Below are 576,716 nucleotides of genomic sequence, written 5' to 3' on the forward strand. Positions count from 1 at the left end.
AAAGTTCTATTTTTCATTGAAATCCCATTTTTTCCTCTGAAAGATTATGTAAGTTTTTCTGGGTGGGTGATTCTTGGTTGTAAGCCCAATTCCTTTGCCCTCTGGAATATCATAGTCCATGCCCTCCAGTTCTTTAATGTAGAAGCTGCTAGATCTTGTGCTATCCTGACCGGGGCTCCACAGTATTTGAATTCTTTCTTTTTGGCAACTTGCAATATTTTCTTCTTGACCTGAGAGCTCTGGAATTTGGCTATGATATTCCTAGGAGTTTTCCTTTTGGGATCTCTTTCAGGAGGTGATTCGTAGATTCTTTCAATTTCTATTTTACCTTCTGCTTCTAGAATATCAGGGCAATTTTCCCTGATAATTTCTTGGAAGATGTTGTCTAAGATCTTTCCTTGATCATGGTTTTCAGGTATACCAATAATTTTCAGATTATTTCTCCTGGACCTATTTTACAGCTCAGCAGTTTTTCTAAGAAGATATTTCACATTGCCCTCTATTTTTTTATTCATTTGGATTTGCTTTATTGTGTCTTGGTTTCTCATAAAGTCACCAGCTTCCATTTGTTCAATCCTAATTCTTAGGCAATTATTTTCATCAGAGAGCTTTTGTACCTCCTTTTCCGTTTGGCCAATTTGGCTTTTCAAGCTGTTGACTTTTTTCTCATGTCTTTCTTCATCACCGTCATTTCTTTTTCCATTTTTCCCTCTACCTCTCTAACTTTATCTTCAAAGTCTTTTTGGAGTATTTCTATGGCCTGAGACCAATTCATATTTTTCTTGGAAGCTTTAGATATTGGAGCCCTGATGTTGACATCTTCCTCTGAGAGTGCACCTCGATCTTCCTTGTCACTTAAGAAACTTTCTATGGTCCTCACCTTTCTCTGTCTGCTCATTTTGCCTTTCTTTTATTTGACTTGTGGCTCCTTAAAGTGGGGCACTGTTTCCAGGCTGCAGTACCCCAAGCTTCAGAAGTTCCAGGTGATATGATTTAAGGAGGATCAGGTTCTTCACTTGCCTGGCCTGTTCCCTGTTCCATAGATGACCCCAAACCAACTTGCTAATCAACCAGCTTTGTGTGTTGTGGTTGTCAGCTCTGGTAAGCCTGTGCCCCTCCCCAACCTGGGCCACTGCTACTCAAGCCTACCTCCTGGTTCCCAGCAGGGGTGAAAAACCCAAGTTCTGCCTCAGCACCAGCATAGACCCCTCTAGTCTCTCCCCTGCCCAGGGCTCAGCCCACTCACCAGACTGTGAGCTTAGTTCCAGAAGACAGTGGTGCTGCAGCTGATTCAGAGGCTCTAGGGGATCTCCTTCTCTGGTGAAGCCTTCCTGGGACTGGATCTGTGTCAGGGTGAATGTGGGTTTGAGCTTCCCCCTGTCTCAGCACAGCAGCTCCCTCCTTATGACCTTCCAAGCTGTCCTTGGTTGGAAGATAATTTCAGCATATTCTTCTGTGAGTTTTGCTGCTCCAGGAATAGTCCTATGGCATTATTTAGATGTTTTTGGAGTGATCGTGTCATGAGTTCAAGAACTCACTGCCTTTCCTCTGCCATCTTGGCTCCACCTACTGATAACCTCTTTAACGAGATCTCAAAATGAAAATTCCCAGGAATATTATAGCTAAAATCAAGAGCTCCCTGGTGAAAGAAAAAATACTACAAGTAGACAGAAAGAAAAAAATTCAAGTACCAAAATTATAGTCAGTATCACACAAGATTTAGAAGCCACCAATATAAAGAGATGAAGAGCTTAGAATATGATATTGCAGAACACAAAGTATCAAGGCTTACAATCAATATTTTCAGCAAAATTAAGGAAAAGGAAAATAGAGGACTTCCAAACATTTCTGGTAAAAAGATCAAGATGATGAGTGAGATGGCAGAGTACTTGTTTTGAACATAATTCAGTCTTTCAACCTTGAAAGCCAGCAATTAATAAGTATTTAAGTACTTAACTACATGTCAGATATCATGCTAAGCACCGAAGATGCAAAAAGAAAGCAAAAATAGTTTTTGCCCTCAGGAAACTTTCATCTTAATGGTGGAAGGATATTTTCATCAGAAAATACAAGATAAATTCAGGAGAGAGGGAAGGTAACCTTAGAGGGGAAGTTACCAGCATCTAGGACAACTAGGAAGAGCCTCTAGAAACAAGGAGATGGTATTTGAGTTGAAGCTTGAGAAAGTATTTAAGAAAGTCTCTAGGGATTCTAAAATTCAGAGCTTTGGAGGGTGAACATTTCAGGTACAGAGTGCAAGGAATGATAAGTAGAATGGTTATGGCTTGACTGCAGTGGAGGGGACTAAAATATAAAAAGATTAGAAATGTAGAAAAGACCAAGCTACAAGGAGTTTTAAATTCCAAAGATTTTATATTGGATCCTATTGGTAATAGGGAGCCACTAGAATTTACTGAGCAAGGAGATGTTACCTGTGCTATAGGAAAATCACTTTGGCAACTAACTGGAAGATGGATTCGAATGGGGGGAGAATTTAGGCAGGGAAACCAATTAGAAGACTATTGTAATAGTGTAGGGGAGAAGCAATGAATACCTGAAATAGTACGGTTGTTGTGTGGGTAAAGAAAACGGGACATATGTGAGAGATGTTATAGAGGAAGAAATTATACAATTTGGCAAACTGATTAGATATGTAGGTAGAGCAAAGATGGAGAGTCAAGTAGGATACAAAGATGATGAATCTGGGTGCATGGAAGGATGATGTCTCCTCAACAGCAATAGGGAAGTTCAAAAAAGGCAGAAGGTTTTGGGGAAAGATCATGAATTTTGTTTTGAGCATGTTGCATTTGAGATGCTTATAGGGCATGCAGTTCAAAATATCAAACGAGCAGCTGGTGATGGGAGACAGAATCTTGGGAGAAAAACTAGGACTGGGTAAATAGATCTAGGAAATATCTATATAGAGTTGCTAATCAAACTCATGAGAACAGATGAGCTTATCAAGAGAGATAGTCTAGGACAGAGCCTTAGAGGATGCCAATGGTGAGTGGGCATAATATGGATGAAGCTCTAACAAAAACAAATAAAAAACCCAATCCTGCCAAGTTGTCAGACTAGTAAGAAGAGACAAATATGCCTTTAGCCAAGTCACCAAAAAAAATGTTAAGCAGTATAGGTCCTAGGGTCACTTCAGTATGGATCTCCTGCCCTGCTGAAATAAAACCATTAATGATAACTCTAAGATTCTGACCACATAGTTGAAAATATAAAGTAACAAAATAGAAAAGGAAAGGGTTAGTAAAATGAGAGTGCTTTTTTTTTCAAAAGCTAGAATATTAACAAATTTACAAACCCCAAATATTCAGAAAATGATGAAATGCACTATGGTGTAGTAGATAAGAGATGGGTTCATGAAACTGAGAAAACCTGCATTCAAATCTACCCTCTGACATTTCCTGGCTCTATGACTATGGGCAAATCACAATCTCTCAATGCTCTAAGACTATAAATTGCAGAGAAGAGAGCAACTGCATTTGTAGGTTGAGTTTCTTTACCTGGGAATTACCTATGTCAATGAGATCACAGGCTCAGTTCTATCCTTATCTCGAAAATAGTCACAAAAGAACAAAATTTTTAAAATAAAGGTGAAATACATAGATAAAATGGAAAACAAAGAGACTATAGAATTAATAAATAAAACTAGTAGGTGGTTCTTCAGAAAGAAAAACAGTATAGCATATTATATGCTAACAAGCCTAAGAATTGAAAAGAAGTGGGTGATTACCCACCAAAATGTAAAACTAGGTTAATCAAACAAGAAATAGATATCTTAATTCACAGAAAATGAAGCTAACTATATATATGCATATATATTATATATTTTTTAAAGCAACAAAAACCCCAAACTATTCTACCCTTAAAAACCAAAGCAAACAAACCAACCCTCTTTTGGATAAAAGGCATATTTGGGGGCAGCCTCGGGAGGGGGTACACTGACTTGGATCAGAACACATGGATTCAAATACTGCCTCTGATACTTAACTACCCATCTGTGACCTTGCACAATTCTAAGGACATTTAACTTTCCTGGGCATCAGTTCTCTCATATGTAAAAAGAGGGTATTACAGTAGATAGCTTTCAGGGTGTCTTCTAGCTTTATGGTCTTTTTTTTTTTTTTGGTCACCTAAGATTTATAGTTCAACTCTATCAGTTTAATACCTGTTCTACATAAATCATTCTTAATAATTGAGAAAACCTAAAACAATTTTTTTAGTGAAACAAATTTTACTCTAATGCCTTAACAAGGGCAATGAGAAGTAAAAGAAGAGAAATATAGGCCAAGCTCACTAATAATATTGACATAGAAATGATAAATAAAATTCGAACATCATGAAGCCATATTCACTATAAAAAAATTTTCACTGTGACTAAGTTGGATTTATTTCATAGATGTAAGGATAGTTCAGCATTAGGAAAATAGTTAGCATAATTAATCTTATTTAAAACAGAAAAAAGTCAAATAAAATAATCATATCATTCTATGCAGGGAAAAATACCTGTTCTTACAGAGTTGACAAATTTCTTTATATATTTTAGATATGGGACCTTTATCCGAGAAACTGTCTATAAATCCCATGCAACCTCTCCCCTCAATTTTCTGCTTTCCTTGTGATTATGGCTACATTTATTTTATTTGTACAAAATCCTTTTAATTTAATGTAGTCAAAATTATCCATTTTTCTCCTAACTTAGCTTTCTATCTTTTGTGTATTCATAAATTGTTTGCCTATCCATAAGTCTAATAGGTAATATGTTCCATATGCTTCTAATTTTCTTACAATTTCTCTCTTTAAATCTAGGTCATGTATCCATTTTTTACCTTATCTTGGCAAATTATATAAGAAATTGGTCTATGTCCAGTTTCTGCCATAGTGCTTTACAATTTTCCCAACAATTTTTTACCAAATAATGAATTCTTTTATGCCAAAATCTTGTCTTTACACTTGTGAAATACAAGGTTATTATGTTGATTTGCTGCTGTAAATTATATTTTATTAATCTACCTATTTCTTAGCCAGAACCAGATAGTTTTGATAATTACTGCCTTATACTATAATTAAGATCTGGTCCTGCTAAACCTCCTTCTTTTACATTTCCCCCCATGATTTCCTTTGATATTCTTGACTTTTTGTTCTTCCAAATGAATTTTGTTATTATTTTTTATAATTCAGTAAAATAACTTTTTTGGTAACTTAATTGGGATCGTGTTGAATATATAAATTAGTTTGGATAAAATTGCCATTTTTATTACACTAGCCCTGCCTACCCATGAACAATATATAGTTATATGCAAATTAAAACAACCCTGAGATATCATATTACACCTACTAGTTTGGCTAAAATGATTGAAGGAGAAAGTGAAAAATGTTGGAGGGGATGTGAAAAAAATTGGGACATTATTTCACTGTTGGTGGAATTGTGAACTGATCCAACCATTTAGGAGAGTAATCTGTAATAATGCCCCAAAGAGTTATTAAAGTACCTATACTCTTTGACCCAGCAATACCACTATTAGGCCTATTTCCAAAGATGATTAGGAAAAGGGGAAAAGAACCTATATGTTCTAAAATGTTTGAAGTAGCAATCTTTGTGGTGGCAAAGAACTGGAAATTGCAGGGGTGTCCATCAATTGGGGAATGGCTGAACAAAGTTTTGGTATATGATTGTGTTGCTCAATGGTCTTAGAAAAATATAGAAAGACTTGCATGAAATAATGCAGAGTGAAATGAGCAGAACCAAGAGAACATTGTATATGGTAATGGCAACATTGTTTTAAGAATAATTTTGAGCAAATACATTATTGTATTTAAATACTCATATTAACTACAAAGGACAAATGAAGAAAGACACTATCTGAATCCATAGAAAGAACCAATACATAGAAGTATCTATAGAAAAATTTTATACTAATAGGGGTGTGTGTGTATGTGTGTGTCCTATGTGGCCGTCTCTGGGGTTGGGGCGGGGAGGGAGGGAAGAAAAAAAGAAATTTACATGCTAACTTTGTGGTATTTTTTTTTTTTAGTGAGGCAACTGGGGTTAAGTGACTTGCCCAGGGTCACACAGCTAGTAAGTGTTAAGTGTCTGAGGCTGGATTTGAACTCAGGTATTTCTGACTCCAGGGGCGGTGCTCTATCTACTGTGCCACCTAGCTGCCCCACTTTGTGGTATTTTTAAAAGGAATAGCAAATTGTACATAGTAGGTTTGCAGTTTCATGCACAATCATCTTTTTTTTTTTTTTTAAAGAAATTATACTATGAGGGGCAGCTAGGTGGTGCAGTAGATAGAGCACAGGCCCTGGAGTCAGGAGTACCTGAGTTCAAATCCGGCCTCAGACACTTAACACTTACTAGCTGTGTGACCATGGGCAAGTCACTTAACCCCAATTGCCTCACTAAAAAAAAAAAAAGAAAGAAAGAAAGAAATTATACTATGTTATTGAAATGCTTGGTTTATTCCACAAATTTAAAATAAAATGAAATAAAATAAAATACCTGTTACTGGTTAAAAAAATGGAAAAATAGACAGTAGACTAGGACAGATAAGTAAGAATCAGAAACAACAAAACTCAACAGCCTAGTGTTTGACGAACTCCAAAATAATTTACTTGGGGAAAGATCAACTCTTCAACAGGAATTTCTGGAAAAACCAAAAACCTAAAAATGGGTTTATATCAGCATTTTACAATATATGACACAATAAATTCTAAATAAGTATAAAACCCATATAAAAAGAAATTATATATATATATATTTTGGGGGGGGGGGTGAGGCAATTGGGTTAAGTGACTTGCCCAGGGTCACACAGCTAGTAAGTGTGTAAAGTGTCTGAGGCCGGATTTGAACTCAGGTCCTCCTGCCTCCAGGGCCGGTGCTCTATCCACTGCGCCACCTACCTGCCCTAAACTATATATTTTTTAATAGAGAAAAATGGAAGGAGGTACCTTTAACAACTTAGAATGAGGGAAAATTCTTAAACAAATAATATTAAGATGAAAAAAGACAATTTCAATTACATGAAATTTATAAAAAGAAGCTTTTGTAGAAACAAAATCAATACAGCTAGGAAAAGAAAGGAAACTGTTGATTGGGGAGTTTATATGTCTAATATCTTTTATAAGGGTCTGATATTCAAAATATATATAGATGTAATGCAAATATAGAAAACCAGGAGTCATTCCTCAATGGATAAGTGGTCAATGATAAGAACAAATATTTCCTATTGAAAAGATAGCTAGGAAGAGGAGAAGGGGAAGGACATTTCTGAATATCACTATAATATTTTTTGTTTGTTTGTTTTTTGTTTTTTTTCTTTTTTTTGGTTGGGCAATGGGGGGTAAGCGACTTGTCCAGGGTCACACAGTCAGTAAGTGTCAAGTGTCTGAGGCCAGATTTGAACTCAGGTACTCCTGAATCCAGGGCCGGTGCTTTATCCACTGCGCCACCTAGCTGCTCCCTATAATATTTTTAAAAAACATAAAATACTTGAAAAAAGTTTCAATTTTTTAAAGCTATTTCCTCTTATTCATACTCTAGACAAAAACATTTATCATTTTTCAACATTTTTTTCTTTCTCCTCTTGTACAATGAAGGCAGGTTTTTTTTTCTTTTCTTTTCTTTCTTTCTTTCTTTTTTTTTTTGGATGGACAGTGAGGGTTAAGTGACTTGCCTGAGGTCACACAGCTAGTAAGTTTCAAGTGTCTGAGGCTGGATTTGAACTCAGGTCCTCCTGACTCCAGGGCCAATGCTCCATCCACTGTACCACCGAGCTGCCCTGAAGGCAGGGATTTTTTTTATATTTTTTTGCCTTTATGTCCTCAGCACCTAGGGCAGTGCCTTGTACATAGTAGACACTTAATAAGTATTTATTGAATTGAATCTTTGTATTTTATGGCACTTTTTCTACAGCCCTTCCTGTCCTCTTACCCTCTTGGCACAGTAATGATCATTTCATGCCCAGATGATTAAAAATGGCTTCTTACTGCCACTCCCTAAGACCTATTTTCCCTTTCATTTGCTTCAAAAAGTGATGCCAGATTGATCTTTGTTAGATTGTCCAAGGTCAACTAAGGCACAGCCGGGTATAAACCTGGACTGATTTGTCCAAAGCTCCATCATTTCATTCAAAACATTCAAACCAGGCATGTTGTAAATAGCAGTCACAATGGTAAATACCTATTCATCTCTCAAACCTTTACTCTTCCCTGGAAGAATGGATTTCTCTTGTATTGTGATTGGGACCATTCATTCCAAGTTTGTATAGACATGGAGGATTTTAATTGAGTTTTTCCCTATGTGGTGCTTAATCAGGAGAGCCTAGGAAACTCCATGAAATGAAGGACTTCCTTTGGGATTTGGATTATGTTTCCTTTTGATAAAAACATAGTTTGGTTCAGAAAACATGTGTATCCATTCAAACCATTCCAACCTCACTGAGGATGAATAATTAAGTTTCAGCCTTCTGGGTGATTTGATTGGGTCAGTCTATTGTGGATTTGAGTAATACCTTTATTTTTCACCCATTAAAGAGATGAGACAGACCTGCCACTTCAGATTTGGAGAGACATGGGACAATCACAGACTTGAGAATGAACTTTGGTCTTTGAGGTGGTGTGAAGTCTGTGCATTAATACAGTCCTCCCCACCCCCACCACTTCCTCCTTATTCCCAATTTTGGCAACCATAAAGAGACAGTAGCAAAGTCTAGGGATTTTAAGTATGGGTTAAACCAACCCACCTACCCAGAGCACAAGGCAAAAGGATTTTATCAAGTTTTATAATATGGAGGTTTCTATCTTTTTTTTTCTTTCCCTCCTGTTTTGGAAATTTGTTATGTGAAAAGCCCAGGTTATGTGATGTTATCAAGCATCACTATCACTGTTTCAAGATGGGATTGACCATTTCTTCAAAAACCAATAGATGCGGGCAGCTAGATGGCGCAGTGGATAGAGCAACAGCCCTGGATTCAGGAGGACCTGAGTTCAAATCTGGACTCAGACATTTGACACTTACTAGCTGTGTGTGGGCAAGTCACTTAACCCTCACTGCCTCACCAAAACAAAACAAACCAATAGATGGCATGATGTTTGGTTGAAATAAATTATTATATTATTCTGTTAATAACAAAATATTTATTTGTGATCTAGCCTTTTCTCCTTTATTTCCTCCTTAAGGCTCAGATCTTGTTAAAGTCATTCTCTGAAGGACATGACTAATTGATGAAGTCACTCCTAGACCTCAATGAACATGCTCTTCAATCTTGGGCAGGACCCTACCCAAGTAGGAGACCTATCGTCTGTTTAGAGTATAAACAGAATCCAGTCTGGGTGAGTCCTTACCCTGGGGAAAGGAACCCCTATCCTTGTACCCCTTCATTAGAGTTTAGGGTAACAACTCATGAAGCAGAAAAATCAGCCAGAAAGGTCTGGAAGGAAATGGATTCTCCTGTCCAGATTGCCGGAGGCAGCTGGGTCTCATGATGAAGTCACCTTCTTAGCAGAAGGAGCTAAAGACTTAAAGCCTATTTCCTCAATAAGTGTCCACTAATTAGTGTTGATTTTCAATTGTCAGGGGCATTCCCTTTCAGAAATATATGTAAGATGTTCAGGGTCTCCATTGCGGGTCTTTGGTTGTCAAGAGAAACCACCGACCATCAATTTATTGATTGCTGGCTAGCCTAATTAATAAATTGATTATTAATTACCCAGAAACTGTCTCAGGGTTTTTCACTCATTTCATGGTTTTGGTTGCAAAACAATACAGGATCAAGAAAAACTCAAAAACCAGACAGTATCTAGTTCACAGGTTTCATTCAACCAGGATTAAGTCACCAGGCTGTTGGAACATCTAGTTGAGAAGCCAGAAGTGGATGAATTAGGTTGTGGGAATTGTCCAGTTAAAATATGAAAAGTCATAGGGTTATCCTCTAGCATTAGAAGGCAACTCAGTGACCATCTAGAATGACTATTTTACATGTGAAGAAACAGAGACCCAGACAGATTAAATGATATATCAAATGTCACATTCCGTAGGTAGTAAGCATCAGAAGTGGGGTTTGAATAAGGGATTTCCATTTTCACTGGCAGTGCCTCATGCCTAGAATTCTCTCCCTTCTCGTTGTCATATCCTGCCCTCCCTGGCTTCCTTCAAATCTAGCTAAAATCCCACCTTCTGTAAAAGACTTTACTGATTCTCCCCCAGTACTAGAGTCTTCCCTCTGCTATCTCCAGTTTATTCCATCTATATGTTATTTGCATGTATTTGTTTACATGTTGTCCCTTCCATTAGATTCTGAGGTCCTTGAACAAAGGGAAGGTCCTTTCCCTTGTAAATCAAGGATTTAGCATGATACCTGGCACATAGTTGTGCTTAACAAATGCTTTTTGACTCACTGTGACAGGAAAGTATGCCGGATTTATCTTACAGGAATGAGAGCCTAACACAGGAGATAAAGTCAAGAATCCTTAAAACAAGCCAAGAAGCCCCAGAAACTGAGGATAAACTAACCAAGGTGAGAGCCAACTGACAGATGCTTTCTTAAAGAGGAAATGCTGCCAGATCCCCACACTGGCACATACAGTGAAAAGCTAAACTGTAGCTACAATTTCGAGGTTCAGAAGCCTATTTTCTCACCCTCCCAGAAATCTAAAAATGACACTACTGAATGGAAGGCCTAAATGAGATGATAAAGTCTCTACTGGTTCATCCTTCCTCTTCCCCTTCCCCTATTCTCCCTTCTCCCCCTCCCCTCACCTCCACAAATCAAAACAAAACCCAAAAGAACTTCAACACATCCAACAACCTCAGAGTAAAATGTACAAAGACATTTGAAAAGCCTATCGTCAGAAACCTAGTCCAGCTAAGACTAGCTCAGCCTAAAAGCTGGAACTTGGAGGTAGTCTCCCTCTTGGTTTCTGAGGCAAAATTATTCCTTCAGAAGGGAGAAAAGACATGTCTAGAGTCTGTCATACAGAACACATCCCCCCATCCAATCCCAGCCACCAGATGGGGGTGGGAAGGGCTCTGATGCCTGGCTAAGCCTACCCTCATTTCTTCTGGCCAACTGGCAAATAGCACTGCAGCCTTCTAGACAAAGGCCCAGCCTGCACGAGGGCATGAGCAGTGAGAGCTACAGCTGTGTTGGGAGACGATTGCCAATCTCTGAGGCTCATGATCAAATCAAGCATTTTCCACAGTTCTCTTTCCCACTAAAGAGATGCCCTCCTTTCCCCTCCCCCCCCCCAAGACATTAAAGTAGCAAACACAGCTGGACCTTCTGGGCCTTGGTGAGTGGGTAATGGTCAAGATTTAAAATGAAACTTTACCCAAGGAATTTTTCTGTGCCCCTCTGACCCATATGAACCAACTGGTAACATTGAGGATCAGATAGAGATAGCTATGTGGTACAGTGGTTAAAGTGCTGGACCTGGAGTTGGAGACATATTAGCTGTATGATCCTAATTAGGCAAGTCATTTAACTTGTCTGCCTCAGTTTTCTCATCTGTAAAATGGGGATAATATACCTATATTCCCAGGGTTACATAAAAATTTCTCCCCTAAAAAAGGGTGGAAGGTGGAAAAAGTTTAAGAAGCCCTGTTCTACATGACCTAAATGAATGAAAAAGCATTTATTAAGTGCTTTCAAGCACTGGACTAAGTGTTGGGCATACAAATACAAAAGCAAAAACAGTCTCCGCCCTCCTGGAATTTACATTTTAATAGGGGAATTAAAACATATAAGGGAGTGGTGATCAAGGAGTCTCACTTAAATTGACTGTTTAGGGGCAATTGCTGGCTCAGCAGATTGAAAGGTGGGCCTGGAGTCAGGAAGACCTAAGTTTAAATTCGTCCTCAGATATTAGCTGGGTGACTTCAGAGTCAGTCACTAAACCTTTGTCTCAGTTTCTTCAACTATGAAATGGGGGTTATAATAACAGCACCTGACCTCTCAGGGCTGTTGTGAAAAACAAATGATAGTTGTTTTTTTTTTCTTTTTATTTATTTGTTTTTTTTTTAAGCGAGGCAATTGGGGTTAAGTGACTTGCCCAGGGTCACACAGCTAGTAAGTGTTAAGTGTCTGAGGCCAGATTTGAACTCAGGTACTACTGACTCCAGGGCCGGTGCTCTATCCACTGCACCACCTAGCTGCCCCCTTTTTTTTTCCTTTTAAATCACTAAATACAGTGCCTGGTACATTGTAGGTGCTTTGTTGTTGCTGTTCGGTCATTCAGTTGTGTCTGACTCTTCATGACTCCATGGACCTTCGTGACCACATCTCTTGGCAGAGATAACTGGAATGGCTTGCCATTTTCATAATGTGGACCAGATCTAACTTAGACCAATTCAGTGATTCAGACTCAGGGCTAGTATGAAATAAGGGATTTCTGGACCATGAATACCTCAAAACAACTTTTGTTGCTGTTGTTTGGTTGTTTCAGTTGTGTCTGACTCTCTGTGACCCCATGTGGGGTTTTCTTGGCAAAGATACTGGGATCATTTGTCATTTCCTTCCCAGCTCATTTTACAGATGAGGAATTGAAGCAAACAGTTAAGTGACTTACTTTGGGTCAAACAGCTAGTAAGTGTCTGAGGCCAGATTTGAATTCAGGAAGATAAGTCTTCCTAACTCCTTCCCCCACACTCTATCCTCTGAACCAACTAGCTGCCCCTAAAACAACTACTGATTACAAAAGATAAAAAGGTTATAATTCTTAGGGTTAAAAAAATATACTAATTCAAATAAAAAGTCAATTCTTCTCTACCGCTATATTCATCATGGCAATGGGCCACCTTAGGTCAACAAGTTATTCTAGTACAGGACCTCTACACAAACTCCTGTAGACTGAGTCCTCTATGCCAAAGGCAATAAAGTAGCCAAATTGAGTTTCTGTTTCCTTATCAAATGTTTCCTGTTTCCTGTATCAAATGGGTGCCCTCCCATCAGATTTCCCTCTGCCCCTGCCTTGCCCCTCAGCCAAAAAAAAAAGAGAGATTTAGGGAATCTTCTGCCACTAATATAATCTCTAAAAAACTAATTTTATAAGCAATTCTAAAGCTCTATATTGTTCTTAATTCAAATGTTTTTCTAAAATATAGAAACAATACAAAGGATCTTTTCAAAATGTGTAATCCACACAGTCAAGGTAATGTCAGGGACAGTTCGGAGTAGATTTCCTGATACAAAAACAACCACGATGAATCGGGTCAACACCAGGAACAAATATCAAGTGCACAGCATAGATTATAATACCCTCAGTACTGGCATTGGTCTCCATCACAGGTCAGGGTCATCTGTATTAAGGTAACTGAGAGGTTCTGCCTGCAACCTGTCCCAGGGTCAGAGCTGATACTAAGACTTACCCTGTACCAACACTCACTCTGTTTTCTCTGGCTCACCAGCCAAAACCAAACAAAAAGACTAAAAAGAAAACAAAACAAACCTCCCCTTACTGGAAGTTATAACAGGGGGATGTAGAAAATTTTGGACTCCTTAGGATACCTCCTTATTCTGTGGAATTTGGAGGAAGACTGCCTCACCCTCATCCAGGGACTCAGGATTGCATCCAAGTCACCTAAAAGATCCCTTTCTTTCAAGAGAATTCCCATTCATCATGATTAGAAAGACAACTTCACCTCCCCCATCTCATTAAAAAGCAAAGCATCTCCCAGTACTACTTCTTCCCCCTCAAACACTTTCTAACAGGGAGTTATCTGAACCATTCCTAGAGAAAGGAAATCTGCCAATTAAGAGAACCTGAACCATTTCCCAAGTTGCACTTTCCTGAGGGGGCAGAAACCTTATGGTTCTATTGAATTGGTCCCAGGAATGGAATGAGGAAGGGATAGAGAGGATTAATTGTGACTGGGTCCCAATGCAGGCCATCCTTATCTCCCTAAGGACTGGAGCTAAGAAAGTGGTAGACCAAAGAAAGGGTCATCCCTCTTCTTAGGGTAGCCTGTATTTGTCAAAAACAAAGCCTGGCTCCCCGGTGCCTTTCCAGGCTTGTTACACATTACTCATCTTTATATACTTTGTGTTTTAGCCAGACTAAGCTGTGTGCTGTTTCCTGAGCTCCATCCTTTTCACCATCTTGTGGTTCCCCATGCCTGGAATGTACTTTGTACTCACCTCTACTACTTAGAATTTTTAACTTTCTAGTATTACCCTGGGTTGCCTCAGTCACCTACCTCCAAGACGTTGGGTTTCTTAACCTGGGTTCCAAGAAGCCCTGGACCCTGAGTAGATTTCAGGGGGGGTCTGTGAAGTTAGATGGGAAAAAAATACATCTTTATTTCAATATAATTGATTTCCCTATTTTATTTTGTGCATTTTATAAACATTCTGAGAAGGGATCCACAGGCTTCAGCACTTTTCTACAGGAGTCCCTGACACAGAAAAAGGTTAAGAACCCCAGCAAAGGTGACACTTCCATTTCTTTTTTCTTCTCTACCATTTTTTCCAGAAATTACTTCCCTCAGGGTCCATCTCCATTCTCTATTTATCTGATAAACTAATCCACGCAGTGGAGGTGAGAAGCAAATGTAATAATCCTCCAACAGATTATTCACATATTAAGAAGAGCCTTCCGGAGATAAAAATCTAAACTCCATAGCAGTAGGATGGCTGGGGCTAATTTTGAGATGGATGCAGTAACACCTCTTAAATCATCCATGTTAGTGACTGGTTATATGCTCAGCACATAAACCATCTTACTAGGAGTCTTTCCCAAACTCCTTAGTTATCTGTGTTTGCTTCCTCCTCAAATTATTCCGTATATACCTGCTTAGAATAGTGTATGTTTCTTCAATCCCCACAACTGTAAACGTCTTGAGAAGAGAATCAATCTTTCCTTCCTTCCTTCCTTCCTTCCTTCCTTCCTTCCTTCCTTCCTTCCTTCCTTCCTTCCTTCCTTCCTTCCTTCCTTCCTTCCTTCCTTCCTTCCTTCCTTCCTTCCTTCCTTCCACCTCTCTGTTTCTCTCTTTGCTTTTTGCTTTCTCTCTCCCCCCCCTCCCTTTCTTTTCTTTCTTTCTTTTTTTTTGCAGGGCAATGAGGGTTAAGTGACTTGCCCAGGGTCACACAGCTAGTACGTGTCAAGTGTCTGAGGCTGGATTTGAACTCAGGTCCTCCTGAATCCAGGGCTGGTGCTTTATCCACCATGCCACCTAACTGCCCCCCCCCCCTTTCTCTCCCTATCCTCTGTCTCTGTGTCTGTGTCTGTCTCTGTCTGTGTATCTTTCTCTCTTTTCTTGTAATTGTAAACCTAGCATTTAGCACAGTTCCTGGCACATAATAAAAACCAAAACGACTACATGTATACTTAGTTCATTAGATAACTAAATAATATGCATATATGTATATGTATTTAAATTTATATGTGTGTGTACACACACATCAACACACACACACACACAGTGTTCTATAACATTGAAATCAGGGATTCATGAAGTAAATATCAAAGTATTAATAAATCAAGTTCTTAACTATCTTAAGGTCAGGGGTCACTATGACTAATTCTTGAGGAAGTTAAGCAATAACTCACCTCAGAAATTTAGTACTGGAAGAGACTTTCTAGTCCAACCTATATCTGAAAAAGAAGCCCTATTCCACATACCTAAGTGGTCATTCAGACTTTGCTTGAAGACCACCAATGAGAGAGAACTCACCTAAGGCAGCCCAATACACTTTTGAACAGCTCCAGTTGTTCAGAAGTATTTCCTAATATCAAGCCTAAATTTGATTTTTTGGAAACATCTACCCATTTCTCCTGATTCTGCCCCCCACCCCCCACCTACCATCAGACGGAATAAGTCTAATCCCCCTGCCATATGACAGTGTTCTGAATACTCAAAGGCAGCACTTGTGTCCCTCAAAAGTTTTCTTTTAACCAGGCTAAATAGCTCTGGCTTCTTTGACTAATTCTCATATGATGAGGTCTCAAGGTCCTTCATCATCCTTATTATTCTCCTTTGGATGTTCTCTGCCTTATCATTGTCCTTTTTAAACTGTGCCATCACGACCTCAATACAGTTCTCTAGCTTAAGTCTAATCTGACCAGGATAGAGTATAGTAGCAGTGCCCAAAATTGTCCCATATTTTGAACCCTGAAGGCATTTATTCCTGTAAACAAGGGGCCCATGATAGGAGATAATGACAGTGGGTTAGAATTAAAGTGATCTATTTAAATTCAGAGGAGCTGACCAGTCAGGGATGGACCTTGGTGCTGTTTTGGCTTTAAGGGCAACCAGACACCTTCCGGAAGGGATTAGGGCATCTATGTCCACGGATGCTAAAACCACAGGTTCCAGAGATTGCTCTGAAAACTTCATGGATCTGCTCAGAATCAAGCCTCTGTGCCATTATCCTCTTTTTTTGATTTCTTGGGGATCAACACAGCCTGTTGCACCTTGCTAGTTGTATAGTGTTTAGAGAGTTGGACCTAAAGTCAGGAAGACCCAAGTTCAAATTCAGCCTCAGACACATAGCAGCTGTGTGATCCTGGGTAAGTCATTTACCTTCTTCCTACCTCTATTTCCTCATGGGATAACAATAGTATCTACCTCCTAAGACTGTTGTGAGGACCACACGAAATCATATTTGTAAAACACATTGCAAACTTTAAAGCACTATATAAATGATAGCTATAGTCATTAGGGTTTTTTAAACATTATTGTATTGTTAATTTATTGAATAAAATAAGCCTTTCCAAAACATAGTATAATTAAAAAAGATGATTAAGAATTATTAGTGTTTTTGGGCAGCTAGGTGGTGCAGTGGATAAAGCACTTGGCCCTGGGTTTAGGAGGACCTGAGTTCAAATCCAGCCTCAGACACTTGACACTTACTAGCTGTGTGACCCTGGGCAAGTCACTTAACCCCCATTGCCCTGCAAAAAAACAAAAAAAAATATAAAAAAAAAGAATTATTAGTGTTTTTACTATTGGCCTACCTAAAGTTCTTAACCCCCAGGGCCCAGACTAGCGATTATGAAACTGTTCACATCTCAGTTGGTACCGCTGGATGACAGACCTACTACAAAGCTAATGGATCAACTGTCAAAGGAACACATTTTGAGAATCAGTGATCAAGGAAAACACAAAGCAAAAACATGATTACTCCAAATAAGAACCTGCAGCTTCAAATGGATGCTTTCTTCTATTTTGGTATATACGAGGACTCCATCAATAGCTCCCTTTATAGCAAATATGCACTATTATTTTCAATAATGTCATCTAGAAATACAGACATCATCATCTGATTAGACCTAGGAACTAGAACAACACCGGCCTGAGGTGATCTGGGTGATCAATTTTTGTCCCTGCCAAAGAACAGCAGCTAGAACACAGAGGTGAGAAGATGTATTCTGGGATGTAGATGAACCTACATAGACTAAAAGAGTGGTAAGTGTCAAGTGTATATATTAATGATATGTACAGTCATCAAGCTGTCTCCTTTTCTGGATCATCACTGAGGTCATACCCACTAATCATGGATGTTGCCTAAGGCTCTGTCCTGGGCTGCCTTCTCTTCTCCATCTACACTATTTCACTTGGTAATCTCATGAACCACCATAGATTCAACTATCATCTTATAAAGGCGATTTTCAAGTCATTTGTTCATCCCTAACCTCTCTCTTGATCTCTAGTCTTGCATCTCCAACTTCTATTAGATATTTTGAACTGGAGAAGAGAAGAGGGCCCAGGATGGAGCCTTAGGGGAAAGCTTCTTAAACTGTGGGTCACATGACCCATATGAGGTCACATGACTGAATGTGGGGGTCATGAAAAATTTGGCAACAGTAAAAGGTTATGTATACCTATTTTTATACACCTATATACCTGGAGTTCTGTAAAAATTTCTTGGGTGAAAGGGGATTGCATTTCTTTGCTATCACAAAGAGAGCTGCTATGGATGTTTTTGTACATGTGGGTCTTTTCCCCTTTATTATCTCTTTGGGATGTAGACCTAGTGGTGGTGTTGCTGTGGCAAAGGGTATGCACAGCCCCATAGCCCTTCGGGCATGGTTCCAGATTTCTATCCAGAATGGTTGGATCAGTTTAGTGCTAATATTTTAATCAGGATGGGGGGAGGAAGAAATGTTTAGGTAGACCTTTAGAACATTAATGTATTCAGAGGATGTTGGAGGGTGTGGATTAGTTCTAGTCTTAGATTTGCAGTGATAAGACCAAGGTGGGTAAAAAAAAATGTAATAGAAAGGAAAGGTGATCCTTTTTATTTCTCTAATTGGTATACACAAGAAGTATATATAAATAGATAAAATAGATTCATCATAGATGCAAGAAATTTTGGTATAGAAGTTTATAAGACTCAAATGGTTAATAAGAATAGGATTGTTCATAAATTCAAATGGGAACAGGGAGCAGTTCATTAATAAAGTGAAAATACTAGCAAGGTAAGAGTCATAAAAAAATAAATGTCCTTATCCTAAAGTGGGGATTGAAAATCAAAAACTAGTACCTAAGGTATTTTAGATAGCCTCTTAGATAATTGGGAAAATGGTTGAACAAATAGTGATATGTGAATGCAAAAGAATATTATTTCACTATAGGAAGTGATGAGAGGTGATTTCATAGAATGCTGGTTAATATGAAATGATGGAAAATGAAATAAGCAGAGTCAGAAGAATTTGAACCAGTACAAGGACAACATAAAGAGGAAACAACTCTCAAACTACTGGATACAATCAAAGAACCAAATCTCCAGGAGACCTGGAAATACTCTAAAGATGTTACCCCTCCTTTAGACAGAAGGGATGGACACTAGATGGAAAAAGGAGCATACATTTTTAGACATGGCTATAGTGTGGATTAATTTTGATTGTTACAACTTTCCACCCTGCCTCCCACATTTGTGTTTTTAATTTGGGAGGAAGAAAGGAAAGTTAATGGGAGGTGGAGTTAGTAATAATGTAATAAAAATCATGTCTTAAAGGGCCATTGTAATCTTTCAAATTCACTCAAGGGAAGATCAAATAGCATGAAAAACCAAACTGTTTTAAAATGAAAGTATAGAATTATATACTTAGAGCAACTGGTATAAGATAAAATTCATAATTTCATATACAGTCCTATTTTTTACATGTTTTGATTTATGTATGGAAATTTCCTTTAAGGTTTTTAAATGCAGCATTAAATTTAAAAACTCAAACAAGTTATAATTGAGTTTTTTGGAAGACCTTCAGTGATTGGGAACCTACTGCCTTCCAAAGCATCTCATTTTGTCAAATTACTATGACGTATATTATTTTCTTTACAACAACTGCTCCAAAATTTGGACCAATTCTTTCTATTTCTGTACTTCTCACCTATTTTTTTTTTACTTTAAAAATGTTTATTAAAAAAAAAAAGAAAAGGGATTGCAAGTGGAAAAAGTTTAAGAAGCTCTGCCTTAGGGGACATTCATGATTAGTGGGTGTGGCCTTAATGATGATCCAGCAAAGGAGACTGAGAAGTAGCAATCAGAAAGGTAGGAAGAGAACCCCGAGAAATAAATATCACAAAAATGTAGAGAGAAAAGAGTATCAAGAATAGGAAGGTCAACAGTGAATAAAACTACAAAGAGGTAAAGAAGGAGGAAGTTTTAAAAAAAGCCAGGGTATCTATACCACATATATGAATATCTTAGATATGTAAGGGCATACCTCAGAGATATTGTGGGTTCAGTTCCAGATCACCACAGTAAAGCAAATATCGCAATAAAGCCAATCTTACACAAATTTTTTTGGTTTCCTAGTGCATATAAAAGTTATGTTTTTACTATACTGTTGTCTATTAAGTATGCAATAGTATTAAGTTTAAAATGTACATACCTTAATTAAATACTTTATTACTAAAAATGCTAATCATTATCTGAGCCTTCAGTTAGTTATATTATTTTTTGCTGACGGACAGTCTTGCCTCATTATTGATGGTTGCTGACTGACCAGGGTGATGATTGCTGAAGGTTGGCTTGGCTGTGGCAATTTCTTAAAATAACACAACAGTGAAGTTTGCCACATTCATTGACCCTTCCTTTCACTTGAACACTTAGAGTACGCTGTAGGGTTATTCATTGGCCTGATTTCAAGATTGTTGTATCTCAGGGAAGAAGGAGGCCCAGGGAAAGGGAAAGAGATGGAATGGTTAGTGTAGCAGTCAGAACACACACATTTATTAAGTTCACCATCTTATATGGGCATGGTTTGTGACACCCCAAAACAATTACAATAGTAACACCAAAGGTCACTGATCATAGATCACCATAATAGATATGATCATAATGAAAAAGTCTGAAATATTACTAGACTTACCAAATTGTGATAGGACACACGAGCACATGGTTCTGTACACTTGGATGATGCAGTTGCCATAAACTTTGAATTTGTAAAAAAAAAAAATACTGATATCTGAGAAGCACCATGAAGTGTGATAAAACGAGTTGCCTATATAACATATATATGGTATGCATAAGGTAAATTGAAGGTCATCTCAAAGGAAAAGCATTAGCATGAAGGAGAACTAGGAAAGACTTCTAGAAGAAGGTGGGATTTTAATTGAGACTTGGAGGAAGGTAAAAGTATCACAGAGCCAAGATGACGGAGGAAAAGCAGTGACTTCCCAGAGCTCTCCCAAAGACCCCTTCAAATAATGCCATAAGACAATTCCTGGAGCAGCAGAACACCCAAAAGAATGGCGTGAGATCATTTACCAGCCAAAGACAACTTAGAAGGTCTGCGGGAAAGGTCTGTTGAACCAGGGGGAGACTGGAGTGTAGACCGGTGGCCACGAAGTGCAGCCCCAGCCCCAGAGAATTAGGCCTTGGGGGCTTCTGAATTGTCTGCAGCAGCAGCTACTTCTGTAACTCAGCCCACGGATGGTGAGGGGATTGAGTGGTTGGTGGTGGGGGTGGGAGATTACAAGGGTTTTTTGCTGGCACTGAGGCAGGACTATTTGCCTGTGCTCAGATCCGGGTTGCTGTCTTGGGTAGTGGCCCAGGTTGGGGAGGGGCGCAAGCACACTAGAGCTTGCAGCCACAGTGGAACAGGATTCTCTTCCAGGTTAGAGGGCAAGCAGGCCTGTGATTGCTTGCAGACCAGAGAGTGGTGAATGTGTCTCTCTTTAAATCATATCACCTTGGACCACTTGAAGCTTGGGATAGTGCACTTGGGAAGCAGTGCCCCACTTTAAGAAGGAGTTAAAAGTCAAGAAATAGACTGGGAAAATGAGCAAACAGAAAAAAAATGCTGACCCCAGAAAGTTTCTATGGTAACAAGGAGACTTGAAGAAAGCTAAGGGATTTAGGAAGCTAAATAAAACGGAGAGACAGAATTGCAAATATGGGGGACAGCCAGGGAAAATGCAGAGTTGGAAGATGGAATGACTTTTATGCAGAGTAGCAAGGAAAGAAGTGTCATGGGTCTGAAGAATATTTCCAAAGAAATGCAAATGAAATGATAGGATAGGGCCACATTATAAAAGGCTTTAAAAGCCAAAGAAAGGATCTTATATTTGATCCTGGAGGTAATAGGGAGCCACAGGAGTTTATTTGATAAGGGGGTGATGTGGTCAGATCTGAGTTTTTAGGATCTGATCGGTTTAAATTAGATGGTGCTGACAAAGTCAAAGCTATGGATTCAGTCCTTCAAACCAAGACAAATTCTGCTCCATAGCTGGCCCGACCCCTGCCATCTCCCCTGATTATACTTTTGGCTGTGAGAAGCACTGGTTAAGAGATCCTAGACGGTTAAGCATAGCATTCCTTACCACTACCAGAAAATTATTCAAGGTACATTCCTCCTTGGTGGCACATTAGTTGTCTTTCATCTTTGCATGGGAATAGTATTTGTTTGGGGGGCGGGGAAGTAAAGAGGGAGGAATAAAGGATAGGGGGATGATGAAGCACCACTGTATTTCTATAAAATACAGTTTGTGTGGTGTTATTGAAGTTATAAACTTTTATAGCCTAAAACTGCACTGACTTTCAAAATACCCTGTATATGAAGGATTTTCTCTGTAACATAGTCCGGTTGTAATGAGCACATGGTCACAAGCTTAGCAAGGCTTCTTTAGACTTCCATTAACAGGTTTGGCACCATTAGTTTATTATTCAACATTTAAATTGAAGATAATTGTTACCTTTATTGCTGGATTTTACATAAGTAAAAGCATTGTTGCTGACCCATCTGTGTTCTTTATAAGAGCCACAGTGTTCAGTTTACTGAATCATAGCAGCCTGCAGTTGTAGACAAATATCAGGACTGAAGGTTAATGATAAAAACACACACACAAACACACCAGGTCAGTAAATAGCCCTGGGCCTATTGACCTAGTTATTCAAATGAATAATGAAAGCAAAGAAAGAAGGAAACAAAAAAAGAGTCAAACCTGAGAAAACTATCTATCCTGTGATTTCAGGTCTGCCTGTAATGTTCAGGTACATTGTATCAGAGAGTTTACCAGTAACTTATGACATTCTATTATTGCCTGGGAAGTGAGGCCACTTAGATGGGTAGGCACACAGCTAGTTAACATGTCAGCTGGGCAGGAGGGCAGCTAGGTGGCGCAGTGGATAAAGCACTGGTCCTGGATTCATGAGGACTTGAGTTCAAATCCAGCCTCAGACACTCGACACTTACTAGCTGTGTGACCCTGGGCAAGTCACTTTAACCCTCATTGCCCCACCAAAACCAAAACAAAACAAAACACATCACCTGTGCTGTGCATTGTTGTTCTGGTGTTTGTCCTTTGTTTCTGAGGAGGACTAATGACACCATCTGCTGCCAGAAGTGTCCCCATACTTTGGTCCTTCTCTGTAAGGTTTTATCCTTGGTGTTTCTGGTTTCTGAACTGCATCCTCTCAGCCAACATCATTAATAATTGAGAGGAGAGAGAAAGTTTTGCTCTTTGGAGGCTGGATGATTGGGATGACTTTTAAAAATTGCTCTTTATAGGATTTCTCTTTCCTAAGGCCTTCAGGAAGGCTACTGATGTCAATGAAAAATGTCCACTCTTCCGCTCAATATTTGATATGAGTAGCTTTCTATATCCCCCAAGACATTATTTTGGGAGAGACCAAGGTTCTTAGCTAAAATGACACAGCTGAAGGATTGACAACATGAAGTGGGATGTTTTCTGATAGTGTATAGCAAAGACTAGCAATTAGGAGCTGTTCCCAGTTCTGCTAAAGAGTCATTTAAAGTGACACCCTCTGGTTTAGATCTCTGTGAAATGGGGGTGGGGAGGGAGAGTGAAACCAATCCCCAAAGTGATTAACTGACCTATTAACTGAGTGGAATTGAGCTCTAGTTTTTTATGGGCTTCATTTTTCAGTTTCATAGGACAAATTCTTTTTTGGAATCAGTGTAACCACATGTGCAGGGTGGGAAGTAGATGGAAACCAGGTGACAGAATAGCTGACATTTGCAAAACACCTCGAGAACATAATATGGAAGATATCAGTGACCAGAATATAATATTATTATGATTTTTAAAAAGCATCCTGGTTATTGTCAGCAGGCACAGTACATTCATATGAAGCTGGGAGTTTTAGCTTTTGTTCTGGAGAAGGTTGGTGTGTCCTAAAGGTAGGTGACTTTTATTCTGATGCCATTGTCTGGGCTTTTGTTACAATACTCCATATTTAGCATTGTTAGTGAGGTACTAGGAATTGGTGTTCTAGGGATGACTGGAAGGGAAGATGATGGTACTCTGGGAGAGGCAGAAAAGCAAATCAAAATGAGAGGAGTTTGAGAGCATTCTTCAGCTACCTTTCGAGTCCATTATTAAGTAACAATGTAAAAAGTGTATATCTGAGATCAAACAGCACAGACAAAATTAGGAGCACTTTAATGCCACCTCTTATTTTTTTCATCTCAAAGATGATTCGTAAGCATCTGTTACTCATCTCACAACAGGCCTCAGGTACAGAGCCATATCTGGCAACATGTGGGGAAAAAAGAGTATGATGAGCCTATAACATCTCAATTTTTTTTCTGTCTGATCTATTGTACTTTACTAAGCCCAAAATATGGCATTTTCTCAAAACCGAAGAACATTTGGAACAACAGTAACAGGCGGTGGCACAATACACTGGTAAGAGAATAAGTTTTTGAGGTAGAGAATCTGGATTAAGGCCCTATCCCTGCCACTTACTACCCTGGACAAGTCACTTAACTTTCTTGGGCTTCAGTTCCCTTATCTGTAAAATGAAGAGGTTGGGCTAATTGGCCTCAACGTTCCCTTCCAGAGCTAGACCTGTGTTCCTGTGACCCTGTCCAACCCTGTAACTCTAAATCAGCAAATGACTTTCTACAGTCAGCAAATTGATTACATTTGGATCATATAATCTCCTACTTTTATCCAAAAATTCCTTTACTTTCCTGCAGACCTGGCCTTTCTTGAGAGCTGGCCCATTGGAGTGACAGTTTAGATACATGCTGTCTTTAGGCTACCGTTGGGTATACTCGTCCACTTCTAAATAATAACGAGCCTCTGCGACAGTGATGAAAACTGGTACTTTAATGTAGAGGTGTTGGATGGCAAGTATCCATAGTCACATGATTCCCAAGTGCAGCCTCAACTAGATTAAAATGTAATTGGGAAATATTTAACAGAATACAAATAGCAATAAGACAGAGGTAACATTGCATTTTAAAACTAAGCTAATATGCAGCCTGCAGGAATATGGACTAGTGGACTTGTTTCCACTGGAGTTTGACACATCTGATTTACACTGTTGGTGGAGCTGTGAACTGGTCCAACCATTTTGGAAAACAATTTGGAACTAGGCCCAAAAAAGCTATTGAACTGTGAATATACTTTAACCCAGTAGTAATACCACTATAACCCAAAGAGGTCAAAGAAAGAAAAAAGAGGAATGATAAATGCAAAAATATTTATAGCAACTCTTTTTTTTTTTGTGGTAGGAAAGAATTAGAAACAGAGAGAATGCCCATAAGTCAGGGATTGGATGAACAAGTTATGGTATATAAATGTGATGATATGTTATTATGCTATAAGAGGGCTGAGCTGAAATGAGATGGATTGGCCCAAGAAGTGGTGGCTGCCTCCTTGTTGGGAATATTGGAAGGGGGTCTTTGGTCAGGCATAGACTAGTCTGATTGGACGAGATGTGCTTGGAAGTCCCAATGATTCTGTGATTCAGGTCAGTTCTGAGATCAATTATAAGAACTGACTAACCACAGAAGACTAAGCTGCTGTCTCTAAAAGTGATGGTACATGATAAAATGACAAGGACTAGGTTCCTCAGTCCCCCTGCCTGTGTCCACTGGGCTTTCCAGAACTCCAAATATGTTCAGACATTTGGACTGGGCCTATCATAGACTCCCCAGGGAAACTATGGGTCTCACCCTCTCCACTCTGTAATAGGCAGACCCTGGATGCCAGCATACCAAAAGGAAAAGGCTAGAGCCCCACCATAGCTTCTCTTAAAAAGCTCTCTTAGAGCTGTTACTCAGGATTTTACATTTCAAATTCTAGCTAACCTGTCTAAAATATCTAATGAGTGGTTGCCAATAAATTATAAGCTTTAGCAAAAGAGTTAGACTTTTAAGCATTTATTAAGGAGAATAAGAATTTGGTAAAGAGAGAGAGAAAGGCCTAGATTCCTATCTATTAAAGGGAGAGCGCATTTCTAGCTCCCTTCTCCACCAGCGTCCTCAGGAAAGAGAGCGAGTCAGAGTGCCCAGCTCTTCCTTCTTCCTCCCACTAGCCAACATCACTTCCTGACGCCAAAGAAAAGACTCCTGGTCTTGCCCTCAAAGACCTTCGCTTCATGGGTGGAACTCTTCTACAGTAAGTCTCCAGCAGGTGGCGTCATTCCAATTGTTACAAATGATGAAGGCAATGGTTTCAGAAAAACCTAGGAAGACTTATGGTAACTGATGCAAAGTGAAATGGGTAGCATCAGGAGAATACTTTATACAATAACAATAGTATTAGAAAGATGATCTTTAGTCCTTGGAAAACATCCTTTTTCATCTAAAGAGGAACAATCCTTTGTGACTTTACTCCTCTACTAAACAAGAAACTCATTTGAGACTAATCTATAGCATTGTAATGAATATAGTGGGAAGCCAGGAATACTGTGTATATGCATATGTACATATATATGTATATACATGCACATATCAGATTATGAAAGACAACCTAAGAAGCTGTTACAATTAGTAGAAAGCAATGAAAAACTTAATGGAGAATTAATGAAAATATTTACATATAGTATACAATTTTAATTTCTATTATATACACATCCATATATGTATACATGGGTATTGTGGTAAAATTATTTGTGGTAAAAAATTATTGGAGCTTTAGCTGACTCATTTGGGAGGGGGCCACACCTGACCCACCCTGAAGTTGTGTATGCTACTGAGGTCAGAAGAACTCTCCATAGGCAGTTTTTTAAGGACCTCCCCTTTTGGGGGAGGAAGATTGAGCACTCCCTGAGGGGAGGCTGAGGCGCTTCTGGAAGCTCTCTCTCTCTTGCTTCTGCTTTTCCAGTGGCACAAGCAACTGCAGACATCCCAAGTGTGGTGAGTGAACACAAATTCCTTTGAATTAGCTTAATTGGAAATGATCTGGAGATTGCATAAACTTAGTTTAGAATTAAGAGAATTTATCTGTATTTTCTTTTTCCTACTTCCTTATCTTTGATTTTTATTAATTTCACCTTTGTTGTTTAATTAATTCCCAAGTAATAAAATCTGATCCTTTTGTGGAAAAGAAGCTGTAAGGCTCCTTTCTTATTGGCCTGGGAGAAATATCTAAAAGGGCAGTTCAGAGGGGAGGGAGCTTTGAACCTAAAGGTCCCTCATTATTTCCGGGACCTCAATATTTTGGGAAGTCACCCAATTAACACTCCATATATTAAATTTCGGCCCTCACAGTATATGCCTATAGATACATATACATATGTTTGTATGTATACATACATGATTCTTGGACTTCATAAGAGGATGTCCTAACACACAGAGGTGGTTACATTGTCAAAGCTCCTTTGTCCTATGGCATAAACTGACTGTGGTGTTTTCCATTTGGGCCTTAAAAGCAATCTCCATGTCTGAGCCTGGATTTTCCTTTGTGCTGGGGCAATAAACACTGTGCAATCTCAGTAAGCACTGCATCTGTTTTTGGGTTTCATGCTTTATTTCCTTTGTTTACTGGGTGCTGTTAACACTTTGAGTATCTCAATTGTAATCCTTTTTATCAAAGTAAAACAGGACCAACAAAACCAAGAGCAATTCCTTTCACTGAATTGATTATTAATGATGCTGTGCCCTTAAGGAAGAAAGCTATCTGGCTTCCCCATCAACTCTCCTGACCTTAACAAATATGTAATGGAAATATGTTTTCCTATATGATCCTTTGATGTTTTCTAAGCTTTATTTTGTCACTTGGCTCCCATCTTGTAACTGACTTGTGATATATTTTCAAGTTGATGTGGAAACTTGCTGTCTTGCTGACACCCCCATGCCTTGGTCTCTTCTTATTATAGACTTTGATAGGCCACCCGCCTTGGCACAGAGCCATCATTGTAAAAGTTGCCTGAAGTTAGAATTTTGGGCAACCCTTCACCTTCAGTATCTGGAAATAAGGCCTATCACCATTCAGATATTCAGGATGGAATCCTAGGCAGGTGTAAGAAGGAATATCTCAAAAACCAAACAAACCATAGAACCCCGACTCAAGTCCCCTTACTGATAGTCTCTGGACAGCCTAAATGTTTCCTGATCCTAGTTGATACCCAGAAATCTCCGACTTGGTCCCTCAGGGACCAGAAGCTCTTGTATGGGACTTCCTTGGCTCTCCAGCCCTTCACCTGTCCTCATTTAGATTTTGCTGTTGCTATGCCACTTGCCTGTGGAACTACTGAAGCCTACCCATAGCCTGTGTCAGTAAGTGTGTTGGCTAACGCATTGCCAATAAAGCCTCCTCATGGAGTTGTCCCTTCCTGACAGAATCTAACTGAATCAGTCAGATGGTTCAAATTCTAGCCAGGGCCAGAATTACCTCCCATTAGTTCATTGGCCTGATGATTGGAGCAGTGACTCGGTTTCCTAGGCAGCCTCACTACCACCTCTTACCCACCCTCTCCCTGAAGAAAGTAAGAGGTAGGTCTCCAACCCTGTGCTCCAGCAATAGGGACTCTTGAAACCGATATACTCCCATTTAGCTCATGAACCAGCATTGTCCATAACAGGGGCCACTCAGCCAGGCATACATCCTGATTAGTACAGTGCTATGATTCAGGACTTGAATGCAAAGGATTGTCTGGGAAACTTTGTTCCATAGGGAGGGCTTCCTTTTTTCTATTCCTTTATCTGCTTAGGGCCATGAGTGCTGACCAAGGCATTGACTTGGCCAGTGCCAGCCATACCTTCCAAGGCAGGATTTCCTACTCTCACTGTGTATCTCAGCAACAGAGAATTCCCCTTAAGTGCATGAGCCCCTGGCATTTGAAGGAATTCAGGGTAGCCACAAAAAGATGAGGAGGAAAAAATTCAGATCTGGGGACAGCTGGTTAAAAGGCCCAGAAATGAGAGATGGAGTGTCCATCAAAGAAACTATGCCATGTCTAAGGGGGAGCCTGTTAAATATTGCATTCATGATAGAAAAGGGATTTCCAGTACCCCAAAATCACTAGTTACTGTTTTCCTTCATATTTTCTTTCTTTTTTGTTTTGTTTTGTTTGTTTTTGTGGGGCAGTTGGGGTTAAGTGACTTGCCCAGGGTCACACAGCTAGTAAGTGTCAAGTGTCTGAGGCTGGATTTTAATTCAGGTCCTCCTGAATCCAGGGCCAGTGCTCTATACACTGCGCCACCTAGCTGCCCCTTCATGTATTTTCTAAGTCTGAGCCCACTTTCTAGAGTCATCAAAGTCCAATGGCAGGACAAAAGTCAAGATAGATGGTGATGGCCTCGGATGCAGTGGATGATCTTGGCATCTTCAATGTCTGACTGAGGGCTACCGGCTTCATCCACCTTCATCTTCATGGCCTTTGGAACAAATTGTTCTTCTCCATGTATTCCTCTGAGGAAAGTCTTTACAAGTTTGGGGTATACATCCCCTTAACTCACTGATGGGTTTGAGGCCTGTCCGTTATCTTCCATCTGATTTAGCCCATTTGCCAAAATGGGTTACTAGTGTATGGTCTCTGGCCATACTACAGCTCCTTGGAGCCACGGATGAGAGTTGAGTGCTAGGTGGATACCAAAAGTGGATAAGCAGCCCTCACACCAGAGGTGCTAGAACTCCTTAAAAACCCTGCTTGAACACCTCCGTGAACAACCCCCTAAACCTTGCTAAATACCCCTTTCTAAAAGCCACTTGAAGCTGGCTAATTACTGGTAGAGATTCAAGCCAATGGCATTAGTCACCTCCAATTTCTCACAGGGATCATGAGAACCCTAAGAGGGATATGTAGCCTTTCTCTAGGACCCAAGACTTGTCTATGAGAGTGGGAATTGGAATTAAGATCCTCCAAGTTTATATGAGCTACAGAGGTAATGGTACCTCTCTCACAAGGTAGTTATGATGATTAAACTAGATTACATGTGTCAACTGCTTTGCAAATTTTTAAGTGCTATAGAAATTTCAAGTGTTATTGTTATTATTTTGTTAGGAGAGAGTGCAATGGTAGAGATTCCAGGGGTGTAAAGCTCTCATAACATACAGTACTGGCATTTTCAAATTTTATTATTTAAGCAGCTAAGTAATATAGTGGTTAGAGTACTAGACTTGGAGTCAGGGAAGTCATGAGTTTGAATCTTACCTCAAAACACTAGCTATGTGCGGGGTAGCTAGGTGGCGCAGTGGATAGAGCACCAGCCCCGGAGTCAGGAGTACCTGAGTTCAAATCTAGCCTCAGACACTTACTAGCTGTGTGACCCTGGGCAAGTCGCTTAACCCCAATTGCCTCACAAAAAACAAAACAAAACAAAACAAAAAACCACTAGCTATGTGACCCTAGCTAAATCACTTCACCACTTAGTGCCTTAGTTTATTCATCTGTACAGTAAGGGGGGCGGGGGGCCAGTTGGACTCAATGATCTCAAAGGTTTGTTCCAGCTCTAAATTTATGATTGTGTGAAACTAGCCATTATTCTTTTCCAGATAAGCCATCCTCCTTTTTCCAGTGGTTACTATAAATTGACAAAGAGTATGACAAAAATAACAACGGTGGTGACAGAAAACAGGGGAAGGATGCTGTTGTACAAAAATCCAGCAGCATTCCATGGCTGGGCTGCCGATTTCAAATGATTGAAAGGGGGAGCACCTGGGGAAATGATTCAGAGTTTTCAAACTTTTTCCCCCAGGGCTCTATTTTGTGTGTGTGTGTGTGTGTGTGTGTGTGTGTGTGTGTGTGTGTGTGTGTGTGTGTGTAGTGTTTGGGGAGTGTGCAGATGAAGAATAGGTGACTCATAAGGTTGAATTTTAAATATAGCCTCTTCCTAGCATGTCTCTCACACAGATATGATAAAAAGGAGTTCGAGGGTGATAGCCAATGGTAAGACAGGTTGGATAGCCTGACAGGACACAGAAGAGGGGATAGACTGCGGGGACCCATGACCTTCTGCTCACAGGACCAGCTCAGTTGTTGGCAAAGCTGTCCTCCTACACTGTGTGATTGTGTTGCCATGGCAACCTGCAGTCACTAGCTCCATCTAGAGCCAATTAGGCAGAGAACTGAGAGCCTTACTGAAGTTCACCTAAGTAAGAGATGAGTGGCCATCAAAGAAAGCCCTGTGACACCTTCTGCTGAAGGTTTGTATAGAGCCCTGACTGTAGTCATGGGATCCCGTGCATTAACAAAAAAAGAAATGGGGCAAAGAGGCCATTCTTAGAACCACAGGTGACCCAGGCCTTTGACAAAACTTTCCTCCTTTAGCTTAAAGTGAATCCTATTGACTTGTGTATCTATGGCTCTAATGAAAGATCTGTATTGATTTTCACATTTGGGAGGGGGGCCTCGGGAGTACATGGGGTAGGAAGGCTTGTATCATGTTGCATTCTTGTCGATGTATTTCACTTTCCATTCTTGTGGCATTAGGGTCATTGTCTTCTGGTATATGAATCCTGGTATATGAACTCCATGAATGCCCAGTTACACTTTATTCTTTTTTTTTGTTTTGTTTGTTTTTTGTGGGGTAAGGAGGGTTAAGTGACTTGCCCAGGGTCACACAGCTAGTAAGTGTCAAGTGTCTGAGGCCAGATTTGAACTCAGGTCCTCCTGAATCCAGGGCCAGTGCTTTATCCACTCTGCCACTTAGCTGCCCCCCAGTTACACTTTAAATAGCCATGTGATTATACTCCTTTGAAGTTGGGAGAGACCTTAGAAATTATTTGCTCTAACTCCCTGCCCAGTGGATAAATCTCTTACGCAACATTCTCAAGGATTGGGAATGTATGAATATTTTCAATGATGGGGAACTCACTATCTTACCGGACAGTACATTTTATTTTGGGGCCACTCTAATTATCAGAAAGTTATGCCTCATATTGAATCCAAATATTCCTCCCTGTAACTTCCATCTGTGTTTTTTCCCCTAATTCTTCCCTTTCAAACCAAGCCTTACAAACATAGGGATAAAGGCCATGATTTTGCCAGTGTTCCCCAGCCATTTGAATTTATTTTCAAGGTATCTGTATATTAAATTAATACAGTATATACAAACATACACATACAATATGCACCCATTTTCAGTAAAAGCTGAATCTCCTTGGACTTGATGTCATCTTATGACTTTCACAAAATTAAAATAACATTTAAATACCACGAGAAGGTCCTTAAGATGTCTTCCTCAAGCAACCCTGTGAGGGAGGTAGCACCATTACGGGTATCCCAATTTTTATAGATGAGGAAACTGAGGCTTAGATCCACTCAGTCACACAGCTCAGAATTGACTCTTAAGTCTCTGGGTCCAATGCTCATTCCACTTCACCATGAAAAAGAATGGTGCTTGGTAGGATGTTCCCTGTCCTTGTGGATGCACTCAGCACTTAACAACTCACTTATTCAGTGATTTGTCACATACAGACTCCTCATAGGGATCCTAGGATGGGTGTTTCCTCCCTTTTCCCAGTCTATAGACTGAAGGAAGAGGGAGTTTAGGAAAAAAGTTGAACTCATTCTGTTAGAAGGAACTAGAGACAAACACAGAGCCTTGATTTGGTAAATGATTGGTAAACTGTGCTGAAATGACAACAGGTATCAGATTTGTTAGTTGGGAATTGGATTGATTTGTTTCAAGAGATGAATTCCAAGTCCTCATGCTGATCAAATACAATGAAAGACAGTTGATGGTGATATAATTGCCACTCTACTACTAATTTAATGTTCTCATTGGATGCTATGATTTGGATGAAAAAGGTGTTGACACTTTTCCTTGTCCCCCTGTCATGTCCATGCACTTATCATATGATATTAAGTGTTCAAGTTATCTCTTTGTGTCTTTTCCCCAATTAGAATGCATACTTCAGGTAGGGGCAGTCAGTGTCTTATCCCAACTTTGCATCTTTGGAGGCACCTCACACAATCTTCTGTCTAACTGGGGATCATAGTCAGGAAGGAGCCCCTGGTGTTGTGGGAAGTTTTAGGTCTACAACATTCAGATTAACATAGATTGAGAGGCAAAGCCCCTGATTATTTCTATAATATTTTATCTACGACACTAAGAGTTTGACTTGAGAGTAATTCCACTTTAAAATAAGAGAAAAGAAAAACAAAAAGGAAAAAAAAAAGAACAAATGTACTTTAATTTATGAGGTCATAATCTGTGCTTTTTTTCTTTTCCTTGTGGTTAAATCAAAGAGAAAGGGAATTTGGATAGAGGAGGTAGTGTTTTATTTTTCTTCTTTTCCTTTAAAAAGTTTTATTGTTTAAAACAAGAGAACATTAATAAGATGACATGAATTACAGATATAAAAACTCCCTTACTTTCAGACTCCTCATATGATAATGGTATTACTCTTCCCTCTTCATATTGACATATTAGGTGATGTTCAAACTAGGTTTTGACTATCCATAGCCACTAAATTACTTTTTAGTCTAAAAAAATCTTTCTTTAGTCTGAATAACTTCTAATTTATCCAATTCTCTGCAACATTTCACAATGTAATCCTTAAGACAGAAACATAACTAGTGCAGTGTAAATGGTGCTTTGTTGCAGAGTGCAGACATCTGGGGGAAAGCACATTTATTTTATGGGATCATCATCACATCTGAGCCACACCTTGTAGTCCTCTGTCTGTTCACATGACCATAATATAACCACCTCCAGGCTGAACCACCCATTGTTCTGGGTCTTAGATTCCTTTCCAACCCCTACAGGAGTAAGGGGTGGGTGTTCTGGGGGACAAACTACTCCCCTTCTTGCTTATGCTACTAAAGTTGGACTATCTTCTCTTTTACTGCCACTACTCCCTCACTGAGTTTGTATCAGACCCAAGAATTCCAAGCTCTGCCTGAAGATATAGGCAATTGTTTAGATACTATTAGTTTAATTTACACCATAGGCCAGAGTTCTGGTGTTGCCCATGACAAATGACATTGTGACCTAGATTACCCAAGTTGTTCTTAGAATTAACTAGTTTTAACCAGTAACCTACTTTTCAGAAGATCAGCCAGTTTTGAGTCCTGCCTTTTAAATGTGAGCTCATCCTTATACAGCGAGAGAATACATTTCTGTGAAACTTGTGTTCCACACCTCTATTTATACATCCTCATGGTTTTTGCTTCCCTTTAGACCCAAACAATCTGCAGCTGAATGACAGGCTGTTCAAATGACCTCATTTTAATCTGCTCCCTTCAGTATTTAAAATTTGTCCTTAAATAGTCAAAAACAATGACAAAAAACAAATACAGTGATGAAAAGGGGAAGCAAACAAATTTTTATTTTAGAAATAGAAAAGAAAGGTTACTATGAAGTAGTTGAGTAGAGAATTGTGAGAAGAAAAGGTGACACAATCCTCAAGGATTTCCAATGAATAATATTCTTTACCTCCAACCATATCTAAGGCACAGAGGCAATTTAGATATGCTATAGTTGCTTTCATTTTGACTTGTGTTAAATTTTAAAGGAATCTTAATATATAAAAATCATTCATAGCATTCACATTGACCTTAAGGATCATGGGTAGTGGGAATGCTCTTTCCCTATCCTCTCCTCTCTCCCAACCCCCATGTTCTATCACAACTGTTTCCTTTATATACATCTATGTATGCAATATATATTTTTAAATCTTTGAAAAACCCATTATCACCACTATTATTCATTATTGTACTAGAAATGTGCTATAGCAATAAAAGAAGAAAAATAAATTGAAGTAATAAGAATAGGCAATGAGGAAAACTATCATTCTTTGCAGATGATATGATGGTATACTTAGAAAATCTTAGAGAATCAACTAAAAAGCTAGTTGAAATAATTAAAAACTCTAGCAAAGTTTCAGGATATAGAATATTTCCACAGAAATTATCAGCATTTCTATGTAGTACCAACAAAGTCCAGCAACAAAAAATAGAAATAAAAATTCCTTATAAAATATATAGAATACTTGGAAGTCTACCGGCCAAGAAAACCCAGAACTATAAGAAAACAAGTACAAAACACTATTCACACAAATAAAGCCAGATCTAAACAACTGGAAAAATATTAATTTTCCATGTGTAGGCCAAACCAATATAATAAAAATGACAACTCTACCTAAATTAATTTACTCATTTAGTGCCATACCAAACTATCAAAATTTTATTTACAGAGCTAGAAGAAATAATAACAAGATTCATCTGGATGAACAAAAGATCAAGAATTTCAAGGGAATCAATGAAAAAATGTGAAGGTGGCCTAGCCATCCCAAATTTCAGACTGTATTATAAAGTAATAATTATCTGGTACTGACTAAGAAATAGAGTGGTGGATCAGTGGAATAGAATAAGTACACAATACATCATAGTAAATGGCCATAGTAATTTAGTGTTGGATTAACCAAAAAATCCAAGCTTTGGGAACAAATACTCATTATTTGGGGGGGGGGGAGATTACTAGAAAAACTAGAAAAGAATATGGCAGAAACTAGTTATATACCAACATCTCACGCTATATACCAAGATAAGGTCAAAATGGGTACATGTTTCAGACATAAAAAGTGATACCATAAGCAAATTAGGAAAACTACGAATAGTTTACCTGTCAGATCTATGGATAAGGAGAGAATTTAGGACCAAAGAGGATATAGAGCAAGTTACAAAATGTAAAATGGATAATTCTAATTATACAGGGAGTAAGAAAAGTAACAAAGTGTTTCAATATTTAATGACTCCTTTATTTTTGTTTTTAATTTATAATACCATAGCATCATAAACAGTATATAGGAAATGAATTTACATTGCATGTGAAAAATCAAATCTTATAAATGGTGAAAAATAAAGAAAAGATAATTTTCAAAAAGTTATTAAAACATTGTGACTTTTGGCCTACCCTGTATAAAATTTAAAAGTTTTTGCACACACAAAACAATACAACCAAAATTAGAAGAAAAGCAGAAAACTGGGGAAATTGTTTTAAAGCAAGTATCTTTGATAAAGGCCTCATTTCTAAAACATATAGAGAGTTGAGCCAAATTTATAAGAATGCAAGTCATTCCTCAATTCCCCATATCAAAGGATATGAACAGGCAGTTTTTAGACAAAGAAATGAAATTTATCTATAATCATATGAAAAAGTGCTCAAAATGACTATTGATTAGAGAAATGCAAATTAAAACAATTCTGAGGTACCACCTCACACCTATCTGAATGGCTAATATGACAAAATAGAAAATGATAAATGTGGGAGGGGATGTGGGGAAACTGAAACACTAATGCACTATTGGTGGAGTTGTGAACTGAACCAACCATTCTTGAGAGCAATTTGGAACTATGTCCAAAGGGCTATGAAACTATGCATACCCTTTGATCTAGCAACACCACTACTAGGTCCGTATCTCAAAGATATTTTTTTAATAAAGGGAAAATAACCTATTAGTACCAAAATAGTTATAGTAGCTATTTTTGTGGTAGCAAAGAATTAGAAATTGAAGGGATATCCATCAATTGAGGAATGGCTGAACAAGTTGTAGTATATTCTTGTAAAGGAATATTATTGTGCTAATAAGAAATGAAAAATAGGATGATTTCAGAAAAACCTGGAAAGACTTACATGAACTGATATAAAGTGAAGTGAGAAGAATCAGGAGAATATTGTATACAGTAACAGCAATATTCTATGATGAACTGTGAATGATTTAGCTATTCTCAGCAATACAATGATCCAAGACAATGCCAAAGGATTCATGATGAAAAATGCTATCTGCTCCCAGTGAAAGAACTAATATCTTCTGAGTACAGACTGAAGCATACTGTTTTCCTCTCCCCTCCCCTCCCCTCCCCTCCCTCCCCTCCCCTCCCCTCCCTCCCCTCTCCTCCCCTCTCCCCTCCCCTCCCCTCCTCTCCCCTCCTCTCCTCTCCCCTCCTCACCTCTCCTCACCTCTCTTCTCCTCCCTCCCTTCTTCCTTCCTTCCTCCCTCCCTCTTTCCATTTGTTTTCTTACACAAAAAAACTAATATGGAAATGTTTTATATGATCGCATAAGTATAATTTATATTAGATTGCTTACTGTCTGAGGAAGGGAGGAGGGGAGTTAGGAAAGGATAAAATTTGGAACTCAAACTTTAAAAAGAGTGTTAAAATTGTTTTTACATGTAATTGGGGAAAATAAATTATTACTATTTTTGTTAAAAGTTAGACTGTACAGCCCAACTAAACCAACTATAGTTTATATTTTAAATAATAACAGTAGGTGGCATTTATATAGAATTTTAAGGTTTACAAAGTTCTTTACATATGTAATCTCATTTTATCCTCATGATAACCCTAGGAGGAAGGTGTTGTTATTATCTCCATTTTATACTTGAGGAAACTTGAAGGTAGGAGAGATTTTGACTTTCCTAGAATCAGATAACTTGTATTTGTCAAACATAGGATTTAAACTGAGGCCTTTCTCACTCTAAGTCAACATTATCTTTACTTCATCAAGTAGTTGATATTTTTGTCTGTATAAGTTGACAAGTAATTGATCTGATTATTTTCTAATCAATCTATTTTGATTGTGTACTATGGCTCATGTGTAAAATATTATATTACTGAAAAATTAATTGCATATATTTATGAGTCCTTAATATGTGCCCAAAGACACAGTGTTAAATACTAAGGTTACAAAGAAAGGCAAAAAAAAAAAGTCCTTGCCCTCAGGGAACTTACATTTTATTGGGGGAGATAACATCTAAATAAATATATTCCTACTAGGTATACGGACTGTAACCTTAGAGAAGAAGGTTCCAGCCAGTTACATCTGCACTTTGAGTGGTACAGTTGTAGTGGTGATTGATTTGAGGTGATCTACCCCTCTTTTTGAATCAGTTTCCTTTATGAATAATGTCATGGATGTTTTGGATGTAGAGTGAGAGTGATGTTATTTAAACCTATGAAATAGGGTGAAGAAAATTGGTCCATATGGCTACTAAATGCATTATGTTGGGCACATTAATATAGTTTTCTTATTAAGTTAACTACCCAGTGGTCTACAGACTGACTGAGGGATCTGGAAGCATTGTTTTAGTTAGAAGGTCTAATCTAATTTAGTTTGGATTCTCACCCACATTCTGAATGTCTATTTCAAATACCTGTTACATGACGAGACTAAGAATAAATTGGATAAATTATGGATCTATTCCATAAGTTTGTCTATAAAGCCAATAACACCAGCAGCTGGTTTGAAGTACATCTTAGCATCCTGTGGCCTTAAACAGGAGAGAATAGGAATCTCCCCCCGGGCTGTTTGTACTTTTCTCTTGGGAGTTTCTTCATTTTATGCAATTCATTGTCTTTTAATCAGATGCTGAGGTCTTGCCTCTGAATGGCAATTCACAGATTTTCTGTAACCTTAAAATAAGTTCAGTGAGGCCACAGGAGCCTTGATTCTGACCCATCCTAGCTCAGTGACTGTGACAAAATTGCTTCAGTGTTCCAGGCAACTTTCTGTCACTCTTAGTAACATAACAGATAACTTGCATTGGTAGGAGAGGGAGCTTCCCTAGCAGTTGTCTATCCCTATTGAAGATGAATCACAGGTCTGTAATCTACCCCCTCCAAAGGAAGGACTATGACTAAGGTGAGAATGACAAGTAGACAAAAAGAAAAAGAAAAAGAAAAAAAAAGAGGCCCAGTCCACTTTAAAACAAATTGCCTTTCAGTCAGCAGTGGATAGAACACCGGCCCTGGAGTCAGGAGTACCTGAGTTCAAATCCGGCCTCAGACACTTAACACTTACTAGCTGTGTGACCCTGGGCAAGTCACTTAACCCCAACTGCCTCACAAAATAAAAAATAAAGAAAGAGAACTACATTGCCATTTACGTCTCATTCTTTCTCGTGAAAACTAATAAAGAGGGAGAGGACAGGGATAGGGAAAAGCAGAGAAGGAAAGAAAAATTGTCTACAAATAAAGGATGCTGTCATTGGTTTCCTGTTTGTTGAGTGACCCCTTTTTGAAGTTGCATAGTGTTTCCCTGAGGCAGGTAGGTGGTGCAGTGGATAGAGTGCCTGGCCTGGTGTTAGGAAAAGTCATCCTCCTGAGTACAAATTTGGCTTCAGACACTTATTAGCTGTGTGATTCTGGGCAAGTCACTTAACCCTGTTTGCCTCAGTTTCCTCAGCCTGCAAAATAAGCTGGAGAAGGAAATGGCAAAGCACTCTAGGATCCTTGCCATGAAAACTCCAAATAGGGTCACAAAGAGTTGGACATGACTGAAATCATTGAACAAGAACAATTACAAAACTTATCAGTTCAGACCTTCCAAATGTAATCTCTTTAATGTTTCTTATTAAAAACAATGCCTCCACCTCCCCCAATCATTTTAATGCTACTCTTTTTGGATCCTGTCCAATTTATTTACCAAAAAAATTGAAATTCTACAGCTAAAAATAGGAGTCTAGGCCCATTTGCTTATGATTCACATAGAGAAAAAAACCATAAAATGTCACTGGAGAGATCCAGAGGCTTGTAGGGGCAGTGACAGAAGAACCTAATACAAGACTCCAGCTGTGTTTATAGCAAGAGGGTGAATTAGATGTAAGGTTGCAATAATCCATTTGTGAGCAGTCAACTGCCTGGAAAAGAGGGATCTTTTGCTTGCCAGTTCTTCCTATAGGGCTCTGTTAGAAGAAACACTTGGATAGTCTGATCTAACCCAAATAACATAGATGCCACAAAGCAGATATGCCCTATAATGTTAATAGAGGATGACTTTTAAAATGAGTAAAGCATATCTTCTGCCTGTCATGCCAGCTCAGGGGGATCTTTGACTCCTCTGAGTTCTTATAGCACGCCTTATCTGTAGCCATTTGGGACTTATTCATAGCTATCTTTGTATGGTTAATTTAGCTGTTTACCTGGCTGTCTTTATCTGCTAAGCAAAATTGTAAGCAGCTTGAGGCCAGAGGTGGTCATGTCTTACATTTCTCCCTTCTCCCATAGGGAGAACACAATATTATGCCTAGAGGAATTCTATAATAAATACATGTCGTTGAGTGAACTCTGGGCTGCAAGAATAAGATAGCAATTGTCAGTGATGTGAACTTGGGCTAGATTTAGAGGGGCTTAGCTTCCTGTCTGTGGTAGCTAGGTGGCATAGTGGATAGAGTACCAGGCCTGGACTATTTTTTGCATTTCTTTGTATTTCTAGAACTTAGCACCATGATTGGCCCATAATAGGCACTTAAAGACTTGTTGACTTCACTCCAACCAGGAGCAATGGATGGGAGCTGCAAAGAGTCAAATTTAGACTCAAGAAAAGGATAATTTTCTAACTATTCGAGCTGTCTGAAAAGTAGAATAGGTTGCTTCAGAAAGCTGTAGGCCCCTGCTTGCCAGGGGTCTTCAAGAAAAGGCTTTTGCGGGGTGTGATATTGTGAGGATTCCTTTGGCCATAAGCTGGATTAGATGGTTGCTCAGGTGCCTTCCAACTACACAATTCTGAGTTGAGGTGTTTTGTTATAATGGAAAGAGTTCTGAATTTGGAGTCAGAAGACCTTAGTTCAAATCCTGGCTTTGCCCCTTACCAATGCTATGTTCTTGGGCAAAAATACTTAATCTCCTTTGGCCCCACTTTTCTTATTGATAATGCGAGGGAGTTGGGCGTGATCCTTCTCTGTGTTTATGATCCTGTGAACCAGGTAAGGGCTTCATGGGCAGTTGCACCAGGGGCAGAAAGGCACAGAGATGGATTTGGCCAAACCATTATGGTTATGCCTCCCTCAAAAGGGTGTTTCCTGTGTAGACCACCAGCATAGCTTACTATAGGTTGTAGATGCTTGGTAAATGTTGTGAACCAGCTGGAAATCTAATCATTTCTATTGGGTGTGGTGGAACTATCACCTTTAATATTTTCTCAGCCAAGGACATATGGAATACAAGGTGGGAATAAAAATTCTGCTGGCTGGAATGGAAATCATGGGCTTATGAGCCAGGACACAAATAGGAATGGGTCTCAGAGAAATTGTTATTTCTCCTTGCCTGGAGAAGCTGTTGTTAGAGATGATGGGAAGCTCCGAAAGTGAGAAGCAAGCATGGACTTTGTCATACAAGGTGGTGATAGGCTAGAGAGGAGGTAGAGAGCCAGGTTGCCTTGATCACCAGTGTGGGTGCTGCCATGGAAGCACTATTACATAGCAGAGTCCTGAGAAGAGAATGGAGAAGAGGAGAATGCTGGAGAGAGAAAGACTGGTCATAACTGTGGATGAAAACAAGTAGCTTCCACCTTGGCCTTCGGTTAGTCATTCAATGAACACTTATCAAGTACCTTCTCAGCTTAATGGGGGAGACAACATGCAAACAACTATATGCAAACAAGTTAAGTACAGAATAAATTTGAAATAACCAATAGAGAAAAGGCACTAGAATTAAGGGGCATGGCTAAAGACTTCCTATAGAAGGTGGGATTTTTTAGCTGGGACTTAGAAGGCAGGAAGCAAAGATGAGGAAGGAGAAAATTCAAGGCATGGTGAACAACCATTGAGATGGAGTGACTTGTTTGAGGAAAAGCAAGGAGGCCAATATTAACTGATCCTAGATTAAGAATGCTCCATCGTAAAAAGAGAAAGGGAAGGCAACAAGAACTTATTAAGCGCCTACTATGATCCAGGCAAAGTTGTACTAAGCACTTTTTAAATACTATCTCATTTGATCCTTACAACAATCCTGTGATATAAGTGCTATTACAATTTTACAATTGAAGAAACTGAGGCAGACCGAGGTTAGGTGATTAAGTGACTTGCTAAGATCATACAGTTAATAAATGTCTGAGGCTGGATTTGAACTCAGATCTTCCTGCCTCTAGGCCCAGGGTTCCATCCACTGAGCCATCTAGCTGCCCAGTGTCATGGGACTGCAGAATACATGACATGTGTTCTGGGAAGTGGGAGGTTATGAAAGGTTTGGAATGCCATACAGAAGATTTTATATTTGTACCTGGAGGTGATAGGGAGCCACCAAAGTTTATTGAGGTGGGGTGGGGTAGAGCGATATGTTAAAACCTGTGCTATGGTAAAATCACTTTGATAGTTGGGTGAAGAATGGACTGGAATAGAGAGAGACTTCAGGCAGGAAGACTAACCAGCAGGCTGTCGTAATAGTCCACTTCTAAGATGATGAAGGTCTGAACCCAGATGGTGGCAGTATCAGAGAAGGAAATGTAGGCAAGAGATTTTTTGAAGATAAAAACAATAGGCCTTGGCAACATATAAGATGTGGGGGCTTAGAAATAGTATGTGGTTGAGGATGATGCCCTGGGCCAGACAAGACTGCTAAAGCCAGAGTGAGTGAAATATCCAATTAATGTTGAAATTACTCCTAAGAAATTCACACAGGTGTTGAATTGATTGGTCAGCTAGGTGGGACAGTAGATAGTGCACCAAGTCTGGAGTCAGGAAGATTTACCTTCCTGAGTTCAAATCTGGCCTCAGACACTTCCTAGTTATGTGACCTTGGGAAGTCACTTCACCCTGTTTACCTCAGTTTTCTCATCTATAAAATGAGCTAGAGAAAGAAATGGCAACCCATTTCAGTATCTTTGCCAAGAAAACGCCAATGTGGTCACAAAGAGTTAGACGCAACTGGAAATGACTGAACAACAATAACAAAAATTGAAATGATTCTTCTCACTTTCCCCTCCCTTTGTCTCAAAAAAGTGAACATAAAATACAAAGTTTTTCTGTCCTTTGTCTTTGTTTAAAAATTCAATGAGTACTTTAATACTGGATTATTATAGATAAAATGTTAGCCATCATGACTGCTTTTCATTGTATGCTTCATTATTTGTGAACTGGGAGTTATAAAAGAAAGGAAGAATGATTATTCTTGGTATAGAAGGTAAAGTAAATATCAGTAGAACTGTATACCAACTGAGGGCTTGAGAGAAATATGAGACAGTAGAGTCAAACTCAAATAGAAATAGGGGGGGCAGCTAGGTGGCGCAGTGGATAGAGCACCGGCCCTGGAGTCAGGAGTACCTGAGTTCAAATCCGGCCTCAGACACTTAACACTTATTAGCTGTGTGACCCTGGGCAAGTCACTTAACCCCAATTGCCTCACTTAAAAAAAAAATAGAAATAGGGACCACCAAACTGTACACATGGAATCCTGTGAGCCAAATATTGACTTAGAAAGCCATTTGTTTATATGTGTGTGTATGGATACATATGTATATGTATGTGTATATATACATATATGACACATTAAGTTAATTGAAACATTAAAATCAGATAGAAACTGCATTTTAATCTTGCTCAGACTGCAATTGGGAGTGTTGTGGACCACATGTGGCCCTGTGAGCTGTGGGTTTGATAATTCTGATATAAGAGAAGATAATATTGATTTGTAACATTTATTTGAATAAATGTCAAAAGGAGGTAAAGCTGGGTCTCGGGCTTTTGCCCTTAGGCAAAAAAAGGAATCAATAGACATTGCTGCCTGGTAGGAGACTGGGTTGTCAGGAAACACTGCTTTCTCCCCTCCCTCCCATGCATGGGAAGAGGGGAAAAAAATCTATAATAGAGAAGTTGACAGGCATTGACTAAAAAGTAGGTCAAGTCTGGTGGGAGGAGAAAAGATGTATCTGTGTAGGCCAGTAATGCCCAGATTACAAGGGTAGGGGCCAGAGAGGGGAGTGAGTATCTCTCTTATTTATTCCACTGCCAACTTAACAAACCTCCAGACTTGACAGGACAAAGGCTGCAGAGCAATAAAAAGATGTATTATTTTGTCAGGGTTTTGTTCTGCCAGTTTGGACCAGGTTTGGTTAGGAGAGGAGCAAGGACAAATTATGAAATGTATTTCATTATAACCCAGAGGGATTTTACATAACTCATCAGCCCAGAGTAACTTTAGGGTCTCTCTTGCTGTTCTGACTCACTGCCCCCACCCAGACTGTATGACACCACCCAGTATGTTGTCACCATCTCCCTTTGCAAGCAAATAATTCACAGAAATAGGAGTAATGTTTGATTTACAGATGAGTGATAAGAAATAGAACCCCCAATAAAACTTATGTAAAATGGTAACATCTACCAAGGAGAAACTGACTCCAGGGACATCTAAAGCTTTAGTCACTTATAAAGATATTAAGTCCATAAAACACACTGGACTGCTATCAAAGAGCTATGAAGAAGGAATCAAGGGCTGCAAATTGGTATTCAATTTAAGCTTCTACCAAGGAAGTGTAAGAGCGTAAATAGGTGTCTCTACATTCACAAAACAGGACAGATACACAGCAGAAGCTTAGATGGATGAGGGTAGAGAACTGATTTACTGAGCTGAGGTCCAAGCATAGTGGTCCAGTAGCCACTTATGCCAACTATCGTCAAGGCTTGAGCCTCTATGCTATTGTGACTAGCTGCCTTATTGAAAATACCTCTCAACCATTCTGGTTAACACTCTGGACCACAGATAGTAATGAATGCTTCCCTAGTGATGAATGTTAGGACTGGGAGAGATCAGGCAAAGGTTGGGAACTTAGAGGAATGAGTTGAGAAGATATGAACCAGGAAGTGCCAGTGAAGCAAAGGGTTAAAATTGAAGATGGATCAGCTTTCAGGAGGGATTATTCAGAAGCCAGAGGCCAAAGAAACAGTAAAAGGGAATAAGCATTTATCTACCAACTACTACATGCCAGGTACTATACTAAACTTTTTTTTTTCTTCACAAATATAATGTCATTTTATCCTCACAACATCCCTGGGAAGTAGGTGCTATCATTATCCCCACTTTACAGTTGAGGAAACCGAGACAAATAGAGGTTAAGTCATTTGCCCAGGGTCATAGAGCTAGTATCTGAGGCCAGATCTGAACTCAAGCCTTCCTAACTGTAGGCCCAGGGCTTCAGTGCTCTATACCACTTAGCTGATTTTTTGAATCACAAGTTAGGTAGATCTCATATTGCAACACTAATGACGAATTTTGCACAAAGGTTGCCAGGAAAACAATCACAGATTATGCACCAATGTCTGTGACAGAGGTTGAGGATTCAGAGGAAGTATATGGAGAACAACAGCAGGTATGTAACCCAACTCCAATTTCTTATGGTTCTCAAGGGTCTTGTTTTTGAAAGTCAAATTTTCCATTCAGTTCAGGTCTTTTCATCATGAATACCTGAAAGTCCTCTTTTTTCATTGAAGTCCCATTTTTTCTTCTGAAAGTTTATGATCAGTTTTGCTGGGTAGGTGATTCTTGGTTGCAATCCCAATTCCTTTGCCCTCTGGAATATCATATTCCATTCCTTCTGGTCCTTTAATGTAGAAACTGCTAGATCTTGTGCTATCATGACTGGGGCTCCACAGTACTTTAATTCTTTCTTTTTGGCAGCTTGCAATATTTTCTCCTTGACATGAGAGCTCTAGAATTTGGCTATAATATTCCTAAGAGTTTTCCTTTTGGGATCTCTTTCTGGAGGTGATCAGTGAATTCTTTCAATTTCTATTTTATCTTCTGCCTCTAGAGTATCAGGGCAATTTTCCCTCAGAATATCTTGGAAGATGATGTCTAAACTCTTTCCTTGATCATGGTTTTCAGGTAGACCAATAATTTTCAGATTATCTCTCCTGGACCTATTTTCTAGGTCAGCAGTTTTTCCCAGAAGATATTTCACATTGCCCTCTATTTTTTATTCATTTGGATTTGCTTTATTGTGTCTTGATTTCTTATAAAGTCACTAGCTTCCATTTGTTCAATCCTAATTCTTAGGCAATTATTTTCATCAGAGAGCTTTTGTACCTCCTTTTCCATTTGACCAATTTGACTTTTTAAACTGTTGACTTTTTTCTCATGTCTTTCCTGCATCACCCTCATTTCTCTTTCCATTTTTTCCTCTACCTCTCTAACTTTATTTTCAAAGTCCTTTTTGAGTGCCTCTATGGCCTGAGACCAATTCATATTTTTCTTGGAAGCTTTAGATATAGGAGCCCTGACATTGACATCTTCCTCTGAGAGTGCACCTTGATATTCCTTGTCACTAAAGAAACTTTCTATGGTTCGCACCTTTTTCTGTCTGCTCATCTTGCCTTTCTTTTATTTGACTTGTGGCTCCTTAAAATGGTGCACTGTTTCCAGGCTGCAGTAACACAAGCTTCAGAAGCCCCAGGTGGTATGATTTAAGGAGGATCAGGTTCTTCACTTGCCTGGCCTGTTCCCTGTTCCATAGATGACCCCAGACCAACTTGATAATCAACCAGCTTTGTGTGTTGTGGTTGTCAGCTCTGTTGAGCCTGTGCCCCTCTCCCACCTGGACCATTGCTACTCAAGCCTACCTCCTGGTTCCCAGCAGGGGTGAAAAACCCAAGTTCTTTGCAGGTATAAGTTACAATATGTCTGTGAAGTGCCTATATTGTCGTTCCCCCTGATCAAAACAAAAATGTTTCATACTCTCCCTGTCTAACTTATCTATAGTAAAACAGGGATGCTTGGTCTCAAACATTTGAAAAAAAAAAGAAAAAGAAAAAAAGGGGGGGCAGCTAGGTGGCACAGTGGATAAAGCACCAGCCCTGGATTCAGGAGGACCTGAGTTCAAATATGATCTCAGACACTTGATACTTAGTAGCTGTGTGGCCTTGGGCAAGTCACTTAACTCCCATTGCCCCACCAAAAAAAGAAAAAAGAAAAAGAAAAACCCAAGTTCTGCCTCAGAACCAGCATAGACCCCTGTAGTCTCCCCCCTGCCAAGGGCTCAGCCCTCTCACCAGACTGAACTTAGTTCCAGATGACACTGGTGCTTCAGCTGATTCAGAGGCTCTGGGGGTCTCCTTCTCTGGTGAGGCCTTCCTGGGACTGGATCTGTGTCAGGATGACTGTGGGTTTGGGTTCCACTCCTGTCTCAGCACAGCAGCTCCCTCCTTCTGACCTTCCAAGCCTTCTTGGTTAGAAGATGATTTCAACACATTCTTCTTTTGGTTTTGTTGCTCCAGGCATTGTCCTATGGCATTATTTGGATGTTTTTTGGAGTGTTCATCTACAAGACACTTTTTTGCATGTATTTTCTCATGTGATCCCACAATGATCCTATGAGGGAATATTGTTCTTGCCCTTTATAGGTAAAGAATATGTGATTGAGAGACATTCTGACTATTACACAGCTATTAAATGATGGAGGCAGGATTTGAGATCAGATCTTCATGACTCCAAATCCAATGCCATCTTTACTGTACCGCATAGCCATCAACTTTTGGTAGATCCAGATAGTAGTCCACATAATTTTTTTTCCTTCCTTTGAACTCCCATGGAATGCCTTCTGTACTCTTCATAGTTGCACTGAATCATGTTGTCTTGTGTTAGTCTTTAAATGTTTTATATAAGTTCTTATGGCTTATCTGAGATAGACTTTTCAGTTGTTTCAGTAAGGTGGGACTCTTTGTGGCCCTCTTTGAGGTTTTCTCGGCAGAGATACTGTAGTGGTTTGTCATTCCTTCTCCAGCTTATTTCACAGGTGAGGGAACAGAGGCAAACAGAATGAAGTGATTTGTTCAGGATCACACAGCTAGTAAGTTTCTGAGGTTCAATTTGAACTTAGGTCTTCCTGACTCCAGGCTCAGGGCCTTCTAGCTGCCCGTGCTGGAATATATACTTCCTTTTTTTAATCATAAAAGTATTTTATTATTTTCCAGTTAACATGTAAAGATAGTTTTCAACATTTGTTTTCATAAGATTTTTAGTTCCAAATTTTTCTCCCTCCCTCGCCTCTCCCCAAGACAGAAAGCAATCTGATATAGGTTATATATGTACAATCACATCAAACATATTTATGCAAAAAAGAATCAAGAACACAAAGGAAAAACCCCCAAAACAACAACAACAACAAAACCCAAAAACAAAAGTAGAAGCAGTATGGTTCAATCTACATAGAATATATACTTCCCATCACCAAAAGTTCTTTAACCTAAGGTATATGAACTTGTTTTTAACATTTCTTGATCATTGTATTTCTATGTAGTTGGCTTCCTTTCTAATTCTATCTATTTTGTCTTATGTATTTAAAGAGATTCTGAGAGAAGCTCCATAGATTATACCAGGATGTCATAGACACAAAAAAGTCCAATTAACACCCGTACTAGATCCTTGATAAATGTCTGTTGGATTAAGTTGTAGTCCTGCTGTGTGGACACAGGGGAATGGACCATATGAAGTCTGGACATGCACCTTCTAATGCTCTATTCCTATAATTTTTATTTTATTTTCTCTAAGTAGAACAAGCCAAAGCAAGATGTTTACTTAGAGCTCTTGTTATGCTGTCCTCTGGTGGTCTTTTCTTGTCTCTGCACTTTAAATTTCATTGTTTCAGAGAATTTCAGCCTCTAGGATATATGTCAGTTAATGGCACCTGCACAGGTCCTTGTCAGACATGCCCAGGAGTATTAACCACTTCTCTCCCATGCTTCGGGAATGGGCACATATGCAGAAGGAAAGAGAGGAGGAGGAATGGACTGATAGTGATTGGAGAAGACGCTAATGAGTGTGTGTGTGTGTGTGTGTGTGTGTGTGTGTGTGTGTATTCAGAAGGCAGTAAACCTGAAAGGACTGAGAGAGTAAGATAAACATTCACAGAGAAAAGAACAGAAGCAGAGGGAAGCTGACAAAAACCAGATCCTTATAAGGAAAGGGATATAGCAACTCTGAAAACCACTCAGGTAGCAAGGCTGGGGGATTCCTCGTTTCTCTACTGAACAATCTGTGACAAAGGAGCCTTTGGTCTAGTTTTGACTCAGAAGACCCCCTCTGAGGAGCCACCGTTCTGCTGCTGCCTAGCGAGCTTTCTTTGGCTGTGTCTCCCTCCTTCCTCTAATGCCAGGGGATTTTTATGACATCACAACAGTATCTGAAAGCTAAAATTTATCTGAGGAAAGAAAAAATAACCTTGGAAAAATGTGCTCTTTGGCTATATCAAAGAGACCCAGATTGCAGTACCAAATTAAATATAAAATTTCACTGTTCTTGATCTCATTCATTCCTGACGCAATTGAGGTGGGCGGGGTACTGGCAGAGTGGGCATTTCTGTCACTACATACTTAGGACAGACAGAAGTTTTCCTGGGCAGTTCAAGGTCATTCACTATAACATCAGAGGTGACTAATTTTCAGGATGGTAATGAAGCTCCACAGTGACAATTATATTTTCTTCCAGGGGTCTAGGTCCTCCTGCCTGCTTGATATAGAATGCAGTAAGGAATAAGTGCATTTTCTTTGTCCAAGATTGGGTGGGGAGAATGTTGACTCTATTGATTTAGACAATAAACAAATAAATGTTCAGCCCCAAACACAGAGAAAAATAGAGGATAATTGAATCATACTTAAAAACTGTCAGGGACTTTAGAAGTCCATGAAGAAACTAAGGCTGAGGGGTAAGGTACCTCTCTCAAAGACAAAGAGGCAGCAATAGCAGAACTGAGTTCAAACAGAGTTCTTCCAACCTGAGGCAGCTAGGTGGTGCAGTGCATAGACTACTGGGCATGTAGCTTTGGAGACCAGTAGAGTTCTATGACCCTGGACAATTCACTTAAATTCTGTTTGACTCTGTTTTCTCACAGGGTTCTTGTCATGAGGATTAAATGTGATGATATTTGTAAAGCTATATAAATGTTTATTCCCTTCTGACTCCAATCTATTGTTCTTTCCACTGAACTATGACATCTTTAACCATCTTTTTTTTTTTCAGAGTAATGAAGGAATGTTATTTCAATGATGGTACAATGGAGATGTTAAGGCTAAAATTCTAGCTAGTCTGTCTAAAATATCTAATGAGTGGTCGCCAATAAATTATAAGCTTTAGCAAGAGTTAGACTTTTAAGCATTTATTAAGGAGAATAAGAATTTGGTAAAGAGAGAGAGAAAGGTCTAGATTCCTATCTATTAAAGGGAGAGCGCATTTCTAGCTCCCTTCTCCACCAGCATCCTCAGGAAAAGAGTGCGAGAAAGAGTGCCAGGCTCTTCCTTCTTCCTCCCACTAGCAAACGTCACTTCCTCATGCCAAAAAAAAGACGCATGTTCTTGCCCTCAAAGACCTTCCTTTCATAGCGGAACTTTTCTACAGTAAATCTCCAGCAGGTGGCATCATTCCAATTGTTACAGAGAACTTGCTGGCTCTGTAGTTGGAGGACACGGGTTCAGATCCCATGTCTAAGCCTTACCAACTATGTGACCTAAGGGCAAATCATTTGACCTTTTTGAGCCTCAGTTTCCTCATTTGTAAAACGAGGGGGTTGGACTAGATGGACTCTAAGGTACCTACAAAGGATTAGATCTCTACTACAAAAAAGAATAGGTGATGTATCCAACTGTCACAAGCAGGGGTGAGCAGAAAGAAGGAAATGAAGGTAGTGATGCAAGGGTGGAGGAAAGAAGATTGGGTTCAGAACAGCAAGGAGGAGTTTCTGCTTCTCTGTAGGAAGAACATGATGAAAATTTTATCAGGAAAGAACATGGGAGGAGGCAGAAAAGCAAATAAGGAGAGGGAGTCAAGGAGAGGGTGGACCCTGCAGCAAGAGTAACCTTCAGAACAAAGAGGGAGCACAAAGCCTGGAATCTGGTTGCTTACGTGACAGCCCCGTGGGAGGGTCGTGGGAAGAGAGCATGCACAGGTGGAGGATTTGACAATTAAGTGCAAAAAAGGCAAGGAAATGGGGAAATAAGCAGATGCTGGGATTTTCCTACCTGAAAATGTCACAGAGGGTTTGTGAGCTAGCAACATTATGGAAATTGCTGTGAGGGCTAGGGGAATGCTGCTTTATATTTTGATTATTTCCTTTTGCCTCCTGATTTCAAGGTGAGGCTTTATCCTTCATCCTGCTGCATGCTGAGGGGGCCAAGGAAGGATGGATGGCCATGGGGAACAGGACATATCCTGAGGTTTTAGAAGGATCGTTATCAGTAACAATCATGATTTTAATAAGACACTTTTCTTTAGAGGTAGACTAGTACTGCTTAAAGCCAATGGACTTGATGTCAGGAAGACCTGAGTTCAAATCCCTCATTAGATACTATGGGACCCTGAGTGAGTCATTCACCTTTCCGTCCCTCAGTATCCTCATCTCTAGAAAGAGGAGCTTAGATTTATTGCTCTCTTAGGTCTCTCCTGGTAAGAGAAAGAGATCTAGGATCTTTGATTCAGAGCTGGGAAGGACCTTGGAGTTCCCCTAAACCAATCCTCTCATTTTATGGATTAGAAATGAAGCCTAGAGAATTGACATGACTTATGTGAGGTATCAGAGCCATACGTGGACCTCATTGAACTCTATTTTCCATAGTTTCTCAGAGTGAGATAGGAAAAAGGCAGAGGAAGATGGTCATTGACAGAGGGCTGAAATAACAGTTACAAGGGGGAGGTGTGGCCAGTATGGACTCTTTGATAATAGTGTTTCCCCCAGATAATCCTGCACTGATCCCGGGCAATATGTTATGGTATTAAGCCAGGCAGCTCATTCAGGGAGTGTGAAAAGCATAGTCAGCACTATTTGAATGAGAAGATACCCTGAACAGAGATGATAAGGTCACTTTGAGATGTTTGAAATGCAGTTGGAGATGCAAGATTTGAGGTCAACAGGATGGTTGGGGCTAGATAGGAAGATTTGAGAATAACCAGCAGAGAGATGGTAATTAAATCCATGGGAGCTAATGAGATCACATATGAGAATAGTGTCCAGGACAGAGCCCTGAGGGACACCTGTGGTTAGAGGGAATGATGTAGATGAAGATGCAGCAAAGGAGACTTTGAGGGAGCCATTGGGTTAGGTAGGAGAGCCAGGAGAGAGTGGTATCCCCAAAAGCCTATATAGAAAAGAGTAGAGAGTGACCACCAGTGTCAAAGGCTTCAGAGAAGTCAAGGAGAATGAGGATTGAGAAAAGGCCCTTGGATTTGGCAACTAAGAGATCACTAGAAACTTTAGAGAGAGAGGTTCTTGTGGAATGATTGTCAGAAGCCAGATGGTAAGAGAGTGAGAGGAAAAGAAATTGGAAGCACCTATTTTTGAGGGCCTTTCCCAGAAGACCAGCTACAATAGGATAATTATTAACAGGGATGGAAAGATCAAGTGAGGTGTTTTTTTCTACAATGGTGGTGCTGTTTGTAGGCAGTAGGGAATAAGCCAGTAGACAGGGAGAGATTGAAAATAAATGATACAGGAGGGATGTCAGAGGGTCAGTCTGTTGAAGGAGAGAAGCCCGGATGGGATAACCTGAGCAGGAAGATTTAGCCTTAGTGAGGGGGTAAGGCCACTTCCTCATGTGAGACAGGGGTGAAAGAGGAAATAGAGGAGCAGCTAGATGGCACAATGGCTAAAGTACTGGCCCTGGATTCAGGAGGACCTTAGTTCAAAGCTGTATGACCCTGGGCAAGTCACTTAACCCTCATGGACCGCCAAAAAAAAAAAAAAAAGAAGAAGAAGAAATAGGGACAAAAAGTGTCTGAGTGAAATGGGATGAAGGAGAAGATGGAGCTCATGGGAAATAGTTTCAGTTTCTTTATGTAAAATATAAGACAAGGTTCTCAGCTGAGAGGGGGAATGAGGGGGAACAATTGGAGATTTGAGGAGGGATGAAAACATTTGAGTGAGATAGTGAGTTGAGAAGATAGGTGTAGGAGGATTGCCTAGCTGCAATGAGGGCCCAGTTGAGATTTTGTAACATAAACTTGTGATGGACCCAGTCAGAAGTTGCATGATTTTCTTTTTGTTCAGCAACATGTATGTAGAGACAATGAATGGTAGGCATGACTCAAGGCTGAATCGTGGAAGGACATAATCAGTGAAATAATAAGGAAGCTAGGGATTTAAGAGAGGAGAAGAATTTAGAATCGAATTGGTCCATCAAGGAATTGAGATGAGGAAAAGAAGAGAGAGTGGCTAGTAGAGAGGAGATAGGCTAGGAGAGAATTAAGAGGTTGAGGGATTGAAGGTCAAGGTGCAGATGAAGCATAGGGTTTTTGTGAGAGAAGGCAGAGAAAGAGATGGAAAGCCAGCAAACTGTTTGGATTAAGGGGATCTCAGAATTCTTGAACATAGAGATGGTACATCTGTGGGCAATGGCAGGAACAAGGCTATGATAGTCTTTTGTGTGGCTGAGGAAGGGTGGTGGAATAGCTCATGGGCAGTGGGTAGGTTGAGAAATTGAGGGGTCAAGATGTTTAAAGGTAAGTCAATAGGGATGTTGAAGTCCCTTGGTATGAGGGCAGGAATTGGGGAGGAGAGAAAAAAATGTGAGCCATGTATTGAACTGATGGATGAAGGAAAAGGAATGATCTGGAGGTCTACAGAGAACAGCTACCAGGATTTTGATTGGGAGGTGGATAGGAATAGCATAAACTCAAAGGAGAAGTTACTGAGTGATGGTGGTAGAGGGAGAGCCTGGAAGTGGCAATGGGGAACAAAGGGTATTCCAACTTCCCCTCTGCAGTGGTGAGCTGAGGAGAATGAGTCAAATGAGCAGCCAGTACTGGAAAGATTGACTAGTGAGGTGGTGTCATCTGGAACCAAGGGGCAAGTTTCAGTGATAATTAGTAGATGGAGGGGCAGCTAGGTGGCACAGTGGATAGAGGACCGGCCCTGGAGTCAGGAGGACCTGAGTTCAAATCTGACCTCAGACACTTAACACTTACTAGCTGTGTGACCCTGGGCAAGTCACTTAGCCCGGATTTCCTCACCAATAACAATAACAATAACAACAACAACAACAACAACAATAATAATATGGAGAGAACAGGAGAAGAAAAATTTTGAGAGGAAGGGAAGTTTGTTGCCTATGGAAACAGGTGTTCCATGGGCCACAGTAAAAGGGTGAGGTGGTATTTAATTGAAAATTTCAGTTTGGAGTGTTGAGGGGAATGGGGATAAGAAACCTGGTGGTGAGGTCAGGGGATGGTGTTTAGATGAGGACCTACAAGGATTCAGAATAAAAGGAGGCTACACCTACCCATGTAGGAGGAGATAAAGAATTCTTCCATCTTAGGAGATCTGAACATGCCCAGGCAAGCCACCTGAGGGATGTTGTCCCCACCAAAAAGGCAGGGGTGCATTTTTTTCTAACATAGTCCTCACTGCAATGTCAGGTCAGTTCTTTGTGGTCTCTGGGGAGGCACAAGGAATTTCCATTCACTTTCTTCCCTCATGCCATACAGCAGTCTCAATATAGGCCAATCATATACAATCCCACATGTACAGATGAAAACCACAATTATCTCCAAATACTAAGCTTTTCAGAACTGAGGAAAGCTCCACGTAGTGTGGAAAACTCAGTGTGAACCAGGTTTCTATTTGAGATGAAAGCCAATTTTTTGCTCTGTCTCTTTCCTTTGTGTGTGGGTTGAGAAAGGCCCACAAGGTTAAGACTCAGCAAGCAGAAATATCAGGTAAACTTGGTGAGATATTTCTAGTTTTGTGAATCTGCAAAATTTTCGATTTGAGGACAATTGTGATTTTCACTTGTGCATGTGAGATTGCATATGATAATATAATGTTGGCCATTTTGAGGCTTTCCTGAATGACCCTGGAGAAGCAAGTGCATGAATGCTGTATTGTGCCTCCCCAGAGACCTCCCAGAACTATTCTGAATTTGGGACAAGGAACTGAAGTTGGGAGGAGGACTCTTAAAAAAAGGGGAGCAGGGATGGCCTCATCTGGTGGAAGGGCAAATTTGGTGATGGGGTCTTTGGAGCATGCCCACATCTCCTAACATGGAGGGATCCCTGAGCATGTTTGTGTGGGCATGCTCAGATACACTAAAATGGAGACATTTTCATCCCCTACCATAGGGGTGGCTGTAACCTCCTTTGACTGTTTGACTGGAACAGGCTGAGCCTTTAAAACTGGCAAGATTTTAATGCTGAGCTCTCTCTGCCTCTTGAGCTCCTTCCTGCAGCATGCAGAGAGTGAGGATCCCAGTTCACTCACAGAATGGGTCCTATGTACTGAACCTGTAAGAGGGGGAAGGGCTTCTTCCTTCCCCTGCTCACCCTGGCTTTCATGTTGGCTCTGAGAAAGGGGGCTGGGGGTGTTTCTTGCTATTCACTGTGAGTTCGCCTTTTCAGTTTCAAGTGCTGGATGTGACCTGATCCCCAATAGTCTTAGGAGTTGGAGCCATGGTGACCATTGAGCCAGGATTCCAGGTGTGCTAGTGCAGCCTGATAGCCCATCAGGAAAGTCTAGAAAAGTTGGGTGCCTAGGACTAGTAGGGGACCCGTCTAAAATTGAGGGAACACCATTAATGAGAGTGAGGGCCATATATATATATATGTGTGTGTGTGTGTGTGTGTGTGTGTGTGTGTGTGTGTGTATATATATATATATGAATGATCACTATCATTGTCTCAGGAGGCTGGTCCTGTCCAATCACAGGTAATTTTTGGTTCAAGTTTATCTCAGTTAAATCTAGGAATACACAACATACACACAGATTTAAATGGGATAAACTTGAACCAAAAACTACCTGTGATTGGACAGGACCAGCCTCCTGAAACAATGATAGTGATCATGCTACATGTGTGGTTCCCAGCAAAAAATCCCCATCATATGCCTTAAAGATGGACCTCTAGCTAGAATAATAATTCCTGTTACGAACCCTGCTCCTCCTACTTACAGGGCACCAACACCAAAAACTCCTATACCCATTACAGGGGGAGGGGTGTGTGGTTTCAACCTGTTACACTTTCATATATTAATAAAGTTTAGTTCTGTACTTGGGTTTTAGCTAAAAGTGAATGGGAATCTATCAGAGAAGAAGCATAAAGTTCACTTTTCACAGAAAAATTTCTTCTTTCTTTGCCCTTAGATAGCAGTGAGAAGCTAAGCTGAGACCAGCAGTGATGGGCAATCCAATCCAATTAGGGTAGTCTTTAATATATTTAGGATGGCTTAATAACAGCTTATATTGACATAGTCCTGAATGGTTATGAAGCACTTGGCATTCATGATCTCATTGCTCTTTATGACAACCTTATGAGGCTGGTGGTATATATAAATCATACCCATTTTACAAATGAGAAAATTGACGCTCAAGGAGCTCATGTGACTTGTCCAAAATTAAGTGGCTAATGAGTAACAGAGTTGGGAACCAAATGCAGGTCTTCAAGTTTCTCAAGTCTAGAGAGTCCCCCAATATACTTATTGGTAAGAAGGGACAAAGCCATTCATTCTATGATGGGAAAGTTTGCTATGTAAATATTCCTGTGAGAGGGAACATAGTGAATGAAATTTCTGTTCAGATGTAAAAGTGACTGTTAACACTTCTTTTTTTGTCATACAAAACACATCTATATTAACCATGTTGCCAATAAAAGCAAGAAAAATTAAGTTAAAAAAAAGCTTTAATTTGCATTCAGTTTCTTCTCTAGAAGTAGATAGGATTTTCCATCATGAGTCCTTTAGACTTGTCATGAAGCATTGTATTGAAGAGAGTAGCTAAATCTTTTTTTTTTTTTTTGTGAGGCAATTGGAGTTAAGTGACTTGCCCAGGGTCACACAGCTAGTAAATGTTAAGTGTCTGAGGCCGGATTTGAACTCAGGTATTCCTGACTCCAGGGCCAGTGCTTTATCCACTGTGCCACCTAGCTGCCCCCTAAATCTTTAATAGTTGATTATCATTATGATATTGCTGTTCTCAGGGAATGGTTGGATCAGTTTACAAATCCACCAGCAGTGCATTAGTGGACCTATTTTTTCACATCCTCTTCAGCAATTATTTTTCTTTCCTCTCTTGTTAGCCAATCTGATAGATATGAGGTGATACCTTAAAGTTATTTTAATGTGCATTTCTCTATTGGTGATTTAAAGCATTTTTTTTCATATGATTAGTGCTTACAGCTCATTCATATCCTTTGACCATTTATATATTGGGGAATGGCTCTTATTTTTATAAATTTGACTCAGTTCTTTATATTGGGTAGGTCAAAAGTCACAAAATCATGTAGGGGTTTCACTATTTAATAATTTCTTTATTTTTGTTTTAAATTTACAATACCATAATATCAATACAGTTATATATAGGAAATAAAAGATAATTTCTCAAAGTTATTAAAGCATCACACCCTTTTGTGACTATTGGCCTATCCTGTATATTTGAAAAAATAGAACTTTATCAGAAAAACTTGCTGTAAACCGCCCCCCCCCCCATTTCCTGCTTTCCTTCTAATTTTAGCTGTATCTGGATTTGTATGTGGAAACCCTTTTTAATTTAATATAACCAAAATTATCCATCTGACTTACTATGATCCTCTCTTTCTTTTGTTTAGTATTAAACTCTTCCCTTATCTATGAATCTTACAAGTACTTTTTCCATGCTCTCCTAATTTGCTTATGCTATCATTCTTTATGTCTAAGTCATGTACCCATTTTAACTTTGTCTTGGTATACAATGTGAGATGTCAGTCTATGTTTAGTTTCTCCTAAACTGTTTTCCCAGTAATTTTTGTCTAATAGTTAGTTTTTGCCCCAATAACTTAAATCTTTGTGTTAATCAACCATTAGATTAGTGTGGTTATTTACACCTGTATATTGTATACCTGATCTATTCTATTTATTTTTTAAATTTTTTGTGGGGCAATGAGGGTTAAGTGACTTGTCCAGGCTCACACAACTTAATCTATTCTATTTATCAACTACTTCATCTCTTATCCAGTACCAGATTATTTTGATGATCACTTCTTTATAGTATAGTTTGAAATTGGAAGGGGCTAAAATTCTAGCTAATCTGTCTAAAATATCTAATGAGTGGTCACCAATAAATTATAAACTTTAGCAAGAGTTATACTTTTAAGCATTTATTAAGGAGAATAAGAATTTTGTAAAGAGAGAGAGAAAGGCCTAGATTCCTCTATCTATTAAAGGGAGAGAGCATTCCTAGCTCCGCTCTTTGCCAGAATCCACAGGAAAGAGAGCGAGTCAGAGTGCCAGCCTCCCCCTTCTTCCTCCCACAAGCAAACGTCACTTCCTGATGCCAAAGAAAATACGCATGGTCTTGCCCTCAGAGACCTTCACCTCATGGCAGAGCTTTTCTACAGTAAGTCTCCAGCAGGTGGCATCATTCCAATTGTTACAAAATCCAGTACTGGTAAGTATCCTTTCTTCGTTTTTTTCTTCAGTTGATTCCCTTGAAATTCTTGATCTTTTGTTTTTCCTTATGAATTTTGTCCTTTTTTTTCTAGCTTTTAAAAATAGTTCTTTGGTAGTTTGATTAGTATGGCAGTGAATCAGCAAATAAATTTAGTATTGTTATTTTTATTAAATTAACTTGGCCTATCCATGAGTAATTAGTATTGTTCCAACTGTTTAGATCTGAGTTTATGTGAAAAAGTTTTTTGTAATTCTGTTCAGATAGTTCCCGAGTTTGTCTTGGCAGGAAGACTCCCAAGTATTTTATATGGTCTGCAGTGATTTTAAATGGAATTTCTCTTTCTATATCTTTCTGCTGGGTTTTGTTGGTAATATATAAAAATGTTGATGATTCATGTAGATTTATTTTCTATCTTGCATTTTTGTTAAAGTTAATTGTTTCAACTAGTTTTTCAGTTGATTCTCTAGGATTCTCTAAGTGTACCATGATATCATCTACAAAGAGTATTAGTTTTGTTTCTTCATTGCCTATGCTAATTCTTGATTTCTTTTTTCTTGTCTCATTGTTATAGCTAGCATTTCTAGTACAATTCATGCTTCACCTCTGACCTTATTGGGAAGGCTTCTAATTCATCCACATTACGGATTACAATGCTTGTTCTTTATTTCAGATAGATACTACTTATCATTTTAGAAAAGCTCCATTTATTTCTATACTTTCTAGGATTTTTAATAGGAAAAGCTTTTGTGCATTTTTTTCAATCTATTGAGATAATCATGATTTTGTGGGGGGTTGTTGTTGATATGGTCAACTATGCTTATAGTTTTCCTAATTTTGAATTAGCTCTGTATTCTTGGTATAAATCCCATTTGGTCATACTGTATGATCCTTGTGATATACTGCTGTAATCTCCTTGCTAGCATTTTATTTAAAATATTTGAAGCAATAGGGAAATACTGGAGTACCCAAATAACTTTGGCAGCTATGTGGAGAATGGATCAGAATGGGGAGAGATAAGGCAGAGACATAAATTATGAGGTTATTACAATAGTCTACAACAGAAGTATTGGGATGTTAAACTAGGGTAATGACCTGTATGAGTGGAGAGAAGGGTGCAGATATAAGGGACGTCATGAAGGTAGAGGCAAAAAGATTTGGTAACTTATTAGAGTTGTAGGGGGAGTTTATATTCTAAAGGAAGAAGACAATACATAAAAGGAGCTGTAACAGGGCAGGGGAGTAGAAACCCATATGAGGAGATGGTGGAGAAATCTGGGGAATGAAATATAGCTGATCTGGGCCCTTCCTTAAAATTGAGTTTCCTTGAGGAACTCAGCATTAAGGATGACAGTGGAATTATAAACCCCAGAAGTTCAGAAGATGGGAAGGTTTGGGAGGATAATGAGTTCTGCTTTTGATGTATTAAGTTTAAGATAGGGGGCAGCTAGGTGGCACAGTGGATAAAGCACTGGCCCTGGATTCAGGAGGACCTGAATTCAAATCCGACCTCAGACACTTGACACTTAACTAGCTGTGTGACCTTGGGCAAGTCACTTAACCCCCATTGCCCCGCAAAAACAAAAACAAACAAAAAAAATTCCAGAATCTTTTGATAAAGCACTGGCCTTGGATTCAGGAGGACCTGAGTTCAAATCCGGCCTCAGACACTTGACACTTACTAGCTGTGTGACCGCGGGCAAGTCACTTAACCCCAATTGCCTCACCAAAAAAAAAAATTAAAAAAAAAAAAGAAATATGTGACATCTAATTAGAAATGTCAAAATGGTATTTCCTAATGTCTGGAAAGCAGTTTGGTGATGTGAAACTAGAACACAAGAAACAAAGCAGGAAATCAGATTTATTTAAGCTTGGTTAGTAGGCCAGTTCTGTAGAAAGAAACCCAGAGGGTTTTTTTTCTTCTTCTTCTTCTTTCTTATAGTGGTGGAGAATTTGAAATTCTGCCTGTATCTAACCACCTCATCAATTATCAAGGGTTTGCTGATGAAGTCTGGCTACAGAGCTCCCTCTTGTGGTTATTCATAACATGGTCCTTAAATTCCGACTGTCCTTGTCCAATATATGCTCTATACGTGTTTGTATAGAAGATGCCTTGTAAATTTTTGTGACACAGTTCCTTCCCTTTACACATTTAGTTCTCCTTCCTAGGTTCCATAGGATTTAGAACTGGTCAGGACCTTAGAAACAGGCCTAGGGAGAGTCAGCACCTTGCTCAAGGTCACACAAGTAGCAAAACCTGGGATATCAAAACCTAGGTCATTTCTGCTATTCAAGGCTCAGCAAACTGCCCATTTTTGGATGACTATAGCTCAAAATAGCTTTTTAGATTTTAAATGAAGTTTTCTTGTATTCAAAAAGGTAAAAACCATTCTTATCTCTGCAGGCAGTATAAAAACAGATAGGGGCAGGATTTGGCAGTCAGGATATGGTTTGCTGACTCTTACTAATTGGCCATACCATCCCTGTGTTCTCATAGACAATACTTTTTGGCATGTAGTTGTGGATACTGTGTATATTTCATAACCTGAACTACTAAACTGTGTAGGTGTGTGGCTTTCCTTAGGGATTTATGACATAGCATTGTAGCAATAGTACAAATTGCTTGTATCCTAAAAATAAAAATAACAAATAATAGGGGTGGTCAGAAAAGAACTCTAGAACTGATAACTGGATGCCTTTCTGAATCATCAATTTGAATCACAGAATCATAGTTCTAGAGCCATTAAGGACCTCAGAGTATCTAGTGAGGGCCCTTCATTTTACAGGTAAGGAAATCAAACCATAGGGAGGTTAAGAGACCTGTCCAAGGTCATCCAAATAGTTTTAGAGGTTGAATTTGAACCTAGGTCCTCTGACTCCAGGGTCAGTGCTCTGTCTACTTTGTTATGCTGTGTTCTTTGAACTATAATAGAATAATTAGTCAATAAATATTTATTAATCACCTACTATGTACCCGACCCTATATATATATATATATATATATATATATATATATATATATAGTGAGGCAATTGGGGTTAAGTGACTTGCCCAGGGTCACACAGCTAGTACGTGTTAAGTGTCTGAGGCCGGATTTGAACTCAGGTACTCCTGACTCTAGGGCTGGTGCTCTATCCATTGTGCCACCTAGCTGCCCCCCGACACTATATTGAGCTGTGGGGATAAAAAGAAAGTCCAAAGACAGCCTCTGCTCTCAGGGAGCCTACTGTATTTCCCTTTAGGGCCAGTAGTCTATAGGAATGCACCCTATGATGGAGTCCTGACCTGGCTTTACCATTTAATTGAATTGTGTGAGGTTAAGCAAAGGATAGAACCATCAAATGGGAAAGGGCCTTGGAGGATATCTAGCCCAACTCCCATCTAAGGCAGGAAGACTATCCCCCAACAAAATCTTCAATGCATCTTCATTGGGCTTTTCTTTGAACAGACAGAAAAAACTCAATACATACTCTCTCCCCCTCAGCCTATTCCAGTTTAGAAGATTGTATTTGAAAAGTTCTGCCTAACAACTGAGCCACTTAATACTTCAGTTTTACCTTACATTGGGCAAAGCCAACTTCATATATATATATATTTCATTGTTTGGAAGGCCAGGCTTGGGAGGTTGTAAAGGGAAAAAATATCATACAAGGAATCATAATTGTCAAACATTTATAATACCTTCTGTCATGCAATTATGTGCAACTTACAGTAATCTTGAAAATGTGAATGAATTCTTTTCTTGTTATTTTTCTACAAAATTCTTTTTCACTAGTATGGAGGTGATATAGTTTTGAGAAGGCTAAGTTAGCAGAGTGCAAACTCTGAAATAGTTTAAGATTTTGAATTTGGTTCCACGAACAGACTAGGTCTTTTTACCAAGGACCTGCCTTGATGAATGCCATTTGGTTTGATAGTTCAGTCATGGTCACCCATGAAATAAAGAAAAATACAAACTGGCTTAAATCCTGTTTGCCCTCACCATCCTTCTCCCCCTTCCCCCTTCTTGAGGAATAGTGATAGAGTGCTGAAAAGGGAAGCAAAGTGAGGTAAGAATGACATTATTTTTAGACCATGTAGACATTAACTTAGGTGTTGCTACCTTAAATATAAGATCCTCTCAGGTATCAATGCACATGAGGAAGAATTGTCAAACTGAAGAGTCACAGGACTCATTCTAATCTCAGCTCTGCTACTTACTACCTGTGTAGCCTTGAATAAATCACTTAATCTCTCTGTGACTCAGTTTCCACATTTATAAATTGAGAGGTTGCGATAGATCAAGGATTCTTAATCTGAGGTCCATAGACCCTCCAAAGGCAGATGGAGGTGAAGTGATCACACAGCTAATAAGTATCTGAGACAAGATTTGAACCCTGGTCTTCTGAACTCATGATCCAGCACACTATCCATTGAGCCATCTAGTTTAGTGATCATTAGATTATCCCTAAAATCCTTTCCTGCGCAGAATCTATGCTCCTTTGACATACTACAAAAGGAATGAACTCCTTCTCAACATGAAGCCAGAAGATAAAAGGAAGTTGCTGCTAAGAAGAAGAATGGCTCACAGGGACTCCTAGGAATAGCAAACAAAGGAGTTTGTTTTACCATTTATTTAAAGGGAACCAGAAACATCATTTCATGGGACACTTGGTCATCCCATACTGCAGTATTCAAAGCAAGCATTTGAAAAAAATAAGGCTTCCTTGAAAAAAATTGTATCTTATGTCCCCATATCGTGTGTGTGTGTGTGTGTGTGTGTGTGTGTGTGTGTGTGTGTTTTGGAGGCAAACGGGGTTAAGTGACTTGCCCAGAATCACACAGCTGGTAAGTGTCTGATGCCAGATTTGAACTCAAGTTCTCCTGACTTCTAGGGCCATTGTACTACCAAGCTGCCTCTCCCCTAAATCTTTTGCAAAGGATTAGAAGGTAGAGAAATTCTATGAAGAACTCTATAAAATACTCCAAATCACTCAATAAGCATTTATTAAGCATATATTATGAGCCAGGCCCAGTGCTTAGCACAGGTAAGAAAAGGCAAAAAAATCCTGTCCTCAAGAAGCTTACATTCCAATGGGGGAGACAACACATATAAATCAGAACATACAGGCTAAACAGAGGGAAGGGACCACTAGAAGAGATGTCACTAGTAACTCAGCAAGGAGAGATGGGCAGGACATCAATACACATTATGATGAAAAGTCCAGTGTGCCAGACAGGGGACTAGTCTTGAGTCAGGCAGATCTGGATTCAAGTTCTGGCTGAATGACTTCTGTGCAAATCACCTAACCTCTCAGTACCCAAGGCAGCTTTTTCAAGACCATAAATTACAGATCAGTTTCCATACTAGAAAGCCCCCATTACCAATGATATCAAAGGTTTCAACCAAAAATTCTTCAATATTTGGTGACAAATTCAAGAGTAGACATAGGGAAGGATGGCAAAAAATGTTAGAAAATATGGTTCATGAGAGAAGTCAAAGGTTTTGCTAAAGCTTCATATTTACCTTATCATATTTAAAGGGTATCCCAAAGTCTTAGTGCAGTTGCAAGCTTGATTAACTTAACTATACTTTAGTTTTAAACTAAAGCTTAAAACTGCAGTTAAACTTTCAGGACACCCTGTATTGCCTATGATGAGAAGATAAGCTACGCAATCAAGGAAAGTTCTAATCTCACTTATTTAAAACAACAACAATACACAAAACTACTGGGGGCAGAAAAAAATGAAAAATGAATAGAAGAGCAGTCATTAACATGGTCACCATTTCCTAAAGAAGTTTAACTAATGTAAGTCAAATGATTATGATGAAAAGACCAGAACAGCCTAGAAACTACTTGAGAAGGATAGGTTCTAATGTGTTCGTGCACAAACACCCACAGAAATAGGTGGAAGGTAATCTTAGAGGAGGCCACTAGATAGAACAGTAGGCTTGGAATCAGGAAAGCTCATGTTCATGAGTTCAAATTCAGCCTCAAACATTGACTAGTTGTGTGACACTGGGCAAGTCACTTAACCCTGTTTTCCTCAGTGTGGGATCAAACCTCAAGTATGGGGTCAAGAAGAGTTGGACACAAATGAAATGACTAAACAACAACAACAATCTCAGAAGGAAGGCATTGGCACTAAGGGGAATTGGGAAAGGATTCTTGCAGAAGGTAAGATTTATTCTGAGGCCTAAAGGAAGTCTAGAAAACCAGGAGTTAGAAATGAGGAGGGAGAACATTTTAGGCATGGGGAACAGCCAGTGAAAACAGTGTCAGGAGAGGAAAGGTTTTGTGTAAAGCAGAAAGGAGGCCGATGTCACTGGAATGGAATATGTAGAGGGGAGTAAAGTATGAGGAAATGAGTGGTAGGAAGGGGCCAGGTTAGCAAGCACTTTGAATGTTAAATAAGAGATATCAGGGGCAGCTAGGTGGCACAGTAGATAGAGCACCGGCCCTGGAGTCAGGAGGACCTGAGTTCACTCAGGCCTCAGACATTTCACACTTACTAGCTGTGTGACCCTGGGCAAGTCACTTAACCCCAATTGCCTCAACAAAAAAACAAACAAACAAAAACCAAACAAAAAAAAAAGAAAAGAGATTTCATATTTGACCTTGGAGATAACAGGAAGTCACTGGAGTATATTGGGGGAAGATAATCAAACCTTGATTTAGGAAGATTCATTTATCATCTAAATGGAGGATGGACTGGAGTGGGGAGAGACTTGTGGCAGGCTATTTTAATAGTCCGAGCAAGAGATGATGAGGGCCTGACTCTGGGGAGTGGCAGTATCATAGGAGAGAAGGGGGTATGTGAGATATTTTGTTGTTGCTGAGTCATTTCAGTTATGTCTGACTCTCCATAACCCCTTCTGGGGTTTTCTTGGGAAAAATGATGTAGTGATTTGCCATTTCCTTCTCCAGCTCATTTTACAGATGAAGAAACTGAGACAAACAGGGTTAAGTGACTTGCCCCTGGGTCACACAGCTAGTAAGTGCCTGAGCCTAGATTTGAACTCATAAAGTTGAGTCTTCTTGATTCCAAGCCCAGTGCTCTATCAACTGTACCATCTAGTTGCCCTTGATGCTATAGTAGATGCTATAGAAATACTTATTCCTTTCCCTTTCCTTCCCCCTATCTGTAAAGGGCTAAAGACTTAAAATGCTATGTAAATGCTAGCTATTATTAATCAATAAACATTTATTCAGTGCCTACTATGTACTGGGCTTTCTCTTCTTCTCTTCCTTCCACATTGCCTTCTCAACACAATTATAGCTCTGTTTTGAAGGCAGAAGAGAATTTAGAATCATCGAACCTTTGTACCTGGAAGTACATTGTATTGGGGTCAATGTGACGATGAATTAGTGGAAAGAGTAGAAATAAGAACTTGTTATGGTATGAATATGCCACATAGAGGCATGAAATGCTATGGACGTACTCAGGTGACAACAATGACCATTGGAGGGATGAACATCTAAGTCCTAAGAATCATCTAATTGAAACCCTCAGTTTAGAAATGAGGAAACTGAAGTCTATAGGGGTAAAGTGACTACTCCAAAGTCACACAGTGACAGAACCAGCCTTAGAAGGTCAGTCTCCTAGGGGCAGCTAGGTGGCACAGTGGATAGAGCATCGGCCCTGGATTTAGTACCTGAGTTCAAATCTGGCCTCAGACACTTAACAATTACTAGCTGTGTGACCCTAGGCAAGTCATTTAACCCCAATTGTCTCATCAAAAAAAAAAAAAAAAAGAAAAAGAAAAAAAAAAGAATGTCAGTCTCCTGGACACTTACCAGCTCATCTATATCTTTTATAAAGTATGATGCTCAGAATGAAACACAGGATTCCTGAAATGCTCTGACATGGGCAGAGGTAGAACAATAACTCTCCATATTGTCAGTGAAGCCTAGGATAGCATTAGTTATTTTGCTTGTCCTGTATCACTGTTTCCTCCACAAATTCTTTTTTTTTTTTTTTTTAGTGAGGCAATTGGGGTTAAGTGACTTGCCCAGAGTCACACAGCTAGTAAGTGTTAAGTGTCTGAGGCTGGACTTGAACTCAGGTACTCTTGACTCCAGGGCTGGTGCTCTATCCACTGCACCACCTAGCTGCCCCCACAAATTCATTTTCACATGAATCTCGTTTATGTCTGGTCCTGCCTCCCCTTTCCTCTATCTGTGAAACTGATTTTTTTTAAAACCCAAGAATATAATTTAAAATTTATCTCTATTCAAATCTCATTTTTTAAAAAAATGACCCTTTGTACAAATCCTTTTGGGATATTTGTGAATCCTGACAATCTCTCAATGTGCCAGCTCAGTATCAAAGCTTCTTGTCAAGCAGATTTGAGAAGTACATCACCTATGTGTTTGTCTAAAGCCATTGATAAAATTGTTGAATAGCACAGAATAAAGGACTAATTCCTTAGGCATTCTACTTTAAGTTCACATTGCCTCAGTAGTAAATACTTTTTCGGTCCAGTCATTTGAGTTCTAAAAACAGGATGTAATAACCCAGCCCACCTCTAGCGATCTTTTCCTCAAAAACAGCATGGGTCACTTTGTCAAATGTTTAATGAAATCTAAGCATACTCCATCATTCTCTCACATTCTACCCTTTTAAAAAAGGAAATGAAGTTAGTTTGGCCTGACCAGTTTTTGATGAAGCCATGTCCACTTTTAATGGTTATATTTCCACTTCTTGGGAACCATCCTTTTTTTTTTTTTTAGTAATGGATTTTGGTAATGAAATCAAACTCACTGGCATATAGGTGGGTTTTGTTGTTGTTGTTTTGTGGGGTAATGAGGATTAAGTGACTTGCTTGCTCAGGGTTACACAGGGTTATCTGAGGCCGGATTTGAACTCAGGTCCTCCTGAATCCAGGGCTGGTGCTTTATCCAATGTGCCACCTAGCTGCCCCCTGGCACATAGTTTTCAAGTGTAAGCCTATATTGTTCTCCTTTCCCTTTTTTCAATTTTTTTTTCAAAATTTCAATACTTGTTCTTCTTTAGTAATAAAACTTGATAAACTTTCTGATTTGCCATAATTTTTCAAATATTACTGACAGAGATTCAATCACATCTATGAGTCTGGCTTTGTTTGTTTGTTTCTGTAGTTGTTTGTTTTGTTTTCTCTAGTACCCTATGTTTTCTCTGGGTCTATTGACTTGAGACAGCTAAATGTTATCTGATCATCTCATCAATTCTTTTGGGTTGTTACTCCTATTAACCATTATTGCTGTATTTTTCCCAATCCAAAGACTATTCTCCTCAGAAGAGAAGACTGAAGCAAGAGTCAATATATAAATCAATCTTTATTGAGCTCTGACTATATACAAGATGCCAACGGAGAAAGAGAGATACATAATACCTGGTTCTTGGCTCCCTCAAGGGATTTATAATCTAGTAGAGACTTGGAGAGATAAGACCCGGGCAGCTAGGTGGCACAGTGGATAGAGCACCAGTCCTGAATTCAGGAGGACCTGAGTTCAAATCCAGCCTCAGACACTTTACACTTACTAGCTGTGTGACCCTAAGCAAGTCACTTAACCCCAATTGCCTCACCAAAGAAAAAAAAAAGAGAGAGAGAGAAATAAGACATTCAAATGACTAAAATAGAAGTGTTGTGTTATAGAGAAAAAGTACTATAGGAGTTCAGAGGAAGAGATCCCTTCTAGCTGGTAGAACCAGGAAAAATTTCATAAAGATTACATTTGAATTGAACACTGAAGAATGAATAAGATTCAAATTAGGAAATGGGAATGGGCTTGGGCAGGGGAAAACATTCTAGGCAGAGGGAATAATACAAGCAAAGGCCCATAAGCACATGAAAGGGAGCAGTAGAGTTTGTCTGGTACATACTATTTCCTGTAGGAAACTAATGAAAAATTAAAGTAGGGACATATTGTAAAAAGCTTTGAATGCTGGACCAGAAAGCTTGGGTGACATTTTGTAGGTCATGGGGGATCAATGAAGATTGAACAAGAAAGTGAAGTGATCAACATAGTGTTTCAAGAAAATTAATTTGGGGTCAATGTGATGATGAATTAGTGGAAAGAGTAGAAATAAGAACTTGTTATGGTATGAATATGCCACATAGAGGCATGAAATGCTATGGACTTGTACTCAGGTGGCAACAATGACCATTGGAGGGATGAACATTTATGAAGAAAGAAATTGATAGGATTTAGCAACTAGAAGAATACGTAAGCAAAGTAAAGGGAAAAGTCAAAAGTGAGTCTGAGACATACTACCCAGATGACTAGAGGACTGGGTGGACATTTGAAAATAATAATCATAATCATCTAGTTCTCTAAGGTTTGCAAAGCACTTTGAATATTATATCATTTGATTCTTTTTATTTTTGTGGGGCAATGAGGGTTAAGTGACTTGCCCAAGGTCACACAGCTAGTAAGTGCCAAGTGTCTGAGGCCGGATTTGAACTCAGGTCCTCCTGAATCCAGGGCTGGTGCTTTATCCACTGTGCCACCTAGCTGCCCCCTACATAATTTGATTCTTACAACATGTGCTGTTATTATCACCATATTATAGGTGAAGAAACTAAAGCTGAGAGAGATTAAATAACTTACCCAGGGTCACAGCTAGCAAGTGACTGAGGTAGAATTTTTTAAAATTAATTAATTAATTAATTTTAGTTTTGAACATTTGTTTAGATAAGACTTCCAATTTCAGATTTTTCTCCCTCCCTCCCCTCCCTCCCCCCTCCCCTAGACAGCAGGTAATCTGATATTGGATACATACATACATACATACATACATATATATATATATATAAACGAACATATTTCCGTATTAGTCATGTTATATGAGAAGAATCAGAGCAAAAAGGAAAAACTTCAAAAAAGAAAAACAACAGCATGAGGTAGAATTTGATCTTAGATCTTCATGACTCTAAGTCTAAGGCTTTATCCACTATACTTCTGACTAGTGAGGTCAGAAGCAAAGGCTGGCTTTTGTTTGTTTTTCTTTTGAGGGGAAGGTGTCATTGGTATACCTGGGTGCAAGTAGTTCAGGCAAAATGGTGAATTTAGTTTTCAGCATTTTGAATTTGGAGATGTCTAATAGGCAATTGCAAATGTGGGACTGGAGATAAAGATCCAAGTCATTCACTTAGACAGCTAAAGTAGATAAGGACTAGAAAAAGCCAGGGGAATAGTTCGAATGAGATTACTGGACAGATGAAAGAAACAAAGAAGGAAAGAAATTACAACCGTCAAGACAATTTGTATGATAATATGCATAATTTCCAAGTTTATTAAGGATATAATGGGTCTTTCAGTCAAGAAACCCTTTTCTTCTTTTCTTAGTCTGGCCATCTATTCTCAGGACAGGATGAACAGCTAGTGTACACTTTCAATTTTCAGCTACATCTCCACTCATAGAAAGATTCTTGTCCATTTGGAGAAACTTGTATAGTTTATAGCTGTTTCAAATTTGACCATCCCAGTTCTGGTTATGCATTAAGGATAGGTACAGATCCTATGATGTTGTTGGAAAAGGCATGGTTTGGAAACTGTGATGTCAGATCTTTTCAGGGGGTCCATGAGGTCAAATCTATTTTCATAATAATGCTAAGATATTTTAATTTCTAATATAGTGAATTATCAATAGATACAATCCATATGGGACAGCCAAGTGTCACAGTGGATAGAGTACCTGGCTTGGAGTCAGGAAGACCTGAGTTCAAATATGACCTCAGGCAAGTCATCTAATCCTGTTTACCACAGTTTCCTCATTTGTAAAATGAGCTGGAGATGAAAATAGCAAACCACTCCAATATCTTTGGCAAGAAAACCCCAAATGAGATCACCAGGAGTTGGACATGACTGAAACGACTGAACAACAATGACAATCCACATAAATGGAAGCTCTTTGAGGGGAAATCCTCAGTCATTTTTAAGGGTATAAAGGGGTCCTGAGACCAAAATCCCTGGTATAGAGAACTCCCAGAAGAGGAAAACTGCCTCTCTTCTCTCTGTCTTAGAGAATTGCTTAGAGTACTGAGAGAATAAGCACTTTGCCCATGAAATCTATATACGTGTGTGTGTGTGTGTGTGTGTGTGTGTGTGTAAATGAACCTAGGTCTACCTTGGTTCCAATGCTGGTGGCTCTCCCTATACCAAACTACACTTCCTTATGCTAATGTTATTGATACTAAACATATAACTCTTTCTATTCAATCTTCTTAGTCTTTGAACCATTTCAGCAATTCTTTATCTAGCAGATGCTGGATAGTTCATTTGATTTCTTTTATCTGAGTTATCTTACTTCATTGAGAGATGGACTATAGAGAAGTAGATGAGGTGGAATATAGAATTCAAAAATGTCATGTGTATTACAGCATGCTCTGAATATCCAAAGGCTGATGAGCTCATCTGCTCCCATGGACTTCATTATCATCTCCATACTGATAATTCTCAGATCTACTTATCTAGCCCTACACTCTTGCATCCTCAAATGCCTTTCAGACATCTTGAATTGGATCTTAAACTCAATGTGTGCAAAACTGACCTCATATATCCACTCCCCAGTACCCCCCCCCAAATCTTCCCCTGTTCCCAAATTCCCAATTAAGGATATCACCATCTTCCCAGTTACCCAGGCTCAAACTTAGACACCATCCCTGACCCCTCACTCTCTCTCTCATCACCTCCCACCCCATACCTAATATGTTGCCAAGTCCTGTTGATTTTACTTTTGTAACATTCTTCAAAAATTCCTCTTTTCTCCTCTAATGCTGTTACCACTCTGGTGGTGAATTGCTTCACACCTGGACTCTTGCAACTGCTGATTTGTTTCTGTGTTTTTAAAAAATATTATGGCTAAAACTGTATTTTATAAATTAATTGCTATTACGCCAGTTTGGGCAGTAAGCATTTATTATTAATTAATATTATCCATCAGTAAAGTATTGACCGTTTGTCTCCCTAACTTCTCATAGTCTCAGGCGTTCTGAACTATGTTGTCCTAAAAGGAAGAGTGCACTAAAAGAGAGCATCAAGAGCCAAGAGAATGAGGCGAGAGAGAGTGAGAGACCCTGATATGGGCAAGGGTTTTATCCTCTTTTTCTTTTTCTTTTCTTTTTTTTTTTTTTTTTTTTTGCGGGGCTATGAGGCTTAAGTGACTTGCCCAGGGTCACACAGCTAGTGTAAATTATCTGAGGCCGGATTTGAACTCAGGTCCTCCTGAATCCAGGGCCAGTGCTTTATCCACTGTGCCACCTAGCTGCCCCCCAGTTTTATCCTTATTTTGATAGAGGCGGGTCATTATACATTGATCAAAGCTAATTGGTTAGCATCATTCAATTGCATTGGTTGACATGACTTGAGGGTGGTCTAAATTAAAATGAACTCTATAGATGATATTAGGGAAGAGTATGCAAAAGATCCTCACTGAAGGGCAAAGTCTAGTATCTAGTTGTGGTTCTTCACTGAGCTAGACAAAAGAATCTATCTCCATTTCTTTTGTTCCCTTGAGTTTGTCCCAGGCAAGAACTGGATTTTTTGGAGTTGGGGTAGAGGGGAGAAAGGACTGAAACTGATCTCTGGGTGCCCTAACAAAATCCATTTTTTTTTGGCAGGGCAGGGGGGGTTAAGTGACTTGCCCAGGGTCACCACAGCTAGTGTCAAGTGTCTGAGGCTAGATTTGAACTAAGATCCTCCTGAATCCAGGACCGGTGTTTTATCCACTGTGCCACCTAGCTGCCCCCCAAATCCATTATTACTAATTATTTTCTCACATTTCCCTACCACATCTCTTCACGTTCCTGTCCATTCTCCTCCACTCAGATGACCAAGTGATGTTCCTAAAGCACAGGCCTGACCATGTCATTTCCCTTCCCTTACACAGTAAACTCCAGTGGCTCCCTATCACCGTCAGGATCAGCTATAATATCCTCTGTTTAGCATTCAAAGTCCTCCAAACCCAATCCATCCTTCTCCTTTCCATTCTTCGTTATACCCCATGCTCCCTAACCTTCCACATATGCTGTAATTCATCGACACTGTCCTTGTGCTTCCTTGAACAAGAGGCTCTATTTCAGTCAGTCACTAAACACTTATTAAGCTCCTAAGAGCTGGGAACACAAAGAGAGTCAAAAAGACAGTCTCTGTCTTCAAGGAATGCACAGTCAAATGGGGAAGACAACAAGCAAACATGTGCAAAGGAGCCATATACAGGATAAATATGAAATGCCTTTCTTTGTATCCATCTTACCATGCACATTGCCTGGCATAGACATTAAAATAATAATTTTAATCTTTTAAAAAACAATATTTTAAAACTAATGTTTATTGACTGACTGGTTGACTTGAGAGAGCACCTTTGCTTTCTCAGAGTGTGAAACTTATAAAAAGGTGTCCACAGAATGTTTGCTAATATTTTCAGAGGATAGACACTTCCCCCCCTTCCCACCCGCTGCCGCCCTGTCCCACATCATAAATGTTTAACTGAGAGCAGTTTCAAATTCACATTAAGAAGCAAACAGATTTTAAAAAGTAGTAAATTTGTCTTAAAGGTGCATTTACAGCAGAAATACATTAGGGGGCTATCTAAGTCAGAATAATGGCACAAAAGAGTTAAATGGCTTCTGTTCTGAGCTACTCTACATAGAAAAGTGGGGCAGTAAAGAGTTAGGCATTTTTTTGTTTTGTTTTGTTTCAATCAAATCTTTTAATATAATGGATTGCCAAAAATCCAAAATCTTAACCACGTGGTATGTAAGGGAGAATAGTGGAATGGAGAGAGTATTTACTGGATGCCCCAGAAGAGATGAAACTCCCTACCTACTGGTGCAATTTTCGGCAAGTTAGACTCGATTATCTCCAAAATCCCTTTCAGTTCTAAAACTATAATCCCATCAATCAGGTTCTTATCCTGGCTCTGCTATTAATGGGGTGACCTTGGGTGACTTTATTTCCCTAAGTTTCAGTTTTGTTGTTCAGCCATTTTAATTGTGTCTTTCAATTTGTGACCCCATGTGGGGTTTTCTAGGCAAAGATACTAGCGTGGTTCGTCATTTCCTTCTCAGCTCATTTTTCAGATGGGGAAACTGAGATAGAGTTAAGTGACTTGCCCAGAGTCATAAGTGTCTGAGGCTGGATTTGAACTCAGAAAGATGAGTTATCCCAACTCTAGGACAGGCACTCTATCCACTGCACTACTGCTGTAAAATGGAGATCATCATATTTACATTGAGGCAGGAGATAGAGGATAGAAATAAGCCTCTGAAACACAATGGTGGTGAGACCCTAGACAAGCCATAATCTCTGGCCCTCTTTAAGAATATAAATTACAAATAATTTGCTGTTCTGCATTGGTAGAGGCAACTTCCACACCCAAAATTACTATGCCAATTAAAGGTTTAAACCTTATAAACACACACACACCCCATACATTACCTTCCTTCCAAGGTAGTTTTTTCCCTATAAATATATACAAGTAACCATCATTATTTCTTTTGTCTAAATCCTGGACTTCTTAAAAGGCAAACAGCCCTAGGAAGGATATAATTTTAACCCTTCTTTCCCATTTACACCTTATAACAAGTGAGTCTCATGGGCTCTTTCTTGATAGAGGAAAAATAAGGAACCATTGGGTACCTAGGTTGATTAACACAGGAGATACGCAGGCAAGAAACATGGCAAAGACAAAGGGGGTTAGAAACACTGAAGACAGGCATTACTGAGGAACCCCGAATCTTAACATCATGTGTAAGTGATATTCTAGGGAGTGGAATGAGGGCTTTAAGTTGATTGGGAATTCAGACTATAAACATTTCTCTTTGGGAGCCTAGCATAGACCCTATACCTAGGAAATATTAGCTAATTAAAATGTCTACTAACTTTTTGTTGAGTTGTTTGGAAAATAGGGCTATTAAGGTCGATGAGGAAACAAATCTCTGATAAAAGCCTCATTTCTCAACTATATAGAGAACTGAGTCAAATTTATAAAAATACAAGTCATTCCCCAAGTGATAAATCATTAAAGGATATGAACAGGCAGGTTTCAGACAAAAATCAAAGCTATCTATAATCATATGAAAAAATGCTCTAGATCACTATTGATCAGAGAGATGCAAATTAAAACAGCTCTGAAGTATCACCTCACATCTATCAGAGTGAAAAATATAACAAAACTGGACAATATTGGATGTTGAGGGGATGTGGGAAAGCTGGGATGCTAATCTTTTGTTGGTGGAGTTGTGAAAAGATCCAAACATTATGGAGAACAATTTAGAACCATGCCCAAAGGGCTATAGAATTGTGCATACCCTTTGATCCAGCAATACCACTGCTAGGTTTATATTCCAAAGAGTTCCCCCAAAAGATTTACAATCTGGTTGGGGTAGCAGATTTTAAAAGACATATATGTGTATATACGCATTTACGCATATATGTAGTTATATTCAAAATGCACAAAAATAGATGCAAGATAATTTTTAACCAGAAGGCCCCAGCAGTTGCGGGAGGGACCCTCAAGCTGAGAGTTGGTGGCATTTGTATCGGCCTTTGACAAAAACTAGATTCTAAAAAGTGGAGTTCAGTAGGGGGTGAATTACAGTCATATTTGGACAATGAGAGAAGAGAGAAAAGAGTGTTGTGTATGAGTAATAGAAAGACCTGCCTAGTCTCCATTAAATGAAATAATGTACATTAAGGATAGAAGGACAGGGTGGGGCCATGCTTTAAAATGCTCACTTTAAATGCCAGATAGAACAGTTTATATTTGATCCTAGGCATGGATTTTCAACCATGGACCCTTTGGCAGTCTAGGAAAGCCTATGGTCCTTTTCTCAGAGTGTTTTTAAAGGCATAAGAAATAAAATAATCCCCATCACAAAGGAAACTAAAAATGAAATCAATTATTTTGAAACAGTTATCAAAACACATTTTTAAAAAGTTCTTGGTTAAGCACTGCTGTTCTAGAGATAATAGGGTAGTTGTCATAGAGGTAAGATGGTGGAGTAGGGAAAAGCTGACATGAATTCTATTCTGAACTCTCTAGGTAAAGATTACCACAACTGTAAAGTCTGCTCTGTCCTATTATAGAATGAAATAAGTTTAAATTTGGGTGGATTTCAGAAAAAATAGAGATCTAGACCAAGTGGGCAGATGCGTCACTGATCAGGTTTGAGGGACCCCAAAAGGTTCATCTATCACAAAATCAGTCCTTTACAATTCTTCCTGGTGTCATAAATCTGTATATTAGAGATTTTTTTTGGGGGGGGGGTACGGATTGGATTTTAGAACTGTCTCCTAAAGGTTACCATTGAAATGCACAGGTTGGACTGGTTGTGAGTCATTGTGAGCAGGAAGATACAGATTAATTAAGTTTATCAGCTTATCTCTCCAAGAAAGATGTGAAACCTCAGTTCAATCAATCAATATTTTTTAAGCTCTTACTATGTGCCAGGTACATAGTGCTGATGATACAAAAAAAAAGGCAAAAGAAAATCCCTGCCCTCAAGGAGCTTATAATCTATTAGAGAGACAACAAGCAAATAAACTATACAAACTATAGACAGGATAAATAGGAAAAAAATAAAAGAGGGAAGGCACTAGAATTAAGAGGGGTTGGGAAAGCCTTCCTTTAGAAGATGAGATTTTAGTTGGGCCTTAAAGGAAGCCAGGGAAGCCAGTTGAAGATGGCTGGGGTGGGGGGGGGGGAGGGTTGCAGGCATGGGGGAATGCTCAGAGCAACAAGATAGAATGTCTTATTTGTGGAACAGCCAGGACATCAGTGTCACTGGCCTGAAAGGTACTTGGTGGGGGAGTAAAGTATAAGAAGACTCGAAAGGTAGTGGTTCATTGGGGTTTTTTTTGCAAGTTAATCTTCATCTATAATCTGTTCTGGAAAAAAGCCACCTTTAATATATTGATTTTAGTCTGTGATCTGTAATATTTATCCTCTTCACCTTCAGGAAAGGCTGCCTTTCTCTTTTGATATGGTTTTCTGAAAAAAAGATACTCTTTGATTGTGTTAACAAATAATATGTTAAAGGTATTTATATGCTTTTTCTTGCGCCCCTCCCCCCAAGCTTTGGGAAAACTTATAGAACAAAAAGAGGGTGAGGAGGGCTTTTGAAAGAGAAAAAAACAGACAGACAAAATGGATGCTAGTATGAGGCAAGGTGGCTTTGACTTGTGGCCTCTTTCCTTGGAACTGACTATAATAGCAAGGCATGGGCAGGCACAGGGACATGTGGGAACTAAGAGGTGTGGTCAGAATACAGTGACCAGCAGCCATAGTATGTAGAAAGGGAACAATAGAGTCTTGCCAGAGGAGCTGAAGGCCAATATCATCCCACGCCCAAGGATGCAGCCTCACTAATTCTTTTTTCAATTCTGAATCTAAACACTAACCCCCCAAATAAGCATTTTTATGAACAATGTAGAATCCCATTCTACTGTATATGAAACCACAAGGTTCATTTCCATACTATTTGCTTTTTTTTAAAGCACATAATGAATTTAACCTACCCCTCTAATAACTCTCTTGCTGATCTGTGCTTCCTTAAGAATTCCCTTCTGGACTCTGGGAGTTCATGTTTCTTAGTCTCATTGCCCTCATCTTTAAAATGGCAATAATTAGAGTTGTAAAGGTCAAACAGGATAAGCCCTTTGTAAACCTTAATGCCCCATAGAATATGCTATATAATAGTGCTTAAATACAGGCTATTGATGGTGATGGTGATGATAATGACTATAGGATCAAAAAAAGCACATTAACTTAGAGTCACTTTCTGGGGTGTCTTTTCTCCTACAAAATCCCTGGTTATTCTTCTGCCCTCACTTTGGATTCAGTGTTTGGTGAGGTTGGTTTGTTCATCTATTATCAGCTTGGGTGCCTCTTAGTATATCAAGTTGGATTTAAACCAGGAAAGCTTTTGCACTGGCATCCAGGTTTGTTGTTGTGGTGGTGGTGGTGGTGGCTGCTGTTGCTGTTGAGCTGTTTCAGTCATGTCTGAGTCTCTGTGACCCCATTTGGGGTTTTCTTGGCAAAGATTCTGGACTGGTTTGCAATTTCCTTCTCCAGCTCATTTTAAAGATGGGGAAACTGAGGCAAACAGAATTAAGTGACATGCTTAGAATCACACAGCTTGTAAGTGTCTGAGGCCAGATTTAAATTCAGGTCTTCCTGAATTCATGCCTGGCACACTATTGTACCACCTAGCTGACTTGGCATCCCTCATACCTGGAATGAACTCACTCTTTACTTCTGCCTCTTAGGTTCCCTAGTTTCTTTCTGTGCTTAGCTCAAGCACCACTTTCTATACTTATGCCTTTACTGGTCTCCATCTTTGGCCATAGCCTGCAGCTGACATTAAATGTATAAATATAGGCAGGGAGGAGATAAAACTATCCAACTTTCTATACTTTCTAATGACATGATAGTTTGCTTAGAAAATCTGAGAGATAAAGCAATGCAATAGAGAACAGGCACAGTGAAATATCAGGAAAAAATAACTCCCCCAAAGCAGCAGCATTTCTAAATAATAATTACAAAATATAGGAAAAAAATAATACAAAAGGAAATACCATTCAGGGTAACTACAAAATGTAAAAGATATCTTATAATCAGTCAGTCATCTTTTTGCCAAGAAAAGAAATGTGGCAGCCAAAGACAACACCCATTGAGATTATAAACTCATTTATAATCATCTTTAAAAGAAGGCTAGAGAAGTAGTATGGTAGGGAATAGAGAGGTAGCCTCCTGAGTCACAAAGCTCTACATTCAAGTCCTGTCTCAGGCATTGGCTGTGTCACCCTAGGTAATTCATTTAATTTCTTAGTGACCCAGGCAAATCACTAAGACTGCATGTTTTTTCTTTTCTTTTCTTTTTTGGGTGGGGCAGTGACTTGCCCAGGGTCACAGAGCTGGTAAGTGTCAAGTGTCTGAGGCTGGATTTGAACTCGGGTCCTCCTGAATCCAGGGACAGTGCTTTATCCACTGCACCACCTAGCTGCCCCCAAGACTGCATGTTTCAGAGAAGGTTTGGTTCTACGTTGTTGGTAGAGAATGACATTCCTCTCCAGGAACTTCCTACATAAGTGAAATCACAGATCCAGTAAAAAAAATAGGGGTGGATGATGAAATTATTATGAACAGTAGCACATTACATCATAAAATAAGGTAAATCAGTGGAGGAAAAAATGAACCAGAGGAACCAGAATGAAGCACATTACCCAGCTCCCACCAGAGAAGTATGGGGTCTTACAACATAGGCTATGATCACTGTGTGGATTTTTTTGGGGGGTGAGGAAATTGGGGTTAAGTGACTTGCCCAGGGTCACACAGCTAGTAAGTGTCAAGTGGCTGAGGCTAGATTTGAACTCAGGTCCTTCTGAATCCAGGGCCAGTGCTCTACGCACTGTGTCACCTAGCTGCCCCTGTGTGGTTTTGTTTTGTTTGACTATGCTTGTTTGTTTCATTTTCACATGCATTTCTTTTTTTGTTCCTTAAAATCTGAACAAATACCCCAAAAAGAGCATTTCCTTACATACGAGAATGCAGTTTTTACATGAAACTGTAAATCTCCATTTCATACTGCTTGCTTTTTAAAAAGTATATGATAAATTCTACATATTACTTACAATGATGTCCTGCTTATCTGTTCTTCCTTCTGAACTTTCTTCTGTTCTCATTTGTGCATTTACAATGACTTTTTTGTGCTATTATTTTTCTCATGCTGTCTATTGTGTTCTCTCTCCACTCACACACACACACACACACACACACACACACACACACACACATCAAATCTCTGATCTCAATCTAATGACCATGCTCATTTGTATGAAGGTTTTACTATGCTAGAAAAGCATATAACAAGATACCAGCAACAAGCAACAGTCTACACCAATATTTAGAGGCTCATCCCAGATAAGTATGGAAAAACCTGTTACCAGTAAATTGACCATTGCAACTGGTAAAACAAATAAAATTAGAAAATGTAGTTAAAAAACGAGATGAGCCCCCTCCACTTCTGTAATGATATGGTACAGGATGCTAAGTTTAAAGCAACCTTGTGAAGACATTCAACTGAGCCAAATCCTTCTAAAAACACATAAGGGTAAAACTGGAAGGAAAACAAATGAAACATGGAAAAGATCTATAAAAATTCCTAGAACAGATTCTTTTCATTATCAAGATGGTGGAGCTACGATAGTTGGACTTCAACATTAAACCCTCTCTCTGCCTGAGTGACTAAAAGAATGTTAATACCTTCAACAGTAATAGGGAACTTGGGAAGGGGGAGGTTCTGGGGGAAATAATGAGTTCAATTTTTGACATGTTAATTTCTATAAGACATCCGATTTGAGATGTCTAGTAAACAGTTGGAGATGTGAGACTAAAGGTTAGGAGGCAGGTTAGGACTAGACAAATCAATCTGAGAACCTTCTCCATGGAGATGATAAGTACATCCATGGGAGCTGATGACATCACCAAATGAAATGGTGTAAAGAGAGAAAGAGAAGGGAGGGGAGGGGAGAGAAAACAAGGGAACTCAGAACAGAGCTTTGGGTGACACCCATGGTTAGTGGGTTTGACTTGGATGAAGAGCAGCAAAGGAGATTGAAAACCTAGGAGGAGAACCAAGAGTGAGTTACGTATCATGAAACCTAGGGAAAAGAGAATATCAAAGGAGAAGAATGTGAATATTGGTGTCAAAAGCTGATGAAGTCAACAAGGAAAAGTACTGAGAAAAGGCAATTAGATTTAGCAATGAAGAGATAATTGGTAAATTTTAAGAGAATGGTTTTAATTGAATAATGAGGTCAGAAGCCAGATAGTTAAGGAGAGGAAAGGAAGTGAACACATCAATTGTAGATAACATTTTCATGGAATTTAGCCATGAAAGGAAGAAAAGATATGGAACAATATCTAGCTGGGGTGGAAAGATCAATTAAGGGTGTTTGGTTTGGTTTTGTTTTTGAGGATGAGGGAAACATCATGTTTGTAGCAATGTGGAGACAGTCAATAAAAAGGAAGAAATCGAAGCTAAGTGGAAGTATGGGGATGATAGGGGGAAAAATCTGTTGAGGAATAAAAGAGATCACTTGCACTTATAGAGAAGTTTGCTTTAGCAAGAAGGGCTATCTCTTCAGGTGAGATGGGGGTAGAGGAGATTGTTGCAGAACGAATCCCAGTAATATGAGATGAGGAAGAGGTTAGAGGAAGAGGTTTTAGAAGATGACCTCAAACTTTTCAGTGAAATATGAGGCAAGATTCTCAGCTAAGAATGTGGGGAGGGGAGAGTTCTGGGAAGTCTGAGAAGGGATGAAAAGATTTGGAAAAGCCATTGCCATGAGTGAGTGAGTTAGGGAAATGTAAAAGGATTCTCTTACTGTGGTGGGGACCCGGTTGAGAGCAGATTAAAATAAATTTGTAGTGAATCCAGCAATCATGGTTTTGTAATTTTCTCCAGCTTTATTCATCAATAGATGTGTAAGAGTGAAGGTAGCAGATAGTGGGAGTAATCCAAGTCTAAGACGTGGCAGGGCAAGTTTGGCAATAAGATAACTGGCAAGAGACTTGAAAGAAGAGTACAGTGTAAAGTTGAATTGATTCATCAAGGGATCAAGAAGTCACAGTGAGAATGAAGAGTAGGGTTTGGGGTTGTAGTACAGAGGGAGACAAGGAAAAACAATAGACAGTGATCAGACTAAGGGATTTCAGAGTTCATAAACACACAAGTGGTCCATATATGGGTTAGGACAATATCAAGGGCGTGACCATCTTCTCTGTGTATAGCTGAGATGGGTAGTAGAAGTCATGGGAAATAAGTAAGTTGGAAGTACTCAGAGGATAGGGCACCCGAAGTTCCCTAGCATTATAACAAGAGTTAGAGAGGAGAAATACTGAGCCAGGAACTAAACTTAATTAAAAAAAATATTTATTTTATTCTATTTTGTTTCATTTTGAGTTCTGAGTTGTCTTTCTCCCTCCTTCCCTCCCTCTCAACCCCACATTAGAGAAGTTCAATATTTGAGATATGTGTGTATATGTGTGTACATGTATGTATGCATATGTGGAACCATACAATACATTTCTCCATTTATCAGTTCTTTCTCTGGAGGTAGGAACTTTTTAAGGAAAGAAGAGGAGTGTCCTGGAGGTTGGTATACAATGACTACCAGACCTTTGACTGGGGGTAGTTATGGACTGAGTGAAATTGTGGGGACCAATTTTTAATTGGGGAATGCTAGCCAAACAGCTCCGCAATATTGGGGCAAGGAAGGAGACCGGCAGCCTCCCTCAAAACAGAACAAGATTTTTTTTTTTAAGTGAGGCAATTGGGGTTAAGTGACTTGCCCAGGGTCACACAGCTAGTAAGTGTCAAGTGTCTGAGGCCAGATTTGAACTCAGGTACTCCTGACTCCAGGGCCGGTGCTCTATCCACTGCGCCACCTAGCTGCCCCACAAGATTTATTTTAACAAGAACGAACTTAAAAAAAAACAAAAAACACACAAACAGGATCAGTAGGATCAAGGGAAAGGAAATAAAATGGGGAAAGGGAAATTATACAACCTGAAAAAAAATGTCACCACCCAGGAATCAGCTGAAAATACGCAGCAGAAAGCCTGTCGCTTTCCAGCTTCCACCTAGAATGCCCAATTCTCCTCCCCCAAACCCAGAAACACCCCACATAGCTCCAGCCAATGGGATGGCCACTCTGACAGTCACATGACTGCCCTCACTAGGCTTCCAATCATTATAATTTTGCCAGGCCCATGTAGGCGTCAGTGAGTAATGATGAGGTGAGGTGCCGTGCCAGAGCCCTGGCAATGGCTACAACCAGTGGATGGAGCACCGTGCGGTTTGTGGAGCCCCAGGCCAGTGGGTGCTGAGGCATAAAAACCTCAAATAACAATTAATTCTTTACAAATCTGAAAGAAGGAAAATTATTAATGTAATGATGGTAAAGGGAGCACTTCAAAGTCAAAAAATGGGGATCAAGGAGTACTCCAAATCTCCCACTTTGATCAGTGTGTGTGTGTGTAACATGGAGAGGGTTGAATGAAAGTACAACCAGTGAACCAGTGTGTTGGATAAGGTGACGAGGGGAGAGAACCAGGTCTCAGTGAAAGCCAGAAGATGGAAAGAGTAGGAAAGGAAAAATTTAAGATGCAGGCAAATCATTGACTATGGAAGAGGTCTTCCAAAGAGCACAGTGGAGGACGTGTATAGCTTTAGAGTGGGATATATGTTAAAGGGAATGGAAACATGTGTGTGGCAAGTGGGGGCTACAGAATAGTGTTTGAAAGATGTTAGCTCAGAATCATTGGAATTGAGAGAGTATGGCCTTGTTGGAGTTTGTTAATCATTCAGGTAGGTTATCAACATCCCTTAGAGGTTTGACCACAGGGTGTCAGACGGACCAACATGGGGATCTGCTGGAATTACAGCTTGGAATTTCTATTTCCCAAATGCAATATAACATATTCTCTTTATTCCATCCAATTTTGGGTCTTTATCATTGTAAATCTATAGTACTTGTTCAGGACACATACAAAAGATTTAATTCAATGGGTTGCCCATTCAACTGCTTCTTATAGTCAGGACAATAGGCCTTTTTCAACCACTTAGTTTTTCTTATGTAGACTGTGAAGTCAATCTCTTATGGGTATTCCTGAATCTCTTTGAGGAGGTTCTGTATTTCTTAAAAAGTTCCTACCTCCAGAGAAAGAACTGATAAATGGAGAATATAATATAATCTATAAAAAGGAAGACTTAGAAACCTATTTTTCCTACAGTGTGAAAGTCAATAACATTAAACACTTTGCTGTGCAATAAAAATTAAAAATTAATGTTGCAACTGTGTTCTTAGTTTAGTATCTTTAACTTTTCTGAACTCCCTTGTATCTGGGATCAGATCAACTTAGGGTACCTACTTAAATCTCCAAAAAACTCAAAACTGGTCATCTAATTAGTAGAAGGAATAAAAATTAACCAAATGGAGAAAGGAAGAAAATTGCTGGGATCAGAAGTCTTTTCTAATTAGTAGAAGAAACTCAACTTTTCAGGACCTTCTTCAAGAAGAGTGCTTATACATCAATAAACATGTGTCTTTGAAAATGTGGCTAAAATGCCTCCAATATATCTTTATATGTGTTCAATCTTGTCTAATTTTTCTTCCTGTCCTCATCTTTTAGAATTTTATTCCAACTTTCTTCTAAGCTCACTGGGGACTGAGATGTTAAGAACCAAAATACAATGATCCCACCATTATCAATGATAAACAAAATTGTTATAGTAAATTATAGGAAAAAAGAATCAGAAAAGTTCCATTATTGACCTGTTTGTTGCTTTTCTTCTAGTTTAATACATTATCTTTAGATCTTGTGTCAAGTTTTCAGCAGACTGATTTTCTGGTCTTTGATGTTTTATGAGGTAAGCCTGCATATAGTCTTATAGGAAATAGTAATAGCCTATGTTGACATCTTTTTCTTTACCCATTTCCCATTTTTTTAGATCAATAATTTATCTGATTGCTGGTTGGTGCTATTGAAATAACAAAGAATTACATCTTCTCCCCTTTATCTTTTCCTTGAACTTGTTAAATTTGCTGTGTCCTCTATCTACATCTAGGTGACAATTAGGGTGAATAATGAATCCCATAAAGTGGTTATATTATTCAAATTCAATCTCCCTCTCTCAAGTACACACACACACACACACACACACACACACACACACACACACACACACACACACACACACACTGGTCTGGAACCAATTGCCATATTTTACATAATTATAACTTCAAATAATATGAATTTGAATACAAACTACAATTTCACAGAATTCATTATTCACACTAATCGAGATCTAGCTGTAGTTGTCTGACAATACACTGTCAAATGATTGGTAAATTACTCCCATGGTAATTTATCACCCATATATTAAGGCTTAGTAAATTTTTTTTTCTGATGCTATTCAGTGCTCACTGTGTTCAATACTTTCTGATTCTCTTCTTTAATAAACTATTCATGATATACAGTTGTGAGGTTTCTGAGGAGTCCAGTAGCCTCTTTCGCTTCTTAATGCCAAACAACAAGTTTAAGCTCCCCTCACCCCGCACCCCACTTTAACATTATCTCATATCCATCTGGATTAGGGCCTCTTACTGCAGCAATCTGAATGAGAGATCACTGTAAGATTACTAGGAGATTAAAATTAGGAGCCTTGATCATTTTCTCCTCCCCTTTAAAATTTATATGTTTAGCAGCAAATGTCTCTCCAATGAGTGATTATATGGTAACTCACTATCTTCACCAAGGAAAGTAAAAGGAGAAGTCCCTATGGCTGTGGTTTAGGTATTCAAATTATATTTATTAAAATATATTCTATACAATCAAATGAGACCTCAGGAGGGTTAGAGATGGAAGGGAATGTTTTAGCCCTCCAATTCTGCATCTAGGTTGTATGGAAGCTCCAAAGATGACTTCCCAACTTTCCACCTTTTACATGAAAAAATATTTTATCCATGTAAAAGGATGTCTCCTTTTCAGGGGTACCAGGATGGTGCCTGGTTGGGAACTAGGAGTGATTTGTCCTCCATTTCCAGATCTATGCTTTGGGAACTATGAGTACTGTCATTGGTTGATGGCGATGAACATAATAGGATTGAGAATGATCCCTGGTGCACTTAAAGTTTGCCAAGAAGAAGAATATGAAAGACTTTATTGTTCCAGGTTCTTTGGGTTCATTTGGACTCAGGTGGACATTTTCTTATGAAGTTATGATATGAGAGATAGGAGACCTTTTTGTATGGTTTTAGGGGTAAAAGCAAAACAAAACAAGAAGCCATTCAAGCTACATAGGTAGCTAGGAGAGTAGCCAAATAATATGGGAATGAGTTATGCTTCCATATGATTCACTCAACTTTCATCTATGGCTCCAAGAAATTGTAGCAGGCACACTTCCCATACCCTGTAAAGCTTTTTACCAGATGGGCTAGACCAGTTTAAGGGTGACTGACTGGTCTCAAACCCATCAGTAGAGTGGGGGGATGTCTACCCAAGCATGTTAAGATCCCTCCCCCAGTGCAATGGGTAGATGAGAATAATGTGTTCCAATGGCCAAGAAAATAGCTGAGGCAGGCACTGTGGAGCACTTAGTGCTTGGTCATTCATCTAAGATGCCAAGGCCATCTACTGCACCCTGAGCCATCACCAGTCATATTGACTTTGTCTTGCCAGTAGACTGTGATGATTCTGGAAGAGTGAGGCTGATGACTTCATGCACTAACTCTGTTTCACTTAAATCCAATTTATGCATGAATAAAAAGACATCACCCATACCATTTCACTATTTTTATCTATTTCAAAGTCCTGTGGCAACAGGCAAGTGACAAAGCAGCAGGTGTGGGGATACACTGGGAACTATAGTCACAACCCTGCATACAGGTGGCCCAGAGCATAGAGTCATCTCACTGGAAGCAGCATTGGGATTTAGCAGACCCTTGAGTGTCTGAGCAGCCTTTGAAGGACTGCACTGCTCACCCCCTGGTATGACAAAGGGGCTAGAAAAGGTGCCCTAAAGTTGTTTGCTTTACCCACCCCTGGCCTGCCTACTGTGGCAGGTGAGGATATTACCCTGGGGGCAAAATAAAAAAAATGTGCAAAGACTCCTGTAAAGATTATTCCACTCACCATTGGTTCATGAAATGTACACACACACTTATGGACAACACAAAATCAAGTAGACCTGAAACATGAACAGCTCTTGTTGAGGGAGAATCAGCAGAGACAGCTAAGTGGTGCAGTGGATAAAGAACCAGCCCTGGATTCAGGAGGACCTGAGTTCAAATCTGGCCTCAGACACTTGACACTTACTAGCTGTGTGACCCTGGGTAAGTCACTTAACCCTCATTGCCCCACAAAATAAAGAAAAAAGAGAGAGAGAATCAGCAGGTGTCACATCCAAATAGTAGCCCCTGAAAGAAATAAGGCTGGCAAATGAAGGCCAGCTTACCAAAATCAAAGCTGGATATGTATTTTGATGGAGTGGCCGAAGTGAAGGGGAATAGTATGAAGCTAGAGTAAGTTGTGAAATCAAAACTAATCTAATCAACAAGCTTGTGTGCCACCCCAAAGGAGTGAACAACAGGCTCATAACAATGCAGTTGCCACTTTCAGGAAAGCATCAAACCACCATTATCAATGCATATGCTTTCACCAAGACAAACTCTGATGAGGTCAAGGAAAAATTTTATGAAGACCTGAGGACCCTCGTCATCAATGTACTAAAAGAGGACAATCTTATAATTCTGGGTGACTTTAATGCAAGAGTATGCACATACTAACAGACATTGCAGGGAATCTTGGGAAGAGTGGAGTCAGAAACAGCAATAGCAATGGTCATTTACTACTGAAAACTAGTGCATCTCATGACCTTCTCATCACCAACACTGTCTTCAGTTTAAACACAAAACTTCATGGATGTAGCTTTGCAGCAAACATTGGTATTTAATAAACTATGTGATTGCAAGGAGAAGAAACAGACAGGATGTGAGAGTGATGAAAGTGATGTGTGGCACAGAGTGCTGGACACATCATAGACTTATCCTCTCCAGGCTAAAAATTTGTATTCAGCAAAAGCAGTGACCCCAAAGCAAGACAACTACCAGAAGACTTAATGTCAGTAGATTAGAGTACTTCTCTGAGCATGTGCAGTTCATTGCTAACTTGGAGGAAAACCTGAACCAACACACAGTTTGCAACAATGGAGCAGAAAAGTAGTGGGCAGCTTTCAGATATTTTGTGTGCAGCATTGCATTTACTTATCTGGGTCAGAATACTTGCAAATATTGACTGATTTGACAAATATGATTGGGAATTTCATAAGCTGCTAAATGAAAAATGAGAGCTTTACAGTGTTTACCAGCAGGATAGTTCATCCATCTCTAGGAAGACAGAGTTTAACTCCATCAAAAATAAAGTGTGAGTGAGCTTAGAGAGATGCAAGATTCTTGGCTCAGTAAAAAGGCAGATGAAATTTAGTTTTATGCTAATAGTAACAATTCCAAGAGCTTTTTATGATTCCCTGAAGGCTATTCATGGGCCAAACACCTATGGTGCATCTCAAATACTCAGTGTTGATGGAGCTACATTGATAAGTGAGAAGGGCATGATCCTGGAGAGATAAGCTGAACACTTCCATAATGTTTTCAACATAGTGCTCCATAGTGTTAGCACACAGTGCTCACAACAAACCATCATCAATCAATGCTAAAGCCACTGATCATATACTTTGGGTTGAAATCTATCCCTCTCTAGCTGAATTTCCAATTGAATAGGTTTTAATGTCATTTAGCTCCTCTCATATGGCAAAGAGCCGGATGCTGATTCTATTCCAGTTAAGATTTGAAAGTCAAGGGTCCACTGCTCATACAAAAGCTGACTGAATTTTTCCAGGTTGTATGGCAAGAGGAAGTCATCCCCAAGGGGTTCAAGATTGTTTCTGTTGTCCCTCTCAATAAATGTAAAGGAAATGAATTGTCCTGTGGTAATCACAGTGGTCTCTCTCTTGGTCAGTGCTGGCAGAATTCTTGCCAGAATCCTCTTTAATAGACATTGTTCACCTGGAAGATGGTCATCTGATAGCCAGGAGGACCTGAGTTCAAATTTGACCTCAGACATTTAATAGCTGTATGACCTTAGGCAAATCACTTAACTCTCATTGCCCCACAAAAACAAAACAAAAGAAAAAGAAAGAAAGAAAATTAAGCTATTTGCCCTTACCCAGTTCTCTGGAAATTCTTCTACCCTCCATGATTTTTTTCAAAGAAATCTCTAAGAGCTAATCATTAATAATCAAAAGAGATTACTAGTACCTCAACAATCACCTCTTTCAGTTTTCAAATGTTCAGAGATATAGAGCTGGAAAGTATTTCCAATGATATCACATCCAAGTCCCTTATTGTACAGATAAAGAAACCAAAGCCCAGGGAAATAAAGTAACTTTGTCCAAACTCATAAAGGTATTAAGGAAGAGAAGCAGAAATTGAATCTGGTTTCATGATGGCATGCTTGCCTGGGCTCTGGATAATGGATGATATTCTTGCACTTTCCCAGTCACCAATGTAGGAAAGCAAGGTTGTGGGTTTGTTCCCATGCTTTTTTAGCATGATAGTTTCAGCAATGTTGTCAGATTCCTTCCATGAGGATGAACATGGCATCAAGGTCAGCTACCACTCTGATGGTAAATTATTTAACTTGAAAAATCTATAAGCCAAGACTAAAGTGAAGGGAGAGTTGGTGTGTGATTTTTTTGTTCACAGATGATTGTGCATTTAATTCAACTTCTGAAGCTGAGATGCAACAAAGTATGGATTGATTCTCTGTTGCTTGTGCTAATTTTGGCCTAACAATTAATGGCAGGAAAACACAGGTTCTTCTCCAGCCAGTACCACACCATCTATATTTGGAACCATTGTTTATGGAGAAATCTTGAATATTGTGAATAAGTTCACAATGCACACACACTGCCACAGCTAGCCCAGTGTTCTGCAAGCTCCCAAGGAAAGTATGGGAAAGCAGTATTAGACTGTCTACCTGACTGAAAGTCTACAGAGCCATTGTGCTGACTTCATTGTTGTATGCCTGTGAAGCATGGACAGTATACCAGAGCCATGCCAGGAAACTGAATCACTTCCTTTTGAATTGCCTTAGGAAGATTCTGAAGATCACCTGGAAAGATAAGGTACTAGACACTGAGGTCCTCTCTTGAGCTGAACTGCTAAGCATTCAGACTCTACTATAGAGAGTGCAACTCTGATGGGGGTGGCCACATTGTTTGAACATATGTTTGCCTGAGAGACTATTTTACAGAAAACTCACACAAGCAAGCACACTCACATGGAGACTAGAAGAAGGGATACAAGGACACTCTCAAGGTCTCTCTGAAGAACTTTGGAGGTGATTGTGTGACAAGGGAGATGCTTGCAAAGGACCACTCAACATGACTTGCCCCCCAAATCAAAGAAGGCACTATGCTCTATGAACAAAGCAGGATTGCAGTAGCTCAAAATAAATGTGAGACAGGCAAATTTAGAGATATCCCCACCCCAAATGTTCATATGCATCATTTTGGTCCTCTTTGAGAATAGACAACAATCAACCATATGCAGATAGATACAAAGCAGACACAAGGCCACTTTGGAGGGAATTCAATAACATGTAGGGGGATCAGGGAAGTGCTCCTACATTAGCTGGTTCTTGAGCTGAGTCTTTTTTTCGGTGGGGGACAATGGGAGTTAAGTGACTTGCCCAGGGTCAGACAGCTAGTAAGTGTCAAATGTCTGAGGCTGGATTTGAACTGAGGTCCTCCTGAATCCAGGGCTGGTGCTTTATCCACTGTGCCACCTACCTGCCCTTGAGCTAAGTCTTAAAGGAAACCAGGGATTTTAAGAGGTAGAAGGGAGGAGAGAGAGAATTCCAGGTATGGGGACCTTCCAGTGCAAAGGCCAGAGAGAAGAGATGGAGTTGTGTGTGAGGAATAAGCAATTGGACAAGTATGACTGTACTATGTATTCCCTGTGCACTACAAAAAGGGGGGAGCCTTCCCCTTTCCTTTCAGTCAGTAGGTCAGTCAACAAGCATTTATTAAGCATATACTATGTGTCTTAAGCTCTGAGGATATGGAGAAAGATAAAAACACAATCTCTGCTTTCAAGGAACTCATATTCTAATGGAGAAATGATCTGCAAATACCATGTTCATACCATATACATATACACACATACATTTATGTGAGAAAGGAGTTGAGAATGACATGGATGTTGAGAGTCTAGGTGGCTGAGAGAATGGCAATGCTAGAAAAGTTTGGAAAAGGGGAAGGATTGGTGGGGTTGGGGGAGAGATAATGAGTTCGGCTTTGGACATGTTTGAGTCTGAGTCTGAGAAATCTATGAGATGCTCAGTGGGAGTTGTCCAAAAGCTAATTAGTGATGCCAGACTAGAATTCAGAAGAGAGACTAGGACTGGCTATATAGATCTGGAAATCATCTGAATAGAAATGATTGAATTCATGGGAGCCAAGGAAATCATTAAATGAGGGAGAATGGAAAGAAAAGCTAAGATGGTTCAGAACAGAATCTTAGGGGATACCTGTGCATAGCGGGCATGACCTAGATGAAGATAAAGCAAGGAAGACTATGAAAGATCGGTCAGACTAGTAGGAAAACCTAAGGCTATATTAAAGGCTATAGATACATCAAGATGGATGAAGACTGAAAAAAAAAAAAACAACCATTAGGTTTGCCAGTTAAGAGATCATTAGGTCCAACAGATAAATGCTCAAAGGATATGAACTAAACAGTTCCTAAAAGAAGAATTGTAAACTATTAGTAAGCATATAAAATGCACCAGACCACTAATAATAAGAGAAATTAAATGAAAAGAACCCTAAAGTTTTTCCTCATATCCAGAAAACTGGCAAAGACAAAGGTTAGAATAGTCAATGTTGGAGGGATTGTAAGAACACGTGACAATAGCGTATTGTTTGTGAAGTTGCAAATCAGTGCAGCCATTTGGGAAAGCAATTTAGAATTATGCAGATAAAATTTTTAAAAATGTTCATATCTTTTGACCCAGAGATTTTGCTACTAGGCTTATACCTCCAAAAAGGTGATTGATGAACAGAAAGGCTCTGTGTATATCAAAATATTTATAGCAGTATTTTTTTTTGTGGTAGCAAAGAATTAGAAGCAAAGTAGATGCCCATTGATTCAGGGGTGACCATACAAATTGTGGTACATGAATGTAATATTACTGTGCTATAAAAATTATGAATACAGAGAAGGATGAAAAAATTTATACAAATTGAGGCAGAGTAAAGTAAATGGATCCGAGAAAATAATATACAGACTGACAACAATGTAAATGTAAAAACTAATCAAAAGTGAATGTTATAAAATTACAAAGAACAAGCATGACTTCAAAGAAGAGAGAAGACTTCCCTCCTTAATCCTTTGCAGAGGTGGGGGGTATACAGATGTGATACATTGCATATTTTCAGAGTTTTTGGATGTATTGACCAGTTTTACTGATTTTTCTTGTCTTGCTCTTTTTCTTTCTTTGAAAAATATTATTTGTCATATGAATGGCTCTACAGGAGGAAGTAGGCGGAAAGATATTGAGAGAAATTTTGGTTATGTATAAAACAAAAGAAATCAATAACTATTTAAAAAAAGAGATAATTGGTAGATTGGATCATGTGGTTTCATCTGAATGATGTTGTTAGAAGACAGATTTCAAAGGGCTTACAAAATAATAACAGGAGGAGAAATGGATGTACCAACTGCAGATGACTTTCTGAAGGAGTTTAGTCTTGAAGGTGAGGAGAGAGATAGGATGCTAGCTACCAGGTATAGTTAGATTAAGTGAGACGTGGTTTGTTTTGTTTTGTTTTTAGGTTGGAGGAGGCATTCATATATTTGTAAGTAGCAGGAAAGCAACCAGTAGTTATCAAGAGATTGAAGATTAGAGAAGGAGTAGGGGTGATAAAGGGGGCAATCTTTTGGAGAACACATGGAATGGTGGTTTCAAGGGTTCATGTAGGTGGGGTTTTCCTTAACAAGGAGAAAGTCTACTTGTTCTTGTGAGATGGGAAAATATTGGGGAAAGATGGCTGGATGAGATGTAAGGAAGGGAAAAGTCAGAACTCTTGGCCTTTTTTTTTTTTTTTTTTAGTAAACTATGAGGTGAAGTCCTCAGTTTTGAGGGTGGGAGGATTATGTACTTTGGGGACTTGAAGAAAGATGACTATGTTTGAAATGGCTGTTATGGTAATTGGGATAACAAACTTATTACAGAGATATAAAAGTGCTTACCCATATGACACTTCTTAATTCTCTGTGATTACTTAATCTATTTCTTTGGAATCTTTTTTTGGGGGGTTTAAAACTTGAAATCATTTTTTTGTTTCTTTCTTCTGACTTTAACTTCCTTATATCACTTTGAAAACATTCAGACTATTTAAAACTTCAGACTATTTGAGGATGATTTGATACACACCTGCTAATACAGTCTAATAGCTACCTCCCTTGATTTTATTCATTCTATGTCACCATTAAGATATGATTCATTTTTTTTCTTCCTGCCAAAACTCTAGGGACCTCTGGCTGCAGAGAATGATCAATGGAAAGAAATGTTCCCCGTTTTGGAATAGAACCAGTTTGAAGGCTATCAATAGGGATTAGTCAATTTTATTTTAGGGGTAGAAAATTGAGAGATCTTATCAAGTTATTTAGCATCATCTGGGTCCCATTTCCTCATCTATGAAATGAGAAAGATAGACCAGACTCTTTGCAGTGCCAACATTTTCTGAATCAGAATCCAATAGCTTCCTGGATATTTCTACCACTACTCTCTCCTTATCCCCTTCTCACTAGAATTTAGACTCTGTCTCCAAGACACTGAGCTCTGACAAATGAGCATTTGCCTTATCTTGCATGTGACCAGACGACCATTCCAAATCCCAGCAATTTCTAAACCATGTTGTCTCCACTCTGGTTATGCTTATTAACCCTCTCCTATAAGAACTCAGACTCTGCTCCCTGGGACCTTGGGCTTTGATAGCCAAACTTTCAACTCATCTTGCCTAGAATGAAGCCACCAAATGACCATTCTTGGACATTTCTAAATCATGATATGGTATACAGAAATCCCACTCTAGTTTCTATTTATGTCTTCTCCCATTGGAATATAATTTCTTTGAGAACAAGGATAGTCTTGCTTATATTTGTATTACCAACACTTAGGACAGTATAAGGTAGAACATGTAATCCACCCATGGTAAGTGCTTAATAAATGCTCCATTCATTCATTTATTCAAAGGTGAAGGTTATTGCTACTGATTGCTCTAATAGTGATTGATACTAATTCCTGCTCTAATGTTTTTAGCTGTTAGGAACAGAGTGGTCCTTCACTGTTCTTTCTTATAGGAGGAAAAAATCAATTCTGTGAATTTCATAAGATTCTTTGAGAAGGGATAAGAGATAAGGGGAGTTAAAGTACTCTGTCACTTCTTGAGGTTCCCCAAAGGGTAATATAAACAGTTGCCTTTAACATTTTAACACTCTTGAAAGAAAAAATGAGATTCAAGAAGTCTCCAATCGTCTCCACTCTTTCTGTAGCAGCTGTTGAATGGGTGAGTGGTGAAATGTCCTATCTTATATTGAAGAAATATGACTTGACTTTCCTGTCTATTCTGGGATTGGTGCCAATAATTTCGATCTGGTTTTTGGCAGATTAGGTTTTTTTCTAATTTGTCAGGATTACTTTTTATCTGACAGGAATTTCTTTTCTTGTTTGTTTGTTGTTGTCGTTATTGTTGGGGTTTTTTTGCTGGGCAATGAGGGTTAAGTGACTTTCCCAGGGTCACACAGCTAGTAAGTGTCAAGTGTCTGAGGCTGGATTTGAACTCAGGTCCTCCTGAATCCAGAGCCAAGGCTTTATCCACTGTGACACCTAACTGCCCCTGTCTGATAGGAATTTCACATTAAAACACTATTAAGGGTAGACTGGTTTTTTATGCAAGATTGATTTTCTTTTTTTAATTTGGAAATAAAGTGATTATAACCACTTTGCATTCCTATAGCACCTTCATATTTACAAAACACTTGCTCACAAAAAATGCTGTGGGGCAGGGCAGGTAGTTCGAATGTTGTTACCCACACTTCACAGATGAGGAACCTGAGGTTCAGAGGTAAAGTGATTTGGAAGCATCCTTTTCACAGCTCTGTGAATTATCATGGTTTGGTACCCAGCTTCCCTGGAGAGTTAGTCATTCAGCTGCAGCAGCAATGATAGCCCTAACTACAGAACAATTGGGGAAAAAATGTCTTCAGTATGAAGAAATGTTCTCTGTACAGAAATAGAATACTGGAGAATAGTAAGTAAGAAAGACTCTAGGACAACTGGTAAGACTGTGTTCCCCTGGCTCTGCCCCTCCCTTGTCTGTGGTTCTGTAAAGCTCAGGCAATCCCTGACTGGTTTTGGACAGAATTGCATCTCTTCCTCTTTCATGGAAGGGCACAGTCTCTTGGACATAAAAAGGTTCTGGACGTACTGTTCTTCCCCGCTTAAGGCAAGGAAATCAGCCTTACTTATAAAATGATTTAATACTGACTTCAGGAATGACCTCAGGGGATATTGCCTAGGCTGACACAGTGATTACTGCTTGGGTACCCTTCTCTAAATCATTTTATCATAATCTCCTCTAGGTTATGATTTTTTGATTTTGATGAGCCTGTGACCTGGGATAGAATCAAAACTGTATATTCTTGTTTTGACCTTTTCTACACATTTGACTCCTGATAAACTTGGGGTGGGGTTTTAAAATGAAAGAGAGAATATGGTCCTACAAAGCCAACTAGACCAGGGTGGAGGTTTTCCGTTTTCTTCTCCTGTGGAGGATTGGTAGGGCTTTCTCCTTCAGTGCTGTTGCCATGGCTTAACTGTTTTATTCTTGTGCTCTGTCTACAAACAATCCCAGAGGCTATGCCAGCTGAAAGAGAGGCAGATGTTGCTTCTGTAAGTGATAACTCTTGGTTAATGAAGAACAAGGAATGGGTGGGAAGTACAAGGAGGGGGGAGGGGGACAGAGTGAGGAGGGGAAGAGATAGGAGGGAGAGGGAAAAGAAAGTAAAAGAGAGAGGGAGAAGAGTGGAGGGAGGGAGAGAGGGAGAACAGGGAGGAAGAGGAGGAGAGGGAAGAGGGAGAGAACATGACTTGAAGACTACTGGAAAACCATCTGATTTTATTTTTTTATTTATTTTTTTCAGGGCAATGGGGGTTAAGTGACTTGCCCAGGGTCACACAGCTAGTGTCTGATTTGATTTTTAGGGAGTGGATACATCTATAGAAGGGTAATGTGTGAAATAACCAAGTGACACATCCTCTGGGATCCTTCCTGCCCAATTGGCTTCTCTGGGCCTCAGTTTCCTTATCTGTAAATTGAGGGGAGTTGGACTAGGTTATTGCTAATGTTCCTTCCAGCACTAGAATTCTGTGGATGTGTAGTTCTAATATCTGCATAGTACCTGTCACCTCTAAAGCTAAAGCTGCCTCTTGGAACAGATAGATAAAATTGTGGAAATAAAAGACAATAGTGGATGATGGCTATCCTACTGCATGAGATTACTAAAGAACAAGAAATACCTTCTGGCTACCTTTAGTTTATTTGGATGTGAATATTGGCAATATTCCAATAAAATATAAGCTCCTTGAGGGCAGGGATAGTCTCACTTGGTTTGGATCTCTAACATTTGGAACAGTGCCTGTCAGATAGTATTGGCTTAATGTTGGATTAAATAATTCAGTTCTAAGATTCTATACCTCGATACAGAATTAGATTGTGGTCTTTGGCAAATATAGCGATTAAACACTGTTACTTGTTCTTGGCTCCCGATGAGTTCTCATGGAACAGGACTCAATAAACTGTTCCCCTCGGGCAAGCATCTTCCACTTGCCAGCCTCTCTCCAAGACTCCTGCTCATGCCCCTACCCTTTTCCAGGGGCTAGGAAGAGTGATGAAAGACACTTAATTGTAGAACTTATAAAATTACATCTGTTTTAAAGATCACTAAGCCATCAAGGGTGGACAGAGCCAGTGATTGGCTTATAGATTTAGTGGTAGGTGTTTTTAGGTCAACAAGAATGCATTTAGTGAACTTGTCTAGAGACCCAATGATTACTGAGATGTTTTGCTTTTACTCTGGTTAAGTTGTTGCTAAACATTATTTCTATAGTATGATATAGTAGAGTATGAAAGATGCTTTGTAATAACCTTTAGATCTTTCTACTAATTGCTAACTTTTTCAAGGTGAAGAAAAATGGAATTAGTCCTTCACTTTTATCAGGCAGTTAATGGAGATTGGTATAGTGAAGAGAGCCTTGGATTTGGCTTCAGAAAAGACCTGGGTTCAAAACCCCCAAAACCTTGCTATATATATGATCTTACACTGATAAGCCTCACTTTATCAACACATATTTATAAGGCTCAATTTCTTTATCTGTAAAATCAGGATACTATTTACTCCACAGTGTTTTTCTGAAGAAAGTGCTTTGCAAACCTTAAAATTCTCCATAAATATGAGTTATTATTGTTAAATTGGTAACACAGGAGACTGTAGATCTCTGCAGGATTTTTTTTAAATGAAAAGTCAGGAAAATATGTGGGGTGCTTGAACTGGGGAAAACAGAATAAAAAGACTTGTCTGGAAGGCTTTTCAAAGTCCTTTTCAACTCAGCAGAAGGTACAGAAATGTTAAAAGTCTCTTGACTTAGCCAAGTTTAGAACTCATGGCCCATGGGATTTTAATTGGCTTTCCAAACTCATGCATTAACTTTTGAGATTCTGCTTGCAGGAGCTTGGCCTGTCAAGGAAAAAAATACCCCCAATTCAGAACTGATAGCCCTCCCACTGCCAATGTGCCAATTGGTACTCTTAGGAGAATGAGAACTCTTTTTTCTCTGGGTCTTTGGTTGGGTAGACTTCCTGTCTCCACATTAAAACATCCTGAAATTCTCTTTTAGAACATGCAATGAATATTCGTTTTATTTCAGTTTGATACATATTCGACGATTTGTCACTTTCAACTTTTATGCCCTAGAAACAGGCGAAACTGAGAATGACGGTGAATGTATTAATTGGCAGTGGCTTGGAGGTTATTTTGACCATTGAAAAAAGCATCATACTTGATCTATCACAGCCAAAATTATAAAGGAGCAACTGTCAGCTTTTCAGAAGCATGCCTCCCCTCCCTTCTCCTTGGAAACTGTTTTCTAGTTTAATAAGAGTAGTTCCTGACTGGCGTGAGCCAGTTTCCCTAAGAGTGGCTTATCACTCCCTTACCTAAAACTGATCCACTTTCTCTTTTATTAAAATAAAACTGGGGCAGCTAGGTGGCGCAGTAGATAGAGCACAGGTCCTGGATTTGAGAGGACCTGAGTTCAAATCCGGCCTCAAACACTTGACACTTACTGGCTGTGTGACCCTGGGCAAGTCACTTAGCCCCAATTGCCTCACCAAAAAAAAAGAAGAAGAAGAAAGAAAGAAAGAAAGAAAGAAAGAAAGAAAGAAAGAAAGAAAGAAAGAAAGAAAGAAAGAAAGAAAGAAAGAAAGAGAAAAAGAAAAAGAGGAAAAACTAAACTGGCTTTTCTGTCTTTTGTTCTCACCTGTCTTAATAAGGTGACCTCCTCCTCTCCCCCACCTCACCTCACACCCCGCCCCACTTCTTTATAGTACCAGGAAATAGTAAGGAAAAAAAAAATAATCAATTTCAAACAACTCCTACCATCTCGATTTTCAAAAGGATGCTCTCATCGCCTCCAAAATCACCAAAGAGGTTATGCAAGGAAGCAATTAACAAGCCATGCAAATAGAGACTTGAGAGTATGAGCCTGGAGCAGAGATATTCCCATATTAAACTAATTTACATTAATTGAAGTAGGATTATCAGCCCTTCCAAAATGTGACTTTAGGGAGATAGACCTAGATAGAGCTTGAAGAAACTGATACAAATCCCTTTTTCCCATTCTGGAAATGGGGAGATCAAGGCCCCAACAAGTGAAGTGACTGGATCAAGGTCCCTATCACAGGATAATAAATGGCATGGCTGCAGTTTGAATTTGGGCCTTGTGACTCCCAGTTCAGTGTCATTTCAGCTGTACTGCTTTGCCTTTTTGAGAGGCTTCAAAGGGATCTAACAGAAATAAGGTCAAGGAGGTAAAATTCCCATTTCTGCTAAAAAAAAAATTCTTAGTTGTACAGCAAAGTACTACAGACAGATGTGAAAATTCCGGATGTGTATAAAATTTACACTAGAAGCAATTCTTAAATTTAAGAAATTGTAATTGTATTATTTGTGCTACAACTTTCTTCCAATGAATATACTAAAATGAAATTTAAAGACAATTTTTTCCCTAAGAGAGCAACATTTATTTGGGAACATTGAGAAAATGAACAACTTGCCAAGGGAGATCCATAAGTTAACTGGACCTCAAGACCTCTGGCTCCAGAAAAATTGAACAATAGAAATCATTGTCATGCCCTTTTTTTTTTAATTTAAATTTTGTTTTGTTTTTTTGCAGGGCAATGAAGGCTAAATGACTTGCCCAGGGTCACACAGCTAGTAAGTGTCAAGTGTCTGAGGCCAGATTTGAACTCAGTTCATCCTGAATCCAGGGCTGGTGCTTTATCCACTGTGCCCCCTAGCTGCCCTCTGTCATGCCCTTTTAAAAATTATGTACAACTTACTATTCCTTTTAAATATATGCCCTTTTCAGCCTTCTTCTACACAAGGTGCTAAAGCTTCCCAGGATTTCTCAGTCATCCTTATAAATCTGTTTTTCTTTTTTTCTTTAGTTCTTTTGTCTGCTTCCTGACTGCCAGGTTGTCAGTTAAACCCTCCTGGGGCATTTTGATGAGGCCCACATCTGGCAACTTTATGCCAAGGCTGCTCCAAGAAAGAGAGCTCCTCTGTGTGTCAACCCCATCTCCAGCCCTTGCTCTGGGTGCTGGCCTCACCTCTCCTTTCTCTTATCTGCTCCACTCACCTCAACTCTAGGAATGTCATTCATTCAGTGTGGGTTTTAGGTCAGTGTTTCAGGGGAAAATGAATTTCTTAAGCCGATCAATTTTAATGAAGTTTTCAGGAAGCAATTTTGGAGACTAATGCAAAGTGAAACTCCACATTAAAGCCATCGTCTGAAGCCATGATCTGGAGAGGAACTTGTTTCTCCAATGCCATGCCACAAAGAACACTTAGAGGTTCTATCAAATTAGACACGACTTCAGGGATGGGTTTCCCATTTGACTCTGTGTTACTGGATGATCAGGGAGCTATCCTACCTAATTTCTTTTTTTTTCCTTTTCATTGCAGGGCAATGAGGGTTCAATGACTTGCCCAGGGTCATACAGCTAGTAAGTGTCAAGTGTCTGAGGCCAGATTTGCACTCAGTTCCTCCTGAATCCAGGGCCAGTGCTTTATCCACTGTGCCACCTAGCTGCCCTTATCCTACCTAATTTCTGAGTGACTCATCACTAGTAGGTGTTACTTTGGGAGGGAGGAGAACATAGCAACCTCTGAAGATCACCTACTAAGGTATATATTATATGAGGTGTAATGTGGCCCCAAAGAGGGCATATCCATGGTATTGAAATAATTAATTCTCAAAGTATTCATTCAAAGTGAAACACAAAACTTTATTGGGTTTTCATATTCATGCTGTTTGTATTGATTAAATTTGGACTGATATTTTCACTCAGAGCAAAAGCAGAGATGGAAGTAGTAGGGTAGCTGTACAGAGGGACTTGTGGGTACAGTTGTGCCAAGAGAAGGTTTTCCGTATCCCAGAGAGTCTTTAGGCTGCAGGATAGGAAAAGTAAGCCTTTCAGAGGAGTGCTATGGTGGAGAGGTCCTTGGATTGTGGTGGATTCCAGACTGGTAGAAGAGCAGGAAATGGGAGGTGAGGAACATGATGGGGCATGCTTCTCTCCGTGGTGGTTTCCTGAGACAAATTTCCAGTCCACCCACCTTCATGACAACTTTGGATGTGGGCACTGGGTAACATCGCTTTTTACTCACTAATTATCAATTGCAGGTACATAAGAGTTTAAACTACTCTAATTATAGGCAGTTGTCAGCTATTGATGAGTCCCATACCAAGTCATTCAGAGCATAGTAAGAGCTACAACACAAGAAGTGTTGTTCTTGGGATTGTTTCATGATAGACTCAAGAAGAATGGAAAAATGGAGTGAAAGGGGCCAATTTCAATCTCTAGGATGCATATGCTAAGTCAATATGTTCAATTTAACCAGCACCATCCTCCTCCCCATTCAGAGTGATTTAAGTATTTTTTTCTTGGCTTTTGCTTCCTTGTATAGGAAAGAAGAGAATAAACACTCACGTAGTACCTACTATGGATCAAGGGCTGTGTTAAGCCCTTTGCCAATATTATGTCATTTGATTCTCATAACAACTCTGGGAGGTAGGAGCAATTATTATCCCCATTTTATAGTTGAGGAAACCGAGGAAGACAGAAGTCAAATGACTGGCTAGGAAGAGTCTGAGGTTGGATTTGAATTCAGGTATTCCTGACTCCAGGCTCAGCACTCTAGCTCCTGTGATTGAATATAACTTGATAGCTGAACTCTGAAACCAAGCCTGTTGCTTGGCTATTGACATAGCTCCTTGTAGTTGAATTCGATCAACATTCATGGAGGCCCTTTAATCCCACTAAGATTTTCCCACAAGGATAATGTTTACCAAGGGGTCCCTAGATGACTCTACGATGAAGTTCTTGAAGGTCAGGGGGACAATCTAAGCTGGGGGTAAAACGAAGATGTGTTTTTAAGGTTTACAAAGTGTTTTACATAAATTATCTCAATTGATCCTCAAGTCAACTCTACAAGGTAGGAAACTACAGGTATTATTTTCCATGTTTTACAGATGAGGGAATTAAGATTTAAAAAGGCTAAGCAACTTGTCTATGGTCACATAGCTAGAAGGTACAATGGAAAGATTGTTGGGTCTTTAGTCAGAGGATTTGCATTCAAATCTCAGCTTTGCTTCTTACCACGTAACTCTGGGTAAATACTTTCACTTTTCTAAGATTCAGTTTCCTCATCTGCAAAATGAAAGGGTTGGATTAGATGATCTTTAAAATCCATTCTACTTCTCAGCTCTATTTCTTTTTCTTTTTTTTTTTTTATTTTAGTGAGGCAATTGGGGTTAAGTGACTTGCCTAGGATCACACAGCTAGTAAGTGTTAAGTGTCTGAGGTCGGATTTGAACTCAGGTACTCCTGACTTCAGGGCCGGTGCTCTATCCACTGTGCCACCTAGCTGCCCCCTCTCAGATCTATTTCTTAAATGTCAGATATAGGTTTCCTCTGACTTGTTCTCATCATTCTACGAGCTTTTGGGAAAGTGCTCAATAAGGCACTAATATTAGAGTCTAGGGAGAGCCTGCCCATCTACTTATCAGTGAATCGGGCCATCTATATATCCTTTTACCCAGTGCCGTTTGTGTGTGTGTATGTGTGTGTGTGTGTGTGTGTGTAAGGATGATTGTGGAGGGAGAGGACATGGTTGTGAGCACTGCTGTGTAAATGAGTGTCAAGATGAAGTATCAGAACCAATCTTTGACTTCTGTGGCCCTATGTAGACACAGGTTCACAATGGCAGACCTGATTGGATGCTATTATCAGCTGGGGACTTGGAAGCTCTGAAACACAGGGCTTTCTGAGAGGAGCAAATTGTCTATACAAAGTTGCTGTTATGAGATGTCACATCAAGATAATGGTGGGATTTGCCACCCTGCCTACACCCCCTCTTTTGTTTCCCTTATGTTCCTCATCTCAAATTTTTTTTCTATTTCTACCTCTGACCCCAGACCCCTTTTGAGCTTCAGTGGTGTGTGCAAGGCTGGAGGAAGATGGTGACAGGAAGTACCACTTCCTTTCTGGAGCTGAAGCCTATAAAATGGCCATGTGAAGGGGAAAAAAAAGCAATTGACCAAGACTAGAAAGTTCAGGAATATAGTCTCTTGGATATTTATTGTCATCTCCAAAAAATAAAATAAATTCAATGAACAAAAGACACTTTGTTCTACAGAATTCACAAACAAACTGAATACCCAATGTAGCACACACAGTTTTTACAGAACTAATTTCAACAAAGAATTAAAACTCCACATGTGAAGAAATCTCATTGATTTACATCCGGACAAGAATTCCTGTGGACATAAGAAGAGCCATGACATCTGCTACTCAGCAGTGTGTTTAAACTCACAATTTAAAATCACAATCACTATATGGCAGTAGTAAGAGTTGGATCACAACCACCACACAGATGTATTAGAAGTGAGTAGTTTAATATTTTCTTAAAAACAATTCAGTAAAATCCATCTTTGACAAAAACAAAGTGCTGTAAAAGGAGCCATTTGGTCTTAGCCTACCCCATTTCCCCATTTCATAAGTCATACAGCATTATAGTCAAACAGTGGCTACCACCATTTGCTGGTCTAAGTGATATTACCTTGGATCTCTTGGATAGTTGCAAAATAGCAAGGGAGGAAAGCCATTTGCACCCATGCTTAAAGACTTGTTTGGAAGCTAAAAATATTTTCTGCCAGACACTGGGTTTACCTTGTATACAAGAATGGGAAGATTTCCTCCCTATCAAATTCACTGGGTCAACTGAGACAGTTAAACTGGATAGATAATCCAGAGATTCTTTAGAAAGTCAGCTGGATCACTTCTGTTATAACTGTAAGACTTTTCTCACTTCTCCTACTTAGAACTCTTCTCTCTTTCTCCCTAACCCGACTCATTCAATGGCTGGATCATTCTGCTGTCTGAATGAAGCCTTGCCTGACCATTCCAGCTCTAATAGACTCCCCACTGCCTACAGCATTCAAGGCCTGTAGTAGCTACTATCTTGTATTGTGTGCTAAGTGTCATGTAGCTGTAATTCTTGACTTTCCAACTAAATTGTAAATTTGATGGCCTACACCATATTTTATACTTTGCTTCTCCCCACAATGCTGGGTACTGTGCTTAACAAGTAGTAGGTGCTGAATAAATTCATGTAGCCTATTAAGGTCCTTGTCTGCATCTTTAAAATAATACCCTGTCTATTCCTAAGATTTTCTACCACTTTTTTTGCAGGGATGGGGTTGGGGGTTGAGGTGGGATACAAGTCTCCTAATATCTCTTCTTTTGTATACAGCTACTTTATTCAGTGAAGTTAAGGATTAGGTACAAAAAGGAACCATTTCACATGGATTTGGGTAATGCCTGGGATTGGCCAACATGGTTTTAATTTCAATTTAGTACCTTCAGATTGCCATTTAATGACAAATGTCAGGGAAAACACCAGGTGTAATTGTTTAGTGATGCCTATGGATCAAAAGCAAACCACCTTAGCCTGTAATAATTTCAACATAACATAGAAAATTTACTATTGCCTTGAAGAATATAAGATACCATTTTTTGGAAGGGGGTCTGGATCTGCTATTTTATCCATGTGAGAAACTCCTAATGTGGAAGTTCCCTCCATGGATACAGAATACCCATTTGTCTGCAACTTATAGTCTTAGAAAGTTGAGTGGGCCACTGAGAGCCAGTGAGCTGCCCAGGATTATCCAGTTAGCATGAATCAGAAGTAGGACTTGAACTCAGGTCTTCCTGACCCTGAGACTACTCTATTCATTACACCACACTGCTTTTAATGGGCCTTACTAAATTGACTAGTAGAGACACTGCACAAAATTCTAATGATTTATTTGTTTCTTAGGAAGTAAGAGTTTAAGGTGATTGGTCTACTTTGAATCTGTACTCCAGGTAACTAAATTATAGTCATTTAGTTACTTTGTGAGTGAATTATTTGTAAACAGAGTGGCCAGAAGCTGAGAAGTTAGGTGAGATATGGAGAATAGAAGGTGAATGTTTGAGCTGGGATTGTGGTTACTGACCACCTTCCAAAATGGTTTAAAGATGCTCTGAGTCTCAATATTCATTAGTGTGGACAATGGAAGTGATTATACCCTATTAGACAAAACCATCTAAGAAAATGCTCTGTCCATGGTTCCTAGGGCTTAAATATGGGGGGAACCCCCCAATACAAAATAATTGTAACAGTAAAAAGTAAAATAATCATAAAATTAAAAATTCTTAGGAGACAAAATTTGTCACCAGTTATGAAGAGACCAAGTTTCTCCCTCTCCTAAGAGCAATATTGAATTTTTTGTGGGTCACCAGAGTTAGTATTTATCAATAATTTGCATCATGCAACCAGAAACTAAAGGAAAGCTTTGGACTTAAGGGGAAAACACTTCATAACTACTACTCTTCCTCCCCCCCCCAAAAAAAACCCTACTCAAAAGTAGCCCTTACTGTCATTCTGTTTGGAAAAGAACACCCACAAATGTAAAAGATCAAACTGATGTGCACCTGGGAGAGTTTTGCCTTCTATAGGAAATATCTTTGAGGTTAGGCATGGAAGAGTCTCACACAACACCAATAAAAGTATTTTCTGTATAAAACACATCACTAGACATATATAACTACAATAAATCTTTTGAATCAGTCACACAATCAGCAATCACATCCCATTCATTCATCAGAATTCATCCTTTCACACTAGTTTATATACACTGAGTAAGTCATTAAATATTGCACTTATTGGCCCATGAACCCTCAATTTAGAGGTGTTGAAAAATAGAAAACAAGTTTATTTTTATAACATATTTCATGCAACATTTAAGACACTTCAGTTCCACAAACACCATTAAATAGTTGCACATTCTGACAGTCCAAAAAGTAGCACATCACATCTGACAACAATATATTAACTGGAATTATAGAACAAACAGTTTTCATTCCGCTTTCATTCACAGGACCGGGGGACTACCTGTGGCAAGCCATTCAGTGAAACGGCAAGTGATTACCATATTTTGTTTTCATGACGTGAAAACTGCTAGACAACATTAGGACACATTCTCTCCTCTGAAATGCCAGGTATCTGCATGCGAACCGTAGACCATCTGCTCATGCTGTCTCTAAGAGCAGCATTCCTAGGGTCTGTGGACTTGACCCAAGTGGATCCCAGCTTGACAAAAATCAGTAAATGAGAAGTTTGGGGAGGGGTGGGGGAAGAGGACTACAACTAACTGAATAACCAACAGTAATGGAAAGGAAGGATTAAATTAAATGCACAGAATAGCCCTCAAATTCATTTCAGCAAGAAATTTCCATGTTTTCTGGAAATGAATAAGTGACAATAAGATGTAAACATGTGAGTTTTGTGCACTGAAAGAAATGTTCTTCTCTTAAAACATAAATTCCTTGAGGGCAGGGACTATCTTTCTTATGTTTTTGTATCCTCACCATCTAGCAGAGTGCTGGCCCATAGTAATTGCTTTTAGGATTGAATTCTTGGCTTGGCTTAACCCTGTGGGGAAAGTAACAAGCCAGTCAAACAACAGAAAGCAGAAAGAGTGAGATGCTTCATCTAGGCATTTTACTAATTGGAGAACCAGAAAAAAAACCACTTGCATTCTTCAGAATGTTACTGGCTTTCCTTGTCTGCCTTCTATGTTTAGTGGGAGTTGGTTATACCCACGTGAAGACTCTGTAATCACAGCAAATCAACCCAGAACTGAGAACCATGGCTGCAGGCCCACATCAGGGTTCTTGCCTCAGACAAGAGTTAGAACTTAAATGAAAACTGACCGGTATTTGCATATTTTAACACGGAAACTAAAGCTGTCCTTCCCTCCCTATTAGAATTAAGCCAGCAACAAGAGGTGAGCAACATTTATCTGCTTCCCTTAAAGAAGAAATTATAGTTGGGAACATACTGGATTTTTTTTTGTGGATTGAGAATAACTTGAAGTTATCCTCTTTATAGACTGCCCTTTATAGAATTAATTCTATTTTTAAGGGGAGTGGTGGTTGAAGAGGAAATCTTTAATTTTTACCAAGGAACAAATCTTTTGATTCTCACCTTGAAACATTTTTTTCCAAAGTTTTCCTGGGAGAACCATCACTTAACAATGAAAGGAAGGTAAGTGGGGTGGGCAGGGTTAGACGAACCCACCAGGCAGAAAGGCATAAAATTGTGTGTGGGGGGGTGGTTCTGAAGCCCGGGATGCCTAGTATGAAGTATTAAAGCCAACTGCTTCCTCTTTTCTCCAATGCCCTAGTCCAATCCTGGGCTATGATTTAGACGGCTACTCAGAAATCTACCTGAAATCAAAATCAGTCTCAATGCTGGAACCAATACCAAAAGCCTGTGCTCACCAGAAACTCCATGCTGCTTTAATCTCTAAACTAAATAAGGTGCAGGTGTTGCAGCTGGATAGGCAGAGCTAAACAAAAACGATCTTTCTGATGGCTTTTGCAATCTAGTTGTTCAAGCCGTATCATACTCTACACTCTAATTGGAGCAGAGCTCCAATAAATAGTCATGCACACAGGAAAGACCTTTCGGATCTAGAAATTTCAACATGCACACACACAATGGGACTTTTTGGTCTATGGGGACTTTTACAATGATTTAAAAATGCAACTTGTATCACAGTTCTATGCATGCGGTTGCTACCTTAGTTTGTTAGGGCTTAGATATCTTTCTAATAAATGGGTACTATAGAGTCACAAAAATGCTACTGGCTTAAGCTCATGTTGCAGCATTTACATGTAGCATAGAATGACTGCATACTATATTATGATCATGCACTAAGACACCTGCCCTGGAATAAAGCACTAGGTAATGAGCAAGGGTTTACTGATGACTACCTCCAGGAGATGCCACTTTATGAAAGTGCATCTTGAAGCATGGAACCCAAGTTGGGTGAGTGGAATGAGCATGAGAAGTGAACTCCATTTACAAAGTGATGTAATAAGTTCCAGATATTTAAATAGGTACCCCCACAACACACATGTATACACAACATGCATACCTACACATACATACATACATACATACACACATACACACACACACACCCCAAGTAAAAGGTAAGGTAATACTCTGACTAAAAGGTCTATGAATTATCTGCATAAAAGTAAAGCATAAAAATATATATTGGTGTATTCAAATTATTGGTCTCCCATGTAATTAGGTGGCAATTTTATAGCTGTTGCATTCCACACGGTCACCACGTGTTAATGCTATCTTTTGTTCACAAGTGAAGGCACATTCAGTTTCCTTTAAAAGTTAAAACCTCAACACTGATGCATATACATAATGATGATGCAGCAAAAAGGAATTCATAGGAAGTGGACCAGTTTTCTGAAAACCTCTTATTCCTAATGCCTTAAAAATCTATCAGGGAAGTAGAGGTTGTTCAGTGAAGGAGCAGTGGCAGCAAGATAAGTCTTTTGGGTAGAGTAGGGAGGTATCAGCTGAGCTGGCTCAAAGTGAGTCTTTTTTTAAAACATCTACAGAAGAGAAGCTTTATTACCATCTTTAAAACTTGAAGAAAATATCTTGTGCACCTTTTGACTCACCCAGGCTTGAACACAACAGTGCCGATACCACCAGACCCGTGGCTATTTGATTAGGTGATTTCATAGATGTCCAATTCTGCATATTCACTAGATCAGTATCCAAGCTCTGGGAAATATATTTCTGAAATACTTGAGTTCTGTCTGTCTCTTTTGGGGGGGTGGGGTGAGGGGAGGGGAGGAGAATTAGGGAAAGTCATTTGTGAAATATGGTCTGACTCATTCCATTGGTGATGACCAGAGAATGAAAGTCAGGATTGAAGTACATAAAAGCAGGAAAAGAATTTAAATTTTTTTAAAAAATTACTGTTTGGCAGTATTGCTCTTTCATAGTTGGGTCTTATCTATTTTATTTTATTTTACTTTTTAGGGCAGGGAGAACAGGTCCAAAAATATCTTTACCTAACAGTACAACAGAAGATGTTTCTGATGAGCTATGAAGTCTTTTCCAATTAAAATTTAAGTTATTTTGCATACATTTTCTCATCTTCATTCTCTCCTGTACAGGTAAAAAAATTGAGGCTTGGGGTAAAGTAATAAATACATGTCTAATGCATCTACATAGGCATAGGGACTAGATGTGTGATTTCATTGGTAAAGGGAATTCCTGGATGTGGAAATTGCCTCTTCCAATGTAGGCTGGCACCTTCTCTGCAACTGGTAGTTTGAGAGAGTTGTCTAGGACACTGAGGAGTTATGTGATTTACTGGGTCACTTAATCAGTATATATCAAGAGGCATGATTTGGACTCAGTTCTTCTGGGCTCCAACATGAGGACTGCTATGACATGCTAGCATCAGTACATATGGCAGGAAGGGAGGGGAGCCAAGGTTGATCCAGAAGCTGTCCACAGCCCCCAAATATACACCTCCCAAGTGACTGTCCTTAATAGTCTCTGATATGACTGTCCCAAAGTTCTCTAACTGAAGTCACCTAAGTTTCTGGCAACTAAGAGACAGATAAAAACACATCAAGTTCTTTCCCCAATTAAGTCCATCAAAGTGGTTAAATAACACTCTCTGGGGTAAAAAGGAGAAAACTAGGTTACAAAACCATGGGGATAGAACACCATACATTACATAAAATGTAGCACTTTGTTTATAGAAACTCAGTCAATTCACTTCAAGCCACTTTCTACATGGGTGGTGTTTGGTTTTAAAGGCTGGCTCTCTGGATGAGATCAGGAGTAAAAGCAAAAAACCAAAACAAACAAAAAAACCCCCATACCCAGCATTTCTTATGTTTTGCAGCTGGCATATGGAAATCTCCCAGTTCAGGGGTGTGCCAACCAGCCCTTGACACTTTCCATTCAACTATAGAAAATGAACCTACCAAGGGATTTAAGTTGCCTAATTGAAGGTGAGAAAGAATAGTTCAGAATCCATCAGAGTTTCTGGAAGTTCACAGATGAATGAAAGTGGGTAGTAATAGTTGTATCTGTAGTAGCAAAGTCAAATGTTCATTAGTAAAGGCTCAGACTGCCCGATATCCTGTGCCTTTAACCTCACACATGTGATGTTTGGCATGGTATAGACATAGGGCCTCTTGCTCCTGACTCCCTGTTCCAAGAGTGAGCTTGTTTCCATTGATAACAGGTATTTTGTTTACAGGGAATGGGACATACAAGAGGGGAAAACTGAACCACTTTCCTTCATAAAATCAGCCACTCAGCAAGCATTGTTGAGGGATTTACTATGAGGATGATGCTGTGAATTTGCTTTCTCATTTTACTGCCCCTCTGAAATGTCTGTCTGTCTAAAATGCCATCTTTAATTCTCTTATGTTTAAGGATAAAAAAGAACATCTTATCTTTGTTATTTCATAGATTGTAAGAGTAATTCAAGGACAGGAACCATTTGTTTTTTCAACTGAATTGTCCAGTAGTATCTAGCAGTCACACACAAATGCAGGTGTTAAGAAGTATTGATTCTGATCTGAGAAACCTGGTCAAGCAGTTGTAAAGCTACCTGTTGAATTCCCAGGCTAGCCTTCTCTTTACCTTGATTTTGGAAGGGTTCAGAAACAATCACTGCTATATAAAACCAGTGATAAGCAAATGTTTTTCCATGATGAAGGAACACCTTGCAGATGGAGACATTACCACCAATTAGGGGAATACTAAACTGCCCATGCAAAAATAGGGAACTAAAACATCTCTCAACTTCAATTCTGGTCATCCATAACCTCTGATTTTCAATTGAATTATAAGACCTACTTCTAGATAACGTGAGTATTTTATGTATTCTGAGCCCATTCAGAAAACAAACAAAATGGTGAATGGTGTTTCTTCTTTCTAAGTTTTTTCTGGTCACCCTCCCCTCAGCCAGCCCCTTAAAATCATGTCAGAGGAAGTGTCTCTGATTTTGAAATTCATATTCTAGGAACGACTCCACATAAAAAGCAAAGAATCATTTCACTCGGTTAAAACCCCACATATCCTAGGTTAATAATCACCTCCTTAGGTGGCAAAACTCCACAAATTGCAAGCTTCCTTAATAGAACTGTCCTCCAAACCCTTAATAAAACTCCTGCCTTCCTGTATCAGTCCCTTGCAGATCCCAGTTGTCAATAAGCTAGCACAATGAGATATGGGATTAATATACTTAACACAGTGGGTACTAAGCCATCAGCATCTATGTCCTCAAAAAATCTGGGGTAGGATGGGATTAGGCATCTAGGCATTTGGCTCCTTTCCCTCCTTCAAAATATTTGTGAAACAATGACTGTGTGCATAGAACTAAGCTCTAGAGAGTATTTTCAAGGTCTTTTAGTTAATTAACACATATTTTTGTTTGTGAAGCTATGAGGGTGGAGGTAAGATGGGGTGCCAACATTCTAAACGTAAAGGCCTCAAAGGCAGAGGGAAGCACTGCTTTCATCTCCCCTTGGAAGCCATGTTTGACCCACTTAAGTAATCTTGAAGGGAAGGCCCAGATGGGTTTTGGAAACCACTTAAAGGTGGCCTCCCCAAGCAAAAATAAACCTCAGAGACAACCACAAAAACACACCAAAAGAAGGGAAAGCAAAGGTTTTCCCAAACGAAAAGACAAAACTCTTACCTCAATCTTTGTGCCCTTGAGTTCTCACTGATCCTACAATCAGAACAGCTTGACCTCAGTGCTGACTGAATGACCCAGGCCCAGGTGAATGGGTTTGTTTCAGATTGGGTGAGGGGGGATGGGAGGGGAAAGAAGGGTAGGTTGGTTTAACCCATTAAAGGTCTCAGCAGTTCACCTTGCCTCAATCAAAATGCTTTCTGCAGATCTATGGAATTCTATAATTATGCCTCCATTTACCCAGTGAGCCAAACATTCAGATTAATGCAGAAAATCACTTGCCATGGTTTAGCCTCATTTTAAGCAAAGGTGGCATGTTCCATTTTGTTATAATAGTAGTTGTTGTTTAACAACAACAAGAAACAAACAGTTATTTAAATCCAATTTTCTGCCAGGTTAACCATAGAACCTCATACAACACCTGAGGGTTATAGAAATAATATTTGTATTTCTTTAGAATCAATATTCTCCTTAGTTTTAATACCAGTGAAAAATGGACACATTGCTTAATATGTAAGCTAACCAGCCCCAATGACTATCTCCTTAATTACCAGTAGTATTTCAGCATTGATTTTCAGTCAAGAGGAAAGCAAACACAACATAGAAGCTTTGTTTCCTTCTTTCCTACTCCCTTTCCCCTTCTCCCTTTCCCCCCTCCTCTCCACCCCAGGATACCCTATTATTGCCCCACAGAATGATCACAAGCAGCATAATTTAAATTTGATGAATCAATTAGAAGTTGCAGTAAAATTATAGTCTGAGGTCATGGCACCAACTGAATTTGGAATAATCTTTAAAAAATAAAAAGTAAAAACAAACAAACTCAGAAGACGAACAACTATTCACATGCAGATATCTGTGGTTGATAAATGGATAATCCTTACAAATTTAAGATCACATATTTGCCATATATTGACAGGAAATTTCCAAAGAGCTGTATGCACATATCACCCATTGACATCAAAGACTTCCCTCAAATAAATTAATAGACAGCATAAATAAAGGCTAATAGACAATTTATGGATGCTCTTTGTTGGCAATAGAACGCACTAGAGCTGCCTTGGCCAGCAGCTCCATTAACAGCCACAGTTGGGCTGCTGTGGTGGTGGGGATTCTTTGAGTCTTGTATTCTGTTTTCCAGCAGCAATGGCAGAATCTGTCTCCAAACTCTCTGACATTTTGTCACAGATGATATCCACAAGCCGCTCAAATGTCTGCTTGACATTTATGTTGTCCTTGGCACTTGTTTCAAAAAATTCAAACCCTGGAGGAGAAATACAGAAATACAACAGGATCATTGCACATGTCTGGACTGGACCACAGTTCAGGCTCTCTTCACCCCACTTTTCCCTTCCAACCCCAAGCTCCACGCCCTCAGGCTAAACTAACTTCATTGGCTGGCTTTTCAAGGGGTAGAGTGAACTAAAGAAGAGGTGTCATATGTCTGAATGCATTCAGACTGCTTGTAAAAAGTAAAATGCTAAGTGGAAAGCTTATATAACCATTTATGCTAAAGGCAATGAATGACAATTAGAACTCTCTTGCCATTTCTTTGAAAAGTTTTATTAAAAAATAAAAAACATGGGGGCAGCTAGGTGACACAGTGGAAAAAGCATCAACCCTGGATTCAGGAAGATCTGAGTTCAAATTTGACCTCAGACACTTGATACTTACTAGCTGTGAGACCCTGGGCAAGTCACTTAACCCCCATTGCCCCACCCAAACCAAACAAACAAACAAACAAAAAAACCAAACCAACCCAAACCAACAACAACAAAAAAACAAAACAAAACTATGATCATCTTTGAAGGCTGTTTCCTAGACTCCTCTTCCCTTCTCTTTCTCCCCCCACAGCATCCCCTTCCTTAAACTAGGACTATGACTAGGATCCTGGGCATTTTGGACTTTTCTCATAGGTTGCCTTTGACAACCCTCATCTGCTTTGATTTAGAATGTCTTGCTCTTTGTTTTTCTCTGGTACCATCAAATGATGAGAGTTCTCCTGACCTAACTCTTGCTTAAGTGTTTGTTCCATGTTGCTATTCTCAGCTCTCATATCCAGCAGATGCCCATTTTAATATTAACCTCAGGTAATAGTAACAACAATTGAAATCTATACAGAGTTTGCAAGCACTTAATAGACATTATCTCCTTTGGATCTTACAACACCCCTATGAGGTATAGGTGTTATTATAACCATTTTAGAGATATGAAAGGGAAACTCACAGATCCTCAATAGTGGCTAGCATTTGTATAATACTTTAAGTTTACAAAGTGCTTTACATATGCTAATTCATTTGATCCTCACAACATCCCAGAGAGGTAGGTGCTATTATTACTCTCATTTTATGGATGAGGAAATGAAAGATCAAATGACTTGCCCAGTCACAAAGCTATTAAGTGTCTGGGGGCAGAGCTTTCTGACTCCAAATTCAGCATTCTATCCATTCTGACAGATTGGACAAACTCTATTATCCAAGAATGAGAATCAGGGGCACACCTCAGAATAAGTGGAACCCATGTCTACTATGTCATTGTGACAAAGTACCTGCCACCTTCTTCACAACCCATATAATATGTAAATCAACAGCTAGGTGGACACCAGATGGCACCACTAGTCATAGAATCACCTTCCAGAGTTTGGACTCCAGCGAATTGTCTAGGGGCAGTGGGGCACCAGCCCTGATGTGCGTACCTATGCCCTAGTGCTTATTTTTCCAGTCACTGAAGTCAAACAATGGGTGGTGTTTTGCATATGCCTGGGAAGAAGCTTGACATCGATTTTGCTGGAGCTGCAGCTGATAATCTCACAGCTCCGATGCTTCACTGTACCTGTGTAGAAACAGATTTGGCAAGTTGCCCTGTATACAACCCTCCTAGTCTATTGTGTTTGGATTCTGCTTCTGTTGGCTAAGCTTACAACTCAGTTGCCATGGCAACCTTCTCACTAGAACAGTCAGAGATTGCTCTGGTCCAGTCAGGGGGTGCTGATTTAGGATGTTTGGGAGTGAATACAAAACTGCTATTCTAATCTGTTCTGGATTTCACACTCTATAAATCTGTCTAGTCACATCTGGCCCATCTCAGAGAAGCTGAGATTCAAAATGATTAACTCTCGTGACCATATTTCTCTGTCTGGAGGCCAAAATCACTAAGTAAAGGTACATTCAGTTTTACCTTCAGAACAAACCCCATTTTATTAGACAGGTATGAGAGGCAGTATGGGACAGTAAAGTACTAGAATTAGTGATAGAAGCTCTGCGAGATTAAGTGACTTGCTCCACGTCCTACAGGTTTTAAGTAGAAAAGCTAAGATTCTCTGACTCTCTGACTTCAAATCCAAGGTCATTTCTATTCTATGTGGAAGACCTGCATTTGAACCCTGACTGTGTCACTGCTCATTAGCTGTATGACTATCTTTGATGCTCAAGTTCTTTTTATCTATAAAATAGGCCTACAATGATGCCTTCTCTATTGACATCAAAGGGTCACTGAGAGAATCAAATGAGATGGCTGTGAAAGAGCATGACGAGGAGTCATATAGTTGGAAGCTGTATTATTTTCTGAGATGGCATTGCAAAACAGAGAAAAGCATTTCTCAAGAGTTGTCACATTCACTGAGCAATCCATTTCAGAAGCTCCATATTTAATCAGGCAAGGACCCTCATTCCGTATTTCATGGGTCATGGATGTATTTTATTGTTGGGGTCCAAGTAAGTGTTTGCAGAATCTGGTCTGCAGCAACTGTCAGAAGAGGCAGATTTTTTAAAATCAGGAGGTTCGGATAAGTGACATTTCTAAGTACGACAGACACACCCTCCTTCTAATTAGTAGTAACTGGCATGCAGGCTATTCTGCAGTGGGAATTTCTGGACCCCTGTTGCCAAGTTATAAGCCTCAGAGGAAATGATTTCAATTGACCCAAATGTCAAAAGTCACTAAGAAGACAGACACCTAGTGTTCAGCTTTTTTTCTCTGAGTGTCTGTTTTGGTTGTGGTGAATTTCAAATATATTAGAGGAAACTGCCATTTAACCAGAAAAATTGAGGAATAGGACATTCTGTTTAACTGGATATTCTGAGCTGCTAAATACAGGTCACAGATTTCAGATAAATGAATTACAGTAAAATACATGACAATGAAATCATATTAGATGCAATTTAATCATCTGATTTAGAAGGCAATGTAAAATTAATATGAACATCAATCAGCATAGCTAAAACTAGGAACTGTTGTACCTGGGGCTAGTAACACAGAGAAGCATCTTCTGTGGACCAGAAGTGGGAGAAAGGGGCAAGATATCATCCAAGATAGGAGTCACAGATACCTTAGGACATCAGCACGAGGTTCCCTTAGAGAGAGAGGAGCAGGAAGGGGAAAAACTCATCCTAGTGCACTGCATTTTAACTTTTTAAAAAATAAGGACATTTTACACATTTTAAGTTTTCTGTTTTAATACATTTTTTTTGGATAACTGTTGCCATTTGTGTATTGCCAATGCCCTCTATATTCAGCAAAATTCAGCACCCTGGGCAGAGTACAGATTTCAGTGCCCTAGTTATTGCATGGTCAGTTCCTACTGCTGAAGATGTAAAAAGTGTAGGAAATTAGGCAGATACTGCCATCCTACTCATTGCTATCTGTTTAGTTCTTCTTGGCCTCTCCTGTAGAAAAAAAAATCCAGATTTTGTATAGATCCCGTATAGGAGTAGTGACTTCCCCCTTTATAATGTCAGCATTAATCTGGACACACTTTAATTCCATGCCCCCACAGCAACTCCATCTAGATTAGAGGCTTAAACTCAGAGTGAAAAATTCCTGAGCGGAACGGGATATAATTAATTATATAACTGTTATATAATGAAATATAATTGGGAAATTTTAAACAAAATAAGTAAAACTACAATATAGCATAGGTAACGTTAATTGTGGTTTTCTAAGTCAACATATGGCTCATTTCTATTTGAGTTAGACATCTTTCTAGAAAATGAGCACCTTCATGAAGCTGTTTAAAACATATAGCAACATCTTTTCTTATTCATGTACATCCGTGGAATTATTGAAAAAAAAAACCACATATCTTTATGGTTACTAAGATACTAGGGTCTTAGGGCAGCTACCTCATTTATAAAATGAAGAGGAATGTGGAAGTTATTTCATAAAATCATAGATTTAGAACTCAAAGGGCCCTTAGAGACCCTCTATTTTAATCTCATTATTTTACACATAAGATAACTGAGGTCAAATGAGGTTAAATGCAGGTGGAAAGGTGGTAACTATGGTGTCCAACCCCAGGTGCTCTTGTACCAATCTGTTCCTAGCATTTTATCAGAGCATTTGAAGAATACTTAATAATCTTGAGATCCCCATATATATATATATATATATATATATATATATATATATGTACACAAAAGCTATAGTGGCAAAAGTCAGAAATTTATAAGGTTTTTAAGTCAGCAAGTCAGTTAACATTGCCTGGCCTCATTTTCCTTATCTGTAAAATGGGGAAAAATCAGAGCATCTACCTCCTAGGATTGTTATGAGGAAAAATTTACATAATCCTTTTAATGTGCTTTGAAAATCTTAACATTTTATATAAATGCTACTAGCTATGATTGGTCTCAGCCAGGTCAAGTGAGTAGCCCAAGGCCACAGATGTTCATCAAGCCCAGAAAACTGAGAGTAGATCTAAATTAGAACTGCTGTTGATGAGTTTTCTTGGCTGGTCCCCAGCCTATGCCAGATGTTTCTTATAATATGTCCTTTGGTATTGACAGTTTTAGCATGAATATTTGCATTTTCCATTAAGGCTAGAAACTCTCTCTATTCACTAGGACACACAATAGACAATTATTTCTCATGCTTTCCTTCCCAGACCCTCTGTGATTTCATTCTGGCTCCCCTCAGATAGTCCCCTTCCCATCCCTTCATGGTTAGAGCATTTCAGTAGGTGGGCCTGGAGCTCTTACACTTCCCAAATGGCCCTTGGAGGTCTGCCAGAGAGGCTCTGTCATTGGTCTCCCACTTCACTTTCACTGGATGTTTGGCTCTCAGCACAGAATCAAGGGACTCAATCTCCATGTAAAAATGTGTCAGCTGCCCCCGGGATCAAAGGAGAGAAGCATAACAGCAGAACCATAAAGGCCACTCTTTATCCTCTGCAAGCAACCGGTATAATTCAGTAGGGCCTGCAGTGGCAGGACAGGCTGGATTTAATCATGATGCATGATAAAAGCTAACGTTACATGAGCATAAGGAATGACATAAACCCAAGACTCCTGAATTCACAGGGTTAGAAGGGATCATGAGAAATTATCCAGCTCATCCCTCTGTCTTTAGCAAGGCCTATGTGTACCTGTGCAGAGAACAATTTGTGTTGTCTTTTAAGACCTCAAAGAAGATGAGTCCATTTGTTTTCTGAGGCTCTATTAGCTAATATCCTTCATTCTCAGGGAAATTCATGCCTATGACATTACAGGCAACTTAGTGATATGGCAGATGGAGAAAGGAAGTTCTTTTTTAGGGGGTCAGGGCAATGAGGGGTAAGTGACTTGCCCAGGGTCACACAGCTAGTTAGTGTCAAGTGTCTGAGGCTGGATTTGAACTCAGGTCCTCCTGAATCCAGGGCTGGTGCTTTATCCACTACGCCACTGAGCAGCCCTGAAAGAAAGTTCTAAACGCAAATCCTGCCATAGACCTTTATAAGCTGCATGACCCTGGGCAAGTCATTGAACCCTCCTAGACACAAGTGTCTAAATCCTTGATCCTATAACCTCTCATGCTGCAGCATAAGATTAGATTGTGAGATCCTTGAGGGCAAATACTCTTTTGCCTCTTTGCATCCCCAGCACTTAATGCCATACCTGGCACATAATAGATGCTTAATAAAAGTTTATTAAATGACTGACTGGCATAAGTCCAGTACATCTTGTTCAGCTTTAATGGAGATGAAGAACAGCTAGTCACCCAATTCATTCAACATGCATTTGTTGAGCACTTACTATGGATAGAACACTGTTTTAGGTGCTGGAGAGGTGACAAATATGAATAAGGGAGATTTGTTGTTGTCATTTTTCAGTCATTTCTGACTCTCTGTGACCCCATTTGGGGTTTTCTTGGCAAAGATATTGCAGTGGTTTGCCATTTCCTTCTCCAGCTCATTTGACAGATGAGGAAATAGAAGCAAACAAGGTTAAATGACTTGCCCAGGGTCACACAGCTAGTAAGTATCTGAGGCCAGATTTGAACTTAGGAAGATGAGTCTTCCTGATTCTAGGTCAGGTACTCTATCCACTTTTCCATCTAACTACCCTTTGGATAAAGCAGAGACACTGTTTTGGGGTGGGTTTTTTTGGATTTTGGGGGGGCACAGTAATGAGGGTTAAGTGACTTGCCCAGGGTCACACAGCTAGTAAGTGTCAAGTGTCTGAGGCCAGATTTGAACTCAGGTCCTCCTGAATCCAGGGCCGGTGCTTTAACCATGCGCCACCTAGCTACCCTGAGAGACACTGTCTTTAAGGAGATTACAGAGGAACTTTGGTGACATAGTAGATATAGTTCTGACCTAGAATCAGGAAGACCTAAGTTCAAATTTGGCCTCAGACACTTACCAGCAGTGTGACCTTAGACTGCCTCAGTTTTCTTAACTCTAAAGCAGAACCTACCTACCTCCCAAGGTTGTTGTGAGGATCAAATGAGATAATATTTATAAAGATCTGAGCACAGTGCCCAGCACATAATTGATGCCTAAAAAGCTCTCTCTCTCTCTCCTTCCCTCCTTCCTTCCTTCCATCCTCACTCCCTCCTTCCTTATTTCTGTTAAGCACTCTAGCATTCACTGGAGAACTCTTGGCTCATAGGGGACCTATGTAGCTATGTCTCTCAGTAGACCTTTATCAGGAAATGCCACTTCATTCCCCACCAACACCTTTTTAAGAATTACATATCTTTCTGTTGCTGATTGAAGGACACCCTAAATGCCAATATAAGTTCATGCAATTCACCACCTATTTCAGGAGGAGATGACACTATAATGGGCCCAACTTGACCTTGAAAGAGTCATCCTTTTTTTTGTTGGAGGAAAAGAGCTAAGAAAAGTCATGGTGTGATAGAAAATACTCTGTAATATATTAAAAACACACATATACACAGAAAACAAAAGCCTATTAAACAGCCTTGAATGTGTGTACCCAAGCTCCCCAAAACATATGAAATATATGATACTTTTAGATTCTAGGATAGCTTCCTAGACTCCTATCTTCCTGTTGTTATCCATTAAATATGCAGCATAGGAAAAGAGTCTTTCCTCTTCTGAGAGACATCTGGGACAGAGCCTAGAGATGCCCAAGCAGCAGGACAGGCTCTAGCTCAGTGTGTCCAAGACTGGGATGACTGCCCAGAGACAGGCACTTAAATAAGTAGAATAGCAAGGATTTTATCCCCATTGACTGGAGGAGAGCCAAGAAACTGCTCTGTAAAAGGGCAGGATCTTGGCAGCAGGCCTTGGGCTATCCAAAAGATCAAAGACTTTCATGCATTGGAAGGACCAAGTCTGGCTTGGGCTGGCAGCATCTCTCTTTCCTCCCTTCTGTCACTGGTCTGAAATGGGTCTTTATGGAAGCCTGACTTGTCCTAAACAACATGGAAAGGGGATTTTTAGGCTCAACATCATCAATACAATGAACTTCATGTCTGGGAGAAGTTTCACCTTCCTCTATTGGATATAGAAGGAAGAAGGGTCTCCAGTGCTTTCTGCTATGATAGTTAGATGCATGGATGATCACTCCTCTTTACTTGTAGGGTGGGGTAAAGTAGAAGTGGAAAGTGCATCCCAGATAGTACCCGGGTGTTCTTACTGGTTTTTCCCACTCTGCTCCTGCCTGTTCCACCCTGACAACCATTTCTTGCCCAGTTTTCCCCTCCTGAAATTTATATTTCTGTCAACTGTACCATCATTTTCTTAGTCATTCACACTCTAAACCTTAGAATCATTATTTCGTTTTCTCCTAAGATTCTCTGACACTTCTGTCGTCACGTTTCTCACTTTCTTTCCTTTCCATTCTTACTATCTCCTCCTTAGTTCCTTAGTTTAGGTTCTTATCACCTCATTCCCAGTCTAATAAAGTAATCTCATAAGAGTTCCTGCCTTCTGTTTTTCTCCTAACATCCAATATATTCTGCATAAATGCTTCCAGAATAATCTTCCTAAAATATCATTTTCATCATGCCAATTCATGATTATGAAAAAAACCCTTTAAAGGCTCCACATTGTCCTCAGCCTAGCCTTCAAGGTGCTCTATTCCTTGCCTCAAATGACCCCTCTGGCCTTGTCTGCCACCACTTCCCAAATGAACTCTCTGCTCTAGGCGAGGTTGTTTATTCACTGTTCCTAAAAAATTGCTGGGTTGTTCCTGCCTTTGTGAATCTGCTCATACTGCTCCTCCCACAGGTAATGGCCTCCTTCCCCTTCTCTGACTAACTCTTACTTGGTTTCTATTTCCTCTGTCAAAGAGAATGGTTTTGGGACCATTAGGAAGAAAAGAAAAATGGTTAATGGGAAGTTGAAACCAAAAGAATGAGGAAATGACAGTAAGAGGTTACCAGGCTGCTCTCATCAAGGTGTATCCTGGGGTAATGAAAGTGTCATAGTAGGGTGGAAAGAGACTTTACTTGGTAAAGTCAAAGAACCAGATTTAATTTCTGCTTCTCTTCCTTAATACCTTTATGAGTTTGGACAAAGTTACTTTATTTTGGTTTCTTTAACTGTACAATAAGGGACTTGGATTTGATAGCATTGGAAATATCTTCCAGCTCTATATCTGTGAACATTTGAAAACTGAAAGAGCTGATTGTCAAGGTGCTAGTGATCTCTGTTGATTATTAGTGATTTCTTTGGGAAAAAAAATCATGGAGGGTAGAAGAATTTCCAGAGAACTGGGTAAGGACAAATAGCTTAATTTTCTTTCTTTCTTTCTTTTTCTTTTTTCTTTTTTGTTTTGTTTTGTGGGGCAATGAGGGTTAAGTGACTTGCCCAAGGTCATACAGCTATTAAATGTCTGAGGTCACATTTGAACTCAGTTCCTCCTGAATCCAGGGCTGGTGCTTTATCCACTGCTCCCCCGAGTTGCCCCCTAGCCTAATTTTCAAAAAAAGGAAAAGAGTCTTCAAATCTGTAGATTAGTGAGCTATAAGGAATTATATTTTCCCAGCTCATTTGCATATAACTGTTTTAAGGATTAAGAGATTAAAACTCACAAAATGAAGAAAATTTAAAGAACTGTGCAAAGACAAAGGGATGATGGATTTAATAAGAGAGAATTGGTCATTTTTGACCAAAAAAAGTGAAAGATGGGTCACTAGGCACAAGGATACTGTGTCACTGATAGCAATGAAGAGTGAAAGGTTGAGAACCGGGCAAGGGACAAATAAGACCAATTCTTTTAGAGCTATGTGAAGAATCTGACAGATAGATCAGTGAACTGATAGAAGACTTTAGTTAGGAAATTCCTAATTGGTTGGAAAGAGGCTCAACACAACTGAATAAGAGTTTTGGTGTCAAATATTATCCTTATGCACTTCCTAGAATTTTAGAGAGGTGAAGCCTCTCATAGGTACATTTAGAGTGAGCTCCGGAACTCATGACACGATTGCTCCAAAAAACATTCAAATAAAGTCATAGGAAAATGCCTGGAGCAGCAAAACTCACAGAAGAATGTGCTGAAATCATCTTCTAACCAAGAATGGCTTGGAAGGTCAGAAGGAGGGAGCTACTGTGCTGATACAGGAGTTGGGCCCAACCCCACAGTCACCCAGATCCAGTCTCGGGAAGTCCTCACCAGAGAAGGAGACCCCCAGAGCCTCTGAATTAGCTGAAGCGCCAGTGTCGTCTGGAACTAAGCTCATAGTCTGGTGAGTGGACTGAGCCCTGGGCAGGGGAGAGACTACAGGGGTCTATGCTGGTGCTAAGGCAGAACTTGGATTCTACACCCCTACTGAGAACCAGCTGGTAGGCTCAAGTAGCAGGGGCCCAGGTGGGGGAGGGGCACAGGCTTGTCAGAGCTAACAACCACAACACACAAAGCTGGTTGATTGGCAAGTTGGCCTGGGGTCATCTAGGACCAGGAAACAGGCCAGGCAAGGGAATAACCTGATCCTCCTTAAATCATACCACCTGGGACTTCTGAAGCTTGAGATAGTGCAGCCTGGAAACAGTACCCCACTTTAAGGAGCTAAAAGTCAAGTAAAAGAAAGGCAAGATGAGCCAACAGAGCAAGGTGAGGACCATAGAAAGTTTCTTCAGTAATAAGGAAGACCAAGGGGCACCCTCACAGGAAGATGTCAGCATCAGGGCCCCTATATCTAAAGCTTCCAAGAAAAATACGAATTGGTCTCAAGCCATAGGGGTGCTCAAAAAGGACTTAGAAGATAAAGTTAGAGAGGTAGAGGAAAAAATGGAAAGAGAAATGAGGGTGATGCAGGAAAGACATGAGAAAAAAGTCAACAGTTTAAAAAGTCAAATTGGTCAAATGGAAAAGGAGATACAAAAGCTCTCTGATGAAAATAATTGCCTAAGAATTAGGATTGAACAAATGGAAGCCAGTGACTTTATGAGAAACCCAAGACACAATAAAGCAAATCCAAATGAATAAAAAAATAGAGGGCAATGTGAAATATCTTCTGGGAAAAACTGCCGACCTGGAAAATAGGTCCAGGAGAGATAATTTGAAAATTACTGATCTACCTGAAAACCATGATCAAGGAAAGAGCTTAGACACCATCTTCCAAGATATTCTCAGGGAAAATTGCCCTGAAATTCTAGAAGAAGCAGCTAAAATAGAAATTGAAAGAATCCACGATCACCTCCAGAAAGAGATCCCAAAAAGAAAACTCGTAGGAATATTATAGCCAAATTCTAGAGCTCTCAGGTCAAGGAGAAAATATTGCAAGCCACCAAAAATAAAGAATTCAAGTACTGTGGAGCCCCAGTCAAGAGAGCAGAAGATCTAGCAGCTTCTACATTAAAGGACCGGAGGGCATGGAATATGATATTCCAAAAGGCAAAGGAAATGGGATTACAACCAAGAATCACCTACCCAACAAAACTCAGCATTATCTTTCAGCAGAAAAAATGGGACTTTAATGAAAAAGAAGACTTTCAGATATTTGTGATGAAAAGACCTGAACTGAATGGCAAATTTGACTTTCAAATACAGGACCCTAGAGAACCATAAAAAAAAAAAATGGAGCTGAGGGACATACCTGGGGTCGTACTCTTGTGTCTGAGGCCAGGTTTTGGCTGGGATACCCCTGGGTCCAGGGGTGATGATTTGTCCACTGTGTCACTTAGCTAGATGATAACATCTTTAGGGTTAAATTGAGGGGTGAAGGTAATTCATTGGGGGAGGGGGAAGGGCAGAAGCAAAATCCTACATGAAAGTAACAGGAAAAGGCTTATTAAGTGGGAGAAAAGTTGGGAGAGGAGCAGGGCAGTAAATGAATTTTACACTCATCAGAAAAGGCTCAAAGATCTTAAACTCATCAGAGCTGCCTCAAGGAGGGACTAATAGACAAACCCAACTGGGTGGAGTAATCTATTTAATCTGGGCAGTAAATGAGCCTAACACTCATCAAAATTGGCTCAAAGACCTCAATCTCATCAGAAATGGCTCAAGGAGGGAATAATGTACACACTCAATTGGGTGGAGTAATCTCTCTAACCCTGCAGGAAAATAGGAGGGGAAAAGGATAAAGAGAGAGGGACAAATGAAGGAAGGGCAGAGTGGGGAGGGGACAGACAGAAGCAAGTCCCTTTTGAAGAGTGATAGGATGAAAGAAGATGGATAATAGAATAAATATCATGGGGAAGGGAATAGGATGGAAGGGAAACAGTTAACAATAGTAATCATGAAAAAGAGAAAAGGGGGAAAAATTGTACAAAAAATATTTATAGCAACTCTTGGTGGAGGCCAAGAATTGAGAATCAAGGGAATGTCCATCAATTGAGGAATGATGGAAAAAGCTGTGTTATATGATTGTAGTGGAATGGACTTGTGCAACAGGAAATGACAAACAGGATGATCCCTGAAAAACCTTGAAAGACTAATGAACATCGATGTATAGTGAAGTGAGCAGAGCTGAGAGGACATTGTGCATAGTGGCAGCAGTATTGTTCAATGAGTAATTGTGAATGACTTAACTGCTCTCAGCAGTGCAATGATCCAAGACAATCCCAAGGAACTAATGAGGAAGCTTACTATGCACCCCTATAGAAAGAACTGATAAAAAGAACACTTGTGGATTGTACATATATAACCTGATTGCGATCTTGTGGAGAGGGGAGGAAAGGGAGGGAGGGAGAAAAATTTAGAACTCTAAATCTTATGAAAATGAATGTTGAAAACTACCCTTTCATGTAAATGGAAAATAAAAAAATAAATGTTTGTTGGGAAAAAAAAGTGCCTTTAGCTATTTTTCTGTGACTTCTGATTGCTAATAGTGTCAGTGGAGCATTCTGGTAAGTGAATAGCTGGCTAAGCTTGTCTATATTGACTGAAAAGAGCCAGCTTGATGAGCTTTGTGGTTCTCTGGCCTATAGGGTACTTCTAGACAACTTAAAAGTATAACATTTTCTTAGCACACTTTTAAGGGTGATTGTGAGTTAAAAGATCTTATTAATGCTTTGCCAATTTGAGAGTAGAGGATTTTCCCCACTGGGAAGTGGTGAGAATCAAAAGGGGAGCAATTAGCAGAGAAATTCCTTCATAGAGCACAAATGTTTTTGAATGGGCCAATGATATCAAAGCATGCAGTCCAAAGATTTGAGTCACCCTAAGTAAATGGGTTTCCTCACTCATAATTCTCTGGCAGATTTCTATAACTGTGTACCCACTCTCTTCTATAGACAGAGTGCATTGTTGGGAGAATGTGACCCATGTTTATATACATACATTTTGAAGCATTTATTATTCCTGTATTTGTTTCAATATAGGAGTAACTGTGGTGTTATGTTTTCTTTTGCCTTGTTAAATGAAAGTTAAATGTAAGATCTAAATGTATCATCATTGTGAATGTCTGGTTTTGTGTAAATAGAAGCTTACTGGTGGGGACTTCAGAGGTATGGTGGTAAGTAGAAGTAGTATATTTCCCTAACAACAGGGTTATCTTTAGGATTCTGAGAGAAGTTGAGTATAACAACATGATTATGTTGCTTCTCTGAGAACTTATTCCTCCCAATATAAAACCAAACTCAAACTCCTTTTATAGCCCTCATTCTTTCTGTACCCATATGTGACTGTGCAAACATGAATTGATTATACCCAATTGATTCACATGCAGGGGCAAAGGGTTGAGTCTGTCATTAGGGATTTATTTTGACCAGAATTTGATACCTATTTGCCACATGTCTCTGCAAGGCATTTTAAAATTTCTGATACCATAAAATTTTGTTAATTTAGACTAATGTAAGAGTCTCAATCAATCTAAATTAGTAATCAGAAGGTTGCTTAGTGAGCCTGAAATCATAGCAAAGGGACACACATAGTTTTTTAGGATCACGTTCTCTTGGCTGGTTGGTGGTGGTGGCTGGTAGTCTGGACTATGATGTCTGCTCCATTATAAAAAGCATGCCAGTGAGTGGGTTCTTATAAGCGGCAAATACATTGTCTCTGCCCCCTGGAAAATTCTTCAAAAAACACTGGCAAATTCTTATTCTCTTCCTTCTTCTTAACTGTGTAAACTACTGTCTTTCTGTTGTATGCCTTGGAAACTACAGTGTCTGGCACAGAGCAAGCATTTAGTTCATACTGGTTGATTGATTAAAGGCTATAATTAATTAGATTCCAACTTATCTTACACATGGTTACATTTTAGTTGACTATTCATCAAATATTAAGTCTCTACTCCAAGCAAAGCATTGTTTTAGGGAATGGGGTGGGTACAAAGTATGGGTAAGGCCCAGACCTTGTCCTCATGTGGCTTATAACTTGTATAGACAGATTATGTGATTGGTACATTAAAGAATTCTAAAACAAAGTGTTTTGTGAAATTCAACTGGGGGATATCAAGGAAGACTTCTTGGAAGAGGTGGCATTTGAGTTGGACTTTAAGGGGTTAACATTTGACTATAGTAGAAGAGATGAAGCCATCCCAAGAATGGGGCTCCATGGAGCAAAGGTACAAAGATTGCAGGGCCTGTGTGTATGTAGGGAGGTGTGAGGTAGGAAAAGAGTTGTCATCTGTCATGAAGAATATTTGTAGTGTCTTAATGAGAAAAAGCCATAAAAGTAAGATGGTGCCAGATTGTAGAAGGCTTTGAATGCTAGATAAAGTAACCTGAGACAAGAAAATATTTTTAAGAGAAATGACATGACCAGATGTGGAAGAAAAATTATAGTGGTAACAACTTGAAACATGGATTAGAGTGGAATGAAAGAGTTATAAAGGGATGTTTGTAGAGGTGAAATTGATAGGACTTGGGAACCATCTTGGTATGATGTGAAGAGTGCTTGATTTGGAGCCAGATGTCCTGGATTCTAATCCTGTTTCTATCATTTATTACCTGTGTGATCTTGGGCAAGTCACTTAACTTCCCTGGGCCTCAGTTTCCACATCTATAAAAGAAATGGGTTGGACTAGATGATTCCTAAATTCCCTTATGCCTCTTAACCTATGATGCAATGATCCACCATACAAATCACAGGTGGAAATCACAAGACAATTGAGATAAGAGATGAATGGCTGGTACATCTGATCATGGAAAATGTTTCGATTACTTGCCTAGGGAACCGAGCTCAGGGGAATGATGAAACAGCAGCTAGGATGAAGCTGAGTTTATGAACATAAATCTGCAGTGGGGACAGCATGAGACGTGAGACCTGAATAAAATATGGGAGCTATCTATTCTGATTTCTTTTCCTTCTCGGGTCCCCTAAATGCATAGGAATCTTTCTTCTTGATAAATACTTACCTAGTAGATAGGTCTCATCAGTCTCGTCAGTGCATTTACAAATCTTTCCTGAGGAAGGTTTAATTTTTGTACATTGTTCCTCTCTTGTTTTTTATGTCAAATCTCGGTTTTATTTCAGAGGGCAACATCTTCTGACCTTCTTGGGTTTATCCTATATGTGACCTACTACCTGCATAAACTAAATGCTTGAATGTTATCCTGAATCTGTGGAAATTACTAGGACTGAAAAGGAGAGATGGAACAGCCTTGCATCACTAGCTGTAGTTAGTAAATCACAATTCTGTCTCTCCTTTGCTGCTAACATTCATTAACTTGGAACAGCATGCCTTGGTTTTATTTGATGAAAAAAGCAGCCATTCTGGGAAAAAGACTTAAAGGTTTTAGGATTCATTATATTCTCTTGCTTGGTTCTAAAAGCTCAGTGTGATAAAGCCAGGCCCCAGGAGAGCCGAATTCTTTTCCCAAATCCATAGCCTAGGAGTTGGTATCTGGTTAGACATAGAAGAATGGGTATCTGAGGGAGGCCCTAATAGCAGCCCATCAGTACCAATATATAAAGAGGTTTGACTGAAGCTAAGCAATATTTACTGTTTCAACTGAGTACAGCACAAGAAGGAATGGTTTTAGGTCTTAGAGGGACTTAAGTTAGACATTACAAAGAGCTCAGTGAGTAAAGCATTATGGTACACTCACTCATTCCTCAACTCCTTGAAATTTAGGTCCCATATGCACCACTCTAAGGAAACTGTTCTCTCAAAGGTCACCAATGATCTCTTATTTCCTAAATCCAATTTTCTTTTCTTTCTTTTCTCAGTCTTTATCATGTGTCACTTTTTTGTAACATCCGACACTGTTGACTTCTCCCTTCCTTTTGACATGAAAGAAATGATTATTTCTCTGTCATATTAACAGACAATTATTAAAACTGGGGAGACCACAGCTTCCCCCCCCACCCCATTCTTTCAAGGGCAGGGCCGATGGAAGATAGGATTCACATTCTCCTATTCTGGATATAGCTACTCCACTCAGCTAACTCATGTTTGGGTAGAGGATATAGATTCTTTGTCTAGATTGCCCAAGATTGGGGGTGGTCTGGGTCTAAGAGGGACACAAGTGATCTCACTTCTCTTTGTAAAGTCCACTTCTCATTAATTGTTAACTAATCAGAGTTGATTGCTGACCTCGGCACACCCCCCTCTTCTAATGGCATATAAACCACGAGCCTGCTGTCATGAAGATCTTTGGCACTTGAGAATGTCATTAACTTTTTATTAAAAATGCTGGCATTATTAATAAAATGATTAAATTGCCTAGAAATTATGTCTCTTGAACTTTTAAAATGCCATGGATAGATCTTTTTCCACCTCTCTGATGACTTCTTTCTTTCTCCTTTATTCCTTTCCCTTCTCCCTTGCATCCCCTAAGTTTTTGCATCCCTAAGGCACTGTTCTGTGGTCATCTCTTCTCTTTTCATACTATGTCTTGGTTATCTCAGCCAGTCAGCTTTCAGTTATACCTCTTGGGCTGCTAACTCTCAAATCTGTATATTCACAACTGTCATCTCTTCTAGGCTCTCAAGCATCTCCAACCATCTGTTTTTTTTGTTTTGTTTTGTTTTGTTTTTAAGTGAGGCAATTGGGGTTAAGTGACTTGCCCAGGGTCACACAGCTAGTAAGTGTTAAGTGTCTGAGGCTGGATTTGAACTTAGGTACTCCTGACTCCAGGGCCGGTGCTCTATCCACTACGCCACCTAGCTGCCCCTCCAACCATCTGTTTTGAAAGCATCTTAAATCATCAAGCTCAACCCTATCATATTTTAGAAGAAAGGCAGAACTGGAGAGGATAAACGCAGCATCCAGCATATAGTAGGCACTTAATAAATGCTTGTTGAAATGATTTGTCAATGATAGCAGCAGGAGAGCCAGGACTTGAACCTAAATTCTCTCACTCCAATGATAATTGATGATGATGAATCAACATTTAGAAAACATTTTCAAGTTTGTAAAATGATCTATTGGTTTTCTTTCCATTATAGCACAAAGCTGTCTCCCAGCATTCCGAGCTCATTATAACCAAACAAAAATTCTTCATCTTTTCCCTAAAGCACGTCCTGCCTTCTAACTTCCTTATTTCTGTCAATGGCACCACAGTCACTAAGCATCAACTCACTGGGGTAATCTTTTACTATTCTCTCTCTTTCAACCCTGACATTCTATTAGTGCCAAGACCTATTGATTCTGTTTCTATAATCTATCTCAAATTAGCCTCCATTATTTTCCCACTGCTGATCCATTCTCTTTTGGACTGTTGTTCAAGCCTATTAACTCTCTTTTAGACTACTGTCACAGCCTTCCAATTAATCCTCCTTTTTATTTCCTTCTATTTCAATCTGTCCAAGTTTATCCTACAAACCATTGCACAATTCTGTATAAGCAAAAGTTGGAGTCACAGGATATATATTCAACTACCTGTGTGACCTTGACCAAGTCATTTTACCTCATTGGAGCTCAGTTTCCTCAACTGTAAAATAAGAGGTCATGTCTAGCTCTAAATATATGGTCCTAAAATAATCACAGGTCTAATCATTTCACTCCATTTCTCACAAACCTTAAATGACTCCACATTGGCCTACCAAATAAAGTGAAATTCTTCATCTGGAATTTGAAGTCCTCCACAATAATGGACAGGAATACTTAGATCACTGTATCCTTTATTGTAACATTTTGTTTTGTAGGTAAATCTCTTATGGATAAGCCTGAATCAAATCTCCAGTCTAGTTGTCTCCAATAAACAACAAAACAAAAATACAAGTGAGCTTATGAACATTGAAGGTTCGGGAAAAGCCCTGGTACCTCTGATAATTCTAACAAGGTGCAGACACCTCTGTGAGGACCTATCTGACTGGCTAAGCAGTCAGCCTTAGCCTCTCACCCCGTCTCTTCCTCTACTCCTTTCCTTTTATTTTTAGCTTCTTATTCTCTTTCTCTTCCTTTCCCTCCTCCCCATTTCCTCTGCTTTTCTGTCATCTCCCATTCTCTCTTCTTCCCCCTCCTTCTCTCTTTTTGTCTCTCCTTCTCCATCTTCCCTTCTCGCCTGTCCTTCTCTCTCTCTCCCTGTTCTCTTTCCCTTTCTCTCCTTACTTCTCTCTCCTTTTCTCTATCTCCCTTACTTTTTTTGCAGGGCAATGAGGGTTAAGTGACTTGCCCAGGGTCACACAGCTAGTGTCAAGTGTCTGAGGCTGGATTTGAATTCAGGTCCTCCTGAATCCAAGGCCAGTGTACCACCTAGGTGCCCCCTCCCTTACTTCTTTATAGCTGATACTAAAGCATTCCTGTCTTTGATATAGTGGAGTGAATGAAGACCCTAGGATACAATACAAATAAAATTACTGTAATTAAGGGAATAGAGAGTAGAGCCTGGGATGGGAGAGATATGACAGCCATACCATCTAACAAGATGACCTTACTAGGGTGCCTCCTTACTAGGATGCCTCCACTTATTAGGACATCTCCTGCCTCTGTTGCCAGCTTACTAAGTGGCCTTTTCACACTGACTCATCATGGACTTCTCTATGAAGAGAGCATGCTGACCAGCTGACATTAGCATTCCAGCTCACTCAGAGATTGAAATACTTAATATAAATACTTAATATAAATAAATAACTCTTTGTTTTGTAAATCAATTTCTGGGGAATTTGATTAGTGTGACTCAGTCCCTGAGGACCAGATATCTCTTGGGTGGGCTGACAAAACTGGATTGTTGTACTCTAGATTCTTAGCAGCACTGATGTACCATGGGGACTCAACTTGAACAACCAGTCAGCTGGTCAGTCTGCCATCTCCTAATTGTAACAACCTGGCAGGTTTAATTGTCTCATCTCTGTTGTTTTTTGTTATTTAAGTGTTTCTGTTGTTTTTATTCTGACCTGGTTCCTTCTTTTAATTTTATTGCATTATTGTTATTATTTTATTATTGATGCTCTTAAAGTCTAATGTCTAGCTCCTCCCCCTCCAATACACACACACACACACACACACACACACACACACACACACACACACACACCCCTTTCTAGCTAATCATGAGCATGTAATGGCTTTTTTTGGGGGGGGTGGGCAATGAGGGTTAAGTGACTTGCCCAGGGTCACACAGCTAGTAAGTGTCAAGTGTCTGAGGCTGGATTTGAACTCAGCTTCTCCTGAATCCAGGGCTGGTACTTTATCCATTTGTGCCACCTTGCTGCCTGCCCCCCCCAATGACTTTTTAATAATTCCAACAACATTTGTTCAACAGGGCTTGGGTGATGGGGTGGTGAGAGCTATGTTATGTTTTTGAAGAACTGTCATTGGAAGGAGGTATTAGAATTGTTTTGTTTGGCCCCAGATGACAGAATTGGGAAGAAAAAAAATGTATGGAAGTAGTGAAGAGTTTGATTTTAGCTTGATGTCAGGAAATCCTTCCCTAACAACCAGACCCCAAGCAGAAGGGGCTACCTGAAGAGGTGGTGGGAGCCCCGTCCTTTGATGTCTTCAAGCAGAGACTGGGGGACCATTTGTCAGGTATGTTATAGTGGGGCTTCCATGAGGTGACCTTTTAAGTCCTTTACAATTCTCAAATTCTAAAGTTATATGATATTATATTGGGTCCTGGGGATATGGAAATTAATTCAACACAAACCCTCTTCTTAAGGAACTTGGAATTTAAGGAGGGGAGGGATGTAGACATAAATAGGCTCATAGAGTTAGAGCTGGAAGAGAATCATGGGATCCTGGATCTAGAGGTGGAAAGAACCTGAGAGGTCTCTCACTCCCAAATGAGGAAACTGGGGTTCAGAGAAGTTCAGTAATTTGCCCCAGGTCACAGAGTAGGAAGTCAAAGAGCTAGAGTTTGGACCCAGGTCTTCTGACTCCCAAACCAGCCACCTTTGCACATTTTCAGGCTTCCCTGATCTACTCTACAGTAAAAGGGAAAGTGGGATAAGCCCAAAGGAGAGGTCCACGCAAGATGATGTGGAATAAAATTTGACTTTTAGGAAATGGCTTCAATAGATGGAGAATGAGCAGGGGGAGGGCAGGGAGCAGGGCAGGAGTCCATCCTAGGCATGAAGAATAGCACAAGAAATATCACAGAAGCAGGAATGGGCAGGACAAAATGTGTGATGGAGTGCAGAGAATGTGAAGGGGAGCAATACAAAATGAGGCCAAAAGGGTAGAGTTAAGCCATTGTGGAAAACCTTCACTGAATCACTGAATTTTAGAGTTGAAAGGGTCCTCAGAGGCCATTTGGTATAACCCAAACCTGAACAAAAACCCACTCTTTAATATCCAAAATTAGTGTTGATCCAGTCTTTGAATATGACTAGTGAGTGAGAAGAGCGTCTGAGGTAGCGAATTCCACATTTGGATAGCTCTAGTTGTCAGGAGTCCTTTCTTGCATAGAGTATCTTTTTTTTTTAATTTTTAATTTTTTTTGGTTGGGCAATGAGGGTTAAGTGACTTGCCCAAGGTCACACAGCTAGTAAGTGTCAAGTGTCTGAAGCCGGATTTGAACTCAGGTCCTCCTGACTCCAGGGCCGGTGCTCTATCCACCGCGCCACCTAGCTGCCCCCTTGCATAGAGTATAAATAGCTACATTCCCCTCCCACGCCCTGCCTTTTTCCCACTTATTGCTCCTAGTTCTGTGCCATGGGGCCAAACAACACATCTAACCCTTTTCTTGCATCCTAGCCTTGCAAATAGTTTAAGATAACTATTATCTGGATTTTAAACTTTCTATGGTAGGCAAAACTCAATGTTTCTTTGTATGTGTGTGGGAGGAATGTGACAATATCAGTAATGCACTAGGAAGATGTTTCTGGCAGTGGTGTAAAGGATTGGTGGAGGGAAGAAGCTGGAAGCAGCAAGAACAAGTATTAGGCTTTTACAATAGTCTAAGAGACAAGAGATGAGGACCCGAATCAGGATGGTGGCTATGTGATTGAATATGAGAGCTACTGAGATGGTATTATCACCACGTCTTGGCAACTGGTTTGATGTTCAGGATGAGGGAAAAGGAAAAAGACTCAAAGATGACTGTAGTTACAAACCTGGATGACTCAGAGAATGGTAATACTCTCAATGATATCGAATGAGTTCAATTTTAGATATGAGGAGACATTCAGGTAGAGATGGCAAGCAAGCATCTGCATATTTGGGACCAAAGTCCTGGATAGGGGGTTCAGAGTAGAGATATATAGCTTTGGGAGTCACCTACATAGAGGTGATGAATGGAGAGAGAGTACAGCGAGAGATAGCAGACCAAAGATAGACCCTTGGGGGACAGTCACATTTTAAGGACTTTGAAGTAAATGAGGAGGCAGCCGAAATGCCAGGGAGGGATTAGGAAAGTATCACAAAATCCAAGGGATGAAAGGGTATTAAGAAGGAGATCATAGTCCATATTGCCAAAGACCACTGAGACGTCAAGATGAATTAAGAGAGAAAAAGGGCAACTTGATTTAGGGATACTCTGATACTGTGAGAGACAATGTAGTATATAGAGAGCCAGCTTTGAATCCAGGAACATCTGTATTTAATTTTTTACCTCTGATACACACTACCAAAGTGACCCCAGGAAAGTCATTTAATATTTCAGTGTTCTAGGTAATACTGTATGCCTACAAATACCAGAGAAAGTACCCACCTGCCTTAGTAGAAAGAATTTACTCATCTTGGAGTTTGCTGTATCAGCAAAACCACAGGTTTAGCCCCTATCTCTATCTTGATATTTGTGATCAACTACATGTATGTTTATATATTTATGTATGTATACTTATATATGTACATTACCCCCCCCCAATAGTATGGATCTCAACTCATCCATGCTTTTTTATTCCAGTGTGACTTTTGTCTTTTATATCCTGTTAATCCTACAGAAGGCGGGGGGGGGGGGAATTTATTTAACATACTAGGGTTCCTTCATCTAGATTTCTTGATATTACCTGGGTACAATTGTATCACATGGTTTAACAATCAATCAATAAGCATTTATGAAATGCCTAATATGTGCCAGGAACTGTGTTAAGTGCTGGGAATATAAATATTAAAATAGCCCTTTATTCCCCACTCTTTGGATATTTCTTTCACAACCTTGCCCACCACCTTCCTAACTTGGAGCAATTTATTCCATCCTCCACACCACCTCTGCAGCAGGACTCTGATGACCATATTGATTACTGAATTTCCCAGACTACTCTTTCAGGAAATCTCCAGACATTTTTCTTCACTTCATTTGTCACTCTCTAGAATTCTCTATTATAGCCTTGCTTACCACTTTGCTTACTGAGCTCATCCTTACTCTACTTCCCTTCAGTTCAAGAACCATGAAACATGATCAATTCAGCTCTGCAATTTCTGGATGGGATGTGTTCATCTATTTCCATATGATCCTGCTCACCATTTCTGTGATGTTGCAGGCCAAAATGATTCTCCTGGCTACCACTGCCCTATGTATGTTGTCTCTACTTTAGAATATAAGATCATGGGGGCAGCTAGGTGGCACAGTGGATAAAGCACCAGCCCTGGATTCAGGAGTACCTGAGTTCAGATCCGGCCTCAGACACTTGACACTTACTAGCTGTGTGACCCTGGGCAAGTCACTTAACCCCCATTGCCCCGCAAAAAAAAAAGAATATAAGATCCTTAAAGACAGGGATTATTTATGATTTTTATTCATAACCCCAGGACTTAGCATGGTGATTGATAATATAGTCAGTGGTTTCATGAATGTGTTTTCTTTCATTCATTCTCATTCTATGACCTGCTCAAATTCCTATTATAGTTATATAACTCTGATGATACCTTTCACATAGTCTCTGGTGTGATTCTTCATTGGTAATATATTGATGCATATTTATCCCTATCATATATGTCTCTGGTATCCCATTATTCACAGTCATACAGCAGCATTGGAAGAATGTTGGAGTTAAAAAGATTGGCTATTGTCTCTGAGAGAAGTTTCGTATTTATTAAAAGCAATGTAGTTTACCAAATTCAATCCAACCCTCTTTCCTTGTATTCAATTCTAGACTCAGTTTATTATTCACTTGCAGTATCTCTCTAAAATATAGGTATTGTTAGACCTGCTCTCTCCATTGTCCATTCAACTGCACAGAATAATGTGGGTGATGGGTATTGTTTATTCTTCCTGGGTAGGTAATTAGCATAATTTTTTGACTGGGTATGGATCTTATTTAACAGACTCTGAAGCATGCCAAGATTTGATACAATGAGCCCAACAGCATTGTGAGCAGAAATATCTAGAGCCAAGGTGTCAAAGTGTTGATAGATTCCATTGCAGTCTTCACTGCAGCCCTTAATTTGAGTGTGGCACAAGCTAAATTAAAATATAATTGGGAAACATTTAACAAAATAAAAAGACAATAGAACATAGTAATGTCAATATATGGTTTTTTAAGTCAATATATGGCCTGTAGGTATCCTTGTATATGGTTTAATGGTTTCTGTTTCTATTTAAATTTGACACTACCGATCTGAGGACCTCACCTTCTATAGGGAATTTGTCTTTCATTTAGACTCTGTACTGGATATTCTCCATAATAGTGACCAATAGCTTTGGTGAGCAAATCTATCTTATCTGAAATTATTGTTGAGAGGAACATTGATAAAAGAGCTTTCTATTATTAAAGAATTATTTCAACTCTACACAGGAAGCACCTCATGAGAGGAGAACTCTTTTGAAAATCGTTTTGTTTTATTTTTGTTTTTGTTTTTTTTGCAGAGCAATGAGGGTTAATTGACTTGCCCAGGGTCACACAGCTAGTAAGTGTCAAGTGTCTGAGGCTGGATTTGAACTCAGGTCCTCCCAAATCCAGGGCCGGTGCTTTATCTGCTGTGCCACCTAGCTGCCCCCGAGAGGAGAACTCTTAAGACAATGTTTTACTTTATTGAATCCAATGCTTTTTTTTTTATTTTTGGGTGAGGCAATTGGGGTTAAGTGACTTGCCCAGGGTCACACAGCTAGTAAGTGTCAAGTGTCTGAGCCCGGATTTGAACTCAGGTCCTCCTGAATCCAGGTCCGGTGCTTTATCAACTGTGCCACCTAGCTGCCCCTCAAATGCTTTTTTAAAATTAGCAAAATAATTAGCACATTAGAATGTTGTATTCTCTGTAACTTTCAGTCAAATGTGTGATTAGAAAGATGTAGTCTTCTTTAGAATGTCATTTGTGAAAGAATACCCTTGATACATATATTGATTAACCTTATAAATATCTTGTAGATACAGGAAAGTCGGCATGTGAGTTATTAGTAAATGGCATTTTCTCCATTACCTTTTTGGGTAGAAATATTATATATTGTTTTTTCTAGGCTCTTTCAGAAACCTTGAAAATCAATACCTCAGTGCCCTCAAAATGTTGTTATTCCAGCACAGACCGGCTCCTATATATGCGGTCTAGTGCAATTGATCTTTCCATCTTTCTTTCCTTTAATGTCATTTCTATTAAGGATAAGGTTATTGGATGACCTTGGAGAAAGCTATTTCTGTTAAAGTGGTAGGACTGAAAATTAGATGGCAGGGGACTGAGGAAGGAGAAACAATGAATAGACTATTCTTTTCTCTAAGTTTAGAGAAGGATGATAGCTTTAGGGGATGGCAGGTCCAGGGAAAGTATTTTTAGGTTAGGAAAGATCTGAGTCTATTAATAGGCAAAGTAGAAGAGAGTAATAGAAAAGGAGAAATGGGAAATGCATGGAAGAAGGTTAGAAATGCATGCAAGATGATTAATGGAGATGGGGGGATGGGATCATGGGTTTGGGGGAAGGGATTTTTTTTGGCAAAGATGAGGGATTTCCCTTTCTATTAGAGTAGTGGAGGGATAAAAGAATGAGTGGAAATATTGAAAGATTTAGGGAAGCAAAGGAGTTTATATCAGATGATCTCAATCTTCTCAGTAAATAGGAGGTGAGATCATCTGCTCAAAGGGAGTAGAGGAGAGGTAGAGTTAGGGGAGAGGTTTGAAGAGGGAAGAAAATTTGGAACAGATGTTGTATAGAATATAGTAATCAATAATATGGGGACAAAAGGATTGCAGTCCAGCAAGTGAGGACCTTGTTGAGATTAGAAGACACGAATTTGTAGCAGACCCAGTTATCCTGGGAGCAGGAGTAGAGGAATCAGATGGTAGTTGACCCATGGTGGCATAGTGTCAAAGATACCTGGCCAAAAAAAAAAAAAAAAGTAAAGGATGCCAAAGATTAGAAGAAGGCTAGAAGAAAGGGAATTATTTAATTGATTGACAAAAGGGTCAAATCTGGGTAAGGAGGAAATAGGACTGGAACATTGTTGGCAAACTGGAAAACTAAGGACTATGATGGGACAAAGAACAGGTGTGGAAGGATAGCAGACTGAATAGAGAAAAATTTCAGACTTCAGACTTTTGAAAGTAGAGTGGATAATGATGAAGTCTAAAATGTAACCACCCTAGTGAGAGAATAATAGGTCATAAAAGTTGAAAAGATAAAAAATTTAGAAGGGCAGAACATTAGAAATATCACCAAGATGAATGATGAAATCTAAGGAATGAAACCAAGGAGAGGTGAACCGAGGACGCCTGAAATCTAGGTGCTGAATGAAGTCAAAGAGGAGAGTGCTTGAGTGATCAGGAGCTAAGTAGACGGCAACACCAAGACTGAGAAAGGAGGAAGAGTATTGGCAGAGCTATTGTTCGATCTGAATCTGAAAAGGGATGTATTTAAATGATAAAGGCAAAGCTAGAGTCTGCCTGGGCTAAGGGAGTGAAGAAGGAAAAGGAGTGCATAGGGCAAGTGGGCTAGGAATGGGGAGGAGCTTAAGACAAATCTGGATGAAGGAAGCCTTGAGATAGTTTGGTAGAATGGGATTATGGAAAGATAGTGAGGGACCCTTTAGGGAGTGAGGTTCAGTAAGTGAGACACTAGAAAGGTGAGTGTGGGAATTATTAGTGAGCAAGAGAAGGGTGATTAGGCAGATGGGTTCTCATGCAGTGATAGCCAATAGAGTGTCGATATCCAAGGTGTCAATCAACAGTGGATGGATATGGATCAATTTAACAAATCCACTCTATAACTTTTACTAATCATTTACTATATACACTGTGCTGAATGGTGAGGATAAAAAGGTGAAAATGGATGCACTTCCTACTCTCAAGGAGCCTACAGCAAGATATGACCTATACCTGAATGATGTATAGTCAAATGTGATGGTGTAAAGGAGAGATGAGATGGGGTGGGGGAAGAGGGGAGGAGGGAGGGTTGGGGAGAGAGAGAGAGGCAAAGAAGGGAGGAGAGAGGGGGGAGGAAGAGAGGAGAGAGAGAGAGAGGAAGAGAGGAAGAGAGGAGAGAGGGAGAGAGGGAGAGAGGGAGAGAGGAAGAGAGGGGGGAGAGACAAAGAGAGACAGAGAAGCATAGAGAGGGGGTGAGACAGAGGAGGAGAAAGAAGAGGAAAGGAGGGAGGGAGAGATGTATGTATGTATTTAAGTATGTATGTGTGTGTGTATATATATATGTATGTATGTGTGTATGTATGTATGTAAGTATATAAATATGTATGTATTATTTTCAACAGTGATAAGGGAGGTTCCTGAAGGTGACATCTGAACTGGGTCATGTAGGAAGGGAAGGCTGTTAAGAGGCAGAGATGAGGACAGAGTGACTTCCAGTAGAGTGCTGGATAAGATTAAGGAACAGTCTGCTATCTGGTTTGACTGAAAAACAGAATATGTTAGAGTAGGGTTGAAATCAAGCCAGAAAGGGAGGGTGGAGCCAGGTCATGGAGGCTTTTATATATCAGGATATGGAGTTTGTATTTTTCCTTGTATACAATAGAAAATCTGGAGAAGGCAAATGAATGGATAAGACTTGTTTGCCAGGAAGATTAATTTGACAGCTAAGTGAAGGATGATTTGGAGACAGGAGAGACTAGGAGGAGGATGGTCAGATAAAAGGTTATTAGAATAATCCAGGAGAAAAGTGAGGGAAATCTAAATTAGAGTGATAACGGTGCCTGTGTAGAGAAGATTTTAGAGCTTGAATAATAAAACTTGGCAACTTATTAGATGTGGGGGAGTCAAAGATGATTCTAAGATTTTGTGCCATTAATAGAAATTAGACAGCTGGAGGAGGGATGATGCATTCAGTTTTTGGAATATGCTGAGCTTAAGGTGTGGATGAATTATCCAGGTAGGGGGTGCCCAGCAGAAATTTACAGAAAGAAGCCTACCATTCAGAAGAGAGGTTAGGGCAGGATCGGTATATTTGGGAGTCACCTGTCTGAGGCTGGATTTGAACTCAGGTCCTCCTGAATCCAGGGCCTGTGCTTTATCCACTGTGCCACCTAGCTGCCCCAAATATTTATTATTGCTTCTTTCTTTCTCTTTCTTTCTTTCTTTCTTTCTTTCTTTCTTTCTTTCTTTCTTTCTTTCTTTCTTTCTTTCTTTCTTTCTTTCTTTCTTTCTTCCTTCCTTCCTTCCTTCCTTCCTTCCTTCCTTCCCTCTTTCTTTCTTCCTTCCTTCCTTCCCTCTTTCTTCCTTCCTTCCTTTCTTTCTTTCTTTCTTTCTTTCTTTCTTTCTTTCTTTCTTTCTTTCTTTCTTTCTTTCTTTCTTTCTTTCTTTGTTTTTTGCAGAGCAATGGCCACCTGAATGACCATAGAGGTTCCCCCATGGATAGTGGCAACAATGGTAGCAGTGGCATTAAAAGAATGGAGGGAAGAGCACTGGAGGGGAGGGGTAAGTTGGAGGTTGGTTGCTGAGGTTCCTTCAGGTATAACACTCTATGTTACTTATTTCTAAGGTCTAGAGAGAATGGCTACATCAATGAGTTGCATGGGGCAATAAGGGTTAAGTGACTTGCCCAGGATCACACAGCTAGTAAGTGTCAAGTGTCTGAGGCCATATTTGAATTTAGGTCCTCCTGAATCCAGGGCCAGTGCTCTATCCACTACGCCACCCAAAATGAAGTATGTTAAAGAAAAATCCTTAAACCTGAAGAAAGATCCAAGGGTGTGGTGACTAAAGTAATAACTTATAGGCCAGAGGAAATGCTGTCAAGAGACTCTGTTATTTCCTCAGGGAAAATTTTTAAATGAGTTGCTCAGTCTCTGAATATAAAAGAAATGTCACAGAGGTGTCTGGTATAGTCTGACCCTACTTGTCCCCACCCATGCTGTTGCCCCACCCTCTACATCTCTCCACTCTTACAGAACAAGACTGTGGCCTGACTGCACTAAGGCCAAGGGTGAGCTAGAGTGGTTGTGCCTGGCTCCAATCTGAAAATGGAAACTATTATGGAAGAAAAATAGATAAGAATTGGTGATTGACCTCAATATGGGGGGAGAAAAAGATTTAAATCCTGGGCAAGTAAGAAACTTATTAGACCACTGAAAGAAACAGCTAAGGAGGGGAAACTGGCTTAGAGGGAGGAAAGAAGATGGTGAGTTTGACTTGAGGCATGCTAAATTTCAGGGATGAAGTGATAGTCACATGGCAATGTATTCAAAGGCATCTACAGATACTGAGCTAGAGCTCAGGAGGTAAAGACCAGATTTCTGATTGGGGGGAAGTATTCTCCAAAAAGTGAGTTAAATCTGTAAAAGTGATTTAGTTCTCAGAAGGAGAAAAGAGCCAAGGCTAAAACCCTAGGGAATGCTCTAATTAAGGGATGGAAATGTAGGTTCAGGCAGTAGGAAGTGACTAGCTACTCGGGACCACAAGTGGTCACTTGAACCAAAGAAAACTGATGGGTGCTCCAAGTAACAAAAATATAACTTCTTCACCCTCATCCTAGAGTTTATTCACCTTTTCTTTTGTACTATGGACCACTGTGGCAGTCTGATAGAGCCTATGGGTGCCTTCTTAGAATCATGTTTGTAAATGAACAGAGTAAAATATAAATCCTATGGATTATGAAGGAAATCAATTATATTGAAATAAAGATGGATCTTTCCCCATCAAATTTATGAACCCCTTGAAATCTATCCAAGGTCCCTGTTGGGGGCCCACAAATCCCTGACATAGGTCTGCTGGAAATCTAAGGGAACTTTGAAGATACAGGTTTAGACTTTACTGACAGATGCCAACATGTCATTGCAGGTTGGTCTCGTGTGGTAGGATCTGGACAGCCTGGGAGAAGGAAAAGCAACCCCCTCTTCCCTGTGAGACATTTCATGGTAAGACTAAATAATCTGAAAGAATTCAGTTGCAATTTGCCTGTCAGGTAGTTTTCTTTTAGTGTGTGAATACTCTATGGACAAGAATTAGAGAAAGCCATTTATTGTAAAGGATTATTCATTACAAGGAATGAGCTATAATGAGATCAACAGAACATTGTTATTTTGAGACATATGCCAAGCCTTGAAAATAACTTTTCTTTTCCTTTTTAACAGAGTCTCCTTTGTAATGACCCTCTTTGTCATGGGGTTTTATCTGTGTCTTTTTAAAGATGACAAATGCTTAAACCTTGACTTTGGACCTCGTAGGTTTTAGTCTCTGCTTTGCGTTGGTGCTCATCTCTCATTTCAGTTAATGAAGGCATGTACGGTCATGGGGGGCAGGAGGAGACTAAGCCATATGAAAGGAGGTGCATTTCTCTCTAGGAGAGCATCATATAATGGTTGCTATGGAAACTACTCATTTTTATTGAATCCAGAGCAAAAAAGATCAATTAGAAACAATTGGGGGAACTTGCAAGGGACATAAAACACTCCTGACTTGTGACTTCAGGAACTTCTTAGTGATTTTTCACTGAATAGCTTATAGAATATGGCTGATTTTCATGATAATTTTGGGACTTCTTCTCTTAAGGCTATCAGGGGCTCAGGGAAGGCTTTTTATATCAGGTTCCAAAACCCTGTAAGCAATGAAGACATCTTTCAGTGCTGGAAAGGCTGATGTAGCACCTTTGCATTCATAGTGGAGTTTCACGTATTGTACATGAAGCCTTTTTGTATTCCCTATTCACCCAAAGGCTAGCACAATACTCAGCATATACAGACTAGGCACTTGATAAATGGTGAATGTGGGTTGAATGAATACATTTATCTGGATTCTCCCTTTGTGCCAATATCCCTTTTTGCTCCCCTTCTTTGGTGGCTTCCCCTTCATCTTATCTTTACAAGAAGGCATATCCTGTGATGTGGTCTGAGAGCAACTCTAATTGTGCAAGATATTACACAATAGTAGGGGTGAGGAGGGGAAGCAAAGATAAAAGGGGACATAGATCTTGTTGAAGAAAGAGCTGGGATAGGAGTCCATCCTGTGAAAATCTTTCACTGAATCTATGATCTCATTTACCACTATGGAGCATAATCAGTGGTACTCTGGGAAATATTTAACAGATATTTCTCCAAGGGGAAAACATACACATACATACATATATACACACACAGACATGCACACATATACACACATGTATATATACACACAATTTAAAATTTAATTTGCATTATTATGAAAACATTTTCTATCACTTTCTTAAGTCTAGACAATCTACAAAACAACAAATCAGGTTCTGATTTGCAGTGTTTCAACATTTCTGAGGTGTAAATGCTCACACCCAGGTGCATTGGATAAAATGTCAGGTCTTTCAGCAAGATTAGTGTTCTTAAATTCAAATCCAGCCTCAGACACTTACTAGCTGTGTGACCCAGTTTGCCTCAGTGTCCTCATCTGTAAAATGAGCAGGAGAAGGAAATGGCAAATGACTGCAGTATCCTTGCCAAGAAAACCACAAATAGGGGCCACGAAGAGTCAGACATGACTGAAATGACTGAACAACAAATGCTCACATTTAAAACTTAACTACCAGCTCTCCTGAGGCTGTAGAATCTGGTTCCAGCACCTTGAACAATCCATTTACAAGCTTTCGTCTTTGTTCCCTGTCTTCCATAAGTCCTCCACGGAGGTCTTATGAAATACTGGAGGCCTTTGTCTGGCTCTTGTACTATTTCATAGATAATAATAGTAACTATTGCTCATGATTTTATTGTGCTTTCTGATTTGTAAAGCATGTTATGTACATGATCTCACTTGCACAATTCTAGCCATCTTTTTCTTCTTGCAGATTGGGCTTGAATACTTAGGAAACATGCAAGAAAAAGCAATAATCTTTTGCTAAGGATACATAGGCTTCCACTGTCAGGTTTTTAAATTTCATTTAACCCACCCTGACAATGAGTGCTGGTGCTCTTTCTTTGAGGTGCTGTGAACAATAAAGCTCTCTCATTGGTCGATTGCTTACCAAGCTGCTCTCCTAAATGTTTGCCTCTCTCTGTTGAGATGACTCGCTCATCTTCCATGTCACATTTGTTCCCAACCAGGATAACCTGGGCATTATCCCAAGAGTATGTTTTGATTTGAGTTGACCTAAAAGAGAAGGAACACAATAAAAAAAGAGTCAGAGGAAGGCATGACTGTCTGAAAAAGAAAACAAGAAAGAAACGCCAGAGATTGTAATAACAGGAAACAAAACTCAGACAACTTCTGACATTTAGACTAAATTAGCTTGGTCTATAATTCAGCCCTTCAAAGGCTCAAAAGCAAATGGATGCATAAAAAAATCAAGTTCAGTCCTGATTCCCTTGTTGTATAAGCTCTACCAGTAATAAGACTGTCTTTACAAAAAAACCAAAAATCTGTCATTGCCTTTTCATCCTACCACACAAAAATGGCCTTTTATTTCATTGTGATAGGGTCTTAATCCTCTAAGGCAAATTAAACTTAGAGCATCCAGAATAATAAAAAAAATGAATACTATGAAATGATAAGTACATCACTATCAGCTTATATAGAATGAAACCAGGATATGCTGCAGATGAGTACTAAGGATGCTGCACTTTGTTGGTATTTTAACTCATCATTACATTATATCTGATTTTTAAGAATAACCTCAGATAAAGTATATAATACAGAGTCTCCCCCCCTTTATTTTGTTACTTGGATAGGAGCTAATTAGAGACGCAGAATGTTGGTTCCCACAAAACACACATATGCCCATATGTATAGACATATATACATATATAATATAGTTTTTATATATATAAATACATACGTGCACATGTTTTATATGTATATGTGTGTGTATATATATATATATATGTGTGTGTGTGTGTGTGTGTGTGTGTATGTATGTACATACATTGCTTTATATCTATATCTCTAGGGCAGCTTGGTGAGTACCAAGCCTGGTGTCAGGAGATCAAATCTGGCCTCAGACGCCTACTAGCTATATGACCCTGGGCAAGGCTCTTAAACCTGTTTGTTTCAGTTTGCTCATCTTTAAAATGAGGTGAAAAGGAAATAGCAAAACACCCCAGTATCTTTGCCAAGAAAACACCAAATGGGGGCAGCTAGGTGGTGCAGTGGATAGAGCACCGGCCTTGGAGTCAGGAGTACCTGAGTTCAAAATCCGGCCTCAGACACTTAACACTTACTAGCTGTGTGACCCTGGGCAAGTCACTTAACCCCAATTGCCTCACCAAAAAAAAAAAAAGAAAAAAAAAAGAAAACACCAAATGGATTAATGAAGTTGCACATAACTGAAAAGTGACCATTTAACAACAACCATAGCTTATGACATGAGAGGTGAAATTTATCTCTGTTAAGACTAGGAGGACAGAATGTAGAAGGGTCAATAGAAAGTCAGAGCTAGAAGAGACATCCAAAATTGCTCCCTCATTTTACAGACTAGGAAATTGCAAGGTGATCCTAAGAAGTTACATGGCTTATTCAAGGTCATACAGGGGAAAGAAGCAGGGTCAGGATTTGAACCCAGATCTACTGACTCTAAAGCCAATATTCTTTCTACTATACCATGCTGCCACTCTTCTCATTCTCCAGGGGGGTTGGGCAGAAGAATTATATGACTGATTGCAAGCAGAAAAAAGAAGTTATCACTGTATTTTCTGAAATCATCAATAGAGCAATTTGAGTTCAGAAGATGAGTCAAGCCCAGGCCAAGCACTCAATTTACTGTGCCACCCAGCTTCCCCGTGGTAAGTTGTTAGGATCATTCAAATCATGTCTGTCTATCATGTCTGCCTTTCTAACATCCATCCATCCACCCATCTATCTATCTATCTATCTATCTATCTATCTATCTATCTATCTATCTATCTATCTATCTATCTATCTATCTATCTATCTACCTATCTACCTATCTACCTATCTATTTTTCTATTCATCCATCCATCCCTCCATCTTATCATCCATCCATCTCTCCATCTGGCTGTCTATATGTATATGTATGCATGTATGTATGCATGTATGTACATAAAGTACAATACTTAACAATATCCTAAAATATGTGATTTTTAGAAAGCAAATGGAAACAACTTATGTTTTTAAAATGAATAAAATATGAACTGTGCCATTGAGGAGGGAAAGAGTGAAGGTCACCCTTCCTGCCAGCATGTGTTTTTATGATGGACACTAAGGAAATGAATGCTAAATCTTATATTTTGAATTCCGTAGACACTGCTTATCTTGATGAGACTGTACTGATTGCTATTAGCATAATAATCCATTTATATAATACTTTAAGGTTTTCAAAATGTGTTTTCCTCACTTTACTTTAACAAAACCCAGCTGCTATCTTCTAGGAGAGACCTTTCCTACCTGGCCCTCATTCCTACCCCATCACTATCCCTAGACCATGTTATTAGAGATAGCCATGATATGATATGATATGATATGATAGATAGATAGATAGATAGATAGATAGATAGATAGATAGATAGATAGATAGATAGATAGATAGAAAGAAAGCATATCTTAGAATCAGTCCCTGGCTTGAGGTTCAGCCTCTGATACATACTGTATGTGTCCTCCTGGGTAAGTCATTTAATTCTCCACACCCGGAAAACTCTCTAAGACATTAATTTCCAGAGCAGATGGCAAACTGTTGGACAAATGGAGTTTCCTCATTGGGAATTCTTTATGCCAATGAAATCATAGATCTGATACCTTTCCCCACCCAAATCCTCAAAACATATAATGATTAATTACTTCTCTGTGTATATAGCTGGATCCCCTACCCCTCTCCTCAATAGTGGCTTCAGAATCAGTGGATTTGGGTTCAAACCCTGACCTTGCTCCTTACTCAGGAGCAAGTAAACCCCTTGAGGGCAGGGATTGCTTCATTTTTATATTTTTATCCTCAGCGCCCTGGTTTTGTACACAGTAGGTATTTTAAAAATGCATGTTATTTTGTTCAATTAAGTAACCCCAGGCAGTATAGAAATTTAAAATATTATGATCCCCATTTTACAGATGGGGAAAGTTAGTCCCAGTGAGTTTAAATGACTTATACAAGGTCACACAGCTAGAATTAGAATTAGCTTGAACTTTGCTCTTCTGACTCCTAGACTGACTGGTCTTCCTCTATTGTCCAAAAATGACAACGTAGGGGGACCGAATAAGCAATTAATCAAATAAACTCTTACAAAGGGGACACAAAACAGGCTGGTATTTGTATTCAGAAGTATGTTCGCTTTTTAAAATTGTGTTTTGGTTGTTTTCCTGGTATTCTCTGATAATGAACATACAGTTGGAAATGAATTGCTTCAATTACTTCTCTGATTAGAGAAAGCCTTGATGTTGGCAGGAATAACTGCTCACAAATTGAGAGATAGGTTATAGTTTCAATCAAATCATGTTTCGTTCTTCAAGGATAATTTCTAATCTTCAATGATGTGGAAATATTTTTGATTGACTGGCCCTAATTTTGGGGGGCCTAATCTGTGGATGACTAATCTGGGAACTCTTGACTCACTGGCTATCTGACTGCTGTTAATTTAATGTGGGCCATTTATATGAAGTTCCACCACACTGCTCCACTCCCAAAATTGATAAACTAAATATTAAGAAGCCTCTTAACCAAATAATCAAAGCAGAGTTTATTTATGAGATACTATTTAAAATTAAGAATACAGGGAAATAAAATGTACAACCTGACTGCATTGTGGTGTGTCTCTTTCCCACCTGCTGCACTTCAAACTTTTTGAATACAATAAGGGCATTAGCCGCCTCTCGCCTCAGGGTATGTACTTTCCCTGCTCAGCTACTTTCTTCTAACTTAATCTTCACTTTCTCCAACCTGTACCCTGTGCTGACTGCTTCTGTGCTCTCTGCTGTCTCCTGTTCTGTCTGTCTTCTGCCGCCTTTGCTCCTAGTCCTGTGTTGCTGTTCGTCTCGTCCCCCGTCTTTCCTTTCTAGTCTCGTCAGCCGCCCTCTTGACCTCTTCTCAGCTCCCTGTCTCCTTGTCCAAACGAACCGCTCCATCCTTGTCTGCGCCCCCCTAATCTTGTCTGCCGGCCTTTCCTCCTTGCTCCTAGTCCTTCTCGTCTTCTCCTGCGTCCTTGTAGCCCCGTCTCTAGTCTGCCACGCTCCAACCTTTCTAATCTCACCGGCTGCCTCTTGACCTCTTCTCCACCCTCTGTCAGCAGCCCTGTTCCTTCTCAGCCCCATCTTTCCTTTTCCGAACTGAACTCCTCTTGCTGTCTAACTCCTTGGTCTACATATACCTTTTCTTATCTCCACTCAAATATCGGGGGTTTTTGCACCCCCACAGACCAAGCTAATCCGCCAGCCAGGGCTGCAGCTGGTGGTGGTGGGGGGCTCTTAAGCCTCATGCGCCCCAGCACAGGCCGCGTCCCAGCACAAGCCACGCCAGAGCCCAGCATCTCTCAGATACCTCCACTCAGGTTGGAGGGAGCTGGGGGCCTTTTTCCCCCCAGCTGTCTGACCTTGAGTCTTGTACAGTCCACGGGGCTTTTTGACTCAGCTGAAGCTGAGGGGGAGGGGAAGAGACCCTGAAGGCCTAAGGCTTTCTAATCTCAGCCTAAAGGTAGGGTCCTCAAATCAAAATAAATTTCCACAATGGGCAAGGAAGAAAGCTACTTAGAACAAGAATCATATAAAGAATATGTGAATTTCTAATTCCCAATCTGCCTGGTTGGGTGACCTTTACTACTACTGATATATTACCTTTCCACCCTGGTCTTTTCTTTACCAAGTTCACCTGGATAAGGAACAGATACTTTGCTTCATCATTTAAGAACCTACAATTTGCCTACAACCTCATCTCCCTTGAGCACCCAAGTCTCTAACTGCAAATCATTGCTCTCTGAAATATTAGTCACAAGAGTGATAAAAGACTAAAGCTGGGGCAGCGAGGTGGCGCAGTGGATAGAGCACCGGCCCTGGATTCAGGAGTACCTGAGCTCAAATCCGGCCTCAGACACTTAACACTTACTAGCTGTGTGACCCAGGGCAAGTCACTAAAAAAAAAAAAAAAAATTAAAGACTAAAGCTGACCTGTAAAGAGACTTCATGCAGTTAAAATTTCTTTAGCATTACACCCTATAGAACACCCTGCTTACTTTTTAACCACACTAAAATCTCCTTTGAAAATTTCTGGCACAAGTATCAAAAATACCCTCAAGTGTGGAGTATTTCCAAGACCTTGTGTTTATACCTTGCAAGGGGTCATTTGCCATATTGTGATGTTGCCTCGCCTGGGACAGGTATCCTAATTAACAATGTATACTAATGAGGCTTTGCCATGGATATTTGTTGATTAGAAATGCACATTTTTAAAAGGAGTGGGGAGGGGTGTATCACACACTATTACCCATGGAGAGGAATTAGATATTGCTAGATCCTTGAAAAAAAAAAGATCCTTGGGGATTTACAGTTAATCACAGTGAGATTAATGGATTTCATTGGAGCTACCCTGGTCACCATGGTTACTCTGCAAATGGCAGTCAAGGCAGAATTCACACAGTATCAGACCATCAGGGACTAAAAGATGCCATTATTCATTGGTCATGAATTGAATTTCATTTGCAAAGAAAAAACATTTAGAAAGTGAAAGCAGATTTCCCCCTCCTCATTTCAATTTTATTAAAAGATTAAAGTGGAGGAAATTCCAAAGAGGATGCAAGAAATAAAAAATTGCAAGAGATTTTATTTGAAAACTTAAAAAATAAATCAATAACAAGCTTTAATATAAGATGTGAATGCTAAAATATTAACATAAATTTCCCTAGATGCTTAAGTCATTCTCTGCTAGTGTGGGTGGTGGATGGTGTGTGTGTGTGTGTGTGTGTGTGTGTGTATGTGTGTGAATTAATCAAAAAACATTTATTAAATACCTCCTTTGTGTCAGGCACTATGCTAGGTCCTGAGAATACAAGTGCCAAGAATAAAACAATTTTTCAACGGTTTACATTAAGATTATAAAGACAAAAGTATACAGAAATATATACAGAAAAAATTAAAGAGAATAACTCCAAATACCTACCACCACAGAACAAATATGACATAGTTTGGGAGGGAAGGCACTAGCAGTTGGGGGGAATCAGAAAAGGCTTCAATCAATGGTGGTGCTGCTTGTAATCTTTGTCTTTCAGGAAGAGAGAGACGGTAAGAGACCTTGGTGAGGAGGAAGTACATTCCAGGCTTGGGGGAAGGCTTTTACAAAGGCATGGAGACAGGAAATGGAACATTATGTGTAAAGAACAGAGAGATGGCCAATTTGGCTCACTTGCAGTGTGTTAGAGGGAGAATGATGTACAATGAGGATGGAAAAATAGGTTAGGACCACGTTGTGAGGGCTTTAAAAGTTTAAAAGGTAAGTGTAAAATTTATCCTAGAGGCAATAGGGAGCTACTGGAGTTGATTGAGTTGGTGAGGCACAAGGTCAGATTTTCACATAAGAAAAGCCACTTTGGCAACACTATGGAGGAGGGACTGGATTGATGAGAATTTTGAGGCTGGGTATCAATTAGGAGTATGTCATCTAGGTCAGAGGTAAGGAGAGCCTGAACTAACATGTGTGTGAACAGAGAAAGGGGAAGATTTGAGAGATTTGGAGGGTGAAACAGCAACCTTTGGCAACTGATTAGAAAAGTATGGATGTGAGAAGTCCAGGTTAATTCTGAGGTTATGAACCTGAGAGTATAGAAAGAAATTGAGAATTTTGGAAGAGGGGTGGACTTGAGGAAAAAGGTGATGGATAATTTGAGACATAGTGAGATTGAAATGTATCTCTGACATGCAGTGTGAAATGTTCATGAGGAAATTGGTGATAAGAGATTTAAGCTCAGGGGATAGACTGAAGTGCAGAATAAGACATGTTTTTAGACATGGACAACATGAGAATTTGTTTTGCTTGACAATGCATATTGTTTATAAGGATGTCTCTTATTTTTTCTTTTTTTAATGAAAGGGGAGGTAGGAAGAAAAGAAAATTATTTTTATTAATTGAATTTGTTTTGTTAAAAAAGAGACAGGGCAGCTAGGTGGTGCAGTGGATAGAGCACCAGCCCTGGAGTCAGGAGTACCTGAGTTCAAATCTGGCCTCAGACACTTAACACTTACTAGCTGTGTGACCCTGGGCAAGTCACTTAACCCTAATTGCCTCACTAAAAACAAAAACAAAAAAAAGAGTCAATCCTTCCATATAGCCCCCAATTTATTATTGAGCCTGAATTCAATTTAAGCACTAACATGAATTTCACCATCTCCTCCTTCTAGCAGATTTAGGTGAGTGCTATCACCCAACTTCCCTGTTGGTGCTTCTTCTCCCCCTAGCTAGATGTTCTACCACAACTAGCAGCTGAAGTTCTAGGCAAGCTTCAGATAAGTTCAATTACTCATCTTTGTATTCTCTTCAGCTCTATGGAGAGCTTCTTTTGCACAAAATGCATCCTCAGAAAAGATTTATTAGATTGGAATGACATGTCTTTTCCAAATTAATATTTTTAAAACCTGGATGACTGTTGTAGTTATGAGGAGCTATGCTCATTTAAAAAAATATTTGTTGAACTTGAAAAAATAAATTATATTTGTATATTGATTGCTTTTAAGGCTAATTTTAGAAACACATTTGGATATGATGAGTCTCTTATGAAAATAGATACGTGATAATAAAAGGTTCAACATAAAAGTAAGATAGCAGGGGAGTTATCTCTCAGTAATGAGATATAGATTTTCCCCTAATGACTACTTTGGCTTTATCCCAAGAGTTTTAGTAAAGTTGTCTGATTATTGTAATTTTCTTTGATGAAATTATTTATTGTTTCTATAATTTGTTCTTTCTCATGTATTTTGTAAGCTTAGATTATTTAGCTTCCACTTATAAGTATGAATCTTTTCTTCAAATGCCATTTATTTATGATAAACTTTACTGAATTGTACTCAGTCATATCTTTGCTGAATTTGTTCATGAATGTTTTATGTGCTTGCATACTATTTTTGTAAAGGTGTCAGGCAGAATGGAGAAATATATTTATACCTTTGTTTCATCAGAGTAGGACTTTGGTGGAGCCACTAAATTTAATTGTCAAGATACAGTGTCATGGAAAATAGCAGCATACAGACTGGGATCCCACTGAACTCTCCTAATATTCCCCTCCAAAGAACATTAAAATAATGCCTCAAATCAAATTTTGGAGTGGCAGAGACAACAAAAAAGTCAAAGGGAGATATTTATCCAGCCTGAGACGACTTAGGAGGTCCACAGTTAAAGTATATAATACCAGGATGGGCATATGCCCAGAGCACAGCTGGATTGCCAGTGGTGGGCTTTATAGATGACAGCAAAAGAAGCAGCAGCAGCAACAAGAACAGTTTTGGGAGCTCTCAGACCAGAGATGGTAAGAGGGTTGGCCAAACAGTCAGAAAGAGCTTACAAGGGATCCTTTGCTGGCACTGGGTGCAGCTGGCTGAGTTGCAGTTCTAGGGTAAAGAGGAATGCTTCAGATTGATCACCTGGGAACAAGTGCCTGGTCACAGCTCCAGGGCTAAGAGGAGCACTAGTACTTCAGGAGTACTAGTCATACTGGTTGTACTAGTAAGTACTAGTAAGAGGAGTATTAGTAGGCTGCAGGGGAGCAGGGACCCTTCCTGGGTAAAGACCAGGAGAACAGAAACCACACTTCTCCCAGGATCATACCACCTTTGAAGCACCAAAAACTTGCAGACCCCCAGAACTAGCTTTGAAAAGAACACCATAAAAAAGCCTGAAACCTGGCACAGGGTCTCCCCACCCCCAGGGTGAGCAGAGCTCAATCTTCACATAAAGTTCAAAGGGAAGAAATAGGCTGGGAAAATAAGAAAAGAATGACAAAAAAAGAGGTTGACCATAAAAAGCTACTATGGTAGCAAGGAGGACTAAGGTATAAGCTTAGAAAAAGACAACAATGTGAAAATAGGTATAAGCAAAGCCTCAAAGATAAATGCCAACTGGCCTTAACACCAGCAAAAATTCCTAGAAAAGTTAAAGAAAGAGTTAAGAATAGTAGAGGAAAAATTGGGAAAAGTAATGACTGATCCAAGAAAATTATGAAAGGAGAATTGACACCTTGGTAAAAAAAAAAGGCACAAAAATAAAGAAGAAAACAACACCTTAAAAATAGAATTGGCATAATAGTAAAAGAAGCACAAAAATCCAATAAAAAAAAAGAACTCCTTAAAAAATAGAATTGGCCAAATGGAAAAAGAGGTACAAAAGCTCACCGGAAAAAATAATTTCTTAAAAATTAGAATTTGGCAAGTGGAAGCTAATGACTCCATGAAATTTCAAGAAATAATAAAACAAAGTCAAAAGAATGAAAAAAATAGAAGAAAATATGAAATATCTCATTAGAGAAACAAATGACCTGGAAAATGGATCCAGGAGAGATGACTTAAGATTAATTGGACTACCTGATCAAAAAAGAGCCTAGACACTATATTTCAAGAAATTAATAAGGAAAATGCCCCAAAACTTTATATCCAGATGGTAAAATAAAAATTGAAATAATCTATCAATCACCTCCTGAAAGAAATACCAAAATAAAAATTTCCAGGAATTTAATAGCCAAATTCCAGAGTCACCACATGAAGGAGGAAGTATTGTAAGCAGTCAGAAAGAAATGGGGTGGGGGGGAGATAAAAGGAAGGTTGGAATAAGAAAGGCACTGGTCAAAAGCAAAACAGATTTTGGAGGAGGGACAGGATAAAAAGAGAAAAAAAGATAAACAGAAGAAAATGGGATGGAGGGAAAGACACAGTTATTAGTTATAACTATGAATATAAATGGGATGAGCTAACCCATAAAATGAAAGCAGAGAGAAGAATTGATTAGAAACCAGAATCCAATAAAATGTGTACAGGAAGCACACTTGAAACAGAGAGACATACAGAGTTAAATAAAAGACTAGAGCAGAATCTATTACACTTCAGCTGAAGTAATAAAGGCAGGGACAGAAATCATGATCTCAGACAAAGCAAAAAATTAAAAGAGATAATCAGGGAAACTATGTTTTGCTAAAAGGTACCATGAACAATGAAGAAGTATAAACATTTTATAGCAAATTTCTCTGATAAAGGCCTCATTTCTCAAATATATGGGAAACTGAGTTAAATTTATTTAAGAACCATTTCCCAGTTGACAAATGGTCAAGGAATATGAACAGGCAATTTTCAGAAGAAGAAATCAAAGTTATCTATATCATGTGAAAAAAATGCTCTAAACCACTATTAATTGGAGAAAGGCAAATTAAAACAACTTTGATATACCACCTCACACCTATCAGAAATGACAAATACTGGAGGGGATGAGGCAAAATCATACATTAATGAATTATTGGTGGAACAGTGAACTGGTCCAACCATCTGGGAGAAAAAACTGGAACTATGCCCCCAAAGCTATAAAACTGTGTAAACCCTTTGATCCAGAAATACCACTATTAAGTTTGTATCTCAAAGAAATCAAAGAAAAAGGAAAAGCACCTACATGTTCAAAAATATTTATAGCAGCTCTTTTTGTGATAGCAAAGAATTGGAAATTGAGGGAATGCTCATCAATTGGAGACTAGCTGAACAAGTTGTGGTGTATGATTGTGATGGGGTATTATTTTGCGATATGGCTGATATAGAAATATGTTTTGCATGATTTCACATGTATAATTGATATCACATTGTTTGCTTTCTCTGTGGGTAGGGAAAGTAGGAGTGAGGGAGAGAATCTGGAACTCATAATGTAACTAGAAAACAATGTCTAAAATAAATTGTAAAAGAAGAAATGTAGAAGTGTCACTAATTAATATACAAATGTAAAGCCCTCTGCTATTGGTCTGTTCTAAAATATAAAGACAAACAAGGAAAACATGTTTATACCTGGTCCAGTAAACTTCCCCTTTTTGAGTAAAAAAATTAATCCTCTGATTTCAGTTATATTGAAACTGAGGCTGACATAGGGAAAATAACTTGGCAAAGGAAATATAATTAATAAGTGGCAAATGCAGAACTAGAGAACATATATTCTGACTCCAAGATCTGAGCTTTTTTTTTGTTATAACTTCTTCTCCTCCTCCTGTACCACTACCACCACCACCATCATCATCATTCCCCGCCCCCCTATACCACCACCACCACCACCAGCAGCACTAGCAGCAGCATTTGTTTAGAGCTTTAAGGTTTATAAAGCGCTTTAAATATTAGGTCATTTTATCCTCATGATAAAAACAAATTGCCATCATGTAAAATGTTTTGCCAACTTCGAAGCACTATGTCATTATCAGGAGACTTGTCAAAGATCTTTGAAACTTAAACTCTAGTCATGATCAACTGGAAATTTTAGTAGACATTTTGGCTCTGATTTAAAAAAATTTTTTAAATAATGGAATCTTTAGTGACTTTTCATAGAATAGATAGTTCCCTCTTTGGTTAGCAAACAACAAGGCTGGTCAAAACCAGAAACAATAAGTGACAAACAACAACCCCAACATGATTTGAAATATTCAGGGGGGAACTTCAAGCTCCTCTGTACAGATCCCTGGGAGTAAATTCAGCCAAATCCACAAAGGTGTTTATGATATGCCTGCCATTGTGCCAGGTACTATGGGGGGGTCTAGACAAGAATGCCAGGAGGCCCCTAAACCCAAGGAACTAACAATCTAGTTGAGGAGGCAAGGCATAAACATTCAAAAAGTAACTCCCAATAAATTATTTAATAGCTCAAGACCAACTCTAATGAAGCTTGTGGGGTGGGGAGCACATTAGGATGTTCACTGTCTAGCTGGGAGTCTCCATATAACTTCAGGAAGATGAGAAGAGGATTTGGGATGAAAAGAACTAGGCTCAAGACCTACCCTCCTCATTCACAAGCTACATAATCTTAGCCTAGTCATTTGACCTCTGTGAGCCTCAGTTTCTTCATCTCTAAGATGGGGTAATCCTTAAAACTCCCAACCTCATAGGGATGTTGTAATGAAAGCACTTTGTAAAGTGTATACAAATTGAACTCTTCTCTTCTCTCAACTATGGAACCCTGGGCAAGATGCTATCCCCACTGAGCCTTAGTTTTCCTCATTCGTAAAATAAGAGTAATGAATCCAGTGCCACATACTCCACAATGTTGCTGTGGGGGTAAATTAGATGATGTATGTAATTAGATAAATGTGAAGTGGAATAGAGAGTAAAGCTTGAAAATACATTTAGCTTTCCATCCATTTTCTCATTAATTGCTTTTAGAGGTTTGTCCAGAAAAATCACTCTCCCCCCAACCCTATCTTGCAAATGTGACATTTAAAATGACAGTCAGTGTCTTTCACATGAACCACAGCAAAGCAATTTTGTCATTATAGAGACCTTTGGCCCCCGAAAAGTGAGAAACATGGAAAGGCCGAGCTGAACATCTGATATCTGCCCTTGATTGGAGAAAATAATTGCTCTTCATTTTCACAGAGCCCACCAAATAAAGTGCCTTGCAGTGAGACCAGGGTCAGTGAGGTGTGTACAAATAAGCCATGACACTTTTCTAATGGAATATTCTAGAACTTGAACTTTGTTTCGATTAGATAAGGGATTGGTTCTTACCTTTTTGGTGTGTCATGGGCCCCTTTGGCAGCCTGATGAAACCCAAGCACCCTGTCTCAGAATAATGTTTCTGTGGAAATTTATTGTGATTTGGGGACCCTGCCTTTGGGCTGAGATTAAAAAGCCTTAGGTCCTCAGAGGTTTTTTCTGTGTAAGAGAGGCTGGTACCCCTCCCCTTCGCTTCAGCTGAGCCAAAAAGCCCCGTGGCCTTTACCGGAGGCCAGGTCAGACAGCTGAGGGAAAAAGCCCCAGCTCCCTCCGCCCTGAGAGGATGCATCCCAGAGATCCCGGGCTCATCCAGGCCGGGCTCTGGCATAGCCCTGATGAGGTCCCAGGCATGCAGCAAGGGGCACAGGCCCCTTGAGCCCCACTGGGCGCAGCCCTAGTGTGGCCGGCAGATTAGCTTGGTGTGTGCAGGGGCGCAGGGAGCCTGAGGTTTGAGGGGAGAGAAGGAAGATATATACTGGGGGCAGTCAGCACAGGGGGGTTGGAGAAAGGGCTTTCTAGTTAGAAGGTGGAGAGAAGAGGATGGACAGAAGGAGGACGCTGGGGAACGACTGAGGACTAGGAGTATGCAAGGAGGTCGGGGAGAGAAAAAGCACTTGGGGGTTCGTCACGACAGTACAGAAAGGGGGGTTGCTACAAGGATGCTAAGGAGACTGAGGCTATGTAGAGAGAGGGACTGATGGGACAGAGAAAAAGCTAAGAGCAAGGAAGAAGGATGCCAGAGGACTAAGAGAACGTAAGCAGGTCTGTGTGAGAGAGAGAGAGATGCAGGGGTTCAGCGTGGGCAGTATACAGAGGAAAGTTAGACAGTAAGGGGGGGTCAACAAAGTGAAAGGGACTTGGAGTTAGAAGAAAGGAGCTGAGCAGTGAAAGTGAAGCAGGGGAGCTAGAGTGAAGGAGAAAAAGAGTGAAAGTTGGAGAAAGCTGGAGCATACCCTAAGGCAAGAGGCAGCAACAGCCCTTATATTAAAAGCAGACAGGTTGTATAATTTGCATTTCTTAACCCTTATCTCTTACATTTATTTTTATAAATAAATTCTGTGTTGATTATTTAATTAAGAAGCTTCTTAATCTTTTGCTTATCAATTTGGGAGCTGAGAAGTGTGGAGAAACTTTTAAAAGGCCCTAACAGACTGGCTTTGGAAATTAATAGCAGTCAGATAGCCAGCCAGTCAAAAGTCCCCAGATTAGTCCTCCAGTTAGATAGGCCCCCCAGTAAATTAGGCCCAGAAGCCAGTCAGTAAAAATATTTCTACATTTGAATGGCGACCACAAAGGGACTTACAGCCCAATTATAATTTTTCTATAGATATAATTTTTCATATAATTATAGTTATATAATTTTCAGACTAGATTAGCTAGTTAATAAATTTTTTTACATTTCTAAATGTATAACATGCAGGAAATTGCAAAGGAAATGAAAAATATTGAAATATATTTTAAAAATAAGTTAATGAGGGACAGCTAGGTGGTACAGTGGATAAAGCACCGGCCCTGGATTCAGGAGGACCCGAGTTCAAATCTGACCTCAGACACTTGACACTAACTAGCTGTGTGACCCTAGGCAAGTCACTTAACCCTCATTGCCCCACCAAAAAAAATAAAAGAAAATAAGTTGAATTCCCAAATTAAAAATTCCTGGACTTCAATGATGAGTCCAAGTTCTGTTTACATAATGTCATGAGAGACAGGTTTGAACTAATACTGAACTGCCTGGGGAGCAGAAAGTACCACAGCTCCACCATTTTGGTGAGGATGAACTATGGAAGCAATACCTCTCAGGGGAGGAGATTAAATCACTAATTATGCAAAGAAAAACAATTTCAAAGGAGGTGTGGAACATATCATTTATTAGGACTAGAGCTGACATTGTAACCCAGGTCAGAAAATTGCAGAATTTCAGTCAAAAGCGACTTTACCAGCCATCTAATCCAACCCCCTCTTGAAAAAGAGAAAAGGCCATGACCTTTTTTGCTTGAAGATCTTCAGTGAGGGGGACCCCAGTACTACAGTCACCTTCAAAGACAGCTCATTCTGATATTGTGTATCTCTGGTTAGTATGATCTTCTTTCCTCACATCAAGCCCACATATGCAACTTCTCCCCACTGGCATAATGATTCCCTATGGGGCCCACCAGTTTAATTCCTCTTTCATAGGACTTTTCAAGTACTTAAAGACAGTTATTACTTCCTCATCCTCTCCCCCACACCCCTAGCCTTTTTTTCCCCTCTGTAAAAACCTTCCTGGTTCTATCAATTGATTTTAATAAGACATAAACTTAAGTCCCTCCACTCTTTTGCTTATTCTCTCCTGTTCTGCTGTTGATCAAGGTCTTTCTAAAATGGGGGTGTTTGCAGCTGAGCACAATATTCCATACATGGTCATACATACCCAGACATAGGGCAGTGGGTTTTTTAAGTCCTTATTTCTGAAAACTATGGTTTTCCCATAGGATGGAGCTCAAGATAACTTTGATTTTTTTTAGCTGCCCCATCACACTATTGCTGCCTATTGAGTTTGTAGTCTCCTAAAACTCGTAGACCTCTAGATCTTTCTCAGACTGATTATTGTCTAACCATATTTCCTCCAACTTGCACTTGTAAAGTCATTTTTTGGGGGGAGGGAAGATCCAAGTTTAAGTATAAAGAAGGCTTTATATTTGTCTCCGTTAAATTTCTTTTCATTTAATTTGGCTCAAAGGTCTAGCTTGTCAAGATATGGAAATTGACTGTGATCTAGAATATCAGCTACCTTTACCAGCTTTGTGCCATCTGCAAATTTGATAAGAATTATACATATACATATACACAAATACATTTACATAATAATATATATACTCAACATATATGCACACACATACCTCTTTGCATATATTATATATACAATATATACATACTCCTTTACATATATTATATTTACATATACTCACATATACATACACCTTTACATATATTATGTATATATACATAAACACATCACTCATACATATATACACATACCCCTTTACATATATTATACGTACCTATATATGCAATATGTAAGATATATATATTACACATACCTATAGGCATATAATTCAAACGTCCATGTGTATTATTTGTATACATGCACATATATGTACATATATTTAATATATATTATTTTTCTATGCACACCTTTATATATATTATAATACCCAATATAGGTATATATAATATATAATATGCATAGAGGTATGTATATAGTTATATGATATATAGGTATATATATGACACATGTACACACAAAGTTGTGTGTATATATTTATATCTATGTATTTATTTGTATATGCATTGTGTATACATATATATGCATATGTATATACATACACACATGTGTATGTGTGTATATATGTATATGTGTGTGTATGTGTATATATATATATATATATATAAATTCTTATCAAACTCACATGTCACACACACCCATGCACACTCCTTTATCCAAGTCACTGATAAAAATATTAAACAGTTCAGGAGCAAACCTAGCCGGCTTACTCTCCTGGAGACCTGAAATGACATAGAATCCTTAATGACAACTCTCTGAGTCTGGCTACTCAACCAATTGTAAATTCATTGAATTATATTATTGCTTCTACAAGTATAGCTTGAGATAGCTCATCAAACACTTTCCTAAGTCTTTGGACTCAGTACAGTCATCTTTCCACTCACTATACCATATAATTACATCCCCAAGAAATTACCTTCCAATGGGAAAAAAAAGAGCCAACCAACTACCTGGAGGCTGTATACCACAAGGAGCTCTTTAGTTTCTGGATATGAATTCCCAAATCTATTTTGTTCCTTCTAAAACAAAAAACAAAACTAGACCCTTCCCACACCCAAGAATATCATCACCTTGTATATAGCCTTTTCCATGCATTTCTCTTTTGGCTTGGGAATAATCATAGATGATATGGAAAATGAATTGGTTAATGCAAGATAGAATTGAAAAAGAGTGCACATTCTGGGTTCCCCTCTGTATAGCTGTCAATTATAGGCAGTTAAATAGGAGAATACTTAGAGCAGCTAGGTGGCCAGTAGATAGAGCTCTGGACCTGGAATCAGAAAGATCTGCATTCAAATCTGACCTTAGATACTTACTAGCTGTGTGACCTTGAGCAAGTCAGCTAACCCCTATTTGCCTCAGTTTCACTATCTGTAAAATGGTGATAATAACAGCACCTACTTTGGCTGTTGTGAGGATCAAATGAAATAATAATTGTAAAGCATTTGGCACAGTATGTAGTACACAGTAAATGCTATGTAAATGTTAGCTATTATTATTATTATTGCTTAGAGTAATAAGTAATAACATGATTATTACTTATAATAATTATTATTTTTACTGTGTTAGATAGCCGCGAGGGTGGTACATCTTATGAACTGTGTTTTAACTCCTGTGAAGTGTGTTTTCCCCTGGAACATGAATAAAAGGGGGAAAAAAATGAATGTATCTATAGGAAATAATAAAATGACATACAGGAATAAACAGAGAGGCAGCGCTATATAATACATAGAGCCAGTTATTCCTGGGTTCAAGAATTGTCTCTTCCACATCCTGACCGTGTGACCCTAGGTAGGTCACAGCTAGATCTATAATTCCCAGAAAAAGTGTCTACTTACACTGGTAGAAGGAGTCACCTCATTTGGGAGCTTCTTAAAGCAATGCATCAATCACAGATCTAGTCCCTATTTCTACCAAATGCACCAGGTTAACACAAAATAGACCAACTCTCCAAATTTTGTAGTTGAAAGAGGTACATCTATATATCCCAGTTTAACTCTGTGTCTCCTTTTAATGAGTTCCTGACCAGCAATGCCTTCTAGATGACACAGCAAGGTATTCTAACCCCCTTTAAGGATCTGCTGACTGAATGTACAGAGGAAAATGCCAAAAAACATGGTATATTTTCTCTTGAGGTCAAAGTACACATGTTGAAATCACAGGATAAAGTTATAGAAAAGGAGAAATATATCTCTATTCCAGAAACCAACCAACCAACCAACCAATTAAAAACAAACATGTCCTTGCAATCAAACCATCGAGGAATTTCCCTCATCTTTTGGAACTAAAATCTAGCCTGGCTTGATAAGCATACCACAGGGAACAATCTCCTGATGAGAGGGAGGTAGACTAAATGACCTACACATTCTTTTCCATTTTCAATTTCTATGATCTGTAAAACAATTAAGTAATTTTCAGTGACTTAAATAATAGAATTACTTTGTAGAGATGGGCCTGATATTTAATTTGTATTTGATTTCAACTCAAATTTTACCATTTAAAAAGTCTTTGTATTCACTGAATACTGTTTGGATACATATTGGATCCTTGCTCCCATAGTCTCTCATGGTGGCTTATCTTTGCTATGGGACTGGGCCCAGAATTATGGCATTCTAAACATATTTTCTACAAATAATCACAGAAGATGTTGTCTTCCCTTTAGTATTTGGAAGATTAAGCCAAATGGTAGCCCTGTTCTCCCTACCCACTCTCATCCTTGCCTCTCCCTTAATCTAACATCTAAAAAACAGGCCCATAAAATTTTATTTGTTGTAAATGTTATGGCCCTCACCCATCTTTACTAATACCAGTCCATTCTGTTCTTAGAGCTTTTTGCTTCCTTTGTCCATTTCTCTCTGCTGTTCTTTCTATATGAAGATGATGATTCAGACCCATTAGCAGCAGAGAAAGAGTCAGCTTGTTCTTTCACTCCAGTGTCAATGGGTACATGTTGCTATCTTGGACCCTTAGTAAATTCATGCATACATTTAAAAAATGATGGGTTAGGATGTGTGCGCAGGGTGTTGGTGTTGGTAAGGCTGTAATATATAGACAAAGGAGAGACTACAACTAACTGGAAATATTAAGATCTAATCTGTGACCTTGTTTGTATCTCCCTTCATTCAACTAGCCTAACCAACTATTTCTAGACTCATTGTTACCCAGTAAAAGAAACAAAAACATAATTCTACAAATTTATTTAATAATTCCTATTTTCTAGACACTGTGCCAAGCTCTGGGGTTATAAGTAAGGACAAAACCAGTCCTCAAGGAGTTTACAATCTAACAGGGAATACAACATGTACACTCAAGATATATACAAAATATACAGAAACCTTCGAAGGGAAAGCTCCAGAAGCTAAGGATGGGGGAGGGGGGAGAAACCAGAAAAGGGCTCTTTTGGAGAGAGTTTTAAAGGAAGAAAGAGGCAGCTATGTGGTTTAATGGATAGAACATTGGGCTTGGAACCAGGAAGATGAGTCTTCTTGAGCTCAGATCTGGCCTCAGACATTTACTGCTGTGTGACCCTGGACAAGTCCCTTAACCCTGTTTGCCTCAGTTTCCTCATCTGTCAAATGAGCTGGAGAAGGAAATGTTAAACCACTCCAGGATCTTTGCCAAGAAAACCCCAAAAGGGGTCACAAAGCATGTGACGTAGCTGAACAACAACAACAAAGGATTCTAGAGGAGGGAAAGCATTCCAGGAATGATTAGTACAAAAGCAGAGTGACTAGAAATCGTTACTAACTCACTATAAGAAAGCAGGGACCACATCCTTATCTCCCCTAGCCCTGCCTAGTGCTCTGCAAACAGTAGATACTAAATACATGTTTGTTGAGTGAATTCTAAGAAATAGAAAAACAAAGGGAAAATGGAGAGAATTCTTTCTTTTTTTTTTTTTGTTAATACACATTGTTACTTCTGTCTATCTACTCCCTCATACATAGTCTTTCAGATTTGCAAAGCAATAGCAAAGCTAACGTCTGAGCAACAGTCTGGGAGCACAGTGGGTGTGATTTCTAGACTGAAAATCCCACCTCTAGCAGGCCACTTGGCTGTCTCCTCCACTTCATCACTATACAGCATCACTAGGCTCTAACCATGCATGACAGGATGCTAGGTGCTGTGCAAAAAGAATGAGGCACACATTCCCTACAGAAATAGCACTGTCTCCCCAAGGATCACTATGGGGAAAACAAACACAACTCTCTGTAAGGCAATTGCAAAGATAAATTATTATCTATACAATGAACCAAGATCTCCCCGGGGCGCATGGTGGTTTTTCACAGCAAATGAGGTGGCTAGGGATGCATATACACTCTGTTTGGACCATAAGAACAATTTTCTCATTTCAGCAAAACACCCACCCAATGTTAAATGCTAGAGAAGCAAAAAATGACCTGTTTGGGGTTTGAGAGCTTTGACTGAGAGAAAGAAACAGAATTTCTTTCTCTGATGAGGAAAGATAGGAGAAAAAGAAAAAGCCTGGAGAAATTTGACCGAGGATGTGTTGGTGACCCGTGGCTTAAGAAGCATCATTGAGGGGCAGCTGCGTGGCGCAGTAGATAGAGCACCAGCCCTGGAGTCAGGAGTACCTGAGTTCAAATCCGGCCTCAGACACATAGCACTTACTGGCTGTGTGGCCCTGGGCAGGTCACTTAACCCCAATTGCCAATGCAACATACCCTCAAGTTTCTTTGAAGACTTGTCCGTCTGTTTAGCAATAAGCATTCATTAAGTTCCTACCATCTGCTGGGCATTATTCTAAGTATGGAGGATACAAAGCAAGACAAAAATAGTCCTTGCTTTCAGGGAACTCATATTCTAATGGAGAAGCCAGGATGTAAATAAGAGATAGATAGATAGATAGATAGATAGATAGATAGATAGATAGAGAGAGAGAGAGAGAGAGAGAGAGAGAGAGAGAGAGAGAGAGAGAGAGAAAGGAATAGATAGATATCTCACGATCTAGACATGAAGGGAAAGCAGTCACAGAGGGAGGATCGCAGAGGAGAGGAGTACCATGAAAGGCTTCCTAGGGAAGGTGTGATGTGAGCTGAGTCATGAAGGAAGTCAGGAGGCAGAGGTGAGTGGGGAGAACTTTCCTGGCAATGAAGTCTCTTCTCCTTAGTCTACCAGTAAGTTCTCATTCATAAAGAAAGCAGAGTTAAAATGCAAACTAGAAGAAACAACAAATGACTGCCTTAATGATCAGCCTTTCCAATGTTTATATTAAGTGGTGGGAAGAGGATGAGTGACTCTGGGCTTTGTTAGAAAGCTCCCAGAAGTCTGTGGGCTTGAGCTTATTTCAATGATTAAGCCTTGGAGCACTACAATTCAATTCAAAAAGCATTTATTACTCACTTACTGTGTGCCCAGTACTATACTAGGTGTTGTACAAAAGCAAAAATGAAATAGTTCCTGCCCTTGTGGAGTTCATATTATATTGCTAGAAATGACTCATGAGAAGGCAAGAAAAAAATATACAAAGAACCTACAAAACACAGAAGGTCCACCAGGTGACCTCCAGTCAGAGAGAAAGCTGCTTTCCAAGCTTCAGTTACTACTCAGCCTTACTTTTATTTCTACCTATAATGTCCTTCTTTGGCAAAAATGGCACTGGGGAAGCAAGTGAAAGGACATTACTTAGTCCTACTCAAAGAACATGGAGACCTGTTCTGAATTTGGGAAGAGGACTGTGATAAAAGAAAGAAAGAAGGAAAGGAAAGGAAACAAAAGGAAACGAAAGGAAATGAAAGGAGAAGGAAGGAAAGAAGGTAGAAAGAAGGAAGGAAAAAAGAAAGAAGGAAAGAAAAAGAAAGGCACCCCTACCTATTTGCCAGGATGGCAAACTTCAAACAGGGGAAATGTGTAACTGAGGTTTCTCTTCTTAGTTTTAACTGGCAATACCCTTGAGGGGCCTTTTGAGAATGCCCAGTTTGTCTAACATGTAGCCTGTTATGTCCCATATCATGTGGGTCTAGTTGGACTCTTTCAATTAGCTGCCTACATTTAAAAACTGGCAAGACTGAGCGTATCACTCTTTTCAGCTGATCTTGTTTTTGCCACCCTCTTTCTGCTTCTCTCTTTTTGTTATCTCATATCTGCTGCACCCAGCACAGATGCCATGAACTGAACTGGTGAGAGGGGAAGGAGTCCCCTTCCCATGCTCCCTGTCTTTTAACTTGGCTTTGAGAAATGGGCCTAGGACTGTTTACTTCTGTCCTGTGTTAATTAGATTCAGTTTCAGGTGCCTGAGGTGACCCCCAATGCACCAGGAGTTAGAGCCATGGTGAGTGACCTTGGAGCCATGCTTGCCAACAAGATGGTACAGCTAGCCAGCCTGGCCTGGAAGCCCTGAGAAGCCAGGGTGCCTGGAATGGGAGCCTGAGACAGGTTTTGAATATGAAACTGGGACTGTACTCTGTGGGAACCAAACTAAGATTGAACTTAATCTCCTTCCTTTCCCCTGACTAAAGTGGTATAGTAGAGGAGGGGGATTATGCCCTTCCCCCCCATGTAGAAGAGGAGTAAGTTGTATATTTATGATTGTACCTTCTTAATAAATATTTCTGTGTAAAAGCTTAAAAAAAGACTACATTTGAATAAAAAAATAAAGAGTGCATATCTTATGAGATCTATAAGATTGTCATCTGTGAGAAATTTGAGAAAAGCAGCAAAATGATCAGTGAAATACATTTAGAGCTGGAAATTTCCTCAAAGGTGGTCTTGCCCTGCCCTCATTTTACATTTGAAGACAAAGAGCCCCAGACAAACTGAGTGACTTGCCCAAGGCCACATAGGAAGTATGTAATACAGTGTTGAATCAAACCCAGTTCCTATGAATCCAAACCCAGTGTTCTCTCCACTATACCATGCTCCTTTAACATACACATCTTCAAACCTCTTTCTTCCCTGATGAAATGAATGTTGTTGGCATGGTACTGGGAGGCCCTAAGAACTTAATTGCTAATTGGGTCAATCCCTTTACACCTTCGTAAATTCTATAGTGGAGGACATGCCCATCAAGACATCACCCTCCTGATGTCACTGGTCCTCCTCAAAAATGAAGGAGCACTACTACCAACAACAATCACAGTGGAAAGCAGGCAGTGAAATTTTCTTTAAGTAATAAATATTTTTATTCATAGTTTTGGGTTCCATTTTTTTTATCCCTCCTTCCCTCCCTCCCCTACCCCTCTCTGAGGCAACAAGCAATCAGATATGGGTTATACATGTACAATTATGTAAAACATTACCATAGTGATCATTTTGTATAAAAAAACTTGAATAAAAGAAAAAATGAAAGAAAGTGAAAAATAGCATGCTTCAGTCTGTATTCCATTAATATCAGTTGTTTCTTTGGAGATTGATAGTGTGTTTCATCAGTAGTCCTTTGGTATTGTCTTGGATCATTGTATTGTTGAGAATAGTAAAGTCATTCACAGTTCTTCATCAAACAATATTGCTGTTTCTGTGCACTATGTTTTCTTGGTTCTGCTCCCTTCACTATATATCAGTTCATACAAGTCTTTCCAGGCCTTTCTGAAGTCATCTTACTTATCATTTCTTATAGTACAATAATATTCCATCACCATCATATATCACAGCTTGTTTAGCCATTCCCCAATTGATGGGCATTCCTTTGATTTCCAATTCTTAGTCACCACAAAAAGAGCTGCTATAAATGTTTTTGTACAAATAGGTCTTTTTCTCTTTTTGGAGATGTTTTTGGGATATAAATCTAGCAGTGGTGTTGCTGGATCAAAGGGTATGCACAATTCTATATAGTTCCAAATTCAGTTGCAAACTTAATAAACTTACCATCCATGTTTTTACGCAGGACATTTATAAAAATGTTAAACAGTATGGGGTCAGACATAGGTTCCTAGATCACTCCACTGAAGATGTCCCAGGCAGTGATATTTTCTTTTTTTTATTCTTAATAGAATTTTATTTTCCAAAATATATGTAAAAACAAAATTTTAACATCAATTTTTTAAAAACGTTGCATTCCAATTTCTCTTCCCCCCTCCATTCCCACCCCCCACCCACAAGAACTCAAGAAATTCAAAATAAGCTATACATGAGTTGTCATGGAAAAAATTCCCATATTAGCTAGTGATATTTTCAAGAAGATGCTCACTAGATATATTTTTGTGCTCATCATTAATCATAGGCTCACAGCTTCAGACTGGAAAAGACCTTGGCAATCAGCTAATCTGACCTGCTCATTATACAGGCGAGGAAATCAATGGCCAAAGAAGAGAGATGGCTTGCTCATGGGCAGTCATGTTCAAAGTGCCATCACTGACTTTTGCTCTCCTATATAAAAGTCTTGTGCAATGCTTTTCCCCCCCAGCCAGAGACAGTGATTTAACGAATGTGATTATTTTAAAAAGAGCTACTTGTCCAAAGAATTTACTTTTCACCTTCATCATTAAGCTCAAGGAACAAAAATATAATTAGTTCCACTGAAATCATATCATAATTATCTGGAGAGCTACCTGAGCAGCTCCAAAGAATGTGTTTTGACAGAAACATCTGGCAACTTATAGCTAGCTCATCTGGGGCAAAAAGAGTTATTTGTAAAAGCACAACAGAAAAGAAAAGCAGGCAGAATCTTTTTTTTTTTTTAATTTTTAGTGAGGCAGTTGGGGTTAAGTGACTTGCCCAGAGTCACACAGCTAGTAAGTGTTAAGTGTCTGAGGCCAGATTTGAACTCAGGTACTCCTGACTCCAGGGTCGGTGCTTTATCCACTGTACCATCTAGCTGCCCAGGCAGAAACATTTAAGGTGCAATATGTACTGGTCTCGCATTGCCCTGGGATTGAGCTGAGGCTGGGCACAAGGAAATTGAACTGGGGGCAGCTAGGTGGCGCAGTGGATAAAGCACCAGCCCTGGATTCAGGACTCCCTGAGTTCAAATCCGGCCTCAGACACTTGACACTTAACTAGCTGCGTGACCCTGGGCAAGTCACTTAACCCTCATTGTCCTGCCAAAAAAAAAAAAAAAACAAAACAAAAAAAAACTCCAAGCAAATTGAGCCATGGGGAGATGCCCCCTAATTCCTTCCCTTCCAGGCATCTATCAGAATTTTCCTCCCTCTCCTCCCACTAAAACTTGCAAGACATTCACTATGCTACATCATCTTGCATGAGATTTTGGAGCATAAATTTTAGATTCTAGCACCTTTCCTCTATTTCCTATATACCTTGTATATATTTCTTTGCATGTTGTGTTTGAATGTTGTCTCTCTCATCTGATTGTAAGCTCCTCAAGGGTATTGTCTTTTGCCTCTCTTTTGGCTAGCACTTTGCACAGTGCCTGGCACATAGTAGGCACTTAATGAATATTTACTGATTGTTTGAAAGAAGTCTAAAAAGTCATTTAGTACCATACCCTTTTTTAATTTCTTTTTGGTCCAGTCTCATGATTTCATTGGGGAAGGTTCATTTCCTCATATGTCCAGGGAGGAAATCCCTCTACCAGTTCAGATCTGTAACTCTTCCGTGGTTCAGCCTTAGAAAGCTGGTTACGAACACTGAAGAGTTATATGACTTATCCAAGGTCACACAGTATATAAGAGATGAAATATGAAACCCAGTCTTAGAAATGAGGATGGCTCACTAGCCACTATGGGAAGCTTCCTCATTTTATAGGCAAGGAAACAGATGTCCAGATAGATAAAAAGGACTTGTCTAGGATCACATAGAAAGGAAGTAGCAGAATCATGATAAAGACCCAGGCCATCTGAGTGCTAGGCCTGAAGCCAGGAAGACTTGAGTTCAGATCTGATTTCCAACACTTACTAGGTGTGTGATCCTTAGCAAGTCACCAACTCCTGAAAAATTTTTAGTTTTGTTATGAAGCTGGTCATATGTGAACTGCACCTCCCTGCCTTCTTCTCTCTATACCCTACTACTATCTCTTCCAGTCTGTCTCAGGGTAGAGCATTTTCTTGGGGAGAGATACTCACAAATTTGTTATTTGTTTGGAGAAGTATATTTTTTCTTAGTTAAAATACTTTATTTATGTTATTTTAAAAACCATCACTCATTTCCCAATGAACCCTCACTTGTGCCAAATGAGAATATTGAAGAAAAACAAACCAATATTATTCAAGTCTAGAACTTCCCAACACAGTGTATTACAAATGGTAGAGGCAGCTAGGTAGTACAGTGGATAGAGCCTAGAGTTAGCAAGACCTGAGTTCAAATTTAGCCTTAGATGCCTCCTAGCTGTATGATCTTGGGCAAATCACTTAACCTCTGTCTACCTCAGTTTCCTCAATTATAATAATAAGAGCACCTACCTCAGGGTTGTTTTGTTTTTTATCAAATGAGATAATAAATGTAAAGCACTTAGCACAGTACCTGATACAAATAGAAACTGAATGAATATTATTTTATTAATTCTTTTAATTATTATTACTTCCTTTCCCTAGTAAATGCTTAATAAATATTTATTGAATGAATAAATAGAACTGCAAGTTCTGAACCATTTATCAAAAGAATCCAGACACAATATCATGTTTGTATTTACACCACTATTGTGGGAATATGGAAAGAATGCTTGATTTCACAGGATCACAGAGTTAGACGTTGAAGGGAAGTCAGAAGTCATCTAGTCCAACCTCCTAATTAGGAAAAAATTGACTGAATCGTGGTTAAACAGAATGAGGCAAAATATGAACCTGGGTCTTCCTGATGACAATTCCAGTTACCTCTCTGTTCGAAGTCAAAGGACCTGGGTTTTAATCGGCGCTCTAGCACTCCCCATGTTACTTTGGATAGGTTACTTCATTTCTCCAGGCCCCAGATTCTTTCTCTATAAAATGGGCAGGGGTGGATTAGACGACTAAGATTAAATTAGATGACAAAACTTTCTTCTAGTTCTAATTCCATGGGAGAAAAAAGAATAGTGGCTTCTGAAAAAACACACATACATTCCCTGTATTTCATTTTTTAAACTGAAACTGGGATAAACCCATGTTGAAAAACAAGTCCAGATTAAATAGCTTTTCTAAATTGCTCCCTATTTTTGACTAGGTACTTACCTTGGTGGAATGGTATTCAAGTACCTTCTTCGGCATAAGAAAGCAACTTAAAAATCAATTTGATATAGAATGCTACTTTCAAGGCTCACTTGTCTAGTGAGGGACCCACTGTGAAGGAAAGGGTCTGTGTAGAACAGAAAAAAATGGAAAAGAAAATGAAAAACCTCTTTAGTATTACCTGTCACAGTACAAAGGAACATGACCACAATACTACAACTGCCCTCGTTTGGACCTTCATCACCTCTTTCTTAGACCATTAGAATAGCCTCATAATTGGCCTCCCTTCTCCAATTCATCCTTCACAAAGTTGCCCAAGTGCTATGCTTACCTCACAAGTCTGACGGTGCCACTACTCTACTTATAAAAGCCTCAGGGGTCCCTGTTGCCTTGTATCAAATGCAAAGTCCTATTTGACATTACGGCCCTTCATAATCTTACTTCAGCTTATTTAGCCAGCTTTATTATACATTTATCCCTTTCACACATAGGCTATTCCAGCTAAAATGACCTCCTTACTGCTCCTCATACATGCCTTTATACATGCTGTTCCCCACCTCCCATGCCTAGAATGTGCCCCTTCACCCCTGCCTAATAGACTCTCTAGGTTCCTTCAAAGCTCAGCTCACTCTCTCCAATTTCTACTGCTTTTCCTACAAAAATTTACCAAGCACTTCCTTTGCATATATTTTGCTTTTACTTCTACGTGTATGTGTTATTTCTGTTGATAGAATACAACCTTCCTGACGGCAGGGCACATTTTGTCTTTGTGCCTGGCACAGCATTTGAAATATGAAGTGCCTAATAAATCCTTGCTGATTGATTGAAATATGTTTGTCAAGTGCAAGCACAAAAATAATACCTACTCATTAAGAGCATATGTAAATAGCTAAATTGGAGGTAGGGGCAGTGGATTTAACAATTGCTGAATTTCATAATTTTAGAAGCCCAAAGAACAAACTGTTTTGAGCTCCTTTTCCCAGAATTCTTTAGGTTTCAGGAAACCTGAATGTCTTCCCACAAGGAACTACCCTTGTCATCTTCCTAGAGAGAAAGATAAATGGTGGCTGCAGAGGCTCCGAGGCTTGGGGGTGGGGGAAGCCTCCAGGGGCTCCAGCTCATTTGTAGCCAGCACACTAGTAGTGAGAAAACAGGCATGACAGATAATATGGGAGCCCTTTCTTGTTTGTATAGATACAGAGCTGGTTCTGTAAGTCAAATGAATTCATTTCTGACAAGGAACAGCACAATTTTATCAGGTAAATCCGATGTGGACCTTAGAGGTAGCCATTTAATTCCATGGGACCAAAAGCTTTCTTTTGCTTTTGACAAGCCCTGAGATAAGGATGAAAAAGCATTTAGAAACCCATCAGAGTAACAGAAAAATAACCTCCTGCCTAATGTAGTGTATTTATTTTATTTCATTAATGAGTTTGCCAGGAAAGGGAGCTTCCTGGGTACCGGGAAAATAGCAGAAAATCCAGAAGAGAGAGGAAGAAAAAAGACACTTAGCAATGTCTATGGTAAATACTCAATTAATATAAACTAACCCTACTTAAAAAGTACACACTGAAAAATATATACAGTACTTTTACAACCTGTGGTATAATGAAGGACAAGAAGTATGGTCTACACCATAGGGGTTCTGGAACAAGGCACCTGGATGATAGTGTCTTTCTGCTTACACCAGGAAAGCCAAATTAACTCAAAGCATGGTCAGGAAAGGTATGATGTGCTCATTGGGCTCAGGAGAGTTATTCTTGTACATGTCAGATTTTGAAAAGGAAAAGGAACACAATCTGAGGGCCCCACCTTTCAGAAAACAGGCATGGAAAATTGGCAAAGATAACAAAAGATGCAGTGAATGTTGCAGGGGCTGATATCTGTTGGTGGAACTATGAGTGGATCTAATAATTTTATTTTTATTTTTTTTAAGTGAAGCAATTGGAGTTAAGTGACTTGCCCAGGGTCACACAGCTAGTAAGTGTTAAGTGTCTGAGGCCGGATTTGAACTCAGGTACTCCTGACTCCAGGGCCGGTGCTCTATCCACTGTGCCATCTAGCTGCCCCGAATCTAATCATTTTAGAAAGCAGCTGGGAATGATATTGAAAAGTTACTAAAATGTTCATATTCTTTGACCCAAAGATCCTTCTACTAGGCATAAACTATAAGGAAGTCAAAGTCAGAAGGATGGGTCCTTTATAAACCAAAATATTCATAACAGCACTTTTTATTAGTATCAAAGAAGTGGGGGAAAAACAGTTGGCCATTAATTGATGAATATTTTTTAAAAGGTACATGAATGTAAAAGACTTCCACTGCAATATAAAAATGATAAATATGAAGAATTCAAAGAAACAAAGGAAGGCTTATATGAATTGATATAGAACGGAGTAATTGAACCAGGAAAATATGTTACATATGGATATGCACACACAGATATTTGTGTGTTGACTACAATAATGTGAACAAAAAGAACAATCAAATAAAACTGAATGCCATGTAACTGTAATTATGACCAAGCTTGGCCCCAGAAGAGCACTGAGAAACTATACCTCCATCTCTTCATTAGAGAGAAGAAAATATGGGCATGGAATTTTTCATATGCTGCCAAGACTTGGTTAATATGCTGATTAGTAACTTATTTTTCTCATTTTGTATCTTTGGTATAAAGGAAATGTGATGGGTGTGGAAATTTATTTTGATTTGGGGACTCTACCTTTGGGCTGAGATTGGAAAGCCTTAGGCCCTCGGGGTCTCTTCTGTGTGGGAGGGGCTGGTGCCCCTCCCCCTCTGCTTCAGCTGAGTCAAAAAGCCCCATGGGCTATACAAGACACCAGGTCAGACAGCTGGGGAAAGAAAAAAGCCCCCAGCTCCCTTCGACCTGAGCGGAGCTATCGGAAAGATCCCAGATAGCCTGTGCTGAGGCACGAGCTGCTCGAGCACACCACCCCCCCTCCACCAGTCGCAGCCCTGGCTAGCAGATTAGCTTGGTCTGTGGGGGCGCAGGAAGCCCTGAGATTTGAGTGGAGAGAAGAAAAGGTATATATAGACCTGGGAGTTAGACTCAGGGCATCGGACTAGAGACCGGGCTACAAGGATGCAGGAGAAGACGAGAAGGACTAGGAGCAGGGAAAAGAGAGGCCGAAGGGCAGACTGACGGAGCAGACAGACAGAAGGTCGGTGAGAGAGAAACACAGGGGTTCAGCGGTGGCAGTAAGGAGGAGAGGAAAGTTAGAAGCAGGGGATTTACAAAGTGAAAGGGTACAGGTGGAGTTAGTGAAAGTAGCTGAGCAAGTGAGTGTCCTGAGGCAAGAGAAGGCTAAGGCCCTTATTGTATTAAAAAAGTTCGAAGCACAGCAGGTGGGAAAGAGAGGGGAAAGGGAAGCACTGCAACGCAGTCAGGTTGTACATTTAATTTCCCTTTATTCTTAATTTTAAATAGTATCTCATATATAAACTCTGCTTTGATCATTTAGTTAAGAGGCTTTTTAATATTTTGCTTATCAATTTGGGAGTGGAACAGTGTGGTGGAACTTTATAAACGGCCCATATTAAATTAAACACAGTCAGACAGCCAAATAGTCAACAGTCCCCAGATTAGTCCTCCACAGTTTATCCGCCAAAATCAGGCCCAGTCAATCAAAAATATTCTACATGGGTAATAGAGAAGAAGAGTGATATATTAACAAATGAATGTGATGGTAATAACAAAATTAGGCTTATTCCTTCAAGGAGATCAAAGAAAGAGGAAAAGTACCCTTATGTAAAAAAAACATATTTATAGCAGCTCTTTTGTGTAGTAGTAAAGAATTGTAAACTCAGGAGTTGACAATCAAATGGGGACTGGCTGAAAAATGATGTTATATGAATATAATGGAATATTACATAAGAAATAACAAAAGGGATAGTTTTAGCAAAACTTGGAATGGCACAGAAAGACACAGTAAAGGGTAGAATAAGAATTTATATAATGATAATATCGTAGAGACAAAGAACTTTGAAATGTATACTCAAAGATCACAGTGATCTAAGCATTAAATCCCTGTGCCTCCAAAAGGTCCCCTCACTTTTCATCTTTCCTTGTGTGTCTTCCCTCATTCGATTGCAAACTCCCTGAGGGCAAAGACTTTCTTTTTCTGATTTGTATTTCTTCTTTTAGCACAATGCCTGGCACGTGGCAGGCACTTAATAAATGTTTATTGACTCTTTCCTAGGGCCCCAAAGCCCGTTTAACACAACAGCTGAAAAAGTCAAACTTGACTTAGAGAGAAGAATGAGCTATAATAACAGGCTAGTGATTTTTGTTCCAGGAAAACCAATTAGGACAAAGAGGAAGAAGGTAAAGACAACTTAGGAATTCCAGTGCATGGATCTAAGCAGCCAGGCCAATACAGAATGACTGAAGGCCAAGGATGTGATGTTTGGAAGGCAGCTAGGGAAGCACATTTCTCAACTAGGAAGTCTGGATAAGGCCCAATTTCAAACCATTTTCCATTGAGGGAGAAGATGAAGGAAGCAAATTGCAAGATTCTTATAGAATCGACTGAAGTTCAGGGAGGGACTGGGGCTCTTGCTTTGTTCTTGTCAGTTCTTCCACAGATTAGAGATCTGTTCCATGCCCTAGCTCCTGTGGATAGATCCCTGCTCCCTTCTTCCAGACCTCTACTTTGAGAGCATCTACCCTGTGCAATCCATCATGCTAATGCATTGCCTTTGGGGGGGGCGGGGCAATGAGGGTAAAATGACTTGCCCAGGGTCACACAGCTAGTAAGTGTCAAGTGTCTGAGGCCAGATTTGAACTCAGGTCCTCCTGAATCCAGGGCCAGTGCTTTATCCACTGTGCCACCTAGCTGCCCCCTAATGCATTGCCTTTTGACTAAGATGATTCTACAATCCACTAGCCTGCTGGGATACTCCCATAATTCTTATCTCTGCTGCTGGGACCCTTCTGATGCTGACAGCCTAGCTACCATATTTATATCTGCTGCCTGCAGACTACAGTGATCTGTCCAGATTCTTCTGGATGGGACCTCCCAGATCAACTTGGTGGATATATCTGTCCCTGGATCCCAGCTGTCTTTGATTCAGTACGGTTCAATTCAATTCAATTTACTTTCACTCAAATCAACAAATACTTATTGAGTGTTTACTTAGTTCAAAGCACTGATAGGTCCTAAAGGAGAGATAGGAATAAATAAGCCATTGTCAGCTCTCAAATAATTTATAATCTAGTAGGCGAGATAAGACATGGGGACAGCTGTGACTCAGTGGCAAAAATACTAGATCTAGTTCAAGTCTCAGACCTGCTCTGCACTAACTTTGTGACCTTGTACAAGTCACTTTCCCTTTCTCAGATTCAGTTTCTTCATCTGTAAAATAAGGGGGTCGATTTGGTGATACAAACTGGTAATGAAAATTAGTCATAGGCAGAGATTTGGAAAATATTCCATTCAATTAAACTGACATTTTTTTTTGTTTTCATAAAAGTATTTTATTATTTTCCAGTTACATGTAGAGATAGTTTTCAACATTTGTTTTTATAAGATTTCTAGTTTCAAATTTTTCTCCCTCCCTCCCCTCCCTGCCCCCTCCCTAAGACAGAAAGCGAGATATATATATATATATATGTATATATAATATGTATATGTATATATATACATATACACACACACATACATACATACACACACAGGGAAAGAGACAAAAAATGGAGAAATACAGAGACAGAAAGATAAAAACGAGACAGAGAGACAGACAGGATGAATAGGGAATTGCATTTGGGGTCAGGAAGACCTTGATTCAAATCCTACCTCATTGACTTGCTATTTGTGTGACCTAGAGTCAGTCAATTGCCTTTGGATCTAGGTTCCCTCCTCTGCACAAAGAGGAAGCTGGGCTAGATCAGTGGTATTAAGATGGATTTAAAAAGCACAAATTAACATTATACATATCGTATGGTACTTTTTAAAAATCATAAAAGTATTTTATTATTTTCCAGTTACATGTAAAGATAAACCTATGTGATTGTATGTATATAGCCAGATAAAAATATAATTAGGAAATGTATTTTTTTTAAGTATACCACAACATATAACCTATATCAGATTGCTTTGCTTTCTGTCTTGGGGAGGTGGAAGGGAAAGGAGGGAAGAAAATATTGGAACTAAAATCTTATGAAAAAAAATGTTTCAACATTCAACATTTGTTTTCATAAGATTTTTTTTTCTGGTTTGGGCCACACTCTGGAGTTTTCTAGGCTTCTTGCAACCTGGGACTTTGACAGCTGTCGATTGGGTGATCAAGCTCTAAATCTGTGACCCAAGGAAATCAATGACTCTTTTCACTCTCCCACAATATTGGCATGAAGGCAAACTTCATATTTGTGCCTGAATTCTTCTGATAAACACCTCAGAACAAGGCCCTCCTACTCGCTTACAGTTCTATTTATTTACAGTTCTATTTATTCATTTAACAAATATTTGTTGAGCATCTACTCTGTGCAATCCACTGTGTTAAGCTTTGGGGGATGTAAATGGGCATGGTCCCTATCATCAGAGAGTTTAGTATCTGGTTGGGAAGAAAGATACAAGGCTTAATGATAATGAGCTCGCCTCTACATTTAATATAAAAGAACCATAGAACTGGAACCAGAAGGGAACTCACTTTGCCTTTTTTCCACCCTGTCCAGAACTAGGGGACCATTTGCATGTCAGTAGAGCATGATGACTAGGACACCCAATTTACTCCAAAGCCCTTTCCCCTTGACAACCTTGTGAGATCAGCAGTACAAATGTGACAAAGTACTGCAATCAACATTAGAACAGCTAGTAGGGTTTGTTTGTTGTTGTTTGTTGGGTTTTTTGTTTTTTGTTTTTTTTGGCGGGTCACGGGGGTTAGGTGACTTGCCCAGGGTCACACAAGTAGTAAGTGTCAAGTGTCTGAGGCCGGATTTGAACTCAGGTACTCCTGAATCCAGGGCCGGTGCTCTATCCACTGTGCCACCTAGCTGCCCCAGCTAGTAGGGTTTTGAGCAGAGGGAGGCCTCTGTTTCCCATCCAGAACTCTTTCCAGAACACCCCTGTTACTTCTTTTGGGCTTTATTCTCTTCAGTTCCAGCTTTCTAAAGAATTCCATTTAAGAGAAAAAGCTGAAACAAAGACTTCTCAAATATATGGTTTTTCTTCATCCTTTCACTTTGTAAGACATTAGTTTCAATCCATTTTGAATACTTTAAAAAAAAAATCCATTTATCAGCATAGCATGTTTCAGCTTACACATAAAACAGCAACAACAATCTCTACCTACCTTCTGGAGTCAAAGAAATAAGTTCTTTCTAATGGGAAACGAGGTAGGTGGTGCAGTGGATAGAGCACCAACACTAGAGTCAGGATGAACCTGAGTTCAAATCTGCCCTCAGACAGTTACTAGCCGTGTGACCCTGGGCAAGCCACTTAACCCTGGTAGCCTCAGTTTCCTCATTTGTCAAATGAGCTGGAGAAGATGACAAACCACTCCAGTATCTTTGCCAAGAAAACCCCAAATGGGGTCACAAAGAGTTGAACATAGCTGAAACAACAACAACAAAAAAGTATTTTGTACATTGTAAGGAACTATACACAGGTATTATTAAAATGAGCTGGAGAATTGCCAAGAAAACCCCAATTGGGGTCACAAAGAGTGGGACATGACTGAAATGACCGAACAACAACAACGAATGGGAAGGAAGCCAGAGCCTATCATACTTTGATCTTTGACTCTCCTGATTATTCCTTCCTACCTATTTAAAGGAAGAAGTAGCTAATGACATCACTGGCCTACTGTTAGTTATTCCCTCTTGTCTGTGCCCTCCAGCTTAAGGATCAACACCTCCCAGTTCCAGACTGCTAACAGAATCCATCCTCTCTCAGCTTGTGAAAGGAAAATGGATGGCTACATTTACTGAGTACATCGCAGATAGCTCTGTCTATGAATGAATGTCTTCCACAATCTTTTTCTATAAAATGTTGGCACTTTATACCAAGAATTTGATTCCAGGGCCATAAATGAATATTGCTGCTCTTATCATTCTATATTATGTCTAGTTAGAAGAATAGGCCTGCCAACCTCCCATTTTCTATAGCTCTTCAGCAAATTTATCTAAATTCACTGATTTTGAGCAGGGATTGCCTGTGAAAGGCAAAAATGGTCAGGCTAGCAAGCACATCATCATTATTATGACCTTGCCTATCTACTTGATATAAAATAAATCATTGTTTTCCTATACCACCGACACTTCCCTTTATCAGACACAAATCTACAGGGCCTGAACATGTCTCTTTTTCCTCCTTATTCCCTCTGTTTAAAGTGGCATCGCTTGAGTCAATCCAAGACACAAACTAGATGTTAAAGTGACACATGTTTAAATTGATGTCTGACTTGTCGCATTGTCATTGACTGGGGTTCCAGTCTGAGATTCCTGAAGAGCCAGGATCCATTTAAATGTTAACAGTCAACTTGAGTTTGCACAGGGCCTGCGTAATAGTCTCAGAATGAATGCAAAACCTTTCCTGCAACATTCATAAGAGTATCTGCTTCATTAACCTTGGGAAAAGGGCATTTGAATGCCAAAGAGAAATGCTAGATAATCCACTGAATGCCTGATCTATGTGGCTGTCACTGGGGAATTTGTGAAAATAAGCATCACCCTCTGGGACACATCATTTTCACACTGGTTATGACAAGAAAGGCCAAACTACGACCAGCTGAGAAGGTAGATCCAACAGAGCCATATGGCAAGACAAATATGGTCCCTGAGTCAAAAATACAGGAGCTTGGCCCAAGGAGGAAAAAAAAAATCACACTTGGCCACCAGACAGAAGAGAAATGAGAGATGGTAAAAAAAATGTGGCTTTATAGCTAAAATGATTCAAAAATATCCAGGTATCAGTCACTTGCTACTATGTCTCTGCTTCCAACTGACAAGTAATGCCATTAGGGCACCTCCCCTGTTATTGCCATGCTTACTTCCTTCCCTATTAATGCCATCCATGTTTTCTTCCCTGGCCCTGTGACTTGCCTCTATCCAGGCCACATTTTATATTGGAGTCAACTCCAATCATAAAAGATATATTGGTTCAATATATCTTCGGTAGTTGCTGAAGGGTAAAGGCAGCAACAGGATATGGCTGTTGGCTCATTTTTTTCATTTCTATTTCCAGTGTTTTTAATGAGCCAGGTTTTCCTCAGAGCGTAACTTGCTCATTGGTAGTAAAGCTAATAAGGTATTTAGGGAGACACCTTAATTCTCTCAGGCTGCTAGAAGGCAATTTATTGCATCTTATTGGCTGGAGATAATTTAGATAACTAATATACCTTCCTAAATGCAAAATTACTTGGGCATGGGAGGGAAAGGGAGCATGCATCTCTCCCTGGCTATGGTGAATAAACATTAAAGAGAACATCATTAGCTAAGTAAATGTCTTATAAATGTATATTGCTTATATACTTAAGCAGGCAAACAGGAATGTTTTTAGAGTATTTATTAAGTGCTTGTTGCATGCTAGACACTATGTTAAGTACTGAAAATACAAATCCATAGCCTTCATAAGGTCCATCAACTTTGATGGAAAAATACATATTTATTTTAATAGCTAGTATTTAAATGTATGATGTCAGCTAGGTGGTGCAGTAGATAGAGCACCAAGCTTGGAGTCAGGAAGATCTGCGTTCAAATATGGCCTCAAACATTTACTAGCTGTGTGATCCTGGGCAACTCACTTAAACCCTATTTGCCTCAGTTCCCCATCTGGAAAAGAGAGACACCCTGGAGAAGGAAATGGCAAACCACTCCAGGATCTTTGTCAAGAAAGTACCATGAACAAGTCCACGGGGATCATGAAGGGTCAGATACAACTGAACAACTGAACAACAATGACATTTAAATGTATATGCACACACAGGCTATTAAATGATATTCACTATTTCCGTCCATTATTTTAAAACACTTTTCTGAGAAGGGGTCCATAGGCTTTATCAGAGTCCCAAAGGGGCCCATGATACAAAAAAGGGTAAGAACCCATAAGCTAGAGGCATTAGGATAACCAATGCCTAGAGATGCTGTTGCCGGTGACGATATACAGTTGGGTGAGATAACTCCCCACAGATGATGACAGCTTCTTCCTCCCCACTCCTCATGTCTAGCTGTCCTACTTCCATTGTAACAATTACCTCCTAGCAAACACCAAATGTCCTGTTCCATCCCACCCTGGTTTAAGTCCTCATTCATGACCCACACTGCTCTTCCCTGCCATGCATAAAACTGTTTTTAGTTCTGGCAACATAATCCTTTGGGAACTGGGGAGAGGCAGATATGAACGTAATAGAGGAAAGAACAGAATCACTCTTGTTTCTGGTTCAGGGTCAACGTCTAGGACTAAAGCTGCCTGGGGAAAATTGAGCCCTCCTACTGTGTTTTAAATCGTCTTATGGTGAAAACCAGGAGAGGTGAATACAGACCTAAGAGAATGTTATAATCAAAATTGAATTCACCCCTCGATGCAACATAAATGCAGTATCATACCTTCAGTAGCAAAGACACAAAAGAGAAAGCCAGAGATGGGAATGCCCAGGACTTGACCTTTTCCCAAGTCTCTCTGCCCCAGTTGACCTCTGTTTACTATAAGAGAGCAGGTAAATTATACTTAAATTTCATTATGTTTACTTGTTGTAGCTCCACCTCAGCCCCCCATCCCCACACCCCCATGTAAGGACAAAACATGCTTTATTTTTGTTTTATATACCTAGTATACAAGCCAGGGGCTCAAAGCTCATTTGCATAAAATTCTCCTCATTGGTGGAGATTGATTACACTGTACTCTCTGCATGTGTAAGAGGGGAAGTCATGAGCTTAAAAGTGGGCAGATCTTTGTCTTCTGGCTTCTAGTTTCAAGAGAGAAGACACTCAGTTCCAAATTCTTTTCAGGGAAAGGTTCCTGAAGGGGGAGTTAGAGTATGGGAGCCAACATCTAGTAAAGTTGACACCTCAGTCATGACCCCATCTTCCCAATTTTTACACTTAGAGACTTCTGCAAATTTTCCCTTGGGTGAAGTTGGAATTGTCAATCATGATTCAGCTATCTTCACTCCAATGGGAGAGCTCATTCACTCTGTAAATTGTCTGGCATATTATGATATGTATGCCTTATCTGAATTTTGTTTGCTACTCACTTAGATAAATGGGTTTATTTGCTATTTTCTATGTGAAATCTTTTTGAAATTGACATTTGGTGGGAAAGGAGTCAAATGTATAGTTATATGGCTTTGTGCACTCCTTCCTGAATAAAGGGCATATCAGTCAGGAGAGCAACTTCAACCTAAAAATCATTATCCTGAGACTAACCATATTTAGGAGGGTGGATGTATAGAACTCTAGTCTGGTACCCTGTCTCTGAGGAGAGTAGAATAAATGGCTTCTGGTTCCAACCTCCTCCTTCCTCTCCTGTCAGGAATCAAAGTTCCTTCAGAGAATGGTAGGCAGAGGAGACTCTCTGGAGAAAGTCAATCTATATGTCTGTGGTCTCTTCACTGCCATGTCTGATTTCCTTTCAATATTAAAGCCATGTGACTAGTCTACAGGCTTTAAAAATGTATTTTAAAAATTATTTGGAAAACATGTATAGATTTGGTCTAAAAGAACAAAGAATAATCATATATGAAAAGAACCAACTAATTAAACACACTGAAAACTGAAAACAGTTTTAGCAATGCATGTTGAAAACCCAGGAAGTTATATAATAAATATATTTGTTAGCATATTGATTTTGTGAAGAATTATTTAATAATTCACTACTATAACAAAAGGTGGTATGAAGGAGCATTGATCAAGGGAAGTCCTGATCAATTTGATGAGTTATCCAATCAGCTTGATGAGATTATGGTTTGTAACCTTGGTCTAAAAGCATGTGAAGGGCATCTACCATGGAGGTAGGCTTGCACATTGGTGCCGTGCTGAGAGGACATGAGGAACTTGTTTGATTGGTCCCAATGATCAGTGTTACCTCTAAGATGATTGATGACTGAGGGGATTATTGGACTCTTGCTAAAAAATTGCTTCTCCCTCATAGCTAATAAAAGTACTAGTCTCTTTTAATATTTCTCTCTGTGTCCACTCTATCTTCCTTTCTATTTTTTTTCTTTCTCATCTTTTTCCTCTTTCTCATACACATGAACACACACATACATGCTGGACTTCTAGAACTGAATTCATCACAATAGACCTCTGTGTGCATGTGCATGTGCATGTGCATGTATCTATGTGTGTTTACCTTGCCAACCCTGTTTTTATTGTGACTTACTAGGACAGCGCAAATCAATGAGAAAGGGATTGCTGGTGTGTTAGCAGCCTTCAGAGTGTTTACTATTGAACTGAAAGCTGATAGTCTATTTTGGCACTTAATGGATTTCTTTATCTTTTCCTAAATTCCTATGAATCCCTTGTGCCTTTTGCATTTCTGTGGGGTGACATAAAGAATGTTTCATACATGATATATATTTAACACCTTGAGGGCTATATGGGAGCTCGGGACTCGATCTATTTCCCACATTTGGGAAATCCTAGACATGAGCTATACTCTGATTATATTAAGAGATTTTCCTGGAACAACCTCAGGTGAAGGTAACAAGCCAGAGACTAAAAACAGGGAGACCAATGAGGAGAGTATTACAATAACCTAAATAAGAGGTGAAGGGAATTTCAACTAAGGTGGTAGCTGTGTGGGTGGAAGGAAGGGGTCAAATGTGAGAGATGTTGTGGAGGTCTGTAGAAATGGCAAGATTTGGCAAATGATTGGATATATGGGGTCAAGTATAATGCTAAGATTATGAATATGGGACACTGGAAGAATGGCAATGCCAATGATAGAAATAAGGAAATTTGAAAAACAGGGTGGGTTTGTGGGAAAAGACAATGATTTATGCTTTGAATATATTGAGTTTGAGATAGATGACTTCAGGCCATTCAGCTTGAAATATCCAATAGGTTAATGCCAGATTGAAGTTCAGGGTAGAGAAAGGTGCTGTATACATTGATCTGTGAGTCATCCGCAGAGAAATAATTGTTAAATACACAGGACCTAATGAAGTAATCAAGAGAGAATATGGAAAGGAAATGATAGGGGCTTTTAGAACAGAGCCTTAGGGAAAACCTGAAGTTAAGAGACAAGATGTAGATAACGAACCAGCAAACAATAGTGATGAGGAACAGTCAGGTATGGAACCAGTACACAGTAATTCCATGAAAGTCCAGAGGAGAGAGAGTGTGGCATAGGAGAAGGTGGTCAATAGTGTCAAATGTTTTAGACTACTTACTCTTTTTTGGGGCGGGGGGGGGGGGGAATGGAGGTTAAGTGACTTGCCCAAGGTCACGCAGCTAGTAAGCATCAAGTGTCTGAGGCCAGATTTGAACTCAGGTCCTTCTGAATCTAGGGACAGTGCCCTATCCACTGCGCCACCTAGCTGCCCAATATTGTCAAATGTAATGGATAGGTGAAGGCTGAGGATTAAGAAATGACCACCAAGTCTAGCATTAAGGGATGATGGAGAGAACAACTTCAGTTGAATGTAAGTATTCAGGAAATCAGTTTGCCAAAGGTTAAGAAATGAGTGAAAAGACAGGAAATAAGGGCTGTGAGTATAGATTACATTTTATAGGACTTTGGATGAGAAAGAGAGGAAAGTTATAGGATATAGTTTGAGGGGATAGTAGGGTCTAATGGAAGGGTTTGTTCCCCCAATAATAAACATTTTTATTTATAGTTTTGAGTTTCCAATTTTTATCCCTCCTTCCCTCTCTCCCCTCTTCTCCTCTAGGAGGCAGCAAGCAATCAGATATGGGTTATACATGTACAATTTATGTAAAACATAAAGAAAACTTGAATAAAATAAAAAATGAAAGAAAGTGAAAAATAGCATGCTTCAGTCTGTGTTCTATCAATATCAGTTATTTCTTTGGAGGTGGATAGTATGTTCCATCATTAGTCCTTTGGGATTGTCTCAGATCATTGTATTGTTGAGAGTAGTTAAGTCATTCACAGTTCATCAAACAATGTTGCTGTTTCTGTACACAATGTTCTCTTGGTTCTTCTCACTTCACTATGCATCAGTTCATATGAGTCTTTTCAGGCCTTTCTAAAAACATCCTGCTTGTCATTTCCTATAGCACAATAATATTCCATCACCATCATATACCACAACTTGTTTAGCCATTCCCCAATTGATGGACATTCCTTTGATTTCTAACTCTTAGCCACCACAAAAAGAGCTGCTATGAATATTTTTGTGCAAATAGGTCTTTTGTCTTCTTTTTGGGAATGTCTTTGGGATATAAACCTAGCAGTGGTATTGCTGGATTAAAGGGTATGCACAGTTCTATAGCCCTTTGGGCATAGTTCCAAATTGCTTTCCAGAATGGCTGAATCTTTTCACAATTCTACCAACAATGGATTAGCATCCCAGCTTTCCCACATTCCCTCCAACATCTAATATTTTCTGTTTTTGTTATATTGGCCACTCTGATAGGTTACCTCAGATACCTCAGAGTTGTTTTAATTTGCATTTCTCTGACCAATAGTGATCTAGAGCATTTTTTCATATGATTGTAGATAGCTTTGATTTCTTTGTCTGAAACCTGACTGTTCATATCATTTGACTATTTATCAATTGGGGAATGACATGCATTTTTATAAACTTGACTCAGTTCTCTATATAATTGAGAAATGAGGCCTTTATCAGAGATATTTGTTTCGAAAGATTCCCCCAGTTTTCTGCTTCCCTTGTAATCTTGGTTACATTCATTTTGTTTGTGCAAAAACCTTTTTAATTTTATTTAATCAAAATTATCTATTTTATATTTTGTTTTACTCTCTGTATCTTCTTTGGCCCTAAATTCTTCTTCTTCCCATAAATCTGATAAATGATTCCATGCTCTCTTAATTTCTTTATGGCAACATCCTTTATGTGCAAATCATGTACCCATTTTAATCTTACTTTAGTATGTAGTGTGAGATGTTGGTCTTTACCTAGTTTCTGTCATACTATTTTCCAGTTTTCCCAGCAGTTTTTATCAAATAATGAGTTTTGCTCCAAAAGCTTGGATCTTTGGGCTTATCATATACTAGATTATAGTGTACAGTATATACACTATAGTGTAATATATTATAGAGTAAATACATATAGTGTAATTTCTATCTATTCTATTCCACTGATCCATCTCTATTTTTTAGCCAGTACCAGATTTGATAATTGCCACTTTATAATACAGCTTGAGATCTGGTACTGCTATACCACCTTCTTTTATATATTTTTTTTCTGTAATAGAAGTTTTTAAAGGATAGGGGATACCAGGGCATCTTTGATGGAAGTAGGAAAGGAACCAGTAGATGGAAAGAGGTTGAAGATTAGAGAGAAGAGATGAGGGAGACTGAAATCTGCAGGAGAAGATGGGGCTGGGAATGGTGAATGTGACAAAGGCACATGTAGAGGATGTGGCTTTAAGAAGGAATGGGAGCACTTCTTTCTCAGAGCATGGGGTTGAAAGGAGGAGAGAGTAGGGGGAGGTGTCAAGGGGTTTTAAGATAAAGAAAAGAAGTGAAAGAGGGAGCTTATGTCGAATAGCCTCAATTTCCTCAGTAAATTAAGAGGTGAGATGTTCAGCTTAGAGAGATTCAGCAGTTTGAGGAGAGAAGAAAAGGTTTGCAAAATCCTTTGCAGGGAAAATGAGATAGGGAATCATTTAGGAAGGAATAAAAAGATTGTCTTCCTGAAAAGAGGGCTCAGTTGAAGGTGAATAACATGAATTTATAATGTCAGCAGAGTTGTGTCTCATCCTCCAATTATGTTCAGTGGTCCATGAGTCGGGGGGGGGGGGGGGCGGGGGGGGGGGGAGATATATGGTGAGAGTAATCCAGGACTTGGGTTTGGCAAGAAATACCTGTTTATAGGACAAGGGCTCAAGGGAATCAAGAGTAAAGTACAGGGTGGAGTTGAACTGGCTGACTGTAGGGTCAAGATTAGAAAAGGGGGTGGGGTGGGCGGCTAGGTGGCACAGTAGATAAAGCACCGGCCCTGGAGTCAGGAGTACCTGAGTTCAAATCCGGCCTCAGACACTTAACACTTACTAGCTGTGTGACCCTGGGCAAGTCACTTAACCCCAATTGCCTCACTACAAAACAAAACAAACAAAAAAACTCCAACCTCTCACTCTGGCTTCAGAAATGCCACATTCTTGGTCTTTTCTCCCTCTACACTGAGGCAGATTGGAAGTCTTCCATCCCGTAAAACTCTTGTTCATTTTTTTTAAAAATCAGAAATCTGCTGCTTTGAGACCAACCCGTCTCACTAGAGACCTTATTCTTTTCCGACTGTCAATGTCCCTTTGTCATTTCAACTCATAGACATCAAAAGAATAATAACTTTAAAATATGTAAATTTCATTAATTATTTTCCTACAGGAGCACAATTGAAATAAAATATCTCCTTGGCAAAAGACTTACAGAGAATTCTTAGGAAGAAAGAATCTTCATTTACAGACATAATCTTAAATTTGGGGTAATTCAGAGAGAATAGAAGCAAATATAGCACTGCCTACCCTCCCCTTAGCCAACCCCCCCCCCAACACACACACACCTGGCAAAAAAAAATAAATGAATAAAGAGACTGTTCTATAAATTCCAGAGTGGTGCTGCTGGTGATTTAGTGGGAAGATTCTGCCTTTGCAGCCAGTCACTGATCAGAGCTTTATGTAGTCTGTCTTCTTTGGGTGGTATCTGATACATATGGAATTCTCACTTCCTACTCTATGGTGACCATGATAATACTAGTACATAGGGAAACTGAGTGAAGTATAAAGCCATGAGATACATGACTATTCAAGTTTTCTACCAGTGCTTTTTTACATTTAATATTTATTTTTGTCTCAATTACATCTCACCAGCCTTTTAGATAATGCTGCTAAATGCAGTCCAAACAAAAGGATAATTTGATATCCATGGGATATTTCATACCTAATGGCCGAATTTGCAGATGACACCATGTTTATCACACTGAGTTGTAGAATACATTCACAAAGTCCCTTGCCCTCCACAAAACCCAGGGCAATGCAAAAGAGACTATTAAAATGCATACACTGGAAAAACAAAATAGATGAAAGGTCTAGACTGGAAGGAACATGCAGCTGGATGGATAGCTGGTCTAATTTGTCCATTACTATGAACCTTTTTGTGTATTTTAAAATTCTAAATGTGGGTTCTAATCTGTCCCCCCAGTTTTGGGGGGAAACTGGCTAAAATCACTGATAAATGAGCTTAGGCTTTTTAAGGGTTTATTAAAAGATAAAAGATAGTAAAGAGAGAGAAAGATTGAGAACAGATTTCTTATAGCATGGAAATCCTAGCCTTCTTAAACCTCCCACTTGAAAGTCCTGCCACCAAACCAATATCTCCAACCAAAAGAGGACATCAACCCTCAGCCAGTGTCTGCTTCCTACTTTGTGTTCTCCTCCCAGAAATGGGAGGTTCTTCAAGCTGATTGGCTAGCATCATTCAAATACATTGGTTCACTGGACTTGAAGGTGGTCTCAAGTTAAGTTCAAGGTTTTTAGCTTCTGAGGACAATACCTTCTTAAGGGTTAGCCAGATGTGTTTATAATCTAGTTAACTGAAGTAGGCTAATCAACAGTCAATCACTCTCACTTAATTCAATCAGTTTAGATTAATCTCCAGGTGGGCCTTTGAGTATCTGCTAAATCCCCTTATCTACCACATTCTATTATCTTGACACATTTTGGGTAGCTATGTGGCATAGTGGATGGAGTGCTGGGTCTGGAGTCAGGAAGACTCATCTTCCTGAGTTCCAATCTGGCCTCAGACACTTACTAACTGTGTGACCCTGGGCAAGTTATTTAACTATGCTCGTCTCAGTTTCCTCATCTGTAAAATGAACTTGAGAAGGAAATGGCAAACCACTCTAGTACCTCTGACAAAAAACAAACAAACAAAACCAAATGAGGTCATGGAGAGTCAGACACAACTGGAAAATGACAACGGCAACAAAAAATTTACCTTTTGGGCTGGTGATAATGATCAACAATAAACTAAGTTCATAATTGAGTAGTTGTAAGAAGACAGGATAGGTCAAAATGGGACATTATTCAGTGTTTTCAATGATATCAAACTACTTCCTTGTTTCAAAAGTTCAACTATTTAATGCCAATATCTCAATGATACTGCGACTATGAATCATGGACACCATAACTTCTGAAGAATTAAAATGAAAGATAGCCAAAGGCAAAGAGAAGTTGCATGGTGGCTGTGAATATGTTGTAGCAGGTTACCAACAATGGCCTGAATGATGGAAGTAGAACCAGGTATAATAAGACACTTGGATTCAGAACTGAAAGGGGCCATTGAGATCATTAAGTCTGTCAACCTTTCATTTTACAGATGAGGAAACTGAGGTCTAGAGAGGATAAATAAATTGTTTAAGGTCTCATAGGTACTGAGCACCAGTACCTTCAAATCCAGTATTATTTCCACTGAACCTCATTATTGAAGGTATGAGTTACCAGGAAAAAATAAGTAAGCTGGTCTTATATTGAGTAGGAGACAGCAGGCAGACAGCTTGAGAGCCCCATTAGACAAGAGGAAGTTCTCCAGAACCTCGGAGAGATCCTATATAGCGAAACATGTGAATCTGTCCAAAGGATAGAGGTAAGTTCAGTGAGCAGAAATGGCAAAGAGGCAAATGGAGATTTCAGGTAAAACTTGTATCTATTCCAAAGTGGAATACACCACCTTTGAACACAGTGGGTTTTTCTCATTGGATGTTTTCAAGTAAAGGCTTTTGTTTGTTTTTTGTTTAGTCATTTCAGTCACGTCCAATTATTTGCGGCCCCATTAGGGGGCTTATTGGATACTGAAGTGGTTTGCCCTTTCCTTCTCCAATTCTTTTTATTGGTGGGGAAACTGAGGCAAACAGGAGGAAGTGACTTGCCCAAGGTCACACAGACAGTAAGTGTCCAAGGACAGATTTGAACTCAGGAAGATGAATCTTCCTGACTCCAATCCTAGTGCTCTATTCCCTGTGCTACTCACCTGCCCTAAGTAAAGGCGAGCTGACTTCTTATTGGATATGTTGGATGGGTTTATGTTATTTAGCTACAGATTGGACTAGATGGTCGCTAGACTCTACCAACTCTTAAGATTCTATGATCTGCACAAGAATTCCACAGTGTGGAAGGGTTGCCATCTGTATCGGTGGAGGGGGACACCTACCACGCCATGAAATCATTGCTCTACCAGAGCACCATGACAACTCTGCTAGATGTTTGCTAAATAGAGCTCTGGCTTCAAGGAATTAAGTTATTCAAGTGTATCCAAACATTTATTTCAGTTGGAAATATTTGCTTTAATCACTATGGTGGTGTGGAGAAGTTAGCTTCAGGGCCCAACATCACAAATGTTTTTGCAAATGTTTATACAATCTGGCTGCTTGCTGCTCCCAGGGCATTTCATGCAGTAGTTTTAAATGGTCCAACCAGGGCATTTGTGCTTCCTTCTGCCTAAATATTTTTTTCTGCTTCAGCTGAATCAATATATTGCTTATCTTTGCAAAAACTTCTTTAAATACAAAGTATACAAGGGATAGAGTAGTAGATTTGGAGGCAGGAGGATCTGGGTTGGAATCCCACCTCTTACACTTATTAGCTGGGTGTCCTGGGGCAAGATACAAGTTTCTTTTCTGTAAAATGGGGATAATAATGCCTACACCAGGTTGTTGTGACACTCAAATGAGAACACACACACACACACACACACACACACACACACACACACGAACATATATACACACATATATTATGTCTTTTGCCAACCTCAAAGTGCTCCATAAATGTCAGTTGCTATTATTTTGATGATGACAAATATTACATCATCCACCCCAGCTAAATTCTGAATCATATATGACACAAATGGATGATCATCATGCTTCTCAACTTATTCTGCAAAAGTCTAAAGGGAACGAACATTCGCATGGGGAAGCAAAAAAAGGGGTGGAGGGGGGGGGGAAAAAAAAAAAAAAAACGACGGGGGGGAAAAAAAAAACAAAAAAAAGAAAAGGAAAGGAAGGGGGAAAGAAAGAAAAAAAAGAAAAAAAAATGAACAAAAAGAAAAGGAAATGAAGAAGCCAATAAACAAATCCCATTGCCAAAGCTACATGAGCATGAATTCCATTTCCTGAAATACTAACTAGGACTTTTTCAATTCTCCCTTCTTGATTCCTCTTGTTCCTAATGTTATTCAACAGCATTTCTGGACAGAACAGAAGTTATTCCAATGAAGATCATTTTTTAAAGTTTGCCGCATTGCATCTGACTTCCTTTCAGAATGTAGATATTCCCTTCTACCCCCCCCCAGAACATCCCAACACTGGATAGTTATTTATTAAAAGGTAAAAGAACAGGAGATAGCATCCTCTACCCAAAGAGCTAACGATATTTGGAGGAAATAGTTCATGCTAACTGCACTACAAGAGATGCCAAAATGGATGGTAATAGACAATAAGTGTTATTTATGAGTGCTTAGGAATTCAATTTGGATATGAAGAAGGCATTTGAGAAGTTTTGGTTAGTGGAGGGAGACTGTTATTAATCCATCAATCAATAAACATTTATTGGTTCAGCTAGGTGGCACGGTGGATAAAGCACCGGCCCTGGATTCAGGAGGACCTGAGTTCAAATCCGGCCTCAGACACTTAACACTTACTAGCTGTGTGACCTTGGGCAAGTCACTTAACCCTCATTGTCCCGCAAAAAACCTTAAACATGCACATCCTACTATATGCCTGGCACTGTACTAGGCACTGGAAGATACAATGACAAAAGTGAAACAGTCCCACTGGGTCTCAGCAATGTTCCTTTGCTTAGGAAAATAGAAACAAGGGCTATGGCCCAATAATGAATCCATAGGCATTTAAACAATCCTTTTGGAGTTGATTCAAGGCCTGCTAGGGGGCAGCTAAGTGGTGTGCAGTAGATAAAGCGCAAGCCCAGATTCAGGAGGACCTGAGTTCAAATCCACCTCAGACCCTTGACACTTACTAGCTGTGTGACCCTGGGCAAGTCACTTAACCCTCATTGCCCCACACCAAAAAAAAAATTGATTTAAGCCTGCTCATTCTATCTAGCACTCACCATCGATGATTAAGTATGTACCATTTAACAAACCTATAAAGAAAGTGTGTGCTTAGAGTCAGAAAACCTGGGTTCACATCCCTCTCTAACACTTGCTAGTTTGGGATCTGTTGTTGGTGGTGTTGTTCAGTGCTTTTTTTAGTTGTGTCCTACTCTTTATGACCCCATTTAGGATTTTCCTGGCAAAGATTCTGGCATGGGTTGGCATTTCCTTCTCAAGCTCATTTTCTATATGAGGAAACTGAGGCAAACAAGGTTAAGTGACTTACTTGGGGGTCACACAAGTGTCTGAGGCCAGATTAGAACTTAGGAAGAGTCTTCCTGACTGCAGGCCCAGTACTCGAGCCTCTACCTGTTCTAGTTCTGGACTATGGGTAAGGAAATCAGCTTCCTAGACCTTGTCCATCACCCTGTAGATGGGTTTTGATCTGTCAGTTTCCTGCACTATTAATTCATGGATCCTTTGGCTATCACTCCTGTTTTCATCTCTATTTCTTCTCATCAGCTATCTTGCCACCCTAGTCTGATAACCATGCCCTAGAGCATTAATGCTTTTATTTATATAACTTCCACACTGAGGCCCCTCCTCTCCTAATTGATGAGTGCTCACTGTATTAAGGCAGTCTGCTCCATCCATGTTTCACTTTGTTCCCTTGTCATCTTTTTTTTTTTTTGGGGGGGGGGGACAATGAGGGTTAAGTGACTTGCCCAGGGTCACACAGCTAGTAACTGTCAAGTGTTTGAGGCTGGATTTGAACTCAAGTCCTCCTGAATCCAGGGCTGGTGCTTTATCCACTGTGCCACCCAGCTGCCCCCCCTTGTCATCTTCTTGATAGCCTTCTTATAACACAAATATCTTCTCTCCCCTCTCCTATCTCTTAATTATCACCAAAACAATTCTGCCTTTGTTCTTGGAAAGGCTATGTAAATCTACTCCCCTATGTCCCAGCTCTGCCTCCCAGTAACTTTTCAAATCAAAATACCCCTCCCTGTGCACCAATCCCCAAGACATGTGATTGCTTTCTATTAGAATATAAGATAGGGCAGGTAGGTTGAGTAGTGAATAGAGTGCCCTCCTCGAGTCAGAAAGACCTGAGTTCAAAAGTAGAAGCCGGTACTTCTGGATGCAGCCCAATCCATTTTTGGACAGCTCTATTTGTTAGGAAGTTTTTCCTTACACTGACCTAAAATCTGCCTCTTTTCAACTTCCACCTATTGTTCCCACTTATGTCTTTTAAGTAACATTAATATAACCAAGAAAAAATAGTTTTACATTTTGCTGAAAAGACTAAATAAGAACATGGAGACGTGTAACTGAGAGACATGGAGATAACTTAGGATTATGGGTTTCAGAGCTGGAAGGCACTTTGGAGATGAATGAGTAACCTCCTTCCTCTCTCCCCAACATTTTACAGTTGAGGAAACTGAGGTTCAGAGAAGTTGTTAAACTTATTTTTTAGTAGCAGAGCCAGAAACCCAAGACATCCAAGATGATTTCCATTTTACTGCAATATTGGTTTAATCCACTTGGCTCACACTGCCACCCCCAGAATAATACATTTACTGATATTAATACATTGTCAGTAATATATTTCCAGCCCTGTGGATTATATATCCAATATTGAAGTTTTTTAATATTTGTACTTTGGTTAAAATGAACACTGTGGGAAATAGGAGATAATAAATGAGGCTACATCAGTAGTGTATAAGTATATCCAAATGAGAGAATCATTCTTCATTTTTGGCCACCATGGACTTTGAAATATTAAAGCACCTAAATTATATCTTGCCTTGTCCCTCTTTGGAATATACTTACAAATTCACACACACACATGTGTGTGTATAAGTATGTATAACTTCATAGTGAATAATTACATAATTTAATTTTTTACTGAATGCCCTGCATGTTTACTCTGCTAAAACCTATGTCCCATAGACCAAACCCTCTTTCTCATACCAAACAATTTCTAAGATCCCTTTTTGTCATGCTTGTGACATCAGAATCTCCTTAGAAGCCTTTAATAAACCTCTGCCTTTAGAATCCACATAGGGAAATATAGAGATATCATTTGCATATAGCCTGCTATCTAATACAAGCTATTGCTGTGGCAAAAATTGTTTATTTATGCTGTATACGAAAGGGAGGTGATTAGTGTTACCACTTACACTCCTTGAGAACTCCAGCTACATAGGATTTTGATTAGAGCAGAACATGATACATCCAAAAGAAAATGATGGCCTTGCCCCTCCTCCCCTAGCCTACCGGGATCCCTATATCTCTGAGTGCATTTCAGATAAGAGCATATGTTACTGGAAAGTGGAAGTCAAGCTTCCGGCAGGTTCTACATAGAACACAGTAAAGCGTAGGTCTAGCCAATATTTCCACAAATCAGGAATTCCACGGGCACGAGCACATCTGTCACTGATGGGATCAAATAAGCAGCCAGGAATGGAATTCCATTTACTGATCTGCTTCCCATTCATTCAGAGCCCAGAGCCCAGAGCCTAAGTAAATGAATTAAAAACCATCTTCCTCCATAAGGGAAAATAAAAGTGGAATACAAGGACTTACCTGGAGAGGAGAAAGACACTGAGGGAAGGAACTGCTGCTAAGGAGTTGGGCCTATAGCGAATGAATGCATCATACACAAAGCCATCTTCGGCTGTTTTACAGAAGAGAGGCAGGGGTGCCGCAGGAAGATACCACTGAATCCTTATATGGAAGGAAGACTGTGTGGAGCAGCATGCAAAGCAGGCTGAATTAAATCTGCAGATTAAGTGAACAGCTTGCTTTATGTATCACTTAAGTTCAAAGCTTTTTGGCCCACTGCTTAGAACAGGCTTGGCAAGGGAATAACTAGTGACCTGAGTTACAAAATCTGCACCAGAATGCAGTTTAGAGTATTTTCTTTTTCTTTTTCTCTTCTCTCCTTTCTTTATATCCCTCTCTTCTCTTCTCCTCTCCTCTTATCTCCTTTTCTTATATTTCTCTTTTTTATCTTTATATTTCTCTCCTTCCCTCCCTCCTCTCCTCTTTTCTCCTCTCCTCTCTTCTCCTTTTCTCTCCTCTCCTCTTTTCTCCTCTCCTCTCTTCTCCTTTTCTCTCCTCACCTCTCCCTCTTTCTTCCTATTTTCCTCCTTTTCTTTCTCCCTTTCTTACTTCTTTTCAACCTACCTCATTACAGTCTTCATTTTTTCTCTCTTAAAAATTCACTTTTTGGGGCAGCTAGGTGGTGTACCAGCACTGGATTCAGGAGGACCTGAGTTCAAATTCGACCTCGAACACTTGACACTTACTAGCCGTGTGACCCTGGGCAAGTCACTTAACCCGCATTGCCCTGCCCCCCCTCTAATTCACTTAAAAAATTATCTGGAGGTTTTTAAAGCATTTAACATCCCAGAGGCAGACATTAAAAAGTAAATTTCTACTTGAAATGTGGCTATTATTCATCCACTGATCTTAGGAAATCTTAACAGCAGGTACCTCCTGGTATAACTGCTAGACCATGAGAAGAGACCTTTCCTATCCTTTCCGGGCAGAGTAATAATATTGAGTTTCAGGATTACAATATTTAGAACTAGAAGGAATATTAGAAATCATTTTATCCAAATCTTTTATTTTATTGATGACAAAAATTAGCCTGAGAGAAGCAAAGTGGCTTATCCAAAGTCACACAGCCAGTGACTAGTACGGTTAGAATTGAAACTAGGCTACCAAAGCCAAATTCAGTTTTCTCACCAATATACTAGGTCATCAAACAATCATCAATAAGTCATTATTAAAGTTAATATATGTCAAACACTGTGGCAGGCATTGTGGATATAGTTACAAGAATTAAACAATTCCTACCCACAAGAACCTTTAATACAGAGGTTCTAAATTTGGGGGGTGTCATGGACAGTCTCTCTTGTGAAGCCTATGAACCCCTTTTCAGAATGATGTTTTAAAGTACACAAAACAAAATACACAGGAAACCAATTAATAATAATAAATAAGAACTAGTATTTATATAGGATGTTAAGGTTTGTAGAATGCCTTATATATGTTATCTCATTTGATTATATTGAAATTTAGTAGTCACAATTTTTTTTTAAATTCACTAACTCCAGGTTAAGAACACTACCTGTTTTCCTCCAACACAGAAACAGACACAGACACACAGACACACAGACACACACACACACACAGAGACACACACACACTTTCTCCTTACCTTTTCCTGTCCAAACCCTTCCTTGGGAGTGGAGTCCCTTCCCCCTCCCCCTCCCTGCTCTGTTAAAATACACATTTAGAACTAGAGTTCCATAGAGGTACAGATGAGGAAACTGTGGTACAGAGAGATTAAATGACTTGCCCAAGGTCACACAAGTTGAGTCAACAATCTATCTATTTTTTATTTATTTACTCATTCATTTATTTATTTATTCATTCATTCATCCATCCATCCATGCATCCTTCCATCCAACCATCTATCTATCTATCTATTTTCTTTTGAGCCCACAATTTAACAAGCATCTCTAAAGTGCTTAGTCTGTTCCCTGTCCTGTTGTGCACTGAGATCACAAGTAAAAAAGGAAGATAGTCCTTGCCCTCAAGGAACTTATATTCCAATGGGGGAATATAGCATATTAAAGAAGGATGGGAAAGGGGAGGGATAAGAAGGTGCATTTCTTAAAATGGAAATTCTGGAAGGAATTGGTTAATCAGAGGAAGGGGACACAGGGTGAAGTGGATTTCCAGGGTGACCTGGTCATTGACAGAGTAAATGAACTTCCAGGATGAGGAGGCTACTTATGGAAAGTAAGCAACAAAGTAAAAATTTGAACTTGGGTCCTCTGACTCTAAAGCCATAATTCTTATTATTATACTAGACTGTCTCCTCATTTTTCTTTACTTGGTCCCCATACCACTTGAAAAGCCCACAGAGTTTTCTCTTCCTGACTTCTCATGGGGAAGCTTGACTCCATGTTCAAAATGGAAGTGTAGCCTGAGAATTGACCCTTTGAGGGGATTATAGGGAGCCAAGCCCAGGATCTCTGCAGCTGCCCCTTAACAAGTGCTGAATGACTAAAGACTAAGGGTTCCCTCCCTTCCACGGGGCACCTTACCACACAGACTCTCCAGGCACCAACACCCAAAAAGGTCCTCAATCCAACCTATGGCCTTCCGTGCTGACAAAGGAGATGACTCTATGGGTAGATGAATGCCTCACAGTGGCAAGGCTCTGGGTAGGCAGAAGAGGCAGTGACCTATATCATATAGTTTTGTAGGGAGAGATACTGGTCTTCTGTGTACTAGAAATCCCTGTCATTTGTGTTTTCCACAAAGGCCTTTTTAATTGGATTTAGCATGTCACATAATTTATCTAGGTCCGATGCTCCATTCTACAAAATGGAGATTTGCTGTTGCTGTTTCTAACTCTTCATGTCCCCATTTGGTGTTTTCTTGGCAAAGATACTAGACTGATTTGCCATTTCTTTCTCCAGCTCATTTTACAGGTGAGGAAACTGAGGCAAACAGGGTTAAGTGACTTGCCCAGACACTCACACAGCTATTAAATGTCTAAGGCCAGATTTGAACTCAGGAAGATGAATCTTCCTGACTCTAGGTCCAACATTCTATTCACTATACAAACTAGTTGGTCCTGTAAAATGGGAATGATAATACCTTATTTACCTGAAGATGTTGTATAATATGATTTCTTAAGATTCTGCCCACCTATTTATTATTATTATTTTTTAGTGAGGCAATTGGGGTTAAGTGACTTGTCCAGGGTCACACGGCCAGTAAGTGTTAAGTGTCTGAGGCCGGATTTCAACTCAGGTCCTCCCGACTCCAGGGCTGGTGCTCTATCCACTGCGCCATCTAGCTGCCCCCCACCTATTTATTATTGATTGCATTCATTGACACCAGGTAGAATATAGGGTCTGTAAATATATGCAAATTTGGGGGGAAAGTCACATGTAATAATAAAATTCAAACTCCTCATTATACAGAAGAGGCAGTTTAGGTCCATGAAGGTTAAGTGACTTGCCCAGGGTCATATATCACAGGTTTGATAAGTATCAGAAGCAGGATTTGAACCCAAGTCCTCTGACTCAAAAGCCTGTGCTCCTTCCACTGAACCAGGGGTAGGGGAAGTAGGAAAACACTTAAGAGAACAGTGACATGGGGTTCTGGGGCAACATGGAGGATGATTTACCAAGGACAAACTTTGCCCACTTCATTCTTTTGTCTCAGGTCATTGCTGAGGGGATGGCAAAGTAGTATACCTTTTATTTTGCCTCTTGGTTTATTAAGAGCACATTCTGTAAGGTAGATAGTGGATTTATTATTATCATCCCCATTTTGCAGGTGAAGAAACTAATGCTCGGAGAGTCTGATCTTGAACCTAGGCCTTCAGTCTCCAAGCCTTTTGTATTTTTTCCCACTGTAACAATGCTGTTGAACAGTTAGGTGGTGCACAGGATAGAGGGCCAAGCCTGGAATCAGGAAGACTCATTTTTGTGAGTTTAAATCCAGCCTCAGATACCTACTAGCTGTGTGACCCTGGGCATGTCACTTAACCCTGTTTGACTCAGTTTCCTCAAATGTCAAATGAGCTAGAGAAGGAAATGGCAAACCATTCCTGTATTTTGCCAAAAAAAAAAAAAAAAACCCCAAAACAACAAATGGGGTCACAAGAATCGGTCAAAACTGAAAAATGACCCAATAGCAGTGCTATTTGTGGAACAAAGGAATAGTCTACTGTCTCTTCAATTAAAAAGCAAATTTCCAGCAAAGTCTTCTTGGCCTTCTACCTCCAGCAAAATATAATAAACTCAGTAAAAAGAAATGCCATCTGACAAAACTGGAACTGAGGTGAATGAGGAAGATGGGTTTCTTCTATCCAGAGAAAACATACAAAGAGAACAAAAGTACATGGGTCCATCTGGGAAATGCTTACAATTTAAATATAAACTAGCTTAGCTATTGAGGAAGCTGGAGAGAATTCATGCAGAGATGGTATCTAAGCTCAAATATAAACAAGGAGACAATCTCACAATCTCATTAACATTTTTGGTACAGAAAGAAAACTCAGAGGCCATATAATCTAACTCTTATGATTATGGATAATAAGAGTTATCTATATCCCTTTCTATACATATCTATATGTATGTGTGAATTTATACCTTTATGTCCATCTACATATATAGACACACATATATGCATGTATGTGCATATATACATATATGTGTGTGTCTAGCTACCTATCTATCTACAATCTATCTGTCTATTTATCTACCTATTATCTGTCTGTGTCTATCTATCATCTGTCTACTTACTATTATCTGTCTATATCTTGCTGTCTATCATCATCTATCTTTCTACTATCTATCTATATCTGTCTGCCTATCATCTGTCTATCTTACTGTCTATCATCTGTCTGTGTCTGTCTATCATCTGTGTCTGTCTATCTATATATCATTTGTTTATCTATCATCTATCATCTGTTTATCTATCACCTATCATCTGTATATCTATCATCTGTTTATCTATCTATCAGTCCATCTATTATCTAGCTTTCTCTATCATCTATCTATCTATCTATCTACCTATCTATCTATCTATCTATCTATCTATCTATCTATCTATCTATCTATCATCTTAAGATTTGTGATGCTCTTTATATGCCTTATTTCCTTTGAGTCTCACATAAGTTCTGTCATATATTTATTGAAGGTAATGGAGGGTAATTTATTCCCATTTTATAGGTGAGGAACTGAGGTTCAGAGAAATTAAATACCTATGGCCACAGAGATAGTAGGTACCCAAGGTAGAATTTGAGTCTCCAAACCTATCCAGACTGGAAGTTCACTCTTTCTACTATCTCACAGACCCTAAAATCAGTCTCCTACTATTTCCTCCTTTATGTCAGTAACTAATTAAGAGGCAGTTCTTTTCACCAAGGCCAACTCCTCTACATATAACTTTAATCCTATCCCCTTTCATTTTCTCTAGCAGATTGTCTCTAACTCTCTGTCTCTGTCTCCTTTTCATATTCTGGTTCCTTTCCTACTACCTACAAAATTGCCCAAGTCTCCCCGCCATCTTAAAAAAACATACCTCAACTTAATAGTTCCTGCCATCTCTACTAACTACCCCCCCATATATATACACTCTCCCACCCTCCCTCCCTCCCTCTCTCTCTTTTTGGTGAGGCAATTGGGGTTAAGTGACTTGCCAAGGGTCATATAGCTAGTAAGTGTCAAGTGTCTGAGGCCAGATTTGAACTCAGGTCCTTCTGACTCCAGGGCTGATGCTTTATCCACTGCACCACCTAGTTGCCCTACTCTCTCTTTTTTTAGCCAAATTTGAGAAAGCCTCAACTTCTCTCACTTTAAAAAAAAAATCAATTTTATTGTTCTTTTTCTTCTTAAGCTTTTGAAATCTAGCTTCTGATCTCATTCCTTAACTGAAACTGTTCTCTCAAAGTTACCAATGATTTCCTAATTACCAGATATGATAGTTTTTTAATTCTGTCATCAACCTATCTGCCACATTTGATCGTACTGATTGCATTGTCCCTAGATATTCCCCTATCTCCAGATATTTGGGACTCTACTCTCTCCTCGTTCTCCTCCTGAGAGTTCTTCCTCAGTCTCCTTTGTTGGTTCATCTTCCATGTCATGTCAATTAACTGTGGGTGTATGCTAAAGTTATAGCTCAGGACTTCTTTCTTCTCTTCTCCTTCCACATACACTCTCTCTTGGTAACCCCATCAACTCCCATGGATTCATTTATCATTTTTTATGTAAATGATTGGCGCATCTTGACATACAGTGTAATATAGTTTAAACCGAGCAGGCACATAACTCCAGGGCTGATTATTCAAAGTCTATGATTCCCTGGGTGCTATAATGTTGGGGTGGATTAATCACCTATGTAAGGGGAAATCCACATAACTTCTATCTCCCTACTTCTGCTGCTTATTTTCTACTTTGGCCTTGTTTTAGAGCTCTTCTTTTCCATTTATATTCAGACATATATGCCCAATACCTTGGAATTATGTAGTATGCTCTTCCATTTTTTTACTTTCAATGTGATGAAATTTAGTGAAATATGAGGAAGAGATAAAATGAAGTATTTGAGAAAGGAGTCCAACAGGTACTTTCATGGATTGACCTATGTCCATAAATACAGTTTTCCTACTTTTATGTCCCCTACCACCATGTCCAACTCAAAAACACAACCCCCCCCCAAAAAAATGTACAGAGGAGTTACTACAGGTTAATTAATGCAAAGCTCCTAAAGAACAGTGATAAGTGATTAACAAAATACTCACTGTATATATGTCTGGGGTAGAACAAAATGGTGGTGGTAGTTGTTCAGTTGTGTCTGACTCTTCATGACTCCATTTGGGGTTTTCTTTTTTTCTTTTTTCTTTTTTTGTGTGTGAGGCAATTGGGGTTAAGTGACTTGCCCAGGGTCACACAGCTAGTAAGTTTTCAAGTGTTTTTGGCCATATTTGAACTCAGATCCTCCTGACTCCAGGGCTGGTGCTCTATCCACTGTGCCACCTAACTGCCCCTGGGGTTTTCTTGGCAGAGATACCAGAGTCGTTTGCCATTTCCTTCTCCTGCTCATTTTACAGATGAGGAAAATGAGGTAAAGAGGGTTGACTGACTTACCCACGATCACAATCTAGGAAGTTTCTGAGGCTGGATTTGAACTCAGGTCTTCCTGACTCCAGGGCCAGTGCTCTATCCACTCTGCCACCTTGCTGCCCCATAGCAAAATGGTCATGGACCCTTAAAAGTGTAAGTGACCTTAAAGCTGATATGATCCAATTCCAACCCCTGCCTTAAAACAAAACAAAAAAACAAAGATAGAGGAAGAAAACAAGGACTAAAGAAGGGAAATGATTTGCTTACACTAAACAGTTGATAAGTGGCAGAGCAAGGGCTTAAACCCTTGGAATGAGTCTCCTAACTCCAACTTTAGTGTTTTTCTATTACAAGGCCAAGTCCCCAAACTCGGGAGGTCCAATCCTATGCTTTTTCCCCCTATGCTTTTTAATAGCTGTAATACTTAACTGCTATTTACTTCCATTCTGTCCAGGGTTTGAAAGCATGCTAATTATTCACCATCATTTAATTTCAAGTCCTTTAAGGAGATGGGAAAGATTGATTCTGTGAAATTGTTTCATAATAAGATTGATTTTTTAAAACAGCAAAATGGACTTTTTATGTTTCAGTAAAAATCATCCACATAAACAAGCTTACTAAGGGATATCTATCTTTAGAGTATAAAAGGTTGTGCTTCCAAAGACTGAAAAAGAAAAGTTTAGAGTGCTAAGTCATGTTTCTAAAACTTAAAAATATCTAGGGGGAGGAAGCTCTTTGACCCATATCATGGTTCTGGCTTCAAATGGGAAAGAGCAAAGTCCCAGAATACCGACTAGATTCCTCAATGTGGCTCTGCCTAGCCACCCATGCATGTCATGAACACATGTCCAAGCTGAGACCTGCTGCCTCCTGCTAACTCCTAGATCTACTTTCACCATAAAATTCCAAACTTCTTCAATGCCCTGAATCCATCAAACAAAGAACATGGTCTCCATTTCAATTCCAATTTCCATATTGACTTTCTATGGGTTAAAATACTTGATTTCCTCAAGAAAGATTTTAATTCAATTAATATTGCAGTGAACATCAATTAATATTTACTGGAAGCTAGGTGGTACAGGAAGGACTGAGTTCAAAGCTTCAAAATATTAGCTGTGTAACCCTGGACAACTCATTTAACCTCTATCTCAGTCTGTAAAATGGGGGCAACGATAGCATCTACCCCTCAGGGCTGTTGGGAGGATCAGATGAGACATTTGCAGACCCTACAACACATGATTATTATTATACAGGATGGTCCTCATCTTAGTCACCTTTGTAGTCCCAGCACAGTGCTTTGCACAGGGAAGATACTTGATAGATGCTTGTCAAATATGACCTACTATTAGGTATAAGAAATGATTTTAAATGAATATTAGGTGGAGGATAAGAAGGAGAGAGAAAAGACAACAGACTTTCGAAACTTCAGATTGCACCTGAAATGAATGTGTTAGATTTGGCATCTGAGACTATGTTTCTCTCTTTTTAAAAGAAAAAATAAGCAAGGTCTGGAAAAAGCTGAAAGACTTATCCAAGGTCACAAGGATAGATAGCAGAAGAATTAGGACTAGATTTCAGGGTTTTGTGTTTGTTTTTTAAAATATCCAGTCCTAGCTTCCACTATATTATGCTTCCACACCAGGGCCACACACTAAGTATAGCATAGTCTTCCTCAGAGGCACATTTTGCAAGAGATAACACCCTACTTATTTTCAGATAATCAGGAGTTTTCTCAAACCTGTGATTATCCAAAGAAGAGGTGAAAACAAAGAGATCTCCACTTCCAACTTCAAGGGATTTAGAATCCTAGACAGATAATTCGCACTGAATGTTTTCTTTAATTCCTGAAGGGATTGCAAGAATCTTTAGACTTTTGCAAAAGTCATGAATTGAGTAGGATAAAGAACAGATAGCCCCACGACAAATTTCCAGGTGAAGATATTGTTTTTCTCTTCGTATTACTTGATGAGAAAAGAATTTTTTTTTTTTGCTGTTTAGTTTTTTCTCTCCCATCAACACAAATGAGAGACTTCCTGTCTTCTCAAATCAACCTTAGCCAGAAACAAAGATCACTTATCCAGAAGGTAATGTAATTGACAAACACTGTGTGTTCCTTCTGAATGAAGTAAGTTCAGGGGATTTGTGCCCAGCTTGGGAGAAAATGTTCTGCTCTTTAGGTCTAGACAAGGAACACTCATGCATTTTAAGCATTCATTACTCTAAGGGACTGGGCTATCATTTTAATTCTTCTCACTTTAAGAAAATAAACTAGCAGACTATTCTGTTCAGGTTTTATTCAAGATATCTTTAAATCTTTAGGAGAAAAATGTGTGAGCTTCTCATACAACATTGAATGCAAACAAACAAACAAACAAACAAAACCCCCCAACCCTCTCTCTTCCTGGTTTGGAAATATGTGTATATATTATAAGCATGTTGGGCCCTCATTTATTTTAATTTGCTACATGGAAAGCAGAACATATAGGCAGACACACTTAGAAAGGCATGAGTATTTCATATCCAACACTAATGCCTGATCTTGTAAGGAATCATTATTCATATGACCTGCTGCATCTTGCAGAGATAAGATAATAAGTATCCTAGCAGGAGTGAAAGATGAAATTGAATTTTATTGCAATCAAATAATTATTTTATACCTTGTATCTGAAAGGTTAAACATTCTTCTGGAGTCCAGCTCTTAAAAAACAATTCCTACAAGGTCTTCCGTTTTCACACCTTATTTCTGGTTTCCAGGTACAAAGGGTGAGGCTCTTAGCCTGATGAAGGCTCAGTTAAATGAACAAATGTAAATTTAGTTTTAAAAGGCTGATTTTACCTCCCCCTCCCCCACCTTAGAATCCTTAGATAAAAGACACCAAAGAAATGCAAAGTGTTTTAATAAGATGATCACTAACTAGCATTATTAATTACTCTAATGACTCCTGGGTGGAAAAACACTTCCTTCTCCTCTTTTTGCCTCTAGGAATGGTTAAATAAAATATGTTGAGTGGCAATCACAAAGAAAGTAATATCGTATGTGTGAAGATTAAAGAGAATATTTACTCTTGCATCCAGAGTCAAAGATTCATAATTGCGCACCTAATAAAAAAGGGGAACAAAACATTTTCATTCACTGTGTGTTTTGCTGGTTAAATGCCATATGCAGGGGAGGAGGTGTATGAACTGAAGCATTCCTCCCTTAAACAAAAATGAGGGGTGTTGTGATTTGTAGGCTTTGATGAGAGGTTAAAATTAAAAAATATTTGATTCAGCATGCATATGTAAAATGGGCAAGGCAGATAGAGGTGGCTCATTTATTTCAGGGATGCTGTCCCCATTTTGTTGTTGTTCGTGCGATTCTTGACAAAGATATTGGATTGGTTTGCCATTTTCTTCTCCAGCTCATTTTACAGATGTGGAAACTGAGGCAAACAGGGGTAAGTGACTTCCCCAGGGTCATACAGCTAGTAAGTATCTGAGACCAGATTTGAATTCAGGAAGATGAGTCTTCCTGACATCAGGCCCAGCACTCTGTCCCTGTTGCACCTAAGCTGCCTCAATACAGATAGTTAAGTGCTATAAGAGTTAAAAGGAAGAAACATTCAGCCTCTGATAGAAGTGACAATTGATCACTAGGTAAATAGGAATGGATTTTACACCTCTGAGTGAAAAAGGCCCTTTAAGAAAAGAGAAAATTCCCTGAGAAGCACGTTTTCTTTTATGTCAGTTATTTTTACTCCAATGGTGACAAAAGGTTTCCTTTTTATTTCTTTTTTTTCCCCCCAGTTCCCTTTTATTTCAGAGACTTACAGGCTAACAAAGCCATCTGGCAATGCCCAGATTTGCAAAATGAGGGAAAACCTTTTGTGACAAGTTTTGGGAAAAGATCCACCTTAAATCCCTATTACTCTAAAAAAGGTCAACATTTCAACATCTTGTTGATGAAAGAATTCCAACCTGTTTCCAAGGTAACCTATCATATCCTTAGTACTGTCTGTCAAGCTTCTACCTGTCTCCATTCTGAAGGCTAAGCTCCTTATATTTCTTACCGGAAGCTCTGAACTTTGGCACATTCACTTGACTTTGAGTGTGATTTTCCCAAGAAAAGAAGATAAAAGTAAATTGTATGGTGTTAAGAGTTAAACTGTTTAATTCAGCTGTTACTGTGGCATGTTGATCAGAGGGATGCCATTGATGACAACTGAATCATGCACAATTTGTTCGTGAGAGGAAGTAGACTAATTTTCTAAGAATTCCTGGGTAACAGCTTTTTTTTGGGGGGGGGGGAGAAGGGGGTTTCACCTAACAATACTATTTTAATTTAATTTTAAGGATATTTTATTTTCTTCCATAACAGATAATGAATCCAGATAGTATTCAATAATATCCAATTCTGTGGTCTAGAAATACTCAAGAAAAAAGCTGTTTCTATCTTTGAATAATCATATCATCATTGGGAAATGTACCAGTGACTTCCTGTTTACATTTCTTCTACTTTCTCCTAAACTCTAGCTAAAAGTGCAGTTTGGAATCATTTGCCTTTAATTAAGGCATCTATTATTAGTCATTTTGATGTTTTCCCCACCAGTATTCAAACCTCTGATAAGACTAAAATACAAAGATTTCCTTGTACAGAATCTAAAAAAAAATTGCATTATTATTTACACTGGAAATATTTTCAGATTGTGTACATGAACTAATGCAGTATGTACATGTACAGTGCTTTATATATCTATCTATATATAAAGTTGTAAATTAGTAGCTTGTGTTTCTATTTCCTCTTTGGTTCCCAAAGCCTGTGTGTGTGTGTGTGTGTGTGTGTGTGTGTGTGTGTGTGTGTGTGTGTGTGAATTTTTTCATGAGTTAAGAACAAGGGTGTGCTAGGGGCAACTAGGTGGTACAGAGAAGAGAGCTCCAGCCTTGTAGTCGGGAGGACTTGTGTTCAAACCTGGCCTCAGACACTTATTAGCTGTGTAATCCTGGGCAAGTCGTTTAACCCTATTTGCCTCCAAAAAACAAACAAACAAACAAACAAACCCAAAGGTGTGCTGAAGCCAGCCCATAGTAGCTCCCAAGAGCCAATTATTAAATTTTCAGTGTGAACATTTGCCCTTGAAAAACTTATTTAGTTTGATCAGGTTTGATTTTCTTTTGTTTTATTGATTATCTAGATTTAAAGTGGTAGAGAAAATATCAATAATGCAGATTAAATTTTGAATGTGATATGCATATACTTGTTTTGGGAAAATTTGTTGTTAAACACTCACCAGCAAGCCCAAGTTCAAGAATCACAAATGAAGTCAGATAATTAAAGTAAGAAGTTGTTCAAGAGAAGTATTAAGACAAAGTCAGTGTTCCTACCCCTCTTCCCTGCCCTTCCATTGTGCCCTTGAGAAGCCATATTCCATACGGCTTGTTAATAAACTCCCCTTGTTGTTAGACTTATACTTCTGGAAAGGGAATGTCATTTGACTGCCACATGAGTCCATGTGATTTACCAGACCAAAACTCCCTTTCCCCTATTATAATGCAAGCTCCCCTAGGGCAAGGATTACTACACTTTCACATTTTTGCATGTGAAAACTGGTGTGCTATAGTGATAGAGTACTGGGCTCAAAGCCAGGAAAAGCTAAGTTTAAGTGTGACCTCTGGCAGATATTGGCTATGAAACAGTGGCCAATTCACAACCTTCTAATTCTCTGAGCAATTCTCTTAGACCAAGCTGAAGAGAAGGTACTGATTTGCATTGGTAGAGGGTATTTCCTCATCTGGGAGTACGTTTTAATAATGAAATTAAAGGTCTAATTCTTATCCCTATCTTATAATTAGGAAAAATCTTCACTGAATAGTTGGTGGTAGGTGTTCCAGCATCTTTCCCTCTGTCTCTATATTAGCTGGAACACAGAGCTCCTTGAATTAAGAGGATTGTACCCTCCAATTATTAAGGACTAATTATCTATTCATAGCTTATTAGTAGCATTGGTTATCTATAACTGGCAAGTATACAACATCCAATTATACCATAGTGCAGTTTTCTAAACTGTAAGGTGGCATATCAGACACTGTGGAAAGGGAAAAGGTACACAAGCACTGGCCAAATGATTGGATCAAAAAAAAAAAAAGTACAACTTGACATAAATGCATCCACTTTTAGAATTTTAATTGAAAATGAAGTTTAAAGTTATAGGATCATAGATTAGAGTTCGAAAGGATCTCTGAAGCTCTTTAGCCCACCCCTTGTATTTTAATGTTGGAAATGTAGTCTCAGGGAAATTAAAGGGGCAACTAAGTAGCACAGTAGGTAGAGTGCTGGCCCTGAAGTCAGGAAGATCTGAGTTCAAAGTCTGACCTCAGACACTGAATGACTGTGTGACTCAAGGCAAATCACTTAACCTCTGTTTGCTTCAGTTTCATCATCTGCAAAATGGGGATAATAATGGCACCTACCTCCCAGGGTTGTTACGAGGATCAAATGAAATAATAATTGTAAAACACCAAGCACATTATTTGGCCTATAGCACTATTTTTTTTTTTTTGCAGGCAATGGGGATTAAGTGACTTGCCCAGGGTCACACAGCTAGTAAGTGTCAAGTGTCTGAGGCCGGATTTGAACTCAGGTACTCCTGAATTCAGGGCCGGTGCTTTAACCACTGCGCCATCTAGCTGCCCCCGGCCTATAGCACTATTAAATGTGAGTTATTATTGTTGTGATGCTGATGATTGGTGATGATGCTAATGTGATTTGATCAAGGTCACACAGGTAGCAAGTGTCAGAGAATGGGCTGAAACTATGTCCTTTGACTTCAGCATAGTCTTGTGTAATCCTGCCTATGGCTCCTTCCCAATTGAACACTTTCATTCTGGCTGCCTGCAGAGTTGCTTCTTCTATCTAGAAGCTCTGGGTTTTGCCTAGGACATTCATCAATGTTTTTGATTGTGATTTCATTCAGGAAGGGATCAGTGTATTTTTTCTGTTTTCACTTTACCTTCTGGTTCTATGAATCTTATCAGTTTTGTTCTATAATTTCTTGAACAATGGTTTCTAGGTTTGGGGTTTGGTTGTGTTTTCCATGAGTCTGATGATCCTTCAATTATCTGTTGTTGACCTGTTTTTGATACCTTACGTGTTTTATTAACTTTTCAGTCTTGACTTTGTTTTAAAATCTCTAGTTGCCTCATTGAATCAAGTTCTATTTATTCCATTCTATTTTTTAGTGAGTCCACTAAGATTTTCCACCTTCTTATCTAAGAAATTCATTCTTCTTTCATTTCATTTCAGATTTCATTTTTAAATGCTTGCTTAATGTCTTCCAGCCTCTTTTGCAGACCCTGTAGTCAAGCATCTCCCCACCCCTCTCCCCACCACTGAGGCTCTACTTGTACATGTTTTAGAGCTAGTCATTTTTTCAAGTTTTGCCTAGAGTTTTTCTTCACCTCATGATTATTTTTTTATTGTAGTCAGAGTTTTCCTCTGTTTAATGACATTCCAGTCTTAGTTTTTGGATTAGGACTTTGTGTCAGGTCCAGACTTTACACCTTCCTGCACTATTGAATAGGCCCTGTTTGGTCCTGTACCCTCTATAGTTTAAATATTACATCTGATGCCATTTTGGATGAATTGGCTGGGATTGGGCCTCACCCTCTGTTGAAATCCCCAAGTTCTGATTCTGTTTCCTGGTAGACCCATGTAGGTATTGGCCATGACCCTTCTTTGTACATTGGCTTCTGCCTCTCTCGGCACATGCCCTCTTGAAGTACCCATAGGCTTCCCACCATCATATTGAGTAGCCTTGGACTGGTTAGAAGATTACTGGTGGGTTTTTTTGGCTCTCCTTCATCACTGTTCCATTGAGTGCCATTTCAGAGCTTTATTGTGCTGTTTATAGGAGAGCTGGGCTTTTCTAATATCTTTCATGTGACCTTCTTAACCAGAAGTATCATCTTGACTTATTTTTTTAGGACAGTCTGTTTTTCCCAGGTCAGACTAGAGCGGTTCATATGGGAATAAATAAGTTATTTGCCCAGGTTAACTATTACCTGGGTGAATAGATGGTTCTGTTTGCCACATTTTGTAAAAAAACAAATTTTCTTTGAGAAAAAAATCCTGGAAAAGATTAAATTTTCTTTTTTTTTTAAATAAATGGAAAAAAAAGAGTTTTCACTGTTAGCTATGAAATCCAGATTTCTTTTTTGTCAAGTTTCTTTAATTCTGATATTGTCTGCATTCACCATAAGTTTGAGATTTGTATCTTCATTTTTTTCCCTGATTCATATAATCCTGTTCTTCAAAGGTATAGTACTGAGAGAACATATCCCACTATTAAGTGATTTTACTATTTCAGGTTTTTAAAAAGAAATTAAATCCCCTACATGATTTTGGTTTAAAAAGTCTCTTTTCAGAATATTTAATAAGTTGGGGGAGGTGAAAGACTATATTCCTTCCAGAAATGAATGTGATATAAAATAAAAGTCCTCAATAAAATAATATAAAAATTAAAATTAAAATAGTCTCCTACAGTGAATTCTTGGAGCATTTGATATTTTTATCCTTTTTTTTGAGGGAAACAATCTGAAGAGTTATAATAGAAATTATACCTGATCTAAAATGTTGTTTTTGTCCTAACCAAATCCATGATTTCATTGGTATAAAGAATGTCAGGTGAGGAATTGCCTCTACTTATGTAGGCTAGCACCTTCTCTGTAACTTTTAGTCTTGGATAATTGATTGGAGCAACAAGAGATTAAGTGACTCGCCCAGAGTCACACAGTCACTGTGTTGCTTTGGGCAGAACTCAACCCAAGTCTTCCTGATTCTGAAGTCAGCTCTCTACCATACTGTCTTCCAAAATTCTATTATCTTATATGAAACCTTCCAACACAATATTAATATGGAAATGATACATTCCACAAACAGTAGATTTTGACTGAGTATTTTGACTGCATATTCTAGAATGATAATTCTTAGACAGTAACTATTGTTAAGATATGATAATTACTCATTTTAGCATGGAATAATATGGTTAAATGATAGGGGTGATAATTACTAATGTGCTGTGGCAAGGAGTTTTAAATGAGAGAACAACTTTCCTCTGATCTTACTGATGACTCATTGATAAGCTATAGAAATCTCTTTTAAGTGTTCTCACTTGTTAATTGATTATTCTGATATTAGGGTTGTTTGTTTGTTTTTTCCCCAAAGTGAAAATGAAGTCTTCTCCACAGTCTCAATCAGTGAACTATCAAGGACACAGCTTGACACAGCACTCTTTCAGCAGGGTTGGTAGAACAGGAAGAAAGGATGGAATGGAACACTTTAGACCTAGAAACAAGGCTGCATTCAATTTAGTCCTCCCCTGATGGTGGCCTACTTCCTCCTCTCAGCTGCTACCTGGATTGGAGAGTCATAGAAAACAAGGATACTTGTGGAATACAAGAATATTTCTTTTATATGTTGATTTTGCTCTAATTTGCTTTTTTTTTTTTTGGTCAGGACCACTGTTAGACACTAAAGAAAAATATTCTCTTCCCAGATAGGAAGTAAAATGATAGGGAAAAAAATCAAATACAGGAATTTCATGTCTTTGTTTAAGTATAGACTACCATTAATTTAAGTCCAAGTTTTGATTTCTCTTTTTTTCATTAAATATGGCATAACTCAATCAATAGAACAGATTAGACACACATCATACAGAAGCAAACAAAGATAGTAAAGAGCATTCAATAAACCCAGAGGCCCAACTTATTCAGGGAAGGACTTACTATTTGACAAAAAGTCCTGGGAGATTGTCATAGCAATCTGGAAGAAATTAGATTCAGATCAATACCCCTTACCAAAATAAACTTCAATTGGATACATGTCTTAGATATTAAAAGTTACATTATAAAACATAATTAGATGAGCAAAGAAGAAATTACTTTTTGATTTTTTTTGGTTAGGGGACTAAACAAGTGAGAAGATCACACAAGATAAAATAGACAATTTCAATTAAACTAAAAAATGTTTTGCATAATCAGATCTTATTAATCAAAATTAGAAAGGAAACAAGGGACTGGAGGGGAAATCATTGCATCAAGTTTCTTTGATAAAGATGTCATATCCAACCTATACCAGAAGTTGATTCAAATGTATAAAACTTAATGTCATTCCCCAATAAATCAAGGATATGAATAGGCAATTTTCAAAGGAAGAAATCCAATTTATCAACAGCTGAGTGAAAAAAATGCTTTACATAACAAAAGAAATGCTAATTAAACCAACTCTGTGATTCTATCTCATACTGTTCAAACTGGCAAAGATGATAAAAGAGAAAAATAATTGTTGGAGTTGCTGAAGAGCACACTAGTGCACTCTTGTCGGACCTCTAAATTAGTCTAGCCATTGTGAAAAGCTAGTTGGAGCTATGACCAGAAAGTTACCAAACTCTGCCTTCTCTTCAATCAGTTATATCACTACTTGGCCTATAACTTTAAAAAACAAAAACAAAAACAAAAAACAAGGAAAGATGGAAAGGTTCTCTATAAACAAAAAACATTAGCAGCTCTTTTCATAATAGCCAAAAAATTAAGTATGTCTGAACAAATTATGGTGTATGAATATGGAATAAAATGGTGCCATAAGAAATGGAAGGAGGGGGAAGGGCAGCTTCAGGAAAAAAAATCAACAACCAAAAGACCTTTCTGAACTGATGAAGAACGAAGTGAGAACATGCTGTAGAATCATTTATATAATGACAACACCATCATAGACATAAAAAAAATTTGCAGAGTGGTCAATGTAATAATAAGCCACAAGTCCAGAAGACTGATGATGGGACACATCACCACCTCCTGACAGAGAAGTGATGAATTTATAATGCAGAATGAGGCATCCATTTTTGGACATGAGCAATGTGGGTCTTGTTTGTGTTGGACTACACATGTTTGTGATGAGCATTTTTTGTTTTTGTTTTTCCTTTGAGGGAAAAATGCTTAATTGAGGAAGGGACAAGTGAGAAAGAGAGGGGGAAAGGGTAAAGATTAGATTAGGGGGAAAAATAAAGCAGTGGGGTTAGGGAGAAAATACCTGTGCCTAGGACCATGGTGAGGAGATAATGGGGAAACCTAGACTCCAGCAAGATAAGGTGAAAGCTTACCTAGCAGAGCCTGGGGACCCAAGGATGGGGTCCAAATATCCATCAGAGTGAAGATGATGAAAGAATAGGACCTTGATGAAGAAGCAAGTGGCTGAGAGACCCAAGTCCCACGTGTAACTGGGCAGCCATCCATGATGAGCTTAAGAATACAAACTTTTTAATAAAATTAATTGAAAGCCTATCTGTGCCTGCCCTCTACACTAAAAAGTGCAGTCAAAAGACCACTCACAAATGAGTTGACATCTATAAAGTGCTTTGCAAGTCTTAAAACACTTTATAGGGCAGCTAGGTGGTGCAGTAGATAGAGCACCGGCCCTGGATTCAGGAGTACTTGAGTTCAAATCCGGCCTCAGACACTTAACACTTACTAGCTGTGTGACCCTGGGCAAGTCACTTAATCCCAATTGCCTCACCAAAAAAACAAAAAATAAAACAACAAAAAAAAACACTTTATAAATGATAGCTAGTATTACCTACACTTTGGGCTTTCATTCTAGCAGATATGGCATGTATCCAGATACAGTAAGTATAATCAATGGTAGAAAGTGCTGGGGGGAGTGGAGAGAAAGAGAGAGAGAAAGAGACAGAGAGCTTGCAGAGGGTTTTTTTGTTTGTTTTTTTTTTTTTTGTTTTGGTGAAGCAATTGGCATTAAGTGACTTGCCCAAGGTCACACAGACAGTAAGTGTCAAGTGTCTGAGGCTGGATTTGAACTCAGGTCCTCCTGACTACAGGGCCGTTGCTCTATCCACTGCACCACCTAGCTGCCCCTTGCAGAGGTTTTAAAAAGGCATGCTTATAATATTTGAGATGGGAGAGAACACTTTTAGCTTGAAAGAATCAGGGAAGTCTGCACAGAGGAGCTAATGACTGAGTTGAAACTTGAATGAAGATTCAATTTGATTTCATTCAACAAGCAATTGTTGTGCCTGCCTTGTATTAGGAAAACAAGACAAAAATGTAGCAGTGCCTGCTCTGGGTTCTAATAGGCTGGGCTGAGCTGAAGAGTGAACACTTCCTGGGCATGAGGACAATCTGAAACCCTGTACAAAGTCCCAGGGGTGAGAAAAAGGCAACTGAGTGGACAGACCTTGGCACATGATTGGAACTGGGGGTGAGGGAGAGGGAAGAGTCAAAGATGAATCTGAGATTTAGCACCTGCGTGACTGGGAAGATGGTGGTGCAGTTAACAGAAATAGAAAAGCTGAGAGTTCATATAAATTCATATGAAATGATAAAAATACAACTTTGAAAGAAGATTCAGTTCCATTCAATTCAACAAGCATATAATAAGCATGCATGATGTGCTAGGAGTTCAAAATAAAAAATGAAATGGTTTCTTCACTGGCTTCCGAAAGGCAGAGCTGAGGAGAAAGTACTTTCCAGGCCTGGGGGAAGCCTATGACCCTGTGCAGGGAAGCTGAGGCCAATAGAGACCCAGAGGCAGATTTGCCTTTTTTAATGTAAAGCCTCCCCATGCTGTAGATGGTAAGAAAAAAGTCCCACCAGGAGAAAAAAATACTGGTCCTATCAATCACTAAACATGTATTAAGTGCCTGCTATATGCCAAGCACTGTGTTAAGAGGTGGGACTACAAAGAGAGGTAAAAGCCAGTGGCTGCCCTCAAGGAGCTAGTAATCTAAAAGGAGGAGACAATCTTCAGATGAGGAAACCAAGGCTCAGAGAGATCAAATGACTTGCCTTAGGTCACCCAAGGAGTAAATGGGAGGGCCGGCTTTTGAACATAGATTCCCTGGATCCAAAGCCAGCAGTTTTTGACAGTGGAGAACAAGGACAGCTATAGTACAATGGGTAGAATTCTGGGCCTGAAGTCAAGAAGACCTGAGTTGAAATCCAGCCTCAGACACTTGCTAGCTGTGTGACCCCGGGCTAGTCACTTCACTCTGTTTGCCTCAGTTTCCTTATCTGTAAAATGAGCTGGGGAAGGAAATGGCAAACCACTCCAGTGTCTTTGCTAAGAAAACCTCAAAAATGGGATCACAAAGAATCTAACACAACTGAAACAATTGAACAAAAAAAAGTTTTTAATCTTTTGATCTCCATTAGTTTTCTAAATGGCAAGGCTCCTACAATTAGAGGCAATGCCCTATACTTCCCTGTATCCCACTATAACTCACTGCACATGTAGTTTGATTCATTGACATTTCTTGTCAATTTCAATGGGTATAATATGTTAGGGACCTAACCTAAGAAGAGAACAGCGTAAGGGCCCCTGGCTCACTCCCCATGAGTGACACTCTCAAGCTTGCCCTTCTCCCCCATGACATTCTAAAGCCTGCACTGCTCTTCTCAGCTTGGCCAAAACAGAGAGGAAGACTATAAATGCAGAGCTGGAAGAGATCTGAGAAATCATCTTCATTTTACAGTTGAGGAAAGAGAGAAGGAGAGTGACTTGCTTAAGGTCACTCAGGTAGTAAGTAGCAGAATTCAAACCCAGGTCATCTGACCCCAAGTCCTCCATGCTTTCCACTGTACCAGATTGTCTCTCACATTCACTTTCTAATTATGTTACCCTGTTTCATTCTCCTTGAATTTGCACAATTCTCTTTTCCCTTATAAATAAAAACCTAGAAAATGCACTCTCGGATTCTGTAGTGTGTGGATGCAGATGGGAGAGGGAAAGATTAGAACATACCTAAATCCACCAAGGAAGAAATATGACAACTGTATGGTTACTGTGCCAACTCAATCCTTCTGCCTCCATTTCAGGGTGTGAGAGAACATGAGTAACAAAGTTTCAAGTGAAGCTGACCTCAAACAGATTTGTTAGCCCACTGCTTGTAGTTTTATTCAGACTAATCCTATCCTTTTTTCTTTTTTTTTTGGTTGGTAGCACTGACTAAAAGGAAAGCAGAGTATATGTACTTAAATAATAAATGTGGCTAGGTTTACCTAAGTTCTATACCATTGCCTAATGGTTTTGAAAAACATTTTTCTAAGTATGTGTATAATCTCTATATTTTCTTCTAGCTTTAACATTATATCAGAATTGTAACTATAACAGGATTACTGAAGCTTTATGTCAGGTCACTGAAATTTAGAGGGTGCTAATAGCTTTCAAATCTAGCTTCAGACATTTGCAAGCTGTGTGACCCTGGGCAAGTCACTAAACCCAGTTTGCTTCAGTTTCTTATGTGTAAAATGAGCTGGAGAAGGAAATAGAAAACCAATCTCTCTGCCAAGAAAACCCCAAAAGGGGTCACAAAGAGTTGGACACTACTGAAAACTACTCAACAATATTGTTTACTCTCCAGAAACACAGAAACGATTTATCTTAGCAAAAAATAAATTAATAAACTAGAAAGCTACATTATTATGTTTCCCAAGACTTCATACCAGGGAGCATCTCCATGGGCCATATTGGCCCTACTCTGCTTGCCCCTGTCCATCCTTCCCGTACCTCTCAATAACTGTCTGCCCTTCTTCTATAACTTGTAAATAGTAGCCTCATAGTGTCCCACAGTGTCCTAGGGTTTCCACTCCTAGAAATTGGGGTCATGGAGTGCAAAGTCCCTGAATGGTGTCTATGATTAGTCTTTGACAATTTTTTTTTGAATATATATATATATATATATATATATATATATATATATTGTGAAGGTGACCCCCAGTACCACAATCCATTGATTCTCATGAGGAATTACTGGTTTATATAAAACTATCTAATAAACAAGCATTTGGAATTCCTTGTTCAGTTTGTAGATAAGAACAGGGAGTTTGGGTCTTGAAAACTTGAAGATTTGTACCAGATCTCAAATTATACTACAAAGTGGCAATCATCAAAAACAAAAATCTGTTATTGGTTAAGAAATAGATGTATCAGTGGAATAGATTAAGTATATAATACACAGCAGTAAATGAGCATAGTGATATAGTACATGATAAACCCAAAGATCCAAACTTTTGGGACAAGAACTCACCATTTGACAAAAACTTCTGGAAAAACTATAAAGCAGTTTGGCAGAAACTAGGTGTAGACCAGCATCTCACATAATATATTGAAATAAGGTAAAAAGGGGGTACATGATTTACATAAAAGGGCAATAACACAAGCAAATTGGAGCAAGGGATATTTTGCCTATCAGAGCTATGGATAAGGGAAGAATTTATGACCAAAGAAGAAAAAGAGAGCATTACAGGATGTGAAATGGATAATCTTGATTACATGAAATTAAAAAAAGGTTTTGCACAAACAAGAAATGCAGCCAAGATTAGAAGGAAAGCAGAAAACCAAGGGGAAAAAATTGCAGTCACTTTTTCTGATAAAGATCACATTTCTCAAATATATAGAGAACTGAGTCAAATTCATAGAAATAATACAAGTCAGCCCTCAATTAAGAAACGGTCAAAGGACATAAACAGACAGTTCACCTAAAGATGAAGAAATCAAGGCTATCTGTGGGTATATGAAAAAAATGCTCCAAATAATTATTAATTAAAGAGATGCAAATTAAAACAACTTTGAGGTACCACCTCATATCTTTCAGGTTGGCTAATATGACAGAAAAGGAAAATGACAAATGTTGGAGATGTGGGAAAATGGGACATTAATGCATTATTGGTAGAGTTATGAGCTGATCCAACCATTCTGGAGAGCAATTTGGAACTATGCCTGAAGACCTATAAAACGTTGACCCTGCAATACTACTACAAGGTCTGTATCCTATAGAGACCAAAGGAAAAGGGAAAGGACATATTTATACAAAAATATTTATAGCAGCTCTTTTTGTGTTGGCAAAGAATTGGAATTTGAGGGAATGCCCATCAATTGGGGAATGTCTGAACATATTTGTGGTATATGATTGTGATGGAAAATTATTACGTTATAAGAAAGTATTAGCAGGATGATTTTAGAAAAAACCTGGAAAGACTTATAAGAACTAACATAAAATGAAATGAGCAAAACCAGGATGATATACACAATAACCACAATATTGTATAATAGTCAACTGTGAATGACTTAGCTACTCTCATCAATACAATGATCTAGGACAATTCTGAAGGACTTATGATGAAAAATGCTATTCACCTCCAGAGAAAGAAATGATAGAGTCTTAATACAGATAGAAACATAACGTGATTTTTCTTAGCATTTATTTTTTGGGGGGAAGGCAGGTCTGTATTTCTTTCATAATATGGTTAATATGGAAAATGTATTATATGACTGCACATCTATAACTTATATCAAGCTGCTTGCCTTCTCAATGAGGGGGCAGGAGAAGAAAGATAGGAGAGAATTTGGAACTCAATTTTAAAAAAATGTTCAAATTTTTTTACATGTAATTAGGAAAAAAATGAATTATTTTTTTAAATCCCAACATTTATTCCCTTTACTCTACCTTCTAAACTATTTCCAAAGCAGGACTGTGATTACTAGAAAGCATACTCTCATTCCTGGAAAAGGAGGTGAGCATGTTTAGTTAAGATAGAAAACAGAACATGAACATGCTTCATTGAGAGATAGCTCAAGTGGTTCTTTCAAGTAGTATGGATCATTAAGAGTATATATTATTCCAGTAAAATATGCCATACAGGATAGGGAAGTTAAGAATCCAAGTTCAAATATTAAAACAGGTATGAAGAAATATGCTTTCAATAATAGACTATTGAAGCATAAAATCAGGATTAGTTTCTAACTGAAGTCTTATCATAATTAAACCAGGACATATTCTCTGCTTTTGATTACACACAATTAAGAGGTAGGAAGACCTATTCCATGAGGCTAGATTGTGAGCAGGGCCATCCAGAAAGAAGTTGTAATATGCTTCTGACTGGTAAGAATGACCACCGACATTTTAAAAACACAAACACCAGTGGGTTCCAGACTAGAATAATTGAAAGTGACAACTTTGAAAAAAATCTAAACAAGAAGGGAGAGATTATTCACTAACTAATCCTCCATAGTTATGGAGGTGGGAAAGGGAGGTAGGTGAAGGAAGTCATGCATTATTAGCATCTGAAGAGTTATTTTTGAGAAATAAGAGGTAGCATGTCATAGTCAATAAAGATCCAATCTGGGGCAGCTAGATGGCGCAGTGGTTAAAGTGCTGGCCCTGGATTCAGGAGTACCTGAGTTCAAATCCAGCCTCAGACACTTGACACTTACTAGCTGTGTGACCCTGGGCAAGTCACTTAACCCCCATTGCCCTGCCAAAAACAAAAAAAACAAACAAAAAAACAAAAACAAACAAAAAATAAAGATCCAATCTTAGAGTCAGAAAGACCTGAGTTCAAGTTTTCATTGTGACATAAACTAATTGTATGAAGTGATGCAAATTGATTTCTCATTTTCCCCAGCAATTCTCTGAGACTATGAGTTACAAAACAGGGGCTGAACTGCAGTTATAGAGTCAAGATTCCTCACTGAGAATTTCCAGTGAAATACAAAGTTCTGATGAATTAGGTGGTGGAGGAGAAGAAGTTGGGTATAGTTCTATAAATAGAGGGCAAAGGTTGCCAAGCCCAGCGTTGCTAGGTGCTTGCCCACTGAACTGTTGCTGCTATTTGCTATTGGGCTGTTCCTCTATGGGTTGCTGCTTCCCTTTGCTATCCAGCTTCTTTTCTTCCCAGGTCTGGGTTGGGTGGAATGAATCCTTTTGTTTATGCCTCTGCTACCTAGGATAAGGGCCACACAAAGTGCCCAATATCTCTGGCACATTTCAAGGAGGCACTTAGCAATACCGAACCTGATAAATCTTTGCCCTGCGCTCCTCACACACTGAGATCTTTGTATTATTTTAGTGCAAAAGCTAAGACCTGGATATTGGTGACTGGGAAGGAAGGTGGCCAGGAAACCATAATCATTTTTCCCCTCTTTGTAGAGAGAAACCTTAGAGGAATAGTAGTCAAGGAGGCATTTATTTAAGCCTAATAGAATCCCAGACTTTGATGGTTCTGTCATTTTAGAGATGTAGGTACTCTAGATAGATTACAACCCATTTATTCCTTCTCATTCTGTATCATTCTTATGTATGTCCTCCTATAAATTCTCCATCAGTGCCTGGTGGTCCATCCAGTGTACTGGAGGCCTTCAAGTATATCCAGGAATGTTCTGGAGTCAGCTCAAATTGGCCTGTGAAAGTCGATTGTTAAATTTTGAGTGTTAAGTATTTACATCTTGGAAATTGGCAAATGCTTCAAATCAGGGTTTGATTTATTGTTTTGTCAATTGTCCAGATTTAGAGAAATGATGGAGAAAATGTTAATAATGAATATTAAACTTAATAGTGGATCATGAGTACATTTTTCCCCTGGGGAGCTGGTTGTTAAATATTTATCAGTGAACCACTTATGACATCCATTCAAATTATATGAATGCCAATGCAGAATATTGGCTTCCCTTTTGTTATTCTTTTTATCATAAATATGTCTTGTATAATATCTTTTACTCCCTTACACATCCCTGAACTCGGAGTCAGAAAATCCTAGATTCAAAGTCCACCTCAAATACGTACTCCCTGTATGACGCTGGAGAAGTTCTTTAATTTTCTTGAGCCTATTTCCTCATCTGTAAAATGGATGTAATAATATCACCTATATCATGGGGTTGCTATGATGATCAAATGAGATAATGGATATTAACCACTCTAAAAACCTGAAAGTGCCCTATAAATGTCAATTATTATTAATGCTAACTCGAATCACTCACTAAGCATTTTTCTCCAATTAATTGCTTTAATTTATGTAAGAAAATCTCCAATCTCATCCTAACAGTATTATTCATCTGTGACCTTTTAAAGGTACTTTCTCTGCAGATTTGTGAAAGTTCTTTGAAACAAACAAAAATTATTATTAGGTTCAGATAAAATTCTTCTCTGGTTTTACTCCCTGCCTGAAGATTGGGGGAAAATGTAGCAGCACATTCAGCTCGGGTTGTGGATTTCCATTGTATCCTTTGTTCCAAATTAATTGGAAGAAATAGGGTACTAAATGAAATGAAAGCAATCTTGCATTGAAAAGAAAACAGTTTGCCTATAGCACCAATCACCTATCCATGGATCCCTTGTTGATGTACAAGAACCATTAATTAAAAGCTAGCATTCTAACTTGAGAAATATGCCACTTTTCTCCTCTATAGCAAAGTCAAAGTGGCTTAGGACCAAATTTTGCAAAGGCTTTTTAAGAATAACCTGTCTATATATGATAGTGATGTAATATTATTGTGCTATAAGAAATGACAAGTGGGATGACTTCAGAAAGACATATATGAAATGACGTATTGTGAAGTTAGCAGAACCAAGAGAACACTGTATACAGAGACAGCAAAGTTGTTTGATGAAGAACTGTGAATGACAACTGTTCTCAACAATACAATGATCCAAGACAATCCAAAGGACTATTGATAGAAACAACCTCCAAAGAAAGAACTGATATTGATGGAACATGCACTGAAGCATGCTATTTTTCACTTTCATTTTTCTTTTATAAAGTTTTCTTGTACAAATGACAAATATGGTAATATTCTACATAATGATACATGTATAACCCATATCTGATTGTTTGCCACCTCAGGTAGGGGGGAAGAGAGGGAGGGAAAGAGGGATAAAAATTGGAATCCAAAACTATAAATAAAAATGTTTATTATTATTATTATTATTGTTTGTTTGTTTTTTTAGTGAGGCAATTGGGGCCAAGCGACTTGCCCAGGGTCACACAGCCAGTACGTGTTAAGTGTCTGAGGCCGGACCTGAACTCAGGTACTCCTGACTCCAGGGCCGGTGCTCTATCCACTGCGCCACCCAGCTGCCCCTGAAATGTTTATTATTTTAAAAAATAATAACATGTCCACAGCATTTTGGTGGATTCTTTAAAATTGTATTGGCCCTGCTCACAGTTAGTAGTACCATCTGAACCCATTCCTAACCATTCTCCAATATTTTTTTTAATGTTTTCCCCACTGGGGCAATGAGGGTTAAGTGACTTGCCCAAGGTCACACAGCTAGTAAGTGTCACGTGTCTAAGGGTGCATTTGAACTCAGGCCTTTCTGAATACAGGGCCAGTGCTTTATCCACTACACCACCTAGCTGCCCCAGAGGGTCATTTTGAAAAAGATAAACTTGAAATTGCTATATGAATGTGAGTTATCACTACTGCCAATTTGGAAGCACTAATTGGGGAAAACCCATTAAGGAAGAAAGAATGTTAATAAAAGCCACACATCAATTGTAAAAATGCTTTGGGAACAAAGATCCTTTTAATAAAGTCAATAAGGAACAGGAGGCTTTGGGACCATATAGAGTATTTTTTGGGCTATGTTGTTGGCAGCAACTGTAAAGCAGAAGTGGGAAGAGGAGGAGAAGGAAGAGAAGGAAGAAAAGTAGAAGGAGCAGGAAGAGGAGGATAAGAGAAAGAGGAAGAGGAGAAAGGTTATGATGAAAAGGCTATAGGCTTCTTTGGGGCAAGTCAGGCTCTCCTGGGTGGGAGAGTTGTACTCTGGATAATTGTGTGGTTTTGTAAGATGGGGGGGGCGGTGCTACCCAGGATGTAAACTGGGTGAAGTTTCCACCTCTGGGAAATGGGGGAAACTATAAACCCAAGAAGTGGGACATATTCCCACTTATTGAAATAGGTGCATGTGCTACCTCCTCTCCCCTCCTAAGGGAGAATTCCCTCTGGAAATTTACATCCTAGAATGAATCTTCTCTGTCTCCACTTATGGTTTATAACAACAAAGTTTGTATTGGAATACATCATCTTCATCAAGAGAGATATTACCGGGGGCAGCTAGGTGACGCAGTGGATAGAGCACTGGCCATGGAGTCAGGAGTACCTGAGTTCAAATCCGGCCTCAGACACTTAACACTTACTAGCTGTGTGACCTTGGGCAAGTCACTTAACCCCAATTGCCTCACCAAAACAAAAAAATAAAAGAAAGAAGAGAGATATTACCTTGTTTTTAATTTAATCTATTCTTTATTCTGAATATTCTAGAACAGAAATCCCCACAGTACCCCGGAAGTACAGATATGCTCACATGATTCTCATTTTGGCATAATATGTTTGAAAAAATGAGACAATAGACTACAGTGACATTTTAAAGGTAGTCCACTTAAAACAGGCCTCATTTCAACCCACACAAGTGACAAAGAGACATGGGAGGAATATAAAAACAGCCCTGCCTCTGTGCTCAAGTCTGCTGATAGCTGGATAAATGTGCTCTCTCCCTCCTCAAATTATATTGTATTTATTTATCTGCTTAAATATTGTACCCCTCCCAATAGGCTGTAAACTCCTAGAGAGCAAGAACTGTTTCATTTTGTCTTTGTGCTCCCAATGCCTTGTCATAGTACATACTAAATACATGTCTGCTGAATAGAATTAAAGTCATTTATTCAAACATTACTTGAGCACCTACAGTGTAGAGGGCCACTGTACTAAGCAATGAGGAGTACATTGGACCCAATTCTTGTCTTTAACAATTTAATCATAAAGATATTTTAAAATAACTATAATGCGAGCAAATTTCTCTACCATCTCAGTTTCCTAAGGTGTCAAACAAAGGAGTTGGAGTAGGTCAGGAGTTCTTAAGCTTTCTATGTCATGGATCCTTGGGCAAGCTGGTGACACCTAACATTACTGTGGTTTGTTGCCTGTGTTTGTAATTAGAAGAAATGTTCAGTTTGAATTAGAAGCCAGTGAAAATAAAGAAGTATTTTTCCCCCAATCCAAGTTCATAGACCTCCTGAAATCTATCCAAAGACCATAGGTTAAAAGACCCTGCATTTAGATGACCTCTAGATCTAAAATTCTATGAATTTAAAGGAGACATCAGTTCTGGACAGAGGTAATCATTTTTGTTTGTTCTTCAGTCCCAAAGAAGATCATGACATTGGGGTGATGTCATGACTTGCACTGAATTGGATCTAAGAGAGGGAGGGCCATGCAAAGTCACCAGCCTCACTCTCTCCTGCAGAGCTATCTGGGTCCAGTGGCAAGATATACATCAGGATGACTAGAGATGCCTCTGGATATTTAAAGCAATTGGAGTTAAGGGACTTGCCCAGGGTCACACAGTTAGTGCCTGAGGTGAGATTTGAACTTAGGTCCTCCCAACTTCAGGGCCAGTGCTGTATCCCCTATGCCACCCTGCTGCCCCATAGAGGCAATCAAGAAAAGCTTCAAGGAGATGTCTATTTAAGCTGACTTGGGCTACGGCTTAGATTCCCTATAGACTTGGACGTTGAACAGAAATAACTCTTCAAAGATAGTACACCAGTTTTGATTACTGTGAGACTTCCAAAAAGGGGGATTGTTCATACTGGTAAATGATCAAGTTTTCTAAACATAAATGAGATAGCAGGGAAAGTTCTAGAATTTTCCTTAAGTTTTTAGGTCACACATTTAGGTTGCTACCTGCCATCACTACCCATCTGTGCCTTACTTTCATCCATTTGTCACCATGTACCGCTTGTGTTTATAAACGAAATCATTCATCCTCTAATTAATCAGTACCAGCTGCGCTCAACTTTCACTATGCCACTTGAAATGCGGCCAAACTTACCTGGCTTTCAGCTTAATTGGAAAAATCAAGTGGGTAAAAGGAAGTCATTCTTTCTATTTATAAATAATCACTATACAACTTTTCTGCTAAAAGGATGAGAGAAACAGTTCAGCAACTGCTCTAACAGACAACTCTCCTCCCTCCTGCTTTATGTAATTATAATTATAGCTTAGATTTAATGTGCAAAGACTATATAGTAAATGCTATTTAATGTTATATATTTTAAGGAAATTTTTTTGCTAGGAAATCTTAATTTTCCTCTGTTTTAAGGAACAAAATCCCCAAACTCCTCATGCACTTTAGTTATAATATTCATATAAAGTTAGAAAATGACCCAGAAAGCCTGTTGTTTACTAACTTTACTTGTGTACATCTTTATAACAATAGAAATGTATATTATGCTTTGACATTTGCAAAGAGCTTTATATATTTTGTTTGAAGTTCACTAGTCTGGAGTCAGGAAGATCTGAGTTCAAGTTCAGCCTTAGACACTTACTAGTTGTAAATCTGGGCAAGTTATTTAACTTCTGTCTCAGTTTCTTCATCTGTAAAATTGGAATCATACTATCACCATGGCAGCTAGGTGATAAAATGGATAAAATGTCAGGTCTGGAGATAGAAAGACCTGAGTTCAAATCCATCCTCAGATATTTACTAGCTGTATGACCCTGGGCAAGTCACTTAATCCTGTTTGTCTCAGTTTTTCTTATCTGTAAAATGAACTGGAGAAGAAAATGGCAAACCACTCCAGCATCTTTGTCAAGAAAACCCCAAAAGGGGTCACAAAGAGTCAGACAGGACTCAAAATGACAAAACAACAATGTCACCTACTTCATAGGTTTGTTGTGAGAAACCAATGAGATATTATTTGTAAAGTGGCTTGTAATCATTTGTGAAGAGGTTGCCTCTCACTGCCTGAATGGTAAAGTATTTGAGTACAGAACCTATATTTTATTCATATGCATATCTCTCAGCCTCCAGTGTAGAGGTGTTATGGTTGGCCAGGACACTTAAAAAGATTTTATCTGCATCAGAAGTTCTAGGGAGAAAAGAAAATCCCTTGCCCCGCCCCTTTCTGGGCCTCGCTTTCTTTATCTGTAAAATTAAGGGAGGGAAGGGGTTGTATTAGATGATCTTTAAATTCCCTTCTAGCTCTAATATGTGATCGTTTGACTTTTCACTCTAGAAAATGGAGAAATGCAAACATTCAATTAATTTTTTAAAAATGTATTAAGTTCCTGTTATGTGCCAAACACTGGCGATACAAAGACAAAGGTGAAACAGGGCAGCCCTTGCTTTGTAAATGCCATATGATATTATGTAGCAATAGACCAGTATTTACTAAACATGTACCATGTGCCAGGCCTGTGTTTTGTTTAGTTGCTGGGTGTGCAAAGGCAGGAAACTAAAAAAAAAGAGTACTTGCCCTCAGGGAGTTTACGTTCTATTAGGGAACATATGTTAAGTATAACACAAATAGATACAAAAGAAATACCAAGTAAACTTGGGGGAGAGGCCTTAGCAGCTGGTGGGAGCAGCTGGGAGGAGGAGGGAGAAGTAGGGAAGGTGACAGAGGAGAGGGAGGAGGTAGAAGAAGGGGAGGAGGAAAAGGGGAAGGAGATGGAGGCGGGGGAAGGAATGTCTCATGCCACATCTCAACTATGCAGTGATATGGTATTTTACAAAGTAATTGATTGTACTGAAAAAGAAAAAAAAAAGCTGCCTTCTAACTCGTAGGGGCCCCAGATTCCCTTTAGTGAGGAACAATCAAGAATACAGGATTTCCTGATGCCCAGGTTTTGCTACTGCATTTGGACTAGGAAGAAGAGAAAGAAGCCACAAACCCAGCCACAGAAGTTCCTGTACCCCAATATTTGGACATCCAGACCCAACCCTTGTCATGTTCCTACCCTTCTGGTCCTTGGTCCTGATTCCTGGCCCTGGCTCCATCCCCAGTTCCCGTGCTGAGTCTGGCTAGTTGGAAATGAAGCAATATTAAAGTAGTAAACAAAGGGCTCATTAAGAATGACTTCGGATATGGTAGTTCATTTAAATTTACTCAACACAGGAACCAAATATCACAATGCATAAAGCACATCCTGCCCCAAGGAACAACCAAGCCATGTCAGAGGAAAACAAATAACCAGATTAAAGCAAACTCTTAATTGGATGTAGCCAATTAAGCATTTATAACGTCAGATTAGTTCAGGCTTACAGCCCCGTTAAATCAAGACATCAAAAGAAGAAGCAGTGGAATAGTACACACGGTGACTCAGGCTTGGGGAGCGGGCCTGTCACTCAGGTTCTGGACTCTCTCTTCTGGGTGCCCTCCTGTCAGTCGGCCACGTGGAAAGCTTCCAGGGTGACAAGCCTTGGATGTCAGCCCTTCCATTTGGGTGGTCAGGGAAATGATCAGGAAATGATTTTCAGTAGAAATAGCAGCTAGTTGTCAGTTCCAGCTAAGTGTCTTGAATAAAGTATATGAGAATAGCCTTATTTGGTTTTTCTGAATGCTGTTCAGAATTTAACCTTTGCCAGCTGACAAGAAAGTTTGGACAGAAGAAAAAAAAGTGAATTAAATTCCACAATCACTTATTTAAAGTCGACTGTGTGTGGCGGCAACTAGGTGGTACAGTGGATAGAGCACTGGCCCTGGAGTCAGGAGAACCTGAGTTCAAATCCGGCCTCAGACACTTGACACTTACTAGCTGTGTGACCCTGGGCATGTCACTTAACCCTCATTGTCCAAAAAAAAAGACTGCTCAAAATTCTCTAAGAAAGTCACTGGTAGCTGGGACTGGACTAGAGAGGCTTTATGGAAGATTTGGTACCTGAACCAGGCCTTTAAAGAAGAGGAAGGTATGATAAACAGAGAAATAGGAGGAGTGTGCTTCAAAAGAGGACTCCGCCTTTGTGAATTCATAAAAGCAAGAAGGCAGGAGAGTGATTAGTAGGATACAAGCAAGAACTTGTCATACTTGTCTGGAATGGAGAGTGTGTGAAAGGGACTGGTATTCCCTAGATAGAAGAAGAAGAAATGGAAGTCGGGGGAGAGGCTTTGGATGGATATATAGATTATGAGATAATATGCAGAGTGATAATTGAAGCCATTGGAGTAGATAAGATCATCAAGGGAAAATGGAGAGAGAGAGACAGAGACAGAGACAGAGAGACACAGAGAAAGAGAGAGACATAGAGAGATGGACTGACAGAGACAGGGAGATGAAAACAGAAACAGATGGAGATAGGGACAAAGAGATACAGAAACAGAAAAACAGACAGAGAAAAGGAGAGACAGACAGACACAGAGACAGAAAGCAAAGGAGAGGGAGAAGAGAGGAACAAAGAAGAGCTCATTGTAATAGGATAGTATGGCATCTGGACTAAGTTTTCACCCACTCCTGTGCTATATGAGACTGAGGAAAGACAGAGATACAGAGAGAGACAGAGAGCCAAGATATAACCTTAAGGAAGACAACACTTTCTGGAGGGGGGAGAGTACAAGGATGATGAACCACTAAAGATGATTGAGAAGGAATGGTCAAGAGGAAGAAAACCAGGAAACAGGAGTGTCATAGAGGCCAAGGGAGAAGAAAGTAGGAAGTCATTGACAAAGTGTCAAATGCTATGGAAAGTCGAGTAGGATGAGGACAGAAAAAAGCCATTGGATTTAGCATTTAAGAAATCATTGGTAACTTTGGAGAGAGCCATTTCAGGAGAATGGTGGGGTGCAGAAGCCATACTGTATAGGGTTAAGGAGTGAGTGGACAATAAAGAAAGGGAACCATATAATGTAGACTACACCCCTCAAGGTCTAGACACTCAGCAGGGAAAAGGCATATACCATTTCTGTGCCTACATTTGTTATCTGGCCTTTTTATTTATAATTCTACTACCTAATTTTTTCCTTTCTCTATAAACTGCAGCTGGTAGAATTTACTCTAGATAAGTTCTTTTGTTCAGTTAACATATGCCTTCAAAGGGTAAAATAAAGCTAATAATCCCTGCAGTGCCTCCATCATCTGTTTAAAATTCAAATATATTGTACGAACAGACCCAGAGGGGAAAAAGTAGAACGAGAACAGCGTACACAATGATTGCAATGATGCAAATGGGAAGGAAAAGGAAGTCAAATTCTGAGAAACTAAAAATCCACTGAGAATGCTGGAAAACAGATAAGGAAACTGAAGCTGGTCACAATGGGAGGGGTAGACAGTGTTTGTATCATCAAATAGGGCCACTGTATTAGACATTTTCCCTTAATTTCCTCTTTCTTGCAAAGGAGAATTCAAAAAGAGGATGGGCAGGGTTTTCCATGATTATGAGATCATAGAACTAGAACAGACCTTCAAGGCCTTGTTACTACTTGCAACTACTCTCTCTGTTTTGTAAAGGGCTAAAATTCTAGCTAGTCTGTCTAAAATATCTAATGAGTGGTTGCCAATAAATTATAAGCTTTAGCAAGAGTTAGACTTTTAAGCATTTATTAAGGAGAATAAGAATGCAATGTTTCAAAATTAGATAGATGAATAAATAGAAGAAAATACACATGGAACAATGAAAGACAATGAAATTCAAACTAGGGAAACCTAAATGAATATGAACTTAACATTAATAAGATATTATAAAATATAAACTTGATCACATGGTTATAAAAAGCTTTTACAAATATTCTCCTTGTTTTAAAAACTAAGTATAAAACACAATTCCAATCATTACAGTCCCCCCTTTGTTTCCTCAAGAAACGGGGCATTTCCTTGATGAAACAGTCAAAAATAACAGAATATAATAACCTGTGCTAACTAATAATATGTTAATAACAATATAGAAAAGGAAGCGAGGAAAATTTTATCAGTTTCTAAGTCTTGACTATTAGGCCTGGCAAAATTATAGTGTTCAGGCCAAATAGTCAAGACTTAGAAACTGATAGGATATGTGGGGGGAAGGTAAGAAGCTCCCCACCTTCTGCTTTGCCTATTGAAGTCCCTTCGTGGTCACCATCTGTTAAGGGCTAAAATTCTAGCTAGTCTGTCTAAAATATCTAATGAATGGTTGCCAATAAATTATAAGCTTTAGCAAGAGTTAGACTTTTAAGCATTTATTAAGGAGAATAAGAATGTAATGTTTCAAAATTAGATACATGAATGAATAGAAGAAAATACACATGGAACAATGAAAGACAATGAAATTCAAACTAGAGAAACCTAAATGAATATGAACTTAATATTAATGAGTGTATTATAAAATAGAAACTTGATCACATGACTATAAAAAGCTTTTACAAATATTCTCCTTGTTTTAAAAACTAAGTATAAAACACAATTCCAATCATTACAGTTTCTCTCTCTCTCTTTGTCTGTTTGTCTCTGTCTCTGTCTGTCTGTCTGTCTCTGTCTCTCTCTGAATTCTCCTGCAAAATGTAATTTGGTTAACAAAGAAATGCTGTGTTACTATGATATAGAAATCTTAAAAACTAATCTTGAATTTCTTTGCCAATGTAAAAACGAACAGGCCTAGGCCTTTTTTTTTTTTAGATCCTAAACACTGAATTACTCTTTTTAAAAAAAATGAATTATAACTTTCTCCCTGGAGTTAATTAGCCCCAATGCTGCCCAAGTTGAGTAGTACCCCAAACTTACAGACTCCAAGATGGAATTGATTTTATTAGATCATTGTATTTCTAAGCCTTTCCTAATCACCCCTCTCCATTCAATTTCTTTTTTTGTTTTTTTGTTTTCTTTTTTTTCAGGGCAATGAGGGTTAAGTGACTTGCCCAGGGTCACACAGCTAGTTAGTGTCAAGCGTTTGAGGCAGGATTTGAACTCAGGTCCTCCTGACTCTAGGGCCAGTGCTCTATCCACTGTGCCACCTAGCTGGCCCTCCCCATCCAATTTCTAACCAGGATTGGGATTCCTGTGCAGGACACATTTCATGGGAACCTCGGGTCCCAAAAATTCCTGTCATGGATTTTAAATTGTTTAAGAGTCATGCAGTAGGGGCAGCTAGGTGGCGCAGTGGATAGAGCACTGGCCCTGAATTCAGGAGTACCTGAGTTCAAATCCAGCCTCAGACACTTGACACTTAGTAGCTGTGTGACCCTGGGTAAGTCACTTAACCCCCATTGCCCCACAAAAACAAAAACAAAAACAAAAAAAGAGTCATGCAGTGGAAAGCATACTAGACTTTGAGTGGAAGGACCAGGGTTTGAATTGTGCTGCTCTTATTTCTTTCATGTGTGACATTGGACAAATCATTTAGCCCTTGGCTCCCTAAATGAGAAAGACTTTTCCTTAGCTCACCTCCAAAGACACCATTCATATCCTCAAGGTTGTAATGACTCTGGCTCCTGGTAATTTAAAAAAAAAAAATTTTTTTTGGTGAGGCAATTGGGGTTAAGTGACTTGCCCAGGGTCACACAGCTAGTAAGTGTTAAGTGTCTGAGGCTGGATTTGAACTCAGGTACTCCTGAATCCAGGACCAGTGCTTTATCCACTGCGCCACCTAGCCGCCCTTATATTATTTATTAATATGAAGAAAATTATGTGGTTTCTCAGATTAAAGAAATCCTTATTGATTTCTTTTGTTTTAAAATATCACCTTCATTTCCAAACATATCCCTCACTCTCCCATATCCAATCTATTTCAATAAAGCCTAAAAACAGAGAAAAAAGCAATCCAGCAAACTAACCAACATATCCAAGGAGTCTAACAGTACATGCATGCTCTATACCCACAGTCCCCCTACCTACCTTTCCCTGAAAAGAGGGAAAGAAAGTATATTTTCTCCTCTCTTCTTCTGGATCAAGCTCAATCATAGAATTATATGGCATTTAGTTTTAAACTTTTTCTCCTTTCTATTTAGATGGTTATAATCATGACATGTATGTGTATGTGCATATATGTGCATATATGTGTATAGACACAAACACATAATACATAAATACACATACATATATACATACAAATACATTTTCTGATTCTTCTTACTTCACTTTGTAAGGGCTCATATTAATCTTTCCATGCTTCCTGGTATCCATCATATACCACCCCAAACCTATCAGATTGGCTAATATGACCCCCCAAAATGATAAATATTGGAGAAGATTTGGTAAAATTAGAACACTAATGCACTGTTGGTGGAGTTGTGAACAGATCCAACCATCCTACAGAGCAATTTGAAACTATGCACAAAGGGCTATAAAACTGTGCATACCCTTTGACCCAGCAATACCATTACTGGGTCTGTGTCTCAAAGAGATCATACAAAGGGAAAAGGATGCACAAGTACAATATTTATAGCAGCTCTTTTTGTGGTGGCAAATAATTGGAAATTGAGGGGATGCCCATCAACTGGGGAATAACTGAACAAGCTGTGGCATATGAATGTGATGGAATAATATTGTGCTATAAGAAATGATGAGCAGGTAGATTTCAGAAAAAAAAAACTGGAGTTACATGAACTGATGCTGAGCGAAGTGAGCAGAACAAGGAGAATATTGTACACAGTAACAGCAACATTGTATGATGATCAGTTATGAAAGACTTAGCCCTTCTCAGCAGCACTATGATCCAAAGTAAATCCAAAAGACTCATGATGGAAAATGCTCTCCACATCCAGAAAAAGAACCATGGAGTCTGAATCTAGATCAAACTATACTATTTTCACTTTATTTGTTGTTTTTATATTTTCTTTCTTGTTGTTTTTCCCTTTTATTCTGATTATTCTTTTATAACACGACTAATAATATGATTATACATATATAACCTATATCTGATTACTTGCCATCTTTCGAGGGAGGGAGGGAAGGAGAAAAAAATTTGGAACTCAAACTCTTACAAAAATGAATGTTGGAAACAATCATTACATGTAATTGGAAAATAAAATAAAATAGTATTGCAAAAAAGAAGAATGGAAAGATGGAGGCTAAATTGTAAAGAACTTTATGGTTTTAGCTAATAGAAAAAGCACTGTTATAAATATTTTGGTGTAGACAGAACCTTTCTATCCTTGAACTCCTTGACATTTTGCCAAACAAACAAACAAACAAATAAATGAATGAATAAAGCCTCAGAAAGTGAGATGCTTATTCAAGGTTGAATACCTAGTAAATAGTGGAGTCAGGATTTGAACTCATGTCCTTTATCTTCAGATCCAATATTTTTTTTTGTTTTTGTTTGTTTTTTAATGAGGCAGTTGGGGTTAAGTGACTTGCCCAGGGTCACACAGCTAGTAAGTGTTAAGTGTCTGAGGCCGGATTTGAACTCAGTTACTCCTGACTCCAGGGCCGGTGCTCTATCCACTGCGCCATCTACCTGCCCCCCCCCAATATTCTTTTTAATACACCATGCTGAAATTATTAGAAAACTATTTTTAAGAAAAAAAGAAACACATTTTAGCTATCTGCTAGAGAAAGTATATAGAGAAGTTACTTCCCATTTTTATTATACTGTCTTGTTCATATCTGTCTTGTATTAAAAATGCTCTAATCTAGTCATGATGTTTTATTATTTCTATGAAAAGAAAAAGCTTCTGGAGGATATGAACCATGTCCTTTAGGAGAAGACAGAATATTTTGGGCTCTGAATTAGTCTTTCTGTGACTTCAAAGAAACCATTTTCTATGTGATTGTTTATATGGATTTCTTAATTAAGTGTCTTTGGTTGTTTATGTATTATTGTTGCATTCTGCTTGCTCAGGGTCAGGGTCAAGACTTGAACCTAGTTCTTCTTGATTTGGATGTCAGTTCTCTAGTCATTATGCACATCTGCCCACCATTAATATATACATATATATATACATACATATACACACACACACACACATATCTATTTGAGTGGAGAGAAAGGAACAATATGAGACAGTGAGTCATACGGTATAGAGAACTAGCCTTGAAATCAGGAAGTTGTGGGCTCAACTCCATTCTGACATACTGGTTGTGTGATTTGGTCAAGTCATTTAAATTTTTGGCATCTCTGGCTGAGAACTAAGTACTTGAAATAGTGAATGCTGAAAGTTGCAGAGCAGGTTATGTTCTTCATTGAGGACTTGAAATGAAACCACAATAAAAACATGCAGTTCTCTCTTCCACATTTCAGGGGTGAGGGACATAGGGCCCTGCAATCTAGAAAACCTGAGTAAAATTTTTTGTCCCTCTGTTCATACCAGAGAAGAAGTCTGAATTATTATGGTATTAGAAGAAAAATATATATTGATCTTAGACAATACTACACATACATGCATACATATATTTTATGCATTTCTGAGTTTCTAAACTTTTTCTGTGTTGTCTGTCACAAAATTCCCCCCAAATTCCCTTAATTTCTTATGCTTACCCATGATATATCAAAACCACAATGGAGAAAGTCATGATGTAGAAGCGATAACTATATATGTATGTGAATGTGAATGTGTGCACATGTGCACATGTACATGTGCTCACGTGTGTATTGTATGTTAATGTGTGTATGTGTGTGTTTGTGTGCATGTGTGTCTATGGGTATGGGTATGGGTATGGATGCATATGGATGTGGATGTGTATGGATATATGGGTATGTATGGGTGTTTGTGTGTGTATGTGAATACATATATCACTTTCCTCATCTTGTTTTACAGGAATGAGCCCAAGGAGTTCACCTCTTGCCCTAAGTTATAACCAGGAACTATTGGCACCAGAACTCAAAATTAAGACTTCTGACTAAAAAAATCCAGTGTCCTTTCCATTGCTCCAGTGGTTAGTACTCATCCCAAAGAAGAAAAATTGAGATTTTTTTCTTTTGATCCTACTCTTATATCACAAGGCTCCATCTCCATTTCAGATCAGAAGTCCAAATTATGCATAACATTCTACACTGAAACCAATTTAGAGGAAAGGAAAATTGGAGGGAGGAAGCCTTTCTAAGTTAGGTATCACATTCTGCCAGTTTTCTCCCTACTCCCTCCCCCTCCTTCTTTCTTCTAACTGAGCCTAATCCTTCCTCCCTAGAGGTGTTTCGATTTGTTAGCCTACTAATTAGCCCTTTACCCTGTTGGCCTTCTTCATGGTATTAAGAATTAAATGTGGAGAAGGGGAGGGGATACTAGTAGGACTATAATAAAGCAGCTAACTTCTCCACCAGTTTCCTTCTTCCCCTACGCTTTTCCTGACTTTTATATTTACATTAGCCAGGGCCCATCTTTACCTAAGCCAAAGGAAATTGAGAAACTGAAAGAGCAAATCAGAGTAGAGGATTTTCTTTAAGAAAATGGAGTGGGGCAGCTAGGTGGCGCAGTGGATAGAGCACTGGCTTTGGAGTCAGGAGGACCTGAGTTCACTCAGACATTTGACACTTACTAGCTGTGTGACCCTAGGCAAGTCACTTATGCCCAATTGCCTCACCAAAAAAAGAAAGAAAGAAAGGAAGGAAGGAAGGAAGGAAGGAAGGAAGGAAGGAAGGAAGGAAGGAAGGAAGGAAGGAAGGAAGGAAGGAAGGAAGGAAGGAAGGAAGGAAGGAAGGAAGAAAGAAAGAAAGAAAGAAAGGAGGGAAGGAGGGAAGGAGGGAAGGAGGGAAGGAGGGAAGGAAGGAAGGAAGGAAGAAAGAAAGAAAGAAAGAAAGAAAGAAAGAAAGAAAGAAAGAAAGAAAGAAAGAAAGAAAGAAAGAAAGAAAGAAAGAAAGAAAGAAAGAAAGAAAGAAAGAAAGAAAGAAAGAAAGAAAGAAAGAAAGAAAAAATGGAGGAAAATGAGTGCAAGGAAGAAATAAGGAATCTCTGAGAAACTTCACTTACCTTTTAGTCCCATTACAGAAAATCGATAGCCTTAAAGGTAATATTTATCTAGGAAGAAGTTTGCTTCAGGTAGCGCTATAAGATGTAGAAACCAGTTGCTCTGAGTTCAATGGTGTTTTTTTTTTAAGATTTCAGATTCTTTTACTTTATAGAATCAGCAATGTGTTCATTATGAATGAGCAGTGAATGCTGCTAGGCAGCGAGTTGGTCTTGGAATCAAGAAGACCTGGGTTTAAATTCTGTTTCTGACCCATACTGACTGTATGACTTTGAGCCTTTGCCTCTTAGGACCCCAGATGGTTTTCTAAGACTGTATAAATTACACATAGGGATCTGCATCAAGGGAGGGAGTTTCCACATTGGTCACTCCCAGATAACCTCTAAAATACTGCTAATAAATTACAACTTGGGTTGTCTTTGCATTAAGACGTAAAGACAAACAATATTAGATAGATATATCGGAGTATGGGTATCATCTTCAGTAAAATAAAATCACAATTTCATACCTACCTTGCAAAGTTGTGAGGATCAGAGGAGATTTTTGTAAGTGCTTAGCACAGTGCTTGGTACATAGTGGTATGAATATACTTATTCCCTCCCTCTTCTCTAAACTTTATCTTTTTCCATTTGTAAAACAGTAGATGTTGAATCCTTGTACTACTTATTCCACAGGGTAGTTATGGTGAAAATATTTTGTATATAAAGTTTTTGTTCTTACCAGTCTAGGTAGCTCTCTTGAAAAAAAACTTCTCAGTTCATCATAATACTATTCATTTCTCCAAACTGAGCAATCAGACTTTGAATCTTTTATTGAAACATCATATATTATAAAGCTTCAATCTAAAGATTCTCAAGTATTGCTGCTTTTTAACTGTTTTAAAATTTAAGCTGAAACAAATTGGCAGAGGTAAATACAATACAGAGTGATGTAGCTAAGCAAGGCACTTCTAAAATTCCGTATGGTGCTTGCTAAACTCTGGGGAAATTTAAATATAATTTGGAAACTTGTGATTTTTTTTCAACCCTAGATTCATGGGAAATTAAGTTATCTTTTAGAGAGATATAATAAAATGTTTTACCAAATGGAGGCACATTAAAAGTAAAATTTAGGCATCCTGAAATAACTTCTTGAGCTTATCCAGTAAATTCCAATTTCCTGGCTCTGCAAATTTACTTATAAATCAACTGATCTACAAGAAAACCTGAGGACTGAGTTGTCCCCACTAAGAAAGAAAATAAAAACGCAAGTCTGCAAAGCATTTCTGTCATAATGCAATCAATAAGAGAAATAATTATCATACTAAGGAAGCCAAAGAAGCAGGTGGAGGAGGAGGGGAGAGAGTAAGTGAGAGAGAGCTACAGAAAGAGAGAGAGAGAGAGAGAGAGAGAGAGAGAGAGAGAGAGAGAGAGAGAGAGAGAGAGAGAGAGAGAGAGAGAGAGAGAGAGAGAGAGAGAGAGAGAGAAACAGAAAGACAGAGACAGAGGAAGACAGAGACAGAAAAGCAGAGAGACAGACAGACAAAGAGAAAAACAGAGAGACAGACAGACAGACGGAAAGATGGAAACAGAGACAAACATAGGAACAGAGATGGAGAGAGACAGAGACAGAGATGCAGATATAGAAAGAGACAGAAAAATAGAGGAGAAACAGATAGTGAAACAGAGTCAGAAAGCAAGGGGGAGGGAGGAGAGGGGAATAAAGAATAACTCATTGTGTGGTACCATACTCATGTATGATATCTGGGCTCTGTTTTCATCCACTTCTGTGATATATGAATCTGAAGAAAAGCCCAGTATATTGGGCCATGTGCAAACTTCTTGTGATCTTAATCACATGGAATTCAAAAGAATTTGCTGCTGATGAATCTGTACTACAAGAGGAACGACAGGTGTATCCTTGATAACAACCCCTTAGACATCTCCTGGTCTTCTATGTTCTGGAGGAGCCCCTAGGCCAGAGATTCTGTGACCCTGGCAGTCGGAGGCCTCAAGACACTGGCAGGAATAGGTGAAAGAGTCTAAATACATGGTCCAGTTATTCAGTCAGTCAACAAACATTTACTAAATGCTCACAGTGCCAGGCACTGTGATAAGCACTGGAAATGCAAAGAGAGGTAAAAGAGAGTTTCAGTTCTCAAGGAGCTCACAGTCCACTGGGCAAGATAACATGCCAGCACCGAGTTACCAACATTCTATTTACAGAATAAATAAGAAATAATCAAGAGGGAAGGTATTCGAATTAAGAGAGGTTGGGAAGGACTTTCTACAGAAGGTGGGGTTTTACCTGGGACTTGAAAGAAGCCCAGGACTTGAAAGTGAAGAAGGAGAGCATTCAAAGCATAGAGAACAACCAGAGGAAATGCTTAGAATAGAGACATGTGGTTATTGTTCGAGGCAATAAGGAGGCCAGTGTCACTAAACTGAAAAGCGTGTGGAATATACACACAGGTGCGTCATGACATGCCACGGACTTTGGAACACAAACATTCAAATTCTTCACAGGACTATTTTCCACATATAAAGATAGGAATTAGACCAGTGGCGTAGGGAATTTCCTCTATCAAAGTAGATCAGCACCTTTTCTGCAATTCATAGTTTTAGAGAATTGCCGAATCACTGAGAGACTAAACAACTTATCCAGGGTCTCACAGCCAATTTGTCAGATGGAGGATTTGGCCCACGTCTTCCTCACTTGATGGCTGGTTCTCTCCCTGCAATGCTATGTTGGCTGTCTTAGGTTCCAAGTGTGCATGTTCGAAATATGGGCAATCCTGAATGACTTGGAAAGAGAAGGGCAAAGACTCATGGAAAAAGCTGAAGGGAAAAAAATGAATAGGAGAAAGACAGAAATTCAATTCTTGGTGCATTAATTGGGCATATTTTAACCTTGAACACAGTCAGAGTTTTATGTATGCCATCAATTTGTCTATGCATGCATATTAGGGAGTTTTGTGTAATATTTAAATTAGCATTCACAGGAGGCACTAAGAAATCTTTTTTAAAAAAATCTGAGTAGTACCAATAGAGCTAATCCTGAACTGGACTGCCTATGAATTTGATGGAAATGTATTCTACTGCTCTGAAGACTCTTGTTTCAAGCAGCTGATCTTGCTAGTAAAACTCCCCCCTGCCTCAATCTTCACTCCACAGTCTTTAGACCCATTCACAAACAAGTGACCAACAGGGCAGATTTATATGGCAAAATCATCCAGTCCCTGGAAATTCTAGCTTTGGGGATAATCCAATTGGCTGTAGCCACTAAGTAAAGGTTTAAAGACCATAAATACATTGATGGCAGCAATGTGGGAAAGCAAATAACTCAGAGATTTCAGAAGAGCTAGGTTTGTCAAGGTTATAAATTTTATACACGTCCCTAAAGTGGAAATTTGGCCTTAAGTGTCAAGTGTAGCCTATTGCTTGAATAATACAAGACCATATTATGAAATTTTAAAATGTTTACCAAGTACCTGTTATGCAGCTTTTCTATTTACTAGCTTTATGACCACATGTCATGCCTCACTGAGCATTCATTTCATCAACTGTCAAATGGGGATAATGGTAGAGATAGCAATAGCGATATAGTATAGTGATAGTAATTGTGGTAGCAATAGTGATAGCTGGAGAAAGAGTGATGGCGATTCTAATAATAACAACTAGCATATATAGCAAGTCACTTAACCTCTCTCAGCTTTATTTCTCTCATCTGTAAAATGGGGGTGATAATAGTACCTACCTCACAATGTTGTTATAAGAATCAAATGAGATAATAGTTGTAAAACCTTAGAGTGCTACATAAATGCTAGGTATCATTATTAGCAAGCTACCACTCACTAAGAGCTAGCAGCAACTTTGCTTCAAAGACACCCTTATCTGCATGGTGTGGATTTGGGAATATGTTTCTCCTGTACTCTGAATCATCAGCTCCTCCCTATCTTTGCAAACTTTTTAAAAAAGGGTTTTAAAATTTATTTTTAATAATATTTTATTTTCCTCAATTGCATATAAAACAATTTTCAATATTAATTTTTTTAAATTGAGTTCTAAATTCTCTCCCTTCCTCCCCTCCTCCCTCCTAAGCAATTTGATATAGGTTATACATGTGCAATCATGTAAAACACATTTCCCTATTAGTCATGTTGTAAAAGAAAACAGACAAAAAAACAAACAAAAAAAATAAAATAGTATGTTTCAATCTCCATTCAGACACCATCAGTTTGTTCTCTGGAGATGGATAGCATTTTTCATCATGAATCCCTTGGAACAGTCTAGTATTACTGTATTGCTGAGAATAGCTAAGTATTCACAGATGATTATCATACAATAGTGCTCTTACTGTATAAAATGTTGTCCTGGTTCTGCTTACTTCGTTTTGTGTCAGTTCATATAACGTTTCCCAGGTTTTTTCTGAAATAATCTTGCTCGTCACTTCTTATATAGCACAGTAGTATTTCATTATAATCATATGCTACAACTTATTCAGCCATTCCCCAGTTGATGGACATCCCCTTAATGTCCAATTCTTTGCCACCATAAAAAGAGCCACTATAAGTATTTTCATACAGATAGGTCCTCTCCCCCTTTTTTAATTTCTGTGGGATATAGACCTGACAGTGCTATTTCTGGGTCAAAGGGTATGCACATGATCAACTGTGATATACTTGATTCTTCTTAGCAATACAATGGTCCAAGATAGTTCCAAAGGACTCATGATGGAAAATGTTCTCCAAATCCAGAAAAAAAAGAACTATGGAATCTAGATGCAGATTGAACCATACTATTTCTATTGTTTCTATTGTTGTTGTTTTTCTTTTTTTGAGGTTTCTCCTTTTTGCTCTGATTCTTTTTTCACAGCATGACTAATGCAGAAATATGTTTAATGTGATTGTACATATATAACCTATATCGGATTGCTTGCTGTCTTGGGGAGAGGGGAGGGAGGGAAAAATTTTTGAAACTAGAAATCTTATAAAAACAAATGTTGAAAGCTATCTATACATGTAGCTGGAAAATAATAAAATACTTTTATAGGGGGAAAAAAGGGTATGCATAGTTTCATAGGCCTTTGGGCATAGTTCCAAATTGCTCTTCAGAATGTGCTTATCACAGAATGTTTGTATCAGTTTACAATTCCACCAACAGAGCATTAGAGTCCCACTTTTCCCACATCCCCTCCAAACATTTATCATTTTCCTTTTCTTTCATATTAGCCAATCTTTTTGTATACTTTTATGACCTTTAACTCTGCTTGCCTAATGAAACCTGTGATATTTTCCTAATCCTACTTCAGTACATGGTTTTCTTGCCTGAATCTATAGTGGTAACTCATTACTCTTTTGTATTTTAATCAGTCCTTTGCCTTCAATATCTCTCTTACATAGGCCTGAGAGATCTAATTTCTGTTAGACCCCAGGTTCTAGCCTACCCATTTTGTTATTGCCTAGTTTCATCTGTGCCCCAGAATGTCAGTCTATGTCCATCCATACCAAGGACCTTCATAAGAGGATTTCTTCAGAATCACATAATTCAAGGGTATCACAAATCCTCTGGGAAACACTGTTTCAAAGGACAGGCTGATTGATGAAGAAACATAAATCTAATTTTAAAAATGCCAAGATGGGGGCAGCTAGGTGGCACAGTGGATAAAGCACTGGCCCTAGATTCAGGAGTACCTGAGTTCAAATCCAGCCTCAGACACTTAACACTTACTAGCTGTGTGACCCTGGGCAAGTCACTTAACCCCCGTTGCCCCACCAAAAAAAAAATACCAAAATGTCTTTAAAGAGATTAGGAAACGGTATATAGCTATAGCCATGCATAAAAAGTAATCAGGCTTTCTAGAATCAGTGGTGTCAAACTCAAATACAAACAGGCGTAGGGAGGCACTAAGCAGTTACATATTGACTTAGAAAAATCACAGATTATCATTATATATACTCTATTATATTTTTTACTTATTTTGTTAATAATTCCTCAATTACATTTTAATCTTGTTCAGGCTATATTTGGGAATTTTGTGGCTAAAGGTTAGTCACCTCTGCTATAGAACATGGGATTTCAGTTGGGATTTGAAGGAAGCCAGGGAAGCCAGAAGGTGGAGATGAGGAGGGAGAGTATTCTAAGTAAGAAGGACAACCATTGCAAGTGCCCTGAACCAAGAGATAGAGTGTCTTGTTTGAGGAACAGCAAGGAGATCATTGTCACTGGATGGAAGAGGATGTGTGTGTGTGTGTGTAGGGATACAGAGTATAAGAATACTAGAAAGCTGACAGGGTAGTGTCTAATTCAAAGACTTCACTGTTAGGTCTCCCCTTTTCCCTTTACCTCATGATTTTAAGACTTTAATGAAATGTATTTTAAACGTATTTTTTTTCTTGAAAAAAGGCTGGGGACCATAGTTCACTGTGAGAAGCTAGCCCAAGTCACATCAATTTAAACGTATATATTCCTCTTGAATATATTATTAAGAATGTGGAATCTGACCTTCCACATTCTAGCAATTTAAAAACTAAAAAGGAACATTTACCATGACCAAAATATTAAGGCATAGATTTTTCAGATATTTCTTACATATAGATATTTTAATATTTAAATTTGTATCTTATAAAAAATTCTTTTTTTTCCCCAAAGCTCTGTTGTGATAGGGTGTCTGCAGTTCTACTTTTCTTAAATACTTGCTATCTTATGAGAAAGGTGAGGGGGAATTTCAGCTTATCCTGGTCACCCCATATCTTTTATATATCACATCATGAACCTGGCAAAACATGTTTTTAGCAAGGAGAAATTTTAATGTAGCTAACAAGTTGTTTGCTAATAAGTATTTTTACTGTCTAAGCAGGAACTTCTCTGTCTCTTTCTCTTTGTCTCTTTTTGTCTCTCTCTGTCTCTCTGTCTCTGTCTCACGCGCGCGTGCACACACACACACACAGCCTAATAAGTCAAGAATGATGGAACTTGACAATCCTGTGGGGCTTGATCGTTTGTGACAGGAAGCTTAGGCCCTAGCTATAGCTGCCTAACTTATCTCTTAAAGATTCACTGGATATTTATTAGTCTGTAAGCATCCCAGGCCAGATATCTATGGTTTGGTATATGAAATCCATGTCTCCTTTTACTCTACCCCATTCATTACAAATTGAAGAGAGCAGGTTCAACTGTTTCTACTTATCTTGGGGGGCGGTATAGAGCCAAACCTCTAAAATTTCCCCTTAACCAATTCTTAAGATTAGGCTGGAAAAAGACTTTCAGTAAGGGCAACCTGGGTGGCAAATCTAAGTCCCTTAAGGACTAGATTTATATCACCAATCTTATTTGAGGCTTAAAACTAAAGAAAACCACAAATTGCATTTAATGGCTTACATGAAATATTATTTCAATATTTTAAAATAGGTGTCCTGTGTAGTCTTTATTTTGGCACATGTGACTGTTGTAACACACTTGAGGATTTGAGTGCTACTGCTGTATTAATTTCTTACTATAAGGCTAAGTGATGGACCTAATTAACTCTTCCCTATAAGGGATTGGATACATTTATCACTTATTATATGGTAAAACAGCAAGTACAACCCCAATTTAAAAAAAAACTGTTTTTGTATGCAGATGAAACTTTTATATTAAGTATAGTTTGCTAAAAAAACAACCAAAAACCTTTTGCTTGCATATTAAAATTGAATGCTTTTCTTTTATGTATATCTGCTTATAAAGTGATGGCTTACATGCCAAAAGTCTAAGTTTTCTCTATCTTTAGTAATTTTTTTCTTTTCTTTTTTTCTTGAGGGGCAATGAGAGTTAAGTGACTTGCCCAGGATCACACAGTTAGTAAGTGTCAAGTGTTTGAGGTCGGATTTGAACTCAGATCCTTCTGAATCCAGGGCCAGTGCTTTTATTAACTGTGTCACCCAACCGCCCCACACCTTCAGTAATTTTTGACAAGAAGGCTTTGCCCTCTCTTGCCCTTTCCCCCAACATCCCTCTCTCCACCCCCACACCTAAGGATCATATCAAGGATAATTAATAACATTTATAATGGAGAGGAACCTAACCTTGACTTAATAGTTGCCTTCCAAGATTACTGGATGCATATCATCATTTGACTAATTATAAGAAACTGCCACTATCATACGTACTCCCACCTAGATAACATACATCTATACCTGAAGCAATTGAAGGTGTTAAATGTGTGCAAAGACAAAATCAGTTTAGATTTTGTCCACGAACTCAAGTGTTTTTTGTTGAGTCATTTCAAGGGGTTTTCTTGGCAAAGATACTGGAGTCATTTGCCATTTCCTTCTCCAGCTCATTTTATAGATGAGGAAACTGAGGCAAACAGTGTTAAATGACTTGCTGGAGGTCACACAGCTAGTAAGGGTCTGAGGCCGGATTTGAATTCATGAAGATTAATGTTCTTTTTTTTTTTTTTTGTGAGGCAATTGGGGTTAAGTGACTTGCCCAGGGTCACACAGCTAGTAAGTGTCAAGTGTCCGAGGCCAGTCCTTCTGACTCCAGGGCCAGTGCTTTATCCACTACACCACCTAGCTGCCCCGAAGATGAATCTTCTTGATTCTAAGTGCAGCACTCTGTCTATTGCACCACCCAGCCATCTTCAACTCCAGTGTACTTGAGTGAACTCAACTATATTCTGGCCAATATTGCCTCCTCCCACATCTTTAAGGCCAGATACTAAAGTAATATCTTTCTGATAATTGATGTAAGAAGTGGACCTTTTTTTCTATATAACCTTATGTTGAATTGTTGGCATTGATTCATTCTGTATCCTCACATAAGTGTGAGTGTTTGTGTTAGTTTGTGGGCAGATGAGATATGACAAGGATGAGTACAGTCTTGACCAAACACTCCTATCAATCACTTGGAAGCATGCCAGGGTACCCTGGCAGCTTTGGTATTCTTAGACAGATACTTGGTATCCATCCAAGATCTGGCTATTTGTGCCATACCCTTCAATAAATCCTATGGGAATACATGAGTTCTATGTTTGAGGGTAGGGTTTTTTTCACTTTTTAGTGGTATGGCAGACCATACCTCTATAATTCTCCTCACTAACCACATTACTGCCCACATTAGAAACCATATCCTGGGGAAATTCTGCCCTGCTCACTTCTTCAACTCTTAGAATTAGTCCTTGAGTCTATGAATAGAAGTCTTAGGATGACTACATCATAAATCCAAGACTAGAAATTATATTAGAAGTTATCTAGGGGCAGCTAGGTGGCGCAGTGGATAGAGCACCGGCCTTGGAGGCAGGAGTACCTGAGTTCAAATCCGGCCTCAGACACTTAACACTTACTAGCTGTGTGACCCTGGGCAAGTCACTTAACCCCAACAGTCTCACTTAAAAAAAAAAAAAAGAAGTTATCTAGGGTAGGTCTTAAACTTTTTCCACTCATGATCCCTTTTATCCTGAGAAATTTTTACATGACCCCAGGTATGTAGCTATATAAAATAGATATACATAACCTTTTACTATTGCCAAATTTTTCATGACCCTCCACATTGTTATTTGATCCCATATGGGGTCATAACAAACAGTTTAAGAAGTGTTGATGTAGGCCAACACCTTCATTTTACAGGTATGGAAACTGAGGACATGGTGGAAAAAGACAGGATTTGAATTCAAGTCTTTTGTGACTCCAAGTACCATGGGGGTAAAAAATCTCAGATTAAGGAATTTTTTATGAATGCATTGCTTATAGTCATCTATTCTCATGATTAGTATTAGCAACCATATTCTTTAAGTGACTAAAAACATAATAATTAGGTAAAAACCTAATTAAAAGGTAAAGGGATGAAAATTTAATAGTAGCCCAAAACAACATAAAAAGGTCCCACATTCATACTATCAGGATCTTGTAGCCCTTGACCTGGAATCATTAGTGATAAGAAGGGCTCAGAAGATGTTGTAAAAGTCATAGCTATCACTGCCTTTGTATCACAGAACATCATTGACCAATTCCCTTTGTCCAAGATTTCAGGCTTGCCTCCAACCCAATATATAAGATTTTCCCAGGGACATAAACAAAGAAAACTGCCCAGCAAAACATTAGATTCACTGGAGCTATTAAAAGTCTCACTTGGCTTTCTTTTCTGGATCCTACCGAGACAATCATCACTTTGCCCAAGGTAGTGTTGGAGCATTTTAGGAGTACTAAGCCAGAGGTAATGTTTTCCTGCTTTTCTCTAGAGCCTGCAGGCTGGTGCCTTCTGTAGTGGCCGGAAGTGGCTGCTATGTTCCTGCTCTCATAGGGAGGCCTATCTGCCTCCCTAATTGTGTTATGACATGAATGCTGTTAAAATCATTCCTTATTTATATTCCTGTGAAATAAAGAATAAAATTTGGAAATGTGCAAAAGTAAAATGGGGTGCTTTGGGATATAGTGGGCTCCCTGTCACATGAAATCTTCAAACAGTGAAAATGTTTGGTTACAGTATAGGAATATTACAGAGGAAGTTCAGATCAGGTAATGCTGAATTCCTCATTTTAGACTCAGGGGAGGAGACAGAGACAGAAAGAAACAGAGACAGAGACAGAGACAGAGGGAGAGGGAGAGAGAGAAACAGAGAGGGGGAGGGAGGGGGAGAGAAAGAGAGGTGGTGGGTACACAGAAACAGAAACACAGACAGACAGACGGACAGAAACAGAGTAAATGAGAGGTGTATACCCTCAAGAAGTTTACTTTCTAATAAAGGAAGACAATCAGTAAAGAGAAAGCAAAAAGCAGGAAGCTGTAAATGGTGGGTAGGATAGTCACCTAAGAAATCTGGAGAGTGAGAATTAATTTAGCTGGTAGTAAAATGTTCATATCTGGGGCCCCTCATGAAATTGGGGCCAGAGCCAGGGACTCCCTGATTAGTAGAGCAGGCCACAGGGCAGAGGCATTTGGAAGGGGGCAAGGTGGCTGGCAAGGACTAACTCCAGTCTTGACTCAAGCCCCTGTTCTTACGGTTGGGTCCTCGCTATCTGCTGCTAGCCCCCTCTGGACATTAACCACTGGTCTGTCTGGTGGATTTCTACCTAATAGCTGGCAGCTGCTTCACCTCTACCCTCCTCTTCTGACACTAGGTTTCATCTATGAGCTGGCATCCCTTCCACTGCCCACTAGTGACTCTCACCTGTGCTAATGCCTGCCTCGTTCTCCTGATGCCTTCACTATACCTTCTTTCCTAGACTTCTTCCTATTTCCCACAGTGGGTATTTTCCCACTCATTCATTAAGCCAACACACACTGAGTATTTGCTATACACAAGACATTGTCCTTTGCCTGATGGGGATACATAAATCCTGCCTGATCCTGACAGTGTAAGCTGTCCAGTCTCAGGCTTCATCTTTAATGACCGCGATCTCCAGTGGTTGTTCTCTTTCTTCACTATAGACACTGCAAAAGCCAGGATGATTTCTCTGTTTTTATGTTCATTTTTGTACTTTAAAAGTAGACAGGAACCTGAATTGTAAAAACCTAACCTTGGGCTATTTTTATTCACATGTAAATTGAAATGTGGGACAGAGGCAATTACCTAGATAACTCAGGCAAAAAATGCTTTCAACTGAAAATATTCAGATAATAGAGGTAATGTTTTCATTTTGGCCTGAATTATCCAGACAGTTGCTTCCATTCTCCATTTCCTTTTGCATAGTCAGAAAGTATATTCCTTACCTGTCAGTATAAAGTCTTAAATTTGAACATTTGATTTTTATAGGAAGAGGGCAGCTAGTTGGCTCAGTGGATGAAGCACTGGCCCTGGATTCAGGAGGACCTGAGTTCAAATCCAGTCTCAGTCACTTAACACTTACTATCTGTGTGACCCTGGGCAAGTCACTTAACCCCCATTGCCCTGCCCCCCCCCCAAATAGTAACAGGATTTTTATAGGAAATAGTTCATAGGAATTAATGAAATCCTTAAACATTTTAGCTTGTCTTCCTCTCAAAGCCTTTCTTCACAGAATTATGTTACTGTGGGATGAGCACTAGACTTAGAGTGAAAAGATCTGAATTGGAATCCCAACTACTAGCTACATGTATGGCCTGGGACAAGATACCTGATTATTTTAGGCCTTGGTTTTTTCAACTGTAAAATGAGCAAGTTGGCTGAGGATCTCTAAGGGACTTTCGAGTGTGAATATTTTGTAAAATTCCTGAAAAATACATGCCCCTTGAGGTCAGGGTCTGTTTTGGTTTTGTATCTCTTGTGCCATGCACATACTAGGTATGTTTAGTAAGTGTCAAATAGATTTTAAAATCAAAATGGTGTAGCCCAAAGCATAGGAAGACTGAAGGCAAACAGACCAAACTTTATTTGTCTAGAATAATGTAGAAAGGATGAAAAAATTGAACATTCATTGGAAAGTGGATTGTTTTGATATATTTGGGTTGGGGAAGTAAACATTTGGGCAACTAAGGAAGAGGAAAGGAGATTTCAGTTCTAGGCCTGACTCTGCCATTAAACGGCTAACTATTTTGGGCCATCATAGTTGCCCAACAACCAATTTATTCAATGAGAACATTAAGTATTGACATACTCCTTACCATAGTTGTCCCAGATCTTCTCTTCTTCCTTTAAGGCTGTATTCTACCTCCCCCCATTCAATCTTTTTTTTGTGAGGCAATTGGGGTTAAGTGACTTGCCCAGGATCACACAGCTAGTAAGTATCAAGGGTCTGAGGTCGGATCTGAACTCAGTTCCTCCTGAATCCAGGGCACGTGCTCTATTCACTGTGCCACCTATCTGCTCCCCCCCCCCATACAATCTTAAAAGATAACTGTTTTACTGAGAAGACTGAAGACTCCCAGGGTGAACTCTCAATTTACCTTTTTATGTTCTTTTCAAACTTTCAAAGTTCTGACCCATCTTTTTCTCCTCTACCCCAGTGTCAGGGAAGAGGTAGCCTCCCTTCTTGCCAAAGTCCTTTGAATGTTATATCTTCTCTTGTAGGTGCTTTGTGAATATTTAAGTTTAATTGAAATAGATGTGTGATTTTGACATGGGCAGGCTGCTTTCTTCATCTTTTTATCTCTGTCAACCCACTCACTTTCACAAAGTGTTGAATAAATGCTTGTTCATTTGATTGTCTCTATCCATCTGTCTGTCTGTCTGTCTCCCTCACATACCCACACACCTCAATAAAATAATGTAGCTCTATGAGTTGATTTCTAGAGTCCCTTCAAGCTCCTAGAATCCATGGTTCTACATTCCTGCATTTTAGTTAACATGTTGAGGATGAAGTGATTGGTTGGGGGGGGGGGCGGGAATGAAGTAAGTGCCTACCGTGCATCTGACATTGTGTTAAGCATTTTACAAGCATCTCATTTGATCCCCACAACACCCATGTGGTAGGTGCAACTATTACCCCCATTTTACAGTTGAGAAAACTATGGTTAAGTAGTTTTCCCAAGGTCACAAAACCAGTAAGTTTCTGAGGCTAGGTTTTTACTTGGGTCATCCTGATTCCAGCCCAGTGCTCTTTCTCCCTGAACTGAATGGCCTCCACACTACTGTAATTTTTGAGTTATTTTGCTAGGTTTTTATCATCTTTCTGCTGCTCCCACTGCTGTTAGGATATTAGCTGTCATTTCTTGCAGCAGCCAAGAAGCCTTCCTCTGGATATCCTTCTTTACCCCCCTAATTTGCTTCCTCTAACCTCCTGTATGCTTGGAAGCAAAATCAAACCAACAAATTTATTAGAATTGTTGGCCTGGAGCAGAGACCTGAGTGACCCTCTTAAGAGACAAGTGTTATGGCTGAATTTAGTGTATAGACTTTGTGACATCTAAACAGGCCATTCAAGGCCTTTTTTTCCTTTTCTGGCCTTCAGCTATACTCCAGACTGAAGAAATGACCAAATAGTCATGGAGAGGTGAGAAGTTTCTCCATGTAGTAATAGATTTATGCAAGTTAAACATCTGTCTACATAATAAACAAATCAGAGCACAGTGTATGCATGAGTTTCACTGGGCAATCCTAATGACTTCTTGACTAAATGTTCATACTATCATTTTCTTAACATTTTCCCCTTGAAAAGCAAACTTTGTCTTGGGGACCAGGAACCAAATATTAATAATGTTTATATCATCTCCATGAGCACAATTTAAAATGTAGAACCTGGGTTAATCCCTAATGAAAAATGGATAGAGGTGCTAAGAGTGTTCAACAGTTTTAAGAGTTAATATTGTGACTATCAGGCCTGTGCTAAGCAACCAGTCCCATGCATTTAAAAAAGGCCCAAGAATGAACCTGGCTTTGCTGAATTTAGATTTAGGAAATAAATCTGTTTGGCAAGTTTTGATTCAGTTGAATTCAGGTAAATTCAATATACAACCACAGGATTTTGGAGCCTGGGCAGGGTCCTCAGGGGCCAGCTAATCCATGCTTACCTGGAAAAGAAACTTCTCCACAGCATAATGGTTGTCTAGTCTTTGTTTAGACTCCTAAAGGCCAGGAGCTCTTTCCTATAGAAGTAGCCCATTCCATTGTTGGATAGTCCTAATCGTTAGGAAGTCTTTTGCCTTCCTGGCATTGACCCTATATGTGTGTATGTTTGCAATGAGAAGCATGGCATAGTGAATGGACAGTTCAAATCCTGCCTTTGACACTTACTAGCTTTGCGACCCTGAGCAAGTCATTTAAGACCTCATCTGTAAAATGAGGAAAGGGGTAGAGTGGTAAGGAGCTGGATTGGGTGGCTTCTATAATCTTTTTTTTTTTTTATATAAGCTCTAAACCCAAGATCCAAAGAGTAGGAAAAGTTTCCTAGAGAAGATGGGAGAGACTGATGTCTAGAATCTAGGCAATCAATGAATATTCTCAACTAGACCCCTGCTTTTCTTTTAGGCTACACTTATTTAAATGACTCTCATGTTCCTGGCTGCTCTTGCAAGTTGAATATCTGAAGCAGGGAGGAAAAATAAAGAAAAGATGGTATTTTTCCACCAGCTTCTTCACTGAAGAACTGAGTGACAAGCTTAATTGCTATCCCTCAAGACAACCCTACCCTCACAGGGAGGTAATTCTTAATGGAATAAAGAGGAGGAGGCATGCAATAATAAAGCAAATCTGGGGAATCCTTAGGGACTTGCTATCAATACTATGATTCAAATTAATATTGTACCTGATGATATGGCATGTTTTCATAGCCTGAGTGAGACAGAAAATAAATCCTATTCGTTATCCAACACCTTTAACTCAAGAATAAAAACATCTCACTTAACATTCATTTACCCCATGTAGAACAATGGGGCTTGGTCATTGACCATTAGTCCTTAACTTCTAGGCTTGTTTCTAGATTGGATATCTGTGAAGCAATATGACTTCTGTTTTACAGATGAGGCTAATTAGGCACAGATATACAAAGCTATGCACAGCAGGTTAGCTGCAAACAAAACAAAACAAAGACACCACACCTCAGTAAATGATAAAGTAATAGTATACCAGGGAAATTAGCTCTGTGGGACTCCAGAAGAGCTGAATTTGGTCCCTCCTGACCCATCTTGCATACTTTGTACCAGAGGTATCAAACACAGAGCCTGCCTAGAAAACAGATTAAAATGTAATTGGGAAATATTTACCAAAATAAATAAAAATACAATAAAACACAGATAATTTTACATTTTAAGACTAAATCAATATACAGCCTACATGGATCCTTATGTATGCATTGGTGGGTCCCCTTTCTATTTGAGTTTGATGCCATTTTTCTGGACCAATATTCATAGAGTTGGAGCTAGACAGGACCACAGAAACCATCTAATGCAACTCCCTTACTTTACAGATGAGAACAATGAGGTCCACAGTGGTTCAGTGACTTACCCAAAGTCACACAGGTAGGAAATTTTAAAAAGATTAGAAACCCAGTCCTTTGACTTCAAATTCAGTGTTCTTTATTTTGACTGCACCAAGTCAGGTGAAATAAAATACTTATATAAGCTGCCATTCTTTTTAACGTTCTTCACGATTTCAGAACTCAAACATTCTTCATGAGGTTAATTTGTATCTCAGTGTTCATTTGGAGGAAATTGATCAGGAGAAGACAAAGTTTCAAATATATCAATTGTGGTGAATGGAGAGGGGGACTTCTGGGAAGGGCTGCTAGAAATAGAAAGATAAATTAAGCAGAGCTCAGGAAAGAGGTGGGCATACTCACTAGCTTTTTAAATTCTTCTTTTAAACAAAATTTCCATTCACTGTCGCCTACACCAGTAGATTTATAAATAAAAAAATTATGCTAGAGAAGATTTATAATGCTCTATTTTAAGAGCCCTGAGCGAAGAACTTAAAGAATGACAGAATCCAGAGTTGGAAGGAACTGCAGAGGCCAACTAACCCAACCTGTAACTAAGGAGGAATCCTCTCTCTAGAGTTCTTGACAAGTGTTCATCTCAATTCCTTCTTGAAGGCTCCTAGTCATTGGGAGATACTCCATCTCCTCTTCATTCTACTTGTAGATAGTTTTGATGGTTAAGAAGTCTTTTCTTACAGGTGAAATTTGCGTCTTGGCAACCACCGCCTCTTGCTCTTAATACAGCCCTCTGGGGTCATTTGGAACATGTATGCTCCCATTTCTACATGACTGCTTATCATATATTTGGAGACACCTAGCCTATGTTCTCTTCTCTAGGTTAAACAGCCTCAGGTCCTCCCAGTAATCTTCTTATGGAAGGATGTCCTGACTACTGCCCCAAAGAAGAATCTTACTGTATATCTTTTTTTTACTGTGTATCTTAATGTGTATATTGACTGAGCAGGTACCTCCATATCAATGAGTCACATGGGAAATAGACATTTCCCCATATCAATCTTAACTGAACATAATTCTTACCTGCTTAAATCTTGGAACTGGAGCTGGCAACAGGGCCTGAGGGACAGGGTATGGGGAGGCCTCTGTGTGCTGAGCACAGGATAGCTTCCTCCTTTTTCCTAACTCAGACAATCACAGATGTGCCTAGAGGATGGGCAAAGCAAACCGGACCACTCAGGCGCTCCTGACTCATGCAACCTATGCATGCCTATGAAGACAGGGCTTTTTCTTGAGAATTGAACTAAGGCTAAATTCTTTTGTAAAATTTTATTTTATTTTTTGAAAAAAACAAGCATTTCCATCATATAGTATAATAAAAAGGTGATTGCCCATGAAACTGCAAATCTACTATGTACAACTTGCTATTTCTTTAAAATATATAACACAATTACTATGCAAATATATTTTTTTCTTTTTATCTTTTTTTCTTCCCTTCTGCCCTGCCCTAGAGATGGCCACCATTAGACAGAAATATCATACTGACCTGAACATAATTTCAAGTTATCTTCTAGCAATCAAAGGCAATCAGTATCTTCTGAACATTAACTCCAAGAAGCTATGTATCTTTGTTCCCCCTAGAGACAGGAGCTGCAACTAGGTAGCACAGTAGTTTGACCACTGGACCTTGAGTCAAAAGGACCTGAATTTAAATTTAACTTCAGACACTGATCCTTAATGCAATTCTCTTAATCTCTACTCTACTCAGTTTCTTTATCTATAAAATGGAGATAATAATGGTATCCACCTCCCAAGGTTCTTGTGAGGATAAAATGAGATATTTTTTAAAGTACTTTGAAAAATTTAAAGTAGTATATAAGTACTAACTATTATTATAGAAATAAGTTTCAAGCATGCTGGTAGGTGGTCTTATCTCTTCAGGGAAAATGTCTACCTCTGCATACACTAGTTAGCAACCAGAAGAGAGGATCCTTCCCATTTAAATATATTGCATTCTTATTCTATTAGAAGAGTAATATGAAATCACTGTATATTTGTGGCAGGGGAAAAAACCCAACAATAGAAAACTTAAAGAAAAAAAACTCCTTTAGGATAGAAGGCAATAGCATTTCCAGAACATCTGCACTGATACACTGAACATCACGGACGGGAATAATTTTAAACTGGTGGGAAGATGGTGTCAGACTTTCACTGTAGCCTGCTTCAGTCTAGATTAAAAAAATATCAATCTGTTCATCAGATTCCCTCCTTAAAAAAAAGAAAGCTTATTTATAGTTCTTTGTCAGCGTATCATAAAAAACAGAATGTAAATAAACAAGTTGGAAAAACAAGCTATTAATATTTCTGTCAGGAGGGGCAGTAGCCAGAGAAGATCACACTTAGTAAAGAAAAGTTTGAATGTGAAAAGAAGAAAGATTCAAAGTATTGAGTTTATAACCTATTGTCCTCCTCTGAGGCATCTAGGCATTTAAGCCCTTTGTCACGATTCCTGGTTCCACATTTCCTCTTGTAGTAAACTAAATGAAGTGAAGCCTTAGTAATTTTCAAGTTCCTGATTGTATCAGAATCCATGGATGTTTTATGTCACAGGTTGGTTCCCTTTGTGACCCAAGGCCAGGTCATATCCAAGTTTGTCCCATGACCCTAGATAGCAGACCTGGTCCCTGATGCTGAGGTCCCTGTTGCCTCCAAATAAAACAGTCAAAAGAATAATGATGATGAAGATGGCAATGGCTGGCATTTCTATTGTGCTTTAAGGTTTAAATTTGATCCTCACAACAACCCCGTGAAGCCAGCGTTGTTAAGTTTTAACTATTGTCAATTCACAGATGAGAAAATTGGACCTCAGGTATCTAAAAGAGGAGATGGATTCTGAGGCACCTTCAAAGTCTAAATCAATAATTCTACAAAGTTCAGGCATGTCGAGTGACCTAGAAAGTGGAGGAGGTGATATTCAAACTCAGGTCACAGGATATTAGAGTCAGGAAATATCTTAGAGATCATCCACTCAAATAATTTCATTATACAAATGAGGAAACTCCTCCTGCCCCACCCCAGGTCACACAAGTAGTAAAATGGCAGAAGCGGAAGTTGAATTCATCTTGAAAGTTTTTGAATGCAAGTACTATATGCTTTCTAGCATGATAGACTGATCTTTCTACTATATCTGGACAAAGTCCTTGTGGCCTAAGCAGTATAGAAAAAAACCTTAGGGGGTCACAAACATTTATACACAGGCATGAAAGAAGATGGCACCCTAAGATCACTGACCATGTGGAAGATCCCTTGGATCAATGACCTTGTCCTAATCTTCTGAGGAATAATTTACTGCTGGGGGCAGTCATATCACTAGGGCTTCTCTAGCATTTGGTGAACCCGCTGCCCACATCCCAAAGTGCCTTTCTGTTCTAAATATATGATCCTATGATCAGATCTTGCTTTGATACTTAAATAGCTCTATTCCTAATGAATGAAGTTAGGGAGTAGCTGGTAACAGCTGCCCTAGTGGCTGGCAGGCCACTGCTGTGCCTATGGGCATGCCAAAGGGGTCCTTGGGCTGGGTTTTCCTAATCTTTGTGAATTTTGAAGTCAATTTCTTTTAGATATCCCAGTATTACAAGTATTATCTGAGTGGTAAAGAGAGGGAGAAAGGAAGAACAAATAGCAAGGACTATCTTCATAAATCTAGTTTGTTCTCTATTACTTTTAGAATTTTTAGTCATCATCGTGGTCATCGTCATCCCTAGCATTTACATAGTACCTTAAGGTTTACAAAGCCCTTTACAAATACAGCATTTTATCCTAACCACCACCTTGGGCAATAAGTGCTATTGTCTCCATTTTATGCATGAGGAAACTGAGGCACGGAGAGGTTGTGACTTACCCAGGGTACAGTCAGTGTCTGAGGTCATATTTGTACTCGGGATTCCCGACTTTTCAATTCCAGTGCTTTACCCACTGCACCACCAGAGCAATGTAAATAATGCGTATTCATTCATTGGGCTGAGTGATTGATTTTGAGCTATTGAGTATTCCTTGTAAATGATGACAGTTTAACTGTATCATACATTTTAGGCAAATCATCTGATGTTATAGAAATGTAGAGGTCATATATGTGTGTGCATGTGTGTATATGTGTTTTACGGACCTATGATTTCATTGGTATAGGGAACTTCCAACCAAAGCAATTATCTGCCCTGCAATTTATAGTATATTACACTGCTAGTTTGTGCCAGAAGCAGAATTTTAACCCAAATCTTCCTTACTCCAAGGCTACTCCGAACTGTCTGTCTTCTCTGCAATTCTCTTAAACATCCCTTGTCAAATGGTCAAAACCCATTGGTAGGCAGAGGTCTACTGAGAGGATAATACCTATCCCCTTTAAACACAGAGCAAGCCTGGAAAACACTACTCGGGGAATATATTGTACACTTGGAGTTTCAAAGGAAATTAAATTTGTTAATTGCAAGCAAGATACCAGTCCCTGTTCCTAATTCCTCTCTTCTCTTCTCCCCTCTCTTTCTCCCCTCTTCCAACCTTATCTGAGTGGTTGGAAACCTTAAGGAACTATTAAGTTCATACAAAGGGGTCCTGGGAAAATGAAAATACCCTTCAAAGCATGGTTTATGTGTTCGTGATTCTAAAATATGTGGATTAAGATTGATTTTCAAAGCAAGAGCTGCAAAATTGAGGTAGAAATTACATGCTTCCCAAATGGAGATGGTTGACAAACTCAGAATGTGTTCAGCCACATCATTCAATCCTGCACTTTATGGGTGTTGTAATTCACTTTTCCATCAGGCACAAGGAACTGTGAACAATTGCATTAACCCATTCATTACCAAGAGAATCATGTATTGCTAGATCAGAATGGAAATGAATTCACAATGAACTTAATTCTGATCATGACTTCACGGAGGATTTGGATTGCAGCACTCAGAACAGCAATTCTGAGATGATTAAATGCAGTCATTTAATCGGTTCCTAACTCTAATCAGGAAGTTAGAGGATTTCTTTTTGCCAATATCAGATTTAGTAAGCACAAATGTTCTTTTATTTCTGTGAAATTAAATTGCTTATTAGTAGGGAAAATTCTTGAAGCTTTAGGACCAGGAGTGAATTTGGTTTATTTTTCTACGCACATTTGCTTGCATTTTCAGTGCCTAACACAAAGCAGGTGCTTAATTGTAAGGACTTGAGTATCCTCCCTGCCTTCTCAATAAAGAAGTGAAGGGCAAGCTCAAATCTAACGTCACACTGTCAAAGAAAGACCAGCAGTAATAGCAGAAACTCCCTTTTCTGATGGTTGAGAGTTTAAATGTGAACTACCTGCTGATTTCTTAGGTTTCCCCCCTACCTCCCATGATTCAGCACCAGTTCTAAGCCTTGACATATACTCCAGATCAGAATTTTTCTTTCCTTGCCCTCAGTGCCTGGTCCTACTTGATCCTAATAAGTATCCTATAAAAACCCACCCCACTTGACCAATTTTAGATGCCTAATTCCATCTAGGATCCCACTGGACTGCCGGGTGTCAATGCTCCCTAATCATCCCTTTATATTGTATCTTCCCTCACTAAAGCTTGCTTGCTTTGCTTTCTCTCTGCCAGCTCCCATATTGTTCTGTGTTTTGTGGTTTTCACCTCCTGACCATGGCAATTTTCTCCTTTGAAGTATCAGACATTTCCCATATAAAAATGTGATTGATGTGTGAATTGTTTATTACACTTTTTACATGTATAAGGTTTCTGCCCTCTATGTGCCCAGGGTTGCTCAGGAGAGGTACTAATGGTCTCAGTAAACACACCTACCTTCTGCGCCTTGGTTTAGGGTACTCTATGACCCCAAGGGCCTCCCTCCTTCTCCCTGAGACCATGGCTATTATTAGGAGCCATGGCTGAAACCTTCTACCCCTCAGACTTTTCTCCTTAGCAACCTAAATGGTAGATAAAAGAGACTGCCACTTTTTTTTTATTATACCGTGGAATCCTGAACCTCACTAAACCAGTAATAAGACATTAATCAATGTCCATTGAATCTTATTTTTGATACCATGGAGACAAGATACTTGAGGATGTGGTATCTTAAAGGTATGTGCTTTAATTGCTTATTTGATCATAAATTCAGTTTCTAATTGTAGAAAATCTGTAATAAATGAGCCAGCAGATGTGACTGCAGAGCTAATAGGAATAATCTTCAAAAGATCTTAGAGAATGTACCAGAGAGGGCTAAATGTTATTCTGATTTTCAAAATCAGGAAAAAAATAGTATCTGTGAACCTCTAACAGAGGGCTAGTGACCACAGAGAGTCATCATTTCCTTTTCTGACAGCTTCTAAACAAGTAGATCAGAGATTTGCTTGAGATCCTTCAGTAAGATTTCAGCAAAGACAACAACTGTGGGCTAGGTGCTATATTTATCCCCATTTTACAGATGTGGAACCTGAGGCAAACAGAGGTCAAGTCACTTGCCTAGGGTCACAAGGCTGGTAAGTATCTGATGCTGGATTTGAACTCAGTCAGGTCTTTTTACCTTGACCTCCATGGCTCGGTCCACTGTATCACCTAGCTGACTAATACACTTAAAGCTTTCAGTATGGTCAAAGCAAAGGTCCCCTGAGTTGGGATTCAGAACCCCTGAAGTATTGCCTGTTTTTGCAGTGTGGCTCTGAGCATTTTGTCTAATCTCACAGTGTCTTAGTTTCCTCAGGCAATATGGGGTTAATGACATTTGCATTGACTATCTCATAAGATTCTTTTTTGGGGGGCGGGGTGCAGCTAGGTGCAGTGGATAAAGCACCAGACCTGGATTCACAAGGACCTGAGTTCAAATCCAGCCTCAGATACTTGACACTTACTAGCTGTGTGACCCTGGGCAGGTCACTTAACCCTCATTGCCCTGCCCCTTCCAAAAAAAAAAAATCAAAGGAAGAATAATCCAAGGAGATTTTTTTTCTGGGGGTGGGGGAGATTTTTGATATTTGAGATATTTGAGATTTCATCAATGAAGATAATGATCAGTGGGGAAATTTCATTTATTGATGTAGATGAATAATTTTTCTGGATCTATAGTCATAGAATGTTGTTTAGACATGCGGGCCAAGATGGAGGAGAGGAAGCAGCAAGCCGCCTGAGCTCTCCTTCTGTTCCCTCAAAAAGAACATTAAATCAAGCCTCTGGACGGATTCTGAAACTACAGAACCTGCAAAGGGACAGAGAGACACAGTCCTCCAACCAGAGATAATTTAGAAGACTTCAGGAAAAGGTCAGTCTGACTCGGGCAAAAGAGAGGCCCAGCACAGGGCAGCAACCCAGCGCCGAGGGGGTCAGGGCAAGTCAGCAGGAGTTGCGGGCCACAGCCGAACAACTGGGGCCCCTGGAACCTGGTTCAAAAATCTGGTGGCCAAGAAGGACAGTGGAAAAACCTACCTGCACTGGCCAGGAGGGCCACGAATGGGTCAGGCGGGAACAGACGCCTGGAGTGGGAGCCTGGCTGGCCGAGCACACCCAAACAGGAAGTGCAGGGGGGGGATCTCCACACACCATAAAGGCCTCAGAGTAAAAAGCCAGTCACACAGCACCTATACCCCTGCACAAGAAGCCCAAAACAGGGACCCTGGTGCCCCCAGAGCAGACCTCAACTTAAAAAATAAATAAATAAGCTGCAATAATGAGTAAGAAGCAAAAAAGAGCCCTCTCCATTGAGAGCTTCTGTAACAATAGGGAAGAAGCCAATGAAAACTCAGATGAGGACAATACCCTCAAATTACCTATATGTGAAGCCTCACGAGGGAAGGAGAATTGGTCTCAAGAACAAAAAGCCTTCCTGGAAGAGCTCAAAAAGGATATTAAAAATCAATTGAGGGGCAGCTAGGTGGCGCAGTGGATAGAGCACCCGCCTTGGAGTCAGGAGTACCTGAGTTCAAACTCAGCCTCAGACACTTAACACTTACTAGCTGTGTGACCCTGGGCAAATCACTTAACCCCAACTGCCTCACTTAAAAAAAAAATCAATTGAGAGAAGTAGAAGAAAAAATGGGGAGAGAAATGAAAGCAAAACAAGAAAACTATGAAAAAAGAATCAGCAGCCTGGAAAAGGAAGCACAAAGATTGACTGCAGAAAACAATTCCTTAAAAAATTCATCTGGCCAAATGGAAAAAAAAAGGTACATAATCTTACTGAAGAAAACAATGCCTTAAAAATTAAAATTGGACACTTGGAAGATAAGGAATCCATGAGACACCAGGAATCAGTCAAGCAGAATCAAAAAAATGAAAAAATAGAAGAAAATGTGAAAAACCTCATTGGAAAGACAACTGATCTGGAAAACAGATCGAGGAGAGAGAATTTGAGAATCATTGGACTGCCTGAAAGCCATGACCAGAAAAAGAATCTAGACACCATAGTCCAGGAAATTATTAAGGAGAACTGCCCTGATATCATAGAATCAGAGGATAAAATCATCATTGAAAGAATCCACTGATCACCTCCTGAGACCCCAAAAGGAAAACTCCAAGGAATATCGTAGCCAAATTCCAGAATTATCAGGTGAAGGAGAAAATACTCCAAGCAGCCAGAAAGAAGCAATTTAAATATCATGGAGCCACAGTCAGGATTGCTCAAGACCTGGCAGCTTCAACATTAAAGGACCGCAAGGCTTGGAATATGATATTCCGGAAGGCAAAGGAGCTTGGATTGCAGCCAAGAATCTATTACCCAGCAAAAATGTACATTTTCTTTCAGGGGAAAAGATGGACATTTAATGACATTGGGGACTTTCAATCTTTCCTGGTGAAAAGACCAGAACTGAATAGAAAATTTGATCTCAACATACAAGACTCAAGAGAAGTTTAAAAAGGTAAACAGAGGGGGAAAAAAAGTTACCCTATTACGTTAAACTGTTTATATCCCTACATGGGAAGATAATACTCATAACTCTTAAGAATTGTAAATGTATTTGGGCAGAGAGAAGGACTTTACACAGAGGGTATAAATATAAATTGTCTTTGATGTGATGATTCAAAAAAAATATTAAGGGGTTAAAAAGGGAGTCTATGGGGAGGAGAGGAAAGGGGAGGTAGAAGGGGATGAATTATATCATATGAAGAGGTGAAAAAAAACCTATTACAATAGAGGGAAAGAAAGGAGGGGTGAACATTGTTTCAACCCTATTCTCATTAGATTTGATTCAAAGAGGTAATAACATATACGTTCATTGGGATAAAGAAACAACTCATACTTTAGGGAAGCAAAAGGGGAAGGGAAAGGGGTGGACTGATAGAAGGGAGGACAAAAGCAAGGGAGAAAAGGGTAAAGAAAAGAGAGGGGGGTGATAAAAAGGGAGGGCAGATTGGGGGAGGCAGGGGTAAGAAGTAAAATGTAAAAAGAAGGGGGGGAAAGTACAAAGGGGGTAAATAGAATGGAGGGGAATAGACAGTCAGTAATAATAACTGTGAATGTGAATGGGATGAACTCTGCTATAAAACAGAAGTGAATTGCAGAGTGGATTAAAAACCAGAATCATACAATATGCTGTTTACAAGAAACACATTTGAAGCAGAGAGATACACACAGAGTAAAGGTAAAAGGCTGGAGCAGAATATATTATGCTTCACCTAAAGTAAAAAAAGCAGGGGTATTAATCCTTATCTCAGAAAAAGCGCAGGCAAAAATAGATCTCATTAAAAGAGATAAGTAAGGAAATTACATCTTGCTAAGAGGTACTATAGATAATGAAGTAATATCAATATTAAATATGTATCCACCAAGTGGTATAGCATCCAAGTTCTTAGAGGAGAAGTTAAATGAGTTACAAGAGGAATTAGACAGTAATACTATACTAGTGGGGGATCTGAATCTCCCCCTCTCAGAATTAGATAAATCTAGCTGAAAAATAAATAAGAAAGAAGTGAAAGAGGTGAATAGATTACTAGAAAAGTTAGACATGATAGATGCCTGGAGAAAATTGAATGGGGATAGAAAGGAATATACCTTTTTCTCAGCAGTACATGGCACATTTTCAAAAATTGACCATGTATTAGGGCACAAAAACATCATAGTTAAATGTAGAAAGGCAGAAATAGTAAATGCATCCTTTTCAGATCATGATGCAATAAAAATTACATGTAAGAAAGAGCCAGGGAAAAGTAGAATGAAAATCAATTGGAAACTAAATAATTTCATTCTAAAGAATGAATGGGTCAAACAAGAAGTCATAGAAACAATCAATAACTATATCCAAGAAAATGACAATAATGAGACAACATACCAAAATCTATGGGATGCAGCCAAAGCAGTGCTTAGGGGAAAATTTATAGCTCTAAATGCTTACATGAATAAAAAAGAGAAAGAGGAGATTAATGAATTGGGCATGCAACTTAAAAAGCTAGAAAAAGAACAAATTAGAAATCCCCAATTAGATACTAAATTAGAGATCCTGAAAATCAAAGGAGAAATTAATAAGACTGAAAGCAAAAAAAACCCTATAGAATTAATCAATAAAACTAAGAGCTGGTTTTATGAAAAAAACAATAAAATAGATAAAATATTGGTTAATTTGATTAAAAAAAAAGAAAGAAGAAAACCAAATTACCAGTATTAAAAATGAAAAAGGGGATGTTACCACCAATGAAGTGGAAATTAAATCAATAATTAGGAATTATTTTGCCCAACTGTATGCCAATAAATTTGACAATCTAAATTAAATAGATGAATATTTACAAAAATGCAAACTGCCCAGGTTAACTGAAGAGGAAATAAAATCCTTAAATAAACCCATATTAGAAAAAGAAATTGAACAAGCCATTAATGAACTCCCTAAGAAAAAATCCCCAGGGCCAGATGGGTTTACGGGTGAATTTTACCAAACATTTAAAGAACAATTAATTCCAATATTATACAAATTATTTGGAAAAATAGGTGAAGAAGGAGTTCTACCAAATTCGTTTTATGACATAAATATGGTGGTGATAGCAAAACCAGGCAAAGCAAAAACAGAGAAAGAAAATTATAGACCAATTTCCCTAATGAATATTGATGCTAAAATCTTAAATAAGATATTAGCAAGGAGATTACAACAAGTGATCACCAGGATAATACACTATGACCAGGTGGGATTTATACCAGGAATGCAGGGCTGGTTCAACATTAGGAAAACTATTAACATAATCAACCACATCAATAAGAAAACCAACCAAAATCATATGATTATCTCAATAGATGCAGAGAAAGCTTTTGACAAAAATATAACACCCATTCCTAATAAAAACACTGGAGAGTTTAGGAATAGGGGGAGCTTTCCTTAAAATAATAAACAGTATCTACCTAAAGCCATCAGCAAGTATTATATGCAATGGAGATAAATTAGAGGCCTTCCCAATAAAATCAGGGGTGAAACAGGGATGTCCATTATCACCCCTATTATTTAATATTGTCCTAGAAATGTTAGCTTTAGCAATCAGAGAAGAGAAAGGAATTAAAGGAATTAGAATAGGCAATGAGGAAACAAAACTATCACTCTTTGCAGATGATATGATGGTATACTTAAGGAATCCTCGAGAATCAACTCAAAAATTACTTGAAACAATTAACAACTTTAGCAAAGTAGCAGGATATAAAATAAATCCACATAAATCATCAGCATTTCTATACATGACCAACAAAGTCCAGCAGCAAGAGATAGAAAGAGAAATTCCATTTAAAGTAACAGTAGATAATATAAAATACTTGGGAGTCTACTTGCCAAGACAAACTCAGGAACTCTATGAACACAACTACCAAACACTCTTCACACAAATCAAATCGGATCTAAATAATTGGAAAGATATCAATTGCTCATGGATAGGTAGAGCTAATATAGTAAAAATGACAATACTGCCTAAATTAATTTACTTATTCAGTGCCATGCCAATCAGATTACCTAAAAATTATTTTATAGAGCTAGAAAAAATAATAACAAAATTCATCTGGAAAAACAAAAAATCAAGAATATCCAGGGAAATAATGAAAAAAAATTCACAGGAAGGTGGGTTAGTGGTACCAAACCTGGAGATTTACTATAAAACAGCAGTCATCAAAACTATCTGGTACTGGCTAAAAAATAGAGTGGTAGATCAATGGAATAGGCTAGGCTCAGGAAATGCAGTAGTAAATGACACTAGTAATGTAGTGTTTGATAAACCCAAAGACTCCAGCTTCTGGGATAGGAACTCAGTATTTGACAAAAACTGCTAGGAAAACTGGAAGATAGTATGGCAGAAATTAGGCATAGATCAACATCTTACACTTTATACTAAAATAAGGTCAAAATGGATACATGATTTAGACATAAGAGGTGATATCATAGGTAAAGTAGGAGAGAAAGGAATAGTCTACCTATCAGATCTTTGGAAAGGAAAACAGTTTTTGACCAAACAAGAGATAGAGTATATTATAAAATGCAAAATGGATGATTTTGAATACATTAAATTAAAAAATTTCTGTACAAACAGAAGCAATGCATCCAAAATTAGAAGGGAGGCAGAAAGCTGGGAAACAATTTTTGAGGCCAGTACTTCTGATAAAGGCCTCATCTCTAAAATATATAGGGAACTAAATCAAATTTATAAGAACCCAAGTCATTCCCCAATTGAGAAATGGTCAAAGGATATGAACAGGCAGTTTTCTGATGAAGAAACCAAAGCTATCTATTCCCATATGAAAAATGTTCTAAATCTCTAATGATTAGAGAGATGCAAATAAAAACAACTCTGAGGTACCACCTGACACCTATCAGATTGGCTAAAATGACAAAAAAAGAAAATAATAAATGTTGGAGAAGCTGTGGGAAAATTGGAACACTAATGCATTGTTGGTGGAGCTGTGAACTGATCCAACCATTCTGGAGAGCAATTTGGAATTATGCCCAAAGGGCCATAAAGCTGTGCATACCCTCTGACCCAGTAATACCACTTTTGGGTCTTTTTCCCAAAGAAATCATGGAAAGGGGAAAGGGACCCACATGTACAAAAATATTTATAGCTGCTCTTTACGTGGTGGCAAGGAATTGGAAGTTGAGGGGGTGCCCATCAATTGGAGAATGGCTGGACAAGTTGTGGTATATGAATACAATGGAATACTATTGTGCTGTAAGAAACGATGAGCAGGAGGAGTTCAGAGAAACCTGGAGGGTCTTGTGTGGGCTGATGATGAGTGAGATGAGCAGAACCAGAAGAACATTGTACACAGTATCATCAGCATTGAGTGTTGATCTACTGTGATGGACTATATTCTTCTCGCCAATGCAATGGCACAGAAGAGTTCCAGAGAACTCGTGATGGAAGAGGATCTCCAAATCCAAAAAAAAAAAAAAAAGAAAGAACTGTGGAGTATAGATGCTGAATGAACCATACTATTTCTTTTGTTTTTTGATGCTGTTGTTTTTTTTTTCTATTTTGAGGTTTTTCATAATTGCTCTTATTTTTTCTCTTATAACATGACTAATGCAGAAATAGGATTAATGTTATTATGTGTGTGTATATATATATATATATATGTATAAAACCTATATCAGATTACCTGCTGTCTAGGGGAGGGGGGAGGGAGGAGAGGGAGGGAGAAAAATCTGAAATTGTAAAGCTTGTATAAACAAAAGTTGAGAACTATCTTTACATGTAATGGAAAAAAATAAAATACTTTATTAATTAAAAAAAAGAGATATGCAGAGCACAGTCTCATGGACTGTACCATTTTTGTTCTTGCAATAAATTTTCTTCTCTCTCAAAAAAAAAAAACAAACAGAAAGTTGTTTAGGGGCATTGAGAGGTTAAGTGACTTTTTCAGGGTCACACAGCTGGTATCTAAGGATAGATTTGAACTCAGGAAGATGATCCTTCCTGACTCCAGCCACGGGCACTCTATCCACTGCACCTCCTATCTGCCCCCACCTATACCCACTGATACCCATACCCATCTCTTCCTTTATCTATCTCTATCTTTGTCTATATCTGTATGTATATCTACATATATCCGTATCCATGTCCATGTCTGCATCCATATCTATATCCATATCCATGCCTGTATCTATATCTATATTGAGTCATTTAACATCCATGATTTCAGTTTCCTCATCCGTAATATGAAGGTGTTAGACTTGAAGGATTTCCTATAGACAGATGTTAGGGGTAGCATTTTAACCTCGTTCTAAGTTGGACTAGATGACATATAAATTCCCAACTACTGTACTGATTTTTTTTCAAGGTTTTCCTTTTATAAAATTCTTTCTATCATCTCCAAATTTCTACTAACTCCCAGATTACCCCCATGACTTTGCAAACTGGAAGATTAATGTCTCTGTACTAGGTGCCACATTTAAAACATTTTTGGACCTAGAACCAAGCATACAGACTTCCCAGTTTCTGGCTCAGTTTTCATTGTCATTGTCTCCTAAGTTTTAATGAGCTGAACAGGAGATATCTGTTCTGGCACCATTTTAGGAGTGAATCAAACTTGTCTTTAATGCATGCACAGCAGTAAAGCAGTTTGCCTTGAGTCAGCAGGGCAAGAGTGGCCATGGGGTATGAGTCATTTCCAGCAGTGTGTGTGGCCCTACATGTAGGGTGCCTGATACCCACCCAGATCCTTCCTGCCTCATGGCATTACATCTCCGCACTAGAGTTCTATAAAGTATCTATTTAAAGAAGCTATAATTATCCATTTTTCATGGTGATGTGGATATTGAGATAATTGAGAGCTGTAGGGGAGTGGGGGGGCAGGGGGACTGAAGCCCTAGCATATAGACTAGTGAATATGCCAAGTAGTGGAGGCTAAAAGGTCATTCTGGTATAAATATTTCTTTGACAATCAAGATGATAGATTTAGAGACAGAAAGTCCTTTAGTCCTACCCCCTTATTTTATTTTACTGATGAAAACTGAGGCTTAGATTGTTAAGTGACTTGTCCAAGGTCATACAGATAAGAAACTCTGGCTTATCTAGAGCACTTGAATTCAGGTCACCTGACTCATATTCTAGCACTTTTCTCACTATACCTCATATGATATTATGGCCAAGGAATACTACAGGAATTCTGGATGAGACAGGGAAAAAACCTTCTGTGGCAACTAGAGAAGTCTTGGCGAAAAGACTCATAGCAGTAGAATGTAGGTTCCTTGAGAATAGGAATCATTTCTTCTTTGTACTTGTATTCACAGTGCCTAAAATAAGTGCTAGTCAATTGATAGTAGTCCTAGGAGTCTCCTGTAGAAGAATTGATATGTCCTAGATGTCAATTCAATAATAAAATCTAATATGAAAATGCTAGTGACAAGGAAATAAAGTTAGAGGGCAATCTGGAACAAGCTCTAGTTTTCCAGGCAAAATCCCCTTAAGGTGTATTCAACACAAAGCAGATTGAGGACATGGATTAGAATCCTTCTTTAGTAAGCTACTAGTTGTATAACCTTGTATATGTTACTTAACTTCCATGAGCCTCAGTTTCCACATCTGTAAGATGATGGGGTTTTAGCGGATGGCCTCTGAGGTCTCTTCTAGCTATAAATTTATCATCCTATTTGCATGCAAATATTAATTTGAATGTTAACATGACATGACCACCTCATTTAATGGCTATTAGTCTTTTTGGGGGGGGGGGCAGGGCTATGAGGATTCAGTAACTTGTCCAGGGTCACACAGCTAGTCAAATGTTTTGATGATTTTTCTCCCTTCCTTCGGGTGGTTGCTAATTTTCTCCACATTAAAGGTCACTTTAAATGATCACCTAGTTCTGTACCAGTAGAGAGACCAAGGACATGAAGAAAAAAATCTACGTTGAATGCCAATCAATGCTATTTTGTCACTCCAGAGAGGGCTTCATGCTTCCGTGTTGGGATGGAGCACACCTGTGTTTGAACGTGTTGGCCATATAGAGTCTCACAGCTCTGGCTGGATTCCTGACTAATTAGAGGGAGAGCAATGAATTAGGGATCCCAGCCTAGTTCCCTGCACTCATCTCTTGAAGCGTTTCCTCCCAGGACAGAGGCCACCTAACTGCATGAGGAAAATTAAAGCTCCTGATCCCAAATAAATTGCCATATCCTCCTGGAAGCCCTTCCCAATTGTTCTTAATTCCAGTGCCTTCCTTCTCATAATTATTTCCCATTAGTCCTATATATAGCTTTCTTTGCATGTATTTGTTTTCCCATTGTCTTCTCCATTAGACTGTAGGCTTCATGAGAGCAGGGATGGTCTTTTGCCTCCTTTTGTATTGCCAGTGCTTAGTACAGTGCCTGGAACATAGTAGGGGCTTAATCTTTATTGAATCAAATGATTGAATTGATCGAAGCAATCACTTACAGAGACTTTTTCCTTTGGATGTCAAAATACAATTATGGGGGCAGCTAGGTGGCACAGTGGATAGAGCACCGGCCCTGGAGTCAGGAGGACCTGAGTTCAAATCCGGCCTCAGACACTTAACACTAGCTGTGTGACCCTGGGCAAGTCACTTAACCCCAATTGCCTCACTAAAAAAAAAAAATACAATTATGAATAAGAAGAGGATCTAGGGTTGGAAGAGACCTTGGAGGTCATCCAGTTCAGGGCTTCTTAAACTTTTTCCATTCGTGACCCCTTTTCACCCATGAAATTTTTATGTGACCCTGGGTATACAGGTATATGAAATAGGTATATATAATCTTTTACTGTTGCCAAGTTTTTCATGACCCCCACATTCAGTTATGTGACCCCACAGGGGGTCACAACCCATATTTTAAGAAGCTTTGATCTAGTTCCATCCTCTTATTTCACAGAGGAGGAAATAGAAGCCCAGCAAGTTTGAGTGACATGCCCAAGATCACACAGATATTAATTGTCACAGGTGGGATTTGAACCTATCTCCTCTGATTCCTTAGCCAAGACTTTTTCCCCTAGTTCCACTTTTCCCTATACCACTGACTCCATGCCTGTCCATCTTAAAGAATCCATTATTTCAAGTCTACTGAAGAATTTCCAGGAGAAAACAATCTTTCACTATTAATAAGAAACAACACAAGTACATCCAGTTCTTTCAAAGAGAAAGAGGGGTTATGGGTTGTCAAGCATTAGTATGGTGACAAAACTTGGAAAAATAACACAATTCAGCTCATCAATAAAACTCAACTAGGGGATGGTTCTGATCACAGCTCAGTGATGATTTTTAGAAAAAAATCTTGGATGAATCCTTAGTAGACATGTAAGGAGTTCGCCATCAAAGAGTGACCCCAATATGCAATAAATGAGGAAACTAGAGGATGTTATTTCTTTGGAGGAGAAAGGGATAGGAAAGCAATAAAGGAAAACCCATAACAATTTTTCACCAATAGACACTTGGGTCTAACTTACCAGTCTTGCACAGCATTGAAGGATTCTTCATTGGTGATGTCGTACATTAGAATAAAGCCCATGGCACCCCGGTAATAAGCTGTAGTAATTGTCCTATATCTCTCTTGACCTGCTGTGTCCTAGAAAACAAAATGAAATATTAGTAACCCTCTAAATCATAAGTCAAAGCATTTAGGGGAAAGAAATGAATGATATGGGAAACAACCCTTCCATAGCTTTGGAAACATCCTTTAGGGCAGGGCTTCTTAAACCTTTTCCACTTGTGACCCCTTTTCACCTGAGAAATTTTTAGGTGACCCCCATATATAGATATATAAAATAAGTAAACAAATCAAACATTTACTACCATATTCTACGTGACCCTTGCATTTGATCACACAACCTCATATGGGATCTCAACCCACAGTTTAAGTAGAAGCTTTACTTTAGAAAGTGAGACAATGATTGTAATCTATTCCTAATGATGGTCACACTTTGGTATTAACAATACTTCCTATTGATAAAGAGCCTTAACTGATGATCTTGCTTTAAACAGCTGTAATATACTTTAATTCACATTTGTGCCCCCCTCTCTCTCCTTTTCTTTCTTTCTCTCCCTCCCTCCCTTCCTTTCTTTCTATCCATCTATCTAATCATTCATTTATTCATTCACTCATTCAGAAACATACCCATTTTATCATTACTATAGGAAACTCTTGGTGAAGAAACTCTTGGGAATCAGCAAATCCCACTGGCATTCAATAACTTCCTAACTTGGCTCCCTCCTATCTTTCCAGTCTTCTTAAACCTTATTCACCCCAACATCCTCTGCAATTCAGTGACACTGGCCTTCTGGCTATTTCTCCAATAAGACATCCATCTTTTGACTTTTTTTCTTTGACTGTTCCCAATACCTGGAATTATCTTCCTTTTCTTCTCTGCCTCCTGGTTTTCCTGGCTTCCTTCAAGTCACAGATAAAAATCTCAACTTCTCCAAAAAGCCTTTCAGGATCCCCCTTAATGTTAATTCTTTCCTTCTGTGGATTATCTTCAATTTATCTTGCACACATCTTGTTTGTACAAAGTTGTTTTCTTGTTTTCTCCCCTATTAGACTATGAACTCTTTGGGAGCAGAGACCATCCTTTGTTTTTCTTTGCCTCCTTAGTGCTTAGCAAATTGCCTGGCACATAGTAGGAACTTATTAAAATGCTTGTTGATTAACTAGTCCTGGAGAATTATCTGGGACACTGAGAGGTTAAGAGACTTGTCCACGGTCACACAGCTAATATATGTTAGAGGCAGGGCTTGAACACAAGTCATCCCAATGCCAGTCCTGGCCTTTTTTCCATTATATCACAGCACCTCTCTTTGTTACCCAAATGTGTGTTTGCTAGCATCACCTTCTATTAGTTACCATAAAGTAGAAAATGTTTTCTGTACATTGGCAGTGATGGTATTAGTGGCAATGTTTATGTCCAATCTCCTCATTAAGCTTTAAACTGTTTGCATTATCAGAAGATTCAAACGTGTCCAAATGTTCACACATTAGTTAATGGAGGGATAATTTGTGGGGAGATGCTACCTTTTCCTCTAACACTACACCACATTCTCACTATACTTAGCTTTTGGTCAGTGGTGAGTGCCTGACAAAGAATAGGATCCTGAAAGATGACATGAAAAATATGTTTTTTTTCCAAACTGAACCATTTTTCTCCACTTATTTCCATTATAAATAGGGGATGTTTTATCTTCATTTCTGAATAGTCTTCAGTTGGCTGTGACTCATGCCTACTCAGAACTTAAATAAAGCCAAAGTAACACCATGGAAAAATATTAGATATGAAGATAGAGGAGTCGGGTTAAAATCCAACTGATTATCTGTGTGATCTCAGGTATATCATATCCTTTCTTTGGGCCTCAGTTCCATCATCGATGATGATGATTTGAAATATACTAGGCAGGGGCAGCTAGATGGCGCAGTGGATAGAGCACCGGCCCTGGAGTCAGGAGGACCTGAGTTCAAATCTGGCCTCAGACACTTAACACTTACTAGCTGTGTGACCTTGGGCAAGTCACTTAAGCCTCATTGCCCCGCCCCCCCCAAAGAAATATACTAAGCAACTTCTCAGGTCTGTTACTTTGGGGGGGGTGGGGCAATGAGGGTTAAGTGACTTGCCCAGGGTCACACAGCTAGTAAGTGTCAGAGACTGTATTTTTTTTTTTTTAGTGAGGCAATTGGGGTTAAGTGACTTGCTCAGGGTCACACAGCTAGTAAGTGTTAAGTGTCTGAGGCCGGACCTGAACTCAGGTACTCCTGACTCCAGGGCTGGTGCTCTATCCACTGCGCCACCTAGCTGCCCCCAGAGACTGTATTTTAACTCAGGTCCTCCTGAATCCAGGGCTGGTGCTTTATCCACTGTACCACCTAGTTGCCCCCACAGGTCCCTTACTCTTAAAGTCTTTCCCAATAGTTTTATTTTAATGTCTTACAGTATATATATATATATATATATATATGTATATATAAACGGTTCTCCTGGTTCTGCTCCTTTGGCTCTGCATCCAGCTTGTATAGGTCCTCCTGAGTTTCTCTGAATCCATACCTTTTGTCATTCTTATACTGTACCACTGCATTTGTATGTCATAATTGTCCAGGTATCCTCTAATGATATTCTCCTTCAATCCTCTAGAAATCATGGTCATTCGTTTCTATGCACATGTTGAATCTTCCCTCATGCCCCTTCAACACTGGTCAAAGAAGAAGGTGTCACATCCTTGCTCCCCACTGCCACTTCCAGACTCTCCTTTCGCTGCCACCACTTAGCAACCTCTCCTTTAAGGATCATTTTATCCATACAGCTCACCTTAGGCTGCTACCTACCAGTCCCCAAGCCATTCTTCCTCTTGTGTCAAGGAATTCTATGTGGGAATCATGAAATTCCTTTCCAACTTAACCCCTTGAAATGGAGTTTACCTATGAACCTAAGTAACCCCATCTTTGTTCTAAATAAACATAGGACTATTGTAGTTTGCTGATTATGTATCTGAAGAAGCATTTGATACCTTTTATCCCATTTCAAGAGATATTTCTTTGCTCCAGTTAATTGTCTGCCTCATATACCACCTGTTCACACACACACACACACACACACACACACACACACACATTTGGTGCAGATGTCTTATTAGCTGCGATTAATTGTACAGAGATGCTGAGAATACTGCCTGTTCCTCCAACATATGCATCATACTACAGTTAGCTTTTGGTTAGTGGTGAATGTCTGACAGAGAATAAGATCCTGAAATGTGATGTAAAAATTGGTATTTTCCCAAACAGAACCATTTGTCTCCTACAATTGTCTCTTTCATATATCATTTATATCTTCTAAAAACAGATATTTCTAAACTGTGAGTTTGTTTTTCAATATGTCTGTGGATGACAGAACCTTGTTAGTACCGCTAATCAGAGTAAACAATTCTCTTGATTTGGGTGCTTTCTGAATAAAAGAAGCCTTATAGAAAATCCAGTTGATCTTGTTTGCAGACCCTATGTGCATTAACCTGGTTTGTATAAGGTATAAACAACAATAACAATAGCAACAACTATAAAACTAGTTTACTTCAGTGACCATGTTTTGAAGTTTTTTTTCCCTTCTGATCTCCACAAATCCCTACTTCTTAGACTAGAGGACTCCAATATATTTCCTCAAACATGTTAATCTTCTCCTTCCTCCATCTTCTCAACTCTCATAATCTACTCTTTTATTCCACATAGTCTGAGTTTTGGATCATCATCACCCACAAGAGATGAACATCTATGATCAAGAATTCTAAAATTCCTTTATCAACTATGAGCTGTAATTCCATAATTTTCCAAACCTCAGAGCTTTCAAACCTATTCTTTGTTCTCACTCACTTCTTGGTACTCTACAAATACATTACACCTGCTCTGTCTCCTCTGTTCTCCCTTCCCAATCTGTCAAAAAGAGGTGGTTGGGTGGCATATTGGCTAGAATACTAGGCCTGGAATCAGGAAACTTGAATTCAAATTTTGCCCAACATACATATTAGCTGTTTGACCCTGGGCAAGTCATTTAACCTCTGTCTGCCTCAGTTCCTTCAACTGTAAAATTTGGATCATTATAGCACCTACCTACCTAGCACATATTTTGCCTACACTTTCTCTGCAGAGGACTTTGTATTATCTTTCACTAAGAAAATAAAGTTCATCCACTCTGAGCTCTTTCTTCTCTCTTTCTTTACATCTTAACATCATTTGACATCATCTTCCATCTTTCCTCCTTTACTCTAGTTTCTGATGACCCTTCTCATCCCCCAAGCCAACCCCTCTACTTGTACCCTTGATCCCATTCCCTCCTATCTCCTTGGACTAATTTCAACAAACATAAGAAGGCCTCTCTCATCCTTAAAGAAATCTTTATTGATTTTTCCTTCCCCTTAAGCTATCATCCTTTACTTCTCTATTTTAATTAACTACACTTTCTGCCTCCATCTCTTGACTTTTTGGATATCACCTACATTATGCAATTTATTCCTTTTCCTTTAACTTCCCAGATCTCACATACTTTTCAACACTTTGAAATTAAGCTTCTAAAAAAAGAAAGAAATTAAGCTTTTGACTTCATCATTGAACTGAAACTAATCTCTCCAAAGTTATTAATCATCTTTAAATTGAAAAGTCAATGATCATTTCCTCAACCTTTAGCTTTCTTGACCTCTGCACAGTGTTCAACATTGTTGATCATTTTTTTCTTTTTGGATTCCATCTTTTCTCTGGGTTTTCATTTTACTAATATTCTCTTTTGGTTATCCGATCTAACTGCTCTTTCTCAGTCCCCTTTGCTGGACCAATATGCATACTCTAGCCCCCAAACTGTGGATGTCACCCAAAACTCCACTCCTGGGACCTCTTTTCCCCCTTCTAGATACACTGTATCATGGTGACTTTAATTAGTTCCTATGAGTTAAAAATTATCACATAGATAGATAGATAGATAGATAGATAGATAGATAGATAGATAATTCCAAGATCTCTATACAGTGAACTCTCTCCTGAATTCCAGTTCTGCCAATTGGATATTTGAAATAATGGGTATCTGATGAGTATCTCTAAATCACCATTACTACCTCAGAATTTATTATCTTTTCCCTCAAACTCACCCCTATATACATTGAAGGCACTACCATATTCCCAATCACTCAGTTTTACAACCTTAGAGTTATCATCAACTCCTTAGCCTCTCTCATTCTATATATCCAGCAGTTGCTGAGTCTTGTCAATTCTATCTATACAATATTTCTTCAATACATTTCATTCTATCTACTCACATTACCACTGTCCTAATTCAGGCCCTTATCACCTCTCACTTGGACTTCCTCATTAGTTTCCCTTTCTCAAATCTTGCCCTACTCCAATCTATCCTCCCGAGAGCTGTCAGATTGAAGTTCCTAAGGGACAGGTCTGATCATGTCATTGTCCTCTTACCTCTAGGATCAATGCTCTGCTTGGCATTTTTTTTTGCTGGGCAATGGGGGTTAAGTGACTTGCCCAGGGTCACACAGCTAGTAAGTGTCAAGTGTCTGAAGCCAGATTTGAACTCAGGTACTCCTGAATCCAAGGCCGGTGCTTTATCCACTGCGCCACCTAGCCACCCCGTCTTCTTGGCATTTAAAGCCCGCTACAACTTGGCTTCAGTCTACATTTTCAGGATTTTTGCACATTAATCCCTTTTACATTCTGTCGGTGATAAAACTCACTCACCCTCTGTTCTTCACATGGGCTATTTCTTCTCTGATACTGCCTTTGAACAAGCTGTCCCCCATCCCTGGTATGAACACCATCTTCACCTTCACTTCTCAGAAGCCCTAGTTTCCAACAAAGCTTAACCCAAATAGTAGGTTCTATCTGAGGTCTTTCCTGATCTCCGCCCCCCTCCCAGGTGCCCTTTTGGTATATCACTTGTATTTTTTGTATATACTTATATAATGATGACAAGCACAATGATCATAAGCATTTATAGAATCCTTTAGGGTATACGAAATGCTTTCCATACATTATCTCACCTGATCTTCACAAACAACCCTGTGAGGTTGGTGCTATTATGAAATCCACTTTACAGAGGAATAAACAGCAACTGAGAGATGTTAAATGATTTGCCCAGAACTACACAGTGAGTAAGTGTTCTAGGCAGGGGTTAAACTCAAGTCTTTCTCTGAGGTCAATCCCATTTGCACCATCTAGAAGGAGTGTGTGTGTGTATGTATGTCTGTGTGTATATATATATATGTGTGTGTGTGTGTGTGTGTGTGTGTGTGTGTGTATGTGTATATATGCGTGTTTGCCTATTTAGGAATATGTATATGTATGTACATGTGTGCATATACACATAATATATGCAGATATATACAAACACACAGACACACATTTATATAAACACACAATTTATACACACACACACACACACACACACACACATATGTAGTGTTCCTCTATAGAATACAAGTTCCATGAGTACAGGATCTATTTCACTTTTGCCTTTGTTTTTCCAGCATCTCCAGCACAGTTAGCACATAATAGGTGCTTTATGAATACTTATTGATTGATAGGTTGCAATTCTAATTCTATCATCTTAGTCCAACTCAAGCACCTCAATTTAACAGATGAGTAAACCAAGTCTAAAGGAGTTTAAGTGACTTGGACTAGGTCATCCAGCAGCACCACTAGAGGTAGAACTAGTTTCCTGATCCCAATCCAGTATTGTCTTTCCCTTCTACCTCACCATCTCTCTTTATTGGCATTTTTTATTTTATTTCACTTTTGGTCTGGATATGTGATATCAAAGAAGTAGTCTCGTGGAATATTTTTGTTTTGGAAATTGAACAAAACAACTATCAGTGCAGATTGTCAACTTTTCTGTAATGTGTAATCTTAGACAGAGAGTGGCCTTGGGACACTAAGAGGTTAAATGATATCCATGGTCATGAAACCAGTAGATATCACAGAGAACTTCCTCAACCAAGGCCTGCACTCTCTTCCATATGCCAAGCTGCTTTTCAGCATTCTTCTTCTCCTTCCTTCACCCTCTCCATTGGTCCTGCCCTGTATCTCTCTTTCTCTCTTTTTTCCTCTCCCCATATTTACATTCAGTGGGTTGCTTTAAAACCAGTCACCCCACAAAGAGTGTAATTCAGCTTTTCCAAAAGCCACATTACAGTGAAGGATGTCTAATTACAAACAGACAGAAAAGAGGAGACTCCAAAATTGTTGAATGTGCATCCTGCTGGCATGCATATGAGAAGGAGCTGACAATCAAGCCCCATTGTGGTCATGATTGAAACATTTCTGGGAGCTGTTTCAAACCACCAGGCTGAGCAGCCCAGACCCCTCCAAAGCAGGGAAAAAATTGGGCCTCAAAAGGCTGAAAATAAAAAAAAAATCCAGAGGTTCTCCCAAGTCAAAACCACATGACAGGTGGCAGATTCTTCACCATTGCTTTTGACTTGAGTGTCCATACAACAATTCGACCTGGTGCTGTTTTTTTTTTTTTTAACTGAGGTTCTCATGAAGAAGCTGCAGTATTACAGGAAAATATGTGGAGATGCAAATCCATGGAGGGAGTCAATATTTGTTGCTTTCTAATATGAATGAAAAGAATGAATGAATATGCTTAAAAATATTCATTAAGTGCTTACTGTATGCCAATCCCACCACATACCAATACAAAAAAAGCTAGACAATCCTTGGCCTCAAGGATCTTACAATCTAACTGATAGAGACAACAAATAAAAGAAATAGAAAAAATACAGTGAGGTGATACACAGAGCAGAAGTTGGTGATACTCTTGTTTTTGTGTATTTTTCAAAAGCAGTTTTCCCTTTTCTAATATCATTAGTATTTTCTCCCATGATGGTGGGAGAAATGAAAATCAAGTAAACACTTCATTTCACTCCTCATTCAGTGGTAATGATGGATGTCTCTTTGGATCAAAAGCCCTTTTTATAATGTCAAGTGCCACTTTTGTAATTCCCCGTGAGTGTCCCAGGATAGTGCCTAGGCTGCTGAAATGTTGCTTCTCTCACATTATTCAGGCAGGTTGACTGAAAGCTAGAGATCCCAAATTTCCTTCTGACATATGACTGTGCCTTGGATTTTCTACGCTGTGTTCCTTTAGGATGTGAAAACCTTCATGGAAAAGCTCTTAGCCCAAGAAGTTAAGGGGCACAGATCATTTGAAAGGTAAAATTATACTTGCTATACCAGAACCATCTTCCATTTCTTTCTCCTTTTAACAAGAAAACATTTCATTTCCGCTGTTTTAAATAACCAAATTCCTAGTACATGTTTTTAGGGAAAACATTTGCTTTGTAGGATTATATAGAATAGACAAGAATGTGTTAAAGAATATTTCTTTATCTATTGACTAGGATATTCAGGGATCTGGTAAAAGAGGCTAGGGAGACTGCTTCCTGGGAAGTAGAGACGATTTGTGATTGTAGTTATTTGTCCTTCATTCTCAAAGAGGACCATGACGTGAGGGTGATGTCATGACTTGCATTGAATTGAAGTGATGGAGGGTTGCATAAGGTCACAAACCTCACTGTCTCCTCCAGAACCATCTGCGTCCAGTGGCAAGATGCACATCAGGATGATTGGAGATGACCCCAGATGTTTAAGGCAATTGGGCTTAAGTGACTTGCCCAGGGTCACACAGCTAGTAAGTGTCTGAGGTAAATTTTTTTTTTTTTTTTTGCCGGGCAATGGGGGTTAAGTGACTTGCCTAGGGTCACACAGCTAGTAAGTGTCAAGTGTCTGAGGCCGGATTTGAACTCAGGTACTCCTGAATCCAGGGCCGGTGCTTTATGCACTGCGCCACCTAGCCGCCCCCCTGAGGTAAATTTTGAACTCAGGTCCTCCCATCTTTAGGGCCTGTGCTCTATCCACTACACCACCTAGCTACTCCAATGATTTGTGATGGAAATGCTTTGGAGAGATACTGGAACATGTGGAGACATTCTACAATTAGTTCCAACCTGCTAACCAAATGGTAAATGGCAGCCTCTTTGATTGGGGTGCCTTCAAAAGGGCACAACTGATCAGAGGCTCACTCAGTCATTTTCTTTTTTTCTTTTCTTTTTTTCTTTTTTGCAGGGTAATGAGGGTTAAGTGACTTGCCCAGGGTCACACAGCTAGTAAGTGTCAAGTGTCTGAGGTCGGATTTGAAGTCAGGTTCTCCAGAATCCAGGGCTGGTGCTTTATCCACTGCGCTGCTCAAACCTTTAGTGTAGAAATCACATCTAAGATACATCAAATAATGTATTTGGCCTTAAGTTAATGGGGGTTGCTTCTGGCTCTCTGCATTGTGACATTAGCCAAGCCAGGAAAGGAATAGAACAGATGAAGATCAATGTCATTATTATCAAAATGCATTCCTTAAGTGTCTGTCTGCCTTTTGAGTCTTCTAGGAAGGGTCCAGAGCATCATTGATATAAAGTAAAAATGACTTTGGTTTGCATTCAGTTTTAGATAGACAGACAAACAGACAGACAACACAACTGAATATTAAGGGCAGGTATTTTGTAGCTGAAGAAAACTAGCTCCATAGAGATTGTGTGACCACCCAGGGTCATACAATTAACCCCAATGAAATAAGTAAAACAAATATCTAATAAGTGACAAAAAGAGGTGATTAAAATTGGGGCTGAAAACTGGGAAATAAGGACCGAAAAGCAGGTTTGGTGGTAGGTTTTCAGTAGACTTGAAATGGATGTAAAATTTGGCTCATTTGTCACTGAAACAGATAGAAATCTCTGCCTTCCTGATGCTTTGCCTGAAATGCCTTCTGATTCATCAAAGAAATGTTGAATTATATTTGGTATATATATTTGGGTTAAGTACATTGTATTTTATTCTAGTCCTATGGAAATTGGTGGTCCATGTATATATATATATATGTGTGTGTGTGTGTATTTGGTAACATTTTATTATTTGGAATGTTTGATTAATTTGAACTATGTCTCTACTGTGCATGTTAGAATCAGTGAAAATATAGACCAGACAATGGAGCTACTGAGAAATGGGAGAAAAGGTCTCTTTAACTCAGTTCTCTGAATTGATGCAGGTAATATGGATTTCATATCCACTCCCACACTCAATTGTTACTTCAGAGACAGAGCTATTTGGACACTGAAAAAAATCTCAATCTCAATTTAATTTTGCGAAGGATAATTTTAAGAGGTGGTATTGTTTATCCTTCATTTTTGAAAAGGACTTATGACATCACGGGAGATGTCTTGATTCATGGGTGAATTGGATTCAAGCCAGGCAGAGTTGTGCCAAAGTCATTGGCCTCACTCTCTCTGCCAGAGTCATCCAAGTCTAGGGGCAAGTCAAAAGTCAGGACAACTGATGATGGCCCAGGATGCAGTGAATAATTTTGGCATCTTTGATGTCTGACCAAGCTCTAATCACTCCACAGCACTTGCTTCAGTCACATTCATGGTCATTGGAACAAATTGTTCTCATCCTATCATTCTGCCTGGGGAAGTCTTCACATACTTGGGGTAGGCACTCCATCCCCCCCCACACACACAACTCACCAACAGGTTTAAGGCCTGAAGATTCCCCTCAATATGGTTTAGCCCATCTACCAAGATGGTTTTACTGGGTGTGGCCCCTGTACATGTTACAGCTTCTTAGAGCAGAGCCACAGGTGAGAACTGGGGACAGGTAGACACCAAAGGTGGATAAGCAGCCCTGAAAAAGTCTCAGCAAACCCTCACACAGAGGTCCTAGTCCTGCTTAAACCCATACCTATGAATTCATCTGTGGCAGGGGATTTGCATTGTGGAAACTCCATCAACTGATGCAAATCAGCAACACACCTGTAACAAAGTCATAGCGAGTGGCCTGGGGCTCTAAGAGATTGAAGGGACTTGTCACTGTTCACATAGATAGTATGTTTCTGTCTATATTGAATAAAGGGCTTTCTGAAATCAGTGGCCAACTTTCAATCCATTATTACAGGCTGCCTCTCTTTGTGAAGGATAATCATGTTAATTTGTTGCCATGGTCCACTTAAGTACATTGAAACCTGCCAAACATGCAGTATTGATGTTTCTAATTACTTATTTGATCAAATAGGATGGAGAGAAAAATAAGCCAGACCTGCTTGTACAAAAGTACGCTCTCTCTTTTCAGAAGCAACATATAATGGACATAGCTTCATAGCTTGAGGCTACTGATAGAACACACAATAACAGTTTCATAAGTTTTATCTCTTGGTACAGCAGATATTCTGCTGGGAAAATCCAAAGTCATGATCATGTGAGGTTTACAGTGATGCATTATGTAAAACAAATGAAAAAATGATCCACCAATAATGACACACCTCACCTTTCTTGGGTATTCCATCCCATCTTTGTTCTATATATTTCCCTAATTTGTTGCACATGGATCATTAAAAGGCTTTTGAATTCTGTTTGGTTTGATAAGTGCAGCAAAGCAAAAACAAGGCCCTTATTTGCATTCCACTTTCTCTTATCACACAGCTTCTTTGCTTGAGAGAGAAAATGAAGAAAATCCTTCCTCAGCTTGAACAAATATCCTTGCTGCTGTTAATCCCCTTGGATAATAAAATTTATAAACCACTCTTCCCTACCCATCCTAGGTAAACAGTCAGTCTGAATTAATTTACACCTTTAATCATGTCAGCATCTGTAAACCAAGCCCAGATTTTAAGAGATAGCACTAATAAAACTGCCCCTAAATGTCTCAGTCAATTTCAATGAGATTACTGTCTATTATGCTATATCTTTCCCCTTGATCAGCAGCCTATTGATCAGATTCTCTAGTCCTGATGGTTAGCTTTGAAATACTGAACCTTATGTTTTACAATGGTGTCCATATCTAAGCAAAATCTAATACAATAAGCCTGAGGCAAAATGATAAAATTTGACCTACTATTCCATAACAGTGTTACCATGGTGATTCATCCTCTCTCTCTCTCTCTCTCTCTCTCTCTCTCTCTCTCTCTCTCTCTCTCTCTCTCTCTCTCTCTCTTTCTCTCTCTCTCCAAGAGCAGAGAAATTATATATATATATATATATATATATATATATATATATATATATATTTTTTTTTTTTAAAGAGGAGAGTCATTAAACAATTACTCCATTGACTGTGATATTTGGACACATCCAATAACTGTATGTATGTGTTCATTTATATACTTGTACATATTCTCTTTAAGAGAAGTGAACGATATTTACAAGCCAAAATGAATATACTCTCAATTTACTTTACCTACGTATATTAGACCTGAAAGCATATCTCCATCTGCTCCAAAGTATGATATAATTTTACCAGGATAATAAAGGTTCCTTAAATCCTTTCCCTCACAACAATCTTGGATTTTGAGAATGATTAATCTTCTTGACTCATTCCCTACCCATATTGCTATCTGAGATTTTTAAAATATTTGGCAATAAATTGCAACTTCAATAACTGAGGAAAAGATTCAGGCTCTATCAGGGATGTCTATGGCATACTGTCAATGAAGAGATGTTAATGGCCAATTTTTCCCTTTATCACACCACTGAATAAAGATATTGGATAAATAAATTCAGTTTTAATGCATTTTATGTAATAATAATAGTATATTTTCTTATTATTAGTAGTCATGCTTAAAAAAATTTAATAAATAGTAAAAAGGAATCACCAAATCAATAATGAGTTACTCTTTACCCCCTAGGACTTAATGTCACACTCTTTATTTTGCTCTTCAGAAAGTAAGAATTCAATCACAAAAAGCAATGATTTTATCCACCTGTGCAGTAGTCCATAAAACATTAAATGCAAAAGAATAAGAGCAGGATAGAGATATGTCCTCGGATTGTTTCTATCTGAATCCCAGCAAAAAGATTAGAAGAAAAAAGATAAATAATCCCCATATTACCACAGATGCATATTTAACTTTAGGCTGTTCAAAATACTTTAATATTTTTATGTCATTTTTTGATCGTCAATCATAATAACTGTGAGGTAGTTGGCTTAATGGATAGATAGCCTTGGCATTAGATGTTCAAGTATACCTCTGATAAATATTGTGTATGTGTGTGTGATCATAAGCCAATTGCTTAAACTCTCAGTGTCCTATAAAGCCCGAAGTATTTGTAAATTTCCATTAATTGAGGAATTTCTCACCAGGGAGAGCCTTATATTGAGGAACTCGCAGGTGCAGTCAACCCAGTCTCTCCCTGCCACTAACCCAGTAATTTTCATTTATGTTTATAAAGTCCTTTTACTTCAACACTCCAGTGGAGGTAGGTAGTGCAAGTATTATTATCATCATTTTTCAGATGAGGAGACCAATGTGGAGGCTAGTGACTTATTCAAAATCAACCCCTGCTAGTTAGGGACAGAGGCAGGACTCAAATCCATGCCTTCTCAATTTTTCTGGGTCTTGTGATTGTTCCATTATCATTGACTGAGTATATTAAGGGACTCAGACTTCCCTATGGGATTCTCTCACTATGATCTATCTCATCAGCTACATAGCAGATAAAATTCTGCATCTGGAATCAACAATAATGGCGGCGGGGGGAGGAAGCTAGGTGGTGTGGTGGATAAAGCACCAGCCCTGTATTCAGAAGGACTTGAGTTCAAATCCGGCCTTAGACACTTGACACTCACTAGCTAGCTGTGTGACCCTGGGCAAGTCACTTAACCCTCATTGCCCCGCAAAAATAAATAAATAAACAAACAAACAAAGCAAAGCGAGAGAGAGAGAGAGAGAGAGAGAGAGAGAGAGAGAGAGAGAGAGAGAGAGAGAAAAGAAACCAATATCTAACTTTGAGGTTTGAATTCAGCCTTAGGGACTCATTGCATGATCTTGGAGAAACTGCTTAATCTCTCTGTGCCTTAGCTTCCACGTCTGTAAAACTGATTTAATAGTGCCTACCTCATAGATTGTTGTATGGATTAATTCTTGACTACATAAATGCCATGCTACCCACATGGTGAGAGAGAGAGGTGATGGACTTAAGGTACAGAATTTAAATTTTAAAAGGAACACATACACTGTATACATATATATACATACCTGTTAGCATATATTATATATAAAATGCTTGTTGATTGATTATATAAAGTAAAAGAACTAAGCTTTGAAGATACAGTGTGCTATACAGTGATTGAGTATCTGAGTTTTGGTTTTCTTTATTAGATCAAAATCTGCATCAGAGTATGCCCTATTACCACAAATAATTTGCTATCTCTTTCAAATGCTCATTTATCTCAGTACAAATTCATTTTGGACCATCCATCTCATTTCTCCAGAGAGTTCAGAACAACCTCATTCATGCCAAGCACTCCCCCAAACACTCAAGCATCCAAGAAATAGAGAAGCAAGGAAGAGCCCAAAGAGTGAAATTTCTATTTTGAAATTTCTATTCAAGCCATTGTTGCCAGATTCAAAACATCCAATTATTTCCAGAAGGGAATGTATGGGGAAAGTAGAAAAACAGCCTCTACCAGCTCCTGTGACAGTTACTGCTCATCAGCCCTCCATCCTATCCCTTCATCTGCTCCCTTTCATCCATTTTTTAAAAAGCATAAGAAAACTCGGTGAAAAAGTCAGATTTTCAAAGGACATATACTAATAGCTTACATTTACATGGAGCTTTAAGATATACCAAAAAGCATGTATCTGAAACAACCCTATGAAACATATAATTAGTATAATAATTACCACCAATTTACAAATGAGGAAACAGAGGCTCAGAGGAGTTAGGAGACTGCCCAAGGTAACACAATTAATAATTTAAATCAACAACAAAAACCAGAATAACTAACAATTCTCCAACAAAGTTCTGTTTAAATACTTCATTATGGCATGAGGGTGAACTTGGATTCTTGAGGGTTATGTTAATAGACTGAAATCTCTTGTAGGCCCTCTTAAATTAGGAAGGCTTATGGTTGAGCCCAGTACTAAACAATATTATCTGTTGTTTAAGGATTCACCTTAGTTTAGAGATATTAATCATCAGAGATAGTCACTAAGTGATTAACTTTTTGGTCATAGAAACTAAAGGAACCATTTACAGTACTTGAGTTTGTGAGCCTGCATCAGTATTGGAAATATCCATTGAGTGTTAAAGTATTGAAGTAATACTACTAACAATACTAATAGCTTCCGTGTATGTATATAATGCTTTACAATTTACATTTCTTTACAATAACTTCCCCTCCTCCTCATTATCTCATCCTTGAATTGCTCTTTGTACTCTATTATACAAATACTACATGGAAGAGGACATGGCTAGAAAACAGTTCATGTGACAAAGAGGTTGGGATTTCAGTGCTTAACATGACCCAGAAATTGTGATTTGGATGCCAAGAAACTCAATGTGATCTTAGGCTGTGTAGTATTTGAGGAGTTAGGCTATAGCCCAGATCTAGTTTAGCTTAGCCCAAGAAGCTCCCCTCAAGTGAATGACATGGGATGGAGGTGCTGGTGTTCAAGTAAGCAATCATCCCATGAGGAGGGGCCTGCCGAGGAACCTATTACAGCTTTAGTTACCGTTCTAGGGCTTCTCAGACCTCTAGCTCCCTAAAGACTAACCAGACGGAAGAGTCAATAAGCTGGTCTTTTGACCACACTCATTGTTTCCTAATGCTCACTATGTATACTTAATATATAACCATTTAATAAAGTTTAATGAGTAACAAATTAATTTTTTGATCTTCAGAGCAAGAGTGTGAGGTGTTATGTGAGTATGCTCACCATGTTTCCTTATATTGATACTTAAGAACTTTGGTGTGACTCAGTTTCCTCTTGTATTTAGGCTTCAGTGCTCCATTGCATAATAAGAACCCTGCCTAGAAAAGGCTAATTTCCAGGACTACAAAGTCATTGGGTAGAAGAGAGCTTATATTTGTTTTCATTCAATCTGGGGAACAGAACCAGGAACAATGGGTAGAAGCTACAAGAAGGCAGATTTTGGCTCAACATAAGGAAAAGCTTTCTAAGTATTATGGATGGCTAGCATAAGAGTGAGGCACCTTAGAAGTAGTGAGGTTCCTGTCATGTGGGTCTTCAAGTGAAGATTGGAAAACCACTCATCAGTGATGTTATGGATAGGATGCATGGCTTGCATATGGGCTAGACTAGAGGACCTCTGATGTTTCTTCCATCTCTACATTTCCATAATTTATGTAGCACTCCTTGATGTTGCCAAGGAGATCAGGATGCTGGAGTTGGATGCTTGTTGTTCAACGAATAAATCACAGAGTGTTTCTATTCTTTACCTCAGAGGGGGATTGTCCTGACCCGTGACTGACTGAGGCTGGGCTTGGAATGACAAGGTAGTCATTCCCATCCCAAGGGATTTTGGGGGGAAAAGAATCCTAGGTAGAGTATACTAAGACCAAGAGGTAAGTGTGTAGAAGGGGTAGCTGCAGGTTGAGTCAACAGAACTGGAATGGGTGGTATCTATGTGGAGCTACAAGAGAGGGTGCATGGAGAACAGTTGTCTTTGAGGCAGGAGAGGGGCTGAAACAACATGATCAGCATACACAAAGCCACAAGGCATGTTTGGCCAGATCCTGCTTTGCTGAACCAAGAGAATGAATCTGAGATAGTGATTTTTACCTTTTCTATCCTCACCCTTTTCTTCTTTTCTCTTCTGAGAAAGTATATGCCTGTTTCTCTAAACTTTGCTCCAATTCTCAAGAGTTTAGTTATTGGTGTTGTTGTTTACATTGTGTCCTACTCCTTGAGACCACATTTGGGGTTTTCTTGACAAAGAAACTGGAGTAGTTTGCATTTCCTTCTCTAGCTCATTTTAAGATTAATATACTGGGGCAGAGTTAAGTGACTTGCTCAGAATCATACTGCTAGTAAGTATCAGAGGTTCAATTTGAACTTGGGAGGATGAATTTTCTGGACTCCAGGCCCAGCACTCTATCCAACTGTGTCACCTAGCTGCCCCAAGAGTTTATTTTCCTTTTTGCTTACTTATTTTTTAAGATGATTATTATGACAAAGACCATTAACTTTTGCATTGCTAGTCTATGTATATCATTGTGCAGATGCAAATGGCAAGAGACAATAGAGAAATGTCTAGAAGAAAAAAGACAGATTTTATACCTGCAGTATACATTTTTTTTTTTTGCCATAGAAGTTTAATGACTGGAGGCTTGGAGCTATTGAATGAATGAGAATGATGGCTTTGTTTTTTTGTTTGCTTCTTTTTCTTTCTTCTATCCTTCCTTCCTTTTTTCTTTCATAATTTCTCAGAATAGAGAGAGAAAACTTATTCAGGGGGAACCCCTCTATAAAATAAAAGAGATAGCAGTCTGTCTGGGGGCATCTATGACTATCTGGTTAACACTGAGAGGCAAAGGCTGTCATCATTTGTCCCTTTACCATTATTTCCTACAGCCCAATTAAAAATAGAAAAGACTCCACCAAAGGAGAGAAGGAAAGGGAGTGGCTTACAAGAACACCATGCTTGAAAATTAAGGTACCTTAATGCATGAATGAGGTTTGGGATTCTATGGTACAGTATGTGGAAGAGGGGAATCACCACAAAACAGAACATGGCACAATTTGGGAGTCAACAGAGAAAGCAAAGCAAGCCAGTCTTATTTAGAGGAAATCTTCACAATCAGTAGGATATTCATGGAGGATGAAAATGGCTTAGATGCCACTGAGGCCCCTGCTGGAAAGAGACACTCAAAAAGGTAAAGCTCTTTAGGATTTAATAGGGGTCTTACCTGGCTCAAACAGGACAACACATTGAAGAGAGTTGCAGGGTTCCTGAACCTGATGTGAACATCAAGATTCAAGGACTGATGCTAATTCATACTGGGGAACTGACAGTGAGGTGAGAGTCAGACTCTTGGCCAGTGGGAAAAGGGGGCTTTCAGCCATTATCACAGGTGTTTCTTTGACTGGGTGACTCACAGGACTAGAACTTCACCCCTGGCTTCTTCATTTATTGAGGGAGGGGGCTACTTCAGTCCTTACAAAGGGGGAGGTTAGTCCACATAAGAGTGGGTTCTAGGGGGAGAAAAGCCTTGCAGTACACCATTACCACCCCATTGCGAGAAGAACATTTAGTCTTTTGACATCTAAGGGAACATGCAAACATTCGTGCTTGTATTAGGTGCCAGAGAAGTGTAGACTACATAAGGGGATAAGCTGGGTCGGATGGGGGTAGGGGGTGGGCAGGAAGGCTAATGTAGATAGCTAGCTTTTCAAAAGAATTAGAGAGCTGGAGGACAGAAAGATCAACTGCCCCTATTAATAGAACTTGAAAACCCAAGGAGAATAGCAATCAGCAAAAGGAACTCCTTTTGAACTTCCAACATGAAATAACCCAAGGCATAAAACATATTTCTCTTTCATATGAAACTCAAAGGCATGAGTAGGAGATGGCTGTTTTTTAAAAAAAAAAAAATCCCTGTGTAAAGGGCAGCACGTGCCCTGGATTCAGGAGGACCTGAGTTCAAATCCAGCCTCAGACACTTGACACTTACTAGCTGTGTGTCCTTGGGCAAGTCACTTAACCCTCATTGCCCTGCCCCCCCAAAACCAAACAAAATCCCTGTATATTGAATAATCGTAAGATATACTGAAATCAGAGTGCAGCAAAAGTCCTTGCTATATGTCAAAACAACCACTTCCAATTCCACTAAAAATAAAATCAGTCAATCAGTAGGAAAAGTCAATCAAACCACATAATCAGAGAATCATTGAGTTGGAAGTACATTAGAAGCAATCTTATACATGGTCCAATGAATAAAATAGGAAACATTTATTAAATATCTAAAGGGAAGAGAGAGGGGCAGTTATGCAGTATAGATAGAAAGCCAGCACCAGAGTCAAGAAGATGTGGGTTTAAATCCTCCCTCTAACACATATTGGTTATTTGACCCTGGGCAAGTTACTGGCTGCTTCTTTATTGCCTACAAACATGCCTATGTCAAAAACCCCTGGCTTGATCCATCTATCTCCAATAACTATTGTACTATACTCTCCTCCCTTTTATGGCTAAACTCTTTGAGACGGCCATCTACAATACATGCCTATACGTCCTGTCCTGTCCTGTCCTTCCTCCTTCCCTTCCTTCCTCCCTCGGTGTCTGTCTGTGTCTGTGTGTCTCTCTGTGTCTGTGTCTGTGTCTGTCTCTCTCTCCCTCTCTCTCTAACAGTGTACAGTTGGTTTTCTGACCTCATCATCAAACAGTAACCACTCTCTCCAAAGTTACCAATGATTGTTTATTTGCCAAATCTAATGGTTCTTTCTCAACCTTCCTCCTTCTTGACCTCTTTGTAGCCTTGATACTATGGATCACCCCCTTCTCATTGATTCTCACTTCTCTCTAGGTTTTTGTGACACTCTCCTCTCCTGGTTCTCTTCCTATATAACCACTCCTCAGTCTCCTTTGTTGGATCTCCATTCAATCTTCTGTTGCCCCTCTAAACTATTTCCCTTAGTGATCTCATAAACTCTCATAGATTGAATGATCAACTCCATTCTGATTACTCTAAAATCTACTTAAGCAGTCCCAACCTCTCTGCTGACTTCCAGTCTCAAATCTCCAGTTGCCTATTGGATATCTTGAATTAGATGTCCTGTAGACATCTTAAATTCAACATGTTCAAAACAGAAACAATTTTCTCTCCATCCCTCCCTACATTTTCTCACTTCCAAACATCCCTATTACTGTTGAGGGTTCCATCATCCTCCCAGTCTTTCAGACTCACAACCTAGGTGTCATCCTCAACTCCCTACTGTCTCTCATTCCATTCTCCCATGTCTAACTCGTTGCTGAGGTCTGCTGATTTAACCCACAAAACATCTCTCACCTGTTCCCCCTCATCTCTTCTGATACCGCCAGCACCTGGCTGCAGCGCTCATTGCCTCATGCCTGCGTTATTGTAATAGCCTGCTGCTTGTTGTGCCTGCCACAAGTCTCTCTCTCTCTCCCTACTCTAATTCATCTTTTCCTCAGCCACCAAAGTGACTTTCCTAAAGTACAGGTCCAAGTATGTTGCCCCTCACTCCCCTCACCCCATTCAATAAACATCAATGCCTTCCTATCACTTCTAGGATCAAATACAAAATCCTATTTGATGTTCAAAGCCTTTCATAGCCTAGTCCTGCCCCCCTTTCTAGTCTTCTTATACCATACAGCCTCACACATGCTCTTTGATCCAGTGGCACTGGCTTCCTTCTTTACTGTTCTCAAACAAGCCACTCCATCTCCCAATTCTGGGCATTTTCACTGGCTTTCCCACATTCATGAGATGTTTTCTCTCCTCATTTCAGCTTCCTGGCTTCCTTCAAGTCCCAGCTAAAATCCGACTTTCAACAGGAAGCCTTTCCCAGTCCCTCATAATTCTAGTGACTCTTCTTTGTTGATTATTTCCTATTTAGTCTGTATATAGCTTATTTGTACATAGTTGGGGAGGGGGTTGAATGTTGTCTTCCCAATTAAACTATGAGATTAATAAATGTTTTTTGATCAATAAAATACAGTTCCTATGCCCAAAGAGATTAGAGTCCAGTAGCAGAATAAAACCACTGAGAAATTTACATTATACATTTTTTGGACCTGACCTGTCATTTCATTAACATTAGGAAGTTGGAGTATAGTTGTAGAGACTTATCTCAGTCACTGAGAGCGTAAAAGATTTGTATAGGGTTACACAAATAGTATGTACCATAGATGAGATTTCTTGATCTAGGTCTTCCTAATTCTGAGGTTGGCTATTTATTATATCATACTGCTTGTTTCTCTGTCTCTGTCTCTGTCTTTCTCTCCCTCTCTGTTCATATATTTGTGTCTATGTACAATACATACATATATATATAAATATTACATTAGAATTGCATTTGGGTCATAAATTGCAAAACAAAGTGAGTATTGTGTGAATTAAAAATAAAAAGGCTTTGAGCATGAGCCCAGTGCCAGATTTTATATTGGTTGGATGAGAAACAGCTTATGATACCTCTATATTATGGACAGTGCCCATAAGACTCTTTGTTTCTAATTAATTTATCTATCATCTATCTATATGTCTGTCTATACATTCATTCATTCATTTATTTTTCCATATAACTCTTGATGAATAGAATTGAAAATGTTCAGGGCAACATTCTTGTGTAGTAAAAGAGGGGAAAAATCAGTTTATGATAATTTTCAGTTGCTTTTTCAAGGATATCTAGACAGCTGAGTGGACTGAATGCTGGATCTCACATTAGCACTGAGTTCAAATATATCTTCAGACACTTATTAGCTGTGTGACCCTGGCCAATTCATTTAATCTCCCTTAACCTCTATTTCCTCATCTATAAAATAAGGATAATAAGACCACCTATTTCCCAGGGTTCTTTTGAAGTCAAATAAGATAATATTTGGAAAGTTATTTGCAAACCTTAAAACACTACATAAATTCTAGTTATTTACCACTACCACTACCACTACCACCAACACCACCAACACCACCACTACTTCTGAACAGAACTGGACTTTTAACTCTTTTAAACTATCCATCTTAGTGCAAAAATGGGTAGAGGTAACTGAAGTAGTTTAAAAAAATTATCCTTACAGAAAATTCCAATGCTTGATGTTAAGAAACAAAGGAAAGTTGTATCACCCACTTCTATGGGTGTCTTTAAGTAGATGGAATAATTCCTCATTCATCTGAATTAGAAAGGTTGGGTGGATGGAATTAGGCAACTTCTCAAGGTCTCTTCAACGTTTTTATTTTCTGTTTTAAAGTGACTAAAAAACCCCACTTGATTCAAAATGGAACCAGTTCAATGAAATAGTGTGGTGCTCTTTATTGACATCTTTATATTTTATTGTGTTTATTTGTATTATTAAATGAATTAGAGAGATGGTATATTCATTACTTCAGATATGTGGTTATTAACAAACATTAGAATAATAACTTTAAGCCTGACTCAACTGTACATTTTTGTCTCTGATAGAAATAACTAATGACCACTACTTATAGTACTGTGAGGATCTCCCTAATAACAAGAAGTTATAGAAAAGTCACATGGTCATAGGATTTATCACTGAAGGGGATTCTAAAGGCCACTTACTACTGCACCCTTTAAGAAATAAATTAACCAGGGCAGCTAGGTGGTGCAGTGGATAGAGCACTGGCCTGGGAATCAGGAGGACCTGAGTTCAAATCCAGCCTCAGACTTACTAGCTGTGTGACCCTGGGCAAGTCACTTAACCCCAATTGCCTCACCCCCCCGAAATTTTTTTTAAACAAGAAATACATTAACCAAGAAATTTTTAAAAATAAAGAAATACATTAACCTCCGCAATCCTTTAAATGAAGATGTTCTTTTGAGAACCTTCCTTGGTCAAAACCTTTGAGACTGTCACAATAAGAGCTGCAGTAACTACTGATACCCCATTTCCTACCTGCTTGCCTGCAGGGAGTCAGAATATCAACTGGTGGCCAGTTCCCCAGGCATCTCTCTCTCTGTCCCATTAAATAAGAACACCATACATACTTACTCTGTTTTACTCATGCTTGGCATCTAACTCTATCTAGAAATCCAATGCACTTCATTTGTTTTGTATTTCTCCTCAATAAACCTTGTTTGATTTACTTACTGTCAGCCTGCTTCTGTTTTGTCTAGTCTAGGTGGTGCTCCAGCCAACCAGTTTTCTCCTTAGAGGCATCAGTTGTTGTTAAAGGTTGTGACTAATGGTCTCAGGAGCAACACCTAAATCCCAAATCCTTGACTTAAGGAATGTACAATGCAAGGGTAACCATATGCCCCAGTGGCAGGGCTCCCACTCTTTCTTCCTAACACCTGAGCTATGACCTTAGTTATATGCCTTTTGGATTCTCCCCCCCCCCCCCGCCCCCATACACACAACATATGTGGTAGATAAAGGAAATTGCCTTCTTTTCTTGTTTGGGACACTGGTTTTCTGAACCTTCCTAAGTCTCTATTGACATCCCCTCATTTATAGAGGGGGAAACTAAGGTGCAAAGAAGCTAAGATAAAGGGACTTGCCTGAGTGATAGATACATGTGATAGATACCTAGAATTCAAATACAGGTTTTTTCTCTTCAAACCTAGTGCTCCTTCCATCATCCTCTGCTGCTTGCTTCCTTCCTTCCTTCCTTCCTTCCTTCCTTCCTTCCTTCCTTCCTTCCTTCCTTCTTCTGCTTTCTGTCTCTTTTTCTCAGGATTAATAGATGATTAGCTTAGGGAAATGCTATTGACATAGCATAACATACCTGGATTTCAGCTAAGCATTTGACAAATTCGCTCATGCTATCCTTACAGATGGGGCAACCAGGTGGCATGGTGGATAGAGCACTAGCCCTGGAGTTAAGAAGACCTGAGTGCAACCCCAGCCGAGTGATACTGGGCAAGTCACTTAATACTCATTGCCTCAGTTTTTTCATCTATAAAATAAGCTGGAGAAGGAAATGGCAAACCACCCTAGGATCTTTGCCAAGAAAACCCCAAATGGGGTCACAGAGAGTTGGCCATGACTGAAACAACTGAACAACAACAAAATCCTTACAGACAAGATGGGGAGATATGAGTTAGAATGATACTACAGTTATGTGGATTTAGAATTTGTTTAATAACTACACCGAAAGAGTAGCTATTAATGGTTGCTGTCAACACAGAGAGAGGTTTCTAATGGAGTGCCCCAGGCCTTAGTTCTATTTAACAGTTAAAAAGAAGCCAAGGCAGAAGGATAATTGAAATGTAAAATGGAGGCCAAATAGGCAATGTGCTCTGCAAAGTGCCCCAAATTATTATTTCAAAAATAAGAGGAAAGCTAATGGGATTTTTTTAAATGGGGAAGCAGGACCTTTGCAAAACAGAATGATTAAAATTTCAAGTTATAAAAAGAAACAGAACACTGTTACTTTAACTGAGCCAGATACAAAAAAGCTTAAAAACTTACAAATCAGTTTGCCAAAAGATTTAGTAGCATACAGAATGTTCACAGGACCTTCCTACACATAATGTTGCAATAACAACTCAGCTGATGACAGTGAGCACTTGAAGCCTGAAGCATAAGTTTAAAGCTTGGCACACCACTTGCAACATTTATTCAAATCCACTCTCATGAAAAATGATCACTTTTAGATCTAGTGAAGGTAACAAACTTCCTTCTCCCATGGGAAAAGTTTCCTACACCTTTAAGAGAAATAGAAGAGCAAGAGTAAGACCCACATATGTGGCTCCCCTGGAAGGATCTAAACAAGACAAAATAGGTAGAGACCACAGTTGTATAGTTAATAACAACTGGATGAAGGATGGCATTAAGTCAACACCAACTACTTAGAGGAGACAGAAGCATCAAAATAATTTAGAGAGAATGAGACTGGGTCTCCACAGCTAAGCCTTGAATGTACTTGATGATTATGTTGTAGACCCCGAAATGGACTGAATAACTTCATTCTGTTCCATGGTATACATGCTTCCATGGAAAGAGCATTGAAATTTGAGTCAAAGGATCTGGGTTCAGATCCTAACTCTGGTATTTCCTTATTAGCATGACTATGGACACCTGTTTGGACATGTTTTCACATGTACAATAGTGGGGGGTGAAACAAGGTGAGTTAGATGATTTCTAAGTTTCTTTCCAGATCTCAATTCTATGATATTATGTCTATTCATTTCAACTCAGTGTTATTTAATTCAATTCAGTTTATTCAGTAAATACACATTTATTTGGTATTTACCATGCATGATGTCCACGAAGACACAATCATAAATAAGATAAAATCCTTTCCTTCACAGAATTCCGTCTAGCAGGAGAGATGAGAGATGCATGTTAAATACAATCATACAAAAGAAGATGCCTTTATAGGAAAGGTAAGAACACCGTGCTACAAGATACCAGAAGAAAAATTCTCTCCAGCAGGAAGGACCAAGGACCCACAGAAAAAGAGTGAAAATAAAGTAGGACCTTGAAGGATGGATATGATTTCAAAAGAATGGGTGTGGCATGAGTGCACAGGAGAACTTATGAGCAAATGCATGGCGACAGGGAAGGAAATGCTAGTTTAAGTTCCAATGAATCCTCAGCTCTGCTGGTATTAAAGATTGTGTGCAGAGGTAAAGCTGGAAATGGGAGTTCACGGGATCTTAAGATTCAGAGCTAGGATCAAATTTACAGGTCCTCTAGTCTAGCGCCTCTCCCAATACATATTTTGCAGAGGAAGAAAATGAGTCTCAGTGGGGTTGTGACATCCAGGTAGACCAATCTGGTAGAACTAAGTTTTAAGCCCAGATTCTCTCATTCCAAAGCCCTCTTTCTATTATACTAGGATTTGAGGTCAGGTTGGTATCAAGATGTGGAGAAGCCTGAATGCCTACCAGGCCAAAGAGTTGGAATTGAATTTAATAAGTAATTTAGTAGGGAGCCACTGAGGCAAGTGACACACTCAATGGTGTATTTTGGAAATACTCCTCAGAGACAGTTACAAGGGATGATTCTCTCCTGGAAGGGGGAGGGGGGGTAGGATTTACTCTCTCTGCTGAAGAGTGAAACTATTATTTTGAAAACCCTAAAGCATCAATGTAACTTTTTGCCATAAAGAATGCATAGAGGGGGGCAGCTAGGTGGCGCAGTGGATAGAGCACCGGCCCTGGAGTCAGGAGTACCTGGGTTCAAATCCGGCCTCAGACACTTAACACTTACTAGCTGTGTGACCCTGGGCAAGTCACTTAACCCCAATTGCCTCACTAAAAAAAAAAAAGAATGCATAGAGGGGCAGCTAGATGGCGCAGTGGATACAGCACTGGCCCTGGAGTCAGGAGTACTTGAGTTCAAATCCGGCCTCGGACACTTGACACACTAGCTGTGTGACCCTGGGCAAGTCACTTCACCCCAATTGCCTCACTAAAAAAAAAAAAAAAAAAAAAAAAAAAAAAAAAAAAAAAAAAAAGAATGCATAGAAAGGCTCTCCTCAAGATAATCCAGCCAATGAATGGGAGTAGAATAGCCCAGCTCTAACACAACTACTTCAACAAAGATCTTTGGGGGGGGGGGAGAGGGGGAGAGGGGGAGAGAGAGAGAGAGAGAGAGAGAGAGAGAGAGAGAGAGAGAGAGAGAGAGAGAGAGAACAAGTGCATCAGACCACCAAGTAATGGTCAAAATCAAGATTTAGACAAAATAATATTAAGACAATTAGAAGAAATAAACACCTTCATATAGTGCCAATATGTAATATGTAAAAATGGATTGGAATAAGGAGAATTTAAAGACAGGGAGACACAATAGAAATTTCCAAAGAAAAACCAGAGTAAGTACATTTTTACAGCTCATGTCTGCACAAAGAGACAATTGAAAAACTGTGGTTACCATGGAAGTGGTCCAGCCAGGAAAGCCTGGCCTGAGAATGCGGCTCACAAAAGCCTTCTAAATCCATGACCAGGGACTAGCCAAGGACATCTGGAACATGCATCTGTGTAGCTCTGATCTTGGACTGGGAGGGAGAGGGGGAAGCTTCTGGATTGGGCAGTGATCGGAACTCCCCCTGTATTGGAGCACCCCTGTGTACTTGGGACACCTGAGCCACCATTGAGATCCTTGAAAAATACAGTGTTCAGTACCCAGATAAAGCAGAGGCATGATCACAGATAACACGGATTAGGATCAAATAGAGACCTGTTGTTTTTTTTTTTTTTCCTTTCCTTCCAGAAGTGTACAGATCATGGTCCTCACACAAAGTCCCAATTTAATAAGTAAGTTTGGAAAAAGGAATAGGAAAAGAAAATACCAATTATAACTATTATAGGGCTAGGAATGCCCAAAATACAAACTCAGAAAAAGAAGATAATTCCAAAATATCTATAAGCAAAGCTTCAAAGAGAAACATAGATTTGCCACAACTACGAGAATTTTAAGAAGAAATGAAGCAAGAATTACAAATTAAATGATAGCTCTAAAAGAAAGAATGGGAAAGGAGATAATAATTCTAGAGGAAAAAATTGGAAGGAAAATAATTCACCCATAAAACAAAATAATAGAATGGATTAGAAAACAGAATTGAACAATATGTTGTTTATAAAAAACACACTTGAAACAGAATGATTGACAAAGAGTTAACATAAGGGACTTGAAAAAGGCTTATTTATTATGCAACAGATGAGTTTTTTAAAAGGGAGGGGTTGGGGACAGCTAGGTGGCACAGTGGATAAAGCACCTGCCCTAGATTCAGGAGGATCTGAGTTCAAATCCGACCTCAGACACTTGATACTTACTAGCTATGTGACCCTGGGCAAGTCACTTAACCGTCATCACTCTCCAAAATAAAAAAAATGAATGAATGAAAGCATAATAAATCAATAAATGGATAGATAAATAAATGAGTGAACAAATGAATGAATAAATAAATAAATAATGAGCAGGCAGGCAGACAAGCAAATGAATAAATAGATAAATAAATAAGTAAATCAATGGAAAAAGAGAGGGGTAATATTCAGGATTTCAGACATGACATTAGCAAGATGATTAGAAGAGATAAACTGAGAAATTATCTTATGCTCAAAAGCATCATAGGCAATAAAATAATACCAATACTCACTATGTAAAAATGGATTGGAATGAGGATAGTTTAGAGGCAGGGAGACACATAAGAAGGCAATTTTCACAGAACACACATTTCCAACCCTGGCTAGGCAGCTTACAAATACACCAGGGATGTGAAGGGGTGAGAAAGGATGGATACATTTACAGAAATCTTCATTGAATTCTTTAAGGAAGAGCAAAGCACATAGCCTACCAATGTGTTACCTTTTTAATATAAAGAGCAGAATAATGGCTCATTAGTATTGGTAAGAGATACCCCAAGGTGGGAGAGGGGAGAAAATCAAGGCAAGATTTTGGGGAATAGAGATTGTAGATATTTCATGGTTACAAGGAACTCCTCTGAGGACACTTTCACAGGATCCAACCCAGGTTCTTTGATGCAGGTGGGTATCTTCTTTGCAACTTGTAGATTTAGAGAATCTCCTGGGGATGCTAAGAGAAGGTAAGCCTTTCCCCAGGGTCACCTAGGCAGGATGGAAAGACTTGCACCCAGGTCTTCCTGACTGAGGACAGCTCTCAGGCTTACTTTCCTTTCATTTTTAAACAGGCAGAGGATTTTAGAAGGAAAAAACAAAAAACAAAAAACCTCAGGTGGGGTACCTTTTGTTTCATGTCTCAGAGCTGCTTTTAGAGAATCCAAGCATCAATAATATATCCTAATCATCATTAGGGAATGAACTATAGGTTTAGATATATAAAGTAATTCTGATAATCCCCAACTGAGTCTGTTCTTTCAATCTCTTTATGGTGAGCAATGATCATTTGATTCTGTTCCTTCTTACAATTTGGCTTCACTCACAAGATAACTTGTATTCTGCTGTCACTCCTTTTTAAATGTTCCTTTTACTTCTTTTGACAATTTTCTATTTTATGTCCAATGGTTTCTACTTTTTCTGTTTCATAAGTCCTTAGGGCTTTTTTTCTTTTTGTTTATAAGGATATGTGTGTGTGTGTGTGTGTGTGTGTGTGTGTGTGTGTGTGTGTGTGTGTGTGTGAGAGAGAGAGAGAGAGAGAGAGAGAGAGAGAGAGAGAGAGAGAGAGAGAGAGAGAGAGAGAGAGGAAGAGGGAGAGAGAGACAAAGAGAGACAGAGACACAGAGACAAAGACAGAGAGAGAATAATATTTCCTCAATCTCCTGGGTTTTGTAGCTAATGTCAGAATCTTTCTTTCTAAAGGCTTGTATACCATAGATCCAAATTAAGATCAATAGTAGTGGTCAGACTTAAAAAAAAAATAGTAAAGAAACAAAGAAAATGTATGTTTTCCTTCTGCTAATCAGTACTAACAAGTTTACATTTTCTAAAAACAAAAAGGAGATCTTATCGCTTTGTCTTTCTTTCAAATGCCTAAAGGAGAACTAATGAGGACAAGGGCGGCTTTTTTTTCCCCAGATTTTTTTTCTTCTGAATTTGAATCCATTAAAGAATCATGAGTCTTCTCTGTTAATACCTCTTTAGATTCGTAATTTCACTCATGATCCCTGATCCCTACTCTCTCCAGTGACATTTGATCATAACCCAAAAACACTTAAGCGATTCTTGCTTGTGTTCTCCAATATCTTCCATAGATGTGGATATCTATAAACAATGTGACCTTTCTTTAGGTATTAAAAAAAAAACCATTAATACCAGTACTTCACTAAGGTTATCCATTTTTATCCTTTAATTTTGCTCCATGACTGCCCTATCTCCTTGTCCAATCATGCATTTCCTGAATGATGTGTATTACTCTACTTCTTGTATGCAATCATTGTTGGTAATGTGATATAGTGTACTTATAGCCATCACATTTCTCTCCATTCCCCATTTAGGTCATCTGTAATTTTTGGTCTTCGGGTAATATAGTATTCTATGATGATCTACACTATCAACACTGGAATAAGACATATTAAAATATATGTTTTTGTGGTTGGGAGAGGTATAATTTTGGGTCGTTGAAAGAAAGCACCATTTCCCAAATGCTTTCTTATCTCAACTTAATTCTATGCTTAGCTTGTCATCCACCTAGTACACTTGTCCAAGATACTGCATATTGATGGACTAACTCAATGGTTATACCACTAACCTGGACAACAGGTATTCTTCATTTTTTTATGTGGATTATTAAGATGCTCTCTTTTGAGTGATGGCATTCATTGAGGGGATTCTGTAATATGATGGGGCTTGATACAATCAAGGAAGGGTCATCTACAATCAGGGGTATCTTGAGGACTTCACCTCTATAGGGAATCCCTTTTCCATTTGGATTTTGTGTACCACATTCGCTATGACAAAGGCATGCATATGAATTCATATGTTGTACATTACTTGATATTAAAAGATCATTGAACAAAATTATAGTTGTAAATTACCTCTATCAAAGAACCTTGTACAACTTAAACATAGAATGAGAGAGAACCTTTTGGTGGAGAGTCTTAAAAGCTGTATTTTGTTCTACCATTTCAAATGTTTTGTTTAAAATAAAAAATAAACAGCTGGATCTTGTATTCTCTATACCTTCAACAATTATTAGACAGAGTCACAAAGAGCTGATTTTCAATCCTGCCTCTAGCTCTTACTGGCTGTGTAACCCTGAGCAAGTTTTTTTTTTAATCTCTCTAAGCCTCAGTTTCCTCATCTACAATATGGGGATACTAATTGCACTTCCCTTACGGGTTTCCTGTAAGGATCACATAAGATAACAAAGTTATTTGCAAACTTAAAATGCTATATGAATCTTAGCTATTGGTATTGGTATTATTAATTATTAGTAGTACAATTTTCCATTCTGTAGGACTATGAAGATTTAGAAAATCAATTAATTACCGAGTATTTATGAAGTGATTGCTATTTGCCAGGTACTATGCTAGGCACTGGGATTACAAAGACAAAAACAAAACAGCCCCTTCCTTCAGGAAGCTTATATTCTACCACAACATAGATTACCTTAGGAAGATGTAATAAGTCTAGAAAGCTGAGTTGGAACCAGATTGTAAAGGGCTTTGAATGTCATACAGAGTCAGAAGTGTGTTGTAGACTTCTCAGATTGACTTAGGAAAGCAAATTTTTATATTTTTAGTGTTAACATTTATACCCCTGAAACCAGAAAATGCTACAAATCAGGGATTTATTTTTTGTTGGTTGTCTAGACTTAAGAAGGTGTTAATAAAGCAGATTAAACTTTAAAGTTCGAGGTTTGTGGGTATATATGCGTATGTGTGTGTATTGAGAGCTGGTTGTTAATTTTTATTACAACACTTTTATAAAGAGGAATTTATATTTTATTCTAGATACATTTTAAAATACAGTAGTATTGAAAACTGTAAAAAACATTTTTAGCTCACAGGCTAGTAGATAAACTGGCAGTAGGCTAGATTTGACCCATGAATCCTAATTTCCTAATTCCTGTTCTCTATTGTTCCCTCTATCCCAAGATACCATTCCTTATATTCTCCATGTGGATTTGAATTTTCCATCTCTTCCTCATGAGTCATATTTCCTCGACTCTAATACTTTGTACAATTGGCTTTATTTGTTTGAAATCATTGACATTCTCCCAGCCCATCTGCTTTCTAGATTCCATTGGAAATTGTAGAGGGATCACCTCTCCATCTGTCCAAATGCTATTCTTTCTTGAAGACCTAGATCAAGTCACTCCTCTATGTTGTAAATCTTCTTCCAGCTACCCCATTCCTGCTTTCCTGTCTCTGCACTTCTATGACACGCCTGTATAAAGACACTCTGGATAAAGAATATAATATTAACAATATCTGATAATGATGATTCTTCTTCACAGTGTAGGAACATTTAGAAGGCAAGAGCATGAAGGCTTGTTAATCAGTCAATCAACAGGAACTTATTCTGTGCCAGGCATTCAGCTGCGCTTTGTTAGGAGACCACTTGGATCATTCAGACATAAGGAAGAATCCAGAGAAGGGTTGTAGAATTAGTGAAGAAGACACAGGTCTAAGAAATGGTAAAGAAGTATAATCAGCAGGAATTAGTCATGGAGTAGATATAGGAGGGACAGGAAAGAGAAGTCAAGATCACTTTAGTCTAATGAACAAAAGGGTAATGGTTTCAGGGACTAGCCTAGTTACATAGAGGAGATACTTAATGTTTGTTGAATTGAATCGACTTGACAGTAATGAAGATATTTAAAAGGCCTGTAGGATTGGAGGGCAAAGATAATGATGTCAGTTTTAGACATTTGTTGTATTTATAGGTGAAATATCCAACCAGAGATGTCCTAAAATCAGTGACCTATAAATGGATGTGTTCTCATTCTGTTAGCAATCTGCTTTTTCTTCCCAATTTCAAACTCCTTTGTGCCTCTGATTTTCTTCATTCCTACAAAAGCATCTTTGTCCCTAAGGAAGATTGAATAGTTTTCTCTAAATCAAATTATGGAATATATGTTGGTTGTTTGAGGCAGTGGCTCATCAATGAACTACTTACTACCCAGGGGACTCCAAGCCTATCATTCAGAATATGCCAGGATTAGCTTCTTCCATCCCCCACAACTGTCTGCTTCTTCTCTGTTTCTCTATCAATGTGACATGGGTATTTACCATCCACAGTGGTGACTTAATAAACTGTTCCCTGAGCAAAGACAGTGCTACCCTTTATCTGTACATCTCTCTTACACTTAAGTCTGGAGTCAGACAGCAGGATTGCTGATATTAGAGCAGATAATCCTGAAATGTCCTTCACAGAATGGTCACGGCTACTTCGAAATGGTGCCCACCTCCTATCATTCTGGGAAAACACTGTCATCCACAATGAAACTTAATTGGAAGCACTGCAATGGGAGTATCCAGCATTTCCTGAAATTGAATAAGCAGCAATCCTACCACCAGCAGTCTGTAAACAACAGGAGGTAGATGAGTCAACACAGGATCAAACACAGACCTTTTATCTCTCTCATCTATAGGAAGCCAGACATTTAAAGCATAAAGCAATTGATGTGAAAAAAAGCCAAGCAGAGCCTCTTCCAAGAAGGCTAGCCTTGGAATGAGTCTGCTCTGATTATAAACCAGAAGCCCCCACCCCCACCCCCCTCTAATGTGAAGGTGACAACAGCAGGGCTTGAGAACACTGGGAATGGAATATTAAGGTGAGTTTCAAGGAGTATATTGAGTTACCATGTATTTATTATTCTGTCAGAGACCTCACTTAGTACTTATACATTCTCAAAAGAGGTTAGCTTAGTAGGGGTGTCCCTCAAAGTACATGGATGGCACAGAGAAGGGCATATCTCTAGAATGGAATGATGGAATGTGGTTTTCCATGGTGACTGCTACTGGGGGCTGGGAATTCATATGATCATAAAATGTTAGAGCTGAAAAGGACCTTGGGCATCACCTCGTTTAGCACCTTTATTTTTTAGGTGATGAAAATGAATCCTAGAGAGATGAAGGGATTTGCTTAATGTCATATAACTAATAAGGGACAAATGTAATTTGCAAACCCACATTTTTCTGACTACCAGTCCAGTGACCTTGCCATTAAGTTACTGAGCACTTTTTCTATATGTTTGAAAGTATGCTAGATAATTTGTGTCTTAAACTAAAATAAGTATAAGAAACAATTATTTTCCTCAAGGATTTAACTGCCCTGGGAGAGTCCAACTTTCTTATTATTGACATGGGCACCACTATCTTCCCAGTTACTCAGGGTTACAATCTGGGTGTCATCTTTGACTCCTCATTCTCTGTCATTCCCAATATCCAATCTGTTGCCAAGTCCTGTCAATTCTATCTTCACAAAATCTTTTATATGCCCCCTTCCATCCTCTGACACTACCATTACCCTGAAGTAGGCCTTCATCACCTCACACCTGAACTATATTACAATAGTCTTTTAGATGATCTCCCTACCTTAAATTTTATCCTTTTCTAATCTCTTATACTCAGTCATCCAAATGATCTTCCTAGAGCACGGGTCTGACCATTTATCTCTCCTACTCAAAAAACTCCAGAGGCTCCCTATTATGTCCAGGATCAAATATAAAAATTTCTATTTGGTTTGCTAGCCTTTTATAACCTGGCCCTCTTCTACTTTTTCAGTATTTTTATATCTTACTTCTTTCCACATCCTTTTTAAATCCAGTGGTTGGCCTGTTTTTATTCCTTGAATAAGATACTGCATTTCCTGATGCTGTGCATTTCACTGGTTGAATTCCCATGCCTGGAATTCTCTCACTCTTCATCTCTATCCCATGGCCTCCTTTCTTTCTTTCTTTCTTTCTTTCTTTCTTTCTTTCTTTCGGTGAGGCGATTGGGGTTAAGTGACTTGCCTAGGGTCACACAGCTAGTAAGTGTCAAGTGTCTGAGGCCAGATTTGAACTCAGGTCCTCCTGAATCCAGGGCCAGTGCTTTATCCACTGTGCCACCTAGCTGCCCCTCCTTTAAATCTTAACTTCTGTAAGCTTTTCCTGAGTCCCCTTAAAGTCAGGGCTTTCACTATGAGAATATCTCCAATTTATCTTGATTATATCTTATTTGTAGTTGTTTGCATGTTGTATCCCCCTATTAGACTGTGCACACTTAAAAAAGTAAGGACTCTTTTTGCCATTCCCTGTATCCTCAGAACTTGGCAGATGCTTATAATTGTTTGTCCATTTGAATTGATACAGTTTGTGGGAAAAACAACAACAACAACAAGAGAGAGACCAATGTAGTAGGGCAGAATATGACTGTATTGAAAGAGACTTATCAATGAATGAATGTATTGAAAAACATAGAGTCTTAAAAACAGAAGACAACTTCAAAATTCCAAGTCTCAGGGAGAAAGTATGATTATAAAGCAGTAATACTGACATTTGAAAAGAAATAAATCAGAGCTTATAAAGGTAAGTGGATGCTATTCTTTGAAGTTATCCTTTTGGGATACTATGTTACAATATATCACAATGCTTTTAGAATCATCTTTGGGAATTACAACCTTCAAAGACAATTCCTCCATAAGAAAATCACTCACATCCTATTATATTTATATCCTTGATAGAGTTTGCATATATATATATATATATATATATATATATATATATATATATAAAGCATATGCCATTTTGTTCACTGTTCTTAGTATCAGAAATAAAACCAATAAACCTATTAACCTGGGATTGACTTGTAGCTATCTGGAAATTACAATATGAATAAATCAGTGAAAAACAAGATATCTTCATTTGATTTCCATTCTCCAACTAGATCTCAGATTTGCAAAATTTCACCTTTCCTTATTTTCCCCATTCAACATGAAGAGTTACAAAAGGCTTATAATTCCTCACCAAAAGAGAACTTTCTATTTCTACCCTGGTTATGTATGTTGTTATTATTTACTATGAAGCTGCTAATACTGTTGCAATTTTCAGCCCATAATAAATAATTTTTTCTTGACTTAAAAAAAATTAAGATTTTTCTAGACATTTGGAATCATAGGTTGTTGGTTTAAATCCTAGCTCTGCACCTTACCTGTGTTTCCTTGGACAATTCAACCTCTACATTTCAGTTTCCTCATCTGAAAAAAGAGGAACTGAACTAAGTGATGTCTAAGGTCCCATTCCACTTCAAATTTATGATCTTAATAAAAAATATATACTATACAAACACACAGAATATAATGTATATGTTCTATTTCTTTATCTTATATTACACATTAATATGTACATGTGATTATATATGTACACATATAAAAGTAAATCTATACTTATAATTGTATATGTATTTATATATGTGTGTATATATACACATACATATTCATCAATGGGAGTTGAGGCAAACTTTCTCTCCTTTGACACCTCCTCTTCCTACCTCACCATATGTCAGAAGAAGGGACTGAGAATGTATCCATGGGAAGAACCATGCTATATGGACTGCCTAGAGGCTAAGGAGAAACACTAACCTTATATATACTTGCAGTGGAGGTGCTGAACCTGCTCAGGGTTGCAGTTTAACTCATGAGGCAGGAACTTTACTAGGTATGGTGCTATGAGTCTGAAGGGGTTGAGTCAAACCTTTAAAGAGAGAAATGGGTCTCAAAAAAAGGGCTCTTTCAATGATTTTGTTAAGGGAATGGTTATAATCCTTTATTATCTTAAACAAACTTGCTCTTTGCTTAATGTTTTTGATTACCTGGGCTCTTTCAGGGGAGCTGAGGTGCTTTTGAGAGAAATAAGCAAGATTTGGAGAAACACTAGGTGGGAGAGATTATTAGAGAAAGGTCCATGAGGGATATCTATCTGTCAAAGGGGCTGATGTAAAGATTATGCTCGAACACGCACTCATGCACACACACACACACACACACACACACACACACACACACACACACACACACACACACTTTCCCCCCCTTTAACCACCAGGTTATTAATGATGCTGAGGCAAAACTTGCAGAAAAGCATGTACACATTTTTCTTCAAAGTTGTCACTGAAGTAAAAAGACTTTTCTCCCCAAACAAATAATTTTGGCTCCTGAAGTCACAGCTCAATTTCTAAGCTGTTTCAAGTACCTCTTTGATCAGATTCCTTTACTTGTGCCATTCTCTCCTAACACACCCATCCTCTATTCCAATATTCCCAAACCTCAGGCATCCATAGGAATAAAAATTCAAAATTGATTTACTAAAGCCACCCCCAAGCTCTTTTGTCGATTTCTTAAAAATTCACTTCACTTCAGTTCAATAAGTATCTGAGTGCCCATTATATGTTCTATGTATTGTATTAGGCACAATAGATACAAAGGCAAAAGCAAAACAGTCTTTGACCTTGAGTTTACATTCTACTACAATGACAAAAATATTAAAAACATCAAACTATCAAGCTTATAGTGGCAGCTTCAAAATCTTTATATTTTGGATGTTTCCAATAATCAATTCTACCTTATCAATGATGGCACAACATCATGGAGAAAAGCATTGAAGGTGTGGTTCACTTTTATATGATACTCTTCTGTTCACATGCTAAGAATGTCTTAATAGGTAGATGGAGTTTTTTTCTAGCTTCAATCAGGCTCACCTGCCTATTTGTAAAGAGACAATTCTCAGCAAATAAGATGTAAGATTCTTTGATTCTATTGATAGAATCTGAAAAATTCAGACATGACTGAAATGACTCAACAACAACAACTGATTGTGTTCCTGACAACTTCAAATTATTCTTCCTGTTAGGATCATATTTCTTTATAATAGACATCTTTTGAGACTAGTATCTTTCTGTATTATCACTATACAGTGCCTAAAAAGGCATCATGAGGAAGCTGAGTATAAATATATATATTTAACAGTTGTATATCTGTATATATTAATATGGATTATAGATTTAAGACTCTAAGAGATCTTAAGGACCATCTCATCTGACTCCTTCATTTTCCAGATGATGAAACTGGGGCTCAGAGAGATTGCATATTTTTCAAATGTCATACAGGCCAAAAATGAAAGAGGAGAGATTCGTTCCTTTAGGTAGGGCTGTCTTTTAGATGATTTAGGATTTAGGGGAACAGAGAGTAGAGTAGAAGGCCCACAGTTCTTAGTGAAAATAATAAGTTATTTTCATTCTGTTTCTGTGAACACATCTCTAAAGTTGAAGCTGTGTCATCATTTACCCACAGAGTGAAGGGGAAAGAGAACACTCAAGGAGTTTCTTAGTTCAGACTTTCCCTAATTAGAAACTTGAGACATCTGACCAACTATCTTAGTTGAGACCACAGCATGCCAAAGAGCTCTTGTCCTTCTGGTCATCAGCCATTGTTTCACTACTAGTTGGTGCAAAAACAAAGTTTATTGCTAATATGAAGAATGCAGGTAGAAAAGCATGAAACATTCCTCCCATTTCTATGCTTTAAACTATGTCAACTAAAATATTCAGCTGATGTTTCATCATCTCTCCCAATGAGAATCCAAATTTGAAACGTTTGCTTTGAAACAAATTTCTATTCACCACCAACAAACCATAATGCTAGTTAGAGTATTCAACATTCAGATTAGCTCTTAAAATTTTATATGTGCATTGTATTCAGCTATTTGGCTTATTTTCCTTCATTCCAAACTTAGCTATAGAAGTCTGTCCTTTTTAAGGAACACAAATATTTTTGCAGTTCCTGGTTTCCTCTTATCAGAATCCTAAGGTATTGATGTTTTTCTTATCAGAGTCAGCCAGCAGGCAAATCCAGGAATTAAGGGTCAGAAATTACATGCCAACTCCAAGCAGAACCCAATTAGAAAAAGGGGATTTCATGGCTCTACAATTCTGATAATTACATTATACCGAGGCATGTTTCTCCCTAAACCACCAAAATGTGTTTTTATAAAGAAATCAGTCTCAGGGTTTGTCATTAGGAAGTAAATAAACATGGATTAAAATGCTATTTAGAGCACACAAGTAGTAGCTTCCTAGTCTTCTCGTAGTTTGAAAGAGTTAATACAGTTTCCCCAAGGACCTAAGTTTCTGAATTGAGCTGAAAATTAGCTGCCCTCATGTTCCCTCCATGAGACCTCTCTGAAAGAATCAAATACTTAGGTATACAATGAAAATAACATTAATAATTATAGACCACACTTGGTTTTTTTAAACAAGTCAGATTTGAGGGGAAAAGCTCATTTCTATTTTGACTAATATGGTTTCTCAGGAATAGCTCATGTACATAAGAAGTTGTCATGTGTCTTTTAGGCCACCAAGGGTTGCTTCAGTGCTCAATAGAGCAATTCTCTTGTCTCCTATTGGTTTAAGATCTAAAATGGCATAGAAAGATTATGATGCTATTGGATATAAATTAGAAACATATCAATTAGCACTATTTTTTTGCCCTAAGAAATATGATTATGAAAAACAATGCACCAGTGCCTCTGTAAGACCTGCTTACAGAGAGGCCTGCCCCTGACAGATCTTGTCAATGTGCTGGTCAGAGGTGGTCTCAAAGACCAAGAGATGGATTATTTTTTTTCTTTTCTTTTTTATTTTGTGTGTGAGGCAATTGGGGTTAAGTGACTTGCCCAGGGTCACACAGCTAGTAATTGTTAAGTGTCTGAGGTCATATTTGAATTCAGGTCCTTCTGAATCCAGGGCTGGTGCTCTATCCACTGTGCCACCTAGCTGCCCCAAAGGATGGATTATTATAAGATTAGGCCAGGTAGTCTTGAGACCACCATGACAGTCTCCCTTAAGAGAGGCTGAAGCTTTTAGAGTTGCAAGGAAACTATTATGATAAGATGAGATGTGATGGTCTCAGCCTTCATGATGGGCTCCCCTTAAAGGAGGCTATCAGCTTAGAGAACATGAAAAAATACTGACAATAATATTTTCTGAATGTTAGTACAATTGTGTGACCCAAATAGTATTTTGTCTACCACCAGCTGTTTTGCTGATATGCAAATCAGCTAGCTCCAGGGGGGCCACCCCAAATCAGAGTATATATGAACTTTACTCTTAGGACATTTTGGAGATACCTGCCCCTCCATCAGGAAGACGACTTCCCCCTGGCGCATGGCCTTTCTGTTGAATGGATCTGTTTCTTTATGCTTCCCAACACAGCTCCACTCTTACATGAGTTATGCTTTATGTCAGTGTGTATTCCTGAGATGTATGTTGGGTTCCCTTTTCTGTCTCCCCTCCTCCTTCTTTCCCATTTCTTGCAATAAAACTTTGCATTGAACTGATGCCATATTCCGAGCATCTAAACTCAGTAAGGGGTTGTTTTCCCTGACATCTCTGGGTGGCCCATAGGCCTTTCCTTAAATATAAACTGGGTAGGGGGGCAGCTAGGTGGAGCAGTGGATAGAGCACCGGCCCTGGATTCAGGAGGACCTGAGTTCCAATCCAGCCTCAGACACTTGACACTTACTAGCTGTGTGACCCTGGGCAAGTCACTTAACCCCAATTGCCTCACCAAAAAACCAAACCCCCCAAAACTCCAAAAAAAAAAAAAAAATATATATATATATATATATATATATATATATACTGAGTACCTAGAAAAGGACTATTGTCAGCTGCACCTACTCTGGGAAAGTAGGGCTTTGTGAACCCAGCTGTAGGAAGCAAGGGTCAATAGGGAAACCCTATTTCCTCCCAGGAGGGACTTTCTTATGCCATAGGACTATCATAAAACACTAATTAGAAGCACAGTGCCTGGTACATAGTAGCCACATAACTTAATAAATGTTCATCAACTATTGATTCTTCACTCCAACAATTGTTTTCTAAGGAGAATAAAAATTCCTTTAATTCTCATCCATTTGTTAAAACAACAGAAAACTATTTTCCCCTTTAACTTCATGAGAAAGAGGACTGCACCATCGACTTCGATACAACTTCAAAAATAACTCACAATCTCCAGGAAGAGAAAAATTACGTGGAATGCACCTTGCTCAGGCTATTTCTATGGGATAGAGTTCTAAAGTATAAGAATTTACAAATTGGGTCTAACTCAAGAAGGCTTCAGATGTTTGGTGCCCTGTCTGCCTCACTGCCAACCAATTGCTACTCTACTCCAACTCTCAGAGTTGAAAGGTATCTCAGAAGCTATTTAGAAAAACCCAGAGGTTATATAGAAGATCTGTTGGGAGTTTCCCAGTATAAATCTCTGGTCTCTAGGATTCTCCTTGGTTATTTCTCTCCCATGATATTCAACTGATTTTTTTTTTTCAGGTTTTTGATGAAGATATAAAATCAATTTCTTTCCTTAGGTTTTCTCATAGGATAAGGGAGGCATATATGGGTAGATTATTATTAAGCCACCTTTCTTGAGCCCTCTGCTCTGAAGCCAACAATTTTTGCCATTGAAATCTGTTCTTTTGCTTTGTTAAAGTTAAAATTCTCCATGCAGTGTACTAGGCAAGCTTATCGAGTAAATTATCTGTTGAATTTATAAGAGACTCTGAAATTACAGGTATTTAAAATAATCACAACTATTGTCTTTCTAAGTATCTCATGGTGTGGAAAGGTGTGGAAATGAATAGAAACAGAAAAGCAACAGTAGAGAAAATGACTAAGGGCCTCCTCAAAGACATGATGATAATCACTGGTTCATACCTGTTAATGATTTGCTTACATATAGATGAAAATGTAGTTCTGGGGCCAATTCAAAGTCCATTCAAATCAGAAGGACACGTGAACTCCCCAACCTTGTGGCAGGTTTAAAATATTCTAACTCATCAAATTGCTTTCCCTGGGTTAATTTAATACATCTTCTATGTAGCTAATATATATTCAATATATTTATAATATTGTTGAAATAAATGTCATAATAAAAGATGATATATTAGTTTAAAGCTAGAATGTCACAGCACGAAGAGATCCCAGAGATCACCTCTAAACCCCACAATTTGCAGGTGAAAAAAAAGAGACTTGCTCAAGGTCACACAATTAGGATAAGCCACATCTATGATTTAAATCCAACTCCTATGACCTCCAGTCTACTGCCCTTGCCATTTTTCCTTGCTATCTCTTTAATCCAGCTGAGGTGTTTTTTTCTTTCTTCTTGTCAATGGCAAATTCTATAGATATCTATACCATCCCATCTGAGAATAACTTGTATGAATTTAACCACATCTAAATATTTGAGCCTATTGGAAAACACAATCTGCACTTTGAGTTTTACAAGCCCCCTGCCGCTATAAGATCAGTGCTGGGGCAAGTATATCTATGTAAATAACATGTAAAATTGATTTATCTTTGTGCCATTTTACTGGGTCTCACCTTCACTGGGCTTTTCCCATGCTAGGCCAGTCTATTAAATAGGAATTACTCTACCAGAAGTCTGTCACTGTGGGCCCTGACCTTGAATAAAATTCCATAGTTCATTTTGGTAGTTGAAGTTGTACTCTCCTGGTTCTTCTGCATTTACTTTTGTCCATCAGTCTTCCACAAACAATCACGTTTTGAGAAGTGAGCACGAGCATGATTCAGTTATATTTAAGAAGAAGACATGTTACACACTCTAATCAAATCATGGCAGAAGTAAGTCTTCACTGATATATTTTATTTGGGGAAAAACAGATGACCTCTAGTCCAACTCTGGGGCAGTTGGGTGGCACGGTGTAAACAGCATTGGCCCTAGAGTCAGGAAAACCTGAATTCGAATTCATCTTTAGACACTCCCTAGCCGTGTGACCCTGGACGAGTTACTTACCCCTGTTTGCCTCAGTTTCCTCATTTGTGAAAGGATCTGGAGAAGGAAATAGCAAACCATTCTAGCACCTTTGCCAAGAAAACCCCAAATGGGGGTTAAAGGTTAGAACAAATGTTAAAAGGTGAATCCATATTAGAACTGTTGATTCCCAGTAGCATCTGTAGGATCAGAGACCCAGCATTCAATTCAGCCAACTGTTTCAGATGTCTGGGGAATTTATCTGTCTAGTGTCCAGGGGAAGATGGACTTGACCTTTCTGAGCAGAGGGATGAGCCATTCCTATGTTTATCCCCATATCGCCTACTGCTTCCTACTATTTTTGTCATACATATGATGGACATGGACTCCACAAAGGTGGTGGTGAGGGTAGAGATATCTACAGATATTAGGATATCGTGCTCCTGCATGAGGGACAATGGACACTAAATTGAAGGATACAATGGGATGATCGATAAGGAAGAAGCAAAGAAAAAATTGCACATTGGCATTGGGGCAACTAGGTAGAATAGTGGATAGAGAACCAGGCCTGGAGACAGGAAGACTCATCTTCCTGAGTTCAAATCTGACCTCAAATACTTACTAGCTGTGTGACCCTGGGCAAGTCACTTAACCCTGATCGTCTCAGCATCCTTATCTGTAAAATGAGCTGGAGAAAGACATGGCCAAGAAAACCCCAAATGGGGTCATGAAGAGTCAGACGTGACTGAAATGACCAAACAACAACAACAGCACAAAATTAGTGAGGGTCTTTTGGTTTTCAAATCACGCACTGTGGGAATGATATTCTGATGCAATTGTTGGTACTCATTCTGGTACTGTGTACTCCCACTATGGGTGTATCCAATGGCTGATTAGCTATTGGGCATAATAGTCAATTTAGTAAAAAAAAAAATCCTAATCACTGAAATAAGAAGACCACAGCATGAAAAGGACAGATACTAATAGGCAATTACGCCAAACCTTCTAAGAGCTGAAAAGAAATAGCTTTCCATCAGTGTCAGTAGTAATGTTTAAAAAATCAATCTCGAGCATCCTTTCATGACTCATCAGAAAGTGCTTGGAGGTTAGGAGGTATAAAACTTGGTGTCAAAAGCAGAACGCTTGACTAAGAAGCAAGATAACCCAGCTCTGATGTTCCCTATGTGACCATAAGCAAGTCACTGCATCTCTCTCCAAGTTCCAGGCACCTTCTTTGAAAATCAGGAAGGAGAACACTTACAGTGTTGACATGGCAGGGTTCCTATAAGGCTTAATAAGTGACAAAGTATGTAAAGCAATTTGTCATTTTTAAAGCATTGTATGAATGCAAAAGGAAAAATAAAAAGATGCCAAATCCTGCTTTCTGTGACATGAACTTTCAGTCACAGGATCTTGGGATCACAGCTCTAGAAAGCTATGAGGAACCTCAGAGATACCATCATTCAATACTCTCACTTTAAAAATGAGGAAAATGAAATTGAGGGAAGGGAAGGGAAGGGAATTTGCTCAAGATGGCACAGGGAGTATAAGAGACAGGATATGACTGCACTTTTCCCATTAAATTACTTTTCCCATCACCACCCCATTTATTTATTTATTCATCTATTTAATTACTTTTTTTTTTAGGTAAAAGAGGCCTTTCTTTGCCTCATTTCTTACCTAACCTTAATCACTGAAAGCGTGTTGCCTCAGGCAAACAGACCAGTGAAAGACCTTAATTTAAAAAGGCCAAGGGCTCCCACGGCATCCAGGGCTATCTCCAAGAAGCCTAGATCACATCTTAGTCCAAATATTCTGGAGTCAATCAGTGTTCAGTCTATCAACTATGGATTTTTCTAGGTAATTTTCCTAGGAATTTTCTGAGCACATCACTCTCCCATTCAATAAACTCCTGTAGCTCCCTATTATCTCCAGTATCAAGTATAAAATGTTATATCTGGGGGGTGGCTAGGTGGCGCAGTGGATAAAGCACCGGCCCTGGATTCAGGAGTACCTGAGTTCAAATCCAGCCTCAGACACTTGACACTAGCTGTGTGACCCTGGGCAAGTCACTTAACCCCCATTGCCCCGCAAAAAAACAACAACAACAACAACAACAACAAAATGTTATATCTGTCATTTTAAGTCCTTTACAACTTGCCACAAGTTATTTTTTAGTCTTGTTCTTTACTCCCCTCCACCCAATTTAAAATCCAGCAACATCTGCCTTCTGTCTCGTTCATACACAATACTCTATCTTCCCCATTCTGTACCTTTTCATAGGCTATCCCACATGACTGGAGTGTTCTCCCTCCTCACCTTCACCTTTCAGTTTCCCTGGTTTCCTTCATGATTCATTACAAATATCATCTTCTACAGGTGTCTCTGCTCCTCCTCCCTGCCACATCTGTCATCTCTGCTAATACCTTCCCTCTGAGATTACTGTAATCTACTCCTTATAAATCCTCCAACTAGGGGAGCAGCTAGGTGGCCCAGTGGATAAAGCACCAGCCCTGGATTCAGGAGGACCTGCGTTCAAATACAGCCTCAGACACTTGACACTTACTAGCTGTGTGACCCTGGGCAAGTCACTTAACCCTCATTGCCCTGCAAAAAAAAAAATAAAATAAAATAATAAATCCTCCAACTACACTGTTGTCTGTATGTTGCCACTCCAATATAATGTGAGCTAATTGAGGGCATGAACTATGTTTTTTGCTTTTATTTTTATCCCCAGAATTAAGAACAGTCCCTGGTATGCAGTAAGTGTTTAATAAATGCTTGTCTGACTGAATGACTCTCCATAAATCAGATTGAGCTACCAGAATAGACATTTCTCTAGTTTACTTGGAGCTGCCAAGATCATATACCTTCCCTCCCAGGATCCTCTTGGTTCCACTCCATCTCTTATATTTCCTAGAATTTTCCCCATCTGGTACACATACTAGTCTTGTAAGTTTCTTTCATCATAATATCACCAAAGGTCTTTCATTAGCCTCCTGGACATTCTGGTATTTATTCCTAATTCTTCCCTTTCCTTCAATGCCAAGAAGAGAGACTTTGCTCAATGTCCAAATGGTTTAATAACTCTGTCCTAACTGATTCCATCAAGCAAGGTATATGACATGACATGTAACTAGAGCTGGGTCCAATTTTATAATTAATTTATTAAAATGTACATATAATAGGACCCAGGTCTGAAATTCCAAAGGAAATATGAAATTCTGAATATTTCTCCCCATTTCTTCACTTCCCTGGCCAAACTAATCAGTCTTTCTAAAGAGCTATAGAAGCTGATTTGAAAAGATATTTATGTTGGGATTCTTCCACAGTAGAAATGTCAGAAGCCATACAATTTCATGGGCTTCATGAAACACCACAGAATTTAGCTCTCCTGTTACCCAGGCACAAGAGGCTCCAGAAGGGAGAATAATAGGACCCACATCTTATGTGTGCAACCCTGCAAGTCATCATGGGTGAGTATGGTCAATAACCATCACTTAACTTAAGCTGTGTCACTCTACTTTTATGTGGCAATTAAGTTTATATGTCTACATGCTTTATGAGTTACTACAGTATGTTATGATCTAATGAAATTTAACATTCAGCCAGTATGAATTCCAATGTTTTTATAGTGTTCGTTTCATCTCCTAAAATAATTATTTTTCATGTGGAAAAACATAAAAGTACAACCCAACCTCGAAATCAAATGGCGTCATCAAAACATGGGCAGTCATTTTTGACTTGGTAGGAACAGCCAGCTCTCCACACCCTATATGTTACTCTAGGTTATTCTCCATCAATTTGATCTCTAATTTCTTCAGGACAAGGACTTAAGGGAGGCACGGTTAGGGTATGGTGGTTGGTTCGGCAGCAGTAGAGAGGATGGATTAGTGGGAAAAAACTATGAAGTCCCCACCAATTGGGCAGACTGGAAAAGGATGTCACTGGGGATGAGCAGAAAGCATGTCAAGAAGAGGCCTAGAGAGTGATGATCAGAATCAGGGCTAGAATGCTCTGGGGACTTTAATTAGCCTCCCTGAGCCCAATGCTTATCATCTTTTCTGCCTGCCCCTTCCCCCACCTTTAGCCCAGACCTGTGATTTCATTAGCATAAGTGAATATTGTTCAGGAAACTCCTTCCACAGAAGCAGATCTGCAAGTATTTAAGTCTTAGAAAACTGTCTGAGGAGCAAGGAGTGGTTAGATGGTTTGCCCAGGTCACATGGTAAGTACATCTAATGGAAAGGACTTGACCCCAGTTGTACCTGATTTCAAGGTCATCGCTCTATCCACTATGCCACACTGTCAGTCAGTCAGTCAATAAATATTAATTAAGCATGGATCATGAACCAGGTACTGTACTAAGTGCTGGGGAGACAAAGAAAAGTCAAAAGATAGGCCTTGGCCTGGAAGAGCTCACAATCTATTTATTTGGGAGGGGGTGGGGTGGCCATGTAAACGACTATGCACAAACAAGCTGTATAAAGGATAAATAGGAAATAATAAACAGAAGGAAGACACTCAGATCAAGAGGGGATTGAGAAAGGCTTCCTGTAGGAGGTAAAATTTTAACTGGGACTTTAAGAATACCAGGGAAGCCAGGGGGAGGAGATGAGGAAGAAGATTATTCTAGGCATGGAGGACAGTCAGAGAAAAAGACATGAAACAATGGAACAACAATGAGGCCAGTGTCACTGGATCAAAGAGTTTGTCTTTTGCATGGCACACAGGTGACATTTAATAAGTTCTTGGGGACAGGTAGGTGTCGAAGTAGATAAAGCACCGGCCCTGGATTCAGGAGGACCTGAGTTCAAATCCAGCCTCAGACACTTGACACTTACTATCTGTGTGACCCTGGGCAAGTCACTTAACCCTCATTGCCCCACCAAACCAAACAAAAACAAATTCTTATTAAGTTGAATTGAATCATCACAGCCCCACACAGATTCAAGGAAAAGTATCCTCTTACATTTCCATGGAAATATAAGTTGTGGCTTCTCTTAGGATTTTACAAGGATTTATTAATATCTGGGAATATCAAATTCACCTAAACTGTCAAGCTGGTGATGAAAATCTGAAATGGTGACCAAAAACTCAAATAAGATTAGAAGATAGAGTAAGTAAAGCTATCACTTGGCCTAGTGAGGGACCAGGGCAATTAGAGGTAAGAGAAAATAAATCCCAGTCTTCATCAATCATGAGAATGCAAATGTAATAAATTAGTTATTTGGACAGGTACTTGGCTAACATCTAAATGCTGAATAGGAGCTTTTCTTCACTTCTTGGGAGTCCATCTGCAAATTACATTAGCATTTATAAGGTCATTTGAGCTACCATTTGGTTACCATTCATTCTGTGAAATGTGATCTGTGCCAATTCAAAGCCCCCAACCCTGTCCCCAGTCTGGCTTTCCATATGTTGTGGCCATCAGGACTTATACTTACTACATACATAACACACCAGCATTTATGAGCTGGGGATTGCTTAGATTCCCTATAATTAATATTGTCTAGCCTTGGAAAGGAAAAGCCAGCAGCCAGATTAAACATATGATCCCTGCCACAATTCCAGAATTTGATTTTTTATTTGCATTTAGTTAAAAGAAAGAACGACCAAAACACAGAATCTTTCTAACCTCATTTGCAGCATTATTTTAAGCTTGTTCATAATAAAAAGGAAATGGCCACAAGGAAGTTAAGGAATCGATGTTAATGTGACCAGCTTTCAACTGCATTGCCACTGGAAATTGAAAAATAAATCTTTGCTTAAGATGAACCCTGGCCAGCTTCTCTATATTATAAAATTTGATTGAGGAAATTAATATCCCTTTTATGTACATGGCAAGATATTCCAGCACCAAGCAAGAGGATGAAATGAATCACAAGTATCACTGGATCCACCTTAGCCACCAATGATTCCCTGGGACAAGCTTTCCTTAGATCAGCATTTTCCAAATTCTGACTGGACAAAGGTCCTTTTTAAAACCTCTAAATCACTCTGTGTGTGTCTGTGTGTGTTTGATGGACCCCTGCAGCAGTCTGGTGAAGCCCATGAACCTCTGATCAAAATTGTGTTTTTAAAATGCATAAAATAAAAGTATTTAGACTTACAAAGGAAGCCAGTTATATTGAAGTATTAAAGTTTATTTTCAAAAAGTTCAAAAACTCTTACCTTATACCTCAAACCCTGACTTGATTTGTGCCTGATGATGTGTGGGGTCCATGTGCCTAGACCCAAACCTTAATTTTTTGGGAAAAAGGCTGTGGTAGCCCCACACTTGGGTGAGAGCAGGTTTCTTGTTCCATCTGTGCATGTACTGTGGTTCTGACATCTGTTTACATCATTACCAGCTGGCAGATTGTTAAAGGAAACCATTTTAGGGATATTGCTGAACTATTTTAATTATTTTCTTCTTGGGTTTCAAGATTTGCTTAATGTAACTTTGATCAAGCATGACAAATATCAAAAAAATATATAAGGGTGATTTTTAAATGACTAGGGAAAAATATCAGGGACATTGACTATATTGAGAGAGAGAAAAAAAAGCAACCACCAATTATTTTAAAAAATTAGATTCACTGGCCTGGATCAGAGTTCTCTGAGGCTCCAGCACTCCATTTGTGGAGATGTTTTATTGAATGCCAGCATGAAGGCAGAAAAGCTCTAAAAGCCATTGAAAACAAAACGTTCAGAAGAAGAAATGACCCATTCCAGCTTTTCAAATGAAAGTCTCTAGAAAAGAAGAGCCAGAGGAGTACTTTTAAAGGGGTTCCTTACTTGAAAAAACATGGATGAAGACTTCATACTTAGTTGCTTCTCAAATTGCTACCAGCAAGAAACCATTTTGATAATAACAAAATCAAAGTGGAAAAACCTGTTGGTGTCTGGTCCTACTCCATGTCTTGCAGTCACATCATCAGCTTCCAAAACAGAATGAGTGAGAAAGTACAATAATCAGACTGGTTCTTTTCCTTTCCTATGGTTTTTGTTAGGCATGTTGTGCACAATACCTATTTTTCCACATAATTTCTTAATATATATTTTATTTTTAGTTTACAAAAAAGAAATGAATGAGGAAATAATCTGTACTAGATTGGTTCTTATGTCTTTTCCAAAACTGCAGTTTTAAGATTTTATACTTTTTAGATCAAAACTGCTCTATTCATTAAATTACTAAGTAAATTATAAATAGCATATTCATTAATTAATATAATTTTAGACTGTTGATGAATATTAACTGCTGGTACTCTAAATGTGAGACACTTGTCCGATGATTAATGAATGGACAAACCATTGGCAGAACTGAATTTTATCAACTTTGACATCCTTGCAAGAAATGAAATCAGAAGGCAAAAAGGAAGCTTGGTAAAGGGAAGTATGGTGCATTGGTTCTCCTTGAAGAGACACAAAAGGAATTGGTGGAGTTGGTTTCATCGTGAGCTCAAAAGTAATAAGAAATATTTCACTGGGAATTTGCTCATCTTGTCCTGCAATGGATGTCATGAGGAAACAAATGAAAAAGACCACCATGAAGATATTGGCAGCTCATGTGCCAGCATCTCTTGCAGAAGTTGAAGAAATAGAGAAATTCTATAATTAAACTGACAAGATCTTCTAAATAAGGAATTCTTTACTGGAGAAGAATGGATAGATTTCAGGGGGTTCATGAACTTGGGTGGAAAAAAATTACATCTCTGTTTTCATTGACCTCTGGTTGAAACTTAGCATTTCTTTGAATTACGATTTAAAAAACAAACACATTACTCTGTGAAGGGATCCATAGGCTTTCTCAGTTGGCCAAAGGGATCCATTATACACAAAAAGATTCAGAATCCTTTCTTTAAGCCAAGTCAACATATATTTTACTTCTCAGTGATTTCAGTTCAAAGTTGATTGAAAGAGCATAGTAAAGGGGCAGTTAGGTGGCACAGTGGATAAAGCACTAGCCTTGGAGTCAGGAGGACCTGAGTTCAAATTTGACCTCAGACACTTGACACTTACTAGTTGTGTGACCTTGGGCAAGTCACTTAACCCTCATTGACCGACCCCCCCCACCAAAAAAAAAGAGCATAGTAAAAAATATCTTAAGTGTAACAAATGAAAGATACCAAAAGCTAATCAGCTACTTAAAAGTGTTATCACTATATTTTATGAATATTACCTTCAAGGAGATGGTCAGAGATATGGAATTTCATGTACTATTATATGTGGGTTTTGTATATTCTAGCTTTACTGAAATGTTTATTTTTGTTTCAGGGAGAGATTCAATGGCAGGTAATTAGGGAGAAAGGACAAAGTTAGTAAAAAAAAATCATTTAAAAATAAAAGAAAAGTCAAAAGATGCTGCACTTGGTGAGCATTAAACCATATCACCAGAAAACTTCTATATTAACATACAGGTAATCATGATTGACCAGTGACAGAAATAATTTCAGAATTAACAGTCTATGTACATTCAGGCTATCTGCTGGGGGAACAACAGGTCACAAACAACATCAATTTGATAAAAAGAATAAAGATGAAAAGAAGGCAATATGCAAAGTAGCAAAAGAGGGGGCAGCTAGGTGGCGCAGTGGATAAAGCACCATCCTTGGATTCAGGAAGACCTGAGTTCAAATATGAACTCAGACACTTGACACTTAGCTATGTGACCCTGGGCAAGTTATTTAACCCTTATTGTCCCACCAAAAAACAAAAACAAACAACCCCCCCCCAAAAAAACAACAACAACAACAAGCAAAGTAGCAAAAGCTACAATATTCCCTATTCTCACTAGCCTGTGCTGTCAAAAAATAGGAAACAGAAAAGGGCCAAAATAGTGACCTTGACTATTACTATTTCCTACTAAAAAGTAGCTGCATTCCAGCTTAGCTAAGTACAGAGAGGCTCACAACCAGAATGTTAGCCAATAGGTGTTGAATTTTTTGGCCATGGTGATTTAGGAAACATTTAAATCTAATGACCTTGAGAGGGACATATGGATATGACCCTCCACTGAGATGGAAAGTGCCCCCCCTTCGGCCTAGTGATCTGATCTCAAAGTCTTAAAGTCCTTTAGAGCCCCCTATTTCTCTCCCTCTATTTTTTTCTAGAGAGAGGCAATAATGGGAAGCTACTATCCCCCCCTTTCTAAATATAGGCATATCAACTTAAAAACTTTTTCAAAGAGTCTGCACTGAGACATTACGTAGACATGATAAAGTTGTTGCAGAAACTGAAAATGTTGCAAAATAAGTAATCGCTAACATTCCAGGAGAATGATTTATGGCTGAACCCAATTACCGCATTTTGCTCAAATTAGATGTCTGTAAAAAGTATAAAAACTGCTTGATTTCTAATCCCGGTGTGTCACACCTCCTGGTTGTCCCAGTGAGTGTGGTACACCTTTCTTTCGAAAGAAATAAAATCAATGCTTTGGCCTCCTTTCTCCTCGAGTCTCTATTACAGGGGTCAGTGGGTGTACTCCCATCCCACTCAACCTTTAGTCATTGACTCTTTCTGCTTCCTCAGTTGTGGAATTATGGAAAAGGGCCATAGAGCATTAATAATCAAATAATTAAGCCATCTACAACCATTCATTTAACTATTGGCAGTCAGAGTTCAAATCTGGCCTGAGACACTTACTGGCTATGTGATCCTGGGCAAGTCACTTAACCCTGTTTGCCTCAGTTTCCTCATCTGTCAAATGAGCTGGAGAAGGAAATAGCAAACCATTCTAACATTTCTTCCAAGAAAACCCCAAATGGGATCCCAAGGAGTTAGATATAACAGAAATGACCAAACATTAAAGTCAGATAGAATCTTAAAATGAAGGTTTCTAATGTTTTCTCTAGAACATTTTTATCTTTCCTCTTGTCATTTCTATCCTAACTTCTTTCAAGTCTCAATTTTGGTTTTATGCCTAACTTTAGTTTCTCACTAACTCATTAGTTTTCACAAACACGTTAATTTTCAAGAAATTGGAAAGCCCATTGATTATGGGAAAGTTTTTATCAATAAGTTACCTCATTACGTCACTTTCATTGTTTATATGACAGAAACCTATTTGATTAGCCATAAGATAAAAGACCTCGGTTTGGTTCTAGGACCTGATACTAATTGTCTTGGAAAAATCACAACCACCCTGGGCCCTGCTTTCTAATCTCTAAAAGGAGGGAATTGTTTGTTATAATTCCTAAGGTTACTTCCAGATTTTTGCAACAACATTTCTTTCAGGCCTGTCTTCACAGGCCAAGTGAAGAGAATGAGGAAGGAAGAGAAGGAAAGAGAGAGGAATGGGAAGAGTCAATAGATGCTTGAGTAACTGAAGTGCTACATCACTACTGCATCACACTTCCATGCCACGTTTGAGATATTTTCCTGAATTCCTCATGTGGGATTCTATGAACTCCTCCAAAGAAATATTTGATATATGGAGGCCAAAGTGCAAAAGCAAGATGGAGTTAAGGAGAGCAGCCACATTGTTCTCATAGCAATGAGTCCCTGTCGTGCATCAGAAATGAAGCTGATAAAAGCCAGATCTCAGTGTCTGATGATTATGCACGCTTAAATCACCTCATTTACTCTGCTTCTGCACTATGCATTCTATGGGACAGAGGTTGCTATAGCTGGAAATTGAAACATTTCATAACCATAATAATCTCCATTCTCCCAGAGGCCTTCCACGGTGTCTCTCAAAGGGACCCTGAAAACCCTTGGCAAAATAATAATTCATGAATTCTCCCTGTACCCACATCAAGAGATTGTCCTTCATTTTATTTAGGAACAATAATATTGTTAAGTTTACTTTAAAAAGAAGTGACAGGGTAAGCAAGAGAGTCCATCATTGATTATACCCAGTATCATAACTGGTGGTATAGAATAAAGGTCACAACCTCCCAGCAACTTCACCCACAGGAACAGAAAAATCAAGCAGTATTCTATGTGCTCATATAGCAAGTCTGTTAAGAACTCAGTCCTAATGGCAATAACTTTAAAAGAAACAAAATTGCAAGGAGCCTGTTTATTTTCTCAGACAGCCTAGTCACAACCCACTGTAGTCTCAGGCCTAATTCATCTTAATTTCAGTGGTGGTTGTTTAAAGCGGCCATTTAACAATGAAGGTCTGTCTTGGGAAATCAATCCAAATCACACACAAAAAAGAATTATCTCTGGATTCTGATTGTCTGTTCAATTTACTAAAATGATGTTCCATTGTGATATATTTCACTGCCCTCATTTTTAGGACAAAGGAAATTTTTCAGATGAGTGAGGCCCCCACTAGGAATACTGAAATCATTGTAAGTATTCCTTTGCAAGTGAAGGCAACGATATCCATGTTGAATTTATTGGGGTATTGCTTTACTTACATTTCTGGAAAACCCCTTCTTGAATATTTATTTAAAAAGAATACATTTTCGTGTTTATTATCCATTCTAAGGAGTCAGGTGGCTCAGTGGATAGAGCACTGGACCCAGAGTCAGGAAAACCTGAGTTCAAATGTAACCTCAGTCACTTTCTAGCTATGTAACCACCTTTGGAATTTTCTTAACAAAGATGTTGGAGTGGCTTGCTATTTCCTTTTCCAGCTCATTTTACAGATGAGGAAATGAGGCAAATGGGATTAAGTGACATGCCCAGGGTCACATAGCTAGAAAGTGTCTCAGGCCAGATTTGAACTCACAAAGAAGAGTCTTCCTGACTCTAAACTCAGTACTCTATCCATTGTGCTGCCTACCTTCCTACGTATGTGACCCTGGACAAGTCATTTAACCTTTGCTTTCATTCCCTCATATATAAAATGAGGTTAATAATAGTACCTACCTCCCAGGATTTTTTGGGTTTTTTTTTGTTTGTTTGTTTGTTTTTTTGGTGAGGCAATTGGGGTTAAGTGACTTGCCCAGGGTCACACAGCTAGTAAGTGTCAAGTGTCAGAGGCCGGATTTGAAATCAGGTCCTCCTGACTCCAGGGTCAGTGCTCTATCCACTGTGCTACCTAGCTGCCCCCAGGGTTGTTTTAGAGTATCAAATGAGACAATATTTGTAAATCACTTCTAAATGCTAGCTAATCCGCATCATTTTTCTTCAAGATACCATTAGCACTCTTGAAAGTAGCATGTCTGTTGATAAAATTAAGCCCATTTTTCATTGCAATTGTATGACAGCCTTCTAACCAGGCAAAGTAATTCAAGTAATTCTTTAACCTTTCCCACACTAGACAAAATCAATTAAATTGTTTCAATCCAACATGTATTTATTAAGTGTTTATTGTCCTGAAATCGTAGATCTAGCACTGAAAGGGATCTTAGAAGTCCAACATGCTCATTTTTTGTAAGAAGAAAGCAAGGCCCAGAAGAGGTGAAATTAGTTTCCCAAACAGTAAGAGACAGATCTAGGATTTAAACTTGGGTGTTAGGACTCCTTACTTTGTATAAAATACTGTGCTATGCATTGGGGGAGTACACAAAATGAAACAAGACAGTGTCTCTGATCTCAAGGATCTGACGATCCAGTCAGGTTGGAAGGATAAAGGGAGATAAGGCACACACAAATAATTATAATGCTTGTTATAGTATTAAAGTGCATAAGAAAGCCTCAGGAGTTTGACATGAAAGAATCAAAAAGAGAGTGAGACTTCCAGCTAGGGGGATCCAGACTTTTATACCTTCTTTCTGCCCCAACCTAGAGAAGGCCACCATCCTTGTAGCCCTTTTTAATAACTCAAATAACCATAAATTAATAGTTTATAATTTAAGCTTTAATAGCTTAAAACTGCACTAAGACTTTAGGGTTCACTCTCTAGAAGTCCCTTTCTTTTTCTTTTTTTTTTGCATAGTGAAATGCTTGTCTTTGTTGATTTGATGATTATGTTCCCAATAAAAAGAAATTATAATTAAAAAGATACTGTATGTTTACAAAGTATATGTAAACATTTTCCATATGTGTATGTAACGTCCAGCAATGTTTTTGTATTATGTTGCATGCAATTACAACAGCTCTCTCATGTCTTTTTTAAACCAGCTATTGACTGAAAGATGAGAAATAGGTAATAATGAAAAAATTGGTTCTGATTATCGTTATTTCTTAGAGAAATGAAACATATAGTAGGAAGAGAAGCAGGAGGAGGAAAAGGAGGTAACATTTACATGATCTTCCTTAGGCTTTTGAACACATTATTTTATTGGAAATGTACATCATGAGGCAGAGAGGACCATTTTACAGATTAGGAAAGATTACTATGATTCACAAGGGTCAGGTATGATGTGGTCACAGAGCTAGTAAGTTGGGGGGATTCAAGGCCAAGTCTCCCGAGTCTGATTGCAATGTGTTCTCTAGTATTCCATCTCACATTTCTTGTATGAAAAAGAATGACTGTGATGAAGAGGTTCAAAGACTCAAGTAACTGCCTCCTCTAACACATTCTCACCTTCTTTTATAAGCAGAAAGACTTGAAAGTCCAGGAAATACCCATTGAGCATCCAAGTTCATTTGAAAAGTGTTATGGAGGAAGATGACTAATGGTTACAAACAGTACAGCCAGCAGCTTCTCTTTGTTGTGGCAAAGAACTGGAAATTGTAGGGATGTCCATCAATTGGGGAATGGCTGAAGAAGTTGTGGTATATGACTGTGATAGAATACTATTGTGCTGTAAGAAATGGTGATCAGGATGGTCTTAGGAGAGCATGGATAGACTTGCACAAAATGATGAAAAGTGAAATGAGCAGAACCAAGAGAACATTGTATACAGTAAGCAATATTGTTTGAAGAATGACATCGAGTGAATAAGTAATTTTTGCTATTATAAATACCCAGATTAACTATAAAGGACATATGAAGGAAGACATTATCTGTATTCAGAGAGATAACTGATAAATAGTATATATAGAATGATTTTGCATATATGCATGCATGCATGCATGTATATATGTATTTATACACATATTTGTGTCTAATGGTAGCTGTCTCTGGGGAATGGGGTGGTGGAGAAAGAACAAAAAAAAGAGGGAGAAGAAAAAAGAAATTTACATAACATTTAAAATTTACATTAAATTAAAATTATATTACATTTTGGGGGGGTTTTTTGTTGTTTTTTTTTTGTTGTTTTTTTGCAGGGCAATGGGGGTTAAGTGACTTGCCCAGGGTCACACAGCTAGTGTCAAGTGTCTGAGGCCGCATTTGAACTCAGGTACTCCTGAATCCAGGACTGGTGCTTTATCCACTGCACCACCTAGCCGCCCCTAAAATTATATTACATTTAAAAGAAATATCAGGTTGTACATAATAGATTTGCAGTTTCATGTGCAATCATCTTTTTTATTATACTATGTTATGGAAATTCTTGTTTTATTCCCTAAATTAAAAAAAAAAAAGGTATTGTCTCATAAAACAGTGGCAAGTAGAAGGCCCAGGGGAGAGAGAGAGGAAACCAGCCTATTGAAGCTTTGTCGTGAAATCCAACAAGTCAGAGATCACCTAAATGATTATCAATTACATTTGAAGTAAGATAACACATAGATGCAAAATGGAACAGATTTTCTTATGATTAATGGCAAAGAATAGCCACATTTGAACTCTGAGAACTCTGTACCTGATATTAACTTTAAAGAAGATGAAATTACACTTAAGATGATGAAATTAGGATGGCCATATATATATATATATATATATATACACACACATATACAATTTACATGCAGTAAGGAATTTAATTTTCAAGGGACTTAAGAAAAAATTAAAAATATCTTTAAAAACGGCAACATTTCAGACTGTGGAAAACATTATAGATATTATTACCAATTAGACACACACAAGAATAATAAATAAGAAAGTAATAGAAGCCTATTTTCTCATCTCTGTGAAAGCTTTAAGAATTATCTGAACATTTATAGAATATTGATGAAAACACCTGAAGAGACCAGGAAAAATTTTGAATACAATTTTTCTACAGCAGACTGCATTAATACAGACATATAAATGACCAAAGGATGGGAAAACACAAATTCCCACTGAATTTATTGTTGATTACAATCAACAAATACCATCACAAACTGTGACAAGAGCATTTAACTAATGGAGAAAAACACAATTTTAAAGGTCCAACGAGGTTAAGTTTCTGATACGTACAACTGCAGAGATAACTTTGTTTAATGATTCTCCAATTTTCAATACCAAGTGAAAAAAAAGACTGGGAGATAATGTGTCAAAGTTGTTTGCTGGTGCCTTGGAGAATTTCTTACGTAGACTCCAAATGGAAGAGGACAGTGTTTTTAAATTCTAGGCATCTTGATGGAACAACGTAGAGAGTGCTAGATTTTTATTCAAGACCAGAGTTCAAATTCTCTCTTAGACATTTAAGCTTTGTGACCCTGAAGAAGTCATTTAACGTCTGCCAACCTAGGTTCCCTCATCTGTAAAATGAGGATAATCATAGCTCCTAAGCCTCAGAGGGTTGTTGTGAGGCTCAGATGAGGTAATTCATGGAAAGTACTTTACAAACTTTAAAGACTATATAAAGGTGAACTGTCTTCTGGTCATCATCCACTCAAAAGAGACAGGCCTAGTTATGGAGCAAAGAAACGAGTGGATGAAGAATATACATTGGTTAGATTCTAACGTAGGTTGATGGGAAACCCATTGAGTTAGCTTACCGGTATATTTTTGGAAAAGAATCTGGACCCAGAAATGAAAAGGAAGAAGTGAGATTACACTGCATTTGGGATGTTGTGTTGCTATTTTTCTTGTTCAGTTGTTTGAGTCATATCTAAGTGACTCTTTGTGACCCCAATTGGGGTTTTCTTGGGAAAGATGCAGTAGTGATTTGCCATGTCCTTCTCCAGCTCATTTTACAGATGAAAAAACTGAGACACATAGGGTGAAGTGGCTTGCCCATGGTCACACAGCTAAGAGGTGTCTGAAGCCAGATTTGAACTCATGAAAATGAGTCTTCCTGACTCCAGGCCTGGCACTCGAGCCATTGCATCACCTCACTGCCTTAGCTGGGAAGATATGCAAGAGTGTTAAGGGTCACAAGCTGCTCCCCTGATTTAAAAGCCTATCTTTTTATATGAATATTTCTATATTAATATTCTCTTATAAACACTAGAGATAGTACTGAAAACATGAAATTCCATGATCTCTAAATCAAAGAAAACATATGTGGCTCAAAGGATGATGGAAAGATGTATGGTGAGTATAAGTAAAATTGTAGCACATTACTGGTGATGACATGTACAAACTAGTGGGAAAAACAAATTAAGGATATACAGCATCATATATCTCCTACTCTTGCCATGAGAACTTGGGAGCATACATGATCTCAGGGGAAGTCTGAAAATGCTGAGAAGACCCCTACTAACTGTTGCCATGGGCAAGCCACCCATTTATTTATTACAATAAATGGGCACAACAATATCCATATTACCCTTTTTACAAGATTGTAGGGATTAAATTAGGTAAGAAATACAAAGTGCTTTGTAAATCTCAAAGTGCTACATAAATGTTAGCTATTAGACTTTTGAGCACCAGATGTAGGAATAGGTGGGGGATAACACTAGTTAATTGTTTTTATTAAAAACATCCTAAAAGACTGATCACTTGAAAGTGCTTGGCTGTGGTGCTCTGGGCTTTCTCTCCCATTTCTCTTAACAGCAATGTCTGTGGTCCTGTCTACTTTACTTTACCCAAGGGGAAGAATTCAGGTGCCCTGGTGGCCTGAGTTCTAAAGGGTTTTTATAAATGGTTCAGGGTTCAGCTCCAGAGCTGGGGCATCTCTGGTATCTATCAAAGATCTGAGTAGTGAGGACATTGTGCAGATTGAGTATAAGAATGGTGTAGTTAATTATCTTCTAATGAGCTCAATTTCTCAACATGAGGAATTGCTACTCAGTTATAGTCATCTTATATAATGGATGAATGCTAGGTGGCGTAGTAGATAAAGCACCGGCCCTGGATTCAGGAGTACCTGAGTTCAAATCCGGCCTCAGACACTTGATACTTACTAGCTGTGTGACCCTGGGCAAGTCACTTAACCCCCATTGCCCCGCAAAAAAAAAAAAGTCACCTTTTTAGGTTACACAAACTAAAATGACAAGGGAAAGCAGCTACTGACAGAAATAGTAAGATTTGGGCACTTATAGTATACCTTCCATGTTTTGGGTTTTTTTTGGGGGGGTGGGGCAATATGGGTTAAGTGACTTGCCCAGGGTCACACAGCTAGGGAGTGTTAAGTGTCTGAGGCCGGATTTGAACTCAGGTCCTCCTGAATCCAGGGCTGGTGCTTTATCCACTGTGCCACCTAGCTGCCCCCCTATCCTCCATGTTTTAGAGAAAATCATGAACATTTAAATAGCTCATTATCAACTCTTAATTTACATTATCTTTTACTCTTTCTTTTACTCTATTCTTTGCAAGTCCCTTAAGGACTACCTTAAATGGAAAGTATTTCAAAAAGCAAAACTAAACCAAATGCAAAGTAATTACAATAAGTAAGCCTGACCCTTAGGAAAGCCAGGAAAAAAGTACCTCCTTTTATTATTTTTATTTATTTTTTACTGCGTATCACTATCTTGCCCAGCCTAAAAATATAGTGGATACTCTAAGCCTGACCCCACCACTAATTAATTGCATCAGAGTTCTGACCTGTTCTCTTATTGACCTGGGATAGTTTGCCCCTCTCTAGACAGCCTGGTGGCTCTCAACTCATTTCACTGGTGTCAGGCTTAGTATGGCCCCCTGATTGAGCACTAGTGCAGCCTAGAACGAGGATGTCCAAGTGATCCACATGCTTGAGTCTTCCTACTAGTAGGGACTAGATGTATGCATGACCAGGTTCAGACACCACCTCACCTTCATTCTTAACAGTGATAGAGATTATGGGCATATGATATCACATCACTTTCATACTGAGTGGATGTTCTGGTTGATTTTGCCAAACACCTTTTTTTATGTCTTTTGTAGTCTTTGCTTGAAGGGATGGCTCATTGTATGGAGCAGAGGGTAGGGGTATATTCAGAAATTAAAGTGATGAAAAAAAAGATATTCATAAAAACATTTTTAAAAATAAATGAATTGTGTTTCCCAGCATGCTGTTTGCAATCGAAGCTGATTTTAGTGTCCATTTAGACTTACAAGGATGTGACCAGCAGAGCCATCTATTTTTTTTAGGAGGAATACTTGATTTCCAAACAAGCAAAAAATGAAATGAGGGGAAAATCTGCTGACGACATGACCTTCTAAAGCCCTGAGCTCAGCACACATCTCATTGCTAACAATCACCCAAATCTCCTTTTGGGGAAGTATTTGTCTTTCATTGACAAAGGAGAAAATGAAGCTGCTTCTTATTTCCCTGTATGGAAGGACATGCTTCTGTGGGCTGACTAGCTCAAATCAGCATTCTTTAGTTCCAGTACTGATTTCTGAAGCAAATGGAAACTGCTATTGGCATTTGTGGAAGAAATAACCACCCAAACATTAACAAGGGTTTGGGAAATTCTCAAGTCAGGAATATGGATCATAATGACAAAAAAAAAGTGTGTAAATAACCGATGTGCTATTGTACATAAGGAAAAACAAAATTCTTTACAAGATCCCCTCCTAAGTATGCTCCTCTAAGAGCAGAAGGCTTGGGACGAAATGCTTTGTCTGACTTTTTAAATACAGAGTTCCAGGAATAACTCAGAAGCACTCTCTTCTCAATTAAGGAAACTCCCAAGTAAGACCACCGCCTTATGACCAGATTAGCAGACTATAAGACCAGGCAGCTGGATGTTGCTGTGAATAGAGTGCTAGGTCTGGAGTCAGGAGGACCTGAATTCAAATTCAGGCTCAGATACTTAGTAGTTGTGAGACCCAGGGCAAGTCACTTAACCTCTATTTGACTCAGTTCCTCAACTATTAAATGGGCATCTTTGAGATGAAAATGGCTTTGCCAAGGAAACCCCATAAAAATGGAAACTCTAAGCCTGACCCTACCACCAGTTACACAAAGACCACACAATGATTCAGAGACATGACTTAACAACCAGCCACAAATAGTCTAAGTTTTAGGAGGTGGCTAGGTGGCTCAGGGGATGGAGTTAGTAGCTATTTGACCCTGGGCAAGTCACTTAACCTCTATTTGCCTCAATCTACTGAAGAAAGAAATGGCAAACCACACCAGTATCCTTACCAAGAAAACCCCAGTGGACAGTGTCCACGAGGTCATGAAGACTTGGACCAGACTGAATGAGTGAACAATAGCAATGACACTATGGCTAGGGCTAGAGGTTGTCCATATAGTAGGCCACCAGGGAATTGGCCAGCTCTGGGCACATCTGCTTATTAACAAACAACTACCCAGGCCAGCATTTTCAAAGTAGACCAAAAGGCATGATTGGGCATTGAGTCTTGCCTATTCCTCAACTACAAACTTATTCTACAGACCTCAGTTTCCTTGGTCATAAATGAAGGAGTTGAACTAGCTAGCAGGGCTTCTTAAACTTTTTCCACTCACAACCCCTTTTTATCAGAGAGATTTTTATGGGACCCTGTGTATACAGGTATTTAAAATAGATATACATAACCTTTTACTGTTGCCATATTCAATTACTCTATCCCATATGGGGTTTTGACCCACAGTTGAAGAAGCTTTGAACTAGATGGCCTTTAAGGTGTCTTTCAGCTAAAGATGTAACAAAGGAGTGACCATTCTTGTTGGGAGACTGAGATGTAGAGTGCGAGTCATGGAAGAGAGGCTGATGAATTGGGGTGGGGTGGGGCAATGTATTTGTAAAGACTTTGGGTAAATACAGGAGAGGAGAGACAATGGCAGACAGAAAGAGAAAGACAGGTGGACCATACAGAGAGAAAGGAGTAGGGACTTCAGTGGCTGAGCAGCACCGGTGGCAGGAGGATTGGTCTCCTAGCTCAGCGTAGGACTTGCCCTCTTGAGCCATCAAGAATGAGTGATTCCATAGGAGGCATGTAGTAATTGGAGAACCATTAAACAGGTCTGAGTTCTGGTAGAAAAGGGAGAGGGAGAAGATACAGAGGAGGGGCATCACATCCCATAAGCAGTGTGGTGAAGAAGACTTGAGTAATATGCATGTGAATGGGGATACAACTGGGAGAATTGTTAAGAAAAGCTGTTTTTTCCTCAACTTCCCTTTCTCATATCAGTCTATTAGTAGATCTTATAACATGCTTTCCTCAATTCTTCAAGCCAATATTACCAGTATCTTGTAGTTTTGCCTCATCAATCAAGATGTAAGAGATTAACTAGAGATAAACAAAAATTTAAATCAAGCCAAGCTCTTTAGCCAAGCCTAAATGTTAGAAAATTTTGCAATTGGGCATTCTGAGTGATTGTGAATGTACTCCTAAATTTTGTTTAATATCAAATCTGTAAAGCAGCTGAGAGAGACCTTGTGGACCTGAGAGAGCTACCACTTTGCCCCTAGGCTTATAAAGTGAGCCAATTGTTGTAAAAAGATGTGGGTGATTTTTTTCCTGTGAAAAAGGCAGTAAAGAGGGGAGTGTCATGAAGATGATCTATCCAACTGTACCCTCTGCATAAGCTACTAAAGGGTCTACCAACAGTGGCTATCTTTGGTGGCAGAAGACTCAGTTCAAATTCATTTTCCTCCCATATTTATTTCTTTTCATTTTAATTAATGGAATATGTTTTATAAAAATGCTTGTTTAGCATTTCCATAACATAGTATAATAAAAAAAAAAAAGATGATTACGCTCTCAGTTCAAATTCTATTTCTGCTGCTTGTTGCCTGTGTGATTTTGGGTGAGTTATTTAATCTCCATGGGTCCCTCAACCACAAAACAGGGGTGGGTGGTGTGGGAAGAGGAGGACTTGATGGCCTCTGACGTCTCTTCCTTCTCTCTTTCGGTGAGTTTTCAAAATTAACTTAAAATACTATTTTTGGGGCAGCTAGATGGCGCAGTGGTTAAAGCACCAGCCCTGGATTCAGGAGTACCCGAGTTAAAATCCAGCCTCAGACACTTAACACTTACTTGCTGTGTGACCCTGGGCAAGTCACTTAACCCCCATTGCCTGCAAAAAAACCCAAAAAAGCATAAAACCCAAAAAAACCCTATTTTATATGTTTTCATTCAAAGAGAACAGGAGAAAAGGAACCAAGGCAAGAAAGGAAGGGGGAAATAAAGAGTTAAGTACATATAGAACTGCTGTTTTGCTAAGAGATGGTCCTTTGTCACAGTTTGGTTCCCCCCCCTTCTTTTTTCTAATCACCCTCCTGCAGTCAGTGAATCACCTTCTCACTTAAGGCTCTATTAGAGAAGCCAACCATTTATTTTGGTTGACCTCATCTACTCCTTTCAAAGTACTAATTAGTATTTGTAACAGAGTTTGAACATAAAAAGAATTTACTGTATAAATGTCAAATAGTTTTAGTATTAATGTTCTAAGTAAATATCCTTTGTTCCCAAAATAACGAGCACAATACGATATAACAGTTTTCTTATGCATTAAGCACTAGAGACTCCCAGTTCCATTAAATGTATATATTAAATGTACCTTGATAATTTTAGATCCATCTAATGGGCTTTTCAGAAGGCTTAATATTTTGAGGATCTCTAATGCAATCACTTTACAGTCCCTGATCTAAAGAAAATAATGGTTGGTAAACATTTTAATAGGCTACAATATCCCCCTGCCTTATATCCCAAATAAACAACCTACTAGAGAGCTATTTAGATCTCTCACCTTAATCTTTACTTGAAATCATTATAGGCAGTAAACAGTCACAAAATCATAGGAGGTTAGATGAAGAAGTGGCTTGTGAGACCATCTAATATAAGCCTCTCATTTTTAAAAAACCCTTTCCCTTTTCACTTAAGGGAACTGATATACAGAGAGTAAAGGAAATGACTCACCTAAGGTCATGCAGTTAGTATATGATAAGAGATAGTATTAGCACCCAGAACTTTTAGTTTGATAAGTGAGTAATCACTGGAAAGGTCCCACATACTTAAGGTGGCCGATTTATTTCATTTATACAGAAAGTGGTCACTATGACGTCCACACTAAATATGTTTAGAGTTCCACAGCTGTGTCCTCTGAAATACCAATCTGGAATTCTGGCACTACCTCCTTGAAAATTCCCAGTGATGCTTTTGTTCGTTCAAACTTTATAGCTTAAAAAATTATGCTTTAATAGTAGAACTATTGATGTTCCCTGGCTTGGCAACCAGCATACTTCTGTGCCAAGTGATGCAGATGCATTGTATTCAGCTGGCACAGGAGACAAAAGCTATATTTTTAACTGCCCTATTTCTATGCACTTTCAAAAGCTTTCAATTCTATCCCAACCACAAACAGCATGCACTTTTGCTATTAGGTATAAAGTTAAATAATATTGAAGATTGATCTCTCCCTTTCTCTGTGTGTGTGTTAAATAATGTTTCAGATCTCTCTCTCTCTCTCTCTCTCTCTCTCTCTCATTTTCAGTCTTTTCCTATCTACAGGCTCTTTTCTCTATACCTTCAGATATACTCAAGGAAGATGCTACACTAAAAACAAATGAACAAGAATAAACCAATTCCTCAATAGTGCCGCTCCCTTGAGTCTATTTCTCTTCTTCCTTTCCCAGTCAACATTCATGATAAAGTGATCCAAAAACTCAAAGGCAACTGAACAAAGTAGCATAGTGTATGATAACCTCAAGGACCTCAACTACTGGGAAAAAGATTCACTATTAGGAAAAAATGCTTGAAAAACTAGAAAAGAGGCAGAAATTTGTTTTAGACCATCATTTCACACTATTTACCATAATGTCCTAATTCAGAAGGGTTTTTTTGGTTTTGTTTTGGGTTTTTTTGGGGGGGGTTGCCTTTTTGTGTGTGTGTTGAAGACAACTTGGGCAGTCTAGTGAAGCCTATTGACCTTTTCTTAGAATTATTGTTTTAAATGCATAATACAAAGGATTACAAAGAAAACCAACTATATTGAAATGCACGAAGATGAGTCTTCCTAATTCCAAGTCCAGATAGATGGTACACTGGAGAGAGCACTGACCTGGAGTCAAAAACACTTGAATTCAAATTCAGCCTCAGATACTTACTAGCTGTGTGACCCTGGGCAAGTCACTTGACCTTGTTTGTTTCAGTTTCATCATCTGTAAAATGAGCTGAAGAAGAAAATGGCAAACCAGTATCTTTGCCAGGAAAACCCCAAATGGGGTTACAAAACAGTTATTGATATTTTTTAAAGCTCATGAATACCAAGTTAAGTGCCAGTTTTATATGGCTACAACACCTAGATATAAAAGATCATATCATAAACAAATAATAGGTTTAGAGAAGGAGATACTCTTAACTACTTTGGATAGAAGAATACTTGACCAAACAAAGGAGAGAAGGGAACCATAGTAACTTTGATTATAAAAAAATTGAAAAGTTTTTATATAAACAAAATCAATGCAGCTATAATTAGAAAGTAAGAAGTTGATGGGGAAAATATTTGAAGCAAATTTTTCTGGTAAAGGTTGAAGTTACAAGATATATAGGGAACTAATACAAATATATTAGGACATAAGTAATTTCTCAAATAAATGGTCAAAATATATGAGTAGGTAAGTCTCTAGGGGAAAAAAGGCAAGCTTTCAACAACTTATGTTGAAAGAAAATTCAAATTCAAATATCTCCTAGGTTTCACATTATACAGTAGATTGACAAAGATGGCAGAAAAGAAAAAAAAATGACAGTTTTTGGAAGGACTGTCAGAGGACAAACATAATGCATTATTGATGGAAATGTAAAGTGGTCTAACTACTTTGGAAAGCAATTTAGAGCTATACCTCCAAAGTCATTAAACTGTACATGTCCTTTGATGCAATTATGCTAGTAAAAGGGTTATACTCCAAAGAGAGTAAAGTAAAAAAGAAAGGACCCACACTACAAAAATTATTTTATAGAGCTAGAAAAAAATAATAACAAAATTAATCTGGAAAAACAAAAGGTCTAGAATATCAAGGAAACTAATGAAAAAAATGCACAGGAAGGTGGGCTAGCTGTACTAAATCTGAAGCTTTACTATAAAGCGGCAGTCGTCAAAACTATCTGGTACTGGCTAAGAAATAGAGTGGGGGATCAGTGGAATAGGTTAGGTACAGGAGACACAATAGTAAATGACTTTAGTAATGTACTGTTTGATAAACCCAAAGACTCCAGCTTCTGGGATAGAAACTCAATATTTGACAAAAAATGCTGGGAAAACTGGAAGAGAGTATGGCAGAAACAAGGCATAGACCAACATGTTACACCTTATATTAAAAAAGGTCAAAATGGGTACATGATTTAGATATAAAAGCTGATACCATAGGTAAATTAGGAGAGGAAGGAATAGTTTACCTCTCAGATATTTGGAAAGGAGAACAGTTTATGACTAAACAAGAGATAGAGAATACTATGAAATGCAAAATGGATGATTTTGATTGCTTTAAATTAAAAAGGTTTTGTACAAACAGAAGCAATGCACCCAAAATTAGAAGGGAGACAGAAAACTGGGAAATAATGTTTATAGCCAGTACTTCTTTTTTTTTTTTAATGTATGAGGTATTTTATTTTTTCCATTACATGTAAAGGTAGTTCTCAACTTTTGTTTATACATGCTTTACAATTTCAGATTTTTCTCCCTCCCCCCCCTAGACAGCAGGTAATCTGATATAGGTTATATCTATATATCTCTATACATATACATATATATATATACACACACACATATATATACACATAATAACATTAATCCTATTTCTGCATTAATCCTGTTACAAGAGAAAGAATCAGAGCAGTGATGCAAAACCTCAAAATAGAAAGAAAAAAAAAACAACAGCACCCAAAACAAAAGAAATAATATGGTTCAATCAGCATCTATACTCCACAGTTCTTTCTTTCTTTTTTTTTCTTGGATTTGGAGATCCTCTTCTATCATGAGTTCCCTGGAACTCTTCTGTACCATTGCATTGGTGAGAAGAATATAGTCCATCACAGTAGGTCAACACTCAATGTTGATGATACTGTGTACAATGTTCTTCTGGTTCTGCTCATCTCACTCATCATCAGCTCACGTAAGACCCTCCAGGTTTCTCTGAACTCTTCCTGTATAGCCAGTACTTCTGATAAAGGCCTCATTTCTAAAATATATTGAGAACTAAATCAAATGTATAAGAATGTAAGTCATTCTCCAATTGAGAAATGGTCAAAGGATATGAACAGGCAGTTTTCTGATAAAGAAATCAAAGCTATTTATTGCCATATAAAAATGCTCTACGGGCAGCTAGGTGGCGCAGTGGATAGAGCACCGGCCCTGGAATCAGGAGTACCTGAGTTCAAATGCAGCTTCAGACACTTAACACTTACTAGCTGTGTGACCCTGGGCAAGTCACTTAACCCTAATTGCCTCACCAAAAAAAATGCTCTAAATCACTATTGATTAGAGAGATGCAAATTAAAACAACTCTGAGGTACCACCTTACACCTATCAAATTGGCTAATATGACAAAAAAGGAAAATAATAAATGTTGGAGAAGCTGTGGAAAAATTGGAACACTTATACATTGTTGGTGGAGCTGTGAACTGATCCAACCATTCTGGAGAGCAGTTTGGAACTATGCCCAAAGGGCTATAAAGTTTTGCATACCCTTTGACCTAGCAATACTACTATTAGGTCTATTTCTCAAAGATATCATAAAAAAGGGAAAAGGAGCCACATGTACAAAAATATTCATAGCTGCTCTTTTTGTGGTGGCAAGGAATTGGAAATTGAGGGGTTGCCCATCAATTGGGGAATGGTTAAACAAGTTGTAGTATATGAATGTAATGGAATACTATTGTGCTGTAAGAAAGGATGAGCAGGTGGATTTCAGAGAAACCTGGAAGGACTGGCATGAACTGATGATGAGTGAGATGAGCAGGACCAGGAGAACATTGTACATAGTATCAACAACATTGTGTGTTGATCAACTGTGATAGATTTGATTCTTCTCAGCAATACAATGGTCCATGATAATTCCAAAGGACTCATAATGGAAAATGCTCTCCAAATCCAGAAAAAAAAAAGAATTGTTGAATCTGGATGCAGATCGAACCATACTATTTCTATTGGTTTTGTTGTTGTTGTTGTTGTTTTTGAAGATTTTTCCTTTTTGCTCTGATTCTTCTTTTATAATATGACCAATGCAGAAATATGTTTTATGTGATTGTACATATATAACCTATATCAGATTACTTACTGTCTTGGGGAGGGAGGAGGGAAGGAAAAGAATTTGAAACTAGAAATCTTATAAAAACATAGCTGAAAACTATCTCTAAAAGTAACTGAAAAATAATAAAATATTTATATGAAAAAAAGAATGTCATGTGTATGTAACAATAAGAAGATTATTTTCTCTGGATTGCAGAATTTATCAAGGGGAGTAATGTGTAAGGCTGGAAAGATATGTTGGAGTTAGGTTGCAAAGGATTTTAAATACCCAAAATGAGATCCTGTATCTAATCCTAGGGGTAAAAGGAAATCACCAGAGCATAATGAGCAGGGAAAGAGATATAGTCAGTTTTGTGTTTTAGGAATATTTCTTTGAAATTGTGTGGATGGAAGCATCAAACACACAGCCTGCAGGCATAGGACCTGCAATGTTGGTTGGTGCCAGATTAAAATATATTGGGCGGGGGGGGGGGGGCAGCTAGGTGGTGAAGTGGATAGAACACTGGCCCTGGAGTCAGGAGAACCTGAGTTCAAATCCGGCATCAGACACTTGACACTTACTAGTTGTGTGACCCTAGACAAGTCACTTAACCCCAATTGCCTCACCAAAAAAAAAAATTGGAGAATATTTAACACAATAAATAAAAATACAATAAAACATAGATAATGTAAATATGTGATGTTCTAAGTCATAAGGGATCCTTATATATGGTTTAGTGGCCTGATTTTTATTTATGTTTCACACCGTCAGTGTTAAGGATAGATTGGAGTCATGTGGTACCCTTTCAATTTAATGTATTCAAATAGCAATCATCAAGCATCTATAATATGCACCTGTGCTAAATATTCAGTATGGAAAGATGAAAAAAATAACAGTCTTTTCCTTCAAGTAAATTGCACTCTAAAAAGGAATAAGATATAGATATAGATATATACACATATATATATACACATACACACAGATACATATATGTATATATATGGAATAAGATATATGTGTGTATATGTATGAATATGTGCATACATATATATTAACTAATAAGAGTTTACATTTACTTGATATTCTAAAGTCAACAAAACACTTTCCTCCCAACTCTGTGAGACAGATAATTCAAATATCACTATCTCCATTTAGCAGATAAGGAAACTAGTAAATGATAAAGCCAGGATTCAAATTCAGGACTCATGCCTCCAACATCCATTTGTTTGTTTATTTCTTTTCTTTTGCCTCCAAACACCATAATGCAACCCAGAGTTAGTATAAGATAAATACATAAGCAAGGACAAAGAAAGTGGCATAAGGCATTTGAGAATGACACACTTTTAGTTCATGGGGGGACAAGTCCAGGACATCATAAAAGAGCCACCCGAGTCAGGCCTTGAAGAAAGAGAGATTTCAATAGGTGGCCATGCACCCAAGCATGGGGAGGTGGGAGATTGGCATATATTTGCAGAGGTTGGGGAGAGCAGGATGAGTCTGGAGAATAGCCAACCTTTCAGTTTAGTTGGATCACATAAGAGCATGAAGAGGGACCACATTTTAGAAAAGAAATGGATTGATTGAAAGGGAAAGATCCAGGGGAGAGTGGTGAAGAAGAGTGGACACAAGGCCAAATGTGGATCTGTTGAAGGAATTAGGTCTGTGTAGCCTGAACTGAAGAGAAAACAGGGAGGTGCTTGGTATCATAAGATATTTAAAGAGCTTTCTCTACTTGTCCCTAGAGAGCAAAACTTGGGCCACTGGGTAAAAGTCACAGAGAGACATAATGAGACTTGGATTTAAAAAAAAAAACAAAATCACAACAACAAAACAACTTCTCCACCATGTCACTTAAAGTCTACAAGAACAATCTGAATGACAACTAATTGTGGAATTACAGAGGATATTCTTGCTTCAGGTAAGGTGTTTCACTGGATGACCTGAGTTCCCTTCCAACCTTAAGATTCCAAAGAAGCTAAATACTTTGCCCAAGGCCATGCAGCTAATTAGTGAAAAAAATCTTGGTCTCCAGATTCTTATTCTAGTTCTCCTTTCAAGTTAATGACATTGTCTCCCAAACTTTTAGGCTCAAAGTCTAAATGACTTTCCTAGAGTCAAAAAAGGAGAGTTGGGATTAAGTCCCAAAGTATTTCATACTCTATCTTTGACAGCTGATTAAATCATATAACATCCACCTTCTGGCCTAATGTTTCTACCGCCTCCTTGATTCAAAGGAAATTAAATATATGGAGGGCTCAAAAAGAAGTAATTGTCTAACCTTGTATTTATATTTTATTTAAAACTTTGTAGAGTTATTTTATCTATTCATTCATCAAGCTGTTATAAAAAGCCCACTGCATGCTAGGCACTGATGTTAAACTGAAATAAAAACAAGACAGGCTCCACTTTCAAGAAGTTCACATTTTATGTGGGAGTGGTGAGGAAGAGTGTGAACAACATACACAGAGACAATTAAGTATAAAATAGATGCAAAGCAATTCTGTTGAAAACATATTAGTGGTGGTAGCGGTAGAGAGTAATCAAGACAAGCTTCCTATACGATGTGGCACCTCAATTGAGCCCTGAAGGAATCCAGGATGTCATGAGGAAGAAGTGAAGAGGAAGAGCATTCCAGGCATAGGGACAGCAGAAGGAAATATGTGTTTGAGAGTATCATTTCCTTTCTGGAGTAGTCCCAAATGGCTTGGCTGTGGAACAAGGGTAGCCTGGGTGGGATGAATTCTATCTACTCAGCATCCCTGAGATAGCTTTTAATTAAAAACCAAGGAGTCATTAGGACTGATTGAAAATTACATTAATATGAACTTTCAAAGGAATGAAGAATAACTTAAGATTTAAAAGGTTTGGGGTGGGGTTTTTTTTTGGGGGGGGGTTGTTCCTTCTTTTCACCTCCCTCTTTGGAAGAGTAACGTCAAAGGGTTATATAGATTTATAACTGGAAGGAACTTTAGAAGTCATCCAGTCCCACTCCCTCCTTTGACAAACAGAAACCTGAGGCCACAAGAGGTATGTCTTAGGCTGTCCAAGGTCACATAATAAGCAAAAGGGCTGAGATTTAAATGAAGCTCTTTGGAATCCAGACCCATTGTCAGACTGTAGATGGCCTTCGATATTTGATACATTTGTAACTCATTTTACTCATATCACCAGGGCAGGGAAGGAGAAAGGAGACATTATATAGGCCCAAGTTTCACCTTGACCCCACCCAAAATGCTTTCAAAGTTTACAATTGAAAATAAGTGAAGGCCCAGGGCTTGAAGGAACCTGGGATGTGGCAAGAGTTTAAGGACTAGAGGGAAGAATGGTGGGCATGGGAAAATCTTTCTCTAGGTCTGAACCTGGCTTTGCTTTGATCTCCAGCATTCCAGTAGTGAACAAGCAGTAATGAACAAAAGAGCTGATGGGTCTTTTGTTTGGGGAAGCAGTGAGCTAGCAGGATCAGAAGTCCTAGTGAATGACAGAGCAGAGATAGAGGGGGAAAAGATAAAAAAGGTACCAGTGGCCAGGTCCCATATTCTCCAAATTGACTGAATACTGGCCCTCTAACAGACTATAAAGAGAATAGTCTTCCCATCCCAGATTGATTCTTCTGTGAAGGCAAACAAGATCATCTTTTGCCTAAATTCTTACCTAGACTTTAATCATTGAATGGTGTTGCCACAGACAGACCTGGGAAATACCTTAACTTGAAAAGGCCAAGGTCTCCCACTGCACCTGAGGCCATCAACAGTCATCCTGACCTATGTTTTGCCACTGGACTTCTGATGACTACAGAAGAGAGTGAGGCTGATGACTTTGCACAGCTCTGCCTCACTTAATTCCAATTCACTTGCAAGCCAAGACAACACCCTCCTGATATCATTGGTCTTCTTCCAGAATGAAAGACAAATAATAACAACAAATAAAATAGTATTGAAGACATTTTCTAGCTCCCAGTGGGAGAAGTCTAGTATAAATCCTTGAATTGTTAATAAATCCTGGTTTAAGATATATCTATAAACTGTTCAACAGCCTCCTGGGTCTAGAAGAAGCCATGCACATGCAACCCACATGGTAGTTTTAATATCTTTAATCTTGTTACTTTTGTTTTGGTGGGTATAATGTTAAGTCATGTGTAGGTGAAGGACTTCAATATGTTCTGTTAATGTTATTGACTGGAAATGTAGCATGAAGGGAGGAGAGCAGGATTTTCCTAATGGGTTGAGGCTGAGCCAAGAGACTAATTAAATGAATCTATATAGATGATATCTCTGGATGAATTAGATAAGTCCCACCATTCACAAAAGAGATACAACTAGTGATTAGAGATAGTCAGGTCTCTGAAAGCAAAAGAGAACTCATTTCTTCCTCCAAGAGCCTCTGGTTATGGGGGAGCCAGTAACATTTTGGGTGAGTATGGGGTTACACTCCTGATCTTTATTAGTGAAAAGGATTAGAGAAGTGGCCAACATCATCCATGGGGGTTAAAGACATAAAACAAGGGGCAGCTAGGTGGCACAGTGGATAGAACACCAGCCCTGGATTCAGGAGGACCTGAGTTCAAATCCAGCATCAGACACTTAACACTTACTAGCTGTGTGACCCTGGGCAAGTCACTTAACCCCAATTGCCTCACCAAAAAAGAAAAAAAAAGATATAAAACAAATCTAAGAATAAATTCACATGATGAATTCAAACAATTCATTACTGTTACCAATTTCCAGATATTTTGTGATATGAACTACCTAGCCTAGGAAGCAATGAATTAATTTCTGAGCCCCAAGAACCTATTCATAATAAGATTTTTTAAAAATTTGGACCAATGAAAAAGAGAAATAAAAAACAAGTTTTCATTATCTAAGATTTCAATTTGGAATATATAAGATTATGTTTATATAACTAGTACTATCAACACTAGCTATTCTGTCATCTTTCTGCAAAATCCCTGAACTGTTACCCACTCACCCCTCTTCAAAGTATCTTTCTATTCCGTAATATGTCAAACACCTGTGATTTTTCCTTCCACCAATGCAGACAGTGAGTCCTCTGTGATATAGATGGTATTTGAGAATTACTGTGGTCAAAATATCCATCCTTCCATCACACAAAAGGTGATAAAACTGTTTAAGTTAGCTAAGCTCGTCCCCAAGGTAATAGATATATGACTCAGACATCTTTATAATTACGTCATGAATGTATCCTATTCATTCCTTTGACTACATATCTATTTTTTTCTATTCCCCCATTAGATTGTAAGCCCCTTAAAGCCAGAGACCAATCTGACTTTTTACCATCTATAACCTATATATTTTGGGCCAAAAATAATTTAGAATAATAATCATCTTATTAGATAGTACTTATATATTAGTTCAAGGTTTGCAAATCACTCTGCAAGGATTATCTCATTTTATTTCCACAACAACCCTGGGGTGTAATTGTTATTATTATCTCCATTTTATAGATAAGGAAATTGAGTCTTAGAGAGGATAAATGACTTGCCCAGAATCACCCAGCTAATAAGTATCTGCTCTGGATTAGAACCTAGGTTTTCTTGACTCCAGGACCAGAGTTCCATGCATTGCACCTTTTTGCTGTCACTAGTATTGACCAGACTGAATATGCAAAAGGGACCATTTGGATTTTAGATAACTATGGCTTTAGATGCATGTAAACAATTAGTCTAGTATTTCCATTAACTGCCATTCTTTTTTTTTTTTTTTTTTAGTGAGGCAGTTGGGGTTAAGTGACTTGCCTAGGGTCACACAGCTAGTAAGTGTTAAGTGTCTGAGGCCGGATTTGAACTCAGGTACTCCTGGCTCCAGGGCCGGTGCTCTATCCACTGCGCCATCTAGCTGCCCCCATTAACTGCCATTCTTGACAGCCAAGATGTCAAATCACCTTTTTCTTCAACCTATCATTTTCATTGAAAGTAACGATTATGGGGGCAGCTAGGTGGAGCAGTGGATAAAGCACTGGCCCTAGATTCGGGAAGACCTGAGTTCAAATCCAGCCTCAAACACTTGACACTTATTAGCTATATGACCCAGAGCAAGTCACTTAACCCCCATTGCCCTGCCAAAAAAAAAAGAAAAAGAAAAAAAGAGAAAGTAATGATTATAATTAACAACAAAAAGAAAACATACCACGCTTTGAAGTTTACAAAATGATTTATTTATTATTATCAATAATCAGTATTTATATACCACCTTAAGGTTTGCAAAAATCAGCTGATTTTATTCTCATAATAATCATGGGAGAGAAGTACTACTATTATCTCCATTTTATAGATGAGTAAAATGAGGCAGACAGTGGTTAAGGAACTTGCCCAGAGCCCCACAGCTAGTATCTGAGGTAGGAGTTGAAGTAAAGTCTTTCTAACTCAAGATCCAGTGCTCTATCCACTATGCCATCCAGATACCCATATTATCTTATTTAATCCTAACAACTTTATAAGGCATCCTATTGATATTATCCCCATTGTACAGAAGAGAAAACTGAAGCCTAGAAAAATGCCCAGCAGAGTGCCTGGTATGTAAATACTTGTTGACTGATTGATTAAGAATTGTTGAAATGTGGAACACCTAGGTGGCCCAGTGGATAAAGCACTGGCCCTGGATTCAGGAGGACCTGAGTTTCAATATGGCCTCATAAACTTGACAATTACTAGCTGTTTGATCCTGGGCAAGTCACTTAACCCTCACTGCCCCGCAAAAAAAAAAAAAAATTGAAGTGACTTACTCATGGACATATAGATAGTTAATGGCAAAGAAAGACTCTAAACCTAGGTCTTTCTGATGTCATATCCTAGATTTCATCCAATATGAAAAGTAAATCCTAAAGTCCATATTACCTGGGAACATCCCTATTATGCTATCAAAGCTTGAAATGACACTGACTTTTGAAATACCCTATATATAGGGGAAAATATTTTTTAAAGCATGAATTAAAGGTCAGCTAGTTGGAATAGTAAATAGAGCACTGGCCCTGGAGTCAGGAGGACCCGAGTTCAAATTCGGCCTTAGACACTAACTGTGTGACCTTAGGCAAATCACTTCACTGGGGTTACCTCCAAAAAAGAAAAGTATGAACTGAGATGAATGAGTTCTAGCCCTTGAAGGGCTTAACCAATTTTGTCTAATTTTCTTTTTGCCTAGTTCCCAATTGTGGCAAATGCATTATGGTGAAACCACAGGGTGAGGCTGTCAGCTCTGTTCTTACTTTGTGGGTCTTCAAAGAGCTCCCACTGACCTCAAAGGGAGGATCATGCAAGTAATAATCTGCAAAAGAGAGGAAGACACAAAGAGGAAACATGCTTTTATCTCCCTGAGTTTGATTTGCTCAGAACATGGCAAGTTTCAGCCATGAGGATATAAAACATGACATCTTAGAGTGTGAAGGAACCCTGAGGTCTTCTGGTCCACTATACTCATATTTCAGGTAAGGTGACTGAGGCTTAGGAACAGATATGTTTAATGGTAACCTAAGAATCTTTGACATTCAGCAGACTTCTCCCCTCACTCTACGTGCTTGCTGCTGAGTTGAGTTCTTACCTTATCCTTCTAATACTTTGAGACTAAGTATTTTAAACGTTGTCTCTTTTTATTTGTAGTCTCTACTTGGAAGCATCACAGTAGGGAACATAAAAGCATTAACTGCACACAGTTTCAGCTAACATGCTATATTAACTTGAAAAGCTAAGAGAAAAATCTGTAATAGGCACATGAATAATTTATCATTATGTTGAAGTTGTTTTTATTATGGAGAGAAAAAAGCCTCCTATGGTGAAAAATATACTGGTTCAGAAGACAAGTATTGAAATTTCAGCTCTGACATTTATTAGCTATGTTGTCTCTCTAAGACTCAGTTTCCTCATCTGTAAAATGAGGATATTGGCTCCTATACTATCTATTGTATAGGGTTGACATGAGAGAAGTGTTTTATAAATGTTAAAGGGCCTATATGATCATGAACTTTTGTTATTTTAGTCACTTAAAGACTTGCTCCATTTCCTTCTTGTTATTGTTTTAATTTGTGTTTAAACTTCATTAATTTTCTAAGTTGCCTTCTCAGTGGGATATAATACATTACTTCTAACGCAGCATTTTTCAAATCATGGGCTTCAACTCATTTTGGGAGCAACTCTGAATAAAAACAACATGATTTTGAAAATCTTTAGGAATCAGAATGAGAAAGGTGACTACGTTCACAGCTCCTCTTGAATCTTCCTCTCTTTATCCCCCCATCTCTATGCTCACAGGGTTACCATCACCCCATAGGCTTTCATCACCCATCACTTAGGCTATCACATTAGCTTCCATTATTACAATAGTCCCATTGACTCTTTTTTTGTTTGTTTGTTTGTTTTTGGTGAGGCAATTGGGGTTAAATGACTTGCCCAGGGTCACACAGCTAGTAAGTGTTAAGTGTCTGAGGCCGAATTTGAACTCAGGTCTTCCTGAATTCAGGGTCGGAGCTCTATCCACTGCACCCCTCCCCCTTGACTCTTTTCCCCCTCTCCAACCCATCCTTCATGGGACCATGAAAGTGATTTTTTTCTTTTTCTTTCTTTCTTTCTTTTTTTTGCGGGGCAATGAGGGTTAAGTGACTTGCCCAAGGTCACACAGATAGTAATTGTCAAATGTCTGAGGCCAGATTTGAACTCAGGTCCTCCTTAATCCAGGGCCAGTGCTTTATCCACTTCGCCACCTAGTTGTCCCTTCCCTATTACTTCTATGATGAATTGTAAGCACTTCTCTTTAGCACTTAAAGACCTTTACAACATGGCCCCAACCTACCATCTCACTCCCTTATATTCTCTACAATAGACAAATTAGCCTTGGTATTCCTTCACATAATACTCTTTTTATCATTGATCTCAGTGACTTAGCACAGCTGGACTCTGCAATGGATGGAACTATAGTCCCGCCAATTTCAGCTTCTTAGAATCCTTAGGTTCCTTCAAAGTTCCATTTAAGCACCACCTTATACATGAAGCCTTTTTTTTGATCCCTTAAGTACCATTGCTTTCCCCACACCACACACAGACACAACTTATATTTTAATTTTATATACTTTGTCCATCATTCTATATATCTATTTTTGTTTCTCCCATAGAATATAAGCTCTTCATGTTTTTGTATTCTTAGTGCCTAGCACAGTGCCTGGTTCCTAACAGGTGCTTAAAAAATGTTTGTTGGTTGACTGAAAGATGCTCTATGCCATATTCTTTGGCTTGGTTTAACCACCACCAATGCTACAAGGGAAAAATTGGGGAGGGGGGGAAATCCAGCCAATCTGGTGCCATATATAGAAAAAAATAAAACAAAGCAAACAAAACAAAACAAGGCAAACAAAAGTACACCAGGTTGTATGGATTAAATTTAAAAACAATTCTCTGACATCTATTAAACAGGCCAGTGTGTCCTGAGAATGGATTGCCTGGTGACATATGAGAACTACAAAGAACACAATGTGCCTTTATGTTGGGAGAATATAGGACTTGCCATGTTCACTGAGTATGCTTTCTTGCTGGAACCAAATGCACAGCTCTTCTATCAGACTAAATATTCAGATTGCATCCTTCTTCACTCCAGAAAAACCAAGTTAAGAAATAGCCACCACCATCACAGGACTAGAAAATTACAGCCTATCTCTTGTTCAAGGTCAGCATCTCCATAAAGCACACAAACAAAGATGTGAGTCCACTGGATTCATTCGATCAGTAACTGATTGACCATCAATCTCAGAAGATAAATTACCACACTCACTCCTATGATATCTAGGCATAAATCTATGTACTTCATCTTGATTCAGAATCAATAAAAGAGATTTTTTTTAACTTGACAGATGCTTTTCTTACAGGGGAGAAATGCTTAGTCTTGGAATTTGATGAGATCAGTTTTCTTAAAATAATAGTTTGTCTATGGCTTCTTGGATAAAGGGATTGCCAGTGATTCTGGGAATTCAGTGCCATTCCTAAAACTGATACTGAAATCTACTTTATAACCACATTTTCAACCTACCTCCCTCACCTACTCCTCTCTTAAATTCACCCAACCATTTCCCCTTTTAAGCTTTTATTGAGTTCCAAAATGCTAAAAATTCCTAGAACGTGCAAACAATTATTTCGTGAGTTAATTTGTTCTTTTTACTTATCTCTGAGGTACAGATCAATTTGTTCCACTTAATTTTCTAATCATTTTCTCTAAAGAGTAAAGAAGATAGAAGACATCATAAACATGACTGAAATGTAGGAGTTTTTAATTTTAAAAATTTAATGAAACAACCTATACCACTACATATCTATAGTTTGATCACTATTTCAGGATTTCATTGTTTAAGCAACATCTACCCTAGGGGTAGATTCTATACTAACCTTTGTTTCCTCAAAATCTCTGCCCAGAGTAACGTCCATGGGGTTCACAGAATCCGTTTCAAGGGTTTTGCGTCCCTCTCCCAAACTTCAGAATCACAGAATTTGATATTTGGAAGGGATGTCAGCGGTCATCTAGTCTAAACTCTAGCATGTTTTACAAGTGTTTATCTGCTTCTCATTGAAGACCCCCCCAAAGAATGGGAGGCTACCACCTCTCTAGGCAACCCATTCCCCTGTTGGTCAGTTAGCTTAAAATGGCTTCTGTGATACAAATGATCATTTCACCTAATTCTCACCTCTGGGTTCAAACAGAACAGACATAAACCCACCTCCACATGTTAGACTCCACACAATTTTGCAAAGGTAGCTAAAAAAATGGGAGTAAGTGATGGCAATTTGGTAGTGGTAGGAAGCATGGCAGAGGTTTCTTGGTGTTTTTTTTTTTTTTTTTTTCAGGAAGTAGCCAGAACACTGCTCTATGGAGCAATGAGATGATTGGGAGCCAACCTAAATTTAGTACATGTGGAAGCATGAAAGGTGAGATGATAAGAGTAAATGAGTACAGAACCTGGAAGCTCCCATGTTATTTCAGGAGTGGCCTGAATAAAATGATCAGAAGTGGCCTCAAAGAGTCAATGAGTATCAGCAAGTATGAGAGGGAAACTTTCATAGTGCTATGAAATGCTATGCATACATAATGTTACATGTTCCTTGAGCATTCTCTTTCAAGCTAAAACATCATCTGCTTCTCCAACCAGGCCTCATATGAAATGGACTCAAAGCCTTTCACCATTCTGATTGCCCCCTTTCTGGATACTCTTAAGTTTGTCAATGTCCCTCTTAAAAAGTGGTTCTCCTAATTTAATATCATGTTCCAGATAAAGTGTGAGGAGAGCAGAGCACAATGGGGCTGTCACTTCCATATTCCTGGAATGTATGACCTTCTTAATGAAACCTGAGATTGAATTAGCTTTTTGTTTTTGACTGCCACATCACACTGCTGACCCATGATGACTAATCATTCACATTTACATAATTTACAAAGCAATTTCTTCAGCACAATTCTGTGAAGCAAACAATGAAAGTACAATCAACACTGTTTTATAAATGGGAAAAAACTAAGACTCAGACAAGTAAAGTGACTTGTTTATGGTCACATAACTATTAAGACCCAGAAATGGGATTTGAACCCTGGTCTTCTAATGAGTCCAGTGCTCTCTCCAAGATAGTTCTGTCTTCAACTCAATCCCCTAAATGTGTTTGTACCCTCCAGAGTATTGGGTATATTATCCCCAAATCTGCTCCCCTTCTGTCAAGTAATCTTCTCAAGAAACAGAGATCTCATAACACATTTATATTGCCATGAGACAGAATCTGATATTATGTTTATTATCATTGCTCACTCTATACCAATCTATGCAGAGGAGTATGGAGGTATCAACAATTAGGCCACAAGTCTAACCTGTATATATCCCACATCCTATAGTTACCAACCTAGGAAAAGACATTCATTACTCCCTCTTCTCAAATCATTTACTGACACTCATTGACTCTCTGAGGCCACTTCTGATCATTTTATTCAGGCCACTCCTGAAACAACTTTGGAGTTTACAGATTCTACACTCGTTTAACCTTATTATTTCAAATCCTTTACTTCCAGTCATCTCACTGCTTCTTAAAATAGGGTTAAGGCTACTTCCTGAAGAACCAAGAAATCTAAGCCGTCCTTCCTACTGCTACAAAATTGCAATCACATGCTCCCATTTTTAGCTATCTTTACACAAGCATGGGAGAAAAATCTACCCATTCAAATGCTTGGAATGGGAAAAAAAAAAAAAGGTCATGGAATGATTCTTTTCTACTCTCTCTCCCTCACTGATCCCCAAGAAATCTGTATAAGAAATGGTCTATCAAAAGTTTCAGTGAAAATATGAGAAAGAAATATGCAGTTTTGTAAATGATTTTCCATACCTTTTCATAGTCATACAAATGAGAAAAAAGTGATGTAGAAGAAACACAATACTGTTATGTCTATATTTTACTGATTTTAAGAAAATTTTTTACTCTATAGTTCAAAACACAAACTTGAAAAGCATTTTCAAGACAAGGTGTCAACTATGGAAGTTCATATGAGAATCATAAAAGACTCTATGACACATGCTACTGTGGAGACAACTGTTTAACTATTGACTGAATATAGACATCAAGCCAGATATTAAGCATAGATATTTGTGTGCATATTTAAATATTCATTATATATAGTGCATATAGACATATGAATCCCATTTCTAACTCTTGCCTGAGTAAGTCATTTAACCTTTGAGTATTCAAGCAGCTCCCTAGCACTTACTGATTTAGTCACGGATGGGTTATGAACTTCCTCAGTGATAGAAGTTCCCATCCTGGAAGCTCTCCACACTGATGATAGCATAGATGCTTAATGAATTCATGTCTCTGATCAACTAATGTATTTTCCAGTGTCATGGAGAGTGTCCTATGCAAAGTCCAAATAAAAGAGCTTTCTATAATTGAAAAAGTTCTCCAAATGCAGATGTTACAGTCATTGAACTGATTGTGGCTACACATCTCTGCTTATTCAGCAACATTTGATAGATAATGTCTAATTATCCACATTAGAAAATTTAACTGGGTTAAAATTATATAATTATATAGAGTCCAGACCAACAGTTCTTCCTTTTGAGCTATAAATCTATGATTCCATGGCACATATGCTTAGAAAAAGCTGGTTCCTATAGCTAGAATGAGAGCTGGGAGATGGATAGCTCCATTAGTAGCCAGGTACCCCGGAAATGAAGACCCTCCTAATACATTTGATACCCATTCCCAGTCACTAGAAGTTTTAAGGGCAATTACAGACAAGAATTACATAGAATAAGGGGTAGAAGGTCTACTTCTGACATCAAGGGTCCCCACACTGATAACATTTCAGATGCACCTAAATAACAACAAAACCAATTTTTTAAATACTTGTATGACTAATGATGTTTCTTTAAAGATGTGAGAGGGGGTATGGTCAATGGTGTGGTGGTAGATGTAATGTAAAATATCTCCACTGTGACCAGTGGGGGCTTGAGCCCCCACTTCTCCATAAGTTGGACACTTTCTCCCCCTTTATCATGACTCTCTCCCCCACTCCTAGGATCCAACAGTTCACTGTTAATGATCACATAATTTATTAATATAGTCCAACCCCCCCCCCACACACACACACACTCACACATGTAGACAATAAAACAATGCTTCAAAGAGCAGACTGAACACGCTGGACAGCTCTCACCCTGGTATGTTCTGATAAGGGTGAACCAATTGCTTCACTGGGAGTTTGTTACTGGAGAACCTAGCTCACCAAACTAACGGAGCTGAAAGGGGTTGTTGCAATATCTTGCACAATATGTGTTCTTCCTATCATCTACCCATGAATTCTGAAACAGCATTAACAGCCTTAAGAGATCATTTACTTCTATGCCAATCATAATGTAAGGTGACCCAAATAACAGCAGGAAAATATCCATTGACTCACATAATGCTTGACTTAAATAATGCTACTCCTAGGAAATTTAATTCTTGTTGACATAAAATACTCATTTTCTCCATTAAATAAACTTGACACAAAATATTTACGGTAAGCTTGGAAAATGTCATTTCTCTTTAAAAATCCGTGCATCAGGGGAACCAACTGACTGAAATGGGTCCTTCAAATCTCATTCTTTTTTATTTTACCCAAATAAGTTTTATTACATTTTAATATTTTAAATTTGAAGCTCTTAGGAAGAAGAGCTATGACCTTTAAAAAACAAAAAAATTTCATCTTTAATACCACAAGGAATTTCTGATCCAATTTTAAGAAATCTAATCCTGAAATGTGAGTAGGTAAAAGAGTGAACTGCTTTCTTTGTGCCTCTTAGCCACACACATTTGAATCATATAATTCACATTTTTACCACAGGGATGACTACTGAATACACAACTGGATAAGCAGAATAAAAACAAATCTTGGGGGTGGGTATGTAAGTAGTTTACATACACTTAATAAAGAGGAGAACTAAGGTAATCTGGATATGTCATACTTGTATCCTGCAAAATCAATAAGTATTTGTTTTACTTGAATAAAACCACACAGATAATTAAGTCAAGTGTTTTTTAATGTAATTCTCCAGAAGACTGTCTATATTTTCCCATTGTGTGTATTTAGACATAATTATTCACTATTACCTCAAAGGAAAGGTCTAGTGGTCAGTTAAACAATTACATAGGCATGTGACCTGGATATTCAAGCCAAAGAAAGCCTACTGCTTTCTTCTTCACTAGCAAAGATATTTTGGTATTTTTTGGTCTGAATTATCAATATTTACTCTACTTGGATTTTGTAGGTAAAGTCAATTTCCTTGTTAAAGGAAAAAGGAAAGGGTTGGTATGTCTCATGAATAGAAAAAAAAACCACAGTGAAAATGGGACATTTGAAGCAGCATGATAAAATCAATAGTGCATCGAACTTGGAGTTAGGGAACCTGGAGTCTAATCACAGCCATGTTACATACCATCTGTGTGACATTGAGCAGATTTACTTATCCTCTCTGAGCCTCAGTTTCTTGATCTATAAAATGAGGGGGTAGGAACTAAATCAGCTCTAGGGTTCATCCCAATTCTTGATCCTCTGTTCTGATAACTAATAGTCCTTAAGGATAGAGCAGATAACTTGGGGCTAAGATGGTATTATGAAAGGTCATAGAGAATCCCAGTTTTCCCACATAAACTTTAGCAAAGAGACTCAAATTGCTCCCAAAAGACTGCTGATGAAATCAGACAAAAGAACCAAATGTAACTTCCCCGATACAGTTCAGAACTACATAAAAAGACAGCCAAAAGATGTCAGAGGCTAGTAGAAGGGTCATCTTTAGGAAGACATTCTGACTCAGGTAAAAATAGAAGCATCAGAAATCATCAGAGGAAGGTTAAGGAAAGGAACAATAGGCCCTACAAATAGACCTGACTCCAGGCAGAACTCTGAATAGGCACATTTACCATCAGCCCCATAATCAGGGGCCTGAATCCAGGTCTTTACAGAAACACAACCATTCTGGGTTGATCATGCACAGGGAATGTGAACTCCTCAAAGCATTTAGAGTGGAGGGTAAACTCATGTCTTGGACTCCAATTGCCAGAAGGGCTCTCTAGGAGTTCAAAGATCAATGAGATTTCTAGCATTCCTTCCTGATAAGGCCATAACAGTGGATGGGACAAACAGCCCAATGAAGATATTGCAGAAATAAGGAAAAAGAGGCTACATAATGCCTAAATTTATAGTGGATCACCAGGAGGTTAAAGAAGAAGACAGAGAGGGGGGAACAGAGTAGGCCCTAACACCAGCCATCCCATTCAGATTCAATATTGCAGAGGTATCCAAATCCAAAAAGGGAAATGATGATATAAAGGCACCCCAAACACCCAAGAATACTGGAAATGACTGGTCTCAAAATATAATCACCAACCAATAACTGAATTTGAAAACATGAATAAATCCATGGCAATGCCAAACATGATGAAGAAATATTATTAATGGAACCCAAGTAATAAATCTAGAAGAAGATAGTATTAGTATAACAACTACAAAAAGAGTCTCAGTGAAAAAAGACTTTGCTATAAGGGCTAATGAATGCAGAGGCCTCCATGTCATTCAAAACCATTTCCAAATCAAGCTATCACCCACACACTGCCTCTCTCTTCTAGATCCCCTGTAAGTGTTGCCTTCCCTCATAGAAGCTTATTAAGAACAGGGACTATTTTGCTCATGTATATTTGTATCTCTAGTGCTTAGTGCAATGCTTTGCACATAGGAAGTACTTTATAAATACATTAAAATCATCATCGGGGGCGGCTAGGTGGCACAGTGGATAAAGCACCGGCCCTGGATTCAGGAGTACCTGAGTTCAAATCCGGCCTCAGACACTTGACACTTACTAGCTGTGTGAACCTGGGCAAGTCACTTAACCCCCATTGCCCTGCAAAAAAAAAAAATCATCATCACATTTTTCTATTTCTCTACCTCCTTTATAAAAAGATGGGCATGGTAAGGAAAATGTAAAAATATAATAGGGTATCATGGAAGGAAATACAAAGAGTAACAATCATACTGGAGAATGTGAATGACATAAACTTTCCCATAAAATAAAAGATGGTATCAGAATAAATTAGAAAGCAGAGTCTAATAACATGTTGCCTACTAGAAACATGTGTGAAGTATAACAATTCACAGAGATTATGGGATAGAATAGAATATATTACCCATCACGTGAATTTTTTTAAAGTAAGGTTATCAATTATAATTTCAGAAAAAGCAACAATAATATTTGACATGGTTAAAATATAAACAGAAAAACTATGTTATACTTAAAGAGACCATAGATAATTTAAAATAACAGCACTACATACATATAGACATGTATATATGTAAATGTAAGTATATACATATATAGATATCTATAGACACATGTGTGTTTACTTAATGGAATAACATCTAAGTACTTGAAAAAAAGCTAATCAAATTACAGAGAAAATAGCAAAATTATAATAGTTGGGGGCCTCAAAATTCCCCTTACATACTCAGATCCCATATCCTAACTTCTAGTCTCACATTTCCGACTGCCTATTGATTGTTTTGAACTAAATAGACAAACTCAACATGTTGAAAACTGAACTCACTATCTTTTACCCTAAAACCTTCCCCTCTTCCTCATTTCCCTATTATTGTTAAGGGGATCACCATCCTTTTAGTTACCCAGGCTTGCTGTCATCCTTGACACTTTTCTCTGTCCCTAACTTCTCCCCATGTCTAATCTGTCACCAAGTTCTGTTGACTTGCAACATCTCTCATATATATTCCATTCTTTCCTCTGATACTGTCATCACCCTAGTATATACCCTCATCACTTCATGCCTGGACTGTCTCAATAGCTTCCTGAGAAGTCTTCCTACATTGAGTCTTTCCCACTTCAATCCTCCACTCAGGTATCAAAGAGATCTGCCTAAATTTCAGGTTTGAGTATGTCACTCTCATAGTCAAAAAACTCCAGTGGCTCCTCATTATCTTGAGAATCAAATATAAAATCCCATTTAGTTTTTTAAAAAATCTTTGTAACATAGCCCCTTCCTACCCTTCTAGTCTTCTTACACCATGTTCCCCTGCAGGATTCAGTGCCACTGTCCTCCTTACTGTTCCTTAAACAAGACACTCCATCTAACTCCATGCATTTTCATTCAATATCCCTATGCTTGTTATGTTCTTGCTCATTGTCTCCACTTCCAGACTGTAGTGGCTTGCTTTAAGTCTTAGCTAAAGTCCTACTTTCCTCAAGACATCTTTCCCAGTTACCCTAATTCTATTTCCTTCCCTTTGAGATTATCTTCAATTGGTCTGTATATATCTTGTCTCCCATATCAGACTATGAGCTCCTTGAATGAGGTCAAGGACTATTTTCTGTCTTTCTATCCCCAGTGCTTGGCACAGTGTCTAGAATATAGATAGGTACTTAATAAAAGGTTATTGACTTGACTAGACAAATAAAACAAAAAGATACATAATACCAAAATTAAAGATCTGAATATAAGTTTAGAAAAAAGTTAGATATTATAGCTCTTTGGTAATTATTAAATGTATATGGAAATGAATGTAGGTGATTTTTCAACTGTATCTCAAAAAAAATTTTGGTATACTTTTACAAAAAATCTGACCATATACTAGGGCCTCTAAAATGTTTTTTAATAAATAAAGAAATGCCAAACATATACTTTACTGACCATAATTCAATAGCGATTATTTTCAATGTAGTTCATTGGGAGAAAGGATTTAAACAAATGACAACTAAATAACTTAATCTTAAAGGACTTTTCAGCCAAAAGATAAACCAAAGAAATATATAACTTCATTAAATAAATGACAACAATATGATAACACACTAAAACTTTAGAGGTACAGCAAAAATATTTCTTCGAGAAAACTTTCTGTCTCTGAACATTAACAACAGAGGAAGAATAGGTCAGTGAATAAGAAATGCTGCTAAAAAAAAAGAAAAAACAAAACCAAAAACCTCCAGGGGGCAGCTAGGTGGTGCAGTGGATAAAGCACCAGCCCTGGATTCAGGAGGACCTGAGTTCAAATCCAGCCTCAGATACTTGACACTTACTAGCTGTGTGACTCTGGGCAAGTCACTTAACCCTCACTGTCTTACAAGAAAAAGCAGAAGGGGAATCCTATTTGAGAAAATTAAATGTAAAAAAGAGTAATTTGTAACCAAATGAAGAACAAAATAAAGGAAACTATTTTTTTTCCATCTTGGCAGCAAAAATTATAGCTTAGATGAAATGGATGAACATTTAATGAAAACTATAAAATATCCAGGTTATCAGAGCAATAGAGAATACAAATAACCTAACCTCAGAAAAATAAATTGAGCAAGCCATAAATGAACTCCCAATGGGAGGGGGGACTAAGTGAAAGTCAGAGGAATAAACATTTAAAAGAAAATTACATTCAATTTTACTAAATTATTTGTAAAAAAAAAAAAAAACATAGAAGAAGATGGCAATCTCTCAAACTTGTATGTGACAAATACAGTCCTGATAGCTAAATGAAGAGCGAAAAGTCAGAGAAGCATGGCTTTATTTTGATCTGTCTATGGAATTGTGGCAGTTGATGGCACGGTGGATAGAGTACCAGGCCTGGAATCAAAATGACTCATCATCCTAATTTCAAATATGACCTCGGACATTTATTAGTTGTGTGACCCTTTGCAAGGCACTTCACCCTGTTTGCCTCAATTTCCTCCTTTGGAAAGTGATCTGGAGAAGGAAATGATAAACCGCTTCATTATCTTTGCCAAGAAAACCCCAAAGGGGGACATGAAGAGTCAGATATAACTTAAAGTGACTGAACAACAACAAAAATGAAATAAAATAGTGAGGTTCCACCTCACATTCAGCAGATTTATGAAGATGACAAATAAGAGAAAAATCCAATTGTTGGAAAGCATGTGGGAGGAAAGGCACTCAAATGCATTTTTGGTGGGTGTCTAATATGGTCCAATCATTTTGGGAAGCGATTTGGAACTATGTCCTCAAAGTTACTATGCCCTTTGTGACCCAGCAATAACACTATTAGGCATATACCCTGAAAGAGATCAAGGAAAGGGGGTTAGAAGCTCTATGAAAAACAATGTTTATAGCAGAATTCTTTATTAGAGCAAGTAACTGGCAACCAAATGGGTTTCCATCAATTGGAAGAATGGCTGAACAAATTGTGGTACGTGAATAAAATGAGATATCACAGGAAGTCCTATTATTGATGCAGAGTGAAATGAGAAGAATCAACAAGAGCATTTATATAACAATTATAGCAGTAAAGGAAAACAACTTTGAAAGACTTATCATCAAATGTAAAGACCAACCATGGCTCCATATATCTGCTGCGGCTGCTGCTGGTAGTGGTAGTGTTGATAATGATTATGGTGAAATATATATCCCACCTCATGGTGGTAAGATGATAGATTTTGAGTGCAAAATGGGACACACATTTACAGATACAACAGTCACAACACAACTTTGTTTTGCCAATCTGAATTTTCATTACAAGGGACTGATTTATTTGGGGGGCAGGACAGTTGTGAGTGGGGGTAGTGATCATTATGCAAAACAAAAAAAATAAGAGAGGACAGAAAAGAATCTCTCCAACACATTAAAAAATACTCGGACTCTAGATTAGGGTTCAGAGGGATCCAGACAAGCAGGACAATGTCATTTGGCACTACCACAAGCTTTATGGAATGAATTCATAGTTTCATGACATTCTCTTTTTTCTTTTCTTCTTTCCATATAGAAATACTCATATTTTGATGATTTTTCCAGTTCATAATAAAGAAATTGAAAAGAAAAAAAGGATATAACAAATGTATTCATACAAATTAATTTTGCTTAAATCTAAATCTCTTGCAGCTTTCTCCTTGCTGCTCCAGCATCCCTGCCACACACCCAGATATGGTCACTGTACCCTCCCAGTAACAAGCTCCCATCTGTCTGTTCAAAGATAACTGTCTCATGAGAAGCCCTCTATCCAATCAGAAATTTCTCCATCTGACCAAACTGGTCTCTGGTGTATTAAAGAGTGGCTTAGTCAACTGTGCAATGACAAGCATAGAAACAAATGTACTGAAATACCAACTCTCCCAACCCCCTTTTTTAAAGCAACCCAAGCCTTTTCTTTTCTTCCTTTTATTTATTTGTTTGTTTATTTATTTAAAAAAAAATTTTTTATAAATTCAATTATTCCTTTGGGGTCAGTACAAATTGTTCTGCCTGTCTGCAATTGGATTGTTAGCAGAAGCAAGCTTATCAGAAATATTATGGGAGACAAATTAAAACAGAAAACAAACTTTAAGGAAGAGATTTTAAATAATATGTTGGCTATTTTTTTTCAATCTCATGCAGTTATACCTTGCTATTTTGCACAAACAAAAGAATACTCATTGTGGAATTCAAAATTCTGATGGGTAAATCCAGGCTATGCTGCAGTTAGCTCATTTATTTTCACGGGAATAATTTAGTTTTTACTATTTCATACTTTATAATATGCCACCAAATCTCCTGTAGGGCATTTTGTAAAACTAATGAAGTGTTTATAACTTAAGCCCTGATTTAATAGCTCTTTGATATTAGAGGCAGTTAGTAAGTAGTACAGTGGATGAAGTGCTGGACCTGGAGTGAGGAAAACCCCAAATTTAAATCTTACCTCAGAAACTTAATAGCTGCATGGCCTTGGGCAAGTCACTTAACTTCTATTTGCCTCGGTTTCCTCAACTGTAAAATGGGGATAATAATAGAACCTATTGCCCAGGATTTTTATAAGAATCAAATGAGATAATATTTGTAAAGCACTTAGCATGGTGTATGACACATAGTAGACACTATATAAATGCATATCCCCTTTGCTGTTGTTGTTGTTGTTGAATTATTTTAGTTATATCTGACTCTTCATGACCCCACTTGACAAAGATATCAGAGTAGTTTGGCATTTCCTTCTCCAGTTCATTATACAGATGAAGAAAGGGTCACACAGATAGTAAGTATTTACGGTCAGGTTTTTTGTTGTTGTTGTTTGTTCGTTTGGTTGGTTTTTGCGGGCAACGGGAGTTAAGTGACTTGCCCAGGGTCACACAGCTAGTAAGTGTCAAATGTCTGAGGCTGGATTTGAACTCAGGTCCTCCTGAATCCAGGGCTGGTGCTTTATCCACTGTGCCACCTAGCTGCCCCCTTATGGTCAGTTTTGAACTCAAGAAGATGAGTCTTCCTAACTCCAGGCCTGGTATGCTATCCATTGTGCCACCTAACTGCGCCACTTATTCTCTTTCCCCTCCCGACTGACTGTGAGGTGGGCACAAGTGTACTTGTTGTCTATATGGGAATGATCAGGTTTTTGACTTGACAAGAAGAAGCATTTGAGTTGTTTGGGAAGAACCAACTGGCCAGACTGAGTAAGTAATGAACCTATTTCCTTCAACATATCAGCTGAAAGGACGAAATGGATTTGGTTTTGAGTTCTCAGAATGGAGTTGATTGTCATCTCTCCCTCTTTAGTGAGTCAGGATTGGATTTAGTAAGGACACACAGGTGACTGGAAAGAATTTATTAAGTAACAATGGATGTTGGTGCAGTTATCTAGTTATGTCTTCCCTAATGCATTAAATTGCCTTTTCCTCTTGGACACATGGATGTGGAGGTGAGGTTGGAGGAGAGGAGAGACCTACCAGACATTAATAACTATACTAATGGGTTTTTTTCCACTACTCCTTCTTCTCCTTATCATAGCAACTAGACTCCATGATAAAAGAGTTAAAGCATTCCTGGGCTTTCAGAGTCTTAAAGACTATATATACTTTTGTAGCTCTCATAGGGACAAGTGAGTAGGGATACAATATCAGATTCTTATGTTTTAATATAATATATGGTCTTACAAAGAAACTAGCCCATGAAATACTAAATACTACTAGCAGAAGAGAGATCCATGATGAGATTAGTAACTAATAACCGAGAAACAGTTTCCTAGCAGCCTGTTGGAAGAGATGATTTTATCATTTCTTTGAAAAGTTAAAAAAAAAATTCCTAAGTTCAGGAAGGATGAATCATTCTCATCCAAGTATGAGCCAACAGGGAAATGGTGGCCTGATGTTATCAGAGAGGAGCAGGAAGCCCATGAGTCACCTTCTTGGTATACAGTGAACAACACTAAATGGCACAGATAAAAGAGGAAGGACACAGAACAAGCAGGAAGGACCATTATAATCTTTCTTCCTTGGGAAACCTGGGATGATGGAAGAATGGGTCATAGTTTGGTTGTTCTTCAATATAGAACAATGCAAGTTTGATCTGAGGTCCAATCTGTGTCTTTCTAGACTTTCACACCTCATTCACCTCTAGGCATTCTACAAACCAGATATACTGGATTACTTGCTGCTGCTTGAACATGTCACTCCATGTCCTATCTTTGTGCCTCACCTCTGCCTTCCATGGATTCCTTCAAGTTTTAGCTCAAAGTCCATCTTCTCTAAGAGGTATTTTTTTCTTCTCTCAAGTGTGATATAATCTTTCCCTCAAGTTATCTTCCATCTACTCTCTCCATCTCTCTCCCTCTCGCTCTCTCGCTCTTTCTATCTCTCTTCACATAATGTATATATTATGTATATATGTATATATATATATAATAGAGAAGACAGATCCATTCACATGTTATCTCTCCCATTATAATATCTAGCACTTAGCTAGCATTTATATAGCATTTTAAGTCTTGAAAAGCACTTTACATATATTTTCTCATTTGATCCCCACAAAGGCTCTGTGAGATAGATATTATTATTATCTCAATTTCATAGATCAATAAACCAAGGATGACAGAGGTTGTGATTTGCCCAGGGTCACACACAGCTAGTAAGTACTTGAGTCAGAATATGAACTCAGGTCTTCCCAACTCCAAGTTCAGCCCTCTATTTACTATACTACTTAGTTGTCTATTAAGATATATGTCCCTTAATGGTAATAACTGTATTTTTATCTTTCCTTATATGCTCACTGCTGAATATAGTGTGAGGAACATGATGAGCACTTAATAAAATACTTATTGACTGACAGATGGATAACTGATCTGCAAGGGGGAGCTATTAAAATGTAATAAGAACATTAGCTCTTCTAGCAGAAAAGAGGAATTATTTAACTAAATCAGTACATTTATTCAATGCAATTAAATGAATTTGGGCTGGTGGTATGAAAAATGATCGAATTCTGAGAGCAGTGACCATCTCCTTTACATCTTTTGAACAGCTCCAAACACAATATATGGCAGCAGTCACAAGATAAGAGTCTCTTCAGAGACTAAATCACTTCACAGGATTAAGTTAGAAGCTTAAGGAAGAACATTTAGCTCCTTTCATCACATAAAGCACCTTTTGGTGTTTGTAGTGCCTTCGTGTGAATAATATACTTCTAGTTAGTTCAAAAGAATTAGAGGCAGTGGTAGAGCAATGGAAAGAGCTCCTAGGCTGGAATCTGGAAGACCTGCGTTCATATTTAACCTCAGATACTTACTGACTGAGTGACATTGGGCAAGTCACAACCTAACCTCTGTTTGCCTTTGTTCCCTCAAAAATGAGGAGAATGACAGCACCTACCTCGCAACATTGTGGGGATAAAGTGAAATAATATTTGTAAAGTGCTTAACACAGTGCCTGGCACATAGTAGGTGCTATATAAATGCTTGTTCTTTTTCTTGGCAGGTTATTGATGTTTTAAAAAATGAGCATTTCATCAGGAAAAAGTTTTGGGTCAGTTGAAGGAAAAGAATTTCCCAAAGACAATTGGATCGCGGGCAGCTAGGTGGCCCAGTGGATAAAACACCAGCCCTGGATTCAGGAGAACCTGAGTTCAAATCTGACCTCAGATACTTCATGATTACTAGCTGTGTGACCCTGGACAAGTTACTTAATCCTCATTGCCCCTCCCACCCCCCCACCCAAAAAATAAGGGAGTGACAATTGGATCTCAATTTTTTAAAATGAGAGTAATAAGAGAAAAGAAAAATCAAGTCTAAATCACTGAGAAAAGAAACTTTTGGGGTTTATGAGTAGAGGAGAAGGAGGAGGAGGAGTATGATAGTTGTTTTTTTTTTTTGTTTTTTTTTTTTTTTGGTGAGGCAATTGGGGTTAAGTGACTTGCCCAGGGTCACTGAAAGCATGGGAAAGCCTTGCCCTACTATTTCCTATAGGCGCCTCACCCCATGACTTTGCCACAACACTGGGATTTCTCTTTTAAATATTTCATACAGATGGCAAACTTACATCCTATGCTCTCTAATGCACTTAGCACTTTATTGTAAGCTCTACTTTTTATAATTATTTGTGTTGCCCTCCTAATTTTACCACATGATTTCTTACCCTGGGGTCCATGAACTTGTTTTAAAAAATATTTTGATAACTATTTCAGTATAATTGGCTTCCATTATAAGTGTATGTATTTTATCTTATGCAATTAAACACATGATTCTGAGAAAGGGGTCTGTAAGTAACAATACTGCCAAAGGAATCTGACACACAAAAAGGGCAAGAACCCCTGAGTTATTAGTTTATTACCTTCCTCTGGGCAAGACTCTGTTTTCTCTAAACTCTTATTCTCCCCCACCAGCTAGCACTGTACTTAAGAAATTTCTATTGCAACTGTGGAAATATACAGAATAAGTATTTATTGTAAGTTAACTACAGAAAGTCAACCATTGTTCATCTCATGAGTAGCATGTATGCACTACAAAGTTTGCAAAACCTGTGAAAGGAATTTTAAAAGTGTACAAATTATACTGAAATAATAAAAATCCCATACTTCATCAAAATCCTCATATTTCTAAGTCAGAAAACATACTCACTGTAAATGATCCGCCAAGATTAAGAAGTCCATAATGATTATAATAAACAAAGAAAAAATTTCCATTAGCTACATTAAAACAAGAATTCTTTGGATAATTTACATCTAAGACATGCTAGATTTGGAATAATAGGATCTGAGTTTGAATATCTAGCTCTGCCGCTAGCACTGCATGATTTCCTAATGATGATTCAATCTCAGAGGGAGGAAGGGAGGGAGAGAGAGAGACAGAGATAGAGAGAGACAGAGAGACAGAGACAGAGAGAGGAGATAGAAAAGAAAGATCTGTGTGACTCTGGGAAAGACACCTCCCTTCTCTGGGTCTGAGTTTCTTCACTGGTAAAATGAAGGTGTCTATCTTTAAGTTCCCATATGTACATCAATTTAAGGGACTATGGCCATTGAAACTATGTTCTCAAATCACTGCCCAACTAAGAACCTCTTCCTTTTCCCATTAGTTGGGGTGCACCAGATATGTATTCTTATAAACACCAATTCATTAAAAGAGGTGATGGGTTTGCCTCCATATTCTAGAGTTACTTAGGGACTGCTGTTACTCCCAGTGGGACTCCAGGCTAAGGTAACAAGGTTGGGGGAGGTGGTTTATGAAAATATCCCCAGAGTAATTAAAACTTCCGTTCAATTCCAGCATTCTGCAGAAATCTGTTTGGGATACATGTTGGGTTAGCAACTAGGGTGCTACCTTCTGTCCAGAAAAGTCTGGAATGAATAGTTAACTCCAGCGCATTTGTCTTGTCCAAAGAATCATAGTCATTTTAATTAATGAGCTTCTATGGTATCTGGCTGACCTTCGAGAAGATAAAAACACTGGCTCTTTAGAACATAGGATCAAGCAATAAAATTACAAAGAACCTTAAAGGAAGAGCTTTCTTTGTTGGAGAAGAATAAAGGAAAGTTGACTCAGGTAAGAGATGGCCACTAACTTGCCTTGGGCAAATAAAATTCTGGTGAAACTGTCATAACCAACAAACATTTATTGAGTGTCTGTTACATATATGGCCCTGTTCTAAGTACCACATAAAAATTAAAAAGCTCTCTGGGAACTTATAAGCCTTTTGTTTTAAGATGATGTTCCTACTTGAAGCTTAAAATATAAATGCTTATCTAAATGATAAATAAACTAAGCACTGAATTCAATCATAATTTAAAAAAACCTGCTTGAAAGGTTAGACCATGGAAAGGAACCAAATCCTTTAGCATGATTAATTTTCCTTTATCTGGAAGTGGTTAGGTGCTAGATCTGGAGCAAGGAAGACTTGAATTCAAATCTAGCCTCAAATACTATCTGTGTGATCCAAGACAAATCATTCAACCTCTGTCTGCCTCAGTAACCTCTTCTGTAAAATGGGGGTAATAACAGCATTTACCCCCCCATAGTTCTTATGAAGATCAAATGAGATATTATTTTAAAGTGCTTAGCATGATATTTAGCACATAATAGGGAATTAAAATGAATGCTTGCTTGCTTCCTTCCACTAGAATTGTCAGTGGAAACTCATCCATTGTTACATATACAGAGATTTGGAAAAAAAGAAAATTTTCACTTTCTTCTCATAGCAGCTGATCTAAAGTCGAGAGACGTGAACTATAAAGTCTGTTCCCGAAAAGTTTGTACAGTTCAGTTCAAAAGGTTATATAAAAGGTTGTACTGCTGAGTGGAATATTTCAAAATAAATCCCTGTGTGCTTTTCCTTATTGAACACCAAACAGATAATTCAGCAGAATTAGATTAGTTAAGCCTTGCAAAAGGACAGGAATGAATCAACATTGTGAGTGCATATGTAATGGGGGTGGCAGTGCCAGCACATCCTAGAGTGATCATTGCCATTGGCTCTTCCCTTGAAGTTTTTGATTTAAAGAATGTCTTTCCTCTTTCATTTTTACAAAAACCCTCAGGGAGAGGACCAATGGGCACACACATGCACTCAATCTCAATCAATCTCTCTCTCCCTCTCCCTCTCCCACCCCCCCTCCCTCTCCCTCTCCCCCACCTCTCTCTCCCCTCCAGTGCATATCAACACACCCAGGAATACCTGGATCAAGCTCTGAGCACTCCTGTGAATACCATCATTGTTCCTATTGCAGGTTCAGGAATGGTGGGTTATTTTTAGATAGAAGGGCAGAGAGGACTACACTGGTGATTTCAATGATATAGGGAATTCCCTGAGGAGGAAACTCAATCTACCAATTCAAGTCAGCCCTTTCCCTGCAACCTATAGTTTTAGAGTCTGGGGTAGTGGTGTCAAAGATAAAAAATAAAGAGGGGCCACTGTTTCAGAAGGATTCCTTTAGGCCTCATATTGTCTTAGAAAACCATATATCAACATTATCTATATTCTATTCTACTTGTATTTATTTTGTTAACTATTTCCCAATTACATCTTTTTTTGGTGAGACAATTGGTGTTGTGACTTGCCCAGGGTCACACAGCTAGTAAGTGTTAAGTGTCTGAGTTCCAGATTTGAACTCAGATCCTCCTGACTCCAGGGCCAGTGCTCTATCCACTGCGCCACCTAGCTGCCCCTCCCAATTACATTTTAATCTGTTTCCAGCTGCTCTCAGGCCACTGTGACACATTTGACACCTCGGCCCGGAGTAATGGGTAGTTAACTGATTTGTCCAGGGTCACACAACCACTAAGTGTCAGAAGCAGGCAGTGAATAAACATTTATTAAGCTCCTACTATGTGTCAGGTACCATACAAAGAATGTATGAAAAAAGCACAGTGCCTGCCCTCAAGACATTTATAATTTAGTAGGGAAAGACAAAACAAAAAAGGAAAATGAAAGAGGGGAGGAGAGGAAAGCACAACCACGGGGGCATAATGGAGAGGTTGAAGGTAGGGCAGCTGGGAGGGAAATTAAGAGATGGTTGGCCTGGGGGCCCTCCTTAAAATAAAGTTGGAGAGGAGTTTATCACTCCACCCTTCAAACAGAAGGGCAGAGGCTATTTAAGAGGTTGCAGAGATGAAGTTTCTGGGGTCATGATGGAAAAATCCAAAGGACTGAAGCCAGTGGGAAATGAAGGTAAGACTTGAATCCTAGTCCTTTTGGCTTTGAGGCTGGCTCTCTATTACACCATGTTGCCTCTCTCCATTTTGATGAATCACTCTTGAAATGTTTTCCTTGAAATTAAGTACTGCCATGAGGAGGGTCTTGGATGAAATAATGTGGGAGGTTAATTGCAGTCAGGTTAATAACACCAAAGGGAATCACTAAACCTAAGGAACAAGCATAAATTAAGGTGAGGTTAACAGGCTAAGGTAAGAAACACAGAGATCAGGAAGTTGAACTAACATAGAAACACACAAGATAATAGGTCAAGAAGATTAGGGGATCAATTGCCTCGAATTGTTAAACTGACATTTGCCATCATTTTAGATATTTGAGTTATCAAGGCTAGCATTCCAAGGATGGCTGTTTCTTTCCCTTATGTATCTATGATTCAATGAAGACAAATGGTCCAGCCTTGGACTTACAGGATGCTAAGAAGAGGCTCTGCAACTTACTTGCATCTGTAGGAACTGTTTGATGGTTTCTTTCTAATCAGAAGATTTCTCCTCCATTTGACTCCTCTCCTTCCAGGAACTTGTATTAGTGATTAATAATTTATAACCACAGGAATAGGTTTCTTTATTTTAAGCTTTTACTGTAGACTTCTGGCTTACTGTCTTATTTCTCAGAAAGGATGGTTTCCCCCACACACTTCCTCCCTCTATCACTGCACTCTCCATTGCAAGACTTTTAAAACAAATTCAAACAGAGCAGGGCAATTTTTTATATGCCATTATATGAAGACTCAGATCGATATTAGAAACCTAGGGAAGCAGAATCCAGTTGACTCCAGCAGGAACACCAGAGGTCAAAGTCAGGAAGGGTAAGGGAAGCATTACCATTCTTATTCATAGACCAGAGTCTGACAGGCAGATCGTGAGAGGAGAGGAGAATAGCTGAGTGCTTGAACTGCCTGGCTCTACCTGGGAATGCTTCCTTATGATTCACTTGACCTTGGCTTATGCTGGTTTCTACTTCTAGAGACCACATGCTTTCTCAAAGGGTACTTATTAAGAGGAATTCTAGAATCCAATGAGAAGATACTTAAAATTTTGTAATTTGCTTACACTGTGGATCACAGTACCTTTCCAGCATCTCTCCTTTAACACAAATAACCTCTATGATAGATGCCATCTTTGTCCTTGGGTACCAACATCACCACAATCCTACTGAATCTAAAAAAAAATTCTCGGTTGTAATAAGCTACTTTTTTCTAGTAATCATATCTAAATATTGTTGCTAGTATTTTTATTGCTCTTTTATGTGACTGGGAATGTGAAATGACTTGAGTACTATCAGAATTATTTGCAGAAAAAGCATATGATGCTTACTTCTATCAGTAATTATTGGGATGGGTCAGAGAAGGGCTTTTATCCTTTCCTAGCTTTGGTCAGATGCTTCCCTTATTCACAAATTCACTTTGTGATAAAAAATGTCATTCAAGTTGTAAAGATCTATTGCTAGAAAAATTATGTGAAGCTCTCATATTCCATTTTCAGTTATGAAAGAGAATCAAATTTGGGTTAGCATTCTTCTTGGATTATAAATGAAACATCTGAATTTAACAATAAAATTTAATTTGATAGAAATCAATGGAAAAGATTATACATATGCATACTCATTTAAAGCCAATACATTATTGTTCTCAATTACAAAAGGTTCAGGCCCAGTAAAATGTTAAATTAATACAACATTTTTCATATGCGTAGCTTATTTTTTCTTTATCACTAAGCTAACATAATTTTTTAATACAGCCATTCCTCTCCATTTGCTTTGTACGTTTGTTAGCCTTCATACTGGCCAGAATATAGCTTCCATTATAGGTAGAATAAAACTACATATCAATGCATATGAAATGACCTGTTTCATTTCTTTAAAAGTTGATGGTGGTAAATGCACTTGAAGTATACTTATGAAATAAAGGAGAACATGATATAAAAGAGAAGAGTATAGTTTAGTGTTTATTGGTAAGAGCACTGAACTCCAAGATTTGTGAATAGAGTCAAGAAGATCCAATTTGGAATCCTGCCTCCTACATTTACTAGCTGTATGTACAAGCAAGTCATTTAACCTCCCTCTTCTTCAGTCTCCTCATATGAGAAATAAAGCTAAGAGCATCTCCCTCACAGGTTTGTTGTGAGGATCACATGAGATCAGAGAAGTAAAGCACTTTGCAAACCTTCAAGTGCTACACAGATTCCAGTTATTATTATTACAATAAGTCCATTCCCAGCTCATCTAAAATTAAGGCAAGCCATTGAAAATCTCGAGTACTCAATTTATCTACTTATAAAGGCTTTACGTTACAATATGTATCACTATATTTTAGGCACAATTCTGGCCTCAGGTATTGGCAAATATATATCTATTGATTTTTTTCTTTGAAGTTTCATACATAATTCTTAATATGTCTGATTTACTAATTATGAGAAATCAGAGTAAATGCTCATCCATCAATTCATCTCATTTCTTTTCTTCTTGCTTTTCTAAGTCCTTTTTCTTTATCAAGAATAATATTACAAAAAAATTAAAAACAAAAACAAAAACAAAAAGAATAACATTACAGTTCTCTTACAATGTGCCATAGACTATGTTGCTTTATTAAACAAGTTAAATATTGAGTATGCTTTAATCAAAAATGAGAATTGGAACTACTGGTTCCAGCTTTTAATTAAAAAAATCATTCCTATTATTTCCCAGTGGAATGAATGCAACCTCTGGGTCATATTATAACCTTAGATAGAATAACAGTATGTTCTATCATAGAGCACTTTCACATTATGATTTAGTTACCATAATAGCTAGTGGTAGTAAAGGTCACAATATAACTCATAAGAGTCTGTGAACAAATTCACTTTCCCTTCCTTGGGGAACATAAAGTGACATGGTAGCTATATTTTATGGGGGACAACATTAAAAAGTATTACAGATTGCATCATTTACAATACTTTTGACTTCAAAAAGACACTACAAAAGGGACAGCATTGGAAAACACCTCTACCTCACTTTCTTCCCATCATCATCTATAAAAAACAACATAAAGGAATATAAAAAATAAGAACATTAATAAGCTTATGTCTTACATCCTTTCCAAGGGCTAGTGGATAGAGTGCTGGACTTGCAGTATAGAAAATCTGAGTTCAAATATAACCTCAGACACTTACTAGTTGTGTAACACTGGGCAAATCACTTATCTCTGTCTCAATTTCCATATATGTAAAGTGAGGATAACTATTCTAAATATTAAAAACAAGATAATATTTATAAAGTTCTTTGTAAATCATAAAGTGATACATAAATGTTAGCTATTATTATCATTGTTGTTGCTATTTTGGTGGTGGTAGCGGCAGTGGCAGTAGTAGCAGCAGCAGAAGAAGCAGCAGTAGTAGTAATAGTAGAAGAAGAAGAAGGAAGGAAGAAGGAGGGAGGAGGGAAAGAAGAAGAAGAAGAAGGAAGGAAGAAGGAGGGAGGAGGGAAAGAAGAAGAAGAAGAAGGAAGGAAGAAGGAGGGAGGAGGGAAAGAAGAAGAAGAAGAAGGAAGGAAGAAGGAGGGAGGAGGGAAAGAAGAAGAAGAAGAAGAAGAAGAAGAAGAAGAAGAAGAAGAAGAAGAAGAAGAGGAGGAGGAGGAGGAGGAGGAAGAGGAAGAGGAAGAGGAAGAGGAAGAGGAAGAGGAGGAAGAAGAGGAGGAAGAGGAAGAGGAAGAGAAAAAAATCAATATAATCAGAGCATTTTCCATTCAGGCTAGCCCCAAAATTAGCAGAGAGAAAAACATATTAGGAGAAAGAGTAATAGAAACATCAGGGCAAAGAGCACATTAGGGTTTTCATTTGCTTACTTTAAAAATTTTGAGTCACTATTACTCTTACTATCTGTGTAATTTAAATGGTGAAAGAAAACATAAAATTGAAGGGAAAACTATTATCAAACTGAATCAAAGGTTAATGATATTCAAATCATGTTTACCTGAGACTGGCACTTTTATCTATATTGCCAGGCTTTGACGTATCACACAGTAGGCAGCTAGCCTATTGCTGTTGACGGTGATGACAGCAATGAGATACCTGAATTAATAGTGACAAACTGGGACAACCCAATTTTTTCGGTATGGTATGATTCACTCATAATTCAACAGACTCAGTTTCAATGCCATTTATAGTTTCTGAATATAGTCTTCTGACAACGCAGCCTAATTTTCTAGCCCTGGCCTCGCTCAATGTCCAGTTTATTCTAGGCTACACAAAGGAACTTCTCTTGACCCTCTACCAAGCCAGAATGCTTGCTGAACACTATGATAATAGTGAAGAGGTCCCAGTGGGAAGAAAAGGAGGGAGAAGTGTTTTCCAATGCTATCTCTTTAGTAATCTCCTTTTGCAGTCAAAAGTATTCTAAATGATGCAATCTGCAATATCCTTTAATATTGTATATATAGTTTTTATAGTGGTATGGCTTCCTCAGTCAACTAACTTTCATTAATCCCTTGTCCGTGCTGATTTGGTTTCTTGATCATGTTTCCTCATCTATCATATGAGGGGACTAGATTAGATTATCCCTAAAGTCTCTTCTATCCCTAAGATTTTATGTCACACTACTACATTTAAATTTATTTTGCAAATTGGCATTCATCAAAACTACTTGGCACTGGTTAAAAAATAGAAAGGTGGGCATGCAGAATAGACTATACAGGGAGAAAATTTTAAAATAATCAAATTTAATAATTCAGTGCTCCACCAATCCCCAAACCTAAAGGACTTGGTAAAGAATTCCATATTTGACAAGTTCTAGTAGGGAAATCGGAAATCAATTTAATTTAAATTGAGTATAAACAAACATGTTAAACATGTTTTTAACAAACACAATAAGCTTAAAATGAATTTTGAACCTAAATCTTAGTGTTCATGTAAAAAAAAAATTTAGAAGAGATTTAGATGAAGCACCTTTCACTGTTATGGCAAAGAGGAGAATTCTTAATTAAACAAAGGATAGAGGCAATCACAAAAGATGAAATAGATTTGATCATATAATAAATTCATATAAAGCTTCATATAAAGTGGAATTTTGCATGAAGAAAATCAATGCTGGAAGTACAAAAAGGAAGCTATCAGTTAGGATACAATAGTTGAATCAAATATCTCTGATAAGTTTGATATTCAAAATATATAGGGGAGTAATATAGAAACATGTCTACACATACACATGTGTAATACAAATATGTATATATAATGTATATAAAGCATATGTGTATTATAGTGTGTGTTGCATATACACTAAAAATTCATAGAAATGTTCTTTGTAGTAGCAAAGAACTAGAAACAAAACAAATACCCATTGATTGGGGAATGGAGCAATAAATTATCACATGAAAATATAATAGAATATTACTCTGCCATAAAGAAATAATGAAAATAATAAATACAGAGATTCTTTGGAAGACTTATATGAACTGATATAGAGTTCATATTTTCTTTTTTATTCTTTGTCATAAGAGTTAGCTTGGGACTAGGGGAGTAGGCAGGGATATATTTCAAAATGAAGATGATTCAAAATAATTTATTTACATTTTCTAAAAATCTGACAAATGGACCTGGTTAACTACATATGCACATTATGGCTAGTCCTGATTAACACACATATACAAAAATATTATTCTGAAGTACTGAAGTTCAAAAAATGGGAGAGTTTTTCAAAAGAGGTTAGATGTTTCCATATCCTTTTCTAAGTGGGACATGAATTTTCCTTGCCAATTCTCAACAATTCAGTAGGAAAGATGGTAGGTAAATGACCATATCCCCAACCAGATGTGGAAACTGAAATCATGGAAGATTCAGAGAAGATAATGAATAGTAATTTTTTTTCCAGAAAATGTGACCAGATTGATTTTTCAGGAAGGGCTCCTTTAGATAATAGTTCACATATATATCTATATATCTCTATCACTATGTCTCTATATATCTATATGTACACACATATATTTCAGCTTTCAGCTGATGAATTGTAAGATGAAGTTATCCTAAAATATGAATAATAAGTTGAGAAGCATTACTCTTTGTTATTGCTGAGCCACAATTCTTATCATTTCACCATCCAGGGGACCTTCCTAGTTGCTCCTTTTTACCTCCCATGTCTGGTCCTCTGTTTTCTATTCATGTTTTCCCCTCTCTGCTTTAGCTCAGCTTCAGGCTCCCACACTAGACTCTATTTATAAGTGCATAGAATGATGCTCTCTCTTTTTGAAATTCTGTACAAAAATATAGCATGAATTTTGTTTCTTGGATCTTTCACATATCTAAAATCAGAGTGAAGGAATTTATTCTGCTCTCTACACCCCATTTTAGAAAACCCCAATAAGTATAGATGAAGACAAAGCCTGCTAATTAAAAATTCCATTTGGTTGCATGAAGTGAATCAAACAAATCATGTCAGGGGTCTAAACTTGACATCAGAAGAACTTGTCCAAGCCTGGAATGGCAATCTTGCAATTCAATTATATGCAGTCGGGGCAAAATAAGCAGTTGTCTACATAGGACAGGAGGAGAGTTGCTAAGAAATAAACTTGCTTCTAATACTTTCTCTACCAATATGGTAAAATGCAAGAAATTCTTTTATAAGACATTTCTTTGGATTAATAGTCATTTTTAAAGACTTCTAGTAAATATGGAAGTTGTTGTTCAATCATATCAGTTGTGTCTTACTCTTCTTGACCCAACTTGGGATTTTCTTGGCAAAGATACTGGGGTGGTTTGCTATTTCCTTCTCCAACTTGTTTTACAGATGAGGAAACTGAGGCAAACAGGGTTAAGTCATTTGCCCAGTGTCACACAGCTAATAAGTGTCTGAGGTCAAATTTGAACTCAAGAAGAGGAGTCTTCCTCACTCCAGGCCTTGTTCTCTATGATCTAGTTGGCCCTAAATTGTTGTTGTTTGTCCTTTGTTCTCAAGGAGGACCATGCCATTGGGGTGATATCATGACTTGCAGTGAATTGTGTTTAAGTGATGGAAGACTGTGCAAGGTCACCAACCTCAAACTCGACTCCAGAGCCATCTGGGTCCAGTGACAAGATATAGATCAGGATGACTGGAGATGGCCCTGGATGTTTGAGGCAATTAGGGTTAAGTGACTTGCCCAGGGTCACACAGCTAATGTCTTAGATGAGATATGAACTCAGGTCCTATTGACTTCTGAGCCAGTGCTCTATCCACTGCAACACCTACCTGCTCCTAAATACATCATTACAAAAGTATAAATGTAAATAATAATGTGCCAACATAGCCTTGAGTCAATCTAGGTAAAGAAAAATAGCTTCTATTTATTAGCTTACCTAGCAGAGGCAGGGGCCTGATGGAATCAGAGGATACAGTTTAGTGAGTGAGCAGAGGAACAAGAGAGGCTCTGGTGATTTGGGGGAGGTGAGTGATTAGGAAGGAAAGGCCCAGAATATAGGATTAGCACTTAGAAGGGAATTCAGAGTCATCTAGTCTAATCTCTTCATTTTACAGAGAAGTCAAATGATCCCCAGAGGAAAACTGACTTGGCCAGCTAAGTTGGAAAGCTCAAACTCTGTGATCATGGGGTAGGCCTGTGTGGGGCACAAATCAGTGGAAGTGACATTGAGGAAGGAATATTGTCCTCGGCTTTGCAGCTGCATCTTAATCACTTTGGGACTTTTCCATCTGACTTCTAGCTATATGTGTTGTCTCCCCCATTAGAATGTGAGTTCCCCGAGATCAGGGACTATCTGAATCTTCTATTTGTATAATTTTCTACAATGCTTAATAGGGTGCTTTACACGTAGTGCTTCATAAATGCTTCATTCACTCATTCTTTTATTTATTCATCCATTTAAGTGGAAGTTCTCAGGTAGCTGAGGCACTGAATGCATGGGAGAGAAGGCATTACAAATAGAAGCTGAGAGAAGGGAGACGGAATGGAGGAAAATATCGAGGAAACATCACTTCTGTTACAGCTTTGCTTAGGGTCCTCTGAGGTCAGCACCTGGGAGCAGGGTAGATAAATGGACTGGTACAGGCTACTCCAGGCCTGCCGTCTGCCTGGGTGTTTTCATTAAGGGCAAGACAAGCCATTGGTCATGGTAATAATATATGGCAGACAGATCCAATTAGGAAACTGAAGGGATGATTTTCCCCTGCTGCCCTTTGGCACTCTCTGGTACATAATATTAAAGAGCACAGAGTCAGCTTAGGAGAGCCCTGAACAACTGTATTTCCCATTATATGGGCAGCTAGGTAGCATAGAGAATGGAGTCTCAGGCCTGGAGTCAGGAAGACTCATCTTCCTGAGTTCAAATCTGGCCTCAGACACTTAATAGCTGTGTGACCCCGGGCAAGTCACTTAACCCTGTTTGCCTCAGTTTCCTTATCTATAAAATGAGCTGGAGAAGGAAATGGCAAAGTACTCCAGAATCTTTGCCAAGAAAACCTCAAATGGGGTCATCAAGAGTTGGACACAACTGTAAAACAACTTGAACTAAACATTGCCCATTATGATTACACCAGCTCTTGGGTTGTCACATTAAAGTTCTAAAGGCATATAGGTGGCACAATGAGTATATGACTTGAAGTCATCAAGACTTGAATTCAACCCCAGCCCTGGACACTTACTACCAAGTGACTTTGGGTAAGTCATTTAACCCCTGTCTGCCTCAATATTCTTATAATTAGAATCCTACTTCACAGAGTTACTGTGAAGATCAAATATATAGCACTTTGTAACCTTAAAGCATTCTCTCTTCCACTCCCTCCATCCTTCCCCCCCCCACATATGTGCATAAGATATTATTGTTACTATTGTTGCTATTATTTCTAGAATATGAATGGTGAGTGTCATATGATTGGAGTCAATATTCCTTTCCAGCAACTAAAGACCTAAAGGATATTTCCCCAAAAAAAAGGTGGGTATTCCCAAATCTACCATTCTGAGAACATACAAGAAAACATCCCTTGATCCAACAGAAAGAAAAGTCCACACCTGGGATGAGAAAATTCCAGCATATGAGCCAGCATTTTCGGGAATGAAGTATTTCAGCCATTTCCTGACCAAGAGTATGATTGTTTGCTTCACCACACTGCATTATACATTTGGCTAAGAGTGGATACCCTGCAGCAGTCCCATAAGAATATTTGAAAGCAGATGGTGTTATATTGAGTCCAGGCCCAATAAATATTATGTAAAGTTGCTGATCTTTGTTTTTGTGGTTTTTTTAAAATTATACTTTGACGTTGAAGGGCAGCATGATGTCATAGATAAAGAGCCAGATGTAGAGTTGAGAAGACCTGAGTTCAAATCCTGTTTCTGGCACACACAGTGGCTGGGTAACCCCAGACAAGTCATTTAATGCCCCAGTGGCTCAGACAACTTTCTAAGACCATAAATGACACAGAAATTACCAATTTGTAGCAGTGGAAGAAATTTCCTTGCCTGCAGTTCCCTTTACTAATGAAATCACTAGTTCTCTACAAAAGCTATTAGGAAATTATAGATGTTCTCAACCCTCAGATTTAACACTAGACACAAAATGACCCTCTCCTTAATGGACAATATGGCTCTAGAGATCTTAAGTCTTTAAAGTCAGTGTCTGTTCAGTTCAGCTCACTCTTGCATTTATCAAACACCTTTTAACTTTCAACACACGCTACCTCATCTTTTCTTCATTGCAATCGTGAGAGTCAGGGGTCACATAGATGCTATTATCTTCATTTTCACCAGAGGAAATGAAGGCACAAACAGGTTTTAAGTGACTTATGTCAGAAAGAGCACCTGACTAGGAGGTGGAAGATTTGAGCTCTAGTCTTAGGTATGTTAGGGAACAGTGGATAGAGTGGCTGGCCTGGAGTCAGGAAGACCTGAGTTAAAATCTGGTCTCAGACACTTACTAGCAGTGTGACCCTGGGAAAGTCACTTAATCCTATTTGCTTCAGCTCCTCATCTGTAAAATAATATGGAGAAGGAAATGGCAAAACACTTCAGTATTTTAGTGAAGAAAACCCCAAATGGGGTCATGAAGAGTCGGACATGACTGAAATGACTGAACAACAACAACAAGCTAGTTATGCTACGACCTAGCTGTGTGACCTTGGGAAAGTCATTTCACTGCTCCTGACCTAGTTTCCACATCTGTAAAAGGACAGGATTGGGCCACATGCTCTCTTACAGATCCTTCCAACTCACATTTTCTAGCACTTTGAAAACAAGGCCACATAGCTATAGTTAGAAGACCACTTCCTGTTAGATCCTGTTATTCTCTTAGCCTTGGCTGAGTATGTCTTGGGGATTGGTCACTTCTTACCTGGTTTTCATTTGCATATAACTCTCAAGGCTGTTAAACAATAATAAAGAGAATAGAAAGAGTGTTCTAAATGGAAAGATTCCTATGAATGAATTTTTTAAAGGCCTTCTATTTCTGGTAAAGATTCTGTTCCAAGCTTCTGAATTTATTTTCCTTCCGTCATTATTTCTAAGTCTATGCACAAGGCTACATGGGCTCTCTTAGGAACATTAAGCAGAACCAATGGCTTGATTTGCCCAGTGGGCGTTTGCACTCACTGGCATGAAACAGAAATGGGAATAATGAAAGTGACAGCTTGTCCCTGACAATGGGTGTTACTCTGACCTAAAAAGCTCCAGTTTGAAGAAATTTTTATTTAGTTAAGTCATCCAAACAACTCACTCAGGAAATGCTCACAGATATGCCTTAGCTAGTGCCTCTGGACCTGAAGCCTTGAAAGAAAAACAGGTAAAGTCAAGAAAAAATGAAGTTTGATCCAAGAAAAGAGGACAATTGTGCTTTGACTGTTGATTTTCTTTGAATTAACTTGTAAATGAAAGTTTGTGTTTCTCATATACACACCGAAGAGTCAGTGGCCAGAGCTGGCCACAGACAAAGTTATGGAATAGATGGTCATACTTCAAGTCTCTTCTCAGGAGCATGTTACCTCTTGCTGTTCCCTGACTGTCCAGAGATCTCCATTGTGACACCCAGTTTGGTCTGTATTCATGGTGCCTCATCTCCAAAATCACTTTGAACCTTCAAGTCTCTCAGAGCAGATGATCCTCAGTAGTTAAGAAAAGAGTAGTTTGATTAAATTAAATCACACTACGGTTGGGAATAACTCATGGTCTTCCGTTTTAACTCTCCCAGAGGGATTTCCAATTTAGATTAGCTTACTACCACGTATAGAGCTAAAGATATATAGATATGGATTTCTGCTAGATACACACACACACACACACACACACTTACCCCTCTCTTCTTTTTCCTTCTTAGATATGTCAGATCACTCATTCCTCTTTTATGTACTGATCATAGTTGATTTCATCCATGGTTTTGAGGAGCTGGGTTCAAATCCTGCTTCTGATACTTACCTCCTACAGAACCTTAGAGAAATCACTACATTTCTCCCAGGGTCTTAGTTTCCTATTCTATAAAATGAGGAGCTTGGATGTGATGGCCTCTGAGGTTCCTTTTGCCTACAGCTATGATACTATGTTTATATTGTAGTTGTTGGTGTCTTATATTCTCTATTCAAGTCCAAGCTCTTTGAGAATAGGAGCCATGTCTTGTTCATCTTTCTAGCACCCTCAGCCTCTAAGACAAATGTTATTCATGGCATGCAGTCAGAAGGCATTTGCCATTAGCATCACAGAAAATGCCCTTTCCACAAGATCTATGGATGAGTTCACATATAGCATCTCCTTTTTTGTCTGTGGAGGGGTCATGCTGATGCTGGGTTTGCAGGGTAGAGGGGGCATGGTACAGATTCTGTGAGGAAACGGGCCATCTGGAAGCCATACGTCATTCAAAATCCCACAGAAGGAATCTGGGAAGCTAGCAATGCTGTGTAGGTCAACTCCCATTGGGTGATCTCTATTATTCAGATGATGGCAGACTTGGACCTCATGATTTGGACCATATTCAGAGGCTCAATGACAAGATGCCTTGAGGATACTGAGCTTTGCAATGTAGACTTCAATACCTCAAAAAAAAATCTGCAATTTTGTTAGTATGCCCACTCCCTCGACTAATATAGATTGGATCCCTGTTACCCCTTAATGCAGGAAATCTTTGCCTTTTTTGGGTCATGGACTCCTCTCTGGATAGAGCATACAGACCCCTTATCAGAATGACATTTTTAAATGAACAAAATTTTAAAAAATGAAACCAATTATGCTGAAATAATTATCAAAATGTTAAAAAAAACAAACACGTTAAGAACCTCTTCATGGACAGGCTTTTTTGAGGAGTAGCTTTGACCCCGTCTTCATCCCCCAAATTATTATCATGCCTTTCTGGATTTAATTAGACTGATGTTAGAACAAGAACATATGGTCCGAAGCCAAGCCTATACCTGAAGACGTTTATTTGAGCTCCACAGTTAGGGTTCCATAGACACAGTCTTTGAGAACTGGGGGTGCCCACCTTCCACAATAACGCATCAGAAAAGGACTTTGGAGGAGGAGTTACAACTATGCCTGTAAAATTTGAGGGTAGTATGCTATAGGGAAAAAATGTTGAACTTGGATCCCAGAATCTGACTTTGAATCCTGGCTCTCCTGCTTATTATCTGTGTGACCTTAGGCAAATCACTACTTCTGGGCCTTACTTTACTTATCTGCTCAATTTGATGGCTGGACTAGATAGTTTCTAAGTTCCCTTCTAGCCTAAAATGGATATAAGTACAAGTGACTTTTGACTGAGGTATATTTTTATAAATCTTCTAGTGTTATAAAAATGCTAACCATATAGCAAGGAATTGGAAGTTGAGGGGGTGCCCATCAATTGGGGAATGGCTGGACAAGTTGTGGTATATGAATACAATGGAATACTATTGTGCTGTAAGAAATGATGAGCAGGAGGAGTTCAGAGAAACCTGGAGGGTCTTGTGTGAGCTGATGATGAGTGAGATGAGCAGAACTAGAAGAACACTGTACACAGTATCATCAACATTGAGTGTTGACCTACTGTGATGGACTATATTCTTCTCACCAATGCAATGGTACAGAAGAGTTCCAGGGAACTCATGATAGAAGAGGATCTCCAAATCCAAGAAAAAAACAACAACAAAAAACTGTGGAGTATAGATGCTGATTGAACCATACTATTTCTTTTGTTTTGGGTGCTGTTGGGTTTTTTTTTTCTATTTTGAGGTTCTGCATCACTGCTCTGATTTTTTCTCTTGTAACAGGATTAATGCAGAAATAGGATTAATGTTATTATGTGTATATATATGTGTGTGTAGATATATCTATATGTATATGTATATAGATATATAGATATAACCTATATCAGATTACCTGCTGTCTAGGGGAGGGGGGAGGCAGGGGAGGGAGGGAGAAAAATCTGAAATTGTAAAGCTTGTATAAACAAAAGTTGAGAACTATCTTTACATGTAACGGAAAAAATAAAATACCTTATATGTAAAAAAAAAAGCTGCACAAACTTTAAAAATGATTATGTAAAAAAATAAAATAAAATAAAATTGGAAGGTCCCCCCCAAAAAATGCTAACCATAATTACTATTACTAATAGTATTGTGTAAATTAATAACTAGTCAAGATAATCTTAACAAGATAGAGTCACAAAGGGTTCACTGTAAGACCTTGTCAGTGTGGTGAATTAGAGAAGAGAAGAATCTACAAATATAATACCTTGAGACTGGTTACCAAAAAAATATATGCAGGCAACTGCTTTAATTGTTGTTTAGTCTTTTTGAATTAGATCCAAGAAGGCTGACAACCATCTTTATCAAATCTGAACAGCTAATGTGTTTTTAAGGGCTTCTGGTGTCTGGTAGTAAACTCAAAAATAAGGCTATTGTTATTTTCATTTGAACTGAAGAAAGAAGAAAGCTTGAGGCTAGGCAAAGATTCTAAAGCTTAATACATTTTTACTTCAGAAAATATAAGGAGTACTCAAGCCACCATTATCTTTTCCCCCCATGGTTTCACACAGTGACTTGGTATATTTGAATTAATTTTTTTTAGAGAGGTGATTGTTAAGTTATTAAAAACCTAAAGAGAAAATGGCAATCCAGTGAAATATCAGGGCTGTTTAGATAATTTTACCAATCACCTGACGGGGCTTTATGACACACTGCTTCCTTTTAAAAGCTGCTTGAGAGATGTTCGGGCTCACTAGAGACTAAGATATGCATCTAATGACATCTCTTAGCTAAGGCCGAGAGACTTCCTCTGAGTCAAATCCTCTAATCCTTCTTGAGTCTGCCACATTCTGACATCATCGTCTCCAAAGTCTGAAGTACTAAATAATGATATCAACTTTTCATGATTTTAGCTGCCTATTTGGAGGGGTAGGAAAAAAACATTTATATACAGTCTACCATGTGCCAAGGACTGTGCTAAGCACTTTTATAATTATTACCTCATTTTATCCTCACAACAAACCTGTGAGATAGGTGTTATTATCCCCATTTCACAGTTGTGGAAACCAAGGCAAACAGAGGTTAAATGACTTACTCAGTGTCTGAGGCCACATTTGAACTCAGATCTTCCTGACACCAGGCACAGCACTCTATCCATGGCACCACCTAGCTAATTTATTAATCGTACCTATAAATGATGAGAGTCAGAATGAGAACTGACATAGGTGTTATCAATATTCAATTCAACATTTAAGTGTCTCCTGAATATAAGGTACTATTTTTTTTTTTTTTGGTGAGGCAATTGGGGTTAAATGACTTGCCCAGGGTCACACAGCTAGTAAGTGTCAGTGTTCTGAGGTCGGATTTGAACTCAGGTACTCCTGACTCCAGGGCTGGTGCTCTATCGACTGCGCCACCTAGCTGCCCCTATAAGGTACTATTTATTCTAGGTGCTAGGGAAGAAAGAAAACACAGTGCATGCCTCTAAGGACCTTCCAGACTAGGAATAGGAAATAAACCTTGTACTCAAATAACAGCAATAATAACGCCTATTTAATGAGTACTTTAACATTTATGAAGTATTATCTTCAAACATGTTATAACTCAGAAACTGCCAGAATAGATTTTTTTTCTGAGGGAAAACAAATTGAAAAAGCACTTGAACATTAAATTAAACAAGGCATTCTTGGACAGACAAAGGCCCTGTGGCAGGCAGGGACGTGAAAAGGGTGATAGCCATGTAAGGCTTTTTTTTGTGAGGTGATTGGGGTTAAGTGACTTGCCCAAGGTCACACAGCTAATAAGTGTCAAGTGTTTGAGGTCAGATTTGAACTCAGGTCCTCCTGACTCCAGGGTTGGTGCTCTATCCACTGCACCACCTAGCTGCCCCCATGTAAGGCTTTGAATGGGCCACCTCTGGGTCTCTAATAACAAAGGGAGAGCATTACCCATCTGGTCTCTGTGGAAGTGGGATTAGAGTTACAGGCTGTGAAAGGCTCTGCCTTTTTCAATTGTCTAGTTGTGGTAGCCTTGAAGAACAAAACAACTGTGCCTGTGCATGGATGTACTGTGCCTGCAGCTGGCAAATTTAGTTTTAGTAGGTCCAGATGGTGCTACAGAGGCGATGATATGTAGAAGCACCTGCTGAGACGGTTGATCCTTAGCATACTGCCTTCTGACATAGTACATACACCTGTTGGCTACAGTGTCCTAGATTGTAGAAGAGGGTAAAGGCAAATTTGCTAACCAAAATAGCGAACAGCAGACTTAGCATTGGTTGAACTGGCAAGAATTCTGCAGACATTCTAGATTCTAATGTTCAGTGTAGACAATGACATTGGTACCATCTTCTTGTAAAGCATCATCTCTAGGGTCTCAAATGAATTGGCTACAAGAAGTTCTTTTCTTTTATAGTAGAGTTCTGGGGTTTAATTCCTGAAAAGGCAAAAGATATACAGGACCATGGGATGGATAAGAGTGATCTGGTCTATGAGAAAATGGTGGCTACTGTGATACTGGATTCACCAGTCTCTACAAGAGCTATTTGTGATGGTCCAATTACTTCACAATGGTTGCCAAGGTAGAGTTCATTGAATACGTCCTATGCTTCCAGTGTTGGTTGGAACATAAGCTTTTGGAAATTTTATCCATTCAATGGGCAGCACTAAGGGCTGAAACAAACAAACAAAAAACTGGGGATGAGGGAATGGGGCAGTGTGCTTCCACACTGAAGAACTCTTTCATGTCTTTTGCTGATGTGGTGAACATCCCTTGTATTCTCCTCCATTGCCCCAGAAACATGTAATCCAGCAGTCCATAGGAAATTTGGCCTCGTTTTAATAAACAGTCGAGATGGGCAAGATTGCATGGGCAAGCAAGCTGTATGTAATAAAGATTCACAGTTTCATGTACAATATTTTTTCCTGTTCTACTTTGTATCTGGAACTGCTAAGAATACAAAAATAGAGGATTGTGAGGGCATTTGTCCCTCATTACTAAGGACTAAGAAGCAGTTTCATATTTTATATTTTGGGACTCAAAGGTCATTGCTGATGGTGACTGCAGCCATGAAATTAAAAGACACTTGCTCCTTGGAAGGAAAGCTATGGAAAATCTGGATAGCATACTAAAAAGCAGAGACATCACCTAGCTGACAAAGTTTTATATTGTCAAAGCTATGGGTTTTTTAATAGTAATGTATGGCTCTGAGAATTGGACTATAAGGAAAGCTGAATGCTACAGATTTGACACTTCTGAATTATGACGCTGGAGAAAACTTTTGATACCACCTTGGACATCAATGAGATCAAATCAATCAATACTTAAAGAAATGAACTCTAACCATTTATTGGAAGGACAAATATTGAAGCTGAAGTTTAAATACTTTGGCTACATAATGAGAAGACAGGACTCATTGGAAAGGACCCTGATATTGGGAAACGTTAAATGCAAAAGGAGAAGGGGATGGCAAAAAATGAGATGGCTAGATAATGTCATGGAAGCAACAAACATAAACTTGGCCAGACTTTGGGGCATAGAGGAGGACAGAAGGGCCTGGTGTGCTATGGTCTGTGGGGTCAGGAAGAGTCAGATATGATTGAATGACTCAACAGCAACAACAACAACTACTACTACTACTACTACAACAAAATTTCTAGAAACCCCACAATCCAACAAATCAGGGATCTAAAATATCTGGTGGTTGGGAATTTTAAACTCAAGGGACCAGACCAGATGAAGGCCATGAAAGTATGATGTAATGGTTCGTGGATTTGGGATCAAAGGATCTGGGTTTAAATACCAGCTCTGGAGGAATTGTGGAAAGATGATAATGTGTTGGCATCTATAGAAGCTCAGATTCCCTATAAACATTCCAGGAATTTTCTATAAAAATGCATGAGAAGGAAAAGTGGTAAAGAAAACCCATGGGGAATAAACATGTACTCCTCCATCCAGTCCAAGACATCACAGAAGTATAGTAAGAATCCTGTGGAAGCTCTAAACAGAACAAGCCTGATCCCTTCCCTCCAGGCCTTTTCCAGATCTGGGCCATTTATATATCTCTTGTCAAGAGCTTGATTCTTCCATTAGTATTCTTCTAGAGTTATCCATCTAAAGCAAAGGTGGCCCCACAGTCAGGGGAGGTAAGTGGCAGCCATGCTGATAGAAGGGTCAGTACAGCAGGACTTTGAAAATAATATACTTGATTATGATAACAAGTGGGGAGAAGGAAGGGAGGAATGGCAAAGAGATGAGAGAGAAGGGTCTTTTATCCACAGAATCCAAGCAACAATAGGAATTTACTTGCTGCTGACCCTAGATATTTATTTTCACATTAGGCAATATGTCTGAAATTAGGAATTGTTTTTTAACTGAGAACTAGAATAGAAACAAAGAATTTTTAAAAAATAGACGGGAGAGCTGAGGGCAATAAACATGTAGGGGACACAGATTGCTAGGGAAAGGGTGTGAATAAAGATGCATTTGCATTTAGTTCTATCTTCTCCAATCCCTTCTCTTGGCTTCCTGTGATGTTTTGTCTGCCTTTCTAATTTAGAACGTCATCTTGCTGAATAGACTGCCTAATTCCAAGCATTTTTAAATAGTGTCTGGCACATTTTTCAGCCCTGGCAAATATTTTAAAATAATAGCAATGACTACAAGCCAGCTTTGTAACCTCAGAGTCATCCTTGACTCCTAACTCTCCCCATTCTTCCATATTTGATCATATTCCAAATCTTACATACCTTCACATCATCTTTTGTATCTATCTCCTTTCTCTACTTACAGTCTAGACTAGTGTAATAAGTGTCTAATAATTGTCCTCTCTATCTCATGCTTTTAAACCTCTCTAATACATAGATAGCACAGCTATCAAAGTGATATTCCTAAAACACAAGCCTGACTATGTCGTTCTCCTGCTCAGGAAGCTTCCATGGCTCCCTATTGCCTCTAATGTAAAATCCACATGTCCTTCACACTATGATCCCAGTCTTTTTTTTTTTCTATATCGATTTTAATTTATTCACCTTTACACAACTCTATATTCCTGCCAAACTGGCCCTATTTGCTGCTTATCATCAATTTCTTGCTTCTAAGACTTTTCATAGGCTGTGCCACATGCCTGAAATATTCTTTCTTCCCATCCACATCTCCTGATGATGTCTTTATCTCCCTTCAAGGCTCGGGTCAAATGCCACTATCTATAAAAGGCCTTTTCTCTTTATCCCCATAGGTGTGTGTTGGAACCAGCTCTTGAGAGTAGACTGTTCAATTTTTAGTGTGAGCCTTTTTCACCTCCAAAATATGTAAATGCTACAAATTAGGGCTTGATCTTTCTTTTTATTGTCTAAACTTAATAAAGTGATAAAGAAAATGGTAATAATGTAGGTTAAACCAAGTGTGTCTGGCATACATGTATATTTTTCCATTGTGAAATACTGCATCACAGCAACCCCCCCCCCAAGCTGTTTGTGCTCTCCCATAAAAATTATCAAGTATCAAATGTTAGCAATGACTACAAGTTTTCAATTGCTTTTTATTCCTTATTTTAAAAAATTGAACTGTGAGCCCAAAGGAAGGGAAATCTCCTTTAGATAAATAATTAACAAGCATTTATTAAACACCTTCTATGTACAAGGTGGTATGTGAAGTTTTATAGATATTAATACAAAAGGTTGAACCAATCTTTACTTTCTAGAGTCAATACATATAAATATAGCAGACAAGACAGTTTTTCTCTTTCCTGGAATTTTACAGCTAAGAATACATCTTTGTCAATGATGCTTTCTCTCTAGGGAACTCACTTTTCTGTTGGTAGCATCCCAGGAAATACTAACTGAATATTTCTCCAGAGGGAAATCATTGTGATGCTGGGGAAATGTCTTAAGGAATCTGATGCAAGAGAATTTTTTTTAGGGGGGGACGACAGCTTGAGTCAATGGGTTAGATGTGCACAGACACAGATGTGCTTTCAGAAAAGGCAGGCTTTGGGTAGCTTTAAAAGTTTCAATCATGTCACAATCAAAAAGCCAAGTCTGACACTTTAATGCATGTTTATAACTTACTCCAATTTTCTGAACTCTCCAAAAGGAAAACCTAGAACAGACAGAGGAAAATCACAAGTGTTCTAACAGCAGCCTGACAACTATGTTGTCCCATTACCTCGAGCCTTCTAAAACAACATGGAGTTGGCTCGGGGCATGGCAAGTGCTTTGGTGTGCTGGCTCAGGATAAGAGCAAAATAAGAATTCAAAGAATCTCTTTTTTAACAACAAAAACACTAACATGATTATAGCATAAGCCTGTAGAATGGGCATATATTGGGTAGGCTTCTGTTCCTTTGTATTCTTGCTCATTCTCCTACCAGTAACAGGTACCTGTGATTATCTGAGAAATTCAAGGAAAAGATTATTTGTTTCCTCCCCTCCCTGATACTTGTCACATCTCATAAATTTTTTTCCTATTAAATCATCAAAGTTTTAAGTTATGTTAGAGATATTTGAGGCACCAAAGAACAATGCTTGTCCAGTGCTACCTTAGGGGCTTTTCCATACCTGTCTCTGTGTCAAAACCGGAAGTCCTGCATTGTACCCCAGCTGGGTAGCTTTTGTCTCCTGTTCCATCCAGTGCAGCCTAATCTCAATGTTCCTCTTCCACAGTTACCACCCAAGGGTCTATAAAAGACTCAATGGAGAGGGGAGAGAAGGGGAAGAAGGGGGGAATCTTTTAAAAGCTACCCCCCTGGATTCAAGACTTTTCTCCCCACTCATTCTCAATAAATCTGGCATTATCTCTCCCATTCCCCCTGCCCCCATCCCACTCCAACTAAATCCTCTTCAGTTGAGCACAGACAGATGGTTTTAGTGAATAATTAAACTTTACTACAGGGTGTGGTTAATTCAGGTGTTCTAAGGAGGGTGAGGGATAGAAGCGATACGGATGGTTCCTACCTAAAAATATACACTATCAGAGGTAGGAAGAACCTTATAAATCATCTAGTCTCCTCATTAAAGGCTTCTGTTCAAGCATCTACTTAGAGTAGGATCTGGGCCAAAGTAGGAAGAACTTTATGGACCCCAGGGTCAGGGAGGGCACAGAGATTTTGAGAGTATCAAGTTTCCTGGACAACAGAAGTTATAGAGCCAGTTGTTAAAGTCAGTCTGTGGCAGAAGCAAGGATAATTAATTAATCAATAAGTGTTTTTGTTGTTCAGTTTTTTTTGACTCTTCATGACCCCATTTGGAATTTTCTTGACAAAGATACTAGAGTAGTTTGCTATTTCCTTCTTCAGCTCATTTTACAGATGAAGAAACTAAAGCAAACAGGAATAGGTGACTAGCCCAGGGCCACACAACTAGTAAGTGTCTGAGGCCTGATTTGAACTCAGGAAGATGGGTCTCCAGACAGTCACAGCATTCTATCTACTGCACGACCACAAACTAAGAGACACTTTGGTGGGTTCTGGGAATAGAAAGGCAAGAACAAAATAGTTCCTATCCTCAGGGAGATTACTTTCTATAGTCATGGTGATGGGGCTACAGAGAAAACATTTACAAGGGAAGCCAAACCATTCCAGTATTGTCAAGAGAACTGGAAATGGGGTCATGAAGAGTCAGACACTACTGAACAACAACTAGAAGAGAGTGAGGACATAGTGCAGTCCAGGCAACAAGGAGAAGCAGTACAAAGGCACAGAAATAGGAGACAGATTGTGTGCAAGGAACAGCAGAAGAGTAGGTTGGCTGGACCAAAATGTAATAGAATGGGAATCATATAGAATGAGATAAGAAAGCTAGTTTGGGGCCAGGTAGTGAAGTACTTTAAAAGACAAATAGTCTTGGGGCAGCCCTGGATTCAGGAGGACCTGAGTTCAAATCTGGCCTCAGACACTTGACACTTTCTAGCTGCGTGACCCTGGGCAAGTCACTTAACCCCAATTGCCTCACCAAAAAAAAGACAAATAGTCTTATTAAGCATTGCTACCTTCCACACCAAGTAGGAAAAAAAACCCAAACAAATCAAAAACAGTCCTTGTCATCAGGGAACTCACATGCTAAGGGCATTGAGGGGAGAGAACTTACATATCACTATGTATGTGGTATGTGGTAGGTGGTAGGTGGTAGGTGGTGTAGTGGATGGAGATAAGTCTTCCTGACTCCAGGCCTGACACTCTATCCATTGTGCCACCTAGATGTCCAGTGAGGTCCTACATGGTATTTATAATTTGATCCTAAAGGCAAGAGAGAACTACTGGAGTGTGCTGAATAGGGAATTGACCTCTGCTTTAGAAAAATCAACTTATCAGCTGTGCTGCAGATAGATTAGAGTTGACTGAAACTTGAGGCAAGGAGGTCTAAGAGGCTATTGCAATAGTTTAATGACAAGTATGAGAGGCTGAACTAGGGTGGTGATTATGTGAATAGAAATGGACATTGATGTGATTGACATTGTGGGGGCAGAAACAAAGTTTAATAAACTGGTTAGATAATGATGAGATTGCTGACCTGGGTAACTAGAAGGATGGCAGTACCCTCAGAAATTTAGAAGGAAAATTTAGAGAAGCATTTGCAGGGGGGAAGAAAATGGGTTCTCTTTTGCATATGTAGAGTTTGAGATGCCTATGGGAAGATTCTCTATGTTGGAGATTCTCAACTGGAGCTCAAGAGAGAGAGTGGACTTAAGCAGGATACATAAATCTAGGAAACATTTACAAAGACATGATCATTAAACCCATGGCAGCTGATGAGGTCACCAAGTTAGAGGAAGAGAGAGAGAAGAGGGCCTTGGGGTACAGTCACAGTTTGGGTCCTGATATGGATGACAACAAAGGGGTATGAGGCATGGTCAGACAGGTAATAGAAAAGAACAGTGTCCAAAAAACTCATAGATAAGAGTTTTTGAGAGGAGAGGCTGGTTAGGAATAACATACATAAGAAAGATCAAGAAGTACTAAAGTTTACTAAAAAGACTTACATGAATTGATGCTGACTGAAATGAACAAAAACAGAAAACACTGTACACAGTATCAAGAACATTGTGTGATGAACAACTGTGATACACTTGGCTCTTCTCAGCAATACAATGATCCAAGATAATTCCAAAGGACTCATGATGGAAAATGCTCTCCACATCCAGGAAAAAAGTACTGTGGAATCAGGATGCAAATTGAACCATACTGTTTCTACTTTTTTTTCTATTTTGAGGTTTCTCCCTTGTGTTCTGATTCTTCTTTCACAACATGACTAATACAGAAATATGTTTAATGTGATTGTACATATATAACCTATATCATATTGCTTTCTGTGTTGGGGAGGGGGGAGGGAAGGAAGGGAGGGAAGGAGAAAAATTTGGAACTAGAAAACTTATAAAAACAAATGTTGAAAACTATCTTTACAAGTAACTGGAAAATAATAAAATATTTTTAGGATTAAAAAAAATTTAAAAGAAGTATGAGAGTTTAGCAAAGTTCATCAGTTTAGGTAATTAAGAAATCACTGATAACTCTGGGGAGAGCAATTTCAATTAAATGATGAGGTCAGAAACCAGATTGTAGATTTTGCAAACTTTTTCTAGTTTGCCTAAGAAATGAAAGAGAGACAGGATGTTAACTTGAAATAATGAGTTGTAGTGAAGATTTTTTTAAGAATGGGATAACAATTGAGCATGTTTATAGGGAACAGGGAGCATATAAGGAGATAATGATTGGAGATTAGGGAGATGGGAAATTAGTGTGAGAGCATTCTGCTGAAGAAGATGGAAAAGATGACATTGAGGATACATGTAGAGTAGACATCACTTCCATAAGCAGCAGGATATAGCTATATTTCAATAGGAGAGGAGGGAAGAAGAGAGGGAAGTCTGGAAAGGGACCACTGCCTCACTGTGGGTCATTGGTTAAATTAAGTGTTCATAAGTAGAGGACATCCTTAATAGAGTACCCTGTCCTCAAGGCTATATTTTAAAATAGTCAATTATAGCCCTCTTTGGGATATAGCCATTCAAATCCATAAACACTTTTTGGGGAGTGCAGGAGACATATGGAATCAAAAGAAGCTTCCATCGAGGGAATGAAGTCAGACTAACCAAGTCTTAATCTTTTTTTTTTTTTTTGATGAGTCACAAGTTATATTTTTCTACCAGGTCTGGCATAAGAATGAACTTTTCTTTATAATTTCTAGATTACTCTTTCTGAGTCCTTTTTCCCTTGGCAAGAAGGCATCTGCCTTTTGTTTCTTCCTCTCAGTTGCTGAACATATTACAGTTAACCCTTCCACATTGAGATTTTCCCCATTGAGGTTTTGATACATTGCAAGTCAGCATAAGAAATTAAGTGGAATTTGGTGGGGGGAGGGAGGTGTGTGGAAGCTGCGGACAACATGCAAAAGCCAGAAGACTATACAGAAGTTCAGAAACTCAGAAATGCATAAAATATATGTATAGTGTTATATAATATAACCTCACTTAAATCCAATTCATTACAAGTTATGACATTACCTCCTTGATATCATAGTCCTCTTGTAGAAGGAAGGACAAACAACAAACAACATTCTGTGAGTAATGGCTGTCCCACTTGTCCCATTTGGGAACCCAACTGGCCAGCTCCAGTTAGACAACACAACTACAGTATAATCAGAATTGATGAATTAGTTGTATGATGAATACAATGAAAAGAACTGAGGAGTATGGCTTAATGCATTATATAAACTTCTTGAGATGTTTACATTTTGGCTAAGGAAAAATAACCTTAAACTAAAGGAATGGATCTCTAATTTTTTAAAATTTGAGGCACTATCAAGCAGACAGGGAAGCTATTTGGTGATGTAGCCAAGGTGACATTCTTGAAATCTTTCTTACCATCTCAGGTAAGAGGGAGGAGGAGGAGAAAGGAAGGAAATTTGGAACTCAAAATTTTAAAAAATGAATGTTAAAAATGGTTTCTGCATGTAATTGGGAAAATATTTAGAAAAAATAAAAGAATATTTATATCTGCTACTGGCTGATCCCATTTTTCTGAGGGGCAATGAGGGTTAAGTGACTTGCCCAGGGTCACACAGCTAGTAAGTGTCAAGCGCCTTAGGCCAGATTTGAACTCAGATCCTCCTGAATCCAGGCTTGGTACTTTATCCACTGTGCCACCTAGCTGCCCCCTGGGTGATCCCAATTCTACCCAGGATTCTGGAACCAGTGTTTGAAGGTTTTGGATTTGGGATCAAATAGACCAGAATCATGGGACCCTCTTTTTTTGCTGCACCTTGATATATCTCTATTCTTATAATGACATATCAATAGGTGAACCTGCCATGACAGAAGAAATACTAGTTCTTCTGACTCTTATTTTTCTCAGCGAAGGAAGAGATTTTGGAAAGTAGGGAAGGCATTTTAAGGAACCCCATGTCTCTCAGAGTTATATCCCATTCCCCCAGATTTCTCAGGATCAAGGCTGCATTTACAGTTGGAAATACTGCAGAGGCGACTTGGATACTATTATGTAAGGAGGATTGCAAATGGCTTCAGCAACAGGTCAAAAGGAGGCATAAATATAGGTCTCAAGCATGATTTCCAGGTTTTGCTTGAAGGTATAAAAGCCAAGATAACCTTGTTTGTGGAATAAACTGATTTATTTGTTCTTGAAAGACATACATATATGCCTATATATGTATATATACGTAGTATAAATAAATTAATAAACATTTATTAAGCATCTCCTATGTGCCTGGCACTGGGCTTGTGTTGAATTGTATGAATGTGCATGTATGTGTGTATGTATATATACACACGTGCATATATGCAATAATTTCAGGGGTGCCAACATCACTGATTTGCCTCACAAAATTACTTCTCTATATGCTTTCTAATAACTATACACACATAGAAGAGAGGGGAATGAGCATTTATTAAGCACCTGCTATGTGCTAGTCACTGTGTTAAGTACTTTAGAAACATCACATTTGAAGCTATGAGTGGAGAAGAACTTCTCTGCACCACCCCATCTAACCCCTTCCACAATGGGCTCCTACGCCATGCCCAGAGTTTAGAGGCCTGCTCAACTTGCCCTTGAAGTGTGGGAGGCAGGCTAGGTAGCAACCCAAGGCCAAGAACAGTACCACTATTTATTGTAATATTTGTGTATTTTAACCATCTAACATTTATAAGACTGTGCTACCATTTTTATTAGGCTCTCCTCCCTTTTCGTATATTGCTGATGGAGTTTTTGAGCATTGGACCCTTAACCCCATTTTACCCATAAGCTCTGTGGTTATTTATGATTTTAAATAGCATAGCATTTGGGGGAAAAACATATGTCCCATTATAGTGGAACTGTCCACACATGTATATATACATGTCTATGTGTTCGTATACATATGTGTGTGCTTATACGTATATGCATATATCTGCTACACATATATGTGAATTGTGCATATTAGAACCTAATATCTATCTGGATCTATCTATAGACATATGTTATATATCTATAAATAGATATTATATTTATTTATTTGTATGTCTATAGATAGAAATTCTACACATTACATATCTATAGATAGATATGGTATATATTTATATATTTAGAAATTTTATATACATATTTATAGAGATAAAGAGATATAGATTTAGATATATCTATATCTAAATCTTTATATAATATATAAATATATGTGTATATGTGTACATATATGTATGCAATTTAGCTATACGTACATATACATATATACGTATATATATTTATATATAAATTCTTATGTTTTTGTGAGGCAATAGGAGAGAGGTATGGACTAAAAGTTTCAAGGTTAAAGAGATGAGAACACCAAAGTGGAATGGTAGCAGGCTTCTCTTGTTAGGATCAGTCAGTGAAGTCATGACCCCTAGTCCATGAATGGTTGGCTATGGCTATTGGAGAACTATAGGATATGGAATGGAAAAATGCCAGCTAACAGGACTTTCAGTTTGAACCAGATCCCAAATCCATGCTGTGCTGGGAGAGGTTGCAGGTCTAGAATAACTGGCCCTACCTGGATGGGTGAGTCAGCTGTTGGCTTTGAACAGCACTGCATTATTTATACTTCTTTGCCTGCTCATACAAGGAGCAACCATGGGACCTAAAGCAAACTGAACTGTGCATTTTCTAGAATTCCTGGGTCAGAGCCTCCTATGTCTTGTTTCAGGCCTGCCTGGGTCAAGTAGAGGCTGTGGGCTGGAAGTTATAAGGTTGGTATTTTATTATTTGTTGTTTTGCTATCATTATTAACGCCAAGAACAAAATACCACATGTGGTCTTTGCATCTTTTGTCTATTTCTATGTGGTAGTGACACTATTGTGTCAAGGTTACGTGTTTAAAAATCAGTGAAATGTAATAAGTTCTGGGAGGTAGGTTTTGCCAGAAATAGGGCCTTTCTTCTCACTGGGCAAATCTCCACTAAGCCATATCCACTAGAAAGTAAATTGGGATAGTCCCCTAGAGAGAAATAGAGATGGAAACCAAAAGGTTGTCCTCTGTTTAAGAACTAAAGAGAGAGTTTGGTGCATCTCTAGTACATCTGCTCAGCAGGTAAATAGCTATGACCGTCAAGGTGAGAGTGAGCCAAGGCTAGCTCCTGATCCTTCTGGTTGAATGGGGAGAGGATAGTGGCTATCAATGCTACCTTCTGATTAACTAATGAAAAACAAATAAATAAGAATTCAACTATAAGGGACGGTTAGATGGCTCAGTGGATAAAGCACTGGTCCTGGATTCAGGAGGACCTGAGTTCAAATCTGACCTCAGAGACTTGATACTTACTAGCTGTGTGACCCTGGGCAAGTCACTTAACCCCCATTGCCTGGCCAAAAAAAAAAAAAAAGAAAAAAAAAGAATTCAACTATGAAACTGAACTACTGAATTGATCATCTTGCAGAAACCTCTCTATCACAAAAGTAGAATTTCAGGGCCAGTCTCCCAGGATCATAGCACACACAAAAAAGTTACATATGACATAGCATATAATGATAGGAAGAAGTGACATCATCCTCATATTGATACTGAAAGTGGTAATACTCACATTGTAAGATATCTGGACCTTTACTTTGGCTTGTTCCACTTCAGGCCTTTTCCTAATATACTGATATTTATACATTCAGAGTCTTTAAACTTCAGCTTCTTAGGTAAAAAGGGAATTGATAAAGCCCCAAATTAAAGAAGCACTAAGCATCACCATAATTATTATTTATAATTATCTCTTCAGTATTTTGGTTCATAAATTTTAATGGAACCATCTAACTGAAATGGTAATTGCCAACCTTGCTGGCATTTTGGACTTGCATTTATCTGCAGAGAGATGCTGAAGTTTGAGGTCATTTCATAGTCTGTCTGGCTCTGCTGACCACTCCACCCTACAGGCTGTTATAGGGCTGAGAAAGGAAGGGAATGACTGGAAACTCTGGGCTCCACAAGGGGTGACCAGTAGTAATCATTCTGGCAGGACTCTGGTGTGGGCATCATTCAGCTCTTGTGCAGGCAAATAGGTTGCCAGCAGCTGGAAGCTCATTCTTCCCCAGAGCCAAGTCATAAGCCTGTCTCTAAGACAGAATATAAGAAGAAACCCATTCATTCAAAAGGCATCTAGTAAGTACATAGCATATATATAGCACTATGCTAGGGACTGGGGATAGAAAGATTAAAAAAATCTTTGCCCTTAGAGTTTACATTGTATGGGAATCTCTTTCTCTTTCCTCCTTGCATTTAGCAGAGCCTTTTTATTTCTTTTTTCTAAATCTGAAAGAAACAGAGAGAAAAATCTGTACTTATTATAGGCCTGACCCTATTTTAAGGGAATAGGATCTGTACAACGTGACCTTTCATTTTTGTGATTATATTCCAGGCAACTCTCACAGTATCTGGCACATAGTGGGCTTTTCATAAGTTCCTGTTGATTGAGTAGCTGGTTGACCTTGAAAAAGAAATAGAGGGTGGTTAACATCACAAAAAGGATTTACTGCACAATTCCTTTAAATAGTGAGTTTCCTTATTGCTTATCTACACTCCTTTAATAACTACTTGAGCCAAGAGCCTGAGGAAAGAGGAAAAAAACAACCCAGATCTCAAGCATTAGCACCACTGCCAATTGAAGAGCCATCACAAAAGAAAGAATATGTGTAGTTATAATGTAGGTCTTTAGAAGAATACAATTATTTCCCCAAATCCAGTTCTCACACTTTTAAAAAAATGTGCCTGTTTTGTAGAGGGAAGTGATCACTAAAGCCAGAGGTTGTTCAGTTGTTCGGTTGTAATTCAGTCATGTCTGACTTTTTGTGTCTACATTTGGGGTTTTCTTGACAGAGATACTGGAAGTAGTTTGCTATTTCCTTCTCCAGCTCATTTGACCAATGAAGAAACTGAGGTAAACAGGAGTGAGTGACTTGCCCAGGGTCACACAGCTAGTAAGTGTTTGAGGCTGGATTTGAACTCTGGAAGATGAGTCTTCCTGACTCTAAGCCTGGTGCCCTATCCACTGTCTTTATCATTTACTACCTGTGTGACCTCAGCAAGTCACTTAAATGTTCTGTGCCCCAGTTTCCTTATCTATAATATAATAATTTTGAACTAGATAATATCCCAGATCTCTTCTAGTTCAAAATATATGACCCTATAAATCTATGTAGATAGATGAAAAGTGCCTTGGGATAATATAATGTTTGCACATTTCTACTAATGACACCCACTTGCATATTTGAGAGATTATGACATTTTCTCTTTTGGTGCTTCTCCTTTCCCATTTGGAGCTTCAAATTACTATTCCTATATTCTTTTAGAGCCAAAGCTCAGATGGCCAATCCAGAGAAGGCCAAGAGTCGGAGGCCACATGGTTCTATTGGGCTGTCAAAAAAAAATAACTAGTGTTAGAGAATAAGAAACAAAATGGGAAGAGGAGCTAGTTAATTATTTCAAATACAAAGGAGGAAAGAATGTGAATATAAAGACTGTCCCAAAAGTATACAAAGATTCTCCACAGAAGGAAAGCAGACAGAAGGCAAGAACCAAAACCCCAATGCTTAGTTGATCTGAGTCCAAGATCCTGGATATGTGTTAGAACAAAACTGAGAGGGTAAAATATCCTAGCACTCACTATACAGGTGTGGTAAGGTTACTTCTATGCTCAAACACTTTCAGTCACTACTTATTGCCTAGAGAATAAAATAAAATTTCTTTGGCCCAATATTTAAGCTTTTGCTCTATTTTCTGGTCAAACTGACCTCTCTAGTCTGATTATACAGTTAGGCCCCTTTATGTACTCTGTGTTTTAAACTTAAACCAAATTACTAACTATGGTTCCCTGATCTCATACCTCTACCTCTATGCAATCATTCACACAGTCTGTCCACTTCCTAGGATTCCTTGCCTGGAAAGCATGTCCTCCACACCTCTGCTTGTTGTTGAAATTCTCCTTTTCCTGCAAGGTTTAGCTCTTTCATAAAGCCTTCCTGATTTCCCCCACTGAGAACAGTCTCTCTTTCCTAACTTTTCTTTCTTTCTTTTTTTTTTTTTTTTTGGTGAGGCAACTGGGGTTAAGTGACTTGCCCAGGGTCACACAGCTAGTACGTGTTACGCGTCTGAGGCCAGATTTGAACTCAGGTCCTCCTGACTCTAGGGACAGTGCTCTATCCACTGTGCCACCTAGCTGCCCCTTCCGAACTTTTCTAAGAACACTTTTATCAATTATGCTCTTGTTGCATCATACAACTAAATCTGGAAAGGACCTCAGAAACCATCAAATTCAACCCAAATCCACTCCCCCCCATTTTGGAGATGAGAAAACTGAAGGGGTTAAGTGACTTGAGAAAGGTCACATAGGCAGTAAGCAACAGAGGCAAAATTTGAACCCTAGTCCTCTAACTCCAATGCCACTGCTCTTTCTACTTGCTAACATGCCTACTTGAGAGCAGGAGCTAAGTCACCTTTCCATCCTTGAATCTAGAGTATCAAGTAGACTTCTTTGTACAGTTGCACTTAATAAATATTTATTATATTAAATTAAATTTCTCCATTAAACTTAATCTGTTGAAATCTAATCCATTCTGAGCCCAAAGACCTCTGACTTCCTTTTAAACTAGTGTCAAACTCATGAGTTTCAATAACCATAATTGAATGAATTGCTTACCTGGCTCACTCACTCAGAACCTTGAGTCATTAATTTGCCTCTAAGTCCCCACCTGTAACCCCTCCCCACCCTCTCTGCTGCCCCACCTCAATCACCACAGACTTCTGGAGTCAAAAATGCCCTTTTTTGTGATTCTCACATTCTCTTTCAGTCAGTTAGCTTTATAGGTGCTTTCCTTCAAATGTGTGTTAGTATAAGGAGTGAAGGCTCCAGGCTAAGCCCTCTGGCAAACAATGAATGACTGTGAAGGGAGCAGCACCAGAGCAAGGGGAAGGGAGGCAGGGAAGATTCTACTATGCACAAACCCTAGTGCTGACAAGCTATTTATTTATGCTATCCAAATGACCGGAAAACTCTCCCAGCATCCAGTGAGGTTCATCTGAATTTGATTTCCCCAAAGTAGAAAAGAACTTACAGGAACAAACTGATGGGGGCGGAGGGGGAATGTTCTTGGGGCTGCCTCTAGAAGACAGAGGGCTACTCTCCTGTTTCCAAGAAAGGCACATTTTAAAATGATCTCATAGAGGTAAATCTGTTTACAAAAAACAACAACCACTACCACTACTCCAATGAAACTTTCTTCTTGAACAAAATTCCCCTCTACAGCATACACAACAATTGGCCATCAACTCCTGGCTTGGAGACCCACTGCTTTCTGAGGCAGCCCATTCCAATCTTAAAAATAATTTGTTAACAATAGTCTTAGGGGCAGCTAGGTGGCGCAGTGGATAGAGCACCGGCCCTGGAGTCAGGAGTACCTGAGTTCAAATCCGGCCTCAGACACTACTAGCTGTGTGACCCTGGGCAAGTCACTTAACCCCAATTGCCTCACTAAAAACAAACAAACAAACAAACAAAAAAAAAAACCCAATAGTCTTAGCAGGGGCAATTAGGCAGTGTGGTAGATAGAGCACTGGCCCTGGAGTCAGAGGACCTGAGTTCAAATCTGGCCTCAGACACTTGACACTTACTAGCTGTGTGACCCTGGGCAAGTCACTTAACCCCCATAGCCCCGCAAAAAAAGTTATTATATATACTTAATAACAAGGGTAAGGAAATAGAGATAGGGAATAGCCCTGAAATTTCATTGATACAGGAAACTACCAAATGATCAAGCTCCCTCTACCAATGCAGGTACAGTACCTTCTCTGCAACTTCTGACCTCGCAGAGTTGATAGAGCATAGGCAATAGAAACTCTAGGCTTTGAAACTATGTGAATACAAGGGCAGCACTTGCTCTGTACCCTTCCCTAGGCTCTTCCATGATAGCACTGAGGGGAGACAAGTGAGCTAAGAGGATGGCAGCACATGAGTGAAAAGGGAAAGGCGTATGGTGAGAATGGACTCTGGAGCCTTTGTACCTGAGACTCTTGGGGCAGAGGAAAGGCAAGGGAGGGGGTCAATCTGTGTTTGTCAAGAAAGAAGAGAAAAGCTAGAAGAGAATCCAAAGAACAGGTTCAGTCCTAGGACTATACAAGGAGAACCTGTTAGATGGTTATTAAAGGTCACTGGGTCCTTCACCCTTTGTAGCTCCCAGAAAGAAACCTTTGGCATAGGAAGATACATGTAGAGCTTAAATGGATATTAGAGGTAGGTTAATCTAACCCTTTGATTTTACAAATGTGGAAACTGAGCCCCAGAGAAGTTGTAACTTGCTCAAGGTCAAATAGGTTGTAATTGACAAAGTCAGGATTCAAAACTAGGTCCTCTCCCTCCAAATCCAGTGTTTTTTTGTTTTTTTGGTTTTTTTGGTGAGGCAATGAGGGTTAAGTGACTTGCCCGGAGTCACACAGCTAGTCAAGCATCTGACAGTTCCTCCTGAATTCAGGGCCAGTGCTTTTATTCACTGAACCACCTAGCTGCCCCCAAATCCAGTGTTCTTTCCATGACACCATGCAGGTAAAGGGCAGCTAATCCCAGTCTGCTGACTCCACAGGTGAATGAATCTCCTTGGGTACAGAGAGACCACCATGGTCCCTTTGGACCCAACCCACATCCTCCCCAAGGTGTTATAAGATGATTAAATCCAGTTTACTTACAGCAGGGGAAAAATAAACAGAAGCTGTGTAGGGGGGTGTTGAGGTGATATGTGATTGTACATGCAGAAGCCATTTAGAGAGAACATCTATCCTGTGGTTAGATCATTAGCCCAGACAGCTTCTCCAGAGGCAATGATGTTGAGAAATCCATGGGGGATAATCCTGTTCATCCAGAGCCCTGCCTGCATACAGAGAACTCTGTTGTCTAGTTATCATCACATTAATTTATCTCTGAGTTTATCCCATCTGCAGATGTGGTACCTCACATCTATCAGAAGCACCTTGGTTCTCCTTGCTCTGTATTGTTAACAAGGCCAGGCTTAAAGGTCTCTGCTTCACTTGATTTGCCACCAGGCCATTAGGTATCCATTCTGTCTCCTTTCACCTCTGCTTTTTGCCATTGGTTTCTATGTTATTACTAAACCCAATTTAGAATTTAACTCTCCAAATCAAACCTCCCGACCTTGCTCAGCACAAATCCTACAGAAATGTGACAGACAACATTTTTTTGTTTCTCAGTCCTTGTTTCCAATCAACTGCAAATTTGTGAAAAATTAAGTATTAGAGATGAAACTGTCTGAGCGTTTGACTTGACCCAAAGGTTAATTGTTTTGGAAAGTTTTCAAAGATTGTACTTTGCTTTCATAAGAGTAGAATTCAGATGTATTGAGTAAAGTAAAAGGAAATAATCTGCTCAATTTTCCCCCTCATATATAAGAAAGTGTTATGTTGTAAAAGAACACTGAACTCAGAGTGGGAAGCCTTGGGGTTTGGTTTTGGGTCTACCATGGACTAGCTGTGAATCCCTGGACTTAGCATTCCAAAACATTAGAGACCTTAGATTCTATCTGGTCTGATCCCCTGACTACCACCCCTCCCATTTTACAAGGGAGTCAATAGAAGCTCAGAGAAGACAAAGAACTTTCCTTAATGTTCTAGAAAAAGCTGTATATAGTCAGTCATTGCCTCTTTTCACTCACCCCTCAACCTTCTGACCTCATCATTCAACTAAAACTGTTCTCTTCAAAGTTACTAATGGACTCATGACTGCCACATCTGACCTTTTTTCAATTCTAATTCTTTCCCTTTAACCTGCTGTATTTAATACTGTTGACCACCTTCTCCTCCTGGACACTCTTTCCTTCCTGTGTTTCTGTGACACTGTTCTCTTCTGGTTTTCTCCCTATCTAACAAGTCCTTTTGCTGGCAGTCACATCCCCTGGTTAATGGGACTCACTCCTGTCCTGGACCCTTTTCTCTATGCTCTCTTGGTAACATCACCAGCTCCTAGAGGTTTAAATATTATCTCTACACAGATGATTCATGATTCTATATATTTGGCCCCATGATATCTACCTTGATCCCCAGATCTGCATCACAAATTACTTTATTAGGCATTTCAAACTGGATTCCTGGACACATGACAAGCTCAACATGTCTAAAACTGAAATTATTTTCAACCCCCTGCCCACTCTTCTTCCAAACTTCCATAATTCTAACAAAGGCACCACTATTCTTCCAGTGGTCCATATTCATAACCTCAATTATTCACTTCCCCTCACCCTACATTGCCAATCAGTTGCTAAATCTTGCCACTTCTTGGGGGCAGCTAGGTGGCACAGTGGATAAAGCACCGGCCCTGGATTCAGAAGGACTTGAGTTCAAATCTGGCCTCAGACACTTGACACTTACTAGCTGTGTGACCATGGGAAAGTCATTTAGCCCTCATTGCCCTGCCCCCCCCAAATTCTTGCCACTTCTACAACATTTCTCAAAACCATATGCTTTTCTTGACTCACATAACTGCCATTTTCATCACCTACTCCCTGGATTATTACAGTGAATTCCTAATTGGTCTCCTTGCCTTGTCTTTTCCCCCCTCAAGTCCTTCCTTCACATTATTGCCAAAATAATTTTGTTTAAGCATTAATCTAACCCTGTCATTCCCTTCCTCAGTCTTGGCCCTCTTTTGCCTCTAAGATAAAATAGAAGCTCATGTTTAGTGTGTAAAGCCCTTTGCCACCTGGCCCTAACCTATCTTTCTAGACCCCCTTCCACACTCATCAGACTAGGCATTTGGATTTTTCTCTGTTCCTCACATATGTACTTCATCTCTAGAAATTCCATTTCCTTTCTCAGTGCCTTTGAATTGGCCATGTCCCATACCTAAAAGAAATTCTATCTTAATCTATGTGTCAGAAAATCTCTTCCTTCAAGAGGCAACTCATGGAACATCTTCATGAGGTCTTTTCCTATCACCTCCAACTGCTAGTTTCCTTCCTCCCAATCTTGTAATTAATTTTTATATTTATTCTGTATATACTTACTTAAGTGCTTGTCATCCCTATTGGAATGAAAACTCCATGCAAGTGGAAATTGTTTCATTCATTGTTTTTGTTTCCCTAGCACCTTGGACAGTGCCTGGCTCATAATAGGCATTTCTAGATACTTGTTGACTGGTTGATTGATGGTCCCATTGATAGGCAGTGAGTAGTTGAGTAGAGCCAAGGAGAAAACTCATGTTTCCTGACCACTGGTTCAGTGATCTTGCTACCATGTCATTCTGAGGCTCAGTGTCTCTATCAATAAAGTGAGGTAGGGGATAGGGAAGAAAAAGCAGTTTCTGAGGTCCTTTCTAGCTCAAAGTTTCTATGGTTCTAGGAAGGTACCAATGGTACCTAATTCAAAACAAGGGTGATCATATTTATAAGCAGAGTGAATAGTCATTTGAAAAGTTCAAGGAAGATCTTATTGTCCCTCCACCCCCCAACTCTGATGAAATCCTACCGTTAGATATTCACTCCTTTGGATTAATTACCTATTCCTTTTAAACACCCTAGATGCACTAAACCATCAGTCATTATATATACCTTAGATTAGCTTAACTAAATGCTCTCATCTTAACTGAATGCCTTCAGCTTTCTTAAGGGAATGGGAGATTTGATGGCATAGGAAGAAGAGTAATTATGAATCCCCACTAAGAAAAGAAAGCCTGGGTAATTTATAGTAGCAAGACAATCTCAGCCAGTGGGTCTCCAAAATGCTTCTTGCTCAAAGAACAATTATTCTTTGCTAAGGAATCCTGGCAAATCTTCAAGAGACTTATATATGCTGATACCAAGTTTAAGTTCCATACAATAGGTGCAGACTTTCCCCATGCACATTTAAGTGGAAGCCCCATACACATTACTGGCATACCCAGAGAACTCTGAGCACATCATTTAAAAACTACTGGTCTAAATGGTCAGACAGCAGCATGAAGACCAGGTACCTGAAATACAAAAGAACTGGAGAGGGTCTAGAAGAAGAAATGAGAGGACACTGGAGGCATATTTGGCCTATTTCCATAATTCTGCTTAGGGAACGGGGAATAAGGGAATTCTCCTTTGAATCCCTTTTTGGCTTTTTCCCTTTGTTCTTCTTTGAAAAGGGAGAATCAGGGGGCAGCTAGATGGTGTAGGGGATAAAGCACCAGCCCTGGAGTCAGGAAGACCTGAGTTCAAATCCGGCCTCAGACACTTAACACTTACTAGCTGTGTGACCCTGGGCAAGTCACTTAACCCCAATTGCCTCACCAAAGAAAGAAAGAAAGAAAGAAAGAAAGAAAGAAAGAAAGAAAGAAAGAAAGAAAGAAAGAAAGAAAGAAAGAAAGAAAGAAAGAAAGAAAGAAAGAAAGAAAGAAAGAAAGAAAGAAAGGAAGGAAGAAAGAGGAGAATCAATGAATTTTTTTGAGCTGGAAAGGATTCTAGTGATCACCTAGAGATCAGCCAGTCCAGGATGTTCTTCACCTTGAATCCATGAGTTGTTTAAAAGAACATTTTGACAACCATTTCAATATAATTGGTTTCCTTCGTAATCCTATGGATTCTGTTTAATGAATTTAAGAACAGAATTCTGAGAAGAGTTTTACAGGCTTTACTCATCATCATCACCTAGCAACCTGGTACATAGCAAGTGCTTAATAAATGAGTTGAGCTGAATAGCTTCTTTCCTCCTAGGTGTTCAAAGTACTTTAAATCTGAATTCTACTACCTGGGCAGTACACTGGCTTTCCATTTTTTTTACATATCAATAAGTCAAGGAAATGCAAGTTATTTGACCTGTCAGACCACTCATTTTACTGCTTTCTTTTTCTTTCTTAGGAGACAACATGGTGTACAGGAAAACTGGTCTTGGTGCCCTAAATCCTGGGTTCAGATTATGCTTCTGAACCTTGCTACCTAGTCCTGGGAAAATCACTTAATGTACCTGAATCTCATTTTCCTAATCTTAGAGAATGGGAAGAATAATAATACTTGTGTTTCTCCAGTTAACTTCTACTCTGATGTCTCCTTGTGGCATGGTGGTTCTCACAGGCTAAGCCAGCAGAGCATACAGTCATTCTAAACTGGAAACACGTCATGATGAACAGCTATCCAAGGACAAGAAGCTTATCACCAGGTTGGCCAGAGGGTGTTGTATGTTTTGGCAACAATAACTCTCAAAGACAATCAATTAGTTTATAGAAGGATTACAGTCAATACATAGAGTCCATAATGAAAAAATTACAAATCCTACATGTCTGGAAGTAATATGTATACTAGCAACCTTACAGAATTGTTAGAAGGAAAGTATTTTGTAAGCTTAAAAGTGCTTTAAAAGCTCAATTATCAAAAATAAAATAAATACATAAAAAGTTTAGTTATCATCAAAAGGCATTTCCTCATTTGGCAAAGATTAGCAGAATTCAGAGGCCAAGTTCTTCTCTGTCTTGATGGTAACTTACTTGACATCTTTCCTACATTCTTCCACTCATTCAGTAAGAATGGACTCTTTTCCAGGGAAACAAATGAGAAAATAAAATGGTCCCTGTCCTCAAGTTGCTTATTCTGTTAGGGCAGAGACCCTAAACCAAGGGTCTATGAACTTCTCAGGTTTATCTGAAAGTGTCATATTTGTCACCTCTTCTAGAACAATAGTTTTCATGTAAAATATTTTTTGTAGTCAGAGTGGGGGTTTGTTTTGCTTTCCTCTTCATATTTGTTATAAAGGTTTTGATTTTTTTCCCATGGTGGGGGAAAGTGTAAGGGAGGGAAAATAAATTAATTGAAAAAACTTAATTGAAAATAAAATTAATTTCTCTCTGTTAATAGAACATCTACATTCAGGCAGAATGAAGCAGAAAACTGATATCGTAACCTGGATATTTCTGTCAGGAACTTGAGATGTTGTGGGGCGAAGAAGGGAAAAGGGAGAAATAACCTGTCCTAGAGGAGAAGTAGTCACCTACTGTTCCACAAGTGACTTGTTATTGTTGTTGTTGTTTATCCTTGGTTCTGGAAGAGGACCGGAACATGGGGTGGTGTCATGACTTGAAGTGAATTAGATTCAAGTGAGGAAGGGCTGTGCAAGGTCACCAACCTCACTCTCTCCTCCAAAGCCAACTGGGTCTAGTAGTTTAAGGCAATTGGACTTAAGTTTACTTGCCCAGGGTCGCACAGCTAGTAAGTGTCTGAGGTGAGATTTTGACTCGGGTCCTCCCGACTCCAGGGCCAGTGCTCTATCCACTGTGCCACATAGCTGTCTCTATAAGGTAGCTTAAGAGCTTTATGAAGTAACTGAAGGGTTGCTATTGATCAACTAGAAAGTTGAGAGACTGATTTGGGGGAAGTGACAGAAAAAGAGTAAAAGAAGAGGTAGGGATTATTGTAAGATTAGTCCTGCTTACATGTTGTAGTGAGGTTGAGGTTGAGAAAGCAGTGTGTTGGGTGAATGAGTTCTCAAATGATACACAAGTTTTCAAGAGATTGAGTGAATCAGTGTATGTCAGGGAAAGTAGTGGGATCTCAGAATTTTACTACTAAATAGGTATTAAGAGAGATGTTTCCCAACTCTGTTATTCAATAAGATGTGTATGTGTGTGATTGTTGTTGAGTTGTTTTCAGTTGTGTCCAAATTGACATTACCACATTTGGGGTTTTCTTAGCAAAGATACTGGAGTGGTTTACCATTTCCTTTTCCAGGTCATTTTGTAGATGAAGAAACTAAGGCAAACAGGGTTAAGTGATTTGTTCAGGGTCACCCAGCTAGTAAGTGTCTGAGGCCAGATTTGAACTGAGGAAGAAGAGTCTTCCTGACTTCAGGCCCAACATTCTATCCATTGCACCATCCAGCTGATTCATACACACACACACACACACACACACACATATGTGTGTGTGTGTGTATGTATGTACGTACGTACGTATATATGTATGTATGTATAAAGTAGGACTATATGCACACACATACATACATATATGCATATATGCTAGAGAGAACACATGTGTGTGCTATATATTTGTGTATAAATAGCATAGTGTAATTAAACCATGTGTTTATTTCTGAGTTCCTCCCATATTTTTTTAGGAAGAGAATACTTCAGTCAGGTCAGAAGGCATTGCCATAGAGGTGTGACAGCTTCAGTTATAATAAGTGGGAGTTTGGAGGGGCAGAAAGAGGAGAGTTGATTGAGGAGAAGGAGATGAAATGAATGAGGAGAAGGATCTTGTCATCTCTACTGGATCAAACTGTCTAGACAATTACCAAATCTCTATTTCACTTTGGAGTGGGTGATCAAATTGAGAAAACTACTGCACTCAGTGACAACCTTGAACCCCTCCTGCTAAACGGGTAAAGTATATAACAAATGTGTCTGGAGATCATTCAGTGGGGTGTAGGTTGAGTGTGTCATGCAGGAGAGCTATGATTCAGGAAAGGGTGGGATTAAATGACCTTTGAGACTCTCTTTGGCTTTTTTTTTTGAGGTGTAAGGTCTATGATCCCAGAGAACGGGTGGGATGAAAAAAAAATGAAATCAAACTATTTTTTACCTTACCTGAATACTCCAGAAATGAAGGCCAAAATGATCATCTTTAATTCTTTGAAACTTGTCTGCGGGCCCTATCCCCTCTCTGATAATCCATCTTGACTGTGTCACTTCGTTCGGGAAGCCCACCCTTAATTTACCCTAAACATTCTCTTATCACTCCTTGACAACTGTTTATTGAATCCATACTTTGTTAGGTTGTAAGTATTCCTTTCTGGTTGTTCTCAGATTGCATCATTTCCTCAGCACAGAGCTCTGACCATCACTGATAATCCAAATGTTAGCCAACTAGCTATGTCATTTACCTTCCTTTGTTGCTAATTGTTTAGGGGGTAGCTAGGTGGCACAGTGGATAAAGCAACAGCCCTGGATTCAGGAGGACCTGAGTTCAAATCTGAACCCAGACACTTGAACTAGCTGTGTGATCCTGGGCAAATTCCTTAACCCTTATCGCCACACAAAAAAAGAATAATTGTTTAACAACAGAAAGAAGTGTAGAATTTGGTCATAGAAATACTTTAAAAATCTGACTTCAGATTCTAATGTCACACTAGATCAAGTGTAGTGTGGTATCATGGGGAAAAGCAACAATAGCAATGGCAGTGGAAACCTGAGTTCTAATTCCGTTTCTGCTACTTACTCCCAGTTTGAGCTTGGAAAATCCCCCTAAGCCCCCTGGACCTTAGTCTCTCTGTCTGTAAAACAAGGGGTTTAAGTAGATGATCTAAAGGTTTCTTCAAGTTCTAATATATCCTATTTAATTCAGCTACAAAAATTAGTGGTGAGGTTGGAAGAAAGAAGGTGGGGGGGGTGCAGTAGGAAAAAACTCTAGATGGTTGTTTGGTACCATATACATGAAGCCAAAGTCTTATATCAGAAGCTGTCAGGCTTGTCGTGCCCAACAATATCCTGGGGAAATGATATCTCAGTGTTTTAATAATCACTCTCTGTGGATTCAGTGATTTATAATTGTTCTGTTCCAGGGCAGAATATAAATTTTATTATCATGCGATAAACAAGCTGTATGATTTTTCCTTCCCTGGGCAATGGATGCTTCCCTCTATTCAAATGCACAGATGGTTCGAATGACATGAAAAAAAAGCCCTGGTGACACAGCTGACTGCACTCGAGGACTTCTCCAAATATTGAGCAATTTCTATTTAATAAATGTGTTGTTAATGTGTGCTTCAGTGCCCTTTAGATATTCCACCTCATTAATATGCTGTAAACATTTCACTATTGCATCAGGACACAGAAAAACAAAGTTCACTGAAATGTCTTTCTATACTGACCCAAGCCATTGAAAAACCTGGGAATTCGATTGGTCATCCCTGGGATGATCCAGGGCTAAGGTAGAAATGAGTACAATGTTGGGGAGGATCTAAGGTGTTGAAGGATGTCAGATTTGGAATACAATTAAGGAAAGAATGGTGATAGGGGAAATATCTGAAACAAGCAGCAAGATGTTTTGGTGAAAGAAGATACAAAAATATAGTGATACTTTACTTATCTAGGCATCCCTACCCAGAGCAGCCAAAAGAGATGTCACAAAGATGGTGTACTTTTTTTTGTTTTTGTGGGGAGTTTTTTGTTTGTTTGTTTTTGCAAGGCAATGAGGGTTAAGTGACTTGCCCAGGGTCACACAGCTAGTAAGTGTCAAGTGTCTGAGGCTGAATTTGAACTCAGGTCCTCCTGAATCCAGGGCCAGAGCTTTATCCTCTGCACCACCTAGCTGCCCCAAAGATGGTGTACTTAAGGACATTTTTTTTACTTTGCTCATACTCCTGCTCTCATCAGAAATAAAGATTCAGAAGAGACCTTAGAAGTCCATCTAGCCCAACCCCTTCAGTTTACAGATAAGGAAACTGAGCCCCAGAGAAGTTGGTCACACATTAGTAAGTATAAGAAGTAGGATTTTAACCCAAGTCCTCTGACTCCAGAGTCAGCATTCTTGCCATCACAACATGATGTTTCCTTCAAAACACCTAGCACATTTATTTTCCATTTCCACAAAATTCTAAGAAGTTTGGTTGTTTGATTTTTTGGCTTATGACACATCAGAAGCATCAAGTTGGGAGGGGCAGTGTTATCCGCAATGAGTAATCAGTGATGACAGCAAGAAGTGACAGCAGACAGTGATGGAGGAAAATAGAAAGACGATTGTGAAAGGAATATAGTTTTACATAACAATTCAAATTTTATGTGATATAGTGAACCGGCTGGGTTTTTTTTTCCATTTATAATGAGGGAAGGGAAAATGGGCTTATCATGGAGTCACATTCATCTACTGATTGGGACTCTGGAATGTTAGTGCTTAGAGAGACCTTAGAGCTCATCTAGCCCACCTCTTCTCATTGGACACAAAAGAAAATTTGGGCTCCAGAAGGTAAAGGGATTTGCCAAAAGTCACATGACAAATTAATGCAATGCAATCACCTACCACGGGAAGTTTCACTTCCTTTGAGCTCACCTGTATAGTACTCCTATGCATTCATGAATTGCATTGCTTATAGCCATTGTAAATCCAGGGAATGTTCCTCTACTCAACCACACACAAACCAAATCTCCCTCAAAGGAAAGAATAAATGGGAGCAATGAAAAATCTGGGAAGCAAATAGGAAAAAAAAAGTGCTGCCTACATTTTATAGAGTAACTCTTGTAATAGGGCCCCCTGGGACATGGAGTCTCCAGGTCACCCTTGGGGCAAAATTTCTCTGCTGTCTGGTTCAGAACCCCCACTTTGAATTGTAGGAGTTTCCGTAGTAACCCAACTTTTTCCTTATAGGCATCCTTCTTGGTTTGAATTCATCCAACTAGTTCTGAACCTGCCTATGATCCAAGCCGCATCTCTCTATCTTGTCCACAGGAGACTGTCCAATACTTTGTTGAAATAAGAATAATAGCTCTCAGTTATATAGTGCTTTTCATTTGATCTTCACTAGAATACTGTGGAGGCAGCTAGATGACTTAGTGGATAGAGTTTTGAGCCTGAAGTTAGGAAAACCTGAGTTCAAATCTGGTCTCAGACACTGACTAGATGTATGACCCTGGGTAAGTCATTCATTTAACCTCTGTTTACCTAATTCACTGGAGGAGGAAATGGCTGACAACTCCAGCATCTTTGCCAAGGAAACTCCATATGGGATCATGAAGAGTAGGACACAAATGAACAACAACAATAGAATACTGTGAGGTACTGCCCCCGTCTTACTGATGAGAAAATGAAGACTAAGAGGGTTAGGGTAAGTGACTTGTCCAAGGTCACACAGCTGGTAAGTACCTAAGCAAAATTTCAACTCAGGTCTTTTTAACTCCAACTTTAGTACTCCAACCACTATACTATGAAGAACCTGTCTACTTCATTCTCTTGATCTAGCTATATGGTCACAAAATCAATCAATCATCAAGTGGTTATTAAATACCTACCATGTAACTGAAACAATCCCTGCTTGTAAGGATCTCAATTTAATCTAGTATGATTCTTCCTAGAAAAAAAGCCATATTGCCTCTTAGCAGTCACATTATGTAGGTGAGGCCTATGTTTTTTTTTTTTTGGTTTTTTTTTATGTATGAGGTATTTTATTTTTTCCATTACATGTAAAGATAGTTCTCAACTTTTGTTTATACATGCTTTACAATTTCAGATTTTTCTCCCTCCCACCCCTCCCTCCCCCCCTCCCCTAGACAGCAGGTAATCTGATATAGGTTATATCTATATATCTCTATACATATACATATATATATATATATATATATACACACACACATATATATACACATAATAACATTAATCCTATTTCTGCATTAATCCTGTTACAAGAGAAAGAATCAGAGCAGTGATGCAAAACCTCAAAATAGAAAGAAAAAAAAAAACCAACAGCACCCAAAACAAAAGAAATAATATGGTTCAATCAGCATCTATACTCCACAGTTCTTTCTTTCTTTTTTTTTCTTGGATTTGGAGATCCTCTTCTATCATGAGTTCCCTGGAACTCTTCTGTACCATTGCATTGGTGAGAAGAATATAGTCCATCACAGTAGGTCAACACTCAATGTTGATGACACTGTGTACAATGTTCTTCTGGTTCTGCTCATCTCACTCATCATCAGCTCACGTAAGACCCTCCAGGTTTCTCTGAACTCTTCTTGCTCATCATTTCTTACAGCACAATAGTATTCCATTGTATTCATATACCACAACTTGTCCAGCCATTCCCCAATTGATGGGCACCCCCTCAACTTCCAATTCCTTGCTACCACGTAAAGAGCAGCTATAAATATTTTTGTACATGTGGGTCCCTTTCCCCCTTCCATGATTTCTTTGGGCAAAAGACCTAAAAGTGGGATTGCTGGGTCAAAGGGTATGCACACCTTTATCACCCTTTGGGCATAATTCCAAATTGCTCTCCAGAATGGTTGGATCAGCTCACAGCTCCACCAACAATGCATTAGTGTTCCAATTTTCCCACAGGGTGAGGCCTATGTTAAAAAAGAATCTTTCAAATTTGCTTATCTTCCGACAAAATTCGGGCCCTTCTTTCCAAGATGCTCACCACCTCCACAACTCAAGCACTCAACTAATTTTCCTTACCCAGGCCTTCTATCACTATTCATCCTGGCATATCATCAGCACCTGAAGGTAGATTCTGCATTGTTTTATTATTATTTTCTACAGATAGAAATAGACTTTATGAAATGGATTCTTTCTAGCAAAGATAGGATATGAAGAAAAATTCCATATGTTGAACCCTTTTGAAAATAGGGGGGGGGTTCTTTGTGTGGGACACTTCCTGTCCTAGGGGGCCACAGCCTGCCTGTTCCTTTTGGGGGACATTCTTTCCCCTGTAAGCAATGGGATATGTAGCAGGGATAAGTGAACCCTTCCAGCAGATCAGAATTGATGAGATCGGGTTTCACAGGCTTCTCCTGGGCCCCACCATATCCAGTCTTTCTTTTCCCCATTAGACTGCGAGCTCCTGGAGGGCAGCAACTGGCATTTGTCTTGGTGTCCTCAAGGCTTTCCACAGTGCCTGGCAAATTGTAGGAACTTAATAAGTGCTTATGGGCAGTTATCTGGAGCCATAGTACATAGAGTGCAAGGCCTGGAGTCAGGAACACTCATCTCCCTGAGTTCAAATCTGGTCTCAGACATTTATTAGCTGTGTGACCCTGGGCAAGTCACTTAACCCTGTTTGGCTCAGTTCCTCATCTCTAAAATGAGCTGGAGAAGAAACTGTCAAGCCACTCCAGTATCTTTGCCAAGAAAACCTCAAATGCGGTCATGAAGAATCAGACATGACTGAAAAACAACTCAACTAACAAAAATAAGTGCTTATTGACTGATTGACTGACTGCTGGCTAGTTCCAATACAGAGATTTAAGATAGGGAATCTGAAAGCCTATACCTGTAGTCCCACAAATCTGCAAGTCTGATTTGTATCTTGTTTTTACCTGGTTCTTTGAGTTCAGGAATCTTTAGATTGTATTGTTGTTTATCCAGATATACTGCACCTTTATATGTTTCCTTTGTTTGTGCTTTTTGTTCCCTCTCCCTGTGTGTGTTTGTTGCTTTTCCTCATGAGACATCAAGCACTAACATTGGCACCGGTGCCTACAATGATCTGAGCCTACCAGATGATGACTGACTGACAGAACTGAGTATTTTCATTTGTCTTGACATTTCACACATGATATCAGTTTGCTCTCAGCAAAAGAACGAAGTCTGCCTTTCTCAATCTCGAAAGGGAAAGCTGCTGCCAAGACAGAAGAAATGTCAGGAAAATCAAGAGAGCATTCACACGATCATATCAAAAATGGTTTTCATGGGCACCAGTTCTTTGGGCTGACTCTTATAGAGGAAGCCTGGGATGTCCATGATGGTTTCTTCATTCGGGGCAGGAAGGATTTTAGAGTCTGGATGGAGACAGTAGGCAAAGGGGATACTAAATGCAAAGATGAGTACAGAAAATGGTAAGTAGGATAAAAAGAACTCTTCCCTTCATGAGGTATACTCCTCTCTTAAGAGTCCTGCATATTTATCTGAACTTTCCTATCCCGTGGAAATTGATCTTCTCCAAATATTTACAAAGCAGTTAGCTGGATTAGTGTGGGTCCGTGGCATCCCACACAGCAACACAGCAGGCACCACATAAATTACTCATAGGGTTGGAGAGGAACACTTATGTAAAACAGCCAAATCTCTTCACAGGTTGAAGTATTTTCTTGGGACAAGAAAGACAGGAAAATAAAGGTGAGGAAACAATTCTAAAAAACATTGTAGTAAATACCTCATCCCTGAGCTGGGCAGGGATGAAGTGAGTGCAGCTAAATGAGCCACTGCCAAAGGGAACTTGGGTGATAACTGCTTGTCACCAGGCTCTAAGAATAGCTGCTTAGTACCTTCGTACCTTGGGACCTTAAATAAGTCATTTGACATTTCTAGGCCTCTGTTTCTTCATCTGTTAAAAAAGTGAGGTGGGGTGGGCATATAGCATCTGAAGTTTTTCCAATTCCAGAACTATGAACTAACTGCTTTCCCCCTATCCCTTTCTCCTAAGCCCTCATCTGGTTGAACAGTGTGTTCTGCTCCCTGCTCAAGGAGGCCTCAAGTTAAAGAAGAACTAGGAAGAAGAAAGTTTTGTAAAGCACAGAACGCTGATGCAAAGCTTTTGTTGGTGGAATTAGAGTCAGAATAATTAATAAAATAAGTCTACTTGAAGAGAGGAGGTTAATATTACATATAAATATTTTCTAAAGTAACAGTATTTTATTCCTTTCCTAAGCTTCTCCTCTAAACCTTCTACCAAGGTTCAGCTGGAAAATAATTCTCTTTCTACTAGTTAGGGTCAATAATTTGGTTTTAGGTCATGCCTGTTCTGTCAATTGTCTGACTTATTTGAATAAAGTGAATAGCCACACGAAGAAAAAGAGTTTGGAAGGGGACTTGGGGCAAATGAGATATTGGGTCAATCCCCTCCTCTCCCATGAAAGCCTGACAGGAGGACATGGACAAGAGGTCATGATCTGTACCATTAGAAGTAGTGCCCACTTTAATGTGATCAAAGATTCAACAACATCTCAAACCAAATAGCTCAGTTTGTGGTTTGATGCAGGGTGGTATCCCTTTATTTTGTTTACTTGTTTAGTGGACCCACATCTGGGGACTTGCTTGTTTTCCCTATTAATTATATCTCCTAGAAGGCTTTGGAACAAGGAATACACGAGTCCCAAAATGACTTCCTAAGGATAATAGGATGAATATGATTGTGGAAACAGACTTTGAGAGCAAAGGCCAAAGAGATTGGTGCTACCCCCTTTTTGCACTTGTTAGAGTTTTGCATTAAGCACAAGAACTATTTCTTTCACCCTTTAGTAGGAGTGGTTGATATAGGAGTCATTGAAAGGGAGGTTCAACCCTGGGAGAATGCAGGAAATTAATGTGATTGCCACTTCCAAAACACACATTTCTGTTGCATTTTTTTATACTTTGATTGAATTGCCTGCTAAGGTAATCGACCTTGAACAGAAGATTTGATTGGTACAACGTTTGAGGAAGAAATGGAAAAGGAATGACTAGCCAAATTGGGATATGAGTAATTAAGTGAATAATTCTTAACACCTAGATGAGAATTTAAGAGAGACATAGCAGTATGAATGGAGATATGGAGGTGATTGAAAATTATTCCCCATCCAAAGAGGGGCCCACACATATACAGTGCTACTGTACACTATTATATTTGGTTATTGTTGATGATGCTTTATCTGTATTAAAAAATAACTTGAACACTACAATTTATTTGGAACATGGGGGACATTTTAGGGTGGAAATTATGTGGCTTGGGGCAGCTAGGTGGTGCAGTGGATAAAGCACCGTCCCTGGATCCAGAAGGACCTGAGTTCAAATCTGACCTCAGACACTTGACACCTACTAGCTGTGTGACCCTGGGCAAGTCACTTAAGCCTCACTGCCTTGCAAAAATAAACAAACAGAAAAAATAAATTATGTGGCTTTACATCCCATTAGGACCAGATAATTGCCAGCACTGCCCTTTGCTTAATTTCATACAAATTCAAATGAAGTCTAGCATTTAAGGTTAATTTAGATATTAGAAAAAAATGTAGAATCTAAAGTGAGAGAGTTAAATGGAACATTGAGTTAAATGGCTTTCCTTTCTAGAGAAAAGGTCTAATGACTTACACAGATTTATACAGAAAATAAAAACAGGTGGGCAGAAATTTCACTTATATATTCTTTTCTCATAACTGTGTTGTTTCTTTTGTAAGTAATAAGAAAAGTTTGAGAAAATCCAAATTATAACATATATATCTATAATTGAAAATTTAAAAATAGTGGATTTTCCACCAATTGATTCATCACATTGCAAAAATTCACACACAGAAAACTCATTTAGAGTTTCTTTAACTTGGGGAAATCGGGGACCAAAGACCATAAAAATATAATAAGAATGTAATAACAAGCCAGAAAATTTAGTGAAAGGTAGACAGGCCCATGAATATATAAAGGAAAATAGTAACTAGGTACTAAAGGAAAGATAGATTCCTGACTGAAATAATTCTGAGGCATTTGTATATAAAGCAGGTAGAATATAGCCAGGAGGAGACTTTCATTCTTCTAATGACCTTAATTTTTTTTTTAATTGTGGCTTTAGGCTCTTCTAGGGCAGATGAAAAATACATTATTCTAATATTATTACCCATCATTCTTTCTTCTTGAAGTCAGGAAGGACATCAGTAGGACAAGTTACTCTCCATAAAATTTTTGCCAATAGAAAGAAATTTCCCTACCTGTTCCACTCTGCCATGTCTCCTAAGTGATTAGGGTTTTGCCTTCTGTGGCACAAGCCTTTATAACTCGAAATACCAGATTCACCTTAATTGTCAGGATAATCAATGATTTGATCATCCCATTTTTAAGAATGGGGTCAAGGATGAGGGAGGAATACGTGAGCCCACCCCTTCCAAAGACAGAGAAACTTCTATCTCCTTGGCTCCTTCTCCTCTGTGTTCTGCTCTGCGGCCATGTTTACCTTAGTGAACCGACACAATAGAGGCAGCAAAGGAGCACTGCTGCATTCATCTCCCTTCTCTTTACCTCTCCAAACCTTAATTCAAGCTAAAAGTGACTTTTCCCTCCTTTGTTTTCCCCTTTGTTCACACCTCTCTCATTTCACTTTCACATACTCTCTTATATCGTAGCTATGTGACTGTGTCTTATATCTCCTAATAGACAAGCTAGCTCCAAGAGGGCAGGCACTGAAACTTATTCTTCATCAGAGATACCACATTCCTTTGCACATAGTAGATACTTAATAAATAAATAAATAATGAATAAATCTGAAAACCTTAAATCACTATATAAATGTGGATATTTATTACTACAGGGTGGGTCAAATGTCACCAAGGGGTCTGATGTTTTAATAAATTTTTGAAAATTTTTTTCTTTATTTTTTACCATTTATGAGCTTTGATTTTTCACAAGTAATATAAATTCATTTCCCATATATACTGTATATGATTCTACGGTATTGTAAGTTAAAAACCAAAAAATAAGGGGCAGCTAGGTGGCACAGTGGATAAGGCACTGGCCCTGGATTCAGGAGGACCTGAGTTCAAATTCGGCCTCAGACCCTTGACACTTACTAGCTGTGTGACCCTGGGCAAGTCACTTAACCCCAATTGCCTCACCAATAAATAAATAAATAAATGAATGAATGAATGAATGAATGAATGAATGAATGAATGAATGAATAAATAAATAAATAAAGGAGTTATTAAATATTCATGACTTTTGCCCCCCACCCCCGTACTAATAAGAAGGAAACTGTCTCAGGACGTATACAGGCTAGGGAAGGGGTCTTCAAATGGGAAAATGTTCCATCTCTATTCACCTGCTGCTTCCTCCCTGTTCCTTTCTAGGCAATTAGCACATTATGCTGTGTGTGGTCTAGAAAAATTCATAAGCAAAGACATGACCTTGTACTGCCTCTGTATCTACAATTACCCAAACAACAATTCTTTATCATCAAGTCTTCTATTTGCCAGACATTATGCCAGACATTATGCTTAGGTGGCACACAAAGACAAAAATCAAATAGTCCCTGCCCTCAGGGAGCTTATATTCTATATAGGCAGAGAGTAATTCTTCCCAGCAATGTAAATGCATAAATGTTAATATAAGGAAGCTGAGAGAAGTTTTGCATGCATGTGCCAGCCAAAGACTTCTTGGTAATTAGATTCAGAGTGGTATATACATAATACTTATACATATATGTATACATGTGGAAAATACATATATTGTATGTATTACCATACGCATACACATGTAATACATGGATGCACCTATATTATACACATATTTTATGTATTACACATGCATGCATGTGAATGTGTATCATGTTGTTTTACATGTAATGTATATGTGTGTTTGTGTGTATACTTAGGTTTCCCCTCCTCTACCTAGCTATTTTTTTTTTGCATTAGTGGAAACTATATATAGTGCTAAAATGTGTTAAAGCTGGAAGGGACCTTAGAAACCATCCATTCCAACCCGGTCCTGTCACAGATACAAACAATGAGGCTCAGGTGCAGTGACTTGCAAAGAGTCCATGATTATTTGGGGGCAGAGCCACTCTAAATAAGCTTCTTGTTGCCCTGAGGATCTAATACAAATTCATCTGCTATTTAAAGCCCTTCACATATTGGACTCGACCTACATTTTGGGTGCATTCTCTTTCCTGGACTCCCTCGCCTGGCCAAACTGACCTTCTTAATGTTTCTCTCACACAACTTTCCGTCTTCTATCTCTGTGACTTTGCAAGGCTATTTCCCATTCCTGGAAAGAATCAGCTACTCATGCCCACCTCTTAGAATCTCTACTTTCCTCCAAGGCTCAACTCTAGCACCCACCAGAATGAGGCATTTCCTGATTCCCCTGATAGGCTAACACTTTCCCTTCCTTACTCCCCATGCCTCTCTTTGTATATATTGTGTAGCAACATAAATGTGCATATTGTTTCCCCAATATAGATAAGCTCCTTGTGGCCAGGACTATTTGATTTTTGTCTTTGTATCAGGCAGCATGCTCAGTGCCTTGTACACAACAAGCTTTCATAAATTTTTGTTGATGATGTTGTAGGAGCTAGGACTAAAAATCCTAGTCTCTTAACTGACAGTTAGGAGCTTAGTACTTACTACTTATTATTACTATTTATTATTACTTACTACTACCTCCCCTCCCATGGACAATGAAAGCACCTACGGGGACGGGGGCGGGGAGGGGGAGAGGGAGGAGCTGAGACTTTAAGGTATAGTAGAAAAGCCATTGATTCTGAAGTCTGAAGAAATGGCAGAATCCTGCCTCTGACTTTTACTGTATGCCATCATGGGCAAGTCTCTTAACCATCCTGGGACTCAGTTTCCTTATCTGTAAAATGAAGAAGTTGAACTAAATTGCAATCTGTTGCCTCTAGCTCTAGATCCATGATCCTCTACGTAAAGAATTAGAACTTAGCTAATGATAGAAGTCCTTTTCTAAGTCATAAGAACAGAAAAAACAGCCAACTCTTATTTGGAGAAATGGCATTTTCTTGAAGCTAAGATCTTCATACAAGTGGATGAGAACTGGGAAAAATATGTTGGGTCAAGTGTGAAATGACCTGCTTTAATATGGCAAACAATTCTCAGCATCCTTGCCAGGAGTGATTTCACCAGCTGCTGTTTTCACTCTCCACTTCACCCCTCAGGGTTGGCACAAGACACAGTCATGCTGTGCCCACAATTCTTCTTAAAGTGTCACTTTGTCTGATAAAGAAACAGTGGTCAAACCAACCAGGGGTTGATCTCCCACTTTGGGGAATTGCATTCAAAGCATATGGGCCCTTAAATTTACAAACTAAAGTGAAAAGCATCACCTAATTTGAAATGATATCACAATTGGCATCATATTTAAAGGTGGTTCCTAATTCAATTCAGTTCCACAGACACCTTCTATTAAGCACCTATTAGGGGCGAGGTTCAATGTTAGGCAGTAGGATTTTCAAAAAAAATACAGCTTCTTCATTTAAAAAGCATAGATTTTAGGAAGATAAATATGGCATCTAAAAAGATAGGTATGACACATGCTGGTATATGAAGAAGACAAAAGAGATATCCAGAAATAAATGTTCCAGGAAAAATTGAGAATGCTGACACTTTCACCAGAATCAGGGAATGATTCATAAAGAAATTAGCACCTGAGGTAAACCTTGATGGAAGATAAGGATTCCAAAAGTTGAAGATTAAATGAGAGTGCACTTCAAGTCAGGGGTGTGGGGTGGGGGTGGTGACATGTGCTGGTACCAATGCACTGAGTTGGGATATGGTTGAAAGGTAAGAAAAGTCCAGGGAACATAGAATATGTGAGAGAAGAATATGAAATAAATCTTGAAAGGAAGGAGCCAGATTTTGGAGTGTCACAAAAGACAAAATAAGAGATTCAAATTTTATCCAGGAGTCAAGTCAATGCTATTCAAGGCTTTTGAGCAGAGAAGTAACACAGATAGACAGGGTAGTGTTTCTTTTAGTGCAGGAAAATGTCACCACTACCAGAAATGTCACTAAGATATAAGTAAAAAGGAAAGCCCTTCATATGGTATGTTATGAGGGGTTCTGGGAAATATCTTCTACCATCTTCTACATATCTTTCTTTTTTTACATATCTTTCTTGTTGAAAAAGAAAAAATATCTCCCTAACAGGATTGTTTGCTGAGGCTTATAACTCCATCTTTAAATAGTAATTCCTTTTGGTTAAGTTAACTGTATTGCTTTTCTATTTTATTTGTTTGAAATACTTCTCATTGAATAGCCATTTAGTCCCCAAATTAAAACACACTATGTCTGTCATCAGAGGTCCTGAATCTATCCTCAGTTTCTTCATCTGTTAAATCAAGGGACAGGGCTGGATGACTTCTGGGGTCCTTCTATCCTGAAATGTTTGAATGTATTTAGATCTCAAAAATATTTTTTCTGAGAAAGCACCTTTGTTGCTCTGATCTATTTAACAATTGATATAAAAGTACAACTTTTTTTCTAAAGAATTTTTTTATCATCAGGGAAAATGAATATTACTAAGAGAAAAGGAAACAAAAAAAGAAAAAAGGGCAGCTAGGTGGCATAGTAGATAAAGTACCTAAAGCACCAGCCCTGGATTGAGGAGGACCTGAGCTCAAATCCGTTCTCAGACACTTGACACTTACTAGCTGTGTGACCCTGGGCAAGTCACTTAAGCCTCATTGCCCTGCAAAGAAAGAAAGAAAGAAAGAAAGAAAGAAAGAAAGAAAGAAAGAAAGAAAGAAAGAAAGAAAGAAAGAAAGAAAGAAAGAAAGGAAGGAAGGAAGGAAGGAAGGAAGGAAGGAAGGAAGGAAGGAAGGAAGGAAGGAAGGAAGGAAGGAAGGAAGGAAGGAAGGAAGGAAGGAAGGAAGGAAGAGAAAAGTTAATTGCTTGGTTATAAGAGGATAATGAGATGACATTAATATGAATTACTGTATAATTTCTATGTTCCAAAAATGCTGTCAAGTGAATGAGGCATCATAATCATTAAACATTATGTATCTTACACAGCCAAATAATCTTACCAGAGTTTATTAAATTGGTAAAGCAAAGAATCATCATTGTATAAATGATGATTGGATAAAATTTGAATCTAAGATTGAGGCACAACCTTTTCCTTCTCTTCTTTATGTCTTCTTCTGGATGCCTCATTTGGAGTGTTTACATAAGAATTAAATTTGCCAGGCTTTTATTAAATGTCTTGCTATGCACCAGGCTTTCTGCAAGCTCCTTACATTGGAAATTAGGTGTTGGGCTTACAAAAACAATAAACAAAATGGTCCTTGCCTTTAGGAAGCTTATAGTCTATTGGAGGAAAATAACACATACACAGATAAGTAAATAACAAATCTGTACAATGTAAATACAAACTAATTTCTGTGGGGAGCACTAACATAACAACTAATAGGCATCAGGGAAGGCTTTGAATAGGAGGTAGGACTTGAGCTGAGCTTTGAAGGGAGCAAGGGGTTCCAAGAAGCAAGTTCCAGAACTTTTCAGGTATGAGGGAGTCAACCTGTGTCAAAGCAGAAAGGGAGCAGGTGAGATGCTATGTGTGGAGGACAGTAAATGGGCTAATTTGGTACATGGGGCCAAATGGAAGAACAATATAGAATCGATCTAGAAAGACAGGTTAGGGCCAAATGGTGAAAGGCTTTAAATGGCAACCAGAGAATTCTGTATTTGATCCTATAGGTTAAATGGAGAACCACTGAAGTTTCTAGAGTGGGAGACTGGGTGGTAGCATACTTATTCCTATATTTTAGGAATATCAAAGATATTCATGATATGGAGGATAGATGGAGGAATCAAGGATTCTTGAGACAGGGAAGATAATTGAGTTACTATCATAACAGTCCAGGAAGAAGGAAGTGAGGGCTTGAATGGTGGCCATGAGAGCAGAGAAAAGGGGACAGTGAAAGTAGAATCAACAAAATTTGTCAACTCACCAGATGTGGGGGTGGCAAGGAAGAGTGAAGAATTAAAGATGACTCTAATGATTCTGTGAACACTAGCTAGAAGGTTGGCAGTGTCTTGGACAGAAACAGGAAAGTTGGGGAAGGGGTATATTTAGGATGAAATGTGCTCTTGGTTTTGGATATACTGCTTCTGTGATATTGATGAGTCACTTAACCAAAGATATCATCAGGACTAAATCTTAGGTGAGAGATGAAGGCTGAATATGTAGATTTGTGAATTATTTTCATAGGGGTAATAGTTAAACTTATGAGAACTGATGAGATGACCCAGAGAATAGAGAAAGAAGAGAACCCAAGACAGAGTGCACACATGTGTGTGTATATGCATATAAAGTGGAGTATGAATGATAAGCTTACCAAAAAGTACTGATAAACAGCAGTCAGATAGGAGAACCAGAAGAAAAGCAGCATCATGGAAACCCATGGAAACTCTCCTTAGTCTCTTTTCCTGGATCCCCATCCAGGGAACTTGTACTGATTGAAGGCATCCCATAAGGCTCTCTTCTAGACCCTTTTCTCTTCCTCTATACTACTTCACTTGGTGATCTCATAGGCTCCCATGCATTTAATTATCCTTTCTGTAATGATAATTCTCAAATATACTTATCTATTCCTAACCTCTCTGCTGACCTCTAGTCCTATATGTCCTACTATGCTTCATACATGTTAAACTGGATTCCAATAGACATATTAGACAACACGTCTAAAACTATCTTTTTACTCTAAGCCCTTTTCCCTTCCAAACTTCCCCATTATTACTGAGAGCACCACCATCATCTCAATCTCTAAGGTTCTCAATGTAAGCATCATCCTTGTTGCTCATTGTCTCATACTCCATATCTCATCTGTTGCCAAGGCCTGTCGATTTCACCTTTGCAACATCTCTCAAATATGTCCCCTTCTCTCCTCTGACACTGCTACCTCATCACCTCACACCTGGACTATTGCAATAGCCTGCTAGTGGGTCAGCCTGCCTCAAAGTCTCTCCCCACTTCAATCCATGCGTCATCCATCAAACAAAGTTCCTTGAGGGCAGGAACTGTCTTCTGTCTCTTTTTATATCCACAACAAGTGGCTATTCCAGTGCCTGGCATAGAGGAGGGAGGAACTTAAAGAAAATCATGCTGGGAATGGCACAAACCAATAATAATTCCATCCTACTTTTAGCTTAAGTGACCATCTATCTTGAATTTTGTAGGATATTTCCTCAAACAGCAAGGCTACCTTGTCCCTCTGCAAGACATACCTCATCCCATTTAGTGTCATCTATCCTGGCACATCATTTCCAACATCATCTGCAATTACTGAGATCCTCAACTTCACCTGAGCACTAAAGAATTATAGACCTTTAGTGATTTATATGTCCCAGTCTCCAAAAGCAAAGGTCTGATTAGTCTCTTCAAGCTAGAGATCTTCAACAGGGTTACAGGGCCTGATCTCCTTCCATTGCATAAGACAAGTATGTGTCATTGGTTAAATCATTCCATTAGTACAATGCAACATACACAACAAGGAATAGAGAAAGTACAAATTTGCTTCTCAGGACAGATAAGTGGGGCTAGCTCATACCCTGAAGCCATAAAGCATTGTCATATACTATCTTTGCAGGATCACCAAACCAGACAACAGGTAATGAGATCTTAGGTTAGCACAAATCAGTAAGAGATGAGTCTGTCAGTTAATGTCAGAGGTAGGGTTGAGACTCTTGATGACCAGATATCACCATAAATTTTTAAACTACTTACCCATATCTGAAGCTTGATTCTCTTTTCATTTTTGAAGACGGTTTTTACCTTGAAGTCAATGCCAACAGTGCTGACGAATGCAGATGTGAATGAGTCATCTGCATAACGGAAGAGGAAAGATGTTTTCCCCACACTGCTGTTCCCAATGATGAGCAGTTTGAACATGTAATCAAAGTTCTGGTCTGAAGTGTCCTTCTGGCCATACCTGGAGTCCTGGGCAGAGGCCATCTGTGATTTAAAACAGAAGAGGCTGTGAATGTTCTCTTACAGGACAAGAGCATAAATAATAGGAAACTCCTTATCAACCTCCCCAGTAACAGATAGACAACTCAGAAGGCAGACCAAGAGAGACCCCCGTGTCTCAAAGATGCAGATCTCCATTGTAATACTCCCTTGAGCTATCAGAGAACAACAAAACTTTAAGATTTTTCTTTTTACTGCTCAGTATATGGAAGTCATCAGACCACCAAGGCCATGCCTCCCCAGCTCATGTGAAAAGCCGGGATTTTCCAAGCCCTATGAAGTGTATACACAAATAACCCAGATAATTTAACCTCCCAATTTCTCTATAGATGTATGTTTTTACATGAATTATTTGGAGAATGACTTCCACTCACTCTTCATTTCACTTGCATAGTTACAATGTAACAATCGGAGCGAACAAAAAAATTACATTAAAATGGGTTCATCAAATTAGAGCTGGAATAAACCTTTTAGGTCAACAGGTTCATCCCTCCCCTACCCATTTTACAAGCGAGGGAACTGAGGGTCAGACAAGTTGAGTAACTTTCCCAAAACCACATATGGAGCACATGACAGAAAAAAAAAAGATTTCAAGGCAGGTCATCTGATTTCAGATCAAGTACTCCATATTGAGATCTTCAGTTAGCATAACTGTGTACCAGATGAGTCTTGTTAGTAAATGGCAGGAATGGACTTAAGAATCTTGTTTCCCGGGGACAGCACCAGCCCTGGATTCAGGAAGACCTGAGTTCAAACCTGACCTCAGACACTTGACACTATCTGTGTGACCCTGGGCAAGTCACTTAACCCTCATTGCCCCACCAAAAAAAATAAAATAAGAAAGAATGTCTACCAGATCTGACCATAAAGGGATGCCCCTTTTCTAGTGATTGCAGACTCACTGGCTAACCAATTATGTGACAAACTACATTGTTGTAGGTCCCGAAGATAAAAGCTTCTTGTATTAAATTCATGAAAAATGTCACCAGTCCTACGTTTGTTGCTGTTTGGTTGTTTTAATCGTGTCCAATTCTTCTTGACCCCATTTGGGGTTTTCTGGGCAAAGATATTGGAGGGGCTTGTCATTTACTTCTCCATTTGATATATGAGGAAACTGAGGCAAACAGGGTGAATTGACTTGCCCAGGATCACAGATATAGGAAGGGTCTGAGGCCAGATTTAAACTCAGGAAAATGAATCGTCCAGACTTCAGGCCTGGCACTAGACTTACACAGCTTCCAAATCTACCCAGGTTTGCTAACTGCCTTTGTGTAGAGAAGATTCTCTCCAATATATTTTTAAAAATCCATTTGTGTCCTAGTTCTTAGATTGATCATTTGCAAGCTTCTAAAAGTAGCTATGCAACTAGGAGAAAGAAGGCATGACAAATTGGCTGAAGTTGCTACTATCTTATACTCTAGGTCACATTGGCAATCTCATTCCATATTCTATCAGGTTAGGTCTCTGTGTAGCATATCTTTAGGTACCTTTGATGAAAGGATGGTATTTTGGAGCATTCCCTTCCAGGTCTTGCCTCAACCCCTGCCTCAATGCAGAAGGGTTCTTCACTCTCAAGAAGTCAGAAAACTACCATTGTCTATGATGTCATGGCCAAAGTTGGGGCACTGAACTACAAATTACTATACATACTACTATTGAAAATCCTGGGGGCAGCTAGGTGGAACAGTGGATTAAGCACTGGCCCTGGATTCAGGAGGACCTGAGTTCGAAGCCAGTCTCAGACACTTGAAACTTACTAGCTGTGTGACCCTGGGCAAGTCACTTAACCCTCATTGCCCTGCCAAAAAAAAAAAAGAAAGAAAATCCTGCAAACTGTCAATATTTGGGTATAGAAAATTATACTGGAAGCAATATCATCTTCTGTTATTAAGGACATATATACATGTATGCAGATGGCAGTGTTCTCTACACAGTTGCATTTGTGATTGCATGTTTGTGTCTGAGTCCAATCAAAATAGGTGTTCCTTTCAGAGAAGAAGCAGTGACACTTTAATGTGGGCAGCTGGAGAGCTGTAAACATTGTCTAATGTCAATTCCCGAGTATCTTTTCTGTTGTTTTGTTGTTTATTTCATTATTTACTCAATGAATATTTATGAAAAGCCTGCATTATGTGAGCAGAGCATCATGCTAGATATCAGAGGCATATAATATTTGAATACTTCCTTCTGTCATGGAGCTTCACCTGGTAGGTAACATGACAAAAATAAGTAACCACAATGAAAAAAGTACATGAGAAATTTATTAGTGTATTAAATTTATTAGAAATTTATTTTTTAAAGGGCTAGAAGAAGAACAAGGGGGTACAGGCAGGGGTAAGGAATATCTTCATGGATGAGATGGCATTTAAGGGATGGGTAGCAATTTAATAGACAAAGAAAAAGGAAAAGGAGGTCATTTCAGGCATGAAGGGCAATATAAGAAAAGGCAGGGAATGAGGAAAGTACAAGGTATATTTAGAGGATAACAAATAATCCAATTTGGTTGGAATATAGGGTGAAGGGAGAAGGGTAACAGGAGGTAAGCCTGGGCAGGTACGATTGTGGAGGGCCTCATCTTCCATTCAAAAGAATTTAAAAATTGTTCAGTAGCCATCAATGAGTCATTGAAGATTTGTGTGGGGGGAGGGGTACATAATGGTGGTCCTGACCACACCAGTACATAAAGAAGATAGATCCCATACTCCATATCCTGTTATGTGCTCTACTTTTACCATGTGATGAATCTATGATCTCACAGAAATGGGTATTCCTTGCAGACATGCAGTTTTGTACAACTCCTGTCTAGGTCCTTCTATAATCTTTCAATAAGCCATGACTCAAGATTCTCTCTGTTGTTAAATTTTTCAAAGAATCTTAAGGGTACTCCCTCCTCATTTCTGCCTCTTAGAATACCTAATTCCTTTAATACTTATCTTGAGTGTTACCCTCTCCACAAAGACTTCCTGATCCCTACCCTCAGCTTCTAGGGCCTTCTCCCACTCCTACCAACTTTCAATTATCTTGCATCTATTTTGTCTCTATTGCATACATACCTATTCATGGACATAATTGTCTCTCCAAATAGAATGAAAGCTCCTTGAGGTCAGGGACTGTGAGAAATGGGTAGTTGTCTCTTCTCAATGAGGATATAAGTCAACCATACTCCTCCTGACTTGTTTGTAGGACAAAGGTCTCAGATACTTTCCTCCCGCTCCGGCAAATGAAATCACATGGTTCTAGGAGCCCGAGCTTGTCTCAATTAGGTCCAACTGGTCTCAACTAGGTCCTGATTAGCTAGTCTTTGCTGGTAGACTGTAACCCTTGAGTAATCAATTAGTGATGAAAAAGGGGAGGGTCTATTCCCGGTAGGAACTAGGGGATAAAATGGGGCCTGCGAGCCTCCATTCGGGGTATCCATTAGCTGCACACTAGGGTGCCTCCTCATGAGAAGGAAATAAAAGAGCCTTTTGTCACATCACTGCTGAGTTCCCAAGGATTATTGAAAAGAGGATTGATTTATTCCTCATAGGGACTGTTTCACTTTTGTGTCTGTATCCTCTCTGACCAGCACAGAACTTAACGCCAATGGTGTCAAACTCACAGACGCCACTATATGTAAGGATCCATGTGGCCATATATTGACTTAGAAAAACATATATATTGACATTATCGATGTTCTATTGGGTTTTTATTTATTTTGTTAAATATTTTCCAATTATATTTTAATCTGGTTTAGCATACAGGGTCCTTCCCACGTTTCATAACCCCTGCTATAAAATTTAGTAGGCACTTAATATTTGTTGAATGACAGTATGATTGAAGATACCTAGTCATACATACTTTAATCCTAAATCTGGTTTGCATAACACTGGAATGTAATTCTTCAGCAGGTACATATGATTATTATTTTTCCTTTCAAAGGCATCTCACTTTAGTAATATAGTCAATGTTTGGGGCAGCCTAGGTTGAGACCAATACTGCATAATTCTTAATAGGATTCAACTCAACCAAAAAACACAGCTTTATTTGAAAACAAGAAAAGGTTCAGAACAATGGAATAAAAGCTAGTTCACAAGTAACCTAAAGGCATTAGGGAATAAGGCAGCTCTGATTTCTCAGGGATATAAAATAAAGAAATTTGACAGCATTGAATTTCAAAGGGACATGTAGGCAATAGCTCTGTAATTTGACTGACAACTCTATGGTTCAAAAAATGTGGTCCAAGGCTTAAGTCATTCCCTCATATAAACATAAAACCTTCAAAACATCCTATAAAAACAAAGTTAAGTTTCAAAATTACATTTGAAAATAAAGGCAGACATTTCTCATGATTATTACTGAAACAACAAAGGTAGATCTATTTCTGTGGAAGTAAATATGCTGGAAAGCTAGTTAAAATTAGTATAAGGACACACTAACGGGAAGAAGAAAGCTCATACAATCACATTTTCAGAGATGAAAATAATATTAGAGATCTCATTTAATGAAGGGTTGGGCATGACTGAAATGACTGAGCAATAACAACAAAAAAATTTAACCCCTTCATTTTACAGATAAGGAAGCTGAAGTGCACAAAAGTAAAATGACTTGTCCACACTCATAGAGGTAGTCTATGTATACACAAATGTTCTGCATGGATGTAGAACTGAATTTTGAACCCAATTTTGTGACTTCTGTTCTAGGGCACATTACACTAACTTCCTAAACCTGGAGTCTAGATTAAGTCCAGCGTCTAAATATCACCCTTGATATATTTATTAGCTGTGCGGCATTGGACCTTTCTAAGCCTCAGTTTATCATTTGTATATTTTCACTTCCTTCTTCACAGGGCTGTTCTAAGGAAAGAATTTTGTAAACCATTTCAGTGTTTTGAAAATTTGAATTATTTTATTATTCTAACCTTACAATCTGGAAAAGGGAGGCTGATATTTCTAAAATCATGAAGGGTAGAGACATAGACATGCTTACCAATTCCTAGAAGATAAGAACTTGAGAATGGAGATCCATTTTGAATCTTGAAGGATAGATAGAATTTGGAGCTAGAAAGGATCTTCAAAGCCATATAATGCTATATCCTAACCCAAATAGTACTCCTTTCTATAATATCCTGGATAGCTTGTCATCCAGCCTCAGTTTAAATACCTACAATGATGAGTATCTCACTAGCCAATCAGTCATTCAATAAGCACGTATCCAGCCACAGTGCCAGGCACTGTGTTAAGCACTGAATGGGGCAGCCTGTTCTTATTGCTACAAAGTTGTTTTTTTTTATCTTGAGCCAAAACTTCTTTCTTGTAACTTCTACCCATTGGTCCTCATTTTGCCCCTTTAAGTAACACAGAATAAGTTTACTCCCTCTTCCACATGGCAGGGATAAAAAGCCTCCTATAAATTTCCTCTTGGTGAAACATCTTTAGTTCCTTTAAATATCCCTAAGTCCTGTAGGATATAGTGTCTGGACCTGCGTCCTATTTATCACCCTTTGTACATGTTCCAGTTCTTCAATGTACCTCACAAAATGTGGTGCACAATGACAGAGTGTAATCAAAAAAGCACTTTCTATGCCACACAATGATGAAATTGCTTTGGTCACCTACTTCTAATAATGTAGTCTGACTGAATTCCCTTGGTTAGCAGCTGTCTCACACCCATGGTCCATATTGAACTTATGGCCAATTATAAATTCTTATTTTTTTCATAGGATTATTATCAAGCCATCTGCTTGTGGAATTGATTTTTTAATACAAGTGTATGACTTTACATTTATTCATGTTCATTTCATCTTGTTGGATTCAGTTCTTTTTCCCCACCTGTTCACCATTTTGAATCTTGATTTTTGTCCCTTTTGATCTCTTTCAGATTTGTATTCTTCATATATTTGAAAAGTGGCCCTTTTTTGAATTTACCCACATCTTGATAAAAATTTTGAACTGTCTAAAGACAATTTACAAAATGTAAATTCTCCAAGGAATTCAATAAGTATTGAGTTTACAAAATGTATTACTGCAAGAAATGGTTTAAATAAGTCTGTATGTGGTTGATAAACTTGTCATAATAATTTATTTTTAAAAACTAGGACATTTTGGAGCCCATATGTACTTTTGAGGTCAGTGTCATGAAAGGAAATGGATGTTTCTTGGTGCCACTATTAGAGACAGAATATTTGTTTATAAAAATCATTGGTCTCATTCAGTATGGCCATATCTGAGTTCTCACAATCTCAATGACTCAGATACCCTGGGTAACCAAAGCCTGCTTATATATGTACCCAGGGGCTTACAAGAGTATTAAACACACTTTTTTTTCTTTACATAGGAATGGGCAGATCAAATTATTTTCAAACTTTTACCTTGATACCTAGAAACATTAAACTGAATTACTGTGTGGCTCTGGTCTCAGAAGACTCTACAAAGAAGTTACTAGACATTTATATGCTTGCTCCTGATAATGGCAGCCTGCTTGAGGTAAATTACAAAGAGAACAACAAAAATAAAAAAAAACACCTTGAATGTCTTCCTCACAATCAGAAATATGGTGAAGGGGGTAGGAAAAAATGTTTGGAGGGTAGGGAACACATACTATAGTTTTAAGATATTAGCTATTGAGTTAACCAATAAACAGGCCCAAAGAAAACTAGCATTCAGACCCCCCAGGTAGACGTGATATTTTTAACACAAATGAAAATATTTGCATCTGATATTTTCAAACAGCTGCCAAATGGTGTCATATTGACTCTAGGCTGTGTTTCCCTCTTGTGAACAAACCTGTGTGTGTGTGTGTGTGTGTGTGTGTGTGTGTGTGTGTGTGTGTATGTAAGTTTTTGTATAGGGCAGCATTTCTGCTACTATCTTGTTTGTTCTTCTCAGTCTCTGGCTGGAAATTCAGCTCTAAGTGTGCTACACTTTTGGCCAGGAACCAGGTCTCTAGAACGTGATACCATGTGGGTCCATGGTTTGACGAGAACCTTGGGAAACCTAATCTCTAATCAATTTTGTGTTCATTCATTTATTCAACATCCACTCTATGCTAGGCACTCTGCTGGCACTGGGGATATAGAGGCAAAATCAGCACCTGGCTTCAAGCAGCTTACATTCTATCAGAGGAGCTCATTTCACAACAATTGGGATAGCAACACACATGCATTCAAAGCTGATTCCATACCAGGCACAATGTTTGGCGCTGAGGATTCAAAGACAAGAAGGAGATACTGTTAGGGTTTGGAGAGAACACTAGTTTCCTTTAAAATTCAGCTCAAGTACCATCTCCAGTGCAAGGCCCTTCTTGCTCATTGCCCCCCACACACACACAGCTGCTAAGACCATCTTCTTCTCCAATGACAATTAAGCAATAGTTGCTTATTGATTGATTGGTTGATAGGATCTCAGAGGTCATCCATTTCAACTCCTTCATTTTACAGATGAAGAAACTGATGCCCATGGAGTTAAAATGATTTGCTGAGCACACACACAGAAAGGATCAGTGGTGGAGCTCACACTCCCAGCACAGTGTTTTTCCTACTCATCCCTGTTACTGACTTGGAAGCTTAGCAAAAATCACAAAAAGCTCTTTTTTCCTTTCTCTTATCTTTCAAAGGAGTATAATCACTACCTCACATGGTTATTGTGAGAATAAATGTGGCCATGTGTGCAAAAATATGGGGGGAAAAACTTCTCAGAAACTAAGGGCTATATATAGATTTAAGACAAGGTATTAGTCAGAGCAATTCTCTTCCTGTATTTCCCCCTAGCTTTCTCCTCCCCCAAGGAAGGAACAGGAATCATCTCCACCTTCCCTGTTCTTTTCTGGGATCCCCTGGCAGGCAATGCTCCCTTAGCCTAAGTGTTTCACTCCTAGCACATCTGAAGGCTCTCCAAGGGTGTGGCTAAATTTCACCCTGACAGTAGGCATCCATCCTCCAACCCCAATTCTCTAGAATGTGATTTTTCCTCCCTGTGTTGGGGAGGCATACCACTATGCAAATCAAATGTGTCCTGGGAGATTTTTTTTCCTCCCAAGAGCAACCAGTTCATTGTCTCCTCCACTAGTTACAAGCTCAGAGTTAAGACAAATGGCAGCCTATAGAAGGAGATGAAGGCTCTTTTCTTTCCCTCCAGGGATAAGTATGCCCTTGAAGCAGAGAAAGCCAACCACACCATTTCTACGTCAGTGATTAGATACGTTTTAGTAAGTCACTTTAAAATATAACACTCTCTGATTTTTGAATGAGAGTTAGCATGAACGACCTCATCAAGGACATGAATGACTGAATGGAAAAAGACATGGGCTGACCATGTAGCAAGAAGGAGGGGTGACAGATGGACAGCCTGAGCACTGTGATGATATTCAAGAAAATCCACAAGAACAAGGAAGAGGCTTCAACACATTAAATGGATCTCTTATAAAATGGTTACTGAAAAATATAAACAAGAACCACACAAGATAAGAAGGCACGGGTGGGTTATGAGTTATACCAGAGGAGAAAGTGCCTACAATGATGCCATCATTGAAGGAAATTTTTTAATGTATATTTTACTGGTCAAAGTTATGTGTGAGAAAGAGGAGAGAGAGAGAGAGAGAGAGAGAGAGAGAGAGAGAGAGAGAGAGAGAGAGGGAGAGATGGAGAGAGAGGGAGGGGGAAGGAGGGAGAGAGGGAGAAGGAGAGAGGGAGAGGGGAAGAGAGGGAGAAAGGGAGAGGGGGAGAGAGAGAAGAGAGAAATGAAATGCTAACAATAAATCAGTCAATAAGTATTTATTAGGCACTTACCCTGTGGTACAAGGAGTTGTATTAAGCACTGGGGATACAAAGAAAGACAAAATGATTCCTGCCCTCCAAATGCTTATATTCTCTTTGTTATATGAAAGACCCAATTTCCTCCCTTTCAGTTCAGGGTAATGCTTATTTCATGCCTAGGCATGGAATTTCCACAGCAAATGAAGACGGCCTTCTGGGATCATGGAATTTATTTGAGATGGAAATAGAGCACTCCACCCAAGAAGCAAGAAGGCAAGGACTTTAGTGATTCATGACTGTTTGTAGATAAAGGTTTCAGGATTTAGGGACCATGAAGCCAGGCTCTTGAATCTTGAATCACTTCTGACTTAGGGCTTCAGTCACAGAGGCTATGTCTACTTATCATCAACTCATTCCTACATCTTGCTGCACATTTTCTTTTGTAGTGGTAACTAAGGAATTAAGTTAGGCAGTAGGCAAAGAAAGAAAAAAAATGAAGTGGTCCCTGCTCCCAAGGAGTTTACATTATAATTAGGGAGTCCACATATTACACAGGACAAATGCTAAATAAAAAAAAAGTCATTTGAAAGAGGGAGTTAATAGGACCAAAAGATCTAGAGCTGGAAGGGACAGTAAAGGGAATCTAGTCTAGCCCTCTCATTTGACATCTGTGGCAACTGAGGCACAGAAAAGTTAAATGGCTTGTCCATAGTCACAAACATAGTAGATGTAAGAGGTAGGATTTGAATCCAGGTCTTTCTGACTCTAAGTTCAGTACATCATATACTATCCCTAATGTGCTGCCCTAGTACATTATCAATTGGGCAGATAAGAAAAGGTGATGACTTTAAAGCACTACTCTAATGTGAAATGATAGCTGGGACTAGAAATGGGCAGGATAAGGTAGATCTTTTCCATAAGTTATGCCACTAACTTTTAGAAGACAGGCAAACTGACTAAGGTGGGGGAGTGTTCATGATATATAAAACATTCTGCTTCCTTTCTTCTCTCACTTCAACTACTAACGTAACCATAAAATGAAAGCTAGTAGACCATACTGTATCAACTTGCGCTGCAACAGGGTTCAATACCCAATGCTGTCCATCTGACACTTTACCAATGTAATGAACACATTTTAAAAGTAAAGTAAATAAAAAACTTTAAAATCATTATTTCTTTTAAGTTCCAAATATGGAATATAGCCAGTCACTACATTTCTCAATGTTCTCAGAGGCAGCTAGGCGGCACAACCGATAGAGCCTGAGTCTCATGCCAAGAAGACCCAAGTTTAAATCCAGCCTCAGACACCATCCAGCTGTGTGACTGTGGGCAAGTCACTTGACCTCTTTCTCAGTTTCCTTAACTGTAAAATGGGGATGATGATGATTGTGGTGGTGGTGGTGGTGGTGGTGATGCCTTTCTCCCAGTGTCATTATGAGGATCAAATGAGATGGCATTTGTAAAGCACTTTGCACAGAGCCCCCATACAGTATATAGGTGCTTAAGAAATTCATATTTCCTTCCTTGCCCTTTTAAGGTTAAAAATCCTTAAATCTCTCAGTGATGCCTTTATTTTCCATATGCAGATGTCACAATCAAGCAAACAAAATCTGGTATGGTGAATGGCCACAGGTGCAAATCTAAGGTCAGAAGCCCTAGATTCAAGTTCCCTGTCTCTGACATTTTTTTAGGTATGTGGCTTCACCTCCTTGGCTTTCATTTTCCTAGCTACTAAATAAGATGGTCCCCAGAGTCCTTTCCAGTTCTACTGTTGTGCGATTCTAGGAAAAGATACTTGTTCTTAATCTACAATGACTGAGTCATTCTCAATGATTTCCAGCAATTACAGAAAATATATATAGTAATTCCTTTCCTTAAAAAAGTTCCTTTCTTCCTGCAATGGCTCATGGATTTGTTTCTTTTTGTGGAATGATATATGCAACCATGGGTCCCATTCTTGCCCAAAGGTATGGTCAAAATAGCGGTAAGGGTGGGGTAGGGGCAATAGGACAGCCAGACAATTTGGGGGAAGCTTTCTTCAAATCTGGGCCCAGGAGTTATGAAAGTGAACACTTAAAAAAGGGCCTCCCCACAAGTTGCTGTTCTCCCTACCCACAGATTGGTCAGACAAACTGGCAGGAAAATGAAAACAACACCTGTAGCTGCATGAGCTCACCAGGGTTGTCTCTTTAAGATAGGGAGCCACAATGCCCAGTTTGCCTGGATAGGTGAGATTCTGAAAAATGTGAGTGATCATATCTCACCAGCTATAAATGGGAACAATTCTGCAACCTATGATTCAACCTTAACCTTGCTGTCTTTGTTCATAAGTTGCCCATCGGAACCCACTACTGAATCAGGAACTCTTTGTGCTGCCAGAAAGTACACTGTTGTGGTTTATGGTCACCCTCAAGGTCGATTTATTTAACTGTCTTCGGAGATTCTGATTCTCTAGCAGTCACTCTTTTATAACATAACTGAAATTTCACTCCCTTCTCCTTCCCCAACCACACCTCTCCATTCCCCACACTACAATAATAATCATAACCATAGTCTGGGCAGGGGGACACAGGAGAAGGTTTTCCAAATAAAACTATGCAGCAATTTTTTGTTGAAAGGGCATTTCTAGAAAAGAAAATCAAGCTTCAAACAAATAGACTTTCCCAGTATTATCTGAGAATAAGCACTATATTTTCTCCAAATAAGATATGAATTGGATCTAGATATATGATCATTGGTAAAGGGGATCCCAGGTGAGAAGACTCCCTCTACTAATGCAAGTTAGTCTCTTCTCTAAAACCTTACAGTCTTAGAGAGTCTGGAGCACTGAGAGATTAAGAGATTTGACCAAGATCACATAGCCATTATGGATCAGAATTTGGACTTGAACCCAGGTCTTCCTAGCTATAAGGCAGAGTATTTATGACATAATTATATATTACATAGTACATGAAAAAACCATAACTTTATCTTAAAGATTTCCACTAAAAAAATCTCCATGTCAAATACTATTTATATGCCCATTCCTATCGCAATTTTTATTGATATTTTAAAAACAATACAGGTATTCCCCTGGAAAATATCTTCAGAGATTTTTATTGTAAATATCTTTCCCATCATAATCATATTAATAGGGCTGGACTCATCTTTTACCTCCCCCACCCCACCATTTCCCTACTGGGGCTATTAGGACAATCCTAGTTTCATGTAGGAAGTTTTTTGGTCTCTGTTAGGATGTGTTCCCTTTCAGTATTCTCTAGTAACAGTGAAACACTTGCAATTTGCCTAATGATCTTTCCCTTGTTGATGTTGTTTAGTCATTTCAGTCATGTCCAACTCTCCATGACCCCATTTGGGGTTTTCTTGGCAAAGATACTGGAGTGGTTTGCCATTGTCTTCTTAGATTAAAACAAACAGTGACTTGCTTAGGGTCAAATAGCTAGTGAGTGTATGAAACCAAATATGAATTTGGGTCTTCCTGACCTCCAGGCTCAGAATTCTATGCACTGAGCCATCTAGCTGCCTCACACACACACACACACACACACACACACACACACACACCACATATAGATATATGTGTGTATGTTCCCCTGACACCCCACCCTCCGCCTACTAGAGAGTTGGTTAAAAAACATTTACTAGTTACTGCATTTTCTGATATATACTAGCTGTGTGACTCTAAGCAAATCACTTAACCTCACTGAGCCTCAGTTACCTTATCTGTAAAATGAGAGTAGCAATGTTTACAATATCTAACCTCCCTGGTTTAAGCCTCAAGTGAGATAATGGATGGAAAGTGATTTGCACATTTTAGCATGCTATATAAATATCAGATATTATTACATCACCTCCCAGCATCCATTTTGGGGGTCATTTTGAAATAGGCTGAGGGTGAAGGATCTGAGAGGGTCTTGGTTATTCCTAGGCAGAAAGATGCCTATGAAGACATTCCTTAGAGAATTGGGACTGCTACATCTCAGAATGGAACTCAAAGCAAATTAATCCACAGGAAACTGAATTCAGGACACTGCTAATCCTGTCGTTCACCTGGTGGTATTCAGCTCTGTGTTGGGTCATCTCAATGTGATACATAATAAGGTAGGCTCTGAAGTTTCTCTTCCTATTGGAGAAGGGAGTTCTTCTGGACCTCATTAGACACCATGGTATAGAACAAGCCATTGAAACAAATTTAAAACAAGTCAGTTTTTAAAAGCCATCTTTGGAGGAATAGTTAAACTTTAAAACATTTTTCTCATTGTCATAACCAAATAACTTTCTTAATAAAACTGAAAAAATACTCTTATTGTTACACATGTTTACTTTTGACTGATTAAAAAATTAACTTGTAGCTTACATCCTTTTTTGGAAAACTGACTATTTTCAGCTCATTGCCAAAGGAAAAAAATGGGTTGACAAAGTTAGTGGAAAATGAAAAGATATGTAAATCAGATAAATTAAAAGGCATTCACAGAGGGTCTTTTTTTCTTCTTCAAGAAGTCCAGAAGAAATGATAAGAAACACAATGATTATTGTTTTTCTTATTTGCATTTGTATAGTGTCTTCCCTACAAGAAACTTAATTGAACAGTATGCTTTTTTAAGGTTCTCATGTCATGTATTATATAACATTTTTAAAAAAGGCTTTCTAAAGCTTTGCCAGTGTCCACATATCTTAACTCAAGGGCATCTGCCTATTTCAATCTATCACAGGGATGTGTGTATTTCTGAAGTAGGAGACATTAACACTATGTCTGTCCATATACTTATTATAAACATCCCTAACTCTTAATGACTGTGAAATGATGAGTATGAAATATTTTGGTCTGTATAGACTGATGCATCTATAAAATTGTGTTTGTATCCAGTGAAGTGGTCCATCTCAACCAAGAGCAAACATTTAAATGCGCGCGCATGTGCGCGCGCGCGCGCACACACACACACACACACACACACACACCCTCTGTGAATACAAGAGGAATCTACCACCTAGAAAGTGGACAGAAAGAGGAGAATATGCACTTTTAATGCACGGGAAGCCAGAATTGTGGGAACGTCCTCCAAACTTGCCCGAAAGGAAGAATTTAGCAACTGTACGACAATTCCTATTCTTAGTCACTAAAGGACAATTCCTTTTAGGGGCAGAGAGATGGAGTTACTTAGGGATAACTCTGACAGTGTTTCTTCAGTAACAGGTAAATGGGGGAGATACTGAGGAAATAGAAGTAGGAAAATGTCCAGCTTTTTAAAAATGGAAAATATAATAATAGCTTACATGAATACTATGTTATGGTCTATAAAGTTTTTATATACATTATCTCATTTGGTCCTCAAAGCAATCATGAGGTTGGTGATTTTATTACTGACGAGGTCACTGAGGCTCAGAGATATTATACAACATCCATGATCATGTCACTAGTAAGCATCAGAAGTAGGACTTGAACCCAAGTCTTCTTGACTACACAGTCAGCACTTTCATCTCTCTGTCATAGAGAGATGCAGTCTTCAAACAATAAGCCAACAAGTTTGAGGTCAATTACTGTTAAAATTATCAGAACAGATTGTTGAAGTTATAGTTTGTGAACACTTAGAAATTTTTTTCTATCGGTCACTATATATTCATTGATGACAAATCAAGTCAGACTAGTCTCGTTTTCTTTCTTTTTTGTGAAAAAGTTATCAAACAAATAGATCAAGGGGATGCTATTGTATATCTGAATTTCATCAAGGCATTTGATAGTCTTTCCCTTTACCTTGGGGGACAAGATGGAGACACATGGTCTGAATGATAGTACACTGAGGTGGATTTGAATGTGGCTGGATGACTAAAATCAGAAGGTTATCATTTACATCAACATCAATAAGTCAATATGAATTTGGATGGATGTCTTTAGGGGAGTGCTACAGGGCTCTGTCCTCAGCCCTCTTATTTAACATTTTTATCAAAGACAATGCTTAAAGCATAGATGGCACACATATGGCATTTGCAGATGATATCAAGCCAGGAGGGGTATTGGATATGTTAAATGACAAAATAGGAATCCAAAAGGGCTGAAGCCAATAAGATGGGATTGAATGAAATTTGAAGAGAATCATACATGTAGGATGGAGGAGATCTAAGTAAAATACCAGTTCATGTGAAACAGATTTCATATTTCTAATTAACTATATATTCAACATCATTCAACGGTGTAATACGGTGTTATAAAACAACACTAATGTTACTGGTGTGAATAGAAGCATAGTGTCCAGAACAAGGGAGGTAAGAGTCCCCCTGTATTCTGCCTTAGTCCATATAGAGAACACTGTATCTAGTTCTAGGTGTCACATTTGAGAGGGGATATTTACAAGTTGAATCATGACCTGTGAAGGTAGAGCAGTATATTCAAGAGAATAGAAACCATGTAACATAAGGATTGGTTGAAGAAGCTGGATAAGGATGCAAAGATCTACTGAGAGAGTAATGTGATAGCAACCTTAACAGCGTATCACATGGACAAGGAAGTAGATGTTATCTACTTGGCTCCAGAAGGCAAAACTGGGACCAATGAGTCAAGGGAAGCATATTTTACTTGAAGGCAAGGAAAAACTTCACAATGATCAAATCTGTTCCAAAGTGGAATGATCTGCCTTGAAAGATGATAAGTTCCCTTCCATAATGAGTCTTCAAGTTTTAACCAAATGACTGCCAGGAATGCTGTAGAGAGGATTGTGGCTTAGGTATATATTGGACTAGCTGACTGCTGAGATACCTTCCAACTCAGAGATTATCTAATTTTATATGTGTTTGAAAACCAAAGTTCCATTCCTCATCATTTTGTAGGTAATTTGGAAACTTTCCTGTCCCATGAGGAATTCCATACTTTAGCTATTAGTAAATATTAATATTTTCATTCCAAAGGGCATTAAGATTTTTGAACATGAATTCCTTTGTTGTTGCCTTTTTCTGTGGACCACAGGGGTATTAGCTAGCCAGCTAGCTAACTAGCTAGACAGACAGACAGACAGACAGATATATGAATGGATGGATGGATGGATGGATGGATGGATAGATGGAAGGATGAGAAAGGAAAGGCAGACACACAATCTATAGAGTCACAGACAAAACAAATTCACGTTCAAAGATCTTAGTGTCCTTTGGAATGAAAATATTCATACTTACTAATTCCTACAGTGTGGAATTCCTCTCACTAGGTCATGACCTCTCATAGGAAAGAAAAGCTGCCAAGATCTGTCTGTCTGTCTCTCATAATGATTTTTACCCCCTTTTCATAATCTTCTCACATATTTATATATCTTTCCAGTTTGCCTCCACTCCTATCTACAACATTTTCTTGGTACTCTGCCCGGTGGTTCAGGGATTAGATTATATGTGAAACCAAATAAGATACTAATTTGCTACATACAATGAGGTCTCCTCATATCAGAAATGGGCCCCAAAGTGCCTTAATCTAAGGAACATATTTAGGGAAAAACCTTAAAAGAGTACTCAATCCATCAGAAACTTTAAAAAATTTCATCATTTCAATAAATTCAGTGGCAAACTAACTGAAAATGGAAATTTCAGATGATAGATATGTTTGTTATAATGGATGTTTCACCATCATTTATCTCTTTTCACAAGCCAGTTTATTAAAGTATTTGATGTCCAGGAGATAAAAAATAAATAGATTTATAACCAATAGTTAATAACAAATATAAGATTAAAATTCAGTACAATTTAATATGGGGCAGAGGTTTGGGCCAATTCTTATTGCTTCTGAAACAATTTATCTTATACTAATATTAATGGCTCACAATTCCCCACATAGTGTTCATATTAACCTGAAAATTTCCACTAAATTTGCTCAACATGGCTCCTGTCCTACATGTTACCAGAACTTCTTTATTAGACTTTTTGCCTCACATTTAGAACCTGGCTCATTCTCTGTTTCCTAATGATCTCTAGGATTGATGCACTGAACTGAGAAATGCAATAGCCATCATTTAGATGCTGGGTGCTTCTCTAACACCAAGCTTCTGAATTGCTTCCTTGCCTCACCCCTTACAGCTATTATTCTGTGCTGTTTAAGGAATTACAAAGGAAAAACAGACACAAAAATCTATGTGTGCATCATGTTTTCACTAGCCGTACTAAACAATAGTTGTTGTTCCATATTATTATTCTTTAATTTCTCTCCACTTCTGAAAGAATTAAGGCTCAGAAAATATCCATATATCTAAAACAGTTTAACTTGATCCTAAATAGACACAGCAAAATGTTTAAAGTCATCCAACAATGAAAAAATCTCACTCATTTTAAGATGAGTATAATAAGTAAATTCGGAAAATTTACAGTTAGAATTTCATTTATGTGTAGGATTACCAAATCAACTCAATTAATGTTTTTCTCTTTAAAAAGCAGAAATAAAAGCCTCTTAGGAATAGAATAAAACTATCAAGTCATGTTTTGCTTAGGACTCATCTTCTTGAAGGCTAAATAAGAATAATTCTAGGTATATTTTTAAAAACATCTGATCATGTAGTACTGCCTTTAAATGGAAGCAATAAGTAAAACCTCAACTAATTGTCTTGATTACATTTTCATATATTAAAGGCAACTGACTATATAATTATAGTTTGAGATTCTGCTTGCTTAGACATAATTTGTCATTTTTCACGTCAGTTTTTTAAAAAAGCTTTTTCTTTAAATGATTGACTTTCCATATCATCACATGTAATCAATTGTTATTAGCCAGATGAGGAGAGGAAAGGGAATCACTGACATAACAACTGATTTACAAGTTAATTTGAATCAAGATGTTACCTTTAACAAAAAGATATGAAGAAAAATAATTTTTTGATTTCTCAAAAATTTCAACTTAGCTCTATTATGGTTTTTGCCAGCTTCAACTTTCTTCAAAAAACTCCTCTTCAACATATAAAATGAATCTTAAGTTATGTCTCCACCCACAAGCTATTCCTGTATTCTCTGATCTTAAATTGAAAATGAACTAATTATAAAATTATGATTAGTAGACTGAATTCCACTTTCCTTATATAATTATAAACTACATATCCTGATTTTTAAATGTTTAAATATAAATGCATTTTCCAACACATACTAATTTCATACAATTAAGTCTTTCAAAATACAACCCTTCTTGATGTCTGAAGCAAATTCTGAAGGAAAATCACAAGAAACATGAAACTGGTTACATTGTTTTGTCCTTTAATTAAAAATGTAGGTGGTAAGTATGACTTGTAGCAGTTATCTTGAAGATTTGTTCATAATCAAATATTATTGACAGCTTGTGAGTTTGACAGTTCTCTGTGAACTGAAGATTGTTCATATATTAAGATGTTTCGATTATAGCATACTATGCTTTTTATTTTCTGCAGAGACTTTTAAAATTTTCAGTACCAAAATGAAAACAATGTCACAACTAGATATTTAAAAGGATAAAATACACTGCTGCCACTTGCCTCTAAATCAAAACTTCAAAAACTCATAAGGTGATAGTCAGGGCTTCCGTTATATAACCTTTCAACAGACAATGAAATGTTATTGATTTTCCATTTTGAAGCCTAGCCAATGTACCTCAGAATAAATAAGCAATAAAATAAATTAAAAGTAAATGAAACCATATGTTAAAAATCCTGAGTTCACAAAGAGAACAGTTGGTGGATGTTTAAATTGGAATTAAAGTTAAATATTTATGTTGTTTCATTTGGCAAACAGGACATGTTCATTCTCAAAGGAGACAACACATTCCAAATGGTGTGTTCCGTCCATTCTTCTCTCTAACCTCATTCATAAAGCAACCATTCAGTTACGCAATGGGATAACCCATGCTTAATGAGCACCGGTTGATGTTTAATGTTAATTGCTATGCATGCAAATAAGCAACTATCACCCATTTTTACACCTAACAATTTAAGAAAAAACCCACATGAATGTATATCTACATGCCTGATCAGAAAGAGCAAACATATGTAATGTTTGAAATAGGGAACCACAACAGACAATTGAACTGACACGAGGTATATGAATAATCTCAGGCACTCCAAAGTGTACAAAATGAGTAGGTTGCCTGAGTAAAGGACATAAAAGACTGTCTCTCAGATTGACCAAGCCCTACAGTGTTTGCAAATTTCCCACTAGTATTTCCTACGTGAAGAAAACAGATATTCAGGAATGTGATCTCTTTCATCTTCATGTCTGGGGCTCTTAAGGAAGTGGAATTGTGTGAGCTGATTGCAGTTAAGAAATTGTACCTGGACCTGGCTGAGCATCCCTTTAAGTGCCTGCATTTGTGTGGAGAACACCAACTGAAAAAGCCAGGGATGAGCAGTGGGATTAATGCAAATGCATTATTGCTGCATTCTTCTGACTTTTGTTAGCTGTGGTTTACATGCTAGACATGCACTATTGCTTTCCCTGCAGAGCTCAGGAAAATAATGAATACCCTATAGACCCAACAAGACAAACAGTTTTAGTTACAATCACACTATGCACAGATGATTCACACTTTGCCACAATGTCTGAGCCACGGAGTATGTATCATTTCTGCCAGTGGAAGCTACAAATACTTCCCTTCTAAAGGTCGGGCATAGTTTTGCGCTCATAGAAAGAGGAGTTAAGAAGAAAGCATCTCTCTCTCTCTCTCTCTCTCTCTCTCTCTCTCTCTCTCTCTCTCTCTCTCCCCCTCTCCCTCTCCCTCTCCCTCTCCCTCTCCCTCTCCCTCTCCCTCCCTCTCCTCTCTCCCCCTTCTATCTTATCTCTCCTCGCTCTTCTCTCCTGTCTCCCCCTTTTATCCCCTTTCCCCTTTCTCCCTTCTCTTCATGCATAACACTTTTATAGACCAACCTGCATGGGCGCTTCGTGTCTCATTGTCAACAACGTGTCCTTCCTTTATCTCCGTCAAACGCTGTGCTAGCTCTATCTAAAACAGCTCTAGATTTAGCGGAGTGATCATGCATGCACAACACACCCGCTCGACACACGCTGAACATACACTCTGATGTTTGCTAACCGGCTTCAACATCAGCACCGGAGCTGTCCCTCCTGCTGCACACGCGTATTTACCAAGGACCCCGCTGTCCTCTGGGAGTTGTAGTACATTTGCTTTACTCTTGAAAGCTATTCAAAATCAAACACACTAAAAAGTGAACTACATTTCCCAGCAAACACTTAAACAGCTTCTTTTCTCTTGCTGGCCCAGGCCACTTAGCCTTTCTCCTCCCCTCCTCACTATTGCCTCTCTAGCTCCCTTTATCTCCCCCTCCCATTTCTTCTGAATACACTGGAGAAAGTAAATCCATCTCAACCAAGTATAGAGATATTTAATTCCCATCATCTCCCCTCTAGAAAACACATTTAAATTCCAGGTTGGCTATTTTACTTCGTATCAAGTCTCAGCACAAATCAAGTGTGCTCTCCATATGAACACTTATTCCAATCTCGGAAAGTTTGTACAATTTCCTTGGGATGAGCAGAAATGTTTGCAGTTTTGTTCATTTCGAAAACAAACCTTTGAGAGAAACAATATTAACTACCACACAAACACCCTAAAGAAAAAGATCCTCACGCGCACTCAATAATCCATCTCCACAATATACACAAGCCGGAATAAAAGGGTCTTTCTTAGCAACCATTCCAGCTAGATCCTTCTGAGGAAGTGTATCCTCCCCACTCACCCACTCCCCTTCCCTTCCAAGCCCCAAAGTCTTACCTTTCCGTAGCGTTCCATTCTAATCTGAGGTTGGGAGGTTCAAAAGTAAGCCCCTCTCTGGAGTGGGAGCCGGAGTCTCAACACAGGAAGCAGAATAGAAATTGAAAAGCAGAACACAATGGAGGGGGGGGGGGCGGGAGGGGTATGATTGCGGTGTTCAAATGGATGACTTTTTCCACTGAAGAAGGCAGCAGTGGTATATTGAAGTGGCAGCTGCAGGAGAACGGATGGAGAGTCTCTTAGGAAGTACAGCATAAACGATAGCATTAGTACAACCCCCCAGGCCCTCCCCCAGTCACCTTGTACATTCATTAGCACACAGAGACACCGACCACAGGCTTTGAGCTGATAGGGCAATGGACGATTTACCCAAAGCAAGGAACATAAATGAATGCATTAATCATCGTAGGCCAGAGGCACAACCACAGAAATGCACAAAACAGAAACTGTTTTTAATATAACTATTAAGTTATCCTACCCTATCCTTAAAACAAGATTACCCTTCCCAAAATAAGAATCATACATAACCCAGTCTGGTCCAATTGTTCAAAAAGTGATTGTCAATTCTTCCCATTCCCTTCTTCCCCCTCCATTTATTAAACTCCGTTTTCTTTGTTTTTCCCCTCAGCTAACAGATGGTTTATGAGTGCATGTGTGTCTACATGTATTAAATATCTGAACCCTCTTTACTTACATGTAGTTCATAGGCTTATATTACACTTCATAATTTTAGAGCTGGAAGGGATCTGAGATATGATCTATTCCAACCATCACATTTTACAGGTGAAGTAATTGAGGCACAGAAAGGTGAGGTGATACCCAAAGTTGCTCAACTACTACATAACAGAGCCAGGGTCTGAACTCAGTTCTTCTTCATTCCAAATCCAGTGCTCTTTCCATAGTCTTAGAGAAAGCATTAATGCATCCTACAGAACAAATCACAAATCAATCTAAGAGTGACCTCCTGGATAAGGTCACATGAAGGGAGATAGGGCCACATTAAGAAAAGCATTAACTCATATATGTCTCATGAGGATGCCTGGGAACAGTATGACCAGGGGTGGGGCTGGGGGAGGGAGACCATGTCACACAGTTCTAGAAAGGAAATGACCCCTGGGATTTTTTAAAGTCCAGTCCCAGAATGTTCAATTTTCCAGTTTTAACTTAGGGATTCTAGTTGCTTTAGGTAAAGGTACATTATGCTGAATATTTTAAAGGTACATTATGCTGAGTATTCAAAAGATACACAGGAAACTACTCACTTCATACTTTGGGCTTACATGATAGCTTTATCAATTCCATCCTTCTGCAATTAAATTAGTGAGTAGACAATATAATAAAAAACAATTTCAATATCAGTGTGATGCTTAATGCTCACAAAATAATAACTCCTTGAAAATTCCCATTCTTGGGGTTTTCTATTAAAGTCAGCATGAATCAAGTCTTTGTAATACTTTTTCTATAAGAAATGCATTTATTGTCTTTAATAAATTGTGAATTTATTGTGAATACCATTTATAGAAGACATTTGCTATTCAAGAGTAAAACGTCTGTCCAGGTCATTTATGGCATACCTTTTTGTAGTACCCAGGTTCCCAGTATCCACCATAGAGAATGTCATTAAATTTCTGACCTGTCATACCTATCTTTTGTATCTCCCATACCCAAGGATTCTGAAGTGTTGGAACACACACACACACACACACACACTTTTAAATGACAAATGATTAAGAATTTACATTCTTCCAGTAATCTCTTCTCGAATCTACATTATGAAATTACTACATGCCTTGGTTTTTTATAATGCCTTTTAATTTATAAAAAAATTAACAATGAAAAATTGACTAAAAGGTCTGGGCTAAAAGGTTTGAATCTCAAGTAGCTTCCCTGAATTCCTTTTTTATCTTCTCTAGCCTCAAACTGAACTGCCCCCTACTGGGCACTCAGGTTGAGGGGAAGAAAGGGAAAGAAGCATATGGCTTAAAGTCAGACACATATACTAAAGCACACCTGGCCTCCATCTCTGAACAGATGAAGGCAGTTTACAACTGATTATCTATTTAGATTCAGAAGAGAAACACTTTTATTGATTCCCTCTGCCTTTGCTTAGTGGCCTTATCTTTGGATCAAAAAATTTGATCGCTAGGGTATTTTTCATGTCTGTAAATATCAGAATTTTGTTGTTGATCAGGCTCTATGAGCTCAATCATATTCACAGAGTGGTAATCTGCATTTAACTGGTCCTATGCAAAGGATTAAAATGTTAGGATTTCTCAGGTGAAAAGATGATGCAGTTGCATGATCCTAACCAGGCCTAGTCTTATGCATTATGGTTCCATAGTGAATAAAGAACACCTCTTGACTTCTGTACTAAATTATCAACCTTTCCTTGAAGTTCTGGAAGCAGGAAGGAAGTGGGGTAGCAGAGCAAAATCAAAGACTCCTAGCCATCAAGACCCCCAAAATTTGGCATTCTTTAGATATAGGATATGACCAAAAGAATAGAAACCGATACAAGTGCATGGTGATCAGTAATTGGTAAGCAGAGTAGACAAAATTGTGAAGTAAGTAGTCAGTTCAAGCCAATAAGCATCTATTAAACTCCTACTATGTTCCAGACATTTCACTAATTGGTGGGGATACAAAGAAAGGCAAAAAATGTTCCCTATTCTCAAGGCTAATGGGGGAGACAACATGTAAATAAGATGTATGATATGATATATATGCTATATCTATATGCTATATGTGTGTTGATGTGCACATACATATTATATATGTGTATGTATATACACATACACAAGCATACATATATAAGAATCGGAGATGAGGAAAGAGACAATCTCAGGCATGGGGGATAACCAGTGAAAATACCCAGAGTTGGAAGATGGAGTGTTAAGTGCAAGGAATAGCAAGACCAGAGTTGGAGAAGTATTGAGTATATAGATAGGCTTCATATGGAAGAAACTAGAAAGTTAGGGACACTTTTCAAAAATCAAACAGGATTTTCTATTGAATCTTGGAGATGATATGGAATCAAGGTAGTTTGTTGAGTAGGAGGGTGGCATGGTTAGAATTCTGCACTTTAGGAAGATCACTTTGATAGCTACGTGGTAGATGGGCTGCAGTGTGGAGATACTTGAAGCAGAGAGACCTACCAGAAGGTTATTATTGCAAGAGTCCAGGCAGGAGGTGATAAGAATCTGCACCAAAACAAAAACAAAAACAAAAACAAAAACAAAAACAAACCCCAAAGGGGCAGCTAGGTGGCGCAGTGGATAGAGCACCGGCCCTGGAGTCAGGAGTACCTGAGTTCAAATCCGGCCTCAGACACTTAACACTTACTAGCTGTGTAACCCTGGGCAAGTCACTTAACCCCAACTGCCTCACTAAAAAACAAAACAAAAAAAACAAACAAACAAAAAAAAAAGAATCTGCACCAAGGTAGTGCTAGTGTCAGGAAAAAAGAGAAATATACTAGAGACATTATGAAAGTTTTGGCAACTGATTTGATATGAGGGATGAGAGAGTGAGGGGTCAAGAATGAGACCTAAGTTGTGAGCTTATGTGACTTGGATGGTGGTGCCCTTTATAATAATAAGGAAGTTAGGAAGAAGGAAAAGTTTGAGGAATAGGAGAAATATGAGTACTAAATAGTGTTTAGATATGTAGAGTTTAAAATGTCTATGGAACATCCAATCCAAGATGTTCAATAGGCAGTGTGACATGTGGAATTGGAGGTCAGGAGGTAAGGGCTGGCTAAAAAGATCTGAAAGTCATCACTATAAAGATGATGATTACAGGGAGCTGGTGAGATCATCAAGCAAAATACTACAGAGGGAGAACAGAAGAGTGCCCAGGACAGAGTCTTAGGGAACACTCATTTAGCAGGTATAACCTGAATGAAGAACCAACAAAAGAATCTGACAAATAATGGTCAGCCAGGCAAGAAGGGAACCAGGAGACAACAGGGTCACAAAAACCTAGAATGTCAAGAAAAGGGTGGTCAACAGTGTCACAGGCTGAAGCGAGGTCAAGAAGGATGAGCATTGAGCAAAAGACATTAAATTATAAAATTTGTCTTTGATGTTGAACCTTTTTACCACCACCAGTCAGCCACTCTATTATACTAAGATTTTTTTGGGGGGTGAGATAATTGGGGTCAAGTGACTTGTCCAGGGTCACACAGCTAGTAAGTGTCAAGGGTCTAATTCTGGATTTGAACTCAGGTCCTCCTGAATACAGGGCCAGTGCTCTATCCACTGCGCCACCTAGCTGCCCCTATGCTAAAATATTAATGATTTCAATAATTGACTAAACATCATATGCTAATAGATTGCTTGGAATGGAGAGAATCTTCAGAACTAGCTCAAAAAAAATTTACTATTTCTTTTTGACATGGTAAATTTCCAAGCAGCATTTAGTTAGAGAAAATCGCTGAATATGACTCATGTCTGTTCCTAGTCAGGTATAAGACAATCATTCTATCCCACAAAAATTGTTTTTAAAAACCTCATAAAAAGAATCACAATAGTCTGTAAACAACGTAGCCAAACACACAAAGGGATCATTAATTAGTCCATAATTATCACTATTCTCTTTCTTTTTTCTGTTGAATCCTACTTTCCACAGAGTCCTTAAGTTTTTCAGATATAACACCAACCTCTGGCATGAACTTTTTTTAAAAAATGGAAACAAACTTAGGGTTGCTACTGGAGTAGCTCTCTGAGGGTTTATTGAACCCCACTTTCCACAGAAATGCATGTAGTTCCCCTCAGACTAAAATCCCTACCTTGTGTTTTTGAGTCCTTTCAAAGAATGTTGTATCTTGATGTCAAGTGAAAATCAGCCAGTCAATAAGCATTTATTAAGCACATACTATATGCAGGCATTGTGTTAAGTGCTAGGGATATAAAGAAAGGCAAAACCCCCCCAAAAAACAAAAAAAAATAGTTTCTGCTCTGAAGGAACTCATATTCTAATGAAAACTCTGGGTGATTTATTTTTCTTTTATTTCTGGTGCTTCAAGGAATTCTGTATTGGTGGCTTAGAGAAGAAAAAAAAAGTAACTCCATTCCTTCCACTGAACTGGAAATGAAAATTCTGAGACAATATCCTGGACGAGGAGAAAAAAGAGCTAAGGTTTGAATTTCTGTTTAATAGTGGATAGAGTTAGACTTGGAATACAAAAGACCTGGACTTTAATTCTGCATATGAGACCATCTGTATGACCATGGAAATATGATTTAACATCCCTGAGTCTCGGTTTTCTTGTCTATACAATAGGAATAACAATCTATGAATAGTTCTTATGCCAAAGGGTTGTCATGTGGTTTGAATGAAACAATATAAAGTGCTTTGGAAACCTAAAATATTGTCTATTTCTATATACACCTAAAATAGTATGTATTAATATATAATATGAAATATATACATATTATATATTAAAATACTATATATAACATATGTTCATTATTATTAAGATTATTTTCCCAATTAAGTGCTACTTAATCCTGCAATAATAGTACACAGTATGGACAGCAGTATGTTTGAACAAATATTTCAGGGCCCAGAATTTCACCAACAGGGAATTTTTTCTTTGTGGGGCCTGCCACCATAATTGAAACACTTTCCATGCTATGGATGCCCCTGATCTTGAAGATATGCTGCCTTCAAAGCACCAAACAGAACTAACTGGCTTGTGTTACCTTTGGAAGAAATTAAAACAATCCCTAACAGAATTAATGGATTTTTTAAAAATTTTATTTATATATATATATTTAACTCATATTTGTTTGGCTTGTTTTCAACCATACAAGTAAATATAATCAAATTTGATTATACAATACAATAGTGAATACACTCTCAAGGAAGTCATAAAGACATATTTCTTTTACTAGCATAAATATAATGACATTTTCCCATCTAGAATATTCATAGTTTGAAGTTCTTGTTTAGGCCCCAAAGTAAATATTGTTTCAAGGTACCATGACAAGAATCAGTCCCCTATAAACATTTCATTCCTTTTTTTCTCCTTTTCTTTTCCTTTTCAGATATGCTTAGGAAAGATGTTATGTGACATTTTTACCATGGAATTATTAGTTTTATGGTATATTTTCCCATGATGCATCTCATTTTAAAACTGTCAATGTTTCCATATAAAAGTATGCATTTGAATCCACCAATCACCTCCAGAAAGAGATCCCAAAAGGAAAGTTCCCAGGAATATTATAGCCAAGAATCACCTACCTAGCAAAACTGATCGTAATATTTCAGAGGAAAAAATGCGACTTTAATGAAAAAGAGGACTTTCAGGTGTTTGTGATGAAAAGACCAGAACTGAATGGCAAATTTGACTTTCATATACAAGACCCTAGAGAACCATAAAAAATTAGAGTTGGGGGACATACCTAGGGTCGTGCAGTGGGTGGCTGTCTTGTGTCTGACGCTGGGTTTTGGCTGGGATCCCCCTGGGTCCAGGATGGATGCTTTGTCCACTGTGTCACCTAGCTGCCCCATGATGACATCTTTAGGGTTAAATTGAAGGGTTATGGGAATGCACTGGGGGAGGGGGAAGGGCAGACGTAGCATGGGGTGAAATCCTACATGAAAGAAACAGGAAAGGGTTTATGGAGTATTTAATCTGGGCAGTAAATGAGTCTCAAACTCATCAGAATTGGCTCAAAGACCTCAATCTCATCAGAACTGGCTCAAGGAGGGAATAACATACACACTCAATTGGGTGGAGTAATCTCTCTAACCCTGCAGGAAAATGGGAGGGGAAGGGGATAAAGAGAGAGGGGCAAAAGAAGGAAGGGCAGATTAGGGAGGGGACAGACAGAAGCAAATCCCTTTTGAAGAGGGATAGGATGAAAGAAGATGGATAATAGAATAAATATCACGGGGAGAGGAATAGGACGGAAGGGAAACAGTTAACAATAGTAATCATGAAAAAGAGAAAAGAGGGGGGGAAACTGTACAAAAAATATTTCTAGCAACTCTTTGTGGTGGCTAAGAATTAAGAATCAAGGAAATGTCCATCAATTGAGGAATGACAGAAGAAGCCGTGGTATATGATTGTAGTGGGATGGTATTGTACTATAGGAAATGACAAACAGGATGATCCCAGAAAAATCTGGAAAGACTCATGAACTGATGTATAGTGAAGTGAACAGAATTGGGAGGACGTTGTACATAGTGACAGCAGTATTGTTCTATGAGTAACTGTGAATGACTTAACTACTCTAAGCAATACAATGATTCAGGACAATGCCAAGGGACTGATGATGAAGCATACTATCCACCCCCATAGAAAGAACTGATAAAAAGAGCACTTGTGAATTGTACATATATAACCTAGTTGCTGTCTTGTGGAGGGGGGAGGAAAATGAGGGAGAAAAATTTGGAACTCTAAATCTTATGAAAATGAATGTTGAAAACTACCCTTACATGAAACTGGGAAAAATAAAATATTTGTTGCAAAAAAAAAGGCTATAGCCTACTGGTGATTGTAATAAACTGAGGTGGTGGTCATATGAGTGAAGAAAATTAGATTGATTCAAAATATTGTCAAGAGAACTTGGCAACTGTGTGTATATGAGAAGGCAAGAAAAGGTAAGAGTCAAGGATGATTTCAATAATATAAACCCAGGAAACTGAGATGATAGTAATCACAGCAGAAAAAAAAGTTTAGAGGAAGGATGGTTCAAGGGAGGATGTTGTGGACATATTTGAGACCTAGGAGAAATGACATATAGGCAGTTGGGAATAGGGGACAGAATTTTGGGACTGAGATTTGGAATGGATATATAAAGCAGATTTAGGAATTATCTGCATAAAACTATAATGTAATAATTAGAATATATGATGATTCAGCAAAAGAGATTGAAAAGAACAACTAGAGAGGCAGGAGAAGAAGTAAAGAGATCAGTATTAAAGAACTCAAGGGTGAACAGAGTGTCCAGTAGAAAGGAGTAGTCATTTGAATCAAAAGTTGCAGAGAGAAAAAGTTGCAGGAGGAGAATGCCTGAGAAAAGATAAGACTGGGAAACCTTGAGAGAATGGTTTCAGTCAAGAAGTGGGAGTAGAAGCATGATTATGAAGAGTAGGGTGATAAGGAAGGGGAGGCAGTGTTAGCAATAGTTTCTGGTTTTCTTTTTCTTTTTTTTTGGGGGGGGGTGAGGCAATTGGGGTTAAGTGACTTGCCCAGGGTCACACAGCTAGTAAGTGTCAAGTGTCTGAGGTCAGATTTGAACTAAGGTACTCCTGAATCCAGGGCCAGTGCTTTAACCACTGCGCCATCTAGCTGCCCCCCAAGTGAATGCTTTTTGAAGCTAGGTGAGATCTGAGAGTGTTTGGAGTCAGTGGAGCCCTCTCTGCTACCCCATCATACATTTACAGTTCCTGTATTTACCCTGACTTTCTTTTAAAAATGCAGTAGGAAGCCTGGGAAATGAACAAACCACCAAGTAAGTTTCTCACATCAAAAGAGGTTTTTTCCTTCCTATTTGTAGACTTTAGGGGCTCACAATTTCCCTTGTTTTAATATAGAAGGGGAAGGCTTCTAGGGATACCCCAGGTTCATACTCTTTGTATACTTTTTGCCAGACTTGTGATACTGTAATATCAGTCCCCCTACCATGTGCTCTGTTGGCTCTGGCTCCAAAGTTCAGACCAGATTTCTCAACTGGATGTATCATCACTAAAACAGAGTAATTCATTCTCCCTCTTTCTTACGTATAAATATGGACATTAAGTTAAAAAATGCAACAGGCAGTTTAGATTTCAGATGATTAAAATAATATAGTAGGCAGCTATTTGGCACAGAGGATAGAACATTGGGTTTGGAGTCAGGAAGACCTGAGTTTTAATGTTGCCTTAAAAACTAGCCATGGAGGGGGATGGGGGCAGTTAGGTGGCACAGAGGATAAAGCACCAGCCCTGGATTCAGGAAGACCTGAGTTCAAATCCGTCCTCAGACATTTGACACTTACTAGCTGTGTGACCCTGGACAAGTCACTTAACCCCCATTATGTCAGAAAAAAAAGAAAGAAACTAGCCATGGGATCCATACAAGTAACTTCAGTTCTTTGTCTATTTCCTCATCTGTGAAGTGGAGATATTAGTAGCACCTACATCCTAGGGCTTGTTGTGAGGATCAAACGAAATAATATATGCAAAGAACTTTTCAACATTAAAGCTTTATAAATATGCTGTCTACTATGAATGCTGTATCAGATTTAATGGCTTAGAAAGTAGTGTTTAGGACAAAGACTACAACTCTTCATCCCCCAGAGCAAAGTAGGAATCTCAGAGAAAGCAGGTAACTCACAGCATGTATGGCTTCCCTGATAGAGAGGGACAGAGCCAGGAAGACTGTGTCACCATCTTTTTTTCCTGCCCTCACTTGATCTCAAGTCCAGATTTCACAAAGGTCATAGTTCATACTTGTATTGTCCCCATCAACTGGCTCAGAAATTGTCAGTCAATCATGCCGTGCTGATTCAGTGTATGCCATCAACTCCCCATGAATTTTCCCTCATTTCTACTTCCTGATTGCGACATAGCCCTCCTCCCTCTCACATGCTATGACTTCCTGCCACACACAGGTTTGCTTGTAATGGCTTCCCCTTTTATCTACCCACAAGGCCCTTTTAAATTCCAAGGTCAGGATCGAAGGAAGAAATTTATGAATCTTGGTTACTACCTATCCAAGGTCAGTGGAGAAGGGAGAGAAGAAGAGAGAGAAGCCTATGGCAATAACTCTCTGGAGTTACATAAAACTAGTGGAACATGAGTGTGGAGACCAGACCGAATATGACCTTGAAGACTGGCTGAAACATCAGCTTCCACAAGATCACCCAGCATGACAAAGGTTCAGGCAGAAAGAGGACCCTTAGGCTTTGAGGATCACTATTTTTGCAGTTGGATGCCCACGTACCTCCTTATAATTTCAAGTCCCAGTGTAGCTAAAAATCACAGAATTGCTGCACATTCACTCAGTGGTCCTAAAATCACAGAACAACAACAACAAAAGATGTCTAATCTTCTGGCTGTTTTCACTTTGCTCAATGAGCATGAAACAAGAGCCAGGCTATACAAGAGAATTCCAGTTTCCTCTTCAAATTAATATCACTCCGAATAATTTCCAATGTTTCGAACAGCATCATCAAAAAGTATAAATTTCAGGGAAGTTCTTTTCTGGTAGAAATGGTATATGTTGTTGTGAGAACCAAGCTGTTGTGATAGTATTGGGGCTAGAGAAGTACAGAGAATTTCAAATAAAAATGACCTTTCAAGATTTATTTCATCTTTTCTTTGCCTTGTCAGCTGTAACAATTAAAAGGTATGGAATTGCCCTGAAGCAGCAACATTCTCTCTCAGATGAAGCCTCTTAGCAAAAATAAAGCATTTGAAATCCCATTAGATACTTCACCCAGTAGTAACCCAGCTTCTTTTCTAGTCTTCCAGTTCTTAGGAGTGCCTCACTGTTGGATTACTGTACAGGTGGAGCAGGTGGGGGGGGGGCACTATAAATAGCACCTGACCATACTTTATAGTTAGGACCAGGTGCTACCAATTAAATGTTCATGCGTAAGCACCTATCATGGTTTAATTAATAAAATAATCAATCCAACAAACATTTATCCAGTGCTTACTCTGTATCATTGGTTTCAAACTCAAATAGAAAACATATCTTTGTGGGTTGCATATTGACTTAGAAAACTACAAATTAATGTCATGAGGCTGTCCCCCACATATAGCATGGGGGTGTTTTGTATGGCTCAAAGGGAATCAGAATAGACATCTCTAGACTCTTCTCTTCCCACCCTTTTCTAAGGGAAACTTTAATTCCTGTCAAAATGAGAAGCAGGAAGCTGGATCCAGAAGCTTGGCCACTGTTTTCCTCAAAGAGAGGGAGCGGACTGGGCTAGAATTATATCTATTTCTTCTTTTAAATATTATTAGCCTAGGGAATGTAGCTTGTAGGTTTAAGCTAAACTTCTGATCACTATTTCTCTCTTTCTTTCTTTCTTTTTTTTTTTTTGGTGAGGCAATTGGGGTTAAGTGACTTGCCCAGCTAGTAAGTATCAAGTGTCTGAGGCCGGATTTGAATTCAGGTCCTCCTGACTCCAGGGCTGGTGCTCTATCCACTGCACCACCTAGCTGCCCCCTGATCACTATTTCTTAATGGGGAAAGGAAGATCCTGAGCTTTACAGCCAAGGTTTGATTTCTTTCTCACCAAACGTCAGTTTCATGATGAATACAAATAGGAAGTATTAAATAGACTCATTTATCTACAATCATAGCAAAAAGAGAAAATGTATATATGAGAATAAGTGCCAGACAATATCTCCTTTTGGGAGCAAGGTCACTGAGTTTAAGGGCAGCTAGATGGCACAGTAGATAGAGTATTGGGCCTAGAGTCAGGAAGACTCATCTTCCTGAGTTCAAATCTGGCCTCAGACACTTAGTAGCTGTGTGACCCTGGGCAAGTCACTTAACCCTGTTTGCCTCAGTTTCCTCATCTCTTAAATGAGCTGGAGAAGGAAATAGCAAACCTCTCCAGTATCTTTGCCAAGAAAACCCCAAATGGGGTCATGAAGGATAATTGAACAACAACAACGACTCAGCTCAACCAAGAAAGAAGCCCAGATCTTGCCCAAGGGGAAACTCCCCAAAGTCTCTTATGTGGCAACCTGCAGGTGGAGACATGATGGGGACTGCTAGCACCTATCACATAGGCTTCTTTCCAGAGTTTTATTTTCCCATCAGCAGCTTGAAGTGGGGTTGACGTTGTCTGTTTTTTCTCTCCAAGCTGGAAACATGAAGCACCTACAAAGACTGAAAAGAATAAGGAAGACTACAAAGACTCCAAAGAGTCCAGACTGGAGCTCCCCTCACCCACTTTGGCGAACTGGACCCTACCCTTCACATAGTTGCAGGATATTGATCTACACCAGTGAGGAGAGAGTTCCATACCAATCAGCTTTAGGACTTGGGTTACACTAACATTATCTATGTTGTATTGCATTTTAATTTATTTTGTTAAACATTTCCCAATTAAATCTTAATCTGGCTTGGACTCACTTGGGAGTTTTGTGGCTGCCTGTGGACTGTGAGTTTTATGCCTCTGCAATAGGTAACTAGAGATGTGAAAATGAAGGTCAGCAGAAATGGGTTAGATATAAAGATTTGGAAGCCGTCTGTATAGAGATGAGAGTTGAATTTATGGAAGCTGAAGAAATCACAAAAAGAGAAAAGAAAGAAAAGGAAAGTACCAAGAACAGAGCCTTGAATTACACCTTTGCCTAGAGGGTATGACATGGTGTTCCTGCACAAAAACCTGAAGAAATAGCAAACAAGTAGAAAGAGAACCACAATAGAATAGTGTCACAAAACCACAGAGAAAAGAGAGTATCAAGAAGGAAGGGGTAGTTAACAGCGTCAAATGCTACATAGAGTTCCAGGAGGGTGACACCTGAGAATTGGATTTAGCTTAATAATCATGGGTAGCCTTGGAGAGAGCTGTTTCAGTTGACTGATGGAGATGGAAGCTAGATCACAAGGGGATTAGGAATAGGAGGTAAGAAATAGGATGCAATGGATATAAATGATTATATCCACCAGTGTGGCCATGAAAGGGAAAAGAGATATATAGTAATATCATGAAAGGATAGAAAAGTTAATTAAATATGTCTTAAGGAACAGAGAGATCTGGTGAGTGGGATATGATGGACTTGAGTCAGTTTAGACTCTGAAACTTACACTGCTTGCATTCCAAAGCCACCAGTCTTTGTTATTGTTAGCCATTCCATGGCTACAATACCCCCTTGCCCCACCTTGCTTCATGACATAGCAGGAAAGCTGTCTCCTGTTAGTACAGAATCACCCTGACACTACCTCTCCTCTATTGCATTCCTAAGCCCCAGTTCCTGGTACCCCTTCTCCCCACTTTGTCCTCTCCTTACACAGGTGGAGTGGTTTCACCCTTTCCCCCACCCCCTTCCCCCCAACTCTCAGATGTAGCTGAGCATGCATCCATACCATGATCATGAACTGAACACGCATCCTGGGTGAGACAGGATTGGATGTTAGATTGTGAGCTCACCCTGTGCACGAGGGGACCCCCCCCCCTCAAAACTTCCATAAAAACCCAACTCATGAGCTCATTAGCATGCTACTCATCTCTTACATGGGGTTGCCCATTCTCATGATAATGAAATAAATCTGTCTGCTTGACTTGGTGGTCTCCTCGAATTATTTGGGTAAACTGAGGCAATGTTCCCATACATCTGTGAATGTTTGTAGGTATCAAAGAAGGTAGGGCACTTGATAGTCAATAAAAGAAGAATAAAAGAATTGTATTATAGTAATGAATGTCCAGCTGAGCCTGAATAATACCATTTTATAGTGAACTCTGTTAGTACTGTTGTGGGACTACTTCAAATGGGTTCCTGCATGATGTGGGAGGAAAAGTAATAGGCATATGGAGATCAAAAAAGGATAAGGGTAATAGAAAAATGGGGCAAAGAATTCAAGGGCAGAAGATAGAAACAATTGCCATGTTTGCCACCCAACACTAGAGGGTGATGTACAGGACCAAACTCTCTCTGGTTCTCAGACAGTTTGCTGTCAGTTCTTTGAGCTTCATTGATGTTGGCTTTTAATGCTTTTATTCTTTTTCATCCAAGGTTTGTAACTAGGAATTACCCAATCAAATCTCATGTCTCTTAATGCCTCTGCCCTATTTGCAGGAAACTCTTCTGCTTTGCCTAAATTGCTTTCCAATAACTCAATGTGTCATTAGAATATATGTTTGATAGATTAAGAACATAATAAGGGCAGCTAGGTGGCGCAGTGGATAGAGCACCGGCCCTGGAGTCAGGAGTACCTGAGTTCAAATCCGGCCTCAGACACTTAACACTTACTAGCTGTGTGACCCTGGGCAAGTCACTTAACCCCAATTGCCTCACTAAAAAAAAATATATATATATATATATATATATATATAAAATAAATAAATAATAAAAAAGAACATAATAAAACTGAAGTGGGCAACTAGGTTGGTACAGTGGATAGAGTGTCAAGCCTGGAGTCAGGAAGACTCATCTTACTGAGTTCAAATCTGGCTTCAGACACATACTAGCTGTGTGATCCTGGGCAAGTCACTTGAGCCTGTTTGCCTTAATTCCTCATCTGTAAAATGATCTAGAGATGGAAATGGCAAAGCATTTCAGTTTCTTTGTCAAGAAAATTCCCAGAATGGGGTAATGAAGAGTCCAACATGACTGAATATTAACAACAAAACAGAAGTATCCTTTGGGGTCAAAAGTAGTACTTATTCACTTATAGATTCAGCCACAAGCTTTAATCTCCCAGTCTCAGTAGTCTCCTTCTAAGGAAAGCCCCAAGCTTGGCAAGTAGGAATCTGGGAGATTTACATACCTGCTCCTAATGAAAAAAAGCACTTTGACCAGCCTTAGAATCATTTTAGAGCTGCACCTCAGAAGTTCAGCTCACTACAGCCTCTGCTCTAGTTATCATCATGCCAGGCCCCATCATGCTTTGCTCTGTTCACTGTTGCAGTTCTATAGCTTAGGAATTTACTGGTCTCTCTCATTCAGGAGCTAAAATTCTGCTCAACTTCCACCTGCCTGGATAATTCTTCAGGTGGTATAGGTCAAAGACTCCAAGTTTTACCCATGCAGCTTCAGCCTGTCAGCCATAAATTGAAGGTCCATAGTGACAAGGGGACTGCTGTGGCTTGGGTGGTATTCAGTTCCTTTGCTTTCACCTTTAAAACTCTTCATGCCATCTCTCCTCCTATGAAACCACCCTTCCATCTGCCATTACTTCAAATGTAATGAATCTTTGGATGCAAACCAGGAAGAAGCTAGGACAGAATGCCAATGTACTGGTAGAATCCTGTTATGCAGGAAAACATAATTACATTCCAATTACAATTTCTGTGTGGGAAGCCTTTACAACTTTTGGACTAGTGCATCTTCAACTAATTTTTACTCCATTATCGACCCACTGAGACACATGGACCCAAACAGCAAGTTATCACACACTCCCTTAAATCATATTATAATTTATATACTCAGGCAGCTAGATGGCTCAGCAGATAGAGTACAGGAGTCAGGCTTGGAGTCAGGAAGACTTAAATTCAAATTTGACTTCAGACACTTACTAGCTGTATGACCCTGGGCAAGTCATTTAACCTCTGTTTGCCTTAATCCACTGGAGAAGGAAATGGAAAACCACTCCAGTATCCTTATGACTCTGACTGCTTACTAGGACTACTACTACCACCTTTTGACTTTTGTACATTGCTTTAAGGTTTGCAAAATGTCTCATGTACATTATTTAATTTGATCTACATGACAATCCTGTGAGATGGATCCTGCTATTAGGCAGCTAGGAAGCATAGTAGGAAGAACACTGGAACTAGAGTCAGGAAGACCTTAACTCAAATTCCGCCTTAGATGCATTCTGGCCATGTGACCCTGGGCAAGTCATTTAACTTCTGCCTCAGTTTCTTCACCTGTAAAATAGGGATAACAATAGTTTCTACTCCCAGCATGGCTGTGAGAATAAATTGAAATCTCTGTAAAGCACTTTGCAAACCTTAAAGCATTATATAAATGTGAACTGCACCCATTTTATGGATAAGGAAATTAATGCCCAACAATTAGTAAATGTCTGAAGCAAGATTTAAACATTTCCCATCCTGACTCCTACTCCAGCATGCTCTCTAAAATTCTATGCTGCTTCCTAAAGTGATATCTTACCTTCCTATGGAACAGAGGTTCTTGACATTTTTTATGTCATGGAAACCTTTGGCAGGCTGGCAAAGCTTAGGGACTCCTTTTTTCAGTGGATAAACTAAAATAAAACACACCAAACTACTAAAATAAACCAGTTGCATTGAAATATAGTTATAAAATATATACATATAAAACACATCATTTTCATTGATTATATGATATGTAATCATCATCTTCAAGTGAAGAATTCTTAGTGAATTGCTTCAGATTAAAAATCTGCACATAGAACTTAAAATTTAGACACCGATTGTCTTACAACAACCCTGTGTTTCTATTTCTATTTTACAAATGAGGGAATTGAGAATCAGTGAGGTTAAGTGACTTATTCAAAATATCAGGATTCCTTCATACACTTCCATCAGAGCTTTTCTGCTATGAGCAATTACTCATTGGCTGAAATTAAAGTCAATTCAATAATTATTTATTCAGTCTTCCCTCTGCTACACATATAGTCCTATCATGGTTGGGTGATACATAAAAAGGAAATGAGGGGCAGCTAGGTGGTGCAGTGGATAGAGCACCAACCCTGGAGTCAGGAGGACCCGAGTTCAAATCTGGCCTCAGACACTTGACACTTACTAGCCGTGTGACCCTGGGCAAGTAATTTAACCCTCATTGGCTCACTTTTAAAAAAAGGGAAATGAATCACTCTACTCAATTTAGTGCTTGTAATCTAATAAAGGAAAAACAACCCACTTATATAAAAGTTACATAAAAATGAGAGGATTTAATTAATGGCAAAAATACACAAGTTATTCTCAGAGGTCAGGAAAAAGCGATTTAAAGTAGGAGGGGGAACCAATTGATAAGTGGTCAAAGGATATGAACAAGCAGTTTTCAGATGAACAAATTAAAGCCATCTGTAGTCATGAAAAAAATACCCTATTGAATAGAGAAATGCAAATTAAAACAACTTTGATGTACCGCCTCAAACCTATCATATGACTAATATGACAGAAAATGAAAATGATAAATGTTGGAGAAGATGTGGGAAAATATGGACACATTCTTGGTGGAGTTGTGAACTAATCCAACCATTCTGGAGAACAATTTAGAACTATGCCCAAAGGTCTATAAAACTGTGCATACCCTTGAATCCAACAATGCCATTACTATGTCTGTATCCCAAAGGGATCATAAAAAAGGGGAAAGGACCCACATGTACAAATATATTTATAGCTGCTCTTTTCATAGCAGCAAAGAATTGGAAATTGAGGGGACACCCATCAATTGGGGAACGGCTAAACAAGTTGTTGTATATGAATGTAATGTGAAATAAGAAATGATGAGCAGGCAGATTTCAGAAAATCCTGGAAAGACTTACATGAACTGATGCTGAGTGACGTGAGCAGAACCAGGAGAACACTGTACACAGTAACAGCAACATTGTACAATGATCCACAATGATATACTTAGCTCTTCTCAGCAATATAATGATTCAAGATAATTCCAAAAGACGCATGATGGAAAAGGCTATCCACATCCAGTGAAAGAAGTATGGAGGCTGGATACAGATCAAAACATACTATTTTCAATTTTTGTTGTTTTTGATTTTTCTTTCTCATGGTTTTTTCATTTTGTGCTGATTGTTCTTTCATAACACCACTAATGTGGAAATGTGTTTGGGGAGGGGGAAGGTGAAGGAGAGAAATTTGAATTTGAAATCTTATAAAAATGAATGTTGATAACTATCTTTACATGCAATTGGAAAAATAAAATACTCTTTACATACACACACACAAAAGTAAAATGGGAAAGCTTTAGGGAGAAACATGGGTGAGAGGAAAAAGTTCCTTGAGGGTAGGGACTATTATATTGGTGTCTTTGTATCCTTGGTGCCTAATTCAACTGTCTAACTCATAGTAGTTTAATAAAAATGCTTGGTGATTGATTCTAGCTTTTAGATAGAAATGGGTTGTAGTTCCTTTAAAACACATACTCTTGAAAGCAAGGGTAACGCTCACCAAAAATGCAACATGGGTACATTTTGTTTTAGGGACTTTTTCATTCTCATTTTGAAATTCCCCTTGATCTTGCTGGTTCCTTCCTCCCACCTAAATTCGTTGCCCCCAATGCTGCCTTCAATTTGCTCTCCACTGAGTCAGTGCCCTTGGGGCTTCTCTCTCTGACCTGGATTTTTACTGCTGCCCTCTGCTCACCAGAATTTACCTGCTCTGCATCTTATTCTTTTAGGATTTTAGTAAGGTGGCAATGATAATGTGATATATTCATTTATGCTATAGTTTTTATAGATTGTTCTTCATGTTAGTGAATCCATGGCTAAATTGATGTGAACTCTTTCAATAGTACAACTCTAAAACTGCTTAGGTTGTCTTTTCCTGTGGAACTCTTGTTCTCACCCTCCCACAAAATCCCCAGAGGGGATTTCTCTGTGGTGTTGGAGACTTTCCACAAGTCTAGTCTAGGGTGTTCATTCAATCTCTTAAGAGAGCAATATTTGGACTATACATCATGCTATTCCTTATTCTCATCATATGAAAGAAAAAAAAAACAACAAAAATTGAAAATAGTATGTTTTGATCTGCATTCAGACTCCATACCTCTTTCACTGGATGTGGATAGCATTTTCCATCATGCGTCTTTTGGAATTATCTTGAATCATTGTATTGCTGAGAAGAGCTAAGTATATCATTGTGGATCACTGTACAATGTTGCTGTTACTGTGTAAAGTGTTCTCCTTTTCTGTTTGTTTGCTTCTCACCCTATGAAACAACACATGAAACTGAAGAAGAAATTAAATATAACAAAGTATATAAAGCCATGGCAAGGCAACCAGTTCTATCTACTGCTATTAAAACTATCTGCTGTCCTTGAATAAGAGATACTTGCAGCTCTGTCTAAATGGTTGCCATGATCCTGCTATTTTAGATCAGATTTTTTTAGATCAGACTTCTTTAACAATTGCAAAAGTATTTGATAACTCCCTCTTCTTTCCTTCCCTTGAACAGAGAATATTTTATCATTCTGATAAGAAACCCTACTAGCTGCTTGGCAAATATTCCTCCACAATCTCTCTCCCCCCTTTTCCCTTTGCTGATTTCCCCCTTTCTTAACCCTTCCTTCTGCCGTGAAATGTTTTTCTTATCTATCCCAAATGGCTACAGAATGCTGCTGAAAGGCTGTGCGTTCTAAGCAGGCCTGAAAAGTGATAAAAACCAAATCGGTGCCCTAGAAAACTGAGGTTGCTGTGAATAGCTTTCCTTAGCATGCTAATACATCTTTTTTTGAAATCTTTTCAGTTTGTCTACTTGAGTTATTTGACTCTTATTGGATCTAGATAATGGATGTGGGCTACCCAGGGCTACCCAGGAACTCAGGATGAAAAATTCCCTGAAAAAAAAAAAATTTTTTTTAAAGAAAAGAAAAAGAAAAAATCCCCAAACGAAAGGCAAAAAGCATATATTCTAACTTTTTGGTATGTATCCTGTATATACTTATTTATGGACCTATAAATGGCACAGTAGATAAGCACTGGGCCTCAAGTCACGAAGACTCATCTTCCTGCGTTCAAATCCGGCCTAAGACACTTACTAGCTGTGTGACCCTGGGCAAGTCACTTGACCCTCCTTGTCTTGGTTTCCTCATCTGTAAAATGAGCTGGAGAAGGAAGTGGCAGACCACCCCACTATCTTTGCCAAGAAAATCCCAAATGGGATCAGGAAGAATCAGACACAACTAAAAGGAATGAAAAACAACAACGAAATTATCCTATACCTTTTTCTTTGCAAGTTTCTTATTCATTTGAAGGGCAGAAACTTTTTTTCGTACATTACTTTGTATCTCTTTTGCCTAGGAAAGTACCTGACACAAAGGAAGTAAACACAGTGGATAAAGCACCTGTCCTGGATTCAGGAGGACCTGAGTTCAAATCTGATCTCAGACACTTGACACTAGCTGTGTGACCCTGGGCAAGTCACTTAACCCTCATTGCCTGGCCAAAAAGCAAAAAGCGAAAAAACAAAACGAAACAAAACAAAAAAAGAAAGTACATAATAAATATTTGTTGATTGATTGATGGCTTACAGTATTAAATTTTCCAAACAATTTCCCCTGAACCTTCCAGTTCTTTATTCTAACATTGGCACAGTTAGACCCTGCAGAAGTGTTAAGATAAGAAAGACCTAAAACTTTTCAAACCATGCTATATAGACAATTACTGTATGTTTAAGGCTAGTGGTTACTATAGAAAAAAAAGAAAGGGAAGAAGATGATGTTGATTCTGACTTGGTGTCACAAAACCTTGCTGTGCTTATATTTACTCTCTGAAATTCTATTCCTGGACTGATTTTTAAAAATTGGACCTTTATTAACAGTGCTAATGTTATGCTTGAGCAACACTCTGTGAAGAGTGTCCCATCTATATTGAGGCCTATTGGATTTTGTTGATTTATGCTGCTTTGAAGATGCCTCCTGAACTGGTTCTCTAAATGTTCATATCTCATATTATGAGATGACCACATCTCAGAATGGGCAGTTATGAGAGGACTGTAGCAAGTGCTTTTACTTTTCCTGTTCACTGGAGATTTTGTTTGTTTTTGTTTTGTTTCATTTTTTGTCTTTGGGGGAAATCTCAGTTTACTTCAATGAGGATTGCTTTCTTTCCTGTGCTTAAATTTACTCAGTATCATATCACTGCATTCTCTTGGTACTGGGGCTATAGCAAGCATTTAATAAAATTTTTATTGGATTGGCTTGGACTAGATTGGATTTTGGTTCAATCTGTTCTAATCTTTCCTCTCTGATGCCAATTTTTTGTCTGTTCAAAAGGTTTAGAAAGGAATAGCAATACTACCTGAAAAGATTTTGGGGAAAGAGGCAATGCGGAAACAATAGCTACTTTATGTGATTAGATCTGAGCATTATATTAGGGTCTTACCTTCTTAGTTTAATTCACCAGCCAACTTGGATTTTTAGAAGACTGTAGAGAAGATGGAAACAAAGTAAAAGATAGGCAGCAAATGATGAATACATAAATATAGCAGTATTATTTATACTATAATCTAGATTTTTTAAAAACAATTATGAAAAATTTAAGAACTCTCATTAGTGCAATTATCAATTATGATATCGCATGACTAATAAAAAAACAAAGACCATGGATCAATTTATGACAGCTAGATAATTGATAATAGAAAGAGAGAATTCCTTCTTTTTTTCCTTCCTTCCTTCCTTTCTTCCTTTCTTGGTACCTGAAAAATATTTTTAAAAAAAATTTTAAATGCTGAAGCACCTAGTGTCAGCAAAGTAGGAGTTTGAAAATCCAGAATAAGCTGAGGCAGGCAAAAAAACTAAAGGCAAGAAAAGGATAGTGGTTTGGTTTGGTTTGGTTTTTAGCTTAATTACAAAAATAAAGAAGGAATTGCATTACTACTTGGGGTAGATGGGAAAATGATAAATGACAATAGACAGGTCAAATTTCTAATTCTTATTGAATTATTTCAATAAGAAGCAAGTGCTTCAGTTGTCTCTGCCAAGAAGAAGGACCTTTAGACTGGAAAGGAAAGAACAAAAATGACTAATGAGAGCCAAGATAAGTCAGACTGCAGTAAGAGAGCACCTAACTGTACTGAATCATTTCATCACTAAACAAATTAAAAACATCCTCAGTTACTAAAAGAATTGTTGGGATGTGCTTTCTAAACTACTGTCAGTGACATTTGAAAGATCATGGAGAAAGGAAGATGTATTGTAGGACTTGTTCAAGGGAGGGATAGAGAGATAGAGATAGGCATAGATAGATAGATAGATAGATAGATAGATAGATAGATAGATAGATAGATAGATAGATAGATAGATAGATAGATAGATACGTATATCTATAACTAGCTATCTAGCTATAGATTTCAAAAAAGAAGGGGGAAAAGAAAATATAATTTAAAAAAAACAGGGAACTTGTCAATTCTTAGGAATATTCTAGAGCATGTATTAAAGAGCTGGTTGCTGAACATATAGAAAAGGAAACATTGATCTCAAAGAACCAACATGGCCTCATCAAGAACAAGTCAAGCCATCCAAACCCAATTTCCTGTTTTTGATAGGGTTGTTAAACTACTAGATCAGGGAAATACTATAGATATAATTAACCTAGTTTTTAGCAAAACATTTAGTGAAATCTCTCATTATATTCTCATAAAAATCTGGAGAGATATGTCATAGATAACAGAATAATTAGAAGATAAATTTAGAACTTGAAGGGACCTCAGAGGTCATCTCATCCTACCCCCCTATTTTATATATCAGAAAAATTAACCTACAAAGGTTAAATGACATGTTCAAGGTCACAAAGACAGAAAGCAGAAAGAAGCAGAGATGGGATTTGAGCTCACATCCCTTGACTCTAAATAAGGTGATCTTTTCAGTGATCACTCTAGCCTTAAGATTGAATCAGAATTGGGCAGCTAGGTGGCGCAGTGGATAGAGCACCAGCCTTGGAGTCAGGAGTACCTGAGTTCAAATCCGGCCTCAGACACTTAACACGTACTAGCTGTGTGACCCTGGGCAAGTCACTTAACCCCAATTGCCTCACTAAAAAAAAAAAAAAAAAAAGATTGAATCAGAATTGGTTAAAAGACCAGACATGAAAACAAGTCGTGCAGCATGGATGACAATGTTCTTTGACTTTGTGCTACTGAACATCTTTATCAGTGACCTGGATAAAACCAAAGGTGGCTGGTTTAGCACCCTTGGAGATAAGATGAAGCTGGAAGGGATAACTAACCTATTCAATGACAAAGTTGGGATATAAAGACCTAGGAAAGCTTAAAAAATGGCCTGATTCTAATGAAATGAAATTTAGAGGGAGTGAAAGTAAAATCTTATGCTTGAGTTCAAACAATTGACTTCACAAATACAAAACAGAGAAGACACAGTTAGTAAGCAATTTGCCTGGGATAGGAAGGAAACACCTGATAGTTTTAGAGGGACTTCAAGCTCAATGAGAGACAATAGAATGATACAGCAGTCAAAAAAGGTCTTGGGGAGAAAAAGCCAAACCTCCAAACAAAATTAAACAAACCAAAAGCCTGGTCTTGGATTGCACTGAGAAGCATAGTTTTTGGCAATAAAGAGGTGATAATCTCCATCCTCTGCTGTGGTCAGATGACAATTGAGGTTATTGAATTTACTTCTTAGAATATATTTTAAGAAGGACATTAATAAACTGGACAGGTAACCAGAGGTAACCATGATGGTGAAGGGCCTTAAGTTCATGCAATATGAGGTGTACTTGAAGGGATTAATGTTATTTGGTCTGGAAAAGAAGACTCAGAATTGGGAAGGGGAACAAATATTTGAAGGACTGACATATGGAAAATAGATTAGACTTGTCTTGGAGCCCTCCAGCAGGCATAACAGGGCAGCTAATGGTGCAGTAAATAGAAAACCAAGCCTGTAATCAGCAAAATATGACTCAAAATTTGGCCTTAGACATTCACTCTGGCTCAGACACTTACTGTGTGGCCCTGAGCAAGTCACTTAACCTTGCTTGCCTCAATTCTTCATCTGTAAAATGAGCTAGAGAAGGAAATGGCAAACCACTCCAGTATCTTTACCAAGAAAACTTCATGGACAAAGTAGATGGGGTCGTGCAGAGTCAGACATGACCAAACTAAAAAAAAAACAACAAGAGGGGTCTTCAGCACCAGCAGCTTCTGAGGCTCCAATCACGGACTGGTGAGGGGGTTCGGTGGTAGGCCGGGGTGAAGTGGAGGCAGTATCTACTGGAGTTGGGGCAAAGCGCCCTGGGTCTGAACCAGTGGGCTGAATCGAGTGGTGGTGGCGCAGTGGGGGAGGGGTAAAAGCACGCCAAGCTTCCGACCATAGAGAATCAGAGTTCAATCAGACTTCTGTTTCTGGGTCAAAGAGAAAGCGGCTGTGATTACTCACAAGCCAGGCAGGCTGAGAAGAAGCTCAATCACCCCCTGGGCCAGGCTGTAGCAGAAACAGTGTGTCCTGGAAGCAGCGCTACACTTTAAGGAGTAAAAAGCCAAGAAACAGTAAGCCAGGATGAGTAGGCAGAGAAAGCAGAAGACCATCGAAAACTTCTTTGGGGGAAAGGTAGACCACAATACATCCTCAGAAGAAGAAGATAATAATAGGGTCAAAGCTCCAACATCCAAAGCTTCTAAGAAAAATATGAACTGGTCTCAGGCCATGGAAGCTCTCAAAAGGGACTTTGAAGAGAAAGTAGGAGAGATAGAACAAAGATGTAGAGAAAGAGAGGAAGGGATGGAAAGAGAAATGAGAGCAATGCAGGAGAGTCATGAGAAAAAAGTCAACAGTTTGAAAAGCCAAATAGAAAAGGAGATTAAAAAACTATCTGCTGAAAATAATTGCCTAAGAATTAGGATTCAACAAATGGAAGCTAGTGACCTTATGAGAAACCAAGACACAGTAAAGCAAATCCAATTGAATGAAAAAATAGAGGGCAATGTGAAATATCTCCTTGGAAAAACAGCTGACCTAGAAAATAAATCTAGGAGAGATAATTTGAAAATCATTGGACTACCTGAAAACCATGACCAAAACAAGAGCTTAGACACCATCCTCCAAGAGATTGTGAGGGAAAATTGCCTGGATATTCTAGAAGCAGAAGCTAAAATAGAAATTGAAAGAATCTCTTTCACCTCCTGAAAGAGATACCAAAAGGAAAACCTCCAGGAATATTATAGCCAAATTCTAGAACTCCCAGGTCAAGCAGAAAATATTGCAAGCAGCTAGAAAAAAGGAATTTAAATACTGTGGAGCTCCAATAAGGATAAAGCAAGAACTAGCAGCTTCTACATTAAAGGACCGGAGGGCATGGAATATGATATTTCAGAGGGCAAAGGAACTGGGACTACAGCCAAAAATCACGTACCCAGCAAAACTAAGCATCATCTTTCAGAGGCAAACATGGAACTTCAAGGAGAAAGAAGACTTTCAGGCATTTGTTATGAAAAGACCTGAAGTGAATAGAAAATTTGACTTTCAAATACAAGACCCTGGAGAAGCATAAAAAGATAAACAGGAAAAAGACTTCATGAGGGATATTAAAAGATCAAACTATTTATATTCCTACATGGGAAGATAATACTTCAAACTCATAAGAACTATCTCAGTAAGGATTTAAGAGGACACAGGTCTGAACTGAATATGAAGGGATGTTGTGTTTAGTTCTTTGTCTGGGGACAGATTTGGGCTTGGTGCCTACTGGGTCCAGGGCTGGTGCATTGTCCACTGTGCTACCTAACTAACCCATAATGACATCCTTAAAATAGGGTTGAGGTGTAGGAAAAATAGACTGGGGGAGGGGGAAGGGAAGAGATGGTCTGGGGAGAGGTTGTTCACATGAAGGAAACAAGAAAAAAGCTTATGGAGGGGAGGGGAAGAGGGGGAAGGAATTGGGGAGTGAGTGAACCTTAATATCATCAGAATTGACTCAAAGAAGGACTAACATACATACTCAAGTGGGTATAGTAATATATTTTTGCCCTGAGGGAGGGGAGGGAGATAAGGGGGGGAGAGGGGAAGGAGGGAAGGGCAGATTGGGGGAGAGAGTAGTAAAAAGCAAAATACTTTTGAGGAAGGTAAAGATGTTCTGCATAACGGCACAAGTATGACATATTGAATTGCTTGATTTCATAGGGAGGGTTGAGGAGAGAGGGAGGAAGAAAATTTGGAACAAAGAGTTAGCTCAAAGACCTTAAACTCATCAGAGTTGGCTCATGGAGGGAATAACATTCACACCCAGTTGGGAGGAGTAATCTATTTAACCCTACAGGAAAGTATGAGGGGAAGAGGATAAGGAAGGTAGAGTGAAAAAAAAAAAGGGAGTGCAGAGTAGGGAAGGGGACAGTCAGAAGTAAAACACTTTTGAGGAGGAATAGTTTAAAAGAAGATAGAAAATAGAGTAAATATCATGGGAAGGGAATAGGATGGAGAGAAATAGTTATGATGATTGAATATAATGGCAAAACATATGGTACCTACTTTGCTGGGCTATTATGAAGAAAATTCTTTGTCAAGTTTAAGGTACTTTATTTAGGTTATGATGAACAGGATACTATCAGAAAAACCTGGAAAGATCTACATGAACTGAAGCAGAGTGAAATGTACTGTATATAAAATAACAGCAATAGTGTAAGATGATCTGCTGGGAAGCATGTGGTTATTTTCAGCAACGCAATGGTCCAATATAACCCTGAAGGACTGATGAAAATGGCAACCCATCTACAGAGAAAGAAGTGATAGTATGTGAAAATAGATGGAAACATATTTTTTTTTCTTTTCTTTCTTTCTTTCTTTTCTTTTTTTTTTTTTTTTTTGGTGAGGCAATTGGGCTTGAGTGGCTTCCCCGGGTTCATACGGTGCTCTGTCCACTGCGCCACCTAGCTGCCCCTGAAAACACATTAAAAAATTTTTTTTTCTCTTTGACAATTCCTCAGTCTGAAGTTTTGGGAGTTTTTTGACTGTTTTCTCTCACAACCTAGCTAATGTGGGAATGTTTTTCATGACTACTCATGTATAACTTATTTTGAAATGCTCGAGTTCTAGTGGGTGGGGGGTGGGAATGGAGGAGGAAGAGAAGTTGGACCACAATTTTTTAAAAAAATTGATGTTAAAATTTGTTTTTACATATATTTTGGAAAATAAAATTCTATTCAATAAAATTAAAAAAAACAAGAGGGCATAATGAATGTAAATTGCAAAGAAGCAAGTTTAGGGGAAAACTTCCTAAAAATTAAAATTTTCAAAATTGTGTCACATGGCCTAAGATGTAATAGGTTCTCCATCAAGACCCTTTACTGGATATGTTATGGAGAGAATTATTTTGAATATATGGGATTCCTCCCAACTTTTAAATTCTTTGGGATTCTGTTTTTTTTAAAGTGAGCATCAATAGAGTCATGTGACTAGATTGAAGTAGTAGCCTTCTGAAGGACTTCCTTGATGAAAATGTATTTGTACCTTAAAATATAGATACAATTACATCAACTTGAATCATCCAGAGAGCTAAGGAGCAGGTGTTAATACTGTATGTAAGCAAGAAGGAACATTACTATACTTGAGCTGATGAGAATGGAAGTAGTGACAGAGCCTAAAGTGACATAGATCTTCAGATCTCTCTCTTTCCCTATGTGTGTGTGTGTGTGTGTGTGTGTGTGTGTGTGTGTGTGTGTGTGTGTGTCTACTTCCAGTAACTCTCCATGGACCAACTGCAAGGACCCTTGGTAAAAGTAGTTAAGTGTCTCACGGGAATTATCATATGGCTTAAAACAACAACCCAATCTGGTGGGGACCTGAAGGAAGGAGAGATTTTGCCATGTTGGTGGCAAGAACCATGCATCACCAAAGGAGCTGAAGGGAAGATTGAAATAGTGATCTGATGGATAAAAACTGCCTGTCTCTTGTCATAGAAACTCATCCTTTTGTGCTTTGGGCTTATGATCATGAATAAAATACCTCTGTGGGAAAGGTAAATGAACTGAACCATTCAAGGAACTGAGAAAAATCAGCAAGGATTCTCTCCCTCAAAACCCCTCCCCCTCCTATGTTTCTTGTTAAGTTCTCACTGTTCTTTTTGTTATTCTGATTCTATTTCATTTCACATAAAACAATTTTGGTCAAGCCAGATGTGATTTCCCTGTGTGTATTTGGTCCCTGGCAGATAGTGCAGATGGAGAAGTTTTCTCTACATATAATTAGCTAAGAAGAATCCTTCACAGTATAAGGCAGAGATTTCAGTTTCTGACCAATGGTTAGAAGAAATTTCTTCTCTAACCAGGAGGCTTGAGCTAGACAATTCAGTTAATAGCCAGTATTAAGAATCTGTATTTTAAAGCTCTTTAAATTAGCAACGAAAAGGATTTTGTGGATGTGGGGACATTACCCTGGCAAAAACTGAGAACTTATATTTGCAATCTCTAATCTTTTGGGTTGCTATGGAAATATAGCAGCTTGACTTGTCTGCATCCTTTAGGAGGGGTGAGATGGGTTGAACTGCAGGGATAGTAGGGGTGGTAGAAGGGAAAGTTGGAAGGGTTAATTGGTTGTTTTCCATATCATCAGAGTATTAAACAGGAAAAAGTTTTAAACAAAAACCAGTGGCAGCAGTAGGACAATTGAGAATATAGGGAAGTCATGCCCTCATGAAGTACAAGGAGTACTGAACAGGCACAAGAATTATTAACATCTGGCAAATGTAGCTTTGGGGAATTACATTTGGGGAAAGGGTGAAAATTACAAATGGAGTTTAAAATATTGGTGGTTCTAGCAGTGATTGCTGCTGGTGATTACATGGGCCAACTGAGAATCTGCTGAAACACAATATAGAGTGCATCAGTTAGGTGCAGTCTGTGACTAACAGGCTCAGAATGAGGCTCCGCACGCTCATTGTGGTATCAGGAAATTTCCGTTCTAAATCCTGTTGCATGAGTTTTTGTGGCTCCTTAAGGGAGAGGACTATTTCTTTTTCTCTTTTCTCTACTTCTCTTTTCTCTTCTTTTCTTTCCTTTGCCCTTCTTTTCTTGTCTTCCAGCATGTAGCACAGTGCCTGAAAAGAGGTACTTAATGAATGCTCTTTGATTGATGAAACATTGAACTAAGCTTGTGATTCAAGTCATAAATATTCCATCCCAAGGAGGATTCAAAAAAAGATCAGGAAACTTTCTGGGTGGTTCAGAAGGAGAGCAAGATGGTTCTATCAGATCTCAGATTACACTAACAAGGAGTAATTATTAAAAACTACTTGGTATTAGAAAACAAGAGAAAAAGAAAAGTTAGAGTACTAAAAACCAAAGCAATTGATCTTAGAGACAAAGATTCAAAAGACAATCTGAGAATTATTGGTTTCCCACAACATATGATAAAACAAAAAAGGTTGACTACCATATTTCAGGACAATGAACATGAAAATTTCATGAGAGCATAGGAACGCAGGATAAAGTATCAATGAATTGAACTCTCTGGATGCTACCCAAGGGAAACTCATTCAGAAATATGACTGTCAAGATCCAGAGCTTCCAGATCAAAGCAAAATTTTTTCAAGGACCATTCACTTTCAAAAGGAAAGTATTTAGCTCAGCCACAAACATTGAAAGCATCCTGCATTGCTTCTGGGGAATTGCAAAGCTCTTTTACAGACCCAAAGCTTCTAATGAAAGCCAACACTACATTGTCAATAATAACATTTTACCTGTGTTGCTCCATGACAGTGAGACATAGAACACTCATCAATGCCTCCAAAGAATTAAGATGAGCATCATACTGAGGGCAATGGAAAGGCACACAGTAAGGGGGAGCAAGCTGCAACATATGTACAAAAGGAATGCTGGGTCCTTTGCTTGCTGTGAAAGGTGGGGCGGGAAGAGAAAGGCTTGTAACAGTCCCTGTGGGGAAGGGGAGAGGAAATCAATAAAGGTAGAGTGAAAGAATTGTCTAGCAGCAGTCTTGTGGACCCAGCTGAGGTTATGTGCCATAAATTGGTAGAGAAAATATTTTCTTTCATTATTTTATCTAGTCACATGCAGCAAAGTAAGAGCAGGGGAAGTGAATCCTCCTGTGACCAGAGAAGGAAGAAAAAATAAATTCTACTTCTTTGAGCAAGGGAATGAGGAATCTAGTATTGGGAAGGGGTGTATGTATATGTGTGTGAGTGTGTGTTTATAGTGGGGTGTTGGGGGGAGGCAGAACCCCGCCTTGGTTAAATACTTAATAAATGCATTGTGGACTGCATTGGATCAGTTGCTGGCAAAGTAAACTCCTTCCTGCACACTCCACATATATTAATGCAGCTTAAAATCCCATTAGCTCTTTTACAGTTGCTATACCATATTGTTAGTTCATAGCGAAATTTGTAGTCCACTATAGGTATTTTTCACAGGACATACTAGTTAGTCAGTCACACCTTCTCCCATTCTATACAGGTTTGGTTTTATTTTTTTATTTTATTTTTTACCCTATGTCAGACTCCAGTCTGACTCTCCACTAAATTTCATTTTATTTTATTGTAAATTTCATTTTATTTTATTGGACCCACTGGACCTGTTGAGATCTTTGGGGATGCTGATTTTCTCATCCAGTGCATTATCTATCCCTCTCAGCTTCCTGTCATCCTCATGGAATACATCCCCTAAAGATGTCTGTGTCCTGAGCAATGTCTATATAGATCACCACACAGCTTCATCAGTACGTATACTAGAGATGAGAAGGAAGGACCGAAGGCACTTGCATCTTCTTTTACCAATTTGCTTAGCATATAAAACTTCCTGTGCCAGCATTTTCGGAAACATGTTCCAAAGAACATTCATGTTCCAAGGAATGTGTTGGGTTGTGTGAGAAGATTTTGATGCTAGTTACATTTCTCAAAAAAAAAATGCAAAAGTACATGTGTATTACGACACTTTTCACACTACTTTAAGCACTCTCTGTTCTAGCCAAATTGACCTTCTGTATTTGCTGTTGCCTGAATATTCCATTACATGTCCCCACTCTGTTTTTTTTTTTCCTACAGGTTGTACCCCAGGCTGGCAATGGACTCCTTCCTCACCTATGCCTCTTAGAATCCTTAGCTTCCTGCAAGGCTTGGCTCCTGTGCCAGATCCTATCCAGACAAGCCTTTCCAGATCTCCTGCATTGTTATTATTCTCTCCCACCTTAAATTATCTTGTATTTACTAATATGTTTATATATTGTAGTAAAGTATGAACTACTCCAGGGCACAGTGTTTTTTATTTTTGTCTCTGTTTCTCCAGCATCTATCATAGTGCCAGGCACATTGTAGAAGCTTCATAAACACTTAATGAGTTGAATTGAAGTCTTACCTGTAGCAATGTCAATCAATGAGTGACATCTATGTGCAAGTACACAAAAATGAAACAAACGAACTGGCTTTCTAACTGGAAAAGAACAGGAAGGACATATACACAGAAATACAGTAAAAATATAAAGTGAATAAATACAAATTAATACAAAGTAGCATCCCTGGAAGACCCTTTTACCTTAGGGTACTTCATTAGCCCAGTTTGACTCCTCCCCCTCCTCCCTCATACTAGCATTTATAGGGTCAATCAGCATATTCCAGAAACAAAAGCAGTCTAGGATCAAATTTGTTTGGGAAACTGACCTGAAGCCATCCTGTGTGCCTTTTTCCTAGGCCTTGGCTCAGAGATCATTGGATTGGCCTAGTTAGAGAACAAAAGCTACGTTTGGAAATCCAAGTGAATTATGAGTTGGTTTCTTCTCTGCTTTGCACAGTTCCCTTGCTGAAAAAGTCCCTTTAAAAAAATTTCTACTGTTAGCTTCAAGGTCACATAGACTCCTGTGACAGCAATGTCATTCAGGTCACAGGATGCCTTTTTGTTGGTCTTTCTAATGATTGTTGAGTTGTTCCTACTAGAGGGCAATGGAAATACGAACAAAATTCTATTGGGGGGGGGGGGCGGGTAGTGGTTCATGTGATTTCCTTGTGCTCTGAATATTGACAGGATAACTTCTTCCAGACTAGAATGTGTCCCCTTTCCTCAATAAACTTCAGGAACTTTTTCTTATTGCATCCTCCCCTCAAAGAGGAAAAAATGTTGTTGTTGGTTTTAGTGTATTACTGGATGCCTTCTCCCATTTATATTTAATATTTTTCCCTTGAGGTATGAGGGGGCTATTTCTCTTGCAGGTTTTAGTATCTGTTTCAAGAGTTGTAGTGAGGGGGCAGCTAGGTGGTGCAGTGAATAAAACACCCGCCCAGGATTCTGGAGGACCTGAGTTCAAATTCGGCTTCAGACACTTGACCCTTACTAGCTGTGTGAAGCTGAGCAAGTCACTTACCTCTCATTGCCCTGCAAACAAACAAACAAAACAAACCCATACTATAAAAAAAAAAAAAAAGAGTTGGGGCGGCTAGGTAGCGCAGTGGATAAAGCACCGGCCCAGGATTCAGGAGTACCTGAGTTCAAATCCAGCCTCAGATAATTGACCCTTACCAGCTGTGTAACCCTGGGCAAGCCACTTAACCCCCATTTCCCCGCAAAAAAAACAAACCACAAAAAAGAGTTGTGGTGATGATGATAGCAGCTAGCATTTCTAGCCTATTTAAAAAATTTTAAATTTGCACTGTGCCTTATTTCTTTTCATAACAATCCTGGGAGGAAGTACTATTATTGTCCCTATGTTGCAGAAGAAGAAGCTGAGGCACAAGCAGTAATTAAGTGATTTGCCCAGGGTCACACAGCTACTGTGTATCTGAGGCCAAATTTGAACTCAAGTTTTCCTGAATGCAGATCCTGTACCCTGTCCACTGCACCACCTTGCTGCTTTAAAATGAGGATCTTTATTTTTCAAGCTGTCTTAATCTCTTGAAATCCATCCACAGAATTATAAAGTATTAATCCTGGCAAATGGGCAGCTAGGTAATATAATGGATAGGGTGCCGGGCCTGGAGTCAGGAAAATTCATCTTCCTGAGATCCAATCAGGCTTCAGACAGTAGCTGTGTGACCCTGGGCAAGTCACTTAATCTCTCCTGTGCCTCAGTTTCCTCATCTATCAAATGAGCTGGGGAAGGAAATGGCAAACTACTCCAGCATCTTTACTAAGAAAATCCCAAATGTGGTTAGGAATTATCAGACACAAGGGAAATGACAGAACAACAAAGTGCTATCCCATAAAGACTCAATGATTCCTATAAGATATAATTTATCTCCTAGGTGACTTTTCATTTCCTGGCAAGGCAGCATGGCACATTGGATGGGGCAGGAGAAGGCTGTGGATTCAGGAAGACCTACTTTCAAGTCTTGGCTCTAACACATACTTGATTCTATTGGCAAATCACTTAGACCAAGAGGTAAAACAGCAAAATCATGAAATCAGGGGTCTAGAAACAAATAGAATACAGAAATAAATAATGCCTAAGTTTGCTTCCAGTGTAGTATTTTCCATCTTAGGTCTTTTTTTTAATCTTTCTTTTTTTGGTGTGGCAATTGGGACCAAGTGACTTGCTCAGGGTCACACAGCTAGTAAGTATCAAGTTTCTGAGGTCAGATTTGAACTCAGGTCCTCCTGACTCCAGGGCCGTTGCTCTATCCACTGTGCCACCTAGCTGCCCCCCTTATTAGTTTTTATACTAAAGTTTTGATACTATGTATCTGGTCATTTCTGGCCAGCAGGGTCTTAGAATTAGCATTACAAAATTGTCAACAATAATAGCAATAAAAAAATAGAAATAATAATAATGGGTTTGTTGGATTATGGAAAAGTTTCTTAAATTGTGGGTCATGACCCCATATGGAGTCTCATAACGGAATGTGGGGGTCATGAAAAATTTGGCAACAATAAAAGTTTATGTGTACCTATTTTATATACCTATATACCCACAATTATGTAAAAATTTCTCAGGCAAAAAGGGGCCACGAGTGTAAAAGGTTTAAGAAGCCCTGGGTTATAGAAAGAATTCCATCAGCATGAATAATAAGGAGAACAGTAATTTAGGCCAAACCTCCAAAATTGTTTATTTTTACAACGTCCCAAATCCGTTTTCCTCTGGCATTGCTCCGTGGTACCTAATAGAATGCAGGGCACATAGTAGGTTCTTAATGGGTATCGATTGGCTGATTAATTGACAGGTTTAAATTTACTAGAAGCACTAGCCTTGCAGGTTGGAAGATTATGTGGTCCAATAAATATATTCTCCATGCCTCCTTCCCCCACAAATGGTCTGTTACGTGTGTCTAAAATTCTATCATTAGCATTTCATTCCTTTGATAGTATAGAAACAATTTTGTATTTTAATGTATGTGTATATATGTATCATTAACTTTATGTTTATATGTATGTGAATATGTGTCTGTACATGTGTGTGCATATGCATACATATACATGCACATACACATATACACATATGCATATATATACACATATATGTATGTGTATATATATATGGAAAGACAGAGAGAGACAGACGCAATAGAATGCAGCAAGCAGCTAAAAACTTGGTCTTTTTACTTTTGTTTTTGTATTGCCAGCACCTAGTACAATGCCTGGCACCTAGAGGATACTTAATAAGTTCTTATTTACTGATTGGTTGGCACTGCCTATGTGTATTCGTTTACCACCATCACTAGGTCTGCTTTCTTATCTATAAAATCAGGGTATCGAAATAGCTGAGGTCTCCTTGAGCTCTAAATTTGAGGATCTTAGATTAATTTATTAATTTACCAAACAAGGACCATGTTAAGCACCTACTATAACTGACCACAGGCTACCCTTCGGCATTTATAAGTCAACCTTATCACTACTGCATTATTATAGGCCCTTGCTGTATTCAGCTGTAACCCTGAGCAGATGAGAAATATGGTTCCAACCTGTCATGTGCTTTCAAATGTTTAAGAATTGGATCCTTGGGGGGAAATAAGTAGGGAAGATATACTCTCCCTCCTGTTTAATCTGCATTATTAATTTTTTCTCCATCATTTTCTAAGACCAGACAATCAACCAAACTATCAATCAAGTCCCAATTTGTAACATTTACTTATTTCCAAGGTGTAAATGCTCACATTGAAAATTAACAATCGACTCTTTTCAAGTTGCCTCCACCATACCCTTGGTTCAAAGGTCATTCCTTTTTTCAAAGACAATTTCATGGAGAAGAAATGGCACTGAATCTAGATTCAGAAGATGTGTGACTTTGTGTAAGACACTATTTCTGGGGGCAGCTAGATGGCGCAGTGGATAGAGCACTGGCCCTGGAGTCAGGAGGACCTGAGTTCAAATCCGGCCTCAGACACTTAACACTTACTAGCTGTGTGACTCTGGGCAAGTCACTTAACCCCAATTGCCTCACTTAAAAAAAAAAAAGACACTATTTCTGAACTTTTCATTTGTATATAGCACCTAGGATACCTGTTCTTATTCATGAGCCCCCAGAAAAGCTAACCCTGGAACAAAATAAATGTTTTCCTGATTTGAGAGAGAGAGAGAGAGAGAGAGAGAGAGAGAGAGAGAGAGAGAGAGAGAGAGAGAGGGAGAGAGAATGAATCTGGAATCTGCAAATTCCAGGCCAGTGGGCTTGATTTGATTCCTGAGAAAATTCTAGAATGTATTATTTAAGAGATAATGAACTTCTAAAAAAAGAAGCGACTTTTTAAAAAAGGACTAACATGGCTTCATGGAGAAGAGGTCATGGCACACAACCTTGATTTACTTTTGTTTTTTGACCTAGCTAATAAACTGAAAGATCTGGGGAATCCTTTAGATATAGTGTCCCTAGATTTTTAGCATCCATCTGATGAATTTTCTCATTATTCTAACAAGTATGCCCTGGCTTGGAATGACACTGCACAGTATACTCACTGACCTGGGGGGAGTGGGGCTTAACGGGTTATAGAAATGGAATGAATAATGAGTTTATTAATCATCTTGATGTGTTTGAGCTCCCTTATGATCCAGGAAAGGCAGAAATAACCAGGGAATCAAAATCAGTCAATCAGGAGGAGGAAAAAGAGTGTTGTTCAAGTCTGACATACCAGTGATCCTTTGCGGTGTTCACTAGGTAAACTTGAAACACCTCTGCCATGCCCAAAACCATAGGGCCAGCTCAAAGTGGTTCATACTGGCCCCCAAAAGACAGAGCTTGCACAAACATCCTGGTTCCTGGTACTCAGGATTCCTCCTATTCTCCTGCCTCCCTTTGTTGTAAAACCATATAAGCTACTCTCTTTAGAGCAATAGACTAGGTGTGATGTTCTCCACACTTGAGGGCTTGCCAATAAATGCTTCTGGATTTTGCACTTGAAATGTGCTTCTGTTCCCTCTATTCGGGTGGGTGCTGTACCCCAATTAATTAAATTGCCAATTAATCAGAGTCCGTGCCTACCCGTGTGAAGTCAGAACACAGCAGGGAAGATTGTGAAAGTGACAGGAAGTACATAGTGGCAAGTTCCTCTTGCCATTGTAGATGCTATATTTGTGGCTGGAGGCATCTGAAGCTTTACCTAACCTCCATGGGTGTTTTAAGAGATTTCATTCCTCTCCAGGCTCCAGTCCTGATTCTTTCAGACTACAGTGCCCGTGTCAGGTACCTGCATCTACCTCCTACCATCTGTTGTTTTCCCACCCTTTTTCGCTTTATTTCCCAATTAAGATGTAAACTCCTCAAAGGCAAGGGATGGCTTTCTTCCTTCCTTGTGATTACCTTCCCGGTGCTTACTTAGCACAGTGTCTGGCACATGGTATGCACAGAATAAATGCTTGTTGTCTCAATTTGAGACCGAAGTTGTGAGAATTTGAGATCCTGACTGTATGAGCAGGCCTCATCTAACCAAGGTTGATGTCAACTCTGAGCATCTGAGGCATCAAAAAAAGGAGGAGGAGTGACTCAGAGGACCAAGGCATTGGAAGCCTAAAGTGAAGGGAGTCTCTGGGATGAGATGATGTGATTTTCTTTCTTTTCTTTTTTTTTTTTTTTTTTTTAGTGAGGCAATTGGGGTTAAGTGACTTGCCCAGGGTCACACAGCTAGTGTTAAGTGTCTGAGGCCGGATTTGAACTCAGGTACTCCTGACTCCAGGGCCGGTGCTCTATCCACTGCGCCTCCTAGCTGCCCCAATGTGATTTTCTTACTGAGGTGATGTTTCAAATTCTACAGTATAGGTCTTCCAAGTTCTGGCTCCCACTATTCCTGGGAAGAATTGGTAAGGAATGAGGCGGCTTGAGGTTTAGAGAATAAAACTTGTAGTTGGGTGACAGTTAATTCTTCTGTTTTTACTGTACTTTTAGTACTTTGGTTAAACATTTGTTTTAACTAGGAATGGATACCCAAATAATTCATTTTCTTGGAGTAGAATGAGGCATCATGAACTATGAATTCTTTTGAGATAATTTACAAATACCAACTCCAGACCAATGAAACCACAGAATCACATATTTAGACCTGTGAGGGACTTGAACCTAATCTCTTCATTTTATAAATGAGGAAAGTTTGGCACAAAGATACTAAGTGACTTGCCCAGGGTCACAACATGTAGTATCTTGGGCAGCATTTGGACTGAAGTCTTCCTTACTCCGGCTTCAGAACGTTACCTCTTACACCACCAAACTGCCTCTAGTAAACAATTACACCATAAAAGAGTAGAGCTAAATGGAGACAGACAGTCCTCTAATATTTGAGGAGAGCATGGCACTTATCTCAGAGACAGAATTGGGTGTCATGTATGGCAGGTGAGAATGAAGACCTGGCCCTTACGCCAAAATCTGGTTGTACAATGCTACTCTCCGTGTCCCCTTCCTGATGCACCATTCTTATGAACACTACAGAGAAATGATAACACAATTATATGCATTGCAGAACGGCTATACCCAAAGACTAGTCTACTTGGAAGGTTTCCAGTCAGGTGGCAGGCATTAGCGCAAGGATTTAAACCTGGGAATGCAAAGACAAAAATGAAAGTCTTTTCTCAAGGAGTTTGCATTCCTCTCCAGGAAAACAACATATACACAGAGAAGTACAAAATATATTTTAAATAAATACAAAGTAACTTTGGAAATGTCTGGTAATAACAACTGGGAGAAATTCCACTTCAGATCCTTGACAGCTATTTGACCTTGATCAAGTCACTTAATATCCTTCAGCATCAGTCTTCTCTGTAAATTAGGGATAACTGAAACACCTACCCTCACAGAGTGAATTTTTAAAAAATATTCTATTTCTTTCCCAATTACATGTTAAAACAATTTTTAAACACTTAAAAAAAATGTTTTAGTTCCAAATGCTATCCCACCCTCCATTCCTCCCCTCTCTCTGAGGTAGTAACCAATCTGGTATAGATTATACATGTGCAATTATGTAAAACATTTCCATATTAGTCATTTTGTATAAGAAAGCTTGAAAAAAGAATGAAAGAAAAAGAAAAAGGAAGGAAGTAAAGAAGGAGGGAGGAGGGAGGAGGGAAAGAATGAAAGAGAAAGGAAGGAAGGAAGGAAGGAAGGAAGGAAGGAAGGAAGGAAGGAAGGAAGGAAGGAAGGAAGGAAGGAAGGAAGGAAGGAAGGAAGGAAGGAAGGAAGGAAGGGAGTCACAGTGCCTGTCTCAAAGAGATGAAGATTTAGAGCCAATAAACAACTGTCTTCTCTTTCTTTTTGAAATTGACAGAGGAATCTGGCTTAAGATAGGAAGCTGAACCAAACACTCAAAAAGCCTTTCCTGGGGATGTGATTTTTTAAAAAAAGACAATCTAAAAAACTGTCTGCTGAAAATAATTGCCTAAGAATTAGGATTGAACAAATGGAAGCTAGTGAGCTTATGAGAAACCAAGACACAGTAAAGCAAATCCAATTGAATGAAAAAATAGAAGGCAATGTGAAATATCTCCTTGGAAAAACAGCTGACCTAGAAAATAAATCTAGGAGAGATAATTTGAAAATCATTGGACTACCTGAAAACCATGACCAAAACAAGAGTTTAGACACCATCCTCCAAGAGATTGTGAGGGAAAATTGCCCGGATATTCTAGAAGCAGAAGCTAAAATAGAAATTGAAAGAATCCACCGATCACCTCCTGAAAGAGATCCCAAAAGGAAAACCTCCAGGAATATTATAGCCAAATTCCAGAACTCCCAGGTCAAGGAGAAAATATTGCAAGCAGCTAGAAAAAAGGAATTTAAATACTGTGGAGCTCCAATAAGGATAAAGCAAGATCTAGCAGCTTCTACATTAAAGGACCGGAGGGCATGGAATATGATATTCCAGAGGGCAAAGGAACTGGGACTACAGCCAAAAATCACATACCCAGCAAAACTAAGCATCATCTTTCAGAGGCAAACATGGAACTTCAAGGAGAAAGAAGACTTTCAGGCATTTGTTATGAAAAGACCTGAACTGAATAGAAAATCTGACTTTCAAATACAAGACCCTGGAGAAGCATAAAAAGATAAACAGGAAAAAGACTTCATGAGGGATATTAAAAGATCAAACTGTTAACATTCCTATATGGGAAGATACTACAGAGGACACAGGTCTGAACTGAATACGAAGGGAAGTTATGTTTTGTTCTTTGTGGGGTGTCTTATGTATGGGGCCGGATTTGGGCTTGGGGCCTCCTGGGTCCAGGGCTGGTGCATTGTCCACTGTGCCACCTAACTAACCCATAATGACATCCTTAAAATAGGGTTGAGGTGTAGGAGAAATAGACTGGGGGAGGGGGAAGGGAAGAGATGGTCTGGGGAGAGGTTGTTCACATGAAGGAAACAAGAAAAAAGCTTATGGAGGGGAGGGGAAGAGGGGGAAGGAATTGGGGAGTGTTTGAACCTTAATATCATCAGAATAGACTCAAAGAAGGACTAACATACATACTCAAGTGGGTATAGTAATATATTTTGCCCTGAGGGAGGGGAGGGAGATAAGGGGGGGGAGGGGAAGGAGGGAAGGGCAGATTCTGGGAGAGAGTAGTAAAAAGCAAAATACTTTCAAGGAAGGTGAAGATGTTCTGCATAACGGCACAAGTATGAAATATTGAATTGCTTGATTTCATAGGGAGGGTTGAGGAGAGAGGGAGGAAGAAAATTTGGAACATAGAATTAGCTCAAAGACCTTAAACTCATCAGAGTTGGCTCATGGAGGGAATAACATTCACACCCAGTTGGGAGGAGTAATCTATTTAACCTTACAGGAAAGTATGAGGGAAAGAAGATAAGGAAGGAAGGGTGAAAAAAAAGGGAGTGCAGAGTAGGGGAGGGGACAGTCAGAAGTAAAATACTTTTGAGGAGGAATAGTTTAAAAGAAGATGGAAAATAGAGTAAATATCATGGGAAGGGAATAGGATGGAGGGAAATAGTTATGATGACTTTGCTGGGCTAATACGAAGAAAATTCTTTGTCAAGTTTAAGGTACATTATTTAGGGTATGATGAACAGGATACTATTAGAAAAACCTGGAAAGACCTACATGAACTGAAGCAGAGTGAAATGCACTGTATACAAAATAACAGCAATAGTGTAAAATGATCTGCTGGGAAGCATGTGGTTATTTTCAGCAAGGTAATGGTCCAATATAACCCTGAAGGACTATGAAAACGGCAACCCATCTACAGAGAAAGAAGTGATAGTATCTGAAATAGATGCAAACACATTTTTTTTTCTTTTCTTTTTTTTTTTCTTTTTTGGTGAGGCAATTGGGGGTGGGTGGCTTGCCCGGGATCATGTGGCTGGTGGGTGTTGGGTGTGTGGGGCCGGATTTGGGCTCGGGTGCTCCTGGTTCCAGAGCCGTTGCTCTGTCTGCTGCACCACCTAGCTGCCCCTGGAAACACATTTTAAAAAAAAAATGTTTTTTCTCAAAAAAAGACAATCACTGGGCTCAAATCTCTCTTGAAGTTTTGATGTCTAGCTATTAAGAAGACAAAGAGATAAACACAAAGGCTCAGAGCTCACTCTTAAAGGACTCCTGATGAGTTGTTGCCTGGAAAGACTTTGACCTCTGAGCAGATCAAAGATGTGTATGTATGTATGCATGGATGCATGTATGAGTGTATTGGGTACATGTGTATGTGTACATATATATACATGCACACTTAGGCATGTATACATGTATAATAATTACACGTATATATGTATGTCTATATGTATGTCTATTTATTAGATTGCTCAGAAGTCAAACTCTTCCCAGGCACTTTGGCTAAAGGCTAAAGTCAGGGTATATACATATATTTTATACTTATTAATTTCTATATTAATAGATGTAGTTATGATTTTCATTTCTTTATATAGTCTATATTTATATGTGTGTGTACCCTGACTTTAGCCACAGTGTCAGCATCCATGATTAATGGTGAGAATGCAATTATCTGCAATGTTACTGCTTCCTGAGATAATTACTAATGCCAGGGATCAGTTCAAGCAAATTCTAAATAATGGAATTTCTCTGTATTAAAGTGTTTAGCCTACATTCCAGTTTCCTGTTTCCCTGTGCTGGGTTTTTATGATTTATCAGTTAATTTATTATTAATAAAAACTAGCATTTACTTTAAGGTTTGCAGAGTGCTTTACAAATATTATCTCATTTTATCTTCATACCAACTTGGGGAGTAGGTGCAATTATTACCCATATTTTTAGAGATGAGGAAACTGAGGCAGTCAGAAACTAAGTGACTAGCCCAAGATTACACAGCTAATAAGAGTCTAAGGTGGGATTTGAACTTAGGTCTTTCTGACTCTAGGTCCAGGGCTCTATTTTTATTGTTCTTGTTGTTATTTTTGATGTTATTATTCCCTCCCACTTCCCTCCACTCAAATGAGCAATAATAAAATTATAAATAAAATTCTCAAAATAAATATGCTCACTTCAACCAAGCAAGTACCCACAATAGCCAATCCAAAAACATATTTATCATTCTACATTTTAAGTCCATTACCTCTCTGGCAAGAGGTGGGTAGCATGCTTTATCTTCAGTCTTCTGTCATCATGGTTTAGGATATGGCTATTGCATTGATCGGAGTTCTAAAGTCTTTTAAAAATATTTTTCTTTACAATTTGTTGTAATATGTGTTGTCCTACATCTCTTCATTTCACTCTACTTAAGTACATCTAGGTCTTCCAAGTTTTCTTTAAAACCATCAATTTAATTATTTCTTATACCAAAATAATACTTCATTAGAATTTGTACATGTTCTGTGTTATTTTTTTCTGCATGTCTTCTAGAAAACCAAAGGTTTGCAAAAGTTTTAATGTCTAAGGGTACTGTGAGGAACTTGCCTGTTTAGTAATTGAAGGCATTTAAAAATAACAACTAAAACATAGTTGCCTTCTAGTCATTTGAAATTCAAGTGGTGATGTAGAATAGTGGTGTCAAACTCAAATAGAAATGTTGGCTGCAGGCAGCTAACTGACTTAGAAAATCACAAATGAACATTATATTTTATCTTCATTTATTTTCTTAATTATTTCCCAATTATATTTTTTGTGTGTGTGAGGCAATTGGGGTTAAGTGACTTGCCCAGGGTCACACAGCTAATAAGTGTTAAGTGTCTGAAGCTGGATTTGAACTCAGGTACTCCTGAATCCAGGGCCCATGCTTTATCCACTTCGCCATCTAGCTGCCCCTCCCAATTATATTTTCATCTGGTTCTTCCATACTGGGCATACTGCTGATACATTGGGCTACTAGAGCACCTTGACCTTGACACCTGATGTAGAAGAACCTATTTTCTCTCTTCAACACCCAGTTAGAACAATGTCTTAAGAAAATGGGCCACAAATTGAACCACACGATTAGATTTGGGTGTGAGCTTTCTGGCAAAACCCCCTTGATTCAAAAAGGAATTTTCCCTTGAAAATAGATGTATATATGTGTATATGTACATGTATATCCATGCATATAATGCTTTTATGTAGACAGATACATACATATGTGTGTATAATATGCACATTTAAAAGATAGAAAACAAATATAGGGTAAGTATATTATACATGTAATACAAAATATATATTATAGATCAAATATATAATATATTGTATGTAATATGCACTGTATGTATAGATATGTATGTGTATGTGCATACATGTATATACGCACACACACGTGTGTGTGTGTGTGTGTGTGTGTATAATATCCCTGGGTTTTCCTGATAAAATGCAAACCCTTGAGTGTTCAGACTATTTTATTTGGTCTTTGTATTTCGTGCATCTAGCACAGTGCCTGGCACATAATTGACAATAACTGCTTGTTGACAAAAATGATTGATTAGGGATACAGACCAGGGAAATTCATTAACATGTGACCTTTCAGAAGGAGATTATCTCAGAGCTTGGATTTACCCTTGGGAATCATTAAACCATTATAATACACTTCTCCAATGGATAGTCCACCTGGTCTATCATGAAATATCTACACCATGATCATCCCCCTGGGAGTGGAGATACAATAGTAACAGACTCTGCAGAGTTTTTTATTTTGCTTTTCTACCCAATTATCAAAAGTTATTTTCTCTTTCCCTTATCAAAAAAAGGAAACTTCTAACAAATATGGACTATTGCACAAAACAAATTCCCACACTAACCATGTTTTTATTTTTATTTTTTAAATTTTATTATTATTTTTTTGCAGGGCAATGGGGGTTAAGTGACTTGTCCAAGGTCACACAGCTAGTAAGTGTCAAGTGTCTGAGGCTGGATTTGAACTCAGGTATTCCTGAATCCAGGGCCGGTGCTTTATCTACTGCGCCACCTAGTGCATTAAACATTAACCATGTTTTTAAAATGTAAGTCTTTTTTTTCTGCATCATAAGCTCATCACTTCTCTGTCAAGAAGTAAGTAGCATGTTTCAACACTGATGCTATGGAATTATGGTTGGCCATTGCATTGATCAGAGTTCTTAAATCTTTGAAAGTTGTTAGACTTTAAAATGTTCTTGTTATAACTTGTTCCCATTTAGTACAACTAACACATCCCATGAGATAGCAGAATTGTTTGGATTTATACTACTTATTTCCATTGGGTTGGAGCCAATTAGTGTATTTTGAATAATTAGAACTCTGAATAGTGCAAATGCAAATGCATGCAACCATTTCATGAGATTCAATATTCTCACTAATCACAACCTAGCTCTACTGTAAAAACTATTCTCCTGGTTCTGCCTAATTCATTCTGCATCAGTCCATACAGACCTTCTCAAATTTCTCTGAACTTGTTCATTTTGTCACATGTATTGTAATACAATAGTATTCCATTATATTCATATGCCATAATTTGATTAGCTATATCATGGACACTGTCTTTGAGTCTAATATTTTGCCATTACAAAAAGAGTTGCTATAATTATTTTTGTACATATGGGTCTGTTTCTTCTTTCTTTGGTCTCTTTGGGATGCTCCTAGTAGTGGTTTTGTTGGATTAAAGAGATCTGGACCAATTCACATCTCTGCCAACAGTGTGATAATGTACCTGTTTTCCCATAGTTCCTCCAACATTTGTCATTTTTCTTTTTTGATCATCTTTGCTTGTCTTATGGGTAAGAAGTAGAACCTCAGAGTTGTTTTAATTTGCATTTCTCTAACTATTATTTATTTGAAGCATTTTTAATATGGCTTTTAATAGCTTAGATTTCTTCCTTTGAAAACTATTTATTAATATACTTTTATCATTTATCAATTAAGGAATGGATCTTATGCTTATAAATTTTAATCAATTCTTAATATATCTTTACAATTCAGGGTTAATGAGGGAAAGTTGATGCAAAGATTTTTTTCTAAGTCAACTCTTTTCCTAGTTTTAGCTGTATTTGTTTTGTGTGTGAAAAAAAATAAATTTTATGTAAATCCTAATCTTGTGTGAGCCTGACTTGAATTCTTTCTATTTTTGGCTGTTTGTGGGAGATGCCTGGCTTATTCTTTTTATTTTTATTTTACCCTTTGATTCTAATTGGTCTAGGTAAGTGATTAAAAAATTATTTCTTGAAAAAAATAACATCCTGGCTCCTCTTTTTTTATATTGGCTTTCAGATAGCCAATGTTTTTATATTATCTTTTTGAACTGTTTTCCATGTTTTTGTAAATAAAATATCTTACATTTTCTTTTATTTTTCAGCATTTTGATTATTTTGATACTTCTTGTTGCTTCATAGAGTCATTATCTTTGGTGGATTTCAAACTATTCTAGTGGTGAGTCTGTTACCTAGAGAAGGTTTTGTACCTCTTGTACTAAGATGTTACTTTTCCTTCAAAGTCCAACCTCCAGATTTGATTCTTTTCCAATTCTTTACTTTTCATTCATTCATTCATTCAATAAACATTTATTATATGTCAGATCTCCCGCAATTTTTAAACTTTTTAAACTCTTGCTTCATTTCTGCCAAGAATGCTGACTGATCTTATGGCCAATTTGCCTTTTTCTTTGAGGCTTTGTTGGTAGATATTTTGAAGTTATTCTGGGATGATGTTTTGAACATCCTTAACTCCATAATAGGTCTTTATTGTTATTATTTCTTAAATTGGGATTTTTTGTTAGGGATATCTTCTGTGTGTTTATGGAGAGAGTGTTGGGGCCTTTCCCAATCTTTATTATTTGGGGTCTCAAAACTGATTCCTATTGGTATTGAATACTATGTTCTTGAAAAATCTCAGAGGTGGATCAGATCAGGAAGCTGCAAACTTTCAAAAGGTTTTTAACAGTCTGATCTGGAGCATGGTTTAATTGCTGACCTCCAGGCCTGACTTTGAAGAGTACAGACCCTGATTGTTTCTGGAAAAAACAAACAAACACAAGTTCAGGTTTGCCCCTGGTTGGAGCTTTAGTGGATAATTCTTGTCTCTAGCCACTAACAGTTATCTGTGAGTCTTCTTGGGTTCATAGCAACAAGGGAAGGGGTAATAATAACCCCCTACTTTGTGCCAGATACTGTGCTAAGAACTTTTTACAAAAATTATCTCATTTGATTCTCACAAAAGCCTATGAGGTAGGTATTATTGTTAATCATTAGATGATGATTAATAATTCAATAATTGATTATTAATAATTGTATAATTATTAATTATTCTCAATTTTACAGTTGAGCAAACTGAAGCAGACAAAGGTTAAGGGACTTGCCCAAGTTCATCCAGATAGCAGGTGTCTGGGGCTAGAACTCTGGTCTTCCTGACTCAAGGTGTAGTGCTCTATCCATTGTGCCACCAGCTACTCTCAGAGATGTGGGCGCCATCCTCCCAGTCCAGAGTTTCTGTCCTGATCCCTAGAACCTGGGTTTAGTCTAAGACTGCTCTTTGTGGTCAGAGTGTCAGAGGTGTATGTCTACCACTAGTCATTTACCTGTGGGATGAATCCATGATCCTGGACTGGAAGAAAAAGTGACCTAGCGCTGCGTTTCCTTGTCTGGTATTCTTTGATTTTTTGCTTGTACGAAAGAGCTGGACTTTGCTGTTTTCTCTTGTTCTGTAAAATTTCTCTTGGCAGAATCCTCATAAAGTTCTCAGTCTCATTGGCCTAGCTGACACAACGAATCAACATGTAGCATGAGATTTCGCAGGCTAGGGTTGTGTATCTGGCACCAAGGCCATTCCTGAAGACACTGCCAGTCCTTGGCTGCCTGTCAACAAGGGCTATCAGTGCCACAGGAAATAGAATCACAGATTGGTAGACCTGGAAGAGGCCTCAAAAATGGATAAAAAAAGAAAACACAAAACAATAAGAAAGTGAACACCTATCCTTGGAGCTTAATGGGAGATTTCAATGGCATGTGTCAAGAACAACAATATATACAAGAAGTCCAAAGAGCAGGCCCGTTGTAAAATGCTTAATGTTTCAATTGTGACCATGACCGGTAACAATGTTTTCAGGATGGTTAATCATTCCCACATTTGTCCTTGGGCCAAGGATGCTACCAAAGGCTCTTCAGAATGAAGTACTAATTCAGAATTCTGGTCTCTGAGGGCCTCTAGTGGCTGCATTTGGAAAAGAACCCACAAATACTACATAATAAGAGTTTTATGATAAAGGATCAAATATGTGAAATTCATAGAGTGGTTTTCTTTTGGGAGGCTATTAAGAAATTATGAAATAGGTAGCATTTTTTACAGAGGAGCTATCAGAGAAGTGACTGGTATTGTGTATCTTGATATCTGCACCTGTGTCAGTTGTTGGTTAGCACCAGTTGTTGTTGTTGTTGGTGGTGGTTGTTGTTGTCTGCCCAGTTTTTTTCTAGAGTGAGACAAGGGCAATGGGATACCTGGATTACATTAAAATCATTGGTGGACATTATATGAGGAATCGGGCTCTCTAATTGCAACCTTCTTAAAATGCCATCTGGGTTGGAAGTAGAATGAGAAAGAGAAATACCACAGAGGCTCCAGGTAACTGAGAGAAAGTTTAGGACTGTAACTTTAAGAAGTATTGATTTAGGAACCTTGGATCCTGCATAGTATTTCTTTATAGTAAATATAATGTTATTCATCCTTCTTCCTCAAAGAGACTAATGACATGATGAGCGTGATGTCTTCACTTTCTTGTCGATTGGGTTTAAGTGATGCAAAGTGGCACAGTCGTCAGTGTCACTCTCTCTTCTGCAGTCATCCACTAAATATAATATCCTAAGATTGAATTACACTTTCTCATCACTACCAAATGACCACCAGATAATGATTTGTCTTCTGGCTTGCTATAAGATAATGGTGTTAAATAAATTGAAGAAAAAAAAACTTTCAGAAAGGTATCCTCTATTATTCTCTTTTTCTTTTCTTTTTTTTTTTTAGTGAGGCAATTGGGTTTAAGTGATTTGCCCAGGGTCACACAGCTAGTAAATGTTAAGTGTCTGAGGCCAGATTTGAACTCAGGTACTCCTGACTCCAGGGCTGGTGCTCTATCCACTGCGCCACCTAGCTGCCCCCTCTATTATTCTCACATCACAGTGAAAACTGAATTTCAATATCACACCTTCAGTCTAGAAAATTTAGACTTGTAATTTCCAAGTGTGAAAAATCTTTTTTTTAATTTAAAAAATTTGAATGTACAACAATAGAGTTGTATTATTATTATTATTATTCATTGATTAGGAAAAATTATGACAAAAAGTTACTATGAATCCAATAATGCTTTTAAATGAATTTGGGTTTATTCATTGTGAGAGTACCTATACACATTTGAAAATTAATAATATATATGAACAATATATAATATTATTTCTTCAATCTATAATACATATGTTTCTTCCTTATACTGTAATTCTGCATGATTTTTAGAACTCAAGAAACAAAATTACATTTGATTTTATAATAATAGAATTATTCTGTTAATAATTATATTAGTAATATAATTATTATATTATAATAATAATATAATAATAGATTCATTATACTCTTGTACAAACTCCTAGACTCTCCAGGGGTTCACAGCCTGCAGGTTAATATCCTTTCATCTAGATCACCCAGGAATAGAAGTTAGGATACATATCATATATTTAGAGCTAGAAGAGACCTTAGAAGTCTTCTAGTCCAACTGCTTCATTTTACAGAGCTTGAGAGAGGTTCAGTGATTTGCCCAGGGTCATCCATCTAAGGTATACAATACCTGTATACCTTATTTGAAACTGACTTTCCCGACTCCAAATTTGGCAGGTTTGTTGTTGTTCTGAATAAAACAAATATAAATAAAATAGACATTTTCATATCTATATGGCTGTGTATTTATACCTGGCATTATTTATTTACCTTATGTAATAAAAGATTGTATATAAAACTGTGTATCTCTATTATGTGCGACTAGTTTCCTTTTCTTTTAGATTATATAATAAATTCAACTTTTAACTTCCAAAGTTGTTCTATTTGATTCTTTCTGGACCTTCCCCTGTTCTGCTCGATGTGTGTGTATGTGTGTGTATGTATGTGTGTGTGTGTGTGTGTGTGTGTGTGTGTGTGTGTTTATTTTATTTATTTATTTTTGCAATTGGATTTCCCTATCACTACCAGCTTGGAAGTGCATCAGCCACTAACAAATCAATCCAACTAAATCTTGGCATGGAAGCTTTGACTTGCACCATTTCTGACATGAAATGGATTTCCCCTCCTTAAGCAATCTCATAGTGCTTGTTCCCAGGGTCTCGCCACACTGATGTAGGACTCACTGTGGACATACGATGGGCCTAGCAAATTGCAGCTCATAATTTTCAAGTTCAGGTAATTCCACCAGCCTCTACTCTTATGAATTCAATTATCTTCCCTATGCAGATAATTTGGGGGTGTGTCTATGTACTTCTCACGTCTCTTCTAAACTGTAGTTTCATATCTCCAAATGCCATTTGGGCATCTCTAACTGGATTTCCCCTAGCCATCTCAAACTAAACATGTCTAAAAGAGACCTCATTATCCCCCTCCCCCAAAAGTCTCCTCTCTTCCTATTACTGTCAAAGACACTACCTACCAACCAGTCATGCAGGCTCTCAACCTTAATGTCATCCTTATCTCTTTCCTCAGACTCACCCATATAATCTGCTGTCAAATTTTATCATTTCTACCTTCACAACATCACCAGTCTTCTCATATATCCCTTCTCTCCATCCACATAATCACTACTTTAATATAAGCCTTCATCATTTTTCATATAAACTATTTCCATAGCTTTCTTTTTTTTTGCAGGGCAATGGGGGTTAAGTGACTTGCCCAGGGTCACACAGCTAGTAAGTGTCAAGTGTCTGAGGCCGGATTTGAACTCAGGTCCTCCTGAATCCAGGGTCGGTGCTTTATCCACTGTGCCACCTAGCTGCTCCTTCAATAGCTTTCTAATTGGCCTCCCTGCTTCAAGTCTCTCCCATTCCATTCAAGTGCCAAACCAAATTTTCTAAAGCACAGGTCTGACCATGTCACCCCACTCCTACACACACACACACAAACACACCACACCCAACACTCAATAAATTTCCTTTTGCTCAGATTTATTTCTCAGTTTTATTTACCTTCTCAACGATAATGCCTGTTTGTATTTGAATAGTTTTGCACCTTTAGGGATCCATGATTTTACTGATGTTAGATATGAAAATGTTGTTGGTTGGGGGGCAGCTAGGTGGCACAGTGGATAGAGCACTGGCCCTGGATTCAGGAGGACCTGAGTTCAAATCCAGCCTCAGACACTTGACACTTACTAGATGTGTGACCCTGGGCAAGTCACTTAACCCTCATTGCCCCACAAAACAAAAAAACAAACCAAAAAGAAAATGTTGTTGGTCCTGGTTTTTTTTCTTTTGTTGTTGTTTGTTTGTTTATTTGTTTTTACACTCAATAAATTTCAATGACTCATAATTGCTTCCAGGATCAACTATAAACTTCTTTCTTTGGTATTTAAAGTCCTCTATAATTTGGTCCCTTCCTACCTATGCAGTCTTCTTGACCTCTTTCACACATTCTATAATGTGACTACACTTGCTTACCTCCTGTTCTTACATGTGTCACGCCATCTCCTGAAGTCATATCTTTTTACTGTCTGTTCCCAATGCCTGAAATTTCTCTCTCCTAACCTCACTTCCTAGCTATCCTGACTACCTTCAAGATTTAACACAAACGAGCTTCAAGATGTGTGCAGGGTTCTCCTAGCCCTGCCCACTGCTGGTGCCTTCCCTCTGGAATTGTCTTCTATCTATTCTTAATATATCTTATATCTATAGAGATATATGCACATTGTCTCTCCCATTAAAATGTGAACTCCTTGAGGGTGAAAATTGTGAAGGTTTTCTTTCCTTTCTTTATGTCTCAGAGTTTAGCACAGTCCCTGACACATAGTAAGCTTTTAATAAATGCTGGTTGACTGACTGATTGATTAACTTTCTGATAGAAGAGTCAGGAAATGGTTGAGCCTCTTTCCTGCTCAGATAGGTGTGCATCTTATTTGTATTCATGAATTTCAGCCATTGCATTTCCCAGAAGATAGGGGAAAATGAAACAGAGCTAAAGAAAGGTCCAAAGGAATGGTGTCTGTGCCCAGCTCCCTACTAATAATGAAATCATGTAAATACAGAAACCAGAAAAGAATGCTTAAAAACATGGCAAAAGGTCCATTTAATACTAACCCATAGATCCAGGTAAATGGAAATGAGATGTATTCATGCCTTCCTCCCTTTTCTTTTTCCTTTTGACATTAAAATACTCTGTAACCCCTACTATCCTGTAGCTTTAGGGTGAAAAAACACTATCCAGGGACTGGGAGGGAAAGCCAAGGGAATATGGGATTTAAAGAATATTGGGAAAAAATCACTGCTTGTGGCAGCCAGTGTTTTTGCTCATTCTAGTTGCCTTGAAATGATTATGATACCAAGGGGGAGGGGGTTGGGAAGGAGAATCAGTAATCAGGAAGTGAAGACTCAGTGGCCAAGGAGCAAAGTTGGCCTTATTTACCTCCAAAGTTTTGTGTGGGAAGGCAGAAATGTCACAACTCAATAAAGCAAGTAAGCATGGTAAAAGATTCTTCAGGTACCTTAAAGGAGTTTGTCTCAATGATAATGATTCAATTATGATAAAGTGATAAATGTCTCAATGATTATTTGTAAAGGCAAGAGGAAATGAATACTGATGAGGACTGCATTTTGCCAGGGAGATGTACTGAATTCTATTTAAAACAGATTTCTAAGAAGTATAATGGAAGCATTGCCCTTTGAAGTATTAAATAAATGTCACTGGAGCGAAGTTTCAAGGACCAGATCCTACCCAAAAGAAGACCCCCTTAGGAATTCACACAATAATTCTTGACTGTAAAATACTTCATATGGGGGGGCTGAGCCAAGATGGCAGATGAGAGGCAGTAACCAAGCTGAACTCTTCCAACATTCCCCTTTAAACAACTTTAAAACAATGCCTCAAATCAAATTTTGCAGCAACAGAGCCAACAACAAGTTGGAATGAGGTATTTTTCCAACCTAAGAAAACTTAAGATGTAGGCAGAAGAAGTCTGTAACACAAGGGTGGAGGTTTAATGGAGGTCTGTCCAGAGTCACACATTTGGTGGCAACAGCACCCTCAGCAGCAACAGTAGCAGCAACTTCATTAGCTCTCAGCCAAGAGATAGTGAAAGTCAGACAACTCCTCAGAAAGAGATTACAGAGGACACTTTTCTGGCACTGGGTATAGCTGGTGCTCTTGGCATTTCTATTGCCCATACACACTTCTGGGTTACAATTCCAGGGTGAAGAGGAGTGCTGGTGGTTGAACACAAGGGAGCAGGAGTCCTGGTCACAGTACCAAGGCAAAGAGAACATTAATGCTTGTGTCTGTAGGGGACCAGGGGCCCTTCCTGGGTAAAGACAAGAGTGTAGACCAGGAGAGCTTTGATTATACCTCTACCAGGATAATACCACCTCAGAAGCACCTAAAACTTATATACCGGGGCGGCTAGGTGGCGCAGTGGATAAAGCACCGGCCTTGGATTCAGGAGTACCTGAGTTCAAATCCGGCCTCAGACACTTGACACTTACTAGCTGTGTGACCCTGGGCAAGTCACTTAACCCCCATTGCCCCGCCAAAAAAAAAAAAAAAAGTTAAAACATTTACCCCCAGAACCAGTTCTGAAAATAGCAGCACAAAAAGCCTGAAGCTTAGAACAGTGCCTCCCTACCACCCGGTGAGCAGAGCCCAACTTTAACATAAAGTTCAAAGTAAACAAATATAATAATAATAATTGAAAAATGAGCAAACAACAACAAAACAACAAAAAAGAATTTGACCAAAACAAGCTACTACAGTGGCAGAAAAGACCAAAGCATAAATTTAAAAAAAGAGAACAATGTGGAAACAGCTACAAAAAAGCCTCAAAAAAGCTAACTGGACCCAAGCCCAACAAGAATTCCTAAACAAGTTAAAGAAAGAGGTAAGAGTGGTAGAGGGAAAATTAGGAAAAGAAATAAGAATGATAAAATGAAATTATGAAAAGAAAATTAACATCTTGGGTTTTTAAAAGGGCACAAAAAATACTGATACCTTAAAAAACAGAATTGGCCTTCGAGACAAAAATTCACTGAAGAAAAGAACTCCTAAAAGACCAAAAAGGTCAAAAGTATTAAAAAAAAATACATGGAAGGAAAAAAAAAACTCCTTAAAAAGTAGAATTGGCAAATGGAAAAAGAGGTACAGAAGCTCACTGAAGAAAATAATTCCTTAAAAATTAGAATTGGAGGGGCAGCTAGGTAGCACAGTAGATAAAGCACCGGCCCTGGATTCAGGAGGACCTGAGTTCAAATCCGGCCTCAGACACTTAACACTTACTAGCTGTGTGACCCTGGGCAAGTCATTTAACCCCAATTGCCTCACCAAAAAAAAAAATTAGAATTAGACATGACCCCATGAGATATCAAGAAACAATTATACAAAATTAAAACAATGAAAAAATAGAAAAACTATCTCATTTGAAAAAAATAAATGACCTGGAAAATAGATCAAGGAGACCAAGGAGAAATAATTTAAGAATTTAATAATTATTGGACTACCTGAAAGCTGTGATCAAAGAAAAAGCCTAGAAATCATTGTTTCATTAAGGAAAATGACTTTGATACCTCATATATAGAGGGTAAAATAGAAAAGGAAAGAATCTACCCATGACCATCTGAAAGAGAAACCTAAATGAAAACTCCCGGGATGTAATGGGATGCTATTTTTATAGCCAAATCCAAGAGCTCTCAGAGCAAGGAGAAAATACTTCAAGCAGCCAGAAAGAAACAGTTCAAAAATCATGGAGCCACTATCAGGATCACACAAGATTTAGCAACTTGCATGGAAAAGGAATGGAAGGCTTGGAATATGATATTCCAGAAGGCAAAGGAGGAAGAATTTTAACCAATAATAACCTACCCATCAAAACTGAAGGTAATCCAGGGGAAAAAAATTGATATTTAATGAAAGTATTCCTGGTAAAAATACCAGCAATGAATAGGAATTTTGACATTCAAACACAAGACTCAAGAGAACCAGAAAAAGGTAAATGTGAAAGAGGAATCATAAGGACCTCAGTAAAGTTGCACTATTGATATTCCTATATGGGAAGATGATACATATAATGCCTAAGAACATTATAATTATTAGGACAATTTAACTGGGTTTACAGACAAAGGGCATAGGTGTGAATTATGTTGGAGTGATCTCAAAAAAAAAATGAAGGGGGGACAGCTAGGTGGTACAGTGAATAAAGCACCAGCCCTGGATTCAGGAGGAACTGAGTTCAAATCCAGCCTCAGACACTTGACACTTACTAGCTGTATGACTCTGGGCAAGTCACTTAACCCTCATTGCCCTGCAAAAAAAAAAAAAAGGTTGAAAAAAAATGAAGGGATGAGAAAGAAGGATGCACTGAGAGAAGAGGGAACGGGGAAGTAGAAGCAGGAAATTTTTTTTCACATAAAAGTTATGTGCAAGAAAGAGCTTTTACAGTGGAAGAGGAAATGGTAAGGGAGTGGCAGGCAGTGCTTGAACTTCACTCTCATTGGAATTGGTTCCAAAAATGAAGAATATTTATACACATATTCAGCTATGTATATAAATACAACTTAACCCATCAGGAAGAGCATAAGAGAAAGAGGGGGAAAATAAAGGGGAGGTCAGATTAAGGGAGGCAGTGGTTAGAGTAGACTTTTGAGGAGGGACAGGTTAAAAAGAGAGAGAAGAAAAAACAGAAGACAATGGAATAGAGGAAAGTTCAAAGGAATCATAACTATAAATTTGAATGGGATGAGCTTGCCCATAAAATGGAAGCATAGAACATATTGGATAAGAAACCAGAATCCAAAAATATGTTGTTTACAAAAACAATATATAGCCATATAAAATTATTTAAATCATTATTGTTGAGAGAAATACAATTAAAACAAGCTTGAGATATCACATCTACCAAGTTGGATAAAATGATAGAAGGGGAAAGTGACACATGATGGAGAGGATTGGAAAAATGGAACACTAATTCACCGTTGGTGGAATTGTAAAATGATCCGACCACTTTGGAGAGCAATCAGATATTATGTCCAAAGAGTTATTAAACTACCTATACCCTTTGACCCAGCAATACCTTATGTTGTTCTATTCCAAAGATGATTAGGGGAAAAGAACCTATATGTTCTAAAATGTTTTATTTTTATAAATTTGGTTCAATATATTTTAGAAATGAGGTCTTTATTTGAGAATTTTGCTGTTAAATTTTTTTATATTAAGTTATTGCCCAAGTACCTTTTAGCAAAATGTAGTTTCCCTGATGGTCTCTTTTGTCTAGTTTTGCTTTTGATTTGTCTAAAATCATGATTGCTACTTCTGCCTTTTTTTTTCTACTTCAGCTAAAACGTATTAGATTCTGCTTGACCCCTTTATTTCAATTCTCTGTGTGCCTTTCTGTTTCAGATTTTTTTATTTTAAATTTATGGAATAAAACAAGCATTCCCAGAACAGTACAATAAAAAGATGATTGCACATGAAACTGAAAATCTACTATGCACAACTTGCTATTCCTTTCAAATATACAACAAAATAATAATGTAAATTTCTTTTTTTTCTTCCCTCCTTCCCCCTCCCCACCTTAGAGATGGCTACCATTAGACATAAATAGGTGTGTATGTATACATATATATTATATATACATATATAAATGGAAAATAATTCTATATATACTTCTATTTATCGGGTCTTTGGATGCAGATAGTGCCTTTCTTTATATGTCATTTTTAGTTAATTTGAGTATTTATAATAGATAAAATATTCACCGAAAGTCATTCTTATGATTTTGGTTGTTAGTTCCTCTTTCTAAAGTTTTTTGTCTGTTTTCTTTAACAACCTGACTAATGTGGAGATGTTTTACATGATTGCGCATGTATAACTTTACTGAATTGCTTGAGTTCATAAGGAAGGGTGTAGAGGGAGAGAGTAAAAGAATTTGGAACACAAAGTTTTTTTAAAAATCGATGTGAAAATTTGTTTTTATATGTAATGGGGAAAATTCTAAATAAATAAATTTATTACAGAAAAAATTAAAAATAAAATAAAAATTGAAATTGAAAAAAACTTAAATAACAGTCACACTAGACCCTTATATATGGCCTTTCTAGCATGGTAGAATTTGTCAAAATTTTTCCCCAATAGAATAACCTTTAAAGAATAAGGATCCAGGATTATCTCCACATCACAGTAAAGCCATGGATTAAGGTCTTACTTAATGGAGGAATTCTCAGATGATGAGAGAAAAAAAATCACTGTATAGTTTATCCATTCATCCATCTACCCATCTGTCTACTTATTTTCTATTATCTACCCATCTACCTATCCATTTACCTATCAATCCAACATCTATCCCTTCATCTACCTATCCATCTGTCTATGCATCTATCCATTCCTTTATATTATCATACATATTTGCCTTCTGCACAGTCTCTATTTTCTTTGGAGGAAGAAAGAATATTTTCTCTATATTGTCCAAAAGTTCCTTTAGTTTTTTAGTTGAGTATCAGGTTATCAACAATAACTTCATGTTGCTCATGTTAATGATGATGACTTTAAGTGTGTATTTTACACTCATAATTATTTTTTACTATCTGATGCAAATGGCATGGGACAACTAAACAGGCGTTCCCTGTTGAGTGAATGGTTGAACTCAATATCCCTTAAATAAATCAAACAAAGGTCAGACAAATTTGGCCAAAGGACCCAGAAAATGACATTTTAACCCAACAATTAACTATTGTAGGAGTTTAGGCTCCCTTGGTCTCTCAGCCTAAATTGCCAATCAACTGCTACTAAGCAATGCTGGGTTTTTTAACTATTAGGAAAAGGTTCTGAATAAGAATATAAATGAGAAATATTATACTATTGAAACATGTATGTGTACACTTAGTACAATGTGACTTTAAAAAGTAAATACAAAAAAGCAAAATGTAATATTTTACAAGAGTTCAAAAAGCCACTGAATTTACAATTCTTTTTTAAAGGAATTCAATGAAACAAAATGACTATGATAAAAGCAACCAGTTATGTTTGAAAAGTTAATTTCTAACCCTTAAGAACCTAGAAAAGAAAACTGAAGTTTATTTTCCATTTAAAACATTTTTTATATTTCACCTAATTCTTTTAGTTTTCATTGATTTAATCTTCAGTCTTTTAATCTCCTTGCCAAATGGATACATTTCCTTCTGTTATCTTTACTTGAGGCCACAGCTGAAGAGCATGAATAACTCCCGTGATTAAAGTTAGTTTTATCCGTTATCAATCTATGGAGTGCAAACAAATGGTATTCATTTTCTACCCTATACTGCTTGAGCAGGTGTTAGGCAGATATGGAAACCCAACAACAAAAAAAACCCAAACACTGAAAAATGGATACCTTTCTGAGACAGGCAGTTATGTTTCCTCTTTGTTTTGGCACAGAACACAGAGAGTGGGAGGGAGGAAGCTGTTAATCTTCCTGAGATAATTATCACAAGAGTTCTATGCTTATTTGGCTAATGTTAACACATCACCAGCTCTTCTCTATCAACTCATAGAATCATTGATTTTATAGCAGTAACCCTCTCTTTTCATCTATTGGATTTACATATACTCTTTTCCATCAAGTAACTCTTCTTAGTTATCTACCCTACTGTGCCTGTTTTTGTGTATGTGAGGGTTACCCCTTTAAGAGTGGGAATGAAACCCTATATTGACATACACTTTACCTCCTTGATGGAAACACATGAAGCTCAAGGAGAGACCAGAATTGATAGAGGTGTGCATGTTTAGCTATACTTCTATTCACAGAGAGAATGTCATTACATATTTACCCAAGGTAAATGTATGACACACTGTTCGATAAAATATTGAAAGTCTTTTCAAGAGACTACCTCTGCTGACTTCTCCTTGTCTTCAACCCAGGGATTCAATGTCTCCAGTTATCCAAGGCCCTCCACTGAAGTACTACATCTATTACAATCCTCCCTAGAAGTATCTCATGAGTACAATGGTTGATAATGGGTTGGTACATCAAATTCTCCAAGGCCATGTACATTTTAAAATCTAATTTTATTTTGACATTTTAAATTAATGTTTTACATTTATATCACAGTCATTTATTTCCTGATATACCCCACCCTTCACTCCATATCCTTCATCCTCATACACCCAAATAATTACTAGATAACACTAGGACTGGTTGTGGCCCTCTTGTTTGATCAAGAGTAAACAAGCTTTGAATGGATCTCTGGCTGCTGCTCAAATAGAATTATATTAATTAAAAGAAATTTCTGTTGCTAAGACTCTTCCATCAGCCTCCTTACTATAATATTCTTGAAATATTTTATTTTATTTCCCTTGAAACAAAGAAAAAAAAGTTAGACAAAACCAACAGACACAGTGACCCATATCTGATGCTGTATGCAATGTTCTTCAACCACAGTTGTCTACTTCTCTAAGGAAGGGAGGGAGATGCATTTCTTCATTTATTCCCTAGGGCCCAAGTTAGATATTTGTATTACTTAGTATTGTTTTCTTTTAGCTTTTGTTCCATTTATAGTGTTGTCACTGAATGTGGTTTTCCTTGTCTTGCTTACTTCACTCTGTAAAAGCTCCTGTCCTTCTATCTTTCTATGAATTACTCCTAGTCATCATTCTTTATGGAGCAGCAGTGTGCTGTCATGATCATATGCCATGTTTTATTCAGCCACTCCTCAAGCAATAGATACTTTGTTTCCAGTTCTTTGCTATCATATCAGGTATGTGTAAAGTCTTCTTTTCAGTCTTTGAGATCCTTGAAGTATAGGACATATCTACTTTACTAATAGCTCATGGAAACTCTATGCTCAGGAAATGGCTCTCTAACAGAGATACTAGGTCACTGGAGATGATATTTCTAGACAATATGATACTACATAACTAGCTACATAATTTGTTTGTCTTGCAACTAACAACAACAAAAACAACAGCAATAACAACAATGATACACACACACACACACACACACACACACACACACACACACCAGGTCCTGTTATTGAAATAATAACCCTAGGGCTTTAGCAAAAGGATCATCAGAAGTGGTATCAGAAAACCTAGGTTTGAAACCTAGCCTTGCCACTTAATAGCTGTGTACCCTTGAGACCTCTGGGCCTCAGTGTCCCCATCTATAAAGTGAAGTGGTTGGAGTCATAGCATTGCCTCTTAGCCAGCATAAAATATTGCCTTGAAATAAACTGGAAACGTCTTTCAAGTCTGTTGAAGGCAGAAACTATAGGGTTGGTATATGTGCCATAGTTATGGCTGTTCTGGCTAAAATAGAATAATGGATCACCTAAAAAACCAGACTCCTAAATTTACAATGTGATTTTAGTTAATATAATTTAAGCTCTTGTTGAACAAAGAAATATTTTTTTCAAAGTAGTCCTAAGCAAATTCCAGGACAGTCCTAACTATGGCACATAGACAAATGTCTTTTTTTTTTTTTTTTTTGGTGAGGCAACTGGGGTTAAGTGACTTGCCTAGGGTCACACAGCTAGTAATTGTTAAGTGTCTGAGGCCGAATTTGAACTCAGGTCCTCCTGAATTCAGGGCCAGTGCTCTATCCACTGCGCCACCTAGCTGCCCCTAGACAAATGTCTTAAAGAAGACAGTCTTAAATCATGATCCATGGACCCATTATCTAAAGACAAATTTAAGGGCCTCTGTGAACTTGGCTTGGGAATTTATATCACTTACCTCTAAGTGAATTTTAACATTTCCTTTAATTATTTAAAAGCATTATTCTGAGAAGTCCACAGGTTTCACCAGACTGCCAACAGGGTCCTTGGTACCAATAAGTTGAAGAACCCTTGGAGAATCATTCAGGATGGATGGGAAGCCTAATTGTGCAGATGGGCACTGGAAGTCACCTCAGAAGAATCCCTGCCCCACCTCCTCTAACATCTGAACCTGTAGTTTCTGCCTTCACACCAAGAGGTCACCAAAGCTTCTGCTATTGAAACCATTGTCTAGTCCAAAATAATTCTCTCTCTAGTTGCATAGCAGCTATCCAAATGGGAAAGAAGCAGGTATGGGTCAGGAGAGGAAAAGGTAAGAAGTTCTTAGGGAGATTTGGAGGAGGAGAGAATTGAGAAGAAGGGAGAAAATAAGTAAAGATGCTGAACCTATGCTCTTTATGTTCCTGCTTCACATCAGTAATATTAGGGCTGCCTTTGGAGTAAAGGAGTGAAAAATGATTGTATCTACCCCCTTCCAACCATCCATCCTGACCTTCTACTGCTCTCTAAGTTATCAGTTATTTGACTATTTTAGGCCAATTGTGTAAGGCAGCACAAACAGTGCTGTTGTGGCCCTCAATCTCTCCCTTTCTGGACTTGCTCATTTATCTCAAATTGCATTCATATTGGCTGATTTAAGAGGCTTCCCCAGAGGTGGAGTTTCCCATGGTCCCTATATAGCTATAATTCACTCTCAGGGTCCCACAGGTAATTCTTACATGGGGAAAATATGGTTCTGAGTCTTCACTGCCCTGCTTCCTACAAATGAGCCATAATATCACCATTAACTTTTAAATGTTAAACATTCACTAAACAAGAAGGCAAAAGCAAGACTCATTGTAACATAACACTAAAGGCCCAACTCCTGGCCTTCTCGAGGAGGAACTGTTTCTACTAACAGGAGAAGGGGTGAAGGCAAGTCACTGGTGCCTTAAAACCAGTCGTTTCGGGAGGGTGGGGCTCATTAGCCTTGGCAGGCAACCCGCCCAGGGGAAGGAAACCCTGATTTTAAACCTCCTCTGCCTTGCGGCTATACCCATATATGGGAAAGGCTTCGGGAGTTAACCCCGAGGAAAAATCAGGAATCGGAGTCCCTTAGGCAGTTGGATGTTGGACATCACATCCCTCTGGCAACTCCTGCAGTAGCACTGGTGCCAAACTGTATTGGCTCTGCCTCTCCTTTGGATCCACCAGTGTCTCGGAGAGGGAAAACCTGCTGCATGGGCAACAGCTTGTGTTCCATATTGATCCGCCCAGGCCAGCACCCTGGAGAGCACATTCCAGCTACTCCTCATGGGGTAGATACAACACAGGATGCGGCAGTTACTGATTATAAGTCACTCAGGAGCTGCAGCTCCCGTATCGGACTGCACAGCCACACTGTGACCTGTGGCTCTTCAAGGCACCGATCCATGATTGTCCTCGACTGATGAAGGCCTACAATACGACAGAAATGGGAGGGAAAGGCAGGAATTGACAAAATATAACAAGCCATACATAAACCTGTGTCTTGCCTTGGTGGCATAGGCAGCAGGGTGGGCACAAATTTTCACAGCAACCTAGTGTGAGGCACAGAAATTGTGACACCCATATGTGCAAAGTAACTCATAATACTGAACTGATCTCTTTTAAGAAACAGTCTATTGGGGGGCAGCTAGATGGCACAGTGGTTAAAGCACTGGCCCTGGATTCAGGAGGACCTTAGTTCAAATCCAGCCTCAGACACTTGACACTTATTATCTGTGTCACTAGGAAAAGTCACTTAACCCCCTTTGCCTAGCCCCCCCCAAAAAAAGAAACATTCTGTTGGGCAAAACCATCCCTCTCCTGAACATCTCTGCTTTCCTGCTAGACAGAGCTGCTTTGGGATCTTACTCAGGCTGTGGAAGCTGGGTTACATACTTGTAGCTAACAGCAACCAGAAGCTGGGTTAAGCTGAGCTTTTGAGACTTGTTGCCTCTTCTAGGTTCTAAGGTAGTTTAACATTCGGTGAAAAACAATTCTCTTAAATCCTGTAATATGCAAAACTTTTATTGTTTTCTACTGACTTTTGAAATATTTTCTTCCCTAGCTATAAAGGACAGCAAAGAGAAGCACAAGCAATGCTTTAAGTGATTGAGTTCCCCTTCTTCAAGCTCTAGAGGGCACTAAAGAACAAGGCAGGCTTTCCCCCAACCAGCTCTTTTTTTGTTTTGTTTTGCGGGGAAATGAGGGTTAAGTGACTTGCCCAGGATCACACAGCTAGTAAGTGTCAAGTATCTGAGGCTGGATTTGAACTCAGGTCTTCCTGAATCCAGGGCCAGTGCTTTATCCACTGCGCCACCTAGCTGCCCCTCTAACCAGCTCTTTAAAAAAAGCAGATTCTCTTTTCTTCCAATCAGTTCTTTCCAACAACAGTTTTTCTCAAAAGAGGTTAACTCCACACATTTATTCAGGTCTCACCTTGTGTCAGCCTCTTGGCATCATTCTATCACCTTCCTAGTCTGCATGGGCTTCTGACATCCGAGTTTCTGTAAAGCAGTATCTTCACCTTCTTTCATCTGCTCTCTCCCTGTCACGCATATCCTTTGATCAAGGACTTCTCATCTTCCAATTTGGCTTTCTGAACTTCAGATCAGGGCCCCGTCATGTTCAGTGATTCACTTCTAACTTACATTGAGAAATCCTAAATCCATATTTCTGTCAGATATATGCAATAGTACCACAGTCACCAAACAATTCATTGACCCAAAGTTTCCCAGTGACATACTTCCAAGTCCTAAAAACAGTCATAGGTAGATTAATTTCTGGGAAAACAGTTAATGCCTTTGCTTTCAAGGGGCTCCCTTGCACTCTGGCCCTCTCAGAATTCACATTTCTTTCACCCTATCCTTTTGTGGATTCTGCCACTCCAGAATTTGTTTTGAGGCACCAGTTAAAGTTATTTGGGGAAAAATTTGTTTTTTGTTTTTGTTTTGTGGGGCAATGAAGGTTGAGTGACTTGCCCGGGGTCACACAGCTAGTAAGTGTCAAATGTATAGACCGGATTTGAACTCAGGTCCTCCTAAATCCAGGCCAGTGCTTTATCCATTGAGCCACCTAGCTGCCCCATTGGAGGGAAATTTAGGAGAGCTCAGGCAACTCCCTGCCTTTTCTCTGCCATTTTGGCTCCGCCCAACACTGGGAATATAAAAAAGGAAAAGACAGTCACTGCTCTCAAGGATCTCACAGTCCAATAGGGGAGACAATATACAAATAACAATGTGCAAACAATATATATACAGGATAAATTGGAAATAATCAACAGAGGTAAGGCACTAGAATTAATAGGGATCAGCAAAGGCTTCCTGTGAAGGTAGGATTTTAGCAGGAATGGTCATTGCCATCAAGGACCTTTTTTCTTGCTATTGCACAATTAAGTATTTTGCAAGGAAATTAAGGATGGAGAGTTTCATAGAAGAGGTGCTATCTTCTGTGAGCCTTTAAAGAAGACGACAATTTTGAGAGGCAAAGATAAGGAGTGAGTTCATTCCAGAAAAGAAGAATAAATGAATGGATTTAGAATACCAAGTGCAACATTAGGGCAACAGTGAAGAACCTAGTGGGTTTGGAACAGAGAGTACTTGAAAAGAAATAATGTAATGTGAGTTAAGACCAGAGAGAATTGCATTTCTTTTGTCCATTGCCCTCACTGCTTTGTAATATTCTGCCCCTATGTAATACTGAAATATGGGCCACAAGTTATTGAAAAATAAGCATGAAGGCTTTCATTTGGCCGTCCAAAGAAGACACCCACTGTCATGATCTGGCCCTTTGAATATACTCTGTAGCCTTCTCCTTACAAACAAACATCCCTCTTCCCCTGCCTTTGCCCCAGCCCTCACTGCAAGGATGCACTATTTTCTTTCGTAAATTTTAAAATCAGATAATTAGGCTTGAATTATATGTGCTGGACCAATTCTGCCAGATGAGCCAGAATGACAAAAATAACATTTTCAGAGATAATGACCAAAGGGGACATGTTGTATTTCATCCCACTCCTGATTGATTAATTCCAGGCAAACAACCATCACTTCCATGAAGACAGAACTCACATATCCTGTTTGCATGGGACCAACTTTGCTTACTATTTTTGGGTCCCTTCGGAAATTGGAGGCATTTCTTTGTTAAGAAGGGAGGATGCACCACTAATGAATTATATGCTACATACAGAAATTAAGACAAGGTATCACATAAATGATTAATATACTGACACAAACCTTACAGTGGCACAACAAATACAAAATGAAATTATATTGAAGTACAAGTTATATGTCATATGTAGGAAAAAAAACCCTACCTTTCCTATATGGGGCTTTCAAAGACACCTAATATGTGCTATAGTTGTAATAAAAAATATAACACATTGATCACCTTAAAAATATATCAAGAGGGGGCAGCTAGGTGGCTCAGTGGATAAAGCACTGGCCCTAGATTCAGGAGGACCTGAGTTCAAATCCGGCCTCAGACATTTGACACTTACCATGTGTGTGACCCTGGGCAAGTCACTTAACCCCCACTGCCCCGCAAAACAAAACAAAAAACAAAACAAAAAAACCCCAACCCTGAAACAAAAATAAATCAAGATATCCATTTGCTTATTATTTCCTTCATAAATTCCAGATGTACTCATTTCAAGTATAGAAAATAAAATAAGTGAATGGGTACAACCTTGTATAATTGTATTCAGTTTCCATTTTTGGAAGCCAAGTCACAGGAAATTCAATTACACTGCAAATTAGGAAAAAAAAAAGACACACCCAGGGACACAGAAGTTGAGGGCTATTCTGGACAACCTCAAGGCCTGAAGAGTTTTAGTCATTGGCTTAAATGCTCACTACACTGAGACTTACTCTTTCCCTTGTGCAGCTTATGAAGTTTTGGAGAACTCTTCCTCCCTAGACCTTCCCCATATTGACTGTTTATAATATCAAAAATAATTTCAGGTCAGTATGGCAACAGGTAAACCAACTTTCATAATCTGAATAACACTAGAGTCTTACTATCAAACAGTAATTGTTGTTTCTTTAAACAGTCAGCTCTATAGCCTTCTCAACTTGGCATATCCTAGTCAGTTGTTAATTGGTAGATATTTATTGAGCATGTGAGAAAGCTAAGTGGCACAGTTACAGGACTGGACCCAGAGTCAGGAAGACCTGAATTCGAATCTTGTCTCAGACACTCACTAGCTGTGTGGCCCTGGGCAAGTCACTTGACCTTTTTCTGCCTCAGTTGTCTCATCTATGAAATACAGATATTAATAGCACTTAACCTCAATAGGCTGTTGTTGTTTGTTCTTGACGAGGACAATGACATTAAGGTGATGTTATGACTTGTGCTGAATTGGATTTAAGTGAGGAAGTGTTGTGCAAAGTCACCAGCCTCACTCTCTCTCCAAGAGCCATCTGGGTCCAGTGGCAAGATCTATATCAGGATGATTAGAGATGGCCCTGAATGTTTGAGGCAATTGGGGTTGACTTGCCCAGGGTAACATAGCTAGTGTCTGAGGTGAGACTGAGGCAAAAAAGGTGTTAATAGAAAAACCTAAAACCCAAGCTCTAATTTAGATCTGAGCTCCAAGAGGGGCTATAACTTACAGGCCCCAGTTCTAAAAGGGATTCAGACCCGAGTTAATGGATAACTTAAGTCAGGGTTCTTAACTTAACTTAAAGCCTAGGTTCTCATGTACCCACATTAATCAGTACCCATAACAAGAACATACAGAAGCAGGTCACAAAGACCTTAAATATAACAACGAAAACCTGACAAGGTATAGAAATTCAAACTGGAAACAAATGATAAATGAAGATATTTTGAAAACTAGCTATGGAAATCAAAAAGAGACATGCACAGAAAAGGCCAAATTTGTCCCCAGATTCACCGTATGATGAGTAAATCCCCAAAACACGCCTCCACAGAAAAAAGGTACCCACCTCGGGGGTTGACTTAGGCCCACAGGAACTCCAAATTAGGATAGGCCCTCCCCTGTACCTCCCTAAGGTGGAGATTATTATAATGAGACTGATAATCAATTTATCCATACTATATATAATACTATAATACATATAATATATATCCTATAATACATATAATATATATACTATAACACATATAATATATATAATAATACTATGTGTATATATATATATATATATATTGTAACGATTGGAATAATGCCACCTGCTGGATACTTACTGTAGAAGAGTTCTGCCCATGAAGGGAAGGTCTTTGAGGGCAAGACCAGGAGTCAGGAAGTGACGCGGGCTAGTGGGAGGAGGAAGGAAGAGACTGGCGCTCAGGCTCGGTCTCTTTCCTGTGGACGCTGGCGGAGAAGGGAGCTAGAAATGTGCTCTCCCTTTAATAGATAGGAATCTAGGCCTTTCTCTCTCTTTACCAAATTCTTATTCTCCTTAATAAATGCTTAAAAGTCTAACTCTTGCTAAAGCTTATAATTTATTGGCGACCACTCATTAGATATTTTAGACAGACTAGCTAGGATTTTAGCCCTTAACAGATGGCTGACCACGAAGAGGAAAGCTAAACCTCAGTCTTCTTCTGATCTTCTGGTTGGGTAAGAAATTTCCCCTCCCTCTCCCTTTAACTGCTAAGTACTGGTGTACTGGCTGTGTTTTCCTTTAAATTTTTTCAAATGGACCTTTTAAACTCCCTAATTACCCTATTTTTTATTTTAGTCTGTTTAACCAGACAAATGGGAGATAAGATCATGTTAATGCTTTGTTTTTGTGGATTTTCTATTTTTCTTTTTATTTTTGTTAAAAGAGCCAGCAACTTACTCACACAAGGAAATATCTCTCCCTCTCCCAACCATGCTTTTTCAGAGAAACATGAAGAGATTCCCGCAGCTTTTCCCAGTTCTAACACTAATTGTTGCTCTAATTTTGCATGCCTGGAGGCAATGACCCACCCTCTTGAAGCTTTTAATCCCCTAGCACCTGGAGGCAAAGTGGGGGAAGAGGAATCCAGGCCTGAGTTCAAAATCAAGTCTGATTCAAATTGCTCTGGTCCCTCCCCTCCTCTCCAGACCCCACCCTCTACTCCTCCCATGGCCAAGCCCATTGCTTCCCCTGCCTGGGAAGTCCAGAGATCTGGTACGCATGCTCAACTTTTTCTACCTGCATTTGCAGCTTCAGGCTCAGCCCTTCCCCGGCCTGGCTGTGCTTCTGAGACAACCTTAGAAAACCCTTTAAATTCCAGATATGCTCGATTTGTTCATAATTTTGCTAACCTGCTTTTGTCTTTAATTAGTAATCTTATAAAGCATTTGTATGGTGAAAAGACTGACAGACAATATAGAGGGGTTAAAGAAGAAAAACTTAAGCCGAATAAGAATGACAATCATCAACATAGTTCAAGACTCCGCTTCTTTTGCCATGGAAGGGTATATATTTTACAGAAATGTAGAAGTAAGCAGCAAGGTATTGATATGAGTATTGGGGATTTTAGATACCGGAATCAAAAGTGTTCTAAATTCACTCAGATTATTAATAGTATCAGTTCAGAGGTTACATAGGATTTCTATACTATTACATATACATTTTGAAATTAATGGTATGGGTTTATTTTCATAGAGATTTTAATGCTTTTGAGATTGTGTCTTATACTTAGTTTCTAAAACAAGGAGAATATTTGTAAAAGCTTTTTATAGTCATGTGATCAAGTTTATATTTTATAATACTCTTATTGATATTAAGTTCATATTCATTTAGATTTCCTTAGTTTGAATTTCACTGTATTTTATTGTTCCATGTGTATTTTCTTCTATTCATTTGTCTATCTAATTTTGAAACATTGCAAGATGGTTTTGATTTTATTATACAATGTTAATTCTAGGAGTATTGTGCTCCCATATTCTGAGTTATTTGTTTTTGTTATTTTTTCTCAACTGATTATTTGATCAAACTCTTTAAAGCATTTCCCTAGCAAATTGTTTGCCATGGCAAGTGTAAATTGATTCTAGAAGTATTATTTTTGATAAGCATATTCCAAAAAAAAAAAAAAAAAGAGGGGAACATTTGTAAAAGTTGTCTTTGAGATTGTGTTGTGCTTTAACTTGTATTTAAATATGTTCAGATTTTTCAAAAAAGTAATTGTATACTAAGTTAAAAAAAGGGGTATTATTTGAAATTGTTGCATAATTATATATTGTGTTCTGAGTCAAGATGTATTCACATTTTTTGCAATCATTTATTATCCTCAATTTTTAAATCCATATGAGACTTGGATTATGGGAACTTATCATTTAAGACATTAATTGCCTTTATTCTGAGTTATCAGATGCCAGTTGGCCAAGATGCCATCCAATCACAAGAGGAATACATGCAAGAGCAGACACTGAACTGTCACATGAGGGGAGACATACATGACGTCAAGGTATGGCCGAGGGAACGGCTTTTGACAAATGTTGAGGTTGGATTCTCTTGGTTTAATATTTTATTCTCTTTTTCCCCACAATATTGTACACACCTGGCTTCTATGCTCCCTCCTATATGCCTGATGCCATGGACCATTTCAATCCCATGCATCTGATTAAGTCTGACTCAGTTTCCTCCAATATGTTCGGTGGCATGGACATATATTCCATCCACCTATTTTAAGCCTGGCATACTGTATGGGCAGTACATATTGCTCAAGTGTGGGAATGCTCACATCCCATCATTTCTCTGTTCTTTTATGGTAACCCCCATAATTATCTCAGGTGTCATGATAAATACAGTGTTGAATTTGGCCTTGACACCTGTTACCAATTATATTAGATTTTTTAATTTCTCATAATGGCATGAGGATAATTAGGCAGATGATGCAAAAAGTGATGAAACAAAGATAAAAAATTATTTTTAATAATTAATATCGCAGCAATTGTCTTCTCAATTACCCTCCATAAGGGGGGGACTATAGTAATATTATAATTTTAAAGAATGGTTCAATTTTTGTTTTATTATATGTTTCATGTGTAACAACTAAGATTCTGAATTCCCTTAGACATGTTTTTGAGAACTTTCATTGTTTGATTTGATTATTGACAAAGCTATTTTAAAGTTGTGTTAAGCTCAATTTTGTAGGAAATTTTCCTGGCTGATTACCAGCATCCACACATCAACCCCTGAAAAGACTTCCATTCCACGACTACACCTAGAGGACATCTGAGAAAAGACTTTCAGAGACTTTAAATGAACAGTTTTGATTTGTTATTTTTGTTGTTTTTTTTTTCTCTTTCTGTTATAATATACACCATCTGTAACATGTATTCTCTGCAGAGGCCCTCCCTTTGCAAGACTAATGTCAAAGCGTCGGTTCATGAGGACAAAAAAAAAAATCGCCCCTCTGGACAAAACTTTCCTCTCTTCCTTTTCTATATTGTTGTTCACATATTATTAGTTAGCAATAGTTATTATATTCTTTTTACTGTTCCGTCAAGGAAACATTTTGTTTCTTGAGGAACAACAGGGGGGACTGTAACGATTGGAATAATGCCACCTGCTGGATACTTACTGTAGAAGAGTTCTGCCCATGAAGGGAAGGTCTTTGAGGGCAAGACCAGGAGTCAGGAAGTGACGCGGGCTAGTGGGAGGAGGAAGGAAGAGACTGGCGCTCAGGCTCAGTCTCTTTCCTGTGGACGCTGGCGGAGAAGGGAGCTAGAAATGTGCTCTCCCTTTAATAGATAGGAATCTAGGCCTTTCTCTCTCTTTACCAAATTCTTATTCTCCTTAATAAATGCTTAAAAGTCTAACTCTTGCTAAAGCTTATAATTTATTGGCGACCACTCATTAGATATTTTAGACAGACTAGCTAGGATTTTAGCCCTTAACAATATATATATATATATATATATATATATATATATATATATATATATATATATATAATATAACTGTCTTTCTTTCCCTATTAGAGAGATTCCTTTCCACAATTCTGGTTCTCTCCCTGTGTTCATTCACAGTATTTCAATAAAACTTGGGAAACTGAGACACTGAGTCTTGTAATTCTTTTGGGACGACTCAAGATCAATTTGACCCTAAATCCATCCCACATCAAGATTTGAACTCAATTCCTCCCAACTTCAGGGCCAATGCTCTATCCATTGTACCACCTAGCTTCCCCGACTTCACTAGGATATAATGAGGTTGAAAGGAAATAGCATGTAAAACATTTTGCAAGTCATTAAGTACTAAGTAAATGCTATTATAACAGGCTTGCCCGGATTACACCTGTGTAAGAAAATAATTATTAATAATGAATTTCTTGAGGGGACCCAGAGATCAGTTTGAATCCTTTCTCCCCCCACCCCAGAAAGTCCAGTTCCTGAGGAAGTTCAAATCCCTTGTCTGGGTCAAGGCCAAAGGAACAAAAGAAATGGAGATTGATTCTTTTGTCTAGCTCAGTGAACTGATTAAACCACACCTAGATACTGGACTTGCCCTTCAGCAAAGGTCTCTTCCCCCTTATGTTATCATAGAGTTCATTTTAATTTGAACCACCCTCAAGTCATGTCAACCAGTGGAATTGAATGGTGCTAACCAATTAGCTTTGATCAATGTATAAAGACCTGCCTATCCAAAGAAGATAAACCCTGGGCCATGTCAGGGTCATGTCTCTTGCCTCCCTTGACCTGCTCCCTTGGCTTGGAAAGCTGTCTCTTGGTGTGCAAGGCCTTTGTAGGTATGAAGGCCTGAGACTATGAGAAGTTAGGGAGACACATGGTCAGTACTTTACTGATAGATAATATTAATTAATAATAAATGCTTACTGCCAAAATGGGTGCAATAGCCATTAATATATAAATAGCAATTAATTTATAAAATACAGTAGCCACAATAATATTTAAAAACCAATAACAACAAAACACACCTGTTAATAGACTCCAGGAAAAGAGCACAATATTTTAAGATAAACAGCATGAAAGACACTAATCTACATGGTGAGTATGACTTTTCTCATAGGAAGTTCTCTACCCTAATAAAGTTACAGGACTGGGTCAAAAACAAAAATAAAAACAAAAACTCAACCAGTTCTTAGGATCATAAAGGAACCCAGGACATTTAATCTAATCCTTTCATTTTATTGATAAGGAAACTGGGACTGAGGCCCCGGGAGACAAGTGATTTGCCCACGGTCACACAGATCAAAGATAAGACTTGAAATCAGGTCTTTTTCTTCCAGAGTTAGTGCTATGAATAAAACTGATCATACTGCCTCCTAAGTGAAACAAAATGGGGGTAATGATGGTTTCAGTCATGTTTGACCCTCCATGACCCCATGTGAGATTTTCTTGGCAAACATACTGGTGTGGTTTGCCATTTCCTTCTCCAGTTCATTTTACAGATGAGGAAAGTGAGGCAAACAGGAGTAGCAACAGCTAGCAAGTGTCTGGGGCCAGATTTCAACTCAGTTTCTCCTGACTCCAGGGCCAGCACTCTATCGACTGTGCCAGAGTAACAATTTATACATACTCAATGACCAAAATGTCAATGTGAGAAGACTGATATTCAGAGGATGTAAGCTACTGGGTACTCAAAACACTAGCTCAGATCACAGCCTGTGATCCAATTTGCTTTTCCATTATTGACCACATGGCACTAATTAATGAGCCCTTGTCCTGTATGCCCCACAGACATTTGGCCACCAAGTCTGTCAGTTCTTTGCCATGTCTTGTATCTGCCTCTTCCTTTCCACCCCCATTATCAAGACCCTAGATTAAGACCTTATCACCACATGCATCACCTACTGCATTAGTTTCTTAAATTATTTTCCTGCATCTAGACTATCCTTTTAATTCTTTTCTGTGTACTACCATGGAATTAACCTTTTTTTTTTTCTTTTCTTTTTTTTGCAGAGCAATGAGGGTTAAATGACTTGCCCAGGGTTACATAGCTAGTAAGTAGCAAATGTCTGAGGCCAGATTTGAACTCGGGTCCTCCTGGATCCAGGGCCGGTGCTCCATCCACTGCGACACCTAGCTGCCCCCAGAATTTACCTTTTAAAAGGACTACCATATTTGAAGAATTTAGTGAATAGTAATGAGGATGAGGATGATGAAGAGAATAGCTAGCATTCATATAATTCTTTAAGTTTTACAAAGTGTCTTATTTACATATATTATTTCACTTGATCCTCATATCATCCCTGTGAATTTGGTGCTATTATTATCCCCATTTTACAGATAAGGAAACTGAGACTGAGAGAGGTTAAGTGATTTGCCCATTGACTGAAACAGGATTTGAAGTCAGGTCTTCCTGTCTAAAGATATATCTGTTGTGCTACACTGAATACCTAGGGTTTGGTTATTATGTATCAGTGTTTTTTATAAATAACATTGTCTAGAGAAATGTTAGGAGGAATATATACACACACATACACACACACACTGTAGAAAGAACTCTCCTATTTGCCATGCAAAAAAATTAGTTCTTCTGTTCTGATAACCTGAATAAACAGGAAAAGAAAGGTGGCACCCCACCCCCAATGGTTTTTATATAATTTCAATGTAATTGGCTAAAACATTTTTGTTTTTGTTTTTTTAAAGTGAGGCAATTGGGGTTAAGTGACTTGCCCAGGGTCACACAGCTAGTAAGTGTTAAGTGTCTGAGGCAAGATTTGAACTCAATTACTCCTGACTCCAGGGCAGGTGCTCTATCCACTGTACCACCTAGCTGCCCCAAAACGTTTTTTTAAAAATGCTTTCTAATGGCAAAATGGTCAGTTCATATGATTTCCCCCCAGAAACTTGTCCAACTCTCTGCTGCCCCCCAACAAACTAACTGATTTAATTATTTTGGTATCGCATAGAAACAGTTATGGAGAATAAACTGTTCTTTCTCATGGCCTTCAATTTTACAACTTCATCATCCAGTTCCAATATTTAAATCTTTCTAATTCCCTTTCCAAATTTTTAGATCTCCTTCAATTCTACCTTTTCCCTCATGTTCCTTTTATGTAGGAATGGGCCTTCAATATCTTTTATGGACAATCAATCATTCTGAATTAGTTTAAAATTCCCCTCTAAGGTACCTTTTCATATGAGTGATATGCAGAATAATGTATTAGCCTATCCCCACAGTGTAAGAAAGTTCAGTAATTATTTGGATTAAAAATGTTAATTTAAATCCCACACACACACTCAAACCTTATTTTTTCTGAGAAATATGTGTTCCTATTTGAAAACATCTCCATGGCAAAGATACAATCAGCAGCATCTTTTGCTTAGAATCCTAAATATGGTTATTCCTCAAAATTCTATCCTCTGTCCCTTTCTCTCTTCTCTCTATATTCTTGCCCCTGGAAGTCCCAAACCATTCCTGAGCTTTCTTAAGACCAGTCTGGCAAATCAGTTTAAATTCCTGCTAGGATCCTATCGATACATCCTACCAATATACCCTGGAGAAGAAAATGGCAATCCATTCTAGGATCTTTGCCAAGAAAACTTCAAATAGGGTCACAAAGAGTTGGACATGAGTGAAAATGACTGAACAACAACAATCCATATTCCTCTTACCATGATAATGAATGAAAAAGTGAATAAATGAATAAACTAAAATATATTAACTGTTATGTAGAAAGCACAGATCTAGGAATCCACAAAACAAAGAGAAAAGTGGAGACAGTGCCTGCTCCCAAGGAGTTCATGGTCTAATAGGGGGAGAGAACACACATAAGAGTTTCCATTTTAAGGTAAATGAAAAGGCCCTTATCTTTAGAGTACAGAAAAAAAAAAGTAGGTAGAAATTATAAGTAGGTGAAAACTGGTTTGAGAGGTATGGCCCCAGTGATATGATTGAGCTAATTGCAGAGACTGAGCATTGCCCCTCACTCCCCAGGTTTCCTTGGTCTGTGCCCCTCATTCCTCGTTCTTTATTAGATAATTTAGAAAATATCCTGATTTTAGTGGTTTAGAGAACACCAATGTATTGACCCACTAGTGGTGGGACAATTTTATATTACTACCAAGTTAGCTCTTTTTCTAAAACTCTTTATGAGTTTGAACCCTGAGGGGTTGGGGCATTGAATTGGAATGTCTAGCCTATTTCCTATCTGAGCGACCAGTCTTCTCATGACAACAAAAAACAACCTCAAAATTATTCTGGTCCCACTGGCCTGGAAGTAGGGTCTATGGTGCTGCTATTCCCAGGGCTCTTAGGCACAGGTTTGTGGGCTATATCCAGCTGATGTGGAGGTGAGGTGGTAGTGGTGGGTGGACTGTTTAGTACATATCAACACTGAAGAAACCCTAGTTTACACTCTGAAACACCTCACCTTTATGTTCTTCTGGATACTTCTCACTCAGATTCCCAATGCTGTTAGCTAGAACTTATGGCCAGATAGGAACTTGGATTTAGGATTGATGAGCTATCCAAAGATGGAAGAGATGTCAGAGACCATCTAGTCCAATTCTCCTCATTTTACCAAATGAGAAAACTGAAACCCAGGCAGGTTAAATACATGCCTAAGTTTGCACAGGTAGCAAGCATCACAGGCATGATTTGAACTCAGATCTCCTGACTCCAGAGTCAGTGTTTTGGTTTTTTTCCCCCTGCACCATGCTAACCTCCCTCACCATTTCCCAGGTAGCAGTAGTAGTTGAGGTTATGAGAGACTGACCCCTTAGCAAAGAGCTTGCTTGATAGTTATTTATATTTATAATAGGCATTACATTTAAATGGCTCCCTTCCCTTAGCTAGTTGACTTGAAAAGGACTTTATATTAAGGTGATGGGGGCTATAAACTTTGGAAGAGAATCTTTAGAATGTACCTTCCATCTAGACTCGACTCACTATTGTAATTTGAGTATGTTGAGGCTTTGCCCCCAGTAGCTTTGCTATGAGATTTCCATGTAAAGGCTTTTAAAATGTACTCATAAGAATAGAAATGAAGAGATAATAGTTTTCAAGGGTACTCAGAACAGAGGAAACTAAGCAAGAGAAAGACCTTGGTGGTCTGGCTGCTTTACATATGATTTGTTGTCCATTTGTTTTTCAATCATGCCTGATTCTTTATGACCCTATTTGGGGTTTTCCTGGCAGAGATAATGGAATTATTTGCCATTTATTTTTCCAGCTCATTTTACAGATGAGCAAAATGAGGCAAATAGTTTTAAGTGACTTGCCTAGGGTCACACAGCTAGTAAGTGTCTGAGGTCAGATTTGAACTCAAGAAGATGAGTCTTCCAGACTTCAGGCCCGGTATCCTCTCCACTGAACCACCTGTTTGTCCTCAGTAGTTAAATTGTCTGAGACTCCCCAGTTAGGGGAGGAAGTGGTACCCCTTGGCTGGGCCTGACTCAGTCCAGTCCCCTGGTAGTTTATATTTGGTATTGGAACAAAATGACTGTAAGGGGTGTGTGTGTTCCTCATGTAGGTTATATAAGTCCACATGTCTCTCTCTATTTGTGGCTTACAGGGACTTGTGAACAGATATCTTGAGAGTCTCCTTTCCTTGCTCTTCTCCAAGTGAAACTTTGATGCCAGCCAGGAGCAAAGCAATTAGAACCATGGGACTGACCACTTTGCTCACCTCAGAGGACTACTGGGCTAAAGATCTATCTATCCAACCCCTTAATTATTGTTAGTCAATGGAAAAATGAATTTTAGTTTCAACCAACACTCCTGATCACTACTTTTTTTTTTTAAGTGAAACTCCATATAGCAGCTATATATCCAAAGTCTTATGCCACCAAATGGCAGTTCAAAAAGACCAATATGCATGAACCCATTTATCCAAGCCTATAGTAAACAAAAACCAGAGAAGTTACACAGATTAGGATGTGCCAGACATCACATGGAGTATATGAGTTTTCCCACCTGGAGTGGGATATCTCAGCTCAACCAAAAGAGAGAAAGAGGGAGAAACTCTAATGTGGTAAGCTGAACATGTCTCTAAGGACATGCTGGAGTCATTGGTTCCTCTACATGTCAGCTTCTCTTCTCTCTCTCTCTTTCTCTGTCTTTGTCTCTTTGTCTCTGTCCCTATCTCTGTCTGTCTATCTCTATCTCTTTGTCTCTGTCTCTATCTGTCTGTATGTGTCTGTCTCTCTGTGTATCTCTGTGTCTATTTCTCTGTTTCTGTCTGTCTGTCTCTGTTTCTGCGTGTGTGTGTGTGTGTGTGTGTGTGTGTGTGTGTGTGTGTGTGTGTGTCTCCCAGGACCTTTCCCTAAACAGAACCTAGAAGTGTAGATAGGCTGGTCTCTCTTAAAGATAAAATCCAGAAGCCTAAAGAGCACGAATCTCTCCTTTATCAAATTTTGGTAAACTCCACCCTTCATGCAAGCATGGAAAATTAAGTAATAATTTCCACCAAGGATAGTTTTCTATAAATTAGTTTGAGTTTCATGTTACATGAACAATGCATAGGTCATTCAAAGGTTAACCAAAGTTGACTTGCTCAGCACAGCAGTAGAAAGATATTCAAGAATGATAGGGACTAGAGATATCTTGAGTTGATTTAGGTGAGCAAAGCTTCTGCTTATGTCATTCATCTATTTCAACCAGTCAGCCTTCAGGAGCCCATCATGGCTGTGACCAGGAAGTAATTTCAAAATCCTGAACCAAAGGTCCCCAGAGCTCTTGACAATATTCTCAACAATTGTCTCAATACCTTTGAAAGAAAACTTAACATAATTTGCATGGGGAAAGGGTGACAATATTGTTCCTGCTACACTCCACCTCTTGGTTCTAAGGTCCTTACAGTCTTTAGGAGGATCTTCCACCACTTAAATAGCTTTAGAGTTCTTACCAGTCAACCTGGCCCTCAGATATTCAAGGGGTATAAACCTAAGTAAGTAATACTAAACAACAATAAGTTTAGTAGAACAAATAAAACAGAGACATATTAAATATTAAACTAAACAAATGCTAATAATAGTAACCCAATGGTGTGACTAAATATGGGGAGAACAGAGAGCAGAAATTACAAGCTTTACCACCCACCCCCACACCCCTGGATGGATTGAGTTTCAGGTCTAAACAATCAGGTCCATGTGGTGGCTTATGCTCATTTTATTTTTATTCATTCATTCATTCAGTTATCTATATATCTATTTATTCATTCATTCATTTATTTGTCTGTCTGTCTACCTATCTATCATCTATCTGGAATTTACAATGGGTCTTTTTAATGTAAAAACATGACCATAAGCAGGATCAGCATTAGGAACATTAGAACTACAGCAAAGATGATGGTACTTCTGTCCTGGTCCCTAATGCTAATCACAAGTGAGGAATCATTTTCCTGTACCCCTACCCACACCACTTGTATTTCCTGGCTTATCAGCCAAGACCTCTCTCTCCCTAAGAGTCCCATGGCAAGGAAGGGAGATGCAAAATCTTTGCCCCCATGAAATACCTCCAAGAGACTTACTTCCCTTCTGTGGAGGCTGGATAGACATACTCACCTCCCCCTTGCTGTCAGAAAACAAGCTACCTCCCAACAATGTCACCCCTTGGTCCTTCAGTCCCTTCCTAGGGAAGAATTATATATACAGCGACCACTAGGTATAGTATTAGCAGCAGTGAGGAGGGGCCAATGTTTTATGTTACAGTAATCAATGGGATACACTGGGCCTGCCTTTCATCACTGCCCATAGCATTATCGATGGGCTGCCACCATCTATAACTGTCCACTGCCGCTGGGCCCATTATCTCTTCTGGCTATCCCTCCCCCTACCCCGCTTGACTCTGTCCATTGTCCTCTATTCCAAAGTTGATTACTACCCCAATCTGCTAGAGCAGGACAATTTCCAGTATGTGAGCCTGAGTCTTGCTGCCCTTTGTTGGAACAGAGTGTGACTGGAGGGCTGCCATTGTTGTAATCTGATTCTAGTCTGTTATGGAAGATGTGATCCTGTTCATTCTGTGCAGAGAATTGCTGCAGACTGTGTTCCTACGACCCACCTGCAGCAATCCTTCAGCATTAGTGCCAAGGATACTAGTATTGCTGGGACTCAACTCTTTTTCCTATGCTGAAGTAGGGTGTTATAAGGCCACAATATTACAACCTTTGGCTGGTTCACCATAGATGATGTAGTCAGTAACTGCCCCCTGGGATGGCTCAGGCAATTTCAAAGGATTCTGGACCATTGCTCTGGGACTCAGGTTCCCCTTCCTGTTAGTGGTACCCCCTCAAAGGCATAAAACTGTCGTGAAGATTGGGACTACCTATACTCAGAGAAAGACACAAAGCAAAATTTAAAAACATAAAACTAGGGGCAGCTAGGTGATACAGTGGATAAAGCACTGGCCCTGAATTCAGGAGGACCAGAGTTCAAATGTGACCTCAGACACTTGGCACTTACCAGCTGTGTGACCCTGGGCAAGTCACTTAACCCCAACTGCCTCACCCCCCAAAAAACCAAAAACATAAAACTAGAGACTTCTCTAGGTTAGTATATGCATTCTGCATATGCCATGGACAAGCAGAAGTCATTTCTGCCAGGTGGGACAGGGCTGCTGAGCCTGAGCTCTAAATTTGGGGCCCCTCACTTGAAGCTGCAGAGAGAGAAAATTATAACTCATAGTGAAGGAGTGAGAGAGAACTTTTTAAACTGTTTTTAGCAAATTGGCTGGAGTGTAATTGGAATATTTGTCTCATCTCCAATCTTAGGATTGTCTCTGGATCCTTCCTTTCAAGTTCCTTGTGAAGGGCACATGTGGCATAATTCTGGTTAGTCTCTCCGATGGCAAATTTTAAAATAGAACAGAAAAGAAAAACTCTTAGAATTCCTTCCTCACAGTCATTAGGTAATCCTAATATTTTGAGGACATGCCTTGGTTTTTATTCTGTCATTATTTGGGGTCCCTCATATTTGGCCTCATCCATCTACAATTTTAGGACTAAATACTGCTTGTTTAGCTGCATTATCCTTTCCAAAGAGCCATTTAAAATCACACTGATCTTTCTCCATTTACATATAAATATGATTCCCTTAAAGCAGGGAGGCACCTTCTTTCTATGGGCACCTTCCTCAAGGAAGGGATGGATGGGGTGGAAATCTCAGAGATTTTTTTTGTGGGGCAATGAGGGTTAAGTGACCTACCCAGGGTCACACAGCTAGTAAGTGTCAAGTTTCTAGGGCTGGATTTGAACTCAGGTCCTCAGAGATATTTCTTGTTCAGTTTCAGACAACCACAACAAAACAAATATCAAAATAAAGCAAATCACACAGATTTTTTAGTTTCCCAGTGCATATAAAAGTTTTGTTTACACTATCCTATACTCTATTGTGTACAATCATGTCTAAAAAATGTACATATTTTAATTAAAAATGCTTTATCACTAAAAATAATACTAACCATCATCTGAGCCTTCAACAAGTCATGATCTTTTGACTGGTGGAGGGTTTCACCTCGCTATTGATGGCCGCGAATCCATCAGGGTGGTGGCTGCTGAAGCTTGGGGAGGCTGTGATGGTTTCTTAAAATAAGACGATGATGAAGTTTCTACATCTACTGGCTCTTCTTTTCACTTAACACTTAGAGGTCATTATAGGGTTATAAATTGACCTAATTTTAATATAGTTGTGTCTCAGGGAATATGGAAGTCTGAAGAGTGGGAGACACAACAGACATCAGTGGAGCAGTCACAACACACGCATTTATCAATTAAGTTCACTCTTATAAAGCACTGGCCCTGGACAAAGCACTGGCTCTGGATTCAGGAGGACCTGAGTTCAAATGCAGCCTCAGACACTTGACACTTATTAGCAGTGTTACTCTGGGCAAGTCACTTAACCCTCATTACCCTGTCCAAAAAAATAAATAAATAAAAAGTTCACTGTCATAGGGAAGCAACTTGTGGCACCCCAAAACAATTACAATAGTAACATCAAAGATTACTGATCACAGATCACCATAATAAATATGATGATAATGAAAAAGTTGGAAATATTGCAAGAATTACCGAAATGTGACACAGAGTCATGATGTAAGCACATGCTGTTGGAAAAGTGACACCGATAGACTTGCTTGAATGCAGGGTTGCCACAAGCTTTCAATTTGTAAAAAAAAAAAAAAATCAATATCTGCAAAATGCAATCAAGTCAAGCACAATAAAATAAGGTATGCCTGTATAAAGGGATCCATCTAGTTCCAGAAAGAATATTTTGAGGGGAAAATCACTTTTAATCCTAAAAAATTAAATATATTGAAGGTAAATTGAGTTCTGAGAAAATCTTCCAGTAGAAATTGAAAAAGACTTAAAATACAAGACTAGAGGATGCAAGGAAAATAGAACTGCTGTTCCTGGAAGAAATTTTCCTCCAATTATATTTAAAGTACAGTTCTTAAGGACAAAGAATATTTTCACATCACTCTCTCTTTGCTGAATGGCCACAGGAAATTTATTTTCCAAGATCCCAAGGGTGGGAGTAGAGGTGTGGGTTCAAGGTAAACAATCATCATTCTAGGGGCATCAGCAAAAGTATCTTCAAAAGCACGAAGGTCAATCCAGTATCAGCTTCCCCTCCCTTGTCTATCCACAGCTTCAATGAGATCATCTTATTCTAATTTGTCAAGACTACACCAATTTTTTTTCTGGCTCAGGCCCATCCCCTAGTATTTTTTGTTTAATACTGGAACAAAATAAAACCCTTGTAGGTCATGTAACAGTAGACAAGAGAAGGTTTACTTAGCCATAACAGGAGGATATTCAACAAGGCTACGCAATCAAGGGTATTTCAAATGAATTTGACTGAACAATGCCCCCTTGCCTTTGTTCATTGATTTCTACCAGCCAAGCATCAGGAGCTCTTCCAGGCTGTTTTGTACTCAGGTGATGAGAAAATAATGTCAGCAGACTGAGCCTTTGAGTACTCTGTGACAATTAAGTTATGAGGATTGTTTCAGTATCATTTAAGGAAAAACTAGCCTAACTTGGGCAGCTAGGTGGCATGGTGGATAGCATGCTGGGCTTGATATTAAGAAGACCGATCTTCTTGAGTTTAAATCTGGTCTCAAACACTTATTAGCTGTGTGACTGGGCAAATGAGCTGGAGAAGGAAATGGCAAGTCACTTCAATATCTTTGCCCAGAAGACCCCCAAATGGAATCACAAGAGTAAGATATGACTGAAAATAACAGAACAACAATATCCAAACTTGCATGGAAGAAGGGGTTAGAATATTTCTCCTTCTACAGCTCCAAATTTTTTACTTCTAAGGCAAGGGCACACATATCTTACTCGAGTTCTGATTTAACCTGGGAATCCCCCTCACCTACTCCAACTGTCAGCAGCAACTGGCCAACCTTCATTCTGTACAGTCTCAAGACCTAAGCTTTCCCTAATAGAGAGACCTGGGATATGAATTGATAGTATTTTCTTCACTTAGTCTTCACCTTTTCCCAGTGGCATCTTTTATCATTTTTTGAGGGGGGGCTCTGTTGTTGTTCCTTCCCTATTTCATTTTATATATGACGAAACTGAGGTAAACAGGGTTAAGTGAATTGCAACTTAACACAACTAGTAAGTTTCTGAGGCCAGATTTGAACTCAAGTTCACCTGATGTCAGGTCCAGGCATTAGAATAACACTCTGAGTCAAGCGTGTACCCAGATCAGCCTGAAATCTGCTTCTCTCACTTGCCACCACTCTTGGTAACCTGATCAGCAAAGACCAGTATTGAAACTTTTCCCTAACATTCTAAGACACAGACCAACAAAATCCATCCATATGGTAGTCTGTATACACTTCCCCAGGTACAGAGATGAAGAAATGTGTCTTCACTAATCCACTTCCTAAGGTGGAATCATGGAAGGAAACATGCATTAACTCACGACATGAGAATAGGGTTGGGCTGACTATTGGATATTCCATGGACTTCCTAGAGTAATAAGAATAATAACTCACGCTGATAATTTACCCTTTTTTTTTTTTGGCGGGGCAATGAGGGTTAAGTGACTTGCCCAGGGTCACACAGTTAGTGTCAAGTGTCCGAAGTCACATTTGAACTCAGGTCCTCCTGAATTCAGGGCCAGTGCTCTATCCACTTGATAATTTACTTTTTTTTTTTTTTTAATTTTTTTTAGTGAGGCAATTGGGGTTAAGTGACTTGCCCAGGGTCACACAGCTAGTAAGTGTTAAGTGTCTGAGGCCGGATTTGAACTCAGGTACTCCTGACTCCAGGGCCGGTGCTCTATCCACTGCGCCACCTAGCCACCCCGATAATTTACTTTTAAGGAAGACAGTGTTTTCCTCAAAATAATACTATTAAGAGCAAGTACTATTATCCTCATTATTGAGAAGGATGCTGGGGTTCAGAGGAATAAAGTGACTTGCCCAGGGTCACAACAGCTAGTAAGTGTATGAGGCAGGATTTAAACTTAGAAAGATGAGATGAGTCTTCCTGACTCCAGGCACAGCACTCACTGTGCCACCTGGATGCTCCCAAGGTCCTTTTCAATACTAGATCAAGGATTTTCTGACTTCCAAACTCAATGTTCTTTCTACTGAGTACATTGGGTACTACTGTGTTAGTCACTTAGTTAACTGGATGAGTAAATCCTTATCAGACTACTTAAGGGAGGGTCAGGATGTGGTAATTGACTTTTAAAGGTTGAAACAAATTCTCTTCTGACCTCAAGTGCATGCTTTCACTTCTCCATTTGTGGGATCAAAATGCTTAGATTCTCTTCTCTCCTAAAAGAGCTTTAAGATTTCTGGAGTTCATATTTGGGAAGTCTTAAAAAGGAAAAAAAGTGGGGGAAAGGGCTAGCTACTAAATATTTTGTATTTTACTTTTTCCCAAAGTGCTTCTAAATGTATGCCAAATGAAATCTCTAGTTCTTCCAAATGGAAAAGCAATTTCATGTATAATAGCATGCAGGATGACTCCTCTGACTTGGTTATTAAAATGAGATGTTTATAAGCTGCATCGAGATTCTAGGTTTTCCATGTTCTATATAATTGGTCACATTTCTTAGACTGAAATAGGAAGTGCCTTTAACAGACACTTTAACAGTCATTCTTGGGGTTTAGTATTTCTGTTAGTACACAAGGGAGTTATAATTTTCATCTTTCCTGTCTCTGTTTCCTGTTGCTGATTATGTATCATCATTCCCTCTTCCATTCCTCCTTAGAGGGAGGAAAGATCCCAGGATCTTCTATTTCTCCCTATTCCTCCTAAGGTGGTTTAGGAGAAGAGTGGTAGTCTGAAGACAGACATGCCTTGTTATTATTGAGTCATTTTCCAGTTGTGTCCAACCCTTCATGACCCCATTTGGGATTTTCTTGGCAAAGATACTGGAGTAGTCTGCCATTTCCTTCTCCAGCTTGTTTTACATATGAGGAAACTTAGGCAAACAAGGTAAAGTAACTTGCCCAGGGTCACATAGCTAGTGTTTAAAGCCAGATTTGAACTCAGGATGAGGAGTTGATTCCAGACCTGGCACTCTATCCACTGATCTACCTAGCTGCCCAGAGACATGCCTTAGCATCTGCTAAAGATATATCCCTAACCCAGAACTAATAAAGGTCCCTTATAGTCATGATGCCTTGAATAATTTCAACCAAATGTTTCAGGAGAGTAAACTGGGGAGAAAGCAGGACTCTTTGTCAGCCCCTGGTAAACCAGACACTGATTCCTAGGATGGAGAACACCCAGAGAAAGATAAATTAAAAGCTAGAAGGAATCTTGGTGATCCTCTAGTGCAATCCCCTCATTTTACAGATGAGAAAACTGAGCCCAGAGAGATAGAGTGATTTGGGGTTTTTCACACAGGGACTTAGTGGCAGAGTCAGGCCCCCTGACTCCATATGCAGTGAGGCTTCTTTCCAGCACTCCACACCTGCCTCTATGCTGTTAGAGAAGGAAAGGCCAATGGGGTCTTTTATCACCCTTTTGGAAAAGGGGGTTTGGAGAGACTTTCATGTAGGGAGATTAGGCGAAACCATCACCTGAAAGAGAAAATTCACCAAACAGAAGGTGTTGTATTCCATTCCTTCCTTCTGTCTGAACTCTGGTAAGGGGGAATTCTTGGCCTGGGGCCTGTTTTTTAGAGCCATACGCTCCATTGACTCAGGACTTCTTAACCTTTGTGTGTCATGGACCTCCCTGGCAGGGTGGGGATGCCTAAGGACCCTTTCCTAGAATAATGTTTATACCCTACACTCATAGTGGAAGGAAATGCTAAATTTTTAATTATAACTTAAAAACAAGAAATAAATGATCCCCTCCCCCTATACAAGTTCATGGATCTACTGAAATCCATGCCTCACTCCTCTAGAACTTATTCTTTCATCCTCATGATGCCCTCCAGTCACCTCATCCCTCCCTCCCCTCTCAGTTTCTCCTCCCCTGCTGTGGCCTCAGTTTCTTCCCTTTATAGTCTTGATGCTTTTATTAATCAGTTCAACTCTTTACTGTCTTCTACTCTCAAGTCCTTGTTTCTTGGGTCTAATGCTTTTCATGCCTTGCCGAACCCTAACCCCATGTCACCTGGTCCATCTATTTGGCCTTTGTACAGTAATCCCATCTTACATACTCTCCTAAATTAGATTTTGAAATGAGATAGATAGATAGATAGATAGATAGATAGATAGATAGATAGATAGATAGATAGATAGATAGATAGTATAGATATCCACTGGGATGTATTTTTTCCTTTCACAAGTTTTCAAGTTAGAAAAGAATAAGCTATATTTATTTAGGACAAGATAAGCTCAGGGACCACCTATAATATATAGTGTACAATACTGGGCACTGGGAGAAGCCACAATGCCATGTAAGTCATTTATTCTGCCCCATTCCCCTTGCAATCTCAATGGCTGTGTGGTGTCAGTAAGTAATAAATATTATACCATACCCCAGAGGAAATATGTTTCCAAAGTGAACCAATTAGACTTTTTAATCTATACAGTTAGGGGAAATGATTTTGCAAAGCCCTTTCTAATTCTGCAAGATGGAAAATAATTTCTATTATCTACATAATGCCAAAGGGGAAGCACTGGTGTCTGAAATGGAAACAATTCAGAATCTTGCAGCAAAGTTTCTAGTAACTCACAAGACATGTCTCCCTAGGTCCCCAAGGCTGACTGCTAGATAATGAAATGACTTTTAGTTCATACTTGCCTGAACTCTAGATCTGCTTTCAACATGCTCTTTTCCATTATTTTTGAACGCTTTATCCTTAAAATAATCCATTCTTTTTCTTCCCTCTAAAAAATTGATATATAACCAGTAGAATGTGACTTTGGAATGAGAGCCCTGTCAAAGTTAGGTTAACTTGAAATGTACCATTGTTTTTCTTTAAAAAACTAGTTTCTCTTAGTTTTCATTCTTATGCATTCTTATACAGAGCTATAGGTCACCTTTGGGATATTTGGAATAGTTAAAGGTTAATAGAACTCTGATAGGTCTCCCCCCCACCTCGATTGATAAATTTGTGATTGAGCCATCTTTTGATTCAATTCTCACCTAGCCCTTAATCCTTCTTGGTAGCATTTTATTTCATTTTCCAATTACATGAAAAGATATTTTTCAACATTCATTTTTCGTAAGATTTTGAGTTCCCAATTTTTCTCCCTCCCTCTTCCCTCCCCTCTCCCCAAGGCAGCAATCAATCAGATATAGGTTTTTTATACATGTATATGTATATTTATATGTGTATGTGTGTATATATGCATATATACACACACCATGATGTTATACATATTTCCATATTAGTCATGTTGTAAGAAGAGAATCAGAACAAAAGGGCAAAACCACATGAAAGAAAAAATAACAACAAATAAAGTGAAAATAGGTTATTTTGATCTGCATTAAGATTCCATAGTTCTTTTTCTGGATGTGGAGAGCACTTTCCATCATAAGTCTTTTGGAATTGCCTTGGATCATTATATTGCTGAGAAGATCTAATGCTTTTACAGCTGATCATCATTACAATGTTGTTATTACTGTGCACAATGATCTCCTGATTCTGCTCACTTCACTCAGCATCAGTTCATGCAAGTCTTTCCAGGTTTTTCTGTAATCCATTTGCTCATCATTTCTTATAGCACAACATTCCATCACATTCATATACCACAACTTGTTCAGCAATTCCTCAATCGATGGGCATCCCCTCAATTTCTAATTCTTTGCCACCACAAAAAAGCTGCTATAAATATTTTAATACATGTGGGCCCTTTTCCCGTTTTTGTGATCTCTTTAGGATACAGACCTAGTAGTGGTATAGCTGGGTCAAAGTATAAGCACGCTAGCCCTTAATCATTGAATGGGTATGGCATCAGACAAACTGAGACCTGAAAAAACCCTTAATTTAGAAAGAGCAAGGTTACCCACTGCATCCTGGCTGTAGTCGGTGATCTTGACCTGTGTTTTGCCGCTGGACTTCAATAACTGTGGAGGAGAGAGTAAAGCTGATGACTTTGTGTATCACCCTAATGATGCCATTGGTCTTCTTTGAGAATGACAATGAAAGACAACAGCAATAATATTCTCTACAAACTGTATCAGTGACTTCTATCTGGAAGGTATTTTGTGGCTGATATGTGTAGAGTTTTTAATTGAGAGATACGTTAAAGGTAAAAGTGGAGGAATGACTACTTTGAAAAACTGATGACTTTTCTAGTACATGTAAGTTTTATAGACTTGTTTCAGATTATTCACAGGATTGCTGGCATTTGGAGAGAAGTTTCTGCAATGGGTGTTTGTCCCATGCCCAAACTAGCTAAGATGGAGGCACCCCTGTGAGAGGCCCCTAGGAATCTGCTTCTGAGAAAAGATTCTCCCAGAAATGTTTGTATTTTTAAAATGCTGCATCTTTGAAGTTGTCAACCAGACTAAAACCAGCCTCTAACCTGTTTTGCCAAGTTCAGTGGCACAGCTTGCTTGCTGGGCCTTAGCTCTGGAAAACAGGGGGTTTCCTCATATTTCGTCTAAGTAAATATTACTTTGTAAAAACTAATATGATTGTTAAGTAATAAATGAAATGAAATGTTTGGATCATTAAAATAAGGGAAACACAATCTGTGGGGAATTAATCCAAGAGACCCCCCAATCTTTTAAGGGTACCAGAGAATCTATCACATCTCTTGTAAGTACTTGTCTGAGTTCCTCTCAATTTTAGTGCTAGTGCTCTATCCAATATGCCACATAGCTGTCCAAATGAGAAATGTTCTCAGAGAGAAGGCACTAGCATTCATAATAGAGCAGTCATCAAATAGTCATGTGGCTGGAGTGAAAATTTTTACATTAACCAAAAGAGCTACATGCCTACTGTGTGCTCTGTGGAATTTAGTTTAAGGAAACATCCTAGTGACAGAATCACAAGAATAAGAAATCTCAAAGACCAGCAGTTTGTACAGGAGAGTTCCATGTTTTGGGAGTATTATTCTCTTAGTAATACTGGGTTTGAAATTTAAAGCTCTGCCTGTGTCTTTCTTGCTTGCCCATTAGAAAAGTAAACTTTTGTAAGACTGATACTTTTAACTACAGAGGTTAGGAATATTTCCAAGATTTTTTTCTCTGTGAATTATATAAACCCCAATGAGGCCTATGCAATCCTATAAAATGGTATAGATTCTGCACTAGGTTAAAAGTACACTTTTACATGGGGATGGCTTAAATCAGTACTTCAAAACCCAACATGGGAAAACTGCCTTTACAGATGCAGATAGCAAACCCTACCATATCTTAGCAGATGCTATTTGAGAGATACTACAGCCCCAAAAATCATTAACCTGAGAGCAATCAAAGTCTCTTAGAACTTAGGTAGGTCCTTGAACAATAGGCATACAGTTGGTTACCGGGCTCATTCTCAGAACTTTTCTCACTTGGTAGGACCTGCTAACATTTTTGCACAATGAAAGGCATGGTTTTCGGGAACCTGCAGTTACCACCACACCATGTTGAGAAGTGAAAATATTTTTTACCTTTCCTGAATAAATTCAATCTATATCGAAGCCCATTAATGACCAAAATAAAGCATTTCTTTGTTCTTTCCATCATTTTTATCTAGCTTTTATACAGCCTTAAATTATTAGATAATATCTACATCTGCATTCCATTTAGTGCTGAATAAAATTGACCAGAAGAAAATAGTTCAAATTACACCTCTGATACTTACTACTCTTATGACCTTGAGCAAATAAGTCATTTAACATCTCTGGATATGTTTCCTCATCTATAAAATGATGAGGAGGGGGAAGCTGGTGGTACATTGGATAAAGCACTGACCCTGGATTCAGGAGGACCTGAGTTTAAATCTGGCCTCAGACACTTGACACTTACTAGCTGTGTGACCCTAGGCAAGTCACTTAACCCTCATTGCCCTGCAAAAAAAAAAATAATGTGGTACACTAGGTGACCTCTGAGGTTCTTTCCCATTTCAATTGATCCTGTGATCCTGTAATCCCGGAACTAAATTAAACCTCACTTATTCATATAGTACAGTCACAACTATCCAGACCACAGCTAAGAAAAAATAAAGTAGAAATACAGATGTTTGTGAAGTTAAAAGAGATATTACAAAGACCTTGAATTAAAATTTATGCACTTTAGTCACAGGAAGTTCCATTGGTTTCTTCACCCCGAACCTGTTGGCCCTTAATTTAAATATAATTCTAACAGATTTGACTATCCAATTTCCCAGCCAGACAGTAATATTAGAAAGAGCACCAGATTCAGGGAGAGAGGTGCTAAAGAATGGAACACTGAGAAAGAGCTAATGATGAAGAAGAAGAAAAACTTTGACAACCTTAAAATAGAAATGAATAAAAAAAACAAACACAATAACTCACAAGTCAGCTCTGGCTGGGGCATATTTGAGTAAAGTGACACAAAGCCCTCTGACACATGGTTAAATTACAACCTAGTACACTGATAAATATTTCTAATCGTACTCCTGAAGAATCAAGAAAAGATTACATGACATTCACTTAAGCATATTTCAAATGTCAGAGAGGTGTTTTGCACATTTTAGAATATTTCTGTTGAACTGAAAGAAAGGTTTCATGCTAAGAAAGGGAGAATTCACTTATATGCAACAGTTCTCTTCTTGATCATCCCAGACAACTGAATTTTCTCAGATAATTTTGCCAAATAATAAAAGATAAATTATCTAGTCTAAGTAAAGGAAATCTTACTTAAAGCTTCCTCTAGACTGATCTTCAGGGGTTCTTGGATGGTTTAATATATTTATTTAGCCCAAAGTAGGGTTAAAGATGCTTTTCCCCCTGCCATCACTAGAAGTGAGAGGAGATCCTTGTTCAGCAGGGTTTGAATCTGTTTTTACAGAGTACAATCTGTATGGGCTTTTATGACCTCATCTGTAAAATAAGGAAGGGGAGGCTAAATCAGATGCTCTCTCAGGTATCTTCTAGCTCTCATATCCCATTATGTTATACTACAATCTTAGCAATGGAGGACAAACCATTGGAAACAGACTCTACTTTCTCTCACCAAGTGACATGATCAAAAAGCTGTTTAGGAAGGTTACTTTGGAAATGGATTGAAAGATGAATTGAAAAGGACAGTCCAGAAGCATGCAAGTCAGTCTGGATGCTATGTCAAAAATCTGATTCTGAGGTGAGAATTACCTACAATTGACAATGTCTGTATCTTGTACATATAGAATTATTTTATGGTATCTAGCCCCATTGGAATGCAGGCTCCATGAAAGAAGGGATTTTTTTTAACCTTTCTTGGTTATCCCCAACACTCAGCACAATGTCTGGTATATAGCAAGCATTTAATAAACATTTGTTGACTTGACTTGTAGTAATCAGGGATAAATCTAGGCCAATGACAGAATGAAAAGAAAGGGAGAGACAGACAGACAGACAGACATGAGAGATATTGTAAAGGCAGAATTGTGATGACTAGTTATAGATGGAAGGCAAGAGAAAAGGAGGTCGAAAAGTTAGTTGAGCAATAGTGGTAAAGGTGTGCTATAGCCCCAGGAAGATGAAAATAGAAGAAAGGCAATTACATTTGACCAGCAGAAAGTTGCCAGACAATCTGAGTATATCCAGTTTTAGTTGAGTGCTAGAATCACAAATGAATTTTATTTTATTTTTCCAAGAGAAATACAATGACATGAACCATTATTATTAATCTGGAAGAACATATATGTCTTCATCTGAAGGAGTATTGAGAAAATGAGGATTCTGGAAATTATAATATTCAGGTGAAGATTCATTTCCATATAAATGTTCCTCGGAGTTGAATTGGGTTGTATTTTCATAAAGATCTGTTAAACATTCCTTTGCACAGTTCACAGGGCCAGTTTCCACATTTTCGTAGCTCTGGTCTCTGCCATCTCTGGGTGAAAGAGATGGCTCTTCTTTTATTTGGTACAGTGAAAAGCACTTTGGACCAGTGTATTCAGTGGGGGTACACAGTGTATGCTGTGGATCAGATTCATGCTGAACCCTTTTCTTGTGCAAAAATCTTGGCAGGGCAAAATTGCTTGTGTAGCGGTAACGTTTCCAGTACCAGGCCAAACCCAGGGCACAGAGGACTAGAATTGCAAGCAGGAGAGGTACAATGAGAGGCGCATATCCTAACCCATCTCCACAATTTTTAAAAATGTCTTTACAAGTAGTAATATTAGACCACTCATGAAGGTTCTTAATAACAGCAGAGATGCAATCCAAGCTACATAGTTGCAGTTTATTGTTTTGCAGAATTGAATGTGGAAGATCATTTAGTTTATTGTGGTCCAAGTACAGGGCTACATTTTGTTGGGTATAAAAGAGGAACCCTTCAGGTAAAGTCTCTATTTGATTATAAGACAGGTTGAGTAACTTCAGCTCCGGCAGACTGATGTCTTTGAACTCTATTTTTTTCACATCACAGTTATTCAGGTATAGTTGACTTATTGTTCTATTGATGTTAACCCACTGAAGTACCTTATTCTCCACGAACTTACAATGTGAAGTTGAAAGAGATGGGTGAAGATGGCATAGAAGAAAATGCAAAAAGAAGAAGGCTAAATGATCTGTCATTTGGAAACCTACAACAAATTATAGATATATTAATTGAATTACTATTACAAAGACACTGAAGGAATAAGTCTCAATGATGTCCCTTCTTTGACTTTTTCATAGGACTAAGAAACTGATCAACCAAGTGAGTGCCTGCTTTATGTAGAGCCCTATTGAAAACATTTGTTTCATTTTATACTCTAAATACGGGTTATTAAGTCTATATTGTTGTTGCTGTTTAGTCATTCAGTTTTATCAGACTCCTCGTGACCCTGTGGACCATGCTGTCTGTGGGGTTTCTTGTCAAGGATGTTGAAGTAGTTTGCCATTTCCTTCTCCAGTGGAATAAGGCAAACAGGTTAACTGACTTCCCCAGGATAATACAGCTAGGAAGTGTTAGAGGATGAGTCACCAGCTGCCTCAATACTATTAATTAGCAAATGAAAAAACAAGTGATGTGAATCAAATAGGGGGAAAATGATGGAACAAGGAGATACTGGAACTTAACACCATGACTCTAATAAACTTGCCTCAGCAAGACCTGGGATCAAGTACAGCCCCTGACACATCCTGGCTGTGTGATCCTTAACCTCTCAGTGTCCTAGGTAACTCCTTATGACTCTAAGTTGCAGAGAACCTGCCCTGGTATAGAGAATTTGCCAATTGAAGTCCCTTATACAAATGAAATCACAGAGAAAGGGGGGAAGGGAATAAACATTTATATAGTGTCTACCATCAGGCAGTGTGATAAGCACTTTGCGAATATTAACTCATCTAATCCTCACAACAACCTGGGAGTTAAGAGTTGTTATTATCATCATTTTACAGTTGGGAAAACTGAGGCTAACAGAGTTTAAGTGACTTGCCCAGGGTCACACAGCTAATAAATATCTAAGGGTGGATTTAAACTCAGGTCTCCCTGACCAAGTACTATATCTACTACACTAACACCTGCCTCTACAGGTCTGGTCTCTGTCCCTTGCCTATCTCTAATACACTTACTCAATTTCAGTGAATCTTTACTCCATTGCAATGGCACTAATTATAATAGAATTTTATTTATTTGTCTTGTCTTTGTAAATCTTTCTGAATGTCTGTGACATACCCTACATTTCCTGTTTGATCAAGACTGTGTGCTAACAAAGGTGAAGTTTAACTAGGAAAAAATCGTATTATGCTCTTAACAGCTACTTATTAATTATACTTCAAACTTTCTCCACAGAAAAAATTCTATTACTTTAAAAAGCTAATGTATTAAAATCAGTTATCAGTTTCTTGTTTCTTGTGAGATATTGTAATAACCATAATAGGAAAGGATTTTTATTTTTAATTATTTTATTCATTATTTTAATTTTTAGTATTTAGTTATTTTTATGCTCAGACTATAAGAATAACTACTTCGGCAGCATCAACTCCTCTACTAAAAACTATATGGGCATGGAAGAGCCCTGCCAATTCTGCCCTGTGAACACAAAAAACTTAGAATCATCTGAGACCATCATGTTAAAAAATGATAATAACTGACATTTAGGGATTTAAGGTTGGCAAAGCTCTTACATTGCTTGGCACGTATTAAGCACTTAATAGATTATTTTTCATGAAGTCATTCCTATATTGTTACTTTTGATGCTTACCCTAAGAGATACTCCTCTTTCTCTCCCCCACCTGCCCTCTCTCTCCCTCCTAATCCCCAAAATAGATATAGGTGATATATATATATAGATATATAGATATTCCTCATTTCAGAGATGCAAGATTCCAAACTTGAGGTTCACAGAGCTTAAGCAGAAGGGCAACAACACCCATTCTGCTATATGTAGCAGCCAATGCTTGGTAAGTGGCTTAACCTTTTAACTCTGTTCCCCATCTGAAAAATGAAAATGGATAAACTATACAGAGATATTATGTGGATTAAGTAGTTGCTGATCATAACGTTATTTGCTAATGTTGTTCTCAGTTTAAGAACTTAGTCTTGTAAAAATCAATTAAAATAATCTCCTCCCCCCACTCCCATGCAAAGAAAAACAGTATGAAGCGTCTCCCCTCCACCCTAGTTTTTGTTGGTAAAATTAGGAAGTTGGTTATTTATAAATCAAGTTTCCTTCATTATTCCCCTTGGAGAAGACCTTACCTTTTATATTGATGGACCACAGTCTGCCTTTCACCCTTCTCTCTGGCTGATTTTTGACCCAACTTTGGTTCTGTGCCTTCATTTCTCTCCTTCCTCTTTTTGTTGTTGGTTATATTGTTAATCACACCCTCCTTTCAGGTTGTTTCTTCACACTTTGCATGCTTTCCTTATATTAGAGGAAGTTCATATCAGAGGCATCATGATGAGATAAGGGCAAAAACAACTGGTAAATTAGGAAGACAGATCTTTCTATATAACTAAAGTATTTCTTGGTTAATAGAGATTCTTTTTTAAAATCTGGATGGGTGCCATTAGCTTTTTTGTTTGAGTTATACTCACAAATTTCCTATTGAAGGAAAACCATTTCATTAGCCTTCAAACTTTTATTGTGATAAAGTAGTTTTCTATTTGAATAAATTATTCTTGCTAACAAAGAGCTAAGATTCATTGTTTCTATCTCTAAAGTAGTACAAGGTCAGTCAGCACCATCTAAATTTTGACTGTCTAGAGCAAAGCCTCAGGTCCCTGATTCAGTAATGGAGAAAACAACAGACCCAAGGAAACTTTTGGGAAGAGTGTATGTGTAACTGTTTGGGTAAAACAGTCTTCTCGTGTGTAGATGTCCTGTGTGTTTCACCAGTGTCCTTACCCTGTAACAAGGAAGGTAGAAAGAGGAGTACATTAACTACCATGTGCCTTTGTCTTCTCCCTCTAATCAGTTCGGATATTCAGTGGCTACCCTGAGAGGGGAGGTGGTATCAGTTCACTGAAAAGATGAATTAAAAGAATCATAATTCTTACTATTGTGTTGTAAGAAATGATGAGCAGACAGATTTCAGAAAAAACCTGGAAAGACTTAAGTGGACTGATGATGAGTGAAGGGATCAGAACCAAGAGAACACTGTACACAGTAACAGCAACATTGTGCAATGATCAACTGTGATGGACTTAGCTCCACTCAGCAATACAGTGATACTAGACAATTCCAAAGGACTCGCGATAGAAAATGCTTTCCACATCCAGAAAAGAGAACTATGGAATCTGAATGCAGATTGAACCATACTATTTCTCCTCTTCGTTTTTTTCTTTTTTGAAGTTCTGATTCTTCTTTCACAATGTGACTAATGTAGAAATGGTTAATGTTATTATACATTTATATATCAGATTGCTTTCTGTCTAGGGCAGTGGGGAGGTAAGGGAAGGAGGGAGAAAATTTGGAACTCAAAATCTTATAAAAACAAATGTTGAAAACTATATTTACATGTAATTGGAAAAAATAAAATACTATTAAGATTAGAAAAAAAGAATCATAATTTTGAATAGTAATTCCACATTGCATATCTGTAAAAAGCAATTGAGGGATCTGCACTTTCCCTCTAGGAGAATGCCTGAGAGTTGCAGATGTCACAATTACTTTTCATGCATTAATATTAAAAGGAGGAACTAAGTAAGAGATGGTAGAAGAGATATGAAATAAAGCTTAAGGGACAGAAGAAGTGGGAGCAATTTGGCATGAATAAGGAGAGAAAATTCAACAAGTTCAATTTAGTTCAAAAGACATTTAGTAAATTCTGTATGTACGACCCTGCTAAGATTTTGAAATACAAAGTTTAAATAAAACCTAGTTTCTGACCTCAGGAAGTTTCTAATCTAATAGGGTGAATGAGATGAATATGCAAATAACCAATGAATGCTATAATATGATAGGTGCAAAGAAGAGGTTTAAATAGAATGCTATAAGAGACTGAGAAATGAAGAAGTCACTTCTAATTGGGAGCATCAGGGGAAGTTTCATGAAGCAGAGGTAGGACTGATAAATATTTAACAACTGACTGGAAAAATGTAGGTGACTTTTAAATTTCATATTCATTATTAACATTTTTTCCATCACTTTCTTAAGAGTAGAAAATTAACAAAACAATAAACCAAACCCTGATTTGTAGGGTGATTCTGAAGGTGCAAATAGTCACGTTGAAAATTTAACAATTAGGTCTCCTTTATCTGTTAGAATTAGCTCCAGAACACTGGTGACCTTAAAAGAAGGAAAGGATTTCAAGAGGTGGAGATATAAGTGTGAGATAATTTCATGTATGAGGGGTTTATGAACATTAAAGTGCAGGCAAAAAGACCAGAATGAAATCAGGATGGCAAAAAGTCTAGTAGAGTTAAATGGATTTGAAACTGGTTAACAACTGGCACAATGATTAATAGTTTTAATTAATGAACTGGTGCCAAACCACTTGGGGGTTGCTAATGATGTGCCAAAAGACTCTTTCCTTCACTCTGACCTGAAAAAAAATCAGTATGGCTTCATCATGATTGACTAACTTAATTTCCTTTTTTGACAAAACAAATAGATCAGAGGTATTCTATAGATACAGGTACCCAGATTTGATGAACTACAATTAATTTCTTGTGGATAAGAGGAAGAGATATAGATTAGATCAGGGCTTTTTAGTTTTTTTCCATTTGTGACCCCTTTTCACCCAAGAAATTTTTATGTGACCCCGGGTCTATAGGTATATAAAATAGGTATACAAATCAAACATTTACCACCAAATTTTCATAACCTCCGAATTCAGTTATGTGACCTGGGGTCACAACTCACAGTTTAAGAAACTTTGGGTTGGGGCAGCTAGGTGGTGCAGTGGATAAAGCACCAGCCCTGGATTCAGGAGGCCCTGAGTTCAAATCTGATCTCAGACACTTGACACTTACTAGCTGTGTGACCCTGAGGAAGTCACTTAACCCCAATTGCCTCACCCCCAAAATAAATAGATAGATAGATAGATAGATAGATAGATAGATAGATAGATAGATAGATAGATAGATAGATAGATAGATAGATAAAACAATAAAACTTTAGAAAAAAAGAAGCTTTGGGTTAAATCATAATAGAAGCAAGTGGATTCACAAATTCTCTGAATTGGTTGGGTAGAAGCTAAGAGGCTATAAAATCTAATCTACACCTAAATAAAATTCCCTTCTACACCATTCCCAAAAAGTGGTCATTTAACTTTTGCTTAAGGACCTCTAATGAGGGGAGTCCACTACCTCCAAAGAAAATGCCATCCACTTGTGGATAGTTCCAAGTTTTAGGAAGTATTTTCCTTACATCAATCTAAAGAAATTCTAAAGGAATCAATTCTTTAATGATTGAAGAGATGGAGGAAATACCATTATACCTTTAATTTGTTGTATATGACATTTACAAAGAACAAAAACTCAAATTATGAATGATTAAATATCAATTCAACAACACTGTTAGGGATTTGAAGAAATTAAAGAGGAGAAATGATGTTGTATAACAAAAAGACTATATTAGCATTCTACATTTTAGCCAAACTAACCTTATCACTAATCTGCTTAGATGACACTCTATGTCCCATCCATATGCCTTTGCACAGGCTGTCTTACAAACCTGGAATGCACAACATCCTCATGTATGCCTTTAAGAATCCTTAATTTCCTTCAAAGTTCAGTTCAAGCACCTTTCTTGATCCTTTCTCTCCACCACCCCACACCCACCACCACCCCCCACCTGCTGCTAGTATCCTTCTGAAAAAGAAAGAAAGGAAGGAAGGAGAGAGAGAGAGAGAGAGAGAGAGAGAGAGAGAGAGAGAGAGAGAGAGAGAAGGAAGGAAGGAAGGAAGGAAGGAAGGAAGGAAGGAAGGAAGGAAGGAAGGAAGGAAGGAAGGAAGGAAGGAAGGAAGGAAGGAAGGAAGGAAGGAAGGAAGGAAGGAAGGAAGGAAGGAAGGAAAGAAGGAAGGAAGGAAAGAAAGAAAGGTAGATGAAGGAAGAAAGAAAGAAAGGAGAAAAGAAAAGGAGAAAAAATACCCTATCTTTATTCTGTAGATGCACCAGGTATGTTCCCCTCTTCCCCACCTGCAGCTCAGAGTCACCATTCCTGGTCCTAGTTTACCATGTGGAAGCATGGGGACACTGCTCCTGGGTATGTATGACTCAAAATTAAAGGACTTCCATTATGTTTTGATAGCATCCTCTAATTGGCTGTGGAACAGGAAGAACTGATGACTCAAAAGTAATTTGCCTGGACCTTCATTCTCTCCCTCTTTCTGACTTCAAATCTTGTAAAACTGATTCAAGTTTTCTTTTAAGAGTTTGGTCAGGAAGGGTCAAATGATCCATTTCTTCACCTTGGTTTCCATTATACTATTGCATATGAAAGCTAAGGCACATGTGGTGCCTAGGAAAGGCTGAGCCTAGGCTTGAACTACTTCTTTGGCATTTGTTCTTTTCTGTACTTAAGTGATTAAGTATCCTGAGTTGGACACGTCCACATTGGGAATGACCTTGTGGGTTTCACAAGTCCAGAGGCCACAAGTCCCATCAGGTTGAAGCTGACTGGGGACAAGGGAAGTTTCTGCATCAGAAAGGATGGTCATTTTACCAGCAGACATACAAACACTGAGAGTGGTTCAGAAAGTACTGAACCCAGGTGAAATTTTAAATGCTTAATTAGGGGCAGCTAGGTGACACAGTGGATAGAGCACTGCCCCTGGATTCAGGAGGACCTGAGTTCAAATTCGGCCTCAGACACTTAACACTTACTAGCTGTGTGACCCTGGGAAAGTCATTTAACCCCAATTGCCTCACCCCCCAAAAAAGTAATAATAAAAATAAAATAAAATGCTTAATTAGCAGCTCTGCAAACTGTTTCATGTTCTAATGAAGTTTAAGTATCAATGACCCCAGCAGATTGTAGTGGCAGTTATGTTACTGAATTCTGTTTAAAGTTTTTGTTTTGTTAATTCATGCTTGCGATTATCCTGTGTTTAACATTTCCTATATATGTTGGAGGGCAGCCAGGTGGTGCTGTGGATACAGCACTGGCCCGAGAGTCAGGAAAACTCATCTTCTTGAGTTAAAAACTGAATTGAACTTTGTGTCTTTGAACCTGTCTTCTCATATGTAAAATAAAGTAGTTTGAACTAAGGTGTCTTTCAGCACTGAGATTCAATGATTCTGACTATTCAGAAGTATTTTCTCAGGGACTGGGTATTTCAGAGTATTCTGGGTAACTCAATTAACCAAGAAACATTTATTTATTTTTTGTTTTGTTTTTGCAGGGCAATGAGGGTTAAGTGACTTGCCCAGGGTCACACAGCTAGTTAAGTGTCTGAGGCAGAATTTGAACTCAGGTCCTCCTGAATCCAAGGCTAGTGCTTTATCCACTGCGCCACCTAGCTGCCCCCTCCAAGAAACATTTATTAAGGACCTACCATTGCGCCAAGCAAATAGTGACAAGGAAATAGAACAAGGCTATAAAATAAACTACAATATCTCTAAAATCCAGTACTTGTCAGAGTTTCTTTAATTGGGCATCCACTTCCAAAGGATTTCATTTTTCTTGTTTTCTTAATAGAGGGGGGGATAGGGGAAGTTGGGAAGAAAAGAAGGCAGATCTTTGAAAAAAATAATTAAATAAAAGGAAAACAAACAAAAATAGATATACATTTTATTGTAATCCCTATCTACCCCCACCCTGTTTCTTGTAGCTTCCTACCACAGTCTGTCCTAACGGCTTGAACAATCAGATAGCATGCTCTTTGCTTTTTCCAGCCTAACTATGCTCTTCATTTCTTTCAGTCTTAATTTGATTCTTTCATATAAAGTAAAAATGAGTGGATGCCGGGAAGAATGGGCAAGCAGTCATTATGAGAAATGAGCAACTCAGGCGATGTTTTACTGTAATCATTCAGCAAAAGGCGATTAAAAACACACAATCTGACATTTCTTGTATACATTCTCCTACTTATCCTAGGTAATGTGTGTATAATTCTACAATTTGGATCGAATTTATTATTTCAAGACCTTTGACCCTGTTTTCCCAGTCTTAAAATTTTAGCCATAAGCTTACATATGCAATTTCAGCAGAATAATTCTATAATAACACTGTGTGGGGGGCAGCTAGGTGGCGCAGTGGATAAAGCACCGGCCCTGGATTCAGGAGTTCCTGAGTTCAAATCCGGCCTCAGACACTTGACACTTACTAGCTGTGTGACCTTGGGCAAGTCACTTAACCCCGACAGCACAGGCAAAAAACCAAAAAAACAAAACAAAACAAAAAATAACACTGTGTGCCTTTAAATGGCAAACCTACATTGCAATTATGCTGAATGTAGTTTACATAACTTCATTCCTAGTCAGTCCCCAGGTGGATAAAGAGGCTTACACCACCTACAGGTCTGGCGGATTGCCTCCTATCAATATGCTCCTTGATCAGATTTTATCTTTTTGGATCTTAACTATAGCTTATGATCTCATTACTCAACTGAAACTGCTTTCTCCAAAGTTATTAACGATGTCTTATCTGCCAAACTCAACGGCCTTTTCTCATTCCTCATCCTTGTTCTCCTTGAAGCCTTTGCCATTGCTATTGATTGGCCTGTTCTCATTGATCTTCTTTTCTCTCTAGTTTTTGGTAACTTTGCTCTCTCCTGATTCTCTTCCTCCACAGCTGACACTCCTCTGTCTCCCTGGCTGGATTATAATTCTTGTCATTCCTGCTACCCATAAGACTCCCCCAAGGCTCTGTCCCAGAAACCACTTCTCCTTCCATTACTATTTCACTTGATTATCTTATCAGTTCTCATCATCTCATCTTAGAGACTAAATAGGGAAAAATATTAATACTCTACTCAGCATTATAGGTACAAGTCTACCAGAGACAATTTTTTATTAATATACATTCAATCTTTGTACTGCTTCAGGGAGAACATCCAAACTGGCAGATTCTCCTCATGCTCTTGGGCATTTCACCAACACAAGACATTTTCAAGCAATTTTTATTGACATCTTGAAAATTTCACAAAATGGTAAAACATAGTTTCACATAGTTTAGGGTCAACATTCTGCTCCATTTAATAGAAAATAGCCACTTAATCATTCAGGAAAACTCCTAGAGAAATATCCTCCTAAAATGACTCATTTCTTTTTTTATCTCACCTTAAACTGGTCATAGGTGACCTGAAGTCAAGAGAACTCCTCTTTCTGATAAATACCCTAGTGTCTTGAGAGGATGGGGGAAAGAGGGTACTATTTTGGGGGGAGGAGGTGTTATAATTCTACCACCATTAGGTAGATCAATCAAGGGCCTTTCATCCTTGTCTTTATCAAGACCTGGAGAGTAGGGTCTTTCCCATAGCTGTTGTGGTATTGAGAGTTAAAGAAAGACTGATAAGGGCTTCTCTTTTAGATTATTCCATAGGTTCTTAACACAAGAAGGAACAGAATTTTAAAATACCTCATAAAACAAAGAGGTTTCAACTGATGATGGGCAATTTTTACCCATAAGGCAAATAAAATAGATATTAGAATTTAAAATTGTAATTCAAAGTAAAATGATAATTTTTGCATCTATTGATGAATCTGGTCTTTTTAGTGTTCTTGAATTTTTAAAAAAATTGAAAACTATTTCAATAAAATTGTAGTTTTGGGACATCTGCCAAATCTTAGTTATTCTGTCTCTACAAAATCTCTGTCATAGTTCTTTTCTCTCCTCTCACAAAACCACACTACCTTAGTTTGGGTCCTCATCAACTCTAATGTAAACTGTTATAATAACCTATTAATGGGATTCCATGGTTCAAATCTCTTTTTGCTCCAATCCAGATACCACACAGCTGCAAAAGCGATTTCCCTAAAGCACATGTCCAAACATGTCACCACCTTAACATACTCCAGTGGCTCCCTATTACCTAGTGTTTGTGGAGTTCTGTTATTGATTCAAAACAGACATCTTGTCATTACTAACTCTACCCAACCTCCTGAAAATTCCTAAGAACTTTCAATAGCCCCAGAACGGAAAGAGAATAATTCCAGAAGTTATTTAATCACTTGCCCTAACCTGGACTATCTGAAACCTTAACCTTTTTTGCATGAGAAGTAGGCACCTCCTGTATCACTACTATCAGGGGCATACTTTATCAAAGTGAACTGTGATTTAAGTATGTTCCACTCCTGTGTATTGTTGCTGCAAAAATGAAGCAAATATGATCGAGAAGAAGGAGCTGCTGGCAATTAAGGCTGCCTTTAAGGCATAGTGACATTATTTTAAAGGTGTCTAAAACTTTGGTGATTGAGTTTGACCTTCAAAATTTTGAGTGCATATAATTGACCTGGAAACTCAGTCAGGGTAGTCCTTTTTAAGCTGGTTTGACTTCAAGATCCACTATGTTCCAAGATTATGGAAGTCTTGGATCAGTGCCTTATTATTTTTTTTTTTGTAAATAGTATTTTAGTTTATTTTTTCCAATTACATGTAAAAATAGTTTTCAACCTTCACTTTTGTAAGATTTGGAGTTGCTAATTTTTCTCCTTCCCTCCCTTCCCTCCCCCCTCCAGAAGCCAGCAAGCAATCTGATATAGATTATACATTAAAATCATGTTAAACATATTTCCACATTAGTCATGTTGTGAGAGAAGAATCAGAAGAAAAGAAAAAAACACCAAAAGGAAGAAACAACGATAACAAAAAAGCCAACAAAAATAAAAATAGTACACTTTAATCTGCATTCAGACTCCATAGTTGTTTCTCTAGATGAGGAGAGCATTTTCCATCTTTTGGCATTTTCTTGCATCATTGCGTTGCTGAGAAGAGCTAAGTCTATCACAGTTGGTCATCATACAATGTTGATGATACTGTGTACAATGTTCTCTTGATTCAGCTCATTTCACTCAGCATCAATTCACGTAAGCCTTTCTGGGTTTTTCTGAAATTTTGCTGCTCATCATTTCTTACAGCACAATAGTATTATATTACATTCATATACCACAATTTGTTCAACCATTCCCCAATTGATGGGCATCCCTTTGATTTCCAATTCTTTGCCACCACAGAAAAGAACAAGTATAAATATTTTTGTATATGTGGGTCCTTTCCCCTTTTTATGACCTCTTTGGCATATAGACCTAGTAATGGCATTACTGGGTCAAAGGGTATGCACGGTTTTATAACCTTTTGGGCATGCTTCCAAATTGCTCTCCAGAATGTTTAGATCAGTTCACAACTACACCAATACATTAGTGTTCCAATTTTCCCACATCTTCTCAAACATTTATCATTTTCCTTTTTTTTTGCCATATCAGCTAATTGGATAGGTGTGAAGTGGTACCTCAGAGTAGGTTTAATTTGCCTTTCTCTAATAAGTAGTGATTGAGAAATTTTTTTTCAGATGGCTAGAGATAACTTTAATTTCTTCATCTGAAAACTGCCTGTTCATATCCTTTGACCATTTCTCAATTGAGGAATCACTTCTATTCTTATGTATTTGATTCAGTTCTCTACATATTTTAGAAATTAGGCCTTTATCAGAAACATGGGCTGTAAAAATTGTTTTCAAGTTTTCGGCTTTCCTTCTAATCATTGTTGTGTTGGTTTTCTTTGTGCAAACCCTTTTTAATTTAATGTAGTCAAAATGATCCATTTTGCATTTCCATAATGTTCTCTATCTTATCTTTGGTCACCAATTCTTCTCCTCTCCATAAATGTGAAAAGTAAACTATTCCATCCTTTTCTAATTTGCCTGTGGTATCACCCTTTATGTCTAGATTATGTACCCCTTTTGAATTTACTTTGGTATATGGTGTAAGATGTTGGTCTATTTCTAGTTTCTGCCATACTTTTTCCAGTTTTCCTAGCAGTTTTTGCCAAATAATGAGTTCTTATTCTGGTGTCTAGAGTCTTTGGGTTTATCAAACAGGAGACTGTTATATTCATTTACTGCTGTGTTTGGTATGTCTAACCTATTCCATTGATCCACCACTCTTATTTCTTAGTCATACCAAATAATTTTGATGGTTGCTGCTTTATAATATAGTTTTAGATCTGGTATAGCTAGGTCACCTTCCTTTGCATTTTCTTTCATTAATTCCATTGATATTATTGACCTTTTGTTCTTTCAAATGAATTTTGTTATTATTTTTTCTAGCTCAATGAAATAAATTTTGGTAGTCTGAATTGGTATGGCACTGAATGAGTAAATTAGGTAGAATTGTGATTTTTATTATATTAGCTCAGCCTACCCATGAGCAACTGATATTTTTTCATTTGTCTAATGGTTTTATTTGTGTAAAAAGTGTTTTGTAATTATGTTGATATAGTTCCTGACTAATGAGGTCCCAGTAGATGATCATGGTGGTGGAAGGAAGGAGGCTGTGGCAGTGCTAGAACTGTGGCCAGGAGCTCGGTGTGAGCGGGATGCAGCCTGAGTGGCACTTGTGGGGGAAGGGGGGGTGGGCAGAAAAGCTCCAATTCTGATTCTTAAGGAGTTATTTTCCCCAGCCAGCTTTTGCACCTCCTTTTTCATTTGGCCAATTGTATTTTTAATAAGTTGTTTTCCTCAGTCAATTTTTGTCCTTTTCCCCAAGATATTGGCTCTCTCTTACATATCTCTCATTTCTTTTCCCATTTTTTCTTCTACCTTTTTAATTTGATTTATAAAAAAAACAAAAAACAACAAACAACAAACCAAAAAAAGCCTTTCTGAGCTCTTCCAAGAGGGTTTTTTCTACATGGCCCCTTCTACACTCTCCTTCACCATCACTGAGCAACCTCTTTTCCTTTAAGGTTCATACTGTCCTAATTTATTACCTACTCTGGATCCTGGTGGTCATTATCTACAAACCCCAAGGTGATCCTCCCTTTTTACGTGCTGAGGTCAGTCCCTAGACTATAGTATTCTACTCTATCCTAAATTGTGGTCTCATACTAGGGGACTTCAATATATTTATCTTTCCTCAAATACTCTTAACTTCTCAGTTCCACAATCTACTCAACTCCCATTCTCAGTGTCATCCTCAACCCATTCTCACTAACTCCACAAATTCAATCAACTTCCAGATCTTCTTGTTTTTATCTTCAAAACATCTTTTAAACTTTAAAAATAATAATAAACATTTTTATTTAAAGTTTTAAGTTCGAAATTCTATCTTTCCTTACTTCCCTTCCCTCCCCTCTCTCTGAGGCAGTAAGCACAATCAGATATAGGTTATACATGTTCAATTATGCAAACCTTTACCATATTAGTTGTTTTGTATAAGAAAACTTGAATAAAAGTAAAAAAAAATGAAAGGAAGTGAAAATAGCATCCTTCAGTCTGTGTTCAGTCTATATCAGTTCTTTCTTTGGAGGTGGATAGTATGCTTTGTCATTAGTCCTTTAGTATTGTCTTGGATCATTGAATTGCTAAGAATAGTTGTCATTCACAGTTCTTCATCAAATAGTATTTCTGTCACTGTGTACAATGTCAAAACATCTTTTGAGATGCCCCCTTCTCTCCACTCACACAGTCACTACCCTAATTCAGTCAGCCATCATGTCTCTCCTAAAAAGAAAAACTTTCTAACTGATCTTCTTTGCTTCACTTTCTTCTCCTACCATTCTATCTTCCACACAGATGCTAATGTGATTTTCCTAAAACATGGGTCCAATTACCTTCTCCCACCCAGTAAACTACATTGCCTCCATATTACCTGTCACGATTGAAATTAAGGTAAACTGAGGCACAAAGTTCTGAGCACATTTAATTTATTGATAAGGGGAGCAGTTACCAACAAAAGGGATTTTTAGCTATTCAGCAAGCCAAAATGAGGGCAGACAGATCATTTTACTTACAAAATGATGAGCATCCCCCCAAAAATAGAAGGCAGCATCATAGATGGTGGAAATAAAGCATCATAGATGTGGGGGACAATATGATTAACTAGACAACAGATAAGCAGGGCTAGCAACAACCCCTCCTTCTATCTTGTTGCCATGGGAAACTCATTGGCAGTATCCACCTGTATGGCTAACTAATGGTATATAGATAATGGATTTCCTTTAATTGGTCAAGGAAAGCTAGTGGTATAGAATTCTTTTAATTGAAGTGATATATAGGGAAACTGAACTTTTAAACAACTCTGGGAGGAAGACTGAACTTCTGAACCTATTAACTTATAAACTTAAAGACAAAGAAAGGTGCCCTAGACAGTTATATAAAATGTTGGCAATGATTATAAAATAGAGAGTTACAAAAAATGAAAAATATATGAATTTGAGTTTTTCATACCTCTAGTATTGGATATTCAGTCCTTTTTTTTTTTTTTTAACATTTTGAGTCCTTCACAAAATGGCAGCTTCATACCTTTCCAATACTCATTTTCTCTTCTTTCTTCCATATACTCTGCAATCTAAGCACCTCTTTTCTATTCCACACATGTCACTCCATTTCCCATCTCTGTCCCTTTGTTCTGACTGCCCCACATTCCTAGACTGTTCTCCCTCCTTGCTTCTGCCTCCTAGAATTCTTGGCTTCCTTCAACACTCAGACCATAATATTCTACTGAATGAGGCTTTTTCCATTCCCCACAGATGCTATGGTTTTCTTCTCTATAATAACCTTCCCTTCACTCAATGTAACATGCTGTTTCTCCCAATACAATGTAAGCTCTTTGGGGGAAGAAACTTTTTCTCTTTCTTTGTATCCCTGGTACTTAGTACAATTTTTGCAGCATAGTAAGCATTTAATAAATGCTGTTTGATTTATTGATATGTACTGGAAAGTATGACCACTTTGGGAAGATTCAATTTTTTGCTCTAATTGGGATGTAGCTGTACATATCAATGACCATCTCTCTATTATGTGCCACCTATAGCCCAATGGCTAGACACAGAGAACCAAATGAGCATTTCAATATCAATAACCCATAAGCACAATTGTGCTTACTCCATCTAGAACACATTAATTTCTTTCAAACTATGGTTTCCATGCTCAATTCATCCTTTCCCCAAGAAGCCACATAACCATCCTGGCAGTTCACTTGGAAACCACTCAGGTGGATTCACAGAACAACTTAAAAGACCATCAGAGAAAGGTATAAATGTACTACTGACTACTACCATATACCCAGTGAACTCCTATGTGTTGGTGACTGACGGGGTTTGACCCTTGTCCTAAAACCTACAAATCAGTACCATTTAAGGAAGCTCATACACCAAAAGAACCTGAACCCTTTACAATAGCACACATGATGAGTTTGGGGCTCCTCTAGCCAAAAATCTCTAATGCCCGGCAGATTCATTTAATCTGCCACCAATCTACTTCAAAAGGTTCACAAAGACCAGGATTTCCACCCCCTAACCAGGCCTTGCATCCCTTCCAATTAGGCAGTCATCAATACACTGGAAGCCTTCATGAACTGAGATATTAGAACTACTCCTATAGCTACAAAAGTTCAAAACTTCCTTAACAACAAGTCCCCGAGCCAAAAGAATATATGTCTCCTCAATGGATATATGCTTTCTGTTTCTGACATCTGCAAAGCACTGCCCCTAAGCAAACATTCTAGCAGGACATAGAGTGCAAAGTTCAACACTAGGACATGTGGAGGATTATGGGGGGTAGCACTTATACATAAAGCAAACCTGAAAACGACAGAATGCTGGGAATGCAAATTGATCATCACTGGGGGGGGTACCAGGGTCTCCATCCCAAACTCCACTCTGAGTGACACTCCTATTCTAGCTGTTTTGCTTTAAATTTTAGTTTCATATTCTCTGGATCCCCTGATGAACCACTAATCTAGGCCTATGATTCTTGTTTTAATTGCATTTCCTGTGTAACGATTGGTATTTGGTATTTGTTCTTTCTTACACTCTTTAGATCTTTGTTGAATCAGATATGACTTCCCTCTTGTTGGGTCCCTTGAGAGAAGGGCAGAATTCCAAGGGATACTGACCTTTTAAAGACTCCACCCTTCCTTGATTGGCACATATTATCCTCACAACCCCATTATGTATGTCCCAGTCGTGACACAACATTTACTAGTCCATCCTACCAACTTTATTGCTCTGAGTTCTACTAGACAGCAGGAACTATTGGGGTTCACGGCAAGAAGACTTCCTTAAGGGGGTTTTTGTTAGGAAACCACTCTGCAGTTCTTACAACAGCGTATAAATGCAAAATATTATTATTGTTGTTTCCTGATTATTATATGGAACCTAAAAAACGATACCTCCCTCCTCAGATTTCCTCAGCACTTTGTCTGGTTCTTTTCTTTTTATTTATCATGTTTTATCTTTGAGTAATAATTATAGCTAGCACATTTAGGACCTACTATGGGCTAGGCTCTGTGCTAAGTGCTTTAAAAATATTATTTCATTTAATCCTCACAACAACCCTGGAGGTAGGTGTTATTAATATTTCTAACAGAGATGAGGGAACTAAGGCAGTTAAGTGATTTGCCCAGGGTCCCAAGCTTAGTGTTCAATCCTCTATACCACCTACTTGTCTCTTATCCTGCCTGTCACTGTACCCTCTAGATCACTGTACTTTACCACCTGCTTTGTGTAATAATCTCTTCCCAACTCTGATGTTCAGCTCTAGAACCTCTTAATCAATTCACCTATGGTTCCACTCACCCTGATTCACCAGATTAAAATTCCTTTCCTTGGGCACCAATATATTCTACGTGTGCTGTCTCCCTCTATTAAGATATAAATTCCTGGGAAACATGGACTCTCTCACTTTTATATTTATAGCCCCTGTGATTATTACAGTGTTTTATACATAGTAAGCACATAATAAATGCACCTTCCTCCATGCTTCCCTCACTCTCTCTTTCCTTTCTTTCCTTCCTGTTTCTGTCTCTTTCCTTCATGTCTTGCTTCTCTTTCTTCCTTTCATCTCTTGTCTTTCTTTCCTTTCTGCTTTCTTTTTCTCTCTTCCTACCTCCCTCCCTCCTTCATTTCCTTCCTTCTTTCCTTCCTTCCTTCTTTCCATTCTTCCTTCCTTCCTTTCTCACTATTAGACATTAAGCTCCTCAAGGGCAGGGACTATGTCTTATCTGATCTTTGTATCCCTACAACCTAGCAGAATGTCATGCACATGATAAGCACCTCATAAAGTTTTATGGAATTTTGGAAAACTCTTCCTCTGACAGTTCTTAATTCCTAATAAGAGCCTGTTTTTTTTTATAACCTGTCAAGTTTTATGAAGTACTTTCCTGAACACAACTCTATGATGTAAAATGTGAGAAAATATTGTCCCCATTTTACAGATAAAGAAGCTCAGGTTGAGAAATTTTCAATAATTTGCCCAAGGTCATATAGCTACTGAATGTCAAAACTGGGATTCAAATTAGGTCCCCTAACGCTAAAGCTAGTTCTGTTTTCTCTATACCATGGTACCTGTCAGCTTCTGTCACAATTTGAGACTGAAAGGGAAGAAGGGAGACCAGAATAGCAAAGCTAATATCCCTGTGTCCTTTCCATCTGTCTCAATCATGTTTCTGTATGCCTAAGGCTCAAGTGAGGAAGTAGTTTAGGCAGTAGTCAGAGAAGGGTCCTAGGTCCTTTGTATTGACATTTGGAAGGGGTAGGGCAGCAGGCTGGTTTCTTGGAAAGCAGTTTTGTAAGGTATTGTGTAGTTGAAAGATTATTAAATTCTGTGATTCTGCAATTGGGAGTCAAGATCCCTGACTTTCAGCCCCTTTTTACATTAAGCAAGCAAGATGATGCTGAACAATTTATACTTAACTCTCTGGGCCTTACTTAACTCACCTGAAAAATTAGAGGGTTAGATTGGATGGTATCTAAGTTCACTCTCTGCTCTGACATTCAATGATTTGTTATGATTTAATTTATAAAATCAATGATTCTCTGATGTGCCATTTTGAGGAAGTCACTATGTTGTTCTTCCTCTTTAAGGAAGGAAACTTTAGGGGAATTTCATGGTATGTTTTGGAAAAAAAATAGTAAAGTGTTTCTCTGGAAAGTGTAGAGGTCATTAGAGTACTGTAAGACATGCAATCAGGCATGCACGTTTTTATAATACTAAAGCCTCACTTTATTGCTAGAGGTAATATTCGCATTATAATTCACATCAGAAGTAGTTGATAATGCAGTACATGGTAAACTAGGACTGGGGTCAAGAAGAGATGAGTTCAAATCCAGCCTCTGACATTTAGCTGTGGGACTTTGGGCACACTTAACCTCTATCTGGCTGTTTTCTCAACTGAAAAATGGGGACAATAATAGCACCTAATTTCCAGGGTTGCTATAAGGAGTAAATGACATAATATGCTGTAATATTTATAAAAAAGCCCTTAGCACAGTGCCCAGTATATAGTAGGTGCTATATAATTGCTTATTCCCTACAAGTCATTCCCTGGTTGATAAATGGTCAAAGGATATGAACAGGTAGTTTTCAGATGAAGAAATTAAAACTATCTATAGTCATATGAAAAAAAGTTCTCAATAACTACTGATTAGAGAAATGCAAATTAAAACAGCTCTGAGGTAACAGTTCATACCTATTGGATTGGCTAATATGACAAAAAAGGAAAACGATAAATGTTGGAGAAGATATGGGAAAATTGGAATACTAATGCATTGTTGGTAGAGGTGTGAACTGATCTAACCATTCTGGAGAGCAATTTGGAACTATGCCCAAAGGGTCATAAAATTACGCAAATTCTCTGATCTAGCCATATCACTACTAGATCTGTATCCCAAAGAGATCATAAAAAAGGGGAAAGGACCTATATGTACAAAATATTTACAGCAGCTCTTTTTATGGCATCAAAGAATTGGAATTTATTGGGATGTGCATTAATTGGGGAATGGCTGGACAAGTTGTGGCATATGAATGTAATAGAATATTACTGTGTTATAAGAAATAATGAGCAGGCAGATTTCAGAAAAAAAAACCTGAAAAAATTTACATGAAATGATGCTGAGTGAAGTGAACAGAACCAGGAGAACATTGCACACAGTAACAGAAACATTGTGTGATGATCAAGTATGATAGACTTAGGTCTTCTCAACAATACAATGATCTAAGACAATTCCAAAGGACTCATGATAGAAAATGCTCTCCCCATCCAGAGAAGGAATTATGGAGTCTGAATGCAGATTGAAACACATTATTTTAGCTTTTTTTTGGGGGGGGGGGGAGGTTATTTTTAGTTTTTTTCTTGTGGTTTTCTCTTTTTGTTCTGATTCTTTTTTTACAACATGACTAATGTGGAAATATGTTTAACATAATTGTAATCATGTTATAATATCGGATTGGTTGCTGTCATGGGGAGGGAGGAAGGAGAATAATCTTGAACTCAAAATCTTATAAAAATCAATGTCAGAAAATATCTTTACATGTAATAGGAAAAAATAAAATACTATTAAGTGTGTGTGGGGGGATGGGACAGGGCAGGCAGAGTGCCTATTCCCATAATAAGATTGCCTTAAAGATGATACTGTCTTTAGAATGAGGCCTTTCTGATATTTCAATTAATGATAACTCCTTGAATTTTATTCTACAGCAAAAAGTTATTAAGAATCATAGAACTGACTTCTCAGCAATACAGTAGTCCAAGATAGTTCCAAAAGACTCATCATGGAAAATGCTCTCCAAATCCAGAAAAAAAAGAACTGTAGAATCTAGATGCAGATTGAACCATACTATTTCTACTTTTATTTTGCGGTTTTCCCCTTTTGTTCTGATTCTTCTTTCACAGCATGACTAATGCAGAAATGTGTTTAATGTGATTGTACATATATAACCTATATCAGATTGCTTGGGGAGGGTGGAGAGGAGAGAGGAAGGGAGAAAATTTGGAACTAAAAATCTTATAAAAATAAATGTTGAAGCAATACCATTTTGGGTCTTTTTCCCCAAAGAGATCATAAAAAAGTGAAAAGGACCCACATGTACAAAAAAATTTATATCTGCTCTTTTTGTGGTGGCAAGGAATTGGAAATTGAGGGGTTGCCCATCAATTGGGGAATGGCTGAACAAGATGTGGTATATGAATGTAATGGAATACTATTGTGCTGTAAGAAATGATGAGCAGAAGGAGTTCAGAGAAACCTGGAAGGACTTGCATGAACTGATGATGAGTGAGATGAGCAGAACCAGAAGAACATTATACACAGTATATCATCAACATTGTGTGTTGATCAACTGTGATGGACTGAATTCTTCTCACCAATGCAATGGTGCAAGGCGGTTCCAAGGGATTCATGATGGAGGAGGCTCTCCAAATCCAGAAGAAAAAAAAAGAACTGTGGAATATGGATGCTTATTGAACCATACTATTTCTTTTGTTTTTGGTGCTGTTGTTTTTCTATTTTGAAGTTTTTCCTTGTTACTCTGATTCTTCTCTTATAGTATGACTGATGCATAAATGTGTTTGATGTTATTGTGTGTGTGTGTGTGTATATATATATATATATGACCTATATCAGATTGCCTGGTGTCTGGGGGAGGGGGGGAGGGAGGGGAGGGAAGGAAAAACATTTGAAATTGGAAATCTTATATGAAAAAATGTTGAAAACTAAAATAAATAAATAAATGTTGAAAACTATCTCTACATGTAACTAGAAAATAATAAAGTACTTTTATGATTAAAAAAAAAGAATCATAGAGTTGAACTGGACCTTAAAAGTCACCTAATCTTACCCTATATCCTATATCAAAGTATCTTAAACTATGGGTCAAGAACCTATATGGGGTCACATAGTTGCAAAAAATCTGGCAACACTAAAAGGTTATGTATACCTATTTTATATATCTATAAACCCGGGTTCATGTAAAAATTTCTCTGGCAAAAAGGGGTTGCAAGTGAAAAAGTTTAAGAAGCCCTGTCCTTGGGTGCAGCTAGGTGGCACAGTGGATAGAGCACTGGCCCTGGAGTCAGGAGGACCTGAGTTCAAATCCAGCCTCAGACACTTGACACTAGCTGTGTGATCTTGGGCAAGTCACTTAACCCTCACTGCCCAACTAAAAAAAAAAATTAAAAAGAAGCCCTGTCCTTTATATAACTTCTATTTATAGCAACCCTGAAAAAGTGGTCATTGTCAGTGATCAGAAAATTACTATATCAAGAAGACAGCATTTGGCATCAGAGAAATGTTGATTCAAAGCTCACCTCTCAAAACCATTTTTTACAAAGTAAAATTCTAAAAATTAACATAAAATTATTAAAATCACTAACAAAACTTACAATACTTATAAAGTTCACATTTGTGAAACAAATGAAAAGCCCAAGAGACAGAGTTTCTGGGTAATTAATAATCAATTTATTAATTGAGCTATCTGATAATCAATAAATTGATGGTCAGTAATTTTTTTCTGTAACCATGGAGATCCCTGAATGCTTAAATACCTTTAGAAAAAGGGGGTTCCCTTGATAGGTGAAAATTGAAGCTGGTTGGTGAACAATTAATTAAGGGTTAGACTTTCAAATGAGGAGGTGGGCTGAAAGCCCTCAGCTCCTCCTGCTGAGAATGTGGATTGATCATGACACTCAGCCATTACCAACAATATGGACAAAGGAATCCATCTCTGCCCAAACTACTCTAGTTGCTTTTCTCCTTCATGAGTGGGGTTACCCTAAACCAAAATGGGCAGCTGCAAGGGCATAGACAGTGCTTTGGAGCTAGAATTCATCTAGATTAGATTGTGTTTATACTCTAAACAAAATAAGGTCTTCTAGTTGGGTGGGGTCACACCCAAGATGAAGAAACATGTTCCCTAAGAATTTGGGCAATCTCAATCTCACAATGTGCTTCAGAGACTAACTCAATTACAATGGCTGATCCTTAAATGAGAAAATAGAAAAAGCCTTAATCCTAATTTAATAATTGGTTATTAATGTAATAGAAAAATAATCACTTCTCTCACACACAAATCACAAGTAAATATGATTCCTTTAATTACTATTTTCTTTTATACAAAGTCATAATTATTTTAAATTCTTTAGAATAAATTCTTTTGAATAAATTGAATAAATATATTACAATTCTGCATCTAACCTTAAATGCACTCTTTAGGATGGTGCATGGTGGTGCCAATTCTGCAACATAGTCAAGCCCCACCTCATGGTGTTCTAATTCCTCATCCAGAAATTTTTTAATTATATGAAGGAGTTTTTCATACTTTGCTATATACTCTTTAATTAATGTCCTAATCTGGTTGTTATAGTGGAGTGCAAGCCATTGCCCCTGCATTTCCAAGCTAGGCTGTTTCAGCACCTAATATAAATCCCACTACATTCCAAAAGGGCATCAAAATAGTTGGTCAGACTAAATGTAACCATCAACTCATTACACTTTTTCAAATGGGCCTTTCAAATGTGAGTTTGGGCAACTGCTTAACTTCCATGTTTAGTAAAATGAAGAGGTTGGACTAAATGGCTTCTGAAATCCTTTCCAGATTCAAATCTATCATTTTGAAATGGTTCATTCTATTGTTAAATAGATATGATTGTTATTAAGTTCTAATTCATATTGGGTTTGGACTTGCCAGCTTAAAACTTTTCCCTTTCGCTCTCTTGTCTTCAGGATTCTAATCTCATTGACATGAAAGCTTTTCTGGTATTTGGGGGCAGTTGCTACTAGAGTAGCAGTAACATCTACTAACCTCTCTGCAATGTAGGCTACTTTTTCCATCAAAGATCAAGAAACCATCCTCAAAATTTAATTGTTCCAGGGGGCAAAGGTTCAAACTAACTATTGATGTAGTTTCCTGTTCACCTGAGGGATAAAAATTCTAACCTATCACAAGTTAGGGCTATTTAAAATTGATAGAATCCTTGTTGTTACACAGGGCAATAAACCTTTCTGACCAGATTTGTTTTGTGCAAGAGAAAGCAAATTGTTTCCACTTAACTAAGGATATATTCTTGTAGATTATACTTACTATACTACTGCTGAGGAAACTTCCTTTTGTTAAATTGTCTTTGACCCCCCCAAAAAAAAGGAAAATTACAAAGCGCTATAAGAAAATAGGCACACCAATGAACCACTGGCTACACAAATAGTATATAGTCATTGGTAGTCATTCTGGAAAGCAATTTGGAATTATGCCCAACATGTCACTTTTGACTCAATGATACCAATACTAGGCCTATAACCCAAAGAGAACAAAGAAAGGGGGAAAAGACCCATAAGTACATAAATATTGTAGCAATTCATTTTGTTGTAGCAAGAACCAGAAAATAAGAGGTGCCTAAAATTGGGGGACAGGTGGACAAATTATGGTATTTGAATGGAACATAATATTATTGCACCTTAAGAAACAACAAAGAGGATGGTTTCAGAGAATCCTTGAAAGAAATGAACTGATAAGAGAACTAGGAGAATGATCTATACAATAACAACAATATGGTACAGGCAAGCAACTTTGAGAGAACTCTTATCAGTATAATGCCCAACCGTAGTTCCAGCTGCTCTTCCAAGAATGTGGCACCCTCAAATTGAAGAACATTTTGGATCTGCTCATTTTCCTTCTCCATATTCCCCTACCTCAGCCTCCATGTTAGGAGCTAGGGATGGTGGGGATCTAAGAAGAGAATAATGATGCACAGGCTTCGCCTGTCATTTATAGGGACAGGTACAAAAAGAGGAAAGTGTTGGTAATTCAGCTAAAGATATTTAGTAGCATCAGGAAGCAACCCGGCCAATGAAACCTGGAAACGTATATGTACTGATTGCTGGTTTGGGAGACTCTCCTGAGAGAAGTGAAGAAAACAAGCATTTGTTAAGTGCCTATGAGCCAAGCACTTTGCAAATTATTTCAGTTGATGCTTAGAACAACCCTGGGAGGAAGGTGCTATTATTAACCCCATTTTGTAGTTAAGTAAACTGAGGTGAACAGAAACTAAGTGACTTGCCTAGGGTCATACATTCAAGTGTCTGAAGTTGGATTTGAACTCAGATTTTCCTGACTCTAGACCCAATACTATATCCACTGAATTGCTTAGAAGCCCCACAACTGGAAGAAGACCAACTGAGGTAAGGGCTTAGGAGACCTGATTCAGACCAAAATATTTCTGGAGGATTCCCTTTGTGCCTGGAGTCATTAGGAGATATAGAAGACAACTAGAAGGGTGGGGTTGTTTTTAGGCCCACCCTCAAAGTTTCTGTTTCCTTCAGCCTATGGCTCTTGGTAAGGAACACATAGGACTGAGGATGCACTACTCCTCACTCCCTATTTGTCTTTATTCACAACAAAGAAATTAACAACTATGACCATGTCACTCCCTTGCTTAAGATGATTCAGTGGCTCTCCATTTCACTTAGGATACAATTGAAAACTGCTAAGTTTGCTATTTAAAGCCCTTCACAATCTGGCTCCAGCTCACCTTTCCATTATTCTTTCTCAGTATACTCCCAACAAACTGGTCCATTTGCAATTCCCACACTTGACATTCCAAATTTCCTTCAATGTCTTTGTCCTTATACCTGGACTGTATGTACTCTCTCTTCACCTGTGCCAATTAGATTCTATAACTTCCTTCAAGGCTCACTTCATGCCATGTAACATCTTCTACTGGAATGCCCCTAGATATTCATGCTCTCTTCCAGCTCCCCAAATTACCGAGCACATGTTTATCTGTTTCCATGCTGTATCCTTTCAGTTGAAGGATACAAAGTACCTTTTGAGGGTAGTAACTACTTTTGTTTTTTTAAGCGGGGGCAATGAGGGTTAAGTGACTTGCCCAAAGTCACACAGCTAGTAAGTCTCAAGTGTCTGAGGATGGATTTGAACTCAGGTCCTCGTGCATCCAGGATCAGTGCTTTATACACTGCGCCACCTAGCTGCCCCAGTAACTATTTTTTGTTTGGTCTTTCTCTTTGCATCCCACAGTGCCTACCACAGTTCTTTTTTTTTTTTCAATTTTTAAAAAATTTTTACTTTTTTTGGTTTTGATGAGGCAATTGGGGTTAAGTTACTTGCCCAGGCTCACAGAGCTAGTACATGTTAAGTGTCTGAGGCCAGATTTGAACTCAGGTCCTCCTGAATCCAGGGCCGGTGCTCTATCCACTGCACCACCTAACTGCCCCTACCACAGTTCTTTGAACACAGTAAATAAATACTCAATAAATGTTTATCGCATTGCACTGGATTGAATAAATGAATGTGGAATTATATCACTTTATATTTATAGTTATCCCTTCCACATTGTGGGGGTTAAGGGTGCAGTGCCCCCCTCGATCTGGAAAATCTGCATAAATTTCCCCCTTCAAATTATGATGGAATTGAAAGATAAAATATGTTGATATTATACAATACCATACACATATTTTATGTATTTCTGAGTTTCTAAAACTTTTCTGTGTTGTCTGCTAGCCTTTGCATGTCATCTGTGGTTTCCTTAAAACTCCCCCCAAATTCCCATTTAATTTCTTATGCCAGACCTAGTCTCCTGGCTCTGGTTCTTGTTTCAAGAGTGTTTGGACGGAACAGACCCAGGAATCTCCCAGCTCCCCTCGCGCTAGATCTTCGTCCTTCTGCAGCCCGCCAGCCCCTGGGACCACCCGACCCCCGCTTTCGAGACCATCCGCCCCTGGCCTCCGAGACCAAACAGCTCCGGGACCAGCCGCCTCCTCCCGTTGCTGTCGCCAAAACTTCTCCTCCGAGGCCGAGGCCGCGGTCAACCGCCTGGCCAACCTCTACCTGCTGGCCTCCTACTCCTACCTGTCCCTGGGTTTCTGTCTCGACGGGGACGATGTCGCTCTGCCGAGGGTGTCGCATTTTTTCCGTGACCCGGCGAAGAACAAACGCGAGGGCGCCGAGCGCCTTATGCGGCTCCAGAACCAACGTGGGGGCCGGGTCCTCCTCCAGGCTGTGCAGAAACCTGCCCAGGACGAGTGGGCCCGCAGCTTGGATGCCATGGAGGCTGCCCTGAGCCCGGAGAAGCAGGCCCTCCTGAAGCTGCACACCCTGGGCTCCAGCCAAGGGGATCCACACCTCTGTGACTTCCTGGAGAGCCGCTACCTGGGCGAGGAGGTGAGGCTGCTGAAGAGCCTGGGCGGTCCGACCACCTGACCACCCTGCATCACGTGCAGGCCGACCCCCAGCCGGGGCTGGGAGAATACCGAGCCTGAAGCACGACTAGGAGGAGCAGCCCCACGAGAAGGCCAATGGGACCCAAGATAAAGAATAAAGCTGGCTCACTGCTCACCAAAAAAAAAAAAAAATTCTTATGCCAACCCGCAGTATATCAAAACCATGATGGGGAAGGCTGCAATGTGGAAGGAGTAACTGTATATCCAGTCGGCCAGGCCTTTTGTAGTCACTTGATGAAAGGGTGGGGTAGAAACAACCCTATCCATTTTAGCCTAGATGTATGTATGTAAATGAGAAGGTTTCTCAGGAATCAACTAAAATACAATTTAAAATTATTAACAACTTTAGCAAAGTTGCAAGATACAAAATAAATCTACATAAATCAAAAGCATTTCTATATATTACCAACAAAGTCCAGCAGCAAAAGACAGAAAGAGAAATTCCCCCAAGATAACTGTAGACAATATAAAATACTTGGGAATGCACCTGCCAAGACAAACCCAGAAACTACATGGACACAACCATAAAACATTTCTCACACAAATGAAGTCAGATCTAAACAATTGGGAAAATATCAATTACTCATGGGTAGGCTGAGCCAATATAATAATGACAATCCTACCTAAATAAATCTATTTATTCAGCACCATACCAATCAAACTATCAAAAAATTATTTTATAGATCTAGAAAAAAATAATAGCAAAATTCATGTGGAAGAACAAATGTTCAAGGATATCAAAGAAAAACTGAAAAAGAAGGTTGTCTAGTCATACCAGATCTCAAACTATATTATAAAGCAATAATTATCAAACAATCTAAAAACTATGGTGGTGGATCAGTGGAATAGAATAGGAATAAATTACATTATAGTAAATGGCCACAGTAATCTAGTGATGATATGATAAACCCAAAGACCCAAGATTTTTGGACAAAAAGTCATTATTTGACAAAAACTGTGGGGGAAACTGAAAAAGAATATGGCAGAAAATAGAAATAGACTAACATCTCACACTATATACCAAAATAAGGTTAAAACAGGTAAATGATTAATACATAAAGGGATACCATAAGCAAATTAAGAGAGCATGGAATAGTTTATTTGTCAGATTTATGGACAGGAGAAGAATTTAGGACCAAAGAAGATATAGGGATCATTACAAAATGTAAAATAGATAATTTTAGTAATACAAAATTAGAAAGCTTTTGCACAAACAAAACCAATCCAACCAAAATTATAAGGAAAGCAGAAAACTAAGAATTTTTACAAGTTATCTCTGATAAAGGCTTCATTTATCAAATATATAGAGAACTGAGTCAAATTTATAATAATACAAGTCATTCCCTAATTAGTAAATGGTCAAAGGATATGAGTAGGCAGTTTTCAGACAAAGAAATCAAAGCTATCTATAATCATATGAAAAATGTTCTAAATCACTCTTGATCAGAGAAATGCAAATTAAAATAACTCTGAGGTACTATTACACACCTCACAAAATGGTTAATATGACAAAAGAGGAAAACATTGGATGCTGGAGGGGATGTGGGAAAACTGGGACATTAATCCACGGTTTATTGGAGTTGTGAATTGATCCAACCATTTTGGAGAGCAATTGGGAACTATGCCCAGAGGGCTATAAAACTGTGCATATCCTTTGATCCAGCAGTACCACTGCTGTCTATATCCCAAAGACATCCAAGAAAAAAGGCAAAGGACTTATCTGGACAAAAATATTTATAGTAGCTCTTTTTGTGGTAGCTAAGAATTGGAAATCAAATGGATGCTGATTAATTGGGGAATGACTAAACAAGCTGTGGTATATGTAAATTGTGATGGAATATTATTGTGCTATAAGAAATTACGAGCAGGATGATGGGGCAGCTAGGTGGCGCAGTGGATAGAGCACCGGCCCTGGAGTCAGGAGGACCTGAGTTCAAATCCGGCCTCAGACACCTAACACTTACTAGCTGTGTGACCCTGGGCAAGTCACTTAACCCCAATTGCCTCACTAAAAAAAAAACAAAAAACAAACAAACAAGCAGGATGATTTCAGAAAAACCTGTAAAGACTTACAGAAACTGATGTATAGGGAAGTGAACAGTACCAGGAGAATGGTGTTCACGGTGACAGCAATATTTTTTTTATATAAACTGTGAATGACTGAACTATTCTCAGCAATACAATGATCCAAGACAATCCCAAAGAACTAATGATGATGCATAGTATCTACTTCCAAAGAAAGAACTGATATTGATTGAACCCAGATTTGAAGCATGCTGTTTTTCACTTTCATTTTTTATTCATTTTCTTACACAAAATGACTTATATGGGGTAATGTTTTACATAATTTCACATGTATAACCTATATCTTTTTTTTTTTTTTTGGTGAGGCAATTGGGGTTAAGTGACTTGCCTAAGGTCACACAGCTAGTAAGTGTTAAGTGTCTGAGGTCAGATTTGAACTCAGGTCCTCCTGAGTCCAGGGCCGGTACTCTATCCACTGTGCCACCTAACTGCAAGTATAACCTATATCTAATTGCTCAGGAAGAGGAGAGGGAAGGGAAGGGAAGGGAAGGGAAGGAAGGAGGGATAGAATTTGGAACTCAAAATTTTAAATAAAAATGTTTATTATTATTTTAAAGAGAGACAGAAAAGAACAAGAAAAGCATTTCCACACAAATAGCTAAATGTAAAAAGAAAGAGATTCTATAGGAACCCATTAATTATCTATTTCATACCATTTGCTTTTATACATATATGTATGTATGTATATGTATGTATATACACACACATACATATAAAATAAATTCTGTTGCTTTCAAACCCAACCAGCTTGTCTGTGCTTCCATCAGAACCTTTTTTCTGCTCTCTTCTGTTCTTATTTTAAAAAGGCTTCAATTTCTCTCTTTTTTTTTAGCACCAGTTACTTTTGCTAACCCTTGCTATCACCCCCAATTAAAAACCAAAATACAGGGGAAAATACCCCTTATGACAAATGAATATATTCAATCAAAATTACTCTATGCAGAGGTCATGGACAAAATATATATATAGCCCTGGGGGGCAGCTAGGTGGCACAGTGGATAGAGCACTGGCCTTGGATTCAGGAGGACCTGAGTTCAAATCTGGCTTCAGACACTTGACACTTACTAGCTGTGTGACCCTGGGCAAGTCACTTAACCCTCATTGCCCTGCAAAAAACCAAAACCAAACAAAATATATCTAGCCCTTTGTGCATCTTGTCCCTATCACATTTTTTTTCAGGAGGTGGGTTACATGCTTCATCATAAATCCCCTGGAAATATGATTTATCACTGAATTGATCAGAATTCTTTTTTCTTTCAAATTGCTTTTCTTTACAGTATTGTTGTACTCATATAAATTGTTCTGGTTCTTCCCCATTCACTTTGTCAATTCATATTATTCAAGATTCTCTTAAATAGGCTCCTTTGTCATCTTATGGTGGAATAATATTTCAATATATTCATATGCCATATTCAACTATTCCCAAATTGTCTAAGAGGCCATCTAAGGCACTCCCTTAGATCCCAGTGCTTGGTTTGGTTTGGTTTTCCTCCCCCTTTTAATTCCCCTTCAGGATTTTCCTCCCTCCTAACACTTCTAATCTCCCTCCTACCACACCAATTTGTTTCCCTGTTGAGTTTCATGTATTTCTACATAAAACTATTCTTGTGTCTATGTTGAACTCTCTATCGTCCATTTCAGAACAGCATGAAGTTCATTCATATGACACCTAATAAGAATGATGCCTAGTCTTCCCTAGTCACTCAATGAGTCGACAAACATTTATTATGTATCAAGCACTGAACTAAGCACTAGGGACAAAAAGATAGGCAAAAAGTCAAGGACCATACACAAACAACTATGTACATACAGAATATATACAGGATGGATGGGAGGTAATCTCCAGTGCAAGACTTCTTGCAGAAACTGAGATAGCAGCTAAAACTTGAAGGAAGCCAATGATGCCAGGAGAGGGGGGGGGGGAGGGAGAGAGAGAGAGAGAGAGAGAGAGAGAGAGAGAGAGAGAGAGAGAGAGAGAGAGAGGAGAGGGAGAGGGAGAGGGAGAGGGAGAGGGAGAGGGAGAGAGAGAGAGAGAGGGAGAGGGAGAGGGAGAGGGAGAGGGAGAGGGAGAGGGAGAGGGAGAGGGAGAGGGAGAGGGAGAGGGAGAGGGAGAGGGAGAGGGAGAGGGAGAGGAGAGGGAGAGAGGGAGAGAGGAGAGAGAGAGAGAGAGAGAGAGAGGGAGAGGGAGAGGGAGAGGGAGAGGGAGAGAGGGAGAGAGGGAGAGAGAGAGAGAGATCATAATTCTAGGCATCTGGAATAGCCAGTATAAATACTTGTGATCAGGAGATGAAGTATCTTGTTTAGAGAAGAGGAAGGAGACCATTGTCACTAGATAGCAGAGTGTGTTGAAGGAAGTAAGATATAAGAAGACTGGAAAAGGTAGGAAGGAGCTAGGTTATGAAGGGCTTTAAAATCCAAATAGAAAGGGGCAGCTAGGTGGCGCAGTGGATAGTGCACCGGCCCTGGAGTCAGGAGTACCTGAGTTCAAATCCGGCCTCAGACACTTAACACTTACTAACTGTGTGACCCTGGGCAAGTCACTTAACCCCAATTGCCTCACTAAAAAAAAAAAAAATCCAAATAGAAGCTTTAATATTTGATCCTTGAGAGAACAGGTAGACAATGGAGTTTATTGAGTGGAGAGGAAAAGACATGGTCAAACCTACACTTAAGGAAAATCACATTAGTAGATGAGTGAAGGATGGACAAGAATGGGGAGAGACTTTAGGAAGGGAGGAAGACCGATCAGAAGGCTATTGCAAGGTAACAAGGGCTTATTTATATCAGGGTGATGGCAATGTCAGGGGTAAAAATAGGGCATATATGTTGTGAAGGTTAAAGCAACAGAACTTGGCAACTGATTGCGATTGAGATTGAGAGTGAATGAAGTATTGATACCTGACAAAACCATGACCACTTTCATTTTCTAGATGCTAAAAAACAAATCCCTTAATAATATGTTTACTGTAGGTACAATTCTAATGACAGCATCCTCTTAGTTCATGCTCAATATTGGAACTAAAGGAGGCACTTTCAAGTTGTTGAACATTTAACAAAGGATGTTTTCTTTGTCCTAACTCAGGAAAAACAGTAGGCAAAAAGGATTCTTTGAATGTGGTCCCTTCTTGTCTGTTTGTAAACAAAATCACCAGGGTACAGTGAATCCCATGGTCTTAGGTACCCACCAAGTCAATGAGGCCCAGATTTCATGTAGTTGGGAATTTTTATGCCTCTAAATGAAAGCCAAGTCAAGTAAGTCAAGACCTATCAGTTCCTAGGGACAGTTTAATCCTGGCCTACCCCTATTGGTAGAGGACTTGGGGAAGGAAGCCATATCTGAGGACAGTCAGGTGTTGGGGGGCAGCTTTGTCCTATCACAACTTTCTAAAAATTTGTAAGAAATTGAAGTGAAATTCACCAGCCTAGAGCCTCTATGAGGAAAACATTTTCCTTTCTCCAATCTTGTGTCACCTATCCTCTTCTCAACCTCCTTCAGAGAATATGAACAATGATCATATGTCAGTTGTTTTAGTTATGTGGCATTTAGTTTACTTAGACCTGATGACTTATCTTCATTGAGGGAAGCTAAGTGACTTCTTGTTATCATCTTACTAAGCTTGGGCTTTAAACTCCCTATTAACCATTTAAATTCTGTCCTTTCTAATTCAAAACCTAGACAGAATCAAAATAAGCACTGCGTATAAAAAGTGATCCTCTCTTGCTGACATCATCAACAATCACCCTTCAAACGCTTCTTTTTTTTTTTTTGATCTTATACTTTCCTATGACTTTTAGCTTATTTTAACCTTTAGTACTCCTAAACTTTCTCAATTCTCTCTCATTCTCTTTAGGGGTATCTGTGGCAATAGCAATGAGACCTTGCCAATGAACACAAGAAGACTCTGACAAGTAGGGAGAATTACCTGCAATGATAAAGTATCATGGACATAAGTTTCCAAAAAATAAAAAGTTTAAACAAATTGACCTAAGAACGTCAAATATTTTTAAAATAATGTTCAGATGTAAAGTTCATTTTAGAAACAAGGTTTGTCTTTGTGCTGTACAAGAACAAACTAAAATTGATATTTTAAAATTTGGTATTAAAATTTTAAAACCTTTTAGCGTTTATGGTCATGGTTAAATTTGGCCACCAGAGGGAGGTCTAAGCCCACACTTGACTTTAAAAGTGGTAGACCAGAGCAAACAAGTGGAAACTGGCTTTTCCACATCATTTACACAGCCCAGAAAGAAAACAATTTTGTTGAGCATTTTAATGAACTTTTAATGCAAAGCCAACTATTGGTTGAAATGGAGCTGTATATAATTTTGTTTGAAATATACTGGAATTTGTTCAAAATAAACCCTTCATACAACAGTAACCTGTAAGGGACCTTGGAAGTAACCCAGTTTCAGCCCTCTCATTTAAGAAACTGAAGCCTAGATTTGTTGAGAGACACACAACAAATTAGCAACATAGCTAAGACTGGAATCCATTTTCTGGACTTCTACGCCAATCATCTTTTTATGAGATGTTCACTTTAAGATTTATAGAATCTCATAATAATTGGGGGGAGGGGTCAGTTTGTTTAATTTAGATTGTCATTTTATACCTGTGATTTCATGAGTATAGGGACTTATGGGATGTAGAAGCTCTATCGATTGGGCTCCACCAAGACCCTCATCTTCACCCCTTTCTTTAAAAGAAAAAATGAAGAGTGAATTCTCAACTGTTTAATCCTTCCTCCATAACTGGCTCTTTTCTAACTTTCTCTTTGGAGCTCACCTTAAAGTAGGGTCAAAGGGAAACTGCTGATCTGCTCAGTCAATCATTAAAAGTTTCCTGTGTTAAAGGAAGGTCTTTCTTCATACTTTCAGGTCATGTGGAGAGTTCCTTCACTCTCTCAATGGGTTTAGGAAGACTGCTACACATCTATCTAAGCAGTCTCTAATTTTAAAGATATAGCCCATATCCAGGGGTAGCCTTTACTCAGCCCAATAATTTGAGCAGTCAGTTATGACATAGTGAAGTCCCACTTATATCTAGGGTCCAGAAAGTATGAGTGACATAAACAAAGTCACACAAGTAGGTAAAACCAGATTTTCTGGCTCCGAATTCTGGATTCTTCACCATGCCATGCTGCCAAGATGAGTTGTGAATCTGACAGTCCTACAGAAATGAACATGAGAGCTAGAGATTTTAAGTATCAGTGATTGCGAGAGGGAAAAAAGAGTATATGGGGTGCAGAAAGCTGTACAGTAAGGTATAAGCTGCTAAATTTCTACCTTTGTCCTATCCTCAACTCTACTTCTTAGTAATATGGTATATTTTTCCACTCCTTGAAATCTCCAAATTTTCTCTTATCCTCTTTCCCCACCCCTACGTCCCTCTCCCATTCCCTCCTTGCCCAGTGACTTGATAGAGGTAGAATGTACCTGCCCTGCTGGGCAGAGTCTCAACTTCTGTAGTTTGCTGTCAAGTAGAACTCACAGCCAGTGCCAATAGTGAGAAATGAATAGCACTGCTTATGTTATTTCAGTATGATATGAATAGAATAATTATAGGGTTCTGTTTACAGCTACTACCACCAGGTAGTTTTGTATCCTTGGGGAAGTCATTTAAATTCCTTTGGCCTCAGTTTCCCCCAAAATTAAAAAAAAGAAGCCTAGTCTAAGTGATATCAAAGGTTGCTTAGATATCAATAACTCCATGAAAAGGCTTCAGTTTCCTTCTCTGTGAGTTCAAATTTGGGTATCCTTAGTGTTGTATGAACGTCTCTGAAACTAACTTTGAACCTTCATGTCCATCATCTGATAAAAGGAGGTATTCTGGTAGAGGGTAGCCAGAATTAATAATAATAATAATAATAATAATAATAATAAAAGAGAGCCAAAGATAAAAAGTTAACCTCTCCTTGACCTTTACACACACACACACACACACACACACACACACACACACACACATTCTGGTGCACATGCATACACATACCTCAGATAAGATGGAAACAAGCACTTATTAAACACCTGCTATGTGCAAGGCACTTTCCAAATACTATCTCATCTGATCCTCATAACAACCCAGTGAGGTAGATATCCCCAGTTTTACAATTGAGGAAACTAAGGTAGATAGAAGTTAAGCTACCCTTTCAGTCACACAGCTAATAAATTTCTGAGGTTGGATTTGAACTTGGGTCTTCCAGGTCTATCATTCTATCTATTATACCACCAACCTGTCTCAAACTACTTTATATCTCTCTCCTCCCTTTGACTGATAAACTTCTTTTAAAAAAAATAACCTCTATCTATTTGTACCACTACTCACACTTCATCTACTTACAATTCAGCTCCTGTCCCCTCCAGTCCACAAATTTTTTTTTGCTTGTTTTCCCCAATGATCTTATCTCCAATTCAGTAGCTTTTTCATCATTATTCTCTTTATAGACATCTCTGCAGCTTCTGAAATTATTGACTATCCTATCCATCCCCTCTGTCTTACAAGGTAACACATTCTCTTGGTTGTTTCCCTATCTTTGTCAGTCTTTGTCTCTGTATTCTTTGGCAGGAGCACTGAAGTTAAAAAGAAATCTGGGTTTGGATGCTAGCTCTGCTATTTTCTATCAGTGTGGTCTGGTTGAGTTAGTGTCTCAGTTTCCTCACATGTAAAAATGAAGGGACTAGATAATCCGAATGATACCTTTAAGAACCAAATTCTAGGCAGCTGGGTGGCACAGCAGATAGAGAGCTAGGCCTGGAGTTAGAAAGGCCTGAATTCAAATCTGGCCTCAGACATTCATTAGCTTTGTAACCCTGAGCAAGTCACTTAACTTTGGTTTTCCTCAGTTTCCTCAACTGTAAAACAGGGATAATAACAGCACTCACCTTTCAGGGTTGATGTGAGGATGAAACGAGATGATACTTGTAAAGTGCCTGACATACAGTAGACACAATATAAATGCTTATTCCCTCCCTCTATGGGAATATATTATAATCTTTGATATTATTTTCTGTTCTGCATTTTTCTCTATGTCCACATGATGGCGCCACAAAGATGGAAAATGTTTACTGTAATCTGTTTAAAATCTCGAACAAAGTAGATTTTAATACTTTATTAAAACATATGCATCTTTGAGACCCTAGGCATTGAATTGTATTATCTGATATTAAATGGTCTCCTTTAAATAAATATTAAAATACAACAAGGAATACATTTAAATGTACTTTGTAATAATATAAATAAATGCCAAAGTTCATGGTAATCTCCGTCTTGCATAGTCTTTAAGAATGATTCACTATCAGGGGCAGTTAGATGGTGCAGTGGATAGAGCAACGGCCCTGGAGTCAGGAGTACCTGAGTTCAAATCTGGCCTCAGACACCTAACACTTACTAGCTGTGTGACCCTGGGCAAGTCACTTAACCCCAATTGCCTCACTAAAAAAAAAAAAAAAAGAATGATTCACTATCAATAGAAGAGCCTCTTTATGAACTATTGCCATTCAGCAATATTGAAACACATTATATTAGTGTAGAGGATGAAACTGTAGGGTATTAAATTAAAGTGTTATTGTTCAAAATGGAAAACTGTCTACAATTTGAAAATGAGGTGACATCTGCCTGGAAAGGGAAGCTTTCCTCTTCCCAAGTTTACCTGCGAAGGGGGAAAATTCAAGAATTCATTCTCCCTTTTAAACTGGAGTTCAAAGTCCAGGAGATAAGGAGAGAAAAGCTTTCACTTCACAGAGGCATGTCCAGACTTGTCAGAGACTGTGCTGTAAAGGAAGGAAAGAAAATGGGGAAAGATCTTTCCCTTCCCCCTTTGAGGTCAAACAAGGGACCCCCTTCCCTCCATTATGCAGGAACTTTGATGACTTTGTTTTGTTGCTACCATTTTCTATGCCTGGAGCTGTGCCAGGTCAGTTTCTGAATTTCCTTCTGGTTATATTAATTTATGATTATGAGGGTTCTAGGACTGCAACTATTCACCATTCTGTAACCTTGGAAAGAAAAATGGAGCCGAGTGCTACTTGATAACATGCTTATTTGTACTTGAAACTTCATGGGTCCATAACTTTTGGGGGATCGTGGACCTAAGCAGTCTGGTGAAGCCTATGGGCCCTTTTTTCGAACTTAAATGCATAAAATAAAATGCATAGGATTAAAGAAAAATAAATTATATTAAAATGCAGTTATAAAAAAATATTTTTAAAAAAACAAAACACTGGACCACAGGTTAAAAACCTCTGCTTAGAGGCAGACAGAGAAGTTCAATAAATAGCCACACTCTGGCTTGACATGAAGTAGATTTGAAAGCTGGACTACGTATGTATGAGTGGGCCAAATGATTTTCACAATCATAACTGCCTAATATCAGGGTCAGCTTGTATTGTTTTGATCTCCCCCCTCCCAATTAAACTCACCTAGTGTTCCTCCTTTTCCTTCTCCCAATAAAGCCCACTGGAAAGAGGTCTATACACAAATAAAAAGCAAAATGATTTTGATGAAATTTTTAACTCCTTTCTCTTTAAATTAAGAAAAGGATAGGCAAAAACGACTTGATAAAGACTTTTTAAAAAGAAGTTAAAATTCCAGCAATAAAACTAGTTAATTGGAAGGGGGAGAGGGAAACATGAAATGAGGAAGACGGGAAAGAGAGGGAAAAGGTGGAATGAGTGACTTGCCATCAGTCTCTGAGGACATTCAACAGCGAGTTAATTCCCTAACGTGTAGATAGGTTGTCACTCCTTTTCAGGACAGCTAGTTTTTAGCCTTTGTACAATTCCAGGAGATGGCGCTCTTGACTTCAAAGTATTTTACAGGCAAAGGCGACAGAAGCACTTCTCATCTTCAACCCTCCTACTACCTTCAAACCTCTTCACAGGTTTACCAGCCCTTCCCCCATCCTTCCCTCCCCCAGTGACACCGCCACCCCCACCCCCCACCAAAAGCCGTATTCCGGTCTCCCAGCCTCTGGCTAGGCCCTGGTGACCAAAAGGTCTAATTGAATAATATGACGAAAACGACAAAAGAGATCAAGGCCCGCAAAGACCACGCACGCTCTCTCCCGGCTCCCGCCCCACCCCCACTCCGCCGGCTTCTGAAACCTCTGGAACTTTAGAACAGAGCCGAGGGTTAGGCAGAGAAGGGGAGGGATTAGACCAGGGGAGTCTCCAGTTCAGTCTTTACAGAGAACCAGTGATAATGAGTTCAGGATAAAATCAATACTGCTTATCCTTTTTGTTTCATCTTTTCTTCTGAACATAGTGAAACCATCCTCCTCCCCACCTCCCCGGAAAAAAAAAAGTCCAGCAAGTTTTCTTCAGAGCACTCAAGATACATCCCCCAAGAAGACTTCGCTTCAGCAAGTAACCATTACTTTTTAAACCCAGGGAAATTGATGTCAGCTGGGCTAGGGGTAGACCCCCGCCCCCGCCAAAAGAGTAGGAATTGAAACCTTCCTTCTCCAGCTTCCCCCATGGTGGTCTTTGCTCTGGATGGGCAAGCATGACTAGGGCATCCCGGACCTCTTCTTTCGGAGGGTTATCTTTGGGAGAGGAGAAGATAGGGGCGGGGGTGGGGGTGAGGGTGGGGGCAGAATCCAAGGACAAAAAAGAAACCCCAAAACACCCAACCCCTTGTTTTAGCTCCGGTTATCGCTTTAACAGGCAACAGCAGTGTGAGTTTGCATGACAGAGACGAGGTTCAGATCACTGGCTCTCCTCCACTTTGTAATCCTCATGTTGGAAGAGGTATCGTGTGTGTGTGTGTGCGTGTGTGTGTGTGTGTGTGTGTGTTGTCCGCGGGTGGCGGGGCGGGGGGAGGGTCAATAGGGCTCCGAGGCTGGGGGATTGGAAGCGGGGGTGGGGGGTTGCGCAGGGAGGGCTGCCACTTCGATTTGCATTTACGTCCCTCAGAGTAATCTTCCGTGGTGACCAGCTTAGCTACCTTCCCATCAGGGGAGCCTTTCCCGTAACCTGGCCGGTGGTCTGCATCCCCCTCCCCTCCTTCCCTTACCCTCCCCTCCCCTCTTCCAACTAGGGTCCACGGACTACTGCGGATCGGAAAGGAACGGCCGCGAGCGCTCGGGGTGGCTACAACAAGCACCCCTAAGCGCACCTCCGAGGCGAGTGGCTCCCCTTAGAATGGCGAGGGTGGGAGGGGCTTTCTTTGTGACGTCTCCCCCCTTCTCAAGCGCCCACCCACTTTCGAACCGCCCCTGCCTATAAAACCACGGCTCCCGAGCGTTCCACTCGCACAAGTCGAAAGCGCGCGCTGGGCCAGGGCTGGGCTGCGGTGCTCGCAGGGGAGACGGGCTCGGGCACTCGGGAGCGCCGCACCAGCTCGGATCCTCCGTGGTGGGAGCAGCGCCCCGGCATCGAGGAGGCTGAGGCTGAGGTTCAGGCCGAGGCAGAGGAAAACGCAATGGAATTACTGAGGACGATCACCTACCAGCCAGCCGGCACAACCAAGATGTGCGAGCAGGCGCTGGGCAAAGCCTGTGGCGGGGAGTCTCGGAAGAAAAAGCAGCAGCAGCTGCCGGAGGAGCCGCTGCCGCCGCCGCCGTCACAGCAGCAGCAGCAGCCGGCGGCGCAGCAGCAGCAGCAATCTCAGCCCCAGCTGTCTGCGCACCATCACCACCATCACTCGCACTCCGGGACCGAGGTCTCGAGGATTATAACCGACCCCACCACGGGGAAGCGCTACTGCCGGGGCAAAGTGCTGGGGAAGGTGAGTGGTACCCGGGCGCGCGATGCTGGAGGAAAAGAGGACAGAATGACCGGGGAAATGAACCGCAGAGGTGGGGAGAGGTGAGGGTCCACGCGAGACCTCCCGCCCCATGATCCAGATGGAGTTATGGGCAAGTGAGGCTTTTCCAGCACGCCCCCGCCCAATAGCACCAGTTTACCTGGGTGATTCGGGCGGCAGCACCTCCTCACTGGTCTCCTCTCCCCATTTCCTAACCGGTCCCAGCCCCGGGGCAGCTGCAACAGCAGCTGCTTCCTGCGCTTGGCCTCCTGGACCTTTCACCTGGTGCCGGCTTTGTGTGTGCCAGAGATTGAGGCATCTCCCTTTTCCTCTCCCTGGGGCTCCACAGGCAGGCATTCCCAAAGCCTTTTAGGTTAAAAATGTCAAAGTAGAAACCTGCTGCCATTGTCAGACCAGAGGATTGTATAGAAATGGGAGTGTTTTTGTCCCCTCTCCATGTAATTCTTTTACCTGAAAACTCCCTGAATATTATTGTATTCTTAAAGCAGCGTTCTCTCCTTCCCCTACCAACAAAACATTATAAAGCCCTCTTTTTTGTTACTGAGGAGAGGAAATTGTGTATGACCCTTTTCAAGGTGCTTTAAAAAGGACTCCCACACACACAAAAGGGTCCATTTTCTGCATTTTTCTCTCTTTTTCCTTTTTTTTTTTCATGCTTAGCTCAATTTTCTATCTTTGTCTCATTTTAGGGCGGCTTTGCAAAGTGTTATGAGATGACAGATTTGACAAATAACAAAGTCTATGCTGCAAAAATCATTCCTCACAGCCGTGTAGCTAAACCTCATCAAAGAGAAAAGGTGTGTATGACTGGTGTTTAAAATATTTTCTTTGTGTGGCAGATCTGCCCTTCCCTCTTAGGAAAATGTCTTCTGCATGTGTAAGCACTGTCTCCTCAGAGGTGACGTGAGGCTCACAGAGCACATCTTGCTTTTTCTTTTAGATTGACAAAGAAATAGAGTTGCACCGAATTCTTCATCACAGGCATGTGGTACAGTTTTACCACTACTTTGAAGACAAAGAGAACATTTACATTCTCCTGGAGTACTGCAGTAGAAGGGTAAGGATTAGCCCAGACAACCAACTCTATTAAATTCACTTGCCCCAAAACTAATGGGATTTTCCTATTTTATTTGTTTGGGATTTTATATGATGTTCGACATTTATAGTAAAACAGTCCACTTTCTTTGAAAACTAAAGGTCAAACATTGATTTTTGACAACTTTTTTTTTCCTCCCTTCTTCAGTCTATGGCTCATATCTTGAAAGCAAGAAAGGTATTGACAGAGCCGGAAGTCCGCTACTACCTCAGGCAGATTGTGTCAGGTCTCAAATACCTTCATGAACAAGAAATATTACACAGAGATCTTAAATTAGGTAAGCTTGTACCTGAAACACTGACCCTTTTGGCAAGGAGGGAGTTTTATGCTTTTTCCCCCTTTGCTTAATCTTTTTATCTGATCTAATGAATGCAGTCATTCATTTTACTCCCCATAATCATCTTGCAATGAACCCTTTTTAAAAGATGTTTTGACTATCCTATTCAACAGTGACTGTATTTGACTCTTTTAGATACATGATTAGGGAGGAATCATGTTCTTGTCTATCCTTATTTCTAGGTAATTTCTTTATTAATGAAGCCATGGAACTAAAAGTGGGGGACTTTGGCTTGGCAGCAAGGTTGGAGCCATTGGAACACAGAAGGAGGTAAGAATCCAGTAGACATACCATGCCAGAATGCATGGGCATGAGAGAATAGGAAAATCTAGTCATGCTATGCTTCAAATCAGAACACTTATTTAGGTCAATTAATGCCTAGAGCACATAATCATAAGACTTCTGATAAACCAGTAACCCATAGGAGACAAAGAAACAAGCCTAAATATGTGCAGGGTATTAAAAGTAAAGACCGGGGGGTGGCTAGGTGTCGCAGTGGATAAAGCACTGGCCCTGGATTCAGGAGTACCTGAGTTCAAATCCGGTCTCAGACACTTGACACTTACTAGCTGTGTGACCCTGGGCAAGTCACTTAACCCCAATTGTCCCGCAAAAAAAAAAAAAAGTAAAGACCTTGTTTTTCTAGAGGGAGAACAGTGGCCTTGATTTATTAGACTATCAGACATAAGACCAATACAGTGTTATCATATTTGTAAATTTTAAAGCAAATCAAACACCCTCCCCCTATATTTTGTGTACTTCCATTCCCAAAGGTTACCTGATAGGGACCATATTGCAAACATTAATCTTGACATCATTTTTTTTTAAGTTTCCATCCCTATTAACTTTTGGAAAAATCTCAACTGTCCTTTTAAAAGAGTGCAACTCCCTAACTTTTGTTGTTGTTGTCTTTTTTAGAACAATCTGTGGCACTCCAAACTATCTCTCTCCTGAAGTCCTCAATAAACAAGGGCATGGCTGTGAATCTGATATTTGGGCCTTGGGCTGCGTAATGTAAGTACTACTGCACTACCTGCTCTGAATTTAAAGTGCAAATTTTGAGTTTCTTCAGAAACCTTTAAAAGGAATTACCATACAATCTTGACTAAAGAAAGTTGTGCTTCACTCCTAGGTATACAATGTTACTGGGAAGACCTCCATTTGAAACAACAAATCTCAAAGAAACGTATAGGTGTATAAGGGAAGCCAGATATACAATGCCGTCTTCATTGCTAGCTCCTGCAAAGCACTTAATAGCCAGTATGTTGTCCAAAAACCCTGAAGATCGGCCCAGTTTAGATGACATCATACGTCACGACTTCTTCCTGCAGGTTGGTGCATTGTCTTCTGCTGCCATAACATTCTTGGCACAACAACATTCCAGACACTTTCCAGTTTTCTGACTGTCCTTTTTTTCTATCACTTAACAGGGCTTTACCCCAGATAGACTTTCTTCTAGCTGCTGTCATACGGTTCCAGATTTCCACTTATCAAGTCCCGCCAAGAATTTCTTCAAGAAAGCAGCTGCGGCTCTTTTCGGTGGCAAAAAGGAAAAAGCAAGATATTTTGATACACATAGTAAGTTTTATAGTCCTTCATTTAAAAAAAAATCTATAGTTTAACCCTAGAAAGCTGTTTAAGTATATTAGTTTTATTTTTTTATTGTAAATTTGAGAATAATATTAACTTCACATCCTCTTTGAACATGATGTCGGTGCACAGGCAGACATATATGTATGATACGATTAGTTTCTCTGGGTGTATTTATTATAATTGGCGGCTTTTTGTTATTTAATCAGTTGAACACACTGCTTATTTAACTACAACCAATGACATATTGTGTAATGTTTCTGTCATGGTTGCTTATAAGCTGGAAAAAAAAATGTGAAGAAACAAATCAGACAAAACAAGAAATTTAGGTGTTTCTGTTCTTAATTTGATTGAATTGCAGCCATACTCATACTCCTCTTCCCTTGCTTTGCAGATAGACTAGCAAAAGAAGATGAAGAAATTTACAAGCTTAGACATGATCTTAAGAAAACGTCAATAACTCAGCAACCCATCAAACACAGAGTGGATGAGGTATGTAGGAAAAGAATAAAAAGTATTTGCCTGCTTTGAATTGTAGCTGACAATTCTTGAAGCTTAGCCCCATGTATTGACTGAACTTCATAGTCCCAGCATGCAATATACCCACCACAAACATTTTTCAAAACCTTTTCTAAAAGCCTTTCCCATCTTCCACTCCCCGTAATCTTTAAAACGCTTGATTCTGCTACTTTCAGTTTGACATGATGGCAAAAGGTAAAAAGGCAACTGAAATGTCATAGTCAGTAATCTGGCTTGTATAATTTTATCTCCTCCACTCCTCCCCCACCATACACACACCTACCTCTTTAAATCTAGTTGCTAGCAAAGCTTTAAACGTCTTACCTTTTAGTGTTGAACCTTAAAATGTATTCAGATGCTTAATTCTTAATGCAGGACTCTCTCTTCTTAGGACATCCAGCCACCCAGCACTGCTGTTGCCAACTCTGGAACACCTGCAGTAGATTCCAAGCAGCAAATTGGTGATGCGATTCGAATGATTGTCAGAGGGACTCTTGGCAGCTGCAGCAGCAGCAGTGAATGTAAGTAGATGACAATATGGTTGTCATCCTTGGAAAATGTAAATGCTTAAAGACTGACTTAGAAGGAGTCAAATTAGAATGCAAATGTTTTCTGTGGTGGGTTGCAATTTCTTACTACAGAATGTATAGGAGAAAGAACACTGCATTTGGATTCAGAATAATTAGGTTATAAACTGAGCTCTGATACTTAATACTTTTGTGAACTATAGCCAATTAGTCTTTTTGAGCCTCAGTTTCCAGATCTGAAAATTTAGGAGGTTGGGCAACATTGAGGCAGTGTGGCATAGTAGATAAAATAGGGTTTAGGGCCTGGGTTCAGATCCCTCCCCTGTCACTGTTACAAAGGACAAGATACTTATCTTCTCCTACTCTCTGTTTCTTTCTCTTTAAAAGAATCAGACTAGATGAGTGATAAGGTCCTTCCAGGTCTAAATCGGTGACTCTAGATATCTCTAAAGTCCCTTTCAGCTGTGTTTCCTCCAAGTAAATAACATTAACAGAACAGGAAAGATACAAACCCAAAACAAGTATAAAAATCTAGGTCTTGTTCTTGAGACCTTTGATTTAGACCCAGCTTTCCTTAATAAATGTCTCCCATTCCATAACAAAATGTGATCTCTGAAATCCCATTCTCTTTGTTTTTTCAGGTCTTGAAGATAGTACCATGGGCAGTGTTGCAGACACAGTGGCAAGAGTACTTCGGGGGTGTCTAGAAAACATGCCAGAGGCTGACTTCATCCCCAAAGAGCAATTGGTCACCTCTTTCCAGTGGGTAACCAAGTGGGTGGATTACTCAAATAAATATGGCTTTGGTTATCAACTGTCAGACCACACTGTTGGTGTGCTCTTCAACAACGGTGCCCACATGAGTCTTCTTCCTGACAAAAAGTAATTATTCAATAAATTCCTAATTTCAATTTATTTGTTCATTTTTTTTCTTGTTGTTTAAAGTCTCACTTCTGGGAAAATATGTCCCCCTGACCCTTGTTTTTTTTTTCTTCTCTTTCCTCCCCTTCTGGCCTGTTAGGACAGTCCACTACTATGCAGAGCTTGGTCAGTGTTCTGTTTTCCCAGCTACAGACGCCCCTCAACAATTCATCAGCCAAGTGACGGTGCTGAAATATTTCTCTCACTACATGGAAGAGAACCTCATGGATGTAAGTGACTGTGACTGTCCAGAATTCAGCATGTTAGTTGCCAATCAGGGCTGTACATATGAGCTAATTTCTTGAATCTTCCTTCTCTCATTTAGGGTGGAGACCTACCTAGTGTTACAGACATCCGAAGACCACGGCTCTACCTGCTGCAGTGGTTAAAATCAGACAAGGCCTTAATGATGCTCTTCAATGATGGCACATTTCAGGTAAATGGGCATGGAGGCCTACGATGCCTTCCCTCATCACCTCTCCAGAACTCTCCTTACCTTCATCTAGCAGTGCTCTTATCTTTCTCCCTCACTCTTTGTTTTCCCCAGGTGAACTTCTACCACGATCATACGAAAATCATTATCTGTAGTCAGAATGAAGAATATCTGCTGACCTATATCAATGAAGATAGGATATCCACTACCTTCAGGCTGACCACCTTGCTGATTACCGGGTGTTCATTAGAATTAAAAAACCGAATGGAATATGCACTGAACATGTTGCTGCAAAGATGTAACTAAAGGACTTTTCTGTCTAAATCCAAAGGACTTTTTTTTTATTTCACTGTGAGAATGAAAGGGAAGGCAGGAGAATGATCAGTATGTTGAAGATGGACAGGTGGTGGTACGAAAAACAATTCCTTTGCAGCCTGCTGGGCTGGGACCAGACTGAGGCATTAAAAAAAAAAATCTTGTCTTTGGATGCCATTAAACAGTGTACTAGAATGAAGTTTTCCTTGATGTACCTGTTTAAGAGGTTTTTCGGACAATTTCTCAGCAAAAATGCATTGACTTTTAACTTCTCTCTGTAGAGAGCATTTCAGACAGAGGACTTGGAACTGTGAATACACTTCCTGAAGGGGAGGGAGGGGGAGAAAGCTCCCATGTTGTTGAACGGCTGTAACTAGAGCAGCTTTGGGCTGCCCAACTGTGAACTATGGCCATATTTTTTTTTTCTTTAATTTTTCAAGACAAAAGATAACCCACACTTGTGGCTGGAGAAGTGCATTCCTTGTTAATAAACTTGTTATTTATTACAGCCTAAAGTGCAGTATTTATTATCCAGACTTTTTTTTTTGGGGGGGGGGGATGTTGACCATTTTAAAATGTTGGCAATAAAGAGAATGAAAAGCAGAAAGCTTTTGCTCTCCTGTCTTAAATCTAGACTTCAAAAACTGGTGGTGATAGAAGGGGCTTTGAGTTGCTGCTGGACAGATGACTGGCACTGTGTGTTTTCCTGAACTGCTTGAAAGACTGTGTTTGGAATATGTACAGAGAAGGAAGCATGCCAATCCTTCCTGCCCCACCCCCATTCTCCCAGCAGTGATGCCAGGAGGACAGTGACATTTTGTCTCTCCCCCTCCTTCTACTTGTATGCTGACTCAGACTTAGGAGATTCACATCTCTATTTCGACAGGAAGAGGGTAAATGTACCTCATAAGACACTACTGAAAACCAAAAATTCAGGCATTGTTCTAACTTAGGATACTTGCTCTCTTAGAGTACTTCCCCAGAACTAGTTTAGCTTGGCTCTGAAGGCTTGAATAATTATATGTAAACACCTCATTTCATTAGGTGACAGCAGGGATAGGAAACTCTTACACTGAGCAGCCTCACTCTGTATTATAATATTTGCACCACCTATATGTATTACTCAGCCTCTTAAAAAAAAACCCAACAACTTTCCTAAATAACTCTAGTCCTGTTGCCAGTGCTAGGTCAGAAGTCTAGGAGCTGAGAACTTTTTTATAGATCTGCTTTTGTGTGCAAAGGAGGAAGAGCAATATGGTACTTGGGATTGTGTGTATTCCAATTTAATTGCCAGTGTCCATCTTAACTAGTCTTGTCGAGGTCAAGACTTTATTTCCAAGCTGGGTTTCATTCGGTTTACCCTATTCTCTTCCACACACACGTTAAAGAAAGCAGTTAATCCAGTTCTCCTGAACTTGTGTTGACCTGCACAGGATGCAAACGATTTGTTTTGAATTCTTTTCCAAATCGGATCACTCTGGGTTCTGGGAAGAAGAAAATCTGTCAATATCTAGACTAAGGGTCTACATGTACTTCTGAGGCTTTGTTTTCATCTTCTTGCTTAAAGATGATGAGTACACATTGTAGTTCCAAAAAAAACCCGATAAAACATATCTTGTACCATCAAAGTATGCACATAACTTGGATTTACAGAGGACTTGGCATTTGGAAATGATCTATGTGGCCTTAATTAATAAAGTGTGCAAAGCACTTTTCATCCATTATCTTATTAGATTCTCACAACCACCCTGTGAGGTAAGTATAATAAGTATTATCTCCACTTCACAGATGAGGAAATTGAGGCCCTTTTGAAGTTAAGTGGCCTGCCTATGGGCAGAGCTACTAAATAGCAGTGGAAGGATTTCAGCTGGGTTCCTTAATCTGCCTCTTAGCACTTTCTATACAACTGTGTCTATGGGCTTTGAAAGCTGGGGTTGGGGGACAACAGTGAGGGTCTTGAGTTTCTAGACTGAGGCTGATTCCTGACTAGAAGAGAGCTAACACTTGAGGTTCTCACGGGGATGCCACTTCAGCCCTTAGCTGGCCTGTAGAAAAAACTGCAAACTGAGAACAACTAAACAGTACAATCAATAGCAGAGCTACTTAGACAATGTTAAACTAATGTTTAGGTTACTGTGTGTTGAGTGTGTGTGTGTGTGTTTTAAAGTGAAGTTATACGTATACTTAAGTCATTGCTTTTTTAAAAAAAATAGCATTCCTTTAATGATCACTTGCTGCATTTCATCTAAACACAGCCCTGTTCCTAACCAAGCACTGCATGTTATTCTTGCTTCACTTGTTATTTTGAATCTGGACTTTGTTCTCTGATGAACAGAGAGGAAGAGATTGTATAAGCTTTGAAAATATAAAATTTCCTTCCATTCAAGGCAGCTTCTTAAAAAGTACTTCCAAACAGAAAACAATACATCTCATGAAGAACCTCAAAAGCACATTAATGTGTTTTTGGATCCATGTCACTTATTCATAAGATATAACTGAACCCTGGAGAGTGGACAATACTAGTACAGCTCAGATCCAAAGGTGTTGGAGCCACTGTTGTAGAGAAAGGAGGTCATCTGGGCCCAAGCAACCTGCAAAACTCCCCAGTGTGTGCCAAACCAGATAAGGATATAAAAGGGAAATGTTTAACACAATAAATAAAAAATGCAATATGGGGGGCGGCTAGGTGGCGCAGTGGATAAAGCACCGGCCCTGGATTCAAGAGTGCCTGAGTTCAAATCCAGCCTCAAACACTTGACACCAGCTGTGTGACCTTGGGCAAGTCACTTAACCCCCATTGCCCTGAAAAAAAAAAAAAAGCAATATGACATAATATTAATTTGTGGCTGTCTAAGAAAATTTGCTGTCTGTTGCATGGATCCTCTATTTGAGTTTGGCAGTACTTATCTGTGCAAAAGAACTTTTACACTGTCTCTATGCAGAGTTCATTTAAATAGAACTTCCTTAGTCCCATATGGACTTTATACACATATAATGGTCAAATCTAGGAGTCCACCTGTGATTTCAGGAATGTAGGGAACTTCTATTGAAGACATCCTGAAGAAAATCTATCAATGCAGATTAACAATTTAGTCTGAGAGAGCAGCCTGGGGCATGCAGAGGTAAAAGAGGCTTGACAAGAGTCATCATCAGCATGTGTCAGAGACAAATATTGAACTTAAGTCTTCCCAGTCCCAATGTTGACTGGCTCTTTCCACTATATTATACTCCCCCATCACTAGATGGGGACATGGGCAGGCAGTTTTTATGGGGAGGGACTTTGCTGTATCAGTTTAAGAAGTTGCTAGCATGGTATTTATGTTAATCACAAGTGGTTGAATTATATTCTCCCTGGAGAAATTTGACTCTATTCCTTCAACACATTACTGGTCATTAGTTGGGTAACTACTGAAAAGTCCTTCCTGCTCTAAATTTATTGTTCTACTTGGTACCTTTTACTTGAGGGGCAGCTAAGTGGTGCAGTGGATAGAGCACTGGCCCTGAAGTTGGAAGGACCTGAGTTCGAATCTTACCTCGTACTAGCTGTGTCAGCATGTTACTTAACACTGATT

The 576,716-nt window shown here is 38.7% G+C and overlaps 3 protein-coding genes across 3 annotated transcripts; 1 reads left to right on the forward strand and 2 right to left on the reverse strand.

Moving 5' to 3' along the window:
• Nucleotides 1-101,261: 101,261 nt before the first annotated feature.
• On the reverse strand, nt 101,262-437,960 carry RAB3C (RAB3C, member RAS oncogene family). The gene is made up of 5 exons (XM_043985980.1): nt 437,765-437,960; nt 417,943-418,170; nt 265,927-266,045; nt 142,035-142,159; nt 101,262-111,062 (listed from the first exon to the last, which is right to left on the reverse strand). The coding sequence occupies exons 1-5, from the start codon at nt 437,786-437,788 to the stop codon at nt 110,875-110,877; spliced, it is 684 nt and encodes a 227-aa protein (XP_043841915.1). The 5' UTR covers nt 437,789-437,960; the 3' UTR covers nt 101,262-110,874.
• An 89,735-nt stretch (nt 437,961-527,695) lies between these two features.
• Nucleotides 527,696-528,592, reverse strand: GAPT (GRB2 binding adaptor protein, transmembrane). The gene has a single exon (XM_043996189.1). It carries the CDS (start codon nt 528,590-528,592, stop codon nt 527,696-527,698), a length of 897 nt encoding a protein of 298 aa, XP_043852124.1.
• Nucleotides 528,593-566,695: 38,103 nt separating this feature from the next.
• On the forward strand, nt 566,696-573,692 carry PLK2 (polo like kinase 2). Its single transcript, XM_043977191.1, has 14 exons — nt 566,696-567,367; nt 568,096-568,203; nt 568,347-568,463; nt 568,650-568,779; nt 569,022-569,109; nt 569,758-569,853; nt 569,972-570,170; nt 570,270-570,417; nt 570,824-570,921; nt 571,340-571,469; nt 572,117-572,357; nt 572,497-572,626; nt 572,722-572,832; nt 572,944-573,692. Exons 1-14 carry the CDS (start codon nt 567,062-567,064, stop codon nt 573,133-573,135), a joined length of 2,094 nt encoding a protein of 697 aa, XP_043833126.1. The 5' UTR covers nt 566,696-567,061; the 3' UTR covers nt 573,136-573,692.
• The last annotated feature ends 3,024 nt before the right edge of the window (nt 573,693-576,716 follow it).

Source organism: Dromiciops gliroides, chromosome 1 (genome assembly GCF_019393635.1).
Source record: "Dromiciops gliroides isolate mDroGli1 chromosome 1, mDroGli1.pri, whole genome shotgun sequence".
Classification (NCBI taxonomy): Eukaryota; Metazoa; Chordata; class Mammalia; order Microbiotheria; family Microbiotheriidae; genus Dromiciops; species Dromiciops gliroides.

Excerpts from the sequence above, each read along its gene's own strand:
- RAB3C (XM_043985980.1), bottom strand. The coding sequence starts at position 437,788 with ATGAGACACGAAGCGCCCATGCAG. Across the intron at positions 418,171-437,764 it reads GACACGAAGCGCCCATGCAG|ATGGCCTCTGCCCAGGACTC; the intron begins GTTGGTCTATAA and ends TTTAAATCACAG. Across the intron at positions 111,063-142,034 it reads ACATTTAGGAGAGCAGCTTG|GGTTTGAATTTTTTGAAACA; the intron begins GTAAGCAATCGA and ends TTTCTCCTCCAG.
- GAPT (XM_043996189.1), bottom strand. The coding sequence starts at position 528,592 with ATGACAGATCATTTAGCCTTCTTCTTTTTGCATTTTCTTCTATGCCAT.
- PLK2 (XM_043977191.1), top strand. The coding sequence starts at position 567,062 with ATGGAATTACTGAGGACGATCACCTACCAGCCAGCCGGCACAACCAAG. Across the intron at positions 568,204-568,346 it reads AACCTCATCAAAGAGAAAAG|ATTGACAAAGAAATAGAGTT; the intron begins GTGTGTATGACT and ends TTTTTCTTTTAG. Across the intron at positions 572,358-572,496 it reads AGTCTTCTTCCTGACAAAAA|GACAGTCCACTACTATGCAG; the intron begins GTAATTATTCAA and ends CTGGCCTGTTAG.